Here is a 576,716-nt window from a genome sequence, read left to right as displayed (position 1 = left end):
AAGTATTTGTGTTGGTGCTATCATTGGCAGCGCTGACAGGGGCAATGGGTGGTGCAGGCTGCAGTGGCCTCCTGAGACGCTTTTGGAGTAAGATGGTGAGTATTTGTGTTGGTTCTATCATTGGCAGCGCTGACAGGGGCGATGGGTGGCGCAGGCTGCAGTGGCCTCCTGAGATGCTTTTGGAGTAAGATGGTAAGTGTTTGTGTTGGTTCTATCATTGGCAGCGCTGACAGGGGCAATGGGTGGCGCAGGCTGCAGTGGCCTCCTGAGACGCTTTTGGAGTAAGATGGTAAGTGTTTGTGTTGGTTCTATCATTGGCAGAGCTGACAGGGGCGATGGGTGGCGCAGGCTGCAGTGGCCTCCTGAGACGCTTTTGGGGTAAGATGGTAAGTGTTTGTGTTGGTTCTATCATTGGCAGCGCTGACAGGGGCGATGGGTGCTGCAGCTGCAGTGGCCTCCTGAGACGCTTTTGGGGTAAGATGGTAAGTGTTTGTGTTGGTTCTATCATTGGCAGCGCTGACAGGGGCGATGGGTGGTGCAGGCTGCAGTGGCCTCCTGAGACGCTTTTGGAGTGCGATGGTGAGTATTTGTGTTGGTTCTATCATTGGCAGCGCTGACAGGGGCGATGGGTGGTGCAGGCTGCAGTGGCCTCCTGAGACGCTTTTGGAGTAAGATGGTAAGTGTTTGTGTTGGTTCTATCGTTGGCAGCGCTGACAGGGGCGATGGGTGACGCAGGCTGCAGTGGCCTCCTGAGACGCTTTTGGAGTAAGATGGTAAGTGTTTGTGGTGGTGCTATCATTGGCAGCGCTGACAGGGGCGATGGGTGGCGCAGGCTGAGGTGGCCTCCTGAGACGCTTTTGGAGTAAGATGGTAAGTATTTGTGTTGGTTCTATCATTGGCAGAGCTGACAGGGGCGATGGGTGGTGCAGGCTGCAGTGGCCTCCTGAGACGCTTTTGGAGTAAGATGGTAAGTATTGGTGTTGGTTCTATCATTGGCAGAGCTGACAGGGGCGATGGGTGGTGCAGGCTGCAGTGGCCTCCTGAGACGCTTTTGGAGTAAGATGGTAAGTGTTTGTGTTGGTTCTATCATTGGCAGCGCTGACAGGGGCAATGGGTGGCGCAGGCTGCAGTGGCCTCCTGAGACGCTTTTGGAGTAAGATGGTAAGTGTTTGTGTTGGTTCTATCATTGGCAGCGCTGACAGGGGCGATGGGTGGTGGAGGCTGCAGTGGCCTCCTGAGACGCTTTTGGGGTAAGATGGTAAGTATTTGTGTTGGTGCTATCATTGGCAGCGCTGACAGGGGCGATGGGTGGCGCAGGCTGCAGTGGCCTCCTGAGACGCTTTTGGAGTAAGATGGTAAGTGTTTGTGTTGGTTCTATCATTGGCAGAGCTGACAGGGGCGATGGGTGGCGCAGGCTGCAGTGGCCTCCTGAGACGCTTTTGGAGTAAGATGGTAAGTGTTTGTGTTGGTTCTATCATTGGCAGCGCTGACAGGGGCGATGGGTGCTGCAGGCTGCAGTGGCCTCCTGAGACGCTTTTGGAGTAAGATGGTAAGTGTTTGTGTTGGTTCTATCGTTGGCAGCGCTGACAGGGGCGATGGGTGACGCAGGCTGCAGTGGCCTCCTGAGACGCTTTTGGAGTAAGATGGTAAGTGTTTGTGGTGGTGCTATCATTGGCAGCGCTGACAGGGGCGATGGGTGGCGCAGGCTGAGGTGGCCTCCTGAGACGCTTTTGGAGTAAGATGGTAAGTATTTGTGTTGGTTCTATCATTGGCAGCGCTGACAGGGGCGATGGGTGGTGCAGGCTGCAGTGGCCTCCTGAGACGCTTTTGGGGTAAGATGGTAAGTGTTTGTGTTGGTACTATCATTGTCAGAGCTGACAGGGGCAATGGGTGGCGCAGGCTGCAGTGGCCTCCTGAGACGCTTTTGGAGTAAGATGGTAAGTATTTGTGTTGGTTCTATCATTGTCAGAGCTGACAGGGGCAATGGGTGGCGCAGGCTGCAGTGGCCTCCTGAGACGCTTTTGGAGTAAGATGGTAAGTGTTTGTGTTGGTTCTATCATTGTCAGAGCTGACAGGGGCAATGGGTGGCGCAGGCTGCAGTGGCCTCCTGAGACGCTTTTGGAGTAAGATGGTAAGTGTTTGTGTTGGTTCTATCATTGTCAGAGCTGACAGGGGCAATGGGTGGCGCAGGCTGCAGTGGCCTCCTGAGACGCTTTTGGAGTAAGATGGTAAGTATTGGTGTTGGTTCTATCATTGGCAGCGCTGACAGGGGCGATGGGTGGTGCAGGCTGCAGTGGCCTCCTGAGACGCTTTTGGAGTAAGATGGTGAGTATTTGTGTTGGTTCTATCATTGGCAGAGCTAACAGGGGCAATGGGTGACGCAGGCTGCAGTGGCCTCCTGAGACGCTTTTGGAGTAAGATGGTGAGTATTTGTGTTGGTTCTATCATTGGCAGCGCTGACAGGGGCAATGGGTGACGCAGGCTGCAGTGGCCTCCTGAGACGCTTTTGGAGTAAGATGGTAAGTATTGGTGTTGGTTCTATCATTGGCAGCGCTGACAGGGGCGATGGGTGGCGCAGGCTGCAGTGGCCTCCTGAGACGCTTTTGGAGTAAGATGGTAAGTATTTGTGTTGGTGCCATCATTGGCAGAGCTGACAGGGGCGATGGGTGGCGCAGGCTGCAGTGGCCTCCTGAGACGCTTTTGGAGTAAGATGGTAAGTGTTTGTGTTGGTGCCATCATTGGCAGAGCTGACAGGGGCGATGGGTGGCGCAGGCTGCAGTGGCCTCCTGAGACGCTTTTGGAGTAAGATGATAAGTATTTGTGTTGGTGCTATCATTGGCAGCGCTGACAGGGGCGATGGGTGGTGCAGGCTGCAGTGGCCTCCTGAGACGCTTTTGGAGTAAGATGGTAAGTATTTGTGTTGGTTCTATCATTGGCAGCGCTGACAGGGGCGATGGGTGGCGCAGGCTGCAGTGGCCTCCTGAGACGCTTGTAGGAGTAAGATGGTAAGTGTTTGTGTTGGTTCTATCATTGGCAGCGCTGACAGGGGCGATGGGTGGCGCAGGCTGCAGTGGCCTCCTGAGACGCTTGTAGGAGTAAGATGGTAAGTGTTTGTGTTGGTTCTATCATTGGCAGCGCTGACAGGGGCGATGGGTGGCGCAGGCTGCAGTGGCCTCCTGAGACGCTTGTAGGAGTAAGATGGTAAGTGTTTGTGTTGGTTCTATCATTGGCAGCGCTGACAGGGGCGATGGGTGGCGCAGGCTGCAGTGGCCTCCTGAGACGCTTGTAGGAGTAAGATGGTAAGTGTTTGTGTTGGTGCCATCATTGGCAGAGCTGACAGGGGCGATGGGTGGCGCAGGCTGCAGTGGCCTCCTGAGACGCTTTGGAGTAAGATGGTAAGTATTTGTGTTGGTTCTATCATTGGCAGCGCTGACAGGGGCGATGGGTGACGCAGGCTGCAGTGGCCTCCTGAGACGCTTTTGGAGTAAGATGGTAAGTATTTGTGTTGGTTCTATCATTGGCAGCGCTGACAGGGGCGATGGGTGGCGCAGGCTGCAGTGGCCTCCTGAGACGCTTTTGGAGTAAGATGGTGAGTATTTGTGTTGGTTCTATCATTGGCAGCGCTGACAGGGGCGATGGGTGGCGCAGGCTGCAGTGGCCTCCTGAGACGCTTTTGGAGTAAGATGGTAAGTATTTGTGTTGGTTCTATCATTGGCAGCGCTGACAGGGGCGATGGGTGGCGCAGGCTGCAGTGGCCTCCTGAGACGCTTTTGGAGTAAGATGGTGAGGATTTGTGTTGGTTCTATCATTGGCAGCGCTGACAGGGGGGATGGGTGGCGCAGGCTGCAGTGGCCTCCTGAGACGCTTTTGGAGTAAGATGGTAAGTGTTTGTGTTGGTTCTATCATTGGCAGCGCTGACAGGGGCGATGGGTGGCGCAGGCTGCAGTGGCCTCCTGAGACGCTTTTGGAGTAAGATGGTAAGTATTTGTGTTGGTGCTATCATTGGCAGCGCTGACAGGGGCGATGGGTGGCGCAGGCTGCAGTGGCCTCCTGAGACGCTTTTGGAGTAAGATGGTAAGTGTTTGTGTTGGTTCTATCATTGGCAGAGCTGACAGGGGCAATGGGTGACGCAGGCTGCAGTGGCCTCCTGAGACGCTTTTGGAGTAAGATGGTAAGTATTTGTGTTGGTGCTATCATTGGCAGAGCTGACAGGGGCGATGGGTGGTGCAGGCTGCAGTGGCCTCCTGAGACGCTTTTGGAGTAAGATGGTAAGTATTGGTGTTGGTTCTATCATTGGCAGCGCTGACAGGGGCGATGGGTGACGCAGGCTGCAGTGGCCTCCTGAGACGCTTTTGGAGTAAGATGGTAAGTATTTGCGTTGGTGCTATCATTGGCAGCGCTGACAGGGGCGATGGGTGCTGCAGGCTGCAGTGGCCTCCTGAGACGCTTTTGGAGTAAGATGGTAAGTATTTGTGTTGGTTCTATCATTGGCAGCGCTGACAGGGGCGATGGGTGGCGCAGGCTGCAGTGGCCTCCTGAGACGCTTGTAGGAGTAAGATGGTGAGTGTTTGTGTTGGTTCTATCGTTGGCAGCGCTGACAGGGGCGATGGGTGGCGCAGGCTGCAGTGGCCTCCTGAGACGCTTTTGGAGTAAGATGGTGAGTATTGGTGTTGGTTCTATCATTGGCAGCGCTGACAGGGGCGATGGGTGGTGCAGGCTGCAGTGGCCTCCTGAGACGCTTTTGGAGTAAGATGGTAAGTATTTGTGTTGGTTCTATCATTGGCAGGGCTGACAGGGGCGATGGGTGGTGCAGGCTGCAGTGGCCTCCTGAGACGCTTTTGGAGTAAGATGGTAAGTATTTGTGTTGGTTCTATCATTGGCAGCGCTGACAGGGGGCAATGGGTGGCGCAGGCTGCAGTGGCCTCCTGAGACGCTTTTGGAGTAAGATGGTAAGTGTTTGTGTTGGTGCTATCATTGGCAGCGCTGACAGGGGCGATGGGTGGCGCAGGCTGCAGTGGCCTCCTGAGACGCTTTTGGAGTAAGATGGTAAGTGTTTGTGTTGGTTCTATCATTGGCAGCGCTGACAGGGGCGATGGGTGGTGCAGGCTGCAGTGGCCTCCTGAGACGCTTTTGGAGTAAGATGGTAAGTGTTTGTGTTGGTTCTATCATTGGCAGCGCTGACAGGGGCAATGGGTGACGCAGGCTGCAGTGGCCTCCTGAGACGCTTTTGGAGTAAGATGGTAAGTGTTTGTGTTGGTGCTATCATTGGCAGCGCTGACAGGGGCGATGGGTGGCGCAGGCTGCAGTGGCCTCCTGAGACGCTTTTGGAGTAAGATGGTAAGTGTTTGTGTTGGTGCTATCATTGGCAGCGCTGACAGGGGCGATGGGTGGCGCAGGCTGCAGTGGCCTCCTGAGACGCTTTTGGAGTAAGATGGTAAGTGTTTGTGTTGGTGCTATCATTGGCAGCGCTGACAGGGGCGATGGGTGGCGCAGGCTGCAGTGGCCTCCTGAGACGCTTTTGGAGTAAGATGGTGAGTGTTTGTGTTGGTACTATCATTGGCAGCGCTGACAGGGGCAATGGGTGGTGCAGGCTGCAGTGGCCTCCTGAGACGCTTTTGGAGTAAGATGGTAAGTATTGGTGTTGGTTCTATCATTGGCAGAGCTGACAGGGGCGATGGGTGGCGCAGGCTGCAGTGGCCTCCTGAGACGCTTTTGGAGTAAGATGGTAAGTATTTGTGTTGGTTCTATCATTGGCAGCGCTGACAGGGGCGATGGGTGGTGCAGGCCGCGGTGGCCTCCTGAGACGCTTTTGGAGTAAGATGGTAAGTGTTTGTGTTGGTGCCATCATTGGCAGGGCTGACAGGGGCGATGGGTGGCGCAGGCTGCAGTGGCCTCCTGAGACGCTTTTGGAGTAAGATGGTAAGTGTTTGTGTTGGTTCTATCATTGGCAGAGCTGGGAGGGGCGATGGGTGACGCAGGCTGCAGTGGCCTCCTGAGACGCTTTGGAGTAAGATGGTAAGTGTTTGTGTTGGTTCTATCATTGGCAGCGCTGACAGGGGCGATGGGTGGTGCAGGCTGCAGTGGCCTCCTGAGACGCTTTTGGAGTAAGATGGTAAGTATTTGTGTTGGTTCTATCATTGTCAGAGCTGACAGGGGCAATGGGTGGCGCAGGCTGCAGTGGCCTCCTGAGACGCTTTTGGAGTAAGATGGTAAGTATTTGTGTTGGTTCTATCATTGGCAGCGCTGACAGGGGTGATGGGTGGCGCAGGCTGCAGTGGCCTCCTGAGACGCTTTTGGAGTAAGATGGTAAGTGTTTGTGTTGGTTCTATCATTGGCAGAGCTGACAGGGGCGATGGGTGGTGCAGGCTGCAGTGGCCTCCTGAGACGCTTTTGGAGTAAGATGGTAAGTATTGGTGTTGGTTCTATCATTGGCAGAGCTGACAGGGGCAATGGGTGGTGCAGGCTGCAGTGGCCTCCTGAGACGCTTTTGGAGTAAGATGGTGAGTATTTGTGTTGGTGCTATCATTGGCAGAGCTGACAGGGGCAATGGGTGGCGCAGGCTGCAGTGGCCTCCTGAGACGCTTTTGGAGTAAGATGGTAAGTATTTGTGTTGGTTCTATCATTGGCAGCGCTGACAGGGGCGATGGGTGGCGCAGGCTGCAGTGGCCTCCTGAGACGCTTTTGGAGTAAGATGGTAAGTGTTTGTGTTGGTTCTATCATTGGCAGAGCTGACAGGGGCGATGGGTGGTGCAGGCTGCAGTGGCCTCCTGAGACGCTTTTGGAGTAAGATGGTAAGTATTGGTGTTGGTTCTATCATTGGCAGAGCTGACAGGGGCAATGGGTGGTGCAGGCTGCAGTGGCCTCCTGAGACGCTTTTGGAGTAAGATGGTAAGTATTTGTGTTGGTTCTATCATTGGCAGCGCTGACAGGGGCGATGGGTGGCGCAGGCTGCAGTGGCCTCCTGAGACGCTTTTGGAGTAAGATGGTGAGTATTTGTGTTGGTGCTATCATTGGCAGAGCTGACAGGGGCGATGGGTGGCGCAGGCTGCAGTGGCCTCCTGAGACGCTTTTGGAGTAAGATGGTAAGTGTTTGTGTTGGTTCTATCGTTGGCAGCGCTGACAGGGGCGATGGGTGGCGCAGGCTGCAGTGGCCTCCTGAGACGCTTTTGGAGTAAGATGGTGAGTATTTGTGTTGGTTCTATCATTGGCAGCGCTGACAGGGGCAATGGGTGACGCAGGCTGCAGTGGCCTCCTGAGACGCTTGTAGGAGTAAGATGGTAAGTGTTTGTGTTGGTTCTATCATTGGCAGAGCTGACAGGGGCGATGGGTGGTGCAGGCTGCAGTGGCCTCCTGAGACGCTTTTGGAGTAAGATGGTAAGTATTTGTGTTGGTTCTATCATTGGCAGCGCTGACAGGGGCAATGGGTGACGCAGGCTGCAGTGGCCTCCTGAGACGCTTTTGGAGTAAGATGGTGAGTATTTGTGTTGGTTCTATCATTGGCAGAGCTGACAGGGGCGATGGGTGGCGCAGGCTGCAGTGGCCTCCTGAGACGCTTTTGGAGTAAGATGGTAAGTATTTGTGTTGGTTCTATCATTGGCAGAGCTGACAGGGGGCAATGGGTGGCGCAGGCTGCAGTGGCCTCCTGAGACGCTTGTAGGAGTAAGATGGTGAGTATTTGTGTTGGTTCTATCATTGGCAGCGCTGACAGGGGCGATGGGTGGCGCAGGCTGCAGTGGCCTCCTGAGATGCTTTTGGAGTAAGATGGTAAGTGTTTGTGTTGGTTCTATCATTGGCAGCGCTGACAGGGGCGATGGGTGGCGCAGGCTGCAGTGGCCTCCTGAGACGCTTTTGGAGTAAGATGGTGAGTATTTGTGTTGGTTCTATCATTGGCAGCGCTGACAGGGGCAATGGGTGACGCAGGCTGCAGTGGCCTCCTGAGACGCTTTTGGAGTAAGATGGTAAGTATTTGTGTTGGTTCTATCATTGTCAGAGCTGACAGGGGCAGTGGGTGGCGCAGGCTGCAGAGGCCTCCTGAGACGCTTTGGAGTAAGATGGTAAGTGTTTGTGTTGGTTCTATCATTGGCAGCGCTGACAGGGGCAATGGGTGACGCAGGCTGCAGTGGCCTCCTGAGACGCTTTTGGAGTAAGATGGTGAGTATTTGTGTTGGTTCTATCATTGGCAGCGCTGACAGGGGCAATGGGTGGTGCAGGCTGCAGTGGCCTCCTGAGACGCTTTTGGAGTAAGATGGTAAGTGTTTGTGTTGGTTCTATCATTAGCAGAGCTGACAGGGGCGATGGGTGGCGCAGGCTGCAGTGGCCTCCTGAGACGCTTTGGAGTAAGATGGTAAGTATTTGTGTTGGTTCTATCATTGGCAGCGCTGACAGGGGCGATGGGTGGTGCAGGCTGCAGTGGCCTCCTGAGACGCTTTTGGAGTAAGATGGTAAGTGTTTGTGTTGGTTCTATCATTGGCAGCGCTGACAGGGGCGATGGGTGGTGCAGGCTGAGGTGGCCTCCTGAGACACTTTTGGAGTAAGATGGTAAGTGTTTGTGTTGGTTCTATCATTGGCAGCGCTGACAGGGGCGATGGGTGGCGCAGGCTGCAGTGGCCTCCTGAGACGCTTTTGGAGTAAGATGGTAAGTATTTGTGTTGGTGCTATCATTGGCAGAGCTGACAGGGGCGATGGGTGGCGCAGGCTGCAGTGGCCTCCTGAGACGCTTTTGGAGTAAGATGGTGAGTATTTGTGTTGGTGCCATCATTGGCAGAGCTGACAGGGGCGATGGGTGGTGCAGGCTGCAGTGGCCTCCTGAGACGCTTTTGGAGTAAGATGGTAAGTATTTGTGTTGGTGCTATCATTGGCAGAGCTGACAGGGGCGATGGGTGGTGCAGGCTGCAGTGGCCTCCTGAGACGCTTGTAGGAGTAAGATGGTGAGTATTTGTGTTGGTTCTACCATTGGCAGCGCTGACAGGGGCGATGGGTGGTGCAGGCTGTAGTGGCCTCCTGAGACGCTTTTGGAGTAAGATGGTGAGTATTTGTGTTGGTTCTATCATTGGCAGCGCTGACAGGGGCGATGGGTGACGCAGGCTGTAGTGGCCTCCTGAGACGCTTTTGGAGTAAGATGGTAAGTGTTTGTGTTGGTTCTATCATTGGCAGAGCTGACAGGGGCGATGGGTGGCGCAGGCTGCAGTGGCCTCCTGAGACGCTTTTGGAGTAAGATGGTAAGTATTTGTGTTGGTTCTATCATTGGCAGAGCTGACAGGGGGCAATGGGTGGCGCAGGCTGCAGTGGCCTCCTGAGACGCTTGTAGGAGTAAGATGGTGAGTATTTGTGTTGGTTCTATCATTGGCAGCGCTGACAGGGGCGATGGGTGGCGCAGGCTGCAGTGGCCTCCTGAGATGCTTTTGGAGTAAGATGGTAAGTGTTTGTGTTGGTTCTATCATTGGCAGCGCTGACAGGGGCGATGGGTGGCGCAGGCTGCAGTGGCCTCCTGAGATGCTTTTGGAGTAAGATGGTAAGTATTTGTGTTGGTTCTATCATTGGCAGCGCTGACAGGGGCGATGGGTGGTGCAGGCTGCAGTGGCCTCCCGAGACGCTTTTGGAGTAAGATGGTAAGTGTTTGTGTTGGTACTATCATTGGCAGAGCTGACAGGGGCAATGGGTGACGCAGGCTGCAGTGGCCTCCTGAGACGCTTTTGGAGTAAGATGGTAAGTATTTGTGTTGGTTCTATCATTGGCAGCGCTGACAGGGGCGATGGGTGGCGCAGGCTGCAGTGGCCTCCTGAGACGCCTTTGGAGTAAGATGGTAAGTGTTTGTGTTGGTTCTATCATTGGCAGCGCTGACAGGGGCGATGGGTGGTGCAGGCTGCAGTGGCCTCCTGAGACGCTTTTGGAGTAAGATGGTGAGTATTTGTGTTGGTTCTATCATTGGCAGCGCTGACAGGGGCGATGGGTGGTGCAGGCTGCAGTGGCCTCCTGAGACGCTTTTGGAGTAAGATGGTAAGTATTTGTGTTGGTTCTATCATTGGCAGCGCTGACAGGGGCGATGGGTGGCGCAGGCTGCAGTGGCCTCCTGAGACGCTTTTGGAGTAAGATGGTAAGTATTTGTGTTGGTTCTATCATTGGCAGCGCTGACAGGGGCAATGGGTGGTGCAGGCTGCAGTGGCCTCCTGAGACGCTTGTAGGAGTAAGATGGTAAGTATTTGTGTTGGTTCTATCATTGGCAGCGCTGACAGGGGCGATGGGTGACGCAGGCTGTAGTGGCCTCCTGAGACGCTTTTGGAGTAAGATGGTGAGTATTTGTGTTGGTTCTATCATTGACAGAGCTGACCGGGGCAATGGGTGGCGCAGGCTGCAGTGGCCTCCTGAGACGCTTTTGGAGTAAGATGGTGAGTATTTGTGTTGGTTCTATCATTGACAGAGCTGACCGGGGCAATGGGTGGCGCAGGCTGCAGTGGCCTCCTGAGACGCTTTTGGAGTAAGATGGTAAGTATTTGTGTTGGTTCTATCATTGGCAGCGCTGACCGGGGCGATGGGTGGCGCAGGCTGCAGTGGCCTCCTGAGACGCTTTTGGAGTAAGATGGTAAGTATTTGTGTTGGTTCTATCATTGGCAGCGCTGACAGGGGCAATGGGTGACGCAGGCTGCAGTGGCCTCCTGAGACGCTTTTGGAGTAAGATGGTAAGTATTTGTGTTGGTTCTATCATTGTCAGAGCTGACAGGGGCAATGGGTGGCGCAGGCTGCAGTGGCCTCCTGAGACGCTTTTGGAGTAAGATGGTAAGTGTTTGTGTTGGTTCTATCATTGGCAGCGCTGACAGGGGGCAATGGGTGGCGCAGGCTGCAGTGGCCTCCTGAGACGCTTTTGGAGTAAGATGGTAAGTATTGGTGTTGGTTCTATCATTGGCAGCGCTGACAGGGGCGATGGGTGGTGCAGGCTGCAGTGGCCTCCTGAGACGCTTTTGGAGTAAGATGGTGAGTATTTGTGTTGGTTCTATCATTGGCAGAGCTGACAGGGGCAATGGGTGACGCAGGCTGCAGTGGCCTCCTGAGACGCTTTTGGAGTAAGATGGTGAGTATTTGTGTTGGTTCTATCATTGGCAGCGCTGACAGGGGCGATGGGTGGTGCAGGCTGCAGTGGCCTCCTGAGACGCTTTTGGAGTAAGATGGTAAGTATTTGTGTTGGTTCTATCATTGGCAGCGCTGACAGGGGCGATGGGTGGCGCAGGCTGCAGTGGCCTCCTGAGACGCTTGTAGGAGTAAGATGGTGAGTATTTGTGTTGGTTCTATCATTGGCAGCGCTGACAGGGGCGATGGGTGACGCAGGCTGCAGTGGCCTCCTGAGACGCTTTTGGAGTAAGATGGTAAGTATTTGTGTTGGTTCTATCATTGGCAGCGCTGACAGGGGCGATGGGTGGCGCAGGCTGCAGTGGCCTCCTGAGACGCTTTTGGAGTAAGATGGTGAGTATTTGTGTTGGTTCTATCATTGGCAGCGCTGACAGGGGCGATGGGTGGCGCAGGCTGCAGTGGCCTCCTGAGACGCTTTTGGAGTAAGATGGTAAGTATTTGTGTTGGTTCTATCATTGGCAGCGCTGACAGGGGCGATGGGTGGCGCAGGCTGCAGTGGCCTCCTGAGACGCTTTTGGAGTAAGATGGTGAGGATTTGTGTTGGTTCTATCATTGGCAGCGCTGACAGGGGCGATGGGTGGCGCAGGCTGCAGTGGCCTCCTGAGACGCTTTTGGAGTAAGATGGTAAGTATTTGTGTTGGTGCTATCATTGGCAGCGCTGACAGGGGCGATGGGTGGCGCAGGCTGCAGTGGCCTCCTGAGACGCTTGTAGGAGTAAGATGGTAAGTATTTGTGTTGGTGCTATCATTGGCAGCTCTGACAGGGGCGATGGGTGACGCAGGCTGCAGTGGCCTCCTGAGACGCTTGTAGGAGTAAGATGGTAAGTATTTGTGTTGGTTCTATCATTGGCAGCGCTGACAGGGGCGATGGGTGGCGCAGGCTGCAGTGGCCTCCTGAGACGCTTGTAGGAGTAAGATGGTAAGTATTTGTGTTGGTGCTATCATTGGCAGCGCTGACAGGGGCGATGGGTGGCGCAGGCTGCAGTGGCCTCCTGAGACGCTTTTGAGTAAGATGGTAAGTATTTGTGTTGGTTCTATCATTGGCAGAGCTGACAGGGGCGATGGGTGGTGCAGGCTGCAGTGGCCTCCTGAGACGCTTTTGGAGTAAGATGGTAAGTATTTGTGTTGGTTCCATCATTGGCAGAGCTGACAGGGGCGATGGGAGGTGCAGGCTGCAGTGGCCTCCTGAGACGCTTTTGGAGTAAGATGGTAAGTGTTTGTGTTGGTACTATCGTTGGCACCGCTGACAGGGGCGATGGGTGGCGCAGGCTGCAGTGGCCTCCTGAGATGCTTTTGGAGTAAGATGGTAAGTGTTTGTGTTGGTTCTATCATTGGCAGCGCTGACAGGGGCGATGGGTGGCGCAGGCTGCAGTGGCCTCCTGAGACGCTTTTGGAGTAAGATGGTAAGTGTTTGTGTTGGTTCTATCATTGGCAGCGCTGACAGGGGCGATGGGTGGCGCAGGCTGCAGTGGCCTCCTGAGACGCTTTTGGGGTAAGATGGTAAGTGTTTGTGTTGGTTCTATCATTGGCAGCGCTGACAGGGGCAGTGGGTGGCGCAGGCTGCAGTGGCCTCCTGAGACGCTTTGGAGTAAGATGGTAAGTATTTGTGTTGGTGCTATCATTGGCAGCGCTGACAGGGGCGATGGGTGGTGCAGGCCGCGGTGGCCTCCTGAGACGCTTTTGGAGTAAGATGGTAAGTATTTGTGTTGGTGCCATCATTGGCAGCGCTGACAGGGGCGATGGGTGGTGCAGGCTGCAGTGGCCTCCTGAGACGCTTGTAGGAGTAAGATGGTAAGTGTTTGTGTTGGTTCTATCATTGGCAGAGCTGACAGGGGCGATGGGTGCTGCAGGCTGCAGTGGCCTCCTGAGACGCTTTTGGAGTAAGATGGTAAGTGTTTGTGTTGGTACTATCATTGGCAGCGCTGACAGGGGCGATGGGTGGTGCAGGCTGCAGTGGCCTCCTGAGACGCTTTTGGAGTAAGATGGTGAGTATTTGTGTTGGTTCTATCATTGGCAGCGCTGACAGGGGCGATGGGTGGCGCAGGCTGCAGTGGCCTCCTGAGACGCTTTGGAGTAAGATGGTAAGTGTTTGTGGTGGTGCTATCATTGGCAGAGCTGACAGGGGCGATGGGTGGTGCAGGCTGCAGTGGCCTCCTGAGACGCTTTTGGAGTAAGATGGTGAGTATTTGTGGTGGTGCTATCATTGGCAGAGCTGACAGGGGCGATGGGTGACGCAGGCTGCAGTGGCCTTCTGAGACGCTTTTGGAGTAAGATGGTAAGTGTTTGTGGTGGTGCTATCATTGGCAGAGCTGACAGGGGCGATGGGTGGCGCAGGCTGCAGTGGTCTCCTGAGACGCTTTGGAGTAAGATGGTAAGTGTTTGTGGTGGTTCTATCATTGGCAGAGCTGACAGGGGCGATGGGTGGCGCAGGCTGCAGTGGCCTCCTGAGACGCTTTTGGAGTAAGATGGTGAGTATTTGTGTTGGTGCTGTCATTGGCAGCGCTGACAGGGGCGATGGGTGGCGCAGGCTGCAGTGGCCTCCTGAGACGCTTTTGGAGTAAGATGGTGAGTATTTGTGTTGGTTCTATCATTGGCAGAGCTGACAGGGGCGATGGGTGCTGCAGGCTGCAGTGGCCTCCTGAGACGCTTTTGGAGTAAGATGGTAAGTGTTTGTGTTGGTACTATCATTGGCAGCGCTGACAGGGGCGATGGGTGGTGCAGGCTGCAGTGGCCTCCTGAGACGCTTTTGGAGTAAGATGGTAAGTATTTGTGTTGGTTCTATCATTGGCAGCGCTGACAGGGGCGATGGGTGGCGCAGGCTGCAGTGGCCTCCTGAGACGCTTTTGGAGTAAGATGGTAAGTGTTTGTGTTGGTTCTATCATTGGCAGCGCTGACAGGGGCGATGGGTGGCGCAGGCTGCAGTGGCCTCCTGAGACGCTTTTGGAGTAAGATGGTAAGTATTTGCGTTGGTGCTATCATTGGCAGCGCTGACAGGGGCGATGGGTGGTGCAGGCTGCATTGGCCTCCTGAGACGCTTTTGGAGTAAGATGGTGAGTATTTGTGTTGGTTCTATCATTGTCAGCGCTGACAGGGGCGATGGGTGGCGCAGGCTGCAGTGGCCTCCTGAGACGCTTTTGGAGTAAGATGGTAAGTATTTGCGTTGGTGCTATCATTGGCAGCGCTGACAGGGGCGATGGGTGGCGCAGGCTGCATTGGCCTCCTGAGACGCTTTTGGAGTAAGATGGTAAGTATTTGTGTTGGTTCTATCATTGGCAGCGCTGGCAGGGGCGATGGGTGGTGCAGGCTGCATTGGCCTCCTGAGACGCTTTTGGAGTAAGATGGTGAGTATTTGTGTTGGTTCTATCATTGGCAGAGCTGACAGGGGCGATGGGTGGTGCAGGCTGCAGTGGCCTCCTGAGACGCTTTTGGAGTAAGATGGTGAGTATTTGTGTTGGTTCTATCATTGTCAGCGCTGACAGGGGCGATGGGTGGTGCAGGCTGCAGTGGCCTCCTGAGACGCTTTTGGAGTAAGATGGTGAGTATTTGTGTTGGTTCTATCATTGGCAGCACTGACAGGGGCGATGGGTGGCGCAGGCTGCAGTGGCCTCCTGAGACGCTTGTAGGAGTAAGATGGTAAGTGTTTGTGTTGGTTCTATCATTGGCAGCGCTGACAGGGGCGATGGGTGGCGCAGGCTGCAGTGGCCTCCTGAGACGCTTTTGGAGTAAGATGGTAAGTATTTGTGTTGGTTCTATCATTGGCAGCGCTGACAGGGGCGATGGGTGGTGCAGGCTGCAGTGGCCTCCTGAGACGCTTTTGGAGTAAGATGGTAAGTGTTTGTGTTGGTTCTATCATTGGCAGAGCTGACAGGGGCGATGGGTGGCGCAGGCTGCAGTGGCCTCCTGAGACGCTTTTGGAGTAAGATGGTAAGTATTTGTGTTGGTTCCTTCATTGGCAGCGCTGACAGGGGCGATGGGTGGCGCAGGCTGCAGTGGCCTCCTGAGACGCTTTTGGAGTAAGATGGTAAGTATTGGTGTTGGTTCTATCATTGGCAGAGCTGACAGGGGCAATGGGTGGCGCAGGCTGCAGTGGCCTCCTGAGACGCTTTTGGAGTAAGATGGTAAGTGTTTGTGGTGGTTCTATCATTGGCAGCGCTGACAGGGGCAATGGGTGGCGCAGGCTGCAGTGGCCTCCTGAGACGCTTTTGGAGTAAGATGGTAAGTGTTTGTGTTGGTGCTATCATTGGCAGCGCTGACAGGGGCGATGGGTGGTGCAGGCTGCAGTGGCCTCCTGAGACGCTTTTGGAGTAAGATGGTGAGTATTTGTGTTGGTTCTATCATTGGCAGCGCTGACAGGGGCGATGGGTGGTGCAGGCTGCAGTGGCCTCCTGAGACGCTTTTGGAGTAAGATGGTAAGTATTTGTGTTGGTTCTATCATTGGCAGAGCTGACAGGGGCGATGGGTGGTGCAGGCTGCAGTGGCCTCCTGAGACGCTTTTGGAGTAAGATGGTAAGTATTTGTGTTGGTTCTATCATTGGCAGAGCTGACAGGGGCGATGGGTGGTGCAGGCTGCAGTGGCCTCCTGAGACGCTTTTGGAGTAAGATGGTGAGTATTTGTGTTGGTTCTATCATTGGCAGCGCTGGCAGGGGCGATGGGTGACGCAGGCTGCAGTGGCCTCCTGAGACGCTTTTGGAGTAAGATGGTAAGTATTTGTGTTGGTTCTATCATTGGCAGAGCTGACAGGGGCGATGGGTGGTGCAGGCTGCAGTGGCCTCCTGAGACGCTTTTGGAGTAAGATGGTGAGTATTTGTGTTGGTTCTATCATTGGCAGCGCTGGCAGGGGCGATGGGTGACGCAGGCTGCAGTGGCCTCCTGAGACGCTTTTGGAGTAAGATGGTGAGTATTTGTGTTGGTGCTATCATTGGCAGCGCTGACAGGGGCGATGGGTGGTGCAGGCTGCAGTGGCCTCCTGAGACGCTTGTAGGAGTAAGATGGTAAGTGTTTGTGTTGGTTCTATCATTGGCAGCGCTGACAGGGGCGATGGGTGGCGCAGGCTGCAGTGGCCTTCTGAGACGCTTTTGGAGTAAGATGGTAAGTATTTGTGTTGGTTCTATCATTGGCAGCGCTGACAGGGGCGATGGGTGGTGCAGGCTGCAGTGGCCTCCTGAGACGCTTTTGGAGTAAGATGGTAAGTATTTGTGTTGGTTCTATCATTGGCAGCGCTGACAGGGGCGATGGGTGGTGCAGGCTGCAGTGGCCTCCTGAGACGCTTTTGGAGTAAGATGGTGAGTATTTGTGTTGGTTCTATCATTGGCAGCGCTGACAGGGGCGATGGGTGGTGCAGGCTGCAGTGGCCTCCTGAGACGCTTTTGGAGTAAGATGGTGAGTATTTGTGTTGGTTCTATCATTGGCAGAGCTGGGAGGGGCAATGGGTGGCGCAGGCTGCAGTGGCCTCCTGAGACGCTTTTGGAGTAAGATGGTAAGTATTTGTGTTGGTTCTATCATTGGCAGCGCTGACAGGGGCGATGGGTGGTGCAGGCTGCAGTGGCCTCCTGAGACGCTTTTGGAGTAAGATGGTAAGTATTTGTGTTGGTTCTATCATTGGCAGCGCTGACAGGGGCAGTGGGTGGTGCAGGCTGCAGTGGCCTCCTGAGACGCTTTTGGAGTAAGATGGTAAGTGTTTGTGTTGGTTCTATCATTGGCAGTGCTGACAGGGGCGATGGGTGGTGCAGGCTGCAGTGGCCTCCTGAGACGCTTTTGGAGTAAGATGGTAAGTATTTGTGTTGGTTCTATCATTGGCAGCGCTGACAGGGGCAATGGGTGGCGCAGGCTGCAGTGGCCTCCTGAGACGCTTTTGGAGTAAGATGGTGAGTATTTGTGTTGGTTCTATCATTGGCAGAGCTGGGAGGGGCGATGGGTGGTGCAGGCTGCAGTGGCCTCCTGAGACGCTTTTGGAGTAAGATGGTAAGTATTGGTGTTGGTTCTATCATTGGCAGAGCTGACAGGGGCGATGGGTGACGCAGGCTGCAGTGGCCTCCTGAGATGCTTTTGGAGTAAGATGGTAAGTATTGGTGTTGGTTCTATCATTGGCAGAGCTGACAGGGGCGATGGGTGGCGCAGGCTGCAGTGGCCTCCTGAGACGCTTTTGGGGTAAGATGGTAAGTGTTTGTGTTGGTTCTATCATTGGCAGCGCTGACAGGGGCGATGGGTGGTGCAGGCTGCAGTGGCCTCCTGAGACGCTTTTGGAGTAAGATGGTAAGTATTTGTGTTGGTTCTATCATTGGCAGCGCTGACAGGGGCGATGGGTGGCGCAGGCTGCAGTGGCCTCCTGAGACGCTTTTGGAGTAAGATGGTAAGTGTTTGTGTTGGTTCTATCATTGGCAGCGCTGACAGGGGCGATGGGTGGTGCAGGCTGCAGTGGCCTCCTGAGACGCTTTTGGAGTAAGATGGTAAGTATTTGTGTTGGTGCCATCATTGGCAGAGCTGACAGGGGCGATGGGTGGCGCAGGCTGCAGTGGCCTCCTGAGACGCTTTTGGAGTAAGATGGTAAGTATTGGTGTTGGTTCTATCATTGGCAGCGCTGACAGGGGCAATGGGTGACGCAGGCTGCAGTGGCCTCCTGAGACGCTTTTGGAGTAAGATGGTAAGTATTTGTGTTGGTTCTATCATTGGCAGCGCTGACAGGGGCGATGGGTGGCGCAGGCTGCAGAGGACTCCTGAGACGCTTTTGGAGTAAGATGGTAAGTATTTGTGTTGGTGCTATCATTGGCAGCGCTGACAGGGGCGATGGGTGGCGCAGGCTGCAGTGGCCTCCTGAGACGCTTTTGGAGTAAGATGGTGAGTATTTGTGTTGGTTCTATCATTGGCAGCGCTGACAGGGGCGATGGGTGACGCAGGCTGTAGTGGCCTCCTGAGACGCTTTTGGAGTAAGATGGTAAGTGTTTGTGTTGGTTCTATCATTGGCAGCGCTGACAGGGGCGATGGGTGGTGCAGGCTGCAGTGGCCTCCTGAGACGCTTTTGGAGTAAGATGGTAAGTATTGGTGTTGGTTCTATCATTGGCAGAGCTGACAGGGGCGATGGGTGGCGCAGGCTGCAGTGGCCTCCTGAGACGCTTTTGGAGTAAGATGGTGAGTATTTGTGTTGGTTCTATCATTGGCAGCGCTGACAGGGGCGATGGGTGACGCAGGCTCAGTGGCCTCCTGAGACGCTTTTGGAGTAAGATGGTAAGTGTTTGTGTTGGTTCTATCATTGTCAGAGCTGACAGGGGCAATGGGTGGCGCAGGCTGCAGTGGCCTCCTGAGACGCTTTTGGAGTAAGATGGTAAGTATTTGTGTTGGTTCTATCATTGGCAGCGCTGACAGGGGCGATGGGTGGCGCAGGCTGCAGTGGCCTCCTGAGACGCTTTTGGAGTAAGATGGTAAGTGTTTGTGTTGGTTCTATCATTGGCAGCGCTGACAGGGGCGATGGGTGGTGCAGGCTGCAGTGGCCTCCTGAGACGCTTTTGGAGTAAGATGGTGAGTATTTGTGTTGGTGCTATCATTGGCAGAGCTGACAGGGGCGATGGGTGGCGCAGGCTGCAGTGGCCTCCTGAGACGCTTTTGGAGTAAGATGGTGAGTATTTGTGTTGGTTCTATCATTGGCAGCGCTGACAGGGGCGATGGGTGACGCAGGCTGCAGTGTCCTCCTGAGACGCTTTTGGAGTAAGATGGTAAGTGTTTGTGTTGGTTCTATCATTGGCAGTGCTGACAGGGGCGATGGGTGGTGCAGGCTGCAGTGGCCTCCTGAGACGCTTTTGGAGTAAGATGGTAAGTATTTGTGTTGGTGCTATCATTGGCAGCGCTGACAGGGGCGATGGGTGGCGCAGGCTGCAGTGGCCTCCTGAGACGCTTTTGGAGTAAGATGGTAAGTGTTTGTGTTGGTTCTATCATTGGCAGTGCTGACAGGGGCGATGGGTGGTGCAGGCTGCATTGGCCTCCTGAGACGCTTTTGGAGTAAGATGGTAAGTGTTTGTGTTGGTTCTATCATTGGCAGCGCTGACAGGGGCGATGGGTGGCGCAGGCTGCAGTGGCCTCCTGAGACGCTTTTGGAGTAAGATGGTAAGTATTTGTGTTGGTTCTATCATTGGCAGCGCTGGCAGGGGCGATGGGTGGCGCAGGCTGCAGTGGCCTCCTGAGACGCTTTTGGAGTAAGATGGTGAGTATTTGTGTTGGTTCTATCATTGGCAGCGCTGACAGGGGCGATGGGTGGTGCAGGCTGCAGTGGCCTCCTGAGACGCTTGTAGGAGTAAGATGGTGAGTATTTGTGTTGGTTCTATCATTGGCAGCGCTGAGAGGGGCGATGGGTGGCACAGGCTGCAGTGGCCTCCTGAGACGCTTGTAGGAGTAAGATGGTGAGTATTTGTGTTGGTTCTATCATTGGCAGCGCTGACAGGGGCGATGGGTGGCACAGGCTGCAGTGGCCTCCTGAGACGCTTGTAGGAGTAAGATGGTAAGTGTTTGTGTTGGTTCTATCATTGGCAGAGCTGACAGGGGCGATGGGTGGTGCAGGCTGCAGTGGCCTCCTGAGACGCTTTTGGAGTAAGATGGTAAGTATTTGTGTTGGTGCTATCATTGGCAGCGCTGACAGGGGCAATGGGTGGTGGAGGCTGCAGTGGCCTCCTGAGACGCTTTTGGAGTAAGATGGTGAGTATTTGTGTTGGTTCTATCATTGTCAGCGCTGACAGGGGCGATGGGTGGCGCAGGCTGCAGTGGCCTTCTGAGACGCTTTTGGAGTAAGATGGTAAGTGTTTGTGTTGGTTCTATCATTGGCAGCGCTGACAGGGGCAATGGGTGGTGCAGGCTGCAGTGCCCTCCTGAGACGCTTTTGGAGTAAGATGGTGAGTATTTGTGTTGGTTCTATCATTGGCAGAGCTGGGAGGGGCAATGGGTGGCGCAGGCTGCAGTGGCCTCCTGAGACGCTTTTGGAGTAAGATGGTAAGTATTTGTGTTGGTTCTATCATTGGCAGAGCTGACAGGGGCGATGGGTGACGCAGGCTGCAGTGGCCTCCTGAGACGCTTTTGGAGTAAGATGGTAAGTGTTTGTGTTGGTTCTATCATTGGCAGAGCTGACAGGGGCAATGGGTGACGCAGGCTGCAGTGGCCTCCTGAGACGCTTTTGGAGTAAGATGGTGAGTATTAGTGTTGGTTCTATCATTGGCAGAGCTGACAGGGGCAATGGGTGGTGCAGGCTGCATTGGCCTCCTGAGACGCCTTTGGAGTAAGATGGTAAGTATTTGTGTTGGTTCTATCATTGGCAGCGCTGGCAGGGGCGATGGGTGACGCAGGCTGCAGTGGCCTCCTGAGACGCTTTTGGAGTAAGATGGTGAGTATTTGTGTTGGTTCTATCGTTGGCAGCGCTGACAGGGGCGATGGGTGGCGCAGGCTGCAGTGGCCTCCTGAGACGCTTTTGGAGTAAGATGGTAAGTGTTTGTGTTGGTTCTATCATTGGCAGAGCTGACAGGGGCGATGGGTGGCGCAGGCTGCAGTGGCCTCCTGAGACGCTTTTGGAGTAAGATGGTAAGTGTTTGTGTTGGTTCTATCATTGGCAGAGCTGACAGGGGCGATGGGTGGCGCAGGCTGCAGTGGCCTCCTGAGACGCTTTTGGAGTAAGATGGTAAGTATTTGCGTTGGTGCTATCATTGGCAGCGCTGACAGGGGCGATGGGTGGTGCAGGCTGCAGTGGCCTCCTGAGACGCTTTGGAGTAAGATGGTAAGTGTTTGTGTTGGTTCTATCATTGGCAGAGCTGACAGGGGCGATGGGTGGCGCAGGCTGCAGTGGCCTCCTGAGACGCTTTGGAGTAAGATGGTAAGTGTTTGTGTTGGTTCTATCATTGGCAGAGCTGACAGGGGCGATGGGTGGCGCAGGCTGCAGTGGCCTCCTGAGACGCTTTTGGAGTAAGATGGTAAGTATTTGTGTTGGTTCTATCATTGGCAGCGCTGACAGGGGCGATGGGTGGTGCAGGCTGCAGTGGCCTCCTGAGACGCTTTTGGAGTAAGATGGTAAGTGTTTGTGTTGGTTCTATCATTGGCAGCGCTGACAGGGGCGATGGGTGGTGCAGGCTGCAGTGTCCTCCTGAGACGCTTTTGGAGTAAGATGGTAAGTATTTGTGTTGGTTCTATCATTGGCAGCGCTGGCAGGGGCGATGGGTGGTGCAGGCTGCAGTGGCCTCCTGAGACGCTTGTAGGAGTAAGATGGTGAGTATTTGTGTTGGTTCTATCATTGGCAGCGCTGACAGGGGCGATGGGTGGCACAGGCTGCAGTGGCCTCCTGAGACGCTTGTAGGAGTAAGATGGTAAGTGTTTGTGTTGGTTCTATCATTGTCAGCGCTGACAGGGGCGATGGGTGGCGCAGGCTGCAGTGGCCTCCTGAGACGCCTTTGGAGTAAGATGGTAAGTATTTGTGTTGGTTCTATCATTGGCAGCGCTGGCAGGGGCGATGGGTGGTGCAGGCTGCAGTGGCCTCCTGAGACGCTTTTGGAGTAAGATGGTAAGTATTTGTGTTGGTTCTATCATTGGCAGCGCTGGCAGGGGCGATGGGTGGTGCAGGCTGCAGTGGCCTCCTGAGACGCTTGTAGGAGTAAGATGGTGAGTATTTGTGTTGGTTCTATCATTGGCAGCGCTGACAGGGGCGATGGGTGGCACAGGCTGCAGTGGCCTCCTGAGACGCTTGTAGGAGTAAGATGGTAAGTGTTTGTGTTGGTTCTATCATTGGCAGAGCTGACAGGGGCGATGGGTGGTGCAGGCTGCAGTGGCCTCCTGAGACGCTTTTGGAGTAAGATGGTAAGTATTTGTGTTGGTTCTATCATTGGCAGAGCTGACAGGGGCGATGGGTGGCGCAGGCTGCAGTGGCCTCCTGAGACGCTTTTGGAGTAAGATGGTAAGTATTTGTGTTGGTGCTATCATTGGCAGCGCTGACAGGGGCAATGGGTGGTGGAGGCTGCAGTGGCCTCCTGAGACGCTTTTGGGGTAAGATGGTAAGTATTTGTGTTGGTACTATCATTGGCAGCGCTGACAGGGGCGATGGGTGGCGCAGGCTGCAGTGGCCTCCTGAGATGCTTTTGGAGTAAGATGGTAAGTGTTTGTGTTGGTTCTATCATTGGCAGCGCTGACAGGGGCGATGGGTGGCGCAGGCTGCAGTGGCCTCCTGAGATGCTTTTGGAGTAAGATGGTAAGTATTTGTGTTGGTTCTATCATTGGCAGCGCTGACAGGGGCAATGGGTGACGCAGGCTGCAGTGGCCTCCTGAGACGCTTTTGGAGTAAGATGGTAAGTATTTGTGTTGGTTCTATCATTGGCAGCGCTGACAGGGGCGATGGGTGGTGCAGGCTGCAGTGGCCTCCTGAGACGCTTGTAGGAGTAAGATGGTAAGTGTTTGTGTTGGTTCTATCATTGGCAGAGCTGACAGGGGCGATGGGTGGCGCAGGCTGCATTGGCCTCCTGAGACGCTTGTAGCAGTAAGATGGTAAGTATTTGTGTTGGTTCTATCATTGGCAGCGCTGACAGGGGCGATGGGTGGTGCAGGCTGCAGTGGCCTCCTGAGACGCTTGTAGGAGTAAGATGGTAAGTGTTTGTGTTGGTTCTATCATTGGCAGCGCTGACAGGGGCGATGGGTGGCGCAGGCTGCAGTGGCCTCCTGAGATGCTTTTGGAGTAAGATGGTAAGTGTTTGTGTTGGTTCTATCATTGGCAGCGCTGACAGGGGCAATGGGTGACGCAGGCTGCAGTGGCCTCCTGAGACGCTTTTGGAGTAAGATGGTGAGTATTTGTGTTGGTTCTATCATTGGCAGCGCTGACAGGGGCGATGGGTGGTGCAGGCTGCAGTGGCCTCCTGAGACGCTTTTGGAGTAAGATGGTGAGTATTTGTGTTGGTGCTATCATTGGCAGCGCTGACAGGGGCAATGGGTGGTGCAGGCTGCAGTGGCCTCCTGAGACGCTTTTGGAGTAAGATGGTGAGTATTTGTGTTGGATCTATCATTGGCAGCGCTGACAGGGGCGATGGGTGGCGCAGGCTGCAGTGGCCTCCTGAGATGCTTTTGGAGTAAGATGGTAAGTGTTTGTGTTGGTTCTATCATTGGCAGCGCTGACAGGGGCAATGGGTGGCGCAGGCTGCAGTGGCCTCCTGAGACGCTTTTGGAGTAAGATGGTAAGTGTTTGTGTTGGTTCTAACATTGGCAGAGCTGACAGGGGCGATGGGTGGCGCAGGCTGCAGTGGCCTCCTGAGACGCTTTTGGGGTAAGATGGTAAGTGTTTGTGTTGGTTCTATCATTGGCAGCGCTGACAGGGGCGATGGGTGCTGCAGGCTGCAGTGGCCTCCTGAGACGCTTTTGGAGTAAGATGGTAAGTGTTTGTGTTGGTTCTATCGTTGGCAGCGCTGACAGGGGCGATGGGTGACGCAGGCTGCAGTGGCCTCCTGAGACGCTTTTGGAGTAAGATGGTAAGTGTTTGTGGTGGTGCTATCATTGGCAGCGCTGACAGGGGCGATGGGTGGCGCAGGCTGAGGTGGCCTCCTGAGACGCTTTTGGAGTAAGATGGTGAGTATTTGTGTTGGTACTATCATTGGCAGAGCTGACAGGGGCGATGGGTGGCGCAGGCTGCAGTGGCCTCCTGAGACGCTTTTGGAGTAAGATGGTGAGTATTTGTGTTGGTACTATCATTGGCAGAGCTGACAGGGGCGATGGGTGGTGCAGGCTGCAGTGGCCTCCTGAGACGCTTTTGGAGTAAGATGGTGAGTATTGGTGTTGGTTCTATCATTGGCAGCGCTGACAGGGGCGATGGGTGGTGCAGGCTGCTCCTGAGACGCTTTTGGAGTAAGATGGTAAGTATTTGTGTTGGTGCTATCATTGGCAGCGCTGACAGGGGCGATGGGTGCTGCAGGCTGCAGTGGCCTCCTGAGACGCCTTTGGAGTAAGATGGTAAGTGTTTGTGTTGGTTCTATCATTGGCAGCGCTGACAGGGGCGATGGGTGGCGCAGGCTGCAGTGGCCTCCTGAGACGCTTGTAGGAGTAAGATGGTGAGTATTTGTGTTGGTTCTATCATTGGCAGCGCTGACAGGGGCGATGGGTGGCGCAGGCTGCAGTGGCCTCCTGAGACGCTTGTAGGAGTAAGATGGTAAGTGTTTCTGTTGGTTCTATCATTGGCAGCGCTGACAGGGGCGATGGGTGGCGCAGGCTGTCGTGGCCTCCTGAGACGCTTTTGGAGTAAGATGGTAAGTATTTGTGTTGGTTCTATCATTGGCAGAGCTGACAGGGGCAATGGGTGACGCAGGCTGCAGTGGCCTCCTGAGACGCTTTTGGAGTAAGATGGTAAGTGTTTGTGTTGGTTCTATCATTGGCAGCGCTGACAGGGGCGATGGGTGGTGCAGGCTGCAGTGGCCTCCTGAGACGCTTTTGGAGTAAGATGGTAAGTGTTTGTGTTGGTTCTATCATTGGCAGAGCTGACAGGGGCGATGGGTGGTGCAGGCTGCAGTGGCCTCCTGAGACGCTTTTGGAGTAAGATGGTGAGTATTTGTGTTGGTGCCATCATTGGCAGAGCTGACAGGGGCGATGGGTGGTGCAGGCTGCAGTGGCCTCCTGAGACGCTTTTGGAGTAAGATGGTAAGTATTTGTGTTGGTGCTATCATTGGCAGAGCTGACAGGGGCGATGGGTGGTGCAGGCTGCAGTGGCCTCCTGAGACGCTTGTAGGAGTAAGATGGTAAGTATTTGTGTTGGTTCTACCATTGGCAGCGCTGACAGGGGCGATGGGTGGTGCAGGCTGCAGTGGCCTCCTGAGACGCTTTTGGAGTAAGATGGTAAGTGTTTGTGTTGGTTCTATCATTGGCAGAGCTGACAGGGGCGATGGGTGGCGCAGGCTGCAGTGGCCTCCTGAGACGCTTTTGGAGTAAGATGGTGAGTGTTTGTGTTGGTACTATCATTGGCAGCGCTGACAGGGGCGATGGGTGGTGCAGGCTGCAGTGGCCTCCTGAGACGCTTTTGGAGTAAGATGGTAAGTGTTTGTGTTGGTTCTATCATTGGCAGAGCTGACAGGGGCGATGGGTGGCGCAGGCTGCAGTGGCCTCCTGAGACGCTTTTGGAGTAAGATGGTGAGTGTTTGTGTTGGTACTATCATTGGCAGCGCTGACAGGGGCGATGGGTGGCGCAGGCTGCAGTGGCCTCCTGAGACGCTTTTGGAGTAAGATGGTAAGTGTTTGTGTTGGTTCTATCATTGGCAGCGCTGACAGGGGCGATGGGTGGCGCAGGCTGCAGTGGCCTCCTGAGACGCTTTTGGGGTAAGATGGTAAGTGTTTGTGTTGGTTCTATCATTGGCAGCGCTGACAGGGGCAGTGGGTGGCGCAGGCTGCAGTGGCCTCCTGAGACGCTTTGGAGTAAGATGGTAAGTATTTGTGTTGGTGCTATCATTGGCAGCGCTGACAGGGGCGATGGGTGGTGCAGGCCGCGGTGGCCTCCTGAGACGCTTTTGGAGTAAGATGGTAAGTATTTGTGTTGGTGCCATCATTGGCAGCGCTGACAGGGGCGATGGGTGGTGCAGGCTGCAGTGGCCTCCTGAGACGCTTGTAGGAGTAAGATGGTAAGTGTTTGTGTTGGTTCTATCATTGGCAGCGCTGACAGGGGCGATGGGTGGTGCAGGCTGCAGTGGCCTCCTGAGACGCTTTTGGAGTAAGATGGTGAGTATTTGTGTTGGTGCTATCATTGGCAGCGCTGACAGGGGCGATGGGTGGTGCAGGCCGCGGTGGCCTCCTGAGACGCTTTTGGAGTAAGATGGTAAGTATTTGTGTTGGTGCCATCATTGGCAGCGCTGACAGGGGCGATGGGTGGTGCAGGCTGCAGTGGCCTCCTGAGACGCTTGTAGGAGTAAGATGGTAAGTGTTTGTGTTGGTTCTATCATTGGCAGAGCTGACAGGGGCGATGGGTGCTGCAGGCTGCAGTGGCCTCCTGAGACGCTTTTGGAGTAAGATGGTAAGTGTTTGTGTTGGTACTATCATTGGCAGCGCTGACAGGGGCGATGGGTGGTGCAGGCTGCAGTGGCCTCCTGAGACGCTTTTGGAGTAAGATGGTAAGTGTTTGTGTTGGTTCTATCATTGGCAGCGCTGACAGGGGCGATGGGTGGCGCAGGCTGCAGTGGCCTCCTGAGACGCTTTTGGAGTAAGATGGTGAGTATTTGTGTTGGTTCTATCATTGGCAGCGCTGACAGGGGCGATGGGTGACGCAGGCTGCAGTGGCCTCCTGAGACGCTTTTGGAGTAAGATGGTAAGTGTTTGTGTTGGTTCTATCATTGGCAGCGCTGACAGGGGCGATGGGTGGTGCAGGCTGCAGTGGCCTCCTGAGACGCTTTTGGAGTAAGATGGTGAGTATTTGTGTTGGTGCCATCATTGGCAGCGCTGACAGGGGCGATGGGTGGTGCAGGCTGCAGTGGCCTCCTGAGACGCTTGTAGGAGTAAGATGGTAAGTGTTTGTGTTGGTTCTATCATTGGCAGAGCTGACAGGGGCGATGGGTGGCGCAGGCTGCAGTGGCCTCCTGAGACGCTTTTGGAGTAAGATGGTAAGTATTGGTGTTGGTGCCATCATTGGCAGCGCTGACAGGGGCGATGGGTGCTGCAGGCTGCAGTGGCCTCCTGAGACGCTTTTGGAGTAAGATGGTAAGTGTTTGTGTTGGTACTATCATTGGCAGCGCTGACAGGGGCGATGGGTGGTGCAGGCTGCAGTGGCCTCCTGAGACGCTTTTGGAGTAAGATGGTAAGTGTTTGTGTTGGTTCTATCATTGGCAGCGCTGGCAGGGGCGATGGGTGGTGCAGGCTGCAGTGGCCTCCTGAGACGCTTTTGGAGTAAGATGGTGAGTATTTGTGTTGGTTCTATCATTGGCAGCACTGACAGGGGCGATGGGTGGCGCAGGCTGCAGTGGCCTCCTGAGACGCTTGTAGGAGTAAGATGGTAAGTGTTTGTGTTGGTTCTATCATTGGCAGCGCTGACAGGGGCAATGGGTGGCGCAGGCTGCAGTGGCCTCCTGAGACGCTTTTGGAGTAAGATGGTAAGTATTGGTGTTGGTTCTATCATTGGCAGAGCTGACAGGGGCAATGGGTGGCGCAGGCTGCAGTGGCCTCCTGAGACGCTTTTGGAGTAAGATGGTAAGTATTGGTGTTGGTTCTATCATTGGCAGAGCTGACAGGGGCGATGGGTGGTGCAGGCTGCAGTGGCCTCCTGAGACGCTTTTGGAGTAAGATGGTAAGTATTTGTGTTGGTTCTATCATTGGCAGCGCTGACAGGGGCAGTGGGTGGTGCAGGCTGCAGTGGCCTCCTGAGACGCTTTTGGAGTAAGATGGTAAGTGTTTGTGTTGGTTCTATCATTGGCAGCGCTGACAGGGGCAATGGGTGGCGCAGGCTGCAGTGGCCTCCTGAGACGCTTTTGGAGTAAGATGGTAAGTATTTGTGTTGGTTCTATCATTGGCAGAGCTGACAGGGGCGATGGGTGGTGCAGGCTGCAGTGGCCTCCTGAGACGCTTTTGGAGTAAGATGGTAAGTGTTTGTGTTGGTTCTATCATTGGCAGCGCTGACAGGGGCAATGGGTGACGCAGGCTGCAGTGGCCTCCTGAGACGCTTTTGGAGTAAGATGGTAAGTGTTTGTGTTGGTTCTATCATTGGCAGCGCTGACAGGGGCGATGGGTGGCGCAGGCTGCAGAGGCCTCCTGAGACGCTTTTGGAGTAAGATGGTAAGTATTTGTGTTGGTTCTATCGTTGGCAGCGCTGACAGGGGCAGTGGGTGGTGCAGGCTGCAGTGGCCTCCTGAGACGCTTTTGGAGTAAGATGGTAAGTGTTTGTGTTGGTTCTATCATTGGCAGCGCTGACAGGGGCAATGGGTGGCGCAGGCTGCAGTGGCCTCCTGAGACGCTTTTGGAGTAAGATGGTAAGTGTTTGTGTTGGTTCTATCATTGGCAGCGCTGGCAGGGGCGATGGGTGACGCAGGCTGCAGTGGCCTCCTGAGACGCCTTTGGAGTAAGATGGTAAGTATTTGTGTTGGTTCTATCATTGGCAGCGCTGGCAGGGGCGATGGGTGACGCAGGCTGCAGTGGCCTCCTGAGACGCCTTTGGAGTAAGATGGTAAGTGTTTGTGTTGGTTCTATCATTGGCAGCGCTGGCAGGGGCGATGGGTGACGCAGGCTGCAGTGGCCTCCTGAGACGCCTTTGGAGTAAGATGGTAAGTATTTGTGTTGGTTCTATCATTGGCAGCGCTGGCAGGGGCGATGGGTGACGCAGGCTGCAGTGGCCTCCTGAGACGCCTTTGGAGTAAGATGGTGAGTGTTTGTGTTGGTTCTATCATTGGCAGCGCTGACAGGGGCGATGGGTGGCGCAGGCTGCAGTGGCCTCCTGAGACGCTTTTGGAGTAAGATGGTAAGTGTTTGTGTTGGTTCTATCATTGGCAGCGCTGGCAGGGGCGATGGGTGGTGCAGGCTGCATTGGCCTCCTGAGACGCTTTTGGAGTAAGATGGTGAGTATTTGTGTTGGTTCTATCATTGGCAGCGCTGACAGGGGCAATGGGTGGCGCAGGCTGCAGTGGCCTCCTGAGACGCTTTTGGAGTAAGATGGTAAGTGTTTGTGGTGGTTCTATCATTGGCAGCACTGACAGGGGCGATGGGTGGCGCAGGCTGCAGTGGCCTCCTGAGACGCTTGTAGGAGTAAGATGGTAAGTATTTGTGTTGGTTCTATCATTGGCAGAGCTGACAGGGGCAATGGGTGGTGCAGGCTGCAGTGGCCTCCTGAGACGCCTTTGGAGTAAGATGGTAAGTATTTGTGTTGGTTCTATCATTGGCAGCGCTGGCAGGGGCGATGGGTGGCGCAGGCTGCAGTGGCCTCCTGAGACGCTTTTGGAGTAAGATGGTGAGTATTTGTGTTGGTGCTATCATTGGCAGCGCTGACAGGGGCAATGGGGGGCGCAGGCTGCAGTGGCCTCCTGAGACGCTTTTGGAGTAAGATGGTGAGTATTGGTGTTGGTTCTATCATTGGCAGAGCTGACAGGGGCGATGGGTGACGCAGGCTGCAGTGGCCTCCTGAGACGCTTTTGGAGTAAGATGGTAAGTATTTGTGTTGGTTCTATCATTGGCAGCGCTGACAGGGGCGATGGGTGGCGCAGGCTGCAGAGGACTCCTGAGACGCTTTTGGAGTAAGATGGTAAGTATTTGTGTTGGTTCTATCATTGGCAGCGCTGACAGGGGCGATGGGTGGTGCAGGCTGCAGTGGCCTCCTGAGACGCTTTTGGAGTAAGATGGTAAGTATTTGTGTTGGTTCTATCATTGGCAGCGCTGACAGGGGCGATGGGTGGCGCAGGCTGCAGAGGACTCCTGAGACGCTTTTGGAGTAAGATGGTAAGTATTTGTGTTGGTTCTATCATTGGCAGCGCTGACAGGGGCGATGGGTGGCGCAGGCTGCAGTGGCCTCCTGAGACGCTTTTGGAGTAAGATGGTGAGTATTTGTGTTGGTGCTATCATTGGCAGAGCTGACAGGGGCGATGGGTGGCGCAGGCTGCAGTGGCCTCCTGAGACGCTTTTGGAGTAAGATGGTGAGTATTTGTGTTGGTTCTATCATTGGCAGCGCTGACAGGGGCGATGGGTGACGCAGGCTCAGTGGCCTCCTGAGACGCTTTTGGAGTAAGATGGTGAGTATTTGTGTTGGTTCTATCATTGGCAGCGCTGACAGGGGCGATGGGTGGTGCAGGCTGCAGTGGCCTCCTGAGACGCTTTTGGAGTAAGATGGTGAGTATTTGTGTTGGTTCTATCATTGGCAGCACTGACAGGGGCGATGGGTGGCGCAGGCTGCAGTGGCCTCCTGAGACGCTTGTAGGAGTAAGATGGTAAGTGTTTGTGTTGGTTCTATCATTGGCAGCGCTGACAGGGGCAATGGGTGGCGCAGGCTGCAGTGGCCTCCTGAGACGCTTTTGGAGTAAGATGGTAAGTATTGGTGTTGGTTCTATCATTGGCAGAGCTGACAGGGGCAATGGGTGGCGCAGGCTGCAGTGGCCTCCTGAGACGCTTTTGGAGTAAGATGGTAAGTATTGGTGTTGGTTCTATCATTGGCAGAGCTGACAGGGGCGATGGGTGGTGCAGGCTGCAGTGGCCTCCTGAGACGCTTTTGGAGTAAGATGGTAAGTGTTTGTGTTGGTTCTATCATTGGCAGCGCTGACAGGGGCGATGGGTGGTGCAGGCTGCAGTGGCCTCCTGAGACGCTTTTGGAGTAAGATGGTGAGTATTTGTGTTGGTGCTATCATTGGCAGAGCTGACAGGGGCGATGGGTGGCGCAGGCTGCAGTGGCCTCCTGAGACGCTTTTGGAGTAAGATGGTGAGTATTTGTGTTGGTTCTATCATTGGCAGCGCTGACAGGGGCGATGGGTGACGCAGGCTGTAGTGGCCTCCTGAGACGCTTTTGGAGTAAGATGGTAAGTGTTTGTGTTGGTTCTATCATTGGCAGCGCTGACAGGGGCGATGGGTGACGCAGGCTGTAGTGGCCTCCTGAGACGCTTTTGGAGTAAGATGGTAAGTGTTTGTGTTGGTTCTATCATTGGCAGCGCTGACAGGGGCGATGGGTGGTGCAGGCTGCAGTGTCCTCCTGAGACGCTTTTGGAGTAAGATGGTGAGTATTTGTGTTGGTTCTATCATTGGCAGCGCTGACAGGGGCGATGGGTGGCGCAGGCTGCAGTGGCCTCCTGAGACGCTTTTGGAGTAAGATGGTAAGTGTTTGTGTTGGTTCTATCATTGGCAGCGCTGACAGGGGCGATGGGTGGCGCAGGCTGCAGTGTCCTCCTGAGACGCTTTTGGAGTAAGATGGTGAGTATTTGTGTTGGTTCTATCATTGGCAGCGCTGACAGGGGCGATGGGTGGCGCAGGCTGCAGTGGCCTCCTGAGACGCTTTTGGAGTAAGATGGTAAGTGTTTGTGTTGGTTCTATCATTGGCAGCGCTGACAGGGGCGATGGGTGGCGCAGGCTGCAGTGGCCTCCTGAGACGCTTTTGGAGTAAGATGGTAAGTATTTGTGTTGGTTCTATCATTGGCAGCGCTGGCAGGGGCGATGGGTGGTGCAGGCTGCAGTGGCCTCCTGAGACGCTTGTAGGAGTAAGATGGTGAGTATTTGTGTTGGTTCTATCATTGGCAGCGCTGACAGGGGCGATGGGTGGCACAGGCTGCAGTGGCCTCCTGAGACGCTTGTAGGAGTAAGATGGTAAGTGTTTGTGTTGGTTCTATCATTGGCAGAGCTGACAGGGGCGATGGGTGGTGCAGGCTGCAGTGGCCTCCTGAGACGCTTTTGGAGTAAGATGGTGAGTATTTGTGTTGGTTCTATCATTGTCAGCGCTGACAGGGGCGATGGGTGGCGCAGGCTGCAGTGGCCTTCTGAGACGCTTTTGGAGTAAGATGGTAAGTGTTTGTGTTGGTTCTATCATTGGCAGCGCTGACAGGGGCGATGGGTGGTGCAGGCTGCAGTGGCCTCCTGAGACGCTTTTGGAGTAAGATGGTAAGTATTTGTGTTGGTGCTATCATTGGCAGCGCTGACAGGGGCGATGGGTGGTGCAGGCTGCAGTGGCCTCCTGAGACGCTTTTGGAGTAAGATGGTAAGTATTTGTGTTGGTGCTATCATTGGCAGCGCTGACAGGGGCGATGGGTGGTGCAGGCTGCAGTGGCCTCCTGAGACGCTTTTGGAGTAAGATGGTAAGTATTTGTGTTGGTGCTATCATTGGCAGCGCTGACAGGGGCAGTGGGTGGCGCAGGCTGCAGTGGCCTCCTGAGACGCTTTTGGAGTAAGATGGTAAGTGTTTGTGTTGGTTCTATCATTGGCAGCGCTGACAGGGGCGATGGGTGGCGCAGGCTGCAGTGGCCTCCTGAGATGCTTTTGGGGTAAGATGGTAAGTATTTGTGTTGGTTCTATCATTGGCAGCGCTGACAGGGGCGATGGGTGGTGCAGGCTGCAGTGGCCTCCTGAGACGCTTTTGGAGTAAGATGGTAAGTATTTGTGTTGGTTCTATCATTGGCAGCGCTGGCAGGGGCGATGGGTGGTGCAGGCTGCAGTGGCCTCCTGAGACGCTTGTAGGAGTAAGATGGTGAGTATTTGTGTTGGTGCTATCATTGGCAGAGCTGACAGGGGCAATGGGTGACGCAGGCTGCAGTGGCCTCCTGAGACGCTTTTGGAGTAAGATGGTAAGTATTTGTGTTGGTGCTATCATTGGCAGCGCTGACAGGGGCGATGGGTGGTGCAGGCTGCAGTGGCCTCCTGAGACGCTTTTGGAGTAAGATGGTGAGTATTTGTGTTGGTTCTATCATTGGCAGCGCTGACAGGGGCGATGGGTGGCACAGGCTGCAGTGGCCTCCTGAGACGCTTGTAGGAGTAAGATGGTAAGTGTTTGTGTTGGTTCTATCATTGGCAGAGCTGACAGGGGCGATGGGTGGTGCAGGCTGCAGTGGCCTCCTGAGACGCTTTTGGAGTAAGATGGTAAGTATTTGTGTTGGTTCTATCATTGGCAGAGCTGACAGGGGCGATGGGTGGCGCAGGCTGCAGTGGCCTCCTGAGACGCTTTTGGAGTAAGATGGTAAGTATTTGTGTTGGTGCTATCATTGGCAGCGCTGACAGGGGCAATGGGTGGTGGAGGCTGCAGTGGCCTCCTGAGACGCTTTTGGGGTAAGATGGTAAGTATTTGTGTTGGTACTATCATTGGCAGCGCTGACAGGGGCGATGGGTGGCGCAGGCTGCAGTGGCCTCCTGAGATGCTTTTGGAGTAAGATGGTAAGTGTTTGTGTTGGTTCTATCATTGGCAGCGCTGACAGGGGCGATGGGTGGCGCAGGCTGCAGTGGCCTCCTGAGATGCTTTTGGAGTAAGATGGTAAGTATTTGTGTTGGTTCTATCATTGGCAGCGCTGACAGGGGCAATGGGTGACGCAGGCTGCAGTGGCCTCCTGAGACGCTTTTGGAGTAAGATGGTAAGTATTTGTGTTGGTTCTATCATTGGCAGCGCTGACAGGGGCGATGGGTGACGCAGGCTGCAGTGGCCTCCTGAGACGCTTTTGGAGTAAGATGGTAAGTATTTGTGTTGGTGCTATCATTGGCAGCGCTGACAGGGGCAATGGGTGGCGCAGGCTGCAGTGGCCTCCTGAGACGCTTTTGGAGTAAGATGGTAAGTGTTTGTGTTGGTTCTATCGTTGGCAGCGCTGACAGGGGCGATGGGTGACGCAGGCTGCAGTGGCCTCCTGAGACGCTTTTGGAGTAAGATGGTAAGTGTTTGTGGTGGTGCTATCATTGGCAGCGCTGACAGGGGCGATGGGTGGCGCAGGCTGAGGTGGCCTCCTGAGACGCTTTTGGAGTAAGATGGTGAGTATTTGTGTTGGTACTATCATTGGCAGAGCTGACAGGGGCGATGGGTGGCGCAGGCTGCAGTGGCCTCCTGAGACGCTTTTGGAGTAAGATGGTGAGTATTTGTGTTGGTACTATCATTGGCAGAGCTGACAGGGGCGATGGGTGGTGCAGGCTGCAGTGGCCTCCTGAGACGCTTTTGGAGTAAGATGGTAAGTATTGGTGTTGGTTCTATCATTGGCAGCGCTGACAGGGGCGATGGGTGGTGCAGGCTGCAGTGGCCTCCTGAGACGCTTGTAGGAGTAAGATGGTAAGTGTTTGTGTTGGTTCTATCATTGGCAGCGCTGACAGGGGCGATGGGTGGCGCAGGCTGCAGTGGCCTCCTGAGACGCTTGTAGGAGTAAGATGGTGAGTATTTGTGTTGGTTCTATCATTGGCAGCGCTGACAGGGGCGATGGGTGGCGCAGGCTGCAGTGGCCTCCTGAGACGCTTGTAGGAGTAAGATGGTAAGTGTTTCTGTTGGTTCTATCATTGGCAGCGCTGACAGGGGCGATGGGTGGCGCAGGCTGTCGTGGCCTCCTGAGACGCTTTTGGAGTAAGATGGTAAGTGTTTGTGTTGGTTCTATCATTGGCAGAGCTGACAGGGGCGATGGGTGGCGCAGGCTGCAGTGGCCTCCTGAGACGCTTTTGGAGTAAGATGGTGAGTATTTGTGTTGGTGCCATCATTGGCAGAGCTGACAGGGGCGATGGGTGGTGCAGGCTGCAGTGGCCTCCTGAGACGCTTGTAGGAGTAAGATGGTAAGTGTTTGTGTTGGTTCTATCATTGGCAGAGCTGACAGGGGCGATGGGTGGCGCAGGCTGCAGTGGCCTCCTGAGACGCTTTTGGGGTAAGATGGTGAGTATTTGTGTTGGTGCTATCATTGGCAGAGCTGACAGGGGCGATGGGTGGTGCAGGCTGCAGTGGCCTCCTGAGACGCTTGTAGGAGTAAGATGGTGAGTATTTGTGTTGGTTCTACCATTGGCAGCGCTGACAGGGGCGATGGGTGGTGCAGGCTGCAGTGGCCTCCTGAGACGCTTTTGGAGTAAGATGGTAAGTATTTGTGTTGGTTCTATCATTGGCAGCGCTGACAGGGGCGATGGGTGGTGCAGGCTGCAGTGGCCTCCTGAGACGCTTTTGGAGTAAGATGGTAAGTGTTTGTGTTGGTTCTATCATTGGCAGCGCTGACAGGGGCGATGGGTGGCGCAGGCTGCAGTGGCCTCCTGAGACGCTTTTGGAGTAAGATGGTGAGTGTTTGTGTTGGTACTATCATTGGCAGCGCTGACAGGGGCGATGGGTGGTGCAGGCTGCAGTGGCCTCCTGAGACGCTTTTGGAGTAAGATGGTAAGTGTTTGTGTTGGTTCTATCATTGGCAGCGCTGACAGGGGCGATGGGTGGCGCAGGCTGCAGTGGCCTCCTGAGACGCTTTTGGGGTAAGATGGTAAGTGTTTGTGTTGGTTCTATCATTGGCAGCGCTGACAGGGGCAGTGGGTGGCGCAGGCTGCAGTGGCCTCCTGAGACGCTTTGGAGTAAGATGGTAAGTATTTGTGTTGGTGCTATCATTGGCAGCGCTGACAGGGGCGATGGGTGGTGCAGGCCGCGGTGGCCTCCTGAGACGCTTTTGGAGTAAGATGGTAAGTATTTGTGTTGGTGCCATCATTGGCAGCGCTGACAGGGGCGATGGGTGGTGCAGGCTGCAGTGGCCTCCTGAGACGCTTGTAGGAGTAAGATGGTAAGTGTTTGTGTTGGTTCTATCATTGGCAGAGCTGACAGGGGCAATGGGTGGTGCAGGCCGCGGTGGCCTCCTGAGACGCTTTTGGAGTAAGATGGTAAGTATTTGTGTTGGTGCCATCATTGGCAGCGCTGACAGGGGCGATGGGTGGTGCAGGCTGCAGTGGCCTCCTGAGACGCTTGTAGGAGTAAGATGGTAAGTGTTTGTGGTGGTTCTATCATTGGCAGAGCTGACAGGGGCGATGGGTGGCGCAGGCTGCAGTGGCCTCCTGAGACGCTTTTGGGGTAAGATGGTAAGTGTTTGTGTTGGTTCTATCATTGGCAGCGCTGACAGGGGCAGTGGGTGGCGCAGGCTGCAGTGGCCTCCTGAGACGCTTTGGAGTAAGATGGTAAGTATTTGTGTTGGTTCTATCATTGGCAGAGCTGACAGGGGCGATGGGTGCTGCAGGCTGCAGTGGCCTCCTGAGACGCTTTTGGAGTAAGATGGTAAGTGTTTGTGTTGGTACTATCATTGGCAGCGCTGACAGGGGCGATGGGTGGTGCAGGCTGCAGTGGCCTCCTGAGACGCTTTTGGAGTAAGATGGTAAGTATTTGTGTTGGTTCTATCATTGGCAGCGCTGACAGGGGCGATGGGTGGCGCAGGCTGCAGTGGCCTCCTGAGACGCTTTTGGAGTAAGATGGTAAGTGTTTGTGTTGGTTCTATCATTGGCAGCGCTGACAGGGGCGATGGGTGGCGCAGGCTGCAGTGGCCTCCTGAGACGCTTTTGGAGTAAGATGGTAAGTATTTGCGTTGGTGCTATCATTGGCAGCGCTGACAGGGGCGATGGGTGGTGCAGGCTGCATTGGCCTCCTGAGACGCTTTTGGAGTAAGATGGTGAGTATTTGTGTTGGTTCTATCATTGGCAGCGCTGACAGGGGCGATGGGTGGTGCAGGCTGCAGTGGCCTCCTGAGACGCTTTTGGAGTAAGATGGTGAGTATTTGTGTTGGTTCTATCATTGGCAGCACTGACAGGGGCGATGGGTGGCGCAGGCTGCAGTGGCCTCCTGAGACGCTTGTAGGAGTAAGATGGTAAGTGTTTGTGTTGGTTCTATCATTGGCAGCGCTGACAGGGGCAATGGGTGGCGCAGGCTGCAGTGGCCTCCTGAGACGCTTTTGGAGTAAGATGGTAAGTATTGGTGTTGGTTCTATCATTGGCAGAGCTGACAGGGGCAATGGGTGGCGCAGGCTGCAGTGGCCTCCTGAGACGCTTTTGGAGTAAGATGGTAAGTGTTTGTGGTGGTTCTATCATTGGCAGCGCTGACAGGGGCGATGGGTGGTGCAGGCTGCAGTGGCCTCCTGAGACGCCTTTGGAGTAAGATGGTAAGTATTTGTGTTGGTTCTATCATTGGCAGCGCTGACAGGGGCAGTGGGTGGCGCAGGCTGCAGAGGCCTCCTGAGACGCTTTTGGAGTAAGATGGTAAGTGTTTGTGTTGGTTCTATCGTTGGCAGCGCTGACAGGGGCAGTGGGTGGTGCAGGCTGCAGTGGCCTCCTGAGACGCTTTTGGAGTAAGATGGTAAGTATTTGTGTTGGTTCTATCATTGGCAGCGCTGACAGGGGCAGTGGGTGGTGCAGGCTGCAGTGGCCTCCTGAGACGCTTTTGGAGTAAGATGGTAAGTGTTTGTGTTGGTTCTATCATTGGCAGCACTGACAGGGGCGAGGGGTGGCGCAGGCTGCAGTGGCCTCCTGAGATGCTTTTGGAGTAAGATGGTAAGTATTTGTGTTGGTTCTATCATTGGCAGCACTGACAGGGGCGATGGGTGGCGCAGGCTGCAGTGGCCTCCTGAGACGCCTTTGGAGTAAGATGGTAAGTATTTGTGTTGGTTCTATCATTGGCAGAGCTGACAGGGGCGATGGGTGGTGCAGGCTGCAGTGGCCTCCTGAGACGCTTTTGGAGTAAGATGGTAAGTATTTGTGTTGGTGCTATCATTGGCAGCGCTGACAGGGGCGATGGGTGGCGCAGGCTGCAGTGGCCTCCTGAGACGCCTTTGGAGTAAGATGGTAAGTGTTTGTGTTGGTTCTATCATTGGCAGCGCTGACAGGGGCGATGGGTGGCGCAGGCTGCAGTGGCCTCCTGAGACGCTTTTGGAGTAAGATGGTAAGTATTTGTGTTGGTTCTATCATTGGCAGCGCTGACAGGGGCGATGGGTGACGCAGGCTGCAGTGGCCTCCTGAGACGCCTTTGGAGTAAGATGGTAAGTGTTTGTGTTGGTTCTATCATTGGCAGAGCTGACAGGGGCGATGGGTGGCGCAGGCTGCAGTGGCCTCCTGAGACGCTTTTGGAGTAAGATGGTAAGTATTTGTGTTGGTTCTATCATTGGCAGCGCTGACAGGGGCGATGGGTGGTGCAGGCTGCAGTGGCCTCCTGAGACGCTTTTGGAGTAAGATGGTAAGTGTTTGTGTTGGTTCTATCATTGGCAGCGCTGACAGGGGCGATGGGTGACGCAGGCTGCAGTGGCCTCCTGAGACGCTTTTGGAGTAAGATGGTGAGTATTTGTGTTGGTTCTATCATTGGCAGCGCTGACAGGGGCGATGGGTGGCGCAGGCTGCAGTGGCCTCCTGAGACGCCTTTGGAGTAAGATGGTAAGTGTTTGTGTTGGTGCTATCATTGGCAGCGCTGACAGGGGCAATGGGTGGTGCAGGCTGCAGTGGCCTCCTGAGACGCTTTTGGAGTAAGATGGTAAGTATTTGTGTTGGTTCTATCATTGGCAGCGCTGACAGGGGCAATGGGTGGTGCAGGCTGCAGTGGCCTCCTGAGACGCTTTTGGAGTAAGATGGTGAGTATTGGTGTTGGTTCTATCATTGGCAGCGCTGGCAGGGGCGATGGGTGACGCAGGCTGCAGTGGCCTCCTGAGACGCCTTTGGAGTAAGATGGTAAGTGTTTGTGTTGGTTCTATCATTGGCAGAGCTGACAGGGGCGATGGGTGGTGCAGGCTGCAGTGGCCTCCTGAGACGCTTGTAGGAGTAAGATGGTAAGTATTTGTGTTGGTTCTATCATTGGCAGCGCTAACAGGGGCAATGGGTGGCGCAGGCTGCAGTGGCCTCCTGAGACGCCTTTGGAGTAAGATGGTAAGTATTTGTGTTGGTTCTATCATTGGCAGCGCTGGCAGGGGCGATGGGTGACGCAGGCTGCAGTGGCCTCCTGAGACGCCTTTGGAGTAAGATGGTAAGTATTTGTGTTGGTTCTATCATTGGCAGCGCTGGCAGGGGCGATGGGTGACGCAGGCTGCAGTGGCCTCCTGAGACGCCTTTGGAGTAAGATGGTGAGTATTTGTGTTGGTTCTATCATTGGCAGAGCTGACAGGGGCGATGGGTGGTGCAGGCTGCAGTGGCCTCCTGAGACGCCTTTGGAGTAAGATGGTAAGTATTTGTGTTGGTTCTATCATTGGCAGCGCTGGCAGGGGCGATGGGTGACGCAGGCTGCAGTGGCCTCCTGAGACGCCTTTGGAGTAAGATGGTAAGTATTTGTGTTGGTTCTATCATTGGCAGCGCTGGCAGGGGCGATGGGTGACGCAGGCTGCAGTGGCCTCCTGAGACGCCTTTGGAGTAAGATGGTGAGTATTTGTGTTGGTTCTATCATTGGCAGCGCTGACAGGGGCGATGGGTGGTGCAGGCTGCAGTGGCCTCCTGAGACGCCTTTGGAGTAAGATGGTAAGTATTTGTGTTGGTTCTATCATTGGCAGCGCTGGCAGGGGCGATGGGTGGCGCAGGCTGCAGTGGCCTCCTGAGACGCTTTTGGAGTAAGATGGTGAGTATTTGTGTTGGTGCTATCATTGGCAGCGCTGACAGGGGCAATGGGGGGCGCAGGCTGCAGTGGCCTCCTGAGACGCTTTTGGAGTAAGATGGTGAGTATTGGTGTTGGTTCTATCATTGGCAGCGCTGACAGGGGCGATGGGTGGTGCAGGCTGCAGTGGCCTCCTGAGACGCTTTTGGAGTAAGATGGTAAGTATTGGTGTTGGTTCTATCATTGGCAGAGCTGACAGGGGCGATGGGTGGTGCAGGCTGCAGTGGCCTCCTGAGACGCTTTTGGAGTAAGATGGTAAGTATTTGTGTTGGTTCTATCATTGGCAGCGCTGACAGGGGCGATGGGTGGCGCAGGCTGCAGAGGACTCCTGAGACGCTTTTGGAGTAAGATGGTAAGTATTTGTGTTGGTTCTATCATTGGCAGCGCTGACAGGGGCGATGGGTGGCGCAGGCTGCAGTGGCCTCCTGAGACGCTTTTGGAGTAAGATGGTGAGTATTTGTGTTGGTGCTATCATTGGCAGAGCTGACAGGGGCGATGGGTGGCGCAGGCTGCAGTGGCCTCCTGAGACGCTTTTGGAGTAAGATGGTGAGTATTTGTGTTGGTTCTATCATTGGCAGCGCTGACAGGGGCGATGGGTGACGCAGGCTGTAGTGGCCTCCTGAGACGCTTTTGGAGTAAGATGGTAAGTGTTTGTGTTGGTTCTATCATTGGCAGTGCTGACAGGGGCGATGGGTGGTGCAGGCTGCAGTGGCCTCCTGAGACGCTTTTGGAGTAAGATGGTGAGTATTTGTGTTGGTTCTATCATTGGCAGCGCTGACAGGGGCGATGGGTGACGCAGGCTCAGTGGCCTCCTGAGACGCTTTTGGAGTAAGATGGTAAGTGTTTGTGTTGGTTCTATCATTGGCAGCGCTGACAGGGGCGATGGGTGGTGCAGGCTGCAGTGGCCTCCTGAGACGCTTTTGGAGTAAGATGGTAAGTGTTTGTGTTGGTGCTATCATTGGCAGCGCTGACAGGGGCGATGGGTGGTGCAGGCTGCAGTGGCCTCCTGAGACGCTTTTGGAGTAAGATGGTAAGTATTTGTGTTGGTGCTATCATTGGCAGCGCTGACAGGGGCGATGGGTGGCGCAGGCTGCAGTGGCCTCCTGAGACGCTTTTGGAGTAAGATGGTAAGTATTTGCGTTGGTGCTATCATTGGCAGAGCTGACAGGGGCGATGGGTGGTGCACGCCATTCTTCTATCTTTGGCTGGCCTGGAAAAGTCTGTGGTTAGTAGCTGTGTTTATACTGTCATTGGCAGAGCTGACAGGGGCAATGGGTGGCGCAGGCTGCAGTGGCCTCCTGAGACGCTTTTGGAGTAAGATGGTGAGTATTTGTGTTGGTTCTATCATTGGCAGCGCTGACAGGGGCGATGGGTGGTGCAGGCTGCAGTGGCCTCCTGAGACGCTTTTGGAGTAAGATGGTAAGTGTTTGTGTTGGTTCTATCGTTGGCAGCGCTGACAGGGGCGATGGGTGACGCAGGCTGCAGTGGCCTCCTGAGACGCTTTTGGAGTAAGATGGTAAGTATTTGTGTTGGTTCTATCATTGGCAGCGCTGACAGGGGCAATGGGTGGCGCAGGCTGCAGTGGCCTCCTGAGACGCTTTTGGAGTAAGATGGTAAGTATTGGTGTTGGTTCTATCATTGGCAGAGCTGACAGGGGCAATGGGTGGCGCAGGCTGCAGTGGCCTCCTGAGACGCTTTTGGAGTAAGATGGTAAGTATTGGTGTTGGTTCTATCATTGGCAGAGCTGACAGGGGCGATGGGTGGTGCAGGCTGCAGTGGCCTCCTGAGACGCTTTTGGAGTAAGATGGTAAGTGTTTGTGTTGGTTCTATCATTGGCAGCGCTGACAGGGGCGATGGGTGGTGCAGGCTGCAGTGGCCTCCTGAGACGCTTTTGGAGTAAGATGGTAAGTATTGGTGTTGGTTCTATCATTGGCAGAGCTGACAGGGGCAATGGGTGGCGCAGGCTGCAGTGGCCTCCTGAGACGCTTTTGGAGTAAGATGGTAAGTGTTTGTGTTGGTTCTATCATTGGCAGCGCTGACAGGGGCGATGGGTGGTGCAGGCTGCAGTGGCCTCCTGAGACGCTTTTGGAGTAAGATGGTGAGTATTTGTGTTGGTGCTATCATTGGCAGAGCTGACAGGGGCGATGGGTGGCGCAGGCTGCAGTGGCCTCCTGAGACGCTTTTGGAGTAAGATGGTGAGTATTTGTGTTGGTTCTATCATTGGCAGCGCTGACAGGGGCGATGGGTGACGCAGGCTGCAGTGGCCTCCTGAGACGCTTTTGGAGTAAGATGGTAAGTGTTTGTGTTGGTTCTATCATTGGCAGCGCTGACAGGGGCAATGGGTGGCGCAGGCTGCAGTGGCCTCCTGAGACGCCTTTGGAGTAAGATGGTGAGTATTTGTGTTGGTTCTATCATTGGCAGCGCTGGCAGGGGCGATGGGTGGCGCAGGCTGCAGTGGCCTCCTGAGACGCTTTTGGAGTAAGATGGTGAGTATTTGTGTTGGTGCTATCATTGGCAGAGCTGACAGGGGCGATGGGTGGCGCAGGCTGCAGTGGCCTCCTGAGACGCTTTTGGAGTAAGATGGTGAGTATTTGTGTTGGTTCTATCATTGGCAGCGCTGACAGGGGCGATGGGTGACGCAGGCTGCAGTGGCCTCCTGAGACGCTTTTGGAGTAAGATGGTAAGTGTTTGTGTTGGTTCTATCATTGGCAGCGCTGACAGGGGCGATGGGTGCTGCAGGCTGCAGTGGCCTCCTGAGACGCTTTTGGAGTAAGATGGTAAGTATTGGTGTTGGTTCTATCATTGGCAGCGCTGACAGGGGCGATGGGTGGTGCAGGCTGCAGTGGCCTCCTGAGACGCTTGTAGGAGTAAGATGGTGAGTATTTGTGTTGGTTCTATCATTGGCAGCGCTGACAGGGGTGATGGGTGGCACAGGCTGCAGTGGCCTCCTGAGACGCTTGTAGGAGTAAGATGGTAAGTGTTTGTGTTGGTTCTATCATTGGCAGAGCTGACAGGGGCGATGGGTGGTGCAGGCTGCAGTGGCCTCCTGAGACGCTTTTGGAGTAAGATGGTGAGTATTTGTGTTGGTTCTATCATTGTCAGCGCTGACAGGGGCGATGGGTGGCGCAGGCTGCAGTGGCCTTCTGAGACGCTTTTGGAGTAAGATGGTAAGTGTTTGTGTTGGTTCTATCATTGGCAGCGCTGACAGGGGCGATGGGTGGTGCAGGCTGCAGTGGCCTCCTGAGACGCTTTTGGAGTAAGATGGTAAGTGTTTGTGTTGGTTCCATCATTGGCAGCGCTGACAGGGGCGATGGGTGGCGCAGGCTGCAGTGGCCTCCTGAGACGCTTTTGGAGTAAGATGGTGAGTATTTGTGTTGGTTCTATCATTGGCAGCGCTGACAGGGGCGATGGGTGGTGCAGGCTGCAGTGGCCTCCTGAGACGCTTTTGGAGTAAGATGGTAAGTGTTTGTGTTGGTTCTATCATTGGCAGCGCTGACAGGGGCAATGGGTGGTGCAGGCTGCAGTGGCCTCCTGAGACGCTTTTGGAGTAAGATGGTAAGTATTTGTGTTGGTTCTATCATTGGCAGAGCTGACAGGGGCGATGGGTGGAGCAGGCTGCAGTGGCCTCCTGAGACGCTTTTGGAGTAAGATGGTAAGTGTTTGTGTTGGTTCTATCATTGGCAGCGCTGACAGGGGCGATGGGTGGTGCAGGCTGCAGTGGCCTCCTGAGACGCTTTTGGAGTAAGATGGTAAGTATTTGTGTTGGTTCTATCATTGGCAGCGCTGACAGGGGCGATGGGTGGCGCAGGCTGCAGTGGCCTCCTGAGACGCTTTTGGAGTAAGATGGTAAGTATTTGTGTTGGTTCTATCATTGGCAGCGCTGACAGGGGCGATGGGTGACGCAGGCTGCAGTGGCCTCCTGAGACGCTTTTGGAGTAAGATGGTAAGTATTTGTGTTGGTTCTATCATTGGCAGCGCTGGCAGGGGCGATGGGTGGTGCAGGCTGCAGTGGCCTCCTGAGACGCTTGTAGGAGTAAGATGGTGAGTATTTGTGTTGGTTCTATCATTGGCAGCGCTGGCAGGGGCGATGGGTGGTGCAGGCTGCAGTGGCCTCCTGAGACGCTTGTAGGAGTAAGATGGTGAGTATTTGTGTTGGTTCTATCATTGGCAGCGCTGACAGGGGCGATGGGTGGCACAGGCTGCAGTGGCCTCCTGAGACGCTTGTAGGAGTAAGATGGTAAGTGTTTGTGTTGGTTCTATCATTGGCAGCGCTGGCAGGGGCGATGGGTGGTGCAGGCTGCAGTGGCCTCCTGAGACGCTTGTAGGAGTAAGATGGTGAGTATTTGTGTTGGTTCTATCATTGGCAGCGCTGACAGGGGCGATGGGTGGCACAGGCTGCAGTGGCCTCCTGAGACGCTTGTAGGAGTAAGATGGTAAGTGTTTGTGTTGGTTCTATCATTGGCAGAGCTGACAGGGGCGATGGGTGGTGCAGGCTGCAGTGGCCTCCTGAGACGCTTTTGGAGTAAGATGGTAAGTATTTGTGTTGGTTCTATCATTGGCAGAGCTGACAGGGGCGATGGGTGGCGCAGGCTGCAGTGGCCTCCTGAGACGCTTTTGGAGTAAGATGGTAAGTATTTGTGTTGGTGCTATCATTGGCAGCGCTGACAGGGGCAATGGGTGGTGGAGGCTGCAGTGGCCTCCTGAGACGCTTTTGGGGTAAGATGGTAAGTATTTGTGTTGGTACTATCATTGGCAGCGCTGACAGGGGCGATGGGTGGCGCAGGCTGCAGTGGCCTCCTGAGATGCTTTTGGAGTAAGATGGTAAGTGTTTGTGTTGGTTCTATCATTGGCAGCGCTGACAGGGGCGATGGGTGGCGCAGGCTGCAGTGGCCTCCTGAGATGCTTTTGGAGTAAGATGGTAAGTATTTGTGTTGGTTCTATCATTGGCAGCGCTGACAGGGGCAATGGGTGACGCAGGCTGCAGTGGCCTCCTGAGACGCTTTTGGAGTAAGATGGTAAGTATTTGTGTTGGTGCTATCATTGGCAGCGCTGACAGGGGCAATGGGTGGTGCAGGCTGCAGTGGCCTCCTGAGACGCTTTTGGAGTAAGATGGTGAGTATTTGTGTTGGTTCTATCATTGGCAGCGCTGACAGGGGCGATGGGTGGTGCAGGCTGCAGTGGCCTCCTGAGACGCTTTTGGAGTAAGATGGTAAGTGTTTGTGTTGGTTCTATCATTGGCAGCGCTGACAGGGGCGATGGGTGGCGCAGGCTGCAGTGGCCTCCTGAGACGCTTTTGGGGTAAGATGGTAAGTGTTTGTGTTGGTTCTATCATTGGCAGCGCTGACAGGGGCAGTGGGTGGCGCAGGCTGCAGTGGCCTCCTGAGACGCTTTGGAGTAAGATGGTAAGTATTTGTGTTGGTGCTATCATTGGCAGCGCTGACAGGGGCGATGGGTGGTGCAGGCCGCGGTGGCCTCCTGAGACGCTTTTGGAGTAAGATGGTAAGTATTTGTGTTGGTGCCATCATTGGCAGCGCTGACAGGGGCGATGGGTGGTGCAGGCTGCAGTGGCCTCCTGAGACGCTTGTAGGAGTAAGATGGTAAGTGTTTGTGTTGGTTCTATCATTGGCAGAGCTGACAGGGGCAATGGGTGGTGCAGGCCGCGGTGGCCTCCTGAGACGCTTTTGGAGTAAGATGGTAAGTATTTGTGTTGGTGCCATCATTGGCAGCGCTGACAGGGGCGATGGGTGGTGCAGGCTGCAGTGGCCTCCTGAGACGCTTGTAGGAGTAAGATGGTAAGTGTTTGTGGTGGTTCTATCATTGGCAGAGCTGACAGGGGCGATGGGTGGCGCAGGCTGCAGTGGCCTCCTGAGACGCTTTTGGGGTAAGATGGTAAGTGTTTGTGTTGGTTCTATCATTGGCAGCGCTGACAGGGGCAGTGGGTGGTGCAGGCTGCAGAGGCCTCCTGAGACGCTTTGGAGTAAGATGGTAAGTATTTGTGTTGGTTCTATCATTGGCAGAGCTGACAGGGGCGATGGGTGCTGCAGGCTGCAGTGGCCTCCTGAGACGCTTTTGGAGTAAGATGGTAAGTGTTTGTGTTGGTACTATCATTGGCAGCGCTGACAGGGGCGATGGGTGGTGCAGGCTGCAGTGGCCTCCTGAGACGCTTTTGGAGTAAGATGGTAAGTATTTGTGTTGGTACTATCATTGGCAGCGCTGACAGGGGCGATGGGTGGCGCAGGCTGCAGTGGCCTCCTGAGACGCTTTTGGAGTAAGATGGTAAGTGTTTGTATTGGTTCTATCATTGGCAGCGCTGACAGGGGCGATGGGTGGCGCAGGCTGCAGTGGCCTCCTGAGACGCTTTTGGAGTAAGATGGTAAGTATTTGCGTTGGTGCTATCATTGGCAGCGCTGACAGGGGCGATGGGTGGTGCAGGCTGCATTGGCCTCCTGAGACGCTTTTGGAGTAAGATGGTGAGTATTTGTGTTGGTTCTATCATTGGCAGCGCTGACAGGGGCGATGGGTGGTGCAGGCTGCAGTGGCCTCCTGAGACGCTTTTGGAGTAAGATGGTGAGTATTTGTGTTGGTTCTATCATTGGCAGCACTGACAGGGGCGATGGGTGGCGCAGGCTGCAGTGGCCTCCTGAGACGCTTGTAGGAGTAAGATGGTAAGTGTTTGTGTTGGTTCTATCATTGGCAGCGCTGACAGGGGCAATGGGTGGCGCAGGCTGCAGTGGCCTCCTGAGACGCTTTTGGAGTAAGATGGTAAGTATTGGTGTTGGTTCTATCATTGGCAGAGCTGACAGGGGCAATGGGTGGCGCAGGCTGCAGTGGCCTCCTGAGACGCTTTTGGAGTAAGATGGTAAGTGTTTGTGGTGGTTCTATCATTGGCAGCGCTGACAGGGGCGATGGGTGGTGCAGGCTGCAGTGGCCTCCTGAGACGCCTTTGGAGTAAGATGGTAAGTATTTGTGTTGGTTCTATCATTGGCAGCGCTGACAGGGGCAGTGGGTGGCGCAGGCTGCAGAGGCCTCCTGAGACGCCTTTGGAGTAAGATGGTAAGTATTTGTGTTGGTTCTATCATTGGCAGCGCTGACAGGGGCAGTGGGTGGTGCAGGCTGCAGTGGCCTCCTGAGACGCTTTTGGAGTAAGATGGTAAGTATTTGTGTTGGTTCTATCATTGGCAGAGCTGACAGGGGCGATGGGTGGCGCAGGCTGCAGTGGCCTCCTGAGACGCCTTTGGAGTAAGATGGTAAGTATTTGTGTTGGTTCTATCATTGGCAGCGCTGACAGGGGCGATGGGTGGCGCAGGCTGCAGTGGCCTCCTGAGACGCTTTTGGAGTAAGATGGTAAGTATTTGTGTTGGTTCTATCATTGGCAGCGCTGACAGGGGCGATGGGTGGTGCAGGCTGCAGTGGCCTCCTGAGACGCCTTTGGAGTAAGATGGTAAGTATTTGTGTTGGTTCTATCATTGGCAGCGCTGACAGGGGCAGTGGGTGGCGCAGGCTGCAGAGGCCTCCTGAGACGCTTTTGGAGTAAGATGGTAAGTGTTTGTGTTGGTTCTATCGTTGGCAGCGCTGACAGGGGCAGTGGGTGGTGCAGGCTGCAGTGGCCTCCTGAGACGCTTTTGGAGTAAGATGGTAAGTATTTGTGTTGGTTCTATCATTGGCAGCGCTGACAGGGGCAGTGGGTGGTGCAGGCTGCAGTGGCCTCCTGAGACGCTTTTGGAGTAAGATGGTAAGTGTTTGTGTTGGTTCTATCATTGGCAGCACTGACAGGGGCGATGGGTGGCGCAGGCTGCAGTGGCCTCCTGAGACGCTTTTGGAGTAAGATGGTAAGTATTTGTGTTGGTTCTATCATTGGCAGCGCTGACAGGGGCAATGGGTGGTGCAGGCTGCAGTGGCCTCCTGAGACGCTTTTGGAGTAAGATGGTAAGTGTTTGTGTTGGTTCTATCATTGGCAGCACTGACAGGGGCGATGGGTGGCGCAGGCTGCAGTGGCCTCCTGAGACGCTTTTGGAGTAAGATGGTAAGTATTTGTGTTGGTTCTATCATTGGCAGCGCTGACAGGGGCGATGGGTGGCGCAGGCTGCAGTGGCCTCCTGAGATGCTTTTGGAGTAAGATGGTAAGTATTTGTGTTGGTTCTATCATTGGCAGCACTGACAGGGGCGATGGGTGGCGCAGGCTGCAGTGGCCTCCTGAGACGCCTTTGGAGTAAGATGGTAAGTATTTGTGTTGGTTCTATCATTGGCAGAGCTGACAGGGGCGATGGGTGGTGCAGGCTGCAGTGGCCTCCTGAGACGCTTTTGGAGTAAGATGGTAAGTATTTGTGTTGGTGCTATCATTGGCAGCGCTGACAGGGGCGATGGGTGGCGCAGGCTGCAGTGGCCTCCTGAGACGCCTTTGGAGTAAGATGGTAAGTGTTTGTGTTGGTTCTATCATTGGCAGCGCTGACAGGGGCGATGGGTGGCGCAGGCTGCAGTGGCCTCCTGAGACGCTTTTGGAGTAAGATGGTAAGTATTTGTGTTGGTTCTATCATTGGCAGCGCTGACAGGGGCGATGGGTGACGCAGGCTGCAGTGGCCTCCTGAGACGCCTTTGGAGTAAGATGGTAAGTGTTTGTGTTGGTTCTATCATTGGCAGAGCTGACAGGGGCGATGGGTGGCGCAGGCTGCAGTGGCCTCCTGAGACGCTTTTGGAGTAAGATGGTAAGTATTTGTGTTGGTTCTATCATTGGCAGCGCTGACAGGGGCGATGGGTGGTGCAGGCTGCAGTGGCCTCCTGAGACGCTTTTGGAGTAAGATGGTAAGTGTTTGTGTTGGTTCTATCATTGGCAGCGCTGACAGGGGCGATGGGTGACGCAGGCTGCAGTGGCCTCCTGAGACGCTTTTGGAGTAAGATGGTGAGTATTTGTGTTGGTTCTATCATTGGCAGCGCTGACAGGGGCGATGGGTGGCGCAGGCTGCAGTGGCCTCCTGAGACGCCTTTGGAGTAAGATGGTAAGTGTTTGTGTTGGTGCTATCATTGGCAGCGCTGACAGGGGCAATGGGTGGTGCAGGCTGCAGTGGCCTCCTGAGACGCTTTTGGAGTAAGATGGTAAGTATTTGTGTTGGTTCTATCATTGGCAGCGCTGACAGGGGCGATGGGTGGCGCAGGCTGCAGTGGCCTCCTGAGACGCTTTTGGAGTAAGATGGTGAGTATTGGTGTTGGTTCTATCATTGGCAGCGCTGACAGGGGCGATGGGTGACGCAGGCTGCAGTGGCCTCCTGAGACGCCTTTGGAGTAAGATGGTAAGTATTTGTGTTGGTTCTATCATTGGCAGCGCTGGCAGGGGCGATGGGTGACGCAGGCTGCAGTGGCCTCCTGAGACGCCTTTGGAGTAAGATGGTAAGTATTTGTGTTGGTTCTATCATTGGCAGCGCTGGCAGGGGCGATGGGTGACGCAGGCTGCAGTGGCCTCCTGAGACGCCTTTGGAGTAAGATGGTAAGTATTTGTGTTGGTTCTATCATTGGCAGCGCTGGCAGGGGCGATGGGTGACGCAGGCTGCAGTGGCCTCCTGAGACGCCTTTGGAGTAAGATGGTGAGTATTTGTGTTGGTTCTATCATTGGCAGAGCTGACAGGGGCGATGGGTGGTGCAGGCTGCAGTGGCCTCCTGAGACGCCTTTGGAGTAAGATGGTAAGTATTTGTGTTGGTTCTATCATTGGCAGCGCTGGCAGGGGCGATGGGTGGCGCAGGCTGCAGTGGCCTCCTGAGACGCTTTTGGAGTAAGATGGTGAGTATTTGTGTTGGTGCTATCATTGGCAGCGCTGACAGGGGCAATGGGGGGCGCAGGCTGCAGTGGCCTCCTGAGACGCTTTTGGAGTAAGATGGTGAGTATTGGTGTTGGTTCTATCATTGGCAGCGCTGACAGGGGCGATGGGTGGTGCAGGCTGCAGTGGCCTCCTGAGACGCTTTTGGAGTAAGATGGTAAGTATTGGTGTTGGTTCTATCATTGGCAGAGCTGACAGGGGCGATGGGTGGTGCAGGCTGCAGTGGCCTCCTGAGACGCTTTTGGAGTAAGATGGTAAGTATTTGTGTTGGTTCTATCATTGGCAGCGCTGACAGGGGCGATGGGTGGCGCAGGCTGCAGAGGACTCCTGAGACGCTTTTGGAGTAAGATGGTAAGTATTTGTGTTGGTTCTATCATTGGCAGCGCTGACAGGGGCGATGGGTGGCGCAGGCTGCAGTGGCCTCCTGAGACGCTTTTGGAGTAAGATGGTGAGTATTTGTGTTGGTGCTATCATTGGCAGAGCTGACAGGGGCGATGGGTGGCGCAGGCTGCAGTGGCCTCCTGAGACGCTTTTGGAGTAAGATGGTGAGTATTTGTGTTGGTTCTATCATTGGCAGCGCTGACAGGGGCGATGGGTGACGCAGGCTGTAGTGGCCTCCTGAGACGCTTTTGGAGTAAGATGGTAAGTGTTTGTGTTGGTTCTATCATTGGCAGTGCTGACAGGGGCGATGGGTGGTGCAGGCTGCAGTGGCCTCCTGAGACGCTTTTGGAGTAAGATGGTGAGTATTTGTGTTGGTTCTATCATTGGCAGCGCTGACAGGGGCGATGGGTGACGCAGGCTCAGTGGCCTCCTGAGACGCTTTTGGAGTAAGATGGTAAGTGTTTGTGTTGGTTCTATCATTGGCAGCGCTGACAGGGGCGATGGGTGGTGCAGGCTGCAGTGGCCTCCTGAGACGCTTTTGGAGTAAGATGGTAAGTGTTTGTGTTGGTGCTATCATTGGCAGCGCTGACAGGGGCGATGGGTGGTGCAGGCTGCAGTGGCCTCCTGAGACGCTTTTGGAGTAAGATGGTAAGTATTTGTGTTGGTGCTATCATTGGCAGCGCTGACAGGGGCGATGGGTGGCGCAGGCTGCAGTGGCCTCCTGAGACGCTTTTGGAGTAAGATGGTAAGTATTTGCGTTGGTGCTATCATTGGCAGAGCTGACAGGGGCGATGGGTGGTGCACGCCATTCTTCTATCTTTGGCTGGCCTGGAAAAGTCTGTGGTTAGTAGCTGTGTTTATACTGTCATTGGCAGAGCTGACAGGGGCAATGGGTGGCGCAGGCTGCAGTGGCCTCCTGAGACGCTTTTGGAGTAAGATGGTGAGTATTTGTGTTGGTTCTATCATTGGCAGCGCTGACAGGGGCGATGGGTGGTGCAGGCTGCAGTGGCCTCCTGAGACGCTTTTGGAGTAAGATGGTAAGTGTTTGTGTTGGTTCTATCGTTGGCAGCGCTGACAGGGGCGATGGGTGACGCAGGCTGCAGTGGCCTCCTGAGACGCTTTTGGAGTAAGATGGTAAGTATTTGTGTTGGTTCTATCATTGGCAGCGCTGACAGGGGCAATGGGTGGCGCAGGCTGCAGTGGCCTCCTGAGACGCTTTTGGAGTAAGATGGTAAGTATTGGTGTTGGTTCTATCATTGGCAGCGCTGACAGGGGCAATGGGTGGCGCAGGCTGCAGTGGCCTCCTGAGACGCTTTTGGAGTAAGATGGTAAGTGTTTGTGTTGGTTCTATCATTGGCAGCGCTGACAGGGGCGATGGGTGGTGCAGGCTGCAGTGGCCTCCTGAGACGCTTTTGGAGTAAGATGGTAAGTATTGGTGTTGGTTCTATCATTGGCAGAGCTGACAGGGGCAATGGGTGGCGCAGGCTGCAGTGGCCTCCTGAGACGCTTTTGGAGTAAGATGGTAAGTGTTTGTGTTGGTTCTATCATTGGCAGCGCTGACAGGGGCGATGGGTGGTGCAGGCTGCAGTGGCCTCCTGAGACGCTTTTGGAGTAAGATGGTGAGTATTTGTGTTGGTTCTATCATTGGCAGCGCTGACAGGGGCGATGGGTGACGCAGGCTGCAGTGGCCTCCTGAGACGCTTTTGGAGTAAGATGGTAAGTGTTTGTGTTGGTTCTATCATTGGCAGCGCTGACAGGGGCAATGGGTGGCGCAGGCTGCAGTGGCCTCCTGAGACGCCTTTGGAGTAAGATGGTGAGTATTTGTGTTGGTTCTATCATTGGCAGCGCTGGCAGGGGCGATGGGTGGCGCAGGCTGCAGTGGCCTCCTGAGACGCTTTTGGAGTAAGATGGTGAGTATTTGTGTTGGTGCTATCATTGGCAGAGCTGACAGGGGCGATGGGTGGCGCAGGCTGCAGTGGCCTCCTGAGACGCTTTTGGAGTAAGATGGTGAGTATTTGTGTTGGTTCTATCATTGGCAGCGCTGACAGGGGCGATGGGTGACGCAGGCTGCAGTGGCCTCCTGAGACGCTTTTGGAGTAAGATGGTAAGTGTTTGTGTTGGTTCTATCATTGGCAGCGCTGACAGGGGCAATGGGTGGCGCAGGCTGCAGTGGCCTCCTGAGACGCCTTTGGAGTAAGATGGTGAGTATTTGTGTTGGTTCTATCATTGGCAGCGCTGACAGGGGCGATGGGTGGTGCAGGCTGCAGTGGCCTCCTGAGACGCTTGTAGGAGTAAGATGGTGAGTATTTGTGTTGGTTCTATCATTGGCAGCGCTGACAGGGGCGATGGGTGGCACAGGCTGCAGTGGCCTCCTGAGACGCTTGTAGGAGTAAGATGGTAAGTGTTTGTGTTGGTTCTATCATTGGCAGCGCTGACAGGGGCGATGGGTGGTGCAGGCTGCAGTGGCCTCCTGAGACGCTTTTGGAGTAAGATGGTAAGTGTTTGTGTTGGTACTATCATTGGCAGCGCTGACAGGGGCGATGGGTGGTGCAGGCTGCAGAGGCCTCCTGAGACGCTTTTGGAGTAAGATGGTAAGTGTTTGTGTTGGTTCTATCATTGGCAGCGCTGACAGGGGCAATGGGTGGTGCAGGCTGCAGTGGCCTCCTGAGACGCTTTTGGAGTAAGATGGTAAGTATTTGTGTTGGTTCTATCATTGGCAGCGCTGACAGGGGCGATGGGTGGTGCAGGCTGCAGTGGCCTCCTGAGACGCTTTTGAAGTAAGATGGTAAGTGTTTGTGTTGGTTCTATCATTGGCAGCGCTGACAGGGGCGATGGGTGGTGCAGGCTGCAGTGGCCTCCTGAGACGCTTTTGGAGTAAGATGGTAAGTATTTGTGTTGGTTCTATCATTGGCAGCGCTGACAGGGGCGATGGGTGGCGCAGGCTGCAGTGGCCTCCTGAGACGCTTTTGGAGTAAGATGGTAAGTATTTGTGTTGGTTCTATCATTGGCAGCGCTGACAGGGGCGATGGGTGACGCAGGCTGCAGTGGCCTCCTGAGACGCTTTTGGAGTAAGATGGTAAGTATTTGTGTTGGTTCTATCATTGGCAGCGCTGGCAGGGGCGATGGGTGGTGCAGGCTGCAGTGGCCTCCTGAGACGCTTGTAGGAGTAAGATGGTGAGTATTTGTGTTGGTTCTATCATTGGCAGCGCTGGCAGGGGCGATGGGTGGTGCAGGCTGCAGTGGCCTCCTGAGACGCTTGTAGGAGTAAGATGGTGAGTATTTGTGTTGGTTCTATCATTGGCAGCGCTGACAGGGGCGATGGGTGGCACAGGCTGCAGTGGCCTCCTGAGACGCTTGTAGGAGTAAGATGGTAAGTGTTTGTGTTGGTTCTATCATTGGCAGCGCTGGCAGGGGCGATGGGTGGTGCAGGCTGCAGTGGCCTCCTGAGACGCTTGTAGGAGTAAGATGGTGAGTATTTGTGTTGGTTCTATCATTGGCAGCGCTGACAGGGGCGATGGGTGGCACAGGCTGCAGTGGCCTCCTGAGACGCTTGTAGGAGTAAGATGGTAAGTGTTTGTGTTGGTTCTATCATTGGCAGAGCTGACAGGGGCGATGGGTGGTGCAGGCTGCAGTGGCCTCCTGAGACGCTTTTGGAGTAAGATGGTAAGTATTTGTGTTGGTTCTATCATTGGCAGAGCTGACAGGGGCGATGGGTGGCGCAGGCTGCAGTGGCCTCCTGAGACGCTTTTGGAGTAAGATGGTAAGTATTTGTGTTGGTGCTATCATTGGCAGCGCTGACAGGGGCAATGGGTGGTGGAGGCTGCAGTGGCCTCCTGAGACGCTTTTGGGGTAAGATGGTAAGTATTTGTGTTGGTACTATCATTGGCAGCGCTGACAGGGGCGATGGGTGGCGCAGGCTGCAGTGGCCTCCTGAGATGCTTTTGGAGTAAGATGGTAAGTGTTTATGTTGGTTCTATCATTGGCAGCGCTGACAGGGGCGATGGGTGGCGCAGGCTGCAGTGGCCTCCTGAGATGCTTTTGGAGTAAGATGGTAAGTATTTGTGTTGGTTCTATCATTGGCAGCGCTGACAGGGGCAATGGGTGACGCAGGCTGCAGTGGCCTCCTGAGACGCTTTTGGAGTAAGATGGTAAGTATTTGTGTTGGTGCTATCATTGGCAGCGCTGACAGGGGCAATGGGTGGTGCAGGCTGCAGTGGCCTCCTGAGACGCTTTTGGAGTAAGATGGTGAGTATTTGTGTTGGTTCTATCATTGGCAGCGCTGACAGGGGCGATGGGTGGCGCAGGCTGCAGTGGCCTCCTGAGATGCTTTTGGAGTAAGATGGTAAGTGTTTGTGTTGGTTCTATCATTGGCAGCGCTGACAGGGGCAATGGGTGGCGCAGGCTGCAGTGGCCTCCTGAGACGCTTTTGGAGTAAGATGGTAAGTGTTTGTGTTGGTTCTATCATTGGCAGAGCTGACAGGGGCGATGGGTGGCGCAGGCTGCAGTGGCCTCCTGAGACGCTTTTGGGGTAAGATGGTAAGTGTTTGTGTTGGTTCTATCATTGGCAGCGCTGACAGGGGCGATGGGTGCTGCAGCTGCAGTGGCCTCCTGAGACGCTTTTGGGGTAAGATGGTAAGTGTTTGTGTTGGTTCTATCATTGGCAGCGCTGACAGGGGCGATGGGTGGTGCAGGCTGCAGTGGCCTCCTGAGACGCTTTTGGAGTGCGATGGTGAGTATTTGTGTTGGTTCTATCATTGGCAGAGCTGACAGGGGCAATGGGTGACGCAGGCTGCAGAGGCCTCCTGAGACGCTTTTGGAGTAAGATGGTAAGTGTTTGTGTTGGTTCTATCATTGGCAGCGCTGACAGGGGCGATGGGTGGTGCAGGCTGCAGTGGCCTCCTGAGACGCTTTTGGAGTAAGATGGTAAGTGTTTGTGTTGGTTCTATCGTTGGCAGCGCTGACAGGGGCGATGGGTGACGCAGGCTGCAGTGGCCTCCTGAGACGCTTTTGGAGTAAGATGGTAAGTGTTTGTGGTGGTGCTATCATTGGCAGCGCTGACAGGGGCGATGGGTGGCGCAGGCTGAGGTGGCCTCCTGAGACGCTTTTGGAGTAAGATGGTAAGTATTTGTGTTGGTTCTATCATTGGCAGAGCTGACAGGGGCGATGGGTGGTGCAGGCTGCAGTGGCCTCCTGAGACGCTTTTGGAGTAAGATGGTAAGTATTGGTGTTGGTTCTATCATTGGCAGAGCTGACAGGGGCGATGGGTGGTGCAGGCTGCAGTGGCCTCCTGAGACGCTTTTGGAGTAAGATGGTGAGTATTGGTGTTGGTACTATCATTGGCAGCGCTGACAGGGGCGATGGGTGGCGCAGGCTGCAGTGGCCTCCTGAGATGCTTTTGGAGTAAGATGGTAAGTGTTTGTGTTGGTTCTATCATTGGCAGCGCTGACAAGGGCAATGGGTGGCGCAGGCTGCAGTGGCCTCCTGAGACGCTTTTGGAGTAAGATGGTAAGTGTTTGTGTTGGTTCTATCATTGGCAGCGCTGACAGGGGCGATGGGTGGTGGAGGCTGCAGTGGCCTCCTGAGACGCTTTTGGGGTAAGATGGTAAGTGTTTGTGTTGGTTCTATCATTGGCAGCGCTGACAGGGGCGATGGGTGCTGCAGGCTGCAGTGGCCTCCTGAGACGCTTTTGGAGTAAGATGGTAAGTGTTTGTGTTGGTTCTATCGTTGGCAGCGCTGACAGGGGCGATGGGTGACGCAGGCTGCAGTGGCCTCCTGAGACGCTTTTGGAGTAAGATGGTAAGTGTTTGTGGTGGTGCTATCATTGGCAGCGCTGACAGGGGCGATGGGTGGCGCAGGCTGAGGTGGCCTCCTGAGACGCTTTTGGAGTAAGATGGTAAGTATTTGTGTTGGTTCTATCATTGGCAGAGCTGACAGGGGCGATGGGTGGTGCAGGCTGCAGTGGCCTCCTGAGACGCTTTTGGGGTAAGATGGTAAGTGTTTGTGTTGGTACTATCATTGGCAGCGCTGACAGGGGCAATGGGTGGTGCAGGCTGCAGTGGCCTCCTGAGACGCTTTTGGAGTAAGATGGTAAGTATTTGTGTTGGTTCTATCATTGGCAGAGCTGACAGGGGCGATGGGTGGTGCAGGCTGCAGTGGCCTCCTGAGACGCTTTTGGGGTAAGATGGTAAGTGTTTGTGTTGGTACTATCATTGGCAGCGCTGACAGGGGCGATGGGTGGCGCAGGCTGCAGTGGCCTCCTGAGACGCTTTTGGAGTAAGATAGTGAGTATTGGTGTTGGTACTATCATTGGCAGCGCTGACAGGGGCGATGGGTGGCGCAGGCTGCAGTGGCCTCCTGAGACGCTTTTGGAGTAAGATGGTAAGTATTGGTGTTGGTTCTATCATTGGCAGCGCTGACAGGGGCGATGGGTGGCGCAGGCTGCAGTGGCCTCCTGAGACGCTTTTGGAGTAAGATGGTAAGTGTTTGTGGTGGTTCTATCATTGGCAGCGCTGACAGGGGCGATGGGTGGCGCAGGCTGCAGTGGCCTCCTGAGACGCTTTTGGAGTAAGATGGTAAGTATTTGTGTTGGTTCTATCATTGTCAGAGCTGACAGGGGCAATGGGTGGCGCAGGCTGCAGTGGCCTCCTGAGACGCTTTTGGAGTAAGATGGTAAGTATTTGTGTTGGTTCTATCATTGTCAGAGCTGACAGGGGCAATGGGTGGCGCAGGCTGCAGTGGCCTCCTGAGACGCTTTTGGAGTAAGATGGTAAGTGTTTGTGTTGGTTCTATCATTGTCAGAGCTGACAGGGGCAATGGGTGGCGCAGGCTGCAGTGGCCTCCTGAGACGCTTTTGGAGTAAGATGGTAAGTGTTTGTGTTGGTTCTATCATTGGCAGCGCTGACAGGGGGCAATGGGTGGCGCAGGCTGCAGTGGCCTCCTGAGACGCTTTTGGAGTAAGATGGTAAGTATTGGTGTTGGTTCTATCATTGGCAGCGCTGACAGGGGCGATGGGTGGTGCAGGCTGCAGTGGCCTCCTGAGACGCTTTTGGAGTAAGATGGTGAGTATTTGTGTTGGTTCTATCATTGGCAGAGCTGACAGGGGCAATGGGTGACGCAGGCTGCAGTGGCCTCCTGAGACGCTTTTGGAGTAAGATGGTGAGTATTTGTGTTGGTTCTATCATTGGCAGCGCTGACAGGGGCAATGGGTGACGCAGGCTGCAGTGGCCTCCTGAGACGCTTTTGGAGTAAGATGGTAAGTATTGGTGTTGGTTCTATCATTGGCAGCGCTGACAGGGGCGATGGGTGGCGCAGGCTGCAGTGGCCTCCTGAGACGCTTTTGGAGTAAGATGGTAAGTATTTGTGTTGGTGCCATCATTGGCAGAGCTGACAGGGGCGATGGGTGGCGCAGGCTGCAGTGGCCTCCTGAGACGCTTTTGGAGTAAGATGGTAAGTGTTTGTGTTGGTGCCATCATTGGCAGAGCTGACAGGGGCGATGGGTGGCGCAGGCTGCAGTGGCCTCCTGAGACGCTTTTGGAGTAAGATGGTAAGTATTTGTGTTGGTGCTATCATTGGCAGCGCTGACAGGGGCGATGGGTGGTGCAGGCTGCAGTGGCCTCCTGAGACGCTTTTGGAGTAAGATGGTAAGTATTTGTGTTGGTTCTATCATTGGCAGCGCTGACAGGGGCGATGGGTGGCGCAGGCTGCAGTGGCCTCCTGAGACGCTTGTAGGAGTAAGATGGTAAGTGTTTGTGTTGGTTCTATCATTGGCAGCGCTGACAGGGGCGATGGGTGGTGCAGGCTGCAGTGGCCTCCTGAGACGCTTTGGAGTAAGATGGTAAGTATTTGTGTTGGTTCTATCATTGGCAGCGCTGACAGGGGCGATGGGTGACGCAGGCTGCAGTGGCCTCCTGAGACGCTTTTGGAGTAAGATGGTAAGTATTTGTGTTGGTTCTATCATTGGCAGCGCTGACAGGGGCGATGGGTGGCGCAGGCTGCAGTGGCCTCCTGAGACGCTTTTGGAGTAAGATGGTGAGTATTTGTGTTGGTTCTATCATTGGCAGCGCTGACAGGGGCGATGGGTGGCGCAGGCTGCAGTGGCCTCCTGAGACGCTTTTGGAGTAAGATGGTAAGTATTTGTGTTGGTTCTATCATTGGCAGCGCTGACAGGGGCGATGGGTGGCGCAGGCTGCAGTGGCCTCCTGAGACGCTTTTGGAGTAAGATGGTGAGGATTTGTGTTGGTTCTATCATTGGCAGCGCTGACAGGGGGGATGGGTGGCGCAGGCTGCAGTGGCCTCCTGAGACGCTTTTGGAGTAAGATGGTAAGTGTTTGTGTTGGTTCTATCATTGGCAGCGCTGACAGGGGCGATGGGTGGCGCAGGCTGCAGTGGCCTCCTGAGACGCTTTTGGAGTAAGATGGTAAGTATTTGTGTTGGTGCTATCATTGGCAGCGCTGACAGGGGCGATGGGTGGCGCAGGCTGCAGTGGCCTCCTGAGACGCTTTTGGAGTAAGATGGTAAGTGTTTGTGTTGGTTCTATCATTGGCAGAGCTGACAGGGGCAATGGGTGACGCAGGCTGCAGTGGCCTCCTGAGACGCTTTTGGAGTAAGATGGTAAGTATTTGTGTTGGTGCTATCATTGGCAGAGCTGACAGGGGCGATGGGTGGTGCAGGCTGCAGTGGCCTCCTGAGACGCTTTTGGAGTAAGATGGTAAGTATTGGTGTTGGTTCTATCATTGGCAGCGCTGACAGGGGCGATGGGTGACGCAGGCTGCAGTGGCCTCCTGAGACGCTTTTGGAGTAAGATGGTAAGTGTTTGTGTTGGTGCTATCATTGGCAGCGCTGACAGGGGCGATGGGTGGCGCAGGCTGCAGTGGCCTCCTGAGACGCTTTTGGAGTAAGATGGTAAGTATTTGTGTTGGTGCTATCATTGGCAGAGCTGACAGGGGCGATGGGTGGCGCAGGCTGCAGTGGCCTCCTGAGACGCTTTTGGAGTAAGATGGTAAGTGTTTGTGTTGGTTCTATCATTGGCAGCGCTGACAGGGGCGATGGGTGGTGCAGGCTGCAGTGGCCTCCTGAGACGCTTTTGGAGTAAGATGGTGAGTATTTGTGTTGGTACTATCATTGGCAGCGCTGACAGGGGCAATGGGTGGTGCAGGCTGCAGTGGCCTCCTGAGACGCTTTTGGAGTAAGATGGTAAGTATTTGTGTTGGTTCTATCATTGGCAGAGCTGACAGGGGCGATGGGTGGCGCAGGCTGCAGTGGCCTCCTGAGACGCTTTTGGAGTAAGATGGTAAGTATTTGTGTTGGTTCTATCATTGGCAGCGCTGACAGGGGCGATGGGTGGTGCAGGCTGCAGTGGCCTCCTGAGACGCTTTTGGAGTAAGATGGTAAGTGTTTGTGTTGGTTCTATCATTGGCAGAGCTGACAGGGGCGATGGGTGGCGCAGGCTGCAGTGGCCTCCTGAGACGCTTTTGGAGTAAGATGGTGAGTATTTGTGTTGGTGCCATCATTGGCAGAGCTGACAGGGGCGATGGGTGGCGCAGGCTGCAGTGGCCTCCTGAGACGCTTTTGGGGTAAGATGGTGAGTATTTGTGTTGGTGCTATCATTGGCAGCGCTGACAGGGGCGATGGGTGGTGCAGGCTGCAGTGGCCTCCTGAGACGCTTTTGGGGTAAGATGGTAAGTGTTTGTGTTGGTTCTATCATTGGCAGCGCTGACAAGGGCAATGGGTGACGCAGGCTGAGGTGGCCTCCTGAGACGCTTTTGGAGTAAGATGGTAAGTGTTTGTGTTGGTTCTATCATTGGCAGCGCTGACAAGGGCAATGGGTGACGCAGGCTGAGGTGGCCTCCTGAGACGCTTTTGGAGTAAGATGGTAAGTGTTTGTGTTGGTTCTATCATTGGCAGCGCTGACAAGGGCGATGGGTGGTGCAGGCTGCAGTGGCCTCCTGAGACGCTTTTGGAGTAAGATGGTAAGTGTTTGTGTTGGTTCTATCATTGGCAGCGCTGACAAGGGCAATGGGTGACGCAGGCTGAGGTGGCCTCCTGAGACGCTTTTGGAGTAAGATGGTAAGTGTTTGTGTTGGTTCTATCATTGGCAGCGCTGACAGGGGCAATGGGTGGCGCAGGCTGCAGTGGCCTCCTGAGACGCTTTTGGAGTAAGATGGTGAGTGTTTGTGTTGGTTCTATCGTTGGCAGCGCTGACAGGGGCGATGGGTGGCGCAGGCTGCAGTGGCCTCCTGAGACGCTTTTGGAGTAAGATGGTAAGTATTTGTGTTGGTTCTATCATTGGCAGCGCTGACAGGGGCAATGGGTGACGCAGGCTGCAGTGGCCTCCTGAGACGCTTTTGGAGTAAGATGGTAAGTGTTTGTGTTGGTTCTATCGTTGGCAGCGCTGACAGGGGCGATGGGTGGCGCAGGCTGCAGTGGTCTCCTGAGACGCTTTTGGAGTAAGATGGTAAGTGTTTGTGTTGGTTCTATCATTGGCAGAGCTGACAGGGGCGATGGGTGCTGCAGGCTGCAGTGGCCTCCTGAGACGCTTTTGGAGTAAGATGGTAAGTATTTGTGTTGGTTCTATCATTGGCAGAGCTGACAGGGGCAATGGGTGGCGCAGGCTGCAGTGGCCTCCTGAGACGCTTTTGGAGTAAGATGGTAAGTATTTGTGTTGGTTCTATCATTGGCAGCGCTGACAGGGGCGATGGGTGGCGCAGGCTGCAGTGGCCTCCTGAGACGCTTGTAGGAGTAAGATGGTGAGTGTTTGTGTTGGTTCTATCGTTGGCAGCGCTGACAGGGGCGATGGGTGGCGCAGGCTGCAGTGGCCTCCTGAGACGCTTTTGGAGTAAGATGGTGAGTATTGGTGTTGGTTCTATCATTGGCAGCGCTGACAGGGGCGATGGGTGGTGCAGGCTGCAGTGGCCTCCTGAGACGCTTTTGGAGTAAGATGGTAAGTATTTGTGTTGGTTCTATCATTGGCAGAGCTGACAGGGGCGATGGGTGGTGCAGGCTGCAGTGGCCTCCTGAGACGCTTTTGGAGTAAGATGGTAAGTATTTGTGTTGGTTCTATCATTGGCAGCGCTGACAGGGGGCAATGGGTGGCGCAGGCTGCAGTGGCCTCCTGAGACGCTTTTGGAGTAAGATGGTAAGTGTTTGTGTTGGTGCTATCATTGGCAGCGCTGACAGGGGCGATGGGTGGCGCAGGCTGCAGTGGCCTCCTGAGACGCTTTTGGAGTAAGATGGTAAGTGTTTGTGTTGGTTCTATCATTGGCAGCGCTGACAGGGGCGATGGGTGGTGCAGGCTGCAGTGGCCTCCTGAGACGCTTTTGGAGTAAGATGGTAAGTGTTTGTGTTGGTTCTATCATTGGCAGCGCTGACAGGGGCAATGGGTGGTGCAGGCTGCAGTGGCCTCCTGAGACGCTTTTGGAGTAAGATGGTAAGTATTGGTGTTGGTTCTATCATTGGCAGAGCTGACAGGGGCGATGGGTGGCGCAGGCTGCAGTGGCCTCCTGAGACGCTTTTGGAGTAAGATGGTAAGTGTTTGTGGTGGTTCTATCATTGGCAGCGCTGACAGGGGCGATGGGTGGCGCAGGCTGCAGTGGCCTCCTGAGACGCTTTTGGAGTAAGATGGTAAGTATTTGTGTTGGTTCTATCATTGGCAGCGCTGACAGGGGCGATGGGTGGTGCAGGCCGCGGTGGCCTCCTGAGACGCTTTTGGAGTAAGATGGTAAGTGTTTGTGTTGGTGCCATCATTGGCAGGGCTGACAGGGGCGATGGGTGGCGCAGGCTGCAGTGGCCTCCTGAGACGCTTTTGGAGTAAGATGGTAAGTGTTTGTGTTGGTTCTATCATTGGCAGAGCTGGGAGGGGCGATGGGTGACGCAGGCTGCAGTGGCCTCCTGAGACGCTTTTGGAGTAAGATGGTAAGTATTTGTGTTGGTTCTATCATTGGCAGCGCTGACAGGGGCAATGGGTGACGCAGGCTGCAGTGGCCTCCTGAGACGCTTTTGGAGTAAGATGGTAAGTATTTGTGTTGGTTCTATCATTGTCAGAGCTGACAGGGGCAATGGGTGGCGCAGGCTGCAGTGGCCTCCTGAGACGCTTTTGGAGTAAGATGGTAAGTATTTGTGTTGGTTCTATCATTGGCAGCGCTGACAGGGGCGATGGGTGGCGCAGGCTGCAGTGGCCTCCTGAGACGCTTTTGGAGTAAGATGGTAAGTGTTTGTGTTGGTTCTATCATTGGCAGAGCTGACAGGGGCGATGGGTGGTGCAGGCTGCAGTGGCCCCCTGAGACGCTTTTGGAGTAAGATGGTGAGTATTTGTGTTGGTGCTATCATTGGCAGAGCTGACAGGGGCGATGGGTGGCGCAGGCTGCAGTGGCCTCCTGAGACGCTTTTGGAGTAAGATGGTAAGTGTTTGTGTTGGTTCTATCGTTGGCAGCGCTGACAGGGGCGATGGGTGGCGCAGGCTGCAGTGGCCTCCTGAGACGCTTTTGGAGTAAGATGGTGAGTATTTGTGTTGGTTCTATCATTGGCAGCGCTGACAGGGGCGATGGGTGGTGCAGGCTGCAGTGGCCTCCTGAGACGCTTGTAGGAGTAAGATGGTAAGTGTTTGTGTTGGTTCTATCATTGGCAGAGCTGACAGGGGCGATGGGTGGTGCAGGCTGCAGTGGCCTCCTGAGACGCTTTTGGAGTAAGATGGTAAGTGTTTGTGTTGGTTCTATCATTGGCAGCGCTGACAGGGGCAGTGGGTGGCGCAGGCTGCAGTGGCCTCCTGAGACGCTTGTAGGAGTAAGATGGTAAGTGTTTGTGTTGGTTCTATCATTGACAGAGCTGACAGGGGCGATGGGTGGTGCAGGCTGCAGAGGCCTCCTGAGACGCTTTTGGAGTAAGATGGTAAGTATTGGTGTTGGTTCTATCATTGGCAGCGCTGACAGGGGCAATGGGTGACGCAGGCTGCAGTGGCCTCCTGAGACGCTTTTGGAGTAAGATGGTAAGTATTTGTGTTGGTTCTATCATTGGCAGCGCTGACAGGGGCGATGGGTGGTGCAGGCTGCAGTGGCCTCCTGAGACGCTTGTAGGAGTAAGATGGTAAGTGTTTGTGTTGGTTCTATCATTGACAGAGCTGACAGGGGCGATGGGTGGTGCAGGCTGCAGAGGCCTCCTGAGACGCTTTTGGAGTAAGATGGTAAGTATTGGTGTTGGTTCTATCATTGGCAGCGCTGACAGGGGCAATGGGTGACGCAGGCTGCAGTGGCCTCCTGAGACGCTTTTGGAGTAAGATGGTAAGTATTTGTGTTGGTTCTATCATTGGCAGCGCTGACAGGGGCAATGGGTGACGCAGGCTGCAGTGGCCTCCTGAGACGCTTTTGGAGTAAGATGGTGAGTATTTGTGTTGGTTCTATCATTGGCAGAGCTGACAGGGGCGATGGGTGGCGCAGGCTGCAGTGGCCTCCTGAGACGCTTTTGGAGTAAGATGGTAAGTATTTGTGTTGGTTCTATCATTGGCAGAGCTGACAGGGGGCAATGGGTGGCGCAGGCTGCAGTGGCCTCCTGAGACGCTTGTAGGAGTAAGATGGTGAGTATTTGTGTTGGTTCTATCATTGGCAGCGCTGACAGGGGCGATGGGTGGCGCAGGCTGCAGTGGCCTCCTGAGATGCTTTTGGAGTAAGATGGTAAGTGTTTGTGTTGGTTCTATCATTGGCAGCGCTGACAGGGGCGATGGGTGGCGCAGGCTGCAGTGGCCTCCTGAGACGCTTTTGGAGTAAGATGGTGAGTATTTGTGTTGGTTCTATCATTGGCAGCGCTGACAGGGGCAATGGGTGACGCAGGCTGCAGTGGCCTCCTGAGACGCTTTTGGAGTAAGATGGTAAGTATTTGTGTTGGTTCTATCATTGTCAGAGCTGACAGGGGCAGTGGGTGGCGCAGGCTGCAGAGGCCTCCTGAGACGCTTTGGAGTAAGATGGTAAGTGTTTGTGTTGGTTCTATCATTGGCAGCGCTGACAGGGGCAATGGGTGACGCAGGCTGCAGTGGCCTCCTGAGACGCTTTTGGAGTAAGATGGTGAGTATTTGTGTTGGTTCTATCATTGGCAGAGCTGACAGGGGCAATGGGTGGTGCAGGCTGCAGTGGCCTCCCGAGACGCTTTTGGAGTAAGATGGTGAGTATTTGTGTTGGTTCTATCATTGGCAGCGCTGACAGGGGCGATGGGTGACGCAGGCTGCAGTGGCCTCCTGAGACGCTTTTGGAGTAAGATGGTAAGTGTTTGTGTTGGTTCTATCATTAGCAGAGCTGACAGGGGCGATGGGTGGCGCAGGCTGCAGTGGCCTCCTGAGACGCTTTGGAGTAAGATGGTAAGTGTTTGTGTTGGTTCTATCATTGGCAGAGCTGACAGGGGCAGTGGGTGGCGCAGGCTGCATTGGCCTCCTGAGACGCTTTTGGAGTAAGATGGTAAGTGTTTGTGTTGGTTCTATCATTGGCAGCGCTGACAGGGGCGATGGGTGGTGCAGGCTGCAGTGGCCTCCTGAGACGCTTTTGGAGTAAGATGGTAAGTGTTTGTGTTGGTTCTATCGTTGGCAGCGCTGACAGGGGCGATGGGTGACGCAGGCTGCAGTGGCCTCCTGAGACGCTTTTGGAGTAAGATGGTAAGTGTTTGTGGTGGTGCTATCATTGGCAGCGCTGACAGGGGCGATGGGTGGCGCAGGCTGAGGTGGCCTCCTGAGACGCTTTTGGAGTAAGATGGTAAGTATTTGTGTTGGTTCTATCATTGGCAGAGCTGACAGGGGCGATGGGTGGTGCAGGCTGCAGTGGCCTCCTGAGACGCTTTTGGAGTAAGATGGTAAGTGTTTGTGTTGGTACTATCATTGGCAGAGCTGACAGGGGCAATGGGTGACGCAGGCTGCAGTGGCCTCCTGAGACGCTTTTGGAGTAAGATGGTAAGTATTGGTGTTGGTTCTATCATTGGCAGAGCTGACAGGGGCGATGGGTGGTGCAGGCTGCAGTGGCCTCCTGAGACGCTTGTAGGAGTAAGATGGTAAGTGTTTGTGTTGGTACTATCATTGGCAGAGCTGACAGGGGCAATGGGTGACGCAGGCTGCAGTGGCCTCCTGAGACGCTTTTGGAGTAAGATGGTAAGTATTGGTGTTGGTTCTATCATTGGCAGCGCTGACAGGGGCGATGGGTGGTGGAGGCTGCAGTGGCCTCCTGAGACGCTTTTGGGGTAAGATGGTAAGTGTTTGTGTTGGTTCTATCATTGGCAGCGCTGACAGGGGCGATGGGTGCTGCAGGCTGCAGTGGCCTCCTGAGACGCTTTTGGAGTAAGATGGTAAGTGTTTGTGTTGGTTCTATCGTTGGCAGCGCTGACAGGGGCGATGGGTGACGCAGGCTGCAGTGGCCTCCTGAGACGCTTTTGGAGTAAGATGGTAAGTGTTTGTGTTGGTTCTATCATTGGCAGCGCTGACAGGGGCAATGGGTGGTGCAGGCTGCAGTGGCCTCCTGAGACGCTTTTGGAGTAAGATGGTAAGTATTTGTGTTGGTTCTATCATTGGCAGAGCTGACAGGGGCGATGGGTGGTGCAGGCTGCAGTGGCCTCCTGAGACGCTTTTGGGGTAAGATGGTAAGTGTTTGTGTTGGTACTATCATTGGCAGCGCTGACAGGGGCGATGGGTGGCGCAGGCTGCAGTGGCCTCCTGAGACGCTTTTGGAGTAAGATGGTGAGTATTGGTGTTGGTACTATCATTGGCAGCGCTGACAGGGGCGATGGGTGGCGCAGGCTGCAGTGGCCTCCTGAGACGCTTTTGGAGTAAGATGGTAAGTATTGGTGTTGGTTCTATCATTGGCAGCGCTGACAGGGGCGATGGGTGGCGCAGGCTGCAGTGGCCTCCTGAGACGCTTTTGGAGTAAGATGGTAAGTGTTTGTGGTGGTTCTATCATTGGCAGCGCTGACAGGGGCGATGGGTGGCGCAGGCTGCAGTGGCCTCCTGAGACGCTTTTGGAGTAAGATGGTAAGTATTTGTGTTGGTTCTATCATTGTCAGAGCTGACAGGGGCAATGGGTGGCGCAGGCTGCAGTGGCCTCCTGAGACGCTTTTGGAGTAAGATGGTAAGTATTTGTGTTGGTTCTATCATTGTCAGAGCTGACAGGGGCAATGGGTGGCGCAGGCTGCAGTGGCCTCCTGAGACGCTTTTGGAGTAAGATGGTAAGTGTTTGTGTTGGTTCTATCATTGTCAGAGCTGACAGGGGCAATGGGTGGCGCAGGCTGCAGTGGCCTCCTGAGACGCTTTTGGAGTAAGATGGTAAGTGTTTGTGTTGGTTCTATCATTGGCAGCGCTGACAGGGGGCAATGGGTGGCGCAGGCTGCAGTGGCCTCCTGAGACGCTTTTGGAGTAAGATGGTAAGTATTGGTGTTGGTTCTATCATTGGCAGCGCTGACAGGGGCGATGGGTGGTGCAGGCTGCAGTGGCCTCCTGAGACGCTTTTGGAGTAAGATGGTAAGTATTGGTGTTGGTTCTATCATTGGCAGCGCTGACAGGGGGCAATGGGTGGCGCAGGCTGCAGTGGCCTCCTGAGACGCTTTTGGAGTAAGATGGTGAGTATTTGTGTTGGTTCTATCATTGGCAGCGCTGACAGGGGCAATGGGTGACGCAGGCTGCAGTGGCCTCCTGAGACGCTTTTGGAGTAAGATGGTAAGTATTGGTGTTGGTTCTATCATTGGCAGCGCTGACAGGGGCGATGGGTGGCGCAGGCTGCAGTGGCCTCCTGAGACGCTTTTGGAGTAAGATGGTAAGTATTTGTGTTGGTGCCATCATTGGCAGAGCTGACAGGGGCGATGGGTGGCGCAGGCTGCAGTGGCCTCCTGAGACGCTTTTGGAGTAAGATGGTAAGTGTTTGTGTTGGTGCCATCATTGGCAGAGCTGACAGGGGCGATGGGTGGCGCAGGCTGCAGTGGCCTCCTGAGACGCTTTTGGAGTAAGATGGTAAGTATTTGTGTTGGTGCTATCATTGGCAGCGCTGACAGGGGCGATGGGTGGTGCAGGCTGCAGTGGCCTCCTGAGACGCTTTTGGAGTAAGATGGTAAGTATTTGTGTTGGTTCTATCATTGGCAGCGCTGACAGGGGCGATGGGTGGCGCAGGCTGCAGTGGCCTCCTGAGACGCTTGTAGGAGTAAGATGGTAAGTGTTTGTGTTGGTTCTATCATTGGCAGCGCTGACAGGGGCGATGGGTGGTGCAGGCTGCAGTGGCCTCCTGAGACGCTTTGGAGTAAGATGGTAAGTATTTGTGTTGGTTCTATCATTGGCAGCGCTGACAGGGGCGATGGGTGACGCAGGCTGCAGTGACCTCCTGAGACGCTTTTGGAGTAAGATGGTAAGTATTTGTGTTGGTTCTATCATTGGCAGCGCTGACAGGGGCGATGGGTGGCGCAGGCTGCAGTGGCCTCCTGAGACGCTTTTGGAGTAAGATGGTGAGTATTTGTGTTGGTTCTATCATTGGCAGCGCTGACAGGGGCGATGGGTGGCGCAGGCTGCAGTGGCCTCCTGAGACGCTTTTGGAGTAAGATGGTAAGTATTTGTGTTGGTTCTATCATTGGCAGCGCTGACAGGGGCGATGGGTGGCGCAGGCTGCAGTGGCCTCCTGAGACGCTTTTGGAGTAAGATGGTGAGGATTTGTGTTGGTTCTATCATTGGCAGCGCTGACAGGGGGGATGGGTGGCGCAGGCTGCAGTGGCCTCCTGAGACGCTTTTGGAGTAAGATGGTAAGTGTTTGTGTTGGTTCTATCATTGGCAGCGCTGACAGGGGCGATGGGTGGCGCAGGCTGCAGTGGCCTCCTGAGACGCTTTTGGAGTAAGATGGTAAGTATTTGTGTTGGTGCTATCATTGGCAGCGCTGACAGGGGCGATGGGTGGCGCAGGCTGCAGTGGCCTCCTGAGACGCTTTTGGAGTAAGATGGTAAGTGTTTGTGTTGGTTCTATCATTGGCAGAGCTGACAGGGGCAATGGGTGACGCAGGCTGCAGTGGCCTCCTGAGACGCTTTTGGAGTAAGATGGTAAGTATTTGTGTTGGTGCTATCATTGGCAGAGCTGACAGGGGCGATGGGTGGTGCAGGCTGCAGTGGCCTCCTGAGACGCTTTTGGAGTAAGATGGTAAGTATTGGTGTTGGTTCTATCATTGGCAGCGCTGACAGGGGCGATGGGTGACGCAGGCTGCAGTGGCCTCCTGAGACGCTTTTGGAGTAAGATGGTAAGTGTTTGTGTTGGTGCTATCATTGGCAGCGCTGACAGGGGCGATGGGTGGTGCAGGCTGCAGTGGCCTCCTGAGACGCTTTTGGAGTAAGATGGTGAGTATTTGTGTTGGTACTATCATTGGCAGCGCTGACAGGGGCAATGGGTGGTGCAGGCTGCAGTGGCCTCCTGAGACGCTTTTGGAGTAAGATGGTAAGTATTTGTGTTGGTTCTATCATTGGCAGAGCTGACAGGGGCGATGGGTGGCGCAGGCTGCAGTGGCCTCCTGAGACGCTTTTGGAGTAAGATGGTAAGTATTTGTGTTGGTTCTATCATTGGCAGCGCTGACAGGGGCGATGGGTGGTGCAGGCTGCAGTGGCCTCCTGAGACGCTTGTAGGAGTAAGATGGTGAGTATTTGTGTTGGTTCTATCATTGGCAGCGCTGACAGGGGCGATGGGTGGCGCAGGCTGCAGTGGCCTCCTGAGACGCTTTTGGAGTAAGATGGTAAGTGTTTGTGTTGGTTCTATCATTGGCAGCGCTGACAGGGGCGATGGGTGGCGCAGGCTGCAGTGGCCTCCTGAGACGCTTTTGGAGTAAGATGGTAAGTGTTTGTGTTGGTTCTATCATTGGCAGCGCTGACAGGGGCGATGGGTGGTGCAGGCTGCAGTGGCCTCCTGAGACGCTTTTGGAGTAAGATGGTAAGTGTTTGTGTTGGTTCTATCATTGGCAGCGCTGACAGGGGCGATGGGTGACGCAGGCTGCAGTGGCCTCCTGAGACGCTTTTGGAGTAAGATGGTAAGTGTTTGTGTTGGTTCTATCATTGGCAGCGCTGACAGGGGCGATGGGTGGTGCAGGCTGCAGTGGCCTCCTGAGACGCTTTTGGAGTAAGATGGTGAGTGTTTGTGTTGGTTCTATCATTGGCAGCGCTGACAGGGGCGATGGGTGGTGCAGGCTGCAGTGGCCTCCTGAGACGCTTTTGGAGTAAGATGGTGAGTATTTGTGTTGGTACTATCATTGGCAGCGCTGACAGGGGCAATGGGTGGTGCAGGCTGCAGTGGCCTCCTGAGACGCTTTTGGAGTAAGATGGTAAGTGTTTGTGTTGGTTCTATCATTGGCAGCGCTGACAGGGGCGATGGGTGACGCAGGCTGCAGTGGCCTCCTGAGACGCTTTTGGAGTAAGATGGTAAGTGTTTGTGTTGGTTCTATCATTGGCAGCGCTGACAGGGGCGATGGGTGGTGCAGGCTGCAGTGGCCTCCTGAGACGCTTTTGGAGTAAGATGGTGAGTGTTTGTGTTGGTTCTATCATTGGCAGAGCTGACAGGGGCGATGGGTGGCGCAGGCTGCAGTGGCCTCCTGAGACGCTTTTGGAGTAAGATGGTAAGTGTTTGTGTTGGTTCTATCATTGGCAGCGCTGACAGGGGCGATGGGTGGTGCAGGCTGCAGTGGCCTCCTGAGACGCTTTTGGAGTAAGATGGTGAGTATTTGTGTTGGTACTATCATTGGCAGCGCTGACAGGGGCAATGGGTGGTGCAGGCTGCAGTGGCCTCCTGAGACGCTTTTGGAGTAAGATGGTAAGTGTTTGTGTTGGTTCTATCATTGGCAGCGCTGACAGGGGCGATGGGTGACGCAGGCTGCAGTGGCCTCCTGAGACGCTTTTGGAGTAAGATGGTGAGTATTTGTGTTGGTTCTATCATTGGCAGCGCTGACAGGGGCGATGGGTGGCGCAGGCTGCAGTGGCCTCCTGAGACGCTTTTGGAGTAAGATGGTAAGTATTTGTGTTGGTTCTATCATTGGCAGAGCTGACAGGGGCGATGGGTGGCGCAGGCTGCAGTGGCCTCCTGAGACGCTTTTGGAGTAAGATGGTAAGTATTTGTGTTGGTTCTATCATTGGCAGCGCTGACAGGGGCGATGGGTGGTGCAGGCTGCAGTGGCCTCCTGAGACGCTTTTGGAGTAAGATGGTAAGTGTTTGTGTTGGTTCTATCATTGGCAGAGCTGACAGGGGCGATGGGTGGCGCAGGCTGCAGTGGCCTCCTGAGACGCTTTTGGAGTAAGATGGTGAGTATTTGTGTTGGTGCCATCATTGGCAGAGCTGACAGGGGCGATGGGTGGCGCAGGCTGCAGTGGCCTCCTGAGACGCTTTTGGGGTAAGATGGTGAGTATTTGTGTTGGTGCTATCATTGGCAGCGCTGACAGGGGCGATGGGTGGTGCAGGCTGCAGTGGCCTCCTGAGACGCTTTTGGGGTAAGATGGTAAGTGTTTGTGTTGGTTCTATCATTGGCAGCGCTGACAAGGGCAATGGGTGACGCAGGCTGAGGTGGCCTCCTGAGACGCTTTTGGAGTAAGATGGTAAGTGTTTGTGTTGGTTCTATCATTGGCAGCGCTGACAAGGGCAATGGGTGACGCAGGCTGAGGTGGCCTCCTGAGACGCTTTTGGAGTAAGATGGTAAGTGTTTGTGTTGGTTCTATCATTGGCAGCGCTGACAAGGGCGATGGGTGGTGCAGGCTGCAGTGGCCTCCTGAGACGCTTTTGGAGTAAGATGGTAAGTGTTTGTGTTGGTTCTATCATTGGCAGCGCTGACAAGGGCAATGGGTGACGCAGGCTGAGGTGGCCTCCTGAGACGCTTTTGGAGTAAGATGGTAAGTGTTTGTGTTGGTTCTATCATTGGCAGCGCTGACAGGGGCAATGGGTGGCGCAGGCTGCAGTGGCCTCCTGAGACGCTTTTGGAGTAAGATGGTGAGTGTTTGTGTTGGTTCTATCGTTGGCAGCGCTGACAGGGGCGATGGGTGGCGCAGGCTGCAGTGGCCTCCTGAGACGCTTTTGGAGTAAGATGGTAAGTATTTGTGTTGGTTCTATCATTGGCAGCGCTGACAGGGGCAATGGGTGACGCAGGCTGCAGTGGCCTCCTGAGACGCTTTTGGAGTAAGATGGTAAGTGTTTGTGTTGGTTCTATCGTTGGCAGCGCTGACAGGGGCGATGGGTGGCGCAGGCTGCAGTGGTCTCCTGAGACGCTTTTGGAGTAAGATGGTAAGTGTTTGTGTTGGTTCTATCATTGGCAGAGCTGACAGGGGCGATGGGTGCTGCAGGCTGCAGTGGCCTCCTGAGACGCTTTTGGAGTAAGATGGTAAGTATTTGTGTTGGTTCTATCATTGGCAGAGCTGACAGGGGCAATGGGTGGCGCAGGCTGCAGTGGCCTCCTGAGACGCTTTTGGAGTAAGATGGTAAGTATTTGTGTTGGTTCTATCATTGGCAGCGCTGACAGGGGCGATGGGTGGCGCAGGCTGCAGTGGCCTCCTGAGACGCTTTTGGAGTAAGATGGTAAGTATTTGTGTTGGTTCTATCATTGGCAGCGCTGACAGGGGCGATGGGTGGCGCAGGCTGCAGTGGCCTCCTGAGACGCTTGTAGGAGTAAGATGGTGAGTGTTTGTGTTGGTTCTATCGTTGGCAGCGCTGACAGGGGCGATGGGTGGCGCAGGCTGCAGTGGCCTCCTGAGACGCTTTTGGAGTAAGATGGTGAGTATTGGTGTTGGTTCTATCATTGGCAGCGCTGACAGGGGCGATGGGTGGCGCAGGCTGCAGTGGCCTCCTGAGACGCTTTTGGAGTAAGATGGTAAGTGTTTGTGTTGGTTCTATCATTGGCAGAGCTGACAGGGGCGATGGGTGGTGCAGGCTGCAGTGGCCTCCTGAGACGCTTTTGGAGTAAGATGGTAAGTATTTGTGTTGGTTCTATCATTGGCAGCGCTGACAGGGGGCAATGGGTGGCGCAGGCTGCAGTGGCCTCCTGAGACGCTTTTGGAGTAAGATGGTAAGTGTTTGTGTTGGTGCTATCATTGGCAGCGCTGACAGGGGCGATGGGTGGCGCAGGCTGCAGTGGCCTCCTGAGACGCTTTTGGAGTAAGATGGTAAGTGTTTGTGTTGGTTCTATCATTGGCAGCGCTGACAGGGGCGATGGGTGGTGCAGGCTGCAGTGGCCTCCTGAGACGCTTTTGGAGTAAGATGGTAAGTGTTTGTGTTGGTTCTATCATTGGCAGCGCTGACAGGGGCAATGGGCGGTGCAGGCTGCAGTGGCCTCCTGAGACGCTTTTGGAGTAAGATGGTAAGTATTGGTGTTGGTTCTATCATTGGCAGAGCTGACAGGGGCGATGGGTGGCGCAGGCTGCAGTGGCCTCCTGAGACGCTTTTGGAGTAAGATGGTAAGTGTTTGTGGTGGTTCTATCATTGGCAGCGCTGACAGGGGCGATGGGTGGCGCAGGCTGCAGTGGCCTCCTGAGACGCTTTTGGAGTAAGATGGTAAGTATTTGTGTTGGTTCTATCATTGGCAGCGCTGACAGGGGCGATGGGTGGTGCAGGCCGCGGTGGCCTCCTGAGACGCTTTTGGAGTAAGATGGTAAGTGTTTGTGTTGGTGCCATCATTGGCAGGGCTGACAGGGGCGATGGGTGGCGCAGGCTGCAGTGGCCTCCTGAGACGCTTTTGGAGTAAGATGGTAAGTGTTTGTGTTGGTTCTATCATTGGCAGAGCTGGGAGGGGCGATGGGTGACGCAGGCTGCAGTGGCCTCCTGAGACGCTTTTGGAGTAAGATGGTAAGTATTTGTGTTGGTTCTATCATTGGCAGCGCTGACAGGGGCAATGGGTGACGCAGGCTGCAGTGGCCTCCTGAGACGCTTTTGGAGTAAGATGGTAAGTATTTGTGTTGGTTCTATCATTGTCAGAGCTGACAGGGGCAATGGGTGGCGCAGGCTGCAGTGGCCTCCTGAGACGCTTTTGGAGTAAGATGGTAAGTATTTGTGTTGGTTCTATCATTGGCAGCGCTGACAGGGGCGATGGGTGGCGCAGGCTGCAGTGGCCTCCTGAGACGCTTTTGGAGTAAGATGGTAAGTGTTTGTGTTGGTTCTATCATTGGCAGAGCTGACAGGGGCGATGGGTGGTGCAGGCTGCAGTGGCCTCCTGAGACGCTTTTGGAGTAAGATGGTGAGTATTTGTGTTGGTTCTATCATTGGCAGCGCTGACAGGGGCGATGGGTGGTGCAGGCTGCAGTGGCCTCCTGAGACGCTTTTGGAGTAAGATGGTAAGTGTTTGTGTTGGTTCTATCATTGGCAGAGCTGACAGGGGCGATGGGTGGCGCAGGCTGCAGTGGCCTCCTGAGACGCTTTTGGAGTAAGATGGTAAGTGTTTGTGTTGGTTCTATCGTTGGCAGCGCTGACAGGGGTGATGGGTGGCGCAGGCTGCAGTGGCCTCCTGAGACGCTTTTGGAGTAAGATGGTGAGTATTTGTGTTGGTTCTATCATTGGCAGCGCTGACAGGGGCGATGGGTGGTGCAGGCTGCAGTGGCCTCCTGAGACGCTTGTAGGAGTAAGATGGTAAGTGTTTGTGTTGGTTCTATCATTGGCAGAGCTGACAGGGGCGATGGGTGGTGCAGGCTGCAGTGGCCTCCTGAGACGCTTTTGGAGTAAGATGGTAAGTGTTTGTGTTGGTTCTATCATTGGCAGCGCTGACAGGGGCAGTGGGTGGCGCAGGCTGCAGTGGCCTCCTGAGACGCTTGTAGGAGTAAGATGGTAAGTGTTTGTGTTGGTTCTATCATTGACAGAGCTGACAGGGGCGATGGGTGGTGCAGGCTGCAGAGGCCTCCTGAGACGCTTTTGGAGTAAGATGGTAAGTATTGGTGTTGGTTCTATCATTGGCAGCGCTGACAGGGGCAATGGGTGACGCAGGCTGCAGTGGCCTCCTGAGACGCTTTTGGAGTAAGATGGTAAGTATTTGTGTTGGTTCTATCATTGGCAGCGCTGACAGGGGCGATGGGTGGTGCAGGCTGCAGTGGCCTCCTGAGACGCTTGTAGGAGTAAGATGGTAAGTGTTTGTGTTGGTTCTATCATTGACAGAGCTGACAGGGGCGATGGGTGGTGCAGGCTGCAGAGGCCTCCTGAGACGCTTTTGGAGTAAGATGGTAAGTATTGGTGTTGGTTCTATCATTGGCAGCGCTGACAGGGGCAATGGGTGACGCAGGCTGCAGTGGCCTCCTGAGACGCTTTTGGAGTAAGATGGTGAGTATTTGTGTTGGTTCTATCATTGGCAGAGCTGACAGGGGCGATGGGTGGCGCAGGCTGCAGTGGCCTCCTGAGACGCTTTTGGAGTAAGATGGTAAGTATTTGTGTTGGTTCTATCATTGGCAGAGCTGACAGGGGGCAATGGGTGGCGCAGGCTGCAGTGGCCTCCTGAGACGCTTGTAGGAGTAAGATGGTGAGTATTTGTGTTGGTTCTATCATTGGCAGCGCTGACAGGGGCGATGGGTGGCGCAGGCTGCAGTGGCCTCCTGAGATGCTTTTGGAGTAAGATGGTAAGTGTTTGTGTTGGTTCTATCATTGGCAGCGCTGACAGGGGCGATGGGTGGCGCAGGCTGCAGTGGCCTCCTGAGACGCTTTTGGAGTAAGATGGTGAGTATTTGTGTTGGTTCTATCATTGGCAGCGCTGACAGGGGCAATGGGTGACGCAGGCTGCAGTGGCCTCCTGAGACGCTTTTGGAGTAAGATGGTAAGTATTTGTGTTGGTTCTATCATTGTCAGAGCTGACAGGGGCAGTGGGTGGCGCAGGCTGCAGAGGCCTCCTGAGACGCTTTGGAGTAAGATGGTAAGTGTTTGTGTTGGTTCTATCATTGGCAGCGCTGACAGGGGCAATGGGTGACGCAGGCTGCAGTGGCCTCCTGAGACGCTTTTGGAGTAAGATGGTGAGTATTTGCGTTGGTTCTATCATTGGCAGAGCTGACAGGGGCAATGGGTGGTGCAGGCTGCAGTGGCCTCCTGAGACGCTTTTGGAGTAAGATGGTAAGTGTTTGTGTTGGTTCTATCATTAGCAGAGCTGACAGGGGCGATGGGTGACGCAGGCTGCAGTGGCCTCCTGAGACGCTTTGGAGTAAGATGGTAAGTGTTTGTGTTGGTTCTATCATTGGCAGAGCTGACAGGGGCAGTGGGTGGTGCAGGCTGCAGTGGCCTCCTGAGACGCTTTTGGAGTAAGATGGTAAGTGTTTGTGTTGGTACTATCATTGGCAGCGCTGACAGGGGCGATGGGTGGTGCAGGCTGCAGTGGCCTCCTGAGACACTTTTGGAGTAAGATGGTAAGTATTTGTGTTGGTTCTATCATTGGCAGCGCTGACAGGGGCGATGGGTGGCGCAGGCTGCAGTGGCCTCCTGAGACGCTTTGGAGTAAGATGGTAAGTGTTTGTGTTGGTTCTATCATTGGCAGAGCTGACAGGGGCAGTGGGTGGTGCAGGCTGCAGTGGCCTCCTGAGACGCTTTTGGAGTAAGATGGTAAGTATTTGTGTTGGTGCCATCATTGGCAGCGCTGACAGGGGCGATGGGTGGCGCAGGCTGCAGTGGCCTCCTGAGACGCTTTGGAGTAAGATGGTAAGTGTTTGTGTTGGTTCTATCATTGGCAGAGCTGACAGGGGCAATGGGTGACGCAGGCTGCAGTGGCCTCCTGAGACGCTTTTGGAGTAAGATGGTAAGTGTTTGTGTTGGTTCTATCATTGGCAGAGCTGACAGGGGCGATGGGTGGCGCAGGCTGCAGTGGCCTCCTGAGACGCTTTTGGAGTAAGATGGTAAGTATTTGTGTTGGTTCTATCATTGGCAGCGCTGACAGGGGCGATGGGTGGTGCAGGCTGCAGTGGCCTCCTGAGACACTTTTGGAGTAAGATGGTAAGTGTTTGTGTTGGTTCTATCATTGGCAGCGCTGACAGGGGCGATGGGTGGCGCAGGCTGCAGTGGCCTCCTGAGACGCTTTTGGAGTAAGATGGTAAGTATTTGTGTTGGTGCTATCATTGGCAGAGCTGACAGGGGCGATGGGTGGCGCAGGCTGCAGTGGCCTCCTGAGACGCTTTTGGAGTAAGATGGTAAGTATTTGTGTTGGTTCTATCATTGGCAGAGCTGACAGGGGCGATGGGTGGCGCAGGCTGCAGTGGCCTCCTGAGACGCTTTTGGAGTAAGATGGTAAGTATTTGTGTTGGTTCTATCATTGGCAGCGCTGACAGGGGGCAATGGGTGGCGCAGGCTGCAGTGGCCTCCTGAGACGCTTGTAGGAGTAAGATGGTGAGTATTTGTGTTGGTTCTATCATTGGCAGCGCTGACAGGGGCGATGGGTGGCGCAGGCTGCAGTGGCCTCCTGAGACGCTTTTGGAGTAAGATGGTAAGTGTTTGTGTTGGTTCTATCATTAGCAGCGCTGACAGGGGCAATGGGTGGCGCAGGCTGCAGTGGCCTCCTGAGATGCTTTTGGAGTAAGATGGTAAGTGTTTGTGTTGGTTCTATCATTGGCAGCGCTGACAGGGGCGATGGGTGGCGCAGGCTGCAGTGGCCTCCTGAGATGCTTTTGGAGTAAGATGGTAAGTATTTGTGTTGGTTCTATCATTGGCAGCGCTGACAGGGGCGATGGGTGGTGCAGGCTGCAGTGGCCTCCTGAGACGCTTTTGGAGTAAGATGGTAAGTGTTTGTGTTGGTACTATCATTGGCAGAGCTGACAGGGGCAATGGGTGACGCAGGCTGCAGTGGCCTCCTGAGACGCTTTTGGAGTAAGATGGTAAGTATTTGTGTTGGTTCTATCATTGGCAGCGCTGACAGGGGCAAGGGGTGGTGCAGGCTGCAGTGGCCTCCTGAGACGCTTTTGGAGTAAGATGGTAAGTATTGGTGTTGGTTCTATCATTGGCAGCGCTGACAGGGGCGATGGGTGGTGCAGGCTGCAGTGGCCTCCTGAGACGCTTTTGGAGTAAGATGGTAAGTATTTGTGTTGGTTCTATCATTGGCAGCGCTGACAGGGGCAATGGGTGGTGCAGGCTGCAGTGGCCTCCTGAGACGCTTGTAGGAGTAAGATGGTAAGTATTTGTGTTGGTTCTATCATTGGCAGCGCTGACAGGGGCAATGGGTGGTGCAGGCTGCAGTGGCCTCCTGAGACGCTTGTAGGAGTAAGATGGTAAGTATTTGTGTTGGTTCTATCATTGGCAGCGCTGACAGGGGCGATGGGTGACGCAGGCTGTAGTGGCCTCCTGAGACGCTTTTGGAGTAAGATGGTGAGTATTTGTGTTGGTTCTATCATTGACAGAGCTGACCGGGGCAATGGGTGGCGCAGGCTGCAGTGGCCTCCTGAGACGCTTTTGGAGTAAGATGGTGAGTATTTGTGTTGGTTCTATCATTGACAGAGCTGACCGGGGCAATGGGTGGCGCAGGCTGCAGTGGCCTCCTGAGACGCTTTTGGAGTAAGATGGTAAGTATTTGTGTTGGTTCTATCATTGGCAGCGCTGACCGGGGCGATGGGTGGCGCAGGCTGCAGTGGCCTCCTGAGACGCTTTTGGAGTAAGATGGTAAGTATTTGTGTTGGTTCTATCATTGGCAGCGCTGACAGGGGCAATGGGTGACGCAGGCTGCAGTGGCCTCCTGAGACGCTTTTGGAGTAAGATGGTAAGTATTTGTGTTGGTTCTATCATTGTCAGAGCTGACAGGGGCAATGGGTGGCGCAGGCTGCAGTGGCCTCCTGAGACGCTTTTGGAGTAAGATGGTAAGTGTTTGTGTTGGTTCTATCATTGGCAGCGCTGACAGGGGGCAATGGGTGGCGCAGGCTGCAGTGGCCTCCTGAGACGCTTTTGGAGTAAGATGGTAAGTATTGGTGTTGGTTCTATCATTGGCAGCGCTGACAGGGGCGATGGGTGGTGCAGGCTGCAGTGGCCTCCTGAGACGCTTTTGGAGTAAGATGGTGAGTATTGGTGTTGGTACTATCATTGGCAGCGCTGACAGGGGCGATGGGTGGTGCAGGCTGCAGTGGCCTCCTGAGACGCTTTTGGAGTAAGATGGTAAGTATTTGTGTTGGTTCTATCATTGGCAGCGCTGACAGGGGCGATGGGTGGCGCAGGCTGCAGTGGCCTCCTGAGACGCTTGTAGGAGTAAGATGGTGAGTATTTGTGTTGGTTCTATCATTGGCAGAGCTGACAGGGGCAATGGGTGACGCAGGCTGCAGTGGCCTCCTGAGACGCTTTTGGAGTAAGATGGTGAGTATTTGTGTTGGTTCTATCATTGGCAGAGCTGACAGGGGCAATGGGTGACGCAGGCTGCAGTGGCCTCCTGAGACGCTTTTGGAGTAAGATGGTGAGTATTTGTGTTGGTTCTATCATTGGCAGCGCTGACAGGGGCAATGGGTGACGCAGGCTGCAGTGGCCTCCTGAGACGCTTTTGGAGTAAGATGGTGAGTGTTTGTGTTGGTACTATCATTGGCAGCGCTGACAGGGGCAATGGGTGACGCAGGCTGCAGTGGCCTCCTGAGACGCTTTTGGAGTAAGATGGTGAGTATTTGTGTTGGTTCTATCATTGGCAGAGCTGACAGGGGCAATGGGTGACGCAGGCTGCAGTGGCCTCCTGAGACGCTTTTGGAGTAAGATGGTGAGTATTTGTGTTGGTTCTATCATTGGCAGCGCTGACAGGGGCGATGGGTGGTGCAGGCTGCAGTGGCCTCCTGAGACGCTTTTGGAGTAAGATGGTAAGTATTTGTGTTGGTTCTATCATTGGCAGCGCTGACAGGGGCGATGGGTGGCGCAGGCTGCAGTGGCCTCCTGAGACGCTTGTAGGAGTAAGATGGTGAGTATTTGTGTTGGTTCTATCATTGGCAGCGCTGACAGGGGCGATGGGTGACGCAGGCTGCAGTGGCCTCCTGAGACGCTTTTGGAGTAAGATGGTAAGTATTTGTGTTGGTTCTATCATTGGCAGCGCTGACAGGGGCGATGGGTGGCGCAGGCTGCAGTGGCCTCCTGAGACGCTTTTGGAGTAAGATGGTGAGTATTTGTGTTGGTTCTATCATTGGCAGCGCTGACAGGGGCGATGGGTGGCGCAGGCTGCAGTGGCCTCCTGAGACGCTTTTGGAGTAAGATGGTAAGTATTTGTGTTGGTTCTATCATTGGCAGCGCTGACAGGGGCGATGGGTGGCGCAGGCTGCAGTGGCCTCCTGAGACGCTTTTGGAGTAAGATGGTGAGGATTTGTGTTGGTTCTATCATTGGCAGCGCTGACAGGGGCGATGGGTGGCGCAGGCTGCAGTGGCCTCCTGAGACGCTTTTGGAGTAAGATGGTAAGTATTTGTGTTGGTGCTATCATTGGCAGCGCTGACAGGGGCGATGGGTGGCGCAGGCTGCAGTGGCCTCCTGAGACGCTTGTAGGAGTAAGATGGTAAGTATTTGTGTTGGTGCTATCATTGGCAGCTCTGACAGGGGCGATGGGTGACGCAGGCTGCAGTGGCCTCCTGAGACGCTTGTAGGAGTAAGATGGTAAGTATTTGTGTTGGTTCTATCATTGGCAGCGCTGACAGGGGCGATGGGTGGCGCAGGCTGCAGTGGCCTCCTGAGACGCTTGTAGGAGTAAGATGGTAAGTATTTGTGTTGGTGCTATCATTGGCAGCGCTGACAGGGGCGATGGGTGGCGCAGGCTGCAGTGGCCTCCTGAGACGCTTTTGAGTAAGATGGTAAGTATTTGTGTTGGTTCTATCATTGGCAGAGCTGACAGGGGCGATGGGTGGTGCAGGCTGCAGTGGCCTCCTGAGACGCTTTTGAGTAAGATGGTAAGTATTTGTGTTGGTGCCATCATTGGCAGCGCTGACAGGGGCGATGGGTGGTGCAGGCTGCAGTGGCCTCCTGAGACGCCTTTGGAGTAAGATGGTAAGTGTTTGTGTTGGTTCTATCATTGGCAGCGCTGACAGGGGCAATGGGTGACGCAGGCTGCAGTGGCCTCCTGAGACGCTTTTGGAGTAAGATGGTAAGTATTTGTGTTGGTTCTATCATTGGCAGCGCTGACAGGGGCGATGGGTGGCGCAGGCTGCAGTGGCCTCCTGAGACGCTTTTGGAGTAAGATGGTGAGTATTTGTGTTGGTTCTATCATTGGCAGCACTGACAGGGGCGATGGGTGGCGCAGGCTGCAGTGGCCTCCTGAGACGCTTGTAGGAGTAAGATGGTAAGTGTTTGTGTTGGTTCTATCATTGGCAGCGCTGACAGGGGCAATGGGTGGCGCAGGCTGCAGTGGCCTCCTGAGACGCTTTTGGAGTAAGATGGTAAGTGTTTGTGTTGGTTCTATCATTGGCAGAGCTGACAGGGGCAATGGGTGACGCAGGCTGCAGTGGCCTCCTGAGACGCTTTTGGAGTAAGATGGTAAGTATTTGTGTTGGTTCTATCATTGGCAGCGCTGACAGGGGCGATGGGTGGCGCAGGCTGCAGTGGCCTCCTGAGACGCTTTCGAGTAAGATGGTAAGTATTTGTGTTGGTTCTATCATTGGCAGCGCTGGCAGGGGCGATGGGTGGCGCAGGCTGCAGTGGCCTCCTGAGACGCTTTGGAGTAAGATGGTAAGTGTTTGTGTTGGTTCTATCATTGGCAGCGCTGACAGGGGCGATGGGTGGTGCAGGCTGCAGTGGCCTCCTGAGACGCTTTTGGAGTAAGATGGTAAGTGTTTGTGTTGGTTCTATCATTGGCAGCGCTGGCAGGGGCGATGGGTGACGCAGGCTGCAGTGGCCTCCTGAGACGCTTTGGAGTAAGATGGTAAGTGTTTGTGTTGGTTCTATCATTGGCAGCGCTGACAGGGGCGATGGGTGGTGCAGGTGCAGTGGCCTCCTGAGACGCTTTTGGAGTAAGATGGTAAGTGTTTGTGTTGGTTCTATCATTGGCAGCGCTGACAGGGGCGATGGGTGGTGCAGGCTGCAGTGGCCTCCTGAGATGGGCATTGGCACCTACATTTTTTCAAATTAGGCACTGCATGAAACATATTTTCCAGAAATATAAAAGATGATCCCATTTGGAATTCTTATGGCAAAGCATATCATTGACCTGAAATCTTTTATCAGGGTGCTTTAGCGCACAAAGAAAGTTTCTTTAAACAAGTGTTCTTTCCTGCAGTTTTAGGTAACTCCTGATTAGTTTGAGTGGAGCTATCTAAGCATTCAACCAGCTAGAATAATCCTGTATTTTTAGATTGGCTTCATATCATCATATTAGACTGCCAAAAAAAGACAGGGTTGTGGCACAAAGGTGATATATTCTATGATACCATGGCAGTTTTTTTTCTGTTCTCCAAGTACAAGCTATTGAGAGAACAAATAATAAATATCATGTTTTGCAGGATCATGTTCGACCCCTTGGCTGATTTAATGGATGTAGAAATCAGTTTTAGGGGTTTATATCACATTACACAACATTGGTTATGGTAGAGCATTCATCACCAACGCCTTATAGTTTTGTTTGAATGTGCATGCCAGTTTTTCATTGCTTGCCCATAACAATGAGACTGTTGTCTAAAGATTGGTGCTTTCCCAATGACAGGCATGACCCACGTTTTGGAACCTTCTGCTTACCTGCATGTTGTTGTGTTCCTGTACTTAGTATGTATACAGTTTATTTTTGTTAAATGGTTGTGTTTTTTTCTCATGCACTGTTTATGCACTGTGCATTTTGTGTGACTTTCAAACAAACTCTGTAAGTGTTGTTAGTTTCTGTGCGCATGCTACTGTCTTGTTGTCCAAGTGTGTCTAACTTTTGAGTTGAAAATTGCTGTCAGCTGTGGTGGCTACCATTAATAGTCTCAACTAGGCATAGAGCAGGCCCTCCAAAGTGGTGTTATAGACTGAGGAACTAGAGAATGTGACTAAATGTAATACGCATCGTTTTTTCTTTCTATATTTCTATATATATCTATATATATATATATACCTATATATATATATTCTAAAAAATATGTGTCATGTAAAAATGTTTAATACAAAGTGACGCTGCATCTTGCAGTTAGATTCATGATACATCAACTACTTAACTTAAAATCTCCTTGAGATGATCTATTCTGTACATATATATATATATATATATATATGTATAAACACAATCCCGCCCCTTTCATTCGATCCCACGAAGGTCACTAGCCTGTGACATATGTAAGGAATACAAACATAAAAATGAAATCCATAGTGTTTAATATACTTTTATAAATTAGGAATTGATTGGCTGAGGGGGGCACTGTAAATGAACAATATGTGTAACTTTAGATGCATTTTTCTCTCAAGTCACTTGGTATGCTTATGGGGCATTTAGTCACTGGGGTTGGAACTTGGAAGCCAGTTACTGACTTCATTCATCCCTTGCTACGCAAAGTGCACATCAACAACTCTTGCGCGCCTCCAGGGTCCACAGCACCGCAGATATTAAAGTATATGAAAGTCACCACACACTGTTCACTCTGCACAGAGCGGGGGCTCCGGTGCCTCCGGACATTCATCATACAAACGTCGAGAGAGCCCCAGCAGCGAGAAAACACTGAAGCTGAATGTGCACAAGCAAAGCTAGCGATGTTAGGATGGCAATGGAAATTAAGTAGAAGGTAAACTGACCATGATGCAGCCAAACATCTTCTGCAAACTAACTAAAGAGGCCATGCAGCAAACAGATGCAGTGGCCCAACGGGTCCGCCCCCCACAACAGGAATCCCCACTGAATGCACAAACAACCTGAGCCACGAGGCTAGGAAATAGCCAGATTCCGAAAGAGATGAAATGCACTGGAAAAAAATCATTTCATTTAAATTGAGACCAGTAAAAGTAAATCACAGACAGAAAGGGATTAAAAGGCCAAGACCCTGCTGCCCTTCCAGCCTCCAGGCCGACTTGTGCTCCTGCACACAGTGCCCCGCCCGGCGCAGGTGGCATGAGTGCTGGGGCCTCAGACTCTGTTCATGCCAAGTCTGTTTTACTGCCCACGCTGACCGTCACCACGCTAATAAAAGCAGCATTGTTTTTATACTTACTGGTTTACTGATGACACTGCCTTTATGAAGGGGTCTGCTGCTGGTACTGCTTAGAGTTCGAATGAGAGTTCACGCCTCAACGTCCTGCTCTACTGGCGGTGACGCATGCGGTGCGTGCGCGCCGGACGTGAAGTTTAATTTTGAAAAAAAGGTTACGCAGAACATGAAACTGAAAGGAAATTTGCCGGGATAAAGATTCATTATCGACTTTCTCAGCACAGTAACACTTTTATTCACCAGGAGACTCGGGCGACTGTAGCAGAGTTTGAATAACACTGCAGTGAGTGAGCCAATTATTTTTCAATTGCATGTATGATATGAGGTGCAGTGAGTTCAGTCCTGATGTTGATGTGAGTGGGCAGTGGCAGTGTAGACCCGGCCCTGGTAATTAAGTGCCGGTGCTAAGCACCGGAAAGCACCGGCACAAATTAAGCACTGAAATAGGGACCCTCTCCTCTAGTCAGGCTAAGAGGATTACACTCCTAAAATAACCCCTCCCCCTCCTCCATCCATATATGACAGATGCATTCTCGCACAGCGTCCACGCGCAGCGTTCGCACCCCATTCGCGCCAAAGGTGCGCCAAAGGTAAGCCCGTCTACGCCCGTCCGCGCCTGGACCGCGCCCAGCGCCTGTCCCCCTGGTCCCCGCCGCACCCAACCCTCTAGAATCACATATGATGCCACTACTCTCCTCGCCCTCAACCCCGGACGTTCACCACTATGCTGCGAAGCTACTCCTGGACGTACTCACGGCCCATTCGCCTGCCACTCCTGCAAATTCAACTGCCTCAGGACCCTCTCCAAACCCACGTCCCCCAAATACAGCTCCGACTCTAACCGCCTAAAGTGCATCCTGCTCAACACCCGCTCGGTCCACAGACACGCAACAGAACTCTGGGACCTACTCGACACTGCGTCACCTGACATCGCCTTCCTTACTGAAACTTGGATGAACACATCATCTGCACCCGACATCGCCTTAGCCATACCGGCGCTTACAAGATTATCCGAAAAGACCGCACCAATCAAACAGGAGGAGGCATCGCCATCGTCCACAGGAACACCATCAAAATCACAACCAGCTTCGACGACAATCTTGCAACCGCCGAACATCTCCACTTTCAGATCAACACCGACCCCAGGACCACACTTAGAGGCACCCTCATCTACAGGCCTCCAGGTACCCGCACTCAATTCAGCGATGACATCACGGACTTCGTCAGCCCACATGCCCTCGCCTCCGAGAACTACATTCTTTTAGGAGACCTCAACTTCCACCTTGAAAACAAACACGACAGCAACATCACCACCCTTCTGGACAACCTAGCCAATCTCGGACTCAAACAACTTGTCGACACCCCAACCCACACAGCCGGACACACGCTCGACCCTATCTTCACCTCCAGCAAGCACATCTCCTTCGACCGCACTACAGCTCTCCACTGGACAGATCACAGATGTGTTCACTTCAGCTACAAAACAACCTTAACCCACAACCGTCCACAACCTATTCCTCAGAGAAACTGGAACAAAATCACCTCCGACCAACTCCTCACATCACTCAACCAAAACCCCCCCACCCTCTCAATGGACCCAAACCAAGCGGCCACCAACCTCAAGCAATGGATCACCCACAGTGCTGACGAATTAGCACCCCTGAAAAAGCACCACATGAAATCAACCAGCAAAAAGGCTCCCTGGTTCAATGACGAACTTAAAAAATCCAAGAAGCTATGCCGCACCCTGGAGAAGATATGGAGAGAAAACCCAACCTCCGACAACTTGGCCTCCCTCAAGACAGCCACCCGCAAACACCACCAACTGATTCGATCCGCCAAGAAATCAGCATTCAAGGATCGTCTCGACAACAACACCCATAACAGCAAGGAACTCTTCAACATCGTCAAAGAATTCACCAACCCCTCCGCAGCATCTAACGACATCACTGCCTCCCAAGACCTCTGCGACGCGTTATCCTCCTTCTTTTACGACAAAATTGCCGACATCCACAACAGCTTCGAGAATTCTCCCAGCGATCAACCCTCCCCACCCCCCTCAGATCCTATTCCGCCAACTAACAACCTCAGCGCCTGGAACCCAATCACCACTGAAGACACCATTCGCCTCATGAACTCAATCCACTCTGGCTCGCCTACCGACCCCTGCCCCCACCACATCTTCCACAAAGCTGACTCCATCATCGCACCCCATCTCCGTGATGTCATCAACTGCTCGTTCAACTCCGCCACCTTTCCAGAAAGCTGGAAACACGCCGAACTCAGCGCCCTTCTGAAGAAACCCACAGCAGACCCCTCTGAACTTAAAAACTACCGACCCATATCCCTCCTCCCATTCCCGGCCAAAGTCATCGAGAAAGCCGTCAACAGCCAGCTCGCCGCCTTCCTTGAATCCAACAACTCCTTTGATCCATCTCAATCCGGGTTCGAGCCAAACACAGCACCGAAACCGCCCTCATTGCAGCGACCGACGACATCCGAACACTCCTGGACAACGGAGAAACAGTGGCCCTCATCCTACTCGACCTATCCGCTGCTTTCGACACAGTCTGCCACAGCACCCTTATACATCGCCTCAACAACATCGGCATACAAGGAAAAGCCTTGAACTGGATCATCTCATTCCTCGCTGGGAGAACTCAAAGAGTCTGACTTCCCCCATTCTACTCAGAGGCCAACGAAGTCATCTGCGGCGTTCCACAAGGATCATCACTCAGTCCCACCCTCTTCAACATCTACATGAGTCCTCTCGCCTCCATCGCGCATCAACACAACCTCAACATCATCTCTTACGCCGACGACACCCAGTTAATCCTTTCCCTCACCAAAGACCCCAACACCGCCAAAAGCAATTTTCACGAAGGCATGAAAGAAGTAGCAGAATGGATGAAACTTAGCCGCCTAAAACTCAACTCAGACAAAACGGAGGTGCTCATCCTAGGATCTTCCCCCTCAGCTTGGGACGACTCTTGGTGGCCTTCCGCGCTGGGCACAGCACCCACACCCACAGACCACGCACGTAACCTCGGCTTCATCCTAGACTCCTCTCTCTCGATGTCCAGACAAGTCAACGCAGTAACGTTCTCCTGCTTCAACGTACTTCACATTCTCAAAAAAATCTTCCGCTGGATCCCCCTCGAAACAAGAAAGACTGTCACCCACGCACTGGTCACGAGTCGACTGGATTATGGTAACACACTATACGCCGGAATCGCTGCTAAATTACAGAAAAAACTCCAGCGCATCCAAAACGCGTCAGCAAGACTCATATTAGACATCCCTCGCCAAGATCACATCACCGGACATCTAAAAGACCTCCACTGGCTTCCCGTCAACAAAAGAATTACTTTCCGCCTTCTCACCCACGCACACAAAGCCCTCTACAATCTAGGACCCGAATGCCTCAACACTCGACTGTCCTTCTACAAACCCACCCGCCAAATAAGATCGTCCAATCAAGCCCTCGTCGCAGTCCCGCGCATCCGAAAATCCACCATGGGTGGCAGATCCTTCTCCTTCCTGGCTGCCAAGACCTGGAACTCACTCCCCACCCACCTCCGCCTTACTCAGAACCACATCTCCTTCAGAAAAGAACTTAAAACCTGGCTATTCGACAAATAATGAACCCCTTCCCCTAGCGCCTTGAGACCCTCTGGGTGAGTAGTGCGCTATACAAATGCCCGAACTTGAACTTGAACTTGAACCCTTAGTAGCTTGGCACGAGCAGCAAAGCTTTATCTCAGAGGCGTTGTAAGATAAGCATTTGTGACCACATACAGTAACCCAGTGACAACACTACAAATGGACACCACACAAGGTTGTATATCAAAATAAGTATTTTATATAGAGTTACCACAAGACCAATAAACGACAAAAAGAATCCACAGTACTATTAGATTTCAAGAGGCTAAGAGTTAAAAGGCTTAATTCAAGGTTCTGTGCGAGTCGGTAGCCCTGTCTGGCTACAGCGTTCTTAAAATAACACAGAGTCTAGCAAATCCAGCGGACCGCGTCGGTACGGGCCCGCTCAAATGTCGAAAGACTCAGTCACAGTACCTTTACTTGAGGCGGCCGGCGTGGATGTGCGAGCGGGTTCCGGTGTTCGTCACGGTGCAGAAAGGAAGCGTTGCAGAACGTGTTGTCCCCCGATGCGGTGCAGGCAGCGGCACATTGACAGTCGGTGGATCCAAGGCGTGCGTTGCAGGGCGAGACAGTGCTTTGATGCAGTGCTTGCAGCTTGCGGTGCGGCGACAGAGCCAGAGTTCGGGAGCTGGCGTCGATCAGTCCGGACAGTGGTGTGAGTCGGATGGTGTGTTGCGAAGCGTGCAAAGCGGTGCCCAACTCCGGTGCGGTCACAGGACTCGGAGTCAGCAGCAGGGACCGCTACGGTCAGACCAGTGCGAGTCGGTGTAGCGAGGCGTTGCACGTCGCGGTGTCCACCAGTTGCGGTGCAGGCTACGGCTCGGTGACGGTGTCAGGACGGAGTCGGTGAGCTCAGAGCTAGCGTTGTTTGAGGTTGACATTGCTTGATGCGGTGCCTACAGGACACCGTGCCGGTCGTAAGAGTCAGTCACAGCTCCCTGTCTCTGTAGCCACTGAAACAGCTTTTCCAGCAGCAATTCACAAAGGCTGGTGAAGTTCACTGGTCCTGGGACTTCGGTCAGGGGGCAAGCTCTCTTCCAAGCCCTTGGAGATCTTTGCACAAGTTGAAAGTAAAGTCCACAAAGTTCTTTCTCCTCTCTTTGGCAGTCAGGCAACCACTGCAGGCCAATCCCCCAAGCAGCACTTCAGCTTGGGAATAGTCTCCCCTCAGTTTCTTCAGGTTCCTCTCCTCAGCAGAGGTCTTGTCTTGTAAGTCCAGAAGTGATCTAATTTCTTGGGATCAGGGTCCCAATACGTATACCCCCAAATCCTTTATTCTCTGAAGGGAGAGGGGCCTGTGCCCAGTTCAAGCCAGTTCTGAAGCACTCTGTTTACCAGACTACTCCTTTCCTCTCACAGTGCAGGGCAGGCACATCAGACACCCCACAGGAGGTGGAGCCAGCATTGTGGAAGGCAAGTACAGTCCTGGAGCACTTTGTTGACAGTCTTCCTTCTCTTCTTTCAGTGTGCAGGGCAGAGACATCAGACGCACCACAGGAGGTGGAGCCAGCATTGTAGAGGGAAGGCACAGCCCTATTCAGGTCCCAGGTGCAACTCCTCCCTCCCATCTGGATGCAGATCTCCCTATTCACCACTGGGCTGCCCCAGCCTTTCTCTTGGAACCCCCCAGCCCTGTCACTCACAAAACCAGACGAAGGAATACACAACCTCGCAGAGGCAGGCTCAAATGGTTCGGCAAGCAAATACCTACTTTCTAAAAGTGGTATTTGCAAACACAGAATATTAAAATAAACTTCACTAAAATATGTATTTTATTATTCTGAGTCCAGGCATACCAAACTCGAATTTCTACCATCTTCTCTGAGTCTGCTAGGATTATAAACATGTAATAACCTAGCAGCCCATTCTGGCCTATGGAGAACAGGTAGCCTTGTAATAGTGAAAAACGAAAATGGTTGTAATTCACTATTAGGACATGCCACACACATCAGGGCTTGTCCTACCTTATACTTACAATGCACCCTACCCTTGGGCCTACCATAGGGGTGACTAATATTAAGAAAAGAAAGGGAAGGTTTAGGGACTGGCAAGTAGGTGCACTTGCCCAGTCAGCATGACAGTACCAGACTGCACGCATGCTCTGCAATGCAGACCTTAGACACGTTTTACAAGGCCGCTTCTGTGGGTGGCACAACCAGTGCTGCAAGCCCACTAGCAGCATTTGGAATTACACGCCCTGGGCACACTCAGTGCACCGTACTAGGGTCTGACAAGTAAACCAAATAGTCAATCATGGAATTACCAATTAATACATACATTTACAGTAGGGAGCACTCGCACTGTACCACTAGACAGCAGTGACACAGTGCCCACAGCATCTGACACCAGCAAAAACACATGAGGCAACAGCAAAAATGGAAGGGAAACCAACGCCAATTGTGCCAGGTCTAACATCTGCATACGCAGAAAGTTTCAATTGACAATGGTAGCATCCTGAAAAGTGCTGTCCGCCTTACTAGATGAGTAGAATGATTGAAAGAGCGTTAAATGTTTGGGCAGTAAAAGATCAGAAAAGTGTAAATAAAATTCAACAGGAAAACCATCAGGACCGGGTGTTTTACCTTTGGTAAGGGATGTCAAAGCCACGGAAAGTTCATGTAATGAGAGGTCAAGTTCAAGGCCTGGAAAATTGAGATGAGAATTAGGAGATTTAGGAAGTTTCTCAAATTAATTCTGAATAAGAGAAGGAGTAGGAGGAGATTCTGGGGTATAGAGCTATTGATAAAACAATTGAAATTGGTCAAGTATTTCCTTATCTCTATGGAGGAGAGTATTATCAGGAGAGTAAATAGATTCTATAAGAGTACGTTTTTTACGAGATTTAAGATAATTAGCCAAGAGTTTCTCTGACTTATTACGATTACCATAATAATGAGCACTACCACCAAGGAGAATTGAAGATGTATTATAAGTAGTAAATTTATTAAATTCTAATTTTGCTCGTAAAAGATCTGAAGACATATATTTATCTGAAGAAGTATAAAATTTATGTTCCAAAGATTTTATATACGCTAGAGAGGTTTTACGTTTCTGAAGATATTGCTTCTTTTTCCTAGAGTCGGAATCAATAATGAATCCTCTTGCATTGGCTTTAAAGGAGGGCCAGAGGATCTGAGGAGGGGTATTAGGGTCAGAATTAAATAGAAAGAAATCTTCAGTATAGGAGCGAAAAGAGGAAGAGAAGTTAGGATCAGTGAGAAGTGTGCTATTAAAATGCCAACGAGATGGTTTGGGACGTGGCTGAAGCAAGTCAAGATCCGTTACAATGGGGGCATGGTCCGAAAAAACTATGGGTTCAAAAGAAGAAAATAATACTTTTTGAGATAGGGGTTGAGAGAGAAAAATGTAGTCCAGTCGAGAGAAAGATGTGTGAGGAGGAGAAAAAAAAGAGTAGTCCAAAGAATCAGGATGTGAGAGTCTCCAACAGTCAGTAAAAAGTGATTTCAAAATAGTGCCAAGGAATGGGTCAACAATCTGGTTACAATCTCCACCTAAAATAAATAATTCATCTTTATGTTGAATACATTTGTTTGTAATGAGAGGCCAGAAAGAGCAGTCAGGTTGAGTAGGATCATAGACATTACAAATAGTTAAAGGTATAGAATTAATTAACAACTTAGTCAATATCCATCTACCATCATCGTCATTTTCTAGTGACAAAACTTTACATTTTAATTTTTTCTGACATAAAATGGCAACACCATTCTTTTTGTTGTTGGAGGGGGAAAATAAGACTGTACCAACCCAATTCCTTTTTAATTTGAGGGATTCAATTTCAGTAAGGTGGGTTTCTTGCGAAAGGACTATCCGCCCGATTCATCAAAGGAAATAGCGCTCGCAAAGGGCCAGATTCTGAGAATCTGGCCCTTTGTGAGAGCGATTTTGCATTTAGGATTCAGCATCCCAAATGTAAAAATCGCTAATTGCGATCTCGCAATTTTGCGAGGAATGACATTTAAGGAATCTCTATTTGAGATTCCTTAAATGCAATTCAACAACCAATTTAAATTTGCGAATTCGCAATTTCTAGGCGCAATTTACCGCGAGGTCAGACCTCATGGTAAATTGAGAAAACTCAGAAAAATGCATTTAAATGCATTTTTCTGAGTAGCATGATACACACACACATGTCCTTTGGACATGTGTGTGTGCAACACCTGTGTAAAATTTCATTTGAGGGGTGCTACAGGGTGTCCTTTGGACACCCCTGGCACCCTTCAAATCGCTATCTTATTTGCGATTAGCAAATTGCTAATCGCAAATATGGAATACTCACCATTCATTCCTATGGGCCTTTTGGCCCATAGGAATGAATGGGGAGTTTTTCCTTATTTGCGATTAGCAATTTGCTAATCGCAAATAAAGAATGTGTAGGAATCGCAAAAAATATTGCGATTCCTACATGAATCCCGTTTTGCGAGTCCTTAATAGCGATTCGCTATGAATCGCTATTAGGGCCTCGCAAAACGGGAGAATGATGAATCAGGCGGTATATCAGGATTATAATAGGCTAAATGTGAAAGGACTCTCTGCCTTTTAATGGGATTAATAAAACATTTTACATTCCAGGAAACAACTCTGAATTTACAGATAGCATAAAATCAATAGGAACAAAAAGTGCAAGAAAGTTTATATGTAACATACAGCCGAAAACTGAGAGAAGAAGTAGAAAGAAATGAATATAACAAATAACATCAAAAAGAGGGCCGGGTGAAATAAAGGAAAGAAAAAGAAATCTGTACAAATGTGGTAGGTGTTAGTGAAAGAGCAAGGACGGAAGAAAAAAGAATAGAACCAGAGAATAAAAGGTGAGAAAAGGGAAGGAAGGGGAAGGAAGATAGGAAGAAAATGCAAGAGGAGACAGTACATATCCAAAAGGATGACTGAGAAGAACATACCTGGGGGAAACATACAAGAGGACAATGAGACAATGAAGACACTCAACAAGACGGACCGCCCGAAAGGAGGGAGTCCAGACCACACCAAGACAAAATATAAAGGATGGTAACCAAATCAGTTGAGGGGAAGTGGATCATCGAACCTACATAAGGAAACATAAAAGACAATTAACAACAGGGAAATACAATAGAATACTTACGATAAATCAACAAGCTATGTGAGGACGAAGTTAATGTAAGAAGCTGCAATCTCAAATGAGAGAAAGCACTAGATGGAAAATCAGCAATGAAAGAGAACCATATTAAAACTTATTAAACATGTAAACAGTTAACTAAAGGAGAACCTGAATATAGAACCTCATCAGAAGTGCAATAAGAACTAATAACAAGTTTAAACACTCAATTAGCCATTAAGAAGTGGTGAACAACAGGGAGACACATTAGGATACATGCATGAGACCAATAACCAATATGAAAACATAAGAAATCGGAGACATTACAATAACAGATGGGAATAGACGTTAAACAAGCAATGAAGAAGGCTTACTAAATATTAGAATCATCTAAAAGCAAACTATATATAGAACAATAACAGAGACGTTGTAAAGAGAAAAAAGAAAAACAGTTAAACAATCAGCCACTAGGCGAAGTGGAAGCATCCATGCCGCTATTAGATTGAATATAAATGACGTTTTTAAGCTCAGCAGGATCTTGAAAAGTCCATATTCGTTTTGGTGAGTCACTTTAAAAATGCATGGATGAAATAAGCCATATCGAGCACCTAGAGAACGCAGAGGAGCACGGAGGTTCAAAAATTCTTTCCTTCTTGACGCTGTAGCATTGGAAGCATCTTGAGAAAGGAACACTCTCTGGCCTAACCAGGAAACTTGGCGCTTGGAACTAGCTGCAGAAAGGAATGAAAGAAGATCTGTAAATTTCAGAAAGAGAATGATGACATCTCGTGGTTTAGGTGAAGCAGATGAACGCGGACCAAGCCTATACCCTCTTTGAATACTAAGAGAAGTAGTAGGTGGCATGTCCAGGAGCTTCGGAAGGAAAGAGGTAAAGGATGTTACAGGATCATCACCTTCCAGGGATTCCGGTAAACCGTAAATACGTAAGTTATTCCTCCTATTCCTGTTTTCCAAGTCCTCAGTATTCTGTTGAAGAGACAGAACCGACTTTTCCAGAGAGGAGATGCGTTGAGTATTGGCCTGTAATTCCGAAATCTGCTGTTCCACAGACGTCACCCTATTATCCATAGACGACCATTTCTCCTCAAGAAATTGCATTTTGTTATTAGTTGCCTCAACAAACTGCCTTAAGGCATGAATCTCCTCTAGAAGCAGCTCCATAGAGACACGAGATGGTGATTAATCTGGAGATGGAGGATCTTGTTTCAAGAGCTTAGTCGAAGCAATAGGAGGAGAAGCTTTGGTCGAAGTGGGTTGTGATGATGAAGAGCGATGAGGGGTGACTCCAGCCATTTGGGTTGTGGTAGCAGAGGAATCTGATACCGAGGAAAATGAGGAAGATGAAGAAGTTGCCGCCTGAGCACTCTTGGAAGGTACAAAAACAAATTGAGGTTTGTGCAATTTGCCCATAAGAAACAGATATTCCAGTTAAAGAAGAGAAGGAAGCAGGAAGACTTGTTGTTGAATAAGTTCAATGGCACAGTAAATTGACCAATTGTAGAGAGCTGAACTGAGAAGGTCGAACTGAGAAGGTGTAAATGAGTCAATGGTAGTGTGCAAGGCAAATAGAAAACGTGGTCTGAGTTAATGTCCTCCTTACAATAAAACAAACAACAAGGGTATATGGCGTTATGTTGAAAAATTCAGTAACCTGTTGCTTTCTGAGAGGAAGAATGCGTTGGCTGGTTGAAATTATCACAGAGCATGAGGAATTCTCATTTGGTTGCTGTGCTGTGCACAAAATGGTGGGTACTTTGAGGTAATCAAAAGCACACTTAGCCACACCCCTTTTTCCTGGTGTTTTGATGGTTTTTGACTTAGATTGGCTGGGATCCTGCTATTCAGGGCCCCAGACTATCTGCTTTCCTCTCTAACTTGATTCCATGTACTTTAGGTATACTAAAGATTGGCTACTGGGTTACCCTTGTGAGTCCCTAGTATATGGTACCTTAGGTACTAAGGGCATAGGTACCCCAGAGGCCTACCAGGGGCTGAAGCATGTATTATGCCACCCCTGGGAAGCCTTCCAAAATGGCACCACAGGACTGCTACTGCAGCCTGGGTAAGGTGGTGCATGGACCCCTTACTAAGATATAGGTTACCTATATCTACCTTTAATCACTGACACATATAAACCTATAAGTCACTCCTATGGCAGGCCTCATCAATCCTGAAGGCAGAGTGCTTGGTTTTGTGTGAGAGGGTGCCCATGCATGAGCAGGACCCATCTGCAGCTTTCGGAATCTATTCTCTGATGCTGTTCTGTGATGCAGCCAGAGCATATACTCTTAAGTGCATTATAACCTCACTGTAAATGCTAACTTTGGAATGGCTGCATCGAAATATGTTGTGTTTGATGTCAAGCACTTTGTAATCCTACCCCCCCCCCACCCGCCAGTCCAGGCGAGAAGACATGTACACACTGACCTATCCGGTGATAGTTTAAAAGAGCCCTGGCATCACAAAATGGATGCTGCAGCCACAGACACGAGTCTGACCTCGTGCTGCTGGCCGAAACTCTGGCATAGGAGGCTTGGACAATAGGTTTCCTGTCATGGGAGGTGCCAGCACCTCCCCAGACAGGCTTTAGTATATTGGGGCTGGGTGGGTGCATTCAGTGAATGCTTTTCAGACAGTGCTGGGGGCACACTTGGTGTCCCTGTGCATACCCCAGTTCAAACCGGTTGCTGGGGCACTCCGCCCCTGCTCTGGTGTGCAACTGGACAAAGGGAAAGGGGTGTAACCACCCCCTCCCTGAGTCCTCCCATAGGTGGGACCCTAGAGTAAGTCCAACCCCTAAACGTAGTATAAGTATAGGAACCCAGTCCTTAAGACTTTAGATTACACTTGGACGAAACTCTGCAACATATATCCTGGAACTTCAACATTATATTTCGACTAGAAGACTGAAGAATCTCCCTTGGGGTCAAGGAGCGACTCCCGTGTTCAAACAGACACCAAGAAGCATCTTGCTGGTCTGCATTTCCGAGGCTCCCGCTGAACCCTGAGTATCTGCGACTCAGGACATAGACTTACAGACTTCTCAGAGGCCGACACGAGATCCCAGCAAAGCTGAGACCCTCAGCCCTCAAGACTTCCAGACTTCTCAGAGGCCGACACGAGATCCCAGCAAAGCTGAGACCCGCAGCCCTCACGAGTGACGTGGAACCGGAACTCCTGGACACTGTGCACATTTGCTAGTGCATCCACTTCCCAAGCTTTTCCGAAGTTGTGCATTAGGCTACTTGTAGTCCATGCCCCGAGCACCATCTGCACCGAAGATTGTGGGCCTACACTCCACAAGTGTTCCGTCAGCCTGCTTATTGCACTTCTGCTTGAGGCTCCTTCGCGATCCCTGGTCCCTCGACTAGTGGGTCCCCACAAAGGTAACTCTTCTTTCCTTTGGGTTTCCTGGTTGCTCCAGATGTGCCCTGACTCCCTACCAAGAGGTGAGTCTCCCAGACCTTGCTGGTCTGCACCAAAGCCAATCTCTTCTTTCTGCGTGGGTTGCTGTTGCCAAGGCTTGTTGGGTCCCATCTTGAATCCAACACCGCAGCACTCAACATCCTTTGTGGGACAGCTCGAATCCAGCACCTGGTTATCGTCAATGCCTCCTGGTCCTCGTGGCTGAAGAGTCAAGCTTCACCTTCACCTGAAATCACCCTACATCGGTGGGCATCCGCTCATTGCCTTCCTGTTCACTGGCAATTGACCCAGACTCTGTCCCCTCTGCTTTCAGGTTCTTCAGATCTCTGATCCACCCTTGGATCCACCCGGTCACTTTCGACTTGGTCCCCAGCAGCACTTTGCAGCAGCTCTCCATTGAAATCGACGACAAAACCCGACACAAAAAGACACTTATGCACCCGGCTTCCCTGGGTGAGGTAACTCGAGTACTACGGTGCTCGCGTGGGTCTTGGCTCTCGAACCTCCTAGTTCTAAAGGGGTTTTCTCCAAGTCCTCTTCTAAGTGCCCTCTTTCTTTAAAATTCCAACCGCAACTTTCCCCATAGAAGTTAATGGTGATTCGCTGCTGTGTTTAGACACTGCATGTGTCCCATGTGGGTCCCCTGTGTCACTACCTTGGGTGGTTCCTGGTGTCCCCAGTGGTTCTAAAGGCTCTAGGCCTTGTATCTATGTCAGTCATGGTTCTTATACCACTTACTTATTATATGGTTTGGTACACCCCTTGGGCTCAACGTATATTGTGCTAATTTACTGTGTGCTAAATAAGTATACTGTATGTACTTTTGCCTCTGGCCTCATAAAGAGACTAGAGGGATGTGTTTTGAATAAATACATATATTTTATATATATACCTGGTGTGGTTCTCCTTTCATTTGGTCATTCACGAGATTATAGACTGGTAAAACAAGCTGCTTTACATTCCAATGTGTGCACACACTTTAATTTTGCTCTAAACGAAGGAAATATTAGGAATATATCCTTAAATGTACAAATAATTGGTTTGAGGACCACTGTTTTTCTATAGGGAGGAAAGAGGGTCCGTAGCAGCGGTGAGGCATCTCAAAGGCATCCCCACACACACATCTCGTGGAGGGAACACGTTTCCCATCCTGCTATCCCAGGGCCAGGTCTGACTTAGTGCTGCCCCCCCACCAGGTGTGACTTCCTGCTGTCCCTAGAGCCTGCAGTCCCCACACAATGCGTGGCCTCCAGCTGTCCTCAGGGCCAGCAGTCCCCACTTCGGACTGCATTTCGCTGTGTTGCCACAGATGAGTTACTTGCTTTCACCCTCTAATGGGAAACTCTAGGAGGCTGTCCTCTCTGTAGTCACTCTGCGAGTGATGTGGCCAGCCGCCTACATCTAGCGGATCTCCTCTTCCTGGGTGGAGCAGACAGCCTAAGATCACACGGTGTGGCTCGGCCCTGACCACATCCTGCCTCTGCCCAGTGCTGTGCCAGTCTCCTCCTCTCTGCTTCTCATCAAGGTGTTGAATTGTCTCCGGCCTCTGTCTTTTGCCTTGTTATTCTCATCTCTTTCACACCTCGGAGACGCTGCTGTCTGTCTCTTGCTTGTCTCTCCTCCAAACCATCATTGAGAAAAATGCTGACAATTTTGCTTTTCTGCGCCTTGGCCGGTAAGTAAAGAATCTTCTTACGACTTCTCTTTCTAGGTGCTTAGGAAGGTCTCAGGTATTGCATTTTGAGCCTTGTGTGTGTGTGTCTGTGTGTGTATGAGTGTTGTGTGTGTCTGCGTGTTTGTCTGTCTTGGGATGGGTGAAAGAGGATTGTGATTTTCAGGACATTAAGAATCCTCATCTGCGTGAGACCTGTGTAGGTATTAAGAAATGAAAGCCCTTCATAGAGCAGGACAGAGGTGTCTCAGAGAGAGTCGGGGCTCCAGTCCAGAGGTAGAGTTCAGACAACAGACTGTAGTGCATTGGTGGCCCTATGCGCAATGCGCTGTGGCCAGGCTGTGAGGCAGCTCAGGACCGAGGAACATTGCTGGAGCTCAGGCCCCCCAGGAGTCTGGATCTGGGGTGCATTGATAGAGCTCAGGCCTGGCTGTGGGACTCTGGACCTAGGGTGCATTGCTGGAGCTCAGGCCTGGCTTCAGGACTCTGGACCTGGGGTGCATTGATAGAGCTCAGACCTGGATCCAGGCCTCTGGACCTGAGGTGCATTGATAGAGCTCAGACCTGGCTGTGGGACTCTGGACCTGGGGGGCATTGCTGGAGCTCAGGCCTGGCTCCAGGACTCTGGACCTGGGGTGCATTGCTAGAGCTCAGGCCTGACTCCGGGACTCTGGGCCTGGGGTGCATTGCTAGAGCTCAGGCTTGGCTCTAGGACTCTGGACCTGGGGTGCATTGATAGAGCTCAGGCCTGGCTCCAGGACTCTGGACCTGGAGTGCATTGATAGAGCTCAGGCCTGGCTCCAGCACTCTGGACCTGGGGTGCATTGATAGAGCTCAGGCCTGGCTGCAGGACTCTGGACCTGGGGTGCATTGCTAGAGCTCAGGCCTGACTCCGAGACTCTGGACTTGTGGTGCATTGATAGAGCTCAGGCCTGGCTCCAGGACTCTGGACCTGGGGTGCATTGCTAGAGCTCAGGCCTGGCTGCTGGACTCTGGACCTAGGGTGCATTGCTAGAGTTCAGGCCCGGCTCCAGGACTCTGGACCTAGGGTGCATTGCTAGAGCTCAGGCCCGGCTCCAGGACTCTGGACCTGGGGTGCATTGATAGAGCTCAGGTTTGATTCCAGGACTCTGGACCTGGGGTGCATTGATAGAGCTCAGGCCTGGCTCCAGGACTCTGGACCTGGGGTGCATTGCTAGAGCTCAGGCCCGGCTCCAGCACTCTGGACCTGGGGTGCATTGATAGAGCTCAGGTCTGATTCCAGGAGTCTGGACCTGGGGTGCATTGCTAGAGCTTAGGCCTGGCTCCTGGCCTCTGGACCTGGGGTGCATTGCTAGAGCTAAGGACTAGCTGCAGGACTCTCGACCTGGGGTGCATTGATAGAGCTCAGGCCTGGCTCCTGGCCTCTGGGCCTCTGGACCTGGGGTGCATTGCTAGAGCTAAGGCCTAGCTGCAGGACTCTGGACCTGGGGTGCATTGATAGAGCTCAGGCCTGGCTCCAGGACTCTGGACCTGGGGTGCATTGCTAGAGCTCAGGACTGGCTGCGGGAATCTGGACCTGGGGTGCATTGCTAGAGCTCAGGCCCAGCTCCAGGACTCTGGACCTGGAGTGCATTGCTAGAGTTCAGGCCTGGCTCCAGGACTCAGGACCTGGGGTGCATTGCTAGAGCTCAGGCCCGGTTCCAGGACTCTGGACCTGGGGTGCATTGCTAGAGCTAAGGCCAGGCTCCAGGAGCCTGGACCTGGGTGCATTGATAGAGCTCAGGCCTGGCTCCAGGACTCTGGACCTGGGTGCATTGATAGAGCTCAGGTCTGGCTGCAGGACTCTGGACCTGGGGTGCATTGATAGAGCTCAGGCGTGATTTCAAGACTCTGGACCTGGGGTGCATTACTAGAGCTCAGGCCTGGCTGCAGGACTCTGGGCCTGGGGTGCATTGCTAGAGCTTAGGCCTGGCTCCAGGACTATGGACCTGGGGTGCATTGCTAGAGCTCAGGCCCGGCTCCAGGCCTCTGGACCTGGGGTGCATTGATAGAGCTCAGGCCTGATTTCAGGACTCTGGACCTGGGGTGCATTGCTAGAGCTCTGGCCTGGCTCCTCGACTCTGGACCTGGGGTGCATTGCTAGAGCTCCGGCCGGGCTGCAGGACTCTGGACCTGGGGTGCATTGCTAGAACCCAGGCCTGGCTCCAGGACTCTGGACCTGGGGTGCATTGATAGAGCTCAGGTCTGGCTGCAGGACTCTGGACCTGGGGTGCATTGCTAGAGTTCAGGCCTGGCTCCAGGACTCTGGACCTGGGGTGCATTGATACGAGCTCAGACCTGGCTCCAGGACTCTGGACCCAGGGTGCATTACTAGAGCTCAGGCCTGGCTGCTGGACTCTGGAACTGGGGTGCATTGCTAGAGCTCGAGCCTGCTGCAGGGCTCTGGAAATGGGGTTCATTGCTAGAGCTCAAGCCTGACTTCAGGATTCAGGTCCTGGGGTGCATTGCTAGAGCTCAAGCCTGGCTCCTGGACTCTGGACCAGGGGTGCATTGATAGAGCTCAGGTCTGGCTGCAGGACTCTGGACATGGGGTGCATTGCTAGACCTCAAGCCTGGCTCCTGGACAGTGGAATAGGGGTGCATTGATAGAGCTCAGGCCTGGCTGTGGGACTCTGGCCCTGGGGTGCATTGATAGAGCTCAGGCCGGCTGTGGACTCTGGACCTGGGGTGCATTGATAGAGCTCAGGCCTGGCTCCAGGACTCTGGACCCAGGGTGCATTACTAGAGCTCAGGCCTGGCTGCGGGACTCTGGAACTGGGGTGCATTGCTAGAGCTCGGGCCTGCTGCAGGGCTCTGGAAATGGGGTTCATTGCTAGAGCTCAGGCCTGACTTCAGGATTCAGGACCTGGGGTGCATTGCTAGAGCTCAAGCCTGGCTCCTGGACTCTGGACCAGGGGTGCATTGATAGAGCTCAGGTCTGGCTGCAGGACTCTGGACATGGGGTGCATTGCTAGACCTCAAGCCTGGCTCCTGGACAGTGGAATAGGGGTGCATTGATAGAGCTCAGGCCTGGCTGTGGGACTCTGGCCCTGGGGTGCATTGATAGAGCTCAGGCCGGCTGTGGACTCTGGACCTGGGGTTCATTGATAGAGCTCAGGCCGGGCTGTGGACTCTGGACCTGGGGTGCATTGATCGATCTCAGGTCTGGCTCCCGGACTCTGTACCTGGGATGCATTGATAGAGCACAGGCCTGGCTCTAGGACTTTGGACCTGGGGTGCATTGATAGAGCTCAGGCCTGGCTCCAGGACTCTGGACCTGGGGTGCATTGATAGAGCCCAGGCCCGGCTCCAGGACTCTAGGCCTGAGGTGCATTACTAGAGCTCAGGCTTGGCTGCAGGACTCTGGACCTGGGTGCATTGCTAGATCTCAGGCCGGCTCTGGGACTCTGGTCCTGGTGTGCATTGCTAGAGCTCAGGCCTGGCTCCAGGACTCTGGACCTGGGGTGCATTGCTAGAGCTCAGGCCTGGCTCCAGGACTCTGGACCTGGGGTGCATTGATAGAGCTCAGGCCTGATTTCAGGACTCTGGACCTGGGGTGCATTACTAGAGCTCAGGTCTGGCTGCAGGACTCTGGGCCTGGGGTGCATTGCTAGAGCTCAGGCCTGGCTCCTGGACTCTGGACCTGGGGTACATTGCTGGAGCTCAGGCCTGGCTCCTGGATTCTGGACCTGGGGTGCATTGCTAGAGCTCAGGCCTGGCTCCAGGCCTCTGGACCTGGGGTGCATTGATAGAGCTCAGGCCTGATTTCAGGACCCTGGACCTGGGTGCATTGATAGAGCTCAGGCCTGGCTCCAGGACTCTGGACCTGGGTGCATTGATAGAGCTCAGATCTGGCTGCAGGACTCTGGACCTGGGGTGCATTGATAGAGCTCAGGCCTGATTTCAGGACTCTGGACCTGGGGTGCATTACTAGAGCTCAGGCCTGGCTGCAGGACTCTGGGCCTGGGGTGCATTGCTAGAGTTCAGGCCTGGCTCCAGGACTATGGACCTAGGGTGCATTGCTAGAGCTCAGGCCCGGCTCCAGGACTCTGGACCTGGGGTGCATTGATAGAGCTCAGGTCTGATTCCAGGACTCTGGACCTGGGGTGCATTGATAGAGCTCCGGCCTGGCTCCAGGACTCTGGACCTGGGGTGCATTGCTAGAGCTCAGGTCCGGCTCCAGGACTCTGGACCTGGGGTGCATTGATAGAGCTCAGGTCTGATTCCAGGACTCTGGACCTGGGGTGCATTGCTAGAGCTTAGGCCTCGCTCCTGGCCTCTGGACCTGGGGTGCATTGCTAGAGCTAAGGACTAGCTGCAGGACTCTCGACCTGGGGTGCATTGATAGAGCTCAGGCCTGGCTCCTGGCCTCTGGGCCTCTGGACCTGGGGTGCATTGCTAGAGCTAAGGCCTAGCTGCAGGACTCTGGACCTGGGGTGCATTGATAGAGCTCAGGCCTGGCTCCAGGACTCTGGACCTGGGGTGCATTGCTAGAGCTCAGGACTGGCTGCGGGAATCTGGACCTGGGGTGCATTGCTAGAGCTCAGGCCCAGCTCCAGGACTCTGGACCTGGGGTGCATTGCTAGAGTTCAGGCCTGGCTCCAGGACTCAGGACCTGGGGTGCATTGCTAGAGCTCAGGCCCGGCTCCAGGACTCTGGACCTGGGGTGCATTGCTAGAGCTAAGGCCAGGCTCCAGGAGCCTGGACCTGGGTGCATTGATAGAGCTCAGGCCTGGCTCCAGGACTCTGGACCTGGGTGCATTGATAGAGCTCAGGTCTGGCTGCAGGACTCTGGACCTGGGGTGCATTGATAGAGCTCAGGCCTGATTTCAGGACTCTGGACCTGGGGTGCATTACTAGAGCTCAGGCCTGGCTGCAGGACTCTGGGCCTGGGGTGCATTGCTAGAGCTCAGGCCCGGCTCCAGACCTCTGGACCTGGGGTGCATTGATAGAGCTCAGGCCTGATTTCAGGACTCTGGACCTGGGGTGCATTGCTAGAGCTCTGGCCTGGCTCCTCAACTCTGGACCTGGGGTGCATTGCTAGAGCTCCGGCCGGGCTGCAGGACTCTGGACCTGGGGTGCATTGCTAGAGCTAAGGCCAGGCTCCAGGAGCCTGGACCTGGGTGAATTGATAGAGCTCAGGCCTGGCTCCAGGACTCTGGACCTGGGTGCATTGATAGAGCTCAGGTCTGGCTGCAGGACTCTGGACCTGGGGTGCATTGATAGAGCTCAGGCCTGATTTCAGGACTCTGGACCTGGGGTGCATTACTAGAGCTCAGGCCTGGCTGCAGGACTCTGGGCCTGGGGTGCATTGCTAGAGCTCAGGCCCGGCTCCAGCCCTCTGGACCTGGGGTGCATTGATAGAGCTCAGGCCTGATTTCAGGACTCTGGACCTGGGGTGCATTGCTAGAGCTCTGGCCTGGCTCCTCAACTCTGGACCTGGGGTGCATTGCTAGAGCTCCGGCCGGGCTGCAGGACTCTGGAAATGGGGTGCATTGCTAGAACCCAGGCCTGGCTCCAGGACTCTGGACCTGGGGTGCATTGATAGAGCTCAGGTCTGGCTGCAGGACTCTGGACCTGGGGTGCATTGCTAGAGTTCAGGCCTGGCTCCAGGACTCTGGACCTGGGGTGCATTGATACGAGCTCAGAGCTGGCTCCAGGACTCTGGACCCAGGGTGCATTACTAGAGCTCAGGCCTGGCTGCGGGACTCTGGAACTGGGGTGCATTGCTAGAGCTCGGGCCTGCTGCAGGGCTCTGGAAATGGGGTTCATTGCTAAAGCTCAGGCCTGGCTGCAGGACTCTGGACATGGGGTGCATTGCTAGACCTCAAGCCTGGCTCCTCGACAGTGGAATAGGGGTGCATTGATAGAGCTCAGGCCTGGCTGTGGGACTCTGGCCCTGGAGTGCATTGATAGAGCTCAGGCCGGCTGTGGACTCTGGACCTGGGGTGCATTGATAGAGCTCAGGCCTGGCTCCAGGACTCTGGACCCAGGGTGCATTACTAGAGCTCAGACCTGGCTGCGGGACTCTGGAACTGGGGTGCATTGCTAGAGCTCGGGCCTGCTGCAGGGCTCTGGAAATGGGGTTCATTGCTAGAGCTCAGGCCTGACTTCAGGATTCAGGACCTGGGGTGCATTGCTAGAGCTCAAGCCTGGCTCCTGGACTCTGGACCAGGGGTGCATTGATAGAGCTCAGGTCTGGCTGCAGGACTCTGGACATGGGGTGCATTGCTAGACCTCAAGCCTGGCTCCTGGACAGTGGAATAGGGGTGCATTGATAGATCTCAGGCCTGGCTGTGGGACTCTGGCCCTGGGGTGCATTGATAGAGCTCAGGCCGGCTGTGGACTCTGGACCTGGGGTTCATTGATAGAGCTCAGGCCGGGCTGTGGACTCTGGACCTGGGGTGCATTGATCGATCTCAGGCCTGGCTCCCGGACTCTGTACCTGGGATGCATTGATAGAGCACAGGCCTGGCTCTAGGACTCTGGACCTGGGGTACATTGCTAGAGCTCGGGCCTGGCTCCAGGATTCTGGACCTGGGGTGCATTGCTAGAGCTCAGGCCCGGCTCCAGGCCTCTGGACCTGGGGTGCATTGATAGAGCTCAGGCCTGATTTCAGGACCCTGGACCTGGGTGCATTGATAGAGCTCAGGCCTGGCTCCAGGACTCTGGACCTGGGTGCATTGATAGAGCTCAGGTCTGGCTGCAGGACTCTGGACCTGGGGTGCATTGATAGAGCTCAGGCCTGGTTTCAGGACTCTGGACCTGGGGTGCATTACTAGAGCTCAGGCCTGGCTGCAGGACTCTGGGCCTGGGGTGCATTGCTAGAGCTCAGGCCTGGCTCCAGGACTATGGACCTGGGGTGCATTGCTAGAGCTCAGGCCCGGCTCCAGGCTTCTGGACCTGGGGTGCATTGATAGAGCTCAGGCCTGATTTCAGGACTCTGGACCTGGGGTGCATTGCTAGAGCTCTGCCTGGCTCCTCGACTCTGGACCTGGGGTGCATTGCTAGAGCTCCGGCCGGGCTGCAGGACTCTGGACCTGGGGTGCATTGCTAGAACACAGGCCTGGCTCCAGGACTCTGGACCTGGGGTGCATTGATAGAGCTCAGGTCTGGCTGCAGGACTCTGGACCTGGGGTGCATTGCTAGAGTTCAGGCCTGGCTCCAGGACTCTGGACCTGGGGTGCATTGATACAAGCTCAGACCTGGCTCCAGGACTCTGGACCCAGGGTGCATTACTAGAGCTCAGGCCTGGCTGCGGGACTCTGGAACTGGGGTGCATTGCTAGAGCTCGGGCCTGCTGCAGGGCTCTGGAAATGGGGTTCATTGCTAGAGCTCAGGCCTGACTTCAGGATTCAGGACCTGGGGTGCATTGCTAGAGCTCAAGCCTGGCTCCTGGACTCTGGACCAGGGGTGCATTGATAGAGCTCAGGTCTGGCTGCAGGACTCTGGACATGGGGTGCATTGCTAGACCTCAAGCCTGGCTCCTGGACAGTGGAATAGGGGTGCATTGATAGAGCTCAGGCCTGGCTGTGGGACTCTGGCCCTGGGGTGCATTGATAGAGCTCAGGCCGGCTGTGGACTCTGGACCTGGGGTGCATTGATAGAGCTCAGGCCTGGCTCCAGGACTCTGGACCCAGGGTGCATTACTAGAGCTCAGGCCTGGCTGCGGGACTCTGGAACTGGGGTGCATTGCTAGAGCTCGGGCCTGCTGCAGGGCTCTGGAAATGGGGTTCATTGCTAGAGCTCAGGCCTGACTTCAGGATTCAGGACCTGGGGTGCATTGCTAGAGCTCAAGCCTGGCTCCTGGACTCTGGACCAGGGGTGCATTGATAGAGCTCAGGTCTGGCTGCAGGACTCTGGACATGGGGTGCATTGCTAGACCTCAAGCCTGGCTCCTGGACAGTGGAATAGGGGTGCATTGATAGAGCTCAGGCCTGGCTGTGGGACTCTGGCCCTGGGGTGCATTGATAGAGCTCAGGCCGGCTGTGGACTCTCGACCTGGGGTTCATTGATAGAGCTCAGGCCGGGCTGTGGACTCTGGACCTGGGGTGCATTGATCGATCTCAGGCCTGGCTCCCGGACTCTGTACCTGGGATGCATTGATAGAGCACAGGCCTGGCTCTAGGACTTTGGACCTGGGGTGCATTGATAGAGCTCAGGCCTGGCTCCAGGACTCTGGACCTGGGGTGCATTGATAGAGCCCAGGCCCGGCTCCAGGACTCTAGGCCTGAGGTGCATTACTAGAGCTCAGGCTTGGCTGCAGGACTCTGGACCTGGGTGCATTGCTAGATCTCAGGCCGGCTCTGGGACTCTGGTCCTGGTGTGGATTGCTAGAGCTCAGGCCTGGCTCCAGGACTCTGGACCTGGGGTGCATTGCTAGAGCTCAGGCCTGGCTCCAGGACTCTGGACCTGGGGTGCATTGATAGAGCTCAGGCCTGATTTCAGGACTCTGGACCTGGGGTGCATTACTAGAGCTCAGGTCTGGCTGCAGGACTCTGGGCCTGGGGTGCATTGCTAGAGCTCAGGCCTGGCTCCTGGACTCTGGACCTGGGGTACATTGCTAGAGCTCGGGCCTGGCTCCAGGATTCTGGACCTGGGGTGCATTGCTAGAGCTCAGGCCCGGCTCCAGGCCTCTGGACCTTGGGTGCATTGCTAGAGCTAAGGCCAGGCTCCAGGAGCCTGGACCTGGGTGCATTGATAGAGCTCAGGCCTGGCTCCAGGACTCTGGACCTGGGTGCATTGATAGAGCTCAGGTCTGGCTGCAGGACTCTGGACCTGGGGTGCATTGATAGAGCTCAGGCCTGATTTCAGGACTCTGGACCTGGGGTGCATTACTAGAGCTCAGGCCTGGCTGCAGGACTCTGGGCCTGGGGTGCATTGCTAGAGCTCAGGCCTGGCTCCAGGACTATGGACCTGAGGTGCATTGCTAGAGCTCAGGACTGGCTGCGGGAATCTGGACCTGGGGTGCATTGCTAGAGCTCAGGCCCAGCTCCAGGACTCTGGACCTGGGGTGCATTGCTAGAGTTCAGGCCTGGCTCCAGGACTCAGGACCTGGGGTGCATTGCTAGAGCTCAGGCCCGGCTCCAGGACTCTGGACCTGGGGTGCATTGCTAGAGCTAAGGCCAGGCTCCAGGAGCCTGGACCTGGGTGCATTGATAGAGCTCAAGCCTGGCTCCAGGACTCTGGACCTGGGTGCATTGATAGAGCTCAGGTCTGGCTGCAGGACTCTGGACCTGGGGTGCATTGATAGAGCTCAGGCCTGATTTCAGGACTCTGGACCTGGGGTGCATTACTAGAGCTCAGGCCTGGCTGCAGGACTCTGGGCCTGGGGTGCATTGCTAGAGCTCAGGCCTGGCTCCAGGACTATGGACCTGGGGTGCATTGCTAGAGCTCAGGCCCGGCTCCAGGCCTCTGGACCTGGGGTGCATTGATAGAGCTCAGGCCTGATTTCAGGACTCTGGACCTGGGGTGCATTGCTAGAGCTCTGGCCTGGCTCCTCAACTCTGGACCTGGGGTGCATTGCTAGAGCTCCGGCCGGGCTGCAGGACTCTGGACCTGGGGTGCATTGCTAGAACCCAGGCCTGGCTCCAGGACTCTGGACCTGGGGTGCATTGATAGAGCTCAGGTCTGGCTGCAGGACTGTGGACCTGGGGTGCATTGCTAGAGTTCAGGCCTGGCTCCAGGACTCTGGACCTGGGGTGCATTGATACGAGCTCAGACCTGGCTCCAGGACTCTGGACCCAGGGTGCATTACTAGAGCTCAGGCCTGGCTGCGGGACTCTGGAACTGGGGTGCATTGCTAGAGCTCGGGCCTGCTGCAGGGCTCTGGAAATGGGGTTCATTGCTAGAGCTCATGCCTGACTTCAGGATTCAGGACCTGGGGTGCATCGCTAGAGCTCAAGCCTGGCTGCTGGTGTTAAAAAGGGTTCCAAAAGACAACCGGTAACCAAAGACCCTTTTATGTTGCCCGGCGGTATCGCCTCTATGACCCACCAATATTAATCAATGAAGAAGCAGGCGCTGGAGACTGGAAGGCGGGAAACGAGGATTTTATTCTCTCCGGAGGAGAACACATCAATTCAGACAGCAAGTATCGTCACGAGGTGCTCTAACCACATCTCTGAGGCCGGGCCTCTTATACTAGAGTTTACAACCTTTATTGCACATAACACATTCTCGTAATATTTTAATACTTGAAAGAACATCCTCGGAATCTCCCCTTCAGACCCGTTCCCACATATATTTACAGTTGGATTCCCCACCCCGGTCACAACAGGTGATGGTTGTCGCACAGCAGGGCATTCCGCCGATTCACGGAATGCATGGGGTTGATCGGATCTCATGGGGTGGGGGCTTTGATCGGTTCGGGGGTCTTTTGATGGGGAGGGGAAGCTTCCTACTGTACGGGGTAATAAACAGTATCCGTAGGGTCAGGTGGCAGCCTGGGAACGAGGAAGACAAACGGGGACACAGGAAAAGGGGGTTTGCATCAAAAGGGATTGAGGCCATGAAAGGAAAGAGGGGAGGTGTCGCGCTGGGAACAGGATGGGATTCAGTGGTGGAGCTGCGCTGAAGAGGGGTTTATGACCCAAGGCATGAGAGAGCGGGGGTTTGTCAGTGTGCGGGGGATGCTTGCGAGGTTAAAGGGAGAGAGAGACGCGCTGGCTATCAGCAAGGGGCAGGGAGGCCATGGCATTCAAAATGGCTGCCGCTTACGCGCATGAATGGGCCTGGAAAGGGGCAAGATGGCGCAGATAATGTTCACCAAGTTTGTATTTATTTTCTACAGTCCTCCCTTTAACATTTCCAAGACATCTTGCTGGCCTATTTCCTATCTACATCTATATGCAGCGATCATAAGTAAGGGAGAGGGGACTTAGGCGAAAGAATTGTACATAAACATCACATTATAAACATCACATTGAAAAATCTCATCATTTAGTAGGCGGGTTCATTGTTAAGTTGGTTGCAGGAAAAAGTCATCGTAATGCAATATCAGACTAGAATTATGTAGCGAGGGCGTTGGGTACAGATCATAGAATAAGAACTGGTAAGTTATCATATAAGTAAGTCCTTTTTGTATATGGCGGGTGCATAGTCAGTCCAATGGTGATTGGGAGAGAAAGGAGAGATACAGTAAAAATATCAGAGTTCTCGTTGTCTTTTGTCGTCTTCTGTTGGCACTGTTAAGCACCTGGATTACAATTCGGTCTGTCAACAGGAATGTTCATGTGGATTGAGTCGTTGGAGGTCTGCGGACAGGGGCTTGTTTCGCCAGGCCTCATAGGAGCAATGTGTTACTGTTTTGGAGCAGATGCATCTTCTTCCGTAATGCAGAGCATAGATTTGCAATAAAAAAATGCGATTGTTCCTGAATTGTGAGATCTGTTTGTTTCTTGAGTCTCTGTGGTGGGCATTTCCTGTCGCTTCCATCATCTTCGAGGCGTTCAGCAGCGGGTAGAACCACATACTTCGTTCATCTTTTCTTTGGAGGCGACCCTTGGTGGAGTTCTAGGTCACCGTTCTAAGATTAACATAGTTCGTGGTCTACTTAGTCGGAGCTCCCTCCCTTCTGACGTAGGGAGTACTCTTCTCTGGGGAGCTCAGTAGGATTTGGAGGAACTTGGGAGTTCGGATGGAAAGGTGCGGGTGTGAACAGTCCTTATGGTAGGTCGGAGGAGGAGGGGATGGAGCAAGGCCAAGTCGGGAACAGATCAGGGGGAGGCGGGTCGGAGAGTTTTGCGTCAGGCGAGTCCAAGACCATGTTCAGAGAGCGGGGGCTTTTGGCACACGTTGATCATAGAGCAGGGGCTTCAGGTCAGCCCTTTCCTTAGCTTTGTTTGAAACAGTGCCCCGTCCTGCGACTCCTTACTGCCGTGGTCTCGCCTTGGCCTCCGTTGCTGTCGTTCCACAGTCCGCAGTCAGGCCGCGTGCTCCCACATCCGGTCCCTTTCTCCTCCGACAGTGGTATCCTTAAATGAGTGTTGAAAAGACAGTCTTTAGAGATTTTGCAGAAAAAGGTAATTACATGAATCTATTTTCTTTCCCAACACCAAGCGACTAGCGTAAGCACTCGCTACATTTGAGATTTTTGCGGCTTACGTATAAACAATTGATGATGGGTTTGCTGGATTCCTTGCAATTTCCTTTTGTTGGCTAATTCTTTGACGCTTTGATGATTATTACGTTCATTTGTCATATGTCTATTATAGTAGATGTCAGTTCTTCTGGCAGAGACCCATTTCCCTAGTACGAGTCTTGCAAGGCTAGGCTAGTCTTCAGGGCCTTGTATTTTACAAAAAGTGCAACGTGCTATTCACCATAGTCTGATAAGCATCCTTCTGAGGGATGAACATAGGCTAAACAAGTCTGCATTACATAAAAACATCTTATTTTCAACCATGCCTACTGCAACAAGTTCTTTCGTTTTTCAATCTAATTTTCAACTTTGCACACATCCTTCTAACTGTCTATATAAATCCTCGCAACCTGGTTACTACAAAAACTCGGGAGGGGTGGTTTGCAATAATTATTAAACTTATCCTCGGGGAAGGTGGGATCTTATGAAAAACGATCAGGAACGTAGTGAATCGGAGCAATGTGCGTTTTTCAAGTTCTCGTTCAGGGCGGCTGATACCAAACTGGGGGCATTTTGGGTAGATGGGGGTGTCTCGATCATTTCTTACAGCTTGGGGTACGGAGACAATTTGCAATGGGGATGGTCGTATTACTACAGACATATTTTATCATAGAAGCCACTGACAAATAGTTCCCTCAGAGCGGGTCAATTTTAGGGAACTTTAGTCGTCTTACCTGTCCCTTTCCTATTGGCCAATTTAAATTTCATCCATATTTTAGTAGAAAAGGAGAGGTAGTAACGTGGTATCGATACAATTTTATTTAGGACAAATTTGTGCCAATACTTGTGGTATTTGGGGCCAATCAGGAGGTGCACCAGGTTCGCCAATTAGGTGCCAGTTGCTAGGAAGAGGGAAAGTGTGGAGGGGTGGAAGAGTGAGTGAGAGAAAGAGAGAGAGAGAGAGAGAGAGAGAGAGAGAGAGAGAGAGAGAGAGAGAGAGAGAGAGACAAATAGGCCGAACAGTACACGTGTGATATAGAGAATGACCGTGTATTGTTTGGGCTATTCAGTGCGTTACCCAACGTTAGACGTTTCGGGTCTGTGTTAGGAGGTGGGAAGCATGCAGTTTTGGGACAAAAAAGCGTTAGATTTGGTAAAAAGGTCGTGAGAGCGTCCTTGTTGTGCCATTTTGTAGCGCTAGTCCGTCTTCATGCATCGGGCGTGACGTGGTTCCAGATCCCTTATGATACTCTAATCGGGATTCTAATGTAACCTGCAGAGGGAAAAAGGGGGGGGGAGAAAAAGGGGAGGTAGGGGGACAACATTCGAACACATCAAATGTAAGGGCACGAAAATCCTTTACTTACCACATAATCGTACTTGTCTCTTCGGGATATAATCCCTTAGGGTTCTGGTTTCTTAAAGTCATGGGGGCAGGCAATGTGATAGGTGGTTCATGGGGAGGTTCGAGGATGGCGTTAAGGATCGTGTGTAGTGAAAAACGCTAAAAAGAGGAATCAGAGGTGCCTAGCGCGAGGTACCCGGTTTCGTAGATGTATCCGGTCATCGGGGTCCCAAAATCATTCCCAAAGCTGTGATGTTCTTAAGGCATACCAGTTCTTTGTTCAACCCTGTACCTTAGTACCTTCGACCACCATATCCTTATAGCAATTTGTCAATCACACCATTTTACTTTACCCATTCTCTGAAGTCGAGGTCCTTCTTCATAAGCAGCGTATCATACCTTCGTTTTGACCATCAACCCAGGGCCGAACAACCATTTCTCGGATAACCTTAAAAAGAGAGCAGAACAGTTGCGCACAGAAAAACCCTCCCACCGATACCCGTATTTACAAAAGTACGCGGAGCCTATCCATAGCTTCTAAGACTTTTATTTGTAGGGTTATTCAGTACGTAAAAGGTGAGAGCGCAATTCATATTTTGGCCTGACATGTCGTCGATGGAAGCACATACAGTAGGGGGTTATTTTGTAGTACAAGAACATGTAAAAAGGTCTAATTAATTATTTGTAAGTAACCAAAAACATTTCATTGCGGGACGAAGGAATCAGGGGCATTTCAGTTCATAGATGGAAACACAGTCAAGCTCATTGTAATCACATTTCCTAAATGCAAACCGCGGGCGTGCATCATGAGCGACGTTATGTATCAGTTACAACAAATATCAAAAATAAATTGTTCATTGAAATCAACATTTTATGGAACCCTTCTTAAATGTTCGCCAAGCGAACCCTCCTCCCTTTAACATCGAGTGCGCAATGGTTCGTATATATATATGTATATCTTAGTACATCAAGTTTCATTAGCTAAGGAACACCATGTGGCACCCGTAAGTTCCATTGATACCAGCGCCATTTTGGGCGAGGCCGGTTTAGTCCGGAAGTAGCATCAGGGGCAAAAATATTCCCGGCAATTGGCGGTTGGACCAGAGTCCCTTTCGGCAGTTCAAAAGAAAACTGTGCTAACAGAGGGGCTGGTGGTGCGGACCATCAATCAAGAGAGGGAGGGGGTAAAGTCTCTCTTACCGGGTCATGTTGATGTTCAGCCGGAACTTGTTCAAGTTCGTTAGCCCATAATGTTCCTGGGTGGTTCAGACGGAAGCTGATGCAGACACGAGAGCACCGCCATCTTGTTGCTGTGCCGTGGTTATTTCATTTGAGATCAATGCAGCTGTTCCTCACCGGAAGCCTGAAGGGGCCGAGGGCTCTTGGGACTTTGGTAGAATCTTCAAAGTCGAGGGGATGTTTTGTCGATGGTGGGGGCTTGCGCCCAGGTGGGCAAGCGCCCGAATTGCAATTTCGGACAAAGTTACTCCAGCGGCCTAGACCCGCCTTTCGAGGGCCCAGACGCCATTTTGAGGCCCTGCAGCAACCTTTGCCGTATCCATCAGGAGCGGAGGAAAACTTCTTGTGATGGCGAAAAACAGAGCATCATGCGGTTGGAGCAGGACATTTTGGTTCGGGGCGCCAGGGTGCAGCAGTGGAGCCTTCATCTGGGGAGGTGAGGGAGGCTCACCGTGCCGTCTTCCTCTCCCGGTGCATCCTACGCCGTCTCTTGGAATCAGGGGCGCACATGATGACCACCCTACACCCCTGATTCCGACTCTTGGGGGACCACTGTACATCCGGTACTCCGGAAGTATGCCCATCGGACATTGTGTGTCCTGTACCACGCAAGTATACCAGCCGGGTCTTGTATATCCTGTACTGAGAAAGTATACCAGTCGGGCATTATATGTCCTGTGTTACGGAAATATACCAGCCGGACATTATATTTCCTGTGCAGCGTAGGTATATGGCCGTCGCCCGGCTGGAGGACATCGGCGTCGGGCCAGGGCAAGGAAGCCTCCTACCTGTGGAGGTGGAAGAGGCTCGTCCGCGTCGCCTCTTCCTCCCTGCCCACCCTGCATCCGTTCGATGGAGGAATTCGTGATGGCCGGACCAGGAGATATGAGGGAGGGGGTCATTTTCATCCGCCCCCCTCCCTACTCGCGGCCCGGGGGACGCCATCCCTGGAAGGGCAATATGGGAAGACCATTTCATTGCCCGCTGTGTGGAGTCTCCAGTACCTTCTCGCCAGCGATCTCTTTTTGGCCCATGGTTGCTGGCAGGCCCCGCCCCACACGTGCTATGTGTTTCGGATGGGCGGGACCATCGAACTGTTACATTTCGAGGACTTCCGGAGTGAGCATAACATGTTTTGTATTTTTCCTATTAGTCAAGTTTGCTTTTTAGAGAGTTCTACTAGTTATTCTATTTACTGTTGGTTGTGTGTTTTACCGTAATTAAATCCTAAGTTATATAATAGACGCTTGGCTTTCTTGAATCTTTTCTCTAACGGGGGGGTTGTTTACACTGACCTGCAGTTGTGTTTGTTTTTCAGAGTGGGGGAGCAACAGAGAGCAATCAGTCCCAGAATTCTAACATGTCGTTAAAATTGGTCTGACGAAATCTGTGCCACCGAGCATAATCGAACGGGGTGGTCCTGTCTGTTCTGTCTGCACTAGTCTGATTGGTTTTTATCTCACGCCTTTTTCCTTTCTGTCGGTCCGTCCTTTCTGTCAACCCTCCATTCTTACCTATGCTTTGCAGAGTCGGGCACTGGGCTTTCCAGTGTCCAAGATTTTTACAGAAAGCACATTGGTTTTGTTTTAAATCTGTCCGTCCTGTGCGTAATGTCGGGGGATTACCTTCAGGTCGTTGTGTTCCGGGGTTGGCTTGTCGGCACATCCCCTTACACCATTCGCTTTTCATGTCTACTCCTCGGGGCTGTGCCATCGCTGGCCCTTCCCTTTGCCTACTAGACGTTTGGAGGTTTGTCCGTCGTGTCCCTTCACCTTTTCTAAATTCGTCGCTCTCCCTTCGTTGCGTGGCTTCTTTGCGCCACATACCGAGACTATCGAGCATAATAGGTGTTGTTTCATTCCTACGAAGGGCTATTTCTACTGTTTCTATTTTGTCGAGATCAAAGGATCCTCTCAGTGGCCACTGTCTTTCTCGATCCCTTTTCGTATATTTATGCCACAGCTCACTATAGGCTATAGCAATTAATCCATGCTTCATGAACATGTCCTTATTAGGGGTGCCTTCCAGCGGAGCTGGATGGTTCATCTCTAATAAGCGGTCCGGGTTAAACAGGCTACTGACCAGTGGGGAGAAGACAGGCATGACGGATCACAATGGGATAATAATCAGCACTACCTATCTTATCACTGCGCGCAAAGACTAGACAGAATATTTCTATTCTACGTTGTTTGCACGTAGTGAATACCTCATGAACCAATTCTGAGCAATCGATCAACGTTAGGTCAAAAATAAAAAATCAATATGGTCAATGGGAGAATAAGTAGGCTCGCAAAGGTTCGCGTCACCTACCCTTTCACTATCTGCAAAGAGGGGACCTAATCTTCCCTGTTTTCAGACAGAGAATCTCCAGAAAACAATCTATAACAGTTAATCAATGTTAGGTCGAAAATAAAAAATCAATATGGTCAATGGGGAGAATAAGTAGGCTCGCAAAGGTTCGCGTCACCTACCCTTTCACTATCTGCAAAGAGGGGACCTAATCTTCCCTGTTTGTAGACAGAGAATCTCCAGAAAACGATCTATAACAGTTAATCAATGGGGGGGGGGGGCAATTGCTGAATGGGGAGGGGGAAAATAGGTCCGACGGATGCGTACCTATCCTTCGCTGTTTATAAAGGGAGAGCCTGTTGTTTCTCCGTTTGTAGACAGTGAATCTCCAATAAATTAACAAAGAGTAATACTAGTATTTTCACAACAATTTCAATTATCTATCACTTTCGCAATTCGTCGTGTTTACACGACCTTACCCGGACCGCATGGACAGTTTCTCGTCTTCCGAATCCAGCGCCCGATCGTCCTCTTCTCTTCGTACTTCTCGTGGCACTCCTGATGGTTCCCAGTCAGGACCGCAGATCGCTCGAGAGAGGTCTGTTCGGAACCAGTGAAGTTCGGATGATCGGCTGTCAGACGAGGGTCTATCGGACAGGGTACCTTCCGATCGTTGCAGTCGTTCACTCTGTCGTCAGGACCTCTCCCACTGGATCCACGAGTCGCTGATGGGCCCCACGTTTGGGACGCCAATTGTTAAAAAGGGTTCCAAAAGACAACCGGTAACCAAAGACCCTTTTATGTTGCCCGGCGGTATCGCCTCTATGACCCACCAATATTAATCAATGAAGAAGCAGGCGCTGGAGACTGGAAGGCGGGAAACGAGGATTTTATTCTCTCCGGAGGAGAACACATCAATTCAGACAGCAAGTATCGTCACGAGGTGCTCTAACCACATCTCTGAGGCCGGGCCTCTTATACTAGAGTTTACAACCTTTATTGCACATAACACATTCTCGTAATATTTTAATACTTGAAAGAACATCCTCGGAATCTCCCCTTCAGACCCGTTCCCACATATATTTACAGTTGGATTCCCCACCCCGGTCACAACAGGTGATGGTTGTCGCACAGCAGGGCATTCCGCCGATTCACGGAATGCATGGGGTTGATCGGATCTCATGGGGTGGGGGCTTTGATCGGTTCGGGGGTCTTTTGATGGGGAGGGGAAGCTTCCTACTGTACGGGGTAATAAACAGTATCCGTAGGGTCAGGTGGCAGCCTGGGAACGAGGAAGACAAACGGGGACACAGGAAAAGGGGGTTTGCATCAAAAGGGATTGAGGCCATGAAAGGAAAGAGGGGAGGTGTCGCGCTGGGAACAGGATGGGATTCAGTGGTGGAGCTGCGCTGAAGAGGGGTTTATGACCCAAGGCATGAGAGAGCGGGGGTTTGTCAGTGTGCGGGGGATGCTTGCGAGGTTAAAGGGAGAGAGAGACGCGCTGGCTATCAGCAAGGGGCAGGGAGGCCATGGCATTCAAAATGGCTGCCGCTTACGCGCATGAATGGGCCTGGAAAGGGGCAAGATGGCGCAGATAATGTTCACCAAGTTTGTATTTATTTTCTACACTGGACTCTGGACCAGGGGTGCATTGATAGAGCTCAGGTCTGGCTGCAGGACTCTGGACATGGGGTGCATTGCTAGACCTCAAGCCTGGCTCCTGGACAGTGGAATAGGGGTGCATTGATAGAGCTCAGGCCTGGCTGTGGGACTCTGGCCCTGGGGTGCATTGATAGAGCTCAGGCTGGCTGTGGACTCTGGACCTGGGGTGCATTGATAGAGCTCAGGCCTGGCTGTGGGACTCTGGCCCTGGGGTGCATTGATAGAGCTCAGGCCGGCTGTGGACTCTCGACCTGGGGTTCATTGATAGAGCTCAGGCCGGGCTGTGGACTCTGGACCTGGGGTGCATTGATCGATCTCAGGCCTGGCTCCCGGACTCTGTACCTGGGATGCATTGATAGAGCACAGGCCTGGCTCTAGGACTTTGGACCTGGGGTGCATTGATAGAGCTCAGGCCTGGCTCCAGGACTCTGGACCTGGGGTGCATTGATAGAGCCCAGGCCCGGCTCCAGGACTCTAGGCCTGAGGTGCATTACTAGAGCTCAGGCTTGGCTGCAGGACTCTGGACCTGGGTGCATTGCTAGATCTCAGGCCGGCTCTGGGACTCTGGTCCTGGTGTGCATTGCTAGAGCTCAGGCCTGGCTCCAGGACTCTGGACCTGGGGTGCATTGCTAGAGCTCAGGCCTGGCTCCAGGACTCTGGACCTGGGGTGCATTGATAGAGCTCAGGCCTGATTTCAGGACTCTGGACCTGGGGTGCATTACTAGAGCTCAGGTCTGGCTGCAGGACTCTGGGCCTGGGGTGCATTGCTAGAGCTCAGGCCTGGCTCCTGGACTCTGGACCTGGGGTACATTGCTAGAGCTCGGGCCTGGCTCCAGGATTCTGGACCTGGGGTGCATTGCTAGAGCTCAGGCCCGGCTCCAGGCCTCTGGACCTGGGGTGCATTGCTAGAGCTAAGGCCAGGCTCCAGGAGCCTGGACCTGGGTGCATTGATAGAGCTCACGCCTGGCTCCAGGACTCTGGACCTGGGTGCATTGATAGAGCTCAGGTCTGGCTGCAGGACTCTGGACCTGGGGTGCATTGATAGAGCTCAGGCCTGATTTCAGGACTCTGGACCTGGGGTGCATTACTAGAGCTCAGGCCTGGCTGCAGGACTCTGGGCCCGGGGTGCATTGCTAGAGCTCAGGCCTGGCTCCAGGACTATGGACCTGAGGTGCATTGCTAGAGCTCAGGACTGGCTGCGGGAATCTGGACCTGGGGTGCATTGCTAGAGCTCAGGCCCAGCTCCAGGACTCTGGACCTGGGGTGCATTGCTAGAGTTCAGGCCTGGCTCCAGGACTCAGGACCTGGGGTGCATTGCTAGAGCTCAGGCCCGGCTCCAGGACTCTGGACCTGGGGTGCATTGCTAGAGCTAAGGCCAGGCTCCAGGAGCCTGGACCTGGGTGCATTGATAGAGCTCAGGCCTGGCTCCAGGACTCTGGACCTGGGTGCATTGATAGAGCTCAGGTCTGGCTGCAGGACTCTGGACCTGGGGTGCATTGATAGAGCTCAGGCCTGATTTCAGGACTCTGGACCTGGGGTGCATTACTAGAGCTCAGGCCTGGCTGCAGGACTCTGGGCCTGGGGTGCATTGCTAGAGCTCAGGCCTGGCTCCAGGACTATGGACCTGGGGTGCATTGCTAGAGCTCAGGCCCGGCTCCAGGCCTCTGGACCTGGGGTGCATTGATAGAGCTCAGGCCTGATTTCAGGACTCTGGACCTGGGGTGCATTGCTAGAGCTCTGGCCTGGCTCCTCAACTCTGGACCTGGGGTGCATTGCTAGAGCTCCGGCCGGGCTGCAGGACTCTGGACCTGGGGTGCATTGCTAGAACCCAGGCCTGGCTCCAGGACTCTGGACCTGGGGTGCATTGATAGAGCTCAGGTCTGGCTGCAGGACTCTGGACCTGGGGTGCATTGCTAGAGTTCAGGCCTGGCTCCAGGACTCTGGACCTGGGGTGCATTGATACAAGCTCAGACCTGGCTCCAGGACTCTGGACCCAGGGTGCATTACTAGAGCTCAGGCCTGGCTGCGGGACTCTGGAACTGGGGTGCATTGCTAGAGCTCGGGCCTGCTGCAGGGCTCTGGAAATGGGGTTCATTGCTAGAGCTCATGCCTGACTTCAGGATTCAGGACCTGGGGTGCATTGCTAGAGCTCAAGCCTGGCTCCTGGACTCTGGACCAGGGGTGCATTGATAGAGCTCAGGTCTGGATGCAGGACTCTGGACATGGGGTGCATTGCTAGACCTCAAGCCTGGCTCCTGGACAGTGGAATAGGGGTGCATTGATAGAGCTCAGGCCTGGCTGTGGGACTCTGGCCCTGGGGTGCATTGATAGAGCTCAGGCCGGCTGTGGACTCTGGACCTGGGGTGCATTGATAGAGCTCAGGCCTGGCTCCAGGACTCTGGACCCAGGGTGCATTACTAGAGCTCAGGCCTGGCTGCGGGACTCTGGAACTGGGGTGCATTGCTAGAGCTCGGGCCTGCTGCAGGGCTCTGGAAATGGGGTTCATTGCTAGAGCTCAGGCCTGACTTCAGGATTCAGGACCTGGGGTGCATTGCTAGAGCTCAAGCCTGGCTCCTGGACTCTGGACCAGGGGTGCATTGATAGAGCTCAGGTCTGGCTGCAGGACTCTGGACATGGGGTGCATTGCTAGACCTCAGGCCTGACTCCGAGACTCTGGACTTGTGGTGCATTGATAGAGCTCATACCTGGCTCCAGGACTCTGGACCTGGGGTGCATTGCTAGAGCTCAGGCCTGGCTGCTGGACTCTGGACCTAGGGTGCATTGCTAGAGTTCAGGCCCGGCTCCAGGACTCTGGACCTAGGGTGCATTGCTAGAGCTCAGGCCCGGCTCCAGGACTCTGGACCTGGGGTGCATTGATAGAGCTCAGGTCTGATTCCAGGACTCTGGACCTGGGGTGCATTGATAGAGCTCAGGCCTGGCTCCAGGACTCTGGACCTGGGGTGCATTGCTAGAGCTCAGGCCCGGCTCCAGCACTCTGGACCTGGGGTGCATTGATAGAGCTCAGGTCTGATTCCAGGACTCTGGACCTGGGGTGCATTGCTAGAGCTTAGGCCTGGCTCCTGGCCTCTGGACCTGGGGTGCATTGCTAGAGCTAAGGACTAGCTGCAGGACTCTCGACCTGGGGTGCATTGATAGAGCTCAGGCCTGGCTCCTGGCCTCTGGGCCTCTGGACCTGGGGTAAATTGCTAGAGCTAAGGCCTAGCTGCAGGACTCTGGACCTGGGGTGCATTGATAGAGCTCAGGCCTGGCTTCAGGACTCTGGACCTGGGGTGCATTGCTAGAGCTCAGGACTGGCTGCGGGAATCTGGACCTGGGGTGCATTGCTAGAGCTCAGGCCCAGCTCCAGGACTCTGGACCTGGAGTGCATTGCTAGAGTTCAGGCCTGGCTCCAGGACTCAGGACCTGGGGTGCATTGCTAGAGCTCAGGCCCGGTTCCAGGACTCTGGACCTGGGGTGCATTGCTAGAGCTAAGGCCAGGCTCCAGGAGCCTGGACCTGGGTGCATTGATAGAGCTCAGGCCTGGCTCCAGGACTCTGGACCTGGGTGCATTGATAGAGCTCAGGTCTGGCTGCAGGACTCTGGACCTGGGGTGCATTGATAGAGCTCAGGCCTGATTTCAAGACTCTGGACCTGGGGTGCATTACTAGAGCTCAGGCCTGGCTGCAGGACTCTGGGCCTGGGGTGCATTGCTAGAGCTCAGGCCTGGCTCCAGGACTATGGACCTGGGGTGCATTGCTAGAGCTCAGGCCCGGCTCCTGGCCTCTGGACCTGGGGTGCATTGATAGAGCTCAGGCCTGATTTCAGGACTCTGGACCTGGGGTGCATTGCTAGAGCTCTGGCCTGGCTCCTCGACTCTGGACCTGGGGTGCATTGCTAGAGCTCCGGCCGGGCTGCAGGACTCTGGACCTGGGGTGCATTGCTAGAACCCAGGCCTGGCTCCAGGACTCTGGACCTGGGGTGCATTGATAGAGCTCAGGTCTGGCTGCAGGACTCTGGACCTGGGGTGCATTGCTAGAGTTCAGGCCTGGCTCCAGGATCTGGACCTGGGGTGCATTGATACGAGCTCAGACCTGGCTCCAGGACTCTGGACCCAGGGTGCATTACTAGAGCTCAGGCCTGGCTGCGGGACTCTGGAACTGGGGTGCATTGCTAGAGCTCGAGCCTGCTGCAGGGCTCTGGAAATGGGGTTCATTGCTAGAGCTCAGGCCTGACTTCAGGATTCAGGACCTGGGGTGCATTGCTAGAGCTCAAGCCTGGCTCCTGGACTCTGGACCAGGGGTGCATTGATAGAGCTCAGGTCTGGCTGCAGGACTCTGGACATGGGGTGCATTGCTAGACCTCAAGCCTGGCTCCTGGACAGTGGAATAGGGGTGCATTGATAGAGCTCAGGCCTGGCTGTGGGACTCTGGCCCTGGGGTGCATTGATAGAGCTCAGGCCGGCTGTGGACTCTGGACCTGGGGTGCATTGATAGAGCTCAGGCCTGGCTCCAGGACTCTGGACCCAGGGTGCATTACTAGAGCTCAGGCCTGGCTGCGGGACTCTGGAACTGGGGTGCATTTCTAGAGCTCGGGCCTGCTGCAGGGCTCTGGAAATGGGGTTCATTGCTAGAGCTCAGGCCTGACTTCAGGATTCAGGACCTGGGGTGCATTGCTAGAGCTCAAGCCTGGCTCCTGGACTCTGGACCAGGGGTGCATTGATAGAGCTCAGGTCTGGCTGCAGGACTCTGGACATGGGGTGCATTGCTAGACCTCAAGCCTGGCTCCTGGACAGTGGAATAGGGGTGCATTGATAGAGCTCAGGCCTGGCTGTGGGACTCTGGCCCTGGGGTGCATTGATAGAGCTCAGGCCGGCTGTGGACTCTGGACCTGGGGTTCATTGATAGAGCTCAGGCCGGGCTGTGGACTCTGGACCTGGGGTGCATTGATCGATCTCAGGCCTGGCTCCCGGACTCTGTACCTGGGATGCATTGATAGAGCACAGGCCTGGCTCTAGGACTTTGGACCTGGGGTGCATTGATAGAGCTCAGGCCTGGCTCCAGGACTCTGGACCTGGGGTGCATTGATAGAGCCCAGGCCCGGCTCCAGGACTCTAGGCCTGAGGTGCATTACTAGAGCTCAGGCTTGGCTGCAGGACTCTGGACCTGGGTGCATTGCTAGATCTCGGGCCGGCTCTGGGACTCTGGTCCTGGTGTGCATTGCTAGAGCTCAGGCCTGGCTCCAGGACTCTGGACCTGGGGTGCATTGCTAGAGCTCAGGCCTGGCTCCAGGACTCTGGACCTGGGGTGCATTGATAGAGCTCAGGCCTGATTTCAGGACTCTGGACCTGGGGTGCATTACTAGAGCTCAGGTCTGGCTGCAGGACTCTGGGCCTGGGGTGCATTGCTAGAGCTCAGGCCTGGCTCCTGGACTCTGGACCTGGGGTACATTGCTGGAGCTCAGGCCTGGCTCCTGGATTCTGGACCTGGGGTGCATTGCTAGAGCTCAGGCCTGGCTCCAGGCCTCTGGACCTGGGGTGCATTGATAGAGCTCAGGCCTGATTTCAGGACCCTGGACCTGGGTGCATTGATAGAGCTCAGGCCTGGCTCCAGGACTCTGGACCTGGGTGCATTGATAGAGCTCAGATCTGGCTGCAGGACTCTGGACCTGGGGTGCATTGATAGAGCTCAGGCCTGATTTCAGGACTCTGGACCTGGGGTGCATTACTAGAGCTCAGGTCTGGCTGCAGGACTCTGGGCCTGGGGTGCATTGCTAGAGCTCAGGCCTGGCTCCAGGACTATGGACCTAGGGTACATTGCTAGAGCTCAGGCCCGGCTCCAGGACTCTGGACCTGGGGTGCATTGATAGAGCTCAGGTCTGATTCCAGGACTCTGGACCTGGGGTGCATTGATAGAGCTCCGGCCTGGCTCCAGGACTCTGGACCTGGGGTGCATTGCTAGAGCTCAGGTCCGGCTCCAGGACTCTGGACCTGGGGTGCATTGATAGAGCTCAGGTCTGATTCCAAGACTCTGGACCTGGGGTGCATTGCTAGAGCTTAGGCCTCGCTCCTGGCCTCTGGACCTGGGGTGCATTGCTAGAGCTAAGGACTAGCTGCAGGACTCTCGACCTGGGGTGCATTGATAGAGCTCAGGCCTGGCTCCTGGCCTCTGGGCCTCTGGACCTGGGGTGCATTGCTAGAGCTAAGGCCTAGCTGCAGGACTCTGGACCTGGGGTGCATTGATAGAGCTCAGGCCTGTCTCCAGGACTCTGGACCTGGGGTACATTGCTAGAGCTCAGGACTGGCTGCGGGAATCTGGACCTGGGGTGCATTGCTAGAGCTCAGGCCCAGCTCCAGGACTCTGGACCTGGGGTGCATTGCTAGAGTTCAGGCCTGGCTCCAGGACTCAGGACCTGGGGTGCATTGCTAGAGCTCAGGCCCGGCTCCAGGACTCTGGACCTGGGGTGCATTGCTAGAGCTAAGGCCAGGCTCCAGGAGCCTGGACCTGGGTGCATTGATAGAGCTCAGGCCTGGCTCCAGGACTCTGGACCTGGGTGCATTGATAGAGCTCAGGTCTGGCTGCAGGACTCTGGACCTGGGGTGCATTGATAGAGCTCAGGCCTGATTTCAGGACTCTGGACCTTCGGTGCATTACTAGAGCTCAGGCCTGGCTGCAGGACTCTGGGCCTGGGGTGCATTGCTAGAGCTCAGGCCCGGCTCCAGACCTCTGGACCTGGGGTGCATTGATAGAGCTCAGGTCTGGCTGCAGGACTCTGGACCTGGGGTGCATTGATAGAGCTCAGGCCTGATTTCAGGACTCTGGACCTGGGGTGCATTACTAGAGCTCAGGCCTGGCTGCAGGACTCTGGGCCTGGGTGCATTGATAGAGCTCAGGTCTGGCTGCAGGACTCTGGACCTGGGGTGCATTGATAGAGCTCAGGCCTGATTTCAGGACTCTGGACCTGGGGTGCATTACTAGAGCTCAGGCCTGGCTGCAGGACTCTGGGCCTGGGGTGCATTGCTAGAGCTCAGGCCCGGCTCCAGGCCTCTGGACCTGGGGTGCATTGATAGAGCTCAGGCCTGATTTCAGGACTCTGGACCTGGGGATCATTGCTAGAGCTCTGGCCTGGCTCCTCAACTCTGGACCTGGGGTTCATTGCTAGAGCTCCGGCCGGGCTGCAGGACTCTGGACCTGGGGTGCATGCTAGAACCCAGGCCTGGCTCCAGGACTCTGGACCTGGGGTGCATTGATAGAGCTCAGGTCTGGCTGCAGGACTCTGGACCTCAGGTGCATTGCTAGAGTTCAGGCCTGGCTCCAGGACTCTGGACCTGGGGTGCATTGATACGAGCTCAGAGCTGGCTCCAGGACTCTGGACCCAGGGTGCATTACTAGAGCTCAGGCCTGGCTGCGGGACTCTGGAACTGGGGTGCATTGCTAGAGCTCGGGCCTGCTGCAGGGCTCTGGAAATGGGGTTCATTGCTAGAGCTCATGCCTGACTTCAGGATTCAGGACCTGGGGTGCATTGCTAGAGTTCAAGCCTGGCTCCTGGACTCTGGACCAGGGGTGCATTGATAGAGCTCAGGTCTGGCTGCAGGACTCTGGACATGGGGTGCATTGCTAGACCTCAAGCCTGGCTCCTCGACAGTAGAATAGGGGTGCATTGATAGAGCTCAGGCCTGGCTGTGGGACTCTGGCCCTGGGGTGCATTGATAGAGCTCAGGCCGGCTGTGGACTCTGGACCTGGGGTGCATTGATAGAGCTCAGGCCTGGCTCCAGGACTCTGGACCCAGGGTGCATTACTAGAGCTCAGACCTGGCTGCGGGACTCTGGAACTGGGGTGCATTGCTAGAGCTCGGGCCTGCTGCAGGGCTCTGGAAATGGGGTTCATTGCTGGAGCTCAGGCCTGACTTCAGGATTCAGGACCTGGGGTGCATTGCTAGAGCTCAAGCCTGGCTCCTGGACTCTGGACCAGGGGTGCATTGATAGAGCTCAGGTCTGGCTGCAGGACTCTGGACATGGGGTGCATTGCTAGACCTCAAGCCTGGCTCCTGGACAGTGGAATAGGGGTGCATTGATAGAGTCCAGGCCTGGCTGTGGGACTCTGGCCCTGGGGTGCATTGATAGAGCTCAGGCCGGCTGTGGACTCTGGACCTGGGGTTCATTGATAGAGCTCAGGCCGGGCTGTGGACTCTGGACCTGGGGTGCATTGATCGATCTCAGGCCTGGCTCCCGGACTCTGTACCTGGGATGCATTGATAGAGCACAGGCCTGGCTCTAGGACTTTGGACCTGGGGTGCATTGATAGAGCTCAGGCCTGGCTCCAGGACTCTGGACCTGGGGTGCATTGATAGAGCCCAGGCCTGGCTCCAGGACTCTAGGCCTGAGGTGCATTACTAGAGCTCAGGCTTGGCTGCAGGACTCTGGACCTGGGTGCATTGCTAGATCTCAGGCTGGCTCTGGGACTCTGGTCCTGGTGTGCATTGCTAGAGCTCAGGCCTGTCTCCAGGACTCTGGACCTGGGGTGCATTGCTAGAGCTCAGGCCTGGCTCCAGGACTCTGGACCTGGGGTGCATTGATAGAGCTCAGGCCTGATTTCAGGACTCTGGACCTGGGGTGCATTACTAGAGCTCAGGTCTGGCTGCAGGACTCTGGGCCTGGGGTGCATTGCTAGAGCTCAGGCCTGGCTCCTGGACTCTGGACCTGGGGTACATTGCTAGAGCTCGGGCCTGGCTCCAGGATTCTGGACCTGGGGTGCATTGCTAGAGCTCAGGCCCGGCTCCAGGCCTCTGGACCTGGGGTGCATTGATAGAGCTCAGGCCTGATTTCAGGACCCTGGACCTGGGTGCATTGATAGAGCTCAGGCCTGGCTCCAGGACTCTGGACCTGGGTGCATTGATAGAGCTCAGGTCTGGCTGCAGGACTCTGGACCTGGGGTGCATTGATAGAGCTCAGGCCTGATTTCAGGACTCTGGACCTGGGGTGCATTACTAGAGCTCAGGCCTGGCTGCAGGACTCTGGGCCTGGCTGGGGTGCATTGCTAGAGCTCAGGCCTGGCTCCAGGACTATGGACCTGGGGTGCATTGCTAGAGCTCAGGCCCGGCTCCAGGCCTCTGGACCTGGGGTGCATTGATAGAGCTCAGGCCTGATTTCAGGACTCTGGACCTGGGGTGCATTGCTAGAGCTCTGGCCTGGCTCCTCGACTCTGGACCTGGGGTGCATTGCTAGAGCTCCGGCCGGGCTGCAGGACTCTGGACCTGGGGTGCATTGCTAGAACACAGGCCTGGCTCCAGGACTCTGGACCTGGGGTGCATTGATAGAGCTCAGGTCTGGCTGCAGGACTCTGGACCTGGGGTGCATTGCTAGAGTTCAGGCCTGGCTCCAGGACTCTGGACCTGGGGTGCATTGATACGAGCTCAGACCTGGCTCCAGGACTCTGGACCCAGGGTGCATTACTAGAGCTCAGGCCTGGCTGCGGGACTCTGGAACTGGGGTGCATTGCTAGAGCTCGGGCCTGCTACAGGGCTCTGGAAATGGGGTTCATTGCTTGAGCTCAGGCCTGACTTCAGGATTCAGGACCTGGGGTGCATTGCTAGAGCTCAAGCCTGGCTCCTGGACTCTGGACCAGGGGTGCATTGATAGAGCTCAGGTCTGGCTGCAGGACTCTGGACATGGGGTGCATTGCTAGACCTCAAGCCTGGCTCCTGGACAGTGGAATAGGGGTGCATTGATAGAGCTCAGGCCTGGCTGTGGGACTCTGGCCCTGGGGTGCATTGATAGAGCTCAGGCCGGCTGTGGACTCTGGACCTGGGGTGCATTGATAGAGCTCAGGCCTGGCTCCAGGACTCTGGACCCAGGGTGCATTACTAGAGCTCAGGCCTGGCTGCGGGACTCTGGAACTGGGGTGCATTGCTAGAGCTCGGGCCTGCTGCAGGGCTCTGGAAATGGGGTTCATTGCTAGAGCTCAGGCCTGACTTCAGGATTCAGGACCTGGGGTGCATTGCTAGAGCTCAAGCCTGGCTCCTGGACTCTGGACCAGGGGTGCATTGATAGAGCTCAGGTCTGGCTGCAGGACTCTGGACATGGGGTGCATTGCAAGACCTCAAGCCTGGCTCCTGGACAGTGGAATAGGGGTGCATTGATAGAGCTCAGGCCTGGCTCCCGGACTCTGTACCTGGGATGCATTGATAGAGCACAGGCCTGGCTCTAGGACTTTGGACCTGGGGTGCATTGATAGAGCTCAGGCCTGGCTCCAGGACTCTGGACCTGGGGTGCATTGATAGAGCCCAGGCCCAGCTCCAGGACTCTAGGCCTGAGGTGCATTACTAGAGCTCAGGCTTGGCTGCAGGACTCTGGACCTGGGTGCATTGCTAGATCTCAGGCCGGCTCTGGGACTCTGGTCCTGGTGTGCATTGCTAGAGCTCAGGCCTGGCTCCAGGACTCTGGACCTGGGGTGCATTGCTAGAGCTCAGGCCTGGCTCCAGGACTCTGGACCTGGGGTGCATTGATAGAGCTCAGGTCTGATTTCAGGACTCTGGACCTGGGGTGCATTACTAGAGCTCAGGTCTGGCTGCAGGACTCTGGGCCTGGGGTGCATTGCTAGAGCTCAGGCCTGGCTCCTGGACTCTGGACCTGGGGTACATTGCTAGAGCTCGGGCCTGGCTCCAGGATTCTGGACCTGGGGTGCATTGCTAGAGCTCAGGCCCGGCTCCAGGCCTCTGGACCTGGGGTGCATTGCTAGAGCTAAGGCCAGGCTCCAGGAGCCTGGACCTGGGTGCATTGATAGAGCTCAGGCCTGGCTCCAGGACTCTGGACCTGGGTGCATTGATAGAGCTCAGGTCTGGCTGCAGGACTCTGGACCTGGGGTGCATTGATAGAGCTCAGGCCTGATTTCAGGACTCTGGACCTGGGGTGCATTACTAGAGCTCAGGCCTGGCTGCAGGACTCTGGGCCTGGGGTGCATTGCTAGAGCTCAGGCCTGGCTCCAGGACTATGGACCTGAGGTGCATTGCTAGAGCTCAGGACTGGCTGCGGGAATCTGGACCTGGGGTGCATTGCTAGAGCTCAGGCCCAGCTCCAGAACTCTGGACCTGGGGTGCATTGCTAGAGTTCAGGCCTGGCTCCAGGACTCAGGACCTGGGGTGCATTGCTAGAGCTAAGGCCAGGCTCCAGGAGCCTGGACCTGGGTGCATTGATAGAGCTCAAGCCTGGCTCCAGGACTCTGGACCTGGGTGCATTGATAGAGCTCAGGTCTGGCTGCAGGACTCTGGACCTGGGGTGCATTGATAGAGCTCAGGCCTGATTTCAGGACTCTGGACCTGGGGTGCATTACTAGAGCTCAGGCCTGGCTGCAGGACTCTGGGCCTGGGGTGCATTGCTAGAGCTCAGGCCTGGCTCCAGGACTATGGACCTGGGGTGCATTGCTAGAGCTCAGGCCCGGCTCCAGGCCTCTGGACCTGGGGTGCATTGATAGAGCTCAGGCCTGATTTCAGGACTCTGGACCTGGGGTGCATTGATAGAGCCCAGGTCTGGCTGCAGGACTGTGGACCTGGGGTGCATTGCTAGAGTTCAGGCCTGGCTCCAGGACTCTGGACCTGGGATGCATTGATACGAGCTCAGACCTGGCTCCAGGACTCTGGACCCAGGGTGCATTACTAGAGCTCAGGCCTGGCTGCGGGACTCTGGAACTGGGGTGCATTGTTAGAGCTCGGGCCTGCTGCAGGGCTCTGGAAATGGGGTTCATTGCTAGAGCTCATGCCTGACTTCAGGATTCAGGACCTGGGGTGCATTGCTAGAGCTCAAGCCTGGCTCCTGGACTCTGGACCAGGGGTGCATTGATAGAGCTCAGGTCTGGCTGCAGGACTCTGGACATGGGGTGCATTGCTAGACCTCAAGCCTGGCTCCTGGACAGTGGAATAGGGGTGCATTGATAGAGCTCAGGCCTGGCTGTGGGACTCTGGCCCTGGGGTGCATTGATAGAGCTCAGGCTGGCTGTGGACTCTCGACCTGGGGTTCATTGATAGAGCTCAGGCCGGGCTGTGGACTCTGGACCTGGGGTGCATTGATCGATCTCAGGCCTGGCTCCCGGACTCTGTACCTGGGATGCATTGATAGAGCACAGGCCTGGCTCTAGGACTTTGGACCTGGGGTGCATTGATAGAGCTCAGGCCTGGCTCCAGGACTCTGGACCTGGGGTGCATTGATAGAGCCCAGGCCCGGCTCCAGGACTCTAGGCCTGAGGTGCATTACTAGAGCTCAGGCTTGGCTGCAGGACTCTGGACCTGGGTGCATTGCTAGATCTCAGGCCGGCTCTGGGACTCTGGTCCTGGTGTGCATTGCTAGAGCTCAGGCCTGGCTCCAGGACTCTGGACCTGGGGTGCATTGCTAGAGCTCAGGCCTGGCTCCAGGACTCTGGACCTGGGGTGCATTGATAGAGCTCAGGCCTGATTTCAGGACTCTGGACCTGGGGTGCATTACTAGAGCTCAGGTCTGGCTGCAGGACTCTGGGCCTGGGGTGCATTGCTAGAGCTCAGGCCTGGCTCCTGGACTCTGGACCTGGGGTACATTGCTAGAGCTCGGGCCTGGCTCCAGGATTCTGGACCTGGGGTGCATTGCTAGAGTTCAGGCCCGGCTCCAGGCCTCTGGACCTGGGGTGCATTGCTAGAGCTAAGGCCAGGCTCCAGGAGCCTGGACCTGGGTGCATTGATAGAGCTCAGGCCTGGCTCCAGGACTCTGGACCTGGGTGCATTGATAGAGCTCAGGTCTGGCTGCAGGACTCTGGACCTGGGGTGCATTGATAGAGCTCAGGCCTGATTTCAGGACTCTGGACCTGGGGTGCATTACTAGAGCTCAGGCCTGGCTGCAGGACTCTGGGCCTGGGGTGCATTGCTAGAGCTCAGGCCTGGCTCCAGGACTATGGACCTGAGGTGCATTGCTAGAGCTCAGGACTGGCTGCGGGAATCTGGACCTGGGGTGCATTGCTAGAGCTCAGGCCCAGCTCCAGGACTCTGGACCTGGGGTGCATTGCTAGAGTTCAGGCCTGGCTCCAGGACTCAGGACCTGGGGTGCATTGCTAGAGCTCAGGCCCGGCTCCAGGACTCTGGACCTGGGGTGCATTGCTAGAGCTAAGGCCAGGCTCCAGGAGCCTGGACCTGGGTGCATTGATAGAGCTCAGGCCTGGCTCCAGGACTCTGGACCTGGGTGCATTGATAGAGCTCAGGTCTGGCTGCAGGACTCTGGACCTGGGGTGCATTGATGGAGCTCAGGCCTGATTTCAGGACTCTGGACCTGGGGTGTATTACTAGAGCTCAGGCCTGGCTGCAGGACTCTGGGCCTGGGGTGCATTGCTAGAGCTCAGGCCTGGCTCCAGGACTATGGACCTGGTGTGCATTGCTAGAGCTCAGGCCCGGCTCCAGGCCTCTGGACCTGGGGTGCATTGATAGAGCTCAGGCCTGATTTCAGGACTCTGGACCTGGGGTGCATTGCTAGAGCTCTGGCCTGGCTCCTCAACTCTGGACCTGGGGTGCATTGCTAGAGCTCCGGCCGGGCTGCAGGACTCTGGACCTGGGGTGCATTGCTAGAACCCAGGCCTGGTTCCAGGACTCTGGACCTGGGGTGCATTGATAGAGCTCAGGTCTGGCTGCAGGACTCTGGACCTGGGGTGCATTGCTAGAGTTCAGGCCTGGCTCCAGGACTCTGGACCTGGGGTGCATTGATACAAGCTCAGACCTGGCTCCAAGACTCTGGACCCAGGGTGCATTACTAGAGCTCAGGCCTGGCTGCGGGACTCTGGAACTGGGGTGCATTGCTAGAGCTCGGGCCTGCTGCAGGGCTCTGGAAATGGGGTTCATTGCTAGAGCTCATGCCTGACTTCAGGATTCAGGACTTGGGGTGCATTGCTAGAGCTCAAGCCTGGCTCCTGGACTCTGGACCAGGGGTGCATTGATAGAGCTCAGGTCTGGCTGCAGGACTCTGGACATGGGGTGCATTGCTAGACCTCAAGCCTGGCTCCTGGACAGTGGAATAGGGGTGCATTGATAGAGCTCAGGCCTGGCTCCAGGACTCTGGACCTGGGGTGCATTGCTAGAGCTCAGGCCTGGCTCCAGGCCTCTGGACCTGGGGTGCATTGATAGAGCTCAGGCCTGATTTCAGGACCCTGGACCTGGGTGCATTGATAGAGCTCAGGCCTGGCTCCAGGACTCTGGACCTGGGTGCATTGATAGAGCTCAGGTCTGGCTGCAGGACTCTGGACCTGGGGTGCATTGATAGAGCTCAGGCCTGATTTCAGGACTCTGGACCTGGGGTGCATTACTAGAGCTCAGGCCTGGCTGCAGGACTCTGGGCCTGGGGTGCATTGCTAGAGCTCAGGCCTGGCTCCAGGACTATGGACCTGGGGTGCATTGCTAGAGCTCAGGCCCGGCTCCAGGCCTCTGGACCTGGGGTGCATTGATAGAGCTCAGGCCTGATTTCAGGACTCTGGACCTGGGGTGCATTGCTAGAGCTCTGGCCTGGCTCCTCGACTCTGGACCTGGGGTGCATTGCTAAAGCTCCGGCCGGGCTGCAGGACTCTGGACCTGGGGTGCATTGCTAGAACACAGGCCTGGCTCCAGGACTCTGGACCTGGGGTGCATTGATAGAGCTCAGGCCCGGCTCCAGGACTCTGGACCTGGGGTGCATTGCTAGAGCTAAGGCCAGGCTCCAGGAGCCTGGACCTGGGTGCATTGATAGAGCTCAGGCCTGGCTCCAGGACTCTGGACCTGGGTGCATTGATAGAGCTCAGGCCTGGCTCCAGGACTCTGGACCTGGGTGCATTGATAGAGCTCAGGTCTGGCTGCAGGACTCTGGACCTGGGGTGCATTGATAGAGCTCAGGCCTGATTTCAGGACTCTGGACCTGGGGTGCATTGATAGAGCTCAGGCCCGGCTCCAGGACTCTGGACCTGGGGTGCATTGCTAGAGCTAAGGCCAGGCTCCAGGAGCCTGGACCTGGGTGCATTGATAGAGCTCAGGCCTGGCTCCAGGACTCTGGACCTGGGTGCATTGATAGAGCTCAGGTCTGGCTGCAGGACTCTGGACCTGGGGTGCATTGATAGAGCTCAGGCCTGATTTCAGGACTCTGGACCTGGGGTGCATTGCTAGAGCTCAGGCCTGGCTCCAGGACTATGGACCTGGTGTGCATTGCTAGAGCTCAGGCCCGGCTCCAGGCCTCTGGACCTGGGGTGCATTGATAGAGCTCAGGCCTGATTTCAGGACTCTGGACCTGGGGTGCATTGCTAGAGCTCTGGCCTGGCTCCTCAACTCTGGACCTGGGGTGCATTGCTAGAGCTCCGGCCGGGCTGCAGGACTCTGGACCTGGGGTGCATTGCTAGAACCCAGGCCTGGTTCCAGGACTCTGGACCTGGGGTGCATTGATAGAGCTCAGGTCTGGCTGCAGGACTCTGGACCTGGGGTGCATTGCTAGAGTTCAGGCCTGGCTCCAGGACTCTGGACCTGGGGTGCATTGATACAAGCTCAGACCTGGCTCCAAGACTCTGGACCCAGGGTGCATTACTAGAGCTCAGGCCTGGCTGCGGGACTCTGGAACTGGGGTGCATTGCTAGAGCTCGGGCCTGCTGCAGGGCTCTGGAAATGGGGTTCATTGCTAGAGCTCATGCCTGACTTCAGGATTCAGGACTTGGGGTGCATTGCTAGAGCTCAAGCCTGGCTCCTGGACTCTGGACCAGGGGTGCATTGATAGAGCTCAGGTCTGGCTGCAGGACTCTGGACATGGGGTGCATTGCTAGACCTCAAGCCTGGCTCCTGGACAGTGGAATAGGGGTGCATTGATAGAGCTCAGGCCTGGCTCCAGGACTCTGGACCTGGGGTGCATTGCTAGAGCTCAGGCCTGGCTCCAGGCCTCTGGACCTGGGGTGCATTGATAGAGCTCAGGCCTGATTTCAGGACCCTGGACCTGGGTGCATTGATAGAGCTCAGGCCTGGCTCCAGGACTCTGGACCTGGGTGCATTGATAGAGCTCAGGTCTGGCTGCAGGACTCTGGACCTGGGGTGCATTGATAGAGCTCAGGCCTGATTTCAGGACTCTGGACCTGGGGTGCATTACTAGAGCTCAGGCCTGGCTGCAGGACTCTGGGCCTGGGGTGCATTGCTAGAGCTCAGGCCTGGCTCCAGGACTATGGACCTGGGGTGCATTGCTAGAGCTCAGGCCCGGCTCCAGGCCTCTGGACCTGGGGTGCATTGATAGAGCTCAGGCCTGATTTCAGGACTCTGGACCTGGGGTGCATTGCTAGAGCTCTGGCCTGGCTCCTCGACTCTGGACCTGGGGTGCATTGCTAAAGCTCCGGCCGGGCTGCAGGACTCTGGACCTGGGGTGCATTGCTAGAACACAGGCCTGGCTCCAGGACTCTGGACCTGGGGTGCATTGATAGAGCTCAGGCCCGGCTCCAGGACTCTGGACCTGGGGTGCATTGCTAGAGCTAAGGCCAGGCTCCAGGAGCCTGGACCTGGGTGCATTGATAGAGCTCAGGCCTGGCTCCAGGACTCTGGACCTGGGTGCATTGATAGAGCTCAGGTCTGGCTGCAGGACTCTGGACCTGGGGTGCATTGATAGAGCTCAGGCCTGATTTCAGGACTCTGGACCTGGGGTGTATTACTAGAGCTCAGGCCTGGCTGCAGGACTCTGGGCCTGGGGTGCATTGCTAGAGCTCAGGCCTGGCTCCAGGACTATGGACCTGGGGTGCATTGCTAGAGCTCAGGCCCGGCTCCAGGCCTCTGGACCTCGGGTGCATTGATAGAGCTCAGGCCTGATTTCAGGACTCTGGACCTGGGGTGCATTGCTAGAGCTCTGGCCTGGCTCCTCAACTCTGGACCTGGGGTGCATTGCTAGAGCTCCGGCCGGGCTGCAGGACTCTGGACCTGGGGTGCATTGCTAGAACCCAGGCCTGGTTCCAGGAGTCTGGACCTGGGGTGCATTGATAGAGCTCAGGTCTGGCTGCAGGACTCTGGACCTGGGGTGCATTGCTAGAGTTCAGGCCTGGCTCCAGGACTCTGGACCTGGGGTGCATTGATACAAGCTCAGACCTGGCTCCAAGACTCTGGACCCAGGGTGCATTACTAGAGCTCAGGCCTGGCTGCGGGACTCTGGAACTGGGGTGCATTGCTAGAGCTCGGGCCTGCTGCAGGGCTCTGGAAATGGGGTTCATTGCTAGAGCTCATGCCTGACTTCAGGATTCAGGACCTGGGGTGCATTGCTAGAGCTCAGGTCTGGCTGCAGGACTATGGACATGGGGTGCATTGCTAGACCTCAAGCCTGGCTCCTGGACTCTGGACCAGGGGTGCATTGATAGAGCTCAGGTCTGGCTGCAGGACTCTGGACATGGAGTGCATTGCTAGACCTCAAGCCTGGCTCCTCGACAGTGGAATAGGGGTGCATTGATAGAGCTCAGGCCTGGCTGTGGGACTCTGGCCCTGGGGTGCATTGATTGAGCTCAGGCCGGCTGTGGACTCTGGACCTGGGGTGCATTGATAGAGCTCAGGCCTGGCTCCAGGACTCTGGACCCAGGGTGCATTACTAGAGCTCAGACCTGGCTGTGGGACTCTGGAACTGGGGTGCATTGCTAGAGCTCGGGCCTGCTGCAGGGCTCTGGAAATGGGGTTCATTGCTAGAGCTCAGGCCTGACTTCAGGATTCAGGACCTGGGGTGCATTGCTAGAGCTCAAGCCTGGCTCCTGGACTCTGGACCAGGGGTGCATTGATAGAGCTCAGGTCTGGCTGCAGGACTCTGGACATGGGGTGCATTGCTAGACCTCAAGCCTGGCTCCTGGACAGTGGAATAGGCGTGCATTGATAGAGCTCAGGCCTGGCTGTTGGCTGTGGAACTCTGGCCCTGGGGTGCATTGATAGAGCTCAGGCCGGCTGTGGACTCTGGACCTGGGGTTCATTGATAGAGCTCAGGCCGGGCTGTGGACTCTGGACCTGGGGTGCATTGATCGATCTCAGGCCTGGCTCCCGGACTCTGTACCTGGGATGCATTGATAGAGCACAGGCCTGGCTCTAGGACTTTGGACCTGGGGTGCATTGATAGAGCTCAGGCCTGGCTCCAGGACTCTGGACCTGGGGTGCATTGATAGAGCCCAGGCCCGGCTCCAGGACTCTAGGCCTGAGGTGCATTACTAGAGCTCAGGCTTGGCTGCAGGACTCTGGACCTGGGTGCATTGCTAGATCTCAGGCTGGCTCTGGGACTCTGGTCCTGGTGTGCATTGCTAGAGCTCAGGCCTGGCTCCAGGACTCTGGACCTGGGGTGCATTGCTAGAGCTCAGGCCTGGCTCCAGGACTCTGGACCTGGGGTGCATTGATAGAGCTCAGGCCTGATTTCAGGACTCTGGACCTGGGGTGCATTACTAGAGCTCAGGTCTGGCTGCAGGACTCTGGGCCTGGGGTGCATTGCTAGAGCTCAGGCCTGGCTCCTGGACTCTGGACCTGGGGTACATTGCTAGAGCTCGGGCCTGGCTCCAGGATTCTGGACCTGGGGTGCATTGCTAGAGCTCAGGCCCGGCTCCAGGCCTCTGGACCTGGGGTGCATTGATAGAGCTCAGGCCTGATTTCAGGACCCTGGACCTGGGTGCATTGATAGAGCTCAGGCCTGGCTCCAGGACTCTGGACCTGGGTGCATTGATAGAGCTCAGGTCTGGCTGCAGGACTCTGGACCTGGGGTGCATTGATAGAGCTCAGGCCTGATTTCAGGACTCTGGACCTGGGGTGCATTACTAGAGCTCAGGCCTGGCTGCAGGACTCTGGGCCTGGGGTGCATTGCTAGAGCTCAGGCCTGGCTCCAGGACTATGGACCTGGGGTGCATTGCTAGAGCTCAGGCCCGGCTCCAGGCCTCTGGACCTGGGGTGCATTGATAGAGCTCAGGCCTGATTTCAGGACTCTGGACCTGGGGTGCATTGCTAGAGCTCTGGCCTGGCTCCTCGACTCTGGACCTGGGGTGCATTGCTAGAGCTCCGGCCGGGCTGCAGGACTCTGGACCTGGGGTGCATTGCTAGAACACAGGCCTGGCTCCAGGACTCTGGACCTGGGGTGCATTGATAGAGCTCAGGTCTGGCTGCAGGACTCTGGACCTGGGGTGCATTGCTAGAGTTCAGGCCTGGCTCCAGGACTCTGGACCTGGGGTGCATTGATACGAGCTCAGACCTGGCTCCAGGACTCTGGACCCAGGGTGCATTACTAGAGCTCAGGCCTGGCTGCGGGACTCTGGAACTGGGGTGCATTGCTAGAGCTCGGGCCTGCTGCAGGGCACTGGAAATGGGGTTCATTGCTAGAGCTCAGGCCTGACTTCAGGATTCAGGACCTGGGGTGCATTGCTAGAGCTCAAGCCTGGCTCCTGGACTCTGGACCAGGGGTGCATTGATAGAGCTCAGGTCTGGCTGCAGGACTCTGGACATGGGGTGCATTGCTAGACCTCAAGCCTGGCTCCTGGACAGTGGAATAGGGGTGCATTGATAGAGCTCAGGCCTGGCTGTGGGACTCTGGCCCTGGGGTGCATTGATAGAGCTCAGGCCGGCTGTGGACTCTGGACCTGGGGTGCATTGATAGAGCTCAGGCCTGGCTCCAGGACTCTGAACCCAGGGTGCATTACTAGAGCTCAGGCCTGGCTGCGGGACTCTGGAACTGGGGTGCATTGCTAGAGCTCGGGCCTGCTGCAGGGCTCTGGAAATGGGGTTCATTGCTAGAGCTCAGGCCTGACTTCAGGATTCAGGACCTGGGGTGCATTGCTAGAGCTCAAGCCTGGCTCCTGGACTCTGGACCAGGGGTGCATTGATAGAGCTCAGGTCTGGCTGCAGGACTCTGGACATGGGGTGCATTGCTAGACCTCAAGCCTGGCTCCTGGACAGTGGAATAGGGGTGCATTGATAGAGCTCAGGCCTGGCTCCCGGACTCTGTACCTGGGATGCATTGATAGAGCACAGGCCTGGCTCTAGGACTTTGGACCTGGGGTGCATTGATAGAGCTCAGGCCTGGCTCCAGGACTCTGGACCTGGGGTGCATTGATAGAGCCCAGGCCCAGCTCCAGGACTCTAGGCCTGAGGTGCATTACTAGAGCTCAGGCTTGGCTGCAGGACTCTGGACCTGGGTGCATTGCTAGATCTCAGGCCGGCTCTGGGACTCTGGTCCTGGTGTGCATTGCTAGAGCTCAGGCCTGGCTCCAGGACTCTGGACCTGGGGTGCATTGCTAGAGCTCAGGCCTGGCTCCAGGACTCTGGACCTGGGGTGCATTGATAGAGCTCAGGCCTGATTTCAGGACTCTGGACCTGGGGTGCATTACTAGAGCTCAGGTCTGGCTGCAGGACTCTGGGCCTGGGGTGCATTGCTAGAGCTCAGGCCTGGCTCCTGGACTCTGGACCTGGGGTACATTGCTAGAGCTCGGGCCTGGCTCCAGGATTCTGGACCTGGGGTGCATTGCTAGAGCTCAGGCCCGGCTCCAGGCCTCTGGACCTGGGGTGCATTGCTAGAGCTAAGGCCAGGCTCCAGGAGCCTGGACCTGGGTGCATTGATAGAGCTCAGGCCTGGCTCCAGGACTCTGGACCTGGGTGCATTGATAGAGCTCAGGTCTGGCTGCAGGACTCTGGACCTGGGGTACATTGATAGAGCTCAGGCCTGATTTCAGGACTCTGGACCTGGGGTGCATTACTAGAGCTCAGGCCTGGCTGCAGGACTCTGGGCCTGGGGTGCATTGCTAGAGCTCAGGCCTGGCTCCAGGACTATGGACCTGAGGTGCATTGCTAGAGCTCAGGACTGGCTGCGGGAATCTGGACCTGGGGTGCATTGCTAGAGCTCAGGCCCAGCTCCAGAACTCTGGACCTGGGGTGCATTGCTAGAGTTCAGGCCTGGCTCCAGGACTCAGGTCCTGGGGTGCATTGCTAGAGCTCAGGCCCGGCTCCAGGACTCTGGACCTGGGGTGCATTGCTAGAGCTAAGGCCAGGCTCCAGGAGCCTGGACCTGGGTGCATTGATAGAGCTCAAGCCTGGCTCCAGGACTCTGGACCTGGGTGCATTGATAGAGCTCAGGTCTGGCTGCAGGACTCTGGACCTGGGGTGCATTGATAGAGCTCAGGCCTGATTTCAGGACTCTGGACCTGGGGTGCATTACTAGAGCTCAGGCCTGGCTGCAGGACTCTGGGCCTGGGGTGCATTGCTAGAGCTCAGGCCTGGCTCCAGGACTATGGACCTGGGGTGCATTGCTAGAGCTCAGGCCCGGCTCCAGGCCTCTGGACCTGGGGTGCATTGATAGAGCTCAGGCCTGATTTCAGGACTCTGGACCTGGGGTGCATTGCTAGAGCTCTGGCCTGGCTCCTCAACTCTGGACCTGGGGTGCATTGCTAGAGCTCCGGCCGGGCTGCAGGACTCTGGACCTGGGGTGCATTGCTAGAACCCAGGCCTGGCTCCAGGACTCTGGACCTGGGGTGCATTGATAGAGCTCAGGTCTGGCTGCAGGACTGTGGACCTGGGGTGCATTGCTAGAGTTCAGGCCTGGCTCCAGGACTCTGGACCTGGGATGCATTGATACGAGCTCAGACCTGGCTCCAGGACTCTGGACCCAGGGTGCATTACTAGAGCTCAGGCCTGGCTGCGGGACTCTGGAACTGGGGTGCATTGCTAGAGCTCGGGCCTGCTGCAGGGCTCTGGAAATGGGGTTCATTGCTAGAGCTCATGCCTGACTTCAGGATTCAGGACCTGGGGTGCATTGCTAGAGCTCAAGCCTGGCTCCTGGACTCTGGACCAGGGGTGCATTGATAGAGCTCAGGTCTGGCTGCAGGACTCTGGACATGGGGTGCATTGCTAGACCTCAAGCCTGGCTCCTGGACAGTGGAATAGGGGTGCATTGATAGAGCTCAGGCCTGGCTGTGGGACTCTGGCCCTGGGGTGCATTGATAGAGCTCAGGCTGGCTGTGGACTCTGGACCTGGGGTGCATTGATAGAGCTCAGGCCTGGCTGTGGGACTCTGGCCCTGGGGTGCATTGATAGAGCTCAGGCCGGCTGTGGACTCTCGACCTGGGGTTCATTGATAGAGCTCAGGCCGGGCTGTGGACTCTGGACCTGGGGTGCATTGATCGATCTCAGGCCTGGCTCCCGGACTCTGTACCTGGGATGCATTGATAGAGCACAGGCCTGGCTCTAGGACTTTGGACCTGGGGTGCATTGATAGAGCTCAGGCCTGGCTCCAGGACTCTGGACCTGGGGTGCATTGATAGAGCCCAGGCCCGGCTCCAGGACTCTAGGCCTGAGGTGCATTACTAGAGCTCAGGCTTGGCTGCAGGACTCTGGACCTGGGTGCATTGCTAGATCTCAGGCCGGCTCTGGGACTCTGGTCCTGGTGTGCATTGCTAGAGCTCAGGCCTGGCTCCAGGACTCTGGACCTGGGGTGCATTGCTAGAGCTCAGGCCTGGCTCCAGGACTCTGGACCTGGGGTGCATTGATAGAGCTCAGGCCTGATTTCAGGACTCTGGACCTGGGGTGCATTACTAGAGCTCAGGTCTGGCTGCAGGACTCTGGGCCTGGGGTGCATTGCTAGAGCTCAGGCCTGGCTCCTGGACTCTGGACCTGGGGTACATTGCTAGAGCTCGGGCCTGGCCCTAGGATTCTGGACCTGGGGTTCATTGCTAGAGTTCAGGCCCGGCTCCAGGCCTCTGGACCTGGGGTGCATTGCTAGAGCTAAGGCCAGGCTCCAGGAGCCTGGACCTGGGTGCATTGATAGAGCTCAGGCCTGGCTCCAGGACTCTGGACCTGGGTGCATTGATAGAGCTCAGGTCTGGCTGCAGGACTCTGGACCTGGGGTGCATTGATAGAGCTCAGGCCTGATTTCAGGACTCTGGACCTGGGGTGCATTACTAGAGCTCAGGCCTGGCTGCAGGACTCTGGGCCTGGGGTGCATTGCTAGAGCTCAGGCCTGGCTCCAGGACTATGGACCTGAGGTGCATTGCTAGAGCTCAGGACTGGCTGCGGGAATCTGGACCTGGGGTGCATTGCTAGAGCTCAGGCCCAGCTCCAGGACTCTGGACCTGGGGTGCATTGCTAGAGTTCAGGCCTGGCTCCAGGACTCAGGACCTGGGGTGCATTGCTAGAGCTCAGGCCCGGCTCCAGGACTCTGGACCTGGGGTGCATTGCTAGAGCTAAGGCCAGGCTCCAGGAGCCTGGACCTGGGTGCATTGATAGAGCTCAGGCCTGGCTCCAGGACTCTGGACCTGGGTGCATTGATAGAGCTCAGGTCTGGCTGCAGGACTCTGGACCTGGGGTGCATTGATAGAGCTCAGGCCTGATTTCAGGACTCTGGACCTGGGGTGCATTACTAGAGCTCAGGCCTGGCTGCAGGACTCTGGGCCTGGGGTGCATTGCTAGAGCTCAGGCCTGGCTCCAGGACTATGGACCTGGGGTGCATTGCTAGAGCTCAGGCCCGGCTCCAGGCCTCTGGACCTGGGGTGCATTGATAGAGCTCAGGCCTGATTTCAGGACTCTGGACCTGGGCTGCATTGCTAGAGCTCTGGCCTGGCTCCTCAACTCTGGACCTGGGGTGCATTGCTAGAGCTCCGGCCGGGCTGCAGGACTCTGGACCTGGGGTGCATTGCTAGAACCCAGGCCTGGCTCCAGGACTCTGGACCTGGGGTGCATTGATAGAGCTCAGGTCTGGCTGCAGGACTCTGGACCTGGGGTGCATTGCTAGAGTTCAGGCCTGGCTCCAGGACTCTGGACCTGGGGTGCATTGATACAAGCTCAGACCTGGCTCCAGGACTCTGGACCCAGGGTGCATTACTAGAGCTCAGGCCTGGCTGCGGGACTCTGGAACTGGGGTGCATTGCTAGAGCTCGGGCCTGCTGCAGGGCTCTGGAAATGGGGTTCATTGCTAGAGCTCATGCCTGACTTCAGGATTCAGGACCTGGGGTGCATTGCTAGAGCTCAAGCCTGGCTCCTGGACTCTGGACCAGGGGTGCATTGATAGAGCTCAGGTCTGGCTGCAGGACTCTGGACATGGGGTGCATTGCTAGACCTCAAGCCTGGCTCCTGGACAGTGGAATAGGGGTGCATTGATAGAGCTCAGGTCTGGCTGTGGGACTCTGGCCCTGGGGTGCATTGATAGAGCTCAGGCCGGCTGTGGACTCTGGACCTGGGGTGCATTGATAGAGCTCAGGCCTGGCTCCAGGACTCTGGACCCAGGGTGCATTACTAGAGCTCAGACCTGGCTGCGGGACTCTGGAACTGGGGTGCATTGCTAGAGCTCGGGCCTGCTGCAGGGCTCTGGAAATGGGGTTCATTGCTAGAGCTCAGGCCTGACTTCAGGATTCAGGACCTGGGGTGCATTGCTAGAGCTCAAGCCTGGCTCCTGGACTCTGGACCAGGGGTGCATTGATAGAGCTCAGGTCTGGCTGCAGGACTCTGGACATGGGGTGCATTGCTAGACCTCAAGCCTGGCTCCTGGACAGTGGAATAAGGGTGCATTGATAGACCTCAGGCCTGGCTGTGGGACTCTGGCCCTGGGGTGCATTGATAGAGCTCAGGCCGGCTGTGGACTCTGGACCTGGGGTTCATTGATAGAGCTCAGGCCGGGCTGTGGACTCTGGACCTGGGGTGCATTGATCGATCTCAGGCCTGGCTCCCGGACTCTGTACCTGGGATGCATTGATAGAGCACAGGCCTGGCTCTAGGACTTTGGACCTGGGGTGCATTGATAGAGCTCAGGCCTGGCTCCAGGACTCTGGACCTGGGGTGCATTGATAGAGCCTAGGCCCGGCTCCAGGACTCTAGGCCTGAGGTGCATTACTAGAGCTCAGGCTTGGCTGCAGGACTCTGGACCTGGGTGCATTGCTAGATCTCAGGCCGGCTCTGGGACTCTGGTCCTGGTGTGCATTGCTAGAGCTCAGGCCTGGCTCCAGGACTCTGGACCTGGGGTGCATTGCTAGAGCTCAGGCCTGGCTCCAGGCCTCTGGACCTGGGGTGCATTGATAGAGCTCAGGCCTGATTTCAGGACCCTGGACCTGGGTGCATTGATAGAGCTCAGGCCTGGCTCCAGGACTCTGGACCTGGGTGCATTGATAGAGCTCAGGTCTGGCTGCAGGACTCTGGACCTGGGGTGCATTGATAGAGCTCAGGCCTGATTTCAGGACTCTGGACCTGGGGTGCATTACTAGAGCTCAGGCCTGGCTGCAGGACTCTGGGCCTGGGGTGCATTGCTAGAGCTCAGGCCTGGCTCCAGGACTATGGACCTGGGGTGCATTGCTAGAGCTCAGGCCCGGCTCCAGGCCTCTGGACCTGGGGTGCATTGATAGAGCTCAGGCCTGATTTCAGGACTCTGGACCTGGGGTGCATTGCTAGAGCTCTGGCCTGGCTCCTCGACTCTGGACCTGGGGTGCATTGCTAGAGCTCCGGCCGGGCTGCAGGACTCTGGACCTGGGGTGCATTGCTAGAACACAGGCCTGGCTCCAGGACTCTGGACCTGGGGTGCATTGATAGAGCTCAGGCCCGGCTCCAGGACTCTGGACCTGGGGTGTATTGCTAGAGCTAAGGCCAGGCTCCAGGAGCCTGGACCTGGGTGCATTGATAGAGCTCAGGCCTGGCTCCAGGACTCTGGACCTGGGTGCATTGATAGAGCTCAGGTCTGGCTGCAGGACTCTGGACCTGGGGTGCATTGATAGAGCTCAGGCCTGATTTCAGGACTCTGGACCTGGGGTGTATTACTAGAGCTCAGGCCTGGCTGCAGGACTCTGGGCCTGGGGTGCATTGCTAGAGCTCAGGCCTGGCTCCAGGACTATGGACCTGGTGTGCATTGCTAGAGCTCAGGCCCGGCTCTAGGCCTCTGGACCTGGGGTGCATTGATAGAGCTCAGGCCTGATTTCAGGACTCTGGACCTGGGGTGCATTGCTAGAGCTCTGGCCTGGCTCCTCAACTCTGGACCTGGGGTGCATTGCTAGAGCTCCGGCCGGGCTGCAGGACTCTGGACCTGGGGTGCATTGCTAGAACCCAGGCCTGGTTCCAGGACTCTGGACCTGGGGTGCATTGATAGAGCTCAGGTCTGGCTGCAGGACTCTGGACCTGGGGTGCATTGCTAGAGTTCAGGCCTGGCTCCAGGACTCTGGACCTGGGGTGCATTGATACAAGCTCAGACCTGGCTCCAAGACTCTGGACCCAGGGTGCATTACTAGAGCTCAGGCCTGGCTGCGGGACTCTGGAACTGGGGTGCATTGCTAGAGCTCGGGCCTGCTGCAGGGCTCTGGAAATGGGGTTCATTGCTAGAGCTCATGCCTGACTTCAGGATTCAGGACCTGGGGTGCATTGCTAGAGCTCAAGCCTGGCTCCTGGACTCTGGACCAGGGGTGCATTGATAGAGCTCAGGTCTGGCTGCAGGACTCTGGACATGGGGTGCATTGCTAGACCTCAAGCCTGGCTCCTGGACAGTGGAATAGGGGTGCATTGATAGAGCTCAGGCCTGGCTCCAGGACTCTGGACCTGGGGTGCATTGCTAGAGCTCAGGCCTGGCTCCAGGCCTCTGGACCTGGGGTGCATTGATAGAGCTCAGGCCTGATTTCAGGACCCTGGACCTGGGTGCATTGATAGAGCTCAGGCCTGGCTCCAGGACTCTGGACCTGGGTGCATTGATAGAGCTCAGGTCTGGCTGCAGGACTCTGGACCTGGGGTGCATTGATAGAGCTCAGGCCTGATTTCAGGACTCTGGACCTGGGGTGCATTACTAGAGCTCAGGCCTGGCTGCAGGACTCTGGGCCTGGGGTGCATTGTTAGAGCTCAGGCCTGGCTCCAGGACTATGGACCTGGGGTGCATTGCTAGAGCTCAGGCCCGGCTCCAGGCCTCTGGACCTGGGGTGCATTGATAGAGCTCAGGCCTGATTTCAGGACTCTGGACCTGGGGTGCATTGCTAGAGCTCTGGCCTGGCTCCTCGACTCTGGACCTGGGGTGCATTGCTAAAGCTCCGGCCGGGCTGCAGGACTCTGGACCTGGGGTGCATTGCTAGAACACAGGCCTGGCTCCAGGACTCTGGACCTGGGGTGCATTGATAGAGCTCAGGCCCGGCTCCAGGACTCTGGACCTGGGGTGCATTGCTAGAGCTAAGGCCAGGCTCCAGGAGCCTGGACCTGGGTGCATTGATAGAGCTCAGGCCTGGCTCCAGGACTCTGGACCTGGGTGCATTGATAGAGCTCAGGTCTGGCTGCAGGACTCTGGACCTGGGGTGCATTGATAGAGCTCAGGCCTGATTTCAGGACTCTGGACCTGGGGTGCATTACTAGAGCTCAGGCCTGGCTGCAGGACTCTGGGCCTGGGGTGCATTGCTAGAGCTCAGGTCTGGCTGCAGGACTCTGGACCTGGGGTGCATTGATAGAGCTCAGGCCTGATTTCAGGACTCTGGACCTGGGGTGTATTACTAGAGCTCAGGCCTGGCTGCAGGACTCTGGGCCTGGGGTGCATTGCTAGAGCTCAGGCCTGGCTCCAGGACTATGGACCTGGTGTGCATTGCTAGAGCTCAGGCCCGGCTCTAGGCCTCTGGACCTGGGGTGCATTGATAGAGCTCAGGCCTGATTTCAGGACTCTGGACCTGGGGTGCATTGCTAGAGCTCTGGCCTGGCTCCTCAACTCTGGACCTGGGGTGCATTGCTAGAGCTCCGGCCGGGCTGCAGGACTCTGGACCTGGGGTGCATTGCTAGAACCCAGGCCTGGTTCCAGGACTCTGGACCTGGGGTGCATTGATAGAGCTCAGGTCTGGCTGCAGGACTCTGGACCTGGGGTGCATTGCTAGAGTTCAGGCCTGGCTCCAGGACTCTGGACCTGGGGTGCATTGATACAAGCTCAGACCTGGCTCCAAGACTCTGGACCCAGGGTGCATTACTAGAGCTCAGGCCTGGCTGCGGGACTCTGGAACTGGGGTGCATTGCTAGAGCTCGGGCCTGCTGCAGGGCTCTGGAAATGGAGTTCATTGCTAGAGCTCATGCCTGACTTCAGGATTCAGGACCTGGGGTGCATTGCTAGAGCTCAAGCCTGGCTCCTGGACTCTGGACCAGGGGTGCATTGATAGAGCTCAGGTCTGGCTGCAGGACTCTGGACATGGGGTGCATTGCTAGACCTCAAGCCTGGCTCCTGGACAGTGGAATAGGGGTGCATTGATAGAGCTCAGGCCTGGCTCCAGGACTCTGGACCTGGGGTGCATTGCTAGAGCTCAGGCCTGGCTCCAGGCCTCTGGACCTGGGGTGCATTGATAGAGCTCAGGCCTGATTTCAGGACCCTGGACCTGGGTGCATTGATAGAGCTCAGGCCTGGCTCCAGGACTCTGGACCTGGGTGCATTGATAGAGCTCAGGTCTGGCTGCAGGACTCTGGACCTGGGGTGCATTGATAGAGCTCAGGCCTGATTTCAGGACTCTGGACCTGGGGTGCATTACTAGAGCTCAGGCCTGGCTGCAGGACTCTGGGCCTGGGGTGCATTGCTAGAGCTCAGGCCTGGCTCCAGGACTATGGACCTGGGGTGCATTGCTAGAGCTCAGGCCCGGCTCCAGGCCTCTGGACCTGGGGTGCATTGATAGAGCTCAGGCCTGATTTCAGGACTCTGGACCTGGGGTGCATTGCTAGAGCTCTGGCCTGGCTCCTCGACTCTGGACCTGGGGTGCATTGCTAAAGCTCCGGCCGGGCTGCAGGACTCTGGACCTGGGGTGCATTGCTAGAACACAGGCCTGGCTCCAGGACTCTGGACCTGGGGTGCATTGATAGAGCTCAGGCCCGGCTCCAGGACTCTGGACCTGGGGTGCATTGCTAGAGCTAAGGCCAGGCTCCAGGAGCCTGGACCTGGGTGCATTGATAGAGCTCAGGCCTGGCTCCAGGACTCTGGACCTGGGTGCATTGATAGAGCTCAGGTCTGGCTGCAGGACTCTGGACCTGGGGTGCATTGATAGAGCTCAGGCCTGATTTCAGGACTCTGGACCTGGGGTGTATTACTAGAGCTCAGGCCTGGCTGCAGGACTCTGGGCCTGGGGTGCATTGCTAGAGCTCAGGCCTGGCTCCAGGACTATGGACCTGGGGTGCATTGCTAGAGCTCAGGCCCGGCTCCAGGCCTCTGGACCTCGGGTGCATTGATAGAGCTCAGGCCTGATTTCAGGACTCTGGACCTGGGGTGCATTGCTAGAGCTCTGGCCTGGCTCCTCAACTCTGGACCTGGGGTGCATTGCTAGAGCTCCGGCCGGGCTGCAGGACTCTGGACCTGGGGTGCATTGCTAGAACCCAGGCCTGGTTCCAGGACTCTGGACCTGGGGTGCATTGATAGAGCTCAGGTCTGGCTGCAGGACTCTGGACCTGGGGTGCATTGCTAGAGTTCAGGCCTGGCTCCAGGACTCTGGACCTGGGGTGCATTGATACAAGCTCAGACCTGGCTCCAAGACTCTGGACCCAGGGTGCATTACTAGAGCTCAGGCCTGGCTGCGGGACTCTGGAACTGCGGTGCATTGCTAGAGCTCAGGTCTGGCTGCAGGACTCTGGACATGGGGTGCATTGCTAGACCTCAAGCCTGGCTCCTGGACTCTGGACCAGGGGTGCATTGATAGAGCTCAGGTCTGGCTGCAGGACTCTGGACATGGAGTGCATTGCTAGACCTCAAGCCTGGCTCCTCGACAGTGGAATAGGGGTGCATTGATAGAGCTCAGGCCTGGCTGTGGGACTCTGGCCCTGGGGTGCATTGATTGAGCTCAGGCCGGCTGTGGACTCTGGACCTGGGGTGCATTGATAGAGCTCAGGCCTGGCTCCAGGACTCTGGACCCAGGGTGCATTACTAGAGCTCAGACCTGGCTGTGGGACTCTGGAACTGGGGTGCATTGCTAGAGCTCGGGCCTGCTGCAGGGCTCTGGAAATGGGGTTCATTGCTAGAGCTCAGGCCTGACTTCAGGATTCAGGACCTGGGGTGCATTGCTAGAGCTCAAGCCTGGCTCCTGGACTCTGGACCAGGGGTGCATTGATAGAGCTCAGGTCTGGCTGCAGGACTCTGGACATGGGGTGCATTGCTAGACCTCAAGCCTGGCTCCTGGACAGTGGAATAGGGGTGCATTGATAGAGCTCAGGCCTGGCTGTTGGCTGTGGAACTCTGGCCCTGGGGTGCATTGATAGAGCTCAGGTCGGCTGTGGACTCTGGACCTGGGGTTCATTGATAGAGCTCAGGCCGGGCTGTGGACTCTGGACCTGGGGTGCATTGATCGATCTCAGGCCTGGCTCCCGGACTCTGTACCTGGGATGCATTGATAGAGCACAGGCCTGGCTCTAGGACTTTGGACCTGGGGTGCATTGATAGAGCTCAGGCCTGGCTCCAGGACTCTGGACCTGGGGTGCATTGATAGAGCCCAGGCCCGGCTCCAGGACTCTAGGCCTGAGGTGCATTACTAGAGCTCAGGCTTGGCTGCAGGACTCTGGACCTGGGTGCATTGCTAGATCTCAGGCTGGCTCTGGGACTCTGGTCCTGGTGTGCATTGCTAGAGCTCAGGCCTGGCTCCAGGACTCTGGACCTGGGGTGCATTGCTAGAGCTCAGGCCTGGCTCCAGGACTCTGGACCTGGGGTGCATTGATAGAGCTCAGGCCTGATTTCAGGACTCTGGACCTGGGGTGCATTACTAGAGCTCAGGTCTGGCTGCAGGACTCTGGGCCTGGGGTGCATTGCTAGAGCTCAGGCCTGGCTCCTGGACTCTGGACCTGGGGTACATTGCTAGAGCTCGGGCCTGGCTCCAGGATTCTGGACCTGGGGTGCATTGCTAGAGCTCAGGCCCGGCTCCAGGCCTCTGGACCTGGGGTGCATTGATAGAGCTCAGGCCTGATTTCAGGACCCTGGACCTGGGTGCATTGATAGAGCTCAGGCCTGGCTCCAGGACTCTGGACCTGGGTGCATTGATAGAGCTCAGGTCTGGCTGCAGGACTCTGGACCTGGGGTGCATTGATAGAGCTCAGGCCTGATTTCAGGACTCTGGACCTGGGGTGCATTACTAGAGCTCAGGCCTGGCTGCAGGACTCTGGGCCTGGGGTGCATTGCTAGAGCTCAGGCCTGGCTCCAGGACTATGGACCTGGGGTGCATTGCTAGAGCTCAGGCCCGGCTCCAGGCCTCTGGACCTGGGGTGCATTGATAGAGCTCAGGCCTGATTTCAGGACTCTGGACCTGGGGTGCATTGCTAGAGCTCTGGCCTGGCTCCTCGACTCTGGACCTGGGGTGCATTGCTAGAGCTCCGGCCGGGCTGCAGGACTCTGGACCTGGGGTGCATTGCTAGAACACAGGCCTGGCTCCAGGACTCTGGACCTGGGGTGCATTGATAGAGCTCAGGTCTGGCTGCAGGACTCTGGACCTGGGGTGCATTGCTAGAGTTCAGGCCTGGCTCCAGGACTCTGGACCTGGGGTGCATTGATACGAGCTCAGACCTGGCTCCAGGACTCTGGACCCAGGGTGCATTACTAGAGCTCAGGCCTGGCTGCGGGACTCTGGAACTGGGGTGCATTGCTAGAGCTCGGGCCTGCTGCAGGGCTCTGGAAATGGGGTTCATTGCTAGAGCTCAGGCCTGACTTCAGGATTCAGGACCTGGGGTGCATTGCTAGAGCTCAAGCCTGGCTCCTGGACTCTGGACCAGGGGTGCATTGATAGAGCTCAGGTCTGGCTGCAGGACTCTGGACATGGGGTGCATTGCTAGACCTCAAGCCTGGCTCCTGGACAGTGGAATAGGGGTGCATTGATAGAGCTCAGGCCTGGCTGTGGGACTCTGGCCCTGGGGTGCATTGATAGAGCTCAGGCCGGCTGTGGACTCTGGACCTGGGGTGCATTGATAGAGCTCAGGCCTGGCTCCAGGACTCTGGACCCAGGGTGCATTACTAGAGCTCAGGCCTGGCTGCGGGACTCTGGAACTGGGGTGCATTGCTAGAGCTCGGGCCTGCTGCAGGGCTCTGGAAATGGGGTTCATTGCTAGAGCTCAGGCCTGACTTCAGGATTCAGGACCTGGGGTGCATTGCTAGAGCTCAAGCCTGGCTCCTGGACTCTGGACCAGGGGTGCATTGATAGAGCTCAGGTCTGGCTGCAGGACTCTGGACATGGGGTGCATTGCTAGACCTCAAGCCTGGCTCCTAGACAGTGGAATAGGGGTGCATTGATAGAGCTCAGGCCTGGCTCCCGGACTCTGTACCTGGGATGCATTGATAGAGCACAGGCCTGGCTCTAGGACTTTGGACCTGGGGTGCATTGATAGAGCTCAGGCCTGGCTCCAGGACTCTGGACCTGGGGTGCATTGATAGAGCCCAGGCCCAGCTCCAGGACTCTAGGCCTGAGGTGCATTACTAGAGCTCAGGCTTGGCTGCAGGACTCTGGACCTGGGTGCATTGCTAGATCTCAGGCCGGCTCTGGGACTCTGGTCCTGGTGTGCATTGCTAGAGCTCAGGCCTGGCTCCAGGACTCTGGACCTGGGGTGCATTGCTAGAGCTCAGGCCTGGCTCCAGGACTCTGGACCTGGGGTGCATTGATAGAGCTCAGGCCTGATTTCAGGACTCTGGACCTGGGGTGCATTACTAGAGCTCAGGTCTGGCTGCAGGACTCTGGGCCTGGGGTGCATTGCTAGAGCTCAGGCCTGGCTCCTGGACTCTGGACCTGGGGTACATTGCTAGAGCTCGGGCCTGGCTCCAGGATTCTGGACCTGGGGTGCATTGCTAGAGCTCAGGCCCGGCTCCAGGCCTCTGGACCTGGGGTGCATTGCTAGAGCTAAGGCCAGGCTCCAGGAGCCTGGACCTGGGTGCATTGATAGAGCTCAGGCCTGGCTCCAGGACTCTGGACCTGGGTGCATTGATAGAGCTCAGGTCTGGCTGCAGGACTCTGGACCTGGGGTACATTGATAGAGCTCAGGCCTGATTTCAGGACTCTGGACCTGGGGTGCATTACTAGAGCTCAGGCCTGGCTGCAGGACTCTGTGCCTGGGGTGCATTGCTAGAGCTCAGGCCTGGCTCCAGGACTATGGACCTGAGGTGCATTGCTAGAGCTCAGGACTGGCTGCGGGAATCTGGACCTGGGGTGCATTGCTAGAGCTCAGGCCCAGCTCCAGAACTCTGGACCTGGGGTGCATTGCTAGAGTTCAGGCCTGGCTCCAGGACTCAGGTCCTGGGGTGCATTGCTAGAGCTCAGGCCCGGCTCCAGGACTCTGGACCTGGGGTGCATTGCTAGAGCTAAGGCCAGGCTCCAGGAGCCTGGACCTGGGTGCATTGATAGAGCTCAAGCCTGGCTCCAGGACTCTGGACCTGGGTGCATTGATAGAGCTCAGGTCTGGCTGCAGGACTCTGGACCTGGGGTGCATTGATAGAGCTCAGTCCTGATTTCAGGACTCTGGACCTGGGGTGCATTACTAGAGCTCAGGCCTGGCTGCAGGACTCTGGGCCTGGGGTGCATTGCTAGAGCTCAGGCCTGGCTCCAGGACTATGGACCTGGGGTGCATTGCTAGAGCTCAGGCCCGGCTCCAGGCCTCTGGACCTGGGGTGCATTGATAGAGCTCAGGCCTGATTTCAGGACTCTGGACCTGGGGTGCATTGCTAGAGCTCTGGCCTGGCTCCTCAACTCTGGACCTGGGGTGCATTGCTAGAGCTCCGGCCGGGCTGCAGGACTCTGGACCTGGGGTGCATTGCTAGAACCCAGGCCTGGCTCCAGGACTCTGGACCTGGGGTGCATTGATAGAGCTCAGGTCTGGCTGCAGGACTGTGGACCTGGGGTGCATTGCTAGAGTTCAGGCCTGGCTCCAGGACTCTGGACCTGGGATGCATTGATACGAGCTCAGACCTGGCTCCAGGACTCTGGACCCAGGGTGCATTACTAGAGCTCAGGCCTGGCTGCGGGACTCTGGAACTGGGGTGCATTGCTAGAGCTCGGGCCTGCTGCAGGGCTCTGGAAATGGGGTTCATTGCTAGAGCTCATGCCTGACTTCAGGATTCAGGACCTGGGGTGCATTGCTAGAGCTCAAGCCTGGCTCCTGGACTCTGGACCAGGGGTGCATTGATAGAGCTCAGGTCTGGCTGCAGGACTCTGGACATGGGGTGCATTGCTAGACCTCAAGCCTGGCTCCTGGACAGTGGAATAGGGGGGCATTGATAGAGCTCAGGCCTGGCTGTGGGACTCTGGCCCTGGGGTGCATTGATAGAGCTCAGGCTGGCTGTGGACTCTGGACCTGGGGTGCATTGATAGAGCTCAGGCCTGGCTGTGGGACTCTGGCCCTGGGGTGCATTGATAGAGCTCAGGCCGGCTGTGGACTCTCGACCTGGGGTTCATTGATAGAGCTCAGGCCGGGCTGTGGACTCTGGACCTGGGGTGCATTGATCGATCTCAGGCCTGGCTCCCGGACTCTGTACCTGGGATGCATTGATAGAGCACAGGCCTGGCTCTAGGACTTTGGACCTGGGGTGCATTGATAGAGCTCAGGCCTGGCTCCAGGACTATGGACCTGGGGTGCATTGATAGAGCCCAGGCCCGGCTCCAGGACTCTAGGCCTGAGGTGCATTACTAGAGCTCAGGCTTGGCTGCAGGACTCTGGACCTGGGTGCATTGCTAGATCTCAGGCCGGCTCTGGGACTCTGGTCCTGGTGTGCATTGCTAGAGCTCAGGCCTGGCTCCAGGACTCTGGACCTGGGGTGCATTGCTAGAGCTCAGGCCTGGCTCCAGGACTCTGGACCTGGGGTGCATTGATAGAGCTCAGGCCTGATTTCAGGACTCTGGACCTGGGGTGCATTACTAGAGCTCAGGTCTGGCTGCAGGACTCTGGGCCTGGGGTGCATTGCTAGAGCTCAGGCCTGGCTCCTGGACTCTGGACCTGGAGTACATTGCTAGAGCTCGGGCCTGGCTCCAGGATTCTGGACCTGGGGTGCATTGCTAGAGTTCAGGCCCGGCTCCAGGCCTCTGGACCTGGGGTGCATTGCTAGAGCTAAGGCCAGGCTCCAGGAGCCTGGACCTGGGTGCATTGATAGAGCTCAGGCCTGGCTCCAGGACTCTGGACCTGGGTGCATTGATAGAGCTCAGGTCTGGCTGCAGGACTCTGGACCTGGGGTGCATTGATAGAGCTCAGGCCTGATTTCAGGACTCTGGACCTGGGGTGCATTACTAGAGCTCAGGCCTGGCTGCAGGACTCTGGGCCTGGGGTGCATTGCTAGAGCTCAGGCCTGGCTCCAGGACTATGGACCTGAGGTGCATTGCTAGAGCTCAGGACTGGCTGCGGGAATCTGGACCTGGGGTGCATTGCTAGAGCTCAGGCCCAGCTCCAGGACTCTGGACCTGGGGTGCATTGCTAGAGTTCAGGCCTGGCTCCAGGACTCAGGACCTGGGGTGCATTGCTAGAGCTCAGGCCCGGCTCCAGGACTCTGGACCTGGGGTGCATTGCTAGAGCTAAGGCCAGGCTCCAGGAGCCTGGACCTGGGTGCATTGATAGAGCTCAGGCCTGGCTCCAGGACTCTGGACCTGGGTGCATTGATAGAGCTCAGGTCTGGCTGCAGGACTCTGGACCTGGGGTGCATTGATAGAGCTCAGGCCTGATTTCAGGACTCTGGACCTGGGGTGCATTACTAGAGCTCAGGCCTGGCTGCAGGACTCTGGGCCTGGGGTGCATTGCTAGAGCTCAGGCCTGGCTCCAGGACTATGGACCTGGGGTGCATTGCTATAGCTCAGGCCCGGCTCCAGGCCTCTGGACCTGGGGTGCATTGATAGAGCTCAGGCCTGATTTCAGGACTCTGGACCTGGGGTGCATTGCTAGAGCTCTGGCCTGGCTCCTCAACTCTGGACCTGGGGTGCATTGCTAGAGCTCCGGCCGGGCTGCAGGACTCTGGACCTGGGGTGCATTGCTAGAACCCAGGCCTGGCTCCAGGACTCTGGACCTGGGGTGCATTGATAGAGCTCAGGTCTGGCTGCAGGACTCTGGACCTGGGGTGCATTGCTAGAGTTCAGGCCTGGCTCCAGGACTCTGGACCCAGGGTGCATTACTAGAGCTCAGGCCTGGCTGCGGGACTCTGGAACTGGGGTGCATTGCTAGAGCTCGGGCCTGCTGCAGGGCTCTGGAAATGGGGTTCATTGCTAGAGCTCATGCCTGACTTCAGGATTCAGGACCTGGGGTGCATTGCTAGAGCTCAAGCCTGGCTCCTGGACTCTGGACCAGGGGTGCATTGATAGAGCTCAGGTCTGGCTGCAGGACTCTGGACATGGGGTGCATTGCTAGACCTCAAGCCTGGCTCCTGGACAGTGGAATAGGGGTGCATTGATAGAGCTCAGGTCTGGCTGTGGGACTCTGGCCCTGGGGTGCATTGATAGAGCTCAGGCCGGCTGTGGACTCTGGACCTGGGGTGCATTGATAGAGCTCAGGCCTGGCTCCAGGACTCTGGACCCAGGGTGCATTACTAGAGCTCAGACCTGGCTGCGGGACTCTGGAACTGGGGTGCATTGCTAGAGCTCGGGCCTGCTGCAGGGCTCTGGAAATGGGGTTCATTGCTAGAGCTCAGGCCTGACTTCAGGATTCAGGACCTGGCGTGCATTGCTAGAGCTCAAGCCTGGCTCCTGGACTCTGGACCAGGGGTGCATTGATAGAGCTCAGGTCTGGCTGCAGGACTCTGGACATGGGGTGCATTGCTAGACCTCAAGCCTGGCTCCTGGACAGTGGAATAAGGGTGCATTGATAGAGCTCAGGCCTGGCTGTGGGACTCTGGCCCTGGGGTGCATTGATAGAGCTCAGGCCGGCTGTGGACTCTGGACCTGGGGTTCATTGATAGAGCTCAGGCCGGGCTGTGGACTCTGGACCTGGGGTGCATTGATCGATCTCAGGCCTGGCTCCCGGACTCTGTATCTGGGATGCATTGATAGAGCACAGGCCTGGCTCTAGGACTTTGGACCTGGGGTGCATTGATAGAGCTCAGGCCTGGCTCCAGGACTCTGGACCTGGGGTGCATTGATAGAGCCCAGGCCCGGCTCCAGGACTCTAGGCCTGAGGTGCATTACTAGAGCTCAGGCTTGGCTGCAGGACTCTGGACCTGGGTGCATTGCTAGATCTCAGGCCGGCTCTGGGACTCTGGTCCTGGTGTGCATTACTAGAGCTCAGGTCTGGCTGCAGGACTCTGGGCCTGGGGTGCATTGCTAGAGCTCAGGCCTGGCTCCTGGACTCTGGACCTGGGGTACATTGCTAGAGCTCGGGCCTGGCTCCTGGACTCTGGACCTGGGGTACATTGCTAGAGCTCGGGCCTGGCTCCAGGATTCTGGACCTGGGGTGCATTGCTAGTGTTCAGGCCCGGCTCCAGGCCTCTGGACCTGGGGTGCATTGCTAGAGCTAAGGCCAGGCTCCAGGAGCCTGGACCTGGGTGCATTGATAGAGCTCAGGCCTGGCTCCAGGACTCTGGACCTGGGTGCATTGATAGAGCTCAGGTCTGGCTGCAGGACTCTGGACCTGGGGTGCATTGATAGAGCTCAGGCCTGATTTCAGGACTCTGGACCTGGGGTGCATTACTAGAGCTCAGGCCTGGCTGCAGGACTCTGGGCCTGGGGTGCATTGCTAGAGCTCAGGCCTGGCTCCAGGACTATGGACCTGAGGTGCATTGCTAGAGCTCAGGACTGGCTGCGGGAATCTGGACCTGGGGTGCATTGCTAGAGCTCAGGCCCAGCTCCAGGACTCTGGACCTGGGGTGCATTGCTAGAGTTCAGGCCTGGCTCCAGGACTCAGGACCTGGGGTGCATTGCTAGAGCTCAGGCCCGGCTCCAGGACTCTGGACCTGGGGTGCATTGCTAGAGCTAAGGCCAGGCTCCAGGAGCCTGGACCTGGGTGCATTGATAGAGCTCAGGCCTGGCTCCAGGACTCTGGACCTGGGTGCATTGATAGAGCTCAGGTCTGGCTGCAGGACTCTGGACCTGGGGTGCATTGATAGAGCTCAGGCCTGATTTCAGGACTCTGGACCTAGGGTGCATTACTAGAGCTCAGGCCTGGCTGCAGGACTCTGGGCCTGGGGTGCATTGCTAGAGCTCAGGCCTGGCTCCAGGACTATGGACCTGGGGTGCATTGCTAGAGCTCAGGCCCGGCTCCAGGCCTCTGGACCTGGGGTGCATTGATAGAGCTCAGGCCTGATTTCAGGACTCTGGACCTGGGGTGCATTGCTAGAGCTCTGGCCTGGCTGCAGGACTCTGGACCTGGGGTGCATTGCTAGAACCCAGGCCTGGCTCCAGGACTCTGGACCTGGGGTGCATTGATAGAGCTCAGGTCTGGCTGCAGGACTCTGGACCTGGGGTGCATTGCTAGAGTTCAGGCCTGGCTCCAGGACTCTGGACCTGGGGTGCATTGATACAAGCTCAGACCTGGCTCCAGGACTCTGGACCCAGGGTGCATTACTAGAGCTCAGGCCTGGCTGCGGGACTCTGGAACTGGGGTGCATTGCTAGAGCTCGGGCCTGCTGCAGGGCTCTGGAAATGGGGTTCATTGCTAGAGCTCATGCCTGACTTCAGCATTCAGGACCTGGGGTGCATTGCTAGAGCTCAAGCCTGGCTCCTGGACTCTGGACCAGGGGTGCATTGATAGAGCTCAGGTCTGGCTGCAGGACTCTGGACATGGGGTGCATTGCTAGACCTCAAGCCTGGCTCCTGGACAGTGGAATAGGGGTGCATTGATAGAGCTCAGGTCTGGCTGTGGGACTCTGGCCCTGGGGTGCATTGATAGAGCTCAGGCCGGCTGTGGACTCTGGACCTGGGGTGCATTGATAGAGCTCAGGCCTGGCTCCAGGACTCTGGACCCAGGGTGCATTACTAGAGCTCAGACCTGGCTGCGGGACTCTGGAACTGGGGTGCATTGCTAGAGCTCGGGCCTGCTGCAGGGCTCTGGAAATGGGGTTCATTGCTAGAGCTCAGGCCTGACTTCAGGATTCAGGACCTGGGGTGCATTGCTAGAGCTCAAGCCTGGCTCCTGGACTCTGGACCAGGGGTGCATTGATAGAGCTCAGGTCTGGCTGCAGGACTCTGGACATGGGGTGCATTGCTAGACCTCAAGCCTGGCTCCTGGACAGTGGAATAAGGGTGCATTGATAGAGCTCAGGCCTGGCTGTGGGACTCTGGCCCTGGGGTGCATTGATAGAGCTCAGGCCGGCTGTGGACTCTGGGGTTCATTGATAGAGCTCAGGCCGGGCTGTGGACTCTGGACCTGGGGTGCATTGATCGATCTCAGGCCTGGCTCCCGGACTCTGTACCTGGGATGCATTGATAGAGCACAGGCCTGGCTCTAGGACTTTGGACCTGGGGTGCATTGATAGAGCTCAGGCCTGGCTCCAGGACTCTGGACCTGGGGTGCATTGATAGAGCCCAGGCCCGGCTCCAGGACTCTAGGCCTGAGGTGCATTACTAGAGCTCAGGCTTGGCTGCAGGACTCTGGACCTGGGTGCATTGCTAGATCTCAGGCCGGCTCTGGGACTCTGGTCCTGGTGTGCATTGCTAGAGCTCAGGCCTGGCTCCAGGACTCTGGACCTGGGGTGCATTGCTAGAGCTCAGGCCTGGCTCCAGGCCTCTGGACCTGGGGTGCATTGATAGAGCTCAGGCCTGATTTCAGGACCCTGGACCTGGGTGCATTGATAGAGCTCAGGCCTGGCTCCAGGACTCTGGACCTGGGTGCATTGATAGCGCTCAGGTCTGGCTGCAGGACTCTGGACCTGGGGTGCATTGATAGAGCTCAGGCCTGATTTCAGGACTCTGGACCTGGGGTGCATTACTAGAGCTCAGGCCTGGCTGCAGGACTCTGGGCCGGGGGTGCATTGCTAGAGCTCAGGCCTGGCTCCAGGACTATGGACCTGGGGTGCATTGCTAGAGCTCAGGCCCGGCTCCAGGCCTCTGGACCTGGGGTGCATTGATAGAGCTCAGGCCTGATTTCAGGACTCTGGACCTGGGGTGCATTGCTAGAGCTCTGGCCTGGCTCCTCGACTCTGGACCTGGGGTGCATTGCTAGAGCTCCGGCCGGGCTGCAGGACTCTGGACCTGGGGTGCTTTGCTAGAACACAGGCCTGGCTCCAGGACTCTGGACCTGGGGTGCATTGATAGAGCTCAGGCCCGGCTCCAGGACTCTGGACCTGGGGTGCATTGCTAGAGCTAAGGCCAGGCTCCAGGAGCCTGGACCTGGGTGCATTGATAGAGCTCAGGCCTGGCTCCAGGACTCTGGACCTGGGTGCATTGATAGAGCTCAGGTCTGGCTGCAGGACTCTGGACCTGGGGTGCATTGATAGAGCTCAGGCCTGATTTCAGGACTCTGGACCTGGGGTGTATTACTAGAGCTCAGGCCTGGCTGCAGGACTCTGGGCCTGGGGTGCATTGCTAGAGCTCAGGCCTGGCTCCAGGACTATGGACCTGGGGTGCATTGCTAGAGCTCAGGCCCGGCTCCAGGCCTCTGGACCTGGGGTGCATTGATAGAGCTCAGGCCTGATTTCAGGACTCTGGACCTGGGGTGCATTGCTAGAGCTCTGGCCTGGCTCCTCAACTCTGGACCTGGGGTGCATTGCTAGAGCTCCGGCCGGGCTGCAGGACTCTGGACCTGGGGTGCATTGCTAGAACCCAGGCCTGGTTCCAGGACTCTGGACCTGGGGTGCATTGATAGAGCTCAGGTCTGGCTGCAGGACTCTGGACCTGGGGTGCATTGCTAGAGTTCAGGCCTGGCTCCAGGACTCTGGACCTGGGGTGCATTGATACAAGCTCAGACCTGGCTCCAAGACTCTGGACCCAGGGTGCATTACTAGAGCTCAGGCCTGGCTGCGGGACTCTGGAACTGGGGTGCATTGCTAGAGCTCGGGCCTGCTGCAGGGCTCTGGAAATGGGGTTCATTGCTAGAGCTCATGCCTGACTTCAGGATTCAGGACCTGGGGTGCATTGTTAGAGCTCAAGCCTGGCTCCTGGACTCTGGACCAGGGGTGCATTGATAGAGCTCAGGTCTGGCTGCAGGACTCTGGACATGGGGTGCATTGCTAGACCTCAAGCCTGGCTCCTGGACAGTGGAATAGGGGTGCATTGATAGAGCTCAGGCCTGGCTCCAGGACTCTGGACCTGGGGTGCATTGCTAGAGCTCAGGCCTGGCTCCAGGCCTCTGGACCTGGGGTGCATTGATAGAGCTCAGGCCTGATTTCAGGACCCTGGACCTGGGTGCATTGATAGAGCTCAGGCCTGGCTCCAGGACTCTGGACCTGGGTGCATTGATAGAGCTCAGGTCTGGCTGCAGGACTCTGGACCTGGGGTGCATTGATAGAGCTCAGGCCTGATTTCAGGACTCTGGACCTGGGGTGCATTACTAGAGCTCAGGCCTGGCTGCAGGACTCTGGGCCTGGGGTGCATTGCTAGAGCTCAGGCCTGGCTCCAGGACTATGGACCTGGGGTGCATTGCTAGAGCTCAGGCCCGGCTCCAGGCCTCTGGACCTGGGGTGCATTGATAGAGCTCAGGCCTGATTTCAGGACTCTGGACCTGGGGTGCATTGCTAGAGCTCTGGCCTGGCTCCTCGACTCTGGACCTGGGGTGCATTGCTAGAGCTCCGGCCGGGCTGCAGGACTCTGGACCTGGGGTGCATTGCTAGAACACAGGCCTGGCTCCAGGACTCTGGACCTGGGGTGCATTGATAGAGCTCAGGCCCGGCTCCAGGACTCTGGACCTGGGGTGCATTGCTAGAGCTAAGGCCAGGCTCCAGGAGCCTGGACCTGGGTGCATTGATAGAGCTCAGGCCTGGCTCCAGGACTCTGGACCTGGGTGCATTGATAGAGCTCTGGCCTGGCTCCTCAACTCTGGACCTGGGGTGCATTGCTAGAGCTCCGGCCTGGCTGCAGGACTCTGGACCTGGGGTGCATTGCTAGAACCCAGGCCTGGTTCCAGGACTCTGGACCTGGGGTGCATTGATAGAGCTCAGGCCTGATTTCAGGACTCTGGACCTGGGGTGCATTGCTAGAGCTCTGGCCTGGCTCCTCGACTCTGGACCTGGGGTGCATTGCTAGAGCTCCGGCCGGGCTGCAGGACTCTGGACCTGGGGTGCATTGCTAGAACACAGGCCTGGCTCCAGGACTCTGGACCTGGGGTGCATTGATAGAGCTCAGGTCTGGCTGCAGGACTCTGGACCTGGGGTGCATTGCTAGAGTTCAGGCCTGGCTCCAGGACTCTGGACCTGGGGTGCATTGATACGAGCTCAGACCTGGCTCGAGGACTCTGGACCCAGGGTGCATTACTAGAGCTCAGGCCTGGCTGCGGGACTCTGGAACTGGGGTGCATTGCTAGAGCTCGGGCCTGCTGCAGGGCTCTGGAAATGGGGTTCATTGCTAGAGCTCAGGCCTGACTTCAGGATTCAGGACCTGGGGTGCATTGCTAGAGCTCAAGCCTGGCTCCTGGACTCTGGACCAGGGGTGCGTTGATAGAGCTCAGGTCTGGCTGCAGGACTCTGGACATGGGGTGCATTGCTAGACCTCAAGCCTGGCTCCTGGACAGTGGAATAGGGGTGCATTGATAGAGCTCAGGCCTGGCTGTGGGACTCTGGCCCTGGGGTGCATTGATAGAGCTCAGGCCGGCTGTGGACTCTGGACCTGGGGTGCATTGATAGAGCTCAGGCCGGGCTCCAGGACTCTGGACCCAGGGTGCATTACTAGAGCTCAGGCCTGGCTGCGGGACTCTGGAACTGGGGTGCATTGCTAGAGCTCGGGCCTGCTGCAGGGCTCTGGAAATGGGGTTCATTGCTAGAGCTCAGGCCTGACTTCAGGATTCAGGACCTGGGGTGCATTGCTAGAGCTCAAGCCTGGCTCCTGGACTCTGGACCAGGGGTGCATTGATAGAGCTCAGGTCTGGCTGCAGGACTTTGGACATGGGGTGCATTGCTAGACCTCAAGCCTGGCTCCTGGACAGTGGAATAGGGGTGCATTGATAGAGCTCAGGCCTGGCTGTGGGACTCTGGCCCTGGGGTGCATTGATAGAGCTCAGGCCGGCTGTGGACTCTCGACCTGGGGTTCATTGATAGAGCTCAGGCCGGGCTGTGGACTCTGGACCTGGGGTGCATTGATCGATCTCAGGCCTGGCTCCCGGACTCTGTACCTGGGATGCATTGATAGAGCACAGGCCTGGCTCTAGGACTTTGGACCTGGGGTGCATTGATAGAGCTCAGGCCTGGCTCCAGGACTCTGGACCTGGGGTGCATTGATAGAGCCCAGGCCCGGCTCCAGGACTCTAGGCCTGAGGTGCATTACTAGAGCTCAGGCTTGGCTGCAGGACTCTGGACCTGGGTGCATTGCTAGATCTCAGGCCGGCTCTGGGACTCTGGTCCTGGTGTGCATTGCTAGAGCTCAGGCCTGGCTCCAGGACTCTGGACCTGGGGTGCATTGCTAGAGCTCAGGCCTGGCTCCAGGACTCTGGACCTGGGGTGCATTGATAGAGCTCAGGCCTGATTTCAGGACTCTGGACCTGGGGTGCATTACTAGAGCTCAGGCCTGGCTGCGGGACTCTGGAACTGGGGTGCATTGCTAGAGCTCGGGCCTGCTGCAGGGCTCTGGAAATGGGGTTCATTGCTAGAGCTCAGACCTGGCTCCAGGACTCTGGACATGGGGTGCATTGCTAGACCTCAAGCCTGGCTCCTGGACAGTGGAATAGGGGTGCATTGATAGAGCTCAGGCCTGGCTGTGGGACTCTGGCCCTGGGGTGCATTGATAGAGCTCAGGCCAGCTGTGGACTCTGGACCTGGGGTGCATTGATAGAGCTCAGGCCTGGCTCCAGGACTCTGGACCCAGGGTGCATTACTAGAGCTCAGACCTGGCTGCGGGACTCTGGAACTGGGGTGCATTGCTAGAGCTCGGGCCTGCTGCAGGGCTCTGGAAATGGGGTTCATTGCTAGAGCTCAGGCCTGACTTCAGGATTCAGGACCTGGGGTGCATTGCTAGAGCTCAAGCCTGGCTCCTGGACTCTGGACCAGGGGTGCATTGATAGAGCTCAGGTCTGGCTGCAGGACTCTGGACATGGGGTGCATTGCTAGACCTCAAGCCTGGCTCCTGGACAGTGGAATAAGGGTGCATTGAGAGAGCTCAGGCCTGGCTGTGGGACTCTGGCCCTGGGGTGCATTGATAGAGCTCAGGCCGGCTGTGGACTCTGGACCTGGGGTTCATTGATAGAGCTCAGGCCGGGCTGTGGACTCTGGACCTGGGGTGCATTGATCGATCTCAGGCCTGGCTCCCGGACTCTGTACCTGGGATGCATTGATAGAGCACAGGCCTGGCTCTAGGACTTTGGACCTGGGGTGCATTGATAGAGCTCAGGCCTGGCTCCAGGACTCTGGACCTGGGGTGCATTGATAGAGCCCAGGCCCGGCTCCAGGACTCTAGGCCTGAGGTGCATTACTAGAGCTCAGGCTTGGCTGCAGGACTCTGGACCTGGGTGCATTGCTAGATCTCAGGCCGGCTCTGGGACTCTGGTCCTGGTGTGCATTGCGAGAGCTCAGGCCTGGCTCCAAGACTCTGGACCTGGAGTGCATTGCTAGAGCTCAGGCCTGGCTCCAGGACTCTGGACCTGGGGTGCATTGATAGAGCTCAGGCCTGATTTCAGGACTCTGGACCTGGGGTGCATTACTAGAGCTCAGGTCTGGCTGCAGGACTCTGGGCCTGGGGTGCATTGCTAGAGCTCAGGCCTGGCTCCTGGACTCTGGACCTGGGGTACATTGCTAGAGCTCGGGCCTGGCTCCAGGATTCTGGACCTGGGGTGCATTGCTAGAGCTCAGGCCCGGCTCCAGGCCTCTGGACCTGGGGTGCATTGATAGAGCTCAGGCCTGATTTCAGGACCCTGGACCTGGGTGCATTGATAGAGCTCAGGTCTGGCTGCAGGACTCTGGACCTGGGGTGCATTGATAGAGCTCAGGCCTGATTTCAGGACTCTGGACCTGGGGTGCATTACTAGAGCTCAGGCCTGGCTGCAGGACTCTGGGCCTGGGGTGCATTGCTAGAGCTCAGGCCTGGCTCCAGGACTATGGACCTGGGGTGCATTGCTAGAGCTCAGGCCCGGCTCCAGGCCTCTGGACCTGGGGTGCATTGATAGAGCTCAGGCCTGATTTCAGGACTCTGGACCTGGGGTGCATTGCTAGAGCTCTGGCCTGGCTCCTCGACTCTGGACCTGGGGTGCATTGCTAGAGCTCCGGCCGGGCTGCAGGACTCTGGACCTGGGGTGCATTGCTAGAACACAGGCCTGGCTCCAGGACTCTGGACCTGGGGTGCATTGATAGAGCTCAGGTCTGGCTGCAGGACTCTGGACCTGGGGTGCATTGCTAGAGTTCAGGCCTGGCTCCAGGACTCTGGACCTGGGGTGCATTGATACGAGCTCAGACCTGGTTTGAGGACTCTGGACCCAGGGTGCATTACTAGAGCTCAGGCCTGGCTGCGGGACTCTGGAACTGGGGTGCATTGCTAGAGCTCGGGCCTGCTGCAGGGCTCTGGAAATGGGGTTCATTGCTAGAGCTCAGGCCTGACTTCAGGATTCAGGACCTGGGGTGCATTGCTAGAGCTCAAGCCTGGCTCCTGGACTCTGGACCAGGGGTGCATTGATAGAGCTCAGGTCTGGCTGCAGGACTCTGGACATGGGGTGCATTGCTAGACCTCAAGCCTGGCTCCTGGACAGTGGAATAGGGGTGCATTGATAGAGCTCAGGCCTGGCTGTGGGACTCTGGCCCTGGGGTGCATTGATAGAGATCAGGCCGGCTGTGGACTCTGGACCTGGGGTGCATTGATAGAGCTCAGGCCGGGCTCCAGGACTCTGGACCCAGGGTGCATTACTAGAGCTCAGGCCTGGCTGCGGGACTCTGGAACTGGGGTGCATTGCTAGAGCTCGGGCATGCTGCAGGGCTCTGGAAATGGGGTTCATTGCTAGAGCTCAGGCCTGACTTCAGGATTCAGGACCTGGGGTGCATTGCTAGAGCTCAAGCCTGGCTCCTGGACTCTGGACCAGGGGTGCATTGATAGAGCTCAGGTCTGGCTGCAGGACTTTGGACATGGGGTGCATTGCTAGACCTCAAGCCTGGCTCCTGGACAGTGGAATAGGGGTGCATTGATAGAGCTCAGGCCTGGCTGTGGGACTCTGGCCCTGGGGTGCATTGATAGAGCTCAGGCCAGCTGTGGACTCTCGACCTGGGGTTCATTGATAGAGCTCAGGCCGGGCTGTGGACTCTGGACCTGGGGTGCATTGATCGATCTCAGGCCTGGCTCCCGGACTCTGTACCTGGGATGCATTGATAGAGCACAGGCCTGGCTCTAGGACTTTGGACCTGGGGTGCATTGATAGAGCTCAGGCCTGGCTCCAGGACTCTGGACCTGGGATGCATTGATAGAGCACAGGCCTGGCTCTAGGACTTTGGACCTGGGGTGCATTGATACGAGCTCAGACCTGGCTCGAGGACTCTGGACCCAGGGTGCATTACTAGAGCTCAGGCCTGGCTGCGGGACTCTGGAACTGGGGTGCATTGCTAGAGCTCGGGCCTGCTGCAGGGCTCTGGAAATGGGGTTCATTGCTAGAGCTCAGGCCTGACTTCAGGATTCAGGACCTGGGGTGCATTGCTAGAGCTCAAGCCTGGCTCCTGGACTCTGGACCAGGGGTGCGTTGATAGAGCTCCGGTCTGGCTGCAGGACTCTGGACATGGGGTGCATTGCTAGACCTCAAGCCTGGCTCCTGGACAGTGGAATAGGGGTGCATTGATAGAGCTCAGGCCTGGCTGTGGGACTCTGGCCCTGGGGTGCATTGATAGAGCTCAGGCCGGCTGTGGACTCTGGACCTTGGGTGCATTGATAGAGCTCAGGCCGGGCTCCAGGACTCTGGACCCAGGGTGCATTACTAGAGCTCAGGCCTGGCTGCGGGACTCTGGAACTGGGGTGCATTGCTAGAGCTCGGGCCTGCTGCAGGGCTCTGGAAATGGGGTTCATTGCTAGAGCTCAGGCCTGACTTCAGGATTCAGGACCTGGGGTGCATTGCTAGAGCTCAAGCCTGGCTCCTGGACTCTGGACCAGGGGTGCATTGATAGAGCTCAGGTCTGGCTGCAGGACTTTGGACATGGGGTGCATTGCTAGACCTCAAGCCTGGCTCCTGGACAGTGGAATAGGGGTGCATTGATAGAGCTCAGGCCTGGCTGTGGGACTCTGGCCCTGGGGTGCATTGATAGAGCTCAGGCCGGCTGTGGACTCTCGACCTGGGGTTCATTGATAGAGCTCAGGCCGGGCTGTGGACTCTGGACCTGGGGTGCATTGATCGATCTCAGGCCTGGCTCCCGGACTCTGTACCTGGGATGCATTGATAGAGCACAGGCCTGGCTCTAGGACTTTGGACCTGGGGTGCATTGATAGAGCTCAGGCCTGGCTCCAGGACTCTGGACCTGGGGTGCATTGATAGAGCCCAGGCCCGGCTCCAGGACTCTAGGCCTGAGGTGCATTACTAGAGCTCAGGCTTGGCTGCAGGACTCTGGACCTGGGTGCATTGCTAGATCTCAGGCCGGCTCTGGGACTCTGGTCCTGGTGTGCATTGCTAGAGCTCAGGCCTGGCTCCAGGCCTCTGGACCTGGGGTGCATTGCTAGAGCTCAGGCCTGGCTCCAGGACTCTGGACCTGGGGTGCATTGATAGAGCTCAGGCCTGATTTCAGGACTCTGGACCTGGGGTGCATTACTAGAGCTCAGGCCTGGCTGCGGGACTCTGGAACTGGGGTGCATTGCTAGAGCTCGGGCCTGCTGCAGGGCTCTGGAAATGGGGTTCATTGCTAGAGCTCAGACCTGGCTCCAGGACTCTGGACATGGGGTGCATTGCTAGACCTCAAGCCTGGCTCCTGGACAGTGGAATAGGGGTGCATTGATAGAGCTCAGGCCTGGCTGTGGGACTCTGGCCCTGGGGTGCATTGATAGAGCTCAGGCCAGCTGTGGACTCTGGACCTGGGGTGCATTGATAGAGCTCAGGCCTGGCTCCAGGACTCTGGACCCAGGGTGCATTACTAGAGCTCAGACCTGGCTGCGGGACTCTGGAACTGGGGTGCATTGCTAGAGCTCGGGCCTGCTGCAGGGCTCTGGAAATGGGGTTCATTGCTAGAGCTCAGGCCTGACTTCAGGATTCAGGACCTGGGGTGCATTGCTAGAGCTCAAGCCTGGCTCCTGGACTCTGGACCAGGGGTGCATTGATAGAGCTCAGGTCTGGCTGCAGGACTCTGGACATGGGGTGCATTGCTAGACCTCAAGCCTGGCTCCTGGACAGTGGAATAAGGGTGCATTGATAGAGCTCAGGCCTGGCTGTGGGACTCTGGCCCTGGGGTGCATTGATAGAGCTCAGGCCGGCTGTGGACTCTGGACCTGGGGTTCATTGATAGAGCTCAGGCCGGGCTGTGGACTCTGGACCTGGGGTGCATTGATCGATCTCAGGCCTGGCTCCCGGACTCTGTACCTGGGATGCATTGATAGAGCACAGGCCTGGCTCTAGGACTTTGGACCTGGGGTGCATTGATAGAGCTCAGGCCTGGCTCCAGGACTCTGGACCTGGGGTGCATTGATAGAGCCCAGGCCCGGCTCCAGGACTCTAGGCCTGAGGTGCATTACTAGAGCTCAGGCTTGGCTGCAGGACTCTGGACCTGGGTGCATTGCTAGATCTCAGGCCGGCTCTGGGACTCTGGTCCTGGTGTGCATTGCGAGAGCTCAGGCCTGGCTCCAGGACTCTGGACCTGGAGTGCATTGCTAGAGCTCAGGCCTGGCTCCAGGACTCTGGACCTGGGGTGCATTGATAGAGCTCAGGCCTGATTTCAGGACTCTGGACCTGGGGTGCATTACTAGAGCTCAGGTCTGGCTGCAGGACTCTGGGCCTGGGGTGCATTGCTAGAGCTCAGGCCTGGCTCCTGGACTCTGGACCTGGGGTACATTGCTAGAGCTCGGGCCTGGCTCTAGGATTCTGGACCTGGGGTGCATTGCTAGAGCTCAGGCCCGGCTCCAGGCCTCTGGACCTGGGGTGCATTGATAGAGCTCAGGCCTGATTTCAGGACCCTGGACCTGGGTGCATTGATAGAGCTCAGGTCTGGCTGCAGGACTCTGGACCTGGGGTGCATTGATAGAGCTCAGGCCTGATTTCAGGACTCTGGACCTGGGGTGCATTACTAGAGCTCAGGCCTGGCTGCAGGACTCTGGGCCTGGGGTGCATTGCTAGAGCTCAGGCCTGGCTCCAGGACTATGGACCTGGGGTGCATTGCTAGAGCTCAGGCCCGGCTCCAGGCCTCTGGACCTGGGGTGCATTGATAGAGCTCAGGCCTGATTTCAGGACTCTGGACCTGGGGTGCATTGCTAGAGCTCTGGCCTGGCTCCTCGACTCTGGACCTGGGGTGCATTGCTAGAGCTCCGGCCGGGCTGCAGGACTCTGGACCTGGGGTGCATTGCTAGAACACAGGCCTGGCTCCAGGACTCTGGACCTGGGGTGCATTGATAGAGCTCAGGTCTGGCTGCAGGACTCTGGACCTGGGGTGCATTGCTAGAGTTCAGGCCTGGCTCCAGGACTCTGGACCTGGGGTGCATTGATACGAGCTCAGACCTGGCTCGAGGACTCTGGACCCAGGGTGCATTACTAGAGCTCAGGCCTGGCTGCGGGACTCTGGAACTGGGGTGCATTGCTAGAGCTCGGGCCTGCTGCAGGGCTCTGGAAATGGGGTTCATTGCTAGAGCTCAGGCCTGACTTCAGGATTCAGGACCTGGGGTGCATTGCTAGAGCTCAAGCCTGGCTCCTGGACTCTGGACCAGGGGTGCATTGATAGAGCTCAGGTCTGGCTGCAGGACTCTGGACATGGGGTGCATTGCTAGACCTCAAGCCTGGCTCCTGGACAGTGGAATAGGGGTGCATTGATAGAGCTCAGGCCTGGCTGTGGGACTCTGGCCCTGGGGTGCATTGATAGAGATCAGGCCGGCTGTGGACTCTGGACCTGGGGTGCATTGATAGAGCTCAGGCCAGGCTCCAGGACTCTGGACCCAGGGTGCATTACTAGAGCTCAGGCCTGGCTGCGGGACTCTGGAACTGGGGTGCATTGCTAGAGCTCGGGCATGCTGCAGGGCTCTGGAAATGGGGTTCATTGCTAGAGCTCAGGCCTGACTTCAGGATTCAGGACCTGGGGTGCATTGCTAGAGCTCAAGCCTGGCTCCTGGACTCTGGACCAGGGGTGCATTGATAGAGCTCAGGTCTGGCTGCAGGACTTTGGACATGGGGTGCATTGCTAGACCTCAAGCCTGGCTCCTGGACAGTGGAATAGGGGTGCATTGATAGAGCTCAGGCCTGGCTGTGGGACTCTGGCCCTGGGGTGCATTGATAGAGCTCAGGCCGGCTGTGGACTCTCGACCTGGGGTTCATTGATAGAGCTCAGGCCGGGCTGTGGACTCTGGACCTGGGGTGCATTGATCGATCTCAGGCCTGGCTCCCGGACTCTGTACCTGGGATGCATTGATAGAGCACAGGCCTGGCTCTAGGACTTTGGACCTGGGGTGCATTAATAGAGCTCAGGCCTGGCTCCAGGACTCTGGACCTGGGGTGCATTGATAGAGCCCAGGCCCGGCTCCAGGACTCTAGGCCTGAGGTGCATTACTAGAGCTCAGGCTTGGCTGCAGGACTCTGGACCTGGGTGCATTGCTAGATCTCAGGCCGGCTCTGGGACTCTGGTCCTGGTGTGCATTGCTAGAGCTCAGGCCTAGCTCCAGGACTCTGGACCTGGGGTGCATTGCTAGAGCTCAGGCCTGGCTCCAGGACTCTGGACCTGGGGTGCATTGATAGAGCTCAGGCCTGATTTCAGGACTCTGGACCTGGGGTGCATTACTAGAGCTCAGGTCTGGCTGCAGGACTCTGGGCCTGGGGTGCATTGCTAGAGCTCAGGCCTGGCTCCTGGACTCTGGACCTGGGGTACATTGCTAGAGCTCGGGCCTGGCTCCAGGATTCTGGACCTGGGGTGCATTGCTAGAGCTCAGGCCCGGCTCCAGGCCTCTGGACCTGGGGTGCATTGCTAGAGCTAAGGCCAGGCTCCAGGAGCCTGGACCTGGGTGCATTGATAGAGCTCAGGCCTGGCTCCAAGACTCTGGACCTGGGTGCATTGATAGAGCTCAGGTCTGGCTGCAGGACTCTGGACCTGGGGTGCATTGATAGAGCTCAGGCCTGATTTCAGGACTCTGGACCTGGGGTGCATTACTAGAGCTCAGGCCTGGCTGCAGGACTCTGAGCCTGGGGTGCATTGCTAGAGCTCAGGCCTGGCTCCAGGACTATGGACCTGAGGTGCATTGCTAGAGCTCAGGACTGGCTGCGGGAATCTGGACCTGGGGTGCATTGCTAGAGCTCAGGCCCGGCTCCAGGACTCTGGACCTGGGGTGCATTGCTAGAGTTCAGGCCTGGCTCCAGGACTCAGGACCTGGGGTGCATTGCTAGAGCTCAGGCCCGGCTCCAGGACTCTGGACCTGGGGTGCATTGCTAGAGCTAAGGCCAGGCTCCAGGAGCCTGGACCTGGGTGCATTGATAGAGCTCAGGCCTGGCTCCAGGACTCTGGACCTGGGTGCATTGATAGAGCTCAGGTCTGGCTGCAGGACTCTGGACCTGGGGTGCATTGATAGAGCTCAGGCCTGATTTCAGGACTCTGGACCTGGGGTGCATTACTAGAGCTCAGGCCTGGCTGCAGGACTCTGGGCCTGGGGTGCATTACTAGAGCTCAGGCCTGGCTCCAGGACTATGGACCTGGGGTGCATTGCTAGAGCTCAGGCCCGGCTCCAGGCCTCTGGACCTGGGGTGCATTGATAGAGCTCAGGCCTGATTTCAGGACTCTGGACCTGGGGTGCATTGCTAGAGCTCTGGCCTGGCTCCTCAACTCTGGACCTGGGGTGCATTGCTAGAGCTCCGGCCGGGCTGCAGGACTCTGGACCTGGGGTGCATTGCTAGAACCCAGGCCTGGCTCCAGGTCTCCGTACCTGGGGTGCATTGATAGAGCTCAGGTCTGGCTGCAGGACTCTGGACCTGGGGTGCATTGCTAGAGTTCAGGCCTGGCTCCAGGACTCTGAACCTGGGGGGCATTGATACGAGCTCAGACCTGGCTCCAGGACTCTGGACCCAGGGTGCATTACTAGAGCTCAGGCCTGGCTGCGGGACTCTGGAACTGGGGTGCATTGCTAGAGCTCGGGCCTGCTGCAGGGCTCTGGAAATGGGGTTCATTGCTAGAGCTCATGCCTGACTTCAGGATTCAGGACCTGGGGTGCATTGCTAGAGCTCAAGCCTGGCTCCTGGACTCTGGACAAGGGGTGCATTGATAGAGCTCAGGTCTGGCTGCAGGACTCTGGACATGGGGTGCATTGCTAGACCTCAAGCCTGGCTCCTGGACAGTGGAATAGGGGTGCATTGATAGAGCTCAGGCCTGGCTGTGGGACTCTGGCCCTGGGGTGCATTGATAGAGCTCAGGCCGGCTGTGGACTCTGGACCTGGGGTGCATTGATAGAGCTCAGGCCTGGCTCCAGGACTCTGGACCCAGGGTGCATTACTAGAGCTCGGACCTGGCTGCGGGACTCTGGAACTGGGGTGCATTGCTAGAGCTCGGGCCTGCTGCAGGGCTCTGGAAATGGGGTTCATTGCTAGAGCTCAGGCCTGACTTCAGGATTCAGGACCTGGGGTGCATTGCTAGAGCTCAAGCCTGGCTCCTGGACTCTGGACCAGGGGTGCATTGATAGAGCTCAGGTCTGGCTGCAGGACTCTGGACATGGGGTGCATTGCTAGACCTCAAGCCTGGCTCCTGGACAGTGGAATAGGGGTGAATTGATAGAGCTCAGGCCTGGCTGTGGGACTCTGGCCCTGGGGTGCATTGATAGAGCTCAGGCCGGCTGTGGACTCTGGACCTGGGGTTCATTGATAGAGCTCAGGCCGGGCTGTGGACTCTGGACCTGGGGTGCATTGATCGATCTCAGGCCTGGCTCCCGGACTCTGTACCTGGGATGCATTGATAGAGCACAGGCCTGGCTCTAGGACTTTGGACTTGGGGTGCATTGATAGAGCTCAGGCCTGGCTCCAGGACTCTGGACCTGGGGTGCATTGATAGAGCCCAGGCCCGGCTCCAGGACTCTAGGCCTGAGGTGCATTACTAGAGCTCAGGCTTGGCTGCAGGACTCTGGACCTGGGTGCATTGCTAGATCTCAGGCCGGCTCTGGGACTCTGGTCCTGGTGTGCATTGCTAGAGCTCAGGCCTGGCTCCAGGACTTTGGACCTGGGGTGCATTGCTAGAGCTCAGGCCTGGCTCCAGGACTCTGGACCGGGGGTGCATTGATATAGCTCAGGCCTGATTTCAGGACTCTGGACCTGGGGTGCATTACTAGAGCTCAGGTCTGGCTGCAGGACTCTGGGCCTGGGGTGCATTGCTAGAGCCCAGGCCTGGCTCCTGGACTCTGGACCTGGGGTACATTGCTAGAGCTCGGGCCTGTCTCCAGGATTCTGGACCTGGGGTGCATTGCTAGAGCTCAGGCTCGGCTCCAGGCCTCTGGACCTGGGGTGCATTGATAGAGCTCAGGCCTGATTTCAGGACTCTGGACCTGGGGTGCATTACTAGAGCTCAGGCCTGGCTGCAGGACTCTGGGCCTGGGGTGCATTGCTAGAGCTCAGGCCTGGCTCCAGGACTATGGACCTGGGGTGCATTGCTAGAGCTCAGGCCCGGCTCCAGGCCTCTGGACCTGGGGTGCATTGATAGAGCTCAGGCCTGATTTCAGGACTCTGGACCTGGGGTGCATTGCTAGAGCTCTGGCCTGGCTCCTCGACTCTGGACCTGGGGTGCATTGCTAGAGCTCCGGCCGGGCTGCAGGACTCTGGACCTGGGGTGCATTGCTAGAACACAGGCCTGGCTCCAGGACTCTGGACCTGGGGTGCATTGATAGAGCTCAGGTCTGGCTGCAGGACCCTGGACCTGGGGTGCATTGCTAGAGTTCAGGCCTGGCTCCAGGACTCTGGACCTGGGGTGCATTGATACGAGCTCAGACCTGGCTCCAGGACTCTGGACCCAGGGTGCATTACTAGAGCTTAGGCCTGGCTGCGGGACTCTGGAACTGGGGTGCATTGCTAGAGCTCGGGCCTGCTGCAGGGCTCTGGAAATGGGGTTCATTGCTCGAGCTCAGGCCTGACTTCAGGATTCAGGACCTGGGGTGCATTGCTAGAGCTCAAGCCTGGCTCCTGGACTCTGGACCAGGGGTGCATTGATAGAGCTCAGGTCTGGCTGCAGGACTCTGGACTTGGGGTGCATTGCTAGACCTCAAGCCTGGCTCCTGGACAGTGGAATAGGGGTGCATTGATAGAGCTCAGGCCTGGCTGTGGGACTCTGGCCCTGGGGTGCATTGATAGAGCTCAGGCCGGCTGTGGACTCTGGACCTGGGGTGCATTGATAGAGCTCAGGCCTGGCTCCAGGACTCTGGACCCAGGGTGCATTACTAGAGCTCAGGCCTGGCTGCGGGACTCTGGAACTGGGGTGCATTGCTAGAGCTCGGGCCTGCTGCAGGGCTCTGGAAATGGGGTTCATTGCTAGAGCTCAGGCCTGACTTCAGGATTCAGGACCTGGGGTGCATTGCTAGAGCTCAAGCCTGGCTCCTGGACTCTGGACCAGGGGTGCATTGATAGAGCTCAGGTCTGGCTGCAGGACTCTGGACATGGGGTGCATTGCTAGACCTCAAGCCTGGCTCCTGGACAGTGGAATAGGGGTGCATTGATAGAGCTCAGGCCTGGCTGTGGGACTCTGGCCCTGGGGTGCATTGATAGAGCTCAGGCCGGCTGTGGACTCTCGACCTGGGGTTCATTGATAGAGCTCAGGCCGGGCTGTGGACTCTGGACCTGGGGTGCATTGATCGATCTCAGGCCTGGCTCCCGGACTCTGTACCTGGGATGCATTGATAGAGCACAGGCCTGGCTCTAGGACTTTGGACCTGGGGTGCATTGATAGAGCTCAGGCCTGGCTCCAGGACTCTGGACCTGGGGTGCATTGATAGAGCCCAGGCCCGGCTCCAGGACTCTAGGCCTGAGGTGCATTACTAGAGCTCAGGCTTGGCTGCAGGACTCTGGACCTGGGTGCATTGCTAGATCTCAGGCCGGCTCTGGGACTCTGGTCCTGGTGTGCATTGCTAGAGCTCAGGCCTGGCTCCAGGACTCTGGACCTGGGGTGCATTGCTAGAGCTCAGGCCTGGCTCCAGGACTCTGGACCTGGGGTGCATTGATAGAGCTCAGGCCTGATTTCAGGACTCTGGACCTGGGGTGCATTACTAGAGCTCTGGCTGCAGGACTCTGGGCCTGGGGTGCATTGCTAGAGCTCAGGCCTGGCTCCTGGACTCTGGACCTGGGGTACATTGCTAGAGCTCGGGCCTGGCTCCAGGATTCTGGACCTGGGGTGCATTGCTAGAGCTCAGGCCCGGCTCCAGGCCTCTGGACCTGGGGTGCATTGCTAGAGCTAAGGCCAGGCTCCAGGAGCCTGGACCTGGGTGCATTGATAGAGCTCAGGCCTGGCTCCAGGACTCTGGACCTGGGTGCATTGATAGAGCTCAGGTCTGGCTGCAGGACTCTGGACCTGGGGTGCATTGATAGAGCTCAGGCCTGATTTTAGGACTCTGGACCTGGGGTGCATTACTAGAGCTCAGGCCTGGCTGCAGGACTCTGGGCCTGGGGTGCATTGCTAGAGCTCAGGCCTGGCTCCAGGACTATGGACCTGGGGTGCATTGCTAGAGCTCAGGCCCGGCTCCAGGCCTCTGGACCTGGGGTGCATTGATAGAGCTCAGGCCTGATTTCAGGACTCTGGACCTGGGGTGCATTGCTAGAGCTCTGGCCTGGCTCCTCGACTCTGGACCTGGGGTGCATTGCTAGAGCTCCGGCCGGGCTGCAGGACTCTGGACCTGGGGTGCATTGCTAGAACCCAGGCCTGGCTCCAGGACTCTGGACCTGGGGTGCATTGATAGAGCTCAGGTCTGGCTGCAGGACTCTGGACCTGGGGTGCATTGCTAGAGTTCAGGCCTGGCTCCAGGACTCTGGACCTGGGGTGCATTGATACGAGCTCAGACCTGGCTCCAGGACTCTGGACCCAGGGTGCATTACTCGAGCTCAGGCCTGGCTGCGGGACTCTGGAACTGGGGTGCATTGCTAGAGCTCGGGCCTGCTGCAGGGCTCTGGAAATGGGGTTCATTGCTAGAGCTCAGGCCTGACTTCAGGATTCAGGACCTGGGGTGCATTGCTAGAGCTCAAGCCTGGCTCCTGGACTCTGGACCAGGGGTGCATTGATAGAGCTCAGGTCTGGCTGCAGGACTCTGGACATGGGGTGCATTGCTAGACCTCAAGCCTGGCTCCTGGACAGTGGAATAGGGGTGCATTAATAGAGCTCAGGCCTGGCTGTGGGACTCTGGCCCTGGGGTGCATTGATAGAGCTCAGGCCGGCTGTGGACTCTGGACCTGGGGTGCATTGATAGAGCTCAGGCCTGGCTCCAGGACTCTGGACCCAGGGTGCATTACTAGAGCTCAGGCCTGGCTGCGGGACTCTGGAACTGGGGTGCATTGCTAGAGCTCGGGCCTGCTGCAGGGCTCTGGAAATGGGGTTCATTGCTAGAGCTCAGACCTGACTCCAGGATTCAGGACCTGGGGTGCATTGCTAGAGCTCAAGCCTGGCTCCTGGACTCTGGACCAGGGGTGCATTGATAGAGCTCAGGTCTGGCTGCAGGACTCTGGACATGGGGTGCATTGCTAGACCTCAAGCCTGGCTCCTGGACAGTGGAATAGGGGTGCATTGATAGAGCTCAGGCCTGGCTGTGGGACTCTGGCCCTGGGGTGCATTGATAGAGCTCAGGCCGGCTGTGGACTCTGGACCTGGGGTTCATTGATAGAGCTCAGGCCGGGCTGTGGACTCTGGACCTGGGGTGCATTGATCGATCTCAGGCCTGGCTCCCGGACTCTGTACCTGGGATGCATTGATAGAGCACAGGCCTGGCTCTAGGACTTTGGACCTGGGGTGCATTGATAGAGCTCAGGCCTGGCTCCAGGACTCTGGACCTGGGGTGCATTGATAGAGCCCAGGCCCGGCTCCAGGACTCTAGGCCTGAGGTGCATTACTAGAGCTCAGGCTTGGCTGCAGGACTCTGGACCTGGGTGCATTGCTAGATCTCAGGCCGGCTCTGGGACTCTGGACCTGGTGTGCATTGCTAGAGCTCAGGCCTGGCTCCAGGACTCTGGACCTGGGGTGCATTGCTAGAGCTCAGGCCTGGCTCCAGGACTCTGGACCTGGGGTGCATTGATAGAGCTCAGGCCTGATTTCAGGACTCTGGACCTGGGGTGCATTGCTAGAGCTCAGGACTGGCTGCGGAAATCTGGACCTGGGGTGTATTGCTAGAGCTCAGGCCCAGCTCCAGGACTCTGGACCTGGTGTGCATTGCTAGAGTTCAGGCCTGGCTCCAGGACTCAGGACCTGGGGTGCATTGCTAGAGCTCAGGCCTGGCTCCAGGACTCTGGGCCTGGGGTGCATTGCTAGAGCTAAGGCCAGGCTCCAGGAGCCTTGACCTGGGTGCATTGATAGAGCTCAGGCCTGGCTCCAGGACTCTGGACCTGGGTGCATTGATAGAGCTCAGGTCTGGCTGCAGGACTCTGGACCTGGGGTGCATTGATAGAGCTCAGGCCTGATTTCAGGACTCTGGACCTGGGGTGCATTACTAGAGCTCACGCCTGGCTGCAGGACTCTGGGCCTGGGGTGCATTGTTAGAGCTCAGGCCTGGATCCAGGACTATGGACCTGGGGTGCATTGCTAGAGCTCAGGCCCGGCTCCAGGCCTCTGGACCTGGGGTGCATTGCTAGAGCTCAGGCCTGGCTCCAGGACTCTGGACCTGGGGTGCATTGATAGAGCTCAGGCCTGATTTCAGGACTCTGGACCTGGGGTGCATTACTAGAGCTCAGGTCTGGCTGCAGGACTCTGGGCCTGGGGTGCATTGCTAGAGCCCAGGCCTGGCTCCTGGACTCTGGACCTGGGGTACATTGCTAGAGCTCGGGCCTGGCTCCAGGATTCTGGACCTGGGGTGCATTGCTAGAGCTCAGGCCCGGCTCCAGGCCTCTGGACCTGGGGTGCATTGATAGAGCTCAGGCCTGATTTCAGGACCCTGGACCTGGGTGCATTGATAGAGCTCAGGCCTGGCTCCAGGACTCTGGACCTGGGTGCATTGATAGAGCTCAGGTCTGGCTGCAGGACTCTGGACCTGGGGTGCATTGATAGAGCTCAGGCCTGATTTCAGGACTCTGGACCTGGGGTGCATTACTAGAGCTCAGGCCTGGCTGCAGGACTCTGGGCCTGGGGTGCATTGCTAGAGCTCAGGCCTGGCTCCAGGACTATGGACCTGGGGTGCATTGCTAGAGCTCAGGCCCGGCTCCAGGCCTCTGGACCTGGGGTGCATTGATAGAGCTCAGGCCTGATTTCAGGACTCTGGACCTGGGGTGCATTGCTAGAGCTCTGGCCTGGCTGCAGGACTCTGGACCTGGGGTGCATTGCTAGAACACAGGCCTGGCTCCAGGACTCTGGACCTGGGGTGCATTGATAGAGCTCAGGTCTGGCTGCAGGACTCTGGACCTGGGGTGCATTGCTAGAGTTCAGGCCTGGCTCCAGGACTCTGGACCTGGGGTGCATTGATACGAGCTCAGACCTGGCTCCAGGACTCTGGACCCAGGGTGCATTACTAGAGCTCAGGCCTGGCTGCGGGACTCTGGAACTGGGGTGCATTGCTAGAGCTCGGGCCTGCTGCAGGGCTCTGGAAATGGGGTTCATTGCTAGAGCTCAGGCCTGACTTCAGGATTCAGGACCTGGGGTGCATTGCTAGAGCTCAAGCCTGGCTCCTGGACTCTGGACCAGGGGTGCATTGATAGAGCTCAGGTCTGGCTGCAGGACTCTGGACATGGGGTGCATTGCTAGACCTCAAGCCTGGCTCCTGGACAGTGGAATAGGGGTGCATTGATAGAGCTCAGGCCTGGCTGTGGGACTCTGGCCCTGGGGTGCATTGATAGAGCTCAGGCCGGCTGTGGACTCTGGACCTGGGGTTCATTGATAGAGCTCAGGCCGGGCTGTGGACTCTGGACCTGGGGTGCATTGATCGATCTCAGGCCTGGCTCCCGGACTCTGTACCTGGGATGCATTGATAGAGCACAGGCCTGGCTCTAGGACTTTGGACCTGGGGTGCATTGATAGAGCTCAGGCCTGGCTCCAGGACTCTGGACCTGGGGTGCATTGATAGAGCCCAGGCCCGGCTCCAGGACTCTAGGCCTGAGGTGCATTACTAGAGCTCAGGCTTGGCTGCAGGACTCTGGACCTGGGTTCATTGCTAGATCTCAGGCCGGCTCTGGGACTCTGGACCTGGTGTGCATTGCTAGAGCTCAGGCCTGGCTCCAGGACTCTGGACCTGGGGTGCATTGCTAGAGCTCAGGCCTGGCTCCAGGACTCTGGACCTGGGGTGCATTGATAGAGCTCAGGCCTGATTTCAGGACTCTGGGCCTGGGGTGCATTGCTAGAGCTCAGGACTGGCTGCGGAAATCTGGACCTGGGGTGTATTGCTAGAGCTCAGGCCCAGCTCCAGGACTCTGGACCTGGTGTGCATTGCTAGAGTTCAGGCCTGGCTCCAGGACTCAGGAACTGGGGTGCATTGCTAGAGCTCAGGCCTGGCTCCAGGACTATGGACCTGGGGTGCATTGCTAGAGCTCAGGCCCGGCTCCAGGCCTCTGGACCTGGGGTGCATTGATAGAGCTCAGGCCTGATTTCAGGACTCTGGACCTGGGGTGCATTGCTAGAGCTCTGGCCTGGCTCCTCAACTCTGGACCTGGGGTGCATTGCTAGAGCTCCGGCCGGGCTGCAGGACTCTGGACCTGGGGTGCATTGCTAGAACCCAGGCCTGGCTCCAGGTCTCCGTACCTGGGGTGCATTGATAGAGCTCAGGTCTGGCTGCAGGACTCTGGACCTGGGGTGCATTGCTAGAGTTCAGGCCTGGCTCCAGGACTCTGGACCTGGGGGGCATTGATACGAGCTCAGACCTGGCTCCAGGACTCTGGACCCAGGGTGCATTACTAGAGCTCAGGCCTGGCTGCGGGACTCTGGAACTGGGGTGCATTGCTAGAGCTCGGGCCTGCTGCAGGGCTCTGGAAATGGGGTTCATTGCTAGAGCTCATGCCTGACTTCAGGATTCAGGACCTGGGGTGCATTGCTAGAGCTCAAGCCTGGCTCCTGGACTCTGGACCAGGGGTGCATTGATAGAGCTCAGGTCTGGCTGCAGGACTCTGGACATGGGGTGCATTGCTAGACCTCAAGCCTGGCTCCTGGACAGTGGAATAGGGGTGCATTGATAGAGCTCAGGCCTGGCTGTGGGACTCTGGCCCTGGGGTGCATTGATAGAGCTCAGGCCGGCTGTGGACTCTGGACCTGGGGTGCATTGATAGAGCTCAGGCCTGGCTCCAGGACTCTGGACCCAGGGTGCATTACTAGAGCTCGGACCTGGCTGCGGGACTCTGGAACTGGGGTGCATTGCTAGAGCTCGGGCCTGCTGCAGGGCTCTGGAAATGGGGTTCATTGCTAGAGCTCAGGCCTGACTTCAGGATTCAGGACCTGGGGTGCATTGCTAGAGCTCAAGCCTGGCTCCTGGACTCTGGACCAGGGGTGCATTGATAGAGCTCAGGTCTGGCTGCAGGACTCTGGACATGGGGTGCATTGCTAGACCTCAAGCCTGGCTCCTGGACAGTGGAATAGGGGTGAATTGATAGAGCTCAGGCCTGGCTGTGGGACTCTGGCCCTGGGGTGCATTGATAGAGCTCAGGCCGGCTGTGGACTCTGGACCTGGGGTTCATTGATAGAGCTCAGGCCGGGCTGTGGACTCTGGACCTGGGGTGCATTGATCGATCTCAGGCCTGGCTCCCGGACTCTGTACCTGGGATGCATTGATAGAGCACAGGCCTGGCTCTAGGACTTTGGACTTGGGGTGCATTGATAGAGCTCAGGCCTGGCTCCAGGACTCTGGACCTGGGGTGCATTGATAGAGCCCAGGCCCGGCTCCAGGACTCTAGGCCTGAGGTGCATTACTAGAGCTCAGGCTTGGCTGCAGGACTCTGGACCTGGGTGCATTGCTAGATCTCAGGCCGGCTCTGGGACTCTGGTCCTGGTGTGCATTGCTAGAGCTCAGGCCTGGCTCCAGGACTTTGGACCTGGGGTGCATTGCTAGAGCTCAGGCCTGGCTCCAGGACTCTGGACCGGGGGTGCATTGATATAGCTCAGGCCTGATTTCAGGACTCTGGACCTGGGGTGCATTACTAGAGCTCAGGTCTGGCTGCAGGACTCTGGGCCTGGGGTGCATTGCTAGAGCCCAGGCCTGGCTCCTGGACTCTGGACCTGGGGTACATTGCTAGAGCTCGGGCCTGTCTCCAGGATTCTGGACCTGGGGTGCATTGCTAGAGCTCAGGCCCGGCTCCAGGCCTCTGGACCTGGGGTGCATTGATAGAGCTCAGGCCTGATTTCAGGACTCTGGACCTGGGGTGCATTACTAGAGCTCAGGCCTGGCTGCAGGACTCTGGGCCTGGGGTGCATTGCTAGAGCTCAGGCCTGGCTCCAGGACTATGGACCTGGGGTGCATTGCTAGAGCTCAGGCCCGGCTCCAGGCCTCTGGACCTGGGGTGCATTGATAGAGCTCAGGCCTGATTTCAGGACTCTGGACCTGGGGTGCATTGCTAGAGCTCTGGCCTGGCTCCTCGACTCTGGACCTGGGGTGCATTGCTAGAGCTCCGGCCGGGCTGCAGGACTCTGGACCTGGGGTGCATTGCTAGAACACAGGCCTGGCTCCAGGACTCTGGACCTGGGGTGCATTGATAGAGCTCAGGTCTGGCTGCAGGACCCTGGACCTGGGGTGCATTGCTAGAGTTCAGGCCTGGCTCCAGGACTCTGGACCTGGGGTGCATTGATACGAGCTCAGACCTGGCTCCAGGACTCTGGACCCAGGGTGCATTACTAGAGCTCAGGCCTGGCTGCGGGACTCTGGAACTGGGGTGCATTGCTAGAGCTCGGGCCTGCTGCAGGGCTCTGGAAATGGGGTTCATTGCTAGAGCTCAGGCCTGACTTCAGGATTCAGGACCTGGGGTGCATTGCTAGAGCTCAAGCCTGGCTCCTGGACTCTGGACCAGGGGTGCATTGATAGAGCTCAGGTCTGGCTGCAGGACTCTGGACTTGGGGTGCATTGCTAGACCTCAAGCCTGGCTCCTGGACAGTGGAATAGGGGTGCATTGATAGAGCTCAGGCCTGGCTGTGGGACTCTGGCCCTGGGGTGCATTGATAGAGCTCAGGCCGGCTGTGGACTCTGGACCTGGGGTGCATTGATAGAGCTCAGGCCTGGCTCCAGGACTCTGGACCCAGGGTGCATTACTAGAGCTCAGGCCTGGCTGCGGGACTCTGGAACTGGGGTGCATTGCTAGAGCTCGGGCCTGCTGCAGGGCTCTGGAAATGGGGTTCATTGCTAGAGCTCAGGCCTGACTTCAGGATTCAGGACCTGGGGTGCATTGCTAGAGCTCAAGCCTGGCTCCTGGACTCTGGACCAGGGGTGCATTGATAGAGCTCAGGTCTGGCTGCAGGACTCTGGACATGGGGTGCATTGCTAGACCTCAAGCCTGGCTCCTGGACAGTGGAATAGGGGTGCATTGATAGAGCTCAGGCCTGGCTGTGGGACTCTGGCCCTGGGGTGCATTAATAGAGCTCAGGCCGGCTGTGGACTCTCGACCTGGGGTTCATTGATAGAGCTCAGGCCGGGCTGTGGACTCTGGACCTGGGGTGCATTGATCGATCTCAGGCCTGGCTCCCGGACTCTGTACCTGGGATGCATTGATAGAGCACAGGCCTGGCTCTAGGACTTTGGACCTGGGGTGCATTGATAGAGCTCAGGCCTGGCTCCAGGACTCTGGACCTGGGGTGCATTGATAGAGCCCAGGCCCGGCTCCAGGACTCTAGGCCTGAGGTGCATTACTAGAGCTCAGGCTTGGCTGCAGGACTCTGGACCTGGGTGCATTGCTAGATCTCAGGCCGGCTCTGGGACTCTGGTCCTGGTGTGCATTGCTAGAGCTCAGGCCTGGCTCCAGGACTCTGGACCTGGGGTGCATTGATAGAGCCCAGGCCCGGCTCCAGGACTCTAGGCCTGAGGTGCATTACTAGAGCTCAGGCTTGGCTGCAGGACTCTGGACCTGGGTGCATTGCTAGATCTCAGGCCGGCTCTGGGACTCTGGACCTGGTGTGCATTGCTAGAGCTCAGGCCTGGCTCCAGGACTCTGGACCTGGGGTGCATTGCTAGAGCTCAGGCCTGGCTCCAGGACTCTGGACCTGGGGTGCATTGATAGAGCTCAGGCCTGATTTCAGGACTCTGGACCTGGGGTGCATTGCTAGAGCTCAGGACTGGCTGCGGAAATCTGGACCTGGGGTGTATTGCTAGAGCTCAGGCCCAGCTCCAGGACTCTGGACCTGGTGTGCATTGCTAGAGTTCAGGCCTGGCTCCAGGACTCAGGACCTGGGGTGCATTGCTAGAGCTCAGGCCTGGCTCCAGGACTCTGGGCCTGGGGTGCATTGCTAGAGCTAAGGCCAGGCTCCAGGAGCCTGGACCTGGGTGCATTGATAGAGCTCAGGCCTGGCTCCAGGACTCTGGACCTGGGTGCATTGATAGAGCTCAGGTCTGGCTGCAGGACTCTGGACCTGGGGTGCATTGATAGAGCTCAGGCCTGATTTCAGGACTCTGGACCTGGGGTGCATTACTAGAGCTCACGCCTGGCTGCAGGACTCTGGGCCTGGGGTGCATTGTTAGAGCTCAGGCCTGGCTCCAGGACTATGGACCTGGGGTGCATTGCTAGAGCTCAGGCCCGGCTCCAGGCCTCTGGACCTGGGGTGCATTGCTAGAGCTCAGGCCTGGCTCCAGGACTCTGGACCTGGGGTGCATTGATAGAGCTCAGGCCTGATTTCAGGACTCTGGACCTGGGGTGCATTACTAGAGCTCAGGTCTGGCTGCAGGACTCTGGGCCTGGGGTGCATTGCTAGAGCCCAGGCCTGGCTCCTGGACTCTGGACCTGGGGTACATTGCTAGAGCTCGGGCCTGGCTCCAGGATTCTGGACCTGGGGTGCATTGCTAGAGCTCAGGCCCGGCTCCAGGCCTCTGGACCTGGGGTGCATTGATAGAGCTCAGGCCTGATTTCAGGACCCTGGACCTGGGTGCATTGATAGAGCTCAGGCCTGGCTCCAGGACTCTGGACCTGAGTGCATTGATAGAGCTCAGGTCTGGCTGCAGGACTCTGGACCTGGGGTGCATTGATAGAGCTCAGGCCTGATTTCAGGACTCTGGACCTGGGGTGCATTACTAGAGCTCAGGCCTGGCTGCAGGACTCTGGGCCTGGGGTGCATTGCTAGAGCTCAGGCCTGATTTCAGGACTCTGGACCTGGGGTGCATTGCTAGAGCTCTGGCCTGGCTGCAGGACTCTGGACCTGGGGTGCATTGCTAGAACACAGGCCTGGCTCCAGGACTCTGGACCTGGGGTGCATTGATAGAGCTCAGGTCTGGCTGCAGGACTCTGGACCTGGGGTGCATTGCTAGAGTTCAGGCCTGGCTCCAGGACTCTGGACCTGGGGTGCATTGATACGAGCTCAGACCTGGCTCCAGGACTCTGGACCCAGGGTGCATTACTAGAGCTCAGGCCTGGCTGCGGGACTCTGGAACTGGGGTGCATTGCTAGAGCTCGGGCCTGCTGCAGGGCTCTGGAAATGGGGTTCATTGCTAGAGCTCAGGCCTGACTTCAGGATTCAGGACCTGGGGTGCATTGCTAGAGCTCAAGCCTGGCTCCTGGACTCTGGACCAGGGGTGCATTGATAGAGCTCAGGTCTGGCTGCAGGACTCTGGACATAGGGTGCATTGCTAGACCTCAAGCCTGGCTCCTGGACAGTGGAATAGGGGTGCATTGATAGAGCTCAGGCCTGGCTGTGGGACTCTGGCCCTGGGGTGCATTGATAGAGCTCAGGCCGGCTGTGGACTCTGGACCTGGGGTGCATTGATAGAGCTCAGGCCTGGCTCCAGGACTCTGGACCCAGGGTGCATTACTAGAGCTCAGGCCTGGCTGCGGGACTCTGGAACTGGGGTGCATTGCTAGAGCTCGGGCCTGCTGCAGGGCTCTGGAAATGGGGTTCATTGCTAGAGCTCAGGCCTGACTTCAGGATTCAGGACCTGGGGTGCATTGCTAGAGCTCAAGCCTGGCTCCTGGACTCTGGACCAGGGGTGCATTGATAGAGCTCAGGTCTGGCTGCAGGACTCTGGACATGGGGTGCATTGCTAGACCTCAAGCCTGGCTCCTGGACAGTGGAATAGGGGTGCATTGATAGAGCTCAGGCCTGGCTGTGGGACTCTGGCCCTGGGGTGCATTGATAGAGCTCAGGCCGGCTGTGGACTCTCGACCTGGGGTTCATTGATAGAGCTCAGGCCGGGCTGTGGACTCTGGACCTGGGGTGCATTGATCGATCTCAGGCCTGGCTCCCGGACTCTGTACCTGGGATGCATTGATAGAGCACAGGCCTGGCTCTAGGACTTTGGACCTGGGGTGCATTGATAGAGCTCAGGCCTGGCTCCAGGACTCTGGACCTGGGGTGCATTGATAGAGCCCAGGCCCGGCTCCAGGACTCTAGGCCTGAGGTGCATTACTAGAGCTCAGGCTTGGCTGCAGGACTCTGGACCTGGGTGCATTGCTAGATCTCAGGCCGGCTCTGGGACTCTGGTCCTGGTGTGCATTGCTAGAGCTCAGGCCTGGCTCCAGGACTCTGGACCTGGGGTGCATTGCTAGAGCTCAGGCCTGGCTCCAGGACTCTGGACCTGGGGTGCATTGATAGAGCTCAGGCCTGATTTCAGGACTCTGGACCTGGGGTGCATTACTAGAGCTCTGGCTGCAGGACTCTGGGCCTGGGGTGCATTGCTAGAGCTCAGGCCTGGCTCCTGGACTCTGGACCTGGGGTACATTGCTAGAGCTCGGGCCTGGCTCCAGGATTCTGGACCTGGGGTGCATTGCTAGAGCTCAGGCCCGGCTCCAGGCCTCTGGACCTGGGGTGCATTGCTAGAGCTAAGGCCAGGCTCCAGGAGCCTGGACCTGGGTGCATTGATAGAGCTCAGGCCTGGCTCCAGGACTCTGGACCTGGGTGCATTGATAGAGCTCAGGTCTGGCTGCAGGACTCTGGACCTGGGGTGCATTGATAGAGCTCAGGCCCGGCTCCAGGCCTCTGGACCTGGGGTGCATTGCTAGAGCTAAGGCCAGGCTCCAGGAGCCTGGACCTGGGTGCATTGATAGAGCTCAGGCCTGGCTCCAGGACTCTGGACCTGGGTGCATTGATAGAGCTCAGGTCTGGCTGCAGGACTCTGGACCTGGGGTGCATTGATAGAGCTCAGGCCTGATTTCAGGACTCTGGGCCTGGGGTGCATTGCTAGAGCTAAGGCCAGGCTCCAGGAGCCTGGACCTGGGTGCATTGATAGAGCTCAGGCCTGGCTCCAGGACTCTGGACCTGGGTGCATTGATAGAGCTCAGGTCTGGCTGCAGGACTCTGGACCTGGGGTGCATTGATAGAGCTCAGGCCTGATTTCAGGACTCTGGACCTGGGGTGCATTACTAGAGCTCAGGCCTGGCTGCAGGACTCTGGGCCTGGGGTGCATTGCTAGAGCTCAGGCCTGGCTCCAGGACTATGGACCTGGGGTGCATTGCTAGAGCTCAGGCCTGGCTCCAGGCCTCTGGACCTGGGGTGCATTGATAGAGCTCAGGCCTGATTTCAGGACTCTGGACCTGGGGTGCATTGCTAGAGCTCTGGCCTGGCTCCTCGACTCTGGACCTGGGGTGCATTGCTAGAGCTCCGGCCGGGCTGCAAGACTCTGGACCTGGGGTGCATTGCTAGAACCCAGGCCTGGCTCCAGGACTCTGGACCTGGGGTGCATTGATAGAGCTCAGGTCTGGCTGCAGGACTCTGGACCTGGGGTGCATTGCTAGAGTTCAGGCCTGGCTCCAGGACTCTGGACCTGGGGTGCATTGATACGAGCTCAGACCTGGCTCCAGGACTCTGGACCCAGGGTGCATTACTCGAGCTCAGGCCTGGCTGCGGGACTCTGGAACTGGGGTGCATTGCTAGAGCTCGGGCCTGCTGCAGGGCTCTGGAAATGGGGTTCATTGCTAGAGCTCAGGCCTGACTTCCGGATTCAGGACCTGGAGTGCATTGCTAGAGCTCAAGCCTGGCTCCTGGACTCTGGACCAGGGGTGCATTGATAGAGCTCAGGTCTGGCTGCAGGACTCTCGACATGGGGTGCATTGCTAGACCTCAAGCCTGGCTCCTGGACAGTGGAATAGGGGTGCATTAATAGAGCTCAGGCCTGGCTGTGGGACTCTGGCCCTGGGGTGCATTGATAGAGCTCAGGCCGGCTGTGGACTCTGGACCTGGGGTGCATTGATAGAGCTCAGGCCTGGCTCCAGGACTCTGGACCCAGGGTGCATTACTAGAGCTCAGGCCTGGCTGCGGGACTCTGGAACTGGGGTGCATTGCTAGAGCTCGGGCCTGCTGCAGGGCTCTGGAAATGGGGTTCATTGCTAGAGCTCAGACCTGACTTCAGGATTCAGGACCTGGGGTGCATTGCTAGAGCTCAAGCCTGGCTCCTGGACTCTGGACCAGGGGTGCATTGATAGAGCTCAGGTCTGGCTGCAGGACTCTGGACATGGGGTGCATTGCTAGACCTCAAGCCTGGCTCCTGGACAGTGGAATAGGGGTGCATTGATAGAGCTCAGGCCTGGCTGTGGGACTCTGGCCCTGGGGTGCATTGATAGAGCTCAGGCCGGCTGTGGACTCTGGACCTGGGGTTCATTGATCGAGCTCAGGCCGGGCTGTGGACTCTGGACCTGGGGTGCATTGATCGATCTCAGGCCTGGCTCCCGGACTCTGTACCTGGGATGCATTGATAGAGCACAGGCCTGGCTCTAGGACTTTGGACCTGGGGTGCATTGATAGAGCTCAGGCCTGGCTCCAGGACTCTGGACCTGGGGTGCATTGATAGAGCCCAGGCCCGGCTCCAGGACTCTAGGCCTGAGGTGCATTACTAGAGCTCAGGCTTGGCTGCAGGACTCTGGACCTGGGTTCATTGCTAGATCTCAGGCCGGCTCTGGGACTCTGGACCTGGTGTGCATTGCTAGAGCTCAGGCCTGGCTCCAGGATTCTGGACCTGGGGTGCATTGCTAGAGCTCAGGCCTGGCTCCAGGACTCTGGACCTGGGGTGCATTGATAGAGCTCAGGCCTGATTTCAGGACTCTGGGCCTGGGGTGCATTGCTAGAGCTCAGGACTGGCTGCGGAAATCTGGACCTGGGGTGTATTGCTAGAGCTCAGGCCCAGCTCCAGGACTCTGGACCTGGTGTGCATTGCTAGAGTTCAGGCCTGGCTCCAGGACTCAGGACCTGGGGTGCATTGCTAGAGCTCAGGCCTGGCTCCAGGACTCTGGGCCTGGGGTGCATTGCTAGAGCTAAGGCCAGGCTCCAGGAGCCTGGACCTGGGTGCATTGATAGAGCTCAGGCCTGGCTCCAGGACTCTGGACCTGGGTGCATTGATAGAGCTCAGGTCTGGCTGCAGGACTCTGGACCTGGGGTGCATTGATAGAGCTCAGGCCTGATTTCAGGACTCTGGACCTGGGGTGCATTACTAGAGCTCACGCCTGGCTGCAGGACTCTGGGCCTGGGGTGCATTGTTAGAGCTCAGGCCTGGCTCCAGGACTATGGACCTGGGGTGCATTGCTAGAGCTCAGGCCCTGCTCCAGGCCTCTGGACCTTGGGTGCATTGATAGAGCTCAGGCCTGATTTCAGGACTCTGGACCTGGGGTGCATTGCTAGAGCTCTGGCCTGGCTCCTCGACTCTGGACCTGGGGTGCATTGCTAGAGCTCCGGCCGGGCTGCAGGACTCTGGACCTGGGGTGCATTGCTAGAACCCAGGCCTGGCTCCAGGACTCTGGACCTGGGGTGCATTTATAGAGCTCAGGTCTGGCTGCAGGACTCTGGACCTGGGGTGCATTGCTAGAGTTCAGGCCTGGCTCCAGGACTCTGGACCTGGGGTGCATTGATACAAGCTCAGACCTGGTTCCAGGACTCTGGACCCAGGGTGCATTACTAGAGCTCAGGCCTGGCTGCAGGACTCTGGAACTGGGGTGCATTGCTAGAGCTCGAGCCTGCTGCAGGGCTCTGGAAATGGGGTTCATTGCTAGAGCTCAGGCCTGACTTCAGGATTCAGGACCTGGGGTGCATTGCTAGAGCTCAAGCCTGGCTCCTGGACTCTGGACCAGGGGTGCATTGATAGAGCTCAGGTCTGGCTGCAGGACTCTGGACATGGGGTGCATTGCTAGACCTCAAGCCTGGCTCCTGGACAGTGGAATAGGGGTGCATTGATAGAGCTCAGGCCTGGCTGTGGGACTCTGGCCCTGGGGTGCATTGATAGAGCTCAGGCCGGCTGTGGACTCTGGACCTGGGGTTCATTGATAGAGTTCAGGCCGGGCTGTGGACTCTGGACCTGGGGTGCATTGATCGATCTCAGGCCTGGCTCCCGGACTCTGTACCTGGGATGCATTGATAGAGCACAGGCCTGGCTCTAGGACTTTGGACCTGGGGTGCATTGATAGAGCTCAGGCCTGGCTCCAGGACTCTGGACCTGGGGTGCATTGATAGAGCCCAGGCCCGGCTCCAGGACTCTAGGCTTGAGGTGCATTACTAGAGCTCAGGCTTGGCTGCAGGACTCTGGACCTGGGTGCATTGCTAGATCTCAGGCCGGCTCTGGGACTCTGGTCCTGGTGTGCATTGCTAGAGCTCAGGCCTGGCTCCAGGACTCTGGACCTGGGGTGCATTGCTAGAGCTCAGGCCTGGCTCCAGGGCTCTGGACCTGGGGTGCATTGATAGAGCTCAGGCCTGATTTCAGGACTCTGGACCTGGGGTGCATTACTAGAGCTCAGGACTGGCTGCAGGACTCTGGGCCTGGGGTGCATTGCTAGAGCTCAGGCCTGGCTCCTGGACTCTGGACCTGGGATACATTGCTAGAGCTCGGGCCTGGCTCCAGGATTCTGGACCTGGGGTGCATTGCTAGAGCTCAGGCCCGGCTCCAGGCCTCTGGACCTGGGGTGCATTGATAGAGCTCAGGCCTGATTTCAGGACCCTGGACCTGGGTGCATTGATAGAGCTCAGGCCTGGCTCCAGGACTCTGGACCTGGGTGCATTGATAGAGCTCAGGTCTGGCTGCAGGACTCTGGACCTGGGGTGCATTGATAGAGCTCAGGCCTGATTTCAGGACTCTGGACCTGGGGTGCATTACTAGAGCTCAGGCCTGGCTGAAGGACTCTGGGCCTGGGGTGCATTGCTAGAGCTCAGGCCTGGCTCCAGGACTATGGACCTAGGGTGCATTGCTAGAACTCAGGCCCGGCTCCAGGACTCTGGACCTGGGGTGCATTGATAGAGCTCAGGTCTGATTCCAGGACTGTGGACCTGGGGTGCATTGATAGAGCTCAGGCCTGGCTCCAGGACTCTGGACCTGGGGTGCATTGCTAGAGCTCAGGCCCGGCTCCAGGACTCTGGACCTGGGGTGCATTGATAGAGCTCAGGTCTGATTCCAGGACTCTGGACCTGGGGTGCATTGCTAGAGCTTAGGCCTCGCTCCTGGCCTCTGGACCTGGGGTGCATTGCTAGAGCTAAGGACTAGCTGCAGGATTCTCGACCTGGGGTGCATTGATAGAGCTCAGGCCTGGCTCCTGGCCTCTGGGCCTCTGGACCTGGGGTGCATTGCTAGAACTAAGGCCTAGCTGCAGGACTTTGGACCTGGGGTGCATTGATAGAGCTCAGGCCTGGCTCCAGGACTTTGGACCTGGGGTGCATTGCTAGAGCTCAGGACTGGCTGCGGGAATCTGGACCTGGGGTGCATTGCTAGAGCTCAGGCCCAGCTCCAGGACTCTGGACCTGGGGTGCATTTCTAGAGTTTAGGCCTGGCTCCAGGACTCAGGACCTGGGGTGCATTGCTAGAGCTCAGGCCCTGCTCCAGGACTCTGGACCTAGGGTGCATTGCTAGAGCTAAGGCCAGGCTCCAGGAGCCTGGACCTGGGTGCATTGATAGAGCTCAGGCCTGGCTCCAGGACTCTGGACCTGGGTGCATTGATAGAGCTCAGGTCTGGCTGCAGGACTCTGGACCTGGGGTGCATTGATAGAGCTCAGGCCTGATTTCAGGACTCTGGACCTGGGGTGCATTACTAGAGCTCAGGCCTGGCTGCAGGACTCTGGGCCTGGGGTGCATTGCTAGAGCTCAGGCCTGGCTCCAGGACTATGGACCTGGGGTGCATTGCTAGAGCTCAGGCCCGGCTCCAGGCCTCTGGACCTGGGGTGCATTGCTAGAGGTCTGGCCTGGCTCCTCAACTCTGGACCTGGGGTGCATTGCTAGAGCTCCGGCCGGGCTGCAGGACTCTGGACCTGGGGTGCATTGCTAGAACCCAGGCCTGGCTCCAGGACTCTGGACCTGGGGTGCATTGATAGAGCTCAGGTCTGGCTGCAGGACTCTGGACCTGGGGTGCATTGCTAGAGTTCAGGCCTGGCTCCAGCACTCTGGACCTGGGGTGCATTGATACGAGCTCAGACCTGGCTCCAGGACTCTGGACCCAGGGTGCATTACTAGAGCTCAGGCCTGGCTGCGGGACTCTGGAACTGGGGTGCATTGCTAGAGCTCGGGCCTGCTGCAGGGCTCTGGAAATGGGGTTCATTGCTAGAGCTCAGGCCTGACTTCAGGATTCAGGACCTGGGGTGCATTGCTAGAGCTCAAGCCTGGCTCCTGGACTCTGGACCAGGGGTGCATTGATAGAGCTCAGGTCTGGCTGCAGGACTCTGGACATGGGGTGCATTGCTAGACCTCAAGCCTGGCTCCTGGACAGTGGAATAGGGGTGCATTGATAGAGCTCAGGCCTGGCTGTGGGACTCTGGCCCTGGGGTGCATTGATAGAGCTCAGGCCGGCTGTGGACTCTGGACCTGGGGTGCATTGATAGAGCTCAGGCCTGGCTCCAGGACTCTGGACCCAGGGTGCATTACTAGAGCTCAGGCCTGGCTGCGGGACTCTGGAACTGGGGTGCATTGCTAGAGCTCGGGCCTGCTGCAGGGCTCTGGAAATGGGGTTCATTGCTAGAGCTCAGGCCTGACTTCAGGATTCAGGACCTGGGGTGCATTGCTAGAGCTCAAGCCTGGCTCCTGGACTCTGGACCAGGGGTGCATTGATAGAGCTCAGGTCTGGCTGCAGGACTCTGGACATGGGGTGCATTGCTAGACCTCAAGCCTGGCTCCTGGACAGTGGAATAGGGGTGCATTGATAGAGCTCAGGCCTGGCTGTGGGACTCTGGCCCTGGGGTGCATTGATAGAGCTCAGGCCGGCTGTGGACTCTCGACCTGGGGTTCATTGATAGAGCTCAGGCCGGGCTGTGGACTCTGGACCTGGGGTGCATTGATCGATCTCAGGCCTGGCTCCCGGACTCTGTACCTGGGATGCATTGATAGAGCACAGGCCTGGCTCTAGGACTTTGGACCTGGGGTGCATTGATAGAGCTCAGGCCTGGCTCCAGGACTCTGGACCTGGGGTGCATTGATAGATCCCAGGCCCGGCTCCAGGACTCTAGGCCTGAGTTGCATTACTAGAGCTCAGGCTTGGCTGCAGGACTCTGGACCTGGGTGCATTGCTAGATCTCAGGCCGGCTCTAGGACTCTGGTCCTGGTGTGCATTGCTAGAGCTCAGGCCTGGCTGCAGGACTCTGGACCTGGGGTGCATTGATAGAGCTCAGGCCTGATTTCAGGACTCTGGACCTGGGGTGCATTACTAGAGCTCAGGTCTGGCTGCAGGACTCTGGGCCTGGGGTGCATTGCTAGAGCTCAGGCCTGGCTCCTGGACTCTGGACCTGGGGTGCATTGATAGAGCTCAGGCCTGATTTCAGGACTCTGGACCTGGGGTGCATTACTAGAGCTCAGGTCTGGCTGCAGGACTCTGGGCCTGGGGTGCATTGCTAGAGCTCAGGCCTGGCTCCTGGACTCTGGACCTGGGGTACATTGCTAGAGCTCGGGCCTGGCTCCAGGATTCTGGACCTGGGGTGCATTGCTAGAGCTCAGGCCCGGCTCCAGGCCTCTGGACCTGGGGTGCATTGATAGAGCTCAGGCCTGATTTCAGGACTCTGGACCTGGGGTGCATTGCTAGAGCTCAGGCCTGGCTCCTTGACTCAGGACCTGGGGTGCATTGCTAGAGCTCCGGTCGGGCTGCAGGACTCTGGACCTGGGGTGCATTGCTAGAACCCAGGCCTGGCTCCAGGACTCTGGACCTGGGGTGCATTGCTAGAGCTCAGACCTGGCTCCAGGACTCTGGACCTGGGGTGCATTGATAGAGCTCAGGCCTGGCTCCAGGACTCTGGACCTGGGGTGCATTGCTAGAGCTCAGGCCTGGCTGTGGGACTCTGGACCTGGGGTGCATTGCTAGAGCTCAGGCCTGTACTCTGGACCTGGGGTGCATTGCTAGAGCTCAGGCCCGGCTCCAGGACTCTGGACCTGGGGTGCATTGCTAGAGCTAAGGTCAGGCTCCAGGAGCCTGGACCTGGGTGCATTGATAGAGCTCAGGCCTGGCTCCAGGACTCTGGACCTGGGGTGCATTGATAGAGCTCAGGCCTGATTTCAGGACTCTGGACCTGGGGTGCATTACTAGAGCTCAGGTCTGGCTGCAGGACTCTGGGCCTGGGGTGCATTGCTAGAGCTCAGGCCTGGCTCCTGGACTCTGGACCTGGGGTACATTGCTAGAGCTCCGGCCTGGCTCCAGGACTCTGGACCTGGGGTGCATTGCTAGAGCTCAGGCCCGGCTCCAAGCCTCTCGACCTGGGGTGCATTGATAGAGCTCAGGCCTGATTTCAGGACTCTGGACCTGGGGTGCATTGCTAGAGCTCAGGCCTGGCTCCTCGACTCAGGACCTGGGGTGCATTGCTAGAGCTCCGGCCGGGCTGCAGGAATCTGGGCCTGGGCTGCATTGCTAGAACCCAGGCCTGGCTCCAGGACTCTGGACCTGGGGAGCATTGATAGAGCTCAGGTCTGGCTGCAGGACTCTGGACCTGGGGTGCATTGCTAGAACTCGGGCCTGGCTCCAGGACTCTGTACCTGGGGTGCATTGATAGAGCTCAGACCTGGCTCCAGGACTCTGGACCCAGGGTGCATTACTAGAGCTCAGGCCTGGCTGCGGGACTCTGGAACTGGGGTGCATTGCTAGAGCTCGGGCCTGCTGCAGGGCTCTGGAAATGGGGTTCATTGCTAGAGCTCAGGCCTGACTTCAGGATTCAGGACCTGGGGTGCATTGCTAGAGCTCAAGCCTGGCTCCTGGACTCTGGACCAGGGGTGCATTGATAGAGCTCAGGTCTGGCTGCAGGACTCTGGACATGGGGTGCATTGCTAGACCTCAAGCCTGGCTCCTGGACAGTGGAATAGGGGTGCATTGATAGAGCTCAGGCCTGGCTGTGGGACTCTGGCCCTGGGGTGCATTGATAGAGCTCAGGCCGGCTGTGGACTCTGGACCTGGGGTTCATTGATAGAGCTCAGGCCGGGCTGTGGACTCTGGACCTGGGGTGCATTGATCGATCTCAGGCCTGGCTCCCGGACTCTGTACCTGGGATGCATTGATAGAGCACGGGCCTGGCTCTAGGACTTTGGACCTGGGGTGCATTGATAGAGCTCAGGCCTGGCTCCAGGACTCTGGACCTGGGGTGCATTGATAGAGCCCAGGCCCGGCTCCAGGACTCTAGGCCTGAGTTGCATTACTAGAGCTCAGGCTTGGCTGCAGGACTCTGGACCTGGGTGCATTGCTAGATCTCAGGCCGGCTCTAGGACTCTGGTCCTGGTGTGCATTGCTAGAGCTCAGGCCTGGCTCCAGGACTCTGGACCTGGGGTGCATTGATAGAGCTCAGGCCTGATTTCAGGACTCTGGACCTGGGGTGCATTACTAGAGCTCAGGTCTGGCTGCAGGACTCTGGGCCTGGGGTGCATTGCTAGAGCTCAGGCCTGGCTCCTGGACTCTGGACCTGGGGTGCATTGATAGAGCTCAGGCCTGATTTCAGGACTCTGGACCTGGGGTGCATTACTAGAGCTCAGGTCTGGCTGCAGGACTCTGGGCCTGGGGTGCATTGCTAGAGCTCAGGCCTGGCTCCTGGACTCTGGACCTGGGGTACATTGCTAGAGCTCGGGCCTGGCTCCAGGATTCTGGACCTGGGGTGCATTGCTAGAGCTCAGGCCCGGCTCCAGGCCTCTGGACCTGGGGTGCATTGATAGAGCTCAGGCCTGATTTCAGGACTCTGGACCTGGGGTGCATTGCTAGAGCTCAGGCCTGGCTCCTTGACTCAGGACCTGGGGTGCATTGCTAGAGCTCCGGTCGGGCTGCAGGACTCTGGACCTGGGGTGCATTGCTAGAACCCAGGCCTGTCTCCAGGACTCTGGACCTGGGGTGCATTGCTAGAGCTCAGACCTGGCTCCAGGACTCTGGACCTGGGGTGCATTGATAGAGCTCAGGCCTGGCTCCAGGACTCTGGACCTGGGGTGCATTGCTAGAGCTCAGGCCTGGCTGTGGGACTCTGGACCTGGGGTGCATTGCTAGAGCTCAGGCCTGTACTCTGGACCTGGGGTGCATTGCTAGAGCTCAGGCCCGGCTCCAGGACTCTGGACCTGGGGTGCATTGCTAGAGCTAAGGTCAGGCTCCAGGAGCCTGGACCTGGGTGCATTGATAGAGCTCAGGCCTGGCTCCAGGACTCTGGACCTGGGGTGCATTGATAGAGCTCAGGCCTGATTTCAGGACTCTGGACCTGGGGTGCATTACTAGAGCTTAGGTCTGGCTGCAGGACTCTGGGCCTGGGGTGCATTGCTAGAGCTCAGGCCTGGCTCCTGGACTCTGGACCTGGGGTACATTGCTAGAGCTCGGGCCTGGCTCCAGGACTCTGGACCTGGGGTGCATTGCTAGAGCTCAGGCCCGGCTCCAAGCCTCTCGACCTGGGGTGCATTGATAGAGCTCAGGCCTGATTTCAGGACTCTGGACCTGGGGTGCATTGCTAGAGCTCAGGCCTGGCTCCTCGACTCAGGACCTGGGGTGCATTGCTAGAGCTCCGGCCGGGCTGCAGGAATCTGGGCCTGGGCTGCATTGCTAGAACCCAGGCCTGGCTCCAGGACTCTGGACCTGGGGAGCATTGATAGAGCTCAGGTCTGGCTGCAGGACTCTGGACCTGGGGTGCATTGCTAGAACTCGGGCCTGGCTCCAGGACTCTGTACCTGGGGTGCATTGCTAGAGCTCAGGCCTGGCTCCAGGCCTCTCGACCTGGGGTGCATTGATAGAGCTCAGGCCTGATTTCAGGACTCTGGACCTGGGGTGCATTGCTAGAGCTCAGGCCTGGCTCCTCGACTCAGGACCTGGGGTGCATTGCTAGAGCTCCGGCCGGGCTGCAGGAATCTGGACCTGGGGTGCATTGCTAGAACCCAGGCCTGGCTCCAGGACTCTGGACCTGGGGTGCATTGATAGAGCTCAGGTCTGGCTGCAGGACTCTGGACCTGGGGTGCATTGCTAGAGTTCAGGCCTGGCTCCAGGACTCTGGACCTGGGGTGCATTGATAGAGCTCAGACCTGGCTCCAGGACTCTGGACCCAGGGTGCATTACTAGAGCTCAGGCCTGGGTGCGGGACTCTGGAACTGGGGTGCATTGCTAGAGCTCGGGCCTGCTGCAGGGCTCTGGAAATGGGGTTCATTGCTAGAGCTCAGGCCTGGCTCCAGGATTCAGGACCTGGGGTGCATTGCTAGAGCTCAAGCCTGGCTCCTGGACTCTGGACCAGGGGTGCATTGATAGAGCTCAGGTCTGGCTGCAGGACTCTGGACCTGGGGTGCATTGCTAGACCTCAAGCCTGGCTCCTGGACTCTGGAACAGGGGTGCATTGATAGAGCTCAGGTCTGGCTGTGGGACTCTGGCCCTGGGGTGCATTGATAGAGCTCAGGCCGGCTGTGGACTCTGGACCTGGGGTGCATTGATCGATCTCAGGCCTGGCTCCAGGACTCTGTACCTGGGGTGCATTTATAGAGCTCATGCCTGGCTGTGGGACTCTGGACCTGGGGTGCATTGATAGAGCCCAGGCCTGGCTCCAGGACTCTGGACCTGGGGTGCAGTGCTAGAGCTCAGGCCTGGCTCCAGGACTCAGCACCTGGGGTGCATTGCTAGAGCCCAAGCCTGGCTACAGGGCTCTGGGGTGCATTGATAGAGCTCAGGCCTGGCTCCTGGCCTCTGGACCTGGGGTGCATCGCTAGAGCTAAGGACTAGCTGCAGGACTCTCGACCTGGGGTGCATTGATAGAGCTCAGGCCTGGCTCCTGGCCTCTGGGCCTCTGGACCTGGGGTGCATTGATAGAGCTAAGGCCTAGCTGCAGGACTCTGGACCTGGGGTGCATTGATAGAGCTCAGGCCTGGCTCCAGGACTCTGGACCTGGGGTGCATTGCTAGAGCTCAGGACTGGCTGCGGGAATCTGGACCTGGGGTGCATTGCTAGAGCTCAGGCACAGCTCCAGGACTCTGGACCTGGGGTGCATTGCTAGAATTCAGGCCTGGCTCCAGGACTCAGGACCTGGGGTGCATTGCTAGAGCTCAAGCCTGGCTCCTGGACTCTGGACCAGGGGTGCATTGATAGAGCTCAGGTCTGGCTGCAGGACTCTGGACCTGGGGTGCATTGCTAGACCTCAAGCCTGGCTCCTGGACTCTGGAACAGGGGTGCATTGATAGAGCTCAGGTCTGGCTGTGGGACTCTGGCCCTGGGGTGCATTGATAGAGCTCAGGCCGGCTGTGGACTCTGGACCTGGGGTGCATTGATCGATCTCAGGCCTGGCTCCAGGACTCTGTACCTGGGGTGCATTTATAGAGCTCATGCCTGGCTGCGGGACTCTGGACCTGGGGTGCATTGATAGAGCTCAGGCCTGGCTCCAGGACTCTGGACCTCTGGTGCCGTGCTAGAGCTCAGGCCTGGCTCCAGGACTCAGCACCTGGGGTGCATTGCTAGAGCCCAAGCCTGGCTACAGGGCTCTGGGGTGCATTGATAGAGCTCAGGCCTGGCTCCTGGCCTCTGGACCTGGGGTGCATCGCTAGAGCTAAGGACTAGCTGCAGGACTCTCGACCTGGGGTGCATTGATAGAGCTCAGGCCTGGCTCCTGGCCTCTGGGCCTCTGGACCTGGGGTGCATTGATAGAGCTAAGGCCTAGCTGCAGGACTCTGGACCTGGGGTGCATTGATAGAGCTCAGGCCTGGCTCCAGGACTCTGGACCTGGGGTGCATTGCTAGAGCTCAGGACTGGCTGCGGGAATCTGGACCTGGGGTGCATTGCTAGAGCTCAGGCCCAGCTCCAGGACTCTGGACCTGGGGTGCATTGCTAGAGTTCAGGCCTGGCTCCAGGACTCAGGACCTGGGGTGCATTGCTAGAGCTCAGGCCCGGCTCCAGGACTCTGGACCTGGGGTGCATTGCTAGAGCTAAGGCCAGGCTCCAGGAGCCTGGACCTGGGTGCATTGATAGAGCTCAGGCCTGGCTCCAGGACTCTGGACCTGGGTGCATTGATAGAGCTCAGGTCTGGCTGCAGGACTCTGGACCTGGGGTGCATTGATAGAGCTCAGGCCTGATTTCAGGACTCTGGACCTGGGGTGCATTACTAGAGCTCAGGCCTGGCTGCAGGACTCTGGGCCTGGGGTGCATTGCTAGAGCTCAGGCCTGGCTCCAGGACTATGGACCTGGGGTACATTGCTAGAGCTCAGGCCCGGCTCCAGTTCTCTGGACCTGGGGTGCATTGATAGAGCTCAGGCCTGATTTCAGGACTCTGGACCTGGGGTGCATTGCTAGAGCTCTGGCCTGGCTCCTCGACTCTGGACCTGGGGTGCATTGCTAGAGCTCCGGCCGGGCTGCAGGACTCTGGACCTGGGGTGCATTGCTAGAACACAGGCCTGGCTCCAGGACTCTGGACCTGGGGTGCATTGATAGAGCTCAGGTCTGGCTGCAGGACTCTGGACCTGGGGTGCATTGCTAGAGTTCAGGCCTGGCTCCAGGACTCTGGACCTGGGGTGCATTGATACGAGCTCAGACCTGGCTCCAGGACTCTGGACCCAGGGTGCATTACTAGAGCTCAGGCCTGGCTGCGGGACTCTGGAACTGGGGTGCATTGCTAGAGCTCGGGCCTGCTGCAGGGCTCTGGAAATGGGGTTCATTGCTAGAGCTCAGGCCTGACTTCAGGATTCAGGACCTGGGGTGCATTGCTAGAGCTCAAGCCTGGCTCCTGGACTCTGGACCAGGGGTGCATTGATAGAGCTCAGGTCTGGCTGCAGGACTCTGGACATGGGGTGCATTGCTAGACCTCAAGCCTGGCTCCTGGACAGTGGAATAGGGGTGCATTGATAGAGCTCAGGCCTGGCTGTGAGACTCTGGCCCTGGGGTGCATTGATAGAGCTCAGGCCGGCTGTGGACTCTGGACCTGGGGTGCATTGATACAGCTCAGGCCTGGCTCCAGGACTCTGGACCCAGGGTGCATTACTAGAGCTCAGGCCTGGCTGCGGGACTCTGGAACTGGGGTGCATTGCTAGAGCTCGGGCCTGCTGCAGGGCTCTGGAAATGGGGTTCATTGCTAGAGCTCAGGCCTGACTTCAGGATTCAGGACCTGGGGTGCATTGCTAGAGCTCAAGCCTGGCTCCTGGACTCTGGACCAGGGGTGCATTGATAGAGCTCAGGTCTGGCTGCAGGACTCTGGACATGGGGTGCATTGCTAGACCTCAAGCCTGGCTCCTGGACAGTGGAATAGGGGTGCATTGATAGAGCTCAGGCCTGGCTGTGGGACTCTGGCCCTGGGGTGCATTGATAGAGCTCAGGCCGGCTGTGGACTCTCGACCTGGGGTTCATTGATAGAGCTCAGGCCGGGCTGTGGACTCTGGACCTGGGGTGCATTGATCGATCTCAGGCCTGGCTCCCGGACTCTGTACCTGGGATGCATTGATAGAGCACAGGCCTGGCTCTAGGACTTTGGACCTGGGGTGCATTGATAGAGCCCAGGCCCGGCTCCAGGACTCTAGGCCTGAGGTGCATTACTAGAGCTCAGGCTTGGCTGCAGGACTCTGGACCTGGGTGCATTGCTAGATCTCAGGCCGGCTCTGGGACTCTGGTCCTGGTGTGCATTGCTAGAGCTCAGGCCTGGCTCCAGGACTCTGGACCTGGGGTGCATTGCTAGAGCTCAGGCCTGGCTCCAGGACTCTGGACCTGGAGTGCATTGATAGAGCTCAGGCCTGATTTCAGGACTCTGGACCTGGGGTGCATTACTAGAGCTCAGGTCTGGCTGCAGGACTCTGGGCCAGGGGTGCATTGCTAGAGCTCAGGCCTGGCTCCTGGACTCTGGACCTGGGGTACATTGCTAGAGCTCAGGCCTGGCTCCAGGACTCTGGACCTGGGGTGCATTGCTAGAGCTCAGGCCCGGCTCCAAGCCTCTTGACCTGGGGTGCATTGATAGAGCTCAGGCCTGATTTCAGGACTCTGGACCTGGGGTGCATTGCTAGAGCTCAGGCCTGGCTCCTCGACTCAGGACCTGGGGTGCATTGCTAGAGCTCCGGCCGGGCTGCAGGACTCTGGACCTGGGGTGCATTGCTAGAACACAGGCCTGGCTCCAGGACTCTGGACCTGGGGTGCATTGATAGAGCTCAGGTCTGGCTGCAGGACTCTGGACCTGGGGTGCATTGCTAGAGTTCAGGCCTGGCTCCAGGACTCAGGACCTGGGGTGCATTGATACGAGCTCAGACCTGGCTCCAGGACTCTGGACCCAGGGTGCATTACTAGAGCTCAGGCCTGGCTGCGGGACTCTGGAACTGGGGTGCATTGCTAGAGCTCGGGCCTGCTGCAGGGCTCTGGAAATGGGGTTCATTGCTAGAGCTCAGGCCTGACTTCAGGATTCAGGACCTGGGTCTGCATTGCTAGAGCTCAAGCCTGGCTCCTGGACTCTGGACCAGGGGTGCATTGATAGAGCTCAGGTCTGGCTGCAGGACTCTGGACATGGGGTGCATTGCTAGACCTCAAGCCTGGCTCCTGGACAGTGGAATAGGGGTGCATTGATAGAGCTCAGGCCTGGCTGTGGGACTCTGGCCCTGGGGTGCATTGATAGAGCTCAGGCCGGCTGTGGACTCTGGACCTGGGGTGCATTGATAGAGCCCAGGCCCGGCTCCAGGACTCTAGGCCTGAGGTGCATTACTAGAGCTCAGGCTTGGCTGCAGGACTCTGGACCTGGGTGCATTGCTAGATCTCAGGCCGGCTCTGGGACTCTGGTCCTGGTGTGCATTGCTAGAGCTCAGGCCTGGCTCCAGGACTCTGGACCTGGGGTGCATTGCTAGAGCTCAGGCCTGGCTCCAGGACTCTGGACCTGGAGTGCATTGATAGAGCTCAGGCCTGATTTCAGGACTCTGGACCTGGGGTGCATTACTAGAGCTCAGGTCTGGCTGCAGGACTCTGGGCCTGGGGTGCATTGCTAGAGCTCAGGCCTGGCTCCTGGACTCTGGACCTGGGGTACATTGCTAGAGCTCAGGCCTGGCTCCAGGACTCTGGACCTGGGGTGCATTGCTAGAGCTCAGGCCCGGCTCCAAGCCTCTTGACCTGGGGTGCATTGATAGAGCTCAGGCCTGATTTCAGGACTCTGGACCTGGGGTGCATTGCTAGAGCTCAGGCCTGGCTCCTCGACTCAGGACCTGGGGTGCATTGCTAGAGCTCCGGCCGGGCTGCAGGACTCTGGACCTGGGGTGCATTGCTAGAACACAGGCCTGGCTCCAGGACTCTGGACCTGGGGTGCATTGATAGAGCTCAGGTCTGGCTGCAGGACTCTGGACCTGGGGTGCATTGCTAGAGTTCAGGCCTGGCTCCAGGACTCAGGACCTGGGGTGCATTGATACGAGCTCAGACCTGGCTCCAGGACTCTGGACCCAGGGTGCATTACTAGAGCTCAGGCCTGGCTGCGGGACTCTGGAACTGGGGTGCATTGCTAGAGCTCGGGCCTGCTGCAGGGCTCTGGAAATGGGGTTCATTGCTAGAGCTCAGGCCTGACTTCAGGATTCAGGACCTGGGTCTGCATTGCTAGAGCTCAAGCCTGGCTCCTGGACTCTGGACCAGGGGTGCATTGATAGAGCTCAGGTCTGGCTGCAGGACTCTGGACATGGGGTGCATTGCTAGACCTCAAGCCTGGCTCCTGGACAGTGGAATAGGGGTGCATTGATAGAGCTCAGGCCTGGCTGTGGGACTCTGGCCCTGGGGTGCATTGATAGAGCTCAGGCCGGCTGTGGACTCTGGACCTGGGGTGCATTGCTAGAGCTCTGGCCTGGCTCCTCGACTCTGGACCTGGGGTGCATTGCTAGAGCTCCGGCCGGGCTGCAGGACTCTGGACCTGGGGTGCATTGCTAGAACACAGGCCTGGCTCCAGGATTCTGGACCTGGGGTGCATTGATAGAGTTCAGGCCTGGCTCCAGGACTCTGGACCTGGGGTGCATTGATACGAGCTCAGACCTGGCTCCAGGACTCTGGACCCAGGGTGCATTACTAGAGCTCAGGCCTGGCTGCGGGACTCTGGAACTGGGGTGCATTGCTAGAGCTCGGGCCTGCTGCAGGGCTCTGGAAATGGGGTTCATTGCTAGAGCTCAGGCCTGACTTCAGGATTCAGGACCTGGGGTGCATTGCTAGAGCTCAAGCCTGGCTCCTGGACTCTGGACCAGGGGTGCATTGATAGAGCTCAGGTCTGGCTGCAGGACTCTGGACATGGGGTGCATTGCTAGACCTCAAGCCTGGCTCCTGGACAGTGGAATAGGGGTGCATTGATAGAGCTCAGGCCTGGCTGTGGGACTCTGGCCCTGGGGTGCATTGATAGAGCTCAGGCCGGCTGTGGACTCTGGACCTGGGGTGCATTGATAGAGCTCAGGCCTGGCTCCAGGACTCTGGACCCAGGGTGCATTACTAGAGCTCAGGCCTGGCTGCGGGACTCTGGAACTGGGGTGCATTGCTAGAGCTCGGGCCTGCTGCAGGGCTCTGGAAATGGGGTTCATTGCTAGAGCTCAGGCCTGACTTCAGGATTCAGTACCTGGGGTGCATTGCTAGAGCTCAAGCCTGGCTCCTGGACTCTGGACCAGGGGTGCATTGATAGAGCTCAGGTCTGGCTGCAGGACTCTGGACATGGGGTGCATTGCTAGACCTCAAGCCTGGCTCCTGGACAGTGGAATAGGGGTGCATTGATAGAGCTCAGGCCTGGCTGTGGGACTCTGGCCCTGGGGTGCATTGATAGAGCTCAGGCCGGGCTGTGGACTCTGGACCTGGGGTGCATTGATCGATCTCAGGCCTGGCTCCCGGACTCTGTACCTGTGATGCATTGATAGAGCACAGGCCTGGCTCTAGGACTTTGGACCTGGGGTGCATTGATAGAGCCCAGGCCCGGCTCCAGGACTCTGGACCTGGGGTGCATTGCTAGAGCTCAGGCCTGGTTCCAGGACTCTGGACCTGGAGTGCATTGATAGAGCTCAGGCCTGATTTCAGGACTCTGGACCTGGGGTGCATTACTAGAGCTCAGGTCTGGCTGCAGGACTCTGGGCCTGGGGTGCATTGCTAGAGCTCAGGCCTGGCTCCTGGACTCTGGACCTGGGGTACATTGCTAGAGCTCGGGCCTGGCTCCAGGATTCTGGACCTGGGGTGCATTGCTAGAGCTCAGGCCCGGCTCCAGGCCTCTGGACCTGGGGTGCATTGCTAGAGCTAAGGCCAGGCTCCAGGAGCCTGGACCTGGGTGCATTGATAGAGCTCAGGCCTGGCTCCAGGACTCTGGACCTGGGTGCATTGATAGAGCTCAGGTCTGGCTGCAGGACTCTGGACCTGGGGTGCATTGATAGAGCTCAGGCCTGATTTCAGGACTCTGGACCTGGGGTGCATTACTAGAGCTCAGGCCTGGCTGCAGGACTCTGGGCCTGGGGTGCATTGCTAGAGCTCAGGCCTGGCCCCAGGACTATGGACCTGGGGTGCATTGCTAGAGCTCAGGCCCGGCTCCAGGCCTCTGGACCTGGGGTGCATTGATAGAGCTCAGGCCTGATTTCAGGACTCTGGACCTGGGGTGCATTGCTAGAGCTCTGGCCTGGCTCCTCGACTCTGGACCTGGGGTGCATTGCTAGAGCTCCGGCCGGGCTGCAGGACTCTGGACCTGGGGTGCATTGCTAGAACCCAGGCCTGGCTCCAGGACTCTGGACCTGGGGTGCATTGATAGAGCTCAGGTCTGGCTGCAGGACTCTGGACCTGGGGTGCATTGCTAGAGTTCAGGCCTGGCTCCAGGACTCTGGACCTGGGGTGCTTTGATACGAGCTCAGACCTGGCTCCAGGACTCTGGACCCAGGGTGCATTACTCGAGCTCAGGCCTGGCTGCGGGACTCTGGAACTGGGGTGCATTGCTAGAGCTCGGGCCTGCTGCAGGGCTCTGGAAATGGGGTTCATTGCTAGAGCTCAGGCCTGACTTCAGGATTCAGGACCTGGGGTGCAATGCTAGAGCTCAAGCCTGGCTCCTGGACTCTGGACCAGGGGTGCATTGATAGAGCTCAGGTCTGGCTGCAGGACTCTGGACATGGGGTGCATTGCTAGACCTCAAGCCTGGCTCCTGGACAGTGGAATAGGGGTGCATTGATAGAGCTCAGGCCTGGCTGTGGGACTCTGGCCCTGGGGTGCATTGATAGAGCTCAGGCCGGCTGTGGACTCTGGACCTGGGGTGCATTGATAGAGCTCAGGCCTGGCTCCAGGACTCTGGACCCAGGGTGCATTACTAGAGCTCAGGCCTGGCTGTGGGACTCTGGAACTGGGGTGCATTGCTAGAGCTCGGGCCTGCTGCAGGGCTCTGGAATTGGGGTTCATTGCTAGAGCTCAGGCCTGACTTCAGGATTCAGGACCTGGGGTGCATTGCTAGAGCTCAAGCCTGGCTCCTGGACTCTGGACCAGGGGTGCATTGATAGAGCTCAGGTCTGGCTGCAGGACTCTGGACATGGGGTGCATTGCTAGACCTCAAGCCTGGCTCCTGGACAGTGGAATAGGGGTGCATTGATAGAGCTCAGGCCTGGCTGTGGGACTCTGGCCCTGGGGTGCATTGATAGAGCTCAGGCCGGCTGTGGACTCTGGACCTGGGGTTCATTGATAGAGCTCAGGCCGGGCTGTGGACTCTGGACCTGGGGTGCATTGATCGATCTCAGGCCTGGCTTCCGGACTCTGTACCTGGGATGCATTGATAGAGCACAGGCCTGGCTCTAGGACTTTGGACCTGGGGTGCATTGATAGAGCTCAGGCCTGGCTCCAGGACTCTGGACCTGGGGTGCATTGATAGAGCCCAGGCCCGGCTCCAGGACTCTAGGCCTGAGTTGCATTACTAGAGCTCAGGCTTGGCTGCAGGACTCTGGACCTGGGTGCATTGCTAGATCTCAGGCCGGCTCTGGGACTCTGGTCCTGGTGTGCATTGCTAGAGCTCAGGCCTGGCTCCAGGACTCTGGACCTGGGGTGCATTGCTAGAGCTCAGGCCTGGCTCCAGGACTCTGGACCTGGGGTGCATTGATAGAGCTCAGGCCTGATTTCAGGACTCTGGACCTGGGGTGCATTACTAGAGCTCAGGTCTGGCTGCAGGACTCTGGGCCTGGGGTGCATTGCTAGAGCTCAGGCCTGGCTCCTGGACTCTGGACCTGGGGTACATTGCTAGAGCTCCGGCCTGGCTCCAGGATTCTGGACCTGGGGTGCATTGCTAGAGCTCAGGCCCGGCTCCAGGCCTCTGGACCTGGGGTGCATTGATAGAGCTCAGGCCTGATTTCAGGACTCTGGACCTGGGGTGCATTGCTAGAGCTCAGGCCTGGCTCCTTGACTCAGGACCTGGGGTGCATTGCTAGAGCTCCGGTCGGGCTGCAGGACTCTGGACCTGGGGTGCATCGCTAGAACCCAGGCCTGGCTCCAGGACTCTGGACCTGGGGTGCATTGCTAGAGCTCAGACCTGGCTCCAGTACTCTGGACCTGGGGTGCATTGATAGAGCTCAGGCCTGGCTCCAGGACTCTGGACCTGGGGTGCATTGCTAGAGCTCAGGCCTGGCTGCGGGACTCTGGACCTGGGGTGCATTGCTAGAGCTCAGGCCTGTACTCTGGACCTGGGGTGCATTGCTAGAGCTCAGGCCCGGCTCCAGGACTCTGGACCTGGGGTGCATTGCTAGAGCTAAGGTCAGGCTCCAGGAGCCTGGACCTGGGTGCATTGATAGAGCTCAGGCCTGGCTCCAGGACTCTGGACCTGGGGTGCATTGATAGAGCTCAGGCCTGGTTTCAGGACTCTGGACCTGGGGTGCATTACTAGAGCTCAGGTCTGGCTGCAGGACTCTGGGCCTGGGGTGCATTGCTAGAGCTCAGGCCTGGCTCCTGGACTCTGGACCTGGGGTACATTGCTAGAGCTCGGGCCTGGCTCCAGGACTCTGGACCTGGGGTGCATTGCTAGAGCTCAGGCCCGGCTCCAAGCCTCTCGACCTGGGGTGCATTGATAGAGCTCAGGCCTGATTTCAGGACTCTGGACCTGGGGTGCATTGCTAGAGCTCAGGCCTGGCTCCTCGACTCAGGACCTGGGGTGCATTGCTAGAGCTCCGGCCGGGCTGCAGGAATATGGGCCTGGGCTGCATTGCTAGAACCCAGGCCTGGCTCCAGGACTCTGGACCTGGGGAGCATTGATAGAGCTCAGGTCTGGCTGCAGGACTCTGGACCTGGGGTGCATTGCTAGAACTCGGGCCTGGCTCCAGGACTCTGTACCTGGGGTGCATTGCTAGAGCTCAGGCCCGGCTCCAGGCCTCTCGACCTGGGGTGCATTGATAGAGCTCAGGCCTGATTTCAGGACTCTGGACCTGGGGTGCATTGCTAGAGCTCAGTCCTGGCTCCTCGACTCAGGACCTGGGGTGCATTGCTAGAGCTCCGGCCGGGCTGCAGGAATCTGGACCTGGGGTGCATTGCTAGAAGCCAGGCCTGGCTCCAGGACTCTGGACCTGGGGTGCATTGATAGAGCTCAGGTCTGGCTGCAGGACTCTGGACCTGGGGTGCATTGCTAGAGTTCAGGCCTGGCTCCAGGACTCTGGACCTGGGGTGCATTGATAGAGCTCAGACCTGGCTCCAGGACTCTGGACCCAGGGTGCATTACTAGAGCTCAGGCCTGGGTGCGGGACTCTGGAACTGGGGTGCATTGCTAGAGCTCGGGCCTGCTGCAGGGCTCTGGAAATGGGGTTCATTGCTAGAGCTCAGGCCTGGCTCCAGGATTCAGGACCTGGGGTGCATTGCTAGAGCTCAAGCCTGGCTCCTGGACTCTGGACCAGGGGTGCATTGATAGAGCTCAGGCCGGCTGTGGACTCTGGACCTGGGGTGCATTGATCGATCTCAGGCCTGGCTCCAGGACTCTGTACCTGGGGTGCATTTATAGAGCTCATGCCTAGCTGCGGGACTCTGGACCTGGGGTGCATTGATAGAGCTCAGGCCTGGCTCCAGGACTCTGGACCTGGGGTGCAGTGCTAGAGCTCAGGCCTGGCTCCAGGACTCAGCACCTGGGGTGCATTGCTAGAGCCCAAGCCTGGCTACAGGGCTCTGGGGTGCATTGATAGAGCTCAGGCCTGGCTCCTGGCCTCTGGACCTGGGGTGCATCGCTAGAGCTAAGGACTAGCTGCAGGACTCTCGACCTGGGGTGCATTGATAGAGCTCAGGCCTGGCTCTTGGCCTCTGGGCCTCTGGACCTGGGGTGCATTGATAGAGCTAAGGCCTAGCTGCAGGACTCTGGACCTGGGGTGCATTGATAGAGCTCAGGCCTGGCTCCAGGACTCTGGACCTGGGGTGCATTGCTAGAGCTCAGGACTGGCTGCGGGAATCTGGACCTGGGGTGCATTGCTAGAGCTCAGGCCCAGCTCCAGGACTCTGGACCTGGGGTGCATTGCTAGAGTTCAGGCCTGGCTCCAGGACTCAGGACCTGGGGTGCATTGCTAGAGCTCAGGCCCGGCTCCAGGACTCTGGACCTGGGGTGCATTGCTAGAGCTAAGGCCAGGCTCCAGGAGCCTTGGCCTGGGTGCATTGATAGAGCTCAGGCCTGGCTCCAGGACTCTGGACCTGGGTGCATTGATAGAGCTCAGGTCTGGCTGCAGGACTCTGGACCTGGGGTGCATTGATAGAGCTTAGGCCTGATTTCAGGACTCTGGACCTGGGGTGCATTACTAGAGCTCAGGCCTGGCTGCAGGACTCTGGGCCTGGGGTGCATTGCTAGAGCTCAGGCCTGGCTCCAGGACTATGGACCTGGGGTACATTGCTAGAGCTCAGGCCCGGCTCCAGGCCTCTGGACCTGGGGTGCATTGATAGAGCTCAGGCCTGATTTCAGGACTCTGGACCTGGGGTGCATTGCTAGAGCTCTGGCCTGGCTCCTCGACTCTGGACCTGGGGTGCATTGCTAGAGCTCCGGCCGGGCTGCAGGACTCTGGACCTGGGGTGCATTGCTAGAACACAGGCCTGGCTCCAGGACTCTGGACCTGGGGTGCATTGATAGAGCTCAGGTCTGGCTGCAGGACTCTGGACCTGGGGTGCATTGCTAGAGTTCAGGCCTGGCTCCAGGACTCTGGACCTGGGGTGCATTGATACAAGCTCATACCTGGCTCCAGGACTCTGGACCCAGGGTGCATTACTAGAGCTCAGGCCTGGCTGCGGGACTCTGGAACTGGGGTGCATTGCTAGAGCTCGGGCCTGCTGCAGGGCTCTGGAAATGGGGTTCATTGCTAGAGCTCAGGCCTGACTTCAGGATTCAGGACCTGGGGTGCATTGCGAGAGCTCAAGCCTGGCTCCTGGACTCTGGACCAGGGGTGCATTGATAGAGCTCAGGTCTGGCTGCAGGACTCTGGACATGGGGTGCATTGCTAGACCTCAAGCCTGGCTCCTGGACAGTGGAATAGGGGTGCATTGATAGAGCTCAGGCCTGGCTGTGGGACTCTGGCCCTGGGGTGCATTGATAGAGCTCAGGCCGGCTGTGGACTCTGGACCTGGGGTGCATTGATAGAGCTCAGGCCTGGCTCCGGGACTCTGGACCCAGGGTGCATTACTAGAGCTCAGGCCTGGCTGCGGGACTCTGGAACTGGGGTGCATTGCTAGAGCTCGGGCCTGCTGCAGGGCTCTGGAAATGGGGTTCATTGCTAGAGCTCAGGCCTGACTTCAGGATTCAGGACCTGGGGTGCATTGCTAGAGCTCAAGCCTGTGAGGTTCCGTGACGGTTCCGTGACGACTTGAACCCGTGTTTTCAAGTTTGTCGGAAATACATAAAATTAGTATCAGCGAACCGCAAATGATCCATTTAGTATATCCTAGTGTTTTCGCTACGCTACGAGCAAGAGCACTCCTTCCACTGACACATTTCTGATATACACACGGCATCCATCTTAAGATCATGGCCGCCATTTTGTGGTTCCTTGCCCTCACATATGCAATAGCCTCTGATCATTTCATTCACTTCACTTTGATTAAGGACACGTAGCCTTAGCCGGAGATTCACCTCTTACATGACACGTGCACCTTAAACCAGATCACGCTGAAGCTGCATGACTCGACAAAGGCTGCCTCCTCTGCCCGAGGCCAGCCCACCTGAACTGGTTTTCCTGTCCATTGTACCTGATCATGATTAGGCGGCCGAAGCCGGTAGCCTTGCCCATTTACAACCCACAAACATCTCTTATCCCGCTTTTCTATCTTCTGCACCTGGCTCTGCTCCTTTCCTTCTGGGCCTTTATTAGGGGGAGGTAACGAACTTTACGATGAGGCGGTCCGGGTCTTGAATGCAATATTGACAAGGGATTGTGATGGACTGGTGGGAACCCCTCTTCGTGATGTTTGGTATCAGATATTATCGACAGTTCCTGTGTAACGCCAAATATTTATTGTTTAGAGACACAAAGGTTTGGGAATGTACCGACATGTGAAATATTTGCCTAGAGCACAATTTTTAGTATATAAGGAGCAACCCACTTTGTACAAATCGAACAGTCTCCTAGATTCTGCCCGTGTGTAGATTCTGTGACTTCTGTGTCCCTGCAGTAATAAACCTTTGGTCTTTGACGCCACCATCGAGAAGCCCGTGTTTCTGTTCATTTGTGCACCAAGGCAGGTGGGACTCCGGGGTCTTCGGGTGTTGTACCCTGACACCTCTGGACGGAACCAAAAAGTCCAGAACTCCACCTGGCTCCTGGACTCTGGACCAGGGGTGCATTGATAGAGCTCAGGTCTGGCTGCAGGACTCTGGACATGGGGTGCATTGCTAGACCTCAAGCCTGGCTCCTGGACAGTGGAATAGGGGTGCATTGATAGAGCTCAGGCCTGGCTGTGGGACTCTGGCCCTGGGGTGCATTGATAGAGCTCAGGCCGGCTGTGGACTCTCGACCTGGGGTTCATTGATAGAGCTCAGGCCGGGCTGTGGACTCTGGACCTGGGGTGCATTGATCGATCTCAGGCCTGGCTCCCGGACTCTGTACCTGGGATGCATTGATAGAGCACAGGCCTGGCTCTAGGACTTTGGACCTGGGGTGCATTGATAGAGCCCAGGCCCGGCTCCAGGACTCTAGGCCTGAGGTGCATTACTAGAGCTCAGGCTTGGCTGCAGGACTCTGGACCTGGGTGCATTGCTAGATCTCAGGCCGGCTCTGGGACTCTGGTCCTGGTGTGCATTGCTAGAGCTCAGGCCTGGCTCCAGGACTCTGGACCTGGAGTGTATTGATAGAGCTCAGGCCTGATTTCAGGACTCTGGACCTGGGGTGCATTACTAGAGCTCAGGTCTGGCTGCAGGACTCTGGGCCTGGGGTGCATTGCTAGAGCTCAGGCCTGGCTCCTGGACTCTGGACCTGGGGTACATTGCTAGAGCTCGGGCCTGGCTCCAGGATTCTGGACCTGGGGTGCATTGCTAGAGCTCAGGCCCGGCTCCAGGCCTCTGGACCTGGGGTGCATTGCTAGAGCTAAGGCCAGGCTCCAGGAGCCAGCCTGGACCTGGGTGCATTGATAGAGCTCAGGCCTGGCTCCAGGACTCTGGACCTGGGTGCATTGATAGAGCTCAGGTCTGGCTGCAGGACTCTGGACCTGGGGTGCATTGATATAGCTCAGGCCTGATTTCAGGACTCTGGACCTGGGGTGCATTACTAGAGCTCAGGCCTGGCTGCAGGACTCTGGGCCTGGGGTGCATTGCTAGAGCTCAGGCCTGGCCCCAGGACTATGGACCTGGGGTGCATTGCTAGAGCTCAGGCCCAGCTCCAGGCCTCTGGACCTGGGGTTCATTGCTAGAGCTCAGGCCTGACTTCAGGATTCAGGACCTGGGGTGCATTGCTAGAGCTCAAGCCTGGCTCCTGGACTCTGGACCAGGGGTGCATTGATAGAGCTCAGGTCTGGCTGCAGGACTCTGGACATGGAGTGCATTGCTAGACCTCAAGCCTGGCTCCTGGACAGTGGAATAGGGGTGCATTGATAGAGCTCAGGCCTGGCTGTGGGACTCTGGCCCTGGGGTGCATTGATAGAGCTCAGGCCGGCTGTGGACTCTGGACCTGGGGTTCATTGATAGAGCTCAGGCCGGGCTGTGGACTCTGGACCTGGGGTGCATTGATCGATCTCAGGCCTGGCTCCCGGACTCTGTACCTGGGATGCATTGATAGAGCACAGGCCTGGCTCTAAGACTTTGGACCTGGGGTGCATTGATAGAGCTCAGGCCTGGCTCCAGGACTCTGGACCTGGGGTGCATTGATAGAGCCCAGGCCCGGCTCCAGGACTCTAGGCCTGAGGTGCATTACTAGAGCTCAGGCTTGGCTGCAGGACTCTGGACCTGGGTGCATTGCTAGATCTCAGGCCGGCTCTGGGACTCTGGACCTGGTGTGCATTGCTAGAGCTCAGGCCTGGCTCCAGGACTCTGGACCTGGGGTGCATTGCTAGAGCTCAGGCCTGGCTCCAGGACTCTGGACCTGGGGTGCATTGATAGAGCTCAGGCCTGATTTCAGGACTCTGGACCTGGGGTGCATTGCTAGAGCTCAGGACTGGCTGCGGAAATCTGGACCTGGGGTGTATTGCTAGAGCTCAGGCCTGGCTCCAGGACTCAGGACCTGGGGTGCATTGCTAGAGCTCAGGCCTGGCTCCAGGACTCAGGACCTGGGGTGCATTGCTAGAGCTCAGGCCTGGCTCCAGGACTCTGGGCCTGGGGTGCATTGCTAGAGCTAAGGCCAGGCTCCAGGAGCCTGGACCTGGGTGCATTGATAGAGCTCAGGCCTGGCTCCAGGACTCTGGACCTGGGTGCATTGATAGAGCTCAGGTCTGGCTGCAGGACTCTGGACCTGGGGTGCATTGATAGAGCTCAGGCCTGATTTCAGGACTCTGGACCTGGGGTGCATTACTAGAGCTCACGCCTGGCTGCAGGACTCTGGGCCTGGGGTGCATTGCTAGAGCTCAGGCCTGGCTCCAGGACTATGGACCTGGGGTACATTGCTAGAGCTCAGGCCCGGATCCAGGCCTCTGGACCTTGGGTGCATTGACAGAGCTCAGGCCTGATTTCAGGACTCTGGACCTGGGGTGCATTGCTAGAGCTCTGGCCTGGCTCCTCGACTCTGGACCTGGGGTGCATTGCTAGAGCTCCGGCCGGGCTGCAGGACTCTGGACCTGGGGTGCATTGCTAGAACCCAGGCCTGGCTCCAGGACTCTGGACCTGGGGTGCAGTGATAGAGCTCAGGTCTGGCTGCAGGACTCTGGACCTGGGGTGCATTGCTAGAGTTCAGGCCTGGCTCCAGGACTCTGGACCTGGGGTGCATTGATACAAGCTCAGACCTGGCTCCAGGACTCTGGACCCAGGGTGCATTACTAGAGCTCAGGCCTGGCTGCAGGACTCTGGAACTGGGGTGCATTGCTAGAGCTTGAGCCTGCTGCAGGGCTCTGGAAATGGGGTTCATTGCTAGAGCTCAGGCCTGACTTCAGGATTCAGGACCTGGGGTGCATTGCTAGAGCTCAAGCCTGGCTCCTGGACTCTGGACCAGGGGTGCATTGATAGAGCTCAGGTCTGGCTGCAGGACTCTGGACATGGGGTGCATTGCTAGACCTCAAGCCTGGCTCCTGGACAGTGGAATAGGGGTGCATTGATAGAGCTCAGGCCTGGCTGTGGGACTCTGGCCCTGGGGTGCATTGATAGAGCTCAGGCCGGCTGTGGACTCTGGACCTGGGGTGCATTGATAGAGCTCAGGCCTATCTCCAGGACTCTGGACCCAGGGTGCATTACTAGAGCTCAGACCTGGCTGCGGGACTCTGGAACTGGGGTGCATTGCTAGAGCTCGGGCCTGCTGCAAGGCTCTGGAAATGGGGTTCATTGCTAGAGCTCAGGCCTGACTTCAGGATTCAGGACCTGGGGTGCATTGCTAGAGCTCAAGCCTGGCTCCTGGACTCTGGACCAGGGGTGCATTGATAGAGCTCAGGTCTGGCTGCAGGACTCTGGACATGGGGTGCATTGCTAGACCTCAAGCCTGGCTCCTGGACAGTGGAATAGGGGTGCATTGATAGAGCTCAGGCCTGGCTGTGGGACTCTGGCCCTGGGGTGCATTGATAGAGCTCAGGCCGGCTGTGGACTCTGGACCTGGGGTTCATTGATAGAGTTCAGGCCGGGCTGTGGACTCTGGACCTGGGGTGCATTGATCGATCTCAGGCCTGGCTCCCGGACTCTGTACCTGGGATGCATTGATAGAGCACAGGCCTGGCTCTAGGACTTTGGACCTGGGGTGCATTGATAGAGCTCAGGCCTGGCTCCAGGACTCTGGACCCGGGGTGCATTGATAGAGCCCAGGCCCGGCTCCAGGACTCTAGGCCTGAGGTGCATTACTAGAGCTCAGGCTTGGCTGCAGGACTCTGGACCTGGGTGCATTGATAGAGCTCAGGTCTGGCTGCAGGACTCTGGACCTGGGGTGCATTGATAGAGCTTAGGCCTGATTTCAGGACTCTGGACCTGGGGTGCATTACTAGAGCTCAGGCCTGGCTGCAGGACTCTGGGCCTGGGGTGCATTGCTAGAGCTCAGGCCTGGCTCCAGGACTATGGACCTGGGGTACATTGCTAGAGCTCAGGCCCGGCTCCAGGCCTCTGGACCTGGGGTGCATTGATAGAGCTCAGGCCTGATTTCAGGACTCTGGACCTGGGGTGCATTGCTAGAGCTCTGGCCTGGCTCCTCGACTCTGGACCTGGGGTGCATTGCTAGAGCTCCGGCCGGGCTGCAGGACTCTGGACCTGGGGTGCATTGCCAGAACACAGGCCTGGCTCCAGGACTCTGGACCTGGGGTGCATTGATAGAGTTCAGGTCTGGCTGCAGGACTCTGGACCTGGGGTGCATTGCTAGAGTTCAGGCCTGGCTCCAGGACTCTGGACCTGGGGTGCATTGATAAGAGCTCAGACCTGGCTCCAGGACTCTGGATCCAGGGTGCATTGCTAGAGCTCAGGCCTGGCTGCGGGACTCTGGAACTGGGGTGCATTGCTAGAGCTCGGGCCTGCTGCAGGGCTCTGGAAATGGGGTTCATTGCTAGAGCTCAGGCCTGACTTCAGGATTCAGGACCTGGGGTGCATTGCGAGAGCTCAAGCCTGGCTCCTGGACTCTGGACCAGGGGTGCATTGATAGAGCTCAGGTCTGGCTGCAGGACTCTGGACATGGGGTGCATTGCTAGACCTCAAGCCTGGCTCCTGGACAGTGGAATAGGGGTGCATTGATAGAGCTCAGGCCTGGCTGTGGGACTCTGGCCCTGGGGTGCATTGATAGAGCTCAGGCCGGCTGTGGACTCTGGACCTGGGGTGCATTGATAGAGCTCAGGCCTGGCTCCAGGACTCTGGACCCAGGGTGCATTACTAGAGCTCAGGCCTGGCTGCGGGACTCTGGAACTGGGGTGCATTGCTAGAGCTCGGGCCTGCTGCAGGGCTCTGGAAATGGGGTTCATTGCTAGAGCTCAGGCCTGACTTCAGGATTCAGGACCTGGGGTGCATTGCTAGAGCTCAAGCCTGGCTCCTGGACTCTGGACCAGGGGTGCATTGATAGAGCTCAGGTCTGGCTGCAGGACTCTGGACATGGGGTGCATTGCTAGACCTCAAGCCTGGCTCCTGGACAGTGGAATAGGGGTGCATTGATAGAGCTCAGGCCTGGCTGTGGGACTCTGGCCCTGGGGTGCATGGATAGAGCTCAGGCCGGCAGTGGACTCTCGACCTGGGGTTCATTGATAGAGCTCAGGCCGGGCTGTGGACTCTGGACCTGGGGTGCATTGATCGATCTCAGGCCTGGCTCCCGGACTCTGTACCTGGGATGCATTGATAGAGCACAGGCCTGGCTCTAGGACTTTGGACCTGGGGTGCATTGATAGAGCCCAGGCCCGGCTCCAGGACTCTAGGCCTGAGGTGCATTACTAGAGCTCAGGCTTGGCTGCAGGACTCTGGACCTGGGTGCATTGCTAGATCTCAGGCCGGCTCTGGGACTCTGGTCCTGGTGTGCATTGCTAGAGCTCAGGCCTGGCTCCAGGACTCTGGACCTGGGGTGCATTGCTAGAGCTCAGGCCTGGCTCCAGGACTCTGGACCTGGAGTGCATTGATAGAGCTCAGGCCTGATTTCAGGACTCTGGACCTGGGGTGCATTACTAGAGCTCAGGTCTGGCTGCAGGACTCTGGGCCTGGGGTGCATTGCTAGAGCTCAGGCCTGGCTCCTGGACTCTGGACCTGGGGTACATTGCTAGAGCTCGGGCCTGGCTCCAGGATTCTGGACCTGGGGTGCATTGCTAGAGCTCAGGCCCGGCTCCAGGCCTCTGGACCTGGGGTGCATTGCTAGAGCTAAGGCCAGGCTCCAGGAGCCAGCCTGGACCTGGGTGCATTGATAGAGCTCAGGCCTGGTCCAGGACTCTGGACCTGGGTGCATTGATAGAGCTCAGGTCTGGCTGCAGGACTCTGGACCTGGGGTGCATTGATAGAGCTCAGGCCTGATTTCAGGACTCTGGACCTGGCGTGCATTACTAGAGCTCAGGCCTGGCTGCAGGACTCTGGGCCTGGGGTGCATTGCTAGAGCTCAGGCCTGGCCCCAGGACTATGGACCTGGGGTGCATTGCTAGAGCTCAGGCCCGGCTCCAGGCCTCTGGACCTGGGGTGCATTGATAGAGCTCAGGCCTGATTTCAGGACTCTGGACCTGGGGTGCATTGCTAGAGCTCTGGCCTGGCTCCTCGACTCTGGACCGGGGGTGCATTGCTAGAGCTCCGGCCGGGCTGCAGGACTCTGGACCTGGGGTGCATTGCTAGAACCCAGGCCTGGCTCCAGGACTCTGGACCTGGGGTGCATTGATAGAGCTCAGGTCTGGCTGCAGGACTCTGGACCTGGGGTGCATTGCTAGAGTTCAGGCCTGGCTCCAGGACTCTGGACCTGGGGTGCATTGATACGAGCTCAGACCTGGCTCCAGGACTCTGGACCCAGGGTGCATTACTCGAGCTCAGGCCTGGCTGCGGGACTCTGGAACTGGGGTGCATTGCTAGAGCTCGGGCCTGCTGCAGGGCTCTGGAAATGGGGTTCATTGCTAGAGCTCAGGCCTGACTTCAGGATTCAGGACCTGGGGTGCATTGCTAGAGCTCAAGCCTGGCTCCTGGACTCTGGACCAGGGGTGCATTGATAGAGCTCAGGTCTGGCTGCAGGACTCTGGACATGGGGTGCATTGCTAGACCTCAAGCCTGGCTCCTGGACAGTGGAATAGGGGTGCATTGATAGAGCTCAGGCCTGGCTGTGGGACTCTGACCCTGGGGTGCATTGATAGAGCTCAGGCCGGCTCAGGACTCTGGACCTGGGGTGCATTGATAGAGCTCAGGCCTGGCTCCAGGACTCTGGACCCAGGGTGCATTACTAGGGCTCAGGCCTGGCTGCGGGACTCTGGAACTGGGGTGCATTGCTAGAGCTCGGGCCTGCTGCAGGGCTCTGGAAATGGGGTTCATTGCTAGAGCTCAGGCCTGACTTCAGGATTCAGGACCTGGGGTGCATTGCTAGAGCTCAAGCCTGGCTCCTGGACTCTGGACCAGGGGTGCATTGATAGAGCTCAGGTCTGGCTGCAGGACTCTGGACATGGAGTGCATTGCTAGACCTCAAGCCTGGCTCCTGGACAGTGGAATAGGGGTGCATTGATAGAGCTCAGGCCTGGCTGTGGGACTCTGGCCCTGGGGTGCATTGATAGAGCTCAGGCCGGCTGTGGACTCTGGACCTGGGGTTCATTGATAGAGCTCAGGCCGGGCTGTGGACTCTGTACCTGGGATGCATTGATAGAGCACAGGCCTGGCTCTAGGACTTTGGACCTGGGGTGCATTAATAGAGCTCAGGCCTGGCTCCAGGACTCTGGACCTGGGGTGCATTGATAGAGCCCAGGCCCGGCTCCAGGACTCTAGGCCTGAGGTGCATTACTAGAGCTCAGGCTTGGCTGCAGGACTCTGGACCTGGGTGCATTGCTAGATCTCAGGCCGGCTCTGGGACTCTGGACCTGGTGTGCATTGCTAGAGCTCAGGCCTGGCTCCAGGACTCTGGACCTGGGGTGCATTGCTAGAGCTCAGGCCTGGCTCCAGGACTCTGGACCTGGGGTGCATTGATAGAGCTCAGGCCTGATTTCAGGACTCTGGACCTGGGGTGCATTGCTAGAGCTCAGGACTGGCTGCGGAAATCTGGACCTGGGGTGTATTGCTAGAGCTCAGGCCCAGCTCCAGGACTCTGGACCTGGTGTGCATTGCTAGAGTTCAGGCCTGGCTCCAGGACTCAGGACCTGGGGTGCATTGCTAGAGCTCAGGCCTGGCTCCAGGACTCTGGGCCTGGGGTGCATTGCTAGAGCTAAGGCCAGGCTCCAGGAGCCTGGACCTGGGTGCATTGATAGAGCTCAGGCCTGGCTCCAGGACTCTGGACCTGGGTGCATTGATAGAGCTCAGGTCTGGCTGCAGGACTCTGGACCTGGGGTGCATTGATAGAGCTCAGGCCTGATTTCAGGACTCTGGACCTGGGGTGCATTACTAGAGCTCACGCCTGGCTGCAAGACTCTGGGCCTGGGGTGCATTGCTAGAGCTCAGGCCTGGCTCCAGGACTATGGACCTGGGGTGCATTGCTAGAGCTCAGGCCCGGCTCTAGGCCTCTGGACCTTGGGTGCATTGATAGAGCTCAGGCCTGATTTCAGGACTCTGGACCTGGGGTGCATTGCTAGAGCTCTGGCCTGGCTCCTCAACTCTGGACCTGGGGTGCATTGCTAGAGCTCCGGCCGGGCTGCAGGACTCTGGACCTGGGGTGCATTGCTAGAACCCAGGCCTGGCTCCAGGACTCTGAACCTGGGGTGCATTGATAGAGCTCAGGTCTGGCTGGAGGACTCTGGACCTGGGGTGCATTGCTAGAGTTCAGGCCTGGCTCCAGGACTCTGGACCTGGGGTGCATTGATACAAGCTCAGACCTGGCTCCAGGACTCTGGACCCAGGGTGCATTACTAGAGCTCAGGCCTGGCTGCAGGACTCTGGAACTGGGGTGCATTGCTAGAGCTTGAGCCTGCTGCAGGGCTCTGGAAATGGGGTTCATTGCTAGAGCTCAGGCCTGACTTCAGGATTCAGCACCTGGGGTGCATTGCTAGAGCTCAAGCCTGGCTCCTGGACTCTGGACCAGGGGTGCATTGATAGAGCTCAGGTCTGGCTGCAGGACTCTGGACATGGGGTGCATTGCTAGACCTCAAGCCTGGCTCCTGGACAGTGGAATAGGGGTGCATTGATAGAGCCCAGGCCTGGCTGTGGGACTCTGGCCCTGGGGTGCATTGATAGAGCTCAGGCCGGCTGTGGACTCTGGACCTGGGGTGCATTGATAGAGCTCAGGCCTATCTCCAGGACTCTGGACCCAGGGTGCATTACTAGAGCTCAGGCCTGGCTGCGGGACTCTGGAACTGGGGTGCATTGCTAGAGCTCGGGCCTGCTGCAGGGCTCTGGAAATGGGGTTCATTGCTAGAGCTCAGGCCTGACTTCAGGATTCAGGACCTGGGGTGCATTGCTAGAGCTCAAGCCTGGCTCCTGGACTCTGGACCAGGGGTGCATTGATAGAGCTCAGGTCTGGCTGCAGGACTCTGGACATGGGGTGCATTGCTAGACCTCAAGCCTGGCTCCTGGACAGTGGAATAGGGGTGCATTGATAGAGCTCAGGCCTGGCTGTGGGACTCTGGCCCTGGGGTGCATTGATAGAGCTCAGGCCGGCTGTGGACTCTGGACCTGGGGTTCATTGATAGAGTTCAGGCCGGGCTGTGGACTCTGGACCTGGGGTGCATTGATCGATCTCAGGCCTGGCTCCCGGACTCTGTACCTGGGATGCATTGATAGAGCACAGGCCTGGCTCTAGGACTTTGGACCTGGGGTGCATTAATAGAGCTCAGGCCTGGCTCCAGGACTCTGGACCTGGGGTGCATTGATAGAGCCCAGGCCCGGCTCCAGGACTCTAGGCCTGAGGTGCATTACTAGAGCTCAGGCTTGGCTGCAGGACTCTGGACCTGGGTGCATTGCTAGATCTCAGGCCGGCTCTGGGACTCTGGACCTGGTGTGCATTGCTAGAGCTCAGGCCTGGCTCCAGGACTCTGGACCTGGGGTGCATTGCTAGAGCTCAGGCCTGGCTCCAGGACTCTGGACCTGGGGTGCATTGATAGAGCTCAGGCCTGATTTCAGGACTCTGGACCTGGGGTGCATTGCTAGAGCTCAGGACTGGCTGCGGAAATCTGGACCTGGGGTGTATTGCTAGAGCTCAGGCCCAGCTCCAGGACTCTGGACCTGGTGTGCATTGCTAGAGTTCAGGCCTGGCTCCAGGACTCAGGACCTGGGGTGCATTGCTAGAGCTCAGGCCTGGCTCCAGGACTCTGGGCCTGGGGTGCATTGCTAGAGCTAAGGCCAGGCTCCAGGAGCCTGGACCTGGGTGCATTGATAGAGCTCAGGCCTGGCTCCAGGACTCTGGACCTGGGTGCATTGATAGAGCTCAGGTCTGGCTGCAGGACTCTGGACCTGGGGTGCATTGATAGAGCTCAGGCCTGATTTCAGGACTCTGGACCTGGGGTGCATTACTAGAGCTCACGCCTGGCTGCAAGACTCTGGGCCTGGGGTGCATTGCTAGAGCTCAGGCCTGGCTCCAGGACTATGGACCTGGGGTGCATTGCTAGAGCTCAGGCCCGGCTCTAGGCCTCTGGACCTTGGGTGCATTGATAGAGCTCAGGCCTGATTTCAGGACTCTGGACCTGGGGTGCATTGCTAGAGCTCTGGCCTGGCTCCTCAACTCTGGACCTGGGGTGCATTGCTAGAGCTCCGGCCGGGCTGCAGGACTCTGGACCTGGGGTGCATTGCTAGAACCCAGGCCTGGCTCCAGGACTCTGGACCTGGGGTGCATTGATAGAGCTCAGGTCTGGCTGGAGGACTCTGGACCTGGGGTGCATTGCTAGAGTTCAGGCCTGGCTCCAGGACTCTGGACCTGGGGTGCATTGATACAAGCTCAGACCTGGCTCCAGGACTCTGGACCCAGGGTGCATTACTAGAGCTCAGGCCTGGCTGCAGGACTCTGGAACTGGGGTGCATTGCTAGAGCTTGAGCCTGCTGCAGGGCTCTGGAAATGGGGTTCATTGCTAGAGCTCAGGCCTGACTTCAGGATTCAGCACCTGGGGTGCATTGCTAGAGCTCAAGCCTGGCTCCTGGACTCTGGACCAGGGGTGCATTGATAGAGCTCAGGTCTGGCTGCAGGACTCTGGACATGGGGTGCATTGCTAGACCTCAAGCCTGGCTCCTGGACAGTGGAATAGGGGTGCATTGATAGAGCCCAGGCCTGGCTGTGGGACTCTGGCCCTGGGGTGCATTGATAGAGCTCAGGCCGGCTGTGGACTCTGGACCTGGGGTGCATTGATAGAGCTCAGGCCTATCTCCAGGACTCTGGACCCAGGGTGCATTACTAGAGCTCAGGCCTGGCTGCGGGACTCTGGAACTGGGGTGCATTGCTAGAGCTCGGGCCTGCTGCAGGGCTCTGGAAATGGGGTTCATTGCTAGAGCTCAGGCCTGACTTCAGGATTCAGGACCTGGGGTGCATTGCTAGAGCTCAAGCCTGGCTCCTGGACTCTGGACCAGGGGTGCATTGATAGAGCTCAGGTCTGGCTGCAGGACTCTGGACATGGGGTGCATTGCTAGACCTCAAGCCTGGCTCCTGGACAGTGGAATAGGGGTGCATTGATAGAGCTCAGGCCTGGCTGTGGGACTCTGGCCCTGGGGTGCATTGATAGAGCTCAGGCCGGCTGTGGACTCTGGACCTGGGGTTCATTGATAGAGTTCAGGCCGGGCTGTGGACTCTGGACCTGGGGTGCATTGATCGATCTCAGGCCTGGCTCCCGGACTCTGTACCTGGGATGCATTGATAGAGCACAGGCCTGGCTCTAGGACTTTGGACCTGGGGTGCATTGATAGAGCTCAGGCCTGGCTCCAGGACTCTGGACCCGGGGTGCATTGATAGAGCCCAGGCCCGGCTCCAAGACTCTAGGCCTGAGGTGCATTACTAGAGCTCAGGCTTGGCTGCAGGACTCTGGACCTGGGTGCATTGCTAGATCTCAGGCTGGCTCTGGGACTCTGGTCCTGGTGTGCATTGCTAGAGCTCAGGCCTGGCTCCAGGACTCTGGACCTGGGGTGCATTGCTAGAGCTCAGGCCTGGCTCCAGGACTCTGGACCTGGGGTGCATTGATAGAGCTCAGGCCTGATTTCAGGACTCTGGACCTGGGGTGCATTACTAGAGCTCAGGTCTGGCTGCAGGACTCTGGGCCTGGGGTGCATTGCTAGAGCTCAGGCCTGGCTCCTGGACTCTGGACCTGGGATACATTGCTAGAGCTCGGGCCTGGCTCCAGGATTCTGGACCTGGGGTGCATTGCTAGAGCTCAGGCCCGGCTCCAGGCCTCTGGACCTGGGGTGCATTGATAGAGCTCAGGCCTGATTTCAGGACCCTGGACCTGGGTGCATTGATAGAGCTCAGGCCTGGCTCCAGGACTCTGGACCTGGGTGCATTGATAGAGCTCAGGTCTGGCTGCAGGACTCTGGACCTGGGGTGCATTGATAGAGCTCAGGCCTGATTTCAGGACTCTGGACCTGGGGTGCATTACTAGAGCTCAGGCCTGGCTGCAGGACTCTGGGCCTGGGGTGCATTGCTGGAGCACAGGCCTGGCTCCAGGACTATGGACCTAGGGTGCATTGCTAGAGCTCAGGCCCGGCTCCAGGACTCTGGACCTGGGGTGCATTGATAGAGCTCAGGTCTGATTCCAGGACTCTGGACCTGGGGTGCATTGATAGAGCTCAGGCCGGCTGTGGACTCTGGACCTGGGGTGCATTGATAGAGCTCAGGCCTATCTCCAGGACTCTGGACCCAGGGTGCATTACTAGAGCTCAGGCCTGGCTGCGGGACTCTGGAACTGGGGTGCATTGCTAGAGCTCGGGCCTGCTGCAGGGCTCTGGAAATTGGGTTCATTGCTAGAGCTCAGGCCTGACTTCAGGATTCAGGACCTGGGGTGCATTGCTAGAGCTCAAGCCTGGCTCCTGGACTCTGGACCAGGGGTGCATTGATAGAGCTCAGGTCTGGCTGCAGGACTCTGGACATGGGGTGCATTGCTAGAACTCAAGCCTGGCTCCTGGACAGTGGAATAGGGGTGCATTGATAGAGCTCAGGCCTGGCTGTGGGACTCTGGCCCTGGGGTGCATTGATAGAGCTCAGGCCGGCTGTGGACTCTGGACCTGGGGTTCATTGATAGAGTTCAGGCCGGGCTGTGGACTCTGGACCTGGGGTGCATTGATCGATCTCAGGCCTGGCTCCCGGACTCTGTACCTGGGATGCATTGATAGAGCACAGGCCTGGCTCTAGGACTTTGGACCTGGGGTGCATTGATAGAGCTCAGGCCTGGCTCCAGGACTCTGGACCCGGGGTGCATTGATAGAGCCCAGGCCCGGCTCCAGGACTCTAGGCCTGAGGTGCATTACTAGAGCTCAGGCTTGGCCGCAGGACTCTGGACCTGGGTGCATTGCTAGATCTCAGGCCGGCTCTGGGACTCTGGTCCTGGTGTGCATTGCTAGAGCTCAGGCCTGGCTCCAGGACTCTGGACCTGGGGTGCATTGCTAGAGCTCAGGCCTGGCTCCAGGACTCTGGACCTGGGGTGCATTGATAGAGCTCAAGCCTGATTTCAGGACTCTGGACCTGGGGTGCATTACTAGAGCTCAGGTCTGGCTGCAGGACTCTGAGCCTGGGGTGCATTGCTAGAGCTCAGGCCCGGCTCCTGGACTCTGGACCTGGGATACATTGCTAGAGCTCGGGCCTGGCTCCAGGATTCTGGACCTGGGGTGCATTGCTAGAGCTCAGGCCCGGCTCCAGGCCTCTGGACCTGGGGTGCATTGATAGAGCTCAGGCCTGATTTCAGGACCCTGGACCTGGGTGCATTGATAGAGCTCAGGCCTGGCTCCAGGACTCTGGACCTGGGTGCATTGATAGAGCTCAGGTCTGGCTGCAGGACTCTGGACCTGGGGTGCATTGATAGAGCTCAGGCCTGATTTCAGGACTCTGGACCTGGGGTGCATTACTAGAGCTCAGGCCTGGCTGCAGGACTCTGGGCCTGGGGTGCATTGCTAGAGCTCAGGCCTGGCTCCAGGACTATGGACCTAGGGTGCATTGCTAGAGCTCAGGCCCGGCTCCAGGACTCTGGACCTGGGGTGCATTGATAGAGCTCAGGTCTGATTCCAGGACTCTGGACCTGGGGTGCATTGATAGAGCTCAGGCCTGGCTCCAGGACTCTGGACCTGGGGTGCATTGCTAGAGCTCAGGCCCGGCTCCAGGACTCTGGACCTGGGGTGCATCGATAGAGCTCAGGTCTGATTCCAGGACTCTGGACCTGGGGTGCATTGCTAGAGCTTAGGCCTCGCTCCTGGCCTCTGGACCTGGGGTGCATTGCTAGAGCTAAGGACTAGCTGCAGGACTCTCGACCTGGGGTGCATTGATAGAGCTCAGGCCTGGCTCCTGGCCTCTGGGCCTCTGGACCTGGGGTGCATTGCTAGAGCTAAGGCCTAGCTGCAGGACTCTGGACCTGGGGTGCATTGATAGAGCTCAGGCCTGGCTCCAGGACTTTGGACCGGGGATGCATTGCTAGAGCTTAGGACTGGCTGCAGGAATCTGGACCTGGGGTGCATTGCTAGAGCTCAGGCCCAGCTCCAGGACTCTGGACCTGGGGTGCATTTCTAGAGTTTAGGCCTGGCTCCAGGACTCAGGACCTGGGGTGCATTGCTAGAGCTCAGGCCCGGCTCCAGGACTCTGGACCTGGGGTGCATTGCTAGAGCTAAGGCCAGGCTCCAGGAGCCTGGACCTGGGTGCATTGATAGAGCTCAGGCCTGGCTCCAGGACTCTGGACCTGGGTGCATTGATAGAGCTCAGGTCTGGCTGCAGGACTCTGGACCTGGGGTGCATTGATAGAGCTCAGGCCTGATTTCAGGACTCTGGACCTGGGGTGCATTACTAGAGCTCAGGCCTGGCTGCAGGACTCTGGGCCTGGGGTGCATTGCTAGAGCTCAGGCCTGGCTCCAGGACTATGGACCTGGGGTGCATTGCTAGAGCTCAGGCCCGGCTCCAGGCCTCTGGACCTGGGGTGCATTGATAGAGCTCAGGCCTGATTTCAGGACTCTGGACCTGGGGTGCATTGCTAGAGCTCTGGCCTGGCTCCTCGACTCTGGACCTGGGGTGCATTGCTAGAGCTCCGGCCGGGCTGCAGGACTCTGGACCTGGGGTGCATTGCTAGAACCCAGGCCTGGCTCCAGGACTCTGGACCTGGGGTGCATTGATAGAGTTCAGGTCTGGCTGCAGGACCCTGGGCCTGGGGTGCATTTCTAGAGTTCAGGCCTGGCTCCAGGACTCTGGACCTGGGGTGCATTGATACGAGCTCAGACCTGGCTCCAGGACTCTGGACCCAGGGTGCATTACTAGAGCTCAGGCCTGGCTGCGGGACTCTGGAACTGGGGTGCATTGCTAGAGCTCGGGCCTGCTGCAGGGCTCTGGAAATGGGGTTCATTGCTAGAGCTCAGGCCTGACTTCAGGATTCAGGACCTGGGGTGCATTGCTAGAGCTCAAGCCTGGCTCCTGGACTCTGGACCAGGGGTGCATTGATAGAGCTCAGGTCTGGCTGCAGGACTCTGGACATGGGGTGCATTGCTAGACCTCAAGCCTGGCTCCTGGACAATGGAATAGGGGTGCATTGATAGAGCTGAGGCCTGGCTGTGGGACTCTGGCCCTGGGGTGCATTGATAGAGCTCAGGCCGGCTGTGGACTCTGGACCTGGGGTGCATTGATAGAGCTCAGGCCTGGCTCCAGGACTCTGGACCCAGGGTGCATTACTAGAGCTCAGGCCTGGCTGCGGGACTCTGGAACTGGGGTGCATTGCTAGAGCTCGGGCCTGCTGCAGGGCTCTCGAAATGGGGTTCATTGCTAGAGCTCAGGCCTGACTTCAGGATTCAGGACCTGGGGTGCATTGCTAGAGCTCAAGCCTGGCTCCTGGACTCTGGACCAGGGGTGCATTGATAGAGCTCAGGTCTGGCTGCAGGACTCTGGACATGGGGTGCATTGCTAGACCTCAAGCCTGGCTCCTGGACAGTGGAATAGGGGTGCATTGATAGAGCTCAGGCCTGGCTGTGGGACTCTGGCCCTGGGGTGCATTGATAGAGCTCAGGCCGGCTGTGGACTCTGGACCTGGGGTTCATTGATAGAGCTCAGGCCGGGCTGTGGACTCTGGACCTGGGGTGCATTGATCGATCTCAGGCCTGGCTCCCGGACTCTGTACCTGGGATGCATTGATAGAGCACAGGCCTGGCTCTAGGACTTTGGACCTGGGGTGGATTGATAGAGCTCAGGCCTGGCTCCAGGACTCTGGACCTGGGGTGCATTGATAGAGCCCAGGCCCGGCTCCAGGACTCTAGGCCTGAGGTGCATTACTAGAGCTCAGGCTTGGCTGCAGGACTCTGGACCTGGGTGCATTGCTAGATCTCAGGCCGGCTCTGGGACTCTGGTCCTGGTGTGCATTGCTAGAGCTCAGGCCTGGCTCCAGGACTCTGGACCTGGGGTGCATTGCTAGAGCTCAGGCCTGGCTCCAGGACTCTGGACCTTGGGTGCATTGATAGAGCTCAGGCCTGATTTCAGGACTCTGGACCTGGGGTGCATTACTAGAGCTCATGTCTGGCTGCAGGACTCTGGGCCTGGGGTGCATTGCTAGAGCTCAGGCCTGGCTCCTGGACTCTGGACCTGGGGTACATTGCTAGAGCTCGGGCCTGGCTCCAGGATTCTGGACCTGGGCTGCATTGCTAGAGCTCAGGCCCGGCTCCAGGCCTCTGGACCTGGGGTGCATTGATAGAGCTCAGGCCTGATTTCAGGACTCTGGACCTGGGGTGCATTGCTAGAGCTCAGGCCTGGCTCCTTGACTCAGGACCTGGGGTGCATTGCTAGAGCTCCGGCCGGGCTGCAGGACTCTGGACCTGGGGTGCATTGCTAGAACCCAGGCCTGGCTCCAGGACTCTGGACCTGGGGTGCATTGCTAGAGCTCAGACCTGGCTCCAGAACTCTGGACCTGGGGTGCATTGATAGAGCTCAGGCCTGGCTCCAGGACTCTGGACCTGGGGTGCATTGCTAGAGCTCAGGCCTGGCTGCGGGACTCTGGACCTGGGGTGCATTGCTAGAGCTCAGGCCTGTACTCTGGACCTGGGGTGCATTGCTAGAGCTCAGGCCCGGCTCCAGGACTCTGGGCCTGGGGTGCATTGCTAGAGCTAAGGTCAGGCTCCAGGAGCCTGGACCTGGGTGCATTGATAGAGCTCAGGCCTGGCTCCAGGACTCTGGACCTGGGGTGCATTGATAGAGCTCAGGCCTGATTTCAGGACTCTGGACCTGGGGTGCATTACTAGAGCTCAGGTCTGGCTTCAGGACTCTGGGCCTGGGGTGCATTGCTAGAGCTCAGGCCTGGCTCCTGGACTCTGAACCTGGGGTACATTGCTAGAGCTCGGGCCTGGCTCCAGGACTCTGGACCTGGGGTGCATTGCTAGAGCTCAGGCCCGGTTCCAAGCCTCTCGACCTGGGGTGCATTGATAGAGCTCAGGCCTGATTTCAGGACTCTGGACCTGGGGTGCATTGCTAGAGCTCAGGCCTGGCTCCTCGACTCAGGACCTGGGGTGCATTGCTAGAGCTCCGGCCGGGCTGCAGGAATCTGGACCTGGGGTGCATTGCTAGAACCCAGGCCTGGCTCCAGGACTCTGGACCTGGGGTGCATTGATAGAGCTCAGGTCTGGCTGCAGGACTCTGGACCTGGGGTGCATTGCTAGAGCTCGGGCCTGGCTCCAGGACTCTGTACCTGGGGTGCATTGCTAGAGCTCAGGCCCGGCTCCAGGCCGCTCGACCTGGGGTGCATTGATAGAGCTCAGGCCTGATTTCAGGACTCTGGACCTGGGGTGCATTGCTAGAGCTCAGGCCTGGCTCCTCGACTCAGGACCTGGGGTGCATTGCTAGAGCTCCGGCCGGGCTGCAGGAATCTGGACCTGGGGTGCATTGCTAGAACCCAGGCCTGGCTCCAGGACTCTGGACCTGGGGTGCATTGATAGAGCTCAGGTCTGGCTGCAGGACTCTGGACCTGGGGTGCATTGCTAGAGTTCAGGCCTGGCTCCAGGACTCTGGACCTGGGGTGCATTGATAGAGCTCAGACCTGGCTCCAGGACTATGGACCCAGGGTGCATTACTAGAGCTCAGGCCTGGCTGCGGGACTCTGGAACTGGGGTGCATTGCTAGAGCTCGGGCCTGCTGCAGGGCTCTGGAAATGGGGTTCATTGCTAGAGCTCAGGCCTGGCTCCAGGATTCAGGACCTGGGGTGCATTGCTAGAGCTCAAGCCTGGCTCCTGGACTCTGGACCAGGGGTGCATTGATAGAGCTCAGGTCTGGCTGCAGGACTCTGGACCTGGGGTGCATTGCTAGACCTCAAGCCTGGCTCCTGGACTCTGGAACAGGGGTGCATTGATAGAGCTCAGGTCTGGCTGTGGGACTCTGGCCCTGGGGTGCATTGATAGAGCTCAGGCCGGCTGTGGACTCTGGACCTGGGGTGCATTGATCGATCTCAGGCCTGGCTCCAGGACTCTGTACCTGGGGTGCATTTATAGAGCTCATGCCTGGCTGCGGGACTCTGGACCTGGGGTGCATTGATAGACCTCAGGCCTGGCTCCAGGACTCTGGACCTGGGGTGCAGTGCTAGAGCTCAGGCCTGGCTCCAGGACTCAGCACCTGGGGTGCATTGCTAGAGCCCAAGCCTGGCTACAGGGCTCTGGGGTGCATTGATAGAGCTCAGGCCTGGCTCCTGGCCTCTGGACCTGGGGTGCATCGCTAGAGCTAAGGACTAGCTGCAGGACTCTCGACCTGGGGTGCATTGATAGAGCTCAGGCCTGGCTCCTGGAATCTGGGCCTCTGGACCTGGGGTGCATAGATAGAGCTAAGGCCTAGCTGCAGGACTCTGGACCTGGGGTGCATTGATATAGCTCAGGCCTGGCTCCAGGACTCTGGACCTGGGGTGCATTGCTAGAGCTCAGGACTGGCTGCGGGAATCTGGACCTGGGGTGCATTGCTAGAGCTCAGGCCCAGCTCCAGGACTCTGGACCTGGGGTGCATTGCTAGAGTTCAGGCCTGGCTCCAGGACTCAGGACCTGGGGTGCATTGCTAGAGCTCAGGCCCGGCTCCAGGACTCTGGACCTGGGGTGCATTGCTAGAGCTAAGGCCAGGCTCCAGGAGCCTGGACCTGGGTGCATTGATAGAGCTCAGGCCTGGCTCCAGGACTCTGGACCTGGGTGCATTGATAGAGCTCAGGTCTGGCTGCAGGACTCTGGACCTGGGGTGCATTGATAGAGCTCAGGCCTGATTTCAGGACTCTGGACCTGGGGTGCATTACTAGAGCTCAGGCCTGGCTGCAGGACTCTGGGCCTGGGGTGCATTGCTAGAGCTCAGGCCTGGCTCCAGGACTATGGACCTGGGGTGCATTGCTAGAGCTCAGGCCCGGCTCCAGGCCTCTGGACCTGGGGTGCATTGATAGAGCTCAGGCCTGATTTCAGGACTCTGGACCTGGGGTGCATTGCTAGAGCTCTGGCCTGGCTCCTCGACTCTGGACCTGGGGTGCATTGCTAGAGCTCCGGCCGGGCTGCAGGACTCTGGACCTGGGGTGCATTGCTAGAACCCAGGCCTGGCTCCAGGACTCTGGACCTGGGGTGCATTGATAGAGCTCAGGTCTGGCTGCAGGACTCTGGACCTGGGGTGCATTGCTAGAGTTTAGGCCTGGCTCCAGGACTCTGGACCTGGGGTGCATTGATACGAGCTCAGACCTGGCTCCAGGACTCTGGACCCAGGGTGCATTACTAGAGCTCAGGCCTGGCTGCGGGACTCTGGAACTGGGGTGCATTGCTAGAGCTCGGTCCTGCTGCAGGGCTCTGGAAATGGGGTTCATTGCTAGAGCTCAGGCCTGACTTCAGGATTCAGGACCTGGGGTGCATTGCTAGAGCTCAAGCCTGGCTCCTGGACTCTGGACCAGGGGTGCATTGATAGAGCTCAGGTCTGGCTGCAGGACTCTGGACATGGGGTGCATTGCTGGACCTCAAGCCTGGCTCCTGGACAGTGGAATAGGGGTGCATTGATAGAGCTCAGGCCTGGCTGTGGGACTCTGGCCCTGGGGTGCATTGATAGAGCTCAGGCCGGCTGTGGACTCTGGACCTGGGGTGCATTGATAGAGCTCAGGCCTAGCTCCAGGACTCTGGACCCAGGGTGCATTACTAGAGCTCATGCCTGGCTGCGGGACTCTGGAACTGGGGTGCATTGCTAGAGCTCGGGCCTGCTGCAGGGCTCTGGAAATGGGGTTCATTGCTAGAGCTCAGGCCTGACTTCAGGATTCAGGACCTGGGGTGCATTGCTAGAGCTCAAGCCTGGCTCCTGGACTCTGGACCAGGGGTGCATTGATAGAGCTCAGGTCTGGCTGCAGGACTCTGGACATGGGGTGCATTGCTAGACCTCAAGCCTGGCTCCTGGACAGTGGAATAGGGGTGCATTGATAGAGCTCAGGCCTGGCTGTGGGACTCTGGCCCTGGGGTGCATTGATAGAGCTCAGGCTGGCTGTGGACTCTGGACCTGGGGTTCATTGATAGAGCTCAGGCCGGGCTGTGGACTCTGGACCTGGGGTGCATTGATCGATCTCAGGCCTGGCTCCCGGACTCTGTACCTGGAATGCATTGATAGAGCACAGGCCTGGCTCTAGGACTTTGGACCTGGGGTGCATTGATAGAGCTCAGGCCTGGCTCCAGGACTCTGGACCTGGGGTGCATTGATAGAGCCCATGCCCGGCTCCAGGACTCTAGGCCTGAGATGCATTACTAGAGCTCAGGCTTGGCCGCAGGACTCTGGACCTGGGTGCATTGCTAGATCTCAGGCCGGCTCTGGGACTCTGGTCCTGGTGTGCATTGCTAGAGCTCAGGCCTGGCTCCAGGACTCTGGACCTGGGGTGCATTGCTAGAGCTCAGGCCTGGCTCCAGGACTCTGGACCTGGGGTGCATTGATAGAGCTCAGGCCTGATTTCAGGACTCTGGACCTGGGGTGCATTACTAGAGCTAAGGTCTGGCTGCAGGACTCTGGGCCTGGGGTGCATTGCTAGAGCTCAGGCCTGGCTCCTGGACTCTGGACCTGGGGTACATTGCTAGAGCTCGGGCCTGGCTCCAGGATTCTGGACCTGGAGTGCATTGCTAGAGCTCAGGCCCGGCTCCAGGCCTCTGGACCTGGAGTGCATTGATAGAGCTCAGGCCTGATTTCAGGACCCTGGACCTGGGTGCATTGATAGAGCTCAGGCCTGGCTCCAGGACTCTGGACCTGGGTGCATTGATAGAGCTCAGGTCTGGCTGCAGGACTCTGGACCTGGGGTGCATTGATAGAGCTCAGGCCTGATTTCAGGACTCTGGACCTGGGGTGCATTACTAGAGCTCAGGCCTGGCTGCAGGACTCTGGGCCTGGGGTGCATTGCTAGAGCTCAGGCCTGGCTCCAGGACTATGGACCTGGGGTGCATTGCTAGAGCTCAGGCCCGGCTCCAGGCCTCTGGACCTGGGGTGCATTGATAGAGCTCAGGCCTGATTTCAGGACTCTGGACTTGGGGTGCATTGCTAGAGCTCTGGCCTGGCTCCTCGACTCTGGACCTGGGGTGCATTGCTAGAGCTCCGGCCGGGCTGCAGGACTCTGGACCTGGGGTGCATTGCTAGAACCCAGGCCTGGCTCCAGGACTCTGGACCTGGGGTGCATTGATAGAGCTCAGGTCTGGCTGCAGGACTCTGGACCTGGGGTGCATTGCTAGAGTTCAGGCCTGGCTCCAGGACTCTGGACCTGGGGTGCATTGATACGAGCTCAGACCTGGCTCCAGGACTCTGGATCCAGGGTGCATTACTAGAGCTCAGGCCTGGCTGCGGGACTCTGGAACTGGGGTGCATTGCTAGAGCTCGGGCCTGCTGCAGGGCTCTGGAAATGGGGTTCATTGCTAGAGCTCAGGCCTGACTTCAGGATTCAGGACCTGGGGTGCATTGCTAGAGCTCAAGCCTGGCTCCTGGACTCTGGACCAGGGGTGCATTGATAGAGCTCAGGTCTGGCTGCAGGACTCTGGACATGGGGTGCATTGCTAGACCTCAAGCCTGGCTCCTGGACAGTGGAATAGGGGTGCATTGATAGAGCTCAGGCCTGGCTGTGGGACTCTGGCCCTGGGGTGCATTGATAGAGCTCAGGCGGGCTGTGGACTCTGGACCTGGGGTGCATTGATAGAGCTCAGGCCTGGCTCCAGGACTCTGGACCCAGGGTGCATTACTAGAGCTCAGGCCTGGCTGCGGGACTCTGGAACTGGGGTGCATTGCTAGAGCTCGGGCCTGCTGCAGGGCTCTGGAAATGGGGTTCATTGCTAGAGCTCAGGCCTGACTTCAGGATTCAGGACCTGGGGTGCATTGCTAGAGCTCAAGCCTGGCTCCTGGACTCTGGACCAGGGGTGCATTGATAGAGCTCAGGTCTGGCTGCAGGACTCTGGACATGGGGTGCATTGCTAGACCTCAAGCCTGGCTCCTGGACAGTGGAATAGGGGTGCATTGATAGAGCTCAGGCCTGGCTGTGGGACTCTGGCCCTGGGGTGCATTGATAGAGCTCAGGCCGGCTGTGGACTCTGGACCTGGGGTTCATTGATAGAGCTCAGGCCGGGCTGTGGACTCTGGACCTGGGGTGCATTGATCGATCCCAGGCCTGGCTCCCGGACTCTGTACCTGGGATGCATTGATAGAGCACAGGCCTGGCTCTAGGACTTTGGACCTGGGGTGCATTGATAGAGCTCAGGCCTGGCTCCAGGACTCTGGACCTGGGGTGCATTACTAGAGCTCAGGCCTGGCTGCAGGACTCTGGGCCTGGGCCGAAAAAATGCAAGCGGACCTTCCTATAGAAGGACTCTAACTCACACCTCAAATTGAAAGGGTCTCCTACATTTGTAGGGACAAAGCCAAGTCCTTTGTTCAAAACTGAGGTCTCCATAGGCGTGAGTGTGCGACTGCTGAGATTAACTACTAAGTCGCTATCTCCTTCTAAGACTGTTCCCCTCTGCTGTTTGCGGGGTCTGGTGCCCAATTCACTGTCTGTTGACCTCTCTTCCTCCCCCGACTCCTGCCTCGGCCCTGCCATAAAAAAGACTGGTCGTAGTAGAAGTTAGGGTTTGGTGGGTAATTAGGCATTTGGTGACCCATGGGGGGTCCCATCGGGGGTTGATGATAGCCCCAAGGAGCAGGGGGCCACCAGGGTCCTGGACTCGGATAATATTGAGCCGCACGGCCCCTGTTGGATCTTCTCTGTGGGCCCCTCCCTCGTCCTCTGTTTGTTGAGCCTCTATTTGATTCACCTTGGTCGCTAGACCCTGATTCAGAGCCTGAGGAAGAGTAGTTGGATCCATATCTCTTCCCCTTGGAGTTATACACAGGGGCTACATAAGAATCACTCATGTACGGGTATGTGTTTTCCATTGAAAAGCGTGCAAGATCTTTCTTAAACTTCTCAACTTTAGTGGCGAGGATGTTATCATAATACTCTTTATTAGTTTTATTGGTTTCATCTAAAGTTTTTTTGAATGGTACTGACCTAATGGCTGCATTGATTTGACCTTCAAGGACCTGGATTTCAACCAAAAGAGCATCGGCTGTCTTCTTTGCGGTCTTAATAATCAGGATGAGCCAATCACGTGTACAGCGCCACGCTATAAGTGCCCAATCCCTTAGGAAGCCCTTGTCAGTTAGAAAGAGACGTGGTGTGTTGGTCACTATTAGGCCAGAAGGTGCACACTTGCCATGCAAGTACTCATTCATGATTATGCCGTGTATTGTGGTGCGAGAATGGTTTTTCTTCATGTTTAATAAAGTTACCCAATCATCCTCTGTTGTTGTAATAGTAGTAGAGGATGTTGAGGCCAAACTTTCTAGAATACTGGGGTTGTCAGATAGAAGTGTGTTGAGGTCTTCGTCGTCAAAAGCCAGCCCTCCAAAGTCAGCCATGGTATGCGATCGGGGTGGGACAGAACAATCAAACAGTGAGCGAGAGTAGACCACACAGTCTCGTGTCGTCAAAAATTATAAAAGACCCGCAGTGGAAGCTGCTCAGAACTGGAAAACAAAGGTTAGGGAGGGTCAAGGGGACTATGTTTAGAGACCTACCAGACTCAATACCCCTAATCAAACTACCAAGAACAAAAAGAGTCGGAAGGTCTGTTAAGCTACGTAGCTGAGTTTATAAGGTCCTTCTAAAATGACCCTTTTGGATTGCACTGAACCAGACCAAATGGTAACATGACACGATAATGTATTAGATATCCTATCAGCCCACCCATCTGGCGGAGCCTCGTCATGTAGGACGTCTGACCAGGTGGTGAGTCCAAGCCCAGATGTATTGGCTAGACACCACACACTACTGGTTCATCATATGAACGTGTCCGTGCCACTGAATGGTGCTGAGAAAATGCAGTGCAAAACAGGGAATAAAGAATAAGTGATCTTAAAATGACGGTCGAGGTAAAGAAAAAATGTTTTTATTGAAGATATTCACCAAGACGCCAGATTAAAAAAGAGTGTGGGACAGTGTGAAATAATCACTGTGATGCTTGGTTGTGTTAAGGATCAGGCCAACATGTTTCTGCCGAAGGTGAAACTACACCGGCATTCTTCAGGGCCGAATACACAAAGATGTTGCTACTGCAATGATACACTCAGACAATTAATACAAAGTGCAGACAAAAAAAGGACAGACCAAATGATTTGTTAAAGTACTGTCCAAACTACTGGTGTGGTCTGATAGACCATCCTACCATCTCCTCCAGATCAGTAGTTAATAGAGGTAGAGATCCTAAAAATGGAAACAAAAAAAGACAACTAATATTGTTTGTTCTGCCATCATTATGGACTAATCACAATATCAGGACCAACATATAAACTCAGCTAGGCTAGTCCCTATTAGGACGGCCACATGTTAATAAGGTCTCATATTCAAGTCAACCACCAGACATTGCTGAACATTAATTATGAACAATGCTTTCAAAGACTTACCCAGCAATATGTGGGAGTCGAGCCTCACCTCACCCGGCGACGGCTCGGAGATTGAGGCCCCGCTCTGTGCACAGAACAAAAAATTTAACGTGTCATCCTGAGTTGACTCAGAGGTCTGTGGTCAGTGTCAGGTTATACAGTCTGTGCATTTAAAAACTGGTTGTGTGACTGTCCTCACTGAACGCTGCCCCATGGAGAACAAAGAGAAGGACTGGCTGTCTGACCAGATCAGAGTCTAGTCGCTGGCTAGTACAATTACCCTAGAATGATTACCTATGTTCATCTAGTGCCCATTCGATGGTGGTACAATCAGTTGTAAATACCCACCCTCCCTAGGCCAAGCAATGGATGTAAAAAGTGTGGCTCAGGAATAGTTATCCCGGAATTAGGGATCTGATTGGGAAGATCCATGTAATGTGCTCATCTAGAAGAGTACATGGAATGAAATAAAGTAGAGCATAAACCAATCCCCTTAGACTGCAGGTGAAGAAGGAGTAAGTTAAATGCTCAAAATTGCAAGACTGACTAAGAAAGCGTCTGCCCCAAGTGAATATAGTTTAACAATAAGCTATATGTGAAAATAGGGGCCACAGCAAGACCACAAAGCCTAGAAATGCGCGTTCCAATCAGGCTAACTCACCTCTCCGTCGGTACCTCTCGGCTGACACCTAAGCCGAAGGGGAGGCAACGAGGAGAGGTGAGGCTAATGTATTTATACCCCTTCTGATTGGTAAAACGGCAGCAGCTGTGCTCCTATCGCTGCTGCCGATATAGCGATCGTCTTAGTTATGCGCATGCGCGGAAAGGTGGCACTGAACAGCGCTGTCTTTAATATGCGCATGCGCGGCAAATTGGCACTAAACAGCGCTGTGTACCCAAAGGCGGGCATGCGCAATGATGTACCCCAGCGCCTCCATGTCGGCGCCGGAATTAGAGCAGCGCACGCGTTTAGATAAACGGGCTGTTTGCAAACAACAGCAGAGATCCTAGCTAGTGAGCGCATGCTCTGTGATGTGCATGCTTGTGTTGTATGTATAATGCGCGTTGTCGAGAGTGACCATTCGGCAGGAGAATAACGCGGTATTCTACATTGAATGACCCTGCCCCTCGAGACTAACACGCAAGGAATGCATAAAGGTGATCACATTGGTGGCACAGTACATGACAGCTCCCAGTACGAACATAGCTACATTAGCTGGAGTCCCTAACAAGACATAATGCATCCTAAGGGGACAATGAACACCAACATGCTTATAATGGCAATGGTGTAGTTAGATACAGACCATGGTCAATCAGTGTAATCTGTAGATATAGAGAGAATGGGTGTAAAAGTGTGCTAGATGCCAGACCCCGCAAACAGCAGAGGGGAACAGTCTTAGAAGGAGAAGGAGATAGCGACTTAGTAGTTAATCTCAGCAGTCGCACACTCACGCCTATGGAGACCTCAGTTTTGAACAAAGGACTTGGCTTTGTCCCTACAAATGTAGGAGACCCTTTCAATTTGAGGTGTGAGTTAGAGTCCTTCTATAGGAAGGTCCGCTTGCATTTTTTCTTTAAACTAACCAATGAAAACAACGATTCGGTGGACCCGATAGATCACAATACTGGTCTTAAACCCAAGTCCACTTTCACACCTCTCAGTCACCAGGTGCCAGCTAGGGTCATTGCCTTTGAGCAGGCAGTTACTCATGATATCATGAACATGGACCGTGACAACAACAAGTCCTTTTCCAACATGACTAGAATGGAGAAATCGGCACTCATTACCCTGTCCAAGGACACCAGTATCACCATCAAGCCCGCTGACAAAGGCGGTGCCGTCGTCATACAGGACACAGACACCTACCACAGAGAGTGCCTACAACAACTGAGCAACGTGCAGGCCTATCGTCGACTCACTGAAGACCCGACCATGAGGCTCTCCAACGATATTAAGAGTCTCGTTGAGGAAGCATCCTGTGAGGGATGGATTACATCTCAAGAAGCAAGGTATTTGACCACGATCCATCCGGTGGTCCCTTACTTCTATTGCCTCCCTAAAATACACAAGGAGAAGAGACCACCTCCGGGTCGCCCCATAATATCGGGTATAGGGTCTCTACTGGAGCCGCTCTCAACATTTGTGGATGTTTTTTTGAAACCTCTGGTGAAAGAGACTCCCACGTATCTGCAGGACACTGGCGATGTCCTTCGTCTTCTTGCAGGGACTGAGTTCAACGTCGAGACCGACCTATTGGTGAGTTTCGACGTTGAGTCCCTGTACACATGCATCCCGCAGCAGGAGACCCTTGATTGCATAAGACATCTACTGGAATCTAAACCACCTGAGACCATCACTCCGATACCTTTCATCATGGAGTGTGCCAGGCTGGCTATGATGGAGAACTACTTCCAGTACCAGGATGACCTTTATCTCCAAGTCTCGGGGACATCAATGGGGAGCGTTTTCGCCCCCAGTTTGGCGAACCTCTATATGCATCAGTTTGAGCAAGACCACGTCCTGAACAACAGCAACCCTTACTTTTGTAAGGTGTTGCTTTGGCGACGGTACATAGATGACATCATCGTCATATGGAGAGGCACCTGTGGGGAGATAACCGATTTCCATGCATGGCTCAACTCCAGGAACCAATATCTCCGCTTCACAGTGGAGTATAGTAAGCAGCAACTACCATTTCTGGATCTTCTGATTTTTCCAGAAGAGGGAGGACTCCAGAGCCGATTGTACAAGAAACCAATGGCACGCAACTCCCTCTTGTCATACCAGAGTTTTCACCCACAGTCACTACGTGACAATTTGCCAGTGGGTCAGTTTCTCAGGGTACGGAGAAATTGCTCTTCTAACCAGCTATATGAACAACATGCCAGGGAACTAGCATGCAACCTGAAGGAGCGGCATTACCCAAAACAATTGATACGTCGGGCTAACAAGAGAGCCTTTAACAATAACCGGGAGGCTCTGATGGAACACCGTAATGTGAAGACACTTTCCGAAAGGATCACTATGGTACATACCTTCAGCACCAGCTCCAACAGGGTCAAGAGAATAATCCTGAAACATTGGAAAATCTTGAACACGGTGTCAGGGGATATACCCAGGCCCCTGTTTGCTTTCAAACGAGGATCCAGCATCAGGGATACACTGGTCCACACTAGACCACGGACACCAAGGAAGGAAATCACCACCACCCTCGACACCATTTGGAATACCACTCCGGTTCAAGGGCACCACCCCTGTGGTAACTGTGCGTCATGCCCGCAGACCTGTAAGACACTTTCCGTTGACATCGGAACCGACAGACCGTGGAAGTTGCTGAAACATACTAACTGTAACTCTGAGAGAGTGATCTACAGGATTACATGCCCGTGTGGCATGGCTTACATTGGACATACCACCAGGAAAGTGAAGTCCCGTATTAGTGAACATAAGAGCACAATACGGTGTAATAAACAGTCCACCTGCCTCACAAACCACTTTTTGATTAAAAAGCATAAAGCTGAAGATCTTAGGTGGGTTGTTTTGGAACAACCATTCATCCCACCACATATAACGGACATTTCAAGGTTTCTTTTCATCAAGGAGCAACGCTGGATTTTTAAATTGCAAACTGACACCTCAGGGTTGAATGACAACATACCTTGGGTGTCCATTTAATCAGCCGCGAGCTTCCGGAGACGCCATCTACTACTAATGACTCAACACACTATTAGATGGTGTTACCCATACTTCACACTATGTAGACCTCTGCAGCAACCAGACATCATTTAATACACGTCAGTAAACGGTTTATCTCACTTCCAACACGATACTACCATTAGGCTAGAGTCTGTTAGCTCCGTTGTCTCTGCTCCTGGTAGACTCACCCTTGAGTATAACCAGCGATTACTGCCATGTGTTGGAACCCCCTTATCTTATAGTGACAACATCTACCATGTCTCGTACCCTTCCGCCTTAATTTGCTGTGGGTCCTGGCATCTAGCACACTTTTACACCCATTCTCTCTATATCTACAGATTACACTGATTGACCATGGTCTGTATCTAACTACACCATTGCCATTATAAGCATGTTGGTGTTCATTGTCCCCTTAGGATGCATTATGTCTTGTTAGGGACTCCAGCTAATGTAGCTATGTTCGTACTGGGAGCTGTCATGTACTGTGCCACCAATGTGATCACCTTTATGCATTCCTTGCGTGTTAGTCTCGAGGGGCAGGGTCATTCAATGTAGAATACCGCGTTATTCTCCTGCCGAATGGTCACTCTCGACAACGCGCATTATACATACAACACAAGCATGCACATCACAGAGCATGCGCTCACTAGCTAGGATCTCTGCTGTTGTTTGCAAACAGCCCGTTTATCTAAACGCGTGCGCTGCTCTAATTCCGGCGCCGACATGGAGGCGCTGGGGTACATCATTGCGCATGCCCGCCTTTGGGTACACAGCGCTGTTTAGTGCCAATTTGCCGCGCATGCGCATATTAAAGACAGCGCTGTTCAGTGCCACCTTTCCGCGCATGCGCATAACTAAGACGATCGCTATATCGGCAGCAGCGATAGGAGCACAGCTGCTGCCGTTTTACCAATCAGAAGGGGTATAAATACATTAGCCTCACCTCTCCTCGTTGCCTCCCCTTCGGCTTAGGTGTCAGCCGAGAGGTACCGACGGAGAGGTGAGTTAGCCTGATTGGAACGCGCATTTCTAGGCTTTGTGGTCTTGCTGTGGCCCCTATTTTCACATATAGCTTATTGTTAAACTATATTCACTTGGGGCAGACGCTTTCTTAGTCAGTCTTGCAATTTTGAGCATTTAACTTACTCCTTCTTCACCTGCAGTCTAAGGGGATTGGTTTATGCTCTACTTTATTTCATTCCATGTACTCTTCTAGATGAGCACATTACATGGATCTTCCCAATCAGATCCCTAATTCCGGGATAACTATTCCTGAGCCACACTTTTTACATCCATTGCTTGGCCTAGGGAGGGTGGGTATTTACAACTGATTGTACCACCATCGAATGGGCACTAGATGAACATAGGTAATCATTCTAGGGTAATTGTACTAGCCAGCGACTAGACTCTGATCTGGTCAGACAGCCAGTCCTTCTCTTTGTTCTCCATGGGGCAGCGTTCAGTGAGGACAGTCACACAACCAGTTTTTAAATGCACAGACTGTATAACCTGACACTGACCACAGACCTCTGAGTCAACTCAGGATGACACGTTAAATTTTTTGTTCTGTGCACAGAGCGGGGCCTCAATCTCCGAGCCGTCGCCGGGTGAGGTGAGGCTCGACTCCCACATATTGCTGGGTAAGTCTTTGAAAGCATTGTTCATAATTAATGTTCAGCAATGTCTGGTGGTTGACTTGAATATGAGACCTTATTAACATGTGGCCGTCCTAATAGGGACTAGCCTAGCTGAGTTTATATGTTGGTCCTGATATTGTGATTAGTCCATAATGATGGCAGAACAAACAATATTAGTTGTCTTTTTTTGTTTCCATTTTTAGGATCTCTACCTCTATTAACTACTGATCTGGAGGAGATGGTAGGATGGTCTATCAGACCACACCAGTAGTTTGGACAGTACTTTAACAAATCATTTGGTCTGTCCTTTTTTTGTCTGCACTTTGTATTAATTGTCTGAGTGTATCATTGCAGTAGCAACATCTTTGTGTATTCGGCCCTGAAGAATGCCGGTGTAGTTTCACCTTCGGCAGAAACATGTTGGCCTGATCCTTAACACAACCAAGCATCACAGTGATTATTTCACACTGTCCCACACTCTTTTTTAATCTGGCGTCTTGGTGAATATCTTCAATAAAAACATTTTTTCTTTACCTCGACCGTCATTTTAAGATCACTTATTCTTTATTCCCTGTTTTGCACTGCATTTTCTCAGCACCATTCAGTGGCACGGACACGTTCATATGATGAACCAGTAGTGTGTGGTGTCTAGCCAATACATCTGGGCTTGGACTCACCACCTGGTCAGACGTCCTACATGACGAGGCTCCGCCAGATGGGTGGGCTGATAGGATATCTAATACATTATCGTGTCATGTTACCATTTGGTCTGGTTCAGTGCAATCCAAAAGGGTCATTTTAGAAGGACCTTATAAACTCAGCTACGTAGCTTAACAGACCTTCCGACTCTTTTTGTTCTTGGTGCATTGATAGAGCTCAGGCCTGATTTCAGGACTCTGGACTTGGGGTGCATTGCTAGAGCTCTGGCCTGGCTCCTCGACTCTGGACCTGGGGTGCATTGCTAGAGCTCCGGCCGGGCTGCAGGACTCTGGACCTGGGGTGCATTGCTAGAACCCAGGCCTGGCTCCAGGACTCTGGACCTGGGGTGCATTGATAGAGCTCAGGTCTGGCTGCAGGACTCTGGACCTGGGGTGCATTGCTAGAGTTCAGGCCTGGCTCCAGGACTCTGGACCTGGGGTGCATTGATACGAGCTCAGACCTGGCTCCAGGACTCTGGATCCAGGGTGCATTACTAGAGCTCAGGCCTGGCTGCGGGACTCTGGAACTGGGGTGCATTGCTAGAGCTCGGGCCTGCTGCAGGGCTCTGGAAATGGGGTTCATTGCTAGAGCTCAGGCCTGACTTCAGGATTCAGGACCTGGGGTGCATTGCTAGAGCTCAAGCCTGGCTCCTGGACTCTGGACCAGGGGTGCATTGATAGAGCTCAGGTCTGGCTGCAGGACTCTGGACATGGGGTGCATTGCTAGACCTCAAGCCTGGCTCCTGGACAGTGGAATAGGGGTGCATTGATAGAGCTCAGGCCTGGCTGTGGGACTCTGGCCCTGGGGTGCATTGATAGAGCTCAGGCGGGCTGTGGACTCTGGACCTGGGGTGCATTGATAGAGCTCAGGCCTGGCTCCAGGACTCTGGACCCAGGGTGCATTACTAGAGCTCAGGCCTGGCTGCGGGACTCTGGAACTGGGGTGCATTGCTAGAGCTCGGGCCTGCTGCAGGGCTCTGGAAATGGGGTTCATTGCTAGAGCTCAGGCCTGACTTCAGGATTCAGGACCTGGGGTGCATTGCTAGAGCTCAAGCCTGGCTCCTGGACTCTGGACCAGGGGTGCATTGATAGAGCTCAGGTCTGGCTGCAGGACTCTGGACATGGGGTGCATTGCTAGACCTCAAGCCTGGCTCCTGGACAGTGGAATAGGGGTGCATTGATAGAGCTCAGGCCTGGCTGTGGGACTCTGGCCCTGGGGTGCATTGATAGAGCTCAGGCCGGCTGTGGACTCTGGACCTGGGGTTCATTGATAGAGCTCAGGCCGGGCTGTGGACTCTGGACCTGGGGTGCATTGATCGATCCCAGGCCTGGCTCCCGGACTCTGTACCTGGGATGCATTGATAGAGCACAGGCCTGGCTCTAGGACTTTGGACCTGGGGTGCATTGATAGAGCTCAGGCCTGGCTCCAGGACTCTGGACCTGGGGTGCATTGATAGAGCCCAGGCCCGGCTCCAGGACTCTAGGCCTGAGGTGCATTACTAGAGCTCAGGCTTGGCTGCAGGACTCTGGACCTGGGTGCATTGCTAGATCTCAGGCCGGCTCTGGGACTCTGGACCTGGTGTGCATTGCTAGAGCTCAGGCCTGGCTCCAGGACTCTGGACCTGGGGTGCATTGCTAGAGCTCAGGCCTGGCTCCAGGACTCTAGACCTGGGGTGCATTGATAGAGCTCAGGCCTGATTTCAGGACTCTGGACCTGGGGTGCATTACTAGAGCTCAGGTCTGGCTGCAGGACTCTGGGCCTGGGGTGCATTGCTAGAGCTCAGGCCTGGCTCCTGGACTCTGGACCTGGGGTACATTGCTAGAGCTCGGGCCTGGCTCCAGGATTCTGGACCTGGGGTGCATTGCTAGAGCTCAGGCCCGGCTCCAGGCCTCTGGACCTGGGGTGCATTGATAGAGCTCAGGCCTGATTTCAGGACTCTGGACCTGGGGTGCATTGCTAGAGCTCAGGCCTGGCTCCTCGACTCAGGACCTGGGGTGCATTGCTAGAGCTCCGGCCGGCCTGCAGGACTCTGGACCTGGGGTGCATTGCTAGAACCCAGGCCTGGCTCCAGGACTCTGGACCTGGGGTGCATTGCTAGAGCTCAGGCCTGGCTCCAGGACTCTGGACCTGGGGTGCATTGATAGAGCTCAGGCCTGGCTCCAGGACTCTGGACCTGGGGTGCATTGCTAGAGCTCAGGCCTGGCTGCGGGACTCTGGACCTGGGGTGCATTGCTAGAGCTCAGGTCTGTACTCTGGACCTGGGGTGCATTGCTAGAGCTCAGGCCCGGCTCCAGGACTCTGGACCTGGGGTGCATTGATAAGAGCTCAGACCTGGCTCCAGGACTCTGGACCCAGGGTGCATTGCTAGAGCTCAGGCCTGGCTGCGGGACTCTGGAACTGGGGTGCATTGCTAGAGCTCGGGCCTGCTGCAGGGCTCTGGAAATGGGGTTCATTGCTAGAGCTCAGGCCTGACTTCAGGATTCAGGACCTGGGGTGCATTGCGAGAGCTCAAGCCTGGCTCCTGGACTCTGGACCAGGGGTGCATTGATAGAGCTCAGGTCTGGCTGCAGGACTCTGGACATGGGGTGCATTGCTAGACCTCAAGCCTGGCTCCTGGACAGTGGAATAGGGGTGCATTGATAGAGCTCAGGCCTGGCTGTGGGACTCTGGCCCTGGGGTGCATTGATAGAGCTCAGGCGGGCTGTGGACTCTGGACCTGGGGTGCATTGATAGAGCTCAGGCCTGGCTCCAGGACTCTGGACCCAGGGTGCATTACTAGAGCTCAGGCCTGGCTGCGGGACTCTGGAACTGGGGTGCATTGCTAGAGCTCGGGCCTGCTGCAGGGCTCTGGAAATGGGGTTCATTGCTAGAGCTCAGGCCTGACTTCAGGATTCAGGACCTGGGGTGCATTGCTAGAGCTCAAGCCTGGCTCCTGGACTCTGGACCAGGGGTGCATTGATAGAGCTCAGGTCTGGCTGCAGGACTCTGGACATGGGGTGCATTGCTAGACCTCAAGCCTGGCTCCTGGACAGTGGAATAGGGGTGCATTGATAGAGCTCAGGCCTGGCTGTGGGACTCTGGCCCTGGGGTGCATTGATAGAGCTCAGGCCGGCTGTGGACTCTGGACCTGGGGTGCATTGATCGATCCCAGGCCTGGCTCCCGGACTCTGTACCTGGGATGCATTGATAGAGCACAGGCCTGGCTCTAGGACTTTGGACCTGGGGTGCATTGATAGAGCTCAGGCCTGGCTCCAGGACTCTGGACCTGGGGTGCATTGATAGAGCCCAGGCCCGGCTCCAGGACTCTAGGCCTGAGGTGCATTACTAGAGCTCAGGCTTGGCTGCAGGACTCTGGACCTGGGTGCATTGCTAGATCTCAGGCCGGCTCTGGGACTCTGGACCTGGTGTGCATTGCTAGAGCTCAGGCCTGGCTCCAGGACTCTGGACCTGGGGTGCATTGCTAGAGCTCAGGCCTGGCTCCAGGACTCTGGACCTGGGGTGCATTGATAGAGCTCAGGCCTGATTTCAGGACTCTGGACCTGGGGTGCATTACTAGAGCTCAGGTCTGGCTGCAGGACTCTGGGCCTGGGGTGCATTGCTAGAGCTCAGGCCTGGCTCCTGGACTCTGGACCTGGGGTACATTGCTAGAGCTCGGGCCTGGCTCCAGGATTCTGGACCTGGGGTGCATTGCTAGAGCTCAGGCCCGGCTCCAGGCCTCTGGACCTGGGGTGCATTGATAGAGCTCAGGCCTGATTTCAGGACTCTGGACCTGGGGTGCATTGCTAGAGCTCAGGCCTGGCTCCTCGACTCAGGACCTGGGGTGCATTGCTAGAGCTCCGGCCGGCCTGCAGGACTCTGGACCTGGGGTGCATTGCTAGAACCCAGGCCTGGCTCCAGGACTCTGGACCTGGGGTGCATTGCTAGAGCTCAGGCCTGGCTCCAGGACTCTGGACCTGGGGTGCATTGATAGAGCTCAGGCCTGGCTCCAGGACTCTGGACCTGGGGTGCATTGCTAGAGCTCAGGCCTGGCTGCGGGACTCTGGACCTGGGGTGCATTGCTAGAGCTCAGGTCTGTACTCTGGACCTGGGGTGCATTGCTAGAGCTCAGGCCCGGCTCCAGGACTCTGGACCTGGGGTACATTGCTAGAGCTCGGGCCTGGCTCCAGGACTCTGGACCTGGGGTGCATTGCTAGAGCTCAGGCCCGGCTCCAGGCCTCTCGACCTGGGGTGCATTGATAGAGCTCAGGCCTGATTTCAGGACTCTGGACCTGGGGTGCATTGCTAGAGCTAAGGTCAGGCTCCAGGAGCCTGGACCTGGGTGCATTGATAGAGCTCAGGCCTGGCTCCAGGACTCTGGACCTGGGTGCATTGATAGAGCTCAGGTCTGGCTGCAGGGCTCTGGACCTGGGGTGCATTGATAGAGCTCAGGCCTGATTTCAGGACTCTGGACCTGGGGTGCATTACTAGAGCTCAGGTCTGGCTGCAGGACTCTGGGCCTAGGGTGCATTGCTAGAGCTCAGGCCTGGCTCCTGGACTCTGGACCTGGGGTACATTGCTAGAGCTCGGGCCTGGCTCCAGGACTCTGGACCTGGGGTGCATTGCTAGAGCTCAGGCCCGGCTCCAGACCTCTGGACCTGGGGTGCATTGATAGAGCTCAGGCCTGATTTCAGGACTCTGGACCTGGGGTGCATTGCTAGAGCTCAGGCCTGGCTCCTCGACTCAGGACCTGGGGTGCATTGCAAGAGCTCCGGCCGGGCTGCAGGACTCTGGACCTGGGGTGCATTGCTAGAACCCAGGCCTGGCTCCAGGACTCTGGACCTGGGGTGCATTGATAGAGCTCAGGTCTGGCTGCAGGACTCTGGACCTGGGGTGCATTGCTAGAGTTCAGGCCTGGCTCCAGGACTCTGGACCTGGGGTGCATTGATAGAGCTCAGACCTGGCTCCAGGACTCTGGACCCAGGGTGCATTACTAGAGCTCAGGCCTGGCTGCGGGACTCTGGAACTGGGGTGCATTGCTAGAGCTCGGGCCTGCTGCAGGGCTCTGGAAATGGGGTTCATTGCTAGAGCTCAGGCCTGGCTCCAGGATTCAGGACCTGGGGTGCATTGCTAGAGCTCAAGCCTGGCTCCTGGACTCTGGACCAGGGGTGCATTGATAGAGCTCAGGTCTGGCTGCAGGACTCTGGACCTGGGGTGCATTGCTAGACCTCAAGCCTGGCTCCTGGACTCTGGAAAAGGGGTGCATTGATAGAGCTCAGGTCTTGCTGTGGGACTCTGGCCCTGGGGTGCATTGATAGAGCTCAGGCCGGCTGTGGACTCTGGACCTGGGGTGCATTGATCGATCTCAGGCCTAGCTCCAGGACTCTGTACCTGGGGTGCATTTATAGAGCTCAGGCCTGGCTGCGGGACTCTGGACCTGGGGTGCATTGATAGAGCTCAGGCCTGGCTCCAGGACTCTGGACCTGGGGTGCAGTGCTAGAGCTCAGGCCTGGCTCCAGGACTCAGCACCTGGGGTGCATTGCTAGAGCCCAAGCCTGGCTACAGGGCTCTGGGGTGCATTGATAGAGCTCAGGCCTGGCTCTAGGACTCTGGACCTGGGGTGCATTGATCGATCACAGGCCGGGCTCCAGGACTCTGGACCTGGGGTGCATTGATAGAGCTCAGGCCTGGCTCCAGGACTCTGGACCTGGGGTGCATTGCTAGATCTCAGTCCGGCTCTGAGACTCTGGACCTCGGGTACATTGATAGAGCTCTGGCCTGGCTTCAGCACTCTGGACCTTGGGTGCATTGATAGAGCCCAGGCCCCGCTCCAGGACTCTAGGCCTGAGGTGCATTACTAGAGCTCCGGCCTGGCTGCAGGACTCTGGACCTGGGGTGCATTGCTAGATCTCAGGCCGGCTCCGGGACTCTGGACCTGCGGTACATTGATAGTGCTCAGGCCTGGCTCCAGGACTCTGGACCTGGGGTGCATTGGTAGAGCTCATGCTGGCTCCAGGACTCTGGACCTGGGGTGCATTGATAGAGGTCAGGCCTGGCTGCAGGACTCTGGACCTGAGGTGCATTACTAGAGCTCAGGCCTGGCTGCAGGACTCTGGACCTGGGGTGCATTGCTAGATCTTAGGCCTGGCTCCTGGACTCTGGACCTGGGGAGCATTGATAGAGCTCTGGCCTGGCTTCAGGACTCTGGGCCTGGGGTGCATTGCTAGAGCTCAGTCATGGCTGTGGGACTCTGGACCTGGGGTGCATTGCTAGAGCTCAGGTCTGGCTCCATGACTCTGGACCCGGGGTGCATTGATAGAGCTCAGGCCTGGCTCCAGGACTCAGGACCCGGGGTGCATTGATAGAGCTCAGGTCTGGCTCCATGACTCTGGACCCGGGGTGCATTGATAGAGCTCAGGCCTGGCTGCAGGACTCTGGACCTGGGGTGCATTGCTAGATCTCAGGCCGGCTCCGGGACTCTGGACCTGGGGTGCATTGATAGAGCTCAGGCCTGGCTCCAGGACTCCGGACCTGGGGTGCATTGATAGAGCTCAGGTCTGGCTCCGGGACTCTGGACCTGGGGTACATTGATAGAGCTCTGGCCTGGCTCCAGGACTCTGGACCTGGGGTGCATTGATAGAGCTCAGGCCTGGCTGTGGGACTTTGGACCTGGGGTGTCTTGCTAGAGCTCAGGCCTGGCTCCAGGACTCTGGACCTGGGGTGAATTGCGGGGGAGGGTACTTGTTGTACTGTATTTATATAGGGCTTCACACCCAGCTTTGGAGCTTTGAACCACATTATCGGACGGGTGGAACATTTCCCCGTGGGCGAGTGATTAGTTGAAAGAGTGCTGTACCAGCTGTTAGGCAGTGACTCTTTGCTGTCCTTATCACAGTGCCTAAAGGACCGATGGAAGAAGGGGGAGCTTGGGTGTGCTCAGGCTGCTGTATACCTTGAGGTCTGAGAGGAGGTGTTCAGTTTAGTCTCTGTCAGGAGATCAATTGAAGTTTCCGTGAAATCCCATTTGTTCGGGGTGATCTGCTTATTAGAACAAATGAGCAAAATAAAAGTAGGACTGGTGGGGTGCAGGAAGTGGTAGCGGACAGAGCTCTTCCGAGGATTACTGGACACAGCCATACCCTGTGAGTACTGCATCAAGGGGGCACAGGACACAGAAATGCCCATTGACTGATACATATAGGGGTAGTAGACACAGCCATACCCTGTGAGTACTGCATCCAGTGCATACTAGACCCACAAATACACAGCAGTTAAAACATACAGGGGTACCTGGCAAAGACATACAATGTGAGTGATGCTTCCAGGGGTTAATAGACGCAGAAATACCCAACGATTGAAACATACAGGGCTATTGGACACAGACATACCTTGTGAGTACTGCATACAAGGGTATTGGACACAGAAATATCCAACGATTTATACATCCAGGGTTACCTGATACAGCCATACCCTGTGGATACTGCATCCAGAGGGTACAAACAGAAATACCTGGCAATTAATACATAAAGGGGTACTGGATGCAGCCAAACCTTGTGAGTTCTGCATCCAGGGGTACTGGACACAAATACGGTTGTATGACGCAGGGAATACTCTGTATGCCTGTACGATGCATTTTTTACCCCACATTTTTTAGAACGCATATGCTTTTACAACGTATGCCTTGACCAATCATTTTTTATTTATATATTTATATATATCTATATAAACAATGTATTTGTGATTTGTGGGGGGAGACACCCCACACCCCCTGACTTACCTTAAATGCAAAAATGTTGTAAAAGCATGCCTGGTAAAAATGCGTGGTGAAGGCACAACTAGGTAAAAATCTCATTGTAAAGACTGTTTCCCCACAAATGCCTAGCAATTAATACATACAGGGGAGGTGGGAGGAGCTTTGGCACCCAGTGTGAGAAGTTGGCCTGGCATATGCTGTCCTCTATTCTACTGTGCCCCTTGCACCAGTCCAAACGACCCTTATTGATGGTAGGTTAAAGACAACCTATATAGAAAGCTATCCTAGTGGTAGCTGTGGAGAGCAGCCTTCAGGCTAAGTCTTGAAGGAATGTAAAGCAGCTTGTTTTACCAGTTTTTAATCTTGTGAATGACCAAATGAAAGGAGCCAGGCGCCAGGACGCCCCTTCGCTGGGGCAGCTGTGCGCCGAATAAAAGTTATTCACATAACATAACATAACAGAACCACACCAGGTATATATAAAATATATGTATTTAATCTAAACACATCCCTCTAGTCTCTTTATGAGGCCAGAGGCAAAAGTACATTCAGTAAACTTATTTAGCGCACAGCAAGTTAGCACAGTATACGTTTAGCCCTAGGGGCCTCAGAAACCATATATCAAGTAAGTGGTATAAGAACCACGACAGACATAAAGACAAGGCCTAGGGCCTGTAGAACCGCTGGGGCAACAAGGAACCACCCAAGGTAGGGACGCAGGAGACCCACGGGGGACGCGTGCAGTGTCTAAACACAGCCGCAAATCACCATTGATTCCTATGGAGAAAGTTGCGATTAGAATTTTAAAGATTAGGGACACTTAAGAGTGGACTTGGAGCAAACCCCTTGAGAACTAGACCATTCGAGAGTCAACACCCATGGAAGCACCAGAGTACTCGAGTCACCTCACCCAGGGAAGCCGGGTGCATAGGTGTCTTTTCGTGTCGGGTTTCGTCACACGTGTTCTATGGTTAGCTGTGGAAAAGTGCTGCAGGCGTCCAAGTTGAAATTGTCTGGATGGATCCAAGGGATGGATCGGAGATCTGAAGAACCTGAAAGCAGAGGGTACAGAGTCTGGGTCACTTGCCAGTGACCAGGGAGGCGAAGAGAAAATGCCAACCGATGTTGGGTGAATTCAGGTGCAGAAGGTGAAGCTTGACTCAACAGCCACGAAGACCAGGAGGCGTTGCTAACAACCAGGAGCTGGATTCAAGCTGTCTCATACTGGATGTCGAGTACAGCAGTGTCGGTATCCAGATTGGACCCAACAAGCCTTGGCAAAAGCAACTCACACAAAATGCAAAGATTCGCTTTGGAGCAGGCCTGCAAGGTCTGAGGAACTCACCCTTTAGAGGGGAGTCAGGGCTTGTCTGGTGTAACCAGGGAAGCCCAAGAAACAAAAGAGTTACCTTCATGGGGACCCACCAAAAAACGGACCAGGAATCGTGAAGGGGCCTCAAGCAGAAATGCTAGAAGCAGGCCCACGGAACACTCATGGAGTGTAGGCCCACAATCTTTGGTGCAGATGGTGCTCAGGGCTTGAACTATGAGTAGCCCAATGCACAACTTCGGAAAAGCTTGGGAAGTAGATGCACTTGCAAATTTGCACGGTGTCCAGGAGTTTCAGTCCCACGTCTCTCATGATGGCTGCGGGGCTCAGCTTTGCAGGGATCTCGTGTCAGCCTCCGAGATGTCTGGAAGTCTATGTCCTGTGTCACAAATCCTTCGGGATCCGGCGGGAGCCTTCAAATGCAGACCGGCAAGATGCTTCTTTGGTGCCTGTTTGAACAGGGGAGTCACTCCTTGAACCCAAGGGAGATCCTTCCATCTTCTAGTCAGAATAGAATGTCGAAGTTCCAACATATATGTTGCAGAGTTTCGCCCAGGATAATCTAAAGTCCCAAGGACTGGGTTCCTATACTTATACTAAGTTTAGGGGTTGGACTTACTCTAAGGTCCCACCTATGGGAGGACCTGGGGAGGGGGTGGTTACACCCCTTCCCCTTTGTCCAGTTTAAAGCCAGAGCAGGGGCTGAGTGCCCCAGCAACCGGTTTGAACTGGGATATGCACAGGGACACCAGGTGTGCCCCCAGCACTGTTTGAAAAGCATTCACTGAGTGCACCCGCCCTGCCCCAATACACTAAAGCCTGTCTGGGGAGGTGGTTACACCTCCCTGTGACAGGAAACCTATTGTCCAGGCTTCCCCTGCCGGAGTTTCGGTCAGCAGCAGGAGGCCAGACTCATGTCTGTAGCAGCAGCATCCATTTTGTGATGCCAGGGCTCTTTTAAACTATTACCGGTTAGGTAAGTGTGTACATGTCTTCTCCCTCTAGAAGGGTGGAATTCTATCCCAACTGCCAGGACTGGCAGGGGGTAGAATTAATTCCAAAGGGTTTGACACCAAACACAACATGTTTTGATGCAACCATTCCAAGGTTAGCATTTACCGCGAGGTTATAATGCACTTAAGAGTATTCGGAAGTTGGTGGATGAAGGTCAGACAGCAGCACTTATTCTTTTGGAATCAAGTGCTGCCTTTGACACTGTAGCACATCACACCTTGCTGCAGTGTCTAAAAAAGGGTGGTGTGGCAGGTAAAGCTTTGGAGTGGCTGGAGTCATTCCTACATAATCGCAGTTTTCAAGTAGCTCAGGGGCCATATCGGTCCAAAGACATCAGGCTGAAACAGGGGGTGCCACAAGGGTCCAGCTTGAACCCTACTCTCTTTAATCTTTACGTGGTGCCAGTAGCAGAGATCACTGAGAGATTTGGGGTGCAAGTTGTGTCCTACGCTGAAGACACCCAACTTTTCGTGTCTCTCACACAATCAGATGAGATAGCAGCCAGTAACTTTTCTTCTTGTTTGCAGGAAGTAGCTGCCTGGATGGCTGATAATTGCTTGAAACTAAACGAAAGCAAGACTGAGGTGATGATTGTGGGGAAAGCACCTTCGGTGTGGACATCGGCATGGTGGCCGCAGGTGCTGGGACCTCAACCCTCTCCCAGCGAACAAGTCAGAAATTTGGGAATCTGGCTAGATAGTAAAATCTCCTTTGAGTACCATTCAAGGCGAGTGTCAGGCCTGTGTTTTGGTATCCTGAGGAGCATGAGGAAGACTCTTGATTTGCTTCCCACTACAGCTAGGAAAACCCTTGTCCATGCTCTCATTACATCTAGGCTGGACTATGGGAATGCCCTGTATCTGGGAGCTAATATCGGGTGTATTACTCGGCTACAGCGTAACGCAGCGGCCCGTCTGGTATTGATGCTGCCCAAAAGAGCATCATCCAAGAAAGCTATAGAAACACTGCACTGGCTACTGATCATTGAACGGGTGTTGTTCAAAACCCTATCGATCAGTCATCGCATTATTAAAGGGAAAGTGCCTACTTATCTTCTTAACCTGCTGACCTCCTATACTCCTTCGCGTCAACTGAGATCCAGTGGTGTAGGGTTGGCCAAGGTTCTCAAGATCAGAAGAGCTCGGATGGGAGGGGGATCTTTCTGTGTTCAGGCAGCCCAACACAGGAATAGACTCCCACCTAGTTTGTAGCTGGAGACCTCAGAACTGGTGTTTCGTAAACAACTGAAAACATACCTCTTCCCTTCAGGGTGGAGTGGGGTGTTGCTCCTCTGTGAGGATAGAGATAGAGGTACTTGGTACTTTTAACTATTGCTAGCCGTATCACAGCACGGGGACACACTGGCCTTAGTGTAACCAGGCGCTTTAAAACATTTCTTATTATTAATATATTCTTCTATATGGTCTGGCTGTATCACAGAACAGCCTCTGAGAATAGATTCTGAAATCTGCAGGGGGTCCTGCTCATGCTTGGGCACCCTCTCGCACAAAACTAAACACTCTGCCTTCAGGATTGTCAAGGCCTGCCATTGGAGTGACCTGTAGGTTTATATGTTTCTGTATTTAAAGGTAGATATAGGTAACCTATATCTTAGTAAGGGGTGCTTACACCACCTTACCCAGGCTGCAGGTGCAGACCTGTGGTGTCATTTTGGAAGGCTTCCCAGGGGTGGCATAATACATGCTTCAGCCCCTGGTAGGCCTCTGGGGTACCTGTGCCCTTGGTACCTAAGGTACCATATACTTGGGACTCACAAGTGTAACCCAATAACCAATCTGGAGTGCACCTAAAGTACATGCAATACATTTAGAGGGGAAGCAGCTAGGCTGGGTTCCTGATTAGCAGGGCCCCAGCCAGACTAAAGCCGCGAAACAATGAAACACCAGCAAAAAGTGGGGGTAACCATAGTAAGCAGATCCCACTCTCCTACACTCAGTGTTCGAGGCTAGTAGTGTGCTGCCAACTTTGGTTATTGGAGACAATGGGGGAAGTGGTGCTGCCCGTGATGTCCTCGATTACTCTGGACTATGGCAGGGAAAGGGGAGCTGGTGGTGATGGCTTGATAATTTACCAGTAATCCTCAATATTATAAGACGTACAACCTCCTATTTATAATAATTAATAATGACATTTTCTCCACTCGACAACCATTGTGTAACAGAGTGCGCTGAGGGTGAGATCTCTCTTCTGGCAGAAGTTAAAGACCCTGCGGAAGGGTTTGTTTTTTGTTTTATGCTCAGGGGCAGGAGGGGCGCCGAGCCACATACAGTCTCGTTCAGTTCAGAGTGCGGCTCTTGGAGTTCACAGTAGGTGGTTAAACCATTGGTGACCGGGTAAGTGGAGCTTTGAAGACTTTCATTGGTGACCCAGTTTTATCTCCTCTCAGTTTATTTCCAGAACACTGAGGCCAGAAGAGCTGTGTTTGAAGGGTTGTCAGTGACACAGGGGACGTGGCTGAACCTCCCCCCTCCTAACACTGGTCTCGAGGTGGAAACTACTCACAGCCTGTGGGCAGTATCCACCTCGAGAACAGGGCACAGGACAGGAAGCAGGGGTGGGGGAGGGGGAGAGTGGCCAGCCAGGCAGGATGAGGCCAACCACAGACAAAGCAAGAACATCCTCTATCACACGCCCCCTTCCCCGACCTGACAAACGGTTAAATATGATGAAAATACTGCGACATAACAGGACACCGGCTGCTGGTAATGTGTCCCCAACACCCCAAAAGAAGAGATGCTGAAAGCCATTTGTTGCTTATCTCTTTCAACAGCACTGGGCCCAGATGGGTTTACAATTGTTTTTCTTCAAAACCTTCAGTGCCCAAGTACTGCCCGTACTACTGACAGTTCTCCAAGAGGTGATGTTTTATTATCTGTGTTTGTAAAGTGCACTATCACACATGAGGGTATCCTCGCGCTGAGCAGGTGTGGGTGCCCAGCCCTGCCTCGGGTAGGATGGGTAATTCAAAAGCCAGCTCCTCAGATTCTTGCAGAATTCAAGAAGAGAGGAGGAGGCACTGATGTGGAGAGGGAGACCATTCCACACTTTAGGAGTGATGCAGGAGAACTCCCACTCTCCTGATCTGGGTCTATGTATGCATGGGGCGGGTGCAAGTAGGATTGCAAAGCGGTAGTGTCTGAGCGGTTGGTGGAAAGCAATGCAACTGTCATGTAAAAATTTCCCTTTATGTATGGTCACCCCCCCACCTCTTTATTCTCCAATGCGGATGGTTTTGACTCTGAAAGTGCACTGGAACCTGCGAACCAGGCCCCAGTGCCAGTGCTCTCTCCATAAAACGGATGAATGTGAATTGGTAACCACAATTGGCAACAGCTTTAACTCCTTTATACGTGTCTGGTAAGTGGTACCAGTAGTACTCAAGGTAAGATAGCTAAAGGGGTCACCCTGAGTGCCACCCTTGGTGACTGTTTATCTAAGTGACCTAAGTAAACAGATGACAGCAGTCCTGCCCACACTTAACTCTGTCCCCACCAGAAGTGGCAGGGTCACAACACTATTTTTTAATGTATGTCAGTCATCCCTAAGGTAGGCCTCCCGAACCCTGGAGGCAGGGTGCATTGTATTAAAGGTGTGGACATAAAAGTGCAAGCTTATATGTCCCTACAGTAGCCTCCTTCCATTACGGGCTGCTTAAAGTGTTCAGCAACCCATAGGATAACATTGACTGGCACTTGGGCACCACTAGGTAGTCAACTCCATTATGGTCCCATTGAAAAGTGCCATGTTTGGTATCAAATAACTTTTCTTATCAAACCTGACTTTTTCACAAAGTCGGATTTAATGTGACATTAACCCAGGTGGCTACCTTAGAGGCTGCCCACCTGGTTGACCTACCCTTTCCTGTGCCCGGCTGTTGGCCAGCAGCTGCTGCCACCAAGACAGGAATCTCCTCCCCTGGCAGGACATGTGAACACTTCTAGGAATCAGAAACAAAGGCCTGTCTGGGTGGAAAGTGTCACTTACCTCCCTGCCAGGATGGCTAGGAACTGCCATAGAGTGGTGAGCTTCAAAGATCCCATCGCCTCTGATATGCAAGTAGGCTTTCCCCAGAGGAGGAAAAAGCCAGCCCCCTGCCCCAGGCACATCTGCAACCCCGGCAAGTGGGAAAATTAGGCTGTCAGGTGGCATACACCACCATAAGGCTAGCCACACCCCTCGGGTTGGCTACCTGGTCTGTGCTGCCGAAGAAGGGTTTTGCCATTTTTAAAAGTGGCAGAATAGAGGCTTCTGGATAGAAAAGGCAGCACACTCCTCCAGAAGTGGTCACCTTAGGAACAAATAAGCTGCTAGGGCTGGCAGCTTAAGGCTACTAGCGCTCACACCCTAAATCTGAGATTTACGGGGATCCCCTGACACCAGAACCTCAGATCTGATTGACTTGCAGCCAAAGAAAAAAGAAGAGACTTCAGGACCTGAACAAAGAAAAGGAGCCAAAGACTGCACCTGTGGCAACCACCCTGCACCTGCACCACAACATCTTGTCCTGGACCAGAGACAGGTTCCAAAAGAAAGAGGGACCCCTCACATATGACGAGATTGAACTGAAAGAGAAGCATAGATGGAAGTCTGCAGCAGCCACCAGAAAAACAGTCAGAGCAGACTCTAACAGCAGACCTAGGTCTCCGGCTCAAGGAGCAACCCAGAGAGCAAGAATGAAACTCCCTATTCGATGTGTTCCTGTGAGCCCTTGAGCCTTGGGAACACGTGAGCAGGATCTATCTACAGCTTATGTGCAGCCATCTGAAAGTGATGGAAGAGGAACAGTAGAAGCAGACTCAGACGGTGAAACTGTGCTCCTTGAATCACAAGTACCTCTAAAGAAATGTGTATCACAAAGAGAAATGGCCAATAAGTGACACCGGAAAAAGGAGAGTGCTGACAAAATCAAAGAGATCTGAGACCATCATAGAGGAAAGAGAACAAGAAGCTGCAGACCAGGTAGGATGTAGTGGTAGTGACAGTGAGCAGCAGAAGTTAAGAAACAAAGAAAATATAGAAGACAGAACAAGACGTCCTCAGGCCCGAAGTGGCGGATTCATTCTGGAATGTACTAGCTGATAATCACTAAAAGAGTATCATCCATTGGGTGTTTCCAATTCTTTGCCCTGATGATGATTCTGCATAAATAATCTTAGCGGTACAGCACGTTGACACAATAATTGTGCACTGTTTTTATCTGATCTTGAAGTCTTTTCTTTCTGTGTCTGAGTGTGTATCAAACACCACTACATCTTTATTAGTCACTATTCATGTACATATGCTGTACAGCACTAGTGCACTTTATACCTACTTACCTCACTTTCACTGCACCGTTCTGTTGTTTGAGAGCACCACTTCAACCTTAAATTCCTTAAATAAGAAAGCCTAATGACTGTTTTTCTTTTAGTGATTTTAAATGTTGAGCAATTGAATATTGTGTAAAACTGTATTTTTTTATTAGGACCAATTCATTTATGGTTATTTACTATTTATCGAGGAAGTTGAGGTTCACACTTCCCCCTTCAGGAACCATTGTTTCCTTTATTACTGTATTACCCAGATCCCATGGTTACTGGATTGCTCCTTGTTCTTCAAATAAATATATTAAAACATTTAATTGTACAAACTAAAAATGCCACCCACGATATTCCTCCCCACCAGAAGATACCAAGCTATAGAAATACGTAAATACTTAAAAATAACTCATAGTGAGGAAGCCTCCCTGTTCTATGACAATCTAATGCTCTGTCAAACCTGGATGATAGATAGGACATTCAAACTGTGTCCCAAATCAGTAACTGAAATATACACTATAAATGGTAAATATCAAAATACAAATATCTCTTTTATATACACCCTACTACCAAATAAACAAAGTAGCACTTACTATGAACTATGAATCCATATGAAACATAAAACAAACTACTACAACCCACAAAACATAATCCTAGACTTTGAACAAGCCACGATTCAAACCATTTTACCCCCACACAGCTGTACCAGGATGTTACTATCATTTCAATAATGCCTATGGAGACACCTCCAACAATCTGCACTAAGTGTAGAATAAGCTGCAGACAGTCAATCTGCCTTTAAAATAAAAGCAATGATAGCCCTAGCCTATGTCCCTGTCATAGAGGTAGCTAACCACCACAATGTACTAATAGAAAGCCCTTTCTGCCAACAAAATGAAGACAAGCGAAGCCCCTAATGGGTTATTGCAAAGACACTTGGGTTGGTAGACTACATCACTCTGGACACAGATGCTAACCCAAATTACAAATACTATGGTGGATTGTCTATGACAGCACCGTGGCACAGGAAGCCAAAATAAAAAACGCAGTGCCTTTTAATTCACACTAGGCAGAACCCAACCTCCTCTCGATAAATGTATAGAATCATTACAAAAAGAGTAAAGCTACCAATAATTACAAAAGGAGCTCTCTGTAACCCAAATTGCACTTAAACGTAGCAAACCAAAAGAATGGATGACATGTTACAATTTAAAGTCAAACTCTTCATAAACAATAAATGAGTGGATTACTTAGAAATAATACCCAAAAGCATATTATAAAATAAATACTAACCTACAAAACTCCCAAAAAAGTACATTTTAAACATGACATATATTTTTTAATATAAATAATAAAGATATTATGTTATTGCATCAGTCAAACCATTCAATAAAATTCCAATTTCAAATAGAACTGATATAGTAAAGTAATATACAAATAATTTATTATACAAATCTAAACCTCACCAACCAAAAAGCTCAGAGAACAAACTCAATCCAGTATGTAAAATAATTACAACACATAAAATACACATTTACAAATAACAATCACATAATACTTTCACACATAATTAAATATAGCACTTCCCACCCAAAACAAACAAATTAAATATGACTTACTGTTATGTAGCTGCAGATCATCCTCTGTATCCACGTAGTTAAAAAGTATAATACACCAAAAACTGGAAAAATGCTTTCAAAGAAGCCAAAAATAATGCAAAAATAAAACCAATCCAATAGACATCCCTCAAACCAATCCAAAGTATCTAGAAACAATTAAAAAAACATAAAGGTGTTTAAAAAAGAGACGAGCTCATGGAAACCCAAAATATAAGAAAATCAAAGTAAAAACAAATTGGGTTGTTACAAACAAAAGAGATTTCCTTTTAAATAAAATTGTAAATCCAAAGGCCCATAGGTCAGGTTTGTAAAGAAAAATCTACAAATTAAAAGAGAAACCCCACAAGCAAACATAATGACATACCTAAAAGTACATTTACATTACAGTTAATCATCATAAAGCAAGTAATATAACATAACACCAAAATAATATTGCATATCGATACATTACTAAAACAGTGTATAAAAACTCAAAGCAACCACTTGTGAAAAACACTACAATAATCCAACCAAATGAAGTAAAAAAAAACTCCACATGCAACACTATAACTAGCCTCTAGAATTCCCCCCTACAGCCCTATACTCTAAAAATCCCAGAAATATACATTTAAAAAGGACTTACCTAGTCCAACCATAAACAAAAACACTATATCCCCATAGAAATCAATGGGAACATGTTGAATAAATGTAATTAAAAATGTAAATATTTATTAAACATGCCGAAAAATGTTGTAAGAAATGTAAAAAATTGTAAAGTATAAACTAAATGTTAGTATGAAAATATACAATTGTTTAATATATAATGAAACACTTATTTTAAAATTATGTTAAAAATATGTATATGCAACAATTTAAGAAATGTAAAAAAAAAATAACCAATAGAAAACACCCAGGAAAATGTACAATATACAATACAATTTAAATATTAAGTACAATGTGTATTTAATAATAAAAATGTATTACAGATAAATTGTTTTATTTATCAATATATACATGGCTTTTTATATAGTTCAAAATGTAAAGAATATATAATAAATTAACTTTGAAACAAAAAATCAAAAATCTGTTTAATGTCTTTATTTGATGAAATTATGTAAATAATATTCTTATGTTTCACAAAAATACACCAACGGCTTTTTAAATTATCTTTCTAAACACCAACAGTACTTACCAAATGACATCAACTACTCATACTTCATAGAAATACAATTTAAGAAAGATATTTCATGCTACAATAGGTAAAGAAAGTGTTGGACGCTAAAGGGTTGATATTCACCATCCCACTCCAATCTAAACCAATTTGGGGAAGGTGTTGGACACTAAAGGGGTGACATTAACCATTCCCATTCCAATGTAAACACTTCTAGGGAAGTTATTGGACACTAAAGGGGTCACATTTACTAATCCCAGAGCAACATAAACCATTTTGAAGAAAGTGTTGGATACTAAAGGGGTTGCATTTACTATTCCGGGTCTGATGGCTCAGTGGACTAATGTGTCTACTGCAGCGGCCTGTGTTTGACCTCATGGTCACAGGTTCAAATCCTGAGGGTCCACTCAGCCTTTCATCCAACTGAGGTTGATAAAATTAGTACCATTGAGTTGGGTAACAACAAACATCTGTTATTCAGTGCCAAGATGCCCGTAGTGGTGAATGTGCGCTTTACAAATACACGTGTTATGTTATGTTAGTCATTCTCCAATCTAAACCAATTTAGGGAATTTATTGAACACTCAAGTGGTGACATTTACTATTCCCACACCAATCTAAACTGATTTGGGGAAAGAGCTGGACACTAAAGGGGAGAACTTTACTATTTCTGCTCCAATCCAAACCAATTTGTGGAAGGTGCTGGCCATTAATGGGATGATAATGACTATTCCCTCTCCAATCTAAACCAGTTTGGTGAAATGTTGGACAGTAAATGAGTGATATTTACTATTCCCACTCCAATATAAACCAATTGGGGGAAGGTGTCAATCAATCAATCAGGGAATTGTAAGCATGCTACTCACCCTTGAGGGTCTCAAGGCGCTGAGGGAGCAGGGGATCCGCAGATCTGTTTAGCCGAAGAGCCAGGTCTTGTGGGTCTTCCTGAAGGTGTTCAGGGAGGGGTCGCATCTGATGTCTGCCGGTTGCTCGTTCCAGGTCTTGGCTGCAATGTGAGAGAAGGATCTTCCGCCTGCTCTGGCTCTGTGGATGCGTGGGGTTTCGGCCAGTGCAAGATTGGAAGATCAGAGTTTTCTTTTGGGTACATGAAAGTTGAGGTATTTGGGTCCGTTGTTGTGTAGGTATTTGTAGGCGTGAGTGAGGATTTTGAAAGTGACTCTTTTCTCCAAGGGGAGCCAGTGGAGACTTCGTAGGTGTTGGCTGATGTGTTCGTGTCAGGGGAAGCTGAGGACGAGTCTGGCAGCGGTATTCTGTATTGTCTGGAGTTTGCGGAGTAGGGACTTGCTGATGCCGGCGTGGAGGGCATTTCCATAGTCCAGTCTGCTGGTGATGAGTGCGTGGGTGACTGTCTTTCTTAACTAAGGTGGGATCCATTTGAAGGTCTTGTGGAGGACCCGGAGGGTGTTGAAGCAGCTGGCGGTGAGGGTGTTGACCTATCATTCAATGCTGGCAGGTCAACGCCGTCACCAGGTGTTCGACACTAAAGGGGTGAACTTTACCATTTTTGCTACAATATAATTAGGGCTCCTGGTTTTATGGTATTTATTTTTGGGCATTTCTGTCTGTATTTATCCATATATATATTTTTTTATTTTCATCTGTATTTATCCATATTTATTTTGGGTTTTGTGAAAAAATTAATCTGAAATGAGTATATTTCTATATTTATTTGTCCGATAAATATGCACTCATGCCTGAACGACTGACAGGTTTCAGGGATATAAACACACTCAGATGATAAAATATGAACAACCTTTATATTTAAATGTGCATGTTTTCTTATATGAGCATATCTATTGCTGTTTAAGACTCTTTACTAAAATTCCTATTTTTTTTAACCCCATTACCTTTCGATCGACAGAGCTATTGGCCTGGTAGTCATGATTGACAGCATTGAGAATCGCTCAAAAAACAACCGAATATCCGTTTGTATCCACATTTTAAAATAAATACAGACAGGAAAATAAATAGTTTTCTGTCTGTATGTATCTGTAAAAATCAGTAAAAACTGAAAACAGGGGGCTCTAAATATAATGCATTTTAAGCAAGATACAGGACCCTAAAAATTTGATATACACAATAAATACTCGAGAGTCAAACATAATTTTTGATCGATAGAATAAAATAAAAATTACTTAAAAGACACAATAACACAACCTATAAATCTATATATTTATAACTAAACATAGACCTATAACAAATACGTTTACCACTCAATCAGTCAATAAATCAATTTATAGGGCCCAGCTTGCCACTGGTGATGGTATCCAGGCGCCGGCATGGTCCAGGTGATTAGCCAAAGAACCAGGTTTTCAGAACCTTACGGAACTCCAGAAGAGATGGGCAGGTCCAGAAATGTAGGGGTAGTTTGTTCCAGGCCTTTGCTGCCATGCAAGAGAAAGAGCGTCCTCCACTCCTGCTTCGGCAGATGCGGGGTGTGTGGACTATTGAGGGGAGGCAGAGCGGAGGTGTCTGGTGGTCTGGTGAATGTTAAGGCGGTGGTTGAATGCATGGGTCAGGAGCTTGAACTGGCACCGCTTCTGAATGAGGAGCCAGTGGAGTTGACTGAGGTGGGGGGTGATATGAGTTCTTGGGAGGTTGAGGACACGTCTGGCTACAGCGTTCTGTATGGTCTGTAGTCTTTGGAGGAGGTGAGCTGTGATCCCTGCATAGAGAAAAATTGCTCAGTCAGCTGGAGATGAGAGCTTTTGTGATGATGTGTCTCGAACTTTGGGGAAGCCATTTAAAGAACTTCCAAAGCATGCGAAGGACAAAGAAGCAGGAGGAGAAGAAGACAGAGTTTCTGTGAGTGTTATGTTGGAGTTGATCTTGGCCATCATGGTTAACTTGTTGGCCAGGATGACGCCTAGGCTTCTGGTGTGACTAAAGCAAAAAGAACAGATGATGGACGAAATGCTGAACAAGTCAAACATTCACTCCGTCACAGATCTGGGTTAAAGTCATTGTTCATTTGCTCACCTGGAGTGAGCATGATTTCTTGCATGGTCCGTCGGGATTGGCATGGGCCCTAGCTCCATGGGCCACCAGGAAAAATCCCATGGGGAGCCTTTGTTGCCGACGACCAGTACCTCTGTCTTGTCCATGTTGAGCATCAGACAGTTGGCGACGTTTGTCATGCAGTTGCTCCAAATTTATTTACAATGACATTATAGTTTTCTACATTAAAATAAAATCCATTAATACTTTTAAAATTTCCCCAAAATTAATTTAGGTATGAATTTTATAAAAATAACTGTCCATGATTTTACATAATTAAATGTCATTTTGATATATTTGAAATTGTACTACATTGTCTATAATTTAGATAATTAGATTAATATTTACAATAATTTTTTTTTTACATTATATATAATTTATTAGAAGAAAAAGTTCCCGGTTGCGAAGCGCACTATCGCAGGTTCTGGATTCTCCCAAAAGAAAGCAGTTTCTTTTACAAGATCATCACAGGTAAAGTATTGCCTGACACGTTTCGAACTGAAAGTTCTTTATAAAAGGCATCATGTGACAAACAGCAGCACTGCTCCCAATTTTTGCCCCTGAACAACGACGTATCCATATCAAGTGGGAATCTCAAGTGCGGCCTACAATTGCAAAGCATTATGGGAATGGAAGTCTAAGACTTAGACTTGTTCTTGTCACCGAAACTGCTTTCTTTTGGGAAAATCGAGAACCTGTGATAGTGCACTTTGCAAGGGGTCCACTTTTTCTTCTAATTTAACATGGCCGGCCCGGTCGGGGAGCGCACTCCAGCAAGAAGGAAAGCGGGCATGTGGCATGCTCACTGGATCAGCAAGCAGGACCAGGTGGATTTTAAAATGTGAAAGCGGACTCTGTTGTCCATTGTTGGCATTGAAAGTGGAGTACATTTTGGGAAAAAAGACTTGTGCTAAACAACGACCCACATGGGGAACACTAAGGGGGTCATTAGTATTGCGGGCGGACTTTGTCCGCCTGCCATACCCTCGGGAAACAGGACTGCCCGCTGAGGGTGTGGCGGTCCCGCTCTCTTAATTAGGATGTGCCCGACACAGTGGTAAGCGCATGGCAAATTTGGAACATTGCGGCGGGCGGTGCTGAAAGCACCGCCTGCCGCAATGCCACAAAGGCTGGTGTGTTTTTTAAAGCAAACCGTGACAGGCACAGCGTGGTGCCTGCCACGTTGCTCATTGAAATGCAGGGGGGTACCACAGGTACCCCCATGTACCCCCCACCCCCGGAGTGCAATGCCGCCACGGAAAGGCATGTTCCCGCCTGTGAGAAGTTGGCCTGATATGTAGTGCTCACTATTCTAGTGATCGCTGTGTATCATTCCAAACGACCCTTATTGATGATTGGTTGTAAGTCAACCTTAATAGACCAGCTATCCTAGTAGCATGGACAAGAGCAGTCTTTAGGCTAAACTCTAGAGGGCGTGTTAAGCCAGCTGTTATACCATCACATATACCCCTTGAACACCAAGTGAAAGGACACCACACAAGTTGTTATGAAAATAAACAGATATTTATTTATAACAAAACAGCACTGGACTCTTTATGAGGACAGGGCGCTAAGCACAATACAAAGCTCTTAAAGAATTTCTGAAAGTCGCACAATTTACGCAAATGCCCAAGGGGCACGAAAAACCATATACTATAAAAGTGGAATGCGAAATACTAGCAGGTAAGTAACTAGACTCAAAGGCTTTAGGATCGCTAGGACTGGACTACTGAACCTTCAGATTACGAGCAGGAGGCCTAGGGAGATCGGGTGCAGAGTGTGCACTCTCACGCGGGATGCGGGACAAAGTCTATGGATGCTAGATTTCGTAAAGTTAGTGTTATCGGACGAATCCGACTAGGTAGAGCTGAAACGAAAAAGGATCTGGACACTTAGATAGTTAAGCTATGCTGGAGCACCGAAATGCTCAGGTTACCTAGCCCAGGGGCTGCGGCTGCATAGGGCTGTAAAGATGTCGGGAATCCTCGTTGCAGTCTATAGAGCCTGAAAGAAGAAGTTGCTGGCAGGCGACCAGTGATGAAGTTCGATGTGATCCAAGCCTGGATCGGTGATGAAGGATACCTGTAAGCAGAGGGGACCAAGTTCTGAATCACTAGCCAGTGATTAGATGGGCACCAGGATGGCACCGGATGAAGTCACCTCGACCAGGTGAGTGGGCGACGCTGGACTCTGCAGTCTCTCGGACCAGGAGGCGTTGTCGGCGACCAGGATGGAGGTGCGAGCTGTCCCATGGAGATATCTGCTGTCAGCGATGCTGGACCCAGGATTGGGGCAACAACTCTTGGCAAATGCAAGCCCACGCGGTGGACTCAAAATGGCCTCTGGAGTGGACCAGGAGGGTCCGGGGTGCTCCTCTGTTCGAGGGGAGCAAGGGCCAGTCTGGAGCAATCAGACCAGCGATGGAAGTGTCGTCGTTCGTCGTCAAGAGGGCTACAAGCCAGCAGGCAAGTGGCCGGACAACGCGGTGAGCAGCAAAGAGCAGAAGGGCCCCACGCAGATCTCGTGGATGCTGGGGGGGCTGGACTTCGGTGCTGGAGCTGCTCAGGGTTAGGGCTTCTCAAACCCCAAAGCACTCACTCGAGGATCCCTCGGCGGTCGTGCTGGATAAGCGTAGTGCAGTTCTGAAGATGGCCGGTCCCTCGAGGTCTCGTCACACCCACGGATCTCAGCTGGGCTGATGATATAGGTAGAGGTCAGAGGTGCCAGGGAAGCCGGGTCTCGTCGTGCTGGTCGGTCTGGTTCCGGAGGAAGGACGTGCAGCAAACCGCAGTGTTCTTAGTTGGTGCCTGCAGATGCAGGGTGACTACTCCTTAGTCACAAGGGAGAAATCTTGAGAAGAAGTCGAGAGTTCCTTTCGTAGAAAGTAGTTTCAGGATTCAAAGATGATCTAATTTGGAAGGGTCCCCGCTCCCACCTTTATACTAAAGAAAGGGGCTGGTACGGGACTAGGTCCTGCCCATGGGTGGGACCAGGAAGGTGGGTGGTTACACCCCTCTCCCATGCCGGACTTTCCCCAGCTCAGGGGCTGGTGTGCCCCTGGAACCGGTTCAAACTGGCAGATGCACAGTGAGCACCGGGGTGCCACTTGCAGTCACCTTCCTATTCAGCCCTGCCTACCTAGGATACACAAAACCCTGTCTGGGATGGTGCTAGCACCGCCCCTGACAGGAAACCCTTTGTCCAAGCTCTCCTCCCTTGAAGGACTCCCAGCAGCAGGAGGTCAGACTTGTGTCTGTGGTGGCAGCATCCATTTTGTGATGCTGAGGCTCGAGTTAACTTTAACCGGGGTTCACAGTTACATACATGTCGTGTCCCTCTAGAAGGGTGGAATGTTAACCCCGTCACCAGAATTGGCGAGGGGTTAGTATTCCAATTCGTATGACACCTTACTCAACATGTTTTGATAAAGCGATACCAGAGTTGGCAAATAACCGCGAGGATTATAATGCACTTAAGAGTATATGGTACGCGTTATCATAGAACAGCTATTAGGACTTGGTTCCGCAAGCTGCAGGCGGGCTCAGCTCATGCCAGAGCACCATCTCACATGATTCCAAGCACTCTGCCTTCAGGATTGTTAAGGCCTGCCATAGGAGTGACTGATAGGAATACATGTGTCCATTTTAGGGTTAGATATAGGTATACTATATCTAAAGCAAGGGGTGATTACACCACCTTGCCCCAGCTGTCGTGCAGCCAGTTATGTCAGATTTGGATGGCCAGCCAGGGGTGGCATAATACATGCTGCAGCCCCTGGTAGGCCCTGGGTACACCTATGCCCTGAGTTACAGGGTCTGATAAGGTGGCCCAGTACCAATTGGTTAATGGACCTAGGGTACATGGAATCCATTTTAGAGAGAGAGCAGTAGGCCTGGGGCCCTGGATAGCAGGGTCCCAGGTCAACTAAGTCAAAAAACCAGCAAAACACTAGGCAAAAGTTGGGGGTAACCATAGTCAGGTATCCACCCTCCTACACCGCCCACATGGTAATATGGCTGGCGGTGTCTAACAGCGGGAGTGATCCGCCCGCCATCCTAATGGGGTCCTTAGGCTTCCATTCCCATATTGCTTTGCAACTGTATGCCTCACTTGAGATTCCCACTTGATATGGATACGTCATTGTTCAGGGGGATACATTGGGAGCAGTGCTGCTGTTAGTCACGTGATGCTTTGAAAAAGAACTTCCAGTTCGAAACGCGTCAGGCAATACTTGTGATATTCTTGTCACCGAAACTGCTTTTATTTGGGAGAATAGAGAACCAGTGATAGTGCAATTTGCAAGGGGCAAAGAGAGTAGATATTTAAAAAGATTATTTTCTCTCCCCCCTTCGAAATTGGTCCAGGCAGACAGAAGAGAAATGAGGCTGACGAGATGGACCCACCTAGCACATGCAGAGATAATAAAAGTCTTGGGAGGAATAGACAGTGAGGAGCTTCCTAAAATCTCATTGTTATGAAAAAGTGAGATACTACAAAGTGAGTTATCCTGGGCATGAGTAGTCAGAGTGAGGATCCTTAACTATTGTAGGAAATTAAAAATAGAAGGTGACATTGAGCAGGTAGACCTGAGTAAATCTGAGCCTAGAAGAGTAACTAAACAGGTCTAGAGAGAGGAGGATTTGTTCTACTTAAGAAATAAGAAATCTATATACCTCTTGGTGAATGAACGGTTGGGGATGAGACATTTCCCAACCTGGAGAAACTTCCAAATGTATTGTTGCAATGATGTCTTTTGAGATTAAGATGTGGGGTGAACCAAGTTTTGATGTCGTATGTTCACGGTATCTTGCTAAATATTGACAAAACCTGGAAATGTGGTCTAAATATGAAGGGAGATCTAACACTTATTTTAGAGGATGTGGTTCTTAGCTCAATGGAATATTTTATTAAAACCAGTTCTAAAGAAAATGACATTAGGGACAGGGGACAAGTGATTAATGTAACCTGTGATATGGGGTAATTTTTATAGTGTTTAGATTCATTTCTATGGACAAATTGATTATTCCTATGAAGGATTAACTGGGGTTTAAATTATGTTTTAATTGAGAAGTAATCTTTTATTGTCTGTGCACAAAGTTTTAGGACAGATCATTTTATTATAGGATAAATTGTGCTTTTTAATGATATTTTATTATGGTTTGCGATTTTTACCACTGATTATATGTTATATATGTGTGATTTGTGATCTTAACCACTGTTTATATGCTATATGCATGTTTTATAGTGTGTTGCTTAAAAGAACAATGGTCTAAATAAACATGTGTTTGACTGACAGCAATATTAATTTACATACTAATAAAATAATGAACATTACATTTAATTTAAAATATTCACTTATTATAAATCTCCCCGCCATTATCCCCTAAAAACCCTAAAAAGTCCTGCAACTAAAAAGAGTAGATACATTATTTTTACACATTTATGCAACTAAAAATAAAAATTTGAAAAATGTAATAATAAATGATCATACAAAACACAAACAAAAAAATTGATTAAACATATCAAATCTAGCACACTACACTAAGGGCCAGATGTAGGTAAATCTGAAATACCGATTTCTTAATAGCGAATTTTACCGATTCGCTTTTAAGAAATCGCTATTTCCTATGTAGGTAAAGATTTGGTAAAAAATACAGAATCCTTAATATTCCTTATTACTGAATCGCTAATTGAGATTTGGTAATAAGGAATACCTACCTATTAATTTCTATGGGCTTGGAGGCCCATAGGAATGAATGTGAAGACATTCACTATTAGCGATTCAGTATTACCAAATCCCTAATACCGGGAGCACTTTCAAGGGTGCCAGGGTGTCAAAAGGACACCCTGTTGCACCCCTGAAATGTGCATGTGGGCACATGTGACGCACATACATGCCCTAAGGGCATGCATGTGTGCCACATGGCACAACAAAAAACAAAAACGTAATTTTTGCAAGGAAATCGGTAATTACCACCAACGTGAAGTTGGTTGTAATTACCAATTTCTTAAGGCTCAAAAGCACTCTTTAATGTGCATCCTACTTTGCATTTAAGGAATCGGTATTACCGATTCCTCAAATGCAAGAGCAATAAGGAATCGGTATTTATCGATTCCTTATTTACCGATTCCTTACCTTCATTAGGAATGGCTAAATACTGGTCGGTAATGCTGAAATTTACCGAATTTCGCCGTTACCGACTGGTATTTAGCCACCTACATCTGGCCCCTAATTACATACAAATAACGCAAACGATTATTACATAGACAATATTTTCTAAATCTGTTGTGAACGTATCTAGGACCCTAATTAAATATTCCAGATTTATGCCCTCATGTGGTTATAACAAATCATATCCTTATAAAGGCATGAGAATCATATCCGTATTTAGTCATAGCCAATGCAGTCCAAATACGGCAAGGCTACTTCCCTAGACTCCTAGAAAGTACAACACGTTCTTTAAACAAACCAAACCTCCAGCAGCCCGGGAATTCCCCCTGCTTTTGTTTTGATTTGTCCTAGAACTCCTGAGAGTCCTGAAAGAACTGCCAGTTCTTAGTGACAGTTCTTAGTGACGTCTTATGTCCGACCTTACATCAAGCACCTTCCAGGTATAAATATACCAGCATTTGCCTTAAGCAACACACGGTGGTTTGGAGCAGAGCGGCTATCTACTTACCCAAAGCCCAGCTGATGCGAGTGCCGAAGGAAGCCGACCCTCCCATTGACGCACTGAGAGAGTCGCTGTCTTTTCTCCTGCCGAGAAATCCAGCTCCAGTGTTTCCAGTCACCCTTGCGGGTTGCTGGGAGATCGAGTCCTGAGAACGAGATACAAGACCTCCTTCATTCTAAAACCAACGTACGGAGCTGATTAGATCCTTAGAGAATTCTTGATTCAGATTCTTGGCAAAACTAACTTAACTTAAACTGCAGCTCACTTACTCCTTTCCACGTACTAGGCTTAGGTTAGGTACACCGGGGTAGGCGTATTTTGGAAGCACCAGTTGAGTACGTTTAGTCAACTTTTATCATTGTATGTAATTGTATATATTTTATCCGTTTGAAGTATCATATGGCTCAGAAACCATATCAATGCTTTTACAGTATTATTTCATAATACTCATTTTACTGTACGCACTTTACTTTATGATAAGTATTGCAATTGTGGCAACTCACTTCTCTTGCATGAGAAAGAAGACTGCTCAATAAATAACACCTTTTATTGAAAACGCCCGTCTCTCTATTTCTCTGCACTCTGGTGAAACTAAGTACGCACGATTGACTGAGTGAAATAGCTGTCTATTGTTTTCACACAACTCTGGAGATATACTCCTTATTCTGGAGGGAGCAAAGTTGTCATGTTTATGCGGTTGTCAGAAACTAATCCCTTCTGGTCTAATAAGGAAAGATAACTCCTTCCAGTTCATTCGAGAAAGTTTCTAGTGACCTCTGAGCTAGCTGGCATACCTAATTAAGTCTAACATATTCAGTAGAGACCTAGTCGACCTCAGTCCTACGTCTAAACTATCGTTTATGTTATTCCAATGCGCAGAGCCTATTGGGAATATAGGAACTACACTACAAATCAATATTTTTTACTATATTAAAAATAACACTTAAAACAATATTCTTGCCTTCGATATTCCTGTCGATGATATTTTTGAGATCCTGATATTCTTGACACAATATCTTTGTATCAAGACTTTTTTTATTCAATATTTTGTTCAAACACCCTGCTGAATGCAGCACTTTTAGAAGCGGTGACAACAAGTAGAAATACAAATATTTCTCCTTATTACGCCTCACGTGTAAGGTGTAGCATTTTGACACTTTCCCAGGTTTACTAGTGTTGGTAAATGTAGGAATGAGCCAAAAACCATGGGTGGATGTGTGGGAACCCCCACTCTCCACCCATGGAAAACACACACTCCACCTGTGGAACCCCCACTCTCCACCCATGGGACGCCTGCTCAACACAGAGTAACACAAGGTAGTGATTTGCACTGCTTCGTGTTACTCGGGGTTTACTGTGTGGCGCAGAGCCATGCAGAGTGGATCGCACAGTAAATCTGACCAAAGGGCTTGCATTGCCTTGCGTAACACAAGGACAATGCCATCCCTTCGTACATCTGGCCCCAAGTCTCTTACCTTTGAGGGACACTGGATGTGTTCTCTCAAGCTCTTTGGGCGACCTATCAAAATGGAGACAGCCTGAGGCATGGTCTGTAGTCTTCCAGGAATGCTTGGTCTGTGCACATCCTTTGGAGAGATAATTCTTTCTGATGGGGGCTGTCACAACCCCTGCACTTGGATATCAGTGGTTGAATCCCATGTTTTACTGTGGGGGATCCCTTCCATTTCTAAAACCTTGACACATTTCAAGTGATATAGGGCCAGATGTAGGTCACCAAATACTGGTCGGTAACAGCCGATTTTGGCCGTTACCGACCGGTATTTGGTGTTTGAGATGTAGGGGGCCTATGTTTTACAGAATCTGTAAATTTACCGAATCGGTAAATCTATATGTAGGTGGCACTGGAAACAGTGCCACAGGCCCCTAAGAATTTGTTGTTTACCATGTAATACTATTGCATGGTAAATAACGAATTTCTGTGTACATGCACATCTGTGCATGCACACCTGTGCCATGTGGCACACATACATGCCCTGAGGCATGTATGTGTGCCACATGGCACACAAGCCTGAATCAGGGGTGCAACAGGGTGTCAAAGTGACACCCTGTCCCCCTTGTCAATTCAGTAATTTTACCGAATAGGTATTTACCGATTCAGTAATTGCCATAGGTTCCTATGGGCATCAAGGCCCATAGGAATCAATGGCAATTACCGAATCGGTAAATACCGATTCGGTAATTACCGAACATTCCCGATTCGGTAATTGATTCAGTAAAAATACCTACATAGCATTTACCGATTTGTAAATACTGAATCGGTAAAATTCGGTATTTACGAATCGGTAAAAACTAATTACCTACATCAGGCCCCTAGTCACGGGCCTCTCATTGAGGTGGTCGTAGTCTTTTGGGGGCATATTATCAAGGAATTGCGGTAAAATTATTGCCTCTTTAGTGGCAGGAAACTGCCGCTAAAACGGCGATAATGGACTTGATAATATGCTGTAGAGAATTCCCATAGCAGCCCAGGTTCTGTCAGTTCCCGTAGTGATCCAGTTAGGGTCACAAGGTGGGGATGAAACTATGTGGCTAGTACTAGGTAACTTCACACTTCAGAGGGTAATCGTCGTTGGGTGTGCTTCTCTGATGCCACCCACTTTTGCAGGGTCTACTCTTATTCTGTCCCCTAAGGAGGTCTACCCATGGAACGCTACTTCTTGCTGTAGGAATCTACATTTGCTCTGCTTTAGGGTCAAGCCTATATCGGTCTTTGGGGGGGTGTTTGAGTCTCTTCTGGTTCTCTGGTATGGTGGGGCAAAGATCAGAAGGACTCCTAGACATGATAAGACATCCTTGATTGCATTCTGAAATACTTCTGCTGCAGTGGAGATGCCGAAATTAAGCCTATGGTATTTTCTGAAGCCTACATGGTTTGAAAATGTTGTGATGCACCTACACTTTTCATCGAGCTCAAGCTAGTGGTAGCTCGAATCCAGATCCAGCTTGGAGGACCAGCGAGCACTACTGAGATTATGAATGAGGTCATGGATCATTATTGTTAATACAGCTTCAGAGGTCTGGTCTGCTACCTGCCTGGGCCCTGTCCACAACTTTCCCTCCAGTGACACTCTTATTCTCAGACGACAAAAACTCAGACTCAGACCTCATATAGGTACTTTCCCCAAAGAAAAAATCTGAGCAAGGTGCTTCTGACATGACTGCAGTCAGGCGATTTAGAGCAGATCTGGGTGCACCCATTAACACAACTAACAGGTGGAATGTCACACAGAGATAGTGCAGTAGGACACGCCCACCAGGTCAACCTGCAATGAGATCTACCTCAGACTGTTGTCAAGTGCTCCTTGACAAGAGTCAGTGCTCCTGCCTCTTATTTCTCCTCCACCCATGTGCCACCTTCTTATTTCTCCTCCACCCATGTCACCCTCCTGAATCTCCTCCACCCATGTGCCTCCCTCTCATTCATTCTCCACCTACATTTTACCTTCTTATTTTGCCTCCACCCACGTGCCACCTTCTTATTTTTCCTTTACCACCACACCCTCTTAGTTCTCCTCCACCCACAAGGCAACCTTTTGAGTCTCCACTGCAACTGTCTCTCCATCACCCATCAGAACCCTGTACTTGCCAAAAGTAATCAGTGCATTCTCCTGCCTGTTTCCTACCAGGTCCTGGTCGCTTAGATGCTCCTTCAACAAAGCCAAATACACAGTCATTTCAAGGTAGGAGCCCCAAAGGGCCTTACTTTGGGTGTAGTCCAGTGCCATCAGTCCTGGATGGAGTTATAACCAACCTCCTCTAAAAAGATCACCACATCAGTGTTGAGCCTTACCAGGTGCACCTGAACTTGCAGTCTTGGACTGCCTGTTTTGCTGTAACCTTTATTATAAGTTCAAGTTTACTTTGAGTGATGGGTTGTGGGGGTTTGTGAGGTTTGCGCCTAATTCAGATCTAATTATCTACAATCCACTGAGTTGTGTCACAATATGCCCAGGTCACCTAGATACAAGGAAAAAGGGCAGGTATCTCATCACGCCCTGGATCCCTTGTGACATTCTTTCTGATGGATACTTCTACAATGCCTCGTCATCATAAATTTGTAGTAACTCTATTACTCTTGCTGAGAATAACCCCGGGCTGTTCTTGAACCCTTGAGGGAATTGACAGAAGTGACGCTGGGTCGCCATTATTGAGAAAGCTGTCAAGTACCTACTTTCAGGTGCTGTGTTTTAACAAAAGAAACCATTAGAAATGTCTTATGTGGTTTTTATACTTTTTTACACACAGAGTTAATTATTAATGCTGTACTATGTGCATTTTGCACGGCAAATGTTTTTGAACAAGAGTTCAGGTGTCTGTAATCAAAAACTAGACGATATGTATTGCGTGGTTTGGAAACAGGAAACAAATGATTGTTCATTGATGAGGTGCATGTTTCAATCACCCGTTGGTATTCAAGTTGGTCTAAGACCTACCTGACCTCTTTTTTAGCTTCCTGCCTAATGGGATACTGCCTTTGTGCAGTAGGTTGATTACGCATGATAAAAAGGAAAAAGACTGTTGACGCAGTGTTTCGGTGTTAGAAAGGATCGTCACCTTATTCAGGACAATAATTTCAAGTTAAAAACAATTTAAATAAAATATGTAAACACTGTGTTAAAAACCAACCTATAGACACATTCTTTTGTTTACTCTACTGTTTCTCTAATCAAAAACCTGGACAAATATCCTCATAGATACACAATATACTGATATTCACATTAGACGGTTGAAAATATCGCATTTCCGCCAGCATATTTCAAAGTTTATCATAATTACTTTGGATGTGTTTTTATTATACTTATAAATATCTTTATGGTCTTATAATTCCAACTATACATTTCTTCCTAAAGATAGTGATGTTTCAACATATTGGTGTCATTTCTTTTAACTTTAAACATCTATATGGTTAGACCAGATTATATTCACAAAACCTTACTTGTATTTATATTCATTATATGATTGAACACAGTAAAAAGAATCACACACTATGAGAGTGGGGAATTCGCGATCCGTATTTTCAAGTGCCAATTTGAATGCTTGTAGTTCAGCTCGTTGAGCTGTACAATCTCCTAGAGATTGTGTTTTTGTGACGATTGGTCGGAATTTGCCATCGCGCATACGACCTTTAACGATCGCGCATGCTGCACTATAAGCTTGTTTACTCCCCGTAGCGTGTTGTGTGGATCCGTCAGTATAAATTATAAATTTGTATTGGCCATGAGGGAGAATCTCTATAGGTAGAGGACATTCGTGTTCGTATTGCAGGAATGTTTGTGTTTTCAAATAAGGATTAAAAACATATTCAACATCTGTTGCAGCAAGAAAATGTACCCATTGTATCCATCTTGGATGTAAATCTTTTGCATTCAGAATGCTCGCTTTTGTAACTGCTTCTAAGGCTGGTACTGGAGTTACGACAATAATGCGTTTCTCCTGAGCTAGAGCTCTTTCTTTTGCTACAGCGGCTTGAACTGCTGTCAGAATGTTGACGTGAAGCACATTTCTGCTTGTGTATACAAATGTAATTTGTATGGAATTGGTACTTTTTCACTTTAATTAAAACTTAAGTAGGTGAATCTGCATTGACCTGGAATGATTCGGATCACAAAATTGCGTACGTTTACGCATGTTTGTAAATGATTTGTTGCTAACATGTCAGCTTGAAGTGAACACAGGATTTCTGTGTGTTCCTGTGTTCAATTTTTGATTTTGAAATCAAGTTTTATTAATTCGTAGAGAGGTTTAACGCTTTCTGCGTAATTTAGAATGTAAGTTCTTCCAAAATTTAGCAAACCTAGAATCAACTAAGTTTTTCAGCGTTTTCGGTGATTGGAGCAGTGCACACTTTTCTAAAAAGTTAGCTGCCAGGCTTTTACCTTAACCTGAATGCTCATATCCTAGGAAAAGGACATTGAGGTGGGGAATTCTTGATTTCTTGAAATTGAATTTGTAGCCCTCAGAGGCGAAGCCCAGAATAATGGTTTTCACCCTGTTCCAGTGCCTATCCGGGTCATTGTCTGTCAGATAGATATCATCGATATATGACAATGCCTTGTCATCATAAAATTGTATAATAACTCTGTTACTCTTACTGGAAATAACCCCGGGCTGTTCTTAAACCCTTGTTGGAGTCGAAAAAAGTGACGCTGGATCCCCATTATTGAGAAAGCTGTCAAGTACCTACTTTCAGGTGCTATGTTTTGACAAAAGAAACCGTCAGAAATGTCTAATGTGGTTTTATATTTTTTACGCACAATGTTATTCATTAATGCTGTACTATGTGCATTTTGCAATGCAAATGTTTTTGAACAAGGGTTCAGGTGTCTGTAATCCAAAACTAGACGATATGTATTGTCTGGTTTGAAACAGGAAACAAAGGATTGTTCATTGATGAGGTGCATGTTTCAATCACCCGTTGGTATTCAAGTTGGTCTAAGATCTACCTGACCTCTTTTTTAGCTTCCTGCCTAATGGGATACTGCCTTTGGGCAGTAGGTTGATTTTTCAACTGGATTTTGTGGTGAGGTGAGTCCTCATCCCATCATACATGATTTTTGTATAATGCTGGGGCCTGGGCAACTGCCCATTTCCTGCCATAAGTATATTTTAAATGTAATGGAACATGGTTGGAGAAGGCTGGCATAATGATGTCTTCACCATGTGGGCACTCCCTGACAAATTCTGGTGGCCAGTCCTGTTCTGCTAGAAGTATATCATAACCCTTTGAAAGTCTCTCCCAGGAGAGTGCTTTCACTTTTCTTGGTATGTATCCCTCCATCCGGAGTGTTATTTCACATAACTTTTGTGGAGAATTAACCTTGGTGTCTACAGTTTCTACTTGTATGTACTCATTCAAGTCCACTGTCTCCAGAAGTTCCTTCAGGTTCTTGAAAAAAATATAAACCATTCTCAGGGGTCTCACTGATACCTTGGTCCTTTTAAACCAACAAAGAAGAAATTGGCACAGAAGCTGAAATATCAAAAGAATGCATTTATTCACCTCAGATGAGGGAGACTACGTCACACAGAACCCTTTTCTTTTTTTTTGGGGGGGGGTTCAAAACTGCTTTATTGAGAAAAACATAGTAGGATACACAGCTTGGGTCGCCTACAGCCCGGAGGCCGGCAGCAATAGAGGAGTAACAATACACAGCCTGGAAGCCGGCATCCCGGGGGCCCGGCGGCACATTACAGAGTGATATAGCATCACATGAGTGTCCGGTGGAGTAGGCCAAGTGAGGATGAGCAGCAGTCGAACAGGTTTTTTTGAGCGAGAAAAGAGTCTCACTGCTATTTTGTAGTACGTGAAACAAGAACCAGGGAACATCCCAACGAGGTTACAATTAAGAGGTAATACATGACTGTGTTGTGGTAATGTATGACAATGGTGTATCGTGGCTGTCCTAGCAGGTGGCGCTGCGCGGGGATTTGACTGTCCCAGGCTTAATTGCTAGTGTGATTGGAGTCCGTGGGGCGTCAGTTTCAGGATCAGCAGGGTATAGGGGGTACACTTCTCCAGGGGGGGGGCCCTTCGTCCTCATGGCAAGGAGGAAGCATAGGCACAGGAAGGGGTAAGAGGGCAGCACTGCCTATCCAAGGTCACAGACCTAATTCCGGTAAAGTGTCGCTGTAGCTAGGAAGTGTCAGCTTCATCGCCCGACTGCACATCGTCGTTTGAGCGTTTAAGCAAGTAGTGTACCAATGGATCCCAAATGTTCCCAGGTCGGCATGAGAGAGGCAACAGTTCAGCAAAGGTGGTGTGTTGGTCTTGGCAATATGTTAAGTCAGTTAGCCAGTCCTTGAACTTGGGCGCTCTGCCCCTGCTCCAACGGCAAGCAACACGTCGCTTGGCCAAGAGCAATGCTATGTCGGTGAATTTTCTGCATTCCCTAGATAATTGCTTGGTATATCCAAGGATGGCTACCAGAGGGTCTGCAGGAATCTCCTCATCCACCATCTCCGTAACGGCCTCGATGACCTGTCGCCAGTAGTTAGCAATCTGGGGGCAGGACCACGCCAGGTGGAGAAAATCAGCATGTTCAGCACGGCATCGTTCACAGCGATCATTATCGGCCAGCCCGAATCTGAATTTCCGGACCGGTGTGTAATATATCCTCTGAAGGAATTTATAATGTATTATTTTCAATCTGCAGCTGGCAGAGATGCGGGCAGTCAATGCGCAGCAGAATTTCCATTGGTCGTCCGAGATATCTGTTCCGAGTTCTGCTGACCAGTGCAATCGGGCAGCAGAGACTTGTTAAGGAGCAGCTCCGCGGAACTGGCGGTAGAGCCCAGAGACCAAATGGGTCCCATCTTGTGATCCTAAAAGGTAGTGCAGCGGTGGCAGGGTCGCAGGCTCATCAGGGTAGTCGGGTAGGATGTCTCGCATCCCAGGACGTAATCGGATATAGTAGAAAAGGTCGAGGGGCGTATGTTCATGCGTTTCAAAAAATTGATCAGCCGATTTGAAAAGTCCGTCGTGAAACAGATCTCCCCAGCAGGTGATAAGAAGCTTTCCACAAAGCTGCCGGAACCCTAGTTCCGATAACAATTCAAGCCGTGGGTGATAGGTAAGAGGTAGTCTGGGGGAGTAGGGCAATGCGCAGAGCAGCCGCCGAGCGATGCGGCGCCATGCATCCAGTGTGCAAGAAACCGAGGTGTTCGAAGTGGTGATGGAAGTCTCGGGACAGTGTAGCAGGCCATTCAGTGGGAGAGGGTGTACTATCCAGTCCTCCACTGCTATATGTGGCATGAAGGGAGTAGGAGCCATCCAATGATAGGCAAAATGCGCCTGTGCGCACAGATAATATGTTTCGAAATCGGGGACATCGAACCCCCCCTGGTCATAGGGCAGGGTCAATGTTGACCATTTCAATCGGGGAGATTTGCCACCCCAAAAAAGTCTGCGCAGCTCCGTGCGGAGTGTCTTGAAAAAGAAGGCACCAGGGTAGTAGGGAACATTGAGGAAAAGGTATAGGAAACGGGGCAGTATTACCATTTTAATGAGGGAGGCCCTGCCAGCCATGGAGAGTGGCAACGTGATCCACCTATCAACGGAGGCAGTTAGTTTGGTTATGGCTACTCCATAATTGGAGCGGAGTGTCTCGTCCTTATCACGAGTGACACGGATCCCCAGATATTTAAGATCATCACGGCACCATACCAATGGGTAATCTAGTGGGAAGTCGTGTACAGCATCAGTGAGAGGAAAAAATTGCGATTTAGACCAATTGATGTGAACACCTGACATTCCTCCAAAAAGGACAAACTCACGAAGCAGGGGATTAAGGTGTAGATCCGGGTGTTTGACGTACAGCGTGATGTCATCCGCATAGAGGGATACATCGATTTGCCGCTGCAGACACTGTACCGCTCCCGCCCGGTGTAATTGGCGCAGGCGGCAAGCTAGAGGTTCGACCGCAATAGCGAATAATAGAGGCGAGAGCGGGCATCCCTGGCGGGTGCCTCTCGTAAGGTTGATGGGTGGCGACAGTTTCCCATTTATCAGTACTTTTGCCGTGGGATCTGTGTACAGGAGGCGCACCCATGCCAGGAACATTTTAGGGAAACCCATGCTGGCTAGGACCGAGAAGAGGTAGGGCCATTCGACAGAGTCGAACGCCTTGGTGGTGTCCAGGAACACAGCCGCCACAGGGACGTCAGGATGGACTGTGCGAAGCAGGGAGAAAAGGGTGCGGAGATTATGGGATGTAGACCTGCCCGCCACGAAGCCAGATTGGTCTGGTAGGACAATTCTGGTCATGAGCAGCGAGAGTCGTGTGGCTAGGATCTTGGCAAGGATCTTGACGTCACAGTTCAGAAGGGAGAGTGGACGGTAAGAATCACAGGAGGTGGGGTCCTTATCTGGTTTCAGAAGAGAGGTGATAACCACCTCACGCATAGAGCAGGGTAGTATCCCATCAGCCAATGATTCGGTAAAGACTTCACTAAGCACGGGTGCCATGATATCAATATATGCTTTGTAGAATTCAGCTGGGATGCCATCGAGCCCCGGGGCCTTACCGTTTTTGAGGGACATGATGGCCTCGCGAACCTCCTCGAGTTCGAAAGGCGCCGCAAGAAATTCCCTATCTCCATCACTAAGCCAGCAGAGCGCCACTTCGTTCAAGTATTCAGCGTATGGAGCGTCCGCCTCTGCCGTGGATGTATATAGTGTCGAGTAATGTGTCGTGAATGCAGTGAGTATCGCATCTGTTTCTCTAATGGTGGCGCCGGCCTCGTCTGTAAGCTCTAAGATAGTGTTGTGTTCTCGTGGTGTACGTGTGAGTGAAGCTAGCACTTTCCCAGGCCTCTCCTCTTCGCAGTATCTACGGGCTACCCAGTGTTTACCCCGATATTTCGCCTCCCTGGCAGCTTCTTCCTTGTATTTGGATAGTGTGTCCCTAAAGGTCACCTGTAGGTGTGGGTCATCATCCGCCGCCATTTGGAGCTCCAGAGTCCGCAGCTCCCCCTCTAGTGTGGTGATGGTGCGCAGGATATCCCGTAGGATCCCGTGACTTTTGGAAATGCAGAACCCCCTTATAGTGACTTTGAAAGCCTCCCATATGTGCTCTACTGATTCTACTGAGCCCCTGTTCCTAGTGAAAAACTCCCCAATCTCTTCACCCAGCTCTGTGCGAAAGAGTTCATCAAGAAGCACATCGGGGCCTAGCCTCCACTGTGGTCTCGGACTGTCCCATCCAGGAGTTCGGAACTGCATTCTCACAGGGCTGTGATCCGAATAGGTTCTGGGCAAGTGGTCAACTCCTATCAGCTCCTTAGTAATGTCTCGGGTTACCAAAAAGTAATCCAAGCGCGCCCATGTTCCTGTGTGGGGCGTGAAGTGTGTGCCCTCCCGTCCGAGGGGGTGTAAGTTTCTCCAGGCATCAAACAGACCACCCTCCTCCACCACCCCCTCCAAAGCCTCTCTGGCTCGGGGCTTGTAGGAGCCAACACCATCCGCCCTGTCAAGGGGGGGCGCCAGCGCCAGATTAAAATCACCACCCCAGATGACGTGTCGTGCCCCAATGGAAACAATTTTACCCCACAGTGTGGAAAAAAAGGCAGGTGAGTCAACATTCTGTGCATATATGGAGACAAATAAATAGGTGTCATGTCCCACCCTACCCCACAGCAAAACATACCGCCCCTCCCTGTCCACCTCCTCTCCAAAGCGGTGGAAAGGCACGCCACGGGCAATGAGAATCGCCACACCCCTTGCATAAGACGAAAAGGAAGAGAAGGCGCGAGTACCCGCCCATTTTAGTCCAAAGGAGTTGTCCCTGCGTATAGGCATATGTGTCTCTTGCAGCATGGCCACTTGTACATGATGTCTATTCAAGTAGGCAATAACATTCCTGCATTTTTTAGCATCGTTCAACCCCCGGACATTCCATGATAGACATGTCAGTCGCGCAGTTGCGTTCACAGCGGCCACGGACATGGTGGCAGTAAAGACGAGAGTGCCCAAGAGGGCCAAACCATGAACCCACATCCGCCCCCGAAGGACCAAGTCATACACCAGGCTAAGAAATATATACACAGTCTATGCAATGCTAACCTCACAAAATCCCGCCCCCCCCCACCCACCCCAGCATCCCAAACATGCCAGTAGCCATGGATCCCCCCAACATGATTCTCCCCCTCCACCCTCCCCCCCAACTTCAGAGTGGCAAACAGCCAAACAAACAATAAGTCAGTGGGGAACACCCGACAGGGGTACATCAGAAAGTACGCGCTGCCACTATCCGGTCCATAGCTCCAGACTGTACCGCCCTTGGTGGAGTCCAGGGCCGAGAGAGTGGTCCTTGGTATACGTTACCACTGGGGTGCAATGTCCAGAAAGGTCGCCGCTTCCATAACTCCCCAGCTCTCAAATGGTGGATCGGTGCTAGTTAGTGGTTCGGTATGATGCATATATGGGTCGGAGTATGTAAGCTCCGTTAGTCTTCATGGTGCTCTGGAGGCAGGTCATCATTCTCTTGTTCGTCCGCAGGGGCTTGGTCATCCCTGCGCGCTCGCCGGATCGTCTTAAGGAAGTCCTCAGCTTTCTGCGGGTTGGTGATAAAGCGTTGCTTGCCCTGGAGGGTGACTCTAAGCTTCGCTGGATACAAGAGGGCATAGTCGATTTGGGCCTCTCGCAGTTTTTTCTTCACTGGGAGGAATTTGCGCCGCTCCTCCTGAACCATCGGTGTGAAGTCAGGGTAGATGGAAAATGTAATGCCCTCGAACCTCAGGGATTTTTGTGTCCGGGCAGCCCTGAGGGCCGTGTCACGATCACGATAATTCAGAAGACGAGCAATTATAGGTCTCGGTGGCAGGCCAGGTTGGGGCATAGGCGCCAAGGATCTGTGGGCTCTCTCCACGATAAACTGGGACGAGAAAGCTTCCTCTCCGATTGAGCCTTTGAGCAGTTTCTCCACATAGAGCTCCATCCTGCCCGTGGCAGTGGACTCCGGCACGTTCGTAATGCGAATGTTGTTTCTGCGGCTACCTGCTCAGTCTTCTCTGCATACCGTCCCAAAAGGATCGGGAAGGCGAGTGTCCGATGCGGCCTGGGAGCCTCGTGGCAGGCCCCGGGATTGCGTAGTTGTAGCGGCCGAGCGCCCGCCTCAGGCAGCTCCAGAGCAAGTGCCGGGCAGAGGTTCAGGAGCCCGTAACTTCGGCTCTGGGGATCACAGCCACTCCAGACTTTGTACGAGTGTAGAAAGCACCCCCCGGGTGCGAGATCCGGACTCCTGGGGGCACCGCGGCACCCCGTGGCGAAGGATTCAGGTAGGATCAGTGACCAAGGAGCGGGAGCTGCAGGTTCAGGCAGCCATTCCGCAAGCGCGCCCTCTAGCGCCCCCACGTCACACAGAACCCTTAGCAACTGTATGAGGCAGTATAAGGAGTACAGCAAACTGGGGCCTTATATCTGCTTAGGGTTACATAATCAGCATAAGACCAAGGGGCAGTCCTGGCTCATGTAAGCATGCAAAATGACTAAGATGGGCATACAAGATCTGCTTGCTCAACAAAGTGGGAGGAGAGTTACTTCTCCATACAGCAGCAAAAATAGCCTGACACTTATACAAGAGGAGCAGGTACATTCTGCTAGCTAGGCCCTTCTGAGCATGTGCAAGGCTCTGAAGAGGGAAACAGCCCATGGCGAGCAAATGGCTATCTAAAATAGCTGCCAAATAAAAAATGGCTTTCAGCTCATGCTAACAAATCCCTGCAATCTTTAACAGATAGTCCTTTTAGCATGAGCTAAAGGCATTCCTTTAAAATCCAGTAGGAACACAGAAAATATTTGCACATAAATGTATCAATATCCTAATTCATTGCTAGGTGGGCCTTTTCCATTCTAAACATTTCATTAAGCGGGCATATATGAGGTATAAGCACGAATACAAAGGGAACAAAACATTGGGTCATAATTAACATACAGAGAGCAGGAGAGAGTAATGACCATTATCACGAACAGAATTATCATTTTTCACAACCCTAAGCAAAAGCAAATCCTATAATCATCTAGTAAACATTTTCAGGGCTCCTATGCATTGCAGTGACCATCCATTTTAATTTCAGAATAGCCAACAGCACATTTCTAATAAAAACATTTTCACTTGATTTTTCCATTTTCTTTTTGTGAGGGCTAGAACATCAATTATTTTTGGGACCAGGAGGACCACACAGGGCCATAGGAATTAGAACGAAGAGCTGCAAAGGGCTGATCCTCCTCAAAAATGGGACGACTAAAGAGGTACATTATTAACAAGAAAAAGAAGTCCTTGGGGAAATTGAAACCGCTGTACAACCAAGCAGAGAGGAGTCTTCTCCCTGTGTCTGTTTGAACCTCACAGTCAGGCTCTTGTTTCCACGGTAGAGCTGCACAACTCAAGAATCACAGCCCAGTTTCAAGGAAAAAGTCTCTTCTTTCAGGATAGAGCAGTCACCCACCAGGGCAAATGCGCTCAGCGATCCTGTCCAGTGTCTCAGGCAGTACACCAGTTTTCTTCACTTCAATCTAACAGGCACCAGAGACACAGCACCTGTACCCTAAACTCAAGTCCTTTCCTAACTCCTGTATTGCTCTTCTGGCGCACTGCTCATTCGTTGGGGCCACATATTACATCCACTGTGCCCAGGTATCTCTTGACCAACAAACAGAGGAAGAAACTTGCATTCACTTTGGGACCAGGATTCAGAGGCCTGAAGCTAGGATCTCTGAAGCAACCCTTGTTTCAAAAAGGGGTCACCTCAAGCAAAGCCTCCTTGCCGTTCTGGTCGGTCTGTGACTCTCAGCTGGGCATCAACAACTTGATCCATAATTTCTCCTTTCTGGTTTGTGACCCCGTCTTTTGCCCAAGACAGTGGCAGGGGTACACAATTCATTCTAGGGCTTCCACCTTCACTAAGGTCATAGTTGCCAGCAATGCTTATGCTGGTTACCTTCACTTTGGCTTCAAGCTAGACTAGTGCTGACGCTGACTCCCCAGGCTGAATCTCATGTCCGGGCCCCTCTGGCAATGATTGTAAGGCAGCAAATATCTATTGGTGGACAGAACAAAAGGTCTTTAGACAAGGCACAGAAACAGTCTATCAACAGAGAGGATAGTCTCAGAATATTTCCTAGTTTTGGGACGCCCCATATATTAACAAGGCACCCAAGAACCATTTCCATCTATCTATGAGAGAGTAAAAAAAAAAACAACAGCGAGGACCTATTGGCAAGTATAAAAGGAACTCTTTAGTGAACTGACAAGAGTAATACATCTCCCAATCCCAAGCAGCCAAGGAAGTCTGTGTTCATTTACTAAATTGTGTGGAAAAGAGAAAAACAACACAGACATACCCTAAATACTTACCTTGGTGTATTCCTGTGTACTAATCTGAAAACACTCAAGACGAAAGGAAATGTTCTACACTTTTGCTCATAAACTTTACATTACTTGTATAGGACTGCTGACACTTCTAAAATGATTTCTCTTAATAAAAGCACCTACATTGTACGCTTAGGACCATGCTCTCATGTTATAGGAGTAACAGGAAAGTCTAAAACTGCTAATTTAACAGGGGTCTTACCTATAAAACAATATTTCCTTCGAAAATGGGCTAAGGATCACATGGGCACCTTCCCTGGATTCTACTTTTCATGATCCAAAATATGCAGCATCAGCTCTAATAAGGACTGTCAGTTTACACAGACTAGCTAATAAAAACTAGCAATGCCCTTGCAAAACTATGTAGCATGAGAATAACATACAATAATGGTGTTATCACCTTAAGACATTTAGAACAAAAACTACCCTCATCTAGCTCCCCTTAAAGGTCAAATAAGGAAACAACAATCTAGACTATTTATCCTGTCATAATTTCATCAAACAGGATGACCAGTAACATAACATATATACTTATTCATTTTATTAATGCTAACAATGTTTAAAACAGTATTACTGAATAGCCAATTAAATGTCTCATTGCTATATCACAGACAGCTTAGACAGGCTAAAAAGAAATTGAGAAAAAGCGAGAGATACATACATTTTTCATACCATTAATTTGTAGAGGAGCCAGCCTTCTTCCCCCATTTTGACAGTAGGAAACCTGAAACAGGTTTCACTTCTGTCAACACTATCAACCCCTATTTGTAGCAACTGGGCATAAACAAAGTTATAGGAGGTACATAGTACATTTGAGGAGGTAAAGAATATGAGTACCCAACCCCCAATACTTTTAGCAAATGTACAAATGTAACATGAGGGTGAACGAATTCAAACTAAATTTCATTGCCTCAGCTTTTGTACAGTAATCCTCAGACTAAAAGCATTAGTGCTGTATATAAATATCCATCACCACCCCCTTTTGTACCGCTTTTGGCCGCCATAAGTGTGGCAGGGTATGCTCAGACGCGAGTCCCTTGCTCACTTTGCCACTGGATTCAAGCAAGCGGGCTGAAGACGGCTGGAATGCCAGAAACCGGTCCTCGGAAGCTTGTTTCCGGTCCAGGGAAGACATGGCTTGGCAGTTCGGGCTGGACTGTTCCCATGAGGCACAGGGTCAGACTGATTTGCATATAGCCATGTCTGAACTGGGGTGGCAGAGTGGGCTAAAGAACGGTGATGGATTAAACCCAGATCTTTTGACTGGGTGTGAGTGTTTGATTGATTCAGATGCTCCGTCCATCACCACCCCCTTTTGTACCGTATATAAATATATGGCAAAGCTTTCTGTTAACCAAAGTTCACATATACCATTATATAGTTTTCTATTATATGAGTACATAAAGTGCTTGCTTTTGCCAAAAAAAGTAAAACTTCTCCTTCTCTCCCCTGTCCTCTTTCAAAATATTTCAGAGGTCAAAATGTCAAAGCAAACTTTACTCTGGGAGCCATGCTATGCTTCTAAATATAGAACTGACATTTAACCCTTCCCAGCTGTCCTATTCTGTATGCAAAGGTTTCCATTCGGCCATCCCAATTCAAAGTCACCCTGGAGACAGAAAGCTGGAAAGCACTTATCCCCCTGTTTGTTAGTTTAGAGTTAAAAGAATAACTTCTGCTGTTTTTTATATTTATTTTCAATTGTAAGCAGTGTGCAGTATACTTTTCTAGCAATATAAAGGTCAACTATTTGTGTTATACCTAAATGTATGCATTTACTGAAGCCTAAGGCAGTTTAAAAGCTGCTCAGAATGGCAGAATTTGTTTTTAAATGAGTGAATTTTGCCTAATTTCGACTTTGATAGTTCAGGCACTTAGAAATTAATATCCTATAATTTTTCTGCATAATAGTCATCCTCGGAATGTTCTCTACACATTCCAGAGATGGGACATTAGAAATATCTAATGTATACCCTTATAAAAATGAGTTTTGTATGCCGGTGCAGAGTGAAATTTCACATGCAAGTTTCCTCATTATGCGGTACAACACAACTTAAATTTAATTTTAATGCTAGGAGGTCACAGTATGATTATTAAGCATTATAAATATTAAAAAACAAATTTAAAAGCACTTATTTTTAACACATTTATTTTTTTAATAAATCTAATCATTTTGATAATTCCGCATAGGAAAAGCAAGCTTCATTCCTTGCCTATCATATTTAGACACATTCATTCATAAGCCTAAGCACAGAAGCCTAACTTGAAACATGAAAAGTTTTGCGCCGCTTTGTAAAAGGACAGTCCTTATTCAACATCAGAACCAAGAATGTGCTTATGTAAAAAGGCATTAAGAAAGGACAGCAACAATCAGCCAGCACGAGTGCAGACGGGGCGACCTGATTGTTAATTTGAGTTCACGTGTCCTATCAGCTGATGAGCAGAGGTTGCTCAATAAAGGCTTGGGATTTTTTCCCACCAACAAAGGGGAACCTTTTCAATTGAGATGCGAATTAGAAAAAAATTTCAGGAAAATTTGTCTCCATTTCTTCTTTAAAACTAGAGAGGTAGACATCAGTCCTACTGACAGCACTCTGATTAACACTGGTTTGCGACCTGTGTCGACCTTCACACCTTTGATTCATCAGGTTTCTTCAAAGGTTGCTACCTTTGAGAAGGCCGTTACCCATGATGTCATGGCCCTGTGTGAACTCCGTCAACGGAGCTATCAGAACCTATCAACTAGAGATAGAGCTGCTTTGGAAACATTAGCTAAGGATAGCTCTATTATAGTTAAACCTGCTGACAAAGGGGGAGCAACAGTTGTAATGGACACTGACACTTACCGAGCTCAATGCCTGCGACAATTGAGTAATATTAATTTATATCAACCTGTATCTATTTATTTATTTATTTTATTTATATCATTTATAAAGCGCACTGTTACCAACCGGTGTCCTGGCGCTGATGTGATACTCCCTACGTTTCAAGCCTCCCGTCTAGAGCGTGAAAAGCCATGTTTTTAGATTTTTCCGGAACACCAGCAGGTTCGTACTTTGTTTTAGGTCCATGGGTAAGGCATTCCAGGCGTTCGCCGCCCCTCTAATGAAGCTTCTACCCCCCCAGCGTGCCTTCCTGATGCGGGCTGTCTTAATCAGCCCCATGCTAGCCGACCTAAGTTGTCTGCCTGGCTTGTACCATTGGAACTGCTGCTGGAGAAACAATGGACCCAGTCCATGTACCGCCTTGTAGACTATGCACAATGATTTGAACATAATCCGTTTCCGCACAGGGAGTCAGTGCAACTTCTCCAGCTCCCGGGGAACCGATGCAAACTTGGGCAGTCCAGCAATGAGATGGGCAGCAGCATTTTGCAGGACCTGTAATTTATTAAGCAGCCCCTGTTGGGCCTCCAGGAGTAGACTATTGCAATAGTCAAGGCGGGAGAGCACTAATGCCAACACTACCGTCTTTTTGCATCCCACCGGTAAAAAATGGAGGATCTTCCTAATGATTTTCAAGGTCCAATGGATAGAGGAAGTCAGCGCCTTTACTTGTGGTTTAAAGGAAAGTTGGTCATCAATGAGAACTCCTAGGTTCTTAACCTTAGTTACAGGGGAAGGAGGAGTTCCCATTTCTTCCAGCCACCACCTGGGACTCCAGAAGTTGACATTCGAGCCAAAAAGTAAGACCTCAGTTTTGGAGGAGTTCAATTTTAGGCAATTTTTTGCCATCCAAGTGCTGACTGCTGTCATACAGTCCTGAAACCTAGCTGCTACAACTTCTTCTCTTCCCGGGAGCAACTATACAACGATCTGGGTATCGTCTGCATACGATGTTAAATCAAACCCGTAACACTGGATCACCGGGCCAGAAAAGACACATAAATATTAAATAAAGTGGGGCTTAGGGAGGATCCCTGCGGGACTCCCCCTGGGAGTTTGAAAGGTCTTGACTCAAAATCCCCCATAGCCACCACCTAGACCATATTCACAAGGAAGGCCTTCAGGATGCTTAGAGCTTTCCCCTGAATCCCGCAGTCCTCTAATCGGTCCACCAGAATGCTATGGTGGACCGTATCAAAGGCCGAAGATAGGTTGAGGAGGACCAGGCCCACCCGGCCCCCTGCATCCATTGCCTTCCTGATCTCCTCCGTGGATTTAATCAGGGCGCTCTCGGTGCTATGTCCTTCCCTGAAACCATGTTGAGCATTATACAGGCCCTGAGAGGTTCACAAAAATGCGCAGAGCTGGGAGTTTATAACCTTCTCAATAAGTTTGGCTGGCAGCGGCGACCTGGTAATGGGCCGATAGCTGCTGGGATCGGCGATATCCAGAGAGGCTTTCTTGAGCAATGGGACAATGGATGCCCGTTTCCAGCATGTAGGAAAATCGCTGATTTCAAACATATGGTTGAAAGGTTTAGCTAAGGTATCGGCTATCGGAGTAGCTGCCAGTTTTGCCACTGACGCCGGGCAGGGATCGTGGGGCGATCCCGATTTCGTTGAGTACATCAGTCTTTTGATGTCCTCACAGCACACTGGACCAAACACAGAGAGTTTTACCTCCTGTAGGTTGGCAATGGGGTTTCTATGAGAGCCATCCCATAGACACTGTCCGACTTGAGGCTCAAGTGCAATGAAAATTAGTTCCACTTTGTTTAAAAAGAACTTAGCTAGGACCTCACAGAGTTCCAAGCTCGGTGGAACGATCACTGACTTGGGGGTGGCCAGGCTAGAGACTGTATCAAAGAGTTCCCTAGGTGAGTTCCTGGCCCCCTCGATTCGATCGGTAAAATATGAGCACTAAGCCTTCCTTATCATGTCTTTGTAAGTTCTGGATTTAAGTATGACTTTATCCTTCTCATGATAATTTGTCCGCCATTTCGGCTCGAGCTTCTTGCAAACTAACTTGCAATCTCTAAGCACATCAGTGAACCAAGGAGCTGATGGAACCGTGCAGGTGGAGCGGCATTTTTTTGGTGGGGCTAATATGCTACATGCCTGATCAATCCAATCCGTGTACATGGTGGCAGCTCTATTCACATCCGCTGGCAGAGCGGTCCTAGAGGAGTCCAACAGGTCCTCCAGAGCCTTGCCATCCACTTTTTTTCAGGCTCTACACGTCCTGGCTAATTTCCTGTCCTGTCTTGCCTGTTATGCAGCAAAGGGCTCAAGATGTTAAACAGCACAGCGGCATGGTCAGTCCAGGTCATGGGTTCAGTTTTAACAAATCTCAAATCCGGATCGTTCGTAAAGACCCCATCCAAAGTGTGTCCTGCAAGATGCGTTGCCCATATAACCACCTGAGTAAGTCCCACCCCGTACATCACCTCAGATAGTGCTAGAGTATCAGGGTCTGAGCTGCCCTCAAGGTAGAATTTAAAGTCTTCCAGGGCTATAAAAGATTTGGCACATCAGGCTTCCTCCAAAATACTGCCCAACGTTTCGAGAAACTGGGACTTTGTACCGGGTGGTCTATAGAGGAGGCAACCCTTAAGGGATTGATGATTGGACAGCGTAAGCTTAAACCCCAGGGCCTCGCAAGTCTCAGAAGCCACCGGCTGAAAAGACCCTTTGATGGAAGCATGGTAGATGATCGCCAGACCACCTCCCCTTTTACCAGGTCTATCCAGTACGAAGCTAAGATAGTTAGGTGGGATAGCTTTCACTAAATCAGGCCCTGACGCAGCATCCGTCCAGGTCTCAGTGATAAAGGCGATTTTTATCTCTTTATCCTGGATCATCTCAGCGCACTCTACACTGTGCTTTACCAAGGATCTCGCATTAATCAAAAGACAGTTAGTATTGCTCGCCCCCCCTCCCCTATACAATGGGGGATGCTGTTATAGGCCCTAACTGGTCCAAAGAGGATCGCTTGGAGACCGGACTGACACACCGTGCACCACCGGAAACCTGCCTGCATATCCTTGTCTATCCTCAGACTAATGCAGTTCTCCTTCCTACCTCTGGCATTCAAAGCCAGCAGTTGGTCTCGGCTGTAGACCCGACAAGGCTGGGGTCCTATGGCTTGTCGGGCAGGGGTAGTGGCGCTGGGCGCGGGTCCGGTGCGGACGGGCGCAGATGGGCTTGCTTTGGCGCACCTTCGGCGCGCCGCCGGGGCACCCACTGTGCCCGCCCGCTGCGCGGACAGAACCCCGTGGTCATTTAAGGGGGCGGGGGGAGGGTGGGAGGCTGCCAACAACTAGTCCGCAGACCTGCCAGTCCCCCCAAGATGGCGCTTCCCCGTGGCACCTTCCGCGTCAGCGCCTAGTCGGCTGTGTGGGTGACAGAATGCTAGCAATCGGGTAGGTGAGCCCAAGAAGAGTGGTGCAAGTAAATAAACAAATCTGGTGACTGCAGATTAAAATCAGCAAAATACACAATATTTTTAAAAACACAGACTCCCAGCCTAATCCCCCGGCTTTCCGCCTCAGGGGAGTATCAGAATGAGCGAGGTGTTTCGAGCACGTTTTAAGTCCCCAGGAGGGCGGGAGGCTGCCGACAACTAGTCCGCAGACCTGGCAGTCCTCCCAAGATGGCGCTTCCCCGTGGCATCTTCCGCGTCAGCGCCTAGTCGGCTGCGCGGGTGACCCTATAGACCCTACATCCAGGATTACTGCGGAAATTAAGCAACGGGTAGACGAGGCTAGCTCTGAAGGGTGGATTACCCCCCATGAAGCCAGCTTTTTGGTCGTTAGCCATCCGGTCATGCCATATTTTTACTGTCTTCCTAAGATCCACAAAACTCAGCGACCACCTCCAGGACGTCCCATTATTTCTGGGATTGGCTCTCTTTTAGAGCCCTTGTCAACTTTCATGGATCATTTTCTTAGGCCCCTAGTGAAGGAAATGCCCACCTACCTTCAAGACACCACTGATGTCCTCAGAATACTTCCTGATATCGATTTCTACGTCACCACTGACCTACTTGCCAGTTTTGATGTTGAGTCATTGTATACCTGTATCCCCCAGGAGGAGACTTTAGAATCCATCAGAGGTCTCCTGGACACACGTGATCTTAACAGCATCACTCCAGTGAACTTCATCATGGAGTGTGCAAGACTGGCCATGATGGAGAATTTTTTCAGATTTAAGGAGCAGATATTTCTCCAGATCTCCGGGACATCAATGGTCAGCGTATTTGGGCCTAGCCTAGCCAACTTGTATGTTCATCTATTTGAACAGGAGTATGTTCTCGCCCACAGCAACACTTTTCATCATCAGGTGTTGCTGTGGAAGAGATATATAGATGATATTTTGGTGGTTTGGCGCGGTACCCCAAAAGAGATCCAAGAATTCCACATGTGGCTTAATAGTAAGAACAGGTTTCTTAATTTTACAGTCGAGTTTAGTCATACTCAATTATCATTCTTGGACATCCTCATCTTCCCCTCGGGAGGCAAATTAGGATGTGAGTTATATAAAAAACCAATGGCTAGGAACTCGCTGTTAACATTCGAAAGCCATCATCCCAAAGCCTTACAAGAGAACCTGCCCGTGGGACAGTTCCTATGTATTCGCAGGAACTGCTCTGAGAGGTCACTTTTTGAGCGACATGCCAAGACACTGTCTGAGCAACTGAAAGATCGTGATTATCCCAAACATCTGATACGTCAAGCATGGAAACGGGCTGCCAATAACAATCGAGATGCCCTCCAGGATGTTCGAGTTGCTAAAGTACCTTTAAATAGACTCACCTTTGTGAACACCTTCAGTACACTCTCCAATCAGGCACAGAAGACGATACGGAGACATTGGAGGATCCTCAATGTGGCTACTGAGAGTATCCCGCCTCCGTTATTCTCTTTTAAGAAGGGCCCTAGTCTACGAGACAGTCTGGTGCACACCAGGCCTTTGACCAAGGTCCACGAAGTGACCAACACATTGTGGAATCTTCCTGGAGTGCGTGGCCATTATCCATGTGGGTCCTGCCATGCCTGTCCACAAACTCGTAAAACAGAATATGTGGACATTGGTACGCGTAATCCTTGGATTTTGAAGGCACTGTAACTGTAACTCTGACAGAGTTATTTATATGATTACCTGCCCTTGCTCGCTCAGGTACATTGGTCATACCACCCGCAAGGTCAAGTTGCGAATCGGTGAACACAAGAGCACCATCAGGTGCAACAAACAGTCGACACACCTTACCAACCATTTCCTCACTCTGAAACACAAGGCAGAAGACATGCAATGGCTAGTGCTTGAGCGTCCGTTCATTCCTTCACATACAAGCGATATTTCGAGATTTCTCTTTATCAAGGAACAGAAATGGATTTATAGACTCAAATGCGACAGTCAGGGTCTCAACGATGAGATCCCATGGGTCTCCCTATGAGCGGCCTCGTGTTTCCAAAGAAGAGAGGTATTCATTAGGAATCCGGCATTAGATGTATATATAGGCATTCAGGTGGTCTTGTAGATCCATCATTACCACAGACACACCGTATACCACTAGGATTCCTCCCCCTTTTTTTATGTTGAATATGCATATAACTCTAACATGTGAAGTGAGGTTTGGGTAATGTAACTTGAGATCAGGACATTTGCATAAATCACTGCTTTAATCAACCATGCAGTTGACTAGCCCCTTCCTTGGCATCAAATAAGGTGTTATTTTAATACTATATATTCTCACAGAGGGTTCCATAACATAGACCATACTTTGTGGGTTATATGTTTGAAAGCTTTAACCATCTTTAAGGTCTTTTGAAGAATAGTGAGGCCCCCACTTGATCACCTGCTTGAAAATCCTGGTAGGATGCGGGTTGTGGTAGGGACATCGATGGTTAACGTTGTGGGTTATACGAGAATGGCCCTACACTTATTTTTCTGGTAGAGGGACGACAACTCTAGCATACACGATTGCTGCCTAATCGTTTTGAGAATCAACAGCACTCTTCACGCAATAGTTAATTTTGTGTCTCCCAAAAATCAATATCCTGAGTGTTTGGAAAGCTCTCACATCCGAGGCCGGTATTTATTTTACCTAGTTTCGGAAGGTTTCCTTTTTAGGTCGAGCTGACGTAGCATTCATGCGAAAGCATGAATGCTGTCAGCAAGACAACTAATGTTATCCGTATTTAGGAAAGTGGACAGCAGAGTGTCACGCGCTTTCCCAGTGTCGGATTTCACCGCGGGAGCGAGCGCGCTTGCGCAGACTGCAAGGCTTGCATGCAAACACGGCGCGCACCCAGGCAGGCCCCATCCCCTGCACGCACAGGCACACGCGCGCGCGCACACACACACACACACACACACGCAGGCACACACATGCAGGCACACAGCCCCCCCCTGCCCCCTCCCCTCTTACCTCACCGGAGTCGGGCTCGCACCATCTGCCAAGGGAGCCCCGCAGAGCACTCGAGCTCCTCTCCCACTCTACCAAGAAGCGGAGCTCTCCCCATAGGCATGGGGGCCTCGCAGTCTCCCCGCTGGTCTTCACCCGGGCCCCCTCCTGGGACCCGGGACTTCATGCTGCACTTCTCTTCTACGGGCTCGCGCTCGTCCAAAGGAAACGAAACTGAAGAGTGGCGCGCATGCGCAGGCAGCCCCCGCCCTCCCACTGCTCACAGGCCGGCAAAGAGCTGATGGCAGCGCAGGACTGGTGATTTTATTTCCCTCGTCTTCGCCATTTGCTTAATGTGTTATTCTCACTCCTGTTGCTTTCCTTTTCACTTGTCTCTTGTCTTCTTTCTCTCTTGATCTATAGCTTTCGCTGTCCCACGTTTCTTTTCTTTCTCGCCCCCCGTTTTAGCGTCTTCCTGTTTTCGTCCCCCGTTTTCGTTCCTTCTCTTGTTGCCCGGCTCCCTCTCTCTCACGCCGTCTCTCTGTCACTTTATTTTTACTCTCTCCGTTTCCTTTCTGGCCCTCCCTTCCTCTACCGTTTTACTCCTTCTATTCTTTCTCTATTTCCCTCAGTTCAGTCTCCCCACCTCTGTCTCTCTTTCTCTCTCTCTCTCGTCTGCCTGTCCCCTCTGTCTCACTCACTCTCTCTTTCCTCTTCCCTCCTTTCTCTGCTTTTCTTCCCCTGCTCCTCCTTTCCTCCTCTCTTTCCCCTGCCTCTCGCTTCTCTCCTTCCTGGAGTCTGTGACAGGAAAGGCGGTCTCCGCCGCTGTCCTCTCCGCCGCGCACTCTGGGGCGCCCCCTCCCCCACCCCTGATGCCCGTCATGGGCAGCCCCGTGGCACTGCCAGCCTGCACGAGGATGCCATTCACCGAGAGTGCATTCAAATCCCCTCAAAGCTCCCGGCTAATGCACTCGGATCTGGGAAACACGGCCTGAGCCGCAAAAAGGCTGACTTTTCAGACATTATCCCCCCCCCCCCCCCCCCCCCCCCCGCGACCACTGCCAGCGCCTGCCAGGGACCTCTCTGGTCAGAGCGGGGACGAGAAATTACTGCTAGCGCCTAGAGGGCTCTCTCTTGGCAGAGAGAGGGCAGGGACAACTGTCACTGGTTACCGGGGTACTCTCCTCCCAGACAGGATGCAGAGCTTAGTTCTAGCGCTTAGAGGGCCCTCTCCTGCAAGAGAAGGGACGATAAATGACTGATAGCGCCCAGAGGGCTCTCTCCTGCCAGAGAGAGAACAGGGACAACTGGCAGTGGCTACCGGGGCACTCTCCTGATAGACAGGTTCTTAGTTCTAGAGGGCTCGCTCCCGCCAGACAGAGTGCAGAGCTTAGTTCTAGCGCCTAGAGGGCCCTCTCCTGCGCTATGCTGTCTAAAACTTGAAGTGCGGTATACTCCCAACACCGCGCTTCACGTTTTGTTCACTTCCAACCCAACATCTTTTCACATTTATATTGCACCTCCTAAACGCAATTTTGAGCAATGACCCACTTTTTAGGTAAAGTAAGCCTGGTCTCCAGCTTACATATTGTTTAGCTGCTAGTCAAACATTACCGGCTTGTTTCGAAATATATATACGGCGCGTGCATTTTTAAAATCGAGTCAAGAGGTGCAATGTAAAGTGCAAAAAAACACGCGCTTTCTATATTTTGAAACAACAAGCCGGGAATACCTCCTAAACAGAATTCTGTGGCATGACGTACTGTTTCAGGAAAGTCAGCCTGCTCTCCAGCCATGTTTCGTTATTAGTTAAACATTACTGTGTTATTGTTTTAAAATATATACAGAGTGTGCATTTTACAATTGTGTCTAGGAAGTGCAATGTAAGTTGCAAATTGCACGAGCTCTATATATTTTGAAACAACAAGGCGGGAATGTTCGGTCTTTGCTTTACACATCTAGGAAACTGGCAACTTGCGCCACTGGGGGGGGGGCGAGGGGGTGAGGGGCGTGGGAGGGCACAAGGCAGACAGAGCCACCCTCCTTGGTGAATGCCTTGTAAATTGCACGTGTGAGCAGTAAAGAGACCGGAGGCGCCAGGAGTGCACCAAACACACAGACATGCTCCTTAATTAATGTTTCCCCCCAGAGGACAATCATTTAACATTTAACTCCAAACATTTTGCTTCATGTCAATTTAAAATAAAAAGGGTCTGAATTGTTCTCCATTATATAAAGCACACAATGCTGCGATCACACTCTCCATGTATGTTTGGAAATGTTGTTATGGCACTTAATGTCTTTATTTCACTTGTTTAGGAAGCCAGTTTTATAAGCCCAGTGCCCATTTTGCCAGTAATATGTAACACTCCTATTTGCATACATGTTTCAACATTATCCACAATTATAAAAACTTTTAATATTGCTCTGGCAAGTAAACAGTGCCATGCTGAGATGCAAATGTTTCTGCTTACTCTTAATGGCTTCTTTTTAATTCCGCAATTTATGTACATTTGGCTATAGAATGCGAAGAAGTATTTTTCGCAAATGCTCAATTTAAAACAACATTTTTATCAAGAGAATACATTCACGAAATGGATGTGTGCGATTTTGTTGGTGTTTTTGTTCTGTTTTAACCTCTGCCTTACACCTATGACCCCATATTGACAAATTACTGCACCCTTGAGTTTTGAAGGATTCCTTTTATGTCTATAATCCTTTAATCCTCTAATCTCTAGTTGGTGACTGCTTGTGCAGGGTGCACTTTTGAACACTGTTGATTTTCATGTGTCATGCATTTTGTGGATGTGATTTGTAAGATTCAGGTTTATGGTATTGAACAGGGTGTGTCTCCTACTAAGGGTGTCTTTGGCCTGACTCTAGCTGACTGACTCTGCCTGTCACTCTGTATCACTGACTCTGCCTATCACTCTGTCTGAATGACTGTCTGTCACTCTGTCTGACTGAGTCGGTCTGACTGAGTCTGACTGACTGTTTGACTAACTCTATCTGTATGACTAACTTGGTCTGTCTAACTGACTCTGTCTGTCTAACTAACTGTGAATCTGTCAAATGACTCCATCAAAATGACTGACTCTGTCTGGCTCTGTTTATCTGAATCTGTCTCTCTGTATTCCTCTGTCTGGCAATGTATATGACTATATATGTCAGACTGTCTGTCTGTCTTACTCTGTCTGACTATACCTAAGTCTATCCGTCTCACTCGGTCTGTCTGACTGTCTGTCTGTCTAACACTGTCTAACTCTATCTGACACTGTCTAACTGTAACACTGTCTGTATGTAGTAAGTGTTATGCTATCTATCTATCGCCCTCACTCAATCACCCTCACTCTATCTATCTATCGCCCCTCACTCTATCAATCTATCTATCTATCGCCCTCACTCTATCGCCCTCTATCTATCTATCGCCTTCACTCTATAGATCTATCTATCTAGCTATCTAGCTAGCGCACACTCTATCTATCTATCTATCGCCATCGCTCTATCTAACAATCGCTATCTATCTATCTATCTATCTATCTATCTATCTATCTATCTATCTATCTATCTATCTATCTATCTATCTATCTATCTATCTATCTATCTATCTATCTATCTATCTATCTATCTATCTATCTATCTCACTCTATCTATCTATCGCCCTCTAGCTATCTATTGCCGTCACTCTATATACCTATCTATCGCCCAAACTCTATCTATCGCCCTCACTATATCTATCTATCGCACTCACTATATCTATCTGTCTATCTATCACCCTCACTCTATCTGTCTATCTATCGCCATCACTGTATCTATCAATCATCCTCACTCTATTTATCTATTTATCGCCCTCCCTATATCTATCTACCGCCCTCACTCTATCTATCTATCGCACCAACACAACGTCACTCAACAGCACCACAGCATCACTCGTCGCAAACACAACATCACTCAGCGCCAATACAGCATCAAGCTGGGCAACCATTCAAGAACAACTGGTTCAAATATGTTCTTTCAATGTTTCAAGCTTTATTACAAATTTCACAAAAAACATGTTAATATTTCACGTCTGTTCTCGGATTTTCGTCACAATAAAATACAATGAACATAATCTTCACAAAAGTTCATTAGAACAGTTTATACTACTGCCATTAAACATTACAATAACTTTTATTTAAGTATTAATTATTTACAAAAATTAAAAGACACTGTTATTAGTAATATCAATACATATATGCCACATAAAAACAAAACATTTTGCTTTACAAATGCTATAGGTGTCACATTTGCGAAAGTTAAAACAATTGGCATTATCAATGACAAAGCTATTACTTTCGCTAATTTCAAAACCAGCACATTTAAAAAAAAAATTGTCATGTACAATACCAATAGCTCAAACTCTCCTAATGCGAGACCTATTGCATTGCAAATACTTGTTAATAAAGGCAGTACATTGCTTTTTGGGCATGCGCAGAGAATGAGGATCGACAGGTCGAATCCCAGGTTCAAGCGCATGTGTACTATCTTACAGTGTGATGATCGGCTGCGTAAGACATTAACTACGGAAGGCATGCGCATGCGCGATAGTTGAACATACCTTCACAACCGGCGCGCACGCGCGGATGCATTGCCTTTCATCTGGGGATAGCAAATCAGGCGAAGCGGGTCCGGGCGCATGCGCATTGCAAGACATCTGTCGGCGGGGCTAATACGCGTGTGCGCAAGTTTGGAGCCTAGTGTCTCCTACAGTGCGCATGCGCAGATGCGCTGTTCAACTCCAGGAATGGGCAATCGTTGCGTCAGGTGAAACGAGTGTTATCCAATTAGGGGGCCTATAAAAGAAGACTCACTCTGCCGGTTCGGTACCTCCCCTTCGGCTTGGTCTACACCCGAGGTGCCGACGGATAGGTGAGTGTGGCTCTGCATCTTCTTGCCATGATGTGTGTATTTTTGATCCTTGATAGACTACCAGTGACTCTGCTGGTCTTTATAATCATTGGGGCCACATTCTTGATTGCTTTCAGGTTATACACTTTAGTAACATGGCTAATATTTTCTTCACCTAAGTTTCTTCACCTAATTTTGAATAGACATTTCTCTCAAGATACAGCAAGTGACAATTCTCAGTATTTAAGAATTGTGGGCTCTCTTTATCGCCATCTATTAACCACTCTACATGGTTTTCACCTTTCTTTAAATCCTTCAATAGTATGGTTGAGTCTGCAGTACAGGTTCATGGTCTGTTTTCAGTTTTTTCAACAACAAGGTTTTTAGTTAATGTTGCAGGGAGAGAGACACTTACAGATCTATATCTTGAGTGTTCTCTTGTATCCCATTACAGAGCGGGGCCTCATGTACCGAGCAGTTGCCGGGTGAGGTGTGGCTTTCTCCCACATAAAGCTGGGTGAGTACTTTTCTAAAATTATTTTCTAAATTATTTTCTAAAATGTATTCTAAAATTCACTCCAAAAATTCATGATTTTTTGAGTAACACAAGATGTGTGCAGCCATTTTTTGAGTTTTTAAGTCTCGTAGCGAAAACACAGCGCGTAAGCGCTGTGTCTCGCCAGAGATCTTTTGTTGCTGACTCTGCTTCCCAGGAGGCAGCACCGGCCACGCGCATCTCGCAAAAGTCGATCGGCGCAGGCCACGCGCGCGCGAACGCGCTCGCTGTGTCTGTCTCCTGGGAAGCGCATACATACACAGGCACACTTCCCCCTGCACGCATGCGCACACACATACACAAGCACACATACACGCACGGAGAGACATCCCCCCCCTCCCCCCTCGCACACACAGACACAAGCACACATACACGCATGGAGAGACATTCGCCCATTCCCCCCCCCGCACACACAGACACACGCACAGATACAGACCCCCGCCCCCGCTCCCGCTCACCTGCACTCCGGACTTGTGCAGCCTCCGACCGCGGGGCTCTCCGGGCATGGGAGCCCGCGTCACCACTGCTCCTCCAGGCACTCCGTGGGCGCGGGCTTCACAAAACGGATGTCCCGCCCCACGATAGGTTTCGTTTTGCGTGCACGCACGCGCCGAGGTGATGGGCGCGCTCAGCAACGCCGTCTTCCTGACCGCGCTCTGCTTCACCATCCTGATGGAGGCCGTGCTGCGCCTGCTGTCCATCTGGCCATCTCTTTTCCCAGTTTGTCCCGTTCTCCTCCTCAATGCAAACGCTCCACTTCTTTCGCCGGTGGCTGCACAACCGAGAGCGCTTTAAAAAGCAGTTTTAAGCACACATTGACAAAATAAGCACCCTCCGATAGAATAGGCAGTGTTTGTTAGGCTAGCCCTGAATCAAATTCTAATTTACATAATTACACATGTTTACTACCTGAGCCGGTGGAACAAGTTTTTGGGGTTTTAAGTTTTACAGAGGTTATGTTGGGTGCATTTGTAAAGCGCTCAAGCACCTGTCGAGATGTAATCACCACAATGCATCAGCGTGAGAGGTGAACGGGCGAGGGTGAGTCGGTGTTTCCAGCAGGTGGAAGAGAAAGGGTTCAAATAACTCCTTTGCTAATTTGTTTGCTGCGAAATGGTCGATGCTTGCTCGGTTTTGACCCGTGGTGAGGTGAATAATAACTGCGTCAGGCCCGTGCATGAGGTGCATCATTAGAGCTGCGTTTGTTCATTACCCCTCTGCTAATCCACTGCTTTCCCACCCTCCCTGCTCACTTCTGTTAGCCTAGAACATTACCCTTTATCCCCTCACGCCCCTGCGCTATCCCGCACTTTATTTCCACCTTTGCTTATGTATTTTTTACGTTTTAGGAGATGCAATTTGCTATGGGTGGCTAATGTGCGGGCACCACTCATTTGTATGTTCCTCTAAATTTCATTGAGGTACAAGTCTTTCACAGCAGAGGCGATCAGCAGTATAGGCAAAGTGTGCACGTAGTTTCATGCAAGGCTTCGGTTCTGCAGTGCTCACAACACAAAAAACAAGCAGGTGGAGTCAAGATGGACGGCACGTCCCAGGAGGTCATACCATGTCTTGGATTTTTGGCCCATCTTGGAGTCATCGAGTACAAGTTCCTTGTGTTTCAAGAGTGTTCTTTGCTAAGTAGTTAAGACATATACAGCCTGATTCATGATTGGGAGGTTTTGCGAGTCTGAAATAGCGAATCATAAGGAATCGCTATTCCAGACTCGCAAAACGGGATTCATGTAGGAATAGCAAATTTTTTTGCGATTCCTACTAATTCCTTATTTGCGATTAGCAAATTGCTAATCGCAAATAAGGAATAACTCCCCATTCATTCCTATGGGCCAAAAGGCCCATAGGAATGAATGGGGAGTATTCCTTATTTGCGGTTAGCAATTAGCTAATCGCAAATAAGATAGCGATTTAAAGGGTGCCAGGGGTGTCCAGAGGACACCCTGTAGCACCCCTTAAATGCTAATTTAAACAGGTGTTGCGCGCACACATGTCCAAAGGACATGTGTGTGTGCAACATGCAACTCAGAAAAATGCTTTTAAAAGCATTTTTCTAAGTTTTCGCTATTTACCACGAGGTTTGACCTCGCGGTAAATAGCGGGCCGAAATTGCGAATTCGCAAATTTTAAATGGATGATGAATTGCATTTAAGGAATCTCAAATAGAGATTCCTTAAATGTAATTCATCGCAAAATAGCGAAATCGCTATTACCGATTTTTGCATTTGGGATGATGAATCCCAAATGCAAAAATAGCGCTCGCAAAGGGCCAGATTCTCAGAATCTGGCCCTTTGCGAGCCGATTTCGGCTTGATGAATCAGGCTGTTAGTAGATACAGCCTGACTGTGGTCAGACAGCGTCTGCAATATGCTGTGCCTGGAAATATTCAAAGACTTCAGGATACAGAGAAGTATTTTGGATACTACTTGAAATCAAGGATTTAGACATTTGATATCTGCACATTACTATAGTTCTCCTTCCAAAGCCTGTAAACTCTAAATGCACCTACAGGTCTCCAAGATCTACAAGAATTCTCAACTTATAAAGACTTCATTCATATTTTCTGTTTGCTTCATGTATGGTAAGAAGGTGCTGATAGTGGTGGGGAAGTGAATGCTTGTTGTCAAGTTGAAAGGTACAAAACCAATCGGTATTCATTATGTTAAAGTTGATAAACTTAAGAATCACGCAGAGCACAGACAAATTACAAATCACGGAAGAAAGTTCAAGTTATATCATCTGTTATATTACGAACAGGCGAAAATGCTCAAAGTTATTTCTTATTTCAGATAGTGCAGGTTTAGAGTAGGTGTAACACCAGGAAGAGTGACGATATCCAGTGTCGTGGTTTCTCTCTCTCTCTCTCTCTCATCCCACTCCTCTTGCCACAGGTTCACTGCTCACCAACATAGCGTCCTTTGGTTGGTTGTCAGTGGGCTCAGAGAAGTGAGGAGACTGACATTGCTCTTGCTGCTCCCAGATTGCCTGGTAAGGGCAAACTTGGCAGCTCCGTTTCCTAATTGACCTTTTGCCCAAGTTTCTTGTTTTCATTTACTAGCCCAAGATTAAAGTCTGCATCCTTAGAATTGAATATTTTAAAAACAAGGCTACAGTGTCATGATACATGCATGTGCAAAAATCGCCAGGCCAAAATACCAAAATGGACGCTGCCTTAGTGAGAAATGCACAAGCATGGGTGCTGATGCATATATTTTATTTATTAAGTTTGACGTTACGCGTACTTGACCTGAGGGCATCAGAGCGATTCGTAGAGTTAGCACAGGCAGAGTATACTTCAAATTCATTTGGACTGAATACAAAGACATCATGCTGGGGCTATTGGTGTCATGGCCAATATGCTGGAGCTGCATATGTGTGCCGAGATCTATTGTCACTAGGTGTGCTTCCCAGGAGACAGCACCGATTGTGTGTGCCACTGCCATGTCATTTGTTTATCCGGGATCAAGGAGTCAGTAGCTTCGAAACCCTTTGGCAGTTGTTGCAGCACTTATTTGAATAAACACTCTCTGTGCAAGTTTTAGCCGCTGCGTGTTTTCTTCATTTCGGCGGTATTAGGCGACTGAATAAGAAGGTGTGTCACAGGGCAGTAGAAATCAGGGCTGTGAGCACTCCGGCCGGAGCCATGACTATTATATGCACCGCAAACTGCCTTTTAGCTCGTGAAATAAAGTCCCCGCGCGCGCTCTGGCAGCAGGATGTGATGTCTCCTCCTAATGGCGTCATGCTGGTAGTGAGAGCCGCACAGATTGGAAGCACACGATACATTTTAGCAGTTGAGTAAGCCTGTCAGCAAACATAGCTCTACTGCAAGCCCTTGCCTGCTGCAGCAAGGGGAAGCCACCTGCGGCGCGCTGCCACAGACACAGTTTTATCAGCGATTTTAGTGACAGCTGACACAATTTTAGTGACAGCTGAAACACAGAGATATGCGTGACAATGCATTTCAGTGCGGTAATGCGGATTACCACACTGAAATGCACTAGTGTCCACCCCAGACATAACTCTTGGACACTGGCAACAGTGTACTAAGTGGCGCCACACACACCTATTATTTGCCAGGTCCGTTCACGGCAGTCAGCACATTCTGGGAAAAAAGCAGAAAGACATATGTCGAAAGGTAATGGGATATCGTGCTAAGCGGAGTTAACTGCTCTAGAGGGCGGCACCCTGCCTAAAGCAGAAATACCAGCTGCTACATACAGATCATTCTCAACATCCTAAACATGCACATATTAGAGAAATTACAAGTGACGCAGCTTACCAATAAAGCAAGCATTTTGCTAGTGATACATGCAGTGGCGTGTGATAGTGCATAGGCCCTAATTCAAGAAAGGTGAATGAGTTTAGTGCACCCCTGCTGGTAAACAAGAGAGCTATGTTCGACACCCCATTGGGCACTGAGGCCACTGCACATTTCTTACTACCTTTCAGGCACAAACACGTATTTATAAAAAATGCGCTCTCTCTTCCGGTCTGGTGATCTCACTATGTGCTGCCTGGTGTCAACAATGAGACAGCATACATTCTCTCTCTCGCCAATAATGTACTATAGTTGCTCTTGTTCACTATAACAATCCTATCCAGGCCCTTACATGACCATGATAACATTAAACTTTAACCAAACAAATATACAATATTTACATATTTATTTACAAAAAACAAAATAGGCACTTGCAAATCATCCTCATGCGCCAATACAGAGTGTGTAAAAAAATTAATACAACACATTGTCATATACAATGCCAATAACTCAAACTTGAATGCTGCGAGACCTATTGCATTGCAAATGCTTGTTACCACTGTTTTGCATATATGACAGCAACATAACAAGACAGTTTTGGATAGTTGTAGTGTACCAGAGCATTGCACTAATATATTTTTTGTATATATATTTGATATTTCAGGGAAGAAATTGCACCCCCACAGAATGGAAACCTTTGCACATTCGTGCTAACAAGGTTCTGGCAGGGTGTCCTTGAACTATGATCCTTTATATTTTCATTCTTCACATTTTTTCATTTTTGCAGTAGCGCATATAAATCTTGGTCCTGACGAAAGCCGGGTTATTGTTACCTAGACGGCTGAAACATGTCGACCTTTGTTCCTATTGCTATAAGATAGTTATTTTGTCAAACTATCAGCTCATGTTTTTTAATCTTGACACTAGGATAGCCCTTATTAAAGTATGTTTGTGTGTCCTCGTAGTCATTTTTAATCTTCACTTTTCTTTTGCACTGCAAACTATCGGCACCACTGATTGAGATCCCATTTTGGTTGGACCACCTACCAGTTATGAACCAAGTGCAGTCAGGTTCCCCCTGGTAAGGGGTGGATTACACTAAGTTCGGGCTAATATTCCCAGATGACGAGGCTCCACCAAAATGGTGGGCTGATAGGACTTATCTCAATCCAGTGAGGTTGGAGTTGCATTGCTCTTAGCTCACGATCTTCTACCCTTACTCTGCTGTCTTTGTATGTTTTGACCAGTAGTCTCTTCTTTTTTTGTTTGCATGATAATTGGGGATTGGGGACTACAGGGTCGGTAAAAATTATTTCCCTAGGACCCTCGTTCGTAAGTTTGTGTTTTGGTGGGATTAAGAAAGGAAATCCCTACTTTAAATGTTTTCCTGTTACCTAAAAAAATGAACCTGATTTTTGTAACTTTTTAAAACAGCAGTTTGAAATGCAGGATTTTACCCCATGTTTCCTCTTAGCTGAGTCAACAGCCCTTCCTCTCCGTGGCCTACAAACAAAACGACAGCTGTTTCTTAGGTCCAGTTAAAACACAGCTGTTGGAAAGATTTTTTTTTAGTGTTGAAATGTAAGAATGGTGACAGTCTATAGTCTCAATAGTATTCCAAAAGACTGCAAAAAACAGCCCAACAGACTGTTTTATTTTCAAGAAGCCAAAATACACTAAATTCACTAGCTTTGGCTGGCAGAACACCCCAAAAAATCGCTCTGCATATCTCCATTTATAAAAGTGCACAGAAAAGGATCCTTGTTTGTTTTATGTCCATATTTGAATTCCATGGGGATACAGAATCACCAAGGAAGAAATATGTTTTTATATCTAAACCCATTTAGGTATTCCCTCTAGGGGAGCCGGCAAATTCACTTCACATCTCACTATGGTACCTTCAAAGAGCAACATATTCTTCGAAGAGTGCTTGAAACAGGCATGCCAAAAATATTACAACATATGCAAATATTATAACCAAAGTAGCACTTAAGGTACTCTTGTACTGTGTGCCGTTCAAATAAATTCAAAACAGAGAAATTTCTCCTCATTACCTGCCTACACAAATTGCAATTCATATATTCATCCCATACAAATCCAAGTTGGCCAACACAAATTCCAAAATTCCAAAGCCACAGTAAGCGTTACTAAACTACCTTACCAATCCCAGGCATCAAAAACCAACAGCAAGTGTTGCATGAAAACAACGCTTACCAATCACTTGGTGTCCAGATTCTAACTGCCAAGTTCTAAATGACCTAACGATCTTTTTTTTTAGAATACTCATGCCAAAAAGGTTCTCAGTCAGGAGCAGTAAACCGGTGGAGGATCAAAATCAGGAAGGCCAGACCTATACTGGGTTGCAGAGACAGAGAATATCCAGAATCTCCATGCACAGAGTACCTCCTTAGTAGAATCCTGTCCTGTCCACCTCAGTAGATTCCTGTCTTCTGTCAAGATCATTCCCTTGGATAGCCACTTCTCTGATGAGGTCCACGTTGGAGCGCCAGTTGAAGAAAATAGAAACTTTCTCAGGGGTCCCACTGATACCTTGGTCCTTTTAAACCAACAAAGAAGAAATTGGCACAGAAGCTGAAATATAAAAATAATGTATTTATTCACCTCAGATGAGGGAGCCTACGTCACACAGTACCCTCAGAAATTGTATGAGGCAGTCTAAGGAGCACAGAAAACTGGGGCCTTATATATACTAGGGTTACATAGTCAGCATAAGACCAAGGGGCAGTCCTGGCTCATGTAAGCATGCAAAATGCCTAATATGGGCATACAAGATCTGCTTGCTCAACAAAGTGGGAGGAGAGTTACTTCTCCATACAGCAGCAAAAATAGCCCGACAGTTATACAAGAGGAGCAGGTGCATACTACTAGCTAGGCCCTTCTGAGCATGTGCAAGGCTCTGAAGACGGAAACAGGCTATCTAAAATGGCTGCCAAATACAAAATGGCTTTCAGCTCATGCTAACAAATCCCTGCAATCTTTAACATTCTGGCGAGCTATTGTTACTTCTTCTGCACTGTCCGTCATTGTCTGAGCCCATTCTCCGTTCTTGAGTTGTGTTCTCAGAATTCTCTGCATGTCTGATTTTCAGACCTGCTACCTTTTTCTTGGAGAATTGATGTTTTGGTTTGTTTTTCTGAACGTGTTGATCGTCTTTGGACCTCACACGTTCTTCTTTTTGATCTGACCGTCCTCTTCTTTCGGATGTCTGTGACGATATCTGAAAGGTACGAGAGGAACGTGTATCACTATCTTGATACCTGTCAGTTTTTTTCAAATTATCCCTATTCCTGAGGTTATACCTCTTTTCAGAGGGCTCCTTTTGAGGAGACCTACCTCAGGATTGAGAACGTTTCTCTTTTGAATGTTGTTTGTTATTTTCCCACTTATTTTTAGAAGATTTAGTATTGTGTTTAATAGAGTCCTTTTCAGGACCTTTAGACAGTTGTGGTTTAACTGTGTAATTCTATTAATTCTTGTATGTTATTAAATAATTCCTCATCTGACATTGTTTCAATGTCAGGATGAGGTGTGTAGCCGGCTAAAATCGTCCATGTTGCTCCTGGTCTACCTAATTGACCGAGCCTGGTAATGTGATTGAAATGTTTTAGGGCACCTTTAAACCAGAGATTATGCTCCTGGTATGTGAGTGGAATTTCAACATCCTCGAAAGGAATATATTCCTCAGGTGAATCATCTTATTTGTAGAAGTCAAACATATGTGTTACTGGATTTGATTGTGGCAACACTATCCATGAATAGAATACCTCTGTCTGGAAAGATTCATGTGCCTCTATCACAAAAACTGCTCTACCACCTCTCTGTGTTAGGCCATGCTTTATATGTTTTAAAGTGATGTCTCTCCTTAGATTCGAAGGGATGTTTGTAGCCTCCTCATCGGTTTCATTAAAACCTGTATGATTAAAAGCGGTTACGACTGGGTCAGCCGCAGCTCCACCGTTTACGGTGTTAGTCTCGTCGTTGGACATTGTTTAATGAAAAATGCAGAGCAAGTTTCAAGGGAACAGAGATAAGGTGCACAATATTTTTGGAACACTGTATCCTTCAACGTTGAACAAACCAAACCGCTAATACATAGTATTTTCGTCCTACTCAGCTATGGCGGGTATTATCCCTACCCACTCCAAACGTCTTATGCAGTATTATGAATAGGGGTCTCTGAGAAAATCACGACTGAGTTACTTCAGTGTCTAGCGTTAAATTAGTGCCTTACCAAACCGTTGGGCGCCATGTAGTGTAGCTCCTATTTCCCTTATAGGCTCTGCGCATTGGAATAATTTACACTATAGTTTTTGCAAAGGACTGAGGTCAGAATGCCTCTATCGAGTATATTAAACCTAATTACTTGTGTGCCAGCGAACTCAGAGGTCACTAGAAACTTCTCGAATAAACAAGAAGGGAGTAGTTTCTGACAAACGCATAAACATGACAACTTTGTTTCCCTTTAGAATCGGAACAGTCTCAGAATCGTGGAAACAATAGATAACAGTTTCACTCAATTAATCGTGCATGTTTAGTTTCTTCAGAGTTACACAGAAATAGATAGACAGGCGTTTCAATAAAAGGATTTATTGAACAGTCTTATTTCTCATGCATGAGATATGAGCTGTTACGATCGCAAGACAGCATGCAAAATATAAGAAGTACAACGTAAGCAGTAAGAAGAAATAATACTGCAATAGCACAGTCTTTTAGCTATGACATATATTCATATCAACATACATAAATAACACAGGCTAAAATGTGAATACTCATCTGGTGCTTCTAAGTAGTTCTACCCCAGTGTACCTAACCTAAGTGTAGTTCGAGGTAAGAAGTAGGTGCATTTTTCTATAGTATAGTTTAGCTATAGTTTAGTATTGCCAAGAGTCCCTCTAGGTTCTAGTCTGTTCCATACCTTAGAATGTGAGAGGTGGGAATCTCATTCTGGGTCTCAATCCCTAACACCCCGCGAAGGGAGTCAAGACACTGGAAGCTGGATTCTCTGCGAGCAGGATGACCGCGTCTGGTCAGTGCATCAGGCAGGGACTCGAATTCCTTCCGAACTTGCCGTGGCGAGTCGTATCGAGCTGTGTAGCCGAGCCGTGCCATACCGAGCTGTATCGAGCTGTGGTAAGTGAAGGTATATTTATACCTGGAAGGTGCCTAGGAATTCTAGCATTGGCGTAAAGTCGGGCAGAGGAAGACGTCATGAATGAACCCCTAAGGAATTGTTGTTCATGCATAATAAATGAGTTCTTGGAGAAATCAATATTCCAAGCACGGAATGTCCCATGGCTTAAGGGTCTGGTTTCTAAGAACTCATTGTGATGCGGGATGGACGAATGTAGGTGACCATGCCTGTATTTGGATATCATGGCTGATATCCTAAATAAGGACTGGGATTCTGTGCCTAAATAAGGGCAATGTGAGTTGTGCCTATAAAAGGGCATTATTCGGAAAACCTATGTATGGGTATCTAAATTGGTCACACAACAGAGGCCTCGACGCCAGTACTATCAGCGGCCTCGACCCCAGTACTCTCAGAGTCCTCAACGCCAGTACTACCAGAGGACTCGACGCCAGTCCTACCAGGGGTCTCGATGCCAGTACTATCAGAGGAGTCGACGCTAATACTACCAGAGGCCTTGACGCCAGTACTATCAGAGGCCTCAATGGCAGTACTACTAGAGGCCTCACGCCAGTACTACCAGAGGCCTCGATGCCAGTACTACCAGAGGCCTTGACACCAGTACGACCAGAGGCCTCGACACCAGTACTACCAGAGGCCTCGATGCCAGTACTACCAGAGGCCTTGACACCAGTACTACCAGAGACCTCGATGCCAGTACTACCAGAGGCCTCGACACCAGTACTACCAGAGGCTTCGACGCCAGTACTACTAGAGGCCTCAACACCAGTACTATCAGAGGTTTCGACGCCAGTACTACCAGAGGCCTCGATGCCAGTAGTATCAGAGGCCTCAACGCCAAAAGTTGTGACTTCCATGTTGGCCTATGTGCCACTCTAGTAAGGTATTTTACCCCCACCTTACCCTTCAAAGGAGGGGGAGAGACTTAATTGGCTGAACTCCTAAATGGTGTTGAGCTGTTGCACTGATTGCACAAGAGACCATTGTGTAGATGACAAGCTCTTTGTAGGATCCTCTGTAGCAAAGAAAGAAACAGCGGTGCAGAACCCCCCCCCCCCCCCAATGAAGATGGATAATCCGTTGCACCATAACCTTCTGCATTGCTGTCCAAAGAGCCACCCCTGAAAGCCTGCAGACTCATTCCATCTGAGCCACGGCCTCTACAAAGGAACTGGGCTGCAACATGATCGTCGCTGCATTTGTTCACAAAACACTACTGCTTTGACTGTCAGGTGGGCCATTTTGCCTGCTCGCTCCTGCTGGACTTTCTGGTCTAGTTCTTTTTCTCAGACACTCCAATTTAGGGAGGCTCTGCTGCGGTATCTATTCAAGAGGTGAGGAATCTGTAGTTAAACATATCCATTAGAAGAAATAATTGCTTACGTTCGGTAACACTCTTTCTGGTGGATACACTATCTAACAGCAGATTCCTCACTGGCCTCATACATGGTTGTTCTGTGGAGTGGACTCTTGACCATCATAATATGGTTCCAAGAGGTTATGGCACACTGTCACCTGCAACCGCACCTGAGGGTGCAGATGGATAAAGATAAGGAAACCGATGTAAGCTCTTAGGTTTTGGGCTCTATGTGAACTTTGCTCACTCCTTTCAGGGTGATACAGAACCAACGATGAGCCTGATGGCACAACCTGTCGGCATGTGGGAGCATCGATGAAGAACATTCTCCACACCCAGTCTAGCGCCTTGGGACAGTCTTAAGGTGAGGAATCTGCAATTAGAGTATCCACCAGAAAGAGTGATACTGAAGGTAGGTAACGTGTTTGTCTGGCACCTTCAGTCACTGCGGACCTGTGGTCTCCAGCCAATAGAATAACTTTATTCTGCATAGTATTTTGTTATTCTGAATGATTGCAGTGCACATGCTTTGTGTTTAACATCAATCTCTTCTGCATTCTGCTGTTGGATACAAAGATCTCAACTCATATTTATGAAGAATCCAACCACCAATATTGGACCCTCTCTCATATCTTTTCTGCAGGTGCCTCCTCTAACCTCTCCATCTTCGTCCACCAGAACCCAGTGTTTGCCACAGTCAACCAGTCTGTCCTTCTGCCTGTCTCGTATCGCTTCATTCGGGCACAGGAATGGGTTGAAATCAGATGGTCGGTGTTGAGGAACAATCGCCATATTGTGACAACCAGGAATAGAAAGTGTTCCTGGGAGGAAGAGGCCAGAGAACCTGTGTGTGGAGGCCAGGTGGAAAGCAAGGCCCCTGAATACCGCCATCGGGTGATGCTCTTTGGTAACGCCTCCTTGCTGATCCAAGATGTAATGCTGGAAGATGCCGGGAGTTACGCGGTATCAATACAGGCCTTGGATGTTTTGGACACAAAGGTGATCAACGTCTCAGTGACACAAGGCACAGGTAGGATCACAAGAAGTCATTCAAATATTCTCTGCTGCTCTGTGTATCTCACTCATTCTACTAAAATGTAGTTGATTCTCTTTCAGGTTAATAGTTTATTGAAGAGTTCAGTGACATTCAACAGAATGAACCACATCCAATCTTATGTGCATTCAAAAAATGAAGGGGCAGATTCACAAGCCCCATGCGCCACCCGTATGTCACTTCTCCTATGTTAAAAAAATCTCTTGATGTACAAAGTTTTGACCGTCAATTTATACAGTTCATAAGGTACAATAAAATGTTCCCTACATTCCAAAATGAGCACATTAGTTGTTAATCAATCAAATGTGCGCATCTGCTAAGGACACAGATGGCTCTCAACCTCAAGGAGAGCTAATGTGGGCCAGTGTGTATGTTTTCTTATGTCCGGCATGAAGAGCACATGATCACTACCTGTGGTGTGCATGTCGTGTCCTGATTGGTTGAGTGTACCTATCTACATGTGGTATCTAGCTTTGTGGTATTACTGGGGAATGTGAGCCTTTCGCCAAACGTGTTTTATTGGGGCCAAGTATGTCAGCCTTGTTTGTGGTGCTACTATCTATCTGTGGGATAAATCAGGTTTTCCCTGGGTGCGTGTTTGCCTTTAGTTTATGGGGGACCCTACCTGTGACCTGTTACAGGCATGGGCATAGGTCACAGGTCCTGACTGACCACGTGTCTCTGACTCGGGATTGATGGGGAGGCCCCTTAAGTGAATCCAACAACAATGATGTGAGTTCATTGGAACTCCTAAAACTAATATGGCAGCCACTGGTATAATTTTTATTAGGTCGAGCCTAGAGCAGCGCATGCGCTGCTTGCTAGACTTTTAGTAAGGGGGTTTTCAAAGTGCTACCCACAAGCTTTTCCTGGCCTGAAGCTTGCAAGCACGCTCACGTGCAATCGCGCAGCCGCCATCTGCCTTTCTTATCTCATTAAGCCTTGTTTTACGGTTACGAGCCATCATGGCCAACAACACCACCACCCTGCTAGACAACCTCGCCAACCTCGGACTCAAGCAACTGGTCAACAGTCCACCCACTACGCGGGCCACACGCTGGACCCCATCTTCTCCTCCAGCAACCACATCTCCTTCAGCCACTCCACCGGACTTCACTGGACTGACCACAGCTGCGTCCACTTCAACTTCAGGAAAACCACAACCCACCACCGCCCGCAACACGCTCCCCGTAGATGCTGGAGCAAGATCACCACTGACCAGCTCACCACCTCCCTGAGCCAAAACCAACCCTCCTACACTACGGACCCCAACGAAGCAGCTCTCAACCTCACACAGTGGATCACCAACTGCGCCGACGACCTTGCACCACTGAAGAACCCTCCCAGCAATTCCGACAGCAAGAAAGCCTCATGGTTCACCAACAATCTCAAAGACTCCAAAAAATCCTGCCGTACCCTCGAACAAACTTGGCGCAACGACCAGTCATCAGGAAACATAACAGCCCTCAAGACCGCCATTCGCAAACACCACCAGCTGATCCGCACCACCAAAAGGATAGCATTCAGAGACCGACTGGACAACAACTCCCACAACAGCAAGGAGCTCTTCAGCATCGTCAAAGAGCTCTCCAACCCCAGCGACATCACGCCATCACAAGACCTTTGCAACTCACTCGCCACGTTCTTCCACCGCAAGATCACCGATTTCCACGACAGCTTCAGCACTCACACCACGTACCCTTCCACCGAGTCTACGCCCCCTACCACCACCCTCTGCACCTGGAACCCCGTCAGCATGGAAGACACCACCCGCACGATGAACACCATCCACTCCGGCTCCCCAGCGGACCCCTGCCCACACCACATCTTCAACAAAGCCGACTCCATCATCGCACCCCAACTCCGGGACATCATTAACAACTCCTTCACATCCGCCACCTTCCCGGAGAGCTGGAAGCATCCGGAGATCAGCGCCCTCCTGAAGATACCCAATGCGGATCCCACAGACCTCAAGAACTTCCGCCCCATCTCGCTCCTCCCCTTCCCAGCTAAAGTCATCGAGAAAACCGTCAACAAACAGCTGACCACCTTCCTCGAGACGAACAACTCCCTCGACCCATCGCAGTCCGGATTTCAAGCGAACCACAGCACCGAGACCGCCCTCATCGCAGCCACCGACAACATAAGGAGCCTGCTGGACAACGGTGAAACGGCCGCCCTCATCCTCCTCGATCTGTTGGCCGCATTCGACACCGTCTGCCACCGCACCCTGACAACCCGTCTCCACCACGCCGGGGTCCAAGGAAAGGCCCTGGAATGGCTCACTTCCTTCCTCTCCGACAGAACTCAGAGAGTCCGTCTCCCGCCCTTCCGCACAGCACCCACCAAGTTCATCTGTGGCGTATCCCAAGGATCCTCACCCAGCCCTACCCTCTTCAATGTCTACATGAGCCCCCTCACAGCCATCGCACGCAAACACAACTTCAACATCATCTCCTACGCCGACGACACCCAACTGATCCTCTCCCTCACCAACGACCCCGCCAACGCCAGAGCCAGCTTCCAGAAAGGAATGAAAGACATTGCAGAATGGATGAACCTCAGCCGTCTGAAGCTGAACTCAGACAAGACGGAAGTCCTCATCCTCGGACCATCCCCCTCCGCCTGGGACGACTCCTGGTGGCCCCCTGCCCTGGGAACCGCCCCCAAGCCCACGGACCACGCACGCAACCTGGGGTTTATTTATTTATTTATTTATTTATTTATTTTTAGAGTTTTCTATAGCGCGAACTTGAACCGATTAGGTTATCAGAGCGCTTTACATAGCACCAGTTCCGTTACATGTTATCACAGCAGTTTACATAGAATCAGTTACGTTACACATTTCAGGAACTTGAACCGATTAGGTTATCAAAGCGCTTTACATAGCGCCAGTTCCGTTACATGTTATCAAAGCACTTTACATAGAATCAGTTACGTTACACATTTCAGGAACACGTTTCTTTTTGTTCTAGTGATTAGGGTTATCTCTTCACACGGGGGAAGGGATACACCTGGCTATATTCCAACAGTCACACAGGCGACTAGTCGTTACAGCTATAACTCTAAACACAGGGAGGGGATACACATGGATACAATCTAAGAATCACATAGGATACTAGTCATTAGAGTTATCTTCTATCTACACAGGAGGGATATGACTGGAAACACTCTAAGGGTCACATAGGGGTGGTAGAGAGTACAGAGGTCCACTGCAAACACTAGTGATAAGAGTCAACTCACAACTAATTGGTCCCTACTCAATATTTGGAGGGTACACAATAGAGGTATGCACAAATACTCTTCCCTCACGACCTCCCAACACGTATCCTTCATACTTGATTAGATTACATCACACATGGCTGAGTACTTTACAGGGGCCACTTATCTGGGAATAGCCTCCTTTGACCAAAATCCATTTGAGGATGTCCTGACCTGGGGAGGGTCCCTCCTCCTATGCTGACATGGTGCACACAAACTACACTGCTCGAAGATGCAGTTTTTCGCATCATACTGGGTACCGCAATAGACTCCTACTTTGCAGATAATAAGGGAACAGCCTCCATGTTACCCAATGAATGGGAGGGGTTCAGGTGGTAATTCGGGGGGTGTCCATTGCTACCACCACAAGTGCTAGATACACTATGGTCCAGAAAGTACAATGCATAGAAACACGGCTGGGGCACCTAGAGCATGAGAAAGCAAATGACCCAACACGTCTAGGCTACCTGAGACAACATCAGATGAACGGGAGTTCCTAGAGGCTCCCTTCACTCCAGAGGAATTATGTAATGATGCAAAAGAGATGTCATGTAATAAAACACCACGCCCATCAAATTTTACTCTACCTTTGCCTCTTGGCTGATACCGAAGCTTGATACATTATACAACATATCAATGGAGTTAGAATTATTACCTCCAAACTCCTCCTCCTAATTATGGTAGAGATCCTCCCAAATTGGCAGGCAGTACTGTCCCCTGCCTGCTATTTGCGGACGACACTCTACTAATTGCAAGAACCCCAAGGGAAATGCAGAATCTTCTTAATAGGTTCGAGGGGGCATGTCATGCTAGGGGGCTTGAAATAAATTGCAACAAGACCAAATATATGGTCTTTAACCCCTATAAACACCATAAGGGAAAGCTGGTCCTTAATTCCCAAAGCTTAGAAGAGGTGAAAGCATTTGAGTACTTAGGGGTGCGAATTAGTGAGAGCCTTGCTTGGTCCAGTCAAATTGAAAAGAGCACTCTAACTCTCCAGCATGTGGACTGTGCGATTAACCAGAAAGTTAGAGGTTCCTCATATAGACCAAGATCTCCACTGATAGAACTACACAGAGCAAAAGGGCTAGGTGCAGCGTTATATGGGGCAGAACTTTGGAGCCTTGAAAACCTAAAGGACCTAGTCTTAGCTGAAAATAGGTTTATCAGGGCAATCTTAAATCTCCCAATAAATACCCCCTTACTAGCCCTGAGATTATATCTTGATCTTAGATCTATTGGCCATTTTGCTATTCTTAGAGTTCTGTTTTTTTGGATCAGGATCTGGGTTAGTAATACTCAAGTACCTTTAAGAAGTGAACTAGCTGAGTTAATTAGCCTGCATAAACTGAATGGGCGTATTAAATGGCTAAGTGGGATTAGAGATTGGTTCATTAAACTTAAAATAGGATTTCTTTGGGACAACCCAGATCGGATTAAAAAGGAGATGATACCTATATTGAAAAAAAGGTTTTGGCGCTATCAGGATCAGTGTAACACAAACATGGATTTGCATGGTATTTTAACTTTAGCTTTCTTAAATATTAAATCTAGCTATAGCTTTGAACTATTCTTGGATGCAGTTGAACCACCTCTTGCTAGAGTGTTGTTCTTATAATTCAGGTATGGCACCTTGCCTCTCAATTCAGTCAAGAACAACTGGGGAAATGAACCATCTTTATGGCTTTGCCCTATGTGTCACTCTGCACCAGAGACCAGCGACCACTTTATTTTCTATGTACAGCTTATGCAGATCACCGCAAAAATTGGATTGCTCCAATTTGCCGTTTGCTGTTATGCCGACGGCCAGCAGATGCAATGAGAATTTTTAGGTCTGACACAACTAGATGGTTGGTCTTTGCGCTCTCAAGATTTTTGTTTTTTGCTGGTGGAAGAGGACTAAAAGTGTTAAAAGTAACTTGGGGAGCAAATTGTGATTATGAGCTTGGTTGGCAAAAATGGGGAATAGATAAATGATTAGCAACTATTACTCTAAGAATTGTAGTTTTTTACTTTACATATATTATGTGGTTGATGTTTTAACAGTTTTTAAAGTTTTAAAGGGGTACCCTTTTTAACATGGGAGAAGGAATATGTATGTATATACATATATATATGTGTTTGGGTCGGATTTTATTGCGTTAGTGTCATGTTTTTATTTGTAAATAAACACAAAATCGATCGAATAAAGTTTTACTTACTTTACTTACTCCTGGGCTTTGCTATAAAGATTGAGGATTTAAAGTTTTTCCCAAAAACTCAGTCTGAATGGATTACTACTACAAGAGACTCTTAATTTTTCATGAAAGCAGCAAAGTACTGATGTGCAAGAAACTTAAGTGGGCAGAAGGGAGCGTGGCATGGGTGGGTCTACCCAATACCTTTATTTTCTGATCAGTGAGCATTTAATGCTCCTTCAGCAATAATGATTAAAGTTCTTGGCTATTCTATGTATTAAAAAAAATAAGCATAAACTAAATTAATATTACGACCTCAGGAAACAAGGGAGCATGAGATCTGAGACCTCAGAGATGCAGAGAAGCTGTTGTGGACGGCCCTAAAGGAGAATATGCTTCTGATGAAGGAGTACCTAACTTCCCAAACAAGTTGCATTAGCAGAGCTGAGACTACAAGCATGACTGTGAAAGAGCAAAAGTGGAAGTTCAGCTCAGAAGAGTGTGGTACTCCAACTCCATGGAGAAAATCACTTGACCTACTAACACAAAGTGCAAACACTTCATATTCAGAGACAAAATCACCCAGGTTTCAAGTGGAAGACATTATGCTACACATTTCCCCCAATTCAGCTGACCGTAGGAAAGTTAGGAAAATGAGCATTAGTAATCCTGATAGTATCTGCATGAGTAAAACAGTGGAAGCAATTAATTGTCCTTTGGATGGATTTTATTATGGATTCACAAGAAGTTTAACTACCTGTCAAGGCTGTAGGGGAGAGTTGCTGAGAATAAGCTGGTATCCTCTGACCCCACACCTTGACAAGTGAATTTCTCGACACCAAAACATAACACTTTAAATTCTCTAATACAGATCTCTAGGTCTACCAGAGTGTACCGAGGTTATAATAGAGCATATGAGACCTTTGATGTGGACAGTGACACTATGTAGAGTGGAGCAAGTATTGCATTTGGTATTTAAGACAAGGAGCTAAACCTCTTTTACATGACGGCAATAACATGTTACATCTTGCAACTTCACAGATTTACAAATACAGCCCATTGGGAGATTTCCACATAATGTTCTTTATTTTAAGCTTCACCTACAAAGGGCTATTTGGGATGTCTGAAAAATATTTATTTTTCAATTGCTTCAGTTTAGAAATTTCCTGCCGTCTATTTGAAACTCATAGGTGCAACTTTTGAGGTGATGCACAGACATGAACTTATTTGTCCTTTTACCCAGTGGCCCAGGTTAGCCAGGCATGTAAGATTCTGGCATTGAGGCTCAGGAGCTTAGTGCATTTTTTCCTTGAGACCACATAGGCTGCATGGCACCCACTGGAATCTCTTCAGGTAGTTTGAGGGTTCCAGAAAACGTTCCTTGCAGGGTGTTGGTTAATGCTTGGAACTCCTCTTCAATATCCATTCAACAATAGATAATGATTCTGTTCAGTGCTTAAAAGACTGAAAATAAAAAGGACATTGGCTAGCTAGGCATTGTGATCTCCAGCTGGTCAGCGCTTCAATAACCAAGTTACCTATCTTCAGCAAAGCTCTTTCTGGTTGATACTTCACCTAACCGCAGATGGTTCATCTTTAAAATATCCCAAGGAGCCAGAATGGATTCTGAAGATTAAAACAGCATTGCTCCAGCACACCGGTAGGTGGCACCGTGCTGCTCCCTGTTGACTTTGTTTCGCCTCAGAAGTGAAAATAGACACATACAAGAACCTACCCTGCATGCTGTCGTCAGTTAGTTCAGTTCTGCACCTTTGTATGTGGATCCGAAGCTCACTTCCAACTTCTCCCTCATCAGTTGGCAGGCAACTTTTTTCTTACAAATTTTGACGTTTTTTCCAAGTGTGCAACAGAACCATGTCCCATTCTAAAAGTACACAGTGTAAACTGTTGCAAACAAATGTCTGTGCTAGTTTCCCAATAGATGTGACTAGTGTTGAACACCAAAAAAAGCTTTCCTCCAAGTCAAGAGTGTGGACCTATTCTTACACTCAAGGCCGTTCCTGTAACAGGACCTCATCATGATTCAAATCTTCTGGTAAGTTGATCTGAAAGCACAAAGAGTCCAATCTGCATTAGTTCAAGTTAAGCCACTCTCAGGTTGAGAAGTCGCAAGGACGTTAAGGTGTGTTGCACCTTTGTTCTTAGTCCCCGCCGAGAAGCCTATTCAGCAAATGATTTCGATGCACCCCGAGTATCCAGTACCATTGGTGAATTGCAACAGACTGAGGCCTTTAGAGAGACCATGTTGCAAACTTTTTCAACTATTTTTCCTACATCTGACGCACACCTTTGCTCCCCAAAGGTTTTGAGAAGTCCTCTAGTAAGGGTATAGCCAGCGAGTTCATCTTCAGTACTATCTGCACCTGCCACAGGTTACGCTAAGATGCCTGAGCACACTTTCAATCAGAAATAAAAAATCCACGCCATTCCAATAGACATGAACTCCTACCAGATGCTGCTGGAAGTCCCAATTCCTATAGTCGTATCAGACTATGAGTTCAATTTATCTCGCCCTGACTGAGATTGCTTCCCGACACACTACCGATCCACCCGGTCCCTGTTCAATCCAAGAGGACCATGCTTTTGCCTCAGAACCACACATCAGCGCTCCAATAAAATTTTAGTTCTGACTCTGATCAAAGCCGCACAGCCTAATTTAGAGCTACAATGTAGATGAGGGGGATGTTTCCCCCCAAAACTATGATGAAAATTTACACATAGGCTTTCAGGAGGCCAGTCGGTTGGACAATGCCTCAGACACAGGGCTGTGTTCTCCCACTGGACCATCAACAGCAGATAAGTAGAGAAGGCCTAATTTTTTGCGGCAGAGGTATTGGATTTACAATTGCCAACTATGGAACTCAAAACAAAAATAAAGACAGAAGTTTTGCAACCTGGAAAAACTTCATTCGAACACTTACTTCCATTTAATGAACCCTGAATTGACATCCTTATGGGAACCTGGTATAAGCCTTATTCAGTAAACAGGCTAGTTTCCAGACACTACAGGCTGGCGCCAGGTGACTCGGACTTCTTGATGCAGCACTATGTACCAGAAAGTTTGGAGGTTCAGGAGTTCATTAGTAGGGAGAACCTCAATTAATTCCCTAAAATTCCTCCAGACAAGGAGTCCAAACGAATCAAAACATTCAGGAAGTGGATGTTTACTTCAGCCAGACCATCCCTCCGGTGAGTCAATGCCAGCGGTTTGCTGGTAAGAACACATGTCCTTGAAACTGTTATTACATTCTCGTACTTTGGTCTTCTGTTTGATGGAGAGATTAGGTTTGCCCCCTTGTTGGAGGAAAGATGCAGGAAATTGATCTCAGCAAATGGTGCTATTTTAAATTTTGCACGTAGACTGGGTCGATGGTCACCAGAGCAAGTGATGACGCTGTATAGAGCGGTCAGCACCGCCAAAGCCACGTATGGGGTAGAGGTATGGGGTTTCAGGGATGCACACCAGCTGCAAGTAGAGGAAGATAAATTCCTACATAAGATGCTGAAGACACCACAGTGCATCCCAGCCGCGATTGTACATACGGAACTTGGTATTCCATACATTACAGAGCAGATAAAAGTAAGACCTATTTTGACCTGGCTCCGAATCTGGGTAAACCCAGAAGCAGAGCTTAGCAGACAAATAATCAACGATTGTCTCCTGAGAGATAGGTGGCCACAAATTCCCTGGCTTAAATAGGTCAAAGAAACCCTAGGGTGCATAGATCATCAAACACTATTTACAGATCCATATTTGATTGACCCATTTTGCAAAAATCGGATCCAGAAATTGCTACTGGGCAAATATGATTCGAGCAGGAAACAACTTGACTCTACAAAAACATCTGTAATTTTACATTCTCTAGTTAAAAACGAAGAGGGTATGGAACCATATTTATTTTTAATGTATAATCAACAAGACAGATTTTTAATGTGTCGTTTTAGGCTCAATTTATTACCCAATATTTTAGCTTACCCATCTGGTTTTACCCTAACAATTGAGCAGAAGGGTGCCTGTGGCTGTGACAATAGGTCTCCGCAGGACATCCTTCATTTTGTATTATTATGTTCATTTTATCGTACCCCCCGTCGTAGATTCCTTGTAAATATTTTAAAAGAGTCAAAACTGCCCTATCATTTTTGCAGAGAGCAACTGACACACACACTTTGTGCTCTATCTTGAGCTTTTTAAAACTTGCTGTTAAACTAAGAAATACCAGGGGCTGACTTAGGCTGAATTGAACGCTTTTTAATCAATCTTGTTTTCAACACTGTACGGTTTAGAAATGTAATGTTATTGATGATTTTGATGATTTGTATTATGTACTATGTATTTTTATGATGGTTTTTAATCATCGAAATAAAAATGTACTGAACTGAACTGAACTGCTGGTAAGATATACCCATGCCTTATGACACATGGTTAGTAAGATCTTGCTGAGCGTCAGCAAGGAATTTCGGGTTAACAAGGCTAAAACCATCCCAGATGGTAAGGATGCCGCAAAATACATTATATGTTCTGGAATGGATAAAACCATTGACTCCTTGACTCCTCCCTCACTATGACCAAACAAGTCAACGCCGTTACATCTTCCTGCTTCAACACTCTCCGCATGCTCCGAAAGATCTTCCGATGGATCCCCACTGGAACCAGGAAGACGGTCACCCAGGCCCTTGTCACCAGCCGACTGGACTACGGGAACGCCCTTTACGCAGGAACCACAGCCAAACTTCAGAAAAAACTCCAACGCATACAGAATGCATCTGCTCGACTCATCCTGGACATTCCACGACACAACCACATCTCGGCCCACCTGAGAGACCTGCACTGGCTACCTGTCAGCAAGAGGATCACCTTAGACCTCACCCACGCACACAAGGCTCTCCACGACATGGGCCCCGAATACCTCAAAACCCGCCTCACGTTTTACACACCCACCCGCCAGCTCCGCTCCGCCAGCCAAGCCCTCGCCACCGTCCCACGGATTTGCAGAACCACCACCGGAGGAAGATCCTTCTCCTACCTGGCGGCCAAGACATGGAACTCCCTCCCCACCCACCTACGTCTGACCCAGGACCATCTCTCCTTCAGGAAACAACTCAAGACCCGGCTTTTCGAGCAGTAACTGACCCCCCCCTCCTGCCCCCCCAGCGCCTTGAGACCCTCGCGGGTGAGTAGCACGCTCTATAAATGTTCCCGATTGATTGATTGATTGATGGCTCATTAAGTGCTCTCTCCACCTGCTCTCTCCTGCTGCAGCCCCCATCTATGCATTCCCCACGGCCAATGCTTGTTACTTCCAGTGCAGTATGTATAGACCAACTCAGAAGGTTAGACTGTTCCCATGCACTGGGTGTGTGCTGTGAAATGAACATACTCCCCCTTGCTTCTACTTGCTTCAGGTTTGTGTTCTTTCTCGGATGCGCGGGCTGATTAATTTAGTAGCTTTGGCTCTGTGTCGAAACCTATTTGTGTCTGCATCGATCCTCCACAGTAATGTCCCCAAAGTTCATAATTCCAGTTCAAACAACAACTTTGTGCTGGATAGTCAATAGTTTATATCATTTTACACCACTTCGCATCATGTATATTTATCAAAATACAACCTAAACATTTCAAAAACAATTGAGTATTTTGGGTTCTGAAACCAAATCTAAAATACTGTTGTTTGCCACAGGAAGTTTACTGAACACCATGGCCTCTTTTGGAAGTGGATTTATTGCCGCTATACATGACACAGTTCGGTGTGAACGTTGTAGCCTCAGGATGAGTGCACGTTAACCCAGACACGGCAGGAAGCGCTCTGACATTTTGGCAATCTCTTCACTAGCAGCTGCTCAGCATCTGAGTTACCGCATCCATGAACCCATTCGGAAACATCCATTCCATTCAGGCAGTTAGCTGTTGACCACCGAGGACAAACTGCCCAAGATCAAACGTCTGACTCATCACAAGACATCCAACTCAAAGGTTTCTCTAGAGATTGAAACCACATTCTGCACATTGCCCACTACACGCCACGAAGAGGGAAACAGGCAGCTACTTGGTGAGCTGTTTCTCATAAATGAAAGCATCCGTGAGTGGCTAGGCCTGCATATTTGCCTGCCTTATTAATCAGTTCAACAGTAATCAGTCATTCAGAATGAGGTGACTGCGAAGTGTTCCCTGTCATTAGTGAGGTGTTCAGATATACAACCAAGGATTCAACCTTACGAATATAGACCATGTCATAGCGCACGTGGGAATCATTCATGGAAACTAACTGCATTACAATGTCCCGTTTGGTTTTATTGCCACAGTGTTATCCTAATATTCTAAAAGCATTCTTGCTTTTCATCCTTCTAGTTAAGTTTCAATGGACTGAAGGAGCACAGGCACACATAAAGAAAACAAGCATTGGTATAGCCAATAGGTCTCGCCTTTGGGACCTTATAAGTGTTTAGCCATGCAATAGTTGATGTTGTTGCACCAAGGATATTCTGCTGGATAACTAAACACTTATAAGGTCCCAAAGGGGAGATCTATTGGCTATGCCAATGCTTGTTGACGTTATTAACATTGCGCATACAGTTGTCATCTTGTACATTGACATCGTTCTTACTGGTATTGACAACGTTATGTTTGCTTAGATATGACCGTACATTGACATTGTTCTTATTAGCAACAATATTATCATAGGAGCATGGCTCATGAGATACATTGGTATCAATATTGCTGATGTCAGCGCTGCTGTGTGGGCACAAGTTACAGTATACATCGATGGGCACTGCTGCAGTTATGCAGGCACAGGCTATGGCACACATTGCATTGACTGAAATTGCCGTTGGCGGGCCTGCACATATACAACATTCATTGACATTGAATCCACCCATTCTAACATTGTTAGTTGATTTATCACTGACTTTAGCCTTCTCCTATGTCATGACAGTTAAGTTATTTGAAAGTGTGTGTGTGTATGTGTGTGTAGTGTTGGTTGCTTTTCCCCTAGCAAAGTGCATACTACCTAATTTGAGGACTGCAGGCCTCATTTATGAGAAGTGACGCATCGCTGCATGAAAGCAGCGATGCGTCACTTTTCATTGCGTCCCCCTTGCGACATTCCTGATGCGTCATATTTACAGTATGACGCAGCAAGTCGCAAGGAGTTACAGATACATCAGTATTTCTGACGCATTTGTAGGTGTAAAAATGACGCATTGCTGGAGTGTGTCACAAAAGTGACGCAACTTCAGCAATGGGTCATTTCAAATTGACAAGTCCCATTTCAATGTGCCTGCGTCAGTCTTACGCCTGCCATGAGGCAGGGGTAAGATATTGATGCATTTGCGTCCTAGAAGTGACGCAGTGAAATCTGATAGATTTCACTGCGTCAATTCTACGAGGCTTGCTTGCGTCGGAACGCCCACCCTGCATATATTATACCTGGCAAAGGTATAATGTGGCGCAGGGGTTTACAAAGTGATGCATCTACCTAGATACGTCACTTTGTAAATATGACGCAACCTGGAGCATTTTGTACCCTGCTGGTGTGTCACAAAAAGTGACGCACCAGCGGCGCAAAAGTGAAGCAAGGGCTCATAAATAAGCCCCTGCATTTTTACAGCGAGAAACCCCCACTTGCAGTAAACCACATAACAGAAGGACAAAAAAGAGAATCTGCATCACAGATGTCAATAATTTAGACACCATAACGGGATCCATGAAAAAATGCTATGCAACCAGTCCTGCTCCGGGGCACCTCCCACCTTATCAGCTTGTAGATTATGCAGTTCTTTGATGGCACTGGCTAATGTCCCATTGTTCATGTCATTTCCGTGAATAAAAGTACAACAGGAAGCACAAATCTTGGCACATACCCCTCCCTCTATTGCGGTCATCAAGTCCAACACATACCGATTTTGCATCACTGTCAGGCAGATTGCTCACAGTTCTCCCTTGATAGCTTTTAGACTGAGCTCAGTATTGTGAATCATTGGCATCAGTTGCCAGCTGGTTATTTGTAACCAGCAGGTGTTGTCTTTTGTTTGCAGGGTGAAGAAGGGTATTGACCCTTCGGCTTTTACTTGAGCTTCTGTGAACAGTCTGAATTCTTCTGGAATCCCCCAGCCAAAATAATCAGCAATTCTTCTCCTTTGTACCTGATACAAAAGAGTTGTTTTTTCTGTAACGGATGTTGAGACAACTTAAACAGATCTTCTCTCAAAGACGAGCTAGGTGTAGGCAAGGTAACCGCATTGACAGAAGATATCCATTAGCGTGGAGGTGCCCCATTGCAGGTCTGGTATGTGCAGTATCGTGCCACAATTCTCATTGCTGCTCAATGGTATGGCTGATTTTCCTCTGAAACATAAAGAGTAAAGCGTAAATCGTACATTTTCATACAATTAGGGATTGCCCCTTCCACTCCAACCATGTGCACCTATTGATCTTGCTATCCCAGATTTCCTGGCACAGGTAGTCTATGCTGGCGGTGGACTACCTCCCATTGGAATAATTTCCCCCACGTGATTGAGATGGGCGGTCCTGCACTGGAATTCCATGTGCATGACCGGGGTCATTGAACATCCAAAGATGTCAAGGGCCACCCTGGGTCTGCAGATGGAGGTGGGAGCAGACATATTTATGCACTGGTGTGGTGGTCGTGCTTCCTTCAATAACCTCTTTTGTATGTCCAGGCCAAACAGTTTCCTCCCCTGTGGTGCCCTTTCTGTGCGTACTGTATACTTGTATTGGATGTCACTTAGCTCGGTAAAGAGATAAAGTGCAGTGGGATTGGTCTCATACCGGGTGATGTTTACTAGTATCCTACGGGGTTCTACTCCATTGGGTTAGATTGTTGCCATGATCTTACATAGGCACAGAAGGACAAGGCATTTTGCTTTTTCATGAGCTATCTCCTGCGCTAAATAAAGTCTGTCTGAGCCTGTGGCATGGGGTATTAATGAATGAATGTAACATGATTTTTTCCTAGTTTGTGTGCTACATCAGTCATATGCTGGTACCATGTGCTGTGCAGGCATGCACGGTGTAGTGCATGAGGAATACTAACGATTGGTTCAGCGTAGGTTTATGTGAGGTGAGAGAGGACTCTGCTCATGCGTCACAAGAATATAGAGGTAACGTTTACAAAATCATGCACATTTTTGGTTCTGGAGGGACTTGAAAGCACCCCTAAGGAGAGCGTGTAAAAATATAAGGGTACATAACTTAAAGAACATTTGTAGAATGCAGGATCATCTTTGGAACAGATGTCTGTCACCTGGGCCTGTCTTTTTTTGTTTGTTGCCTGTGGTCCGGTGTTGGGTGGCTGTTGTTTGGGCTTCGATGTCTGATGGCTGTTGTCTGGGAACCCAGGGGTGTTTTCGTCTTGGTGCAGTGCGGAAAACAAAGTTACAAAAGTCTGTTTGTTGCAAAGTCATCCTGTACCCTGGGCACCCCCATTTTGTTCTAGCTGGTACTCTGACTAAACAGGCCCAGGGCTAGTACTATGCTGAAAACACACTTATATTACAGCAAAAACACCTACATACACTAGGGTACACTATGGGTTAGGATACCCCTGTGATTGGCATGACCCCCCCATAAGGCCCTAATACATAATTGGGCAGACTGCCTTTAAGTCCCTATTATATAATAGGGCATGGCAGTTTAGAGGCCAGCAGCCTTTCTGCACTTGCATGTGTGAACTGATGAAGACAGAGGTCCGTTTAAAAGCAGCTCTGTGTTGCAGTATGGGTTTTAAAAGTAAATTGTGCTCAAACACGACTTTCATGTTTGAGGCACTTAAAATGAATAAACTACAATATTTTGGCATATTAGGTACCCCAGGGTCTCCCCTAAGTGTGGGCCAGGACGGGTATTTTCAGATGTGGGTCCCCTGCTCTCCATGCCACAGGAGTCAAGCTATCTTGGCTGAAGAGGGTTGAAACCCCGAAACCGGTCTTAGGACCTGGCTTGGCAGTTTGGGCTGGACTCTTCCCATTGGGCACAGGGTCAAGACTGATTTGCATATGGCTGGATTCAAACTGGAATGGCATGGTGAGCAAACAAATGATGGATTTAGGCCCAGATATTTGTACTGGGGTGAATGTATGATATTGTTCTGCATTCTGTCCATCAATTGTTGTTTTTGCATTTGTCACCCTGAGTGGGACGGGTATGCCCAGACGTGGGTCCTGTGATCTCCATGCTACTAGAGTCAAGCTATCCGGGCTGAAGAGGGGTGAAACCCTGAAACTGGTCCTAGGATGCTTGTTTCCAGTCCAGGGAGGACCTGGTTTGTCAGTTCGGGCTGGACTGTACTCATGAGGCACAGGGTCAAGACTGATTTGCATATAGCTGGGTTCAAACAAGAATATCATGGTGAGCAAAAGAATGATGGATTTAGGCCCAGATCTCTGTACTGGGGTGAATGTATGACATTGTTCTGCATTCTGTCCATCAATTGTTCTTTTTCACCCCTTATACCTGCACACCGCAGGTCCCGCAAACATACTCGGCCGAGAAGCAACTAAGGGGGCAAAATGTTATGGTTGGATCTTATCCCATGCATTAGCACGCTTTGGTGCTTACTAATAGTAATTTCCACTAGACTAGTTGGTAGGCATATTGGGGCAGAGTTACAAGCTCCTTGCGCCACATTTACTCCGCAGTTGCGCAACTTCTGTGACGCAGCTGCGGCGTAAACCATGCACCACATTGCGCATTATTTACGACGTGACGCATCTAGGCAGATGCGTCACATTGTAAAGCCTTGCGCCACATGAAACCTGCGTTAGGTTTCATGTGGGCGTTCCTGCGCAGGGTGGGCGTTCAGTCACAGGAATGCCTTGTAGAAGTGACGCAGTGAAATCTACAAGGTTTCACTGAGTCACTTTTCCGAGGCCGCTACGACAAAACCTTACGCCTGCTTGAGGCAAGCGTAAGGAGTGGGGCTCCACGTTAGGTATGGGCAGCCCCTGCGCATTGCTGGAGCCACGCCGCGCTTGTAACACGACTCCAGCAATACGCCGCCTTTCATGTCTCACGTTAAAAGACATGCAGCCACGAGCTAGGGTCATACACGTCTTTCTTTATTTATAAACTATATCCCCGACTGGTGCTCCCTCACGCCGCCCCCTCCCTTCTGATTCCTGCCATGCCTGACCCGGAATTACAGACGGAGTCAGGCATGGCGACACAACATCTACCCCTTTTTTGATTTGTGAACTGTCCCATCTCTATTTTCTTTAGAGTTCCTCAATGAATCGAACTGGTCTCCGAATAGTCCTCTGTGGCCGGCGAGAAGGACGCCTCTCTCTGACTTTATTTGTGTCAGTGTTAGACGGGGACCCGGAGGGTCGGCCGAGTAAAGGGGGAGAGGCCTCCTGGCAAGGGCCTTCTCCGGTAATCGTACAGACAAGTAACTTTCCCACACAGATGGACACCACACAGAGATGAGTTCCGCACACTTTTATATATACCTTAGGCAAAGAAAGGGACGGTACAGCAGGACCAGGATACGAGGATCCTGTCAATTCTAGTCTCTTCAGGGAAACGGGGTAGCGGGACAGTCTCAGTACCGGGCAGGTACGGGGTAGCGGGTGTGGAGCTCACAATCCTCGAGCTGGTGGGTTCGCAAGTAGGGGCCGCGGCAGCGCCAGCAGGCCTTCAAGATGGTACACGACGAGGATAAGCCGCGGCAGCGCCAGCAGGCCTTCAAAGGTAGTTCACGAAGAGGAGCCGCGGCAGCGCCAGCAGGCCTCCAAGGATGAGTTCGTCTCGGTGTCTCTCGACTCCAGGATACAACTGCCTTCCTGTTCTGGAGCGGCCCCAGTTATAGGTCTGGTGCCCTTTGATGTCTGGACCCTCTCACTTGGGGGTCGGGAGGTCCGGGATGAGGGAGTCCAGACACCCAGCAGGGGGGTGGGGCCAGCGCCCAGGGAGGCTGGGGGCGATCGAAACCTGGCGGAGGGGAGCCATTGACACTCCTCCTTCCATTGACCTGCCAAGTGGTCTCTTTACCCCCCTGGGGGTATGGTGGTGCCTCGATGTCGGGGCCTGGCTGGGCCCGAGGCCGAGGTCGGTCCGAGGCCACGAGGCCTGGTCGGGTAGTGTCCAAAGATGGCGGCTGGGCCGGAGACAGGGGTTCTGGACGGGACCCGGGCCAGCCGATACTGTGGTGTTCGGGAGCCAGGGTTCCGTCGGGGAAGGGCCGGGGGTTGACCCGGCGGGTTGCAGGGGTGGTTCTTGTCCGGGAAACAGGAGGTGCAGGGGTCCATGACCCGCCAGGCGGGGAGGGATCGGGCCCTCCACGAGGCCTGTCCAACACGCGTCCCCCCAGCTGAAGGCAGGGAGAGTCACCCATCCTCTTGGGTACTCTCCTCGCCGAGGCGGAAGAAGTGGGACAGGCCGTCTGCGTTGGCGTGGTCCTGGCCGGGGCGATGCTCCACAGTGAAATCCATCCCCTGCAGGGAGATGGACCAACGCAACAGCTTCGGGTTTTCTCCTCGCATCTGCATCAGCCATTGTAGGGGTCGGTGATCTGTTTGCACCTGGAAGTGGGTCCCGAAGAGATAGGGCCGGAGCTTCTTGAGGGCCCACACTACGGCGAAGGCCTCCCGCTCAATGGTGCTCCAGCGCTGTTCTCGGGCCAGCAGGCGTCTGCTGATGAAGGCCACAGGCTGATCAACTCCCTCGGTGTTGAGTTGGGAGAGGACGGCCCCAACGCCATGATCTGAGGTGTCCGTCTGTACTATGAATTCCCGGCTGTAGTCGGGGGCTTGGAGCACGGGGCGGTGCACATGGCGGACTTGAGGTTCTCAAAGGCCGCCTGACATTCGGGAGTCCAGTTGACTTTCTGGGGGTTCTTTTTGGACGTGAGTTCTGTGAGGGGCCCCACAATGCTGCCATAGTCTTTTATAAAGCGCCGGTAGTACCCGGTGAGCCCCAGGAAGGCTCGGACCTCTGTTTGGGTGACCGGGGGCTCCCAGGCCTGGATGGCGGCAATCTTGAGCTGGAGGGGGGCCACCAGGCCACTTCCCACCTGGTGCCCCAGGTAGGTCACGGACCCTTGGCCGATCTGGCACTTGCTGGCCTTGATGGTTAGCCCGGCCTGCCGGAGGGCGTTCAGGACCTCCCGGAGGTGGTGGAGGTGTTCTGCCCAGTGGCGGCTGTACACAGCAATATCGTCCAGATAGGCGGCGCTGAATTCCTCCAGACCCGCCAAGACTTTGTTCACTAGTCTCTGGAAGGTGGCGGGTGCGTTTTTCATTCCGAATGGCATCACTTTGAAGTGGTAGTGGCCATCCGGGGTGGAGAAGGCGGATCGCTCCTGGGCACCTGGAGTGAGGCCGATCTGCCAATAGCCCGCTGTCAAATCAAAGATGCTCAGGTAGCGGGCGGTCCCCATGCGGTCGATCAGTTCATCTGCCCGTGGAATGGGGTGAGCGTCGGTCCTGGTGACGGCGTTCAGACCCCGATAGTCTACACAGAACCTGAGCTCGGGGGCGACGCCCGGGGCGGCGGCCTTGGGGACCAGCACGACCGGACTGGCCCAGGGGCTGTCGGACGGCTCGATGACTCCTAGGGCTAGCATCTTGGAGACTTCCGACTGGATGCAGGCGCGTACTCGATCAGGCACCCTGTAGGCCCTGTGTCGGATAGGGGGGTTATCTCCGGTGTCAACGTCGTGGAGGCACCAGGGCGTGACCCCCGGAATGAGGGAGAACAGGTCGGCGAATTGTAGTAGCAGTTCTTGGCAGTCTTGGCGCTGCGCTGGGGATAGGGCATCGGAGAGGTGGACCCCCTCCACAGAGCCATCTTTCTCAAGCGTTTTCAGGAGATCGGGGAGGGGCTCGGAGTCTTCTTCAGCCCCACTGTCGGTAGCCATCAGGAGGCTAAGTTCAGAGCGCACAAAGTGGGGCTTGAGTCGGTTGGCGTGGAGGACACGTAGGGCGTTTCGGGGTGACTCCATGTCTACCAGGTAGGTGACGGGGCCCTTGCGCTCCACCACTTTGAAGGGTCCCGTCCATTTGTCCTGGAGGGCGCAAGGTTCAACCGGGGACATCACCCAGACCTGTTGTCCCGGTTCGAACTCGATGGATGAGGCATTCTGATCATACAAGCGCTTCATGTCCTCTTGGCTGGCTTCGAGGTTGGCCTTGGCAAGTTCCCGGAACCGCCGGGTCTGGTTACGGAGGGTCAAGAGGTACTTGTATACATCAGGGGGAGTCTTCTGAGGGGTCGCCTCTCACCCTTCTTTGACCAGGCTGAGGGGGCCCCGGACGGGGTGTCCGTACAAGAGTTCAAACGGACTGAAGCCCAGGGATTTCTGGGGGACCTCCCGGTAAGCGAACAGGAGGCATGGGAGCAGCACGTCCCATTGGCGACGTAGGGATTCTTCCAGGCCCAGGATCATCCCCTTGAGGGTGCGGTTGAATCGTTCCACTAGTCCGTTCCCTCGCGGGTGATAGGGGGTTGTGAATTTGTAGGTGACCCCGCACTGTTGCCATAGGGACTTCATGTACCGGGAGATAAAGTTCGTGCCCCTGTCACTGACGACTTCCCGGGGGAAGCCCACCCGCGAGAAGATCCCCATCAAGGCTCGGCCCACCACGGGCGCTGTCACGGTCCGGAGAGGTATGGCTCAGGATAGCGGGTAACATGGTCCACCAGGACAAGGATGAACCGGTGTCCGGGGCTCCAGGGGCCCCACAATGTCTATTCCCACCCGTTCAAAGGGAGTGGTGACGGTGGGAAAGGGTTGCAAGGGGACTTTCAGTTTTCGGCCGCTCTTCCCGCTGGCCTGGCAGGTGGGACAGGCCCGGCAGTGGTTCACGATATTGTTCCGCATCTTCGGCCAGTAGAAGTGGGTCACCAGGCGGCTGTACGTCTTGTCCTGCCCCAGGTGCCCGGCAAGAGGCACATCGTGTGCCAGGTTCAATAGGAAGTCTCTGAATCGGAGGGGGACCACCAGCACCCGGCTGGCTCCCAGCTCGGCAATCTTTTGCTCACTGTAGAGCAGCCCGTTGTCCCAGTAGATCCAATGGGCCCCCGAGGCATCCCCTGCGCTCTGGGCTATAGCTTGTTGTCGGAGGCCCTCTAGGGAGGGACAGGCCCTTTGTTCCTGGCGGAATTTTTCCTGAGTGGGGCCACCTTCTTGGCGCCACTGGGCCAGCTCCGGGAGGTCTTGGAGTTGATCCGGTTCTTCGTTGCTGAATCCCGGAGGACCAGGCTCCGGGGTGGTTTCTTCTGCGTCGATTGACGGAGGAGGTTCGGGCCACTCCGGTTCCTCTGTGCTGGGGATGGCGCGGGCGGCCATGGATCGGGTCGTCACACAGACCCATTCAGGGAGACCAAGCATCCCCAGGTGCTATCTTCGCTCAACGGCTGACCAGGGGGAGCTCTCGAGGTCGTTCCCCAGAAGGCAGTCTACCGGGGCATCGTCGCGGACAGTCACTTTTAGCATGCCGGACACCCCCCCCCACTCGAAGGGGACGCGGGCCATCTGGCACAGGCTCTCGGAGTCGTCTGCCGACCGCACGGGACAAAGTACATTGGGTAGGATCTGGTCAGGGGTCACCAGATGGCAGCGGACTGCGGTCACACTGGCCCCTGTGTCACGGAGGGCTTCAGCTCGGCGTCCATTGATGGTGACCCACTGGCTGTATTTCTGCGTGTTGGCGGGGATGGGTGCCCGTGGGACCATGTCCCTCTCCCCTAGACAGACTAGGGTCATGGCGGCTGGTTCCCACTCGGGCTGGTACTGCTCGTACTCATCGGTTTCTTCGTGGCCCGGTTCTTCTCCCAAGGCCGCGGCGGTGATCTAGCGGTTCATGGGGCTCTGATTTTTCGGGCAGTTGGGATCATTGGCGTAGTGGCCGGGTCGCTGGCATTTGTGGCAGGTAACGTTGGAGCGGAACCCTGGTCGCGTTGGAGGGCTTCCTCTTCCGGCCGGGGGCGGGGGGTTGCTAGTGGGGGGCACAGTGATGGTGTCTCGGCCCTGACCCTGGCCTCCTCCTCCCCCCCGTGGGCGGTGGGGCCCTTGTGAGGCTCTGTTCTGTTCGCCGGGCCAGCTCCGAGGGACTCGGGTGCTCTCCCATTGGTCTGCTTCGAGGGCTAGTTTCCGAGGTTCGGTCAGCTTGCTATCAACGAGGTGCTGTCTGAGTTCGACGAAACAATTATTGGAGAGGTGCTCCCACACAATAAGGTCGAATAATTGTTCGTAGGTGGTGACCCGGCTGCCCTTGATCCATCCCTCGAAGGCTCTGCTAAAAAAGTTTACGTACTCCACCCAGGTTGTACCAGGGATGCGTTTACAGTCTCGGAATCGCTGCCGGTACATCTCGGGCGTGAGCCCATAGCGAGTGAGGAGGGCGGCCTTCATGTGGTCGTAGGATGTCATCTCGTGGTCGGGGAGTTGCAGCAGGGCATCTCTTCCTTCGTTGACGAATTTTCCCCATAACCCGGCTCCCCAGTCACTTCGCGGGATTTGGTGAGAGGTCATTGCTACCTCGTAGGCCTTAAACCATTGCTGTATATCATCGTTCCGTTAGTATTCCCGGACGACGTCCCTGGGGATGTGGACCTTGGGGTCCGTAGGGGAAGTGGGCTCGGACGCCCGGAGACGCCGAGGTCTTTGTTCTGCCGTCGAATTTCTAACTCCTTCAAGTTGCGCTCATGCTCGTATGCGAGTTTTTTCTCTTCCAGCTCCCTCTGGCTCTTTTTCTCTTCTCGTTCTTCCCTGAGCCGTAAGTGTTCGAGGGTTATTTTTTGTTCTGCCAGTTTGAGTTCTCCATCTAGGCGGAGTCGGGCCAGCTCCAACTCGTGGAGCCGGTTTTTCTCCCGTTCTCGGGCCTCTTCGGACGAGAGGCCCGCTCTTCTTTCTTCTACGGGGGTGGTATTTGTTTCCGTTGTCTCGAGGGTTTGATTTTGGGGTGGGAATGTTTCCGTCTCCACCCAAGACTCCAATGCGCGCTTGAAGTCATCTTTAGTGCTCAGTCCTGTGGTAGCGATGCCCAACTCTAGGCAGAATTGCTTTAGTTCTTTGTGGCTGTATTCTTCCAGCTTTTCCATCTGAAATTTTTCGGTTATTCCACTCTCTTTTGTCGTCATGGTGGCTGTGTGTCGTGGGGTGAGTTATTCTCTGTACGATTATGCATCGGCTCGGATCGCGCCGCTGGCCACCAATGTTAGACGGGGACCCGGAGGGTCGGCCGAGTAAAGGGGGAGAGGCCTCCTGGCAAGGGCCTTCTCCGGTAATCGTACAGACAAGTATCTTTCCCCCACAGATGGACACCACACAGAGATGAGTTCCGCACACTTTTATATATACCTTAGGCAAAGAAAGGGACGGTACAGCAGGACCAGGATACAAGGATCCTGTCAATTCTAGTCTCTTCAGGGAAACGGGGTAGCGGGACAGTCTCAGTACCGGGCAGGTACGGGGTAGCGGGTGTGGAGCTCACAATTCTCGAGCTGGTGGGTTCGCAAGTAGGGGCCGCGGCAGCGCCAGCAGGCCTTCAAGATGGTACACGACGAGGATGAGCCGCGGCAGCACCAGCAGGCCTTCAAGATGGTTCACGAAAGGAGGAGCCGCGGCAGCGCCAGCAGGCCTTCAAGATGGTTCACGAAAGGAGGGGCCGCGGCAGCGCCAGCAGGCCTTCAAGATGACTTATGGCGAGGATGAGCCGCGGCAGCGCCAGCATGCCTTCAAAGGTAGTTCACGAAGAGGAGCCGCGGCAGCGCCAGCAGGCCTCCAAGGATGAGTTTGTCTCGGTGTCTCTCGACTCCAGGATACAACTGCCTTCCTGCTCTGGAGCGGCCCCAGTTATAGGTCTGGCGCCCTTTGATGTCCGGACCCTCTCACTTGGGGGTCGGGAGGTCCGGGATGAGGGAGTCCAGACACCCAGCAGGTGGGTGGAGCCAGCGCCCAGGGAGGCTGGGGGCGATCGAAACCTGGCGGAGGGGAGCCATTGACACTCCTCCTTCCATTGACCTGCCAAGTGGTCTCTTTACCCCCCTGGGGGTATGGTGGTGCCTCGATGTCGGAGCCTGGCTGGGCCCGAGGCCGAGGTCGGTCCGAGGCCACGAGGCCTGGTCGGGTAGTGTCCAAAGATGGCAGCTGGGCCGGAGACAGGGGTTCTGGACGGGACCCGGGCCAGCCGATACTGTGGTGTTCGGGAGCCAGGGTTCCGTCGGGGAAGGGCCGGGGGTTGACCCGGCGGGTTGCAGGGGTGGTTCTTGTCCGGGAAACAGGAGGTGCAGGGGTCCATGACCCGCCAGGCGGGGAGGGATCGGGCCCTCCACGAGGCCTGTCCAACAGTCAGTTGCGCGAGGATGTTCTTCAGAATCATCTGCTCCTGGGCTTGATGTGTCCGTGTCCCAACCTGTTTCGTTTTCTCGATTGTAGGCTGCTGGGTTGCACTTCTTGAGGTGTGACACATTTCCTGTGGTTCTCTTGGTTGCAGAGGCAGCTGTGATCAGAGTCCCTCTTTTCTTTACCACTTGGAGTGGGTGGGGATAATAGCGGCTGCCGGCTTTGGCTTTCCGTTCTTGCCTCCACAGTACACAGTCTCTTTCTTGGATGTCAGACACCTTGGCGTGTCGACGATCATCAGTATATTCCTTCATTTTTGCTTTCTTGTCCTTGTCGATGTTCACTAGTGTCTCGTGGTCCGAGGTCGGGAGTTTGGACTATGTGACTGCATCCAAAGTCGGTATCCTGGTGCACGAGGTTCTCCCGAGCATCAGGGTGGTGGGACATCGGTTGGTGGTGCTGTGGTCCTCTATGCTCGCAACACTTCACTGAGTGATGGTTGAATGTCACGTTGAGACAGTTCAGCTTGTTGTATCGTTTTGTTTAGAGTGGCCATGAAGCGTTCAACCATCCCATTGGCTTGGGGCCACAAGAGAGTGATTTTCCAGCGTTTGAAATTCATGTGATTTGCGAACTCTGTGAATTCATGTCCATTGATAGGTGGTCCGTTGTCTATCTTCACCACCTTGGGTATTCCCCTTGCTGCAAACACTTCATCAAGGATGGGTATGACGGTAGATGCTTTTGTAGCTGAGTGTTGATGTGCAATAGGGAATTGGGAATATTCGTCCATGATGACAATGACATATTTTCTGTACTTCAGCAGGCCTGCAATGGGGTGGGTGGTTCTTCTATGTAGTGTAGTTTCTACATTCCCAATAGGCTCTGCGCATTGAAATAATATATCCTATAGATTTGACGGAGGACTTATGTCGACTAGGTCTCTATCGAATATATTAAACTTAATTGTGAGTGCCAGCTAGCTCAGAGGTCACTAGAAACTTTCTCGAATTCACAAGAAGGGATTAGTTTCTGACAACCGCATAAACATGACAACTTTGTTTCCTCAAGATAAAAACGTATCTTCAGAGTTGTGGAAACAATAGATAGATATTTTACCCCAGTCAATCGTGCATGCTTCGTTTCACCAGAGGTGCAGAGAAATAGAGAGACGGGCGTTTTCAATAAAAGTATTTATTGAACAGTCTTCTTTCTCATGCAAAAGAAATGAACTGCTACAATCGTAATACTGGTTGCAAAGTATAATGAGTACAGTAAGAAGAGTATTATAAAATAATACTGTAAAAGCATGGTATGGTTTCTAAGCCGTAAAATACATACATAAATAACAAAGACTAAAAGTACTCAACTGGTGCTTCTAAAATACGCCTACCCTGGTGTACCTAACCTAAGTCTAGTACGAGGGAAGAGTAAGTGTGGTGTAGTATTTTTGCCAAGAATCTATCAAATATTTCTCTTAGGGTCTAATCAGCTCCCTACCTTGGTTTTAGAATGAAGGAGGTCTGGTATCTCTGTCTCCGGACTCGATTTCCCAACACCCCGCAAGGGGAGCGTGGAACAGTGGAGCTGGATTCTTAGCGAGAGAAAGGCAGCCTCTCTGTCAGTGCGTCAGCTGGAGGGTCGGCTTCCTTCAGCACTTGCTGTAGCGAGCTGCGTCGGGCAAGTAGATAGTCGAACTGTTCCAAACCACCGCGTGTTTGCTAGAGCAAGTGTAGGCATATTTATACCTTGAAGGTGCCTGGTTTGACGTAAAGTCGGACATACTAACGTCACCAAAGAACCTCAAGGGAATGGTAGTTCTTTGAAAACGCCATGATTTCTAGGACAAATCAATATTCAAGAAAGGGGATGTCCCTGACTGCTGAAGCTGAGTTTTCCAAGAAATAGTTGTGGCTTTTTGGAACTAGTGGAAGTAGCCATGCCTGTATTTAGAGTGCATGGGCTATGTCTAAATATGGGTATGATTTCTATGCCTATATAAGGGCAATGCGAATTGTACCTATATAAGGGCATGAATCGGTAAATTACGCTTAGATCCTAAAACACAACACCCACTCCACTTTATTATGTTTGATATTACTAAATTCTAAGCATTTAAAATGCATTTGAAATGGTTGTACACAAAAATGAGCATTTGTGCTGTACGCATTTTAAAAGCAATGGTTTCATTCAAAGCATATAGTATGACATTGGAAATGCTATCCGAATAAATCATGAAATTACATTTAGGAAATGGCTCTTAATACAGAAGAAAAAGTCGAGACCATTTCATGGCAGAATATATATATTAATTCAGTTGTAGACAAGACCAAATATTGTCATTTGGAAGTATTCAAAGAATTCTTGTTCTCTAAGAATAGCTCTACTTTAAGCAGATTACTTTGTGCCAAAAAGTTCAATTTGGAAAAAAGTCAAATCGTAGAAAATCAGAGCTCCAAAGTTAGAGTTTTTGTTTTGAAAAACGAAGGTCGAATTCAGAGTTCATCAGAACGCTGTGTGCTAATTGTCAAAAGTCATTGTCAATGTTTGGAGAAATCATCAAATCTTCTAAGCTTGAAAAGAATTTGTCTACTACTGTAGGTGAAAGTTGGACTACCTCGTTAAGCAGATCAATCGTACACAGATGAGAAGCATCGCCGTCAGCGTCAGTCGCATTAGCAATGTTTGCAATAGATGGTACCTGTGTGCCTGTTGGTCCACGTATCTCACCGTCAGCTGGTTGTGCCGGTGAGACCTCCATGAATGCCGTCATCAGGATTGGTAGCTTTTGGGGACAACACAATGCATGAGCCGTTACCGAACCAAGCAAAGTATCAACATCCGTTGGCAGAGCTGATGGAAGTGTTAGACAGATGCCCAACACACACTCTTCTCCACATAGCAGGCATCGTAGAACAGGTAAGATGCAATCTTGCCAGATTTGTCTGAATGATAGCAACCATGTGGTATTTAGATCTCTTAAACGAGCCAAGCCCAAAATTTGAATTATGCGCTCATGACACTTCATTGCCAGGAGGGTGTTCTCCATGGTGATCTGGGCGTCATTGGTGGATTGGCTTGCCATATCGAAGGAGAAGTAGCAAAAATAATATTCCTGCTGCAAGACCCAAATTGAGAGGCAGTCTGCCAAACACCAAGTGCACGAAGTTTGGAAATATGCTGAGGACTGCTTCAAAAGGTGCTAACAGTCCCGAAAAAATTTACTTAAATACATGTACAATACCACTGGTATCAGACATGTTTAAGATACGACCTAACATTTCTGCAAAATGTATTGGACAGTTTGTGGATAAAAGGGCATGTATCTCCGCAGAGGACCTTGCAACTTGCAGATCATACGTCTCTTTGGATGAGGTCAGTGGCACCGTATTTTGTTAAAGAATGGCTTTCATTCTGCTTAAAGTATCAATTCAAATAGAAGAGATGTTCAGTGAAGGCCATAAAGGCGACTCCCCGTCTGTCTTAGTTTTAGGAAACAATACTTGCATAAAACAAGTAACCCTGGCTGACACAGTTACGAGATAGGCTATACCTGGCATCATTCCACAACAGCTGTGATCATTCAGCATTATGTAGCTCCCATTGGAAAGCTGCCTAAAAATTGGATCTATCACCGCTGCCGGAGAACCTTGCAGGTGGCAGGATAAGTTGGTCGAAGAACCATCGCAGGCTCCATGTAAATTAATACCCTGACATAAAAGTGTACCGCTCAGTGCGTTTTTGCAATTTGTACTACTAAGAAATACTTATTTTCCCCCACTCCAACATTTGTGTGTGTATGGTAATTCCCAGGTTGACTTTATGTATTCCTTACCCAACCTCTCATACACGCCCACTGGTATGTGTTGCAAACAATATGAAAAGTGGAAAATCGTGACAGGCAGAGTGATTGTCCCATGTATTATCCATTCCGTTGCTGGCTTCTCAGAAATTGTTAATGGTAATCTTTCCAGTTTTTCAATGCTCAGCACCATATAGTCTGCTCCTCTTTTTGCCAGAGTGATTTGTTTATATGTAAGGTTAAATACAGAAAACAATGACGTGGTGTTGATTAGACGCCATGGCACGTATCCAGAATGAAGATTTTGTAAAGTCCAGCCTAAAAGCATTATAGAACGCAATTGTGACTGACCATGTTGTAACATGAGCAAGTCCTGTTCCATTATGTCAAAGGTAGAGGATACAATGCTGTCCAAAGAATAAATTCTGGATGACAGAGTCGTTAACCCATTGTCAACTACAGAGAGAACTTTCTCTAAATTAATACGATCAATTTCTCGTATTCGTTCTGCAGTCTCTGCTTGTGTCGCTTTCCAAGCTTCATTATAAATGGCATATATACTTGCGTATATGAAACGTTTATAACGTTGTTTTGCAGGACCTTGTATGAAGTCCCTTAAATCAACGCCATCTTTAAGTAAAGATAAGTGTTGTTTAACCTCTGTAAGTGTAAATTTTTGTAGCCACTCAAGGCACAGTTTTCCTACAATGTTGTTACTATCCCTGGATGTTGTCTCTGGACATATCTTGGGTATGGCCTCGTTACCATAAACCCTTGTGTCTTGTTCAGGAATCTATCTTGACAGTTGTTTGTGTCTGTGGGCCAGATTAACCATGTTTTCCAATCAGGATCAGTTCTGTTTTTTAGAAAAATTATTTTTACGTCGACCTCTCCCTCTGAGGTGTTTTTACTATCAGCTGTAGATGTAGGTATGGACGGTTTGTTTAAATCTTTTATCCTGGTCAGGCCAAGACAGGATGTCTGTTGCACAGTGTCGTTCAAAAACATTATTTGTTCAGGGATAATGCAGGCTCTAAATAAAGCTTCTATTCCCTGCACCTGCCAGTCTTTTGAGCCCCAAACAGTTTTTGGTTCTATATTGTCACTCCAGAAGTGGAAACCTAATGATGACAGCTGGGCATAAAAGGCTGCAGAATAAATTTGCTTTGTATTTGTTAACATGCTTTTCATTCCTGTCTTATTAACATTTTTAAAGTAAAACGTTTCCGGATTTGTGCTATTAAAACCTGAGAAATATGGAAATTTTTGGTTGAATGTTTTCGAGCTACCCTTTGGTGGTGTTGGACAATGTTCTCATTAATTGAAAGTATACACATTTCTAGGGTTTGTCGATTCGTGCATATAAGGATGACCATAGTGATTATAACAGTACATTTGTTCATAATCTGATCAACCTTCTAAGTATTCATGTTTTGTAAATTTTGCAGACATCTCTAAATCTGACATCATATTATTAACAGTCTCAACGTCCCAATCATCAGAAAATGTGCTAGGTGAAACAAAGTCACTCAATGAAACCCTGAATTGATGTGGAATCTTCAACAGCTCTGCAGGACCATAAATGTCATAATAAGTTCTGTCCCATGCTATACCACCAGGTTTAGGAACGGCTGTGATGTTCACTGATGTCAAGTCTCTTCGTTCACGATGAGATGATTTGTGTGGCTTGAGTAGTAAGTTGATGTTCTTACTTGCTGTGCCCATTTTACTATATCTCCCATTTATCAGCATTCCTATAGTTAGTACAAGAATTAGCCAAAAGTAGGAGAAAAAGTACACCTAGCACAATCCAACATTCAACCCATGGTGAAATAAGATAAGTCTTTTCAAGTTGCTGAAAAAGTTCGGTTACTTTGTCTTTAAAGGTCTTATTTGCTGGCAGTGTTTCTGGCTCACTGGGATCCTCAGAAAATGTATCAAAGTTGATGAAATAGCCAGAGGCAGTTCTGTCAATTGTTGGTATTGCATCAAGATTATTTGAAATTGCTGGAGCTACTTGATCCCTTGTCATATTAGTATAGTCATATGCTATATCATTGTATACAGGAGTGTCTTGACGAACTGTTATTTGGGTTTCAAGAGGCACAAGTTCCATGGCTTTGTTGCATAGTCCTTCTTTACTTACTGCAGATTCTTCAAAGGTGATGAGTCTCTCAGTTTGAACCTCTTGGATAGTAGCAAGATTTGGTCGTCTGCTACATCTTTGGAGTCCACTGGGCCTACTACTTATTATCGGCCACATGATGTGGTTTTACCAGATCGATGGACACAAACCGGTTCTCCTTTCTTCCAGCAAGGGGCCGCAGTAACAATGTTCTTGATCCATGTATTGCTAGCACAGGTACTGGTTTTCTGTAAGAAGGCCCAAATTCCTTCTTAACCGTGGTCTTTCTCTGACTAGATCCCCAATCTTTGGAATCCAGACAGACCTTGCTGGGACAGGTGGTTTTTCTTCAGTGGTCGTTGGCTTCTGTAATGGGTTGCTTAGATTTCTTCTTGTTTCATTTAAGTCCTGCAAAACAGCCAAACGGTCTTTGATATCAAAGGGTTTTTGTTCTACCACTGAAGTGTGATGATCGAGATAATCATTTTAGTACCAAAAAGGATTTCATATGGAGTGATTCCCCCAGAGAATTTCTTGGCAGATTGTTTAAACTATGTTGGACACTTATTAGATGTTTGACCCACCCGTCACCCGAACCTAATACCCTAGCTGTTATGGATTGTTTTATGTCCCGTTTTTTTCTTTCCACTACAGAATTTCCCTCAGGATGGAATGGACTCGAATACCGCAATGCAACGCCCAGATTGGCCATGGCCTGTTTGTAAGCTCGAGAGCTAAACGCAGGACCCTGGTCAGAATGTAGCGTGCCGATAAAGACTCACAAATCTTTTATAACAGTTCGGGGGTCAGCCGAGCACTGAGGCAAAATCCAAATGAATATGGAGCATGAATCCACTGTGACCATGATATATTTATAGTTGCCATATTTATTTATTTATTTATTTTTGGAACTTATAGAGCGCAACAACTGCCCTTGGGCGTCTCGGCGCTATGGACTGAGCAGGATCAAAAGCTGACTGAAGGATTGATGACCATAATGCACTTCAGCTGACAGGAGAGCCACCACTTATTGGTTAAACAGCCATGTTTTTATCAATTTACGGAAATGCAATAGTGTCTGACATGAACGGATCTGTGGGGGCAGAGCGTTCCACAGTTTGGCCGCTGTGACTACGAAACGCCGATCTCCCCAAGATACTGTCTTTACTCTTGGGACCTGTAACTGGAAGGCAGTCATTGAGCGAAGTTGCCTGTTTGGACAGTAGAAAGATAGATGATCTTTCAGGAACTGAGGGCCCAGTTGATGTGCAGCTTTGAATGCTATACATAGGGCTTTAAATGTAACCCGGTTCTTGACCGTTAACCAATGGTAACTCCTGATGACATGGGTTGTGGGTTTAAATTTGGGGGTCCCGATAGCAGTCTTGCGGCAGCATTCTGGACTGTTTGCAGTTTATTAATCACCCTGCATTGTGCATTGGCAAACAGCCCGTTACAGTAATCCAAGGAGGACATTGTAGGAGAGTAGGGTCTGCAATCCTATGATCACCCAGATTTTTTGCTTTTGTTTCACTGGTTTACGACTTTCTCTGGCTGTGGGCCTGCCAATCAGACCCACAGCCTGGCTGTTCTCTTTCTAAATTACCTCATGTACCCTAGGTGCATCTACCAATTGGTACTGGGCCACCTTATCAGACCCTGTAACTCAGGGCATAGGTGTACCCAGGGCTGCCAGGGGCTGCAGCATGTATTATGCCACCCCTGGCTGGCCTCCTAAATTTGACACAACTGGCTGCATGACAGCTGGGGCGAAGTCGTGTAATCACCCTTTGCTGTAGGTGTAGTATACCTATACCTAACCCTAAAATGGACACACAGATTCCTATCAGTCACTCCTATGGTAGGCCTTGACAATCCTGAAGGCAGAGTGCTTGGAATCGTGTGAGATGGTGCTCTGGCACGAGCTGAGCCTGTCTGCAGCTTGCGGAATCAAGTCCTAATAGCTGTTCCATGATATCGCATACCATATACTCTTAAGTGCATTATAATCCTCGCGGTTAAATGCTATCTTTGGTATTGCTTTATCAAAACATGTCGAGTAAGGTGTCATACGAATTGGAATACTAACCCCTCGCCAATTCTGGCGACGGGGTTAGCATTCCACCCTTCTAGAGGGACACGACATGTATGTAACTGTGAACCCCGGTTAAAGTTAACTGAAGCCTCAGCTCCACAAAATGGATGCTGCCACCACAGACACGAGTCTGACCCCCTGCAGCTGGGAGTCCTTCCAGTGAGGGGAGCCTGGACAAAGGGTTTCCTGTCAGGGGCGGTGCTAGCACCGTCCCAGACATGGTTTTGTGTATCCTGGGTAGGCAGGGCTTTACAGGAAGGTGACTGCTGAGTGGCACCCCGGTGCTCACTACGCATAGGCCGGTCTGAACCAGTTCCAGGGGCACACCAGCCCCTGGCCTGGGGAAGTCCGGCATGGCTGAGGGGTGTAACCACCCCCCACCTAGTCCCACCCATAGGCAGGACCTAGTCACCGGGTCAGCCCCTTTTTTTAGTATAAAGATAGGAGCGGGCCCCCTGTTCAAATTAGATCATCTTTGGAATCAAGATACCACTTTCTTCGAAAGGACTTCACGATTTCTTCTTCAAGATTCTCCCTTGTGGCTAAGGAGTAGTCACCCTGCATCCGCAGGCACCATCCTAAAGAACACTGCGGTCTGCTGCAAGTCCTTCATCACGAATCCGACGACCCAGCTCGACGAGACCCGGCTTCCCTGGCACCTCTGACCTCTACTCACCTCTACAGCCCAGCTGAGAACCGTGAGTGCGACGAGACCTCAAGGGACCGACGATCGCCAAGACTGCACGACATCTTTACTGCAAGCCCACCGTGTCCTCCACTGGTGAGTGCTTTGGGGTCCGAGAAGCCCCGACCCTGCGCAGCTCCAGCACCCAAGATCAGCCCCCCTGCATCTCCACGATCTGCGTGGGGCCCTTCTGCTGTTTGCTGTGCACCGCGTTGTTTGGCTACTAGCCGGCTGGCTTGTGGCCCTCTGAACGACGCCCAACGACTTCACGACTGCTGGTCTGGTTGCTCCAGGCTGGCCTTTGCTTCCTTCTTCAAGAGAGGCACCCCGGACCCTCCTGGTCCACTCCAGACGCCATTTTAGGTCCACCGCGTGGGCTTGAATTTGCCAAGGCTTTGTTGCCCAATCCTGGGTCCAGCGACGCCGACAGCTTCTATCTTCGTGGGACAGCTCGATCCTCCATCCTGGTCGCCGACAACGCCTCCTGGTCCGTGAGATCTTCGAGTCAAGCGTCACCCACTCACCTAGTCGAGGTGGCTACCATCCGGTGCCCTCCTGGTGCCCACTGACTACTGGCTAGTAGTCTCGAACTTGGTCCCCTCTGCTTTCAGGTGTCATCTATCTTCAAGATCCAGGCTTGGATCCGACTGAACTTTCTTCACTGGTCACCGGCCAGCATCTTTTCTTCCGGCTCCTGGTCCGTCTACGAGGATTCCCGACGTCTTTTCAGACCTATGCAGCTGCAGCCCCTGGGCTAGGTAACTTCGGCATTTCGGTGCCCCAGCATAGCCTCACTATCCAAGGGTCAGAATCTACTTTCGTTTTCTCCCTACCAGGTCGGGTTCGCCCGAGAACACTAACTTTCTAATTCCTAGCTACCATAGACTTTTGTCCCGCATCTCGCGTGAGAGTGCACACACTGCACCCGAGTCCCCTAGGCCTCCTAGACATAATCTAACGATTCCCTAGTCAAGTCCTAGCGATTCCAAAAGCTATTAGTACTGTACTTACCTGCTAGGAATTTCGCATTCCACTTTCAGAGTATATGGTTTTCCGTGCCCCTCGGGCATTTGTATATACTGTGCTAACTTAAGTATTTTTGTAAGAGTTTTGGTTTGTGCTTAGTACCCTGTCCTCATAAAGAGTACAGGGCTGTTGTGATCTTTAAATAAATAACTGTTTATTTTCATAACACTTGTGTGGTGTCCTTTCACTTGGTATTCAAGGGGTATATGTGTGGTAAACAGCTGGCTTAACGCGCCCTCTCGAGTCTTTAGCCTTAGACTGCTCGTATCCACGCTACTAGGATAGCTGGTCTATAAGGTTGACTTACAACCAATCATCAATAAGGGTTGCTGGACTGATACATAGTGTTCACTAGAATAGTGAGCACTGCATATCAGGCCACCTTCTCACATTGGTGAGCAGCGGTTGGGATTTGAGCTTGCTGTTGTTTTACCACACGTATCCTAAGAATATCTTGTTGAAAGATCACATAAGTACTGTTAGGTACACATAACTAAAGCTTAGAATACTCTGAGTTCTACTGAACCAGCTGTTGTAGCTCCTCAAGGCTTAGCACACCTTGGCTGCAACTCTTAGCAAGGGATCAGTAGGTAAACACATAGTGTAGGTAGGTGCATCACTTACACCACACTAGAAACAGTATGTCGGACAAAGGAGGAAACACTGAGGTTCCCCTTGTGTCAGTTGACCCTCCACAGGTCATCCCTTCAAGATATACTGCGCTTAGCTTCCATGAGTTACGACAAGTGTGTACCTCTAGGAAGATTAAGCAGGGGTCTAACCCCACAACTGCCTTTCTGATTGGTCTCTTAGAGACTCATGATGCAAGGAGGGCTGGTAACCCAGACCCTTCTAATTCAGATGGCAACATGCCCTCCTTACAGGGTCCCTTTGATGCCCAGGACCATCCTCTTCAGGAAGCAGATGATGCTGATGATGAGGATGATGATTTGGTATCAGGGGATGAGGCAGAAAAGGAACAGGTAGAAGTCAGCAGACTAACCAGGTCCAACTTAAGCAGACATGAGATGGGCACTAGGGGACCCTTGGGGCCACTCTCAGGTCAGCTTAACATTGGGAATGGACGAGATAGATCTCTATCAAGAGGCTCTATCAGATCCCTTCATACCAATGGCTCTCAACGTTCCTCTCAAAGGGGAATGACATCTCCCCAGAGGAGAATGTATGAAGCTAAGGAAAAGGCAGCCAATCTGAGGATTGAAAGGGAAGAACTTGCCCTGGCCAAAGAGAGGCTTGCCTTTGCTAGAGAGCAACAATTGAGTGGGACAGTCCCCACTGGTGGCAGCATTGTACCTAGCAATAGGGAAAGGAGTTTTGATACAAAACACCTTGGTAAGATAGTGCCCCCCTTTAAACAAGGGGATGACATCCACAAATGGATTACTGCTTTGGAGAGGGCCTGCACTGTGCAAGGTGTTCCCCCAAGTCAGTGGGCAGCTATCTTGTGGCTCTCCTTTGAGGGTAAAGGAAGAGACAAGCTCCTCACCACAAGGGTGGAGGATGCTAATGATTACCAAGTCTTGAAAAATGCACTGGTTGATGGGTTTGGCCTAACCACTGAGCAGTACAGGGTGCTGTTCAGGGATACCCAGAAAACTCAGTCTCAAGATTGGGCTGACTTTGTAGATTGTGCCACTAAGGCTTTTGAGGGCTGGTTGCTGGGCAGTAAGGTTACTGATTATAAAGGATTGTACAATTTGATGATGAGAGAGCAAATTTTAAACAATTGTCAGAACCAGTTGTTGCATCAGCATCTTGTTGACTCAGATCTGACCTCTCCCCAAGAATTGGGAAAGAAGGCAGACAGATGGGTTAGAACAAGAGTTAAACAGAACCAGGGCCAGAATCAAGGTGGTCAGAAGAAAGCAGACCAGAAGGGTAAAGATTCTAAGGGGGAACAAAATGACCAGAAGTCTTCGACAGGTCCCCAACAACCCAAAGAGGGTGGGGGTCAGGCTCCCCAAAAGAAGAAAGAAGGCCAATCTAAAAGGTGGTGCCAATACTGCAAAAGTAAAACTCACTGGTTTAGTGAGTGCACCAAGAAAGGAGGAGGGCAGACTCCTGCCACTGCAGCCCCTAAGGCACCTGTGCCCCCTAGTACAGCCAGCAGTGGTAGTGCACCTCCCAAGGGTTTAGTAGGGTTAACCCTGGGTTCTGAGGGGTGTGACAACTTAGTTGGTACACTCACTCAGGCTGTCCTTGTTTGTACAGGGGATGTGGATATGTCCCCTGATATAAGTCCCAATACTTTGGGCAAATACAGACAGACACCTTTTATTAATGGAAAAATGGCTCAGGCCTATAGGGACACTTGTGCCAGTGTCACAATGGTGACACCTAGCTTTGTGGACCCTGGACAGATCATGCCAGGTACAGAATTCCTGGTGACCAATGCCAGCAATGTCACTACCAATCATAGTATGGCAATTGTAGCTTTCTCCTGGGGAGGGGTAACTGGCCACAAGAAGGTTGTAGTTAGTTCAGACCTCCCAGTGGATTGTTTGTTGGGCAATGATTTGGAGTCATCACAATGGTCAGAAGTGGAGCAGAGGACTCATCTGGAAATGTTAGGTTTGCCAGCACATGTGTTTGCTGTGACTAGGTCACAGGCCAGAAGATGCCCCACTGAACAGGTGCTGGATCCTGGAACAATGGACCAGACACCTTCCAAGAAAAAGAGCAGTAGGGTTAAGGCTGTGCCTTCCCCCTTGCCCCAGGTTGTGGATCAAGTCTCAGAGGAGGCTGACCTGCAGGAATTGAGGGAAACTGAGCCTAGAGAGTTTGAACTTGATCAAGTTGAATTCTTGGGTTCAGGGGGACCCTCAAGGGAAGACCTGGGGAAGGACCAGTTAGGCTGCCCTTCTCTTGAACCCCTCAGACAGCAGGCTGCTGCTGAGGCTGCTGGGAACGCCACAGGTACCCACAAGGTATACTGGGAAGATGGACTCCTGTACACTGAGTCAAGAGACCCCAAGCCTGGCATGACCAGGAGGCTGGTTGTACCCTTGTCTCAGAGAGGTTTCCTACTTACCTTGGCCCATGAGATTCCCTTAGCAGGACACTTAGGCCAGACAAAGACTTGGGACAGGCTTGTCTCACACTTTCACTGGCCTCACATGAATGAGGATACCAAGGAGTTTTGTCGCTCCTGTGTCACTTGCCAAGCCAGTGGTAAGTCAGGTGGCACAACAAAGGCCCCCCTTATACCAATGCCTGTGGTGGGGGTGCCCTTTGAAAGAGTGGGGATTGACATTGTTGGTCCAATGGAACCCCAGACAGCATCAGGGCACAAGTTTATACTGGTGGTAGTGGATCATGCCACCAGGTATCCTGAAGCTATTCCACTTAGGACCACCACAGCCCCTGTGGTGGCAAGGGCCCTAGTTGGAGTGTTCTCCAGAGTGGGCTTCCCTAAGGAGGTTGTCTCTGACAGAGGTGCAAACTTCATGTCAAGCTATTTAACTGCTATGTGGAAGGAGTGTGGTGTCAATTACAAATTCACTACACCCTATCACCCACAATGCAATGGGCTTGTTGAAAGGTTCAACAGGACCCTAAAAGGGATGATTCATGGACTACCTGAAACACTCAGGCGTAGATGGGATGTCCTGATGCCCTGCCTTCTGTTTGCTTACAGAGAGGTCCCACAAAAGGGGGTTGGCTACAGCCCTTTTGAACTTTTGTATGGGCATCCTGTGAGAGGCCCCTTGTGTTTGGTGAAGGAAGGATGGGAGAGACCTCTCAAAAAGCCTGCAACCAACATAATGGACTATGTACTTGGTCTCCGCTCCAGGATGGCTGAGTATATGGAGAAGGCATCAGAAAACCTTAAGGCCAGTCAAGAACTTCAAAAAGCTTGGCATGACCAAAAGGCTGTCCTGACTGTTTATCAGCCTGGACAGAAGGTGTGGGTGCTGGAGCCAGTGGCCCCAGCAGCACTCAAAGACAAATGGTCTGGGCCCCACACAATCCTTGAGCAAAAGGGAGAGGTCACCTACCTGGTGGACCTTGGAACTCCCAGGAGTCCCCATAGGGTACTCCATGTCAACAGGCTCAAAGCATATGTCGACAGGAAGGACATGAGCTTGCTCATGGCCATAGATGAGGGACAGGAGGAAGAGAGTGACCCTCTCCCAGACCTGCTCACTCAGAATCCTGATGATGGGTCAGTAGATGGTGTTGTCTTTTGTGGCAGCCTCTCTGAACATCAGCAGAAAGACTGTAAACAGGTTCTTCAGTCTTTCAGACATATGTTCTCTCTGACACCCAGTCAGACCAATTGGTGTACCCATGAGGTTGACACTGGTGACAGCCTGCCAGTCAAGAGTAAAATCTACAGGCAGCCTGATCATGTTAGAGACTGCATAAAAACTGAAGTGCAGAAAATGTTGGAATTGGGAGTCATTGAACCCTCAGATAGCCCTTGGGCTAGTCCAGTAGTTCTAGTGCCAAAGCCTCACACCCAAGATGGTAAGAGAGAGATGAGGTTTTGCGTAGACTACAGGGGTCTCAATGCAGTCACTAAGACTGATGCCCATCCAATACCAAGGGCAGATGAACTTATAGATAGATTGGCTTCTGCCAACTACTTAAGTACATTTGACTTAACAGCTGGGTATTGGCAAATCAGGTTAGCTGAGGATGCCAAACCCAAAACAGCATTTTCAACCCCTGGTGGGCATTATCAATTTGTGGTAATGCCCTTTGGTCTGAAAAATGCACCTGCCACCTTCCAAAGGTTGGTGAATCAAGTCCTTACTGGGCTGGATGACTACTGTGCAGCATATCTAGATGATATTGCTGTCTTTAGCTCCACCTGGGAGGATCACCTGGTCCACCTGAGGAAAGTGTTAGAGGCTCTGCAAGCAGCAGGCCTCACTATCAAGGCCACCAAGTGCCAGATAGGGCAGACACAGGTTGTATACCTGGGCCACCTTGTAGGTGGAGGCCAGGTTCAGCCACTGGAGAGCAAAATACAGTCAATCAGGGACTGGGCTCCTCCAACCACCCAGACTCAGGTTCGAGCTTTCTTGGGCCTGACTGGATACTACAGAAAATTTGTCAGGAACTATGGTTCCATTGTGACACCATTAAATGAACTGACAAGTAAAAAAATGCCAAAAAAGGTTCAGTGGACAGCAGGCTGTCAAAAAGCATTCGATGACCTAAAGCAGGCCATGTGCACAGCACCTATCCTTAAGAGTCCAGACTACTCCAAACCATTCATTGTCCAAACAGATGCTTCTGAGTTGGGTGTGGGAGCTGTTCTTTCTCAACTGAATTTTGATGGTCAGGATCAGCCCATTGCTTTTATAAGCAGAAGGCTGACCCCCAGAGAGAAGAATTGGTCAGCTATTGAGAGGGAGGCCTTTGCTGTGGTTTGGGCCCTGAAGAAGCTGAGGCCATACTTGTTTGGCACTCACTTCAAGATTCAGACCGACCATAAGCCCCTCTTGTGGCTAAATCAGATGAAGGGTGAAAACCCCAAACTGCTTAGGTGGTCCATTTCCCTACAGGGGATGGACTTTACAGTGGAACATAGACCTGGTACTGATCATGGCAATGCCGATGGGCTCTCCAGATATTTCCACTTAGAACAAGAAGACTCACCTGGTCAAGGTTAGCTTATTGTCCCAAAGTTTGGGGGGGGGTCATGTAGGAGAGTAGGGTCTGCAATCCTATGATCACCCAGATTTTTTGCTTTTGTTTCACTGGTTTACGACTTTCTCTGGCTGTGGGCCTGCCAATCAGACCCACAGCCTGGCTGTTCTCTTTCTAAATTACCTCATGTACCCTAGGTGCATCTACCAATTGGTACTGGGCCACCTTATCAGACCCTGTAACTCAGGGCATAGGTGTACCCAGGGCTGCCAGGGGCTGCAGCATGTATTATGCCACCCCTGGCTGGCCTCCTAAATTTGACACAACTGGCTGCATGACAGCTGGGGCGAAGTCGTGTAATCACCCTTTGCTGTAGGTGTAGTATACCTATACCTAACCCTAAAATGGACACACAGATTCCTATCAGTCACTCCTATGGCAGGCCTTGACAATCCTGAAGGCAGAGTGCTTGGAATCGTGTGAGATGGTGCTCTGGCACGAGCTGAGCCTGTCTGCAGCTTGCGGAATCAAGTCCTAATAGCTGTTCCATGATATCGCATACCATATACTCTTAAGTGCATTATAATCCTCGCGGTTAAATGCTATCTTTGGTATTGCTTTATCAAAACATGTCGAGTAAGGTGTCATACGAATTGGAATACTAACCCCTCGCCAATTCTGGCGACGGGGTTAGCATTCCACCCTTCTAGAGGGACACGACATGTATGTAACTGTGAACCCCGGTTAAAGTTAACTGAAGCCTCAGCTCCACAAAATGGATGCTGCCACCACAGACACGAGTCTGACCCCCTGCAGCTGGGAGTCCTTCCAGTGAGGGGAGCCTGGACAAAGGGTTTCCTGTCAGGGGCGGTGCTAGCACCGTCCCAGACATGGTTTTGTGTATCCTGGGTAGGCAGGGCTTTACAGGAAGGTGACTGCTGAGTGGCACCCCGGTGCTCACTACGCATAGGCCGGTCTGAACCAGTTCCAGGGGCACACCAGCCCCTGGCCTGGGGAAGTCCGGCATGGCTGAGGGGTGTAACCACCCCCCACCTAGTCCCACCCATAGGCAGGACCTAGTCACCGGGTCAGCCCCTTTTTTTAGTATAAAGATAGGAGCGGGCCCCCTGTTCAAATTAGATCATCTTTGGAATCAAGATACCACTTTCTTCGAAAGGACTTCACGATTTCTTCTTCAAGATTCTCCCTTGTGGCTAAGGAGTAGTCACCCTGCATCCGCAGGCACCATCCTAAAGAACACTGCGGTCTGCTGCAAGTCCTTCATCACGAATCCGACGACCCAGCTCGACGAGACCCGGCTTCCCTGGCACCTCTGACCTCTACTCACCTCTACAGCCCAGCTGAGAACCGTGAGTGCGACGAGACCTCAAGGGACCGACGATCGCCAAGACTGCACGACATCTTTACTGCAAGCCCACCGTGTCCTCCACTGGTGAGTGCTTTGGGGTCCGAGAAGCCCCGACCCTGCGCAGCTCCAGCACCCAAGATCAGCCCCCCTGCATCTCCACGATCTGCGTGGGGCCCTTCTGCTGTTTGCTGTGCACCGCGTTGTTTGGCTACTAGCCGGCTGGCTTGTGGCCCTCTGAACGACGCCCAACGACTTCACGACTGCTGGTCTGGTTGCTCCAGGCTGGCCTTTGCTTCCTTCTTCAAGAGAGGCACCCCGGACCCTCCTGGTCCACTCCAGACGCCATTTTAGGTCCACCGCGTGGGCTTGAATTTGCCAAGGCTTTGTTGCCCAATCCTGGGTCCAGCGACGCCGACAGCTTCTATCTTCGTGGGACAGCTCGATCCTCCATCCTGGTCGCCGACAACGCCTCCTGGTCCGTGAGATCTTCGAGTCAAGCGTCACCCACTCACCTAGTCGAGGTGGCTACCATCCGGTGCCCTCCTGGTGCCCACTGACTACTGGCTAGTAGTCTCGAACTTGGTCCCCTCTGCTTTCAGGTGTCATCTATCTTCAAGATCCAGGCTTGGATCCGACTGAACTTTCTTCACTGGTCACCGGCCAGCATCTTTTCTTCCGGCTCCTGGTCCGTCTACGAGGATTCCCGACGTCTTTTCAGACCTATGCAGCTGCAGCCCCTGGGCTAGGTAACTTCGGCATTTCGGTGCCCCAGCATAGCCTCACTATCCAAGGGTCAGAATCTACTTTCGTTTTCTCCCTACCAGGTCGGGTTCGCCCGAGAACACTAACTTTCTAATTCCTAGCTACCATAGACTTTTGTCCCGCATCTCGCGTGAGAGTGCACACACTGCACCCGAGTCCCCTAGGCCTCCTAGACATAATCTAACGATTCCCTAGTCAAGTCCTAGCGATTCCAAAAGCTATTAGTACTGTACTTACCTGCTAGGAATTTCGCATTCCACTTTCAGAGTATATGGTTTTCCGTGCCCCTCGGGCATTTGTATATACTGTGCTAACTTAAGTATTTTTGTAAGAGTTTTGGTTTGTGCTTAGTACCCTGTCCTCATAAAGAGTACAGGGCTGTTGTGATCTTTAAATAAATAACTGTTTATTTTCATAACACTTGTGTGGTGTCCTTTCACTTGGTATTCAAGGGGTATATGTGTGGTAAACAGCTGGCTTAACGCGCCCTCTCGAGTCTTTAGCCTTAGACTGCTCGTATCCACGCTACTAGGATAGCTGGTCTATAAGGTTGACTTACAACCAATCATCAATAAGGGTTGCTGGACTGATACATAGTGTTCACTAGAATAGTGAGCACTGCATATCAGGCCACCTTCTCACAGACATCACCAAAGTGCTGACCAGCGTTTTTTACCTGCAGCTTCCGGAAGATAGGGAATCAGTTTTTTAATCAATTTGAGTTTATAAAAGGCAGATGAGACTACTTGGTTAGTATGTGATAGAAAATTCAAATTGTCATAAAAAATGACTCCTAAATTCCTAGCCTTATGTACCGGACTGGGTAAGGTACCCAGTGGTGAAGGCCACCATAAGCCGGACCATTGCGGGGAAAGCTTTCCGAAAATAATAACCTCCGTTTTTTCGGAGTTAAGTTTCAAGCAGTTGCTGGCCATCCAGTTACTGATGGCCAACATACCTTCTTGAAAACATTCTGCCACCTTCTCTCCATCATCAGATACTGCCAACACCAATTGAGTGTCATCCGCATAGGATGTAAGGCTCATCCCATAGGCTTTGAAAACTCTTGCTAGGTCCGACACATAGATATTAAAAAGTGTTGGACTGAGGGATGAGCCCTGCGGTACTCCACACGGTAGCGTCTGTGGTGTAGAGAGAAAAGGGCCTAATTTCACAGCCTGAGTCCTATTCGTAAGAAAGGATGAGAGCAGTTCTAATGCTCTATCTTGAATACCCATGGCTGAGACACGGTCGATCAGCAAGGCAGTGCCTCCTTGATCCCTGATGATCCTTATATCTTCAGTGGCTTTAATAAGCGCAGTTTCGGTGCCGTGTAGCTTACGGAACCCGAACTGCGTATCATCTAGCAGATGATGCTTTTCTATAAATTCGGAGAGCTGCCGATTCATGACCTTCTCAGTGACTTTGGCTAGAAATGGTAAACTAGCTATTGGCCTATAATTTTTAAGGTCTTCAGCATTTAAATGAGGTTTTTTTAACAAAGGTTTGAGAAAGGTGTTTTTTAACTTATCCGGATAGGTCCCTGCTAAAAACATGGCATTGCAAATCTGAGTGATGACTGGGGCTGTTATATTAATAACCGAGCCAAGTACTGTAGGGGGACAAGGATCAGAGGTTGAACCTGATTTTACAGTATCCATTATTTCGATGATAAGTTGCTCGTTAACCTCCTTAAATTGCGTAAGGCAATAGTCTAGGTGCCTCGGAGAGGTAGACTGTTTTTTGATTTCAGCATTGGTGGAGAATTCTGAATACATCGTATTGACTTTTTCAAAAAAGTAGTCTGCTAGGGATTCACATAGAGGTTGTGATGGAGTCGGGGAAGACGGTGGGGAGTGTCCTGCTAGCTTCTTAACTACTTGAAACAAGTGCTTGGTGGAGTTTTTTGCAGCTTCAATCTGGGAAATATAAAACTTTATTTTTTCCTGAGTAATCATCATCTTATATTTGGTCAGTTCTTCCTTATAAGGTGTTTTTTACCTCTGGGCTATAGGACTTGCGCCAGTGTCGCTCACGGTTCCTACATTTTTGTTTTTGTTCTCTAAGGCCATCCCTTTGTAATGTTGTGTTTCTATCTAGGACCCTAATTCGATATTCCCGATTTATGCCCTTATTTGGTTAAAACAAATAATATCCTTATAAAGAATCATATCCATATTTAGTAATAGCCAATGCAGTCCAAATACGGCAAGGCTACTCCCCTAGACTCCTAGAAAGTACAACGCGTTCTTTAAACAAACCAAGCCTCCAGCAGCCCGGGAATTCCCCCTGCTTTTGTTTTGATTTGCACAAGAACTCCTGGAGTCCAGAAAGAACTGTTAGTTCTTAGTGACGTCTTATGTCCAACCTTACGTCAAACCCGGCACCTTTCAGGTATAAATATACCAACGTTGCTGTAGCGAGGTCGGGGTGGAGAGACGCACTAACTGGTGGATGCCTATTCCTAATTCCCCTTGTTCCCTACAGACTAACAACCCGAGGGCAGAGTGGGACAGCGTTTCGGAGCAGGAAGAGGAAAAGGATCGCTGCGCCTTTAACTGGACCTTCATTGAGCAGGACGCGACTCCGCCCCTCTCTGACGTCAGTAATCACGGAATGGACAAAGGGCAGGAAATCCTGTATGGTGGGTGTGTTCACACCCCGGAGGTCGGAAGCGGAGAAGGCGAGCGAGAGAAGAGGAGCGGAGCTGTCGAAGAAGACGGGAGAACCGCGAGTGAAGGAGAGCCAGGAGGCCAACGACCCCATGTTCCGCCGTGCCACGCTCCCGAGGGAGGAGTGTGGCTTTCCCAGGTACGGAGGCGTTGGGCGGCCTGGGTGGGGAAGAAGAACGCCCCTGAGTAAATTTGTAGATATCCCTGTGCGTGCCTTTCCCGTGTGTGCCCCGACACCCTTCCCGTGTGTGTCTCGATACCCGTCTTCCCTCCCTGCCCGTCCTATAGCCCTCACGAGCATACCCCTCCCCTTTTCACAAGCATAGCTAGATAACAAGATTCACGGGTGTCCCTTCACATTCACTCGGCCCCTGTAGAGCACGCCGTATCATAACCTGAATCTAACGGCTCCCTCTGTTGGTCTCCTTTCCCCTCGGTACGCCTGAGATGGAGAACTGAAGCAGACGAAGCAGACACTTGTCAGGATAGCCCGGACAATCAACATCCCCAAGACATCGCCACCACGAACAACCTGGAGTTCGCAAGGGAAAGACTAACTTTTAGGACAAAGCGCACCATAAAAATAAAGCCCAGTTTGAAGAGATACACTGGTGTACCGCCTCTTACTGAACCGGAGCCTACTACCACACCCTCTCCCACGCCTACATTGGTGTCAGAAGTGGGATACGCCCCTTCCCTGCCGGACCCAGCGATGGAACAGGTGATCCAGCAGCTAATTGAGGGGCAACAGAAGTTGGAGTGGGCCATCGGCCAGCAGATGTCTACAGCCGATGCGGACCGGGACCTGTTCAAAACAACTATTGCCGCCCAGATGGATGGCCTGCAGAAAGCGGTGCAGAACCCAGGTGCTCCTATACCTTTGGAGAGAAGACACTTTGGGTCTAATCCCTCTGGTGTTCAGCTACAAAAATATGTCCCGGGGGAAGACCCCGACGCCTTCCTAGTCAACTTTGAGAGAGCAGCCAGAGCCTGTGGTTGGCCTGAAGAGAAGTGGCCTTTCTTTTTAGCCCCCCTTCTATCCGGCGAAGCCCAGGCAGCTTACCAAGTAGCCAACCATACCGGAGTAACACCCTACCTGACAATCAAAGCAGTGATCTTAGACCACTTGGGGCTGGACACAGAAGCCTACCGACTCAGGTTCAGGAAAGAAAAAGGAGTTACTGGGGAGCACCCTAAGACCCTGTACCTCAGACTTAAAATGGCAGCAGATAAATGGTTAAAACCTGAGAGCCGTAGCAAAGAAGAAATAATGGCCAGTATTTATCTGGAGCAATTTATGGAGGCTCTACCCTATGGTACACAAAGTTGGTTGAGACAGCACTCCGGTCTAACCCCGGAACAAGCCATCGAGATGGCTTCGAATTATAATCGAGCGATGCCCCGTACATTCACGTGGGACACTGACAAGGGCACCAAACCCAACACTGGACCCATGAAGCAAGACAAGAAGAGCAACAAACCAACTTCAGACATTGGGAGGACCCGGCCAATGAGATATGAAATTCCTCCTAACAGGGGTCCACAGTGTTTTGAGTGTGGGGAGTGGGGGCACATAGCCAGAATGGGTCCAAGAAAGAAAACAACGGAAGAACCTATGGAGGTCGGATACATACCAAGAGCCGTGATGTACACAGCCGAGATGGGGCCCTCATTTTACGTAAGGATTTATGTAAACAGCAAATGCGTTAAAGCCCTACTAGACTCGGGATGCTGACAATCCGTGATTCAGTCAAGACTTGTCCTACCCTCCCAGTTAGGGCCCGAGGCTCGGGTACATATTCGATGTGTACACGGGGATGTGAAACCCTATCCCGTAGCCCATGCCACCCTGCGACCGATAGGTAGAGACCCGTGTGAGGTAAAAGTGGGAGTAGTAGACACTCTACCAGAGGACCTGATAGTGGGGACAGACAACCCTGATTTCCTTGCCCTCTTCAGGAGAGAGTTGAGGGAACATCCTAGGGAAGCATATCTTGCATCCGAACCATGGGAGTTGGATAAGGGGTTTAAGTTTGCACAGGCCAATGACCCAACCCTTATGAACGCCTGGGAGGCAGCCCACAGAGAACAGACGACACCATCCCAAGGGTATCCCAAGTTCAAGATCATGAATGACCTGCGATATAGGGAAGGAAAGGCAGGCGAACCCCTTCAGCTAGTTGTCCCGAATGATTTCAGGGAACAGATATTGTTCTATGCCCATACACACTTGACAGCAGGACATAGTGGTGCCGAAAAGACACTACAAAGTATCGTGCGTTTATTCTTCTGGCCTGGTATTTACAAGACAGCCGAGGCATATTGTAAACAATGTGAGGTCTGCCAGAAGAAGAATATGAACAGGCCACCAGCGGTGCCCCTTCAACCTTTACCAATCATAGGCAACCCCTTCGAGAGGGTGGGAATGGACCTTATTGGTCCCCTTCCACGTACACCTAGAGGTCACACTTATGCCTTAGTCGTAGTAGACTACAATACTAGGTTCCCCGAAGCTTTTGCTCTTAGCGCTCCAACTACAAAAACGTGGCAGAAAAACTGATCGAGTTATTCTCGAGGGTGGGATTCCCCAGGGAGATCCTCACAGACCAGAGGACTCCTTTTGTTTCCAAAATGATGACTGAAGTGTGTAAACAGTTAGATCTGAAACATATACGTACTTCGGCCTATCACCCACAAACGGATGGTCTGGTCGAAAGATACAATCGTACGCTTAAGTCCACACTCAAGAAGATGTTAACTGCAGAAAACAAAGACTGGGATAAGTTGTTGCCCTTGGCCCTTTATGTGTTAAGGGCACAAGTACAAAGCAGTTTAGGGTTCTCGCCTTTTGAACTTCTATATGGGCGACAGCCCAGATCACTTTTGGAAATTACAAGGGAAGCCTGGGAAAGGGAAGAAGCGGCAGATCAAAGGTCCCTGTTGGACTATACTACACAATTGAAAACCAGGTTAGGCAAACTAAGAGATTTAGCCTATTCTAATTTAGAAAAAGCTCAGAACAAGCAGAAACAATATTACGATAAAGGGAAGAAATGGAGGACACTAAACAAAGGGGACTGGGCCTTGGTACTCCTACCATCGTCCACTCAGAAGTTTAGAAGTGAATGGAAGGGGCCTAATCTGATCACAGAGACCATAGGGAAAACAACATATCGAGTACAGGTCTCTCCATCACGCCAACAGACCTTCCACATCAATCTGTTAAAAAAATGGATAGGTCCCCCTCCTAAATCAAACCAGCTAGCACTACCAGGACGAGACGAAGGTTCAACCCTGGGACAGCTACCCATTAACTCAGAGTTGTCAAACACCAAACGAGAGGAGCTGGTACAAAGATTACAGCGATTCTCCTCCATGTTCTCAGACATACCGGGGTGTGCACACCTAGCAGAACACTGTATAGAGACTGAGGAAGGAAAAGTGGTCAAGCAAAGAGCATACCAGCAGCAAGGAGAGCCGATGTAAAAAAAGAAGTCAGGGACATGTTGCAGCTCGGCGTCATACGACCATCAAAAAGTAACTGGGCTTCGCCCATAGTGATGGTCCCAAAACCAGACGGGTCCACCCGTTTTTGTATGGACTTTAGGGCTTTAAACGCTATCTCATCCTTCGACGCCTTCCCTATACCCAGAGTGGACGAGCTGATAGAAAGGATAGGAGAAGCTAGGTACATCACAACCCTTGACCTGGCCAAGGGATATTGGCAGGTGCCGCTAAGGGAATGCGACCGGCATAAAACAGCCTTTGCCACAGATGACGGACTATACGAATTCAAGGTATTGCCATTCGGGCTCCATGGAGCCCCGGCAACGTTCCAGCGGTTAATGAACACCGTTTTAGCCCCACACACCGAGTATAGTTCAGTATATCTCGATGACATTGTCATCTTCAGTCTAACATGGGAAGACCACTTAGGCCATGTAGACAGAATCCTCACTGCCTTACTGAAGGCCGGACTCCATGTCAACTCAAAAAAATCGAGAGCCGCTTTTCCCAAAGTAAGATATCTGGGGTACATGTTAGGGGATGGGGTTATCGCACCCCAGGAGGAGAAAGTAAGCGCCATAACCAAAACACCATTTCCCTCTACCATCAGAGAACTGCGTGCCTTCTTGGGCCTTATAGGCTATTACAGGAGGTTCATTAGGGATTTCGCAGACATCGCCGCACCCTTGACTAATCTCCTCAAAAAGAACTCTAACTTCAACCGAAGAAAGCCTCCTCCCGAAGAAGCACGACTGGCGTTTGAATCCCTAAAAAGTGCCATCACAACCAGCCCAGTCTTAATTCCCCCTAATTATGGGAAACCATTCATTCTGGCCACAGACGCCTCAGATACCGGGGTAGGCGCGGTACTGTCACAGGAGGGGGAGGACGGGTTGGAACATCCTATTCTCTACATAAGTAGGAAACTACATACCAGGGAACGCAAGTACTCAACCGTGGAAAAGGAGTGCCTTGCGATACGATGGGCAGTGGACAAGCTAAGATACTATTTAGAGGGGAAGCCCTTCATACTGCACTCCGATCATGCTCCTCTACAATGGATGCAGAGGAATATGTCCCAGAACTCTAGAGTTCTGAGATGGTTTCTGTATCTACAGCCCTTTTCCTTTACGATAGTTCACAAAAAAGGCATAGAGAACAGCAATGCAGACTATCTATCAAGGGCGCCTATTCTCCCCGAACGGGAGAATCCCAGGGGGGAGGTGTGTAGCGAGGTCGGGGTGGAGAGACGCACTAACTGGTGGATGCCTATTCCTAATTCCCCTCGTTCCCTACAGACTAACAACCCGAGGGCAGAGTGGGACAGCGTTTCGGAGCAGGAAGAGGAAAAGGATCGCTGCGCCTTTAACTGGACCTTCATTGAGCAGGACGCGACTTCGCCCCTCTCTGACGTCAGTAATCACGGAATGGACAAAGGGCAGGAAATCCTGTATGGTGGGTGTGTTCACACCCCGGAGGTCGGAAGCGGAGAAGGCGAGCGAGAGAAGAGGAGCGGAGCTGTCGAAGAAGACGGGAGAACCGCGAGTGTAGGAGAGCCAGGAGTCCAACAACCCCGTGTTCCGCCGTGCCACGCTCCCGAGGGAGGAGTGTGGCTTTCCCAGGTACGGAGGCGTTGGGCGGCCTGGGTGGGGAAGAAGAACGCCCCTGTGTAAATTTGTAGATATCCCTGTGCGTGCTTTTCCCGTGTGTGCCCCGACACCCTTCCCGTGTGTGTCACGATACCCGTCCTCCCTCCCTACCCGTCCTATAGCCCTCACGAACATACCCCTCCCCTTTTCACGAGCACAGCTAGATAACAAGATTCACGGGTGTCCCTTCACATTCACTCGGCCCCTGGAGAGCACGCCGTATCATACCCTGAATCTAACGGCTCCCTCTGTTGGTCTCCTTTCCCCTCGGTACGCCTGAGATGGAGAACTGAAGCAGACGAAGCAGACGCTTGTCAGGATAGCCCGGACAATCAACATCCCGAAGACATCGCCACCACGAACAACCTGGAGTTCGCAAGGGAAAGACTAACTTTTAGGACAAAGCACACCATAAAAATAAAGCCCAGTTTGAAGAGATACACTGGTGTACCGCCTCTTACTGAACCAGAGCCTACTACTACACCCCCTCCCACGCCTACAGTTGCCTTAAGCAAACACACAGTGGTTTGGAGCAGAGCGGCTATCTACTTGCCCGAAGCCCAGCTGATGCGAGAGCCGAAGGAAGCCGCCCCTCCCTTTTGACGCACTGAGAGAGACGCTGTCTTTTCTCCTGCCGAGAAATCCAGCTCCGGTGTTTCCAGTCACCCTTGCGGGTTGCTGGGAGATCGAGTCCTGAGAGAGAGATACAAGACCTCCTTCATTCTAGAACCAAGGTACGGAGCTGATTAAACCCTTGAGAGAATTCTTGATTCAGATTCCTTGGCAAAAAACCAACTTAACTTAAACTGCAACTTACTTACTCCTTCCCACGTATTAGGCTTAGGTCAGGTACACCGGGGTAGGCGTATCTTAGAAGCACCAGTTGAGTACGTTAGTCAATGTTTTTATGTATGTATATATTTTATCAGTTTTAAAGTATCATATGGCTAAGAAACCATATCAATGCTTTTACAGTATTATTTCATAATACTCCTTTTACTGTACGTACTTTACTTTATGATAAGTATTGCAATAGTGGCAATTCATTTCTCTTGCATGAGAAAGAAGACTGCTCAATAAATAACACCTTTTATTGAAAACGCCTGTCTCTCTATTTCTCTGCACTCTGGTGAAACTAAGTATGCACGATTGACTGAGTGAAATAGCGGTCTATTGTTTTCACACAACTCTAGAGATATACTCTTTATTCTGAGGGAGCAAAGTTGTCATGTTTATGCGGTTGTCAGAAACGAATCCCTTCTTGTGTAAATCAGGACGGTTAACTCTTTCCTGAACATTCGAGAAAGTTTCTAGTGACCTCTGAGCCAGCTGGCAAAACTAATTAAGTCTAATATAGTCAGTAGAGACCTAGATGACCTCAGTCCTACGTCTAAACTGCTGTTTATATTATTCCAATGCGCAGAGTCTATTGGGAATATAGGAACTACACTACATGGCGCCCAACGTTTGGTAAGGCGATAATCTAACGCAAGATACTAGAGTAACTCAGTCGTGCTTTTTCACACAGAACCCTTTTTCCGTAAAAACTCCAAAAGACGTCTGGAGTGGGTAAAAGGTTAATATCCGCCGGAACTTAGTAGGAAGAGATTCCTATGTATTAGTTTTTGGTTTAGTCAACGTTGAAGGATACAGTGTTCCAAAATATTGTGCACCTAATCTTTGTTTCCTTGAAACTTGCTCTGCAACAAAACACTTTCTGTCAGTAAAATGCCGGGAAGTGACGAAGAAAGAGATGCTTTAGCAACTCAACTGTTGTTAGATGACACAACTATCCAGCAAAAAAAACCCGAATGTTACACTCATTCCGGTCAATGTAAGAAGAACTATAACTCTTAAACGTATAGAAAATGGACTATCACCAAGAGGTGGTACCGTGATATTTGTGGTAGAGGCCCATGAATATCGGCAGACAGAGGTATTCTATTCATGGATACACTTTCCAGCAGCAAACGCTGTAACAGAAGACTTCCACTATTACAAAATAGAGGAACCTCTGGATGAATACGTTCCTTTCGAGGACGTTGAAATCCCACTAACTTACCAAGAGCACCTGCTCTGGTTTAAAGGCGCCCTAAAACATCAAAATCACATCACCAGGCTAGGTCCACTAGGTAGACCAGGAGCCCCTTGGCCGGTTCTAGCCAGCTACACACCACATCCCGACATTAACAAAATGTTAAGCGAAGAACTTTTAGTTAAACTAAAAGAATTAACAAAGGCATATAGAAAATTAGTTCAATTGGCAATGGACGGTATAACATACCTGCAGAAATTGAAAGAAACAGATATAGCAGAACAACCATTTGAACTTGCCAGAATCATAGAAAAATCCTATGAAGAACTAGGTAGAGATAGTTTGGGTGGGAAACCAGTAAAACCCCAACTAACTGAAAATCCTGAAAAAAACCTTTATTAAAAATAATCTGAATACTCCAAAAAAGAGTTGGGATGGTAATAAACAATCCACTCCCAGAGAAAAACGATTCCAGTCCAGAGGAAGGTCTCCTCAGCGGAGAGATAGATCTCCGGACCGAGGAAACAAGTCTCCCCAGAGGGAGCCCTCTGAGAAAAGATACAACCTTAGAAATAGGGATAATTTGAAAAATCCTGATAGATATCAAGATATTGATACACGTCCCTCTCGATCTTTTCAGACTTCCTCACAGAAATCGGAAAGAAGAGGACGGTCAGAACACAAGGAAGAGCACGTCAAGTCCAAAGACAAGGAACCTGCTCATCAAAGTAAAAAATTACAATTTCCAAAGAAGAAGGTAGCTAGTATCAAAATTAAACATGCCGAGGATCCTGAGGACACAACTGAAAAACGGAGAGTGGGCCCAGAGAATGCTAGACAGCGCAGCAGAAGTAACCATAGCTCGCAAGATCTTGATGAATCTTCTGGAGACAGTGGACACGAATGAATCATTCAGGTGGAAACTGCAGACACCAGAGTTAGCAAACCCCATAAATTATACGAAATAACATTGCGTATAGAGGGGGACAAGACTAGGAAAGTAAAGGGTCTCTTTTGGGATAACCTTTCGAAAGGCTATGACATCCTGTTAGCTGAGAAAGACTGGCCACCAGAGTTTGTCAGGGAGTGCCCTCATGGCGAAGAAATGATTATGCCTGCCTTCTCAAATCATATTCCAATTCATAAAAAATACACATTTGCAAGAAAATGGGCAGTGGCCCAAGCTCCTGCATTATATAAAAATCATGTAGGATGGGATGAGGGTTCTCCTCCCCACAAAATCCAGTTAAAAAATCAACCGACTGCACAGAGGCAGTACCCAGTTAAGCAAGAAGCTAAAAAACAAGTCAGGGAGATCTTAGATCAACTTGAATATCAGGGGGTAATTAAAACATGCACCTCACAAATGAACAATCCTTTGTTTCCTGTCTCCAAGCCAGACAATTCATATCGTCTAGTTTTGGACTACAGACACCTAAACTCCTGCTGCAAAACATTTGCAGTACAAAACTCACACAGTGCAGCACTAATGAATAACATCGTGCGCAAAAAATATAAAACGACATTAGACATCTCTAATGGATTCTTTGGTCAAAACATTGCACCTAAAAGCAGGTATTTGACCGCTTTCTCAATAATGGGGTCAGAAAAACAATTCTGTCGACTACCACAGGGATTCCAGAATAGCCCGGGATTATTCTCAGCAAGAGTTACAGAGTTACTACAAATATATGATGATGAGGCATTATCCTATGTCGATGACATCTATCTCACAGATGATGACCTGGAGACTCACTTAAAAAGAGTGAACACCATAATACTTGGGTTCGCAGCTGAAGTGTACAAATTCAACTTTAAAAAGTAACGAATTGCCCATCTAACTGTCCTGTTTTAAGGATATGAATTATCAAGTGAAGGCAAAAGCCTTGCAGACAACTTCTTAGAGAAGTGTGCAGTACTCCAAGCACCAAAAACGCTGAAGAATTTACAATCAATACTAGGTTTCCTGAACTTCGGAAGAACATACATTCTAAATTATGCAGAGAGGGTTAAACCTCTCTATGAATTAATAAAACCTGATTTCAAACCAATTAATTGGACTCAGAAACACACAGAAATGTTAAGATCATTACAAACAGACATATTAACTAAAACAAAATTGCAAACTCGCGAAAACGTACGCAACCTTGTAATCAGAGTCATCCCAGGAAGATGCGGATTCACGTACCTGACCTCTAATGAGGGAGAAACGGTACCAATAGCTTACAAATCACACTTGTACACACAAGCTGAAATGAAATTCAGTTCAACTGAAAAAATTCTAATAGCGGTTCAAACTGCTGTAGCAAAAGAAAGAGCCCTAGCCCAAGGCAAGAGGATATCTGTTTTAACAGCAGAATCAGCCCTTGAGGCATTAACAAGCCCACACAATCTAAATGCTGTGGCATTAGATCCAAAATGGATACAATGGGAAAATTCTCTTGCTGCAGAAGACGTGAAACACTATTTTGACCCGAAAATGAAAAAACTAGAAGATCTAGAATATGAACATGAATATCCTCTGCCGATCGAAATTCTGCCTCTAGAACAATATTCTTGTGTAATCTACATGGACAGATTTGCACAACAATACGATGTGGATAAAAAATCCTACAATACAGCGTGCGCGATTGTTAAAGGTCGCTGGCGCTTAGGTAAATTCAGACCGATAATCACCAAAACTGAATCACTCAGAAACTGTACAGCTCAGCGAGCTGAAATAAGATCTTTAAAGATGGCGCTTGAAAATGCCGATCGTGAATTCCCGACACTTATAGTGTGCGATTCGCATTACTGTGTCAAGTCTTACAATAATGAGATGCAGACATGGATCAAAAACGGTTACAAAGATGAGACAGGTGCCACAATAAAGCATAAAAAGCTCTGGGAACAGGTAGTTCTTTTGCAGAAAGAACTACGAAAGACTCACGTGATACATACACTGAGTCATCGACGTGATGGCGTTCACGTTGCAGGGAATTCATTTGCTAACAGAGCCACAGCGGCAGCGGTTCAACCGGCTTCCGTAGCCACAAAAAAGCGTTCTAAAAACCACATAGACGGAGAAACCATGCTGGTGATAAAAGCTTCGTTAAAAGGCGATTATGCAGCATTACCTCTCGACTATCCACTCAACAATACATACATAATTGATGCGAACTCCGTTCCTTTTGCTCAAATCCCTGGAGTGGGGGATAGAGTAAATCCAAACACAAACCGGAGGGCTTACTTGATTCAAGAAGCACACATAGGACAGGGTCTTAGGCACCAAGAGATCGTGAAATCTCTAAAAGAATTACAATCAGAATACTAGTGGCCGGGGATGAGCTTGCAAAATTACAACTTTGCAAAGGATTGTCCAGACTGCAACAGAGATCGCATTTGTAAACCGGACCAGACTATTGCCAGGACACCTTTATTAGAAAGCATCAGGCTATATATACGCAGAAATCCAGCTGGAGAAATGCGTCCCCATAATTATTAAGACTAGATTCACTTAAGATGTAGACACCAGCGCTCGGCTGACGCCAGAACTGTTATAAAAGATTTGCGAGTCTTTATCGGCACATACGCAATTGGCATGCTACATTCTTACCAGGGTCCTGTGTTTAGCTCTCGGGCTTACAAGGAAGCCATGGCCAGCATGGGCATTGCATTGCGGTACTCTTCTCCCTTCCATCCTGAGGGGAATGCAGTAGTGGAAAGAAAAAACCGTGACATAAAGCAATCTATAATGGCGAGGGTATTAGGTTCGGGTGATGGGTGGGTCAAACATTTAACAAGTGTCCAACGTAGTCTTAACAATCTGCCAAGAAATTCTCTAAAAGGTCTCACTCCCTACGAACTATTGTTCTGTACTAGAATGCACATCCAGGACTTAGATTGTCACACTTCAGTGGTGAAAGAAAAAGCCTTTGATATCAAAGACCGTTTGGCTGTTTTACAGGACTTAAATGAAACAAGAATAAGTCTAAGTAACATAAAGTTAAAGCCAACGACCACTGAAGAAAAACCACCTGTCCCAGCAAGACCTGTCTGGATTCCAAAGATTGGGGATCTGGTCAGAGGAAAGATCGCTGTGAAGAATTTGGGCCTTTTTACAGAAAAGCAGTACTTGTCTTAGCTGTCAGCGGAACAAGATCAGTAGTACTACCGCCCCTTGCTGGTAAAAAGGAGAACCGAGTTGTATCCATCGACCTGGTAAAACCACAATCATGTGGCCAATAATAAGTAGTAGGCCCAGTGGACTCCCAAGAAATAGCAGAAGACCAAATCTTACTACAATCCAAGAGGTTCAAACTGAGAGACTAATCACATTTGATAAACCTGCAGTGAATAAAAAAGGACTATGCAACAAAGCCATGGAACTTGTGCCTCTTGAAACCCAAATTGCAACAGTTCGTCAAGAAACACCTGTCTACAACGATGTAGCCTCTGAATATGCTAATGAAACAAAGAAAAATCAAAAGAAAATCCTGAAGCAATTCCAACAATTGACAGAACTGCATTTGGCTACTTCATCAATTTCGATGACTTTTCTGATGATCCAAGTGAACATGAAGAAACGCCAGCAACAAAAACTTTCAAAGAAAAATTGACTGAACTTTTTCACCAACTAAAAGAAACTGAGCAACCATATGAACTGATTTCACCATGGATTGAATTTTGGATTGTGTTAGGTGTACTTTTCCTCCTGCTTTGGCTCATCATGGTTTTATGTTTGGGTAGATTTATTGATGGAAAATATAGTACAATGGACACAGCAAGCCAGAACATCAACTTGGTCCTAAAGCCTCACAGATCCTCTCACATCGAGAAAAGAGAACTGTCATCAGTGAACATCACAGCCAATACAATACCCGGTGGGGACAAAACGGATTATGAAATCTATGGCCCGATTGAGCTCTTGAAATATCCACACCAGTTTAAGGTTTCCTTAAGTGACTTTGTGACACCAAGTACTTTCTCTGATGATTGGGACTTTGAAAATATTAATAATATGATGTCAGGTTTAGTAATGCCAGCTAAATTCACAGAACATGATTATTTGCAGGGTTCATCAAATTACGAAGAGTTATCTTGTTATAATCATTTTGGTGATCACTATTTGCATAAAACTGCTCAGCCTAGAAATGTTTTAACTTATAACCAGTGGGAACATTGTCCATCTCCGCCAAAAGGCAGCTCGAAAACATTTTATGAGAAATTCCAATACTTCTCAGGGTTTAACAACAGTGATCCAGAAATGTTTTATTTCAAAATGTTAAATAAGACAGGAATGAAAACAATGTTGACAAATACTAAATTGATTTATTCTGAAAAGTTTTATGACAAAATGTCTACATTTGGTTTTAAATTTTGGAAAAACAACATTGAAACAAAAACCATCTGGGGTTCAAAAGACTGGCAGGTACAAGGTCTAGAAGCATTATTTAGAGCCTGCATGATCCCAGAACAAATAATATTTTTGAATGACACAATTCAACAAACTACTTGTCTTGGCATAGCTAAGATAAAAGACTTAAACAAACCGTCTATTCCAAAACCCATACCTGAAAGTAATAGCACTACAGATGTGGAGATAGACGTATCCCATATTTTACACCAAAACAGAACAAATCCTGATTGGAAAAAATGGTTGATCTGGCCCACAGACACAAATAACTGTCAAGATAGATTCCTGAACAAAACACAGGGGTTCAAACAGACCAGGCCAGACCCAAGATACTCCCAGAGACAACATCCAGGGATAGTTACAACATACAGTGTAGGGAAACAATGCCTTGAGTGGCTACAGAAATCCACACTGGCTGAAATTAAACAACACTTGACTTTACTTAAAGAAGGTGCTGACTTGCGAGATTTCATACTGGGACATCGCAAACAGAGTCAAAAATGTTTCATAGCGGCTGGTATATATGTGCATACAACGAAGCTTGGAAAGAAACACAAATTGAAACAGCAGAAACAAATACGAGAAATTGATCGTATTAATTTGGAAAAATCCCTTTCTGTAGTGGACAATGGGTTAATGACTCTGTCCTCCAGAATATATTCACTGGACAGCATTGTATCATCTGCTATTGATACAATAGAGCAGGACTTGCTAATGTTACAACACGGTCAGTCCCAATTGCGTTCTATTGTACAGCTAGGCTTGACGTTGCAAAACCTGCGTTCAGGCTACGTGCCATGGCGTTTAATCAACATAACGTCATTATTCTCTATCTTTAACCTTACTGATAAACAAATCAGTTTGGCACAAAAAGGAGCAGACTATACGATTCTGAGCATTGAAAAACGTGAGAGATTACCATTGACAATGTCAGAGAGACCTGTCATTGAATGGATAATACACGGAACAATTACAATTCCGATAACAACTTTCCAGTTTAAATATTGGCAAGAGTATATACCAGCAGGCCAATATGAAAGGTTGGGTAAAGGATACATCAAATCAACCTGGGATTTACCTTATACACACAAATGTTATAGTGAAGGAAAAAAGGAGGTATTCCTTAGTGGTAACAATTGTAAAAAATCACTAAGTGGTACACTTCTGTGTCAAGGTATTAACTTGCATGGAGCGTGCGAAGGGTCTTCAAATAACCTTTCATGTCACCTGCATGGCACCCCTGCAAAACAGATAGAGACATTTTTCAGACAGCTTTCCAACGGCAGTTATGTTCTAATAAGTTACCACAGCTGTTGTGGCATGGTGCCAGGAAAAGCCTATCTCGTAACCGTCACTTCCAGGGTCATTTGCTGTATGCAAGTATTGTATCCACATAGCAATCCAGACATGGAGGCTGCGTTATGGCCTTCTTTGGATATCTCTTCTATTCAAATTGATACTTTAAGCAGAATGAAGTCTATTCTTTTACAGACAACTGTGCCTTTAACCTCGTCCAAAGAGAGGTATGATCTGCAAGTTGCAAGGACAGCGGCAGAGATACATGCCCTATTATCAACAAATTGCCCCGTCCATTTCGTAGAAATGTTAAGTCAAATCTTAAACATGTCTGATACCAGTGGCATCGCACATGTATTTAAGACAATTTTTTCGGGACTGTTAGCACCCTTTGAAACAGTTCTGGGCATTTTCCCGAATGTTGTCCATTCGTTATTTGGCGGCCTGCCTCTTATTTTGGGACTCGTAGCAGGAATCTTATTTTTGTTCCTTCTGCTCCGATATGGCAAGCCAAGCCACAGACAAGACTCCAGCAACAATGGGAGAAACGATCCTAGCTATACGCTACCGAGACCGCATCACTAAAGTCCTCGGATTAGCCCGGCTAAGAGATCTGAATACAACCTGGTTTCTTTCATTCAGACCAATCTGGCAAGATTGCATCTTACCTGTGCTTCGATGTCTGCTATGCGGAGAAGAATGTGTGTTGGACGTCTGTCTTACACTACCATCAGCAGTACCAATGGATATCGATACTTTGCTAGGTCCGGTAACGACTCATGCATCGTGTTGTCCCCAGCGGCTACCTATTCTGATGACGGCATTCGTTGAGACTTCACCACTAAGAGTAGGTGGCGGTGAAGTACGAGAGGAAAGCAGCACCAAACAGGTACAACCTTCTGGGAGCATTGCTGATCCTGACATCGATCATAGCAATCATACTCACATATGCACAATTTCAGCATTTTCGAACTTGGTCGAACTTTCACCTGAACAACGAGAATAACTTTTAAAAACAACGAGCACACAGCGTTCCCTGAACTCTGAATTCGGCCTTCAGTTTTGATAAACAAAGCTACTGAAAACATTTGGAACTATTTTTTCCTCTGAAAGCGAAATTATTATTTTTTCACTTCCAAAATATTTACCTTTTTTTCTGGCACATGGTACTCTGCTTAAAGTAGAACTATTCTTAGAGAACAGAGCTTCTATTTTTAGGACACTAGAGACAATATTTTACCTCAGCCTCTAGCACCTGTACAGTATTGTATAAATATGTGATGGAATGGTCTCGACCTTCTTTTCTGTATTAAGAGCCATTTCATAAATGTAATTTTCGCAATTCATTCAGCTGATATATATATGCATTTAACTGAATGATACAACTGCTTGAAAAACGTACAGTACCAATACTCATTTTTGTGTTTTTACCATATACCATTTCAAATGCGAATTATGTATTTTGGGGTGGGTTGGAAAACACACATGCATCGTTATATGTTTAATATGTTTAATATTGCTTAGTTTTTTAGTAATGATGGACATTAATACGTGGAGTGGGTGTTGTGTTTCTATCTAGGACCCTAATTCGATATTCCCGATTTATGCCCTTATGTGGTTATAACAAATAATATCCAAAGGCATAAGAATCATATCCATATTTAGTAATAGCCAATGCAGTCCAAATACGGCAAGGCTACTCCCCTAGACTCCTAGAAAGTACAAAGCGTTCTTTAAACAAACCAAGCCTCCAGCAGCCTGGGAATTCCCCCTGCTTTTGTTTTGATTTGCACAAGAACTCCTGGAGTCCAGAAAGAACTGTTAGTTCTTAGTGATGTCTTATGTCTAACCTTACGTCAAAACCGGCACCTTTCAGGTATAAATATACCAACGTTGCCTTAAGCAAACACACGGTGGTTTGGAGCAGAGCGGCTATCTACTTGCCCGAAGCCCAGCTGATGCGATAGCCGAAGGAAGCTGCCCCTCCCTTTTGACGCAATGAGAGAGACGCTATCTTTTCTCCTGCCGAGAAATCCAGCTCCGGTGTTTCCAGTCACCCTTGTGGGTTGCTGGGAGATCGAGTCCTGAGAGAGAGATACAAGACCTCCTTCATTCTAGAACCAAGGTACGGAGCTGATTAAACCCTTGAGAGAATTCTTGATTCAGATTCGTTGGCAAAAAACCAACTTAACTTAAACTGCAACTTACTTACTCCTTCCCACGTATTAGGCTTAGGTCCGGTACACCGGGGTAGGCGTATCTTAGAAGCACCAGTTGAGTACGTTAGTCAATGTTTTTAGGCATGTATATATTTTATCCGTTTTAAAGTATCATATGGCTAAGAAACCATATCAATGCTTTTACAGTATTATTTCATAATACTCCTTTTACTGTACGTACTTTACTTTATGATAAGTATTGCAATAGTGGCAATTCATTTCTCTTGTATGAGAAAGAAGACTGCTCAATAAATAACACCTTTTATTGAAAACGCCTGTCTCTCTATTTCTCTGCACTCTGGTGGTATGCACGATTGACTGAGTGAAATAGCGGTCTATTGTTTTCACACGACTCTAGAGAAATACTCTTTATTCTGAGGGAGCAAAGTTGTCATGTTTATGCGGTTGTCAGAAACTAATCCCTTCTTGTCTAAATCAGGACGGTTAACCTTTCCTGAACATTCAAGAAAGCTTCTAGTGACCTCTGAGCTAGCTGGCAAAACTAATTAAGTCTAATATAGTCAGTAGAGACCTAGATGACCTCAGTCCTACGTCTACACTGCTGTTTATATTATTCCAATGCGCAGAGCCTATTGGGAATATAGGAACTACACTACAGTAAGGGACCATAGTGGTCCAGGTAAACACATGCTAATGGTTTATCTGAAATTAGAAGGGGCGTCTGCGCTGGGCGTTTCACGGTTGAAACCTTCATTTTCTGGCAGATTTCACATTCCAAAACATAGTTTCCGGTCTTTTTCCTCATGCGCGGCCACCAGTATCTTTGTTTTAATAACGATACTGTGGCAGAAACACCTGCATGTTCAGAGGCAAGCCCTTCATGTGCTGCTACCATTAGTCCTAATCTATGTTCCATGTTTGGAATTACTCTATCCCCCACTCCAGGGATTCGAGCAAAAGGAACATTATTTGCATCAGTTATATATGAGTACTTTACTGGAAAGCCTTTTGGGAGTGTTTTACTGCTGTCTTTATTGGAAGCGGCGACAGCCTGCATTATTTTGCTGTCTATTTTTGTTTTTGAACGAGTGATTGCAGCTACGGAAGCCGTTTGCACAGCTGCCTTCGCGGCTTCATCAGCCAATGCATTCTCTGCAACGTGAACACCATCACGCTGATGACTCAGTGTATGGATCACGTGAGTCTTTTGTAGTTCTTTGTTCCCAAAGCAATTTATGCTTGATTGTGCCACCTTTTGCAACTTTGAAACCGTTTTGAACCCAGTTCTGCAAGTATTCATTGTAAAATTGAACGCACTAATACAAATCGCACACTATGAGTGTGGGGAATTTGCGATCAGTATTTTCAAGTGCCATCTTGAAAGCTTGTAGTTCAGCTCGCTGAGCTATACAATCTCCTAGAGATTGCATTTCTGTGACCATAGGTCGGGATTTACCATTGTGCCAGCGACCTTTAACAATCGCGCGCGCAACACTATAAACTTGTTTACCCCTGATTGCGGGCTGTGCTGATCTGTCTGTATATAGGCAGAGGACATTCTTGTTCGTATTGTAAAAATTCCTGAGTTTTCAAGTAGAGGTCAAAAAAAAAATTCAACGTCTGTTGCAGCAAGAGAATTAACCCATTGTATCCATCTCGGATGTAAAGCCTTAGCATTTGGAATGCTTGCTTTTGTTACTGCCTCTAAGGCGGGTACAGGAGTAATGACCATTGTGCGTTTTCCCTGTGCGAGGGCTCTCTCTTTTGCTACTGCAGTTTGAACCGCAGTCAGAATTTTTTCTGTTGAAGTGAATTTCATTTCAGCTTGTGTGTACAAGTGTGATTTGTAAGCAATTGGTACTTTTTCACCTTCATTAAAGGTTAAGTACGTGAATCCGCATCTTCCTGGGATTATTCTGATTACAAGGTTGCGTACGTTTACGTGTGTCTGTAAATGTGATGTTGCTAACATGTCGGTTTGCACTGAACGCAAAATTTCTGTGTGTTTTTTAGTCCAATTAGTAGTTTCGAAATCAGGTTTGATTAATTCGTAGAGAGGTTTAACCCTTTTTGCGTAATTTAGAATGTAAGTTCTTCAGAAATTCAGGAAACCTAGAATTGTCTGGAAGTTTTTCATCGTTTTTGGAGGTTGGAGCAGAGCACACTTTTCTAAAAAGTTGGCTGCCAGGCTTTTGCCTTCACTTGAAAGTTCGTATCCTAAGAATAGGACGTTGAGGTGGGCAATTCTCGATTTCTTAAAGTTGAATTTATACCCTTCAGACGCGAAGCCAAGTATTATGATGTTCACTCTGTTCAAGTGCCTATCCAAGTCATCGTCTGTAAGATAGATGTAATCGACATAAGATAATGCCTCATCATCATATGTTTGTAGTAACTCTGTTACTCTGGCTGAAAATAACCCTGGACTATTCTTGAATCCTGAGGGAGAACACAAAAATGTCGCTGTGTCCCCATAATTGAGAAAGCGGTCAAGTACCTGCTTTCAGGTGCAGTGTTTTGACAGACAAAACCGTTAGAAATATCTAATGCGGTTTTATATTTTTTACGCACAATGTTATTCATTAGTGTTGCACTGTGTGCATTTTGTACTGCAAAGGTTTTGCAACAAGAGTTTAAATGTCTGTAGTCCAAAACTAGACGATATGTATTGTTTGGTTTGGAGACGGGAAACAAAGGATTGTTCATGGACGAGGTGCATGTTTCAATCACCCCTTGGTATTCAAGTTGATTTAAGATCTACCTGACCTGTTTTTTAGCTTCTTGTTTAACGGGATACTGCCTCTGAGCAGTTGGTTGATTTTTTTACTGGATTTTATGGTGAGGAGAATCCTCATCCCATCCTACATGATGTTTATATAATGCTGGAGCCTGGGCTGCTGCCCATTTTCTGGAAAAAGTGTATTTTAAGTGAATTGGAATATGATTAGTGAAGGCTGGCATACTGATGTCTTCGCCATGTGGGCACTCCCTGACAAATTTTGGTGGCCAGTCTTTTTCAGCTAGAAGAATGTCATAACACTTAGCGAGCTTCTCCCAAAAGAGTGCTCTTATCTTCCTAGTTATGTCCCCCTCCATCCGGAGCGTTACTTCATATAACTTATGGGGTACACTAACCCTGGTGTCGGCAGTTTCAACTTGAATGTACTCATTCAAGTCCACTGTCTCCAGATGATCCTTCAGGATCTTGCGAGCTATGGTGACCTCTGCTGCGCTGTCTAGCATTGTCTGGGCCCACTCTCCGTTCTTGAGTTGTGTCCTCAAGATCCTCGGCATGTCTGATTTTTAGACCTGCTACCGTCTTCTTGGTGAATTGAGTTTTCTTATTTTTTAGAACGTGTTGATCGTCTTTGGACTTCCTTGTGTTCTGACCGTCCTCTTCTTTCCGATTTCTGTGAGGAAGTCTGAAATGTACGAGAGGAACGTGTATCAGTGTCTTGATATCTATCAGGTTTTCTCAAATTATCCCTGTTCCAGAGATTATACCTCTTTTCAGAGGGCTCCTTTTGAGGAGACCTACCTCTGGATTGAGAATGCTTCTCTTTAGGAAGTGTCTGTTTAGTGTTTTCCCACTTCTTTTTAGGAGTAGTGAGAGTATTTTTTATAAAGACCTTTTCAGGATTTTCTGTTAGTTGGGGCTTAACTGGTTTCCCACCCAAACTGTCTCTACCTAGCTCCTCATAGGATTTTTCTAATATTCTGGCCAGTTCATATGGTTGCTCAGTTACATCAAGTTCTTTTTGGCGGATCGCCATGGATGCTGCTTCACCTTTAATATTAGCTAATATTATAGCTGAGACCTGTTTGAAATCTTTAGGGAATTTCATACCCAGATTTTAAAGCAGGATCTGCCCCGTATTCATTTTGAATCTGTTTCAGGACATCTGGTATTACCGCCATAGACGGAACACCATGTGTTTTTTTATAGATTGCAGCAAAGACTGTACCCCAAGTGTCACAGTCCTCCAGGTGTGGTGCGATCCCCATTGGTAAACAGATTGTTAGAATCCTGAGTTTCTCATGAGGTATACTATCAGGAAATAGTGCCTCTATTTGAGTGGTTTTCTGAGCTATCCAGAATGGAATTTGTTCCCTTTTTGCGGGCAGTTTACCAATGACTGATTGTATAGTCTGTAGTGTAATTTTATTTGTGTTCCCCTGGTGAGGGGTGTGTTGTGTAATCCTGATAGGAGGTTGGACTGTTAGAGTCCGCATGACATATTGAACTAATTGTCTATGTATTTTAATTAATTGTTTAAGTTGAACTAATAGTTCTGGACCTGTCATTTCTTCAATGGCAAGATGTGGTGTACAGCTGGCTAGTACCGGCCATGTTGCTCCTGGTCTACCTAGTGGACCGAGCCTGGTAATGTGATTTTGATGTTGTAGGGCGCCTTTAAACCAGAGCGCACACTCTTGGTATGTTAATGGAATTTCAATATCCTCGAAAGGAACGTATTCCGCTGGAGGTTCCTCTACTTTGTAGAAGTGGAACACATGTGTTACTGGACTTGCTTGCAGGAAGACAATCCATGAATAGAATACCTCTGTCTGCCGATATTCGTGTGCCTCTATGACAAAAATTACCCTACCACCTCTTGATGATAGGCCATTGTTAAAAGCTTTTCAGGGATGATTATAGCATCCGGGTCATTTTGTTGGAAACCTGTTTCGTCTAAACCCGGTTAGTTTGCAATTACTGCACCTCCACCGGTCTCCTCGTCACTCATTCTGTTGACTAAGAGCTTGCAGAGCAAGTTTCAAGGAAACAAAGATAAGGTGCACAATATTTTGGAACACTGTATCCTTCAACGTTGAACAAACCAAAAACTAATACATAGGAGTTTTTCGTCCTACTTAGTTATGGCAGATATTTTATCCTTTAACCCACTCCAGACGTCTATTGGAGGATTTTACGGGAAAAAGGGTCTCTGTGAAAAGCACGACTGAGTTAATCTAGTACCTAGCATTAAATTAGTGCCTTGCCAAACGTTGGGCGCCATGTAGTGTAGTTCCTATATTCCCAATAGGCTCTGCGCATTGGAATAATATATCCTATAGGTTTGACGTAGGACTTATGTTGACTGAGTCTCTGTCGAATATATTAAACTTAATAGTGAGTTCCAGCTAGGTCAGAGGCCACTAGAAACTTTCTCGAATTCACAAGAAGGGATTAGTTTCTGACAACCGCATAAACATGACAACTTTGTTTCCCCGAGATAAAAATGTATCTTCAGAGTCGCGGAAACAATAGATAGATATTTTACTCAGTCAATCGTGCATGCTAAGTTTCACCAGAGGTGCAGAGAGACGGGCGTTTTCAATAAAAGTATTTATTGAACAGTCTTCTTTCTCATGCAAAAGAAATGAACTGCTACAATCGTAATACTGGTTGCAAAGTATAATGTGTACAGTAAGAAGAGTATTATAAAATAATACTGTAAAAGCATGGTATGGTTTCTAAGCCATAAAATACACACATAAATAACAAAGACTAAAAGTACTCAACTGGTGCTTCTAAAATACGCCTTCCCCGGTGTACCTAACCTAAGTCTAGTACGAGGGAAGAGTAAGTGTGGTGTAGTATTTTTGCCAAGAATCTATCCAAGATTTCTCTTAGGGTCTAATCAGCTCCGTACCTTGATTTTAGAATGAAGGAGGTCTGGTATCTCTGTCTCCAGACTCGATTTCCCAACACCCCACAAGGGGAGCTTGGAAACACTGGAGCTGGATTCTCAGGGAGAGAAAGGCAGCCTCTCTGTCAGTGCGTCAGCTGGAGGGTCGGCTCCCTTCGGCACTTGCTGTAGCGAGCTGCGTTGGGCAAGTAGATAGTCGAACTGCTCCGAACCACCGTGTGTTTGCTAGAGCAAGTGTAGGCATATTTATACCTTGAAGGTGCCTGGTTTGACGTTAAGTCGGACATAATAACGTCACCAAAGAACCCCAAGGGAATGGTAGTTCTCTGAAAACGCCATGATTTCTAGGACAAATCAATATTCAAGAAAGGGGATGTCCCTGACTGCTGAAGCCGAGTTTTCCAAGAAATTGTTGTGGATTTTTGGAACTAGTGGAAGTAGCCATGCCTGTATTTGGACTGCATGGGCTATGTCTAAATATGGGTATGATTTCTATGCCTATGTAAGGGCAATGTGAATGAAGGAGGTCTGTGAATTGTACCTATATAAGGGCATGAATCGGTAAATAGCGCTTGGATCCTAAAACGCTACACAATAGTCAAGGGACGGGTACCAGACCCTCTCTCACAGTGCTTCTTTCGTTACCACTACGCCTCTGTGGCCTTCATGCACTAAATTAATGGTCCCTTGTCTTAGTTGTTGAGGGATGATAATTCTTCTGTCACTCAACAGCAACCCGTCTGCACTGATCGTGAGATCATCCTTGACGTGCCTGAAAGATGAGAGTTCTTGCATATTAATGGCGATATTTGTTTGCGGGTCCTCCAGGTGTCTCCAGGAGTCTGTGCGGATGCTTTGCATGACGTCTTGGAGTGTGGCGTCTTTGGCAGTGGCTTCTATAATGGCTTCCAGTGGGATGGTAGGTGGGCGTGCTTGGTCAATGACAAAGTTAAGGTACTCTTCGGCTAGCGAGTCACATGTTTGTTACAGTACTTGTGGACGACGTGATATGTAGTCCGCCGGATTCTCCATCTTCCCCGGTTTGTGAATGATGGTGTACATGTAGTCTTGCAGACGGATCCCCCACCTCTCAATCCTTGGGGGCATCTTCGCTCGTGGGTTGCCAAAGATGGTAATTAAGGCCTGGTGGTCGGTGATGAGTGTGAAGAGTTTTCCATATACGAATAGATGGAAATGCTTGCATGCCCACACAACCGCCAGACTTTCCTTCTCAGGTTGTGAGTATGCTTTCTCCTTGTCGGTGAGGCTGCAGCTGGCATAGGCCACGATGTGACGCTGATCTCTCTCATCATCATACTGGGCTAAAATGGCGCCAAGTCTGACAGGGCTTGCATCGACTGTAATCTCAGGCTTTCTTCTAGGGTTGAAATATGCCAGATGGGCGGCAGAGCTCAGAGCCCTTTTGATCTTGTTGAAAGCACCCTCACATGCATTGGACCAGTGAAATGTTTGCCCTTGTCTCGTGAGTTCTTGCAGCGAGTAGCTGATGGTCGCTTAGTCCTTGATGTATCGAGCGCAGTAGCTGGCCATGCCCAGGAAGGACCGAATGTCGCTAACATCGTGAGGTTGCGGAGTGTTGGCCAGTTTCAGGATCAGGTCTTATGCCGTCTTCAGAGAAGATGTGACCGTAGAATTTGAGAGTCGACTTGTGGAATTCACACTTGTCTCGGTTGAGTGTGAGGTGTGCGTTGAGAAGGGCATGACACACGTGATCTAGGGCTTTGTTGTGGTCTTTGCGTGTTGCACCAAAGACAAGGATGTCGCCGCTGTAATTGAATGAGTTTGGGATGTACTGGATCACTCACCCAACTGCCTCCTGAAAGATCTCTGCCGCGGAGGAGATACCAAAAGTGAGGCGATTGTACCTGAAAAGTCCCTAATGTGTGTTAAACGTGGTGATGTTCTTGTGTCCCCGTTTAGGCATGACCACTACTGGTGACACCCATGGGGTAGGTCCGACTGACCTTTCTATGATGTCAGCAAGTCTTGGAGCTCGTCATCAACGGCTTGTTGGAGATGGAATGGTACTTTGCTATGATGCTGAGCCACAGGCGTTACTTGTTCATTTTTGTGTAGTTTAGCCTTGACTAACCCTGGGCGGACAACTACGGTACGCTTTTGTAGTTTGCGAAATTTGCGCTACTTCGCACTACGTGAATTGCACGTAGCACAGTGCGAACACGCGTAGCGTTAATTTTTTGCTTGCTCGCAGTCCTCAACGTCAAGCTGGCGACCGCGAGCGAGCAAAATGACACCCTGGCGAAACTTTTTCCTCGTTCGCGATCAGCAACATCAAGTTGGCGATCGCGAGTGTGGAAAATAAACCTCCCGGCGAGATTCTCAACTCGGGGAGGTCAGGTTTCTCATTGCGAGTGGTCGCGTATGCTCGCGACCGCTCACAATGAGAATATACCAGTCCACATTGAGAAAGCTGCCGCTCGAGTAAAAATCTACTCTAGCAGCAGAAAACGACAGCTCGCACTGTGCAAGATGCAGTTTTAAATGATTGCACAGTGCGGACAAGCATCCAGCACTGTGCAATCATTGTGAACAGCGCACTACGCAGTTCGTGTAGCGCTACGCGTAGCTTGTGTAGTGCGAAGTGCACTTTGCGTAGCTATGCGTAGCGCTAATTCGCAAACTACACCCAGGGTTAACCTTGAAATTGGCTAGTTTTCCTAGGCCTGAGAATAGTTTTGGAAATTTGTTTATTATGTTGGGTGAATTGTCAGCTCTGAAAAGAATCTCTACCAGCTTCAGCCTTTCTGCTGTAGGTAAGCTGAGGAGACAGTCAGCCGCTTCAGGACCTTCTATTACGTGAATGTGAGCCTGAATTGTTCTATCTTTGTAGGTCAATGTCATGGGAAAACATCCGAAGCACGGCAGTGGGTCTTTGGACATCCACGTGTAGATGCGCAATGCAGCTGGTTCGAGCTTCGGCTTTGGGCACATCCTCTCATATTCCATTGTACAGGTGTAATTAAAGCGATGCTCCAGTGTCTAGAACACATTTGGCGGAGTGATTTCCCATCTGAATGTGTAATCGGGGTATTTCTTTTAACGGTCCCGGTCTGCCACCATGCACACATATTCATCGCTGTCTTGCGATATGGGAGTGAGGGCAGACGATTTTCTTGACGTTGATCGTTGGGATCGATATGACGTTTGTGACTGAGTGCTGGATCTGTACGAGCTCGATGATCTGTCTCTCGTTCCCTTCACATGGTGGCGTGGTCCAGTACTTCGCTTGGCTGGTCCCACTTCTTTACAACAAGTTTGGCACATTGCTTCAAAATTATTTTCTCTTTTGCATCGGTGACATTGTTGTCCCATGGCCGGGCAGGTGCTGGTATGAGGGTAGTCCAGGCCACAACGATAACATTGTGGTGGTTGTTTCTGGGTGTTGCCGCTTCTGGTCCCACCACGGGACAAGCTCGTGGACTTTCCAGGTTTCCAATGATCCGACCGACGTCTCACTTCTGTCTGAGATTGTATTCGGAAAGCTTGTTCTCGTTTTTCTGTCTTGCTGGCTTCCATTTTTTTGCGTGCTCCTCCGCTTGATCATTTATTCGTGTGAGTTCCTCAATGTCGTCAAGCGAGTAGTGTTTCTTTAATAGTCGGCGTCGTAGTGACTGTGATTGGCACCCTTCAATGGTGCGTGGACGAAGCGCATCTTCTGTGTTGAAGTTATAAAATTCGCAGTATCGTGCCAGGCGTTTTAGTCTAGAGATGAAGTTGCCCATGAACTCATCCCGTTCTTGGGACGCACAGTTGAATGTGTAGCATTCGTAATCCAAGTTGCGCTTGTGAAAGATTTTTCTGTTTAAGGCTTATCTCATGTCTGCATATGACACAGCATTTTCTGGAGGCAATTCTTTGATGATCTGTCCAATGTCTTTGCCCACCAGGTTCTTCAATGCTATGAGTTGATGGTTGGGGTCATTGACTCCTGAGCCCTTCATGAAGTCTTCAAAGTCTTCTATCCAGCTTTTCCAATTGGGACCCATGCTGTTCCCAGACGTCAGTATCAGGGGTTCGGGGGGAGGCAGGAACGATACCCCCATTAAGATGGGTCCCTGCGGCATGGTTTGAGCTGGACCTGGCAGTGCGTTTTGTGTGGAGTCAGGCTGAGTGGTCATGGTGGCGAATTGTCTACACTGCCTTCTCAGATGCTCTCCACGCCACTGGAGTCAAGCTATCCTGGCTGATGGCGGCTGATAGCCAGAAATCGGTCCTAGGATGCTTTCTTCCGGTCCAGGGAAGGCATGGCTTGGCAGTTCGGGCTGGACTGTTCGCATGAGGCACAGGGTCAAGGCTGATTTGCATATGGCCCTGTCTGAACTGGGGCGGTGTGGTGAGCAAAAAAAATGATGGATTTAGGCCCAGATCTCTGTACTGGGGTGAATGTATGACATTGTTCTGCATTCTGTCCATCAACTGTTGTTTTTGCATTTCTCAGATGCTCACAGCGGCGTCTTGGAGGCTTCAAAACATATTTTTTGCAGGCCTGAGGGTATTTTCTATTTTCACCTGACCTTAAGATGGTCGCCGGGCTGGTTGCAGTGTTCTCCTATGAGGGTGCCTGACCTCAAAATAGCCTCCAAATGCGACCTCTTATGCTTATTTGTTGGGGAAATCGCTGTCCTTACCCCAGTTTGTGCCCTGTTCAGTGTAGTTGGGGCTCCAGAGGTTTGTTCTGCTGGGCGCTTTTATTACTGTCCGGAATGTGGGCTGAATTGCTGGGCGCTAGTTCTGATGAGGTGCTTCCTCCTTTTTTTCAGAGCTGCAATTACCTCACGAGCGGCGCTTCTTTCCTGCGTGTGATCCTGAGGGTGTTCTTGGATCCCACCCTCGTCACCAGGTTTTCGTGTTCCACGTTAAAAGACATGTGGACATGTCTTTTAACGTGGAACTTGGCTTGGCTTGGCATTGTCAGTCACTCACCTGGACTCCTGTCGCGGATGTCACTTACTGCTCTCCTGCCTCTTTCCCAGCCTCATCTCCAGGCAAATAGTGGCCTCTATCTCCTCGTCGCCTCCGAGTGCCTGGCCTGGTTCTCTCCCAGTCCAAAGCGCCTCCAAGGAAAAAGGAAAAAAAACATTGAACAACTTGTTTTGTAAAACATTACAGGTATGACTTTATTTCGTATCTATAAATGTCCAGACTGTGATATCTAAAGACGCTGCACTTCTATTCTGGGAACTTTGGGGCATATTACCAAGGGCAAGTATCGCCGCTTTTTCGGCGAATTGTGCAGAGAAAGCGGCGATACTGCTAGAGCCCTATTAACAAGGGCATTTTAAAGCCTGGCGCAAGCCCACTATGCATGTCGGCGATAAACATCGCTAATGACATGCAAAGTGGGTGTTTCCACGTCCAACCACATGTCAAATGTGGTTGGAGGTGGGAACACCATATTACCTAGGCAGGCGATGGGAGAGGGAGACCTGCGATAAACTCGTTTATCGCAGGTCTCCCAACGCCTGCTCTGACCAGGTGTTAGGGCATTGATAACATGGGGGAGTGGATCATAAACACTGATTCCACCCCCCCATATTATCAAGGCACACATTAGTGCATGAAAACAACGTTTGTTTTCATGCGCTAATGTGCCATATCGCCCACTATCGCCGGATTTCAATTCGCCTACGTGATGCGCATTGATAATTGTGCGCTAAAACGGCGATGAAATCCGTCGATAGCCGACGATATGGGGATGTGCGTTGTGCGTTTACTAACGCACTTCTTGGTAATATGCCCCTTTGTTTTTGAAGAACATTATTAAACCGCATTCACGTGGGTCTTCAACCAAGCAACTTTTATGTTTTGTTTCACTTCCTGAAAGAGAGCAGAGAAAGAGCTTTCTGCAAGACTTTGCAAAGTAATAATATGGGAACTGCAGGTTTTATATTTCATATAAAATAATGTTTAATTTAGGATATTTACGAAACTGTGCAGCCAGAGAAAATATTTTAACATTTCTTTGAACTTTTTAATAACTTGAGGGAGCCATAGACCACGGATTGCAAGGCTTACAGAAGAGTCTATTCCTTGTTTGTGAATACAGACAATAAGGAAAATTGTCGACTGCAGAGTGTTGTTTATAGATTACTCAACCATTGTATTATACAGTATCCATTACTGGTATTATAAATATAATTATGCATGTTATATTATTTTCACAGAATACAATAATAGTAGTGGAACTGAGAGAAGCGTCCCACAAGACGCAGCACATTCCAGAAGCAGTTGTCACCTTCTCATGCACCAAAACGTTCAGTGATCCAGTGTGCTTTGTCTTTTTCTGTTTTTCTTCCTCCACTCCCCCCTTTCCCTTGGAACCTTTTTTGGGCACAGTGCTATTATAATCATTGTTGCTGAGAAAGGTCACTGGGGTTGTTGGGTTCAATCGTCTCTCCCCAGAGGAACAACCTGGAATTCAGGTGAGTGGCTTGTAACAGAAAATAAACTCCTAGACCGATCCAACCCTGCAAGCCAATGATTGCGAGAGACAAAGACCTCAAAACGTCCAAGCAGGGCAAGATGGATAAATACACATAAGTACTGCCCCCACCGCCCAAAATGGAGGGAGAGCCCCTGGTGCTACCCGATCACGCAGCCCTCTTACAGGCAATACATGCCTCTAGAGAGGCAATTGAGGGGGAAATGGCAGAAAGACACCGCACCAAGACATACACATCGTCTCCGAAAGAGTAACCCAACTAGAAAATTGCATTTTGGAGGTGGAGGACACGTCACACAATTAAGAAAAATAGGCCTTCGGCCTCAAGGCGCCCCTGAGGGATGTGACCTGTAAGGTGGATGAAGCCAAAAACAGGGCACGCAGGTACAACCTGCGCTTCATTGGATTCCCCGAGAGTACAGAGAGATCAGACCCTGGAGCCCTCCTAACGACATGGCTCAGAGACTCCCTCCTGACTGCTGTTCTCACCAGGCTTCATAATTGAACGAGCTCATAGGATGCTCAATGAACGGCCGCCACCAGGGGACCCCTCGCAGCCTCTGATCACTCGATTCCTTAACTTCCAGGACGAGACCTAATCCTTCGAGATGCCAATGCGAAAATAATGGTATTCCCCGACTATTCACAAGAAGTGCAAAAGATGCAACACATTGTTGACTCAGTTTAAGTAAAATCAAGAGCTATTCAAATTCAGTACATGTTGCTCTTCCCGGCAAAACTCAAGGTCATCTTCCAAGTTAACTTTCACTTTTTCCAGATGCCAGAGGAGGCATGGACCTGGATTGAGGGGCATCTGCCCCAGAGGCGGGATATAAGGCCTGCAGAGTCAAGACAAACAGACACTCCGAAAAGACCAGACCCCAAGCAACAGAGAGAGAAAAGGAGACACCTACCCACTGGAATACACAGAGCATGTGTGGGAACACCTTTGAAAGGGACTCCCCACACAGTGGAAAGAATGCAGCTATCAGACCCTGACGAGGACTCAACGCAAGCCAAAACCAGTTTGATACAGCCCAGCCAACGGAAGAGCCTCAACACCGGGCCCCCACCAATAAGGAATACTCAGCAAAAGCTGACAGTGACCACCCGCTCCTTCTAAACATAAACCGCATTGAAAGGTTGGGCTCCCCGCAACAGCGACCTTTTAAGAGTGGCAATGAAGGCTGAGATACAGGACTAGCCGGTTGCAGAGAAATAGTAGAATGATTAAGAAGCCACCCCAGACATTAATAAATTAAGCCCAGCCGGGTCAAAAGACTGGTTCAGAGTTCATATCCTTTTTTCGTTTTTCATATAGGATAGATCAGCGGGGGTGGGAATACAGACCTCTCAGGCTGTACCTACGCCACTGTTGTCATGTTGACGGTTCAGGGGATGGGTGTCAGAAGTAGGAGAGAATGGGGTGGGGGGACAAGTTGAGGGAGAAGGGACACACCAAAACACATAACAGTACGTTTTTCCTGTTTTTAGCCAGTTGTAGGAATTCTTGAGCCATGGATAGGGCGGAGGGGTCTATAAATATGGAATCCTCCCCAAACGATGGTGGGGAAGAGGGAGACACATACAATGGGTGAGAGAGGTTACATGGTATTGAGGTGGAATGTAAATGAATTAGGGAACAAGGTCAAGAGGAGGTTGGTCACCAGACTCTTCAAAAGACTTCAGCCCGAAATCACCCTCCTACAGGAAACCCATTAGATAGGTGCACATTGTACTTTGCCTGGGAGGGGAGCTTACACCACACTCCCACACACTGGATTCTCCTCTGGAGCAAGGGGAGTTGCTGTACTGATTAGGAAAACTCCCCCCTTCCACACGACGAAGACCTGGACAGACCCAAATGGTACATTTGTCGTGGCCCAGAGAACATTTGATCAGCATCTATGCTCCACCACATTGCAAAATCTTACACTAGATACATTTGGAGTCCGACCCTTCTACACATATCATCGGTGGTGACTTTAACGGCATAATAGACCCATGTTTAGACCGAACACATACAAGCGAAAGGACATTGTTATAATCTTCCCTTCTTTTCCTTTCTATGGTCCTATCTACCCTTCTTTCCTTTTCTCTCTTTTACCAGTTATTTGGGTCATTCCTTCCATTCTCCCTCTCCCCCTCCTTTTCCTTGCAGGTTGGTTCCATCCTAGAATGCTCTCCAGAGTGCACCCTAGAACGTTGGGGATTCTGCTGAGGAGCGTTAGGAATGGCTGTTGGGGCACTGCTGTACTGAATAAACCCACGTTTGTTTAAACTTCATGTTTCTGTGGCGTTCTTTACTACATTTTTGGCGACGAGGGTGGGATTGCTGTGCAGGGGACAGCTGCAGTTCCCCACCCCTGTTATTTTGCCAGCCTGACACCTAACAGTTACTGTGCTCCTACTCACCGCTCTTGGGAGAAGTGTCTCCGCTCAGCTGTCCTGCTTTGGCGCCACAGGAAGTATTCCCACTACGGCGCCTGCTCTGAGGCGTTTCAAGGCAGCGCGCCTCTCGGGAGAGGTGTCTGAACTCAACCGTTTCTGTTTCTGCGCCACGTGAAGTGTTCCTGATGTGGCGCTTGCTCTGAAGCGTTTTCGTCAGTGCGTCTCTTGGAGAAGCGTCCCGATCAGCTGCTGCCTGCTCAAGGGAAGTTTTGTCTCAGCGCCTGCACTGTGAAGCTTTTTGTGGCTTCTGTGGAAAATCTTGTCCATGGTCCCAGCCTCTAAGACCAAGTAATATCAGATAAAGGAGCGAATACTGTCCTCTTTTTTTCTTTTTGGGCGCACTACAAGTAAGTGCTTTATATATATGCTGACAGGCACAGCTCACAATTGCCTGAAACCTTGTTTTGTCATCTTACTTTAGTTTCTACTGTCTCCTCACGCTGACAGGCACAGTTTCAAATGCCTGCAGTTACCTCTTGACTCCAATTACGTTGACAGGCACAGCATACTTTTTGATTCTTGCATTATTGTGCACTATTATACACTGCAGATTCAATTTCATCTAATTGCTGTTTCTTAATTTTTCTGGCCAACTGTTTTCTATTGTGTATTTGGTTGTTTGGGTCCTTATTCTTCCAACTGTAGTGCGTTTTTGGTTTTGCCATGTCAGTTGCTAATATGAGTCAACCTCCACCCTTCTTAAATGATGAGGATGAAACCTGAAATTCCATGGGATAGATGGGCCAAAATTCTTCATTCCAATCTCATAGCCATAGGAGGGGAAACGTTTTCTTCAGTAAGGAAACAACATATTTTGTTGCACAATTTTGGTGTCCCAGGGAGAAAAATGTATGAGGATCTTGCTGTTGGGGGAGAAGAGGTTGGTGATGGTGATGATGATGTCTTCACCACTACTCTAAGAAAATTGGGGTCTCATCTAAAAGACAAGGTTAACGTTGTTTTAGAATGACATAAGTTCTTTAAAAGGGCACCAGGCAAAAATGAGAAATTCACCTCATTCATTGCTGCCTTGAGGGGGCTATCAGCTACTTGGAAATTTGAGGGGCTCACTGATTCTCTCATTAGGGATCAATTGGTCCGTTGCACCAATGACCACAAAGTGCAAGAGAGGTTGTTAACCCAGAATCCTGATTTGGAAGAAGCAGTAACTATAGCTAAGAGTATTTCACAAACTGCTTATTGTGTAAAAGAAATTAAAGCTAATAAAGATTAATTTCCAGAGAAGAAACAGGTAAATGAGATCAAAGAAGAAGATTAGGTATTAAAAGTAAGGGACACACAGGCTGTAGTTAAACCTAAAACTAAGAAAGAGAACTTCAGATGTTACAGATGTGGGAATTTGAATAATCTTGCTAATTTCCCTAGGTGTCCTGCCATAGGGGTTAACTGTAGGAAATGAAATAGAATTGCTAATTTTTCTAAAATGTGTAAGTCTAAAGAATTGGGAAAGGATGTACATGTTGTACACAATGATCAAGTCACTGTATCTACAGATAACCAATTTATCTTTCAAGTGTATGGTCCAGAATTTGAAGAAACTATCAATTATCCGGATGTGAGATACATCTAGATGGGAAGAAAGTTAATGCCTTTGCTGATTCCTGTTCCCCTTACACCCTAATTGACAATGAAACTTTCCAAAGCCTGTTTAATGAAAATGAATATATTTTGGAAACGCCTAATGTACACCCTGGGGGATACAATAAGGATCCCATTCCTTTAAAAGGTATGGTGAAAATGCTTATCACTTTTAAGGATAGACATACTTTTGGAAAAATGTAATGTTTCAGATCTAGTACAACCCATTAGAGATCTACTGAAGAAGGATACAACATCTGAATGGTTACCTGTCCATGACTGTGCATTTTTGCATATTAAAAAAGCTATTGCTGCAGCGCCCTGCATTGGCAATTTTGATAGTGCCAAAGACACGATTCTTACCGCTGATGCCTATAATAGAGGTATTGGTGCCACACTCTCACAAATGCACAAGGGAAAAGAAAAGGTCATAGCTTTTGCTTCCAGGACACTCAAAGAGGCAGAAATTAACTACTCAACTATTGAGAAAGAGGCTTTGTCTTGTTTTTGGGCCACAAACCATTTCAAATATTTTCTGTGGGGTACACCATGTGTACTAAGGTCTGACCATAAACCCCTGGTATCTTTATTTTCATCTAAGGACATTGAAAAAATCACACACAGAATAGGTAAATGGCATGTTTCCTTACGAAGCTTTAATTTAAAAATAGAACATGTTCCTGGCAACGAGAATCTAATTGCGGATTGTTTTTCTCGTCTTCCAATCAATAAGCAAATGGAAGATAATGTAGAAGATTTTGAGGTACTACATGTAACTATCCCTGCCATTCTAGAGGAAGAGAGGAAAACATCTTTGTCAGATGACGCAACATTGAGAGCTGTTACCGAAAACATCATGAATGGTTGGCCCAAGAGGTGTAGAGACCTTCCTTGTGATCTGCAACCATTTTGGAATATCAGAGAAGAATTGTCCATTGTTGGTTCTAATGTATTTAGGTTCGACAAAATATTTCCCCCCGAAAAACTCAGGAAGCGCATCTGCAAATTCGCTCACGAGGGTCATCTAGGAAAGAATCTTACAAAAAGCAAGCTTCGGTCAGGGTATTGGTTTCATGGAATGGACACCCTTATAGAGGACTTACTCAAGGGATGCCATGCTTGTGGCATCAGTGACAAGACCAAAAGCACATGGAGAGTACTTTTGGAACCAGTGCAAGTTCCCATTAAAGCCTGGGAAAAACTAGGTCTAGCCATTATTGGTCCCTTACAAAATTCAGGATTAAAGAAAAATGTATTATTGTTTTGGTAGACTACTTTTCCAAATGGATTACTCTTAAGTTTGTTAATAGAGTGGACAGTAAAACCATAATACGCTTTTTGATGTATTCGCGAGTATAGGTATTCCACACACTCTTATCTCATGGACAATGGGGTCCAGTTGGTCTCTGAGGAAATGAAAGAGTTTCTTATCAGCCTTGCTATAAAACAAATTTCCATCCCTTTGCATTGTCCACATGCTAATGGGTTGGTGGAACGCTACAATAGAATGATTAAAGACGCTTTACAACTAGCGATGGTTGCTCATAAGCCTATTGTTCAATCGATCAAAGACATGTTATGGTCTTATGCCATTACACCAAACAGCGTTACTGGCTACTCCCCTTTTTGTCTCCTAAGAGGGCATAGTCCCGGCTCCAAACTTACACCCAATAGGTTATTTGAAGACAAATCAGTTGTATGTGATGGTCAAGAAACCAAGGAGAAGATCATACGTCATCAAGAGAAATACAAGCAGGATTATGATCACAGATGGGGAGTCAAACCACGAGAATGGAGAATAGGTCAACAAGTCTATGTTAAGAAACCTATTAACTTCTTGAACAGGTACAATAAATATTACAGCCCTGTAAAGATAAGTGATTTCAAGAAGAATGTAGTCACCATGGATGATGGCAGAATGTGGAGCATGGACAGACTAGTTCCTTATTCAGAGCAGACCATGTGTAACTCGTCTGATAATGGTTCAAACAAGACTAACATGCCTGTGGTTAAACGTAGTGACAGAATTGTAAAATCACCTAAGTGGCAAAGGGACTAGTCATGAGATAAATCTATCTGTGTCCTCGCAACTCTGCGAGTTTCCCCTTCCTTTGCGTGGTTTTCCTTTTTCTCTTGTGGTCTTTCTGTCTCGTTTCTTCTCTGGTTTTTCCAGCTATGTCCCCTTTTCTTCTTTTCCTTTCTCTACTATTGGAAGGGAGATGTGTTATGATCTTCCCCTCTTTTCCTTTCTATGGTCCTATCGACCCTTCTTTCCTTTTATCTCTTTCACCAGTTATTTGGGTCATTCCTTCCTTTCTCCCTCTCTCCCTCCTTTTCCTTGCAGGTTGGTTCCATCCTAGAATGCTCTCCAGAGTGCACCTTGGAATGTTGGTGATTCTGCCGAGGAGCGTTAGGAATGGCTGTTGGGGCACTGCTGTACTGAATAAACCCACATTAGTTTAAACTTCATGTTGCTGTGGAATTCTCTACTACAGACATGCATACCCACCCCACTGGTTGACTCAGTTGACCGTACCAACTCACACTTTTCTTGTGCCCTCAGGGTATTTCTAGACTTGACTATCTTTTCGCTCCAGCGGTAGAGATACAGATCACAGAGAGGGTGGATTACCTGGCCAGAGGAATATCTGACCACTAATCCCTTTGGTTAACAGTGGGGGGAAGTAGGCATAGACCACAACAAGAATGGAGACTGAAGGCCTGGGACATGTATGACAACGCAGGCGTGCGATCCGAACAGATACTGAGCTATATTTCTGCGAAAACGAGGGCTCAGTGTCCTCTGCAGTTACTCTATGGGAGGTATACAAGACAGTGCTATGAGACAGAGCGCAGAACACAATAGCCCTTAAGAGAAGGGAGGAGACCCACAGTGAGATGCTGGCTTAGTATATGTAAGTGTAGCACCCTGCACTAGTTCAGACAACCCTTATGGTGATTTTAGTGGTCATAGGCAACCTTAGAAAGCTCTCTAAGTGATAGCTGCGGAGAGCAGCCTTCAGGCGTAGCCCAGTAGGAGTGTAAAGCAGCTTGTTTTACCAGTACTTAATCTTATGGTGTAGGTTAAGTGAAAAAGAATCACACAGTGCAGTTATGAAAATAGGTATTTTATAACAAACACTCACTAACACAATGTATTATCTCCTACCCGGAGATATAAACAGAATACACACTATACCTAGGAAATAGAGCACGTAAGTAGTACAAATACGCAGTGGTCTCTAGGGGGAGATCAAACCATACACTAAAATAGTGGAATGCGAACCACGACTCAAGTCAAAAATGGATTCAGAAGACGTAGACTAGCCGGGGACCCAAGGAACCACCATAGGTAAGAATCTGGCAACCCTACGGAGGTTGTGTGCAGAGTGGGAACACAACTGCATGCTCAATGTTAGACCATGGGTAAGTTGCAGTTGCAATTTTAAAGAACAAGGGCCTTTCCCAGTGGACCCTGAAGGAACCCCATGAAAGATGGAAGGTTGGAGAATCACCCTTGTGTGGATATCCCAGGAACCTGGATACCTACACCAGGGAAGCTGGGTGCATAGGTGTCGAGTGATGGCGGAAACTGCCATAGATCACAATGGAGGACTTCAGGAAAGATGCAGCTGGAGGTGAAGACAAAGGAGTCCAGTGGAACCCAAAGGTGGATTCAAGAGGAGAGGTACCTGCAAGCAGAGTCTATGCCACTCAGGAGTGACCAAGAGGCACGTTAGACCAATGCCCACCGATGTTTGAGATGCAGGAGAGGTTGATGGTGCCCTTGTAGTTGCAGCTGTGTGGACCAGGCTGTGCTGTAAAAGACCAGGAGCCGTTCACAAGCTGTCCCAAGTCAGATGTCAAGAGCCAAGGGGTCTGTGTCTGGCAAGGGCACCAACAAGCCTTGGCAATGGCAAGCAAAGTCGAAGTGACTTACCACAAGCAGAAGTCGCAAGAGGACCTCGAGCAGCTCACCAATGAAGAAGGCCCAAAGGTGCAGAGGAAGTGGTGAGGGTGAAGAACGTGGCTGCAGAAGTTGGTTGAGATTGGAACTCCTGGAGCCCAAAGATCTCTGGAGGAGAGAGTCGACAAGCCTTGGCAACGACAAGTCGATGTGTTGCACAGAGGTTCTGTTCTAGCGGTTCCGACAAGGGATACTGGCCTCAAACTCGGTATAAAGGCAGTGCAGGCCTCGAGGGAGTTGCAGAACAACCACCTGTGTTGCTGAGCCTTTCAGAGTCTGTGGGAGCTCAGGATCAGCAGACTGATAAGCTGCGTTGTGGTGCCTGCAGATGCAGGGGAGTGACTCCTTCACTCCAAGGGATATATCTTCAGGTGTCTTGGATGTCCACAGGCCTGGTGAAGAACTTGCATGGAACACGAGTACTGGCGTTGCAGAAGACCAGCAGGACAACGAGACCAGGAGCAGCAGGAATCTCCCCCGTTGCAGTCTCGGTTCCCAAAGCGAAGCCCATCAAAGTCCAGAGTGCCCAGATGGTCGAAGTTGAAGTGGTGTATGATCTGAATCTTGTCCCATGAGGAATCTAGGGACCTACCAGCTAATCTATTAAGTACCCTAGGGAAAGGGTTGGGATGACCTTTCCCTAGGAGGGGTTGGACAGTGGGGAGGATACTCCCAGGTCCTTTGTCTAGTTTTGTGGCAGAGCAGGAGCCAACGGCTCACTGAACTAGTTTGAACTGGAGTATGTAAGGAGGGCACCAGATGTGCCCTTCAAGCAGTCTCAGTGGTGCTCCCACCCTGCCCCTATGCACTAAACCCTTTCTGAGAAGTGGTCACACCTCCCTGTGACAGGATATCTATTGTCCTGCCTTCCCCTGTTAAAGCGTGACTCAGCAGCAGGAGGGCAGATTTGTGACTCTGGTCGGCAGCAGCCACAGTTGGCTGTCAGACTCTAGAAGACTGGTTCTGGGAGCACTGAGAGCTACCTGGAAGAGCTTTACAATGCACGGAATCATACCCCCACACCATTCACAATGTGGGGGTATGATGACAGGGTTTGTTACACTCAGTTTAGAGATAGTAATAGCGTAATGATGCATGGCCACTCTATGGTCCTTATTTATGAGACCCCTTGCGCCGCCGTAACGCCACTTTTTGGGACGCTCCGTGGTGCAGGAGCCTGCTCCATATTTACGTGGCAGCACTGAACCACTTGTTTGGGCTTAATGCTGCCTCGTAAATATGGCTCCACGTAACGCAGTTTTCTGCGTTAAAGGGGCGTGCAATGGGTGTTGCTGAGGGCGTTCCCAGCAACATATATGGCTTTTTGACACTGCCCAGATTTACGAGAAATGGCGTAAGGGAGGCACAACGAGTAGAAATATTTATTTCTCTTTGTTTTTCATTTTTCTGTGTGTGCTGCATTCTGAAGCACACATAGAAAGAGGAAATGGCCTCTTCTGATTGTTTCTGTGCAGGAAGGTTTCCCTTCCTGCATAGAAATAATCATCCCCGTAACGCAGGTGCCCTTGCACCATGGTGCAATGGTGCCTGCGCTGGTGCACAACAGCCCATTGTGCACCGGCGCGGGGGAATAGAACAGGAATGCGCTGTGTCTGAGTGATATGGCCAATTCCTGCCCTTTTCTTTTGCCGTAGGGCAGCGCAGCTGTAAGGCCTGCGTTCCTGCCATATGCTACAACCTCATAAATGAGGCCCTATATGTTATTTTGGCTGAGGCACTTATAACCTGGGAGAATGGACTCAGAAGGGTGTAGGGGTGTCCTGCTCATGCAGGGGCACCCTCACACTTAGAACCAAGCAGCCTGCCTTCAGGATTGAAAGGCCGGCCTTAGGGGTGACTTATAGCTTTTAAGTGCAGTGGCCTCCGATATAGAGGAACCTATATCTCTCATAAGTGGTTCTAGCACCAGCTTACACAGGCTGAAGTGGCAGGCCTATAGCCATAGTTTGAGTGGTCTCTCATGGGTGGCAAAATGCATGCTGCAGTCCATGGGGGACCCCTGGTGTACCTATGCCCTGGGTACCTCAGTACCATATACTAAGGACTTATCAGGGTACAGCAGTAGCCAATATGGAGTGTACCTAAGTACTCGTCGTTTCCAATTTAGGGAATTTACTTCTAAAATCGGAATGTGCCTCGATACATAGTATGGCAATGTGATGACCTACATGGTTTTTGGTGCCTGATATTGATTCAGTTTCTAGTTGCACATATTTTAGGTGTTTGTGCACAGATATCACAGCCAGCCAAACACGGCTAGGCTGGCAGTTTAATTCTATGTTTGTCCATGATTTAATGATGCTGGGTCTGTATTAGCCACTAAGCCTTTTTGTAAACAATATTAAAGTAAAGTGGAGGATATTTTTTTAATTTTATTTGGATATGCTGTAAAGTGCATGAATCACCCCACTGGGGTATCTCCGCGCTGATGAGAGTAGAAGTGTAAATTAGTGTTGTTTTAGAACAGGAAGGTCTTCAGATTCTTTCTAAAGCTAAGGTAGTTGTGATTAAGTAGAAGTGTCTCAGGGAGCTGATTCCACATTTTTGGCCCTATGTGGGAGAAGGCTCTCCCGCCCCACTTTGTTTTCTTAAAGCGGGGGATTACCAGGAGGCCTTTGCCTTCCGACCGTAGCCTTCGTGCGGGGGCATAGGTGATCAGTTTGTTGGCTAAGTATGTTGGGCCAAGTTGGTGGAGGCCTTTGAAAACAAGGCAGCATATTTTAAAAAGAATTCGCTTGCGAATGGGGAGCCAATGAAGTTTATGCAGGAGGGGAATGGAAGGGGAACGGCGAGGGGAATTGGTTACCAGGCAGGCTGCTGTGTTTTGGACCACCTGCAGGGACTGTAACGCGGAATCTTTGGCAGAAATGAGGAGGGCATCACTAAAGTCTAGTCGACTGAGTACTAAAGCTTGTATCAAAGTTTTACGAGTGGAAAGGGGAAGAAAACGGAAGACTTTCCGCAGAAGACTTAGGGCGTGGAAGCATGCGTGTTTAGTTGATGTTATGTGCTCATCCATGTTTAGCTTGTTATCTACTAATACCCCTAAGTTCTTTACCACTGCTTTGGGGGTTGGCGCTATACCCAGTTCTTGCGGCCACCAGCTCGGGGACCAGTTGGCACTTGTCTCAGTAAATAGCATGATCTCCGTTTTGCTTGTGTTAAACATAGAGAAGGATGCATTTCCTTCTCTATGTTTACATCACAGCTTGACCCGTGAGACAACCTATAGGGTCCTCAACTGTGTAACGCAGGATATACAAACATAGTTAACCCTTCCCCCTTTTCCTTTAAAGCTTATTGCCGGGTGAAACTGATGATTGAAGATTGAGTCTTTATTCCCTGTTGGCATTTTTTGGCATACTTACGAAGCACTGAAGCTGAAACCTTGCTTCGGAGTATTGATTACAGTTTTTAAGTAAGTGGTCACCTCCATGGCTTTTATAGATGTTTTGACGAATTAGATTCGCTGTTCATTTGAGTTTTCTATTTACAGAATACTATGGAATTGTATTCCCCTGAAAGCGCTTCTAAATTGATGTGATTGCGCACACAATAATTTTAATACAGGTGAATTTTCTGAAATTTATAAACTTTTGGTGTTGGTAACTTTTTTCACTTGGGTGGTGAATGGAATCCTTTCCTTTTTCCTCTTATTTTGGTGAAGTTTAGCTCTAATTTTTCAACAAAACAACAAGGTTTTCTCTTTCTTTCTGCTCTTCTGTAACTTCTTTTTCTCTTTTTTCTCAAGGGAGCCCAAACCAGTAATTTTGACAAATGCATTTGTAATTACAGAAATTACTTGATGCTCAGTGAACTAATTTGTCCTGATGATGACCACGCAATTAAGCAGCGGTTGAAACGCCGTTGACGCATATGTGGCCAATCAATTTCAAAGGACACATAATCTTTGTATATGTTGTATCTTTATTGTAACATATTTGTCCTTCTGTGATGTATTGTTTTGTATACCAGCAAATATTTATCTGAGCGTGTTTACTTAATTATATATTTTTAATAAATTTGTGATATTTTTCTAAAAGTTTTTTCTGATTTATCTGATTTATGGTTCTCCCTGATTCTTGTCTCCTCTTTTTCCCTTCTCTGTAAATGTGAATTTGTTTATGTGTGAATTGATTATTAGTGTTGTCTATTAATTGTCTCCTGAACTGTTGTTAGGAATATCAATCAATCAGTCAATCAGAACAATTTGTAAAGCGCGCTACTCACCCGGAAGGGTCTCAAGGCGCTGGGGGGGGGGGGGCTCCGTTACTGCTCGAAAAGCCAGGTCTTGAGTTGTTTCCTGAAGGAGAGATGGTCCTGGGTCAGCCGTAGGTGGATGGGGAGGGAGTTCCATGTCTTGGCCGCCAGGTAGGAGAAGGATCTTCCATGATACATTCCAGGATACATATTGACTGCCCCTGGTTCAGGTTGGTGGGTTGCCCCTGTGGTTGTTTACAATTTAGATAAGAAGCACAGAGACTGGGGTCCTGATCAGCAGGATCCCAATCAGACTAGTTGCAGCAAACTGGCCCTATATATACCACACCAAAATGAGGTATAGTGTGTATTGAGTCCCCAGAGGTTAAAGTTAGATAGAACCTTACTGTATATTTGTGGTAGAGTGTTTGAACAGTAAGGCAGTATCAGAGGGCAGTGTTAAGCATTTGATGTACACACTCAGTAAGAAAATGAATTCACACACTCAAGGACTGGACTCTAAGCCAATTATGTTTGTATAAGAATATACTGTTGTTTATTTTAAGAGCCGAGCAAGCCTGGCACAGGTAAGCATTAAATGCTTTACAGTAATAAGTTGCTGATTATAGAACAGTTTGAAAATGCAATAGGAATTGTACTTTGTTTGATTTACAGGGGATGCAGTAGATTGCAATACTTAGCACATACAGTACATTAAAATGAATAGGCTTTTTCATTAAATTACAAGTAAGTTGCTTTTTACGTTACTTTTCTATCTCAGTGTGGGATATCTATATTCAGCACTGGGACATTTCCTGCAAACAGGTAAGTAAATACTTTTTGGTTATTTGTGCGATTTTTAAAGAATATTTTTAGATTTCAAAACTCCACACTTAGAAACTTTTTGGAAGAAAATTGTCAATGTTATCCTATGGGGGAAAAACAGGTTATTGGTTCACAGGTAAGTTATTGACGGTGGGAGTTAAGGTTCTGGGGTTAGACTCAGGGGTCCCCCAGGGTCAGTGATGCACTCTTGTTTCACCCTCAGCGGCACTATGGCCGCCGGTTGCAGAGTGTTGAAGCCCAATGTTATCCATTGCGGGATAGAAGGCCACCAGTTGGTGGCTGCCCACAAGCAGGCCACTGGGTAGTGGGAGCAAAGCTCCTAGGGTTTAGGTCAGGACAAATGGGGAAACAAAGTAGCACAAAAGGTGCACCCTCGGCGGCACTGGGGCGGCCGGGTGCAGAGTGCTGTTTTGAGGTCGGGTGCCCTGTTATTTTCAATGGAGAACCTCCAATTTGCAAAAACACTGCAGGCAGGGAGACGAAGGACCTCTGGGTGTGACCACCACTTCGAGAGGTAAGTTGGAAACATGTCCCAAGCGTCGCAAGACAAAGGGACACCCCCTAAAGATCTCTGCAATGCCACAGTGGTGGTGATTTCCAAGTCAGAGAAGCACCCCACAGATTGTGGGTCTTAGCGTCCAATATCATGACTTAATGTCGAAACTATGACTCTGGCTGGGACCCTTGCGGATCGCCTGTTGCCAGCGAACACTTCCCTCAGTCACCATGATTAATCTGGCTTCATGCCTCAATGAGCTACGAGCTTTAATCTCCATCGCTTGGCAACTGGTTGGATGCGGTGAATAATCGGTCCACCCCACATGCATTGCTCTCCCTGGACGCCGAGAAGGCCTTTGATGCTGCTGATTGGCCATTTATGCACCAAGCCCTTGTAACATTTGGACTTGGCCCTGGCTTCACGACATGTATTGAATTGCTGTATACCAACCAGAGAGCCAGTGTTCAAGGTAATGGGGTGATATCGGTCGACTTCCCAGTACAAAGAGGTACTAGACAAGGCTGTCGTCTGTCCCCCTTGCAATTCCCTCTGGTACTAGAACCACTGGCACGCTCGGTCAGAGTGCATTCAGAACAGAGCAGATTTAGAGATGAAATTGGATGCCTCAGAGATGAACGGTTTTCACTGTACGCGGACTCCATCCTACTTTATATAACTAATCTGACAAGTCACTTCCATTGATACTGCAACTGTTCAAGGAATGTGGTAGCCAGGTGGGATACAACATAAACTGGAACACGTCAAGCTTTTTTTCTGTGGGAGGAACCGTAGATACACACTGTTAGAAGGTGGTTCTGACAATATGGGCCGCACAGATTTTTTGATTTTTGAGCACCTAATCGTTGAGTTTTTGCTGTGGGGGAGCCTCATAAGTTGGGACTCACCCACAGTGAACTCACCAGGAATGAGACTGTATGGGGATTTTACTGGTGCCCCCCTGGCTTGACCAGGCCACTGCGCAGCAGCTGGAGTAAGGGACACCGGGCTGGTTACATGCAGACACGTGTGCATGCGTGTGCACACATGTAGGGGCTGCACAGGGGAGATTCCTAGTGTGCGCAGCCAAGGAGCAGGTGCAGATAGACTGGTGCAGAATGGGGTGGTGACATGGAATAGGCTTTATGGCATGGGAAGAAACATGCCAGGGAAAGTCAGTGTGCTTTACAGCGTGTATTCCATTATTCTCTTAGGGGGATAGGAAATGCATGGGCTAGGTTTACTTTCTAAAGGCCTACAAATTCTAGACACGCACTAAAGTCCACTGTAGCGGAGTGAAAATGAGTATTCTGCAGAGTCCAAAGTCATATTTGTACTGCTTTTGGGTCATCCAGAAATGTCATATTTCTCTGAGTCAGCCATAACCAGGGCCTGGCTGGGGGCTGCCCTCAGCGGGCTGGATTGAAAACCTTTCTTCCACGAGCTAAGTAGGGGTGGGCAGAATTTGCATAATCGCGTTACACAAATCTCTGCGAAACGGTAAAAAATCTCAGCGAACACGCAGAAATTCTGTGAAAACGCAGAATTGCTTGTTGGCGATGCTTTTTTACTGTTGGCAATCGCTGTTTCCGTGCTGGGGGAAATATCTTGCGAACACGCATTTGAGAACGCGAACAAGCCAAAAATTTCGCGAAGTTGTGGAACGCAGAATTTTAGGCAATTTCGCGTTCTCCGCTGAACGCGAAATTACCCAAATTCTGCAAATTCCGCGAGCGTAACGGAATTTACTGCCCAGGCCTAGAGCTAAGGCCTCCTCTCCTAGGAAGAGAAGATGGGTGGAGCTACAGGCTCATCCATCAACAGCTATCACTGGGTGCCAGGCACCAAGCTGCACCAGGGCGAAGGCAGCCCTGGGGGGAAGGGGCTCTCAGAGACCATGTGACAGGAGACCCTGGATGACGCCATCTTGAACAAACCCAGAGGCCTGGCAGGAAGGAGGGAGCAGGGGCAAGCGCCACCAGGAGCAAGATGAGGCCAAAAGCAGGACGATCGGACCCCTGGAGGCTGAGAAATGCCCCCCAGAAGGTAGGCGACGTTTGACCTGTGGCCCAAAGAAGTGCAGTTTTGTTTTTGCGGATAGATGGCGGCTCATTTTCAATCCAAGGTCAATTCCATTTTCCATGCGTTTTCGCAGCAGCCGCCCAGTGCCAGCCTCAGCAGGAACTTGAAGGAGTCCTGGGCCCCTGACTCAGACTACGGTCAGGAGGCCTCCCCCACCTTCTAGGAGTTCTCTCCACTTACACAGGAAAAAAACATCAGCCTGATGAGCTTTATCAAGTCGGGGGCTCCCTCCGATCCATGTCCCTCTGGGATTTTTAATAAGCTGTCTAGTCAGGTGGCGGGTCCACTCATTGACCTTCTGAACCAGGTTCTAAGCACTGGAATATATCCTGACATCTGGAAGAAAGCCTCCATTCTCCCACTTGTAAAAAAAACCCTCTCTGGACCCTAGGTCAGTGGACACTTACAGATTGATCTCCTGTCTCCCCTTTCCGGCTAAGGTCCTAGAGAAGACCATGAACGCAGATCTACAGACCTTTCTGGATGCCCATCGATTGCTGGACCCTGCCCAGCATGGGTTCCGAGCCCAGCACTGCACTGAGTCAGCACTGGTGGCAGCATCGGAGGAAATTAGAGGCAGAGTGGATAAGGGCGGCAGAGCGTCACTAATTCTACTCGATCTCTCTGCTGCATTTGACACGGCCCACCATGCGCTCCTGGGTAGATGCTTGCACATGCTGGGCATTAGGAGAACGGCACTGTCATTGCTGACCAGGCAACAGTGGGTTGAGGTGGGTGGGGGAAATCTAGCCCCTTCTCCCTCCCATGTGGGTTCCCACAGGGATCCGCTCTCAGTCCAACGCTTTTTAACGTTTACATTACCCCCCTGGTTCAGCTTATTGTGACTTTTGGTCTGTCCGTACTTTCCTATGCAGATGACACACAGATTGTGGTGTCGGTAACATCCCAGGTTGAGATGGACGCTCACAATTTCCGCAGCTGCATGTCCGCTGTGGCTGGCTGGATGGAGGAAAATTGCCTAAAGCTGAATTCTGGGAAGACAAAGGTACTGCTTTTTGGGAATGAAACCTCCTTCTGGAATGTGTCATGGTGGCCCCAGGAGTTGGGGGTTTACCGAAGCCAGGGCTGAAGGCGAAAAATCTTGGAGTCATTTTTGATACCAATCTATGCTTCAGTGCTCAGATCAACGCAGTGACCTCCGGTGGCTACTATTTAGTATTTAGTACGGGTTCTGAAAAAAATACTCAGTTTATTCCAACTGATCTTCAGAAGATTGTAATGTTGGCCCTAGTGGGGTCAAAGCTAGACTATTGTAATACACTCTATCTAGGCATTCCAAACTATTCAATAAAAAAACTGAAGTCTCTTCAAATTGTTGTGGTAAGAACTCTCTTAAACATTCCTAAGTTCAACCCTGTGGCGAATCTTCTACAGGGCCTGCACTGGCTCCTGTGGAGAGGAGAATTTCGTTCAAAGCCTTATGCCTGGTGCATAAGGCACTTCATGGTACGGCCCTCTTTACTTTCAAGAACTATTTACCTGGTTCACTCCCAGTAGAACACTGAGGTCTAGCACAGGACACAAGGTTCAGATCCCAAGATTTAAGCGAGTAAAATGGGGTGGGAGAACTTGAAGAGTTCAAAGGGGAAGGTTATGGAATCCCCTCCCTCCAGCCCTCCGCTCCCCACTAAACCTGCAGTTGTTTAGAAAGCAGCTGAAGACCTGGCTGTCCCACCGACTCAGCCCTAACGCCGGATGATTCCCCTTCCTGCTCTGCCGTGTCGGCTTGGTCCGCTCAGCGCTAAGACACCTTCGGGTATTGTGCACTTTTTTTGGGGGAAAATCTTTTTATTAAACAACAAAACAAATTTACATAAAAGAACTCTCAGGTAATCGTCAGCAATTTCAATGCACAGGTAACAGAACCGCACAGAATGAAATGATCTACAATGAATAATTAGGGTCCATCGGATTCTGGCAATACTTCATCAAGGCCTGACATGGGCGGATCACAGATTTCACCCAGGTGACTGTTCCAAGCCCCCCAGACTTACCCCCATTTTCGCGGGCACCCCCGGGCCACATAAACTGACTGTTCCCTGAACATACACCAATCAAGGTCCTCCGCCCACTTGGTGACCCGGGGCGGCTGACTAGCACCCCAAAGTTGGGCAATATTACACTTCACCACCATGTATGTCAACGTTACCCACTGCTTCTGAGACACACTTAAATCGAACGGTTCCCAAACATCCAACAGACATCTCCGAGCCTCCGGTCTCACCTCTACTCACAGCACCTCCCCCAGCTCAGCATGTATTTCGGCCCAGTATGTATGTATCATATCACAATGCCAGAATGTATGCATCAAGGTACCCTCTTCTTCACACTCCCGCCTACAAGCACCACTCTCAGCTCGACCCATTCGTACCAGGCGCGGCCCCGTAATATAAGACCTATGCAGGATCTTCAGCTGCACCAACCGGAGCCGCATCTGGATAGCAACTACCTTAGGAGAGGCCACTGCAGAGGCCACTGCTTCAGTCCAGTCCTCATCATCTAACTCCAGCCCATCTGCACTCCACTGAGCCCTAACCTTAAGCAGCGGGTCCTCGGAGTGATTCACCAGTTTACGATAAATCAACTATATTGTTTTCTCGGGGATATGTCCATCAAGCACCCGGTCCTCCAGAGGGGACGCCTCCGGGAGAACTGTACCCCTAGGGACATGCGTAGTTAACGCATGCCTCACCTGCAAATTGCAGAAATACTAATTTTGGTGTAATTTATACTGTTCCACAAGGGACTCAAACTTGTGAACTGCACCTTTCCCCCACACATCCCCAATCCTAGTGATGCCAATGAGGTCCCCTCTATCAAAGCCCTTGGTCTTCCACATACTACCCAACTTCTCAGAATTCAACAGAGGGGTGGCCAGCGTGAGTCTACCTTCCCACCCCAGACTTTTATTAGCCGCGTGCTACACCCGTATCACATAGGCAGTCGGACCAGTCAGAGGGAACCTACCAGGTCTGGAATACAAAGCCTTATCAAGCATCCCTCCGGGGGCCTGACCCCGGTCCATGGCGTAGCCCTGGTCTCCTGGAATCCCATACACTATATGGTTCACTGCGGCCAACTGGGAGGCCCAGTAGTACTTGCGTATATCTGGAAGCCCCATCCCACCATCGTACCAAGGAAGGGTCAACTTACTGAAGGCTATACGATCGCTACCACCCCAGAGGAGCTGCCTCTGGAGGGCCTCTATCTCCTTAAAATAGGCAACCGGCACAGGGTCCATCAAATTCTGCAATGCGTACAAAAACCGAGGAAGCACCATCATTTTAAACAAAACAGCTCTCCCAAGCATAGAGAGAGGAAGGGACCTCCAGCATTCCATGTCTGCCCTACACCTACTCAACAGAGCAGCCACGTTACGTTCATACCGCAGCCTCGGATCGAGCGTGATATAAATACCCAGATACCAAAACCCAGTCGTCTCAATTCACACTGGACACGACCGCAGGACCACCGGAGGTTCCCCAACCACCACAAAGATCACCGACTTGGCCCAATTGATGACCAAGCTGGAGTACCTGCTGAAGATTGCAAACACATCTAGGAAAACCCCGAAGGACTCCTTAGGCCTAGTGAGGTAAAGCAACACATCATCGGCATACAGCGAAATCTTGTCTTCCCATTCGGAAGTCCAACGTAAACCCCGGATCGACCTATCCCATCGCACCCACGTGGCCAGCGGCTCCATCGCGAGCGCAAAGAGCAACGGAGACAGCGGGCATCCCTGCCTCGTTCCCCTCCCCAACTGAAAATCACTGGACTTGCAGTTATTAACAATCACCCTAGCCAGAGGCTTAGTGTATACCAAGCGTACCCAACTAACAAGCTCACTTCCAAAGCCTAACTTTTCCAACACAGCAAATAAATACCGCTACTCCACCCGATCAAAGGCCATCGAAGCATCCAAGGAGACCAACACCATCGGTTCATGTATTTTCGAGGCCCCTCCAAGGACCCGCTGCAACCGACGTAGATTTAGCGCCGTATTACGACGTGGCATAAAGCCCGTCTGATCCGAATGAATTAAAGTCGTAATCACCTTGACCAATCTGGTCGCCAGGAGCTTCGCCAATATCTTAGGCTCTGCATTTAGGAGTGATATGGGCCTATAAGAGGAGCACTGCGTCCTGGGTTTGCCCGCTTTATAGAGAACCACTACGTTAGCAATGCGCTGATCGTAATGCAGCTCACCGCACTCCTTGCTCTCCAGAAACATGGCGCGCACATAGGGAGCCAGTTTATTAGCATTCAACTTATATATTTCGATGGGAATCCCGTTCGGACCAGTCGCCTTACCGGATTTTATCTGCCTAATCGCTTGGGCTACCTCGTCATCCGTTAATGCAGAATCAAGCTAACCCCTGTCCTCCTTTGACAAACAAGGCATAACAATATCCCTGATCATCTCCCTATTTTCTGCCACCATATAGTCACTCCCCGCCGTATAAACCTTCTGGTAATAATCAGCAAACTCATCCGCCACTGCCAACGGGTCTGTAAGCATCCGCGACTCCATACCCTCCAACTCCGGCACCAACACAGAGGCCCGCTCCCCACGCTCAAGCCAAGCAATCAACTTTCCAGCCTTATCCCTGTGTTCATAAATACGGCTCTGAACAGCTGCATGACTCACCACCGCCCTACCCCTGACAAGCACTCTGTACACCTCCTCACGGAGGCGCAACTGATGAAGGTCCGCCGGCGCCTGTGTCGCAGCCAACTTCTCTTCCAGGCGTGAAATCTCCGCCTCCATCCGAACCATTTCCGCACGTGCCCTCTTCTTCTTCCCAGCCACCAGGGACAACACTTACCCCCTCGCCACGGTCTTATATGCTTCCCAAAGGGTTTGAGCGGAGCCCACCGATCCTGCATTTTCCTGAAAATAACTATCCGACATTCGAATGACATCCTTCTTAATGGCGGGGTCCCTCAACTGCCACGCACTAAGGGGAGCTACCCTGCCAACCGTCGGCAATTTTAGGCTAATGACCACCCATAAGGGGGAATGATCAGATATTCCTCTCCCGAGGTAATGCGCCTCTCGAATCTTAGACCTGCCCAGAGACCCCCGCATACCTACCCCTCTGGTCAATCCAAGTGTTCTGAACAGACAACGGAAAGGAGTTTTTGACTAAAATCCCAACACCCCTGGAACCAGTAGTGAAGCCTGCGTGCGCCACGAACTTGTACCCACCCTTGTGAAGTGCCAAACATTTATTGCCAATCAAGTGGGTCACTTGTAGAAGCACCACATCCGGTGAATGCCGCTTAACAAGCTGGCTCACCATCCCTCTCTTGATCTTGTCCCCCAGGCCATTAACATTCCAACTCAAAACCTTCATCCCCGACCCCTGAGCACTACGTGACTCCGTACCCATGCAACACAAATTCCGCCACAGTGTCAACACCTGAGATTACAAAACAAAAGAAATCACACTCACTCAACAACACTCCCCACCCCCCCCCACCCTGCACCCCTGCACTCGGCATTCGCCAAATCCCAACTCGCAGTGTGCCTGTCGCCCCATACTCTAACTAAACTACTATCTAAATATAGATACGAGGAGGAGTACAGCACCCCCGACCCCCAACCCCCCCTCCGGGACTAACACCGGCAACAAATCTCAAACCAGGAGAGCAGGCACACAACCAAAAGACCCATCACCCCCCCCCCAAAGACCACCCCCACCTCGTAGTCCACGGACCCAGATAACTTCACTGGTCCTGTGCGCCTTCTTCTTCCCCGCCACTACGCCCCTGCGGCTCTGTCCGCATCGGAAGACCATCAACCCAGTACGACGCCACCTCAGGATTGTAAAAAAAACAGACCTTTCCTTGAGCCTCAACTCGGAGCTTGGCAGGGAACATCATAGCATATTTGTACCCTTTGTCCCTTAGCCGCTGCTTAACTCCAAGGAAGCTTTGCCGCTGTTTCTGTACTTTCTGGGTAAAGTCAGAATAAAAGTTAAGAGTCGAGTTCTCAAACTTCAAAGGCCCCCCCAACCTAGAGTCTCTAAAATTGAGGACCCTTGCAATCATCGGTCGGGGAGGGGCGCCCGGGCGCGGCCGCCCGCCTGGCACCCTGTGCGCCCTCTCGACAGTGAAGAATGTACTCAGGCCCTTAGGTTTCAAATGGTTCAAAATGATATCTTTGACAAACAGATCGGGGGCCTGCACCTCGGCTTTCTCCGGGACCCCTGTAAGACGCACATTGTTCCTCCAGGCCCTCCCTTCAAACTCATCCAGCTGGCAACTCGCAATCTCTCCGGCAGCCTTCAAGCTCCGCACCTCTTGTTGTAGTTCCGCCACATCATCGGTCAGGCTCGCTGTCTTAATATCCAGGGACTTCACTTTTTCACTCGTTTTAGTGAGGTCGGCCCGAATCAGATTGACCTCTATAGTCACCGTGCCCAACTTATGGTCCAACGACTCCATCTTTTGCCAAAGCGACGTCTTAACTCCATCATTGGCCGCCATCACGTCGTGTAGTGTGAGCTCAGGAGTAGCACCAGAGGCCTCCGCCCCACCGTCTTGTGTCCGACCAGACCCCACAGGCGAGCCCTTTGGCATCGTATAACGGTCCAACTTATTGGACTGCACTTGACGGGCCCCCCTGGTAGATTTAACCTGGGCCTTCTCCACCTCCGGCTTGGTCGTCACACCCAAGACCCCGGTCACCTTCCGGTCGTAGGCCTCAAACTCCCCGAACCCACAACTTTGCCTCCCAACGTCGGAGCCAGTCGCGGAATGTTGCATTCGGTGCCGCCTCTATTCTGCCACGCAATTCCGGTTCACTGGATCAGGATTGTATTCAGGATATTCCCGGTGGCTGCGGGGGTCTCGGGAGCCCTGAGCTCACACTGCCATTTTGGACGTGCGCGAAGCTCCTCCTGTATTGTGCACTTTTACAAACTCAATTCACTCAAACTCAATTCATTCATTCAAGGTACCCCCGTGGGGTGCTAGGAGCCCACCCTGGCCCCCGCCGAACATGAAGCCGGGGAGATGGGCCGGCTCCTGCGGCAGCACGCAAGACTGCGGGAGGGGAGGTTAGGAAGGGACCAGTAGCCATGGGAGAATACAAATGACTGACATGGCTGTCATGGGGAGGGATTATCAAACTTAAAACCAATCGGAAGGCAGCATTTATAACTTAAGCCAATTAAGAAGATGAGTCGGAGAGTGGGCGGAGCTTCCTCAAAGCTTCTACACTATAGTGTATACTACATGCCTCGAAAAGCGATGGCAGCGCCTTTGCGCTGCAACGCTAGGCGAGACCTAAAAACTACCGGTCTCAGATACTAAGGGAGCTGAATGAGATACTAAGGGCACAACTCTCCATGGATCCTAAACACATACTACTGGGCGTCCTTACTGAAGTATAGCTCCCCCATCACAAACTCTTACAGTGCATTCTAGGGTTGATAGTCGCAAAAAGAGGCATAGCCCGGTACTCGGGAGCCCTGAATGTGCCTACATTGGCTGAATGGAGAGTGAGAATGGACCTATACATGGGTGCAGAAAAGGTGACATATAAGGCTAGAGGATGCCCTAAAAAGTTTAGCAAGAACTGGACTCCCTGCCTGAGGTATTACGGTTTTCAAAACAGAAAAGACAGGGATAAGTGGATCGCACCCTCACACGCAAGATTAGAACGCCAGAAGATGTAGGGGTCATTGAGCCTCCCCATACCCCGAGGTCATGCCATTCATTCGGAGGGGTTTAATACTGAACTTGGATGGGGGAGGGAGGATTGGTTGTTGCAATGTACGCTCACACCACTGCTGCCCCAAGAAACGATCATTTAATTCAATAATGTAAAGTTTTCTGTGTGCAAGGTTCACCTACCAATGTACTGGCAGATTTTATGTAAATAAAAGAAACAAAAAAACAATGGGCCATATTATCAAGACCGGCGTTACAATTATCGCCGCTTTAGTGGCAGGAAACTGCTGCTAAAGCTGCGATAATGGGCTTGATAATATGCCCTTGTGAATTCCCATAGAAGCCCATATTCACACCAGAACATGGGCTTCTATGGGAATTCACAAGGGCATATTATCAAGCCCATTATCGATGCTTTAGCAGCATTTTCCTGCCGCTAAAGCAGCGATAATTGTAACGTCGGTCTTGATAATATGGCCCAATGTTTTTTAAGCAAATCTAAATGTCAAAGCCACATATTATAAGATCATTTGTATTCCAATGCCATAAACACAAAAATAATCAGAAGCCTCAAGCTAGTTAATAGCATGTGAATGATTCAACTATCCACTGATCCATATTATTTTTTTATCTGGATTTCCTCATTTTCTTTGCCCTTAGTTTTGAATCTGGGCCCAGTGGAGAGAGACTACACCGTGCTCAACGCTGTGCGGCTGCTCGTGGTCGCCTTGCTGCTCAGTTTTCTGCTGATGCTGCTGTGGACTGGCAGAGACCTGCACATGAACGTCCATCTGATGGAGGAATCGGAGGTAAAACTTACAGTTTGGGGGAAAACATTGGTTAAATCTGCTGCCCGGAGCAAGATAGGTGATTTTTCCTTCATTTCTGTGGTTTAGATGCAGTGCCTTCTTAGCCAGAGCCTGCACCAGTCTGTCTCCCACACAGAATTGCCAGACGTCCAGCAGCCAAACCTTTGAGTCTCTCCAGAGCCACATTCCATGGATGAGGCAACTCTGATCTCCAAGAAAACAAATATGTGTATTGATTACGCTAAATTACACCCCTGTCTGTTTCCTAGACTTTAGCGTAGATGGTCTTTTATTTACCTACTAAAAGTGGTTGAGAGGAGGAAACACTTCATAACAATACTTCAATTTAGCATACCTGAAAGGGCCACAGACTCCTTCTGGAGAGTTGTCAATTTATTATAAGGCCAAAAATAATGAGATGTATACACATCGCAAAATCAACATATATAGGTATAGGAAAATCAATACAGAGCCGATTCTACAAATATAAGTAATTCAGAATAACACAAATACAATGTGAATTCGAGAATCAGGATACAACTCAGGATAGAAGGAGTCCAAATCTCTTTTCATTAGAAATGAAAAAAATCGATGTGAAGCAAGAAGGCGCCTGATTGACGGCCGCTGCGATCGCTCCTTTGCTGCCTGGAGACTAATGACTGAGACTCGGATGCTGACTTGTTCGAGCTGAATTATTTTTGGGCTATAACTCCCCCCTCATGACCTACCCATTGTTGTTGGATGGTCTCGACCCCCTCGCGGTGGCCGAGGAACTTTTCTTGGTGGTGCTGGCCGCGGCTCGAGCTGGGCTGAGGGAGCTCCGGAGCACCGCACTCGAGGTCAGGCATGGACACGGAGGAGGGGCCGGGAACACCGAGGCTGAGACGCCCATAGGGGCCGAGCGGCTCACGACGGTGCGGCGCACCAAAACGACAGAGGCCAAGGCTGTCAGTATGCCTCCAAAGGCTGCTCGTGGCGGACGAGGGAAGGCTCCCGATCCCGCAGAACAAGGAGATAACGCCGGAATAGCGTTATCGAAGGGAACCAGATTGTCGGTTCTTGGAGGTTCAAGTAGCAGCACTCAGATAAAGGACACTGGGACCCATTTGGACATAAGTAAAGGTGAGAACCCTGAGATGGTTAAAAGGGGTGAAGGTGTTAGTAGTGGAGCGCGGGGCAAAGGACCAAAGTCCGGGCCAATAGACCCAGGGAGACATCATAGTATAGCAGAATTTCCCCCCCCCACTACACCGCTAGCCTCTAAAAAAGACTTACCTATTCAAAAAAAGGTGTTGTCTACAAAAGAGAAACACGGGCAAAAAGAGATGCAAAAGCTTAAACAAGGGCAAGCACAGTCTTACCAGGTAGATTCTACCAGATATACACAGCCCGCAGCTATCCCAGGGGGTGAGCCCTGAGTAGACAATGATGACAACGTCGGTCAAGACATTGGGAATTGTAGTTCTCAAGAAAATTTAGTTCAGGCCCAAGCATCGCCAGTAGGAGAAATACAGCAGGGTGCCACATCCGGAGCATCTCCATCACCGGAAGACCCAGGCAATACTGAGCAACTGAATATGAGTATGCTAGTACAGGGGCTCATAGTTAACAGTAGCCCGGAGGATACTCTTGATCTGGGGGATATGTTTTTTTCTGTGCTGGATGGATCCGAACTTAGTCCTTCTGAAGCAGAGGATAATAGCAATCTTCAGCTCTAGCTCCGTTTCTAGCTCCGGCAAGCCACAGAAAGTTACTGTTGTCAGAAAAAAGAAGCTCTTGTGGAAGCAAAGGGATACCCACTCTTTGGAGCAAACTGGAGAAGGGTACCGCAGAGGTAGTAGAGGCAATACGGATCCTACCCTAAAATGGGATTGCTCAGCTACCAGGAGTGTTTATCCAGATCATAGTTGTCGGGGTGTAGAGGAGGAGGACGCTGCACCCTCCTTAAAGATGATATTTGATTCAATTAAACAACTTCAAGAGGAGACCCGAATGGCTGGAAAGAAGAAAAGACTGGCAACAAAGAAACTTCAGGGGGCAGTTAGAAAAATGGCTAAGGCATGCACGGACACGAACACTAGACTGACTCAGGTGGAAGATCGCACAAGCATTCTAGAGGATAATCAGGCGAAAGCCCAAGTACAGACGGAGACATATGACAAACAATTTACAGATCTACAATGGAAAATGGAGGATTTTGAAAATCGACAAAGGCGGAACAACCTCTGGATTCTTGGAATTGAAGAAGGCGTAGAAGGGGAGGATGCGAGGGCCTATGTCCTGAGGCTGATAAAGTGAGCCTTTCCAGAGCTCCTTCATTGGAACTAGGAGGTAGAGATACAACGGGTCCACCGCTTTCCAATGATGCGGAAAAAAAACTCCACAATTGGACAGAGATGGATCAGCTATGCCAATAGCAATTTTAGTTTATTTTGGGAACTTTCTGCTCCGCGAAGAGGTCTTCTCTAAAGCTCGCCCGAATGCTAAACGGACCTTTGAGAATCAATCTTTCTTTACGAAGCCAGATTATTGCCACATCACTGTGGAAAGACACTGGAGCTTGAGAGAATTGATCGAGCCTTGCCAAGCTATTGGCCTACAAGCCTATTTGATGAATCCAGCGAGGCTAAAGTTCATTTATAGGAACACCCCAAGAGTCTTTACCTCTGAAATTCAAGCTAAGGTGTATATGGACTCCCTAAAGTCTTAAAGAAAGGTTTAATGTGATGTTTTATATGATGTAGATACAGGGGGTAGGCACAGGCATGGGCTAAGGTTATTTGTTTTTGTTGTTAGTCACTGATTCTTTGTTAGGATAAAGTAAGGGGGGTTTAGGTGTGGGTATGAGGGGTGACAGTGACAAATAAGGTGCATCCAGTGAAAATATAATTGGGGAGGCAGCAAAGGGGAGTCGACTCTCAGGCTCCATCACAGAGACCTTAAGTCTGCTTGCTTCAAATTATTGGTGGGGGAGGAGGGGGAGGGATGTGTGGACAGGGACGGCAGAAGGGAGTTAAGAGGGGGGGTTGGAGAAAATGGGGAGGAAAAAAAATCACCATTGGGTAAGGTTAATAGTATTGGAACACACACATTGGAAATAATGAAAGCTGGAACCATAGGATGCGGATAGCAACTATCAATGTATGTGGGCTAAATGGTGCTGCAAAGCGAAGGACGGTAAAAGAATATCTTAAGTCCCTGCGGGTGGATATCGTTTGCTAACAGGAGACGCACATCGAGGGGCCTCGTAAGCTTCTCCTGGATCAGTTGGGGTTTCAATTAATAGCATGTACCTCACAAGGGACTAGGACCCAGGGAGTGGCGATACTCGCTCAAAGAAATGTGATATTAGCCAAAAAATGTCTTTCAGACAATTATGGCCGATGGGGTATAGTGGAGTGTCAAGCACAAGGGTTTAATTTCACGCTTTGTGCAATATATGGCCCAACAGCAGATGACCCAGAAATGCTTAACCATGTAAATATGCAAGTAGCTAATTGGCCTCTTCCTATCATTATGTGTGGGGATTTTAATATCAATGGGTTAAATGGGTTATGGAGAGGGGATCCAACCAAATGTGTAGGCCGGAAAAAGAAAAGTCATCGGGCTTTAGTTCAAATGATGGACGATAATGGGCTTATTGATGTCTGGAAGCAACAAAATCCCCGGGGGTTGGTAACACATATTATTCCGCACCGCATAGGGCCATAGCACGGTTAGATTATTTTTTGATTTCTTAATCTCTTCTCTCTATTTGTAAAATTAGAAAGCTCCCACGCGTGGTCTCTGATCGTAACCCCCTGGTGCTAGAGGTTCTAAACCCTTTTGGGAAATCACAGGCAACGAGTTGGTCATTTGAACGGGCTTTACTGCAGGATGTAAATTATGTTGCACACATGGAGAAATGGCTCGAAAGTTTTCTTGAGGTTAACAGGGGGAGCGCTCAGTTTGAAATAGTATGGGAATCCCAGAAGGCCGGTATTAGGGGAGAAACCATGAGCTACTCCATGAGAAGGAACAAGCTGGAAAAAATTGAGATGGAGATAAGACAAAGATTAATTATGGATCTGGAGGAAGAACTGGTTCGAGCAATTGGCTCCAATCTTAATATAGATGAGATTGCCCAGAGACCTACATTAGCTAAAGCTGTGGCTGGGGATGTCATGGCCGCCAAAGCAGGTGGAAAATTCTTGGACTGGAAACAAATTCATTATGAGTTCAGTGAACAGGTGGGCCATATTCTAGCTGTAAGGACCAGACAGACAGCAACCAGGGGGGATATCTCTGAGGTTGTATCAGAAGCTGGGGTAGTTGCTACCACTCCAAAAGATATCTGCAAGATTTTTCAAGACTTTTATCAAAACTTGTACAGCGAGGATATTGTGGTGAACAGCAAAGAGATAGAGGACTATTTAGAGCTGGCTCTAGCTGAGAGATTCTTTTTAGATGACTCCACAGCCATGGAGGGTAGCTTCTTGGATGATGAGATCCGGGGGGCAATCAATGATCTGCCTGCGGGTAAGGCAGTTGGGCCAGACCTAATTCCCTTCGAATTTTATAAGAAAATGTCCCACTCTTGAGAGAAGATATGTGCTATGTAATGCGCCAAGTTCAGAGCGGACAAATTCCCCCCCAGTCTTGGGGAGAAGCCACTATGGTCATTTTTATAAAGAAAGGGAAACCACCTAAAGACCTAGGCTCGTAGAGGCCAATTAGCCTTGTGAACAGTGACACGAAGATTTATTCCAAGATCCTAGCTAACCGCCTTAGATCCATTATAGGGAAGGTGATCTCGCCCAGACAACATGGGTTCATCCCAGGGAGGGGTACATATTAGGAGAGTCTGTACCTTATTTGATGGCACCGCAGCCACACGGGACCCTATGGCGCTTATACTGCTTGACGCGGAGAAAGTGTTAGATAGGGTCTCGTGGGGCTTTCTTTGGTCTGTGTTAGAAAATTTAAATATTGGCAAAGGGTGCATAAAGCCAATACAGGCACTGTATAGGAACCCGAAGATCCGACTTCGAGCAATGGGAGAACAAAGTGATCCAATTAATATCAGGCATGGAACTAGGCAGGGGTGCCCCTGTTCTCCGCTTGTTTTTGCATTTTATATTGACCCTTTTATTAGGAGAATCGAGTTGAACAGAGGTATCCTACCAATACAATTGAATGGCTTAGAGACAAAGATCTTAGGATATGCAGACGATTTATTTATTTATTTATTTTTTAAATTTGTAAGGTGCTACAGCTACCCAAAAAGGGTTTCCCGGCGCCGAGACACAGCATAAAGAAGTCAGGAGAAATTACTGGCTATTCTTGTTATTGTTCCAATAGCCAGGTCTTGACGTGCCTTCTGAACCTGACATGGTTTTCCTCCTTTCGAATGAAGGGAGGGAGTGCGTTCCAGAGGGATGGTCCAAGATGGGCAAAAGATCTGCCTCCCATTCTTGCCAATTTAAATCTTGGTACACAGAAGTTGGCAGCTGATTGCGAGCGAAGATTTCGCTTGGGAGTGTAGGGGTGAGCCAGGGCTAGAAGGTATTTGGGTGCAGTACCCGCTTTAATTCTGAACATGTAGTTCAGGGCTTTAAAACGGATTCTGCTTTCTACCCTGAGCCAGTGGAGTTCCCGACGGTAGCTCGAGACTCCGGAATTTTTTGGGATTCTGCACAGTAGTCGGACTGCTGCGTTCTGGACAAGTTGTAGTCGACTGACTACCGCTTTGTTGGAGCCAAGGTACAGAATGTTGCCGTAGTCAAGCCGTGATGTTATGAGGATTCAGAAAAGGGGGTGGTGATGGACAGAGTATCTGAATTAAGCAGAACACTCGTACCCAGTCAACAGATCAGGGCTTGATCCATCACAGTTTTTTTTAGCTTACTGCACCATCCCAGCTCAGAACCTGGCTACATGCAAATTAGTCTGTCCCTGGCCCAGTGCATCATGGGAACAGGGCAGACCAAACTACCAAGCCAATTCTTTTACTGGAAAGAAAACAAGCTTCCGGGGACCGGTTTCTGGCATTACAGCCCTCTTCGGCCCGGCTTGCTTGAATCCTGATGGTGCAGTGAGCAAGGGACTCATGTCTGAGCATACCCTTCCACGCTTATGGTGGACAAAACGATTCAGAAAAGGGGGTGGTGATGGACAGAGTATCTGAATTAAGCAGAACACTCGTACCCAGTCAACAGATCAGGGCTTGATCCATCACCGTTTTTTTAGCTCACTGCACCATCCCAGCTCAGAACCTGGCTACATGCAAATTAGTCTGTCCCTGGCCCAGTGCATCATGGGAACAGGGCAGACCAAACTACCAAGCCAATTCTTTTACTGGAAAGAAAACAAGCTTCCGGGGACCGGTTTCTGGCATTACAGTCGTCTTCGGCCCGGCTTGCTTGAATCCTGATGGTGCAGTGAGCAAGGGACTCATGTCTGAGCATACCCTTCCACGCTTATGGTGGACAAAACGATTCAGAAAAGGGGGTGGTGATGGACAGAGTATCTGAATTAAGCAGAACACTCGTACCCAGTCAACAGATCAGGGCTTGATCCATCACCGTTTTTTTTAGCTCACTGCACCATCCCAGCTCAAAACCTGGCTACATGCAAATTAGTCTGTCCCTGGCCCAGTGCATCATGGGAACAGGGCAGACCAAACTACCAAGCCAATTCTTTTACTGGAAAGAAAACAATCTTCCGGGGACGGTTTCTGGCATTACAGCCGTCTTCGGCTAGGCTTGCTTGAATCCTGATGGTGCAGTGAGCAAGGGACTCATGTCTGAGCATACCCTTCCACGCTTATTGTGGACAAAACGATTCAGAAAAGGGGGTGGTGATGGACAGAGTATCTGAATTAAGCAGAACACTCGTACCCAGTCAACAGATCAGGGCTTGATCCATCACCGTTTTTTTAGCTCACTGCACCATCCCAGCTCAGAACCTGGCTACATGCAAATTAGTCTGTCCCTGGCCCAGTGCATCATGGGAACAGGGCAGACCAAACTACCAAGCCAATTCTTTTACTGGAAAGAAAACAAGCTTCCGGGGACCGGTTTCTGGCATTACAGCCGTCTTCGGCCCGGCTTGCTTGAATCCTGATGGTGCAATGAGCAAGGGACTCATGTCTGAGCATACCCTTCCACGCTTATGGTGGACAAAACGATTCAGAAAAGGGGGTGGTGATGGACAGAGTATCTGAATTAAGCAGAACACTCATACCCAGTCAACAGATCAGGGCTTGATCCATCACCGTTTTTTTAGCTCACTGCACCATCCCAGCTCAGAACCTGGCTACATGCAAATTAGTCTGTCCCTGGCCCAGTGCATCATGGGAACAGGGCAGACCAAACTACCAAGCCAATTCTTTTACTGGAAAGAAAACAAGTTTCCGGGGACCGGTTTCTGGCATTACAGCCGTCTTCGGCCCGGCTTGCTTGAATCCTGATGGTGCAGTGAGCAAGGGACTCATGTCTGAGCATACCCTTCCACGCTTATGGTGGACAAAACGATTCAGAAAAGGGGGTGGTGATGGACAGAGTATCTGAATTAAGCAGTACACTCGTACCCAGTCAACAGATCAGGGCTTGATCCATCACCGTTTTTTTAGCTCACTGCACCATCCCAGCTCAAAACCTGGCTACATGCAAATTAGTCTGTCCCTGGCCCAGTGCATCATGGGAACAGGGCAGACCAAACTACCAAGCTAATTCTTTTACTGGAAAGAAAACAAGTTTCCGGGGACCGGTTTCTGGCATTACAGCCGTCTTCGGCCCGGCTTGCTTGAATCCTGATGGTGCAGTGAGCAAGGGACTCATGTCTGAGCATACCCTTCCACGCTTATGGTGGACAAAACGATTCAGAAAAGGGGGTGGTGATGGACAGAGTATCTGAATTAAGCAGTACACTCGTACCCAGTCAACAGATCAGGGCTTGATCCATCACCGTTTTTTTAGCTCACTGCACCATCCCAGCTCAAAACCTGACTACATGCAAATTAGTCTGTCCCTGGCCCAGTGAATCATGGGAACAGGGCAGACCAAACTACCAAGCCAATTCTTTTACTGGAAAGAAAACAAGCTTCCGGGGACGGTTTCTGGCATTACAGCCGTCTTCGGCCCGGCTTGCTTGAATCCTGATGGTGCAGTGAGCAAGGGACTCATGTCTGAGCATACCCTTCCACACTTATGGTGGACAAAACGATTCAGAAAAGGGGGTGGTGATGGACAGAGTATCTGAATTAAGCAGAACACTCGTACCCAGTCAACAGATCAGGGCTTGATCCATCACCGTTTTTTTAGCTCACTGCACCATCCCAGCTCAGAACCTGGCTACATGCAAATTAGTCTGTCCCTGGCCCAGTGCATCATGGGAACAGGGCAGACCAAACTACCAAGCCAATTCTTTTACTGGAAAGAAAACAAGCTTCCGGGGACCGGTTTCTGGCATTACAGCCGTCTTCGGCCCGGCTTGCTTGAATCCTGATGGTGCAATGAGCAAGGGACTCATGTCTGAGCATACCCTTCCACGCTTATGGTGGACAAAACGATTCAGAAAAGGGGGTGGTGATGGACAGAGTATCTGAATTAAGCAGAACACTCATACCCAGTCAACAGATCAGGGCTTGATCCATCACCGTTTTTTTAGCTCACTGCACCATCCCAGCTCAGAACCTGGCTACATGCAAATTAGTCTGTCCCTGGCCCAGTGCATCATGGGAACAGGGCAGACCAAACTACCAAGCCAATTCTTTTACTGGAAAGAAAACAAGCTTCCGGGGACGGTTTCTGGCATTACAGCCGTCTTCGGCCCGGCTTGCTTGAATCCTGATGGTGCAGTGAGCAAGGGACTCATGTCTGAGCATACCCTTCCATGCTTATGGTGGACAAAACGATTCAGAAAAGGGGGTGGTGATGGACAGAGTATCTGAATTAAGCAGAACACTCGTACCCAGTCAACAGATCAGGGCTTGATCCATCACCGTTTTTTTAGCTCACTGCACCATCCCAGCTCAGAACCTGGCTACATGCAAATTAGTCTGTCCCTGGCCCAGTGCATCATGGGAACAGGGCAGACCAAACTACAAAACCAATTCTTTTACTGGAAAGAAAACAAGCTTCCTTACTCAGATGTGAGTCCCTTGCTCATTGCACCATCAGGATTCAAGCAAGCCGGGCCGAAGACGGCTGAAATGCCAGAAACCGGTCCCCGGAAGCTTGTTTCCTTCCCAGTATAAGAATTGGCTTGGTAGTTTGGTCTGCCCTGTTCCCATGATGCACTGGGCCAGGGTCAGACTAATTTGCATATAGCCAAGTTCTGAGCTGGGATGGTGCAGTGAGCTAAAAAACGGTGATGGATCAAGCCCTGATCTTTGGACTGGGTAAGAGTGGTCTGCTTAATTCAGACACTCTGTTCATCACCACCCCCTTTTCTGAATCGTGATGTTATGAGGGCATTGACTACGGTCTTTTGGGTGGAGGAGGGCAGCATCCCAAGGATTTTCCTCAGCCATTTAATGATGGTAAGGCATAGGCCGACAACTTTGCTGGCCTGTGGGCTCATGGAGTGGGAGCTATCGATGATGACTCCCAGATTGCGAACTTGAGTCACTGGGGTAGGAATATTACCCATCTGATTTGGCCACTGTGAAGGATTCCAAAGGTCTCGACGTTTTCCTAAGAGAAGAATCTCTGTCTTGTCTCCATTGAGCTTTAATTGATTACTTGTCATCCAATTAAGGATGTTTTGAAGCCCTGATTTTAGGAGAGATGGGGATGTCGGACAAGATTCAGATAGAGAGAAAATAATTTGGGAATCGTCGGCGTAGGTCATGAGGGTAAGTCCAGATTTTTCGGCTAGGTCAGCTAGGGGTCTGAGATAAAGATTAAAAAACAGGGAACTCAATATAGATCCCTGTGGCACTCCATGGGGGGCATTGAAGGTATCAGAAGGGAACAGGCCAATGAGGATGTTATTTGGAAAGTTCGTTTCGCCAGGAAGGAACGAATCCAATCAAGGGCTTTTCCACGGACACCATTTCTGTATAACGCCTTGATGAGAGTTTCGTGGGATATGGTGTCAAAGGCCGCGCTCAGATCTAAAAGCACGAGCGCGACCGTCTGACCATTATCGAGGAGATTCCGGATGTGTTCCGTAACTCCTAGAAGGGTGGTTTCAGTCGAGAAACCAGCCCGAAAGCCCGATTGGGAGGGGTGCAAAAGCGAGTTTTCTTCAGCAAAGGTGGATAAGACCGAGTGGGCGGGTCTCTCCAAGCATTTGGAAAAGGCAGGGAGCAGGGATATGGGTCTATAGTTGGCTGGAATTTCCGGATTTGCTGTGGGCTTTTTTAGCAATGGCGTTATCATGGCGTGTTTCCATAGGGCTGGAACTGTGGAAAGTTCAAAAGAGGAGTTAAGCGTATCTATGATGATTTCCAGGGAGCGATCGTCCAGTTGTTTAATTACTTTAATCGGAATCGGATCCCTGGGGGAGCCGGACTTGATGTTCTTAAAAATGGTTTTCAGTATGTCTACCGAGATGGGAGGCCAGGATACCAGGGTATTTTCACAGGAGGGAGCCTGTTCCAAGTCAAAAGAAGGGGGTGGTTCATTATTGTTGGTATTAATGTCCATGATGATTTTTTCGATCTTTTCAGTAAAGAAGCATGATAGATCTTGGCATTGTTGAGTGTTCAGTGGAGGAGCCGAGGCTGTGGTTTGTGCGCCTGCCAGTTCTTTGACTTTATTGAACAAAGTTTTCGGCTTATTAGTTGCTTCCGTGATAGTGTTAGATACGAATACGGCTCGTGCTTTTGCGCAGGCAGTATGGTATAAATTCCTGGCTTCATGATAGGTATTTTTTGCGTCAGGGGCGTAGTCTTTTCGCCATTGACGCTCAAGTGCTTTACATTTCGATTTTTCGGTTTTTAAAATGTCATTAAACCATGGAGCAGGGTGGCGGTGTCTATTTCCTTTGATATGAGGGGTGGGTAAGCAGTGATCAGCGGCGTCGCTGAGCCATTTGTGCGTAGCTACCGCTAGGCTGTCCATGTTGTGACCGTTTCTAGGAGGGTTTTCATGGAGTGCTGAGTTGAGTTTTGCCAAGTCCAGTAGCTTCCAGTTTTTTCTGGACGTAGCTAGAAAGTCAGATTGCATGGTTGAGGTAGGTGGGAGATTTATGCTGAATTTTGTTAAATGATGGTCAGACCAACAAATGGGAGTGGTGTTATGCCATTTTAGCTCATTGATATTAGAGAATATGGGGTCGAGCAGATGGCCCGCTTTGTGTGTAGGTCCAGTATTGACTAAGGTCAAATTTAGGGCCTTCAGATCGTCTAACAAATTAGAGCAAAAGGGGATGGAAGGGTCATCAAGATGTAAGTTTAGATCACCAATAAGAGAAAGGTTATTTGAGGCAATGTAGTATGGAGTGATATGGTTGGCTAAATTTGATGCCCATTGGGAGGAATTGCCGGTGGGCCGGTATATCAATAAGCCTGACATCGTGAAGTTCGGGTTCAAAGAGATTTTGAAAAAGCCGGCTTCACAGTCAGGGATGGCTACTGGTTCCAACGTACATTTCAAATCTCTGGTAAAGATGATTGCAATTCCACCACCTAGCTGTTTATTTCTATCTATCCTAGTGATTGCATAATTGGCGGGGAGGGCAGTAGCAACGTCCGGGCCAGCACTCTCGTGTAGCCACGTCTCTGTCAGGAAGAGGACGCTAGGGTTATCATCCAATAGGAGGTTGAAGATGTCAAATTTGTGTTTCGGTAGTGAGCGGCAGTTTGTACTGTAGAACACGTATTTTTGAGCCTCAACGTTGCAAGGCTGTTTGCGTTTCCTGTGCCTCCTTGAAGCGTCAGGATAGGGTTGGTGGATGGTAGTGGTAAGTTTGCAGTTTGTGCAGGAGATAACTCCTGTTTTGTGGAGATTGAGTGTTGTGCACCTCATGTTCGTGATAGGGCGTAGCGCTCTTAGTTCCGAAGGGGATCTTACCAGCCTTTTGTGAGAGGGGGGAGCATAGTCTTCTGCCCCGTGCCCCGTACAGGCCCGGACGGGCACAGACGGGCTAGTCTTTGGCGTGTCTTCGGCGTGCTGAGGGTGCGCCCGCTGCGCTCGTCCGCTGCGCTTCCGGGGAGTGTGCATAGTTATGGGGAGGAGAGGGGGCATGGCTAGTTGTAAGGGGTGTGGCCCAGTGTCTCGTAGGTAGTGATGGCGGCGGAGATTTGGCCCTTCCTACAACAGCGCTGGCTCCGCTGCGCAGGAAAGTGTCATCAAGAGCCCAGCTACAATTACAATAAAGTGAGCAACACAATAAAAACACAGTTTGTTCTTAAAATCAACAACAATGTGCAAAGTACGCTATTATTAAAAAATTGAGGAGCAACACCCCCGGCTTCCGCCTCAAGGGTAGCTGTCAGTCAACACCGGCTTGTATCTCAGTGCGGCGTTTTAAGCATCAGGGAGGGGGCGTGGCTAGTTGTAAGGGGCGTGGCCCAGTGTCTCATGGGTAGTGATGGCGGCGGAGATTTGGCCCTTCCTACAACAGCGCTGGCTCCGCTGCGCAGGAAAGTGTCATCAAGAGCCCAGCTACAATTACAATAAAGTGAGCAACACAATGAAAACACAGTTTGTTCTTAAAATCAACAACAATGTGCAAAGTACGCTATTATTAAAAAATTGAGGAGCAACACCCCCGACTTCCGCCTCAAGGGTAGCTGTCAGTCAACACCGGCTTGTATCTCAGCGCGGCGTTTTAAGCATCAGGGAGGGGGCGTGGCTAGTAGTAAGGGGCGTGGCCCAGTGTCTCGTGGGTAGTGATGGCGGCGTAGATTTGGCCCTTCCTACAACAGCACTGGCTCCGCTGCGCAGGAAAGTGTCATCAAGAGCCCAGCTACAATTAAAATAAAGTGAGCAACACAATGAAAACACAGTTTGTTCTTAAAATCAATAACAATGTGCAAAGTACGCTATTATAAAAAAATTGAGGAGCGACACCCCTGGCTTCCGCCTCAAGGGTAGCTGTCAGTCAACACCGGCTTGTATCTCAGCGTGGCGTTTTAAGCATCAGGGAGGGGGCGTGGCTAGTTGTAAGGGGCGTGGCCCAGTGTCTCCTGGGTAGTGATGGCGGCGGAGATTTGGCCCTTCCTACAACAGTGCTGGCTCTGCTGCGCAGGAAAGTGTCATCAAGAGCCCAGCTACAATTACAATAAAGTGAGCAACACAATGAAAACACAGTTTGTTCTTAAAATCAACAACAATGTGCAAAGTACGCTATTATTAAAAAATTGAGGAGCGACACCCCCGGCTTCCGCCTCAAGGGTAGCTGTCAGTCAACGATCTGGCAATCACGTCCGCAAATCCTTTTATAGTCTTAGATGAAATAGAACGTGAGACAAAATGTTTTTGGGGCAGTGTCTGGCTATAGGTTGAATCGCGGGAAGACACAAATTGTGGTTAATGATAATATTGGTCTGGCAGCCCCAAGAGTAACAGAATCGGCTTTGTATATAGGGGTTACCATTATGTCAGACCTTACTAAAATAGTTGAAAAGAACAAGCTCCTATCAGATAATGATGCCATTTCTCAAATGCACACTTAATGGCTATTTACTCTTAGGCTGTGATCCTGTAATTCACTTCTCCTGGTGTGAATTTCTGGGAGTAGTGGACCACTTGATGAAGCTTCCAGTCTCGGGGTTTCTTTGCGATAGAACTCCTTGCATAGTGAAGTTGGAGATGTCAGATGCCAGCACAAAACGGAGATGTACAATTGGATGTCATAAGATGGCTGCTTGGATAAATTGCTGCTTCAATTCTTTAAAAGCTTTTTCAGTTTCTTTGGTCCACACAAAGGGCACAGCTTTTCTTAGCAGATGATTTATGGGTTGCACTATGGTCAAAAAGTTTTTTATAAAACACCTTTAAAAATTGGCAATCCCTAAAAAACTCTGTAGGGTTTTGTTAGAGAATGGTGATTTCCATTGAGTGATTGCTGACACCTTATTGTCCTCCATCTTAATTCCTCCTGGAATGATGATGTATCCAAGAAATTCAATCTCAATGAAATGAAACAGGCATATTTCTGGGTTTATGTACAAACAATGTTCTTTTAGTCTGTCCAAAATGGCAGAACACGGCCTTCCAGTCTTCACTTTATTTTACCCAATGCAGGTAATACACCCTCCGGAGTTCCAGTTTCACAAAAAAATGTGCACCTTTCAATTGGTCCAATAGGACTTGGATAAGAGGTAATGGGTGTCTGTCTTTGACTGTTACTCGCTTAACAGCTCTGTAGTCAATGCTGGGTCTTATTTTGCCTCCCTTCTTAGCCACAAAGAAAAGAGGGGCGGGCACTGGGGACTGTGAGAGACAAATAAATCCTGAGGCCCGGTTATTATCAATCTATTCTCGCAGGTGCTGTGTCTCTGGTTTCATCAGAGCATTTATCCGACTGCATGGAATGGCGGCTCTGGGATCAAGTCAATCTTGTAGTCATACTCTCTGTGTGGAGGGAGTTGCCTAGACTTCTGCTTATGAAAGACTGATTGGTACTGCTGATAGTCTTCTGGTAAGGTTACAGTGCAACATATCTGAGGTTCTAAACTGTTATAAATCAGGTTTTTGGTGGGGTTATTTGTAGCTGTATGTGAGAACATTTGATCTTTAGTACAGTGCTTATGATAGAATGAGGAATCCATAAATGCAGAGCAGGTAGCCAAGCAAACCGTGGGGTCATGTAGCATACACCATGGCCTACCCAGAATTAATTTGAACTGAGGTGTGCCAATTACGTCAAAGCACACTGATTCAAAGTGGTCTACGGCCAGGTGAGTTATTAGGGTGTCCATATGATACGGCACTGGGCCAGAGGTTAACGGTGTGCTGCCTACTGCCTTCATCAGTTTTGGAGATTCTTTTTAATACAAGGTATGTTTATTTCTTAAATAACCAGTGGACCCTGAGTCTAACAAGGCCGGGATCATCATTTGATGCCCATCTGGCAACTACAGATTTACGTCCAGGTTTATATGCACCACTAAAGCTTGTAGCATGTTAGCACGTACTAATAACGGCTCCATTTCTTTTTCACCCGAACAAGGTACCTCTTTTCGGGGTATATAGTTCTTCGACAACGTATTCTCTTCGGAACCTGTGTGGACCACTGCCTGGCTTTTTTTGAGTGTCAGCTTATCCGTAGTAGTTTTAGCTCAAGCTCAGCACTATTTAATGAAATGTCTACTCTTGCCACAGTAGATGCAGAGCTTCTGTTTTCTTTGTTTCTTACCCTCTTTGGGAGACAAAAACACTTGAATGCCATTTACTTGCATGGATTCAACCCCAGCCGTGTTCTTAGACACTTCTTTGCTTGTGGTTTTTGGACAAACCACGATTAGTTTTGAGTATCCCAGAGTATTATCACCTCATTTCTCTAGGCGTCTGTGGTCTAGCTTTACAGTTAGTTCAATCAACTCCTCACAGGAACTTGTTAGGTTTACCACCTGTAGATGGTAGCTCATGTTTACCAATGAGCTAGCACATCTTTCAATTCACTGTGCAAGCCTTGATAGAACAAGGATGTTTATTTCTCTATGGGCCATTCTGTTTTGACTATTAGTAAATTAAATGTGGAGATATATGTCAATAAATCTTGCAAGCATTAATTTAGTGTAATTTATTTGCGATCCAAAGAGAGGACTTGGGTCTTTCTATTGAATAGTTTCCTCATTTCCCTACAAAATGCGGAGAAATCATAGAGTAATGGATCATTTTGTTCAATAAATAGGGCTGACCAGCTAGCTGTATTGCCACCTGTAGTAAGCAGGCTGAGACACGTTGATGTTGAAAGGATTAGAGGTTTATTTCACACAGGTGCACTGCAGCAACCGGAAATTTTATAAATGATGATGACATTCCTTCTTCTCATGATCAATCTGCTCATTGTTCTACTGTTTTGCATAGGAGCAATAGACAGTGTTTTGTTCCTGACAGGTTTTGCTAGAATTCCTTGGTTTTCTTTTGATTGGTGAAATAGACAATGTTGTATTCTTGCTTTAATTATATAGACGCCATCTTGTTCCTGTTATATTTTGCTATAATTCCTTTTTGTAAATATGTTTCACTGTTCTTCAGTTTAAACTCTTGAAATAGTGTTTTTCTTAAGCTGCAAACACTATTGATGCAAAGAGACTTACTGAGTTGTTTTTTAAACACGCAAAATACACAAATTTGTGAATTTCCCACGTAACTTCTGTTTCACGACTTCGTTAAACTCATATTCTCGCTATTTCAAAATATATAAGCCCGCTTTCCCTTTGCCGAATAAAGTTATAATTTGTCACAATGAATATTTTAAATAAAAAAAAACTGCTTGCATCGAGTCTTAAGATGGCTGCCACAACGTCGTTACGCTCTCGCAATAGGTATTTATCTGCCAGACTTAAAATGGCCGATACGTGATCTACGCATAGGAATTGACTTTGACCCGCATGCGTTTCACTGACGTCACTTGCGCTGTGTTGCACACTGTCTCAGCTTTCAACTTTCCCGATTTCTGCCTGTGCGGCGATCCAAACCAGTCACAACGACCGACAACAACAGTACCTTCTGGACTTGACGATGAAAGAAATGATTCACCTCGTCTCCGTCTTTTAAAGGTAACTTTGTATCCTGTGTATCGTCGCCACAATATTCTGTAGTAAGCAGGCTGAGACACGTTGATGTTGAAAGGATTAAAGGTTTATTTCACACAGGTGCATTGCAGCAACCGGCAGGGGAAAAGATGTGAGGTCAACTGCCTCACAGAACACAAATAGCAGTTAGCATTCTAAATAAGAATTCCTACTGGCATGCACGAGGATAATGATAAATAAACATAGAAGAAATTAAACCATTACACCACCTAAATAGGAAAGAGTGTATGCGGTCTTGGTTTGCTCATCTGATTTCAACCTGCTAGACATATGCCTATCAGGCTTCAGGCCAGATCACAGCACAAAAACTACTAATCTCCCGTAGTAGATGACGCCCTTCTAGCCCTCGACCAAGGCAAAACGTGTCTTTTAATTCTTCTGGACCTATCATCGGTGTTCGACACAGTTAATTATGAGAAGTTACTAGAACGTCTTGAAAATAGGAGGGGATTAGGGGGAACCGCCCTTGAATGGGTTAAATCCTTTTTTCGTATCCGCTCCCAAAGATTCTTAGTTAATTGAAAGCTATCAACTCCTTCTCCAATCATTATCTGAGTTCCCCAAGGTTCAACTCTCTACCCTACGCTTTTTAACTCTATCTGGAACCGTTAGCCAAACTTTTGCGTATCATTAACATCTCTTTCCACATGTATGCAGATGACACACAGACCTACATCAAAATCTCATTCCTAGAAGAGATCAAAACAATTAACGAGGCTCTAAAGCTAACTGTGCAACCGCGTGCTAGCAACCAGCTCAAGCTGAATGCGCAAAAAACTGAATTCTTGCTAATTTCCCCTCCTAAAAGTTCAACTGACATACTGGAATGGACCAACTTGATCACTGCGCTGAACTGCACCCCAACCATAGTGGACTCAGCCAAATCATTAGGAATCACACTGGACAAGAACTTGAATATGAGAGCCCACATCAACACACTGGCAATTAAAAAAAATTAAAACCAGTCCTAGATACTTCGGACTTTAAAATGGCAGTTCAGGCACTAGTTATTTCTAGAATCGAGTACAGATGCTCAACCCTCTCTGTCCTACCCAAGATCTCAACGGTTCCCCTAAAAGCTTGTCTCAACGCAGCCACAAGACTTTAACAGGTTTGAAAAAATTCAACCACATCTCTGCACCAGCGCGGGACTTGCTTCCGTATGAAGCCAGAACACAACTCAAATTGGCCTGTGTCACACACAAAGCGTTACACGCTAACTCTCCAGTGTGGTTCGCCCAGAAAATTGGGGTCACCAGAGGAGATAGGCACTCCCGGTGTGCCAGGGCTTTTGTTCTGAAACCTCTCCTCTTCCGGAAGCAGAAAACATACAACAGAGCTTTCTCTGGGACCATACCCAGCATCTGGAATTCGCTGCCACCGAATGTCAGAAGAAAACCTTGCTTGGCTAGATTACAATAGGAAGGGAAGACCTTCCTAATTGACAAATGTGTTCCTTAACACTCTCAGCGCATATACAGCTCAGCTGCCTAGCGATATGCTCTCTTCTTGACCTCTACCAGTGTATGCCAAGCTGGATTCCCTTGATGTAGACTGTGCAATGTCTTGTTGCATGGTTGTTGCTATTTCCTTTTGCTTCATTTGTACCTCACTGTCACTTTATGGGGCAGAGACTGGTGCTGGGCAGTCTGTCCCTGTCTCGCTAATGTTGGTTTTTCTCCCTTAAGCTGTACCCATGTTGCCTATTCCCCCTCATTGCAATATCCTGTTTATCACGGCAAAACGTTCACATGTTGTAGTTTGTTCTGAACTTTTGTAAACATCTTGCTTAGCCTTGTAAAGCGCTCTGATAACCTAATGGATCAAGTTCGCGCTCTATAAAACAACAAATAAAATCCATGCCACAGCGACCTGTAAGCTTGTAATGGTTTCTAAAATCGTGGTTAGCGCTGTGTTGGTATTCATTGTTCAGCATGGGTATCTACCTGGGCTAGGCAATCTGTTAGAAGCCTGCAAACACAAACAAGTACTAACCTGATATGTCCTGGCCCAGTGGGAACAATGGTGTGAAGACAGCGTGACCACTCCCTTTAGTGTACTACACGGGGAACAGAAACACTCTTCATCTGTAAGCACATCCAAGGGAATGGGGGTGTGGTTAAAATAATAATAAAGTGCAGCCTGCTGGTACTCTGCACCCTGAATGGATCTCCTTCCCATGTGCCACCTGGATACGTCTATAGGCAGTCTTACGGATGGAGTCAGTCAAGCGGTACCTGTGGTGGTCTGTAGGAAAATAGTGAACAAGGTATGAGCAACACAATGATGTACCTGCTGCCACTCACACACTGTCCTTGTGTCACCAATATTCCACACTCACATATATCCAATCACTCACATGTATTTTATGGTTGTTTAACTGTATCTCAGAGTTATACTGGAGTTTTTGATTCACTCCAAATGAAGCCCAACGTTTCATACTTTTTTCATGGGGTTCATGATAGGTTGTCAAACCCTTTTGACTCGAATGCTTGTCTTTAATTTCATATTCCTAAATTTTGAGTTATAGTTCACTGGAGTGCTAAACCTGTAAATGTGCGCATAAGCATTAAAGTTCAAAGTTCTTATTCTCACTGCTCACTCGAGCACAACATCCTTATGTCATCCTCAATGATTAGTATGAGTGTAATCACAATCCTTAGTTTACATGGTTTTAGTACTCTTATTATTCATTATCCTTAGCTTGCATGAGTTAGTTTTGCATGACTCAAATGAGTACTCACAACCCTGAGGTTGCATGATTCAAATTCCGGATGCCAAATCTCAAAGGATCCACTCACTTGAGCTCAGATCCGCTACGTGGCGTAGTGATTAGTAATTATGTTTTCTTATCATACTCGCATACCTACAAACACCCCATTGCCACTTGGCTGAATGTTTATGTTTCTTTTGTTTTGCAGGCAAAGGCGGAGTCCGCTGTGATGGTCGAGCCAGAGGGAGAAGATGCGGCAATCAAAAATGGAGCGTAGGAATATGGGGTAAGTTGCAATATCCACGCGATTCGGGGATCAGCACGGGCTGCTCGGGAGAAGGACCGTCTTCTGTTGAATTAAGATTGCCTAGCAAGGAGCAGCCGCGAGGGTGTGGGTTATTAGCCCTTGTATCCAAGATGGCCACTGAGTCTTGGAAGTCTTGCGCGGTCATAAAGTGAGCATTATAAAACATAGGGTCCCTGGGAAATGCAGTCTGTTGTATGTGCACATGCGCTTGACCATATATACAGCCTTGCTTTGCACCTGAAATGTTGCATACAGCTTGCCTTATTTCTGGACTCACACATACAATTGTGCATAGCTATTCCTGAGTGTTTACATTTTGGCTTTTGATAGCAACAGTGTTAGACCTAGTCAGTTATAGATGGTGGCCAACTTATGTGTTACTGATACTACGGTGAGAGAATATGGAAATGGCGCCAGGCACAGGCACAGGTGTACTTAGGCGTATGTTGTCTGTTTGTACCCACGACACAGAGGGGCTTATTATGATGTCGGGGGGACCACACCATTGCGGAAAGGAACCACCCGACCTCAGGTTGGCGTTTCAAACAGCAGTATTGTGATGCAACCGCCCCTGGTATGGTGGCAAACCTCTATTTCTCAAAGGAAGCTTTTGTGGCGGGCAGAAAAGGCCTGCAGCACAAGCTTCCATTGAGAAATGGAGGTTTTGAAACATTCCTGCATCCCTGCACCATGCAGAGCCTGACACACTGTTCAGGGATGTTCAGGGGGGCACCATAGGTGCCCCCATACCCCATTATGGAAGGTAAGAGGGGAAAGGGGCCCAGCTATGTTGCTTTCCGACAGCCTTCCCATGTTAGAAAGGCTGACATGGAATACTGTCGGTGTTGGAAAGGGCAGCCCGGGGGAGGCAGAAGATGTCTGACTGACCACCCCTAGGCCTACCCTTCCTTCGTGAAAGAGACCGAGCGAGGTCGAGAGGCCTCCGATGCGAGGGTCCTCTCCTAGTATCGTACAGCAGAGAGATCACACCACTACAAATATACACCACACGAGGATAAGATCTTCACTCTTTATATAGCAGTAAATATCGGGGATAGTAGGTACAGGCAGAACGATGGTTCGTGGAGAGTCTCGTAACAGGGGGGTCAGGGTAGCGGGACAGTCTTACTGAGGGTAGGTTGCAGGGATACCCTACGCATGGCTCTCAATCCTCGAGCCAGGGGGTTCCGTCTAGTAGGGCCGCGGCAGCGCCAGCAGGCTCCCAGCTGGTCTCAGTGAAGGTGGGCCGCGGCAGCGCCAGCAGGCTCCAAGATGGTTTCAGCGAAGGTGGACCGCGGCAGCGCCAGCAGGCTCCAAGATGGTTTCAGCGAAGGTGGACCGCGGCAGCGCCAGCAGGCTCCAAGATGGTTTCAGCGAAGGTGGACCGCGGCAGCGCCAGCAGGCTCCAAGATGGTTTCAGCGAAGGTGGACCGCGGCAGCGCCAGCAGGCTCCAAGAGGGTTTCAGTACAGAGTTCTTCTCAGGGTCAGTCGCGACAGCGTCAGCAGGACTTCGACTCCGGGATACAACTCCCGTCCTACTCCGGGTCTGGCCCAGATATAGGACTCCAGTCTTTTGATGTCCGGGCCCTCTCACCTGGTGGTCGGAGGGGCCGGGATGATGGTGTCCAGACATCCAGCAGGGGGTGGAGCCAGCGCCCAGGGAGGCCGGAGGCCGATCGAAACCAGGCATCCGGGGACGGTTGGAGAGCCATCAAAACTCCCCTTTCTTTGGTCTTGGTTGAGTGGCCACTCTACCCCCGGGGGGATCCTGGTGCCGCGTTGGCGGGCTCGCTGGGGCCATGGCCGGCTCGGCCAAGGCCACGTGTCTGCGACATGGTGTGCCCAAGATGGCGTCGGGCCTGGCACGAGGGTCCGGAGTGTCCACCGGCTCGGCAAGGCTGGGGCGGCCCGGGGGCGCAGAGTTCCAAGGGCAGTGGTTGTGGGTTGCCGGGGTGGCGGATCGGGGTGGTCATAGGTCGTGCAGAGTCTTGTCGAAGGATGATCCGGGTTGGATAGCGAGTCGACGTCGTCCAAGGCCCGCCACGCGGGAGGGGTCGGACCACGCCACGAGGCCGGGTCCAACACACGCCCCCTCCAGCTGAAGGCAGGGGAGAGTCACCCATCATCTTGGGGATTCTCCTCGCCGAGGCGGAAGAATCGGGACAGGCCGTCAGCGTTGGCGTGGTCGTTGCCAGGACGATGTTCCATGGTGAAGTTCATCCCTTGGAGGGAGATGGACCATCGTAGTAGCTTCGGGTTTTCGCCCCGCATTTGCATTAACCACCGCAGGGGCTGGTGGTCGGTCTGGACTCGGAAGTGTGTGCCGAAGAGGTAGGGCCGGAGTTTCTTGAGGGCCCATACGACGGCAAATGCCTCCCGCTCGATAGTGCTCCACCGTTGTTCCCTGGCCAGCAGGCGCCGGCTGATGAAGGCCACCGGCAGGTCAACCCCGTCGGAGTTGACTTGGGACAGAACGGCCCCAATCCCGTGCTCGGAGGCGTCGGTTTGGACCACAAACTCTCGGCTGTAGTCGGGGGCCTGGAGCACAGGGGCGGTGCACATGGCAGTCTTGAGGGTCTCGAAGGCAGTTTGGCACTCCGGGGTCCAGTGCACCTTCTGTGGTAGTCTCTTGGAGGTTAGTTCGGTGAGGGGCCCCACAATGCTCCCGCAGTTTTTTATGAAGCGCCGATAATATCCCGTGAGCCCCAGGAAGGCTCGGACGGCGGTCTGAGTGACGGGGGCCTCCTAGGCCTGGATGGCATCGATCTTGGCCTGGAGGGGAGCCACCTGGCTGCTTCCTACTTGGTGCCCCAGATAGGTCACAGACCCTTGGCCTATATGGCACTTGCTGGCTTTTATTGTCAATCCGGCCCGCTGGAGGGCCGTCAGAACCTCCCGGAGGTGGGTCAGGTGCTCGTCCCAGCATCGGCTGTATACCGCAATATCGTCCAGGTACGCGGCACTGAACTCTTCCAGCCCTGCTAGCACTCGATTTACCAGCCTCTGGAATGTGGCCGGAGCGTTCTTCATGCCGAAGGGCATCATGTTGAAATGGAAGTGGCCGTCAGGGGTCGAGAAGGCGGACCGTTTCTGTGCCCCTGGGGTGAGGCCGATCTGCCAATACCCGGCCGTGAGGTCGAAGGTGCTGAGGTATCGGGCGGCCCCCAGGCGGTCGATTATTTCATCCGCCCTGGGAATAGGATGGCCGTCAGTTCTGGTAACAGCGTTCAGGCCCCGGTAGTCTACGCAGAACCGTAGTTCCGGGGGTGCTCCGGGGGCAGCAGCTTTAGGGACCAGGACAACGGGACTGGCCCAGGGACTGTCCGAGGGCTCGATCACTCCCAGGGTTAACATTTTCGTGACTTCGGACTGGATGCAGGCACGGACTCGGTCAGGAACTCGGTAGGCTTTGTGTCGCACGGGTGGACTGTCCCCGGTGTCGACATCGTGGACACACCACTGGGTGACCCCGGGGGTGAGGGAGAACAGGTTCGCAAATTGTCCCAGTAGATGTTGACAGTCCTGGCGTTGTTCGGGCGTCAGGGCAGAGGAGAGGGTGACCCCCTCGATGGAGCCATCTCTCGCAGAGGTGCTCAGGAGGTCGGGCAGGGGGTCGGAGTCGTCTTCAGCCCCGTCATCGGTGGCTAGCAGCAGGCTCAGTTCGGTGCGGACAAAGTGGGGTTTGAGCCGGTTGGCGTGCAGGACCCGGAGGGGGTTCCGGGGGGACTCCATGTCCACCAAGTAGGTGACGGGGCTCTTGCGCCCCACCACCTTGAAGGGCCCTGCCCACTTGTCCTGTAGGGCGCAGGGGTCTACCGGGGACATGACCCAGACCTGCTGACCCGGCACAAACTCAATGGACGAGGCGTTTTGATCGTACCAGCGTTTCATCTCCTCTTGACTGGCCTCCGGGTTGGCTTCGGCCATCTTTCGGAACTTCCGCGTCTGGTTGCGGAGGGTCAAGAGGTACCGGTAGACATCAGGAGGAGTGTCGGGGGCGGCCAGCTCCCAGCCTTCTTTGACCAGGCTGAGGGGGCCTCTGACGGGGTGCCCATACAGCAACTCGAAGGGGCTGAACCCCAGGGCTTTCTGTGGTACCTCCCGGTAGGCGAACAGGAGGCAGGGCAGCAGCACGTCCCACTTGCGCCGGAGGGGTTCTTCGAGGCCCTTGATCATTCCTTTCAAAGTTCTGTTAAATCGTTCTACAAGTCCGTTTCCTTGGGGGTGATACGGGGTGGTGAATTTATAGGTGACCGTTTCCTTGGGGGTGATACGGGGTGGTGAATTTATAGGTGACCCCACACTGTTGCCACAGGGACCGCATGTATTTCGAGATAAAGTTCGTGCCTCGATCACTGATGACTTCTCTGGGGAAGCCGACTCGGGAGAAGATCCCCATGAGTGCTCGGCCTACTACGGGGGCCGTGATAGTCCGGAGGGGGATGGCTTCCGGGTAACGGGTGGCATGGTCTACCAGGACGAGGATGAAGCGGTGCCCCTGGGAAGTCGGAGGGTCCAGGGGCCCCACGATGTCGATCCCCACTCGCTCGAAGGGGGTTGTTACCACAGGAAATGGCTGGAATGGGGCTTTCACTTTCCCCCCACTCTTCCCGCTGGCTTGACATGTAGGGCAGGTTCGGCAATGATTGTTCACATCGTGGCGCATCTTCGGCCAATAAAAGTGAGTCACCAGACGGCTGTAGATTTTGTCCTGCCCCAGATGTCCGGCTAGGGGCACGTCATGGGCTAGGTTGAGGAGGAAGTCTCGGAAGCGGAGGGGGACGACGAGCGTCCGGCCGGCCCCCAGCTCGGCTATCTTCTGTTCACTGTACAGGAGGCTTTGGTCCCAATAAATCCAGTGGGCCCCTGAGGCGTCTCCTGCTGCCTGGGCGTTGGCCTGTTCTCTGAGTCCCTCGAGGGAAGGGCATGTTCTCTGTTCCTGACAGAACTGTTCGCGGGTAGGGCCATCTTCTGGGTGCCCTGAGGTGAGTTCGGGAAGGGGCCCAAGCTCGGGAATTTCTTCATGGGGGGCCTCCTGCGGGCCGAGTTCGGGCTCGAGGACCTCGGGGGTTGCGGGCGGCGGAGGCGCAGGCCACTCTGGTTCTTCAGGGGGAGCTGCTTTGTTCAGGCCCCCGTCTCGGGTGGTCATGGATCGGGTCGTTGCACATACCCATTCAGGAAGGCCTAGCATCCCCAGATGCTCTCTCCGCTCGATCTGGGCCCAGGGGGAGCTTTCTAGGTCGTTCCCCAGGAGGCAGTCTACCGGGCCATCATCCCGGACGGTGACTTTCAACATGCCGGACACTCCCCCCCCATTCGAAGGGGATGCGAGCCATCTGGCACAGACTCTCGGAATTGTCCGCTGACCGGACGGGGCATAAGACATGTGGCAAGATTTGTTCTGGGGTCACCAGATGGCAGCGGACTGCTGTGATGCTGGCCCCGGTGTCACGAAGAGCCTCGGCCCGGCGTCCATTAATGGTGACCCATTGGCGGTACTTCTGGGTGTTGACCGAAATCTGGTCTCGGGGGATCATGTCTCTTTCGCCCAGACACGCCAAGAGCATGGCGGCGGGCTCCCATTAGATTTGCTCAAGAGGGACCTCTACTTCTTCGTCCCTTTCCTCACTCAGGGCAGTGGCCGTGATCTGTCAGTTGGGGGGGCCGGTGGGGCCGGCCCGCTGGTTCATGGGGCAGAGAGGATCATTGGCATAGTGACGCAGATGCTGGCATCGGTGGCAAGTAACGTTGGGGCGGGGCCCTGGTCGGACTGGGGGGGCCCCTCTTGGACTCGAGGCTGGGGCCGTGGAGGCGGGAGGAGACCCCGGGAGGGCGTCTCGGCCCCGGCCTGGGCCCGCTCCGCCGCCTCGCGGCCGGTGGTTCCCCGGGGACCCTCGGCCGTACTCTCCGGTTGCGTTCCGGGGTACTCTGTTGCTGGCCCATCGATCGGCTTCAACCGCCAGTTTCCGTGGTTCTGTTAATTTGCTGTCGAGGAGGTGCTGCCGGAGTTCGATGAAACAATTATTGGAGAGATGCTCCCATAACATGAGGTCGACCAACTGCTGGTAGGTGGTGACCTGACTGCCTTTGATCCAAATCCTCGAAAGCTCTGCTAAAAAAGTTCACGCATTCCACCCATGTGGTACCAGGGATCTTTTTACAGTCTCTGAATCTCTGTCGGTACATTTCGGGGGTGAGTCCGTATCGTGTGAGTAGGGCGGTTTTCATGTGTTCATAGGAGGTCATTTTGGCGTCAGGGAGTTCGAGCAGGGCATCCCTCCCTTCGTTGACGAACTTTCCCCAGAGGCCGGCGCCCCAGTCCTTGAGGGGCACCCGATGGGCGGTCATGGCCACCTCATAGGCCTTGAACCATTGCTGGATGTCGTCGTTTCTATAGTACTCTTTGACGACATCCTTTGGTAGGTGAACCTTGGTGTCCACAGGAGGGGCCGAGGTCTTGGCCACGGTCGCGATGTCCCCGTTGATTTTGGCTTTGAGCTCTAATTCTTTTAGGCCTCGTTCGTGCTCATACGCGAGTCTTTTCTCTTCGAGGTCACGTTGTCTTCGTTTCTCTTCCAGGTCCCCCTCCAGCCGTAGTTGCTCGAGGGCCATTTTCTTTTCCGCTAGCTGTAGCTCTCCGTCTAGCCGGAGTCGTGCGAGCTCCAATTCGTGTTCTCGTTTTCGTTCTCGTTCTCGGGCGTCTTCGTATAAGAGGTTCGTGCCTGGTGTTGTGGTTCTCTCCCCCGTCGGGGGTGTGCTGGTTTCCAATGGTTCGTTTGTGTTATCTTCATTTCGGGGCGGCCCGTCTCGGTTGTCCACCCAGGCCTGCAAGGCCGCTTTGAGGTCGTCTTTCGTGCTTAGGCCAGTGGTAGCGATGCCCAAGTCTTTACAGAATTGCTTTAGCTCTTTGTGGCTGTATTCTTCCATCTTCTCCTTCTGCAATGTTGTAGGTGGGTCGGTTTCCTGGGTCGTCATTGTCGCTGTGTGTTTTTCTGTTGTAGAGGGTAGATCGCTCTCTGTACGATTTTGCGTTGGCTCGGATCCCAGCGCCTGCCACCAATGTTGGAAAGGGCAGCCCGGGGGAGGCAGAAGATGTCTGACTGACCACCCATAGGCCTACCCTTCCTTCGTGAAAGAGACCGAGCGAGGTCGAGAGGCCTCCGATGCGAGGGTCCTCTCCTAGTATCGTACAGCAGAGAGATCACACCACTACAAATATACACCACACGAGGATAAGATCTTCACTCTTTATATAGCAGTAAATATCGGGGATAGTAGGTACAAGCAGAACGATGGTTCGTGGAGAGTCTCGTAACAGTGGGGTCAGGGTAGCGGGACAGTCTTACTGAGGGTAGGTTGCAGGGATACCCTACGCACGGCTCTCAATCCTCGAGCCGGGGGGTTCCGTCTAGTAGGGCCGCTGCAGCGCCAGCAGGCTCCCAGATGGTCTCAGTGAAGGTGGGCCGCGGCAGCGCCAGCAAGCTCCAAGATGGTTTCAGCGAAGGTGGACCGCGGCAGCGCCAGCAGGCTCCAAGATGGTTTCAGCGAAGGTGGACCGCGGCAGCGCCAGCAGGCTCCAAGATGGTTTCAGCGAAGGTGGACCGCGGCAGCGCCAGCAGGCTCCAAGATGGTTTCAGTGAAGGTGGACCGCGGCAGCGCCAGCAGGCTCCAAGAGGGTTTCAGTACAGAGTTCTTCTCAGGGTCAGTCGCGACAGCGTCAGCAGGACTTCGACTCCGGGATACAACTCCCGTCCTACTCCGGGGCTGGCCCAGATATAGGACTCCAGTCTTTTGATGTCCGGGCCCTCTCGCCTGGTGGTCGGAGGGGCCGGGATGATGGTGTCCAGACACCCAGCAGGGGGTGGAGCCAGCGCCCAGGGAGGCCGGAGGCCGATCGAAACCAGGCATCCGGGGACGGTTGGAGAGCCATCGAAACTCCCCTTTCTTTGGTCTTGGTTGAGTGGCCACTCTACCCCCGGGGGGATCCTGGTGCCGCGTTGGCGGGCTCGCTGGGGCCGTGGCGGGCTCGGCCAAGGCCACGTGTCTGCGACATGGTGTGCCCAAGATGGCGTCGGGCCTGGCACGAGGGTCCGGAGTGCCCACCGGCTCGGCAAGGCTGGGGCGGCCCGGGGGCGCAGAGTTCCAAGGGCAGTGGTTGTGGGTTGCCGGGGTGGCGGATCGGGGTGGTCATAGGTCGTGCAGAGTCTTGTCGAAGGATGATCCGGGTTGGATAGCGAGTCGGCGTCGTCTAAGGCCCGCCACTCGGGAGGGGTCGGACCACGCCACGAGGCCGGGTCCAACAGTCGGAAACCTGCTACGAAAATACATTAGTTAGTTTTCCTTTAATTCCCCAAGTTTATTGTCTTATTAACTTGACTAGTAAAGATCTTTAACCTTAACAATACATCATACATCCCTCGCAGTAATGTAAGAAAATAAAACATTGGCACAAAAACTAAGTAGCACTCAAATTACATATTCTCTCAACCTGTAGTTCAAAACCTTTTGACTTCAGTGGACCCCCACTTACTCTTTATTGAAATTCTGGTGACCATGACTAAGTTATTACTGGAATCCCTGTACACTGGACTAAGTAATTTTGCTGATTTGGACTGCAAAACAATACACACAAATACAGAAACAAGTATTCATCAAATATACACATGATTAAATATTTTGTTGAATTCACAAACAAATATAAAAAATCATAATTTTTAATTTTAATGGGAAGTTTGGAGCTTGCCTAAATTCATTAGAGGCCATTGCCGATACTTTATTCTGTTTGATGCACTTGCATTGCTCCCAAAATTAATCGTTAGACACTAACACACTTTTTATCTTCCAATGTCACATTTCTTCACATTAACATGTTTGCTTTTAAATTTTCCATTTTTCCATTTTGCTTGTTCATTTATAAACACTTTATTAATCAGCTTGTATTATTTCATTTTCTGAGTAGGCTTTGTGCAGTTCAGAGGGGTTTCCTGACCCACATGTTGAGAACCATTGGTCTAAACCTTTGTAGAAAGTCTTAAAAATAATCAAATGAAAGCCTTAATAAGCAAATTCAACCACTTTTCAGTCTGTGAACTAAACTCAGCTTTATCATGTAATGCTACCCCAAGACATACCCTTAATATCTTTACGTAATAATATAATGTCCCTTTCTTCTATACACGGGTTTCCAGATTTACATTTTCCGATGGAAGCTGACCTTGCACATCCTGTTCATCATCATTGGTAGACTTCGTATCACCTTCTGAGTTTAAACCTGTCACTGCAGGGTCCATGCCTTCCACTGCATGGTGTCCCCTTGCACAGCTGAGAAGGTGAAGCTAATTCTTAGGAAGTAAGAGACTCAATCTATTGGCTAACTCTTACTGCGCCTTTATTTGTAAGCTAACATTTTATTCCTGTTTCACAATGCAATTACATTAAAAAACATGTTTTCTATTCAAATCACTGCTTTTTGCTGAAGTCTTTTAATTCTGTGGTTCATTCTTTGAGGTTCACAGGACCTCCAGCTATAGAGTCAGTGCTGGACAGAGGGTTACTTTTTTGCTAGAGCATGTGGAGGTAACAATGATATGGGAATGCCTAATATTGACTTTACATAGATTGGCATCTGTGAAAAGAAATGGTGTCAACTTCTAGGTTTGGTGGGCATCATTTCTCGATGTGCAAACCCAGATGTAATGATTCTGCATTATGGAGGGAATGCTTTAGGCACAGTTCACAGTGTTGTTTTATTTTTCAAAAGGAAACAAATCTTCCAAAAGTTAATGCATGTCTTCTCTCTGGCCAGCGTTTGTATAGGCTGGCTTCTATAATCCCAAAAGTAGATATAGTCAGACCAGTTTAGCCTAAAAATAAACAAACCCCGGAATCCTTTCAACAAAGTGCTTTCAGTATACATCCAGTACCATGGCAGGGAATCTGGCTACAATCACATCTGATTTGAAATGCCTTGAATTTTCAGAAGGGATGAAATACATTTCACAGCAGAAAGAAATAGGATCATCTTCAGCAACCTAAACAATAAATCGAATTCTGTCTATAGTTCTGCACAAAACACATAATGAGCACAAAGGCTCTTCTCAGACCCACCTTTACTTTATAAATGCATATTTGTTTAAATAAAAATCATTTTTTTACAATTTATAGGTGATAGCGCGCTCAGGTCACCCGACTCTTTATTTTACCAAACATACGCACTTGGGCCCATAACGTGCTTACTACTTTTATGAATCAGGTAACCTACACACCGCTATTCGGCAATTCGAGTTTCCTTTCTTTCTATTTTCGTGTACCTGACTTACCAATCCTTGTCACAGGCACCTATGATCTCGACGGATCAGGAGCTAGCAGGGGTAGGAAGATAACACTAAACAAATTACCATGTACATTTGAATAACGATTTATACCTTTCAATAACCACAAACACAAGAAGTTTTCAAAGTTTTATCTAGTTATCAAAATTAATTTCCATATGCCATGAGAATGAGATTTACACAGATCAGACTATCAATAACTAAGATCAGAAGCACGGTGTAGCTATGAATCAAAGTAAGTAGCATTTGAGATTTGAAAATTCTAAGGTTGGGAAATAAGGAACATGCTATTATGTACTATTGACTTCTCAATGTTACTAAAGGCGGGTAAAGAAAAGGAACATACTAATCAAGATAATTTTCTAATATACTATAGGTCTAAACAAAGGAAACATCACTCATGAAAATTTCTATGCCAACAAGTACTTATTCTCTAAAGGAGGGTAAGAATGGAACATACTGCATAGGCAAACAGATTAGAGGTTTTGACTAAAGGTAGGGAGAAATATGGAACATGCTAGTAAACGCTTTGCATGAAAGGCAACTTTATATGAAGACAGGGAATAACATAGGCAAGCTTGCTTTATTTGGAAAATAGGAGAAAAAAGATTTAGAATAGACGAACACCCACACAAATTATATTTACCTAGAACAGGACAAAGACTAACCCTGGCCACGGGTCAGTTGGGAACGGCGGGAAAGGGCCCTCAAGGATTTAGGATGCCAGTAGGCGATCAGGTACAGCTCATGGACCGTCAGGACAGAACCACCCCAGGATTTGGATCAGGACCGGGCTCATCAAAGGGTACGACCAACATCTGCAGCTTCGGATGCAACACCTGCGCTACGCCCTCTCTGCAAGGAATCTGCCAATAACCCCGATTGGGTTCTCGAATCTCCCAGTAAAAGTGCTTCGCCAGCACTTAAGGTTTCTCCACCCCAGACTGAGTTTGTGGAAATTACGGACAGAGTGCTCCGCAGCTCTCTGTATCAATCACCTATAGAGTTCGTAGGGTCAGTGACAGGTCAGCTATTCGGACAAGTCGGACAATTTCTCTAGATAAACCTAGGCTAGTTATACTGTTTTCGGGTCAGTGGACCACCCACAAATGTTGCAAATGAAAGGATCCCCAACTTTGGATTGGACAAGAGAGGTGGTTAGGTCATTGTCACCACCTAGAATTTGATGTTCCCACAATTAATATTCAGTTTATTGAACCCACCCCTTACATTCCAGTTGCCATGGCATAGGAATACAGAGACAATAGCGTACAGAGTGCAAATATTACATTGTTACAATCGTAGGTGTAGATTCGAGTCTTCTCGCTGGGTCGTAGGTTGGTTCCCAGGAGCATCTCAGCTTCAGCAGCCAGCTGGCTGAGTTCCACTGTTGCAAGACTCGAATGCTCCCATCACGTGGTGAGTACCACACAGGCTTCAAAGATGGAGAGGCGCACCGCTCCCAGGCCCATAATGTTCGATACATGAAAAGTAAGCGAAAACAATTTAGAAACACAAAAAAAATGAATACACTGTATACCAGGATTGACTATACTATATCCCTTATTTTGTAATAACTATAGCATTAGGAGTTAGGCAGAACGAAACAGCTGTGCGAAAGGAGCGGTGGCAAGCGAGTTGCATGTTAGAAACAAAGCGTCCATGTTTGCAATACTGCGCATGAGCGAAAAATTCCCTCCAGAACTGCGAGTGCGTCACATCATGTGGGTATAACCGACGCATGCACAGACTAGAATCCTGCAAAGCAGTGATCAGTCAGTAGGCAAGCGGTGTTAGGATTAGCAAACACATAGGCAAGCGTCTCTGGGACACCCGCGTGTAGTGTAAAAGTGCAATATTAATACGACACACATTGTTGAATATAACGTTAATGATTATTCGAGGTTCATGAGTACAGCAAGTCGCGTAACGTGCGAATCCTTGCTCCATCAATCACCTCTTTGATGATATTTACCATCATCACTATTAATGGAACCAGATGCCAACTTTCTCTTTCACATTTCACTCATCTCAATTTCAACAAACTTGTTGTTGAACCTTTTTTCTGCATCCTTATTAGGATGGAAATGTTTGGCTCTCTTGTAGATCTGATTTTTCAGCTCTTCTAATTCAAGCTCATCAACATTCCTTTTCACTCCTCTCTTATTCACAGCATACTTCTTTCTGCATTTTTGACATTTGCAGCAAATTATTATGATTAGCACAATTAAACTTATTCCTGCTATTGGCATCAGTATTTTACTCACAAGACTCTTACCTATGTTAGAAAACCAACTACCTACAGAGGAGAGACCATCAGTTAGTCTCTTCCAGGCACTGTCAACCTCCAGTGGTTTGAGTTCCTTTTCCAAATTAGTAATGTTTTTCACATATTTCTTAATTTCAACACTCTTATCAGGAATGTAAGTGCAACAATGTTGCGCTTTCAATATTCTGCAGACTCCGCCCTCTTTTGCCAATAAGATATCAAGAGCAAGTCGATTTTGTAAAACCATAGATCTGATCGCAACCATCTCAGTATTGACCAGTAGGAAACCAGCAGCGGTGTCAGTAGATAACCGATCCACCACTGTAGACAATTTGCAAATTCGGTGTGTGTTCAGAACCACTCCCACTCCAGGTATCAATGCACTAAATATATCACCTATAATTTCTCCTACGCTTTCTCTTCTACTACGCACTAAACCATTAGTATTTTCATTGCTTCCAGCGGCGTTGTTCACATGGTATATTTGCGGGAAGACAATGCCAAAATAGCAGCTTCCATACCAGTGATCTGGCAATTTGAAATAAGCCCTGTTTCCACATATATAATAAATTCCGGGAAACACAGGTTCTGACCCATTTTTGAATCCCCAACCTCCAATTACCTTATAATTGTGTTCACATTCACTGGAACCGATGAATACATTATTATAATAGCTAGTCTTTTCCCTATGAAGGCAGAGTTTCCCTTTTCTTTCGAAGTCCAACAACAATGCAGGATTAGCCTCACCATTCGAGGTGTTTTCCATGTTTTCTGCCCATTTAGGAGTTTTCTGTCTTTTATCATTGGCTTTTCTTTGGTAACTTTCCCTTCTTTTCTCTACCATATTCAGGAACATTTTCTCTTGTTCGTGTAATGAACAGGTCAAGTTATCTCTGTGTGCTTCACCTAAATCTATAATACCTACTGTCAGAAAATATTCTCCCATATACCGTGTCACATCGCTCTTGGTATGTACAATATTCAGGTTTCCCCGAATAGGAAGTTCTGAAAAAATCACGTCAGAGTTTGAATAGTAATACTGTAGGGTGCCTCTGTAAAATAAGCTTGCTAAAATACTACAGGAAATTCCATAGGTTAGGGGTAGATGGTGATAGGTCACACCTTCAGCTACAGAAGTGGGTAGCTTCATACAGACATAGCAATCTTCTATTTCCATGGCTTCTACATAGTGTACTAAAAGGTTTGCAAATACGTTTAAATGTGTTCTGTTTTTGATTCTGTGATAATGTAGCCCTCCCTCATCTGATGCATCTACGTCCGTTTTGTCTGTCTAAGGTTAAATGTTTTCTCACGTCTTTCTATACTACGTGGTGTCTCTTCTGTTTGCAGAACTTCTGAGTCCTTTGTCACTTGTTTAGTAGGATACAGGTTAGAGTCCTTGCTGAACATGAACGGTATTGTGATTGTTAGTCCTATCCATAATATGAGTACTATTGCTACACAACACAAACATATTTTACAGCATGTTTTACAGCAATTCTGTCTAGGTCTTCCATTCACACTTGAATCAGACATTGTGACTTAAAAGAAGTTTTCTAACCCCTCTTTGTAACTTTACACAGGTAGCTTACGCAGGTTAACCTTCAGGTTGGGTCTTCTTCTTCGGAACCCTGATCAGCAACCAATTCTTCGTCACTTTCGTCACTTATCTCGAGGTCTTCAAATTCTTCCAGTACTAAGTAAGTCCATTCGGGACCTCGATAATTTTCGTTTTGTCTTTTTATTCTGCTACTCCTTCTTTTAGGTTGGGCTCCAGCTCTCTCTTTTTCACTGGCGGCCCTTTTCCGGTCTTCTAGCTTTTCCTCTACAGTTTTTAATCTTAATTTCAGTCTCTTTATGAATCTGGGTTCACTCTTCTTCTTTTTTTAGGCTTTTAACTGGCACTGTGATCTGGCTTTCTTCACGTGCTCTTTTGTTTTCGTTCAGTTGTGGCACATTTATTTCAACGGTATCTTCGTCCCTTCCTGTCTGACTAGTCCCAGGTCTTCCTTCAGTTTCTTCCGCCTGGTTTCTAAGCTGGCCTTGTTCAGGTGTGTGCTGACTTTGACTTTGGTTTGTTTCAAATTCGGTCTCCTGAACACATTCGTCTATTTCTATCTGGTCCTGTTCATACACTTCGAACCCTTGATTTTCTTCCGCATGAACTTCAGCCCTAATTTCTAACTGTCCCTTTTCAGTTTCTGGAGTTCTTGGAGGTGTGTCGATAACTTGTTCTGTCCCTATCTGACCTTTCTCCTTATCAGGTTTGACGTGATTCTCGATAACCTGATTTTCTCTGTCTGTTTCTGTCTCGTCCTCACTATCCCACTCTCTATCTAAGTAGGAGTATTTTCTGGTTCTTATTGGATCAAGAATCAGATCGTCTACAGGGATCCATTCATCTTGACTGGTGCTCGGTTGTTCGTCATCAGCTAGTTCCGGACCCTCGTCTGGAGACCCCTCAGCTGCACAACCTTCAGCCTCAGTCGCTTCTTCTTCAGTCACCCTCTTGGTATGACTGGCATGGTTCCACTTTGGCACGCCTGCACACTTTACCGCAGTTGTGGTGACGAGAATCACTTGTCTTGGTTTTCCCCACTTTGGTGCAAGACAACTCTTCCGGGTGTGTTTCTTTAACACAACCCAATCGCCTGGGTTCAGATTATGGACTGGAGTTGTTGGCCTGGCGACGGCGTCCTCCCCAATCTGGTGAGAGATAGAACGCACTTGGTCACCCAGCTGCTTGCAGTATTCTAGTACCAAATCATCAGAAATACTTAGCAGTTTGTGTCCTGGTACCCATGCCTGCCGCATCACTCTTCCCATTAGTATCTCATGGGGACTCACGCCTGTCTTTCGGTCTGGGATGCTTCTTAGTCCCATCAGGACAAGTGGTAAAGCGTCTATCCAATTCAATCCAGTTGAGTTACACATTTTTCCCAGCCTTGACTTTATAGTGCCATTCACCTGTTCGACTACTCCAGAAGCCTCTGGATGATATGCACAATGCAGTTTTTGGGTAATTTTGAATGCTTCATAGAGCTGAGTTATTACGTCATTGGCAAAATGCCCACCTCTGTCCGATTCAATTGTGACTGGGAAACCGAACCTAGGTATCAGTTCCCTTAGTAACAACTTGGCTACAGTAATAGCATCATTTCTCTTTGCTGGGTAAGCTTCCACCAATCTTGAGAACAGGCAGATTATGACCAGTACGTACTTGTTTCCTTTGCACATGGGTAACTGAATAAAGTCAACCTGTAGTCTGATAAAAGGACCCTCTGCCTTTCCAATTGTACTTGGTAACACTACTGTTTTCTTCCCAGGATTAAACTGCTGACAAGTTAAACACCTCTGGCAAAGTGCCTCTGCAATGTTCCTGAACTTCGAATTGTACCACATTTGTTTGAAAACACGGACCATCGCATCTCTCCCTATGTGTGAGTCTCCATGTATCAGTCTGGCCATGGGAGCAATCATACTGTCTGGCAAGACAGGCATACCCTTATTACAGACAATGACACCATCTCTATCCCTTGGTTGACAACCATCTTTCTCCCATCTTCCTTTTTCTTCTGGTTCTGCAGCCTGTTGCAACCCTTTCAGTTCCTCCCAAGTTGATACATCCTCAAACACCATAAGTTGGCAGCTGTTTCCGACTCCCCCCAATTTGATGTTCAATGACATTCTATGTCTCGCACAATATTGGGCTACTTGGTCAGCATATCTGTTGCCTGCTGTCACATTGTCGTTGCCAGATTTGTGAGCAGCACACTTGACCACTGCCAATTCTTTTGGTAACTGAATTGCTTCCAGTAGGTTCTGTACCACTTTTCCATTTCTGATAGGGGTACCTGAGGAAGTCATGAATTCTCTTTGCAGCCACAATTGGCCGAAGTCATGCACAACCCCGTAACCATACTGGCTATCAGTGTATATGGTTACTCTTTTGTTTTTCCCATTTTTACAGGCCCTTGCCAATGCAACCAATTCGGCTACTTGTGCAGATTTTACTTCAAATAAGTAGGATGCTTCAATTGTCTTTTCTAGAGTAACTACAGCATATGCAGCACTTAGACCTCCATCCTCATGTCTTAAACATGACCCATCTACAAAATATTCAAGGTCTTCTATTGGCAAAGCTGTTTCCTTGATGTCTGGGCGTGGTTTGGTGCTAAATTCAGTCAGATTAGTGCAATTATGCTCGATCTCTCCCTCAACTTCTGCACCCTGTGTATTAGGTAACAAGGTAGCTGGATTCAGTATGTTACATCGAGCAATCGTTACATTTGCTGCACCCACTAGGATTCTTTCATACTTAGTCAGCCGACTAGGTGTGAGGTACTGTGTTTTGGTTCGGGTCAGTAAAATTACAACAGTGTGGGGAACATACACAGTTACCGGATGTCCCATGACAATGGATTCACTTTGTTCAAGACTCGTGCAAGTTGGAGCTACTGCCTTCAGACATCCAGGCAATCCTGCAGCCACCGGATCTAAGATAGCAGAGAAATATGCCACCGGACGTCTAGTCAGTCCATGAACTTGGGTTAGGACGGAGAGTGCACAATTGTCTCGTGTGTCACAAAACAGGGCAAAGTCTTTTGAATAGTCAGGCATTCCTAATGCAGGAGCCGAACACAGACAGTTTCGCAATTTCACAAAGGATGTCATGCTTTCATCATCCCATTCAACTGGATCCTTAGCTCCTTTCTTGGTCATTTTTATTAATGGTTTTGCCAGCACTGCAAATCCCACAATCCACTGTCTACAGTAACCTACTACTCCTAGAAACATTCTGACTTCTTTCTGCGTATGGGGCAATTCCATGTCTCGAATAATCCTAATTCTTTCTGAAGTAACTTTTCGGATATTTTTTTCTGTCTGGTGCCCCAGATATTTCACAGAATTCTTACAGAATTGTAACTTGTCTGGTGATACTTTATGTCCTCCTTTACCTAAGTGATTCAATAATGCAATGGTATCAGTAACACAGTCGTTCCGACTTTTAGACGCCACCAAGAGGTCGTCTATGTATTGGACCAAAACCGATTCTCTAGGCAAGACTAATGATTCAAGGCATCTTTTTAAAATCTGATTGAAAATCTAAGGACTCTCTGTGTACCCCTGAGGAACACGATTCCAGGCGTAGACATGGCTGTCAAATTCAAATGAGAAAAGAAATTTGCTGTCTGGATGCAATGGGATGGAAAAGAATGCGTGACATAAGTCAATGACGGTAAACCATCCAGAATTCCATGGAATTTGGTACAAAATCACTGCAGGGTTTCGCACAATAGGACAACAAGGGACAACAATCGTGTTTACCTTGCGCAGGTCCTGCACTACCCTGTACTTCCCACTAGGCTTTTTGATCTCAATTATGGGCGAATTACAAGGACTGCTCATTACTTCCTGTATGATGTTTGCTTCTAGCAATCTTTTTATTTCAATGGCAACTCCGGCTTTCACTTCTGCATTCATTTTATACTGCTTGGTATTTGGGTAAATTGCATTTGGTTTTATGGCTATTTGAATTGGGTCTACATTTGCCATCAATCCTACATCTTTTCAGTGAAATCCCACACCTCTGGTATCACTGTCTGTTGGAGCTCTTCAGGTAAGTCTTGTATTGTCAATTTCTTAATTTCGGAGGCAGGCCTTAATAACATTAATTTGTACAGTCCGTCTTCATCTGGGGTCTGAATTTCAATGCCTTTTGGTGTGCAAAAGATGGTACAGTTCATTTTGCACAACAAATCATGTCCCAATAAGTTCACAGGACTGGAATCACAGACGACAAATCTGTGAATTTCTTTAAAATTCCCTATGGAAATCTCCATTGGTTCGGTTACTGGGGTACTAATTATTTGATTAGACACACCCACTACTTGGATGGCTTCTCCCGAGAGGGGTAGGTTTGGAACGTCTGCTGTTCTCACAGTAGAACGGGTAGCACCAGTGTCCAACAGAAAGGTGACGTCATTTCCTTCAACCTTTCCTTCAATGTATGGCCCTGTCTGGTCTACTGGTAAGGAGGCGCCAAGTACGCACTCCTCGTCCTCCCCCCTCAGGCCCCGTCAGTAAGGTTCATCACAGAGGAATGTATCATTCAACAGGAATTGCGAGGTTGCTGCATTTCTATCCTCCCTTCTTTCCCATACCTCGACCTCCTCATTCCGCTGATCTTTGTTCCTATAATTAGGTCTAGGTGCACGAGGCAACTGACTCTGTTTTACCTGTTGCTGGGTTTTTCGTGGTCCCTCTTTCTGCACCTGTGGATTTAAATCATTATTTTGTACATTATCATGCTGGAGCATTGGACATTCGTCTCTCCAGTGCCCTATCTGACCGCACCCGTGGCACGGAAATTTCTTCTTGGCTTCCTCTCCACTCATTTTTACTCGGGGTTTCCCTCCACCCCCAGTGCCTGTATTCGGGGTATTATTATTCATTTTTCCTAACTGCTTTTCTTGTTGTTCGGCCAATTTCACTTGTGCCCACATGACTTTTTCTTTTAGGGCTTTTCTTTTGTTCTCCATTTCATCCTCGCAATATTTGGCGTACTTCAGGACCTCATCTATGGGTTTTCCCTGCCAACAGATTTTATTATCTCTAATCCATTGTGAGATTTCAGGTCACTCTCAACCCCAACACGAATCGGTAAATGAAATGAGTCATATCCTTCATTTCAATGTTATCGATTCCACTGTAGGTTTTGAATACCTGTAGCAGTCGTTCATAATATGAATGTACAGTTTCATCACGATTTTGGGTAGTTCTATCTATTCGGGTCCTATCAGTTTCTTTGGCTGGCACCTTTCCTTTCAAATACAATATTACCTTGTCATACTGTCTCATTACCTCCGGTGAGGGAGCTCCGGTTCTGGAGTCTCTTTCATACTCTTCACTGGGCCAATCAACTGCAATTTTACATTCTGTCCACAAATCTACAGGAACAACAATGTCGAAGAACCCATCCAGGTCCTTCAGGAGACATTTTTGGACCTTAACGAATCTGTCGACCTGTCTATACCACTCTACAGGCTTCTCTCTTAATTTCGGAAAATCATTCGTAAATGACACTATGTCTTGTCTGGACCATGGGACATGTACATACTTCCCACCTGGCACTTCTCTCATGGGATACAAATTTTCTGCCTTGTCAACTTCCTTTAGGACATATTCAGAAGTCTTTGGTCTGGCCTTACTGTCTTCCTTTTTCTTTGCCCACCTGGCTTTCCATTTGTCTAGATCTCCCCATTTCTATAATAGGTTTAGCAATTCCTTTATCTGCATCTTTTTCCCCGACACATTCATATTTTCTAAATCTTTGTCGGAAAATTCTGCTCTATAAGGCTTTTGTAATACTTTGGATTTGCTAACATCTATTCCCATATTTTCTGCAGTGTCCATTAACTTCTCATGGAACACTCTGGTGTTCCGGGTAAGGCTTTTGCATATGAACAGCAACTCCTCTTCATCAAGTGTATTTAACCTGTCCAATCCCACATTCCCAACCATCAGTTCCTCCAGCTCTATTCTTAGCTTGTATATATCTAATGGTTTCGGCTGAGGAGTTTCCTTCTCCAATTCTCGGGTCCATCTATCTATCTCTTCCGGAGTTACTACCGTGGCATTTCGAGTACCTGAAGCTGTCTCTATCAGGACATCCCTTGCACTAGTCTGAGTCCTGGTCCGTGGTACACTGCTTTCTGGTTCCCTTATGGGCAGATCCATCAGGGAGACCACAGATTCGCATTCACTTGCCTGTTCATCGACTATGATGACTATGACGACTATGAGAGGCTCTTTTCTGGGCGGTGCTACAACTGGTGTAATAACTGGAGTTTTTGGACTAGCCTGTCTATCCCCATAAAGAGGAATAACTGGACCAATAGTTACTGGAATTGTCAGCGCTTCAGGACTGGGCTTTATCTGTGCTATTTTCTGAATGAGCTCATCTCTCTGTTTGGCTAAAGCTTCTCTCTCTCGTTCTTGTAAAACCCTTTCAATAGTGGTGTCATGCATTACTTGGGTTACCAAAGGAGGGTATAGACTCGGGGCAGTTGGGATTGCCATACCTGGTCTCTCATCACCGAATGGTCTATAATTTGGGATCGTTGTATCAGGCCTACAAAATCCCCCTTTACCTGCTGCATCTGTTTCACTGGCCCTTCTTTCTCTAGGGTGTCGGAAAAAAGGGTTTTTCGAGCTCAGGGACCTAGATTCCTCATCATACGGTGGGGGATTTTTCATTAATAAATCCTCCAGGTATTCATCTTCCGAATCACCCATAGCCATTAAGTGTCGGGTTTTCTCTGTCCTTTTTCCTCCCTCGGGTTCGTTTACCCCAAATACTGGAAATAGTCCCTCGACCATCATATTCTGTCTCCACTGTTTCATCTTTTTCTCTTTGGCATCTCGCTGCAATTTCGGGTACCATTTACTCACTCCCTTATCCATTCTGGGTCTGTCTCGCTCTAAGGCCTCAATCTCCCATTCTTCTAAAGCCTCATACTGAGTCAATCTTGGTCTGGGATGTAAGTCATTCATTCGGGTCCTTCAATTAAACAAAATTCCACTGTTAAAGGTACCATCTAGGGGGAACGCTAGGATTCCGTCATCTTCGGTGTACTTTACCCAATTCTCCAACCATACACAGGTATGATACCCTTTGTCAAACATCATAAATGATGCGGGAGTATTAGGTGGTGGAATAATCACACCCTCTCTAGTTCTGATGGGTTTATCTTTCTTGAAATAATTCTTGATCTTGTCAGCAAATGACATTTTTCTCTTGTTTCCGTACATATTGTAAGGTCTACCTCTTAGCATGTGCTCCTTATGGAAACCTAGATTTTTCGAATCAGGTAAAAATTTGGGATACCACATACACCTCGTCAAGGTATCTTCAAGCTCAAAGTGCGTAATTTTGTTTACAAATGTGCTTCCAATAGTAGCGCGTCTTTCAATTTTCAACAACCAATCAACACTGGGATTGCAAATATTCTCGACCAATGGATGCGCGGCCTTTTCGCGAGACGCGGTCTCACGCTCCGGCACTCACCCCTCCTTTACAATACCAGCTCCGTGACACACCCGCTGCCTCGACCAATACCAGCACGGCACGGAGTGACGTCAGCGCAGCTCCGCAACTGACTCCCTCCTTCACAAGGTAACGGAAACTTTGAATTCTTTTCTTAAAGTGCAAGTGCTCTATTTAGTTTACAACGTATAACATTCACAACTGTACTCGAGTGTCTAAAAGTAAGATTTGTTTCACTGCAAGTAAACCTCTTTCGTCTACTTTTCATACACTACGGATAGACCCTTCTGCCTACCCTTCACACAAGCATTAGAGAACCTGCTACTTCTTTGACTCATCCACTTCTTTCCGGGATATATACTAAGTCTAAAGTTTCACCAGTGAACTCCTTTGCTCTCACTCAAGCTCCGATGAACCTACTACTCCTTCCACGTGTGACCCTTACTAGGTGATATCACAACTGAAGTTTCATTAGCGATCTCGTTACTATCGTTACTTCAATAATTCATACAGAAACCCTAATTAGCGCTTCCAGTTCTGCCTAACCATGCACTAATCTTCCTCACAGCCAGTGACCTCACAGCCGAGTGGATTCTGCTCACCACCCGCTATTCTATTCCCCGGGGATTCTAGACAACATATAACAGTCACTAACAATTTGTTAATCACATTAATTAATATATCAGCATTTCATAAAATAATACACGTTATAAAATTTCAAAACAATAGCATTTAGATCGATCGATAATTGGAAAAAAATTATTTTTAGCAGCACATTTTATTTTTCACGGTTCATCAGCAAATATCTTATCTACCTATCTTAACTAGTCCTAGCCATCCTCTGCTACCAGAAAATTACTGATAGCGCGCGCAGGTCACCCGACTCTTTATTTTACCAAACATACGCACTTGGGCCCATAACGTGCTTACTACTTTTATGAATCAGGTAACCTACACACCGCTATTCGGCAATTCGAGTTTCCTTTCTTTCTATTTTCGTGTACCTGACTTACCAATCCTTGTCACAGGTACCTATGATCTCGACGGATCATGAGCTATCAGGGGTAGAAAGATAACACTAAACAAATTACAATGTACAATTGAATTACGATTTATACCTTTCAATAATCACAAACACAATAGGTTTTCAAAATTTTATCTAGTTATCAAAATGAATTTCCATATGCCATGAGAATGAGATTTACACAGATCAGACTATCAATAACTAAGATCAGAAGCACGGTGTAGCTATGAATCAAAGTAAGTAGCTTTTGAGATTTGAAAATTCTAAGGTTGGGAAATAAGGAACATGCTATTATGTACTATAGACTTCTCAATGTTACTAAAGGCGGGTAAAGAAAAGGAACATACTAATCAAGATAATTTTCTAATATACTATAGGTCTAAACAAAGGAAACATCACTCATAAAAATTTCTATGCCAACAAGTACTTATTCTCTAAAGGAGGGTAAGAATGGAACATACTGCATAGGCAAACAGATTAGAGGTTTTGACTAAAGGTAGGGAGAAATATGGAACATGCTAGTAAACGCTTTGCATGAAAGGCAACTTTATATGAAGACAGGGAATAACATAGGCAAGTTTGCTTTATTTGGAAAATAGGAGAAAAAAGATTTAGAATAGACGAACACCCACACAAATTATATTTACCTAGAACAGGACGAAGACTAACCCTGGCCACGGGTCAGTTGGGAAAGGCGGGAAAGGGCCCTCAAGGATTTAGGATGCCAGTAGGCGAGCAGGTACAGCTCATGGACAGTCAGGACAGAACCACCCCAGGATTTGGATCAGGACCGGGCTCATCAAAGGGTACGACCAACACCTGCAGCTTCGGATGCAACGCCTGCGCTACGCCCTCTCTGCAAGGAATCTGCCAATAACCCCGATTGGGTTCTCGAATCTCCCAGTAAAAGTGCTTCGCCAGCACTTAAGGTTTCTCCACCCCAGACTGAGATTGTGGAAATTACGGACAGAGTGCTCCGCAGCTCTCTGTATCAATCACCTATAGAGTTCGTAGGGTCAGTGACAGGTCAGCTATTCGGACAAGTCGGACAATTTCTCTAGCTAAACCTAGGCTAGTTATACTGTTTTCGGGTCAGTGGACCACCCACAAATGTTGCAAATGAAAGGATCCCCAACTTTGGATTGGACAAGAGAGGTGGTTTGGTCATTGTCACCACCTAGAATTTGATGTTCCCACAATTAATATTCAGTTTATTGAACCCACCCCTTACGTTCCAGTTCCCATGGCATAGAAATACAGAGACAATAGCGTACAGAGTGCAAATATTACATTGTTACAATCGTAGGTGTAGATTCGAGTCTTCTCGCTGGGTCGTAGGTTTGTTCCCAGGAGCATCTCAGCTTCGGCAGCCAGCTGGCTGAGTTCCACTGTTGCAAGACTCGAATGCTCCCATCACGTGGTGAGTACCACACAGGCTTCAAAGATGGAGAGGTGCACCGCTCCCAGGCCCATAATGTTCGATACATGAAAAGTAAGCGAAAAGAATTTAGAAACACAAAAAAAAATGAATACACTGTATACCAGGATTGACTATACTATATCCCTTATTTTGTAATAACTATAGCATTAGGAGTTAGGCAGAACGAAACAGCTGTGCGAAAGCAGCGGTGGCAAGCGAGTTGCATGTTAGAAACAAAGCGTCCATGTTTGCAATACTGCGCATGAGCGAAAAATTCCCTCCAGAACTGCGAGTGCGTCACATCATGTGGGTATAACCGACGCATGTGCAGACTAGAATCCTGCAAAGCAGCGATCAGTCAGTAGGCAAGCGGTGTTAGGATTAGCAAACACATAGGCAAGCGTCTCTGGGACACCCGCGTGTAGTGTAAAAGTGCAATATTAATACGACACACATTGTTGATTATAACGTTAATGATTATTCGAGGTTCATGAGTACAGCAAGTCGCGTAACGTGCGAATCCTTGCTCCATCATAGGTACAGCAGATACTCCATGGTTTTCAATACAAAACCTCATGGATTTCTTCTACCTCCATTGATAGTTATGCAGAGGATCCATTAATCCTATAGATTGAATAAAGTAGTGTATCATTAATTCCATACGCAGGAAGGGATAGGCACACGGTGTGGTCTCTGGGAAGGCCCTTCACTCTACCATCAATGAATGACCTTAGCTGCAGTGAGCATATAGCGCAGGGCCTCGGCTGATTCCCGCTGATTTTGGCTTTTGGCCATGCACAGCAGGGGTCGGTCACATGGCCTAGCTTCAGCTTCCCACCAGGCTATGAGCTTCACCCTCCCCAGATGTCTGACCCCTTCTGTGCATGGTGTTTGGATGGGAGCAGCAGGAACAGCTGCAGTACCCGGCATTCAATCAAGCCCTGCACCCCACCCTGATTATTGCTCCCATTTTGGGTTCAAGGCATCAACATAGCATTCAAAATGGTGCTCAAAGTAAGTCTGTGGCCTGGGCAACACGGATATCTGTAAACATGTTATGGTGTCTAGGGAGACCAGGAATCAGTCAGGCCTGGAGGGTCAGGATGTAGTCACAGTGACCCCTTAGGTGGCCCTTCAAAGCTTTTCTAAAGAGCAAGGGATCGTGCCCAGTATTGTGTAATGGAGCCACAAGACAAAATGTTCTCTTGCGACCAAGCAGTCAATGTTCAGGTCCACAGGATTCATATTGAGGCCACAGATTCTAAATGGATGACAGGAAAGAGATGATCCTTGCCCAAAGGGATCTGTTCATTTTTTGAACACCTGGGTCTGCTGATGGGCCTTGAACTTAATTGAGGTTGGCAAAAACCATGTTTACAGTGCAAATTTCTCAAACTACAGAATGGATTTACACTACATCAAGCAAAAGCTCTTACCTGCATAAAGTTCTAGTTTCATGCCAAGTTCTCTGTATTCTTCCTCAGTTTTTTTTCTGTAGAGGAGAGCAAAGATATCTAAGGACTCTTTTTTCAACTCCCTCCGCTCCTCGAACACCCGCCTCCCACCTGGACAGATCTGCACAAAACAGGCCATACTGAACCCAATCAGATTAACTTTGTATTATTTTCTAAAGTTGTATACAGATTCATCCAATCCCATCATTACTTATTAGCAAAGCCATAAAGTTGTTACCACCAACTATATAATAGTATCTTTCTCTCAATTGTGCATGTTCATAACTGTTGTAAATTCCCTTCCTAACTTCTGTTTTCTGTTTTTTTTAAACCCTAGTTAATTAATGCAAAGGATGGAAGTGTGTAGTTGACATCAGGGTGAACCAGAGTTTACGTGAACCGTTCCAATGTCCAGTCAACATGAAGGTGGATCGATCAAAGTTAATGAAGTCTGAAGTTTAATTCCAGAAGAAACCAAGTCTAATTCTACCTTTAAATCACTAAAGGACTATGGGACCCTCTGGGAAGTGTAGTCCGTGGAAGCTACACACTTGGATCCCTTTTGTGTTAAACTTGTGATTCTGTTTTATTCATGGTGGTTTCTTCATTTGCAAATGTCATCAGTAGGGTGTTTCGTATAAAGGGAGTCTACGCATCCTGCTAGCGCATCAGTACATTACTTCCTGTCGCCAGACTCCCTCGCTGTGCAGGGTCGTCTTCTGCACCGTGGGGCTTTCCTCTTGTATATCTGTTTCGCCCAGGGCCCCCGCTGCAAGTGTCCACCCTGCCTGTGTGCTCTTTGGGGCCGTTTTCGGCGGCGCCATCAGGGCCGGCTCTAGGCTCATGGTGGCCCTGTGCAGGGAGCGTAGGTGGGGGCCCCGGAAGAGGGGGTCCGGACCCTCATGGACATCGATTCGCCAAAATGTTATGGGTGACAAAAGCGACATGTCACTCCCTTTCACACCCAGTGACATCACAGGCGTGTCTAACCTTGGACTTTCGACGGCCTCCTTTTTACTGCTTGGGGTGTTATGGAAAGAGCAAGAAATGGAGACAACAGAAAAGTAAACAAAGCTCCATGGGCCCTCTTTAGTTTCTGTTCTCTCTGTCAGTCAGTCTCTCTCTCTGTCAGTCTCTGTCAGTCAATCTCTCTCTCAGTCAGTCTCTCTCTCTGTCAGTCTCTCTCTCTGTCAGTCTTTCTCTCTCTGACAGTCTCTCTCTCAGCCAGTAAGTCTCCCAGTCTCTCTCTCTCTCTTAGTCTCTCTCTCTGTCAGCCAGTCTCGCTCTCTCCCAGTCAGTCTCTCTCTCTCCCAGTCAGTCAGTCTCTCTCAGTCAGTCATTCTCTCTCTACCTCAGTCAGTCTCTCTCTCTCTCTCCCTGTCAGTCCCCCTCTCAGTCAGTCTCTCTCTCTCTCTGTCAGTCTCTCTCAGTCAGTCAGTCTCTCTCAGTCAGTCAGTCTCTCTCGCAGTCAATCAGTCTATCTCTCTCAGTCAGTCAGTCAGTCTCTGCCTCTCTCTCTGTCAGTCAGTATCTCTCTACCTCAGTCAGTCAGTATCTCTCTACCTCAGTCAGTCTCTCTCTCTGCCAGTCAGTCTCACTCTCAATCAGTCTCTCTCTCTCTGTTAGTCAGTCAGTCACTCTCTTAGTCAGCCAATCTTGCTCTCTCTCTCTCTGTCAGTTTCCTAGCCAGTCAGTCTCTCAGTCAGTCAGTATTCAGTCTCTGAGTCAGTCAGTCAGTCAGTCTCTCTCTCTCTCAACTCTCTCTCCATTCTCTCTCTCAACTCTGTCCACTCCATCTCCACTGTCTCTCCACTCTCTCTCCACTGTCTCTCTCTCCACTTTCTCTCTCTCTACTCTCTCTCCACTCTCTCTCCACTATCTCCCTCCACTGTCTCCCTCCACTCTCTCTACTCTCTCTCCACTCTCCCCCCACTCTCTCCCCACTCTCTCTCCACTCTCTCTACCCTCTCTCCCTTCACACTCTCTCTCTACTTTCTCTCCACTCTCTCTTTCTCTCCGCTCTCTCTCTCCCTCTCTCCCTCCACTCTCTCACTCCACTCTCTCACTCTCTGTCTCACTCTCTGTCTCACTCTCTTTCCACCCTCTATATACTCTCTCCACCCTCTTTCTACTCTCTCTCCACTCCCTCTCCACTCTCTCTCCACTCTCTCCACACTCTCTCTCTGCACTGTCTCCTCCACTGTCTCCCTCCACTCTCTCTCCACTCTCTATGCACTCTCTCTCCTCTCTCTCTTCTCTCTCTCTCTCTCTCCACTCTCTCTCTCCACTCTCTCTCTCTTCTATCTCTCTCTCCACTGTCTCCTCCACTCTCTCTCCACTCTCTCTCCACTGTCTCTCCACTCTCTATCTCCTCTGTCTCTCTCCTCTCTCTCTCTCCTCTCTCTCTCTCTCCACTCTCTCTCTCCACTCTCTCTCTCCACTCTCTCTCTCCACTCTCTCTCTCCACTCTCCACTCTCTCTCTCTACACTGTCTCTCTCTCCACTTTCTCTCTCTCTCTCCACTCTCTATCCACTGTCTAGCTCCACTTTCTCTCCACTCTCTCTCTCTACTCTTTCTCCACTCTCTCTCTCTACTCTCTCTCCACTCTCTCTCTCCACTGTCTCTCCCTCCACTCTCTCTCCCTCCACTCTCTCTCCCTCCACTCTCTCTCTCTCCACTCTCTCTCCCTCCACTCTCTCTCTCTCTCTACTCTCTCTCCACTCTCTCTCTCTACTCTCTCTCCACTGTCTTTCTCTCCACTCTCTCCCCACTGTCTCCCTCCACTCTCTCTCTCTCCACTCTCTTGCTCACTCTCTCCACTGTCTCCATGCTCTCTCCACTCTCTCTCTCTCCACTGTCTAGCTCCACTCTCTCTCCACTCTCTCTCTCTCTCTACTCTCTCTCTCCACTCTCTCTCTCTACTCTCTCTCCATGCTCTCTCTCCACGCTCTCTCTCCACTGACTCTCTCTCTCTACTCTCTCTCTCTCCACTCTCTCTATACTCTCTCTCCACTGCCTCACTCCACTCTTTCTCCACTCTCTCTCCACTCTCTCTCTCCACCCTCTCTCTCCACCCTCACTCTCTCTCCACTCTCTCTCTCTACTCTCGCTCTCTACTCTCGCTCTCTACTCTCTCTCTCCACACTCTCTCTCCACACTCTCTCTCCACTCTCTTTCTCTCCACTCTCTCCCACTCTCTCTCACAAAGTAGTGTGCGTTCCATGGGCATCCGCAGAAATGTTTCCGGGGGGGGGGCACATTTTTAACTTCACCTCCATCCCCTTGCACCCTTCTCCCCTCTGCCTTGCAGCACCCTTCTCGCCCTCCCCCTTGCACCCTTCTCCCCCTCCCCCTTGCACCCTTCTCCACCTCCGCCTTGCGCCCTTTTCTACCTTGCACCATTCTCCCCTCTGCCTTGCACCCTTCTCCCCTCTGCCTTGCACCCTTCTCCTCTCTGCCTTGCACCCTTCTCCCCTCTGCCTTGCACCCTTCTCCCATCTGCCTTGCACCCTTCTCCCATCTGTTTTGCACCCTTCTCCCCTCTGCCTTGCACCCTTCTCCCCTCTGCCTTGCACCCTTCTCCCCTCTGCCTTGCACCCTTCTCCCCTCTGCCTTGCACCCTTCTCCTCTCTGCCTTGCAGCCTTCTCTACCGTGCACCCTTCTCCTCTCTGCCTTGCACCCTTCTCCTCTCTGCCTTGCACCCTTCCCCCTCCCCGTGGCACCCTTCTCCTCTCCACCTTGCACCCTTCTCCCCTCCGCCTTGCACCCTTCTCCCCCTCCCCGTTGCACCATTCTCCCCTCTTCCTTGCACCCTTCTCCTCTCCACCTTGCGCCCTTCTCCTCTCTGCCTTGCGCCCTTCTCCCCTCTGCCTTGCACCCTTCTCCTCTCTGCCTTGCACCCTTCTCCCCTCTGCCTTGCACCTTTCGCCTCTGCCTTGCACCCTTCTCCTCTCTGCCTTGCACCCTTCTCCCCTCTGCCTTGCACCCTTCTCCCCTCTGCCTTGCATCCTACTCCCCTCTGCCTTGCACCCTACTCCCTTCTGCCTTGCACCCTTCTCCTCTCTGCCTTGCAACGTTCTACCCTCTGCCTTGCAACCTTCTCCCCTCTGCCTTGCACCCTTCTCTACCGTGCACCCTTTCTACTTGCTGCTTTGTACCCTTCTCCCCTCTGCCTTGCACCCTTCTCCCCTCCGCCTTGCTCCCTTCTCTACTTTGCACCCTTCTCTACCTTGCACCCTTCTCCTCTCTGCCTTCCACCTTTCTCCCCTCTGCCTTGCACCCTTCTCCTCTCTGCCGTGCACCCTTCTCCTCTCTGCCTTGCGCCCTTCTCCTCTCTGCCTTGCACCCTTCTCCTCTCTGCCTTCCGCCCTTCTCCCCTCTGCCTTGCACCCTTCTCCCCTCTGCCTTGCACCCTTCTCCCCCTCCGCCTGGACTCCAAAACGTAAGCTGATCACTTTCTTCAAACAAAATAATTTTGACCCAATAGACAAGCTTTTTATTTTTAGTAAATGCATGGCAGGTGCTCTACTATCAGTTTGCAGTTTTCATCCAGTATCCATATGTACTCTGGCCATACAAGGAAAGTGCCACCATCCCAAGCCAAGGATACACACTAAATACTAAGAACTACCAACAATATATCGGCCAAACAAGGGTGGGCAGAGAGCACATCACCCTCACATGCATTCATGTTTTAATGAGGATGCTTTTCTCTCACAATAAAATTAATGTTTGTACAAATGCCATTTTGACACCTCTATGTGCTGTACATAACGATTGTCACTGTAACTCAGCTTACCGAACTCAGAGGGAAGGTTGACTTGGTACACCGAGAGAATAACAAATGACTCGGAGGACTTAAACAGATGTCAGGGTGAGCGTGAAATGGACTACGATAAAGCAAGCAATTAAAATTGTATTTTGTTTAAAAGAACCATGACTTGTCAGAAAACACAGTTTCTATTATCTATAAAAGTTCCTAAAAATGTCACAGTGATTACAAACTATATTACACAGGCACGTATGTTGGAGAAAGGACCTACAGGCTGTCTGAACAGAGATCAGATAATCTTCCCTTACTTGCATGCCCGTTATCCCATTCCACCGAGACCTCTGTTTCACCTTTCAACAATAAAAATACACTTACTCACTGTCTCGTTCCTTGTCCCAAACTTGGTGGCTGAGGAAGTGCTTCTGCATCTGGAGCGTTCTTTCTAATAATTATAATTCACCATGGGCCAACCTGTTCACAATCACATAGCAGAACACTGCGTCTTCGCCACATGCCAGCATGCCAGCTCTCCACATTTACCGAGGCCCACTCAAGAGGGGTGTGCAAATCGCTTTCACTTTCGCAATGTTAGACATGCGAGCCAGCTAAAATCATCCAGAAAATGTAAGCATGCTTTTAAAATGCTGATGTGGTAACAGAGCCAGCTTCAGCATTGTAATTGTGTCTTTAGATAACTTGTAGGGGAGGCAGGGAAGCAGTTTTTTTAAGGGTGCCACAATCACATTAGGAGGTCCCCAGCCCATGTAGGCCCCCAAACCCTGACAACCCCCCCTCCCCCACCCCTCACCCCTCACAGCCCTGGCCTCCTCCCTTCTCAAAGGAATAGTGCCCTGAGGAGAATGCACTCTCCTAGAGCCCCCACCCCCTCCTCTTTCCGGCCTGGCTCGTGGCTTTGACTGAAGAGAAACAATGGAAATTGATACTTTGTTTCTCTTCAGTCAAAGGTCAGCAGCGCGAGGAGCGAGGAGCTCAGGGCAGGCTGCAGGCAGCAGCAGCTGCTTTAGAGAGAGAGAGACAGCTCTCTACCGAGAGCTCAGCTGAGGGGCCCCCTTCATCGACAGGAGACGTGGGCCCCTGGGGTTTGGCGGCCCTGTCGGAGTCTGTAAAGAGGCTAGGGCCTTGGAATGTACTCCCTGATCCTTCAACCTTCCCCCTGTTTTCTCTTCTTTGTCTTTGAACTCAATGTCAGTCGCTGACAGCGCGAGGGAGTCAGAATATGTGGATTATTTTCTTTATCTGCAGACAACCACACATTATAATTGAGACTTTCATTGAATGTCTACAACAAACATTGTAAATACCCTTTGAATGAGAATGGCGCCAAAACAAACATGTAATAAAACAAGCATTGGCATAGCCAATAGGTCTCGCCTTTGGGAACTTATAAGTGACTAGCCATGCAGCACGCTATCGCTTATGCACCAACATGAACAGCGGTTATCTCCAGCACTTGAAGCACCTCTCTAGCCTCCTGCGCCTCTTCTGCTTCAGAGAAAGTGACTATCTGGCAACACATACTGTGCGTAGCATGGACGAATCCATTCACTGCTCAAAATGTGTTTTTAATTACTGCCTTCCTTCGTTCTTTATATAAATCTCTGAGAGCTGAGGTTCCAGAGAGAGGAACCCTGAAGCTGCGATACTCCAGGGAGAAAAGGAGAATAACATCCAACGAAATCAAGTTATTCTGGCCCGTTCCTATAGTCTCTGGTGACCCCCTAAATGAAAATGGGAAGAGAGAAGGAGGCGGGCAAAGAGACGGGTGTCTGGGCTGCTGCGCCAAACTCCATGGGGCAGATTTATGTTGAGAATGCGCCACGTTTGCGTCACGCAACTGCAGCGTAAACGTGACGCATCCCTACGACCCATTTACAACGTGACGCATCTGGGCAGATGCGTCACGTTGTAAAGCCCTGCGCCACTTGTGGGCGTTCCGGCGCAGGGTGGGCGTTCCGGGGCAGGTGCGCCTCGCAAAAGTGGCTGAGTGAAATCTATGAGATTGCGAAGGTTGAGGAGAGGGAGCGTCTCTGTTTCTATCTGCGTCATTATGGGCGCCCCTTTCAAAGGAGTCGAGCTGGAGCCCGCTTAAGCTCCCGGTCTCATTCTATGATCACAATAGTAATGAGGGGGGAGAGTACGTCACGTACACATTACTCTAAATACCAAGGGGCAGATTTATGATGCCCTTGCGCCGCAATTGCGTCACTTTATTTGACGCAACTGCGGCGCAAAGAATGTGCCCTATTTACAACGTGACTCATCTAGGAGATGCGTCACGTTGTAAAGCCCTGCGCCATAAGGAGGCGTTCCTGCGCAGGGGGGGGGGGGGCGTTCCTGCGCAGGAACGCCTCCTGAAAGTGGCTGAGTGAAATCTATGAGATTTCACTCAGTCACTTTCAGGCCAATGCTGCGTCAAAACCCTGTGCCTGCTTGAAGCAGGCGTAGGTCTTGATGCAGCATTGTGTAGATGGGGCACCCCCGAGCCTTGCTGGAGCTGCGTCGCGCTTGCGACGCAACTCCAGCAATGCGCCACATTTCCGGCACAGATGCGTCACGCATCTGTGCCGTTTTTGCACCATGGTGCGCCGCATTATAAATGCGGCGCACCATGGGTGGCGTAGCTGTGGCGCACTGTGGCGCACGTTAACTGGCGCATCCCTCGGGATGTGCCAGTTAACATAAATCTGCCCCTAAGCACGCACTGCTTCTCGGTGGGAGAGGGGTGGGTGGCCTGGGAAGTGCGAATACCCTCCTAAAACTGTAAACAAAGTGATACCGAGCCGAATCGAGCCCCAATGATGAACGAATTGCACTAATAATTAGGCCCTAAAAATATGCAATGATAGGGACAAAACAGTTATTTTAACCATCATCATTTGCATTTTATGCCCCATTGCTGTCATTATTTTGCTTTTGCTGTATCCTTGCACTGTATTTAACAAGTGCCTCGAATTACCCCGGACAGTCTTTTCGTGGGCATGACCCTGCTGAGCTTTTACAGACTGTTTTGATATAATGCGTTGTGAGGCAGGGTAACAGTCACAACCCGAAACACCCCATAAACAACAAAGCAAAGCCTTAAGGTGTTTCAAATACCCAGGTATAAAAGGTACACACACCTCTCCTGTTTTAATGCACAACAATCACACATCAGTGGAATAGGTCACACCTGAAGCTAAAATTGGAGAGAAGAAAAATCAAGAGAGAAAAAGATACAAAAAAGAACATTCTGCCTTGAACCTTCCCAGGTCGATAAAATAAATAGAAGAATAACAATTATAATGGAAAATTAAAACATGCAAGAAAAGAGACGAGTGACAAAATGCACACAGCATGCGCTGAGAGAAATGGACTTAGGGCCTGGGACGACATTGAACCGACAGACAAAGACTGTATGGAATAACAAGAAAACAAGGGATAGAGTGAAGCTAATTAAATGAGAGATGGTTAAAGTGAGAGAAATAGAGCGATACTGAATAGAACAGGGTGACAATACGAGAAACAGGCAACACATATGAATCCACAAGTTGTATACATTTTAAAATGATTAATTCACAGATTATGCACGTTTTACAGAATTATGGAGCTGCATGTTTGGGAATTAAGGTAGCCGTAGACCTGAGAGTCATATTGCGAGAAGTAAGACGTGACCAGGGTAGTGGGTGGAATGAAGTAGAGCCGCGGAAGGCACGGACAACGGGAGGGAGGGTGCAGGGGGAAGAAGGCACGACAACGGGAGGGAGGGTGGAGGGGGGAAGAAGGCAGGGACAACGGGAGGGAGGGTGGAGGGGGGAAGAAGGTAGGACAACGAGAAGGAGAATGGAGGGGGGAAGAAGGCACGATAACGGGAGGGAGGGTGGAGGGGGGAAGAAGGCAGGACAACGAGAAGGAGAATGGAGGGGGGAAGAAGGCACGACAACGGGAGGGAGGGTGCAGGGGGAAGAAGGCACGACAACGAGAATCCAGGCTGTTTCGAAAGTGAAAGACGGCGTGGCCGCTAAATGTAAGCTAAGCACGCCGTCCACCCAATGGAGAAACTAAATAAATGAAATAGTACATGCCCTGTGTAACAACCAAGTAAAGCGGCTAGTAGCCATGGGAGGATAGAAATGACGAAATGGCTGTACTAAGGAGGAACTTACAGGACTCACAATGAAAAATAAGGGCGCGGGAGCGGGCAAAGCTTTTCTCCGCACTGAACTACCACAGCTCTTCACAGAGCAGCGGTTGCTCGCTGGCTCAATCTCAAGCTCAAAAGACACAAACCTCATACATTCATTATTAATACAACAGATAAAGTGAAGTTGTGATTACAAAATCAAATAAAAAAAACTGGTCATTAAATATAGTTAACAAAACAGAGTATGGGAAACCCTGGAGGGGAAAAAGTAAAAGGATCCTAAACAATGTAATATACTTAGCTACTAGTCAAATGTTGTTTTCAGTGATAAAGGACATTGGAATAACAGCTTCTTTATAGAAGGTTTCATAAAAATAAAGTTAAAATAACATTGTGATTGCTGCAGCTGCAGAACTTGGGTGTAGTACCTGAAAGGTATTGTTTTATAGGTTTTTAAAATACAAAACTGGTGTTTTCTACTAGTTTGTTGAATATTGTCTCATTTTTTTCATTGATTTTTATGCAATTTGTAGTCCTTATTAAGTCCTTTCCTAAGATCAGTATTTTGAGGTGAATATATTTTTCCTTCAAGAGACTCACTTGGAACGGGAGGAGTGTAGGTCGTCCTTTAACAAATTTGGGGTGGGTCCAGGAAATAGTCTGTTCGGACCAGAGAGGTTGCACCAGAGGTATCGCCTTAATTATCAGTAATAATTCTGGTATTAGGCTAGTAAAATACGAATCGGACCTCTCAGGAGATGGTTGGTGGCTAATCTGACGTTACAGGGGATTGCATTAGTATGTGCTAAATACTATGGTCCAAATAATGATGCGCCAATAGCCCTAATGAAACTGGAATCATGCATTTTGGAGGCCACTGCCCCAATAATATTAGGCGGGAACTTTAACAATGTTCAAAATAAAGATCTAGATAGAACCTCAAAAACGAAATACGTTAGTCCCCCTAGAATATCTGCAACCTTGAAAAATATGATGCTGAAGTTTAACTTGGGTGACGTTTGGCGTAGTAAGGAGAGGGAGGTGAGGGACTTTACTTTCTATAGTAAAAAATACCGACATCATTCCCGCATTGATTATTTTTTGGTGGAACAGGAGTTATTAGGGGATGTGGAAGAGGTAAAACATGTTCCTGCCATCCTCCCTGATCATTCAGCAGACTTTTTGTCTTTAAATTACCATAAAAAACTGGTCTGAAAAGGTGGACCTTGGATAGGACCATTCTATTAGATGTGGGGGGGGGGGGGGGGTATCAAGTATTATAGATAAACTGTTGTCATTTTTCAGGCTAATAGAGGTTCAGCAAAAATTTGAAAAGTGTGGGACGCATTTAAAGTGTATTTAAGGGTAATACTTAGTTCTATTATGGTAGGTAAGAGGTATACCCTGAAACAGGATGAGGAGGACCGAATTAATGAGATTAAGCGTAAGGAAAGTGATCTTTAGAAGGCCTCATTGGAGGACAAGGCTAGAGTTTCTGCCCTTAGGAAAGAATTAGAGCTGTTACAAGCAGAATACCAAGGGCAATTGGATAACAGACTTTTGGGCAGGTGGAAAGTAAGTAAGCTACAACATTTCTCGTATGGAGAGAAGTGTAGTTCGCTTCTGGCTTGGAAAGCAAAAATAGACAACGCTAGGAAATTAATCGGAAATTTAAGAGGTGCGCAATCAGGAGAATAATTGAATATTAACTTGGAACTGTGTGACGAGGCTCGGAGATATATGAGTACTTGGTATAGAGAAGATATCTCTGCCAGAAAAGAGAGTATAGAGGCCTGGCTAGATAAGACGGAGCTCACGCAATTAACTAATGAGCAAAAGAGGCTACTAGAGGCCAAGATTACGGAGGAAGAGATCAAGTTACAAATTAGGAAGATGGCAAGGGGGATGGCAGCGGGGCCAGATGGCCTTGCTGGAGAGATTCACTCTCAGCTACTGGATAATATAGCTTCAGATTTTAAAGTCCTATTCAATTTGATATATATAGAAGTCACAATTGTTCCACGGTCATGGGCGAAGGCCACTGTAACGTTAATTCTGAAGTCTAATAAAGACCCACTGGAAATAGACTCGTTTAGGCTGATGTCGCTTTTGAATTCCGATTACAAGATCTTTTCAGGTATAGTCGCCTCTAGGGTTGCCCAGGTCATCAAGGGAGGTATTCATCAAGAACAGAGAGGTTTTATTCCAGCGAGGCAGCTTAATGAGCTTACCCTTCTGACGCTAGGAGTGATAGATTTGGTGGAAGCCCAGAATACACCTGTTCCAGCAGTTGCTGTAGATGCCACAAAGGCTTTTGACCAAGTACACTGGGCCTATCTTTGGGATGCCTTAAAGTGCTTTGGGTTTCCACAGAATATTGTGAGGGAAATCCAAAATCTCTACTATCTGCCTAGGGCTAGAGTGCTGGTGAACGGGGAGCTGTCAGAGTGGTTTGATACCACTAGCGGTACAAGGCAGGGATGCCCCGTCTCCGCCTTTATTTAATATCTATAAAGAGCTGTTTGCATCCTTGATTATAGCGGATTCTACCATTCTCCCCTTTAAATCTGAGGACTTGGTGGCAAAACTGGCTTTGTATGTGGACAATGTAATTCTTTACACCATTAACCCAGAGGGGCCAATTCCCAACATAATGGCCAAGGTGCAAAGATTTGGCAAGATTTCGGGTTATAAGGTGAATAGTGCAAAAACCGAAATCATGGAATGGAATCAGGCCAAGCCTAGTTTGGGGGCAAAGGTTCAAATGTGGTATCTGGGTATCCAAATAACACAGAAGCTAGAAGATTTACCAGAACAAATTGGGAAAAAGTTAGTCAAGAGGCGGGGAGTCTATTGGCTAGGTGAGCAAATCTGCCCTTAAATATTTATGGCCTTGTCAATTTTATTAAGATGATTGTCCTTCTGAAGATCACTTTTCTTTCTAACTCAATTCCTTTAGCATTTTTAAAAGAAGACTTAGCGAAGCTCCAGGGAAAGATTGGCAGTTTCATCTGGTCCTCGAAGGGGTCCAGGAAAAAGTTGAGGAGGCTGGAGAAAGGGGGGTGACTCTCCAGGATCTCTTGGCATATTGCCTTGCATTTTATTTTAAGACCTTCCGTATGCTTATTAATAAAGTTGATCGGTCTCCCCACAGGACTACTTTTTGGGGCAATGTTAAAGGAGGTAAGTCAAGGGCAGAGTAACTTTTTGTTTAAATATGGAGACCCAAAGTTTTTAAAAAAGGTGAGACTGAAGATCTTGAAGGGGGCTTTGAGAACCTGGATGTATTTTTGTAGAAAACTAGGAGTACCTTACTATTCGTCCCGGGCCCTGATTTAGGATTCATCAGGAAACCCACAGACCAGCTTAGTTTGCCACTAAAATCTGGGGGGATATTTACTTGGGGAGATCTCAAAACGGCATCTAATCTAGCGAGCTGGGAATTGTTGAGTAACTGCACTAGGGGGCATTTGCCCAGGTTTAAATATTACCAAGTCAGTTCTTGGGGGGCCACACAGGCATGGGCAGAGGAGAAAGAGGACTCCTGGCTTGACCAGCCGTTGAGAGTAGGTTCTCTAAAAAAGGAAGTTTCCATGTGGTATTGGATCTTGGTGGAGGCAGATGAGGGTTGTATCTCGGATATCAACAAGCTTCGGGAAGAGGTACTGGAGGGTGGAAATCCTAAGCAAGTTTGGCTTGACTCATTTTCTATCTCAGGAGCTGTGGTGAAACCCGCTGCATTGAAGCGTAACCATCTTTTTACTACCTATAGACTCTATTGGTCTCCGGACAAGTTGTCAAAAGCTACATGTAATCAATATGGATGCCCAAGATGTATGCTCTCTTCAGCTGATGACATTCACATGTTTATGACGTGTCCGAGGATTGTATGTTATTGGACTGAGATATGTAATTTCCTTGCAGAGGTTATGGGTAAGCAAGTCAAGGTAAGCACTAAACTTATATTATTTGGTCTCTATCAAGAGGGCTCAACCGAATAAATACTGTTAGTTCCGAGTGTGCTTATTATGCTATACATCTCGCGAGACGGGAGATCTGTAGACTTTGGAAATCCGGAAGTCCTCCTTGCTTCTCTGACTATCTTAAAAGTTTGATCTCTACAAGTAAGTCAGATATGGCCTGCGACCCTAAAAGTCGGGAGAGAGTCTGGATAAAGATGGTGGAGTGGAGTCAGCGAGAGTTTAAGCTAATGACATTGTAAATAACTACACCTTTTATTTAACTGTTTAGAAAAACAAAACGTATTTATTTTGGTACATTTTGGAGTCTGACTGATGAGGCATTGAAATGTTAAAGATTAGCCATTTAAAGGTCAAGTGCTGGACAAAACAAATGAAAGGTCAAAAGTGATTTGTAGCTCTAAGCGTGGAGGATGCAGATATGCATTTAGCATTTCCTCATTTATGTATCACCTGCTTCTCCCTCATGTATAAAGGGCATCTTCTCTTCGTGAAATCTGCATGTTTGTTATGTATAGCAATTCTTCTTCACTCTAAATGAAGTGTGTGCCTTGTGCGCTTACAGGAAGTGCATTTATGTAACTAAGAACTGATCTCTACAATTTATGTCTAGACCTTACCAATATACATTCCCCTGAAAACAAAGGGGCATATTATCAAGGGATTTATCTCTGCTTTTTTGGCTTTAAAAGCCAAGAAAGCGGAGATAAAATTATCTCCCTATCAGCAACAGGGTGCTAACACGCAAATCCGCATGTTAGCACCCTTTTCTCTACCCTTCCCCTTGCATCTCTAATGAGATGCAAAGGGGGCGTTCCAGAGAAAAATAATAGGAGAAATGTTGTTAAGCGACATTTCTCCTATTATCAAGGATTTCGCTAACCCTGTTAGTCATAAAAAAAGCAGCGCTAACCTTGGTTAGCGCTGCTTTTTTTACACCTGGTATTTTCCTGACTTAGCCATGATATCCTATGGAAGGTGGATATCATGGCTAAGTTTGTGAGCCCCTATCATCAAGCTAACGCCAAACTTCGAGAGATTATCGTTGGTTTTCCAGCGATAATCTCTCATTTGGCAGTTAGCACGAGGATTTTTATCACTTCTGAGATAAGCGTTGCTAATAGCACGCTATCTCAGTGATTAAAATCCATGCTACACAACGATAATTATGCTAGCGCTAAGTGAGCTTAGCGATAATTATCGCTGGGGCTTGATAATATGGCCCAAAGTGCTTTACCCCATGTGCTTATCAAGCTGTGCTAAATAAACATACACTATACTAAACCCAGTCTTGCACACAATATTTGAAATCCTCCTGTTTACAGCCTGTGTGTCGCTTTCTGCATTGTTATCCATGTTGTGTATGTTTTGCCGCGACTCTGACCCATCTCGTTCGCCAGCTTGTGGTGCAGGCTCTCTCCGTAGAGCGAGGGGATTCTCATAGCAAACAGCCCCGGGGCATGCAGCACCATGAACTCGCTGAACTCCATATTCGGGCTGCTAGAATTTTTACAAACTTAGGGGCATATTATCAAGGCCCCGCAATAAAATTATCGCTGTTTTAGCGTCCTTTTTTGGGCAAAAAGCGTCGATAATTTTATCGCACTATCAGCAAGGACATGCTAGGGCGTGTTTCTATGCCTCTGCGCCCGTTTCCTCAACACTCACCTTTGCATCGTTAATGATATGCAAAGCGGGCTAACTGACAGAAATAACGTAGAAAAAGTTGCTAACAAACATTTCTCCAATTATCAAACTGTTCGCTAACCTGTGTAGCGACGATAAAAGTAGCGCTAACTGCGATTATCGCAGGTTTCATTATGCCTGCTCTGAATCTTACTAAGCCATTATAGCCTATGGGTGGTGGATTATTAGGATGAGACCACTCTGCCCTAGCTACAAGGATTTGCCTATCGCTGTGCGATTATCGCTGCTTTCCCAGCGGTAATCGCACATTTTGCCGCTGTCGCTGGATTTGATATCGCTTTGTTAATAACATGCGATATAATTCAACGATAGTCGGTGATAATTATCCTCTCGCTATGTGCGCTGAGCGATAATTATCACGGTGTCTTGATAATATGCCCCTTACAAAGTAAGAGAGTGTGTGTGCAAGCAGGGAAAGAGCTGGTGCGGCACACTCAGTGAAAAGAGAAAAGGGAGTACAAGTCATAGCAAACGAGAACATACTATTAGAACAAGCCAGTTAAATCAAATAATCAAAAAATAAAAATACGAAGGCAATATAAAAATGTTTGCAGATGGAAGCGCAGAGGGCTACAGCAACATTGAAAACAAGCACTGCAGGGGCTTTGTGTGCTAAAAGGTGGGGGGGGGGGCTTATAACATTAAGCAGAGGCAGAATAAAAACAGGGCAGAAGCAGCCACGGGCCAAAAGCTTTAAAACAATAACGTTGAAAAGTTCTCAGAAACCTGTATGGGTTTAGATCACATTGAAGAGAGCATGTTGGAGCTTCATAATTTATGCAAACTTAAAGTCAGCATTTCTTGTTTAGTCAATATATTCCCTACAATTAACGTAAAGGAGGTCACTGTGGCACTAGCAGTTAGCAAGGCAGTGCTCCACCAAAGCCAACATGCAGGAATAGATTTAGATGTGTGTGCATATGTCCAAACCCATGTATATATTTTATATATACATGACATTAAATCAAATAATTTAAAAAAAAAGTCTACCTCTTCCTTTCCCTGCACTCTAGGACTCCTAACCAGGCTTTCCAGACACCCCTCTATTCTAATGTATTTATCCCTCTAACAGCCGCACATGACGTCAACTCCCAATAACATTTTCACTTTCTTTAAAATCCGCTTCAATTAACTCAACCCTGTTCAAAACAGCAGAGTAAATGCATGAGATACTGGACAGCACAAACCTAACAACCCCAACACAACACAACTGATCCTTCTAAGAAAAGGAACCCGGGAATCTGGAGTACTGTGCTACTCACTGCAGAGCTCTTCAGCGCCTTATCAGGGCCAGTAAGCACTATGTGAACACAATTCACCCTAGAAGCAATTTCAATGTTTATGGCATCACATGTTAAAAACCTATCAAAACAGTTTAAATTTTAATGTGATACAGCTAGTAGTATCCTTTCTACTGCGACATGTGGAGGCGCACAGCTGTAATACGAGTGACAAATCAATACTTTCCAAATCCTCAATATGCAATTTTTGTAAGAAAATTTGAGGAAATCAATGCCTTGTCCCTGGCATGAGGGGCATCAGCGGTTAAGGATACAACAAACTTAGAGCCCCTTCCCAGTGAAAGGCCTTGGTATTCGCTCAAAGCAGTGCTTTAAATGGGCCGGTACTCACCGGGACTGAGTACCAGCACTTCTTAGATTTATCTCCCTGAGTACCGGCACTTCTCCACTGCCGAGGGGAGTAACACTACTCATGAAAAGTAGGATGATTGGCCTTTGCTGGTGAGCAGGAATGGGACGTGTCTCTGGCAGCCGAGGCGCCGCTTCTGTAGCCCCCGATCTGAGCCCCTGCTGAGCTATCCAGCAGGGCTCGATTGAACAATGTCCGGTGCTCTCCATCACGCTGCGCTGGACAGAGCAGGGTCTGGTCAGGACCTTTGCTGTCAATCACGTTCTCACTATCCTGTGCATTTGTGCCAACACAGGAATCATGGCAGTCCCCTGGCAGTGGCAACCAGGCTACGGCCAGCCCGGCGCTGGTGGCAATTAAAAAAGCCATGGTAGGTGAAGAGTATAACATGACTTTTATCATGCCCAAGTCTTTTGTGTGTCTGCTTATGTTTGTGTGCTTGCCTGTTTTTGTAAGAGAAAAGTGAGAGAAAGGGAGAGAGAATCAAAACACTCTCAGAAGGTATTTTAAAGAAAACGTGTGGAACTTTGTGTGTACATGTCTTCTCGGCGACAAAGATTCATAAATAACGTAGTAGGGAGGGTTAGTGGGTGGGTGGGTGAGTGGATGGGTGAATGAGTGAGCAAGGGTGAATGTATGGATACATGAATAGATGGATGGATGAGTGAAAGCATGGATGGGTGAAAGAGGATGGATGATTGGATAAAAGGGCGGATGATGGGTGAATAAGTAAAAGATTGTATGGATGGATGAAAGGTAGGGAGGATGGATGAAAGGGTGGATGATGGATGAGTGAAAGGAGGGATTGAGTGAAAGTGTGGATGGAAAAAAGGAGTGAAAGGGTTGATGGATAGATGAGCGAAAGGTTTGATGGACGAGCGAAAGGGTGGATAGAGAGATGGATGAGTAAAAGGATGAATTGATAGGTTTTGATTTGGATGGATGGATAGGTTTGGAGATGGGTAGGTTTGTATATGAAGGGTGGACAGACGGAATGGTGAAAAACTGAATGATGGATGAAAGACTGAATAGACAACAGAATGTAAAGGTTAAATGGTGGACATCAGCAGGTAAATGGTTGGATGAAAGGGTGAATGGATAGATTGATGGAAGAGACGAGAGATATCTTCTGAGGAGGGTCATGATGGGTTGCTTCATTTGCTTGGTGCCAGAAGAGCTTTGGTTCGAAGTGGGGGTATTTTCAGTTTCTTCTATTCGCGTGCTCAAAAATATAAAGTATTGTGCCAAACAGCAATTAACAGTATGAAATTAAGAAGGTGCAATTATTACAAAAAATAGGAAATGTTAACACATTATCACATTTCTCTTTCATTTTGTGTAATAAGTTAATCTGCTTTGTTTATATAAACACATTTCTCATGTGTTTTGGTTTGTGCTGCAACTAATATAGAAGTTGTTGCGCATCATCATGTCTGCCCTTATGTGGTAAATAAAATTACCCGGTTATAGTTTCATATACATTTAAGGATAGCTCATAAAATGAGAGGCAGAGTCCGTGGTGTCCGAGTCAAAAAGGGCTTTATTACAATGTCTCGAGCCAGTGGAGAATCGGGTTCCATCACGACTAAGGTTCAGGAAGGGATATCTAACGTTTTATTCACATAACACATTATATATAGTAAAGCCATACAATTGCAATGAATAGAGAAGGCGGAACAATGAAAGAGAGAGATAAGAACACATGGGCGTGAATAAGGGCGTGTAAAGAGGCGTACAAGTGGGTGTTCACTTAATGAGTCATAGGTGTGTCATAGGTGGGTGGATGCATAGAGGAGGTCTGCAGAGTCAGCAGAAACCTTTACCCTACATGTGCGCGCAACTGGTCATGACGTGAAATTGACATGTAACTGGGGAGAACTGGGAGAAGGTGACTTTAGTACCAATAGAGGAGTCTGGAGTCGGAGATGTCAGAACGACCTGCACCTTTGGCATATCTGATATCTTGTGTTTGGAGGATGTACTGTCTGAAGTAAAGGTCTCTCGAGCAAAAGCCGTTCATCACTAAATGCTAGTGTATGCATATATTTCTTCGTGCATTGCGTGGGGGCCAGTGGCCATCTAAGGCAACGGGTTCAGTAATCACTTGCATGGAGACAGGAAGGCCGACCCTATGCTCTGCAGGAGGAAAATGTTTACCTCTTTCACTAGACTGGAATGTGTTTTTGCGGAGCTGAGCAGATAACTGTAGGCAAAATACCGTCTTGGCAGGCAGGCCAGTTTGGGCACCTCTCGGCTGAGCAGGGAGTAAGGGAGAGGTCAGGGATGCATACCTAAACTGCAGCTTTCAGAGTCAGAAGAGGCTCGGAGCCTAAATTCAGGGCCTGGCTCGGATGGGCCACAGAACGTGTGCTTCTCGATATTTAAACGTGTACCATGTAAATGCATTGGCAATGTAGGCCTCAGTGCAGAATTAACGTCTCATTCATTGAAGGCCTAATAACTGACATACTGACATTAGACGGAAATACAGGGGCAATATTATTACAGTTACGGGAAAAAGAATTACATGATAACATGGACATACTTGGAGCATAGGTACATGGATAGGGTGTAAGAGGGGGACACACTGGTCATATGAAATTTTCTGTTTCCTCATTCCCTCCTTGTCCCCTACTGCGCCCTTTAGGATACATCTATTTTCATGAGACCATCTATTTGTTCATATAGCATCATTTGCTCGTCTTTTATCATTCGTGCACGGGAACGTGGACGTGGATGGGGAATACAGGCAGTGGCACACAAGCCGCAAATCGCTGGGCCACATTGCAGACAGAGACAGCAACTAAATAATATGAGCTGTATTATTCCTAGGAATGACAACACTTTCCATCCCCAGGCTGATATCACACTCCAGAGCCAACCGGACCAAGTCCAGGTGCCTGGGTTCTGGTGTATCTGGTGAGCTATCTTATGGAGCCTTGTTATTGCTGCATACACTGATGGTGCGTTATTAGGAATAAACACACAACAACTGGAGCCGATCACTCTACAAGCTCCGCCCCTATCGGCCAGGATGACGTCAAGAACAATGCGGTTCTGAAGAACAACAAGTCTCATAGCAGACTGCTCCTCGGTCAGGTTACCTAAAGCAGAAGTAGTCTCATTCACTACTGCTTCCAAAGTTCTGGTTAATCTGCGTATTAATTTACTGTTTTGGACGGGACCTATTAAGAATAAGAATCCTTTATTGAAATCTGTATATTGCTCCAATGCTGTCTCAGTCTGATCGACAATTGGGGACTCGATCTCCCTCTTGTGTCTTACATGTACGAGTTGGGAATCTCGATGATAATGGGATGGGGCTAGAAAAACAGGTGGCAGTAGGAACGCAATATAACACGTTCCACCCCAGTCTAAGGGCAGACGTACATAAGCTGTCTGACCACAAATATACACATACATACATACATAAAAACTCCCCAAATAAAATAGGAATGGCGGGAAGCTTTGAAGGCAGACTTTCCTTTATCATTGAATTCGACCACAGTATTACAATCACTGTGTCCTAGGTACACTGAACCATTTTTCTTAACGCATAATTCACCTTTTACCGGTAGGACTGTTATAAACGGTGAGCCTGTGTCGGTCTCGGACTGGATGTTCAGAATCATGAGATTAATGGAAACATTTCCTAATTCGTATACTTCATTTTCTAGATCTGTTCCTTTCCTTTGGGGAAAACCATCTTTATCGGGAAAACATGCCTTATTCATAACTGTATTCAGGTCCCCCCAAGTCCATTCACTCTGGGAATTTGTGAACTGTCTGTCTTGTGTTGATGACATTAAAGCAAACCAAACTCCGCACGAACCATTATGCGAAAATGGATAAGAAAAGAGGGGCAGAACTCCCTTCATTTTCTGATAAGGTGGGAGTCGGCCACATACCCAGCAATTTGTTACATTGCTGGTCTGGTGAGAATGGTGTAACATACGAATAAAATTATTGTTGCGCAGTGCTAGTCGATATGATAGTTCATGGGGTGGCAGATCACTGAATGTGTGCTCTACAGTGTCATTAAAGGAAGAATGTACATGTGAATCAAGAGTAGGAAAGAAAACATGTAGCGCCAGGCTTATACATATAATCGATATACTTAGAAAAAACATAATGATCAGAGTTACTATGCATCTGCTGCGTAAGTTTTTGCAGTACTTTTGTTTCATCTCTTTCTGCCTATCTCTCTGGCTATTTGGGTCTACGATCTTATACATGTCAGGAACCTGTCTAACCGCTTCACCCGAGGGGGACTTAAACAATTAAACGCTGTCTGACTTACTAGACCGTAACTTTTGTCTATATTCCTGTTGCGGAGTCTTTACTAGCAAAGGGAGTTTAGAGTCAATGTTTTTGGAACATTTCTCAGAGTCCTTTACTGAACCAAGTCCATGGAAACGCTTCACATGATGGGCGTGTAGCCATCCTTTTCGTCCCTCGACCTTGACGGCAGTCCTCGTTGTCAACAAGACCAATTTGGGCGCGCGCCAGCGGGGCTCCAGAGGGCTTGAACGGTCGAAGTTGCGGACACACACCAGGTCTCCCGGAACAATTGCGTGAGTCTTCACCTGGGTGTTGTCGGGGAAGGCAGCTGAAACCTGTGAACGACAAGAAAGGAGTGCAGACATCAAAGAAGCCAGGTAATCTGTCAGCATAGTACTGTCGACATTGGTTATTTTTCGTGGTATAGGCGTACCCCACATATTCGGCGATCTACCAAAAACCACCTCGTACGGGGATAGTCCGGTTCTGGAATGAGCTACCATACGCATGTAAAAGAGGGCAACCGGCAAGGCTACCATCCAATCCACGCCCTTGTCTGCACAGACCTTCGCTAACTTTGTTTTAAGAGTCTGATTGTGTCTCTCTACGAGACCTGCTGCCTCTGGATGTCGTATGCAATGGAATTTCCACTGGTACCCTAACAGGAGAGATACTTGTTTCATCAATTCAGAAGAGAATGGTTGTCCATTATCTGAGTACACGACACGGGGTAAGCCGTATCGTGGGAAGAATTCACGGACCAACTGCTTGGCAGTGGTCACAGCATTGTAATCTGGGACTGGGTACGCTTCTGTCCATCTAGATAGGGCACATACAACTACGAGGACATACTTGAATCCTCGACATCTGTCCATCTGAATATAATCCATCTGGAGGACTTCAAAAGGGTGGTCAGGAGGATGAAATCCACCTTGTTCCACGGGAAGGCCTTTGCCTGGATTGAACTGACAACAGATCATGCAGGTACGCACTTTCTGTTTCGCTGCTGCACGTAAATGTTTGTTGGACCAGATGTTCTGTATACTGTCTAACATGGCTTTTTCTCCTAAGTGTGCTGGACTATGTGCTGTATTAATGATAGCTTGAACCATGGAGTCAGGGAGGAACCACGTGGCTTTGCCTTTTGTCATCCATCCCTGATCTGTCTGAACCCCTCCTTGTTCAGTCCATTTCTTGATTTCGTCTGGAGTGGCATGTGTCTGTATGTCGAGTACATCTTGTGAGGGATCCCTGACTGTCATGCAATTTGTCAGTGATGGTACTTCAGTCTTTGTCGTGTCAGTTGGAATGTCTGTTTGAGTCTGAGCTGTAAGTTTAGCTGTTCGATCTGCCAGGTCGTTACCCTGGGAAATGGTGTCTGTCACTCTGGTATGTGCTTTGCACTTCATGACGGCTATGGCTGTAGGCAAGTGTATTGCATCTAACAGGGCTTGAATAAGGGGACCATGCTGAATCTTGGCCCCATGAGAGGTCAGAAAACCTCTTTCCTGCCAAAGAACACCAAAGTCGTGAACGACTCCGAATGCGTACTGTGAATCAGTGTATATGTTTACATTCAGGTTCTTGGCTCGTATACAGGCTTGGGTCAGAGCGACGAGCTCTGCTGCTTGGGCTGACAGGGTGTCAATTCGTTGTGTTTCTATGACTTCAGTATCGGTGGTCACTGCATATGCGGCCACTAACTCTCCTGTGCTTGTTCTCATACATGAACCATCCACATAAAGTGTCAGGTCTGGATCGGGTAATGCAATGTCTGTCAAGTCTTGTCTTGGCTTAGTCACTGTGTTAATTACGTCCACACAGTCATGTGGTGTAGGGTTTGCTGTGCTCGAGGGTAAAAGTGTAGCAGGGTTTAGAGTATTGCAACGTCTGATCTCTATATGTGGCTGGAACAATGTCAGTTCATATCCTGTCAGTCTTGCTATAGTCAGGTGCTGTGTCTGTGTTCTGTTCAAGAGAACTTCCACTGAGTGTGGAACCTGTACTGTCAGGGGATGTCCTAACACTATGGAATCGCTTTGTCTGATTGCTAGAGCTGTTGCTGCAACTGATTTTAGGCACGCAGGCAGAGCCTGGGCCACGGGATCCAATGTACTAGAAAAGTAAGCACAAGGCTTGTGTTTTCCTGCCTGATCTTGTGTGAGGACAGATAATGCTGTGCCATCGCGTTCAGTAACAAAAAGTACAAAAGGTTTGCTGTAACATGGTGTCGCTAAAACTGGTGCTTGACATAGGGCTTTCTTCAATTCATCAAATGCGAGTGTATGTTCCTGAGTCCAAGGGAGGACAGTCGAAGTCGCTGCCTCCTGTGTTGTCAACTGTATGAGTGGTTTGGCTAGATATGCGTACTGGGGAATCCATTGTCTGCAGTAAGAAGTGAGGCCAATGAAGGCCCGTACTTCCTTTTGTGTCTTGGGCTGTGGAAGATGTGCAATTAGCTGAATACGGTCAGGTGTCAACTGTCTACCCCTCTTGGACAGCAAGTGTCCAAGGTATACCACTTGCTGGGCACAGAATTGTAGCTTTGAAGGGGACACTTTGTGCCCCTTTTCTGCCAGGAAGTATAAAACAGTCAGTGATGCACGTTCGCAGTCTCGTTCTGTCCGTGCTGTGATCAAAAGATCATCAACGTATTGGAGCAGTGCAGTGTCAGTAGGCATGTGAATACTGTCTAGTTGTCTTTTCAATGCTTGGCTGTAAATACTAGGACTTTCTGTGAACCCTTGAGGAGCCCTCGTAAATTTGAAGCTTCGGCCATTTAAACAGAATCCGAAGAGGTATTGGCTCTCCGGATGGATCGGGACACTAAAGAAGGCGTTCTTGAGTTCAATTACAGTAAAGAACGTCGCTTCGGAATCAATTGCAGTCAATAGTGAAGAAATGTCTGGGATGACTGGGTACTGGGGTATTATGCATTTATTCAGTTCTCGGAGGTCAATCACTAGTCTGTAGACCGGAGGTGCATTTGGGTCAGTTCGTTTATGAATCGGAATGATAGGAGAATTACATACATTGGAGTCAGTTTCTACAACCACTCCCTGTGCAATGAGTTCGTCAACAATTTTCAGTAATGCAACTACAGCATCAGGTGGCAACTTGTATTACCGGATTCGTGGCAGTACAACTCCTTGCTTGAGTGTGACACGGTATGGTGTAATGTGCATATAACCTACATCAGTCGGACCTTGTGCCCATAAATGCTTCAGTACATTCTGGAGTCTGGGGTCAAAATCTCTCAATACATAATGTCCTTTAAAATCACGTAAAAACAATCTCACTCCTTCCGGAGAACAACAAATTACTGCTCCTAGTTCTTTCAATGTCTTTATACCAAGCAAGTTTTCTGGACATGATTTCGTAAGCAACAAGTCTGTAGTGCGCGATAATGGACCAATTTCTAGAGAAACTGGCTTTGACACTTCGTTAACAATAGGCTTTCCTGAAAATCCCAGGGAAACATTCTGTGAGCCTGAGAGGGGTGCCCCTGGAACCTCGTCATGACTGATGGTAGTTCTGCTCGCCCCTGTGTCAATCAGAAATTTTCTATCTTTCCCCAATACATGACTATGTACATAGGGACCCTCTTGATCTACAGGAACCTCGACAAGAGGCAAGCCAACCTCCCTCTCTAGGCTGTTTCATGAGTACTGTTGATAATCTGGGTAGTCTGACTGTGCATACTGGTACATTTGTTGCGTGACATGTTGTGTGGCAGCAATGGGTTGGGGTACAGCTACTGTCTGTTGCGCGTTCTGTGGAGTTTGCGTGTTCTGCGGGATGTGATCCTGTCTAGGAGGACGCGGTCTTTCTTTCGTCTTGCCCGTAGCTATATTGTGTTTCATGACAGCACATTCATTTATATAGTGACCTGGCTGTTTACAGTAGTTACAGTTCCCTTTGACAGGTGCCGCGCCCTTTTTCTGGCCGTCGGCTGGAACTGATTGGGCAACTAGTACTTTCATTTTCGTGTCTTTCATACGTCTCTTTTCGAGTTCCTGTTCTTCTCTAATTCGGTTCTGGTGGTACTGCAACATTTGTAACATTTGGGAAGGGCTATTTGCTTGCCAGGTACTCTCAACCTTCAGTACTCTATTTTTGATCTGTGGTAAGGAATTCTCTACTAATTTGGTCACAAAAAGATGTGGGTACAATTCACTACTTGTCTTCAGGCCACTGTTAATAATAAAACATTTTTCGAATCTAGAATAAAAATCACTAGTGTCTTCATCTTGTTTCTGTTTGCAGGCTGAAATAGCATCCCAATCTTCCTTTTTAGTAGTCAATAATCTCGGCAAAACCTGTATCAATAGCTCGGGTAATTCCTTAGCTCTGTCCCTGAGACCGATACCAGGGGCTCGTGTTTTATCTTCGTCTTCTAATTCTGTCCAGCTAATCTTTTTCTCTCCCACCTCCCACTCTTTTTCTCTAAGCTTTTCGTAAATGCCTGCTGGCAACAGTACTTTCAATAATTTAAGGGTATCAGCGTATGTGTACTCCCCCATGCGAAGCATGTCTTTTAATTCCCGGTGGAACCCCCCTGGGTCTTTATCATGACAGGGCAGTAATTTTTTCATTTCCAATAATTCCATTTTCGTCAAGGGTGTGTAAACGTATACTCGTTGAAGCGCACCCCCTGCAGTTCTAACGGGATGAACCTCTCGCAGGGGGTTCTGTCTGTCTATGTAAAAGGTCTTTCTTTCTCGGTGTGGGACAGAAACCAAGTGCGGGGTCAGAAAAGTCAAGTACTTATGTCGTTGATCTAGAATTACGTTAATTAATTCGGTACCTAGGCCTCTCCATCTTGCTAGCAGTAAATCGTCCAATAATTTATACAAGGGACCTGGATCAGAATGCTGACTCTCATACAATGTGATGAGATGTTAAATCATGTAAATACCATCTAAACGCTGTTCTTCCGGTAGAAGACTGAGAAATGTTTGCGCTACTATATCATCTTTATATATGTTAGAATTTCCAGCCCATTGAACTGCTGACCAGGCTAGTTCCTGTTCATGCATAGTACTAAGTTCGCAACTCCCTACTCGTTTTTTCAGTGCATGTTCAGTAGCTTGGAATAGGTGTTCGAGGGAATATCGTTCTGGTATTGGAGAGAGGGAACGTTTATTGTTATCTTGGCATATAGGTCTGTCAAACGGTCTTGCCCTACCTACGTAATTCATTTTATTTATTTCCTCTGTTACTATATCATCGTCCTCTGAGACTTCGTCGTCCTCTTTCTCAGCTTGCCTCTCGGCCTGTTCTTTCTTGTGTATATCAAGAATTTCTTTACGGATTTTCCTGTACATGCTTTCTACTCTATTCTGTGTATCATGTTGACCGATAGCTATATTGTCACTCCAGTTCGTCCTACCTTTAGTTACTTCTTTATCTGGCTGGTCTCGTTCCCTGATCAAACAATTAACCAAAAACTGTAAGAGCATGCGTTGAAGCTCCACTTTTCTATTTGCCATGGCCTCATGTATACTTTCTGGTCCCTCCCCCCCGTCCTAATGAAGTGGTATATTCTGTCTGAATGTACTTTCATGTCTGGTAAAGTAATCAAATAGTCTGCAACGCGTCTTAAACGTATTGAGTATATGAGCATTGCGCCCTCACCAGGTACTGGATCATATATACAATCAGTGAGGGACTGTCTAAGGGTTGCTAATGTCATTGGTTTTGGCGTGTGTTGTAGTGCTAAATCTCGCAGTGTTCGTTTTATTGGTGGTGGGGTGTGCGGTATATCTCTAGAGGAACCCCCTCCCGATGCTCCTTGACTTGAGTCGCCTAGGCTTGAGTCGGCTTTCACTGCCAGCGCTGCCGCTGGTAATGCGGGTTGATCTTGTACTACGGGTGATGGGTGAAAAGGATTGATAGGGATGGTGGTAGGAGGATTAGTAGGGTTGGGAGGAGGTAAATCTTCATTTACATAATCTGGAGCAGCGTCGTCTAAATAGGAGGAAAGAAAAATGTCCGCTGCGGTCTGTTTATGACTACGGAATTTAGTCGGGATCAGTGGTGTTGGCAAGGTACTGGGTACTTCCGGGGTCACTTTAGGTAGGCCCTTGGCGAGGATTGGATACAAGCCTTTAATAAGGGCATTTCTTTGTCTACCAATTTGTTCTGCCTTAACCCGTTCACCTTCTTCTTTCAGCTCTTTTTCTTTGGCTTTTTCTGATGCTTCCCTACTTCTCTCTGCCCTGTGAATTTCTTTCTCTGTTCTTCTATGCGCTTCTTTACGCCACAACTCTATGGCATCTTTCTGGGATTGTCTAGCTTTCTTTTTCCACAGTGCTTCCTCTACTCTCATGATGCAATCAGCATCCCATGTCCCTGAGACAGGCCATCTATATTTCTCTTCCAGATCCTTCGTGTAATCTACCCATAAATCTAAGTACAGTATGGCATCTAGGCCATGCTTTTGGTACATAAAATGTCCAGGAGTGTCCCTATGCGGGACGGGAACTGCCTCTTCGAGTATCCCTTTCCTGGTCCCTATCTGACGTAATTTCGAAAACAGCGGCATATTTGAACTAACCTGAACGAAAACACAATAAGCACAATAATAGACTGTAAACAATCATTCATACCACGACATTAAAACATTAGAAACAGATACTGACTAGTACATAGAATAACACAATCCTAAAAAAATCCTAAAACAAACCTTGTTTTACTGGATGCACTGCTAGAACAGTACAGTCATACCGGTCTCATAAAGAGACACGTCTTTACCGCATCCACCTAAATGGACACGTCTTTACCGGATCTGTGTACCCAGACCCGTCTTGACCGGGCTCAAATAAATGAACCCGTCTATATGCGTTCCCAACAACGGTACTCACCGGGAAGCAAAACTGAAGGCCTCGGAAACTGAATACTGGACTGGACTGCTATGGCTTCTGGTACGGCTACTGCTGCACATGCGCCTCGGAACAGGTGGGCCTCGGGATACCTCGGACCTTGCTCTTTCGGCTTGGGCTCTGGTCGGGATGGTCCGCAAACCTCACCGCCTCGTGTGGATGCCAGGTCGCAGTCTCCGTCTCCTCCGTGGGCCTGAGGGAGTTGGCAGGAAATCCCGCTGACGTGTACACTATAAGTCCGTCACGGCTATAGAAGGGGTCAGGGGGCTGCACCTACATCACCAGCGCGTGGGGAAGGGGACTAGTCCCTGTTCGGGCGCCAGAATTATGTGGTAAATAAAATTACCCGGACATAGTTTCATATACATTTAAGGATAGCTCATAAAATGAGAGGCAGAGTCCGTGGTGTCCGAGTCAAAAAGGGCTTTATTACAATGACTCGAGCCAGTGGAGAATCGGGTTCCATCACGACTAAGGTTCAGGAAGGGATATCTAACGTTTTATTCACATAACACATTATATATAGTAAAGCCATACAATTGCAATGAATAGAGAAGGCGGAACAATGAAAGAGAGAGATAAGAACACATGGGCGTGAATAAGGGCGTGTAAAGAGGCGTACAAGTGGGTGTTCACTTAATGAGTCATAGGTGTGTCATAGGTGGGTGGATGCATAGAGGAGGTCTGCAGAGTCAGCAGAAACCTTTACCCTACATGTGCGCGCAACTGGTCATGACGTGAAATTGACGTGTAACTGGGGAGAACTGGGGGAAGGTGACTTTAGTACCAATAGAGGAGTCTGGAGTCGGAGATGTCAGAACGACCTGCACCTTTGGCATATCTGATATCTTGTGTTTGGAGGATGTACTGTCTGAAGTAAAGGTCTTTCGAGCAAAAGCCGTTCATCACTAAATGCTAGTGTATGCATATATTTCTTCGTGCATTGCGTGGGGGCCAGGGGCCATCTATGGCAACGGGTTCAGTAATCAGTTGCATGGAGACAGGAAGGCCGGGCCCTTTGCTCTGCAGGAGGAAAATGTTTACCTCTTTCACTAGACTGGAATGTGTTTTTGCGGAGCTGAGCAGATAACTGTAGGCAAAATACCGTCTTGGCAGGCAGGCCAGGTTGGGCACCTCTCGGCTGAGCAGGGAGTAAGGGAGGGGTCAGGGATGCATACCTAAACTGCAGCTTTCAGAGTCAGACGAGGCTCGGAGCCTAAATTCAGGGCCTGGCTCAGATGGGCCACAGAACGTGTGCTTCTGGATATTTAAACATGTACCATGTAAATGCATTGGCAATGTAGGCCTCAGTGCAGAATTAACGTCTCATTCATGGAAGGCCTAATAACTGACATACTGACATTAGACGGAAATACAGGGGCATTATTATTACAGTTACGGGAAAAAGAATTACATGATAACATGGACATACTTGGAGCATAGGTACATGGATAGGGTGCAAGAGGGGAACACACTGGTCATATGAAATGTTCTGTTTCCTCACTTAGCTCATTTGAATGAGCACCTGCACTTATTTCCCATTTAAAGCCCTGACTTAAAGGAGCTTCGAGGTGCTGCCAAATTTAAGAATTGAGCTTTCTACCACAGGGATCACCTCCTGAGATAACAGTCACAAAATCAATCCTGAAAAGTATTTAAAGATTATTGCATTGTCCCGAAAAAAGAAAAAAATATATTAAATGTGCTCACCAAACAGGAACAAAAAAAAGCAGCCTCACGGCAAGCACCACAGTATCACTGGCAGCATGTTTAAAAGATACATAAATGTGCTTCTCTGTGGGATTCATCTAAAATGAGCTTCTTGACTTATGCACACCAGCAGGCACACACCTCAATGCGGCGCACCATGGGGCAAGAATAGACAGATGCGTGACGCATCTGCTGCCGGAAAGTTGACGCAGTGCTGGAGTTGTATCGCAAGCGCGACGCAGCTCCAGCACTGCTCGGGGGGGCCCTGCGCCTAACATGCCTTGCCAATCCTTACGCCTGCTTTAGGCAGGCACAGGATTTTGACGCAGCATGGCTGTAAAAGTGACTGAGTGAAATCTTGTAGATTTCACTCAGCCACTTTTAGGAGGCGTTCCTGCGCCGGAATGCCCCCCCCCCCTGCGCAGGAACGCCCACATGTGGCGCAAGGCTTTACAACGTGACGCATCTCTCAGATGCGTCACAATGTAAATACACAGCAGCATGGCGCAAATGTGGCGTACTGGGCTTGTAAATCTGCCCCCTATTACTTTGTTGCTGTGTTAGTGCAATAAAATAGTGACCTCTATTTGCATTAGGGGAAACCAGATTCATTTTCTTGCTAATGTAAAAAGAGAAAAGTGGTTTCATGGCCTGGTCTTTGCTGCAGCAACCTCTGTGCTCAGTTACAGACTCTGCCAGAGGCCAATTACCTACCAGAGGCGCGTTACTGATGGCGTTTGATCTGCATCATGGGAAATGTAGTGTAATATTTAGGTGGCTGAGCGCGAAGCTCATTCTGTGAAAATAAGTCTTATGCGCGATAGCAGCGCATCTTACACATGCGAGAAGCAGTAAAATGGTGAGAAAAAGATCCAAGCGACGTGTCTTGCCTTGAATGAGCGAGAGTTTCTGAGTCCTGCTCGCATCGTGCAGACTTAATGTGAAGTTATTATGGGGTAGCAGCGTGAAGTGCTCTGCTGCCCAAGAAGCGCTGCACTCACGATGAGGCTGTGCAGGGTCCAAAGCTGTGCCGGACATGCGAGCGCCTAGCAAAGAAACCACGGCATACTCGGCGATCTGTCACCCATTTCATCATTTCATGAAGCTTTATTCGGCACATGTAAACAATGTCGATAAAAGCACACAAGCAAAATGCATTATAAAATACAATACAGTTACAGGTTAATTGAATAAATAACTTAAAAAACCATACTTTTTCTGTGCTGTATAGATTTACATAAAAAGGATGCGATATAAAAACATTTGTCAGGTTAGTCCACATTATAAATCAGCTTCATGGCGTCTCCACACCACTGATACCATACTTTAGAAACATAGGGCCTCATTTATGAAAAGTGACGCATCGCTGCGTGAAAACAGCGATGCGTCACTTTTCACTGCGCACTCCTTACGACATTCCTGATGCGTCATATTTAATGTATGACGCATCATGTCGCAAGGAGGTACAGATACGTCAGTATTTCTGACGTATCTGTAAGCGCAAAAGTGACGCATTGCTGGAGTGTGTCACAAAAGTGACGCAACTTCAGCAATGCGTCCTTTCACATGGGGAAAGCCCCATGTGAAAGGGCTTGCGTCAGTCTTACGCCTGCTGTGAGGCAGGTGCAGGATTTTGACGCAACATCGTCCTAAAAGTGACGCAGTGAAATCTCATAGATTTCACTGCGTCACTATTAGGAGGCTTTTTGCGGGGAAACGCCCCCTCTGCATACATTATACCTGACGCAGGTATAATGTGGCGCACGGGTTTAAAAAGTGACGCATCTACCTAGATGCGTCACTTTTTAAATATGACGCAACGAGGCGCATTTTTTACACCGCTGGTGCGTCACAAAAAGTGACGCACCGGCGGCGCAAAACTGACCCAAGGCCTCATAAATAAGGGCCATAGGTTTTAGATAAACCACCCTAACATTCAAAAAGAGAGTACAAAATAACATAAAGTGCAAGGTACTCTGCTTGGAACGCCCATCGCATGGACACGGCCCAACAGGATGTTTCTTGGGTTGGGGAAAGGTCACCAAGACACGGGCTGTTTCAAATCTAAGCCTGGTTAAGACAAACCTATGGCTAGGTCTAGTGACCGTAGTCAGATAAAACTGAAACCCACCCCCTTCTATGTATTTATTATAAAGGCATACTGTGTTAAGTCGACAGTTAGCTGCTAGACGTTTCTGGGCTTTATATTGCAAAAAAATATTTTTCATCTCTTGTTTAGGAATATCTCCAGCCGAACCGGGTCCCGACAAGATATCAAGCCCAAAAATATCACGAAAGCTGTCTACTACATACTTGAGCCAGGGGATCTTATTAAATTTATCAAGATCGAGACAATCCTTGATTACATTTTGATTAAAGGCTGTCTCTTCCTTCCTCCAGATTGCACGCCATATCATTAGTGGCCTCAGTGAAATAAGGTCGCCTAGATAAGCGGCACCCAAATCCCTGTGAATCAAATCAGTTGGGGCAGAGGTGGGTAGCCATAGAAGCTTCTTAAGGAATACATTTTCTTCCCTTTGCACAGGATCTATATTAGTGTAACCCCACATACTGGCCCCATATAGCGCAATTGAGACAGTTCTTGCCTTATAGATCATCATCATGTCCCTGATCCGCCTCTCACCAATCTTGGAAGCAAATTTAAATATACCGTTTGCACTCTTTGCCATTTTAGTCCTCACACTTGATAGTTCTTGGCTCCAACTCCCACTGCTCGTAAAAGTCACACCCAGGTGACAAAAAGTTTCGACTTGCTGCACTTTAACCCCATTGATAAAAAAGGCATGCTTTTTACTATTTTTGGCACCACAGGTCATCGTATGCATCTTACTCTTGTTAATCAGTAACTTTCTTTCCCTGATAAAAGCAGAGAACCTGTCCATCAGGCGTTGAAGGCCCACCGGAGTTCGTGATAATAGGACAGCGTCATCTGCGTAAAGCAGGACTGGCACACCTAATCCGTTGACCTGTGGGACATCCGCCTCCACTTGTTTTAAAATGATGTCTACAGCATTAACAAAAAGAGTAAACAAAAAAGGGGCGAGAACACATCCCTGCCTAATCCCGCGCTTTACATTAAAATTGGGAGTGCACTCGCCGTTTACCCCATAACGCACACAAGCTTGCAACTTTCCATATAGTCTGGCCAAGAAGAAGATTATCGGCTCCTGGGCCCCTAATTTTAACAGGACGGACCACAAAATGGCGTGGTCAACCAGATTAAATGCGCTACTCAAGTCCGCAAAGCAGAGGTACAAATTGTCCGTCTTCGCCCTTGTATATTTACCAATTAAAAGTTCTAAAATCAGGCATTGATCAGCGTCCCTCTACCCCTTCTACAACCATATTGGGAGTTTGCAATAACCCCCTTCTCCTCTGCCCATGCTTCCAACCTATACAATAGCACTCTACTCATAACTTTTTCCGATGAGTCGAGCAGACTAATTGGACGATAGTTGCTTGCTGCAGTCTTATCCCCCTTTTTAGGTCTCGGACCGGAAATGCTGGCTTGCCAGCTTCCGGGAGGAGATCTTATGTTTCTTAGTAGGGTCGTTTAACCCTCCTCTCTCCTTCATTGGCTGGCTTCCTAAACAGAGGCCAGCCATTGGAGGAGAGAGCCATCACTCTGATTTAGCCCCGTCTCTTTCTGATTCGGGGCGTACATTTTGCTGTTCTTTCGTTCGTGACGATGTCCGCCACTCTGGACAGCAAAACACGCCCCGAATCCGAAAATGGCCGTGTGTTTCTCCGAGGCATTTCTGCTTTGCCTGCCTCGGAGAAAAGTGGTCATTTGGAGCGCTCCTCTCTCACCGAAGCACGAGGCACGGACGCGGTACTGGCTGAAGGCTGCAGGTGAGTCACGCAGCTTCAAGCAGCTCATTGTGTCTGGTGCAGCAATCTACAGGGCCCTGTTGGTGAAGACGGGGCACGCACACATCTGCCGGTGCCCTCCTAGTACAGACGGGTCTCCTGGGGCTGCAGCCGGCAGCGGACCTGATCCCCTGTGTACAAGTGATGGCGAGCTGAGTGCGCCGAGATTAACCTCTTAAGTGGCAAACATGGGCCTCTGCCATCCGATCTCACAGAGAAGGAGTGGGCGACTGCTGAGACAGCAGCCTGTCCACGGTACGTGTGCCCGAGTCCGTGCCTACCCGTGGTCTCAGAGCGAGCCCCGCACACCCACAGCCCCGAGCAGGGGGGAGAGCAGGCTGGGCGCGGCGTTGTTAGTGGAGAGATCCTCGGAGCTCCGCTGTCTAGGAATAGCGCCTAGAAGGCTGCGCTCTACCACAGCCGAAAACAGGGAGGGGGGGTTAGGACGGGCAATTTACTGTGTGCAGGGATATCGGGGGTTACGGGCGCATAGAATCGGAAAAGCATCCAATGCGGTGCTCACCGAAGCAGCGAGCAGGCGATGTGAGAGGGAAGGCATCTAACGTCCACCCCTCACCACAAATATATAGCACCAAAAAAAAAGTTTCGACTTTTCATCAGTGACCACCGAATAATTAACAGACGAGGATGAAAGCGGAGCCTGGAAGCTCGTGACCTGCCTCTCTTACCGCAGGGTATTAAGACACAGAGGTGGGGGGGGAGTGAGACAGCGAGCGGGGTCAGATTAGAAAAGAAAAAGAAACGAGAAGGAGAAGGGAGTGAGAGGGATAGGAAGAGATGTGAGTGTGACAGAGAGATACGCGGAGAAAAAGAGAAAAGGCGACAGCCAGGAAAGGGAAGGAAAGAAGAGACTGCGAAAGAGAGAAAGTGTGGGATGGGCAGAGAGGTACACCAAGCAAGGAATGAGACGGAGAAAACGAAGGCGAGCACGAAGTGCAGAGGAAGGAGGGCGGAATGGAGCAAGTGGAGCTAAGGGGGATGAAAATAGCGGAAGGAAGAAATGGGAGAGGGGAGATGGAGAAATGGTTGAAAGCGAGAAGTGCTGAGGAGAGGGAAGCGACGGACGCAGGGGCCCGTCAAGGGAGCGCGCCAAGCCCTCCTGGTTAGAACCGCAGAAGAAACGGGAGACTCCGAAAAATCGAGGAATATTAAGCTGCGATCCTGGCACTGGGGGGTTCGGAGGGTTTGTGAGCAGAGGGCTGCCTTTTGCCGCCTGTTCTCTGCAGCCGGTGAAATCCAACCCCGAAAAACTACTTAACATGGTGCCCTGAATCCTTTCTGCAAGCCTGGACGTGGGGCACTGGTTATCAGAGCATGGGGCCCTGAAACTCCATGTGTGCTTGGGCGTGGGGCCCCTGTGGCCGTCCCTGCGAGGCTGGCGCCCACCCGTACTCTGTGCTTGGGGCCACAGGACAGGGGGCCCGGTCCTCCTCCTGTGACGGAATATACTGCGGAGGGCCGGGCCAGCTCCCCGCACCAGGCCTCACATTCCTGCTAAAGAACTTTTGCCTATTTTAGTAAAAGAAGGTCTCGGCGGAGAGGGTAAGGGAGAGAGAAATACGATTAAAGAGACGGGGAAAAACAACAGGGAGCGAGAGAAACCGAATGGGACTCGGAGAAGGGTGCAAAAGGCATAGAAAGAAACAACATGAGAGGCAGAAAGGACAGGACTGTATAGCGCCACGAAGGGAGAACTATGGTTGAGAGTGGAGCGGGAGAAAACGAAACGCACTTCTCAGAGCTCCATTGGTCTCACATTGTACATCTCCCTCACTAAGACCCCATCAATCACACCACGTACATTTCAGATCTCACCAATCCGCAGCCTGTACATGCCCTTGCACCCGGCATCTTCCTGCCCCACACACAGTATGTGCGTCACAGACCTCCATCGTTCGCGGAGTTTATCACTGATGCCACAGGTCACATCCTGTACATCTCTCCAGTGCTTCTCTTGTACAAGAGTACGCAGGGCCCAAAGCTGTGCTCACGAAGCCCTCGGCTGGCGTCATTGAACGTCTGGGTGCCAGAACCAAGGCTTTTTAGTCTTGAATTCACCTCAACCCTCTTTCTTAACCAGGCACTCCCGCCTCTTTATCTCACTCTTGAATGTTCTTTTTGACCCCTGCCTTCCATCTTTGTCACTGTTTTCCAAGCATTCTCTTCTTCCCCCTTTTGTTTTTCTTTCTCTTGCTATTATCTTCGTCTGTTGAGGAAAAATAAGTCCCTGTCTCCAAATATGAGTGCCAAGAGGCAAATGTATGAATGAGGCAATTCTCAGAGCATTGAATAGACCTTCTAATCCGAGGAATACTATGTCATATTTACCTCCGTAACGGGCCATGTTGGTCTGTTGGGGATATTAATGGAGCCCAGTGTGGCGGGACGTTCATGAATGTGCTGGGTCTATGGGGCGATATTATGCATGTAAATGATGGCCATAAGATCCATAGATGTGAACACTCAGGGAGTTTGGAATTAACTCTATCTCCCAGCCTCGCAGACGGAAACATGAATGTGTGTGTGTTTGCGCGCGTGTGTGTCTGTGTGAGCGTGCCTGGGCGTGTGTGTGCATCTGTGTATGTGTACATGCCTGTGTGTGGATGCCTTTGTATGTGAATGCATGTCTGTGTGTGTGCGCGTGCCTGTGTGTGCGCATCTGTGTATGTGCGCCTGTGTGTATGTTTGTGCATCTGAATGGGTGCGTGCCTGGGCGCAAGTGCGTATCAGTGTGTGCATCTGTGTGTGTGTGTGTGCGCGTGCCTGGTCGTGTGTGCGCATCTCTGTGTGTGTGTGTACACCTGTGTGTGTGCGTGCCTGGTCGTGTGTGCGCAACTGTGTATGTGTGTTTGCCTCTGTGTGTATGTTAGCCTGTGTATGTAAAAGCATTTGTGCGTGAGTGTGTGCATCTGTGTGTGTGTGCATCTCTGTGTGTGTGCGCGCATGCCTGGGCATGTGTGCGCAACTGTGTATGTGTGTTTGCCTCTGTGTGTGTGTTAGCCTGTGTATGTAAAAGCATTTGTGCGTGAGTGTGTGTGCCTGTGGGTGTGTGCGTGTCCAGGGCAATGCAATCCTTCACTTCTTTCAAGATTAACATAAAAATGAATGTTCTGTTTGTACCACATGTGCCGTTGTCAGAATGAAATGACTGCGGATGTGGCCAGGCCTCGCCTCCACATGGGGTTCTGATTAGGTCTTTCCCGCCAGCCTGACGTGTTTTTACTGTTAGGCGGAGCTCACCTTCTTGCCGGGCCTGGGCTCCCGCGGCGTTGAATATGTGCGGTGTTATCTAGGAGTCACCCCATATCCTGTAAAGTGAGTAAAGCGGGGTGCAGTAGTGTTGGGGTGCAGAGAGAGTGGAGGACGAATAGAAGAACTTTGAGTTAGAAGTTTTAGGTAATTCACAGAAATATTTACATACATTTTCCCTTCTCTCCCCCTCCAATTCCCTGCCCCCTGGCTGTGCTTGCTTCCCTGCCCCCTGGCTGTGCTTGCTTCCCTGCCCCCTGGCTGTGCGTGCTTCCCTGGCTGTGCTGGCTCCCCTGGCTGTGCTTGCTTCCCTGCACCCTGGCTGTGCTTGCTTCCCTGCACCCTGGCTGTGCTTGCTTCCCTGCTCCCCTGGCTGTGCTTGCTCCCCTGCTCCCCTAGCTGTGCTTGATCCCCTGGCTGTGCTTGCTCCCCTGTCCCCTGGCTGTGCTTGCTCCCCTGTCCCCTGGCTGTGCTTGCTCCCCTGGCTGTGCTTGCTCCCCTGCCCCCTGGCTGTGCTTGCTCCCCTGCCCCCTGGCTGTGCTTGCTCCCCTGCCCCCTGGCTGTGCTTGCTCCCCTGGCTGTGCTTGCTCCCCTGGCTGTGCTTGCTCCCCTGGCTGTGCTTGCGTTCCTGCCCCCTCGCTGTGCTTGCTCTCCTGTGTGTATATGTGACTCTGTGTGTGTTTGGCTCTGTGTGTGGCTCTGTGTGTGTGTGTGGCTCTGTGTGTGGTGGGGGGGGCTCTGTGGGTGTGCGGGGGGGCTCTGTGGGTGTGTGTGTGGGGGGCTCTGTGGGGGTGTGTGTGTGGGGGGGCTCTGTGGGTGTGGGTGTGTGGGGCTCTGTGGGTGTGTGGGGCTCTGTGGGTGTGTGGGGCTCTGTGGGTGTGTGGGGCTCTGGGTGTGTGTGTGTGTGGGGCTCTGGGGGTGTGTGTGTGTGGGGCTCTGTGGGTGTGTGTGTGTGGGGCTCTGTGGGTGTGTGTGTGTGGGGCTCTGTGGGTGTGTGTGGGGCTCTGTGGGTGGGTGTGTGTGGGGCTCTGTGGGTAGGTGTGTGTGGGGCTCTGTGGGGGGCTCTGCGGGTGTGTGTGGGGGGCTCTGCGGGTGTGTGTGTGGGGGGCTCTGTGGGTGTGTGTGGGGCTCTGTGGGTGGCTCTGTATGTGTGTGTGGGTGGCTCTGTGTGGGTGTAAATGCAATAGGTCATGCATTTGCGAGCGAATAACCTATTGGCATTGTAAATGACAATGACATTTATTTAAAGATTAAGCTATTGGCAATGTTAATGACAATGCCATTTATTTAAGATTAAAAAAAATGTCATGAGCAATGCCAATAGCTCTACCTTTAATAATGCCGAGACCATTGCATTGTAAATGCTTGTTATAGATAGGGACAATGATAAGTCTCCCCAAGTTGGCGGCATCCTGTCCGTCACCGCTGCGTTTAGGACCAGAGTGAGAATAGCTCCCCACAGCAGTGGGACGTCCCTATACACGTCAATGGGACTCCGTCAGGCCCTTGTGCTTTACCCCCCTTACTGGCCTTTATACTACTTTCGACCCCATTGCGGGTAATTTCCAATGGGGCTACAGGCCAGCACCTGTGCTCTCCCTCTTTGGGACCTCCATCATAAAAAATAGCTGAAAAATGGGTCACCCAGGTCTCACTGCTTACATTGGATGCAAGGTGGGGGGCTTTCTCATCCAGTAGAAAGGGCGAATTAACCGTGGACCAAAACAGGGAGCTATCAGATGTCTCCGCAGCACAGGTTAAGCTATCCCATGCTTCCTGTCTCAAGTCCCTCTTCCTTCTCGAGAGTGACAATTTATAATCACGTCTCAGAAGCGTAACTTGGTTCTGGTCCCGGGCTGAAAAGTTAGCGCCTGCCTGAGTTGAGTAAGCACGGCTGAACAAGTATGATTGAACCAACCCTTTTTGTGTGTAGTATTACCAGTACTACGGCCTGTAAATATAGAATCAATAATTTTACTGATATTTATAAAGTTAATCATAATGGCAACAGGCGTACTTCCTGTCGTCAGGATGCAATTAATATCTACCAGGGCTTTTGATACAATCATGGGTATTACCACTGAGGATTTTTCCCCTTTCCACTTAGCCTAACTCCATTTGTCCCATGTGGCTCAGCATTAACTAGGGTTCTTGACACACCTTGAGTTATACGCTTCCGGGACTCAACTCTTAATATGATACAATTATGATCGCTTAGAGAGGGATCCTCGATAACCGTGGTTTTACAGTGTGGCACAATGCTGAATGAGACCATAACATGGTCAATATTAGAGTTTGTATCTCTCCCAGTAAATGTCGGAATAATATAGCCCCTACTGTCTGTTGCTGCCTGGAGTAGTTCAAGGTCGAATGTTATAAGAATAATATTATTAGCCTCCCCATATGTATTGTGTGGAAAATGTGATATGTTCTCCTCATTATTATTTAGCACGCCACAAGCCCTGGAGGATGACAATGGGCAGATTAAAGAATAAAAATCACCCAACCAAATATAAGTAAAATGCATTTGGCATCGGATGCAAGCTTCATGAGGGCACTTTCCAGTTCTTCAAAAACCTTGTGCCGTAAATTACCAAAAATATTATTATAAAAATTAATTATAAGTACCTCTGGACCATCCTTCTGGTTTACCCATAAAATTTGGGAATGGTTTTCTACAGTGACATGCTTAACCACAGTCAATAATAAATCCACAGCCACCAAAACAAGTAGACCACCCTTAGCCTACCATGTCGTGACTCTGTGGCCTCAATACTGTAACACACATACCCCTCAAAGCTGGGTTTAAAAGTACACCAGGTTTCTTGAAAGCATAAAATATCAAGTGTCCTAATCGTATTCACCCATCCCGACTTATCCCCTTTTGACACCCAACCGGCTATATTCCAACTCGCAATGGATAAGCCCTCTATAGGGTTATTTTTTACTTGGTCCAGGGCATTGCATGTGTGCCCTCACCCACACGAGGCATAGCCTCTGCTGGACCACAAGTACCATTGCCTTCACAGGGCACAACCTCAAGTAGATCTACATTAGGATCCTTGCCACACACTTTGGTCACTGTATTTACCTCCCTCTTTCCCCCGTTCACTTGTTCTATTCCGGTTCCAGAGTTCAGTATGGGGTTAACGGCCAAGGATAACCTAGGGTCTGTATTAATCCTGTTCCGATTACTAGCCCATGAGTTTGGGATTACACTCCCACTGGGCTCACTGACCTTCGAAAGTCAATCATTCCGGTCCAGTGTACTTAAGGCTTGATACCTATTCTGTGTTGGAATCTCATAAATCATACCTTGTTTGCGAATGGGGGGCCTAGCACGGTTTATATTATGGGGTGCCTTATTAAGAATATTGTAAAAAAAAGCCCAAAGAGTGCACATGTATATCATTCTCTCCTGGTGTCAAAGACGCAGCTCTAAGAAGAACGGTTGCAACATGTTGGGGGTGCCTAAAATTCACAATAACACATTCGCCCCTACAATTTTTCCTAGCACTCCCAATCCAATTTACCCTTCTGGTGGTAAGTATCTGATCTGAATAATTGGTTGGGAACCCACAATGCTTGTTCAGCCATGAAACTGTTTTATTTTTAAGTGACTCATGTGTTTCCTGTGTGGGTTGGGTCGAATTTGAGTCTAAAGGTGGAACATTAGAGAGCACTACTACATAAGGGGCACAGTCTGGTGGGAGATTAGTAGGACGGGTTCTCCTGTGTATAGATGATGGAACACCCCCGTACTAGCTGGAATCACTGGGGTCTGTGCCATCAGACTGCCCGCTCCACCAACCCCACCGGAATTAATAATATTGGACCTTCCCTGGGAAGGCTTTAAAACACTAGTGCTGCCCAATGCTACACTCTTATGTGTCATAGAACTATCATTTTTGTCAATGTTGGTAGCCGAAAGACTACCTAGTCTAGTCACTTCCGATGTCAGAAAATCAATCTTGTCAACTAAAGGTTTAACAAGTATTTCAAACCTTGCCTCAAACATGTTCATTAAAAGATAAAATTGTTCCGGGTTCATGTTGGCTCCACTATTAATAGTTAAAGTTTCCATGGCCCGAACAGGGCTCTTCGGGGTTATTTCCACCCTTTTTTATGATGATTACCACCACGTTTGATTTGTACTTTCCTGCAAGCCCTCACTGCTCTCTTTGCAGGAGTGATTCAGAAAAGGGGGTGGTGATGAACAGAGTGTCTGAATTAAGCAGACCACTCTTACCCAGTCCAAAGATTAGGGCTTGATCCATCACCGTTGTTTAGCTCACTGCACCATCCCAGCTCAGAAATTGGCTATATGCAAATTAGTCTGACCCTGGCCCAGTGCATCATGGGAACAGGGCAGACCAAACTACCAAGCCAATTCTTATACTGGGAAGGAAACAAGCTACCGGGGACCGGTTTCTGGCATTTCAGCCGTCTTCGGCCCGGCTTGCTTGAATCCTGATGGTGCAATGAGCTAGGGACTCACATCTGAGTATACCCTTCCACGCTTATGGTGGACAAAAATGATTCAGAAAAGGGGGTGGTGATGAACAGAGTGTCTGAATTAAGCAGACGACTCTTACCCAGTCCAAAGATCAGGGCTTGATCCATCACCGTTTTTTAGCTCACTGCACCATCCCAGCTCAGAAATTGGCTATATGCAAATTAGTCTGACCCTGGCCCAGTGTATCATGGGAACAGGGCAGACCAAACTACCAAGCCAATTCTTATACTGGGAAGGAAACAAGCTACCGGGGACCGGTTTCTGGCATTTCAGCCGTCTTCGGCCCGGCTTGCTTGAATCCTGATGGTGCAATGAGCTAGGGACTCACATCTGAGTATACCCTTCCACGCTTATGGTGGACAAAAATGATTCAGAAAAGGGGGTGGTGATGAACAGAGTGTCTGAATTAAGCAGACCACTCTTACCCAGTCCAAAGATCAGGGCTTGATCCATCACCGTTTTTTAGCTCACTGCACCATCCCAGCTCAGAAATTGGCTATATGCAAATTAGTCTGACCCTGGCCCAGTGCATCATTGCAGGAGAGCGCCGTGGCGGGGTTTCATCCTGGGAATCCTGTGTGGTTAAATCCTGTATTGGCATAATAGGTACCGGTATTTCCATCCGCACAGTATCAGGGGTACAAGGAAATTCCTGAGTCAACACAGTACCAGCAACAGGAGGCTCCGCGAGTAACGCAGAAGGGTTTTCCAATCCCAGCGATTTTCTCCAGTCATTGTTTGTCTTGCTACCGACTTTAACTAGATAATTATCCATTGTAGATATCTGCTTGGCCATTATATCTGGGGCTTATAGGGTGTCGAGTATTAATCACTAGTAACAGGAAGTCACGAACTGGGAACACAGAGGTACGACTAAACGCAATGCAGAAATAACGCTAAAAACAACTAGATAAATGGGTCCACTTAACTTGTGAGAATGTTATCGGACACGGTACAGGGTCTCTGGCCCTGCCCTGCCTCCTCCTGTCCCGGACTGTCTCAGACTGTCCGCCCTTTGTCTGGTGCTTCGTTCCGCGCTGCGTAACCCGGAGGAAGATCTTATAGGCCGTCGGTACGGGGGCGGAGCTCTCCGCAGGTGTGCTGTTGCACGGACTTCTGGTCCTGGGAGTCCCGTGCAAGCGTCCCCGTAGCCCCAGCAGTAGAAACAGTGTCTGGGGGCCTTTGTCTGTGTCCTCCTCGGCCTCAGCACCTCCGATGACAGAGCTTCACTCACGAAGCGAAGCGGGACCCCATTTAAAACAAGCATTGCCATAGCCAATAGGTCTCGCTTTTGGGAACTTAGAAGTATTTAGTTATCCAGCACAATGTCCTTGCTGCAACACCATCAAGTGTTGTATGGCTAAACACTTATAAGGTCCCAAAGGTGATACCTATTGGCTATGCCAATGCTTGTTATAAAATGCATTTGGATCCTGGGAAATAGTTTTATTCATTATGTGCCTTGAACAGGAGATAATGTGATGACCGACAACTACACTCATTATGCAGTGCTTGTATATTGATGTGTGTTCGAAGAACCCCCTCGGATGTACCTGTGATATTAAAATGATCAGAGTTTGACCTTACGCTTGCACTCGTCTTTCAACATATTTCCTCCAATTGGAAATCTCTTGCAAATGTCTCCATGCAACATTGGTGGAACTCCATTTGTCACTTCCATAGGCATGATGCTTCCTTTGCATCCTCCTGTAAACCCCCTCGTGATGTTCAGCTTTTTTGGCTTCCTCTTACTGTTTATTTAGATCGCTTAGCTGTGAACAAGACACCTTTACCTACTAGCTCTGAGGATTTTAAACCCCCTTCGATGGCCTATCCTCTGTCATGCTTATGCTTATACTTATATTTATGTGCTTACATTTATATTCTTTTATTATTGTTCTTATTTTGCTGATGTTTATTACTTATCTTTAATTCTTCTAGTGTTCCATGATATGTTATACGGTTTTTGCAGATTGTCTTTATGACCCATGCCTCTTTAAGCACCTCCTTGACTTTTTCCTCCCTTTCATTCTGTTCTTCCCCTTTCTTTCTTTCTCTCTCCCATTCCCCTTCTTCTTCCCTTTAAAATATTATAAAATGCTTTGTGTTACATTCTGTTGACATTAGGATTGTTATGCCTTATTCTTCCGTATAATTTATGCCTCCCTTCCTTCTGTCGTTTGTTGCCTCACTTAGGGCCAGATGTAGGTCGCCAATTACCGGTCGGTAACGGCCGAATTCGGCCGTTACCGATTGGTAATTGGATTTTGAGATGTAGGGCCCTTCATTTTACAGATTCAGTAAATTTACCGAATCGGTAAATTCACTTATTCTGTAAAATACCGAATCGGTAATTTGACCGATTCGGTAAATTCCAGATGTAGGTAGCACTGTTTACAGTGCTACAGGCCTTCAGAATTCGGTATTTTACCACCCAATCCAAATACCGAATTCAGGTGTACAGCACATCTGTGCATGTACACCTGTGCAATGTGACACACAGACATGCCCTTAGGGCATGTATGTGTGCCACATGTCACACAAGCCTGTACTTGGGGTGCTAGAGGGTGTCAAAGTGACACCCCCTGCACCCTTGCAGGATTCGGTATTTACCGTTTCGGTAAATACCGAATCGGTATTGCCCATTGATTCCTATGGGCTTCATGGCCCATAGGAATCAATGGGTAATACCGATTCGGTGTTTACCGAATCCGTAAATACCGAATCATACCGATTCGTTAATTCTAAAATTAGAATTAACTACATCTGCCCCCTTCCGATTTACTGACTCTTAAATACTGAATCGCTATGATTCGGTATTTAAGAGTCGGTAAATCGGAATTACCTACATCTGGCCCTTATTGTTCTAGTAAAGCTTTTCAAACATAATAAAATGAGGAGAGTGCCCTTGCATTTGTTGGCCACAGAGGGAGCTTCAGCAGCCTCTGGCCTACAGCACCAGCTACATGCACACAGGCCATTCTACTGACAATACTGCAAAGCATCAGAAACATCAGAAACATTTTATAGCAGATCTGGCACACCAAGTCTACAGGCTGAAAGCAAGCAGTGATAGCACAGAATGGTTTCCTACAAGGGGAAGTATTCATCTGTTAGTCAACAAATACGTTCGTGGTGTAATTAAAGCTTGCAAAAGCATGTATCCAATACCTGTGGAAAACAAAAGTTCTAACCAAGGGGTTATTTTAATACATAAAAAAGTGGTTTATAAAGAGTTGACCCGAGACAGCATATAACCTGCAGACAGATTTAGACAACCTTCACCCTTCAAACAAGACTCACAGACAGTAGGCCAGAAATAGGAGAAGTGGATGGGCACATGTAACAAGAACCTTCATGCACATGCAAGGATCTCAGCGATGAGCAGGGCATGGGTTTGTTCTTAAGCCTGGTGGACGACAATGAATAAACCCTAGTTACGTTTCACGTCATTGACACTGCTGTCTACGAAGATCTACTTAAGTCTAATAAAGAACAGTCTGATCCAAAGAGAAAAATTGATTATGAACAATACACTTTCAACTAATCATCAGTCACAAGATGGACGAACGTGCACAGGGTTAGGAAAGCTGGTTATACATTGAGACTTTCTGGAATTCAACAATGAATTAGTAATATGCCTCAGAACTACCGAAGGCTGGTACCCCACAGAGTTCAACAAACTCAGCTGAAAGACTAGAACAATCTAACACAGACCCTGACAACGGTCTGAGCAGAAGCCAGTGCCAAATCCCTTGCTAGCAAAATGGTAACAAATAAGGTATTTAAATGTTTGCTAAACTACAAGCACAAATCATAGTGCCGATAAAATCTGATACCGGTGTGGGCTGTCTTCCCCCCTCACGGGGCTGGGCCGATTCCAAGGGACAAATGTAATGTGTCTGCCAAAGTGACAACCAGTTCCATGGAGTCTGACAGGGGTACGGGTGGTCCTGGGTTCATGACTACCCAGAAAAGGACAGCAAACAGAAGGTGCAGCTTCATGCGTGCGCTATGGAGGTCTCATGGCAACAGGGCTTTGAAAACCCCCCTCCTAAAAATGACAACAGCGGATAGAATATACCTAGTGGCATTCATCTCCATGAAGTCACTCCACAACATGAAGTTGTAATACCAACCTTTTCTGAAAGGACATCTTCAGAAAAACAGCCTTGATTTGGCCAGTTCTGTACAAGACAGCAGAGCCACCTGCAACATTATGTATGCATTTTCGTGCAATAAAACGCAAGTGAAGCAGAGTCTATAAGCTTAAGTGCTTTCACTGGGGCACTAAATCCTTGGTTTGCTTACTGTGAAGATCCAATTGAATGATTAACACCTCATTGGCGAGCTAGGAGCATAATGTCTTGTAAACCATGTCAGTGCTCAATAAATGCGAGTCCTCAATATCCACATGCGCTGAGATCAAACGTAACAAGTAGCTCTCAGCTTATTGAAACGTCTGGGGAAATTCAATGTAGATAAATTGCAATGAACATCCAAGAAGCAGTTCAGCTGGTGTTTCAGTGTCACCAACGTGAGCCAATACAACTACAGACAACTGGAGACAGGATAAACAACCTCCTTAGCGAAGATGTGATCGAACTAGTCACAGGGAAGTTTTAAGGATTTTAGGGGCCCTGGGCCAAATGTACGTTGGGGCCCCTGTTTGGAACTGTTTTGATTTTATGATCAAGTTTCAGCTCTTTCATGCCTGCTTTGATCAAATTCTAAATTTGTGTACATCTGGTATTTAGGGATCGTGATGTGTGTTTTCAGTATTGCAACACAGCAGCAGCTCACTAATATTGCTACAAATAATCTCTGTCACACCCTCCCATTTCCCATATCTGAGGTCCAGTATTGTTCTAAAAGATGCTATGGATGTTGCATACGGAATAAACACATTTTGTCTGCAAAATGTCTGTATTAGACTCACACACATTAAAAAATAAATGAAATAAAAACTCTATTTACAACAATCTGTTTACAAAATATTCAAAGTCATCAGGGCAAGACTCTTTACACAACAGAGCTAGGTCTATCAGGAGGCCCCCTGAAAGGCGGGGGCTGTGGGCCAGAGCCCACTTTACCCATGCCATAAAACATCTATGACTAGTCACTGGCACAAGGTGGAGTTCTCAGCCGTCACCACAGCGGCGCCTCAGGTAGTGAGACCATCAGGAAATCCGCAGCATTGGCTCCATAGAGCGTCTCCAAGAACAGCAGCGCAAACACGAACATGGATGTCAGCGCCAAAGGTGCCAAGACTGGGGCTACCGCGACGGCACCCGTACCTGCTGGGGCACGTCAATGCAGCCGGTGTACCACAGTAAAAAGGGAGTACTCGGACTGCTGATGATGCCGGCGCACCGCTGAAAGTTCCCGGGATTTTTAAAAAGAGACAGCAACCAAAAGGTAGGATTCAAGATCCTGGGTCACCGGGCGGAGGAATAAGCCCTCCACATGTTGAGAAGGGAGCGGGAGAGTCACTACTACCATCTGCGACATGTCTACACTGGGGGCAATTGTGAACATTGTGACTGACAATTCTGATAGTGATTTGGTCGCTGACATGGATAATGTAATGGAAACAGATATCAGGAGCAGGAATAGATGGTCAAAGGGCCATCCCTATAGTAATGGATAGTGGGACCACGGCCGAAGTACAAGAAGAAGTTGGGCAGGTCAAGGAAATATCTGATATGACAAAAGAGGTTGACTCCGATGGGAAATTCTATTCAATATCAGATCTATCAAACACCTCGGAGTTGGAGAGTGTAGATGGCGATTGGGCAGATGATCGAAGTCTGGCAAGTTCGGTCCGCTGGTGGAAGATGAAGTGCATGGTTTAGGGGATCTGTGTGAAGATGGGCAGTTGACAGCATTTGGAGACCTCCAAACAAAATTGGGGCTGGATAAACATGAGTTTTTTAAATATCTCCAAATTCATAGTTTTTTTAATATATTCACCTTGGGTGCGGTTTATCAATGGGGAAAGAGTCCGCTCATTGAAAGAATGATGAAAAAAACGCCTATTGGACATTTTTATGCTCAATTAATAGAAAAACTTCCAGATGATGTAGAGGCATGCCAAGTGAAATGGGCGGAGAAGCTGGGGCAAGATGGTATTAATATCCGTGAATCCCTACGGCTTGCCAACCAAGTTTTGATGACTGGGCGGATGCGTACACAGCATTACATGGTCATACATGATTTATATTATACTCCAAGCAAAATTTCAAAATGGGGGACTTCTACTGGTACAAAATGTAATAGGTGTGGTCTATATGCTGCAGATGTTGTGCATATGTTTATCAAATGTCCTAAGTTAGGGAAACTTTTCTGTTCAATTGAGCGATTTTTAGGCATATTAGTAGGATCCCCTGTTTGCATTTCAGCAGAAATGGTATTGATTGGGATTAGTACAGATATTTATGCACAGACAAGATCTGCAGCTGTGGTATCTTTTTTGTTTATCTGTATGGCTGTCGTTAGGGCTTGTATCACTAAGGATTGGATTAGTCCCGATCCGCCAACATTCTCATGTTGGCGCTCGAGATTATTAGCCATGTACAATTTAGAATTTGCAACTTATAAGACCAAGGGCAGGATGAAGAGTGCAAAGGGCGTTAAGATTTGGTCCCCTATTACTGACTGGATTTAAGGGATAGTAGGAGTGGTTTGTGACCATATTGATGTCATTTCAACCTCATTTTTTTTGCCCGTCTGTTTTGTATTGGCTTTGTTCTGCTATTATCTGTTCATGATTTTTTTTGCCTTTAGTAACTGCTTCATATGGTTGTTATATGTTTCTTTTTTTTTTTCTTTCTCTTGTATGCTCTTTTTGCCAACCAATTTGCACTCTTCTTGCATAAAAAATAAAATAAAAATAAATAAAAAGAAAAGGATTCACATTATACCCACAGAATGTGAACCCTGGTTATTTAGATATATATTTCCAGTAGTCAGTAATCGCTTTATTCGATTAGAACGCAAATCAAAAAAGTACATAAAAACAAAAAAAATGAATTAAAACTGACACATAGATAATAACAAGCATTGGCCGCGCGGCCGTGAAAAGTAACGCAGCCGTACGGCTGTGAAAGCGAAAGTGATCGCGATCAAGCGAAAGCGATCGCGGGGATGCGCTTTTTGGTGGGGGAGGGGCGGAACGAGGCGCTTGGGAGAGCAAGGAAAGGAAAGGGTGACATGAGGAATGCGCGCAATGGCAAAAGCAGGCTGGCAAGTGGTGTGCGCGCTTCATGACGAGAGAGGAAAGCCATATGGCGCCTCTGCTCGTCATTGTGCACGTAACCTCACTCTCTATGTCTGCCAAAAGCGTGGGGTAGCACGAAAACCCACACACTAAATGTCTCTCCGAGCAACACATGCACTGGCACAGGCGAGACCTAAAAATGTAGACCCTAAACAATGGATTCTAATGACTGCTGCGTGTTTTTGGCTATAGTTGGTTGCTGCACTAATGGGAGGGCCAACGCCGGGAACAGGTACGACTCATACATGCCGCGACCAATGGGGAGAAGGAATAACAAGCGACTTAGGAGTTGAGCTCATCATAAGCTATTGTAATGAAAAACGAAGCGATACCAATGGCATCGTCGAAATTTGCATTGCTGCGTGGTCTGTAGAAAATGGTGTCGCTCTTTCACGACAGAGCAAGATTAGTATTCCCCTAGCTGCCTTTCGATCACTGCAGAGATTTAACAAGCTTTTGGAGTCTGGTGAATGTTTGGAAGGGAGGGAGGAGGGACAGCAGAGAGAGTGGGGTGGAGGAGCGAGGGGAGAGGGACGGCAAGGAAAGCAAAACAAGCGCTGCCCTCCTGTAAGGGCACTGCGCTGATAACAAGAGCCTGTAGAAACTTGGGCCAGCCCACAGCCAGGACAGCCGCCAGGAGGAGGGCAGGCACAGACATCAGTGCCCCCTGCCCTGAGGTCTGGGCAGGCAGAGACAGCAGTGCCCTCTGCTCTGAGGTCTGGGCAGGCAGAGACAGCAGTGCCCCCTGCTCTGAGGCCTGGGTAGGCAGACAGTGGTGCCCTCTGCTCTGAGGCCTTGGCAGGCAGACATCAGTGTCCCCTGCTCTGAGGCCTGGGCAGGCACAGACATCAGTGCCCCCTGCTCTGAGGCCGGGGTAGGCAGACAGTGGTGCCCTCTGCTCTGAGGCCTTGGCAGGCAGACAGCAGTGTCCCCTGCTCTGAGGCCTGGGCAGGCACATACATCAGTGCCCCCTGATCTGAGGCCTGGCTCTGCTGTGAGGCGGCTGGAGCCCCATGACTCATTGGGAGGGGATGGGAGTGCAAAGAAAGTGGAGATAGGAAATACACAATAAAAACGAAACCAGCAGGCAGATGAAATGCTTGCAGTGCTGATAGATATTTCTGATAGATAATGTTGACAAATATTAACAAACAACCAAGTGGGAGGCAGGGTAGGGGAGGCAGTAGTAAAACAACTGGAGTGTGAGGAGATGGGAGGAAGAATACTATATTTAAATGTAAGAAGCTAGGGCACTGAAGTTGAACACAGACAAACACCAACAGTGCAGGAAACCAAGAAAGAAAAGAGTGCTCCAGAGACCAGATAAAGAACCAGAGTGGAATGAGACAGTACCTAGTCCCTGCTGCATGGGAGGAACGGAGGAGAGAAAGGCGGGACAAAGAGGCAAGACTGACCACCGGCAAGCAAGGATTTTTGAAGGACACTGACATAGACAAATGAAAACCTGGGGGATAGCCTTAACCCAACATAAGAAATTACAATAGGTCTCGAATGCTCAACCTAAAAAAGGATCCCAATGGATTCATTGATCCTTCAAGGGTGCGTGTTTGTTTCCGCTCTACATGAGCAGTTTCGATCCAGCTCTAACGGGCTCTTGTGTATCCCCGTACATTGAGAAGGGGTCCCAGTACACGTTCTTTTAAAAGCAGCAACTGACAGTGAAATACCTGTGGGATAGAAATTATGCAAAATATAAACACAAAACAAATCAGGCAATCATGCGGGTACACTGTTATTTAATCACAATGGACCTTGCAAAAAACACAATACATTGCTTATTTGAAAGAACACAAATTGGTGCCCCAACGGATGAGGGAGAAAGGGGGGAAGTGGGTTGGTGTGATTGCATGCAAGGATAGAAAGGTATTCAGGATCAAAGTGTCAATGCAAACGGCCTAATTGGTCAAGAATCAGATACACATAGTTTGCTTCCATAAGGAGCCAAAAGAGAACCATACAAATGTTAAACAACATTTAGATTGCCATGCTACAGTGGCCTTCATGAACATATTATAACTGAGGCACGTGCGGGCGTAATTGTAGGTTGTCGAAGTTTCGACCCCAATGTGGTGAAGGATCACATGCTGATTTGAGCCCTCAGAGAAGCAGCGCGTGCCCGTTGAAATAAGCGATATGCGTGCTACAAAGTGGGTAGCAACTGAAAAAAGGCTTGATGGCCCCTATGCCAGGAACGGTAACCATGCCAACCCCAGATTGAAATGTCAGCATTAGGCAGCTCTGATGTGAAAAGAACAGGTCAAGTGTACATGCGGATAAAATCGTGCCATAGAGGAAGAGAGCGTGCACCTCTCACGCAGGAGGGTGAAAGCGCCCGAGGCTCCATATGCATCAGAACTCCAATGTGTTGATACGAGAGAGCGGGCACCGCACGCGCAGGTGGGTGAAAGCGCCCGAGGATGCCCAACTCTTGTTTGCAAATTAAGAATAAAGTTAAAAAATTGCCAATTAAATGAGAAGTCACAGGGGCAAGTGTCACTCGCACAGTGGGGTAAAGTGTCTTTGTCGGCAGGGAAACCTGAAGAGTAAGAGTTCAAAAAGCACAACATTCAATATTACAGTAATTCAGCAGATGTCATGACTGGAAGATACGTACCTCACAACGCAGGAATGAATGAATGAATGAAAGCCGTCTTATATTGCGTAGACTTAGCCCATGGGCATCAAGGCGCCTAACAGAAATGATACAGAATATATGTACCGGGAGCCCACTTACAGATAAGCCTCTGAAAAAAGCCATGTTTTTAATGCCTTCCTAAAAGGACCAATCTCAATTTGTGCTTTTAGTTCAGGGGGGAGGGTGTTCCACAACCTGGGGGCCAAAACAGAGAAGGCCCTTCCACCCCACCTGACTCTCCGAACCCGAGGAACAGTCAGGAGATTCTTACTGGAGAAGCGTAAGCTTCTGCAAGGAGTGTAAGAGACTAGAAGAGATCGTATATCTTCAGAGCCCTCTCCAGATAGCGCCCCGTAGACAAAGCATAGGATCTTAAAAGAGATCCTAGCCTGAATCGGGAGCCAATACAGACTCTTCCTAGCTAGGGTGGCAGATGAGCGGCTGGGGACATCAAGAATAAACTTAGCTGCTGCATTTTGTACAGTCTGCAGACGTTGTATCAGGCCCGAGTTAATGCCCGAGTAGAGTGCATTGCAATAATCTAGCCGGGAAGAAACTAAGGCCACTACAGTCTGTTTACGGGCTTTCAGAGAGAGATAATGAGTAATCTTCCTCAGGGTCCTGATGACACCCCAGCAGGTAGAGACTGTTCTGTTTACCTGCTGGTCCATGGAGAGAGAGGTGTCAATCATCACGCCCAGATTCCGGGCGGATTTAGTGGGCCGTGGGCACTCTCTGAGGGATGGGGGCCACCAGTCACTTGACCAGGCATCCTGGCCTCCCCCGAAGATCAAAACCTCGGTTTTCTCTCCGTTCAGCTTCAGTGAGTTCAGAATCATCCACTGTGAAACTGCCTCCATGCAGTTCCTGAAGCTGAGAACGGAGGTACTCACCGAGTGGGACAGAGAGACCAGGATTTGGGTGTCATCGGTGTATGACACAACCTCTATCCCAAAAGATCTTACCAACCTGGCGAGTGGGGCCACATATATGTTGAAAAGAGTGGGGCTTAAAGCCGACCCCTGTGGTACCCCACAACGCACAGGCTTAGGAGGGTAAAGTGTCCATGTACAAAGTTTAATGCAAAAAGTTTACAGGATGAGGGTATGTGGCAACCTAGGGACAGATTGTGGCTACCTGTGCATGGTTACTATCAAGTTCATTAAGGCCATTGTTGATTGAATCAAAAAGGGACATCCACTTTAGCTCCCTGGTGTTCAAAATTAGTCCAATGTTGCCTCTGGGTCCCAAACTGGCCTTTTCAAGCATTAGCTATTGAAGACTTTCCAGGGCATGTCCCATTTTTTTAAAATACTCTACCAGGGGTGCTCCGGGTACCTCACATCGAATGCGAATGAAATGCTGTAGAATTCTCGCTTTCACCTTCTGTTGTGTATGGCCGATATATATCAGAAAAAGGAAGAAAGAGACCCCTTTTACCAACCAGGCGAGTAGGGTACTAATCGCAAGTAGATATAGAGTTATCCCTGGGTGAACAATTAGTTCAAATCAGAAGATTTGAAATTAACTACAGTATTGGGTAACACTGAGTGATCCTGAGTGATCGAAAGTATTTCAAGTGCCAAATCTTTGGAAGGGTTGGACCGCAGCTTCTTGTAGCTCACACCATCATGTAGTTGTTGAAGTATCTCATTCTTGTATTTAGTCACGTCTTGAACCATTAGTCACCTCTTGAACCCTTCCAAAGATTTGGCACTTGAAATACTTTTGATCACTCAGGACGGCCTCAAACAGGGTTTTATGACTGAATTGGAATTCCAATACCTCAACCAGAAGCATCCCAGACTACCTACAATATACACTCTCCCAAAAATACACAAGGACATGTCTAACCCACCTGGTCGCCCCATCTTGTCCGGGTGTGGCTCGATGTTGAAGCCCCTATGTAAATATATTGACTTTTTCTTGAAGCTAATCGGCCAAAACACACAGGCGTATTTGAGTGACACCATGCACACCATCAACTTGGTAGACGGAAGACCATTCGATCCCTCAAGACAACTACTGGTGACCTGTGATATTGTGTCTTTGTACCCAAGTATTCCACAGCAAACCGCCCTAGAGGTCGCTGAAGCTGCACTCAACCGCAGGACTGCCCCGGTACCCGTTCCGACTGAGTTTATCATCTCACTACTGAGGATCGCAATGATGAAAAACTTTTTCATCTTCCAGGATACCTTCTACCTGAAAACGAAAGTGTAGCTCTGGGGGCAACATTTGCCCCTGACCTAGCTATCATCTTCATGGACGATTTTGAGAGAAACCATGTCTTCAACAACTCTGATCCCTATGGTAACAAAGTGGAGTTGTGGATGCGTTACATAGACGACATCTTGTTGATCTGGACTGGTAATACACCTGATCTAGAGTATTTCCATGTGTGGCTCAATCAAAGAACTCTGGATATCCAATTCACCCCACAACCTCACGCCCAACTGATAGATTTTTTGGATATCACCATCTATGTTGAGGGGGATATACTGTGCACAACTCTCTACCGCAAACCAGCAGAGCAGAACTCTCTTCTCAAGTGCACCAGTCACCACCCCAGAGGCCTTAGGGATACTCTGCCCTTCGGGCAGTTCCTGCGTGTCCGCAGGATTTGCTCTAATAAAACAAACTACATGTTGGAATATGAGGATCTATGTTAGATTTGGGGGTCTCTGGTTGGCACAGGTATGCACTTGTGACAAACAGGGACCCTCTTCTCTAGTCAGGGTAAGGGACTCACTCCTTAGAATAACCCCTGCTCACCCTCTAGGTAGTGTGGCGCGGGCAGACAAGGCTAAACTTCAGGGCGTCTTAGTCAGTTAAGCATTCATAATCACACACAGTAATAAAATGACCCACCACAAATGGACACCTGGCGTAGTTATGTAAAAATACGTTTTCTTTATGGAAGTAGATAATTGCAGGCTTAATACAAGACCAATATAACATTTAAAAGGGGGCCACAGTACTTTAGATGTAAAGAGTTCTTTCGAATGCTTTAAACAAGGTTCAATTCACCATTTCTTTTAACTTAAAACTGTCCCAGAACACTCAAGGCAAGATTCCGTTCTTCTGGCAAGGTTCGTTAGAGGCTGTGCGCTTCGTAGCACTCTTTTGCGACCTGTGCGCGTCGAACCGGAAGGCCCTACCAAGTCCCACACGCCACGCGGTACGCTGCGTACGGCGCGGCGGGTTTGTAAGGGGGGTACGAGTCGTAGGCTTCAGTGAGACTCGTACCTCGGGATAGAACTGGAAGGCTTTCCAAGTAGTAAGCGCCTCGCGGACACTTCAGTCCGGGGCGCGACACACTATGCAGAGGTACCAGCGGCTTTTGGTCTACAAAGGGCGGTGCGAGTCGTAGGCTTCTTTGCGACTCGTACCGCGTTCAAAACAATCAAAACGAACAACAACCTTGCCACTGGATATGCGCCTCGCAGACACTTCCCTTCGGGGCGCGGTGGGCAGTACAGCTTGTCACAGTACTTTTCGTGGATCTTTAGGGTCCATAGCGTACTTCTCTGGTACGCTGCGCTGGTTGTCGTACCTTCGGATCTGCGGGGCTGACAGCGTTCAAATTCAGAAATCCAGGAACCCACTTTAAAGGGCTCAGAGACCTAGTTGGTGTATATGGTTACTGTCAATTATGTCAGTGTGTACCAAAAAATGAGAAAGAAAAATTTCTTTCTAGAGTCCCCTCACTCACCGGGGTTGCCCCACGGTGACATGCTTCATCATTGGGGCCATCCCAGTTCTCTACGAAAAGGGGCGTGCTGCGACTAGCGGACTACGCAGGAGCACTTGTTTGTGAAACGACTGTGTGGTGTAAAGTGTGGTGATGGTGGAGTGGGTGTGTGATTAAAAATACCGTGCTAGTGGGCCTCAACAATTTATTTTGCTCCTAGTTTGGTATATTAAAACGGGGTAACACTGTATTCTAACCTTAAATTTGGGCTAGATCAATGTTATGGTCGACATGTTTCAAGCTCCCCAAGATTTTCATCAGGACCATACAGGGTCCAGCCCTGTATTTTCCACTCCTATATTTCAATAAATAGGTTTTATAAAAAATAGTTGTTGTGCTAAAAGCTGTTAATGATTAAACATGCGTTTTTTATACATACGATTTGTATCCTACTCGTATTTATATATAAGTGGTAAGTTACACTTCATGGTCTCAGGCGAGGGCAGGATCGCCTCGTGGAAACATTGTGCCTATCGGCAAACCCGCTCGGTACTACCTGTTCAATCCTCACCCGATCGCATACTGGCAAATTCAGGCAGGCGCGGCACGGAGCTGCTAGTACGGAACGTACTGGCGGCTCTCTACTTGCGGCGCGGCCTCTTAAGACTGGGGGGTGCGGAGCGGGGCGGCCAAGTACGTCTTGATCGTACGGGACGTCCAGGGCTTGAAAACCACACCTGGGACTAATTCCGGCGGGAGGGGTGAGCGCCACGGTGCGCAGCAAGGCGGGCGAGGTGACGGAGTGCGGGCGGCCCAGCGGGACATGGGGTGAGCGGCTCGAACTCGAGCGGGGCTCACGGATGGCGGGGGCGGCCAGGCACAGGTGTCATGGCTCAAAGAGGCGCACTGTGGATCACAGCTCCGGCGAGGGAGGGACACAGCAGGTCAACAGCAGACAGGCGAAGGCAGGATGAGCCCAATGGTCCTGGGGCTCATTTCAGGGGGCCAGCTTACTTCCAGGCCCTTGGAGATTTGTTTCAGGCACAAGTTTTGCAAAGTCCGTTCTGGTCTTTTCCTCTCCTTTCTCAGCAAGGCACCTACTGCAGGCCAGTCTCCCAGGTCAGAGACAGTATTCCTCCTCCAGCTTCTCCAGGTCCTTCTAGTCGGGCAGAGGTTCGTCGTGGTCAAAACAGGATCTAATGTTTAGGAGCAGGGCTCCTACTTTTATACACAGTTTCTTTTGTCTTTGCAGGCCAGGGGGCCTGAGCCTGGTTCAGCCCAGTTTTGGAGCACTTTGTTTTGGATACTCTTGCTGTTTCTTTCAGGATGCAGGACAGAGACATCAGACACTCCGCAGGAGGTGGAGCCAGCATTGTGGTGGCAGAGCACAGCCCTATTCAGAGTCAAGGGGCACTCCTCCCACCCATCCTGGTGTCATCTCTATATTCACCACTTGGTAGCCCAGACTGTCTCCTGGAATTCCCCAGCCCTGTCACACAGAAGCCAGACAGCAGATACACATCCTAGCAGAGGCGGGCTGAAATGGTCAGGCAAGCAAATGCTAACTTTCTAATAGTAGCATTTGCAAACACAGGATATTAAAATAAACTTTACTAAAAGAAGTATTTTATTATTCTGAGTTCAAGCATACTAAACTTAACTTTCTACCATGTTCCCTGAGCCTGCTGGGATTATAGAGTGTAATAATTCCAGCAGCCCATTCTGGCCTATGAGAACAGGTAGCCTTACAATAGTGAAAAACGAAAATGGCAGTAATTCCCTATTAGGACATGCCACTCACATCAGGGCTTGTCCTACCTTATGCTTACAATGCACCCTGCCCTTGAGCCTACCGTAGGGGTGACTAATATGAAGTTCAGGGAAGGTTTAGGGCCTGGCAAGTAGGTGTATTCGCGCAGTCAGCATGACAGTACCAGACTGCACGCAGGTTCAGCAATGGCAGACCTTAGAAACATTTAAAAAGGCTGTTTCTGTGGGTGGCACAACCAGTGCTGCAGGCCCACCAGCAGTATTTGTATTTACAAGCCCTGGCACTCCTGGTGCACTTTACTGGGGTCTGACAGTAAACCAAATAAGCCAATCATGGAAGTCAATTACATATACACTTTTCATAGGGAGCACTTGCACTGTGGCACTGATTGGCAGTGGCACAGTGCCCTGAGTAGCCAACACCAGCAAAACATCTGAGGCACATCAGCAAAAAGTGTAAGGGAGACTCACGCATAGGTGCCAGGTCTAACAATCTAGCAAACCGATTAATGGAGCGAGGCTATCCTATCAGATTGATCAAGAGAGCCAGGAAGCGTGCCTGGTTCAGCCCCCGTGAAACCCTACTGCAACCAAGGGATAGAACAGAATTCTGCAACCAGAGGATGATATGTGTCACAACTTTTTCCACCAGAAGCAATGCCATCAAGAAAATCATTAATAAACACTGGGGCCTGATATCCGACGATATTGGACATGAAACACCACCTATGCATTCCTACAAAAAGGCCAAGAGCATCCAAGACCACATTGTCCGTTCTTTCCTTGAGTCCCCCGAACCTGTGATGATACAGTCATTGTGGAATCTACCACCAGTTCTCGGACACTGTTAGACGGACCGGGAGGGTCGGCCGAGATTACGGGGAGAGGTCTCCAGGGAGAGCCGTCTCCAACGACTGTACAGACAAGTAACTTCCCCCCCACAGACGGACACCACACAAGATTGAAGGTTAACGAGACTTTATATGCAATTCTTAGGTTACGTTGGTATGATACAAGGAGGTCTGGACTCAGGGGTCCCCTCGGTTCTGATCTCTGGCTGAGGAAAAGGGGTAGCGGGACAGTCTTAGTTACCAATGAGTACAAAATAGCTCTCAATCCTCGAGCTCGGCGTTCTAGATGATCGGGCCGTGGAGGAGCCAAGCAGGTCCCGAGATGGATGAAGGAAGGACGACGGTCCGCGGCGGAGCCTGCAGGTCCCGGTGAAAGATGACGGTTACAACGGTCCGCGGCCACGCCAGCAGATCCCGACGACGATGAAGGATGAAGGTTACGACGGCTGTGGCAGCGCCAACAGGCAGGACGATGGTACACAGGACAGAGCTACGGCAGCGCCAGTAGTCCGTCCAGGATGAGTTCCTCTTTACGTCTCTCGACTCCAAGATACAACTGCCTTCCTGCTCTGGAGCTGCCCCAGTTATAGGGCTGGCGTGCTTTGATGTCCGGACCCTCGCACTTGGAGGTCGGGAGGTCCGGGATGAGGGAGTCCAGACACCCAGCAGGGGGGTGGAGCCAGCGCCCGGGGAGGCGATGGGCGAGCGGCACTTGGCGGGGGAGAGCCATCGACACCTCTTTCTCCCATTGACTTGCCAAGTAGCCCGCTCACCTCCTGGGTGGAGGGTGGTGCCGGAATGTCGGAGGCCGGCTAGGCCCAGGGTTGAGGTCGATCGGGGGCCAGGCAGCCTCGTGGTGAAGTGTCCAAGATGGCGGCCCGGGCTGGGCGCGTGGGCCGGCAGTGGATCGGACCCACGAGGTTAACATGTTCGAGGGCAGGGGTCCCTGAGGGGACGGAGGACGTGCAATGGTGGTGTGTGGTACTTGCGTGACTGGGCTCGGGCCTGGTTGAGCCGGGGGAGAGCGGCCCTTCATGTGGCCTGTCCAACATGCGTCCCCCCCAGCTGAAGGCGGGGAGAGTTACCCATCCTCTTGGGGACTCTCCTCGTCGAGGCGGAAAAACCGGGACAGGCCATCCGCGTTGGCGTGGTCTGACCCAGGCCGGTGTTCAACTGTGAAGTCCATACCTTGCAAGGAGATGGACCAGCGTAGCAATTTTGGGTTTTCCCCCCGCATATGCATCAACCACTGCAGGGGTCGGTGGTCAGTCTGTACCCGAAAGTGGGTGCCAAAAAGGTAGGGCCGGAGCTTCTTGAGGGCCCATACCACAGCGAAGGCTTCCCTCTCTATGGTGCTCCAGCGTTGCTCCCGTGGTAGGAGTCTCCGGCTGATGAAGGCCACCGGTTGATCCAGGCCTTCGGTGTTCACTTGAGACAGGACCGCCCCAATGCCCTGGTCGGAGGCGTCCGTCTGGACGACGAACTCCCGGCTGTAGTCTGGGGCCTGGAGCACAGGAGCGGAACACATGGCGGCCTTCAACTGTTCGAATGCCGCTTGACACTCTGGGGTCCAGTTCACCTTCTTGGGCTGATTCTTTGACGTGAGTTCGGTGAGAGGCCCCACTATGGTACCATAGTCTTTCACGAACCTTCGGTAGTAGCCCGTGAGGCCCAGGAAGGCTCGCACCTCGGTTTGGGTGATAGGGGGCTGCCAGTTCTGGATGGCGGCAATTTTCAGCTGTAGAGGGGCCACTAGGCCGCTTCCCACCTGGTGTCCGAGGTAGGTCACAGACCCTTGTCCAATTTGGCACTTGCTGGCCTTGATCGTGAGGCCAGCTCGCTGAAGGGCTTGCAGCACTGCTCGGAGGTGGTGGAGGTGCTCGGTCCAATGGTGGCTGTACACAGCGATGTCGTCCAGGTAGGCGGCGCTGAACTCTTCGAGCCCCGCCAGGACCTGGTTGACGAGCCGTTGGAAAGTCGCTGGGGCATTTTTCATGCCGAAGGGCATGACCGTAAAATGATAGTGGCCATCGGGGGTGGAGAAGGCAGAACGTTCTTGTGCTCGGGGTGTGAGGCCGATCTGCCAATAACCTGCTGTCAGGTCGAAGATGCTGAGGTAGCGGGCAGCTCCCATTCGGTCGACCAGTTCATCTGCCCGGGGGATGGGATGTGCGTCCGTTCTGGTGACTTCATTCAGGCCCCGGTAGTCAACGCAGAACCGGAGTTCTGGTGTGGTTCCGGGGGCGGCTGCTTTGGGGACCAGTACGACCGGGCTGGCCCATGGACTGTCTGAGGGCTCGATGACCCCGAGCGTGAGCATCTTAGCTACTTCCGCCTGGATGCAGGCCCGTACCCGATCAGGCACGCGGTAGGCCCGGTGGCGGATAGGAGGGCTGTCTCCGGTGTCCACATCGTGCACACACCAGGAAGTGACACCTGGGGTGAGGGAGAACAGACTGGCGAACCGTGACAGGAGGGCTTGGCACTCTTGGCGTTGTTCTCTGGTGAGGGTCTCCGAGAGTCGGACCCCATCCACGGAGCCGTCTTGCTCCTGGGTCCGCAAGAGGTCAGGGAGAGGCTCGGAGTCGTCTTCAACCCCATTGTCTGTGGCCATCAGTAGGCTGAGTTCTGTTCGTGCAAAGTGGGGTTTCAGTCTGTTGGTGTGGAGGACTCGGAGGGGATTCCGGGAGGACTCCATATCGATCAGATAGGTGGCAGGACCCTTGCGCTCGATTACCTTGAAGGGTCCCGTCCATTTGTCTTGGAGTGCGCATGGCTCTGTGGGGGACATTACCCATACCTGTTGCCCCGGCTCGAATTCAATGGATGAGGCGTTCTGGTCATACCATTTCTTCATGTCCTCTTGACTGGCCTCTAGGTTGGCTTTTGCTAGGTCTCTGAACCGCCGGGACTGGTTGCGGAGGGTGAGGAGGTACCGGAAGACATCTGGAGGACTCTTGGCCGGAGGCATCTCCCAGCCTTCTTTGATCAGGCTGAGCGGCCCCCGCACTGGGTGCCCATATAGCAGTTCGAATGGGCTGAAGCCTAGGGACTTCTGTGGGACCTCCCGGTAGGCGAAGAGGAGGCACGGCAGCAGCACGTCCCACTGGCGACGGAGGGGCTCTTCCAATCCCCCGATCATCCCTTTTAGCGTGCGATTGAACCGCTCAACAAGTCCGTTTCCTTGGGGGTGATAGGGGGTCGTGAAGCGGTAGGTGACCCCACACTGTTGCCAGAGGGACTTCATGTATTTAGAGATAAAGTTCGTGCCTCTGTCGCTGACGACTTCTCGGGGGAACCCCACACGGGAGAAGATCCCCATCAGGGCCCGGCCGACCACTGGGGCTGTCACGGTCCGGAGAGGAATAGCCTCAGGGTAGCGGGTGGCGTGGTCCACTAGGACCAGGATGAAGCGATGGCCTTGTCTTGTACGCGGGTCCAGGGGTCCCACAATGTCTATTCCGACCCTCTCAAAGGGGGTCGTGACTACTGGAAAGGGTTGCAGGGGGGCCTTTAGTTTGCGGCCGCTCTTTCCACTGGCTTGGCACGTGGGGCAAGATCGGCAATGCTGGTGCACATCGTTTCTCATTTTGGGCCAGAAGAAGTGGGTCACTAGGCGGCTGTAGGTTTTATCCTGTCCCAGGTGCCCTGCCAGGGGGACATCGTGGGCCAGGTTTAGCAGGAAGTCTCTAAAGCGGAGGGGCACTACTAGTACTCGGTTGGCCCCCAGCTCGGCGATTCGTTGCTCGCTGTACAACAGATCATTGTCCCAGTAGACCCAATGAGTTCCGGAGGTATCCCCTGCGCTTTGGGCGAGCGCTTGTTGTCGGAGTCCCTCGAGGAAGGGACAGGTCTTCTGTTCCTGACGAAATTGTTCTTGTGTGGGTCCCCCTTCTTGAGCCCACTGGTCAAGGTTAGCGAGGTCGGAAGGTTGAGCAAGTTCGAGGGGGATGTCATGGTCGGGGGTCTCGGCTGGGGCGACCGGAGGTGGTGGCGCCGGCCATTCTGGTTCTTCCGGGTGATGGTTGGCACGGGCGGCCATGGACCGGGTGGTGACGCACGCCCAGTCCGGGACGCCCAACATCCCCAAGTGTTCTTTTCGCTCCACGGCTGCCCACGGGGAGCTTTCCAGGTCATTTCCGAGGAGGCAGTCCACGGGGGCGTCGTCTCGGACCGTTACCTTCAACATGCCGGAGACCCCTCCCCACTCAAAGGGGACGCAGGCCATCCGACACAGACTTTCCGAGTTGTCGGCTGATCGCACAGGGCAGAGAATGTTCGGTAGATATTGTTCTGGGGTCACCAGATGACAGCGGACGGCTGTCACACTGGCCCCGGTGTCCCGAAGGGCTTCGGCCCGTTGTCCATTGATGCTCACCCATTGGCTGTACTTCTGGGTGTTAGCGGGTAGGGGGACCCGCGGGACCATGTCTCTTCCCCCTAAGCACGCGAGAGTCATGGCGGCCGGCTCCCACTCTTGATACTCTTGCTCGCCTGTTTCTTGTTCCTCGGAGATCTGTTCTTCCCCTAGTGCCGCGGCGGCCACATGGCGGGGTTTTGGACTCTGATACTGCGGGCAGCTTGGGTCGTTTGCATAGTGGCCGACTCGTTGGCATCGGTGACATGTAACATTGGCTCTGTACCCCGGTCGCGCCGGGGTGCTGCCCCGGTTGGCCGGGGGGGTGGTGCTGGTAGCGGGAGCGGCCGGAGTGTTGTCTCTTCCTCGTCCTTGGCCCCCTCCTCCTCCTCTGGGTCGGTGGTGACCATTGTTGTTCCTGTTCTGCTCGTAGGGCCCATTCCGGCCCACTCTGGTGATCTCCCACCGGTCAGCTTCGGCTGCGAGCTGCCGGGGATCGGTTAACTTGCTGTCGAGGAGGTGTTGGCGTAGTTCAATGAAGCAATTGTTGGACAGATGCTCCCATACCATCAGATTGAACAGCTGCTCGTAGGTCGTGACGTTGTTCCCTCTGATCCAGCCTTCGAAGGCTCGGCTAAAGTACGTTACATAGTCCACCCAAGTTGTACCCGGGATGCGTGTGCAGTCTCGGAACCTCTGACGGTACATTTCGGGCGTGAGGCCATAGCGGGTGAGGAGGGCCGCTTTCATATGGTCGTAGGAGGTCATCTGGTGGTCTGGGAGCTGTAACAGGGTATCGCGGCCCTCATTGAGGAATTTGCCCCATAGGCCGGCTCCCCAATCGTTTCTATCGATCCGGTGCGCAGTCATCGCGATTTCATAGGCCTTAAACCATTGCTGGATGTCGTCTTCTCGAAAATATTCTCGGACAACATCCTTGGGGATGTGTACTTTTTTCTCCGTGGTCCCTGGGGTGTGTGGTCTGTCGGGCACCCCTAACTCTTTATTCTGCTTGCGCAGGTTGATCTCGGCTAGGTTCCGTTCGTGCTCGTACGCTAGTTTCTTTTCCTCGAGCTCCCTTTGCCTCTGTTTCTCCTCTCTTTCTTCTCGGAGACGTAGGTGCTCTAAGTTTATTTTTTGTTCGGCCAACTTGAGTTCTACGTCCATCTTGAGTCGGGCCATTTCTAGTTCGTGTAGTCGGGTTTTTTCTCTTTCTTGGATCTCGTCTTGCGAGAGACTGGTTCTTTGCCCCTCAGGGGCCGTGTTGGTATTTTTCGCGGTGCTTTGCTCAGGGGCTTCGACATCCCCGGTCTCTGCCCAAGATTCTAGGGCATGCTTAAAATCGTCCTTGGTGCTTAGTCCGGTGGTAGCGATACCTAGTTCGATGCAGAACTGCTTTAGTTCACGATGGCTGTACTCCTCTAGTTTTTCCATTTGGAACTTCTCAGTTGATCCGCTCTCTTTAGTTGACATTGTGGTTCGTTGTGGGGTGAGCTACTCCCTGTACGTTATGCGGTGATTCGGATCGCGCCGCTGGCCACCAATGTTAGACGGACCGGGAGGGTCGGCCGAGATTACGGGGAGAGGTCTCCAGGGAGAGCCGTCTCCAACGACTGTACAGACAAGTAACTTCCCCCCCACAGACGGACACCACACAAGATTGAAGGTTAACGAGACTTTATATGCAATTCTTAGGTTACGTTGGTATGATACAAGGAGGTCTGGACTCAGGGGTCCCCTCGGTTCTGATCTCTGGCTGAGGAAAAGGGGTAGCGGGACAGTCTTAGTTACCAATGAGTACAAAATAGCTCTCAATCCTCGAGCTCGGCGTTCTAGATGATCGGGCCGTGGAGGAGCCAAGCAGGTCCCGAGATGGATGAAGGAAGGACGACGGTCCGCGGCGGAGCCTGCAGGTCCCGGTGAAAGATGACGGTTACAACGGTCCGCGGCCACGCCAGCAGATCCCGACGACGATGAAGGATGAAGGTTACGACGGCTGTGGCAGCGCCAACAGGCAGGACGATGGTACACAGGACAGAGCTACGGCAGCGCCAGTAGTCCGTCCAGGATGAGTTCCTCTTTACGTCTCTCGACTCCAAGATACAACTGCCTTCCTGCTCTGGAGCTGCCCCAGTTATAGGGCTGGCGTGCTTTGATGTCCGGACCCTCGCACTTGGAGGTCGGGAGGTCCGGGATGAGGGAGTCCAGACACCCAGCAGGGGGGTGGAGCCAGCGCCCGGGGAGGCGATGGGCGAGCGGCACTTGGCGGGGGAGAGCCATCGACACCTCTTTCTCCCATTGACTTGCCAAGTAGCCCGCTCACCTCCTGGGTGGAGGGTGGTGCCGGAATGTCGGAGGCCGGCTAGGCCCAGGGTTGAGGTCGATCGGGGGCCAGGCAGCCTCGTGGTGAAGTGTCCAAGATGGCGGCCCGGGCTGGGCGCGTGGGCCGGCAGTGGATCGGACCCACGAGGTTAACATGTTCGAGGGCAGGGGTCCCTGAGGGGACGGAGGACGTGCAATGGTGGTGTGTGGTACTTGCGTGACTGGGCTCGGGCCTGGTTGAGCCGGGGGAGAGCGGCCCTTCATGTGGCCTGTCCAACAGACACCATCGCTGTGGTCGTTGCAAGGCATGCGCGACTACTATTCAGACAAAGGATTTTGAGTACAAACAACGGAAGATAACATTTAAAAGTCCCACCAACTGCAACACAATCAATGTTATCTACGGGATCGTATGCCCATGTGGCCTGATATATATCGTCCAGACACAACAGAAGGTGAAAGCGAGAATTCTACAGCATTTCAGTCGTATTCGATGTGAGGTACCCAGAGCACCCCTGGTAGAGCATTAAAAAAAATATGGGACATGCCCCAGAAAGCCTTTAATTGATAATGCTTGAAAAGGCCAGTTTGGGACCCAGAGGCAACATTGGACTAATTTTGAACTCCAGGGAGCTAAAGTGGATGTCCCTTTTTGATTCAATCAACAATGGCCTTAATGAACTCGATAGTAGCCATGAACAGGTAGCCACAATCTGTCCCTAGGTTGCCACATACCCTCATCCTGTAAACATTTTGCATTAAACTTAATACATGACACTTTACCCTCCTGTGTTGTGAGGTACGTGTCTTCCAGTCATGACATCTGCTGAATTACTGTATTGTTGAATGTTGTGCTTTTTGAATTCTTACCCTTCAGGTTTCCCTGCTGACAAAGACACTTTACCCTACTGTGCGAGTGACACTTGCCCCTGTGACTTCCCAATTAATTGGTAATTTTTTAACTTTATTCTTAATTTGTACACATGAGTTGGGCAGCCTCGGGCGCTTTCACCCACCTGCATGAGTGGTGCGCGGTCTCCTCCTCTGTAGCACATTTTTATCCACATGTACACTTGACCGGTTCTTTTCACATCAGAGCTGGCTAGGCATTTTTTTTCCCAATGCTGACATTTCAATCCGGGGTTGGCATGGTTATCGTTCCTGGCATCGGGGCCATCAAGTCTTTTTAGTTTTCGCCTGGGGCACGGAGCGTTAGCTCCGCCCCAGGAGAAATCTCTAGTCTTCAGTAAGGACTCTTGAATACGCCCCTCTGTTCCATTGGCTAGCTCCATAAATGGAGGCTAGCCATTGGAACATAAATCTGTCCGTCAAGGCCGGACCAGATTCGGGGGCGTTCCCGACATTTTTTCCCTCTCCACCCACTTCTGTTCGTCATCACGGTGGTGGGTGGGTGTTTTCTTTTTTTTTGGAGTCCGCCCGTTTTCTTCTTTTGACAAGTGTTTGATGTTGGAGTTGGCTGCAAGATTCGAGTTCCAATCAGGTAAGGAGCATTTTGTTTTATATGTCAAAATATAGAGAAAAGAGAACGTAAAGTATGCAAAGGAGCCGATGAAAACATTTGTTTGAAATAATGTAAGTATTTCTGCTGCTATAAAATCCTCCAATCCAAAAAAGAAAGCGTTGTACTGAAATTAACAATACAAATATGAAAATTAAGAATATTTTCAGCAGTTTTACTTTTATAAAACCAATACGTCATCGAGTTAAAAAAAATGGATAACATAAAATGCTTGTTTTAAGAGCTCTAATGAGAAGAGAGAGACTGGAGTAGCAGCTCTCTGGCAGCCTAGGTGAGAGCAGGGACTCTGCTGGTGTCTGCCTCTCCCCAGCAGAGGCAGGCATTCAGAAATATCTCGCTGATGTGTTTATCCTCTAATCAGTTCATTAGTTATAAACAACATGACATTAGAAGTTAGGAGGCAGTTGATATTAATTTTTATTTAACTAGTCGATGTTTAATCCTTCACGCTGAGCTGCAGAGCAGCGAGAAGAATCTCCCTGACAAAAACCGGTTAGAACTTCATAAAACTCCATCATTGTCCAGGGGAGAAATAAACAAGGGGGGTGTGGGGGAGGGGGGCATAAAAATAGCGCGAGGCGGGCGGTGTGGGGGGGGGCAGGGGGGGAAGTAAAGGAAAGGGCTAGGATAGTGAGAAATAATAAGGGGTCTTGTGGAGGCTAGAAATATGAGGGGTGAGAAAGCTAAGGAAGGGGTACTCTGGGCAGAGGCAGGGAAGGGGCTCATCAGGGAAGTTCATAAAAATGCCCAGGAATCGGCACAGAAATCTGCGAGAGGAGCAGGTTTCCATGAGAATTCAGGAGAAGTCATGTGATTTTCGAATCAGGAGCCCGTTCCTGTTGTACAGTGCTCTCTGCAGCAGAGAACTCCGTAGAGGGTAAATTGGATCCCCTGTGCAAATGCCCTGATGCCTCAGTCCATCCATCATGAACCTTCTCCAAGCCCCCTGTTTCTGTCTGCTTCAGTGTGTGTGTGTGTGTGTGTGTGTGTATGTGACTGCTCCAGAGTGTGTGTGTGTGTGACTGCTCTAGAGTGTGTTTGTGTGTGACTGCTCCAGAGTATGTGTGTATGTGACTGCTCCAGAGTGTGTGTGTGTGTGACTGCTCCAGAGTGTGTTTGTGTGTGACTGCTCCAGAGTGTGTGTGTGTGACTGCTCCAGTGTGTGTGTGTGTGTGTGACTGCTCCAGTGTGTGTGTGTGTGTGTGACTGCTCCAGTGTATGTATGTGTGTGTGTGTATGTGACTGCTCCAGAATGTGTGCGTGTGTGACTGCTCCAGTGTGTGTGTGTGTATTTGACTGATATCGAGTGTGTGTGTGTGTGTGACTGCTCCAGTGTGTGTATGTGACTGCTCCAGTGTGTGTATGTGACTGCTCCAGTGTGTGTATGTGACTGCTCCAGAGTGTGTGTGTGTGTGTGTGACTGCTCCAGTGTGTGTGTGTGTGTGCATGTGTGACTGCTCCAGTGTGTGTATGTGTGTGTGTGTATGTGACTGCTCCAGAATGTGTGCGTGTGTGACTGCTCCAGTGTGTGCATGTGTGACTGCTCCAGTGTGTGCGTGCATGTGACTGCTCGAGTGTGTGTGTGTGTGTGTGACTGCTCCTGGGTGTGTGTGTGTGTGTGTGTGTGTGTGTGACTGCTCCTGGGTGTGTGTGTGTGTGACTGCTCCAGGGTGTGTGTGTGTGTGACTGCTCCAGGGTGTGTGTGTATGTTACCGCTCCAGAGTGTGTGTATGTGACTGCTCCAGAGTGTGTGTGTATGTGACTGCTCCAGTGTGTGTGTATGTGACTGCTCCAGAGTGTGTGTGTGTGTATGTGACTGCTCCAGTGTGTGTGTGTATGTGACTGCTCCAGTGTGTGTGTGTGTGTGACTGCTCCAGTGTGTGTGTGTGGGTGTGTGTGTGACTGCTCTGGTTGTGTGTGTGTGGGGGCTCTGGGTGTGTGTGGCTGGCTCTGGGTGTGTGTGGCTGGCTCTGGGTGTGTGTGGCTGGCTCTGGGTGTGTGTGGCTGGCTCAGGGTGTGTGTGTGTGGTAGTAATTGCTGTATGCTGAGCTCGTCCGTAGGGTACAATAGTTCTCACATTTGCGTAAGTGATGCACCTACCTACACTATGTGTTTGCCTACTGATCCCTTGCTAAGAGGTGTGCTAAGCCTTGAGGAGCTGCAACAGCTGGTTCAGTAGAACTCAGAGTATTCTAAGCTAAGTTATATGTACCTGAAGTACTTATGTGATCTTTCAACAAGATATTCTTAGGGTATGTGTGGTAAAACAACAGCAAGCTCAAATCCCAACCGCTGCTCACCAATGTGAGAAGGTGGCCTGATATGCAGTGCTCACTATTCTAGTGAACACTATGTATCAGTCCAGCAACCCTTATTGATGATTGGTTGTAAGTCAACCTTATAGACCAGCTATCCTAGTAGCGTGGATACGAGCAGTCTAAGGCTAAAGACTCGAGAGGGCGTGTTAAGCCAGCTGTTTACCACACATGTACCCCTTGAACACCCAGTGAAAGGACACCACACAAGTGTTATGAAAATAAACAGTTATTTATTAAAGATCACAACAGCCCTGTACTCTTTATGAGGACAGGGTACTAAGCACAAACCAAAACTCTTACAAAAATACTTAAGTTAGCACAGTATATACAAATGCCCGAGGGGCACGGAAAACCATATACTTGAAAAGTGGAATGCGAAATTACTAGCAGGTAAGTACAGTACTAATAGCCTTTGGAATCGCTAGGACTTGACTAGGGAATCTTCAGATTACGTCTAGGAGACCCAGGGGACTCGGGTGCAGTGTGTGCACTCTCACGCGAGATGCGGGACAAAGTCTATGGTAGCTAGGAATTGCAAAGTTAGTGTTCTCGGGCGAACCCGACCTGGTAGGGAGAAAACGAAAGTAGATTCTGACCCTTGGATAGTGAGGCTATGCTGGGGCACCGAAATGCCGAAGTTACCTAGCCCAGGGGCTGCAGCTGCATAGGACTCAAAAGACGTCGGGAATCCTCGTTGACGGACCAGGAGCCTGGAAGAAAGAAGTTGCTGGCAGGCGACCAGTGAAGAAAGTTCGGTGGATCCAAGCCTGGATCGATGGAAGATGACACCTGAAAGCAGAGGGGACCAAGTTCGAGACTACTAGCCAGTAGTCAGTGGGCACCAGGAGGGCACCGGATGGTAGCCACCTCGACAAGGCGTGTGGGTGACGCTGTGCTCAGAGATCACACGGACCAGGAGGCGTTGTCGGCGACCAGGAAGGAGGGTCGAGCTGCCCCACGAAGATAGAAGCTGTCGGCGTCGCTGGACCCAGGATTGGGCAACAAAGCCTTGGCAAATTCAAGCCCACGCGGTGGACCTAAAATGGCGTCTGGAGTGGACCAGGAGGGTCCGGGGTGCCACTCTTCAAGAAGGAAGCAAGGGCCAGTCTGGAGCAACCAGACCAGCAGCAGTGATGTCGTCGGGCGTCGTTCAGAAGGCCACAAGCCAGCCGGCTAGTAGCCAAACAACGCGGTGCACAGCAAACAGCAGAAGGGCCCACGCAGATCGTGGAGATGCAGGGAGGCTGACCTTGGGTGCTGGAGCTGCGCAGGGTTGGGGCTTCTCGGACCCCAAAGCACTCACCAGTGGAGGACACGGTGGGCTTGCAGTAAAGATGTCGTGCAGTCTTGGCGATCGTCGGTCCCTCGAGGTCTCGTCGCACTCACGGTTCTCAGCTTTGCTGTAGAGGTGAGTAGAGGTCAGAGGTGCCAGGGAAGCCGGGTCTCGTCGAGCTGGGTCGTCGGATTCGTGATGAAGGACTTGCAGCAGACCGCAGTGTTTCTTTAGGATGGTGCCTGCGGATGCAGGGTGACTACTCTCTAGCCACAAGGGAGAATCTTGATGAAGAAATCGTGAAGTCCTTTCGCAGAAAGTCGTGTCTTGATTCCAAAGATGATCTAATTTGAACAGGGGGCCCGCTCCCATCTTTATACTAAAAAAGGGGGCTGACCCGGTGACTAGGTCCTGCCTATGGGTGGGACTAGGAGGGGGGTGGTTACACCCCTCTGCCAGGCCGGACTTCCCCAGGCCAGGGGCTGGTGTGCCCCTGGAACTGGTTCAGACCGGCCTATGCGTAGTGAGCACCGGGGTGCCACTCAGCAGTCACCTTCCTGTAAAGCCCTGCCTACCCAGGATACACAAAACCATGTCTGGGACGGTGCTAGCACCGCCCCTGACAGGAAACCCTTTGTCCAGGCTCCCCTCGCTGGAAGGACTCCCAGCTGCAGGGGGTCAGACTCGTGTCTGTGGTGGCAGCATCCATTTTGTGGAGCTGAGGCTTTAGTTAACTTTAACCGGGGTTCACAGTTACATACATGTCGTGTCCCTCTAGAAGGGTGGAATGCTAACCCCGTCGCCAGAATTGGCGAGGGGTTAGTATTCCAATTCGTATGACACCTTACTCGACATGTTTTGATAAAGCAATACCAAAGTTAGCATTTAACCGCGAGGATTATAATGCACTTAAGAGTATATGGTATGCGATATCATGGAACAGCTATTAGGACTTGGTTCCGCAAGCTGCAGACGGGCTCAGCTCATGCCAGAGCACCATCTCACACGATTCCAAGCACTCTGCCTTCAGGATTGTCAAGGCCTGCCATAGGAGTGACTGATAGGAATCTGTGTGTCCATTTTAGGGTTAGGTATAGGTATACTACACCTACAGCAAAGGGTGATTACACGACTTTGCCCCAGCTGTCATGCAGCCAGTTGTGTCAAATTTAGGAGGCCAGCCAGGGGTGGCATAATACATGCTGCAGCCCCTGGCAGCCCTGGGTACACCTATGCCCTGAGTTACAGGGTCTGATAAGGTGGCCCAGTACCAATTGGAAATGCACCTAGGGTACATGGAATCCATTTTAAAGAGAGAGCAGTAGGCCTGGGGTCCTGATTGGCAGGGTCCCAGGTCGACTATGTCCAAAACCAGCTAAAACACAGGGCAAAAAGTTGGGGGCAACCATAGTCAGGATGTACCTTCCTACATGTGTGTGCATGTGTGACTGCTCCAGTGTGTGTATGTGTGTGTGTATGTGACTGCTCCAGAATGTGTGCGTGTGTGACTGCTCCAGTGTGTGCATGTGTGACTGCTCCAGTGTGTGCGTGCATGTGACTGCTCCAGAGTGTGTGTGTGTGTGTGTGACTGCTCCTGGGTGTGTGTGTGTGTGACTGCTCCTGGGTGTGTGTGTGTGTGTGTGACTGCTCCAGGGTGTGTGTGTGTGTGACTGCTCCAGAGTGTGTGTGTATGTGACTGCTCCAGTGTGTGTGTATGTGACTGCTCCAGAGTGTGTGTGTGTGTATGTGACTGCTCCAGTGTGTGTGTGTGTATGTATGTGACTGCTCCAGTGTGTGTGTGTATGTGACTGCTCCAGTGTGTGTGTGTGTGTGTGTGACTGCTCCAGTGTGTGTGTGTGGGTGTGTGTGTGACTGCTCCAGTGTGTGTGTGTGTGTGTGTGTGTGACTGCTCCATTGGGTGTGTGTATGTGACTGCTCTGGTTGTGTGTGTGTGGGGGGCTCTGGGTGTGTGTGGCTGGCTCTGGGTGTGTGTGGCTGGCTCTGAGTGTGTGTGGCTGGCTCTGAGTGTGTGTGGCTGGCTCTGGGTGTGTGTGGCTGGCTCAGGGTGTGTGTGTGGTAGTAATTGCTGTATGCTGAGCTCGTCCGTAGGGTACAATAGTTCTCACATTTGCGAGAGATTAAGCTATTGGCAATGTAAATGACAATGCCATTTATTTATCTGTTTTCAAAACCAACACATAAATAAAATTTTTGTCATTTACAATGCCAATAGCTCTAACTTCTCCAAAGGCGAAACCGTTGCATTGTAAATGCTTGTTTCAGTTGCTACCTACTTTGTAGCACGCATATCGCTTATGTCAACGTGCACGCGCTGCTTCTCCGAGGGCTTAAATGAGCATGGTTTTTCCACCGTCATTCTGCTTGAACGCGGTGACGGCTGTTGGACCTCGAAAACTTTCACTTCCAGGTATTTTAGCGTGTTTGCAATGGGCAAGGGGCAAACCAGTTAGAGGGGGTTATACCATCCTCCTTGGTTTCCGAGTTTTTTAACCATGGGTCTTGCGCTTGTGTTTGTTTATTTTCCCAAGAACGACAAGGCAGGGTGACCGACTTTGGCGGCTTCCTTTAAATAAATATATTTACAGACGAAAGGAGATTTGATTCATTGTATCCATAGTAAGTGTGCTACTCCCCGCCCATGTACATTAGACTAATACCCTGCAAGACGCTTATTCTGCAGTTTTTGAGCATTGTCTGTTTTTACCTTATAGGTAATGTATCTGCCATACCCGTTCTCATTTCCAACTGCAGAGCCTACCGTGCCTGTATCACCATGACCCACAGCATCACGGTAACTCTTCGTCAATCACCTTAGTGTTTTCTAATTTATGTTTCCAGTCACTCGGTTCATTTTTAACATAATGTTATTTATTTGCACACTAGACATCTGACCCCATCACCCTACCCATCACCCCCGATCCTGAGGAAGACCCCCTGTAAGGTCACCAGTGATCCTTCACCACATTGGGGTCGAAACGTCGACAACCTACAATTAGCCCGCATGTGCCTCAGTTATAATATGTTCACGAAGGCCACTGTAGCATGGCAATCTAAATGTTGTTTAACATTTGTATGGTTCTCTTTTGGCTCCTTATGGAAGCAAACTATGTGTATCTGATTCTTGACCAATTAGGCCGTTTGCATTGACACTTTGATCCTGAATACCTTTCTATCCTTGCATGCAATCACACCAACCCACTTCCCCCCTTTCTCCCTCATCCCTTGGGGCACCAATTTGTGTTCTTTCAAATAAGCAATGTATTGTGTTTTTTGCAAGGTCCATTGTGATTAAATAACAGTGTACCCGCATGATTGCCTGATTTGTTTTGTGTTTATATTTTGCATCATTTTATCCCACTGGTATTTCACTGTTAGTTGCTGCTTTTAAGAACGTGTACTGAGACCCCTTCTCAGTTCAGTTCAGTTCAAAAGCTTTTATTCGGGTTGTCATAACAATCCATGTAAGCACAAACAAAAAACAAAGCAGCAAGTTACATAATTATTAATCACAACAACATATTATAGCTGACAAACAAAAGAAAAAATTGTACACAGGGTAGCCAATACATTTCAATACGTATAATACATATGTACAAGCCGAATCCTCCCCCAGAAATTGCTTAGGTCACGTGTGCAATAAGTACGTCTATAAAGTGCAAAAATTCTACATATATTTCGGGGGTATAAGGCCTAGGTGCGTTTTAAAAGAAATATTAAAAACAGTCAACTATATACAAATTTAAATATTAAGACTCTATTAAAAAGAAAGATATTCCAGCAGGATTAATGCGTATTTCATATATTTAACTATATACTGATTACCAATTCAAACAGTGATAGAATTCCTAGCGTCATTTCATTATATACATGGCAACAGCAAAGCAGATATTTGAATTTTCCAAGCGCGTAATTAATTTCATTGCAATATCTACGGATTGAGCATTACATTTTAAGATAAAAAAGCCTTAAAAAGTAATAGTATTTACAGAACAATAAAAAAATGACGGCAGCTTTGTCTTGAAATTTCATCACAGGGGCATACAGAATTTGAACCAGTTCTCATGACAGGAAATGCCACCAAGTGATGTTAAAACAAATCGGTGTGATTTAAATGTGACCTCAGATAGATAAGACTGGAAACCTTTATTTAAGTCAAGCTCTTGATAAAAAATAACCGTTGGTAGCGTCCCAAATTGCCTTACTCTATTCTCTTTTTTGTAAGATAAAAATGTCTCCTTTAGTTCCTTCTTAGAGATAGAGGCGGCACAATCTGGATATAACAGAATATCATTAAATAAAATACTATACCAATAGTGGATATATTTCAACCATGGTATAAGGAGAAAGTAATCAAGTTTTAAACAATCTCGTATTATTTGTTGTGTAAACAACGTTTCTGGTTTTGCCCAGATAGATCGCCATAATGTTAAAGGACGCAAAGCTGCTAAATCTGTAATATAGTTAATTCCTACTTCTTCATGCACTAGTAAAGTAGAAGCAGATTGGGGAACACACAGTACTCTCTTTAGGAATTTATTTTCATCACATTGCATAGTTTTCCCATCATGGTAACCCCAGATCCCTGCCCCATACAATGCTGATGTAACACATCTAGCATTGTAGATGGTTACCAGGTCCTTAATTCTTTTGGGGCCACCCAATTTGGTGGAGAAACTAAAGATGCTGTTTGTATTCCTGGACATCTTTAGACCTATGTTATTAAGTTCTTGTGTCCATTTCCCGTCATCTGAAAATGTTATTCCAAGATAACAAAATTTCTTTACATTTAGCAGCTTCTCATTGTTGATAAAAAAAAAAGTGCTTGTTGAATTGTTTCTTTTACGGCAGGACATGGCAACAGTCTTGCTTTTGTTAATCTTAATTTCCTGCTTTTGATAAATTCGGCAAAATTATCTGTAGTCCGATTTTTGTACGAGATATTAAAACTGCGTCATCCGCATATAATAGAATTGGTACCACCTTACCATCAATGAGAGGGGCATCTGCGCAAATTTGGCCTAGGGTTGAGTCTATTTGATTAATAAATAATGAAAATAAGAAAGGAGCCAAAACACAACCCTGGCGTATGCCTCTGGTAACTTTAGAAAAAGGGGTACATTCTCAGGATGGGCCGTAACGGACTTTGCAAGACAGCATTTCATAGAGCCTCCCTAGGAAGTGTACTATTTCCTTGGGGCGCCTAAGTCTAATAGGATCCTCCATAATGTGTCATGGTCCACAAGGTCAAAGGCGCTACTCAAGTCCGCAAAGCAGAGAAATAAATTCCCCTTCTTTGCGACAGTATATTTATTTATCAAGAGGTCTAGGTTGGCGCATTGCTCTAGGGTGCCTAGGCCCTTCCTGAAACCATATTGAACCTTAGTTAAAATATCCTGTTCTTCGGCCCAGGTTTCCAATCTCCTTAGCAAAGCTCTGCTCATCACCTTGATGGAAGCATCCAACAAGGAGATAGGGCGATAATTGTTTGCCTCGGATTTGGAACCTTTTCTAAAGAGAGGTACAATTATCGATTGGCTCCAGGTTAATGGGATTTGTCCCTGTGCTGCCGTGTTAAAAACCCTGGTTAGGATGGGTGCCCACAGGTCCATTTCGTTTTTGTATAGTTCTATGGGAACTCCATCCAGTCCAGAGACTTTACCACCTTTGCTCTCGATTAAACCATCATATACCTCATGTAGGTTAATCAACAGAGGTAATGGGGACCAGGTGGGAATCTCAAATGTTAACAGCTCTGAGATGTTCCTAGCTGGGTTTAAAAATCTTCGTAAAATGCTCAATCCATGCATTGCATTTGACATAAGAAGTTAATTCAGGTGTGCTATCAGACTTTAAAAAAGGGACTGTTTATAATTTCCCAGTAAAGTTTGGCTTTATTTGTTTCTGCTGCAAAATTAAGATTAGACCATGCCTCATCCTGAAGGCTTTTCTTCCTGTTAAAAATGGCTACCTTGTAATCGGAGCGTGATGATTTTATGATTACATTGTTGCGAGGTTTGACACTCAATGCTTGCAGGGCCCGTGTACAGTCCCCATCAAACCAACCGGTTTTCTCGACCCTCTTTGTACAGGTTTTCTTAGTAAAAATCCCATCAATGGTCACATTCATTTTGACAAATTCATCAATTATAATACAGGCAATGGCTCCATCGCTCAGGCACTTCTCGATTTCAGCTTTGCATTTAATTACCACCTCTTGAAGTTTTAATAGAGGATCGATACCGGCCCATTTAATTCTCATCCCATATGTTCTAGTGGCTATGGCATTGATAACGTCTTCTCAATGTACAGCATTATACCCAGGTCCCAGGGACAATAATTGGGTCTACCCTTTTTTTGTAATGTCTTGTGTATCCCCGGCACAAGTAATTGGGCAGGACCCTCGAGGGGAGGGATGATCACACTGGGACTCCAGGACCATCAGCGACACTACACTCATCTTGAGAGCAACATTACTATCTTTGGACACTTCACTCTCTCGAGTGTGAGGACCAGAGGGCATTGCAGGATTACTCTTGAAGGAGTAAGTAACAACATCATCATCTGGGGAGCCCCATTACTATCTTTGGACACTACCCTCTCTCTAGAGCAGACATCTTCAGTCTGTGGTGCCTGACCCGGAAGGCGGAGGGGGGGGGGGTGGAGTCCTGGGAAGGCGGCCGCACATTCCCAAGCATCACTTTCCCTGGATTCTAAAACATTTGCTTTCGTTTTGGAAAAAAGACAGCCCTCCGGGGACAGCAAATGTTGATTATAAATGCTTTATTTGAGTCTCGTGCTGTGTAAAGGTTTCGTGCCAGGTTGTCTGGTCGTCTAAAAGAAATGCGAATGTGCCCCATTAGTTTATCTGCAAGTGTGAAGGTACTTGGACCCCATTAATCACTCCAAGCTTTGTGATGACAAAGAGTTGCTTTTTTGAGTGGTAGTGTAGAGTTAACAACTGGGCTGTGAAGTGTTTGCTTTTAATCATAACTGGACTTACACCGCCTTTAGTACCACTAAGGAGGTGTTGAAGTGACAGTTATTTAAAAAAGAAATTGCATTACAAAAGCCCTGGTATCCTAAAATCTACATTTTGGAAGAACCATTTTATTATGAAACTATTTACACATTTGCATCAGTCTATATTTCACTGTGTGCAATGCAAGTATAAAATAATGATTTTCATACTCACAGTGCCTTCTGCCAGAGGCTGTGACCTCATAGCACTAAAAATAAACTATTCTCCGCTGCACCAACCAAGATTTAATTCTGTGTCTCTCTGGTTACACACAGACCTCTGCAGTGCATTAACTAATAGAGGTTTCATAATGTTCTACAGTGCATTTCCCACTGAGTAACGACTTTCATAGGTACCTGATGGTGAAAGACCTAAAAAACATACAGAATATTTTGGGGCTCATTTATGAGAGGCGTGCGCTGCCAGAGCACCAGTTTTATTGACCCTCTGGCGGCACAAGCATCTCAAAACACACATGGTGATGGACGGAATGTTGCACATTGGCAAAACATTCACAGATCTGGGTTTAATACATCGCTATTTTTCTCACCACACGACCCCAGTTCAGACATGGCCATATGCAAATCAGTCTTGACCCTGTGCCTCATGGGAACAGTCCAGCCCGAACTGCCAAGCCATGTCTTCCCTGGACCGGAATCAAGCATCCTAGGACCGGTTTCTGGCTATCAGCCATCTTCAGCCAGGATAGCTTGACTCCAGTGGCTTAGTGAGCAAGGGACCCACGTCTGGCCATACCCTTCCCACATAGGGTGAACAGCAAAACACAAGGGATGATGGACGGAATGTTGCACAATGGCAAAACATTCACCCCCAGTCTCAGATCTGGGTTTAATCCATCGTTATTTTGCTCACCACGCCACCCCAGTTCAGACTTGGCCATATGCAAATCAATCTTGACCCTGTGCCTCATGGTAGCAGTCCTGCCCGAACTGCCAAGCCATGTCTTCCCTGGACCGGAATCAAGCATCCTAGGACCGGTTTCTGGCTATCAGACGTCTTCAGCCAGGATAGCTTGACTCCAGTGGCGCAGTGTGTTTTGGCGCAAACATCTCAACCATATCTATGAGGCGGAGCGAAGTCACCCTGCATGGCTTGGCATGGCCTCATAGATATTCAGTAAGACAAAGCAGGGCAGGCCGCCACCTTGCCTAACTCTGCATCAAGAAGCTGTTCCATGTGTTCCATGTGCGCTCCTCATTTTTTCCTCTTTCAATGTATGATGCATTCCGCAGCTCACCTTGAAAGAGTAAAACATCTCTCAGGATTGTTTTTGTGCCGGGAGGTTCCCTTCCTCCGCAAAAACAATCCTGCCTATATTGGTGCTAGGAAGCAATTTGTGCGCCAACGCAAGAGGAAAGGACAGGAATGGACCGTATTTCATGAATGCAGTGCTTTCCTGCCTTTTCACACTGGCGCAGAGCAGCGCAGCTAGAAGACTGGCGGAGCTGCCCAACGCCAATTCCTCATAAATGAGGACCTTTGTTTTTAGCCACACCTTTGACCACGCCCCCACTCGCACTGACCTTTGGTTGGCTAAACACTGTATAATGTTCTTGACCCACTGTAAAAATTATTTTGTGTGGGAATTGGGGGGGGGGGGGGGGTGCGTTTATGGTTGTCGATGATGAGGAGAACCAAGTTCTAGAAACTTTTGTCAGGAGGGGGTCCTTACTCCTAAAAAGGTTTGACAAGGGGTCACTGCATCAAAAAGTTTGAAGACTTCTGTTCTAGAGTGAGGACATGCTGGCGTTCAGGGATTAGTCTAGGAAGCGTGAGTAACAACAACGTCATCTGAAGACAAAATTACTGCTTTTGTACACTTCCCTCTCTCTACAGTGTGTGAGGACCAGCCAGCATTGAGAACTTAGTCTCATTCGAGTACGGAACAACAACGTCACCTGGAGAGCCCAATTACTACCTTTGGATATCTCCCTCTCTCAAGAGTGTGAGGAACAGCCAGCATTGAGGGATTCGTCTAGAAGGAGTAAGTATCAACTGCGTCATCTGGAGACACAATCCTTGGACACTTCCCTCTCTCTGCAGTGTGAGGACCAACCGTCATTGAGCGATTCGTCTAATAGGCGTAAGTAACAATAACATCATCTGGAGAGCAACATTATTACTTTTAGACACATACCTCTCTCTACTGTGTTAGGGCCAGCTGGCATTGAGGGATGAGCCTAGGAGGAGTATTTAACAACAACGTCATCTGGAGACACCATTACTACATTTGGACACTTCACTCTAGAGTGTGAGGACCAGCTAGCATTGAGGGATTAGTCTGGGAGGTTTAAGTAACAACAACTTCTTCTGGAGAGTAAAATTACGACCTTTGGACATGTTGGAAGCTGGAGTCCCAGCCCCGCACCACTGTCACCAAATGCGAGACCCGGGACTCCTTCCTCAACGTTAGGTCAAGTAAGGGCACTGTTTGAGATAGTCCTACTCACCCCCTTAGTAGCTTGGCATGAGTAGCCAGGCCTATCTGAAAGGCATGAGTGTACAGTATGTGCAACTACACTCACACCAACCCGCTGGTGACACCACAAATGGACTCCACACGAGTTTGATAAAAACGAGTATAAACTTTATGTAAAAAGATGTACGTCAGACCACACAATACAAAAGCCAGCATATAATAAAGGGTAATATTCGTTCCGGCTGGCTAGTAGGTTCAAATCCCAACCACCGCTTTCCAAATGCTGTGCTGGTCGTAATGCTAGAATCACACACGTTGCAATGGACAAACAATAGCGCACTGCGTAACGATACAATCCTGTGCTGGGCAAAGGAGAAATAATACAATGTGTAACGATACACCCCGGTACCTTGCAATGGGAGAAATGATGCAATGCGTCCCGCTACAATCATGTACTGCGCAATGAAGGAATAATGCAATGCGCCACACCCCAATCACGTACTTTGCAATGGAGAAACATTGCAATGCGCATCGCTACAATCATGAACTTTGCAATAGAGAGATAATGCAATGCTTAGCGCTACAATTGTGTACTTCGTTATGCAGAAATGATGTCAGGCATCATAAGACAGTCAGGCAGTTTGTTAGCAGCAATATTGGCAATGTGTATTACGTCAATCAGCCTCTTCGATAAGTACAGCTTGTAAAAGTGTCAAAGGGAGAGTGAGGATTAGAGAGCTAGTCCATATCCCCTAGCTTATATGTTAAATCAATGAGTCTGTCAAGACGTGATAAGAAACTCTAAGCTGTATGTAACCAAAAAGAGCATAGTTGGTGGCAGGCTTCATCATCGGGCCCACCTGGTGACACTGAGTGTGTCCCTGGCGTGCTACAATGCCTGTGTCACAGCGGAGCGGGTATACTTACTGAGTGGGCAGTGTATGTGACGTGAAAGTGAGATTTCAAAACTGTCCAGTGGTCCTATTTACCAAAAAGGGATTAACTTTAATCTTTGGGCCTCTGGCAGGGCAAAAACAAGGCAGCGGGTGTAGGTGAAGTGGTAATTAGGGGACTATGGCATCCAGTGAGTGGCCTACATGTTTCAGCCAGGACTTTAATCTAAACTGGCTTTCCTCAGGACCTAGAAACATGAAGAGTGTGATCTATACTCTCTATTGTGTATGGATCTAAATATGTGTGGCACACGCTAAGGTGCCCTATGTGTGAGAAGGCAGTTCCTTCTCAAGGCATTCCTGTACACACAAACATAAAAGAGAAACAAACGCACAGATAGGTAGTTTAAGGCACGGTGGCTGAATCACATCAATAATTAATAGCCGTAGTGTTCATCGGAAATATGGTTAAATAACGGTGCAGTGGAAGCGTTGTGATAATATTGAGTGATAATTACAGAGGTATGCGCTATTGTGTGTGGTAAAGCACATGATAAGTGAGAGTAGTAAAAAGGAGGGTTATTCTCACACTAGCGATTAGCTACTGATGGCCCATGAGATTCCAGCAGAGGTACTGGCACTGTGCAGAAATAGAGGAAAAGGGGAACGTGGTCGTCCTTTGTAAAACCTGAAAGGGAAAAAGGTCTCACCCTGTTCGTAGCGGGAGAGCTGTGCCTCGTGATATACTTACTACTTGAATACTCAGGACCTGTGGGAACACCTCTATTGCTGTTTCGGATCTCCGTGGATAATGGACCCGGGAGATATAGCTGTTTAAGTACCTTCGCGGTTGCTCAGCTGTCTCTCATGATCAGGTACACATGAGTGGCGTCTGTTGGGAGTGGAGACATAGACAAAAGACTACGTGTACCAGGTTCAGCCTGTACTAGCTATGTTGAGGCGGTCGGTCGTCATGGAGACTGAGCCGCCTTGTGTTTATATTCCCCAATAATAATGATGTGGTAAATTTAAGCGAAAACTAAGCAATATATACTGGGTTGGGTGCGAGTCTTTGCCCGTAGAATAACTCGCACCTAACCCAGCGTAAAACTACAAAAAACAAATCCCAGCTCTTGTCAGTTCCCACAGTTTGAATTAGAGCAATTTTGCTCTGAATCATACAGCTGACCAGTTGTAGGTTTGAATCAGAAGCAGCTAATTGGATCGTAGCATTCAGTATCAAACCTCATTTTGCTGACCCTGCTTCTGTACCATGGCAACTTCAGAGAGAGAAAATGGTGACAAAACGTCTTGTTACATCAGCTTTCACAGCATTAAGCCACTCCTCCATGTTGGATAAATTACCATATCTTTAACACTGACAATGATACATTCCTTTCTTCTTGTTCTCAAGAGTCTACTTCACTGTTTTCAATTGGTAATCGAGACAGAAAATCCGCTTTCACATTTTTTCCTCCTGCAATATGACTAACCGAAAAAAAAAATTCAGCAATTTTGTAGATAATCTTGCCAACCTGGCTGTAGCTTTATTTTATCTTGTTTCCAGACAATATGTCAACCAGAGGTTTATGGTCTGTTCTAAGCCAAAATATTCTTCCCCACGAATAGTGCCTAAACTTATCTACACCCCATACACAAGCCAACATTTCCTTCTCTATTACTGAATACCTTATTTCCACTACCTTCATCCTTCTTGAAACAATGGTAACTTTGTTCTCTCCAATCATTTGTGACAAGACTGCTCCCATTCCATATGAACTTGCATCAACTGTAACATATGTATCTCTACCCTCTACATATGGTTGAAGTAAATGTTCATAGAATTCCAACAATCCAATAAATGAATGCAGCTGTTCTTTGTCTTTGGGGCTAGGTATTTAAGATACTTTCTACTATACAAGGTCTAGGTTTCACTCCATCTTTTGAACGAATATGCCCTAAATATTCTGGTTCATTTACTCCAAAAATGCATATGTCTCCAGTCTCCTGTAATGTCAATAAAACCTTTTCTACTACTTCATTGTGTTTATCCTCAGAGGGTATTCACCTGTTACAACGCATTTTTTACAACGCACTACCACTACAACGCAGGCATTACAACGCATACCATTACAACGCATACCGCTGGGGGGCGCTCTAGGATAAGAGGTAAGTTTAATTTACTATCCAACACCTTCCCTAGGGTCCACGGGGACTGGAGTTAGAATAGTAAATTATACTTACCACTATCCAGCACCCCAAAGCGTTATGCGTTGTAGTGGTATGCGTTGTGAATACCGCGTTGTAATGGTATGCGGAGTAAAAGTATGCGTTGTAACGACATACATCCTCCTCAGAGTCAGCATGTACAAGAATATCACCTGGGGAAACAATTACATTGGGTAATTCTTTCAGAATCTTGCTCATTATTTTTTGAAAAACAGATGCCGCTGAGGTCAGTCCGAATGGCATGCGACAAAATTGGAAAGTACCATCAGGTGTGACAAATGCTGTTAAATGACGTGTTTGTTCATCTAAAACTACCTGATGGTATGCAGCTCACAAATCCAACTTCGAAAACCATTTGGACTGACCTACTGACTGTGATCAAATCATCTATGCATGGTAAAGAATCATTCTCAACTCATATGGCATTATTTAGTGATCTTAAATCTAAACACATGTGTAAATCGTCTGTTTTCTTCTTTGCAAGAACAATGAGTGATAACCACAGTGTAGCATCAACTCTCTCAATGATCCCTTCCTCTTGCATAGCTTCTAACATTTGAGACAATTCATTTCTAATTCTATGTGGTATGTTGCGAAGTTTGTGCTTTACCGGAATTGCTCCCTCCTTTATTTCAATGCTGTGAGAATTTTGTTTTACACAACCCATTTTCTTTTAAAAAATCCCAGAACATTTTGCTTCTAATGTTCATGACCTAAGACAGAATTTACAATACATACAGGATTCTTATATCAGGGCTTAATTATCATTCCAAACTCAGCCTGATGCCACCATCATAAAACATTTATAACTTTATGTGCCACATAGATTTTGCCATGAATGGTTTTATTTTGAAAAGAAATATCACTCTAAAAATACCATTAAAGATGTATTCTGCTGCCTTCAAAAGCAGTTACTATAAAAACAGGAGGTAGCAGTTTCTTTTGCATCCAAAGTTCTTTTTACTTATCAATTGCTATAACTGGGATTCTTGCACCTGAAACAATGAGAAGAGATATGGAAAAATTGTCAATTCTCACTGGAACCAAAGGATCCCAATATCTCTTTTCCTGTTGTACACTGATAATATCTACACAATCTATAGATAAAATCAATTCATCCACTTTTTTTCTGAAGTTCCTCAGAATCTTCATCTTCTCCATGATCATGTCCATACCTAACAGCAAGACATCTAACACCCCTGCATACCTTTCCAAAGTGCCCAGTTTTTTTACACTTCCAGCATTCTTGATTGCAGGACAATTTCTAAAACTGGACACGTGAAGGAGAACCACATCTACAACAAAATACTTTGAATTGATCCCGACCTACATTCATATTCTTATCGTTTTTTCTTTTACTCTCCGTTGAACTTTTGCTTCTCCCGTCATTTCTACTATCGGTAACAGGCCGCACCACTTTGTTTTGAGAATTACTATTCACTACTGATAAGGGGTTTGCCAAGTGGCTGGGGGCGAGACCTATTGAGGCACTCATGAAAGTTTATAAGTCTAAATTCCTGGCTATAGCTACATATGGCTCCTCTATATGGGGCTATACAGCACATGAGAAGATGCAAGTTGGGGAAAACACGTTTTTAAGAACTCTCCTTGCTGTGCCCCAGTCCACTCCAACCTTTTCAGTACACAAGGAACTAGGGATAGGATACGTCACGGACCAGCTGAAAGTTGCTCCCTTGATCTGTTGGGTTAAGACCTGGTAAAACCAAGAAATTACCCTGAGTCATCAGATCCTAGGGGATTGCACATCCATGGATAAAGCTAACAGGGTTCCCTGGCTTGTATACGTAAAATGAATCAGGTAGATGCATCAAGCGTTTTTACGAGCGCAAACGGTGCGAATCGCAAAATTCATTTGAGATGCATCAAGGGTTCATGCACTCGCAATTTAAAAATTCGCAAATAATTGCGAGTTCTCAAATTGCGATTGCATTTAAGGAATCGTAATTTGTGATTCCTTAAATGCAATGCATGAACCATTCCAAGATTGCGAAATCGCAATCTGGGGTCGCTATTTACCGCGAATCCAAACTACGTGGTAAAAAGCGAAAACTTGGAAATATGCACTTTAGTGCATTTTTCTAAGTTGTATATTACACACACACATGTCCTTAGGACATGTGTGTGCGCAACACCAGTGAACATTACCATTTCAGGGGTGCAACAGGGTGTCCTTTGGACACCCTGGCACCCTTGAAATTGCGGCACATTTGCGATTCGCTAATTGCTAATCGCAAATAAGAAATGGCTTTCCCATTCATTCCTATGGGGGCACATAGGAATGAATGGGAAAGCTATTCCTTATTTGCGATTAGCAATTAGCGAATTGCAAATAATTAATCAGTAGGAATCGCAAATAACATTGCGATTCCTACATGCATCCCGTTTTGCGAGTTTTTGATAGCGATTCCTTAAAATTTGCTATTAAGGACTCGCAAAACATAACTTTGATGCATCTGGGGGTAAGTTCACAAGATTAGGGCGCCCTGAGATTTATACTTCACCGGAGTGCATTAGAAGGGAGGACGTAAGCTGGACAAGGACTAGTTTTTTAAACATGCTAGCAATGGAACGTGAGGAGCAGGAACTCAAGCAATCGTACGTAAAAGCCAATTACGTGCTACAAACTACTCCCTTACTTGAGCCATATCTACAAATAGTAACAAGACCTTTTCATCGCCAGCTCCTGATTAGATTCCGTTTTAATTTAATCCACTCAACCCTAGGTGATTTACCAAAGTGGGGTCAACCTGAGAACTCTAAACCATGTCAGTGTGATAATTTCTCTACACAGGATACCATGCACTTTATAATGTTTTGCGAGTTCTACTCTGACAGCCGCAGAAAGTTTTTATTACCAATTCTAAGAGAGGCAGGTTTCTTACAAGTTAGGCCGGCTCTCACATACTTACAGATGCTAAGTAGTACTCGCGACATTTTCTGTGTTGCTAGTTTTTTGGTGGCTGCTGTGTGGAATAAATCTAAAAGAGAGGCCTTCCATATTATTACTGACTGATTTGTAAAAAAAAATGTATGGACATGGATATTCTTTGTATATTGTATATTCATTGTGCTTATCATTGTATATATATGAAATGTTTGTATTCATGTCTTTTATGATTTTAAATATTCGAATAAAGTGTTTTAACTGACTGACTGATATGTGTGGATTTACTGTTTCTATTTGTTTAGCATCTAATTGCGAACTCTCTATACTCTTTGCTAAATGAATAGCCTCATCCAATGGTGGATTCTAGCAGGACAATAATTTTTGTCATATTTTCTTTGAATAACATCTACACACTATTTGATCACGAATCAATTGAGATGTAGACTTTTCAAACTCACAGTAACTAGCTAGCATTTTTAAAACTGTCACATAGGAGTCAATTGATTTGTTGGGACTTTGCACCCTCATAAACAATTGTGCCTATGGACAGCAAGGTTGATTTTCCCCTACAAACACACACTTATTTGTTTAGCAGCAAGTTGAAATTCATCCATATCTTCACTGTCTGCACCTGTATATTACGGTTAATGATCAAACACATTCTGACCTTCAATTCCTAGATAATGATAAAGGAGAATTTGTTTCCTATCCGCTTTAAATTTCAACCTATCTATGACCCCTAAATATGTATTAAGCGATCCATGCCACAATCTCCATTTCACTGGAGGTTCACTTGGTTCGTGTAGAAAAGGACTTGAAGGAGTAACTGTTTGCATAATTACCACAGGAAGTAGTCATTTCCAATGAACTACACAAGTAATGAAGTATGGCTTTGAAAATGTTAAAAGCACACACATTTTACTAGCACACCAAGCTGAACAAATTATAGATAATATATCTATATTTTTTTAAAGCTATAATACACAGTAAATACTGTACACAACCATATATATGTTATAGAGAGAGTATCACTGACGCAACATTCTGTAGTAATGCAAAGTATGCGCGTCACTGATTGAATATATTGTCATCCCACACTCGCACTGTAAATGCTGTATACAATAATATATAATGTAGTGTGCGTATCACTGAGGTAACAAGCTGTTGTAATGCAAAGTGTGCGTGTCACTGATTGAACATATTGTCATCCCACGCTGAATGTGACTTTTGCAAAAAAGAATTATGGTCAAAGTGTGCGCGTCACTGATTTGATTTGACACGCCGTGTAGCAACACAATGTATGCAGAGTCAATTTTATAAACTCAAGATGGCCGCTGTGTGTCTTACATATTTGTCACTGGATAGCGTTCTAGTTCCGTATACCAAATGAGTTATGTCAGCTCATTCAGCTCATTCAGCTCATGGAGAAGTGTGGCTCAATGATTAGAGCGGCAGACCCTGATGCAGAGGTCTAGCCTGGGACCAGGGTTCAATTCCCCGCCTTGGCGGGTCTTGGGCTCAAAAATTCCACTGACCTGATAATTCTCGCCTCAGTGCCTATTCCAATCATGGGTCCCACTCTGCAACTCTGGGCAATAGCTTGCTTAATCTCCACGACGGCCCCCACAACGCTAAGGATGCCTGGCCTTCACCTTGGGGGTGCCCAGGAGTGGACGCCTCACAGGGAAAGCCAGGATGGGTTCCACAGCGGTATTTGTACAAGCGCCTTGAGACCCTTGCAGGTGAGTAGTGCGCTATACAAGTATCAATTTCATTTCATTCACTGGGGAAGCTGATCCTGCATTACTCAACTTCCTGTAAGCAGCTCTGGTATGACCCAGCTTCACTTATTCAGGTAGATAAGAGCAGCATGTGTATTCTCTCAAGCCTTGATGTAACACGACTCTTTACGCGCATAAACAAAGGTGTTGAAGTGTTACAACAGAAATAGAGTGAAGACGCGTGACTCTTCCATGCACTCACTGCCATTTATTACTTGAATAACGCGCTCCTTAACTGCCACCCAGTTTCCAATATTGAATATCCACCCGAATGAATTCACGACAAGATTATACTTTAAAACGATCCCCTGGGCCTTAGTCAAAAAGATAAACTGTAGTAAATATTACCTTTATGAAGAAAGTAAGTAGTTGACTACCGACTGTTGATTCCAACGTGACCAGGAAACGAGAATACAAATCTGGATCCCGTGCTTTTCACCACATTTGTAGTGTTCACATACTTCCAGAAGACCTAGTAGTTCTTAAAAAGTTGATTTATTACAAGTTCATGAGCAACAGTATAAAGGTCTGAAGGGCCCAGGAGATCAGTGTCTACTGAATCCCAGGTTCATTTTAACTGCATGACAACATTTTAAACATTCTATGCATTCTAACACATTCCATGAGACATAGTCTTACCTTACACAAAACTAAACACTTGCAGTATATTAAATATAATATATATACTGAACACCACACAGGTTTAACACAAAATAGATCCAAGTGTATAGTTCCCATGGCAAACACTTCCCAGAGGGATTTAAAGGTAGCTTTAGTTTTGGTTTTTTCTTCCTCTTTGTATGACTGCTGCCAACTTGAATTAAACTTCAGACTTCTTTAACTCTGACAGATCCAGTTCCGTGTTGACAACTGGACATTGTAACAGTTCACGTAAATTGAGGTTCTCCTTGCAGTCCACTACACACTTCCATCCTCTATGTTGGATAACTAGGGGTTAAAAAAAGGAAAGTTAGGAAGAGAATGTACAACAGTTATGAACACGCATATTTTGGGGGGAAAATCTCCTTATTGTGCGTGTAATTACTGAAAGGTATATAATATTACATAGTCGGTGATGGCAACTTTTATTTACTTTGCTAATAAGCAAAGATGCTTTTGGATGAATCTATATGAAACTTTAAAAAATATTAAAAGTTCATCTGATTGGGTTCAGCATGGCCTGTTTTGTGCAAGTCTGTCCAGGGGAAGGAGGGTGGTTGAAGAGGGGAGGGGGTTGGGTGGTCAAGGAGGGGAGGGGGTTGAAAAAGGAGCCCTTACAAATCTTTGCTCTCCTCTACAGAAAAAAACTGAACAGGAATACACCAAGTTTGGCAGCAAAATAGTTTTTGCTTGGTATACTGTAAATCCACTCCAAAGTTTGAGAAATTTGCAGTCGAAAATTGATTTTTCCAGACCTCACTTAAGTTCAAGAACCTTCTGCAGACCCAAGTGTTTAAAAAAGGAACAAATTCTATTGGACAAGGATTCTTTCTCCTGTTGTCCATGTACAATCTGTAGTCTCAAGATGAATACTGTGGACCGGCGTGCTGATTGGTTGGTTGCAAGAGAAAATGTTGCCTTGTGGATCCATTACAGGACACAGAGCATGAACCCTGCATCATTACAAAGGTTTTGAAGGGCCACTTATAGAGACAGGGTGACTACACCCTGACCTTCTAGGCCTTACTGAATCATTGTCTCCCCTGACATTAACATTTTTTAAAAAAATATGTCCGTATTGTCCAGGAAACAGACTTTGAGCACCATTTTGAATGTGATGTCAGTGCTTTGAACTCAACACACCCAAAAAGGGGGCAATAATCAGGGTCCTACTTTTGGAGGTTGTGGAGATATAAGTGCCATCTTGAAAGTGTCATGTCTGTGGTCCATTGGTGCCACTCTGAGTGTGTCAAGTCCACATCCTCAAAATACAGGCCAAGCCCACTGCATCGGAGGTCGGTCATAAAGGGTGGGGTGCAGGGCTTGAATGGATGTCGGGCCCTGCAGCTGATCCTGCTGCTCACATCCAAACTCCATGCACAGGAGGGGGTCAGACATCTGGGGAGGGTCAAACTCATGGCCTAGGGGGAAGCTGAACCAACCCCTGCTCACAGCCAAAAACCATATGCAGCCGGAATTAGCTCGTCCAGGCCCTGCGCCACAACCCCACCACAGCTAAGATCATTCACAGAGGGTGGGGTGAATTGCCCTGCCAGAGACCACGCCAGGAGCCTATCTCTTCCTGCATATGGGATTAATGATACACCACTTTATTCAATTTACACCACTTTATTCAATTTGTAGGATCAATGGATTCTCTGCGAAACTATCAATGGAGCTAGAAGTAAACCATGGGGTAAAATGAGGGTTTTATAGGAACCATGGAAGATCTGCTGAGTCCATAAATTGCAAAAATAGGTTTTTATTTAAAAAAAGGCATTTATAAAGTAAAGGTGGCTCCAAGAAGAGACTTTGTGCTCATGTATTGGGGTAGAATTACACGATAAAGCTGAGTTTAGTCCTCAGACTGGATGAATGGTTGAACGTGGTTATCAAGGTTTTCATTGGATTACATCGAAGATCATCTTCAAAGGTTTAGGGTTGTGGCTCTTAACCTGCTGACCAGGAAACAATGGAGGCTCCAGGAAGCCCACTCAGAATTGTAAATATTATCAACATAATAATCAAAATTAAGTTAGTGTCCTCAGATTAATTCATGCGAGCAATGAAAGTGCATCAAAAAGAATACACTTTGGGCGATGGCTTCCATTGAACTTAGCCAAGATTTAAACTTCCAAATAAAATTAAAAATTCAGATTGTTTAATATTTGATTGTGAATTCGATAAAATATTTAATCGTGTGTATATTTGATGAATACTTGATTCTGTATTTTTGTGTATCGTTTTGTGGACCAAAATAATCGAAATTGCTTAGTCCAGTGTCCTGGGAGTAAAATAATAACTCAGTCGAATTGCAAAAAAGAGTAAGAGGGGGTTCCAATGAAGTCAAAAGATATTGAACTACAGGTTTAGAGAATTTGTAATTTGGATGCTACTTAGGTTTTGTGCTAATGATTGATTTTTTTACATTACTGTCAGGGATGTATGATGTATTGTTTTGGATTAAAGACGTTTAATAGTCAAGGTAATAAGCAAATAAACACGGAGAATTAAAGGGAAACTAACAAATGTATTTTCATAGCAAAAACTGTGGACCATTGTTAAACTGTAGAAATATAGCAGCAGGTGCATTAACTTTACAACAATATACTTTATAGAGAATAGCAAGAAAGATTTGACACATGCAAGTTTCAGGGGAATTCATTTATGATGTTTTAAGACTTACTGTTGTGGTTATGTACAGACAACACATGCATAAGTGCACCTGTGTCTGGGGCCATTTCCATAGTCTCTCACTGTTATACCAATAACGCATAAGTTAACCATCACTTATGACTGACCAGGTCTAACACGGTCGCAATCGAAACACAAAATGTAAACACTCAGGGAATTAATGCATAATTGTATGTGTGAGTCCAGAAGTAAGGCTAGGTGTATGTAACATTTCAGGGGTATGCAGGGCTGTATATATGGGCAAGTGCGAGTGAGCGAGTTATTTCCCAGAGAGCCTTTGTTTTTAGGTCTCGCCTGGCGTTGCAGTGCATTCGCTGCTCGTTTTGCGAGGCATATTGTAGTAGGGTATGTTTTAGAAGTGGTGTGGAAGCTCGGCCTATATTATTCATTGGCTGGCGTCATCGTCCATGGTAAACACTGGCTTCTGATTGATAATGAGGCTTCTTAGTCCCTCCTTGTCACCCACCTGTCTCCTTTTGTGACCGCCCATCAGGACTGAATCTTTTACTTGCAACGTTATACTGTCTCCTTTATTAGTCCGTAAGCACTATATTGTTTTTTATTCGGCTTGGCAATGGCGGCCAGCAGACGTGAATTCGCATGCACAGACAGTTGGGAAACTGAGCACAAGAGCAGTAGCATCGCGTCCGTGTACAGATGTGGATTCGAACCTAGACTAGCATCCTGCAGCTGGAAACAGTGATGCGAATTCTGATTAATACATAAAACCGCCCTCACTCCAAGAACGCGTTGTGCTGACTCTAATGTTGGCTTTTACTTGGCAACGCTCATCAGTGCTTCCACTGAACACTCATCCATTCGCCGAGGAGCACCTGGCGTGTGTGGGGTGAAGCTGAGACTTGGCCCCGCTTCTGGGTGCACCAGTCCCCTGGGCCATGCACTGGCCGTACAACACTTGCATTTAATGGCCTGCTGTGGCACACGTGAGTTTTTTTAATGGAAAACAAAAGATTGCGCCCTCAGACTGGCCCCAGCAGTAGGAGTCAGCCCACCAGAAAGACCAGGAGATCTCAGCTCTTCTTATCTTGAGGCGCCAGTGACCCCATCAAGTCGTCAGCGGTGTGAATTCTCATAACAAAAAAACAAAACCCACAGCCTGAACAGCGTTTAAATACATGGAATATCTTGCCCCACTTCTAAGAAGCTCATTAAGTCATCCTGTAGTCCAGGTGTGAATGAAAGAGTTTTTATCACAATTTAAACTGATAGACATAAAATTAATAACTGACCTAAAGCCATCATTTTTAACAGACGTGAATCCGCGTGCACAGACAGGCAGTAAACTGAGCACACAGGGAAGAACCTTGTCCTGTTTTCAAAATGTCAACTCAGGGTTTATGAAAGCAGTTTTGTAGGGAAAGACTGCATGAGCAGCAGGGAAGCTGTGCAACATAACACTAACGCTGATGAGGAATGGAGGGTGGGAGGGAGAGAGGCCGGCGGGGAGGAAGGAGTCAGCCTGCTCTGAAAACTGCACCGCCGTGTGAACTTTCAATTACACACACAGCGACATAACCTCTCTCTTAAGGGACCCCACCTCTTGGATCCCAAACAAGAGCTTGTTCTTTTGATTCCATGGGACATAGGGGTACCTTTTCAGGTGCTCCGTTAGAGATTACTTCCTGTAAAGTGCAACGTCACATCTCTATGTATAACAGCTCTCTCGTAAACGCAAAGGCCAACTTGAAATAAAACGCTCGTTTCATCAGACCTGTGCAGGCTAAGCCTAAATACAGGTTGCATCGTTATTTCCGCCAGAATATTATACACACTTATAGATAAGCATGTATTTATTTTTTATAACCTTGCACAAAGGGCAGGAATGAGATGTATTTTCATTACCATTGGACTGAGTTTTTGTTCGATTTCCGTCCAAGGTCTTTTTAGGTCTTGCCTAACGATGCAGCGCATACGCTGCTCGCCTTGACGAGACCTATAGTCGCTGCCTTTTGTGCCGAAGGGCGACAGGAGGTGGCACACGCGAACAGGAGATGTGCACTCCGTACACGTGCACATCTCCTGTCCCCGAGGCTGGCAGCGCGCGCATTACGAGCTTTCAGTTTCCCTCCCCCCGTTGGCTCCACGGAGCCAGCTTGCTGTCAATACCCACTGAAGTGTCCTGCCACAAGTCTTAATCAAATTCCAATTACAACTTATTGCTTTTGAAGCCGCGTATTGCCCACAATTCAGTAAAGTGGCTGGGTAGGAATGTTAGCATTGTAGGGTTAATATGTGTTGTAGAGCTGACAATCAACTTTGTGGTGCAATGGCTACTGTGTGGCAAAGACAAATGTACCACCAGGGAACTGAAGATCATACGCGCCCTCCCCTCTCTCACGCACAACAGACAAGCACTGGCAACAACAAATCTAACACCAGGGAACTGAAGATCACTTGCGCCCTCCCTTCTCACACGCACAACAAACAAGCACTGGCAACTACAAATCTAACACCCGGGAACCGAAGATCACCAGCCCCTCTCATACCCACAAGAAACAAGCACTGGCAAAAACCAATCTACAACTGAAGGCAGTCAAGAACAATCCGCACTTCTATCACCTCTACCTCCCGCACCTCCCACAATCACGAAAAACAAGCACAGGCAAAGACAAATCTACCATCAGGGAACCAAAGATCACCCACGCCCGCCCCTCTCTCACCCACAACAAACAAGCACAAGCAAAGACAATTCAACCACTAGGGAACTGAAGATCACTCGCACCCTCCCCTCTCACACCCACAACAAACAAGCACTGGCAAAGACAAACCAACCACCAGTGAACTGAAGATCACTCGGCCTGCCCCTCTCACACCCACAAAAACAAGCACTGGCAAAGATAAATCTGACACCATGGAACTGAAGATCACTGGTACCCTCCCCTCACACCCACCAGCAACAAACAAGCACTGGCAAAGACAAATCTACCACCAGGGAAATGAAGATTACGAGCCCCTCTGAACCACAAGAAACAAGCACTGGCAAAGACAATAGTCTCGCTTTTGGGACGTTAGTGTTTAGATAGAGCTATTGTCTTTGTTAACGTTTGTAATATGTGTTGTAGAGTGGACGATCAACTTTGTGGTGCAATGGTCCTTTGATTTAAAAATAAAAAAGTACTCCTCTCCAGGTCACTGAGACATTCACTTCAATCACTCCATTGTTTTCTTGTTTAAACTTTTTGTGATTACATGAGCTCAGGCAGACATCTAAAACTGGCTGTAGCTAGTACTTTTTTTTTTGTATTCCTCATATACCCTTTTAGGCGTTCTAGATGGGAAATCCCAACCTCTCCCCTCTGCTCGAGATGTATCTGTTCCGATGTTTGAGACCCATAGAGAGAGAGGAGATATGACCCTCTAGCAGCGACTGTTTTCTTAATCCACTCCATTTCACACTACCTTGGTGACCCTGTGTTACTTTGAAGGAAAAGAACCGACAGTGCCCAGGTGAAATCATTGGAATACCGTCATCTGTTCCGCCAAGCCACAAGGGCCGCCCAGACCTTATCATAGCTTGTGCTATCACATGCTATATCCGATTCACTTGTAAAAATGACATGTTTCAGGCACTCTGTAAATGTAGGGGCATTAACATCTTTCCAGGCCCTGCATATTTCTCGTCTTGCCAGGATGATGACATAGAAAATAAATTTGGACGCCATGTCATTAAGATGATAATCTGTGCCTAACCCAAACAAGATAGTCCCCGGGGAGACCTTCAGTTGTGTATGTAGTACATCGGCCAATAATTCCTGTATTTTGGTCCAATAGCTTATTATCATTGGACAGTCTACAAACATATGGAAGTCATCAGCTGCCAGTTGTTTACACCTGGGACAATAGTGCTCTAAGCCAGTGATCTTAACAAATTTTTTCGGTGTTATATAGGCTCTATACATAGTAAGAAGATGGTTTCTCTTGAGAGGGGCTAATTTGACCACTACCTGCAGCATAGTGAAGGAGTCCCCCCATTGGTCTATTATATTGTTAAAATTTAGACCAGTAGCACCCCCCCACAATTTTTGGAGCTCAGGTTCCGTCACTCCCTCTGCCTCGATCAGGGCCCACTACCGAAAAGATACCTCCCTCTTCCAACCACCCTTCCTTGATACTGAATCAAACTTTGGGTTAGGTGTATCAAAATCCCAACGAATAGTTGCCCACCTTCCTGACAATTGGTAATATTTAAACCGGGTAAGAGTCCCGCCAGTCAAACTAGACAGGGATTCCCAATTCATAAGCTTTGATTTTTTTTGCAGGTCACGCCAGCATATTAACCCTGCCAGTCTAAGGGGCGAGATAGCTGATCATTGAGACAGTCTGGCGTCCCTGGAGAATCCCATATAGGGGCCTGGGGTGCGTAGTATGGAATTCCAAGCCTTTTTCTAATGTATGCCCAATTTGCTAATGCCGCACCCAAGATCTTAAGCCTTACCTTTTTGTAAAACTTTGGATCACCATATTTAAAAAGAAAGTGTTCTGGCCCTTGTGGAATGCCATGTAATAAGGCCTGAAACAAAAGACCTAAAGAGAAAGCATCCGCCTTATCGGCCAAAAGACTGACATTTTTAAATTGAAAAGAATGACAATAGATAAGTAGGTCTGGTAAAGCTAACCCTCCTGTTTTTAAACTTCTCCTCAGTTTTTTCCAAGAGATTCTTGGTGTCTTGGTGTTCCAGATAAAGGAACCGATTTTTCCCTGTAATTTAGCAATGTCTGATATTTTAAAAATTAATGGGATCGAATTGAAAAGAAAGGTAATTTTTGGTAAGATTATCATTTTGATTAAATTCACCCTCCCAAAAATGTTTAACTGGAGGCCTGACCAGCGTTGTAGTAAACCGCAAACGTCCTTATAGACTCTTGTTAGATTTAATTTGGATTGGCTGTAGCTAGTACTAAACAATCTAAAGAGCAATAATTTAGGAATCATATACAAACAAGCATTTGCAATGCAATAGGTCTTGCATTTACGCAAGTTTGAGCTATTGAAATTGAAAATGATAATGCCTTTTATTTTGGTTTTCTTTTAAAGCATAAATAAAAGGCATAGTCATTTACAATGCCAATAGCTTAAAGTCGCATAAATGCAAGACCTATTGCATTGCAAATGCTTGTTTTCCAATTGATACATATTAGAAGAATATCCTTTGCAAGATGGCTACTTTATTAGTCTGAGGCAGCAGTCCAGTTTCTGTCTCCTTATTTCGGCTCAACAGATCAGCAAAAAATGTATGAAACCTAGGGATCGGGGTAGTCTTAAAACATGTTTTAAGTTATTACATCAATGCTCGGGTACAAAAACACACCCCGAGCACCAGTGTGAAAGAATTTGCAGTGGTACTGTGAATACCCTAAAATATCAAATAAACAAGCATTTGCAGTGCAATAGGTCTTGCATTTACGCAAGTTTATGCTATTGGCATTGTAAATGGCAATGTCTTTTATTTCTGTTTTAAAAACGAAAACTAAAATAAAAGGCATTATTTGCAATCGCAATAGCGCAAACTTGCGTAATTACGAGACCTATTGCATTGCAAAAGCTTGTTTGAGGCTTACCATGAGACCGCACAAGACTTCCAAGTCTCAGCGGCCATCTTGGATATGAGGGCTTATAAGTCACGCCCTCGCAACAGCACCCTGCGAGGCAATCTTGCCTCAAGAGAAGACAGTTCTTCTCCCGAGCAACCCGTGCTGATTCTCGAAACGCGTGGAGATTACAATTTACCTCATATTCCTGCGTTCTTTTGTTGACCGCTGCATCCTCTCCATCTGGCAGGAACATCGCGGCGGATGCCGCCTGGACCTGTGAAACAAAAGAAACAGAAATAACTGTCAGCTAAGTGGCATCGCGGCATATGCACGCACGTGCGTATGATAATAGGACATAATTACTAATCACTAAATCACATAGCAGAACTGCGCATAAGTGAGCGGATCCTTTTTGATTTGGCATCCAGAATTTGAATCAGCAACCCCAGGATTGTGATTACTAATTTCAATCATGCAAAACGAACTCATGCAAACTATGGATGCTGCATACTATGGAGCATATGTACAAGAACCTATCGCCACTTTTTTTGACGTGATGTTGATATTGTCTTTGCCTTATTTACAACGCAACGCTAGGCCACTTAATGTGGCATAACGTCACCTTGTAAATAAGGCACCCTTTCACGCTATACTTAGCATAAAAGGAGCGGGCAATGGGTGTTGCTGTGGGCGTTCCGCCGCGACACCCATTGATTTTGATGCTGCCCCATCAAGAGTGGCGTCACTAGGGGGCAGCTCCAAAATGTAAACCAGGGATTGTGAAGCGCACATAGAAACAGCAAAACGCCATGCATGATGGTTTATGTGCAGGAAGGTGTCTCTTCTGCACATAAACAACCATTCTAACAAGCATTGGCAAATCCAATCGGTTTCGCCTTTGGACCTTGTAAGTGCTTAGCCAGAGCTATTGGCTTTGCCAATGTCTTTAAACTATGAGGTACAGCAGCATGGCTTCTGTGCAGCATGTTGAAAAGTTATGATAAAAAGTGTTTAAAGAATTGTTATTTCATGTAATGGGCCAACCCTGTGTCCCTCAGAACCTGAGTATAGAAAATGCTTTCTACGAATGGTTCTGATGGGTTTCACAATTGCTTTGTAACAATAGTAATTTGTATACAATTTCATCAGGCAAAATTAATCGGAGATACACCACACAATATACTTATACCAACATTTATATATTATGTAAGCTTTTATCTTAAATATGGCTGCTACAGAAAGAGACTGGACACAAACACAATTATCCGATAGACTGAAGACTGCAGAGACCGTGTGACCCCTGGGACCTGAATCCGATCAGAGGGGATGGTCAGCAGATATAAACAGACGCAAAAGTCAAACGAAGATAAAGAGACTTGCGACACACAGTGGTATGAGACAGCAGACATGAGAAACATGGATCAGATATACATCAGAAAAAAAGAGCTTCGACACCTCATCAGGGGTAGTAAGCACTATATAAATACAATTACATACAGGCCTTTTATATAGCCAGCGATACCGCACAATAACATGTGTTGAAATGGATTTATTACTCAACCTTGGGAGGCGACATGAGCATACATAAAACAATCGCAACTACAGAGTGTCTTTTTTCATGGCCTACGTTGCGTCACAATGTAAAACAGTATGTGAAGACGTGCTCCATCAGTGCAGAAGGGAAGGCAGACCCCCAAAAAACAGGGGGTCTCCTACGACTAATTCCAGTGCTCCCGAATCACTGGCATACAGTCTAAATGGACTTCATCGTACAGATGCCCCCTAGTAAAAGTAACACAGTTACCATTGTGGTGGTAGATCATCTGTCCAAGGTGGGGCACTTTATCGCTTTACCAGAGTTAGCAAATGTGTTCCTACAACACATAGTGAGATTAAATGGCGATCACATTTCTGGCAAAGACTTTGTGAATCCATGCATGTTGTCTACTAGTTACCACCCTTAGACTGACTGAAAAACTGAGCGACTAAACCAAACACTAGAGCAATACCTTAGGTGTTTAGCACTACAACAGGGGGAAGACAGGAATACACGCCTATGGCAGGCAGAATTTGCCTGCAACAACACAGACCACACCACATTAAGGTGCTCCCCCTTTTATTGATTAAATGAGTTTCACCCTAACACATCCATTCAAGTGGCCAGACACAACCACCCACTCTTCCATACAAGAACCCCACAAACACCTTTGTCATGTTTTTTAAGGAGGCAAAAAGACACCTAGAAAAAGCACAGCACAACAGTAAACAGTGTGCTGATGGGAAACCCTCTCATGAGCTCCCATATTAAGTTGGAGGTAAGGTGTGGCTAGCCAAAAGAGACTTAGCCCTAAAAGAACACTGTAAATTGAAACCCTGTGGCAAACCACCCAGATTTACCTGCCAAGGGGCACATACATCCAGTGTTCCATACGTTCCTCATTCACCCCTGTCCTGCCAGTACCCCACTGAAACATCCTCCCAAACCCATTGAAGTCGAAGGAGAATTAGAGAACGAGGTAAAGCAAATACTGAACTCCAAGCTGATTAGGGGACAACCTGATCGATTGGAAAGAGTCTGGACCCGAGGAGAGATCTTGGAAGCCAGCTCAGAATCTTCATGGTCCCACACTCTTACAACGCTTCCACCAACAACAACTAATGAAACCGGGACAACTGCTGAGAGCGTGGTCTTTCAGGAGTGGAACTGTCCAGGGCACGTACAGACAACACATGCGTAAGTACACCTGTGCCTGTCACCATTTCCAAACTCTCAGCGCGGCGCCGCAAGCCATTTTGCTGAGCCGAGCGATGTCATTTTAAAACCACAGGGATGTGTCATATTAACAACAATACGATGCATCCATTTCCTTCTCCCTGCACTGGTGACCAATTGGCTGCCATGCACACGCAGGCACCCTTGCGTCACGTTGCAAGGGTGCCTGCATCGCGGTGATGATTGTTTTTGTGCATGAGGGCGCACCTTCCTGTACAAAAACAATAATTGATGGAGTTTTCTTCTTTTTGCATCGAAAAAGGAAAAAACGAAGCAAAATAAAACAATTTCTCCTTGTTGTGCCACTCCTACGCCCCCCTCTGAGGAGGTGCAGTATTCTGACGCATTCCCTGCGTTACAAAACTTTGTAAATCTGGGAATGTGTCGGGTTCCGTGGATGTTGCTTGGGAACACCCGCAGCAACCCCCATGGAACGCCTCTTTTACGCAGAGTAATGCGTGAAATGGGCCCATATTTACAAGGCCACGAAAAGTCACGCAGAGTGACTTTAGGTGGCCTTGTAAATATGGGCAGGCACACTGCGCCGCAGGTGCATCAAAAAAAGTGACGTACTGGAGGAGCATTGGCCTTGTAAAGGAAGCCCTATGGGGCAGATTTACAATATCTGGCGCATCCCCAGGGATGCGCCAGATATTGTGCGCCGCAGCTCCGCCACCCATGGTGCGCCACATTTACAATGCGGCACACCATGTGGCAAAAACGGCACAGATGCGTCACGCATCTGTGCCGTAAAAGCAGCGCATTGCTGGAGCTGCGTCGTAAGCACGACGCAGCTCCAGCAATGCTCTGGGGGGCCCTATCTCCCCAATGCTGCACCAAGCCTTGCGCCTGCTTCAAGCAGGCGAAGGTTTTTGACGCAGCATGGGCCTAAAAGTGACTAAGTGTAATCTTGTAGATTTCACTCAGCCACTTTTAGGAGGCGTTCCTGCGCAGGAACGCCCTCCCCTGCGCCGGAACACCTCCTGATGGCGCAGGGCTTTACAACGTGACGCATCATCCAGATGCGCCACGTTGTAAATACCCCGCACCATGGTGCATCTTTTGCGCTGCCGCTGCATCACAAAAGTGACGCAACGGAGGCGTAAAAGCGGCGCAAGGGGCTTGTAAACCTGCCCCTATGTTTTTTTAGGCTTACTGCGAGACTTCCAAGTCTAAGCAGCCATCTTGGATACGAGGGCTTATAAGTGATGCCTTCGCGACCCCACCCTGCGAGGCAAACTTGTCTCAACAAAAGATGGAAATCCCCCCGGCCACTCCTGGTGGATTCCGGATGCGCGTGGAGATTGCGACTTGCCTCGTATTTCTGCGCTCCGTTGTTGATCGCTGCATCTTCTCCATCTGGCACGACCACCTCGGCGGACCCCGCCTGGACCTGGAAAACAAAAGAAACAGAAAGTCAGCTAAGTGCAGGCGCGTGTATATGATAACAGGACATATTTACTAATCACTAAACCGCGTAGCGGGTCTGCGCTTGAGTGAGCGGATCCTCTGTCGTTTGGCACCCAGAATTGGAATCAGCAACCTCAGGACTGCGATGACTAATTTCAATCCTGCAAAACTAACTCACGCAAACTAAGGATGGTGCATACTGAGTGAAGTTAAATCGAGTACATTAAGGATTGGGATTATAGGCCTAGTAATGACAGCGAATGACAAAGACTCTGCGCTCGAGTGAGCGGTGAGAGTCAGAGCTTTGAACGGCTGAGGGGCATCCATAGGCCTAACCCTCCAGGAGCCCTGACTCAGAGCTCTGGACTGAGAGGGATGAAGAGAGCGGTGGGAATCTTTGGACAAGTGTCCAAGCCAAAGGCATCTGAGAACCAATCACGAACCCAGGAAAAGGAGTGCCAAGCATTGGGAGCAATTTGAAGTGAAACCAAAACTCCATTTATAGCGCTGCAAACCAGTTATACAGCTTAGGAGCTCGTCAAGAGTCTGGCGGGCAGGATGCTCCATTGCAGATGTGGAGTCCCTGCTGACAAAACCCTCTGTCCTCTCACCTCCTTTGGAGATGGACAGACTGTACATATTCTTACTCCAAGAGAACAACAAAGTAGGGCCATTGGAGGAAGGACATTAGCATGTCTGCCCTGTTTGGGGTGGACACGTCATACATGTTTTCCTATCTGCCATTGCTAAGAACTGGGGGGCAAATTAGCAAGGAACCTCGTTAAAATTATCGCAGTTTTAGCGGCAGGAAACTGCTGCTAAAATGCCGATAATGGTCTTGCTAACATCAGTTTTAGAATTCCAATAGAAGCCCAGGCTAGATGTGCAGGCTCTAGATGTATGTCCAGCGAGGCATCCAGGCTCCAGACACAGGTCCAGCGAGGCATCCAGGCTCCAGACACAGGTCCAGCGAGGCATCCAGGCTCCAGACACAGGTCCAGCGAGGCATCCAGGTTCCAGACACAGGTCCTGCGAGGCATCCAGGCTGCAGACACAGGTCCAGCGAAGCATCCAGGCTCAAGACACAGGTCCAGCGAGGCATCCAGGCTCCAGACGCAGGTCCAAGGAGGCATCCAGGCTCCAGACACAGGTCCAGCGAGGCATCCAGGTTCCAGACACAGGTCCTGCGAGGCATCCAGGCTCCAGACACAGGTCCAGCGAAGCATCCAGGTTCCAGACACAGGTCCTGCGAGGCATCCAGGCTCCAGATGCAGGTCCAAGGAGGCATCCAGGGTTCAGATGCAGGACCAGCGAGGCATCCAGGCTCCAGACACAGGTCCAGCGAGGCATCCAGGCTCCAGACGCAGGTCCAAGGAGGCATCCAGGCTCCAGACACATGTCCAGCGAGGCATCCAGGCTCCAGACACAGGTCCAGCGAGGCATCCAGGCTCCAGACACAGGTCCAGCGAGGCATCCAGGCTCAAGACACAGGTCCAGCGAGGCATCCAGGCTCCAGACACAGGTCCAGCGAGGCATCCAGGCTCCAGACACAGGTCCAGCGGGGCATCCAGGCTCCAGACACAGGTCCAGCGAGGCATCCAGGCTCCAGACACAGATCCAGCAAGGCATCCAGGCTCCAGACACAGGTCCAGCGAGGCATCCAGGCTCCAGACACAGGTCCAGCGAGGCATCCAGGTTCCAGACACAGGTCCTGCGAGGCATCCAGGCTCCAGACACAGGTCCAGCGAAGCATCCAGGCTCAAGACACAGGTCCAGCGAGGCATCCAGGCTCCAGACGCAGGTCCAAGGAGGCATCCAGGCTCCAGACACAGATCCAGCGAGGCATCCAGGTTCCAGACACAGGTCCTGCGAGGCATCCAGGCTCCAGACACAGGTGCAGCGAAGCATCCAGGTTCCAGACACAGGTCCTGCGAGGCATCCAGGCTCCAGATGCAGGTCCAAGGAGGCATCCAGGGTTCAGATGCAGGACCAGCGAGGCATCCAGGCTCCAGACACAGGTCCAGCGAGGCACCCAGGCTCCAGACGCAGGTCCAAAGAGGCATCCAGGCTTCAGATGCAGGACCAGCGAGGTATCCAGGCTCCAGACACAGGTCCTGCAAGGCATCCAGGCTCCAGACACAGGTCCAGCAAGGCATCCAGGCTCCAGACACAGGTCCAGCGAGGCATCCAGGCTCCAGACACAGGTCCAAGGAGGCACCCAGGCTCCAGACACAGGTCCAGTGAGGCATCCAGGCTCCAGACACAGGTCCAAGGAGGCACCCAGGCTCCAGACACAGGACCAGCGAGGCATCCAGGCTCCAGACGCAGGTCCAGCGAGGCATCCAGGCTCCAGACACAGGTCCAGCGGGGCATCCAGGCTCCAGACGCAGGTCCAGCGAGGCATCCAGGCTCCAGACACAGGTCCAGCGAGGCATCCAGGCTCAAGACACAGGTCCAGTGAGGCATCCAGGCTCAAGACACAGGTCCAGTGAGGCATCCAGGCTCCAGACACAGGTCCAGCGAGGCATCCAGGCTCCAGACACAGGTCCAGCAGGGCATCCAGGCTCCAGACACAGGTCCAGCGGGGCATCCAGGCTCCAGACACAGGTCCAGCGGGGCATCCAGGCTCAAGACACAGGTCCAGCGGGGCATCCAGGCTCCAGACACAGGTCCAGCGGGGCATCCAGGCTCCAGACATAGGTCCAGTGGGGCATCCAGGCTCCAGACACAGGTCCAGCGAGGCATCCAGGGTCAAGACACAGGTCCAGCGGGGCATACAGGCTCCAGACACAGGTCCAGTGAGGCATCCAGGCTCCAGACACAGGTCCAGCAAGGCATCCAGGCTCCAGACGCAGGTCCAGCGAGGCATCCAGGCTCCAGGTGCAGGACCAGCGAGGCATCCAGGCTCCAGACACAGGTCCAGTGATGCATCCAGGCTCCAGACACAGGTCCAGCGGGGCATCCAGGCTCAAGACACAGGTCCAGTGAGGCATCCAGGCTCAAGACACAGGTCCAGCGGGGAATCCAGGCTCCAGACACAGGTCCAGTGGGGCATCCAGGCTCCAGACCCAGGTCCAGTGGGGCATCCAGGCTCAAGACATAGGTCCAGCGGGGCATCCAGGCTCAAGACACAAGTCCAGCGGGGCATCCAGGCTCCAGACACAGGTCCAGTGGGGCATCCAGGCTCAAGACACAGGTCCAGCCGGGCATCCAGGCTCCAGACACAGGTCCAGCGGGGCATCCAGGCTCCAGACACAGGTCCAGTGGGGCATCCAGGCTCCAGACACAGGTCCAGCGGGGCATCCAGGCTCAAGACACAGGTCCAGCAGGGCATCCAGGCTCCAGACACAGGTCCAGCGGGGCATCCAGGCTCCAGACACAGGTCCAGCGGGGCATCCAGGCTCAAGACACAGGTCCAGCGGGGCATCCAGGCTCCAGACACAGGTCCAGCGGGGTATCCAGGCTCCAGACATAGGTCCAGTGGGGCATCCAGGCTCCAGACACAGGTCCAGCGAGGCATCCAGGGTCAAGACAGAGGTCCAGCGGGGCATCCAGGCTCCAGACACAGGTCCAGTGAGGCATCCAGGCTCCAGACACAGATCCAGCAAGGCATCCAGGCTCTAGACGCAGGTCCAGTGTGGCATTCATCCTCCAGACGCAGCTCCAGCGAGGCATCCAGGCTCCAGACGTAGGTCCAGCGGGGCACCCAGGCTCAAGACACAGGTCCAGCGAGGCATCCAGGCTCCAGACGCAGGTCCAGCGAGGCATCCAGGCTCCAGACGCAGGTCCAGCGAAGCATCCAGGCTCCAGACGCAGGTCCAGCGAGGCATCCAGGCTCCAGACGCAGGTCCAGCGAGGCATCCAGGCTCCAGACGCAGCTCCAGCGAGGGATCCAGGCTCCAGACGCAGGTCCAGCGAGGCATCCAGGCTTCAGACGCAGGTCCAGCGAGGCATCCAGGCTTCAGACGCAGGTCCAGCGAGGCATCCAGGCTCCATACGCAGGTCCAGCGAGGCATCCAGGCTCCAGACGCAGGTCCAGCGAGGCATCCAGGCTCCAGACGCAGGTCCAGCGAGGCATCAGAGCTCCAGACGCAGCTCCAGCGAGGCATCCAGGCTTCAGACGCAGGTCCAGCGAGGCATCCAGGCTCCAGACGCAGGTCCAGCGAGGCACCCAGGGTTCAGACACAGGTCCAGCGAGGCACCCAGGCTCCAGACACAGGTCCAGCAAGGCATCCAGGCTCTAGACGCAGGTCCAGTGTGGCATTCATCCTCCAGACGCAGCTCCAGCGAGGCATCCAGGCTCCAGACGTAGGTCCAGCGGGGAACCCAGGCTCAAGACACAGGTCCAGCGAGGCATCCAGGCTCCAGACGCAGGTCCAGCGAGGCATCCAGGCTCCAGACGCAGGTCCAGCGAGGCATCCAGGCTCCAGACGCAGCTCCAGCGAGGTATCCAGGCTCCAGACGCAGGTCCAGCGAGGCATCCAGGCTCCAGACGCAGGTCCAGCGAGGCATCCAGGCTTCAGACGCAGGCCCAGCGAGGCATCCAGGCTCAAGACACAGGTCCAGCGAGGCATCCAGGCTCCAGACACAGATCCAGTGAGGCATCAGGCTCCAGACACAGGTCCAGCGGGGCATCCAGGCTCCAGGCACAGATCCAGCGAGGCGTCAGGGCTCCAGACGTAGGTCCAGCGAGGCATCCAGGCTCCAGACGCAGGTCCAGCGAGGCATCCAGGCTCCAGACGCAGGTCCAGCGAGGCATCCAGGCTCCAGACGCAGGTCCAGCGAGGCATCAGGGCTCCAGACGTAGGTCCAGCGAGGCAACCAGAGTCTCATCCTAATCATCCTGGATGTTGGGTGGCTTGGAGGGGTTGCTGATGTGTGCTGGACTTGGCCCTGGGTGCTCCTTTCTGAATTTCATTGTATTTTTTTGCCCATTTTATATTGGTGGGAGACTGATAGGCTATTCTTTCCATTAGAGGCAAAAAAAGCTCACGTTGGGCTGACTAACGTGCTTTTTTTTCCTACTAATGGGCCTTGCTTTGGTTTTTGGCTATAACACCGGAATTCCTATCGCCTCACGCTTATGTTAGCAACAGTTTTCGACGCCGATCACTGTAGCTATCGCCATGTAGCGATGGCTTGTAAATACATTACTACCATGGTGATAGTTTTCAGTGGTACACGGCGGTAAGAAAACTGCCGCTAACTAACAATAGCGATAGTTTTGGCCGGTCCTTGAATATATGGCCCTTGGTTCCCAGTAGATGTAAGGTTGCAGATAAGGGCAGATTTACAATAACTGGCGCATCTCTGCATAACAGCAGGGATGCGCCAGTTATTGTGCGTCACGGCTCCGCCACCATGGATGCGCCGCATTTACAATGCGGCGCACCATGGGGCAAAAATGGACAGATGCGTGACACATCTGTGCCGTAAAGGCGGTGCATTGCTAGAGTTGCGTCGCAAGCGCGACACAGCTCAAGCAAGGCTCGGGGGTGCCCTATCTTCAAAATGCTGCGTCAATCCTTACGCCTGCTTCAAGCAGGCGCAGGGTTTTGGCGCAGCATGGGCCCAAAAGTGACTTAGTGAATTCTTGTAGATTTCACTCAGCCACTTTTAGGAGGCGTTCCTGCGCCGTATCGCCCCCCCCCCCCCCCCGCCCCCCCCCCTGCGCAGGAACGCCTACTTCTAGTACAGGGCTTTACAACGTGACGCATCTCCCAGATGCATCACGTTGTAAATACCCCGCAGCATGGTGCTGGTTTTGCGCCGCCGCTGCGTCACAAAAGTGACACAACAGTGGCGTAAAAGAGGCGCAAGGGGCTTGTAAATCTGCCCCTTATTACTTAAGAAAGACACACATGATAACTCGCTTTCTCACATTGGTGGGGATTGGGCACCCGTGGCTAAAAGGGACCAGGCCTGTCTGGAGTTTCGGCACCGGCGGAGGGGTGCCTGCCGGCAGTGATTGGGCTCAGGACCACGCTAAAGGTTCAGCATCAAAGAGGTTGGGTGCAGGGCCTTTCTGGAGAACCTGCCCTGCAGCCAACCCTGCGTTGCACACATGCCCAGCTTTGAATATAATAAGAAAACACAGAAATCGATTGAAAAAAAGGTTGAAGTAATGGTATAGTTAGGTATGGTACTCAGAGGCATATTTACAAGAAAGTGGCGAAGCATTTCGTTAAGCCAAGAAGGATAACAACACACTTCGTCACTTTAGAAACGCAGGGCTGCACAATATTTATTAGAATGTGGTACAGCCCTGCAATTCCCTCTGTGCTGGTGCTAAATTAAGCTGCCTAGCACCAATGCAGGCATCCTTGCACCATAGTGCAAGGGTGCCTGTGTTGAGGGTAAGATTGTTTATGTGCAGGAAGGTCCCCCTTCCTGCACGTAAACAATCTTTAAATGGTGTTTTGTAACTTTTATGTGTTCTGCTTGATGCAACACACATGCAAGTTGCAATACAGAATTTTTTAAATGATTGTTTATGTGCAGGAGGGTCACCTTCCTGCACATAAATAATCATTGGCGTTTTGCTGTTTCTAAATGTGCTGCGCAACGCAGAACACATGGAAATAGAAAAAATGAGTAGAAATAAAGCATTTCTCCTCATTTCACCTGTTTAAGACCAGGTTTCCCCTTGTCTTCATTTTGGAGCTGACTCCTATTTACGCTGCCCTTGTAAATAGGGGGCAGCGTCTGGGTGTTGCGGTGCAATGTCCATCGCAACACCCATTGCCTCCCCTTTCACACTAATTTAAGTATTCTAACGCTGCCTTGTAAATAAGGTCAAGCACATGTCACAACAGGAACATTACTAAAAGTGAAGTTCTTGTGGCCATAGGGGCTTGTAAATATGCCCTAAGATCTTAGCTTATGTTAAAAAACAGAAAGTCACTGAGAAAAACAAGGGTTCAAGTAACATTATAGGTAGGGGTGGAAAGGAGATAAGAATAAATGTTTTAAAGCTGTAAACACACTGAAATTGGCCAGTTATAGTCATGTGAATAAACTATAACTTGCACCTGCTGGGCACTACTTATGACCACACATATTGCATCACTCAGGACAAAGTAAATGACATGATTGATGACATCACTCATCGTCTCAAATGACACTGTTAGACATCATCCGCACTCTCCATTGAAAAGGCATTTTGATTTGTCTATAACTTTTGACCACACAGACAGATTTGTATGAAACTTGGCAATCTACTAACTCATTCAGCTAAGATTCGCACGAGAAATTACGTGAAGATCCGTGGACTGGAAAAACAGTTACTTCAGGGCCGAAATTGAACTTCCAGAGGAAATGTTGCTCTCGTCTATGTGAGGGTGCTCAATAGCAGGGTGTGTCTGGGTTGCCGTGATGCTGGGACAAAGAGAGCATGGGGCTAACATAATTACACAGACACACACACGTTTACTGCTCGGTGTGGACCGGAAGTCCCGGGAGGCTCCGGTCCCTTTATTTAAAGCCTTCTGGACACGCCTGGCCAGAAGGTGATACATAGTGTGTGTACGCTTCCGGTCTAACGCTGGTCTCTGGAACACTAAACCGTTACATCCCTTCCCAAATCAGTCTTTTAATCAACACAAAAACATGTCGAATTTAACACACAAAGTCCGCAAATCTTTGACTGGGTTTCGGATTTCTTCTGAGGTTGTACGGGTGCTGACCAGCTGATGACGACTGTCCATCACTCTCTTGCTGTGTTGACGATGGTATCTTGCCAGGAGTGGTTGCTGGTGACCTTTGACTGTGACCTTCTGAGCTACTCAAATCGGCCTCCTCAGTGGGTGGTGCTTCCAGATGTTGCCCGGTGGTAGGCGCGGATGGTATCTGATTAAACCAGGATACATTTCGGGTCACCTCTTCTCCATTCCGCTCTACAGTGACCGCCGTACCTTTTGATGATTTTACGACCCATGGATCAGTTTCATAGGGGGTGCGGAACTTCCCTTCCGGCCGCCTGGATCGTATGAGCACTGAATCCCCGGGGACCAATGTTCGGTGGTTTGCTCTTTGTCGCTGACTGGCTTTGTCATTGACCCTCTTCCTCCTCTTCTGGGTAGCTTCTGGGTTGTATGGCTAAGGTGCCCAATTTTCTGCCATAGGAAGCAAATCACGCCGTGGTCCTGCCAGCATAAGCGACCAGGGGGATCGCTGCGTCGTGCTATGTGGTGTGCTCCTGTATTCTCGGAGAAAATGCTGGAGTGCTTCTTCAGGGTCAGTTCCTTCTACCATTGCGATGCGTAGAATCTTGTTAATTGTCCGCATGAACCTTTCAGCCTCCCAGTTGGCTTGAGGCCACTGTGGTGTGATGCGGTGGTGCTTGATGCCCAGCCCCTTCAAGAAATCCTTAAACTCACTTCCTTGAAATTGAGGACCATTATCCGTCTTGAGGACCTGGGGGATGCCGAATAAGGCAAACGACTTGCTTAGAACTGGTTAGACATTTGCAAAACTGGTGGATGGAGCTAGTTCTACAATCGGGTACTTGGAGTAGCTGTCCACCAGTACTACTGTAATTCTTCCATCGGGAAAACTTCCAAACTCTAAACTGACCCACGACCACGGAGATGGGGCTGGGTGTTCTGTAATGACAGGTGCCAGAAGTTCCGGTCTGCTCTTGAGTTGACAAGCTCGACAATTTTGAACTACTGCATCAACACTGCTTTCAAGATTGGGGAACCAGACCTTCTCGTGCATTCTGGTTGCCTGTTCTTGCAATTCTAGCGGAATTACTACTCGTGACCCCCTCAAGATTAGGCTGTTTTCTGCAATGCTAAGCTCATCTCGGATTTTCCAGAATTACCCTAGCCGTGTCCGGTCAGCTTCACTCCATCCTTGTACATTTCTCAGGAATCCTTCCCACGAGCTGTTCTTTATTGCTTCAGCAACCCTCTGGACGATGACATCTTTAGCATTGCGTGATGTTATCAGGTCTGCTGACATGGTCTGAGGACAGGCCCACTGCGAGGTCATGTTTATGAGGTCCTCAGTCTGTGCCTCTTGGTCTGTCTCTACTTCCGCAGTCACCGCTGGGTGCCTAGATAAAAAGTCTGCTGGGTTTTTCGCCCCAGGTCTGTATACTAGGTCCATTTGGTACTGTTGTATCTGGATCGCCCATCGTTCAATCCGAGGGGGCGGGTGAGGAGCAGTTCCTTTGAACAGTGGTATCAGGGCTGGTGATCAGTCACCATTCAAATTGGGTGTCCGCTAACATAGAGGTGAAAGTGATTGCATGCCCACTTCACAGCCAAAGCTTCCCATTTGATTTGCGAATATCGCGTTTCTGTTGCCATTAATGCCTTGCTTGCAAATACTAAGGGGGCCCAGACTCCAGGCTCAGCCTCTTGGGTCAATAGTGCCCCTAAGCCTATTGGGCTGGCATCCACTAACACTTCGGTGGGTTTGGCTGTGTCGAAATATGCCATCGTGGTTCCATCTAACAGCGCCGACTTGACTTGGTTGAACGCGTCCTCTTATGTGCGTGTCCATTTCCATGGGTTCTCTTTCTTCGTCAAATTCCGCAGGGACTCCGCAATTGTCACCAGGTTCGGTATGAATCTTGCACAGTATTGCACCATTCCTAAGAAGCTTCTTACCTCCGACGCATTCGTCGGTGCTGGGGCAAGCTGGATTGCGTGAGATTTTCTGGGGTCCACTTGGACTCCTTCTGAGTTGAGCACATACCCAAAGAACTCTATGGATTTTCAAAAGAATTGACACTTGTCCTTGTGTAAAGTCACCCCATGCTCAGCTAACCTCTGGAGCATGGCTTTCAGCCTTCGATGATGTTCTTCACTTGTTTTGGAGTGGATCAAGATGTCGTCACTCACGTTTAGGACATCTTGGAGTCCCGACAGAATTTCTTTGACTGTATTTTGAAAAATCTCGGCTGCTGATGATATTCCGAAATGTAGTCTTTTGTACCTCCGGAGTCCTAAGTGCGTTGAAAACATTGTTATGTATCTGCTTTTTTCCGCTAGCCATAGTTGGTGGTACCCGGCGTTTAGATCCAGTTTTGAGAACCATTGCGATCCGTTTAAATCAGCCAGTATGTCATCCACTGTTGGCGTGAGGTGCCTCTCCCATCTTATGGCCTTGTTGGGCATCCGTATGTCTATACAAATTCTTATCTTCCCCGGCTGTCTGAGTTTTTCGGCTATGACCATGGGTGAGACCCACGGTGTCGGGCCTGTAACCTTTTCAATTACCCCTTGTCTTTCTAGTTGAATCAGCTCTTGTTCAACTGCTGACCTGAGATGAAACGGGATTCTCCGGTGCCTCAGTGCAACCGGCTGGATCGCTTTGTCAATGTGCAGCTTCACAGGTGGCCTCTTGATTGTCCCTAGGCCTTCGAACAGTTTCGGGAACAGCTGCAGGATATCGTCTGTTTGTAGTACTTTTACAGGGTTGGCAAAAGCGATTAGGTTGAGATCTTCTGCCGTGTGGCTTCCTACCAGCAGATCCGCTTCCCTGTCAACGACGTGGAACGTCGTTGTCACTTCTTGTCCCTCGGATCTTTCTTGCACTTTCATTTTCCCTTTTAGGGGAAGTGGTTTTTGGCTTCCATAGGTCAAGATTCGGATTTTGGATGGGGTTAGCTGGGGTCGTGGTTTCAGGTTCTTGTAGTGCTGCAGGCCCATCACGTTCACTGTCGAAGGGATGGTCGCATCATTACCTGGTCCCCATGTCCATTCAGGGCATCGTGCCTGCGCGTAAATAGATAAAACGTTTTCCCTCAAACTCCCCTGGCATAAACTGAATTGTGATCAATTCCTATCCCACCTCTCCGTCACCACCCCAGCTCTACCGGCTGACCCTAATGAGGCTAATTCGTTTTTCACTGATTGGATTAACCAGCCATTGGATAGTCTGATTCCAGATAAGTTGTCTATGAATCACAAATCTAAATCCAATCCATGGCACAACACTAAATTAGCTGAACTGCACAAAATCTGTAAAAGGTTGGAGAGAATCTGGAGAAGGGACTTTGACCTGACCTCTAAGGATCACTATCAAAGGGCCATCCAAGTTGAGTGAGCAGCATTCTATGCTGAGCAGATCAGCAAGAGTACCAACCCAGCGAACAGTATCTTCTCAATAGTCTCATGCCTTAAAACTCAGAAATCCGCAGCAGGTCCACTGATCACCTCTGATCGGCAGTGTGAAGAGCTCACCTCCTTCTTTGTCAGGAAGGTAGAAGACCTATGGATCAATTTGGCCCCCGTGAGGTAGCTTGCATCCACACCAATGGCACACTAGAGGCTTTTCCTCCTATCCCTCCAGATCAATTACTTGCCCTATGCTCTAAAATCAAGTCAGGCTCTCGGCCGATCCGCTGAAGCTTGTCCAATTTCATAAAATTCTATCCATTATCTCACTTCCTTTAAAACAGGTGGTCAATGGGTCTCATAGTACAGCGGTCATGCCTACAGCTTGGAAACAGGCCAGGATGATACCGCTGCTTAAAAAACCCTCCTTAGACCCAAAAAGGCCAGAAAACGTTTGGCTGATCTCTCTGCTACCTTGCTTTGCAAAGATCACGGAGGCTTATATTAACTCCCTCCTCACGGACCACCTGAATTCCTACAACAGGCTTGACCCTTCCCAAAATGGCTTTCGCCCTGGCCATAGCACAGAGTCGGCACTCTTGGCTATTACAGAACTTCTTTGGGCATCTTTTGATGCTGGGCAGACGTCGGCACTGATCCTTCTGGATCTCAGTGCCACTTTTGACACAGTGTCCCATGTCATTCTGTTGTGTCGCCTGGAGGAGGCTGGACTCATGGGCTCAGCCCTGAAGTGGCTGGCCTCATTCGTGGGCTCTCTGAGGGATTTTCTTCTCCATTATTATTAGATGTAATTGCGCACTTACGTCATACCTTGCATTTTTCACAACCTCTTATCTATAGGTTTTAATTTTTCCTAGTGCATGGGTAGGTTAAAAAAAGTATCTTCTTTGCAAGTAACTTCACATCGCAGATTCATTTTTTATTCAAAGTCACCTGCGAATTTCCCCTAAATGGAAGATTCCCAAGTACCAATACCCAAGACAGCTGCTTCTTCAGCTGTGGCTAACAGCTCCTCTTCTCTTTCAAAGTCACAACTAAACGCCTAAAAAAGGATCCACCTTCTCCACCAAAGTAATCTTCTCCGTCTCCATGAATCTTCTTCTGAAGGAAATTCGAGCTTTGCGACCATTTGTTGAAGAGACTAACTCTAAAATACAAATTCTAACCGATGGTTGGGAAAAACTGGAAGAAAGAGTCACCAAGGTTGAACATAATGTTGAAACTCTCAATGTATCTTACACTAAAGTGGACATTCTTCATTCCCAAATTACATCCCTGCAAAAACAGGTTGAAAACCTTGAAAACAAAAATAGGCGCAACAACCTTCGCATTTCTGGATTATCGGAAGGCGTAGAAGGGTCGGATCCTATCTCCTTTTTTCAGAAATTTTTACTGTCAATACTAAATCTTCCGGAAGACACTACTCTCAACATACAACGTGCTCACAGACTGGGCCCAATGCATTCAGCATCCTCAAGTACGAAAAGACCAAGAGGAGTCATTTTGTATTTTCTTGAGTATACGGATCTCCTCAAAGTTCTATCAGCAGTTAGGCTCCTGAAGCGTATTTCATTTTCAGGTCACCAATTGTTCTTTTCACAGGACTATGCTGAACCCACAGCAGACAGACGTAAGGAATTCCTTGCTATGCGTCCAGCGTTGCGTTCAATTGAAGCACGTTTTGGATTATTTCATCCCTGCTTGTTCAAAATCACTCTTAATAACAACTTGGGGAGAGGAGTTGGCCTAACAGGTAGGGGCTCGACCTCGGACCTGGGGATCTGGGTTTGAGTCTCAGTAACGACGCCAAGCATCCTGTGATTCTGGGCAAATCACTTAATCTCCCAGTGCCTATCAAAAATGAATGTGTGTCCTCATGTAATGTAACTGGTGCTATGTAAAGTGCTCTGATACCCGATTCGGTCAAGTTCGCGCTATATAAAACTCTGCTAAAAAAAAAAACACTGTGGCTTACGAGGAGCTAACAAAGCTGAAGAGCTTTCTTAATACACAATGCCGAGAAAAGATGGACATTTCCTGCACTCGCTTTAAATAGCTTTTCTTTTGTTGTACACTGGAATGAATGGGGCTTAGTTTTCAGTATGGCGTTTTACTTATAGAAGTTTAGCATAGTTTCTATCAGGGTAAGATGTCTGTTTATTCTTATTAACCCCTTTCATTTCAGGTTATGACCTTATAATATCTGATATTACAATATCTCATGTTGTGTCATACTCCCTTCTGTTCGTATTAACCATTTTTTTTCTTTTTTCTTTTTAGTTCTTGTTCCTTTGTTTCTGTTTACATAGGACCTAACTTCATGTGCCTGACCTATTAGTTTTGTATAGTGTTTACGTCCCAAAGTTTTCCCTGCCTTACCTCGTGGAGTCCGGATGCGCCATCGTTCCATGTGGTCTCTCCCCCCTCATCATTCCATTGTTTTGATCTTTATATACATATGATCCTTTTTCTTTTATTCTTCTTTACAGTCTTCACCCCTTCTCCTCTAATTCTTCTTTTTTCACTCCACCTCACATATTTCTATCATGCGTCTCCCTTTCCAATCTTGCTTTTTTCTCTTTTCAGCTTCATTCAATTGGATTCATCCTTCAATATTTCACTTATATATCTACTATTCTCTCACTCAACTCTCTCATGTGCATCAATCTTTCCTATACCTTCTGTTTTCATCAATTGGTCTTCATATCCAATATCTCCGTACTTAATATAAGCTTTCTTCCAATGGTTTACTTTTTTATTGTTGCTGATATTTTGGGAAACAGTATTGTTCGCAATGTACATAGTTTTATTGGTTCATTTATGTCTCTATTACTTCTAATCCACATATGTTCTTAAAAATTATCTCATGGAATGTCAGAGGCTTAAACTTCCCATTAAAAGACAGAGAGTCTTATCCCACTTATCAAAGTTAGATGCTAATATTGCATTATTACAGGAAACTCATCTCACTGAAAGCGAATCACTAAAACTCAAAAGAAAATGGGTTGGTGAAGTTTTTTTCTCGCCAGGTGATGGTAAAAGAAATGGGGTTATAACTCTTTGCTACAAAACACTGAAAGCCCAGCTTGTCTCTCAAGAATCTGACGTAGAAGGTAGATGGGTTTTCACAAATCTATTGTTAGGGAAGACCCCCTTATCCTTGCTCAATATTTATGCCCCTACCAATGGCAACACTCGTTTCTGGTCACACATTTCTCAATTGTTACTCAAATATCCGTCAGATAACTTCATCCTTGCAGGCGATTGCAATCAAGTGATGGATCCGTTCATCGATCAAAGTTCTAACTCCCATTTTAACTCAAATGCAGCACACAAAACGTACATACAAACCATTAAACAAAGAAATGTATTATATTTATGGTGCCTTTGTAACCCATCCACAAGAGAATATTCTTTTTTCTCCCATCCACAACAAACACAATCCCGAATCGACTACATTTTTATTTCATGAAATGTTTCCCAATCCCTATGTTCTGCTGATATAGGCCCTAAACTTATTTTAGATCATGCACCTGTTTCGGTTCAAGTGGACCTTTTGAGCCACTTCACATCACCCAAAAAAATGGCGTTTTAACAACTCTTTACTTCTCGACCCTAAAATGTTTCCTTTCACACAGTATGGGATGCCTTCAAAACAACTACTAGAGACTTCATTATTAGATTTGTGTCAAACAAACACAAAGCCTTCCGCATAACACACAATGCACTTCTTGATAAGATTAAAAAACTTGAACACTCTTTCCATACCTCTAAGTCAATGGAATCTCTAAGATCTTATTAATGCAAAGATCGCCTTTAATGAATCGGCCACTAAACAGGCCTCCTTATATTTACTTAAATCCTCAGCAAAGTACTGTGGGGACCAAAATAAATCAGGCAAACTTCTGGCAAATTATTTGAAAATTAAACAACAAAAACTCTATATTGATTCCATTATAGATGATAATCAAGTACCAAAACTCAAAGACCCTGAAATTCTCCAAGAATTTGTGCACTTCTATAAATCGTTATACACACCAGAAAGCACACCTTCAGACACAGATCTTTCCCATTACTTCTCAACAATCCAAAAACACATCATTCCCCAATTGGATTTAACAACACTGGAATCTGATCTTACACAAACAGAATTATTAAATGCTTTAAAAACACTTAAAAAGAACAAAGCCCCTGGCCCCGACGGCTTTACAGTGGGATTTTATCTACACTTTGCTCATTTATTACTCCCACACTTGCACACTCTTATTTCTTCCTTTATCACTTCCCGTAAGTCCATTGGCTCTTTTTCAGAATCCTTGATCTGTCTAATACCAAAAGCTGATAAGGACTTACGCTTTTGTAAAAATTACAGACCCATCTCTTTAGTTAACATGGACTATAAAATCTTTTCCAAAGCTTTAGCTCTAAGACTAGAACCGCATCTTCCCCTGTTACTTGGCAAAGAACAATCAGGTTTTGTCAAAGGTCGCAATATTACTGACAACACACATTTATTTTTTGACATTATATCCAAATCATCACACTATTCGGATTCTCTGGCAGCAATTGCGTTAAATGCGGAAAAAGCCTTCGATCTTCCACGCTCTCAAATGGTTCGGTTTTGGACCAAAAATCACGTCCTTGATTGCTCTACTTTATTCAGAACCCAAAGCTGCAATATCAACTAATGGTCTCATCTCTCCTTACTTCAATCTCAAGCGAGGTGTTCGTCAAGGATGTCCCCTATCACCTTTTCTTTTTAATTTAGCTTTAGAACCCTGCCTGTCAAAAATTCGCCAAAATCATTCCATCACAGGCTTTGTCTCGGACCCTCAACAAATTAAATTAGCAGCATACGCTGACGATATTTTAGTCTTTCTCTCCCAACCACAATCTTTCCCTCTCAGCCTTTTTAGGAGAAGTAGAAGATTATGGTCTGGTGTCAGACTATAAATTAAACAGAGGGAAATGCGAGATATTACCCTTAACCAAATATACCTTCAAAGATGATTTTAAAACTTCTAATTTCACCTGGAACTCTAAGCATATAAAATATCTCGGCATCTGGTTTTCTTCTTCTATTAAAAACATCCATCTCTCTAAACATTATTAAATGTTCTACCAAACTTAAAGCACTAACTGCTAGATGACATCCCCTCCATCTATCCTGGTGGGGTCGCTTGGACACCATTAAAATTATCCTGACACCTATAGTTCTGTACATTCTTTCTAACATACCAACATCCATTCCATCTAACTCCTTTCAAAAAATTAACTCCATTCTAACTTCCTTTTTATGGAATGCTAAAAAGTCAAGAATGGCATTACAGAAATGAACAAGACTCAAATCCGAAGGAGGGGTTAACTCCCCCCTTTCTCTAATTATCATAAAGCCCTCCAACTAAGACAATTATCAAATTGGATCACTACTCAATCTGAAAATAGGCCTCTTTGGGTTGATCTCAAACTCTCTTTTTTAACCCCTTTCTCATTCCAGGAATATCTTTCCTTTACCCGGAAGCCACAAAAGCTCTCTACTCCCATAATCAAGCTCTTATCCCCTGCACCTCATTTAGCTATACACAACTCAGAAACTTTTCTCAATTCCACAATTTGGCATAACAAACAGAACCTTTTGAAAGGAAAACCTATATACTGGAAGATTTGGAGGAACAAAGGCCTTCTTTGGGTTCACCAACTTTTTGACCAAAGCTCACCCATTCCATTTACACAATTACAAACTCTTTATAACTTACCTCCTTCCTTTAAGCCTAAATTTCTGACTTTGCAGAACGTAATAATTGAGGTACATGGTAAATTTACAACTTCACCCCCCTCAAAACCCCAGCCCCTCTTCCCATGGCACAATCTCTTGCTCATACACCCCAAGGCCTCCCATACTTATTCTCATCTAATGGCACCTCCTGAAAATAGACACAAAACCAAAGTAGAACTTTCATGGGAATCTGTTCTGGAAACGAACTGGCCCATTACTCTATGGAACAGAATATGGATGAAACACAGGAAAGCCTCTAGAGCAGCCAGCACAACACAAACACGTTTGTTTATTTATAATCAGTTATTTTTTACTCCAGCTTACCTAAATAAGATACATAACACAAATCCAACCACATGTTGGGCATGCTCCCAAGGTGACCCTGACTACAAACACATGCTATTTACATGCACACATGTTTTTTAAATTTTGGGAACAAGTTTGGTGCCAAATCAACATCATTTTTCATACCACAACACCCCTATCCCTTACCAACATTTTCCTAGGTAGCTTAGCACCGGAATGGGGGGAAAATCAATCCCAACTAAAACTCATTGATCTGCTATTGGCTGTGGCGTTCCAACAGATTTCAAAGAATTGGAAAGACTCTTCTAAATTGTCCTATTTAGCATGGTGGTCTGCTGTATGCCATAATCATCATCTAGATACGGCCCTCGTTCACACTATCTCTCTAGCCACGAAAAGATTACACCTCTGGTCCCCCCTCACACACTTTCTAAATACAACAACAAAGAACACTTCTTCCCTCGCTCCTTCAATGCAAGAAGTTACCAAGCCTCCCCGACTTCCTCCTGTTTGTTTTTATATAATCCCGTTCAACTTGTCATTCCTTATTATACCCTTTCAACTGTATATTTTTTGACATGTGTTACTATTCGCAATATCTGTGAACCTTTGAAAGTATTCATATCATTTCCTAAGTTATACCTTTATTACCTTGAAGATTTCTGTATATCAATAGTATTTTTAAGTATCCTCTTCTGTCTTTATGCATTGGTAAATGATTGTCTGTACGAAGTATTGTTTTCATCACCGCTTTAATTTTTCAATGAACCTTTACTTGACCTTAAATGTCACTAGGAGGCTAGAGCACCCCGTTAGCAACCTACCACAGGGACCCACCACAAGGTAAAACATGTCTGCAGGCCTACCAAGTGCGGCCTAGCTAAGCAGCTTTAAAACTGAAAATTCAATCATTAAAAGTAAACACTTTTGGCAGGCCTAAACTTTCCTTTTAAGTATTTGTATATCACCCCTAGGTAGACCATTCTACCCTGGGGGCAGGTTGTATGGTTACATCACACACATTACACAGAGACAATCACTATGTGTGTAAATCACACATAGTGTATAGAAAATGTATAGAAAATGGTAAATAAGACTGAGGACTACAAGGTGTAGGAGACAAATGAAAACTAAAAAAAATGAGAACTTCTTCTTAATTCTTTCGCCCATTGCCCTAACCTGAAAGGAATCGGCACAAAAGATCTCAAACAGGTGGGCTTTCAAACAACCTTTGATGGAAAAGAGCTTACTAAGGTACAAGTTTACTCTTAGTTGGTAAAAATAGCCATTAAACGAGCAGGTAGTGAGATATTAAAATCAGGGATTCGGCTAGTACCTATTGAAGAAGTAGGGGCTGAAGAAAGTGTCCAGCAAGGAAAAGATTTCTTAAAGTACCATGCAGGACTTGGTAAAAGACAAGTAAGATTTGTAGAAAGAGGTTCAGGGCAAGGCCTGGGAAACCTTAATATTAGAATAAATAACTCTGCTCCGGAGGACTTTTGGAAGAACTGGAGCCTTAATACAAGCTTCCCAGGACCTTCCCAGCGGTACCTAGAGGAATCCAATAGGTTTGGGCCACTTAGTGACGTAGAATAGGCAAAGGGGTAGCCACATGGCTTAAAAATGGTCTCCTGGAATATAAACGGACTAAGAAATCAAATAAAACTTGAACGGCTAAAAGATCTGGCAAAAAATAATGCGATCATCTGTATCCAGGAGACCTGGCTATGTGGCGAGCCCCCTGTAGTGGATGGGTTCTGTCAAGTTTATCGACCGCCAGTAAAATCTAGATCAGGACGCCTGGCAGGGGGTTTATTGACTTTACAATCTACAAATTTGGTGAAATATTTCTCCCAGCTCACTGTAACATGTAAATGGCTGCTCTGCTGTAGAGTAACTTTATTTGCAGTCAGTAATAAGAAAGAAAATGTGCTGATTCTAAATGTATATATTCAATGGGGGGCCAAGGAGGAATATGGATTTGAAATGAGTCTTTTTAAAAATGATTTAGATTTACTGTGTGAAAAGTACGATTCAGATTTGATTTTGTTGGTAGGAGATTTTAATCATAAACTTAACCCTAAGCGGCAGGATCTCATGTATCAGGATATTTTAGAATCTTATGATATAATACAAGCAAAGTTTCCCGAAAGTCTGTGTTCGACGAATGATGTAAGCTTGGGGAACTACCTAGCGAATAAAAGTTTTTTTTGTCTGAACGGTAGGTTTCCACAAGATCGCCCGGCAAAGAAAACTTTTAAACAAGGTACACAAAATTGTTCCATAGATTATGTCTTTATTCCAGCATGGAACTTTAACATAATAATGGGCTTCACGGTTAATCACATAGAAAATAGTGACCAGAATATTCTAGAATTGGAACTAGTACATTCCCATCGGATAGCTGCTGAAAAAGTAATTATATCACAGATGGATTATTCCAGGCTTATCACAACACGGTTAACCGAAGAATATGTAGAGAAATTAACCATGCTCCAACATAACATCGTTTTAGGATGTGCAGCTGGTCTGGATCTGGCCTGGTACATTGAAAAGATAAACCAAGTGGTACAAAGTATCAAGGTCGAACTTAGAACAGATGTAAAGATTACCAAGAGTACACAAACCACACAGGTTAGGAAGGGAAGTTGGTACAATGTAGCCTGTTTAAATAAGAAAAGAGAACTAAGGCGAGAACAGCACAGTTTGCGTAAAAAATTTGATAAATCTAGAGCTGAATATCTTGTAAAATTAAGGAAAGAATATACTATGCTTCTTTATAGTACAAGAAGAGCCCATAAGGACAACTGCTGGGGGAAACTGCTGGAGGCAATAGAATCCAAGAATATACGATTATTCTGGAATCTAGTCCGTTCAGCAACTGAAGCCTCAGCTGCTTCAATGATCTGTGTGGTAGATGAGGGTGCCTGGGAGGATTATTTGAAAGAACTATACCCTCCGGGGAGAGAAATCGAAGAGGAAGGACAAGGGGACTGGAGAGGTCTAGTAGATGACCTAAAACCAAACTTCTCAGAAGAAAATGTACTTAACACGATAAAAACCCTAAATTTAATAAGAGCCTCAGGCCCAGATAACCTGCCTGCCCTGATAATTAAGTCACGGACATCTTGGTGGGCTAAATTCTTCTCCCAAATGTTCTTAGTAATCCTAGAATCAGGGATAGTTCCAAGCAATTGAAAGGCTGCGATCATTCGACCGATCCACAAAAAAGGGGGCATCAACGCACCAAGGAACTACAGACTTATCAACCTACTTGATATTGGAGAAAAAATATTTGCTAAAATAATATTAGGTAGGTTAAAGACTTGGGCAGAAGAGAGAGCAATTATTCCAGTGGAACAAGGCGGCTTCAAGGAAGGCAATTCTACAATAGACCACTGCTTCGCCCTATGGGCTTTGGCCCGGAAATCAATAGAACAAAATGGGAAGTTGCACTGTTGTTTCGTTCATTTTCGGGCCGCGTTTGACTCTGTGGACCGTAATAAACTCTGGGAGGATCTGTCAGGATATGGAATTCCGGATGGCTTATTGATGATCTTGAGAGATCTTCACAGAGGGAATTGGGCCCAGGTTATTAGAGATTCGCATGGGTCACTAACTCACAAGATATTGGTAGGGAATGGCCTCAGACAGGGGTGCGTCTTGGCACCCCTGTTATTTTCAATCTTTCTGGCAGATCTCCCTGCGACACTTGAAGTAGAAAGAAACGCAAGCCCTAGAATGAGCGGGCATAAAGTGCCTTGTCTTCTATATGCTGATGACCTAGTGATCCTGGATCAAACAGAAATAGGACTTCAAAGGAAACTAAATGTTTTTAAAGGTTAATGTGATAGGAAAATTCTGACTGTAAATATGGAAAAAACTAAGGTTTTATGTTTTGGAAAGAGCAAGAAGAATTTTAATTGGTTTTTGGCTAATGATAAATTAGAGGCAGTCAAGGAATATAGATATTTAGGCCTCTGGTTTGATTGTGCGCTAAAATGGCACACCCATTTGGAGGCGCAAAGAGCCAAAGCTTTTTCATCCACATGTGGGTTGAAAAGGTTTAATAAAGAATATGGCGACATGACTCATAAAGCAATGATAAAGGCATTTGGAGCAATGATTCCCCCCCCAAGTATTGTATGGCGCAGAGGTGTTATACTTGAGCGGTAAACATGAGTGGGACCAGGAAGAGGGAAAATTCTTAAAAATGCTATTGTCCTTACCGAACTGTACTATGGTTCAAGCAATAAGAATAGAGCTAGGGCTAACCTCATGGACCGTACAATCCCAAATGGCCCTGGTAAGATTCTGGAAGCGCCAAGACCCAGGAGGGACACTAAAGGTCTCATAATGGTGTAGAGATGAGATCCAAATAAGTAATCTTGTCTGGGCAAAGGATGTGAGTAAAACTCTCCAGAAAGTAACAGGGCGTCTTAATGTGAAATTCTCCCAGGACGCCTTGATAGTTGATTTTACTAAGAAAACTCTTAGGGAACAAGGCCAGTCGCTCTCCAGGGCGTAGGACCTAGATTATATGTCAGAGAAAAAATCGTTCCAGTGCTTAAAAAAGTCATGGGTTAACGATGGCTGGTTGCCGTATTTGGACATTCTGCCCAACCAAGTTCTGAGATATGAAATTCTTAGAACCCGGGTTGGGGTTAACCCTTGGAAAATAGATGGAAAACTAAAGTCTGCACTAATTGGCCCAGAAGGTAATTGTAACTGTGGGTGTGGCCTAAGACATGATATGCTGCATATTTTACTTGATTGCTTATTTGTACACGATATAAGGAAATTGTTTTTACGTCCTATATTCCTATCACATAAGATAACCTCACGTGCCCAGGCGATCTGCCTACTTACCGATATGCCCACGTTAGAAATTGCAATTGGACTGGGTACATTTTTGAAGGGTTTAAAAGAATTTGGAAGGGAGATTTTGAAGGAGGGGCACTGAGTTAAGTTATTTTAAAGTTTTTATAAAATGCTAATTTTTAATTTTATTCTTTTAGCGATTATGAGATTTCTGTAAAAATAGGGTGCATTGTATGTTGCGTTTCTGAGGGCGCCACCCTCTCTTAACTGTCCAATAACAAGCATTGAATTTTATCTATTTTAGATGTTGTAGAATTTTGTCTGTTCGTACTCCTTTTGATCCTGTGTGTGTTCTGTACTGTTTAAAAGACCAAGGTCTAAATAAACATGTTTTTTTCTCTCTCTCTAATAGTGATTGGTCTGGAGAAACACAAACTCAGAATTTAAAACGTAATACCATCGTTGGGGATTCTCTTTAATAAACAGAATTGATTTCTGTCCAAAAGAACACATTTTGCAATTTTTGACAAAAGCAGTAGCCCACTGACCTATTTACATGATGTGCACTTTGTGGTCTGCATGGTACAGGTTCTCTGCAGAAGGCACATTAACCCTCTGAGCTACCTTTCCATGAATCAAAACTTCCACTAGACAAACTGATCTCTCTCTAGGAAGAACATTAAACACCAGAGTCATCATGACATTTTTATTGTTACTGAAAATTGCTGGAGGCCAGGAAGGAGGCAGCAAGCGCTTTTAAAACCATCATATACTTGCAAACATAATGCCTCCACCCAAAGTCAGCACTTGGTGCAGTCACACTGGTTGCACCGCACTAGAGCTGGTCCTTCTCAAGGGTCCTGTGACCACAGTGACAGAGTCACTGTTGTATTAGGCTGTGCTGCTTCACACGCCTTCCCTGCTCAAGGGTCCTGTGACATCAGATACAGAGACACTGTCACTCTAGTGTGTGCTGCTTCATAGACCTGTCCCCAAGACTGGAGGTGAACTCCAGAATGAATTGTTGTGGACAAGCCTTGAAGGTTAACTTACACTTGCCACCGCTAGGGTCCATCTGCTGGTGCTAACACACCAAGGCTTCTAAGGTCCTGCAAAGCCTTCCAAGGTCTAGAATGGGATTGTGCTCTCTCAGGAGAGTGGTCTGGTGGACTGGTTTAGCTGAACCTGGTTTCCCAGTTCCAAATTCAGCAGCTCTGGCCATGGTGCCACATCCTCTCCCCCACTGAGCACCATACTGCCCCACTGAGTGAAACTTGCACTGCCTTCAAATACAACCCAATTGTTGCCGGCTATAAACACCTGGATGCGGCTCAATTTAAATGATGCACTAGACAAGAGCAATATGCGGCCTACAAAAAAAGTAAAAATATCCTGGAAAAAGCAAACACTCAGAGAATGGTAAATTTAGCAAACCACGTGAAATGCAAGCAGGAACAACATGGTTACCTTTTCGCTTTTACACTCACTATTCAGAAATCAGTGAGTGTTTTTGCCTGAAAAGTTAAGGACATGACTTCAGGGCCCTAAATGGACCCATTTCAATGTCCATTGCTAATATCCTTACAAAACGTAAGCAGTATGGTAAAAAGACCACATCCCTGGACGCAGAGACGCAGCACACATTTTGTTTTCAAATCCACACATTGCAGTGCCTCCAGGATTGGTGCACTAGTTGCAAACCCAGGGAAAACAAAGGCAGGAAAACTAAATTAGCGCTTCACTGGCAAACTCTGTAAAAGTGGCGCTAATGTGTTTGGGTGTGAATAAAATCAATCTGGCCAGTTAACTACCACTCTGTCTTACTTTATTTAGTTATTTTCCATATTTTTAACCTTGTATTCCAGATGCTGCACTTTGGAATTAAAATGTCAGAAAAATATGACCTTTCCAGCAAAAATGTTTTTCTTTTTTGGATCCATTTCTCAGGGGTGCAAATAAAAGAAAGGGGAGGAAAGAGAGTGAGAACCCCATCTTGAAGTCACGGTTTTCAGTAAGAGAAGTACAGCTAGACAGAAAGAGAGGGAAGAAGGAAAGAGTGTGTGAGGGGGGGGGGCAGCTGAAGCGGCAGAGCAGAAGTGGACACTGGATTTTTCTTCTCTGGGCAGGAAGGAAAAGACTTACAGGCACAGGCAGCAAAGGATTTTGCGATCGCAAACGATGCGAATTGCAAAAATCGTCCGTTTGCGATTGCAAAATCTGCTTTTGGAATGCATGAAGGGTGAAGGCCCTCGCAATTTGAGAATTCGCAAATATTTGCGAATTCTCAAATTGCGATTGCATTTAAGGAATCGCATTTTGCGATTCCTTAAATGCAATTCATGAAACTTTTAAAAATTGCGATTTCGCAATTAGGGGGAGCAAATTACCATGAGGTTGAACCTCATGGTAATTTGCGAAAACTTTGAAAAAAGCACTTTTGTGCATTTTTCAAAGTTTCATGTTGTGCACACACATGCCCTTAGGGCATGTGTGTGCACAACATATGTGCACAGAATGATTTCAGGGGTGCAACAAGGTGTCCTTTGGACACCCCTGCACCCTTGAAATCGCATTCTCAATTTGCAATTCGCTAATTGCTAATCGCAAATTGAGAATGTCTTCTCATTCATTCCTATGGGCCTCTAGGCCCATAGGAATGAATGGGGAAGTATTCCTTAATTGCGACTCGCAATTTGCGAGTCGCAATTAAGCAATATTAAGAAATCGCAATTTACTTAGCGATTTCTTGATGCATTGCATTTTGCAATTCCTTAATTGCGATTCCTTATTTTTCCGCAAAAAGCAATATTGATGCATGTACCTGAGAGCCCTGTCACTTTTCTGCCGCCCCGCCATCACGAACGCCAGGTATGCCGAGCTTTATTTATAGGCGATGGCGATCTCGTCCGTCCTGGGAAACATTTTCAAAATCAAAAAGTAGGGGAACGGAATCCCTGGAATTGAGTAAGAAGGGGCACGTCGTGCCCTGCCGATCTCGCCCACTTCGACCACTGAATGAGGGAAAATTAATCAACAAGACTTCTGGGACATACAAAGCATCTATTGGAGCATGGAAGCTTCTGAAAGGCCTTCCTGGATTACATCTTTCAGATGCTGGACCCAACTGTTCTTCCACCTTTGGCTACAGTGTCCACTGGAGCCACAGTATTGCTACTCCCACCTTAGTCTGGGGCCCAAAGGGGTCCAGAGATCCGTTCTCTGTTGTGCTCTCTCGAGCAGTTGCCTGAAGGGCTGGGTCCGAAGGACGGAGACCTTTGCCCGTGGTCTTACAGTTATGTCTTGGGGTCCCTCTTCTTAGAGTTCTTCCACCTGAAGCACCGGGGCCTCAGAGATATTTATAATGCGACTAAATAAAGCATCCCAATTAACTATACCAAAGAATTGCTATAATGTCGATCTCCTAGAGGCTCAGACTTTAAGGGGCATATTTACAAGAAAGTGGTGGAGTGCAGTGTTACCCAAAATTGGTAACGCCATGCTCAGACGGTTTCAAAACGTAGGGATGCACCATATTTACAAGAATGCGGCACAGCCCTGTGTTACCCCTAGCGCTTGCGCTAAAAAAGCTGCCTAGCACCAGCGCAGGCACTGGAGCGCCATTTTGCGCTGCAGCGGCGATTGTTTGTGTTCCTTAGACCCCGGAGCTGCCCGCTCAGGACTATGGCATAGGAAGGGGGCCTGGTGGTAATTGCTTGATAAATGACCAGTAATCTCGAACACTCTAAGGCCCACCCTACTTCTAATAGTACTAATAAATAATCACATTTTCTCCACGCGACAACCCCTGTGTTATTGCGCGTTGTGTAACACAGTGAGCTGAAAGCTGAGATCTCTCTTCTGCCAGAAGTTAAAGACCCTGCGGAAGGGTTTGTTTATTGTTTTAAGTTCAAGGGCAGGAGGGGTGCCGAGCCGTATACAGTCTCGTTCAGTTCAGAGTGCGGCTCTTGGAGTTCACAGTAGGTGGTTAAACCATTGGTGACCGGGTAAGGGGAGCTTTGAAGACTTTCATTGGTGACCCAGTTTTATCTGCACTAACGGGCATATTATCAAGAACGGCGTTAAAATTATCGCCGCTTTAGTGGCAGGAAACTGCCGCTAACACGGCAATAAAGGGCTTGATAATACGTCCTTGAGAATTCCAATAGAAGCCCAGGTACACCCCAGAACCTGGGCTTCTATGGGAATTCACAAGGGCCTATTATCAAGCCCATTATCGATGCTTTAGCGGGAGTTTCCTGCCACTAAAGCGGCGATAATTTTAACGCCGTTCTTGATAATATGCCTCTCAGTTTATTTCCAGGTCACTGAGGCCGGAAGAGCTGCGTTTGAAGGGTCGTCGGTTACACAGGGGACCTAGCTGAACCCCCCCCACCACCCCTCACCCCCCTTCAAACTCTGCTCTTGAGGTGAACACCACTCACAGCCTGCGGGCAGTGTCCACTTCGAGAACAAGGCACAGGACAGGAAGCAGGGGTGGGGGAGGGGGAGAGCGGCCAGCCAGGCAGGATGAGGCCAACCACAGGCAAAGCAAGAACATCTTATATCACACGCGCCCCCGAGTATCACATGCCCCAGCCCCCTCCCCCCAGATCAGACAAACAGTTAAATATGACAAAAATACTGCAACACAACAGGAGTCGCCTCTGCTGGACAAGGGGTGCAGCAAAAGTGACCCCAGCACCTCTCGGGGAGGGGGCGGGACTCTTCACCAGTCAGATGGTGGCAAAAGATGCCATATGCAGGGGCTCGTGAACCCCTGGAGATGCCCCCACCCCTCTGAGAGAATGTACTCAGTGCCCCAGAGCTGAGGCATTCACCTACCACTGATAGTGTGGTCTGTGGTTTTGCCCACATAAGGTCACTGTGATTGTAGTCCACCTTCATTCCAAGACGTGAGGGCCCCGGGTGGACCCCGCTGTGTACCCCAGAGTCCGACGGAAGGAGCAGGATCTGCCCAGTACCCCCTGGATGCAGTACTCACCGGGTATGTCTGTGTCCAATACCCTCTGGATGCAGTACTCACCGGGTACGTCTGTGTCCAGTACCCTCTGGATGCAGTACTCACTGGGTACGTCTGTGTCCCTTACCCTCTGGATGTAGTACTCACCGGGTACGTCTGTGTCCAGTACCCTCTGAATGCAGTACTCACCGGGTACGTCTCGGGTACGTCTGTGTCCAGTACCCTCTGGATGCAGTACTCACCGGGTACGTCTGTGTCCAGTACCCTCTGGATGCAGTACTCACCGGGTACGTCTGTGTCCAGTACCCTCTGGATGCAGTACTCACCGGGTACGTCTGTGTCCAGTACCCTCTGGATGCAGTACTCACTGGGTACGTCTGTGTCCAGTACCCTCTGAATGCAGTACTCACCGGGTACGCATCGGGTGCATCTGTGTCCAGTACCCTCTGGATGCAGTACTCACCGGGTACGTCTGTGTCCAGTACCCTCTGGATGCAGTACTCACTGGGTACGTCTGTGTCCAGTACCCTCTGGATGCAGTACTCACCGGGTATGTCTGTGTCCAGTACCCTCTGGATGCAGTACTCACCGGGTACGTCTGTGTCCAGTACCCCTGCATGTGCCAATTGCTGGGTATTTCTGTGTCCAGTACCTCCTCGATGCAATTATCACAGGATATGTCTGTGTCCAGCAATCCTGGGAAGAGCTGGGTCCAGTACCACTTTATGGAGTATTTCATACCCCCCAACTCCTACTTTTCCTGCTCATTCCTTCTTATAAACAGATCACCCTCGAACTAATGATTTTAGTGGAAGTTTCGACTGAGGTCCTGACGGAGACGAAACTGAACAACTCCTCCCAGACGCACAAGGTTACAACAGCCTGAGTACAACCTAGTTCCCTCTTCCTCCATCACTCCTTTAGGTGCTGTGATAAGAGTGGCCTCTAGTCACTCACACAGGACACACAGCATAACAGCAAGTACAGCACTCTCAAGTAACAACAACTCCCCCCCTCCCATGGGATAGTGTGTCACCCTCATGATAATGTGGTTCAAAACCCTACAACTGGGTGTGAAGCACTATATAAATACAGTACAATCTAGCTCCCTCCGGTGCGCTGAAAAGTTAATGGAAAAAAGACATCAAAAGGTAAAGAATCCCGGGAGGTAACAGAGTACCCACCAGAACCAGCTTTACATCATGTGCGTCACTTCCGCTCCAGAGACTTGATCAAACCTGCACATGTTCTCGGCATCTACAAGCACCTTCCAAAACCCAGCATTAATGTTTCCCACTTGCCTCCTCCATGCATCTTCATGGCCCACCCAGGTCCAGAGTACTGAAGCGAGGCCTGAGCTCTATCAATGCACCCCAGGTCCAGAGTCCTGGAGCCAGGCCTGAGCTCTATCAATGCACCCCAGATACAGAGTCCTGTAGCCAGGTCTGAGCTCTAGCAATGCACCCCAGGTCCAGAGTCCCGCAGCCAGGCCTGAGCTCTATCAATGCACCCCAGGTCCAGAGTCCTGGAGCAAGGCCTGAGCTCTATCAATGCACCTCAGGTCCAGAGTCATGGAATCAGGCCTGAGCTCTATCAATGCACCTCAGGTCCACAGCCCTGCAGCCGGCCTGAGCTCTGGCAAAGTGTCCCAGGTTCACAGCCTTGCAGCCGGCCTGAGCTCTAGCAAAGTATCCCAGGTCCCGAGTCCTGGGGCCAGGCCTGAGCTTTATCAATGCACCCTAGGTCCAGAGTCCCAGAGCCAGGCCTCAGCTCTAGCAATGCACCCCAAGTCCAGAGTACCGCAGCCAGACCTGAGCTCCAGCAATGCAGCCCAGTTCCAGAGTCCTGGAGCCAGGCTTGGGCTCTATCAATGCACCCCAGGACCAGAGTCCCACAGCCGGGCCTGAACTCTATCAATGCACCCCAGGTTCAGAGTCCTGCAGCCAGGCCTGAGCTCTAGCAATGCACCCCAGGTCCAGAGCCCTGCAGCCGGGCCTGAGCTCTATCAATGCACCCCAGGTCCAGAGTCCTGGAGGCAGGCCTGAGCTCTATCAATGCACCCCAGGTCCAGAGTCCTGGAGCCAGGCCTGAGCTCTAGCAATGCACCCCAGGTCCAGAGTCCTGGAGCCAGGCCTGAGCTCTATCAATGCACCACAGGTCCAGAGTCCTGGAGCCAGGCCTGAGCTCTAGCAATGCACCCCAGGTCCAGAGTCCTGGAGCCAGGCCTGAGCTCTATCAATGCACCCCAGGTCCAGAGTCCTGGAGCCAGGTCTGAGCTCAAGCAATGCACCCCAGGTCCTGAGTCCTGGAGCCAGGCCTGGGCTCTAGCAACACGCCCCAGGTCCAGAGTGCCGCAACCAGGCTTGAGCTCTATCAATGGAACCCCAGGTCCAGAGCCATGCAGCCAGGCCTGAGCTCTATCAATGCACCCCAAGTCCAGAGTCAGGCGTGAGCTCTAGTAATACACCCCAGGTCAAGAGTCCTGAAGCCAAGACTGAGCTCTAGCAATGCACCCCAGCTCCAGAGCCGTGGAGCCAGGCCTTGGCTCCAGCAATGCAACGCAAGCCCAGTGTCCTGGAATGAGGCCTGAGCTCTAGCAATGCACCTCAAATCCAGACTCCTGGAGCCTGGCCTGGGCAAGAGTGCTGGAGCCGGGCCTGAGCTCTATCAATGCACCCCAGATCCAGAGCCCTGCAGCCCGGCCTGAGCTCTAGCAATGCACCCCTGGTCCAGAGTCTGACCTGAGCTCTAGCAATGCACCCCAGATCCAGAGCCCTGCAGCCAGGCCTGAGCTCTAGCAATGCACCCCTGGTCCAGAGTCCTGCAGCCAGACCTGAGCTCTATCAATGCACCCCAGATCCAGAGTCCTGCAGCCAGGCCTGAGCTCTAGCAATGCACCCCGGGTCCAGAGTCATGCAGCTAGGCCTGAGCTCTAGGAATGCACCCCAAATCCAGACTCCTGGAGCCTAGCCTGAGCTCTAGCAATGCATCCCTGGTCCAAAGTCCCACAGCCAGGCCTCAGCTCCAGCAATGCATCCCAGGTTCAGAGTCCCACAGACAAGCCTGAGCCCTAGCAATGCACCCCAGGTCCAGAGTCCTGGAGCCAGGCCTGAACTCTAACAATGCACCCCAGTTCCAGAGGCCTGGAGCCAGGCCTGAACTCTATCAATGCGCCCCAGGTCCGGAGTCCCACAGCCAGGCCTGAGCTTTAGCAATGCACCCCAGGTCCAGAGTCCTGGAGCCAGGCCTGAGCTCCTGCAATGCACCCCAGGTCCAGAGTCCTGGAGCCAGGCCTGAGCTCTATCAATGCACCCCAGGTCCAGAGTCCCGCAGCCAGGCCTGAACTCTAACAATGCACCCCAGGTCCAGAGTCCTGGAGCCAGGCCTGAGCTCCTGCAATGCACCCCAGGTCCAGAGTCCTGAAGCCTGGCCTGAGCTCTATCAATGCACCCCAGTTCCAGAGGCCTGGAGTCAGGCCTGAACTCTAACAATGCACCCCAGGTCCAGAGTCCTGGAGCCGGGCCTGAACTCTAGCAATGCACCCCAGGTCCGGAGTCCTGCAGCCGGGCCTGAACTCTAGCAATGCACCCCAGGTCCAGAGTCCTGAAGCCTGGCCTGAGCTCTATCAATTTACCCCAGTTCCAGAGGCCTGGAGTCAGGCCTGAACTCTAACAATGCACCCCAGGTCCAGAGTCCTGGAGCCGGGCCTGAACTCTAGCAATGCACCCCAGTTCCGGAGTCCTGGAGCCATGCCTGAGCTCTATCAATGCACCCCAGGTCCAGAGTCCTGCAGCCAGGCCTGAGCTCCAGCAATGCTCCCCAGGCTGAGAGTCATAGAGCCAGGCCTGGGCTGGGCTCTATCAATGCACCCCAAGCCCAGAGTCCTGCAGTTGGACCTGAGGTCTAGGAATGCACCCCAGGTTCAGAGTCCTGGAGCCAGGCCTAAACTCTAGCAATGCACCCCAGGTCCAGATCCTGGAGCCAGGCCTGAGCTCTAGCAATGCACCCCATGTCAAGAGCCCTGCAGCCAGGTCTGGGCTCTAGCAATGCACCCTTGGTCCAGAGTCCTGCAGCCAGGTCTGGG

The 576,716-nt window shown here is 50.7% G+C and overlaps 1 protein-coding gene across 1 annotated transcript; it reads left to right on the top strand.

The window, feature by feature from the left end:
• Positions 1–96,005: 96,005 nt before the first annotated feature.
• Positions 96,006–452,568, top strand: LOC147710051 (uncharacterized). Its single transcript, XM_086919933.1, has 6 exons — positions 96,006–96,111; positions 304,447–304,833; positions 401,000–401,148; positions 420,769–420,846; positions 446,753–447,119; positions 452,271–452,568. The coding sequence occupies exons 1-4, from the start codon at positions 96,078–96,080 to the stop codon at positions 420,835–420,837; spliced, it is 639 nt and encodes a 212-aa protein (XP_086776059.1). The 5' UTR covers positions 96,006–96,077; the 3' UTR covers positions 420,838–420,846; positions 446,753–447,119; positions 452,271–452,568.
• The last annotated feature ends 124,148 nt before the right edge of the window (positions 452,569–576,716 follow it).

Source organism: Lissotriton vulgaris, chromosome 5 (genome assembly GCF_964263255.1).
Source record: "Lissotriton vulgaris chromosome 5, aLisVul1.2, whole genome shotgun sequence".
Taxonomy (NCBI): domain Eukaryota; kingdom Metazoa; phylum Chordata; class Amphibia; order Caudata; family Salamandridae; genus Lissotriton; species Lissotriton vulgaris.
Note: the sequence above shows the minus strand (reverse complement) of the source record. Positions and strands in the feature narration are given on the sequence as shown.

Bases quoted from the DNA above. Each gene is read 5' to 3' on its own strand.
- LOC147710051 (XM_086919933.1), top strand. From the start codon at position 96,078: ATGCTGACAATTTTGCTTTTCTGCGCCTTGGCCG. The intron at 96,112-304,446 runs GTAAGTAAAGAA...TCTTTTCTGCAG, and splicing joins GCTTTTCTGCGCCTTGGCCG to GTGCCTCCTCTAACCTCTCC. The intron at 304,834-400,999 runs GTAGGATCACAA...CTTTGCCCTTAG, and splicing joins CTCAGTGACACAAGGCACAG to TTTTGAATCTGGGCCCAGTG.